The following is a 576,716-nucleotide window of genomic DNA, read 5'->3' as shown; positions in this document are numbered from 1 at the left end:
AATTAGATCCCATTTGTCAATTTTGGCTTTTTTTGCCATTGCTTTTGGTGTTTTAGTCATGAAGTCTTTGCCCATGCCTATGTCCTGAATGGTATTGCCTAGGTTTTTTTCTAGGGTTTTTATGGTTTTAGGTCTTATGTTTAAGTCTTTAGTCCATCTTGAGTTAATTTTTGTATAAGGTGTAAGGAAGGGGTCCAGTTTCAGTGTTCTGCATATGGCTAGCCAGTTTTCCGAACACCATTTATTTAATAGGGAATCCTTTCCCCATTGCTTTTGTCACGTTTGTCAAAAATCAGATGGTTGTAGATGTGTGTTGTTATTTCTGAGGCCTCTGTTCTGTTCCATTGTTCCATTGGTCTATATATCTGTTTTGGTATCAGTACCATGCTGTTTTGGTTACTGCAGCCTTGTAGTATTGTTTGGAGTCAGATAGCTTGATGCCTCCAGCTTTGTTCTTTTTCCTTAGGATTGTCTTGACTATGTGGGCTCCTTTTTGATTCCATATGAAATTTAAAGTAGTTTTTCCCTATTCTGTGAAGAAAGTCAATGGTAGCTTGATGAGGATTAGCATTGAATGTACAAATTCTTTGGGCAGTATGACCACTTTCATGATATTGATCCTTCCTATCCATGAACATGGAATGTTTTTCCATTTGTTTCTGTCCTCTCTTATTTCTTTGAGCAGTGGTTTGTAGTTCTCCTTGAAGAGGTCCTTCACATCCATTGTAAGTTGAATTCCTAGATATTTTATTCTCTTTGTAGCAATTGTGAATGGGAGTTCACTCATGATTTGGCTGTTTTTCTGTTATTGGTGTATAGGAATGCTTGTGATTTTTGCACATTGATTTTGTATCCTGAGATTTGCTGAAGTTGCTTATCAGCTTAATGAGATTTTGGGCTGAGACGATGGGGTTTTCTAAATATACAATCATGTGATCTGCAAACAGAGACAATTTGACTTCCTCTTTTCCTCATCGAATACCCTTTATTTCTTTCTCTTTCCTGATTGCCCTGGCCAGAACTTTGAACATTATGTTGAATAGGAGTGGTGAGAGAGGGCATCCTCGTCTTATGCTGGTTTTCAAAGGAAATGCTTTTAGTTTTTGCCCAGTCAGGATGACATTGGCTGTGGGTTTGTCATAAATAGCTCTTATTATTTTGAGATATGTTCCATCAATACCTAGTTTATTGAGTTTTTAGCATGAAGGGTGTTGAATTTTGTTGAAGGCGTTTTCTGCATCTATCGAGATAATCATGTGGTTTTTGTCATCAGTTCTCTTTGGATTACGTTTATTGATTTGCATGTGTTGAACCAGCTTTGCATCCCAAGGATGAAGCCAACTTGATCATGGTGCATAAGCTTTTTGATGTGCTACTGGATTCGGCTTGCCAGTATTTTATTAAGGATTTTTTGCATCGATGTTCATCAGGGATATTGGCCTGAAATTTTCCCTTTTGGTTGTGTCTCTGCCACGTTTTGATATCAGGATGACAGTGGCCTCATAAAATGAGTTAGGGAGGATTTCCTCTTATTCTGTTGTTTGAAATAGTTTCAGATGGAATGGTACCAGCTCCTCTTTCTACCTCTGGTAGACTTCGGCTGTGAATCTGTCTGGTCCTGGACTTTTTTTTGCTTGGTAGGCTATTAATTACTGCCTCAATTTTAGAACTTGTTATTGGTCTATTCAGGGATTTGACTTCTTTCTGGTTTAGCCTATGTGCCCATGAATTTGTCCATTTCTTCTAGATTTTCTAGTTTATTTGCATAGAGGTGTTTATAGTATTTTCTGATGCTAATTTGTATTTCTGTGGGATCAGTGGTGATATCTCCTTTATCATTTTTTATTGCATCTATTTTATTCTTCTTTTTTTATTAGTCTGGCTAGTGTTCTATCTATTTTGTTGATCTTTTCAAAAATTCACCTCCTGGATTCATTGATTTTTCGAAGGGTTTTTTATCTTATTATTTTTTTCAAAAAAGCAATGTCTGGATTCATTGATCTTTTGAATAGTTTTTCATGTCTCAATGCCCTTCAGTTCAGCTCTGAGTTTGATTATTTCTTGTCTTCTGTTAGCTTTGGGGTTGATTTGTTCTTGCCTCTCTAATTCAGTCGTGATCTTAGATTGTTAATTTGAAATCTTTCTAACATTTTGGAGTGGGCATTTAGTGCTATGAAAATCCCTCTTAATTCTGCCTTGGCTGTGTTCACTCTGGGTTTTTTACAGATCCTTTTTCTCAGGCTGAGAAAGTTCTATTTCTTTATTGAGTTTTATTTATTTTTAATCATTAAACCCTATTAGACTTTGTCAAATGCTTATTCTGCATTTATGGAGATGATGATGCAATCTTTGTTTTTTACTCATATATATTATGTTTTGATTTTACTCATATATATTATGTATTGATTGATTTCTGGATGTTAAAAAATCCCTTGCATTCCTGAGAGAAATTCTACTTGGTCACGGTAAATATGTTGCAAGATTCAGTTTCTTGGTAATTTGTTGAAAATTTCTGCATCTATATTAATGATATGTATTCATCTGTAGTTTTCTTTTCTTTTGACGTCTTCATCTGAATTTGTCTCAGTTACTATTGGCCTTACAGGATGAGTTGAGAATTACTTCCTCCTCTTCTAATTTTTAGATGACTTAATGAAGAATTAGTGTTAATTCTTCTTTAAATGTCTGGTAGAATTCATCAGTAAAGTCATCAGGGTTAAGCTTGTCTTTGTGAGAAGTTTTTTAAAAAATTACTAATTAAATTTCTTTATTTGTTATAGGCCTATTCAGGTCTTTCTCTTTCTTCCTTAGGGTGTTTAGTAGCTTGTATATTTCTAGGAATTTATTCATTTCCTCTATTATCTAATTTATTGGCATATAATTTTATACTATTTCATTACAGTCTTTGTTTCTATAAAATTAGTAATGATGTCCCCTATTTCATTTCTGATTTTAGTAATTTGAGTCTTCTGTGTTTTTTTCTTGGTCACTATAAGTTTTCAGTTTTATTTTTTTTTCTGCCTTTCATATTTTTTTCACTTTTTTCCTTCAGTTTTCATCTTTTCACTTTTTGGCAATCCCATTCTCAGTGATTGGCCAGTCTTTCTGGGTGCATTACCGCTATAAGTCTATTGTAAAGTATATTTACTTGACTTCTCCCAAGGTAGTCCATCTACCTACAAATTGAACTGTAGAAGATTTTAGCAAAGACTGAGGATATAGCCTTATGAATTAAGAATATATAAAACATTTAATACATAATACATGGTCATTTCCCCTTGAATAACTTGATGTTACTGAGATGAATTTACTTGATTAAAGAGAGAGTTGAGTAAGAAGAAATTGGATTACTCCTTGTCATGTGCTTTTCAAAGAGTTCTTTAGAGAGTACAAGAGGTCTTAACACCTAAAGTAAACCTGGAACTTCTGGTTTGAATAAATACTTCAACTGTCGACACACTCCCATGGTTTATAAACTTGCAAAATGATGAGGTGGGGCATTCAAATAGAGGGGCAAAATGGCAAAGTATTGGGAGAATATATTAGTTACATATTGCTGTATAATGAGCTATGCTAAAACTCAGTAGTTTATATGTTATTATTTTTCATGAATCTTCAAGTCAACTTATCTAGGCTGAACTCAGCCAGACAGTTTTGTTGGTCTTGGCTCAGGTCATTTTTATGACTGCATTTGGCTGGAGGTAGCTGTGGTCCATGTATCTCTTATTATCCTCCTGCCATGTCCAGCAGCTGGGCCTAGCATGTTCTCATGATGATAGAAGAGATACAAGAGAGAAATTGGAAATATGCATGTCTTCTTGAGTTCTAGGCTTACCATAACTTCTATCTCATTCTCTTGGCCAAAGTAAGTCACACTGGGCATGGAAATATACTCTGCTTTACCGTGAGGAACTACAAAATTACATAATAGGGAAGGTGAAGAATTAAGGTTAATGGCGTAATCAACCTGTTATAGGGAATAGAAGTTAAGAGAGGAAGGGGAAGTTAAGTGAGTTTCCACAGTGGGTTATAAGTTGAGTTTCATTTTTGTTAGACTGGAAAAGAAAGGAACAAACTTTTGCAAAATATACCAATTCTGTCTTGTTGAGAGAGTGCATGCAATATGGAAAACTAGAGAAGCATGTGATGTAGCTCACCAGTCATCCTGCAAGTTAGCAGACTGATTCTTATTATACAATATGTGCCCTTTCATAATAATCAAGGCTTATTTTGTGCTTTCTTACATGGGCATCTTTTGTATGGGCATAGAGCAGTTCACTCTGGAAAGCAAATAACATTTCTAATTCTTGAGAGGTTTAATCTTTACTCTTCTCAGGAATGTGCAGAATCAGCAGGTTTTGTTTGTATTTAAAATGGAGAGGATCTTAGTGAAGTTCACTTGTTACTCCACAAATATCTTAAAATTGTGGAACTTTCCCTCTGGAATTATTATATGTGAATGGATTCCTACATTTTACAATGGAAAAGCATGAAATCATAGCCGGCTTGGCTACTCCTATTATTCATTTAGCAGATTTTATTCTTTTAACAGTTAAACTTCCATTATGCTTTACTATTTGTTACATACCATTTTTATGTGTTTCATAGTTTTATGCTTTTTGCAGTTAACTATTTGAAAGGGCATTCAGTTCTGAAAGTAAGAGTGATTTACCATTCTTGAACTTTTGTCTTTACTAATGCTTTGTGTATTTTGTTTCAAAGACAATAATAGATTCTAATATTAAACAAGACTAATAACACACTTTATTTTCTTGCTCTCAATAACGATACTTTAAGTATCGGTGTGCGTGTTTGCATGTTTGAGAATATATATATCTCTAAATGTTAGACACATACATCAAAAACACAGATGACTATAGGTGAAGAGGAAAAGAAAGCTCTGATAATCACTACATAGATTTTGAAACACACACACACACACACACACACAACACTAAGGTGATAAAGGTGTTCTATAATGTTAAGTGCAGCAATAATTTTGAAGGAATTCTAATTTATTTACCAAAATTTTTTTCAATATTCATAATAAGGCAGAGTGAATTTTAAAAGCAAATTAATTCTGATATTAAGAATACTATACTTTCTACTTTGAGAATATATGTTTCTATGCATTTGTAATGAAATTCACAATATTACGAGAAAGTAAAATGCTTTTTTATTAGATATATTCTTATACATTAGTACATGTAAAATATGACTAAGGTAATGAGAATATTGCATTACAAAATCCGAGATTTTATGTTTAAGTCTTTAATCTATCTTGAGTTAATTTTTGTATAAAGTGTAAGGAAGGGGTCCAGTTTCAGTGTTTTGCATATGGCTAGCCAGTTTTCCCAACACTATTTATTAAACACGAAATCCTTTCCTCATTGCTTGATTTTGTCAAGTTTGTCAAAGATCAGATGGTTGCAGATGTGTGACATTACGTCTGAGGCCTCTGTTCTGTTCCATTGGTCTATATATCTGTTTTGGTACCAGTACCATGCATTTTGGTTACTGTAGCCTTGTAGAATAGTTTGAAGTCAGATAGCATGATGCCTCCAGCTTTCTTCTTTTTGCTTAGGATTGTCTTTGCTATACGGAGTCTTTTTTGGTTCCGTGTGAAATTTAAAGTAGATTTTTCTAATTCTGTGAAGAAACTCAATGGTAGCTTGATGGGGATAGTATTGAATCTATAAATTACTTTAGGTAGTATGGCCACTTTCATGATATTGATTCTTCCTATCCATGAGCATGGAATGTTTTTCCATTTGTTTGTGTCCTCTCTTATTCCCTTGACCAGTGGTTTGTATTCCTAGGTATTTTATTCTCTTTGTAGCAATTGTGAATGGGAGTTCACTCATGATTTGGCTCTCTGTTTGTCTGTTATTGGTGTATATGAATGCTTGTGATTTTTGCACATTGATTTCGTATCTTGAGATTTGCTGAAGTTGCTTATCAGCTTAAGGAGATGTGGGGCTGAGATGATGGGGTTTTCTAAATACACAATCATGTCATCTGCAAACAGAGACAGTTTGACTTGCGCTCTTCCTATTTGAATACGCTTCATTTCATTCTCTTGCCTGATTGCCCTGGCCAGAACTTCCAATACTATGTTGAATAGGAGTGGTGAGAGAGGGCATCCTTGTCTTGTGCCAGTTTTCAAAGGGAATGCTTCCAGAGTTTGTCTATTCAGTATGATATTGGCTGTGGGTTTGTTATAAATAGCTTATTATTTTGAGATCTGTTCCATCAATACCTAGTTTATTGAGTTTTTAGCATGAAGGGATGTTGAATTTTATTGAGGGCCTTTTCTGCATCTATTGAGATAATCATGGAGTTTTTGTCATTGGTTCTGTTTATGTGGTCAGTTACGTTTATTGATTTGTGTATGCTGAAGCAGCCTTGCATCCTAGAGATGAAGCCAACTTGATTGTGATGGATAAGGTTTTTGATGTGCTGCTGGATTCAGTTAGACAGTATTTTATTGAGGATTTTCACATCGATGTTTATCAGGGATATTGGCTTGAAATTTTCTTTTTTTGTTGTGTCTCTGCCAGATTTTGATATCAGGATGACGCTGGCCTCATAAAATGAGTTAGGGAAGAGTCCTTCTTTTTCTGTTGTTTGAAATAATTTCAGAAGGAATGGTATCAGCTCCTCTTTGTACCTCTGGTAGACTTTGGCTGTGAATCCATCTGGTCCTGAGCTTTTTTTTTTTTTTTTTTTTTTTTTTTTTTTCTTTTTTGGTTCATAGGCTATTAATTACTGCCTCAATTTCAGAACTTGTTATTGGTCTATTCAGGGATTCAGCTCCTTCCTGGTTTAGCCTTTGGAGGGTGTATGTGTCCAGGAATTTGTCCATTTCTTCTAGGTTTTCTAGTTTATTTGCATAGAGGGGTTTATAGTATTCTCTGATGGTAGTTTGTATTTCTGTGGGATGAGTGGTGATATCCCCTGTATCATTTTTTATTGTGTCTATTTGATTCTTCTTTCTTTTCTTCTTTATTAGTCTGGCTAGTGGGCTATCTATTTTGTTATTTTTTTCAAAACCAGCTCCTGGATTCATTGATAGTTTGAAGGGTTTTTTGTGTCTCTATCTCCCTCAGTTCTGCTCTGAACTTAGTTATTTCTTGTGTTCTGCTAGCTTTTGAATTTGTTTGCACTTGCTTCTCTAGTTCTTTTAATTGTGATGCTAGAGTGTCTATTTTAGATCTTTCCTGCTTTCTTTTGTGGGCATGTAGTGCTATAAATTTCCCTCTACACATTGCTTTAGCTGTGTCCCAGAGATTTTGGTACGTTGTGTCTTTGTTTTCACTGGTTTCAAATAACTTATTTATTTCAGCCTTAATTTTGTTATGTACCCAGTAGTCATTAAGGAGCAGATTGTTCAGTTTCCATGTAGTCGTCTGGTTTTGAATGAGTTTCTTACACCATAAAAACCCTAGAAAAAAAACCTAGGCAATACCATTCGGAACAAGCAGACTTCATGACTAAAACATCAAAAGCAATGGCAACAAAAGCCAAAATTGAGAAATGGGATCTAATTAAACTAAAGAGCTTCTGCACAGCAAAAGAAACTATCATCAGAGTGAATACGCAAGCTACAGAATGGGAGAAAATTTTTGCAATCTATCCATCTGACAAAGGGCTAATATCCAGAATCTACACAGAACTTAAACAAACTTACAAGAAAAAAACAATCCCATCAAGAAGTGGGCAAAGGATATGACCAGACACTTCTCAAAAGAAGACATTTATGTGGCCAATAAACATGCAGAAAAGCTCATCATCACTGGTCATTAGAGAAATGCAAATCAAAACCACAATGACATACCATCTCACACCAGTTAGAATGGCAATCATTAAAAAATCAGGAGACAACAGATGCTGGAGAGGATGTGGAGAAATAGGAATGTTTTTACGCTGTTGGTGGGAGTATAAATTAGTTCAAGCATTGTGGAAGACAGTGTGGTGATTCCTCAAGGATCTAGAACCAGAAATACCATTTGATCCAGCAATTCCATTACTGGGTATATACCCAGAGGATTATAAATCATTCTACTATAAAGACACATGCACATGTATGTTTATTGCAGCAATAGTCACAAAAGGAAGGACTTGGAACCAACCCAAATGCCTATCAATGATAGACTGGATTAAGAAAATGTGGCACATATATACCATGGAATACTATGCAGCCATAAAAATGATGAATTCTTCATCCAGAGACATGGATGAAGGTGGAAACCACAATTCTTAGCGAACTAACACAGGAACAGAAAACCAAACACCACATGTTCTCACTCATAAGTGGGAGTTGAACATTGAGAACACATGGACACAAGGAGGGGAGCATCACACACCCGGTCCTGTTGGGGGGTAGGGTCTAGGGGAGGGATAGCAGTAGGAGAAATTCCTAATGTAGATGATGGGTTGATGGGTGCAGCAAACTACCATGGCACGTGTATACATTCGTAACAAACCTGCACGTTCTGCATATGTATCCCAGACCTTAAAGTATAATAATACGTTAAAAATCATAGAATGTGCACTTAAAAATATGTGTTGTTTATCAAAGAAAGAAGTCCAATCTTCTCTGCATAAGAATTTTAGGCTGGGTGCGGTAACTCACAGCCTGTAATCTCAGCACTTTGGGAGGCCAAGGCAGGCGGATCATTGAGGTCAGGAGTTTGTGACCAGCCTCGCCAAAATGGTGAAACCCCATCTTTACTAAAATACAGAAATTAGCTGGGCAATGTGGCAGGCAACTGTAATTCCAGCTACTTTGGAGGCTGAGGCGAGAGAATCACTTGAACCCGGGAGATGGAGTTTGCAGTGAGCAGACATCGCACCATTGCACTCCAGCCTGGGCAAAAGAGCAAGAATCCTCCATCTCCCAAAAAAAAAAAATAATAATAATAATTTTGTAATTGCTCCATGAAAAATTAATTTGTTTTTGTTTTGGAATACATCACTCCCACTTATTTACAGTCTCATTTATACATTTTATCTAGTTTGATTTTTCATTTCACCCTTCACACTTCACTTGTAAAAATTTTCATTTGTTTAATTTTTTGTAATGGTAGTACATTCACATGATCCTCTGACCCAGGAGCAACCAAAATTTTTCTTTCTTGGGTAACCTCTCAGGAATATTTTAAGTAAATACAAGCAATTACATATGTGCGTTTACCTCTCTTGTATTTTTCAACACTAATGATATGTTCATGCACAATTTATCAACTTTCTTTTAATAAGAAAACTCATGGAAATAATTTCATGTCAATATATAGTTTCCATGTCCTTTTTTTTTCACAGCTTATCATCCCAGTGTTTAAATCAGTCTCCAATTAATGGACAGCTAATAATCAATAACTTTGTATTTATATGACATGACTATTTTTAAAATCATGTTTACCCTTGGCACTGTGGATCGTGACAAGACTGTATTACGGATTCTGAAATGGGTGAGCCAAAATGTAATGAAAATAATAATATTACAAAGATACTTAAAAGACTATGATAAGAATTTGGGTTTAGATATTCTGGAATGTGTTTTAAAAATCATTGTCATATTTTACAGTTTCTATCTTATTTTGCTCATAATATAATGACTTTTTTTCCATGTGTCCTTTCCATAAATAAAGACTCATGAGAAGAAAACTTATACTTTTGTTTTCTTTCTGCTTTTCTTGTGGGATACGAACTGTTTCTACCTTTTAAAAAATAGCTTCTGAAATGGTAATCAAATTCTGTGAAGTGCATTTAGTTATGTCATTTCTTTCCCATTTTATTGGAGAGCAAACTGAGATTCAGAGAGATTGAGTAAATTGCCCATGTCATAGAGCTAGAAACTGACAGAGCCAGGACCTGAATCTTGTTCATAAACTAAAATGAATTGGTACTATGCTTTTTTTCTCCCATAAGAATGACTACAGAGTGTTTCTTATAGTATGATAATAATATCTAGATGAATGTACAAACTGGTAATGAATGTAGAATCTGATTTGATGAGATATCAAACTTGGACAAAGCAATGAAATAATCCAGAATCCAATTAGAGAATAATGAGGTTCATTGAATCCAATCAACACTGGAAGAAATTAGGAACATAGATGATCTTGTGTATAGTCATCCTGGAATCATTATTTCTCTGTTTCATAGAATATCAAAGTCTATAATCTTTCAGCCTGTGTCAGAAATGTATACTCTCTCCCTAAATTGATTAGGTGATTTGACTTTACAATAACTTTGGATTAAGAATACACATGATGAAATAAGTCAAGCCTATAACATTAGTACTTTTGCATTAAGTTCAGGATAATCTGTATTTGTCAGTTAAAGTGTTTGCTGTGTTTAAGAGAACCTGATAACTTTGTGATTTTAAGCTTTAAATAAGTATGTGAATTTTTTTAAAGTATTGAAATAGAAATTCATTTAATATAGTTAATAATTTAATTTATTAATTTAAAAAGAGTTATCTAAGTATTTTGGGTGGTTTTGACTTGTTAGAATTCTAAGTGTCTCCTCGCTGATACTTTAATAAAAATATGGAATGATATGGGTTTCTTTTCATCCATTATACTAAGAACTTATTAGGTTCAGTTTAGCATCTTTCTGGGAAATTTTCTTGAATTATTTCATTAAAATTTTTCTTCTTTTTATTTTTTTGAGACAGAGTTTGGCTCTTATTGCCCAGGATGGAGTGCTCACTGCAACCTCCGCCTCCTGGGTTCAAGTGATTCTCCTGCCTCAGCCTCCCGAGTAGCTGGGATTACAGGCATGTGCCACCACACCTGGCTAATTTTGTATTTTTAGTAGAGACAGGGTTTCTCCACATTGGTCAGGCTGGTCTCAAACTGCCAACCTCAGGTGATCCGCCCGCCTCAGCCTCCCAAATTGCTGGGATTACAGGCATGAGCCACCACACCTGGCCTGTTGTTTTTATTCTTCTCCTTGTCTCTTATTTGAATATTGAATCTTTTCTACTTGTCATTGATTCTTATTTTTATTTTGTATTTTCTTTTGTCTTTTTGATTTACTTTCTGAAAACTTTCCTCTGACTTACTCTTCAACTCCTGAGTTTTTCATTTGTTATCATATTCTTGATTTCGAAGGATTCATTTCTATTTTCTGAATTAAAAGAATCATCATGATATTTTATGAATGTCAATTCTTCTTTTAGCTCTCTGAGGATATTAATGATATTTGATTAGTTCAGCGTCTGTATTCCTCTATCACTTATTCCTGTTTGTTTGGCTTCTGTCTTTCACATTAGAGACCTTCCTCAAATGTCTCATGAATTTTGGCTCTTGGTCAAGTCTGTTGGCTGTTGTGTGAAGTATTGAAGTGCTGACTGAAAGCTTTTTGTAAGTGGATAGGGCTTGTTGATCTGGGTTCCATTGTCAGGTGACCTAGCTGGAACATTTTAATGGAGAATCTCCAATGTAAGTATTTTTAGGCTTTTTCTTATGGGCAGGCAATTTCCTCAGAGAAACTGGACTCTTATCTGGATAGTGTAATTCTCACTGCCAACAACTAGCATGCCCCCTGCCTGGTGTGCCTCAGCCAGATAAAACTTTCCAGAGGAAAACCCCTCAGTCTTATGTGGAAGAGAGTTGTGAAGAGTATCTGGTGATTTAATTGTTTCTTATATTTTCAGCAAATATTTCTGCTTTTAGTTATACCTCTACCTTCTCATCCAGAGGTATCTGGATGCCACAAAGTCCTGAGCCCTCTGGGGGCCATGGTTTCCTTCTTGGATCTATCTACTTTCTTGGGTCTATTAAGGCATTCACCACTTGTTTATCTTTTTCTGGCTTTTGCTATAGATTCCTCTTCCATTCTTTTGGTCCTTGTGCATTTTTGTATTTTTGTTGTAATACTTTACTATCATTTTAGTGGAGTTTCACGAGTGAGCATGAATTTATCCATCATACTTAATACGAAGCTTTGCAGAGCTTTTCAGATGTGTTCATATTTATTAACAAAGGTATTTTCAATCCAGTCTTGATGACATTTACTTCCTTAACCACTACTTGTTAAAACTATTAGTGTTTTTTATTTTCTCAACACTATTTGTGCATTTGACAGAAGCCCATACATCTGTAAACATGCACAATGTGTTAGACTTATGTGAGTAGTTATGTCAATGTGATTGATAGGCAGATACATTTAATAGCTCATCAGTCATTTGATTGATGGCTGAGTATATGCTATGCCCATGTGCTAAATTCACTGACAGCATGGGCCACTGGGTCCCTGGACAATTTTTGTTAAAAACAAGAAACAGGCTGGAAGCAGTGGCTCATGCCTGTAATCCCAGCATTTTGGGAGGCAAAGATGGGAGGATTGTTTGAGCCCAAGAGTTCAAGACCAGCCTGAGCAAAATGGTGAGACCCCGTCTCTATAAAACATTAGAAAAATTAGCCAGGTGTTTTGGTGCACAGTTGTAGTCCTGGCTACTAGACAGGCGGAGGTAGGAGGATTACCTGAACACAGGAGTTTGAGGCTGAAGTGAGCTATGAATGAGAAACTGCACTATAATCTGGATGACAAAAATAAAAATAAAAATTACATATAATTAGCCGATTAGCAAACATAGGCTGGGCTTAAAAATGGAAGAAAAAGGCTTGTAACTGATGAGATACTAAACATGAATCAACAATATATACATTTATATATATATATATTTATATTAAGGCAAGTTACCAAATTTTTTCAACAAGAAAATAGTTTGAAAAAAAGCTTGTTAATCCTAGAATCAACATTAGTCAGACCTTTATTATAATTTTCTTTAGGGGCCTATAATTTTAGTCCGATATGGGGGCCTTGGGAAGACTTCAGAAGAAAGCAGTCAAAAGAATTAAGCTCTCCAGAACTAGAGTTGGGGAGAAAAGCATAAAATAATTGCAATCATTTAATCTGGTGAAGAAAAGACTGAAAAGGGACAGGATAACAGTCTTGATGCTAGTGAAAGAATTATGTTTTAAGGATGCAAAGCACTGGTTTTTCTCTCACTTACATTATGGATTGGTTAAGAGGAAAATTTCTAGTTTATAATTAAGTGTATTTTGAAATAGAAAATCCTTAATCATTTCAGGGCAAGTGGTGTTTAATGAGTTGTTGACTGGGCAGGGACTGCTGGAGACATAGGGAGCTATCAGATACAAAGGATAGTTAGGATGAAATTGGGAGGCTTAGACTGATTTCTTTGTGTGACATTAACTAACTGAATGATCTTTAGTGAGCCACTCAATCTTCCAGTGCCAGAGTTTTTTTCTCTGCAAAGCAAGAAAATAGACCTACATTCCAATTTTGATATAGTGTTATTGTGATAAAGAAATGAAACCATAGCAAAGAATTCCTGTCTTTGCCACCTCTCAGAAAGGCAGAAATTCATCCCTTCTTTGACACAGGTTTTGAATAGACATCCCAACTCTGGGAGGTTCTTCCAATCAGGGCAGCATGGCAGGGCAGGTAAGCACATAGGCTTTGAGAGCATACTACCATAGATTCATATTCCAACTTAGCTTCTTAGCTGATGAGTATCCTTGGAGCAGATATTTTAGTTCTCCAGGCCTTATTTTCCTCATCTTTGAAATGAAGATTATGAGAATAGTAATTCAGACCAGGTAGAATTAAATGAGCTACAAAATACAATGTACTTAAATCAGCAGCTGGAATATAGTAAGTACTTGATACACATTATTATCATACTCTGATCTGTGAAATTTCTGCATTTGAACATCTAGAAACCTTTATACCTTTCTAGTAGTATTTATTTTCGTATCAAAGTAGTATTTTGATTTATTTTTGAGTTGTTTGTATCCTTGCCTTTTCCCTTCCACTGGATTTTAATCTAGTTTCCTGAGAGTGGAAATTGTTTTATTCAGTTTTGTTTCCCTAAACACTTAAAATTCCCTCACAGTAGCTGCTTAAAATTGTTGAATGGAGTTAAAAAGTTCAAAGTACATGTAAAACATATCATATTTAATGAGATGAATTTCTGTGTGCTATGTGAAATTCTGTATCATTATATTATACTTTGTTTGTTTTACTGGAACGGTGTCATGGAAAGAGATTGAGTTTTAGAGTCAGAAAGAGATGAACGCAGTTCTCATTCTTCCACTGATTGGATCTGTGAGTGACTTTACTTTCCTGAACATCAGTTATAAAATTCAAGAAATATCAAATACCTTACAGGGCTGTTGTGAGGCTTAGAGACAACATGTATAAAGCAACTAGCACATAGCAGGGACAACAAATGAGTAGCTATTATTTTTTGTAATTATTTTGGTAACTATCTCAATGATCTCTGTCCTTTGAGAGGCAAACCTCAGCTCCTTGTGATATTAGTAAGATGGTTGGTTTCAAGCAATCTGTGTGATCTATCACCCCCAAGGTCTCCACTTCTCTCTCTGACAGCAGCAGGATCTACTTCCAAGGACTTCTGTCTATAGCGGTGTCAGCGACAGTCTTGCCTTTGAATGAGAACTTAAAAGTTGGCTGATGTTCCTTTCTGAGCTGAAGGGCCCAGAGAAACAAGAAAGAGATAGACATTTAGAAACTGGGCTGATGTGTGCTGACTGCCTTGATGGCAGTCTGCAATTGTGCTCCTTATCCAAGCCACAGCTTCCAATTCTGAAAGCAGATGGAGGAGATAGAAAGCAGCAGCAGAAGTGGGAGGACTGACTTCCCAGTGCTAATAGGGCTGAAAGGGGGACATTGACAACTACTGGGGTTGAGATTACTTGTCCTTGATTCTGTGGCCAATATTCCAGTCATTTTCCAAGAGTCGATTGATGAGGCACTTTCTCTGCTGTACCTCAGGAGAACAGCTTAATCTTACTTTTGGGTTCCCTGTAAAATCAGTACATATTTTTATTATAATGTCTACAATATTAGGTTGGCGGAAAAGTAATTGCAATTTTTGCATTAATGGCTTCTAGAAACCTTTATACCTTTATACTAACACTTCTTTGCACTTACTCTACAAGTTTGTTTCCTTTCACTACATTGCAAGTTCCTTATGGGTTATTCATCTTTATATTCCTAAGGCCTAGGGCTGGGTCTAGAACATAGTGTGTATTTAATAAAATTTGTTAACTTACTGTACGAATGATCCAGAAGTTGACAGTTCAGACCCTCAAGTGTCCACTGATTTCCTCTATAAACCAGGCAGGAACTTTGTCTCAATGACTCACTTTTCTGGTTTCTAAAACCAGAGGCAGTGTGCCTTTCCTTTCCCAGAAGTATTTTAAGAACCAGTGAAAGTGTTGTTGAAAGGGACTCCACATGCTGGATGGAAGCATCCCCCAAGCACTGGGCATGGCCATAATAAGATGACCATGGATTGTGTGCCAAAAGCCACTTTCACTTTATATTTCAGTATTTGTCATTTATGCAGCATCATTTTATGATAAGAATATAAAGTTTAGCAAGGTTAAGAAAACACATGTATTTTCAGTGCTGAGTTTATTCATATATTAGGAATTTGAGGCAGACATTTGATTTTGCCTGAGTCAATAATTGTGGAATTACAGTTTTTTAGTTGTTTGATTACTCAAGTTACTTTTTTCTCTGTTGTATCCAATTATATTTTGCCTCAATTCAGGAAAAATATTTAAAACTTTCAGAATATATAGATTAAGCTTTGGAATTCAATTATAATAAATTCAATAACTATTCCATAAGCACTTATTTAGTAAAAGTTTACTTTCCAGTTGTGAAAAGGAATATAAAATTTCCATTAAGCTACGGGAAGGTAAGGACACATTCAGAAATCAATGTAATTTAAGGCAGAATACTAGAAGTAACATGAACCGTGTATAAGGAGACTGGTATGGGAATTCAGAAATGGCAGAATTCACAAGCCAATTATTCATATTTAAGAGGAAGACACTTTCAAGTTATATCATATTTGGGATCAGCAAATCAATAACCCAAACCATAATTAGTAGAGATATTAGGTCACCTTTCAAATTCTATGTGTTCTTTAGTTCTTGGCTTCTTGGGACCGGTGGTAAATTTATCCTCTGATTTGGAGGTGGGGAAGGAAATAAGAGGTGTGAGAGCTGCAATTTCTCCCTCTCCAGCCTTCCCAGGGCAGCACTGTTTTTGACCTCATGGAAACTATGCAGCCAACAGTCTTGAGACATCATAAAGCTGCATGTCTGAAAAAAAATGGATAGGTAAAATGTTGGCAATTGTTGAAGCTGGGTGATGGTTCACGAAGGCTCTTTATATTATACATCTCTGCTTTTTTTGATATTTGAAAATTTCCATAATGGAAAAAAAGGAGCCACAAGTTACCTGGGTGTTTGTTATGAGGGAGTTCATTTTGTGCTATTAACTACTATACCAGGCTGGAAGCTGCCTGTGCAACTAATTCAAGGAAGATAATAGAATTTTCTTCCTTTTCCATGTAAAGCTCTAGGACATGACAGAGTTGTCCTTCTGAGAGCTAATTGCAACCTTCTCTTGCCCTTGCAGGTAGGAGACTATGGCTAGTTGATGCTTCATTATCTCAGTTGAACTTTTACCTGTAGAGTTAGTGTCATGCAGCATGGAAAATATTAGATTGGGAACCAGAAGATTTGATTTCCAGGCCCAATTCTGTCACTTGCCAGCATTTTAGACGACAGGAGACAGTGTTTATTGAACCCCCATTCTGGGCCAGCATTTATTGAAAATGCTGTGTTCTAGACAGTGGTCATATATTACCTCATATATAACATCTGTGTAGACATCACCACTACGTACCTCACTTGGGTTGTTTTGTGGCTCAAGCAATATAACACATGTAAATAACTTGGAACTTTTTAAATCTTAAAGTTTCTAAATATATAAGATATTATAAAGATTAGCACTAGCATGTATGACTTATTAAAAGTTGAATATTTTAAAATGCCTAATAATAGAAACTTGCCACTACATAGTGTTTTAAAATAATTGACATCACATCCTTAAGTTTCCACATGGGCTTACTGAAAAGGCTTCCTTTTGAAGTCTTGCACCAGTAGGTATGCATGATTACTGATTAAATCATTATATATTCTAATCAAAGCATCATTACATATATAGATAGTGGAATAAACTTACTAACTAGTAGTATTCTAAGTTTTCATTTTACAAAATTGTAAGGCATGCTTGAATTTGCATGTAACACATAATTCTTGTTCCATAGGTCTTGGCAGAAGCCACTGGATTACTCAGTGATTTTTTTTCCCAAAATGAAAGGAAGAGGAGGAAGCCAGCTGCAGCTTTGACACTTGTAATTGTACCCCAGGTAATAGCAATGGTTATATATGAGCTGTTTAAGTTGAAAGCAACACAAGTCATGCAAATTGAAAATAAAAATCAGTCACATCAATTGAAAATAAAAGAAAGGAGAGAAATGTTTGCCAAATGGAAAAAGGACACATTATGTAGAATAAATTATTTCTAATAGTCTATGAAAATATAGCTAGCAAGCAATGTGAAATAAAAATTTTAAAGTATTTGGTGTAAAGTTGAAATGATACTTAAGTACTAAATTGGGACCATTTCCATTTGGCAATTCAGGAAAATCTGGTAACACCCTGGGTGGTGTGTGCAGCAATTCTCAGTGAAAATTTTAATCCCCGTTTGGAAAAATACCAGTTGTAAAGATGTGTCTCTTCAACATATATTGGCTGTGGATCTTAAGATTCTGAAGCCATCTAAGCCCACACTGATGTGAGGTGATTATTTGAGGACATTCCACTGGGCTCTGGGATTGAGAATGATGGTAGCATGAATTTGTAAACCAATTTTATACATCTCATCATACAATCTTTTGTTTGTTTTTTTGCTTAAAAAGATAATAATATCCTTCTAATTTTATAAGTGTATCTAGTTGAGCCAAAAATATCACATCTGTAATCTAAAAGAAATGTTCTTAATCATGGAGGAAATTAGGTAATAATACAAATGAAATCTGACAACAAATTTCAGAGAAGGCAAACCTAGTGCAGCTCCATGGCTCCGTCAAGGTCACCCAGCTCATTAGCACAAAAGGATTGGACTGCAGCCTCTGCAGTCCTCATTTTTCTTCTCTGCTGCATGAAGACTGAAGTTTTTTCTAGCTGTAAAATACTGCAGCCCACATTGGAAAGTTCATTTTCTTCTTATTGCTTTAAGATTTTATTTTGAAGAGAACCAGTTTTGAAAGAAGTTGTAATTATACTGTATTTACTATAAAATAATGCTTTATTTTTATAACTTACTAAAATAGGTTAGAAAGTCTGGTCATTAATTTTGGAAGATAGAATGTGTAACAAACCAGTGACTTCTGTGTGTCTTTAGAATACAGTAGCTAATTAGATAATTCACTATAAGTAAAAAAATTGCTTTGGTGGTGTCCCCAAATATCTAAGTGATGCAAGACTAAAGATAACTAAACAGTTTATCATAGAGAAGCACAGTGGTTTAGGAGTATCCATTCTGGTTCTGTAGACAAAGACTTTGCAACTTTGGAAAATCATTTAAACTCTAATGGATTTAGTTTCTTCATTTGTAAAAGGATAGTCTCAAATTGGTTGACTTTAATGTTCCCTCCAGTTCTGTGATTCTGGACTTTTGGGACTTGCCTCAAATCAGATACTGTGATTTAATGATACGTATTAGTGATACATTCCTTCTGTATTATTGTAGAACAAAAGATTTTTTTTTATTTTAGAACTTATTAGTGACGTCTTTACATTTAAAGTTGACATCAGACTGTTTTTAAAAGTGACTCTGTGGAATACGTCTGAATATATTTCTCTCACATATGTTTTGTCAAGGGCCTCTTTCACTCTTCTGTTTCTCCTTGAATCTGTTGGGCCAGAGAAGTACTTCTTGAGCTGCTAGGGATTTTCTTTTGAAATTGGGAACAATGGTAAATCTTCAGGACAAACTTCTGTGTTATATAAATTTTTGTTTGTTTGTTTTTGTTTTTATCAAAGTCTGGTTCAATTTAATTTTCTTTTCTTTTTTTATTATATGCTGCACCCATTAACTCGCCATTTAACATTAGGTATAACTCCTAATGCTATCCCTCCCCCCTCCCCCCACCCCACAACAGGCCCTGAAGTGTGATGTTCCCCTTCCCGTGTCCATGTGTTCTCATTGTTCAATTCCCACCTATGAGTGAGAACATGCAGTGTTTGGTTTTTTGTCCTTGCGATAGTTTGCTGAGAATGATGGTTTCCAGCTTCATCCATGTCCCTACAAAGGACATAAACTCATCATTTTTTATGGCTGCATAGTATTCCATGATGTATATGTGCCTGTTTTTTAATGAAAACGTAAGCTTCTGGGTTATATAAATGTTTTTTAATGCAATGAAATACTTACATATACTATTTTGGGCAGGATGCAGCAAATAAAATTTCATAAGCTAAGAGCTTGAATTTAGATATCTTTACTCACACCTATAGGTTTAGAATAGGACACCCAACAGAAGCAAATGCTAAAATACCTCCAGATGCCTATAAGAACAGGAGAGGAAGACCCAAAGGCACAAGCAGACACACACACACATACACACACACACACACCACACACACCACTAAAAAACTAATAAAAAGGGAAACAAACATTCATTCTAGCATTTGCCCAAAGTTATATGTGTAAGTATAACTTCCCAAAGAGGAAGGAGTCAGGCAACTCATGATTTCTCAGCAACAATGGCATATTGGCTAGCATCTGTTTTGATTGTCAGTACTCATGCTGCACTGGTCTTTTTTGTTAGCATTTGATGATCTATAGAAAGGATTTTCTAGACTTGAATGGTAAGCTGTAGCCATTCTGCAAATTTTGTTTTTATTGCTTTTCTCCTACAATCACCAGAAACAGGCTAGAGTTACCAGGGCTATCATTCAAATGAATAAGATTCTCAAATACAACTAAGCAAGCAGTCAAGAATCACCATGTGTTTAAGGAAAGAGCTGCCAAACTCAAAAACAGAAGGGCTAATGTTCAGGAAGTGAAGATAATGGAAAAAAAATTTATAATAGGGATAACTGATATTCTCAGATTTGAATGGATATTGCATTCCTAAAAGACAAACAATCAGCCTGAATATAGTGAGACCCTATCTCTACAAAAAAAAAAAAAAAGAAAGAAAGAAAGAAAAAAGAAAAATTAGCCAGGCATGGTGGCATGTGCCTGCAGTCCCAGCTACTCAGGAGACTGAGGTGGGAGGATTGCTTGAGCCAGGGAGATTGGGGCTGCAGTGAGCTGTGATATCATGCCACTGTACTCCAGCCTAGGCCGCAGAGTGAGACCCTGTCTCAAAACAAAAATGAAAACAAAAACAAAAAACAGTTCTTTAAAGGGAGGAAAGTGTAGTTGGAGTTTTTGCAAGTAACCATCATAACCAATACAAGACATTTCAATTGATAGGCTGAATAGCTGAAAGGACAGAGCTGAAAATCAAATCAGTATACTGAAAGATGAAGAGAGTCGTTCACATAGGAAGCAATGCAAAATTATAAGGGGTTAATTTGAAATTATATTAGTTTCTTATTGCTGCTGTAACAAATTACCACAAATTTACTGGCTTAAAACAACCCAAATTTATTATCTTACAGTTTTAGAGGTCAGAATCTTAAAGTCAAGGTGTTGGCAGGGCTCTGTTCCTTGTGGAGACTCTAGAAGAGAATCTGTTTTCTTGCCTTTTCCAGCTTCTGGAGGCCAGCTGCATTCCTTGGCTTGTGGCCCTTTCCTCTATCTTCGAATCCATCAATGAAGCATCTTCCAGTCTTTTTCTCCCTTTTCTCTCTGATCTCTGCCTCTGTTGTCACATCTCCTTTGACCCTGATATCCTACTGCCTTCTCATAAGAATCCTTTTGATTACATTGGGTCTACCCAGATAATCCTGGATAATCTTCCCATTTCAAGATCCTTAACTTAGTGATGCCTGCAAAATATCTTTTGTTGTGTAAAGTTAACATATTTACAGTCTCTGGATAGTGGTATGTGACTATCCTTGGGGGCAAGGGCTGGGCTTTATTCTGCCTACTACAGAAAGTATGAGAAAAAAAAGTTAAAATAAATAAAATGCAGTTCCTGAATACCCATAGCTACAAAATAGTAATGCCCTGGGGATGTAAGGAGACAACAAATGGGAGAAAATGATCAATTAAATGAGAAAAGAACATTTACTAGAGCTCAAGAAATCAGTAAGTCTCCAGGTTTCAAAGACCATGTGGTATTAAATAGGAGGTATAAAAAGAGAGCCACAGCTAGACATCAGTGAAATTTCAGATCTCCAAGGATAAAGAGAAATGTCCAAAAGCTTGCAGAGATAAACAACAGTTTACATGCAAATAAATGAAAATCAGATTGCTATTAAACTTTTTAAAGCAATACTGAGTACAGTAAACAAGGGAATAATGTCTTCAGAATTATGAGATGAAATTATTATAAACTTAGAATTCTATTCCCAGCCAAAGTAGAATTCAAGAGTGAAAGCTAAGAATAGTTTTGGATGTATCAAAGACAATTCCACTCACTGCCCCTCCCTATTTGAGAGAATCCTAGTAAAAGCAAATGGCAAAGGACACAAGTAACACCACAGAGCAAAGATGCTGGCAAAACTAATTGTTAAGTCTAAATAATTGATGAATATGTTAAAAAATAATAACAATCTGAAAGTTAAAACTACAGGTGATTCTAACATGGATGCTGGCAGAGGGCAGGGTGGTTTGAGTAGGGTAGGAGAAAAGTAAAATGAAGCCAATAATTTTTTTGTCTTATTGGGTATGAAAAAATATCTTAATGTAGTTTATCTTTGAATATTCTTGATTAAAAATTTTAAAATTAAAATAAAAATTGGATTGATAGTGTTATGTGTTAGTATGTTTTGAAACAAATACATACACAGTTGGAAGGTATATATTTTTGTCTACTTTTTTAGTGGACAATTTGGTAGCTTCTTTCAAGTTTTGAAATGAATAACCCCTTTGCCCTAGAAATTTCATCTCTAACCATCTATTCTACAGAAGTATTTCTCTATCTGCAAAACAATTAGCAAGAATGCTTATGTGGCATTATTTATAACAGTCAAAAATAGAAAATAATCCAATCCTATAGGAATGAATTAGGTTAATTATGAACAACCATGCTCTGGTTAAAAAATTAAGTAGTTATAAGTATTTGCAGACATAGAAATATTATCAAGTCATATTTTTGAATAAAGAAGTTACAAAGGTTGGCTATAATTCTATTTATTGTAAGTGATTCTGAAAAGATGTATATATTCACATATACACAATACAAAATTGTATGCAATTACAGAATTGGGACTGGAAGGATATAAGCCAAAATGCTAATAATTATTATCCTTGGGAGGAGATTTTATCTGGCAGAATATTTTGCTTTTAATTTCTACTTATATTATTTTACAATAAGAATATATTTATGCATTATGCACATTACTCATATAACATTTAAAAGTTTAAAAAAACAAATAGCAAAATCTCCTGAAATACTACACCCAAGGAAAATTACTGTCAACAGCTTGGTGAGCATATATCTGGACCACCTGATTACACATATGGGTATACAGATGTATTTAATTTTCCATAAATAAAAGTATATGACTGCATTTAAAAATCATTTTTAATTAATTTTGGGGGGATATAATTGTAGATACATATGTGATTGGGAAAAATACTACAGAGAGACTGCATATACACTTCTCCTTGTTTATCTCAAAGGCAAAATCTTGTAAAATCACAACTATGATACCGACATTGATAGTCAAGCTATAGAACATTTCCGTCTCCACAGACATCCCTCATGCTGCTCTTTTACAGACCCACTTCCCTCCCACCTCACTCCCCTCCTGATAACTCTAATATGTTTGCCATTTCTATAATTTTGTCATTTCAAGAATGTTACATGAATGAAAAGATACAGAGTGTAACCTTTGTGGTTCACTTTTTCACTGGGAATAATTCTCTAGAGATTTGTCCAGCTTGTTCCTACATGTATCAACAGTTCATTCCTTTTTATTGTTCATTGATATTCAATGACATGGATGTACCACAGTTTCTTTAATGAGTCACTCCTTGAAGGACTGGGTTGTTTCCAGTTCTTGGCTGGTGCTAATAATTTTGCCACAAACATTTGTTTACAGATGTTTTTATAAGCATAAATCTCAATTTCTCTAGGGTAAATACCAAGGAATGCAGTTGCTAGGTCTTACGGTATTTGCAAGTTCAGTTTTTTTAAAAACTGTCAAACCATTTTCCAGAGTGACTGTACTATTTTACATTATGTCTCCCCTCCAATTTACATGCTGTTTATTTATTTTTCTTGTTTTAGTGCACTGACTAGAACTTCCAGCACTATACTGAATAGGAGTGCTGAGAGCAGAAATCCTTATCTTGCTCTTGGTCTAGAGGTAAATAATTCAGTTTTTCACCATTAAATATCATGTTAGCTATAGAGTTTTGTAGATTTTAAAAAATCAAGTTTAGGAAATTGCCCTGTATTTCTGTTTTTATAACAGTTAAAAAATTATAAATTGGTGTTAAACTTTGTTAAATTCATCTTATGAATTAATTGATGTGATTTTTCTTCTTCAGTCTGCTAATATGGTGGATTATATTGATTGATTCTCAACCACTTAACCAGCCTTGCATTTCTGAAATAAACTTCATTTGAATATGGTGTTTAATCATTTTATATATTGCTTACTTCTCTTTGCTAACATTTTGATAAGGATTTTTGCCTCTATACTGATGATAAATATTGGTCTGCAGTTTTCTTTTTGTTTTTAAAAAATGTCTTCTTCTTATTTTGGTATCAAGGCAATATTAGCTTCATAAAATGAATTGGAAAGTGGTTCCTCCTTTTCTATTGCTGGAAGAGGTTTTCCCCAGTTGGTGTTAATTCTTTAAATGTTATTATAAATATTATTTATTTATTTAAGAAGACACATTTATTAAGCATTATCAGACTATTACATTTAGCAATCAATGGCATGGGTGCAAAAACATATATATGTACCTTAAAACTCTTTGTTGGAATGCTTTACACTTTCCACAAAACAGAAACTAAAATAATCTGTTGTACAATTAGTCATAAATACAATCCTCAAGTTTTCCCCAGACTCATGAGTATTGTCTAAAAGATGTCTTCTTTGTAGCAGCTAGGCTCTGCCACCACTGTGCTTGGCTGAGTTCACAAATCTGCTGTGACCTGTAGCTTCCCCGTCACTTCTCTGGCTCTCCTCTCCTGTGAAATTTTCTTTCCTGGCAGGAATTGAAATCTGCCACTGCTATAGCTAGTGCTGCTACCAGAACTACCATAGCCACCTTGGTTTCGTGGTTTGGCAAAGTATTGGCCTCCCCCACGTTAGGGGCCAGAGCTTCTGCCTCCAAAGTTTCCTCCCTTTGTGGGTCCAAAATCTGAAGACAGATTGTTGTAATTGCCAAAATTGTTGTTGCTTCCACCACCTCCAAAATTGCTTCCATCATTACCAAATCCATTATAGCCATCCCCACAGCCACCATATCCACCACCACCATGGCTGCCACCAAAGCCATCATGACCACTGACGTTTCCTCCATGAACAAAGTTGTCATTCCCACCATAACCACCCCACGACCACCACCAAAGTTTCCAGATCCACTTCAACCTCTGGCTGGAGGAAGCACTAGCCATCTCTTGCTTTGACAGGGCTTTCCTAGTTTCACAGTTGTGGCCATTCACAGTGTGCTATTTCTGAATGACAGTCTTATCCACGGAGTCATGGTTGTCAAAGGTTACAAAGGCAAAGCCCCTTTTCTTGCCACTGCCTTGGTCAGTCATGATTTCAATCACTTCAATTTTCCCATACTGTTCAAAATAATCTCTTAGGTGATGTTCTTCAGTGTCTTCTTTAATGCCACCAACAAATATCTTTTTCACAGTTAAGTAGGCACCTGGTCTTTGAGAATCTTCTCTTGAGACAGCTCTCTTTGGTTTTACAACTCTCATCCACTTTATGTAGCCTTGCATCCATGGCTGCATCCACCTCCTCCATGTGACAAACCCAAAGCCCCTGGAGCACTTGGTGTTTTGGTCTCTCATTACCACACAGTCCATGAGCATTCCCCATTTTTCTGAATGGCTGCTCAGACTCTCATCGGTTGTTTGAAAGCTCTCTGCACCTGTTCAGGCTCTTTGGGAGATGCTGACTTAGACATCATGGCAGTGGGAAGAGAGACTTTAATGATTCTCCCTTGGCAGCATCCATAGGCAGAAAGGAGCAAACTAATGAATGTATTTCCATGGTTTATTTAGACATGTGTTAGTTTTCAAATATTTGGAGGTTTTACTCTTATCTTTCTTTTATTGATTTGTAGCTTGTTTCCCTTGTGGTCAGACAATACATTGTGTATTATTTCAATACTTTTAAATTGTTGGGGGTTTGTTTTATCTCTCAGGTTATAGTTTGTTTTGGTATATGTTCTATGCATGGGCTTTTGTAAATAATGTATATTCTGTTTTTTAAATGCCAATTATATTTTGATGGTTTTATGGTGTTGTTGAGTTCCTCTATATCCTTGCTGATTTTCTCTATAGTTTTGTTTGTTTGTTTTTGAGACAGGATCTTGCTCTGTCACCCAGGCCAGAATATGGTGGCATGACCATGTTTCTCTGCAGCCTCAACCCCAAGGGCTTCAGCAATCCTCCCACCACAGACTCCTGAGTAGCTGGGATTACAGGCCTGCGCCACTACACCCAGCTAATTTTTGTATTTTTTGTACAGACAGTGTTTCACCTTGTTGTTCAGGCTGGTCTCAAATTCCTGAGCTCAAGTGATCCTCCAGCCTCGGCTTCCCAAACTGCTGGAATTACAGGCAGAGCCACCATGCCTGGCCTTTTTGTATAGTTGTTCTACCAGTTGTTGATAGTGTAATGTTAAGGTTTCCAAATATAATTGTGGATTTATCTATGCTTCCTTTTTCTATCAGCTTTTGCTTCACATACTTTGCAACTGTGCTATTTGGTGCATTGACACTTAAGATTGTTATGTCATCTTCATGGATTTACCCTTTTATTATTATATAATGCCCTTTGGCTCTGGGAATCTTTTTTCTCTGAAGTCTACTTTGTTTAATACTGATATAGCCACTCTTGCTTTACTTTGATGGATGTTTGCATAAAATATCTTTTTCTATCCTTTTACTTTAAACCTGCCTATATCATTATATTTGAAGTGAGTTTCTTATAAAGAACATTTAATTCAGTCAATGCCTTTTAGTTGATATATTTAGACCTTTGATATTAATGTAATTATTAATCTGTCAGGCCTTAATTCTGCCATTTTTTGTTTTCTGTGTGTTCTTTCTGTTTTTTTGTTTTGTTTTGTTTTTATTTATTCTGTCTTCTGTGTGATACTGAAAGGTTTTATTCGATTCTACTTTGATTTATCCATAGTGTTTCTGAGTGTTTCTCTTTGTATAGCTTTTTAATGGCTGCTCTAAGTATTATATCATATATAAAAGCACAGCCTACTGGTGTTTTTATTTTATGAGCTTCAATAAAGTGTAGTAAATGTCCATTAGTTATGTCCATTTATGTTCCTTTCTCTTCTTTCATTTATAATATAACTGCATTAAATATTTCCTCTACATATGTTTAGAAACATATCAACTGGTGTTATAATTTTTGCTTCAGTCAAGAAGAAACAAAGCTTGTTGTATTCGCTCACATTTTTGTTTACTGTGTTCTTCTTTCCTGATGTTCCAAGGTTTCTTCTTTAGCATTTCCTTTATGTTTAGAGCACTTCCTTTAGCCATTCTTTTAGGATAGGTCTGGTAGGGACAAATGCTCTTACTTTCCCTTCATTTGATGATGTATTGATTTCCTCTTCATTTCTGATGCATATTTTTCCTGGGTGTGATTCGTTTGCCAGTTCTTTTCTCTCAGCTTGTGAGAAGTATTATGCTGCTTCCTTCTGTTCTTCATGGTGTCTGATGAGAAATCTGCTGTCATTCTGTTTTTTTCTTTTTTTCCTATAGTAAGCAGTTATTTCTCTCTCGCTGCTTTGAAGATTTTTTTCTTTGTGTTTAGTTTTCAGATGTGCCTTGGTGTGGATTTTCTTGAGTTTGTCCTGTTTGAGATTCACTCAGCTTCTTAAATCTCTAGGTTTACATTTCTGGCTAACTTTGGGAATTTCCAGTCATTATTTCTTCAAGTACTATTTCAGCCCTACCTTTTTTCTTCTCTCCTTTTGGAACTTTGTCAGACATTTGTAACTCCCGTGCCATCCTGGTGTTGGCATCTATTAATTGTCCTTTCATTCAGGTTGAGATTTTCTGGTTCTTCATATGATGAGTGATTTTCTACTGAAACCTAGATATTTCCATATTATGTTGTGAGGCACGGCATCTAATTGTAACCTTCTGTTTTAATTGACTTTTTTGGATAGTACTGTGGCAGGAGAAGGGTGCTGCCACCTCTTTATGACTTCACACATATGGAAATAGAAGTTCAGGTCCCCACTTGGCCTCTGTTCATACCCAATAGATGGTAGTCCTCTTCTGCCTGATGAACAGGAGTAGGAATTGTAGCTACCCGGTGGTCTCTGGTGACTCCTTGATTGGGGTGGATTCCTTATTGCTGAATGATCAATTGTCAAAGTCTGGATCATTTTTGGGGTCCTGATGTCCCCAACCAGCCTGACTTCTTCTCATCTTTCAGAGTTCTTACATTTCTTTCATTTGTCATGTACAAGGTTCTTAGTTGTACTTTGTAAAAGGAACGGGGAAAGTATGTCTACTTTATTATTCAAGAAACAGAAATTCTTGATAATGTCATTTTGCAACTTACTTTTTCACTCAGTAATATGTTATGAAGTTCATTCTATTTAAATGAATACTAATTGATATCCTTTCAATTTATGAATATTATTCAATTGTATTACTATTACCATAGTTTCTTTTAAACTAATCCATTATTATTATTATTTTTAGAAACAAAGTCTCACTCTGCCACCCAGGCTGGAGTGCAGTGGCACAATCTTGGCTCACTGCAACCTCCACCTCCCAGGCTCAAGTGATCCTCCCACCTCAGCCTCTCAAGTAGCTGGGACTACAAGTGTGTGTCACCACATTCAGCTAATTTTTGTATTTTTCTGTGGAGACAAGGTTTTGCCATGATGCCCAGGCTTGTCTCAAACTCCTGGACTCAATCTATTCTCCTGCCTCAGCCTCCCAAAGTGCTAGGTTTACAGGCATGAGCCACTACTCCTAGCTAATCCATTATTAATATACATTTAATTGAATAATAAATGATGCTCTCCTGAACATCTCTTGATGCAGAGGTCTGCATTCTCTTTTCTATCATTCTGACAATTAAAAAGGTATGTAAACCACATATATTTTCCAGTGTTTGGTGAAAATTCATTTTGTGTCACCACCTGTCTAGAACTCATAGGAGGCTGTTTATAGTCTTTATTTATCCTGCTCAGTTTTACACTTTATATATTTGTTAGAGAAATATTAAGATATTTAATTGTGAGTTACTGACCAGACTGCTGGGATTTGTTATGAAACATGTAATCTATGCATCTTATTATTTTCTTAGATCCAAATGTTCTGAATTCTTGCAAACTTCTCTTAAATATTCTTAGGATAACTTTCTAGGAGAGTGATAGCCAAATTTTGTGTCATACTGTGAAACTGTACTTCTAAAATGCAATTTTAGTAGTACTATGTGCTCTTAACACAGCATATGTCCGTTTCTACATGTTCTTGACAACACTGGATAATATCATACAATAGTGTAAATTTATAATTTATTCTTTGTGAGATTATAAATAGAATCAATAAATGTACATTTTAGAAAAATCTAGAAAATACAGAGTAGTATAAAGAAGAAAATTTAAAACACTTGTAGTATTTCTTGTCAGTCGTAATAACTCATTGTCACGAGTTATTACCACCACTAATATTTTGGCTTATTCTCTTCATCTCTACTTTTAAATACAAAATTGGAATTACACTCTATGTAGCCAATTTTTATATTCCATTTTTCATTAATGCTGTATTGTAGACAATTACCTTTGTCTCTAAATATTTTTATAGAACATGATTTAAATAATTGTATATTTTTTCATAAAAGAGATTATAATTCATATAGCTGATTCCTTACTTTTGGGTAAATGAATTGTTTTCAAATTTTTCCCATTGTAATTACATTGTAATAAACATAATTGTAAATATTCTCAAGTTTAAGTGTTAGAAGAAAGCTTGGCCACAGCTTGGATAATACATCTTAAAATTGAAATCCCATCTTTGCAAAAGTGTTTCAGTTCACTCTGATTATGGTCTGATATGGTTAGGTTTTGTGTGCCCACCCAAATATCATCTTGAATTATAATCCTCATAATCCCTATAATCCCCACATCTCAAGGGAGAGACCAGGTGGAGGTGGTTGAATCATGGGGGCAGTTTCCGCCATGTTGTTCTCATGATAGTGAGTGAGTTTTATAAGATCTGATGGTTTTATAAGTGTTTGGTAGTTCCTCCTGTATGTTCATTCTTCTTCCTGCCACCTTATGAAGAAGGTGCCTTGCTTCCCCTTTGCCTTCCACCATAATTGAAATTTCCTGGGGCCTCCCCAGCCATGTGAAACTGTGAGTCAATTAAACCTCGTTCCTTTATAAATTATCCAGGCTCGGGCAGTTCTTTATAGCAGTGGGAAAATGAATTAATTCAGTAAATTGGTACCATAGAGACTGGGGTACTGCTATAAGAATACCTGAAAATGTGGAAGTGACTTTTGAACTGGGTAACAGACAGAGGCTGGAACACTTTGGAGGGCTCAGAAGAAGACAGGAAGATGTGGGAAGGTCTGGAATTTTCTAGAGACTTGCTGAATGGCTTTGGCCAAAATGCTGATGGTGATATGAGCAATGAAATCCAGGTTGAGGTGGTCTCAGATGAAGATGAGGAACTTGTTGGGAACTGGAATAAAGGTTACTCTTGCTATGCTTTAGTAGAGACAGGAGGCATTTTGTCCCTGCCCTAGAGATCTGTGGAACTTTGAACTTGAAAGAGATTATTTAGGGTATGAGTGGGAGAAATTTCTAAGCAGCAAAGTGTTCAAGAAATGATGTGAGTGCTCTTAAAAGCATTTAGTTTTTTTTTCTTTTTTATTATGCTTTAAGTTCTAGGGTACATGTACAAATGTGCAGGTTTTTTACATATGCATACATGTGCCATGTTGGTGTGCTGCACCCATTAACTCGTCATTTACGTTAGGTATTTCTCCTAATGCTATCCCTCCCCCAACCCCACCTCATGACAGGCCCCGGTGTTGTGTTCCTCACCCTGTGTCCAGGTGTTCTCATTGTTCATTTCCCACCTATGAGTGAGAACATGAGGTGTTTTGTTTTCTGTTCTTGCGACAGTTTACTCAGAATGATGGTTTCCAGCTTCATCCATGTTCCTACAAAGGACATAAATTCATCCTTTTTTATGGTTCCATAGTATTCCATGGTGTATATGTGCCACATTTTCTTAATCCAGTCTATCATTGATGGACATTTGGGTTGGTTCCCAGTCTTTGCTATTGTGAATAGTGCCGCAATAAACATACACGTGCACGTGTCTTTATAGTAGCATGATTTATAATCCTCTGGGTATATACCCAGTAATGGGATGGTTGGGTCAAATGGTATTTCTAGTTCTAGATCCTTGAGGTATCACCACACTGTCTTCCACAATTGTTGAACTAGTTTACACTCCCACCAACAGTGTAGAAGTGTTCCTATTTCTCCACATCCTCTCCAGCACCTGTTGTTTCCTGACTTTTTAATGATCACCATTCTAACTGGCATGAGATGGTATCTCATTGTGGTTTTGATTTGCATTTCTCTGAGGCCAGTGATGATGAGCATTTTTTCATGTGTCTGTTGGCTGCATAAATGTCTTCTTTTGAGAAGTGTCTGTTTATATCCTTCACCCACTTTTTGATGGGGTTATTTGATTTTTTCTTGTAAATTTGTTTAAGTTCTTTGTAGATTCTGGATATTAGTCCTTTGTCAGGTGGGTAGATTGCAAAAATTTTCTCCCATTCTGTAGGTTGCCTGTTCACTCTGATGGTAGTTTCTTTTGCTGTGCAGAAGCTCTTTAGTTTAATTGGATCCCATTTGTCTACTTTGGCTTTTGTTGCCACTGCTTTTGGTGTTTTAGACATGAAGTCCTTGCCCATGCCTATGTCCTGAATGGTATTGCCTAGGTTTTCTTCTAGGGTTTTTATGGTTTTAGGTCTAAGATTTAAGTCTTTCATCCATCTTGAATTAATTTTTGTATAAGATGTAAGGAAGGGATCCAGTTTCAGCTTTCTACATATGGCTAGCCAGTTTTCCCAGTACCATTTGTTAAATAGGGAATCCTTCCTGCATTTCTTGTTTTTGTCAGGTTTGTCAAAGATCAGATAGTTGTAGATGTGTGGTATTATTTCTGAGGGCTCTGTTCTGCTCCGTTGATCTGTATCTCTGTTTTGGTACCATGCTGTTTTGGTTACTTTAGCCTTGTACTATAGTTTAAAGTCAGGTAGTGTGATACCTGCAGCTTTGTTCTTTTTGCTTACGATTGTCTTGGCAATGTGAGCTCTTTTTTTGTTCCATATGAACTTTAAAGAAGTTTTTTCCAATTCTGTGAAGAAAGTCATTGGTAGCTTGATGGGGATAGCATTGAATCTATAAATTACCTTGGGCAGTATGGCCATTTTCACGATATTGATTCTTGCTATCCATGAGCATGGAATGTTCTTGCATTTGTTTGTGTCCTCCTTTATTTCATTGAGCAGTGGTTCATAATTCTCCTTGAAGAGGTCCTTCATATCCCTTGTAAGTTGGATTCCTAGGTATTTTATTCTCTTTGAAGCAATTGTGAATGGGAGTTCACTCATGATTTGGCTCTCTGTTTGTCTGTTATTGGTGTATAAGAATGCTTGTGATTTTTGCACATTGATTTTGTATGCTGAGACTTTGCTGAAGTTGCTTATCAGCTTAAGGAGATTTTGGGCTGAGACAATGGGGTTTTCTAAATATAAAATCATGTCATCTGCAAACAGGAACAATTTGACTTCCTCTTTTCCTAATTGAATACCCTTAATTTCTTTGTCCTGCCTGATTGCCCTGGCCAGGACTTCCAACACTATGTTGAATAGGAGTGATGAGAGAGGGCATCCCTGTCTTGTGCCAGTTTTCAAAGGGAATGCTTCCAGTTTTTGCCCATTCAGTATGATACTGGCTGTCAGTTTGTCATAAATAGCTCATATTATTTTGAGATACGTCCCATCAATACCCAGTTTATTGTCAGTTTTTAGCATGAAGGGCTGTCGAATTTTATCGAAAGCCTTTTCTGCATCTACTGAGATAATCATGTGGTTTTTGCCTTTGGTTCTGTTTATATGACGGATTACATTTATTGATTCGCAGATGTTGAACCAGCTTTGCATCCCAGGGATGAAGCCAACTTGATCAATGTGGATAAGCTTTTTGATGTGCTGCTGGATTCTGTTAGTTGGTATTTTATTGAGGATTTTTGCATTGATGTTCATCAGGGATATTGGTCTGAAATTCTCTTTTTTGTTGTGTCTCTGCCAGGCTTTCGTATCAGGATGATGCTGCCTCATAAAATGAGTTAGGGAGGATTCCCTCTTTTTCTAGTGATTGGAATAGTTTCAGAAGGAATGGCCCTAGCTCCTCTTTGTACCTCTGGTAGAATTCGGCAGTGAATCCATCTGGACCTGGATTTAGAGACACACATAGACTCAAAAAAAAGGGATGGAGGAAGATCTATGAAGCAAATGGAAAACAAAACAAGCAGGGGTTTCAATCCTAATCTCTGATAAAACAGACTTTAAACCAGCAAAGATCAAACGAGACAAAGATGGCCATTCCATAATGGTAAAGGGATCAATTCAACAAAAAAAGCTAACTATCCTAAATATATATGCACCCAATACAGGAGCACCCAGATTCATAAAGCAAGTCCTTAGAGACCTACAAAGAGACTTATACTCCCACCTAATAATAATGGGAAACTTTAACACCCTACTCTCAACATGAGACAGATCAATGAAACAGAGAATTAACAAGGATATTCAGGACTTGAACTCAGCTTTGCACCAAGTGGACCTAATAGACATCTACAGAACTTTCCACCCCAGATCAACAGAATATACATTCTTCTCAGCACCGCATCGCACTTATTCCAAAATTGACCACATAGTTGGAAGTAAAGCACTCCTCAGCAAATGTAAAATAACAGGAATTGTAACAAACTGTCTCTCAGACCACAGTGTAATCAAATTAGAACTCAGGATTAAGAAATTCACTCAAAACCGCTCAACTACATGGAAACTGAACAACCTGCTCCTGAGTGACTAGTGGGTAAATAAGGATATGAAGGCAGAAATAAAGACATTCTTTTAAACCAATGAGAACAACGACACAGCATACCAGAATCTCTGGTACACATTTAAAGCAGTGTGTAGAGGGAAATTTATTGCACTAAATGCCCACAAGAGAAAGCAGGAAAGATCTAAAATCAACATCCTAACACCACAATTAAAAGAACTAGAGAAGCGAGAGTAAACACATTCAAAAGCTAGCAGCAGGCAAGAAATAACTAAGATCAGAGCAGAACTGAAGGAGATAGAGAGACAAAATACTCTCCAAAAAATCAATGAATCCAGTAGCTGGTTTTTTGAAAAGATCAACAAAATTGATAGATCACTAGCAAGACTAATAAAGAAGAAAAGAGAAAAGAATCAAATAGACACAATAAGAAATGATAAAGGGGATATCACCCCGATCCCACAGAAATACAAACTATCATCAGAGAATACTATAAACACCTCTATGCAAATAAACTAGAAAATCTAGAAGAAATGGATAAATTCCTGGACACATACACCCTTCCAAGACTAAACCAGGAAGAAGTTGAATCCCTGAATAGACCAATAACAGGCTCTGAAATTGAGGCAATAATTAATAGCCTACCAACCAAAAAAAGCATCCAGTTTTATGCATTCACAAAGGGATTATTTGGAATTGTATCTTATGTTTAAAAGGAAGCCGATCATAAAACTTTAGAAAATTTGCAGCTTGAGAATGTGATAGAAATAAAAAGCCCATTTTCTGAGGGGAATTTCAAGCCAGCTGCAGAAATTTGCATAAGTAACAAGAAATCAAATGTTAATCACTGAGGAAATGAGGAAAATGTCTCCAGGGCATATCAGGGTCTTCATGGTAGACCCTCCCATCACAGGAATGGAGACCTAGGAGAAAGAAATGGTTTCCTGGGCCAGGTTCAGGGCTTTGCTGCTTTGTGTAGTCTCAGGACTTGGTGCCCTGCATCCCAGAAATGGCTAGGAGGGGCCAACCTACAGCTCAGGCTGTTGCTTCAGAGGGTGTAAGCCCAAAGCCTTGGTGGCTTCCAAGTGGTGTTGGGCCTGTGGGTGCACAAAAGTCAAGAACTGAGGTTTTAGAACCTCTGCCTACATATCAGAGGATGTATCAAAAGGCCTGGATGTCCAGGCAGAGGTTTGCTGCAAGGGTGTAGCCTTCATGGAGAACCTCTGCTAGGGAAGTCCAGAAAAAAATGTGGCTGGGAGCCCCCATACAGAGCCCCCACTGGGAAACTGCCTAGTGGAACTGTGGGAGGAGGGCCATCACCCTCTAGACCCCAGAATGGTGGATTCACTGACAGCTTGCATTGTGCACCTGGAAAAACCACAGAGAGTCAATGCCAGCCCATGAAAGCAGCTAAGGGGGTTGTACCCTGCAAAGCCACAGGGGCGGAGCTGCCCTAGGCCATAGGAACCCACCTCTGGCATCAGTGTAACCTAGATGCAAGAAATGGAGTCAAAGGAGATCATTTCAGAGTTTTAAGATTTAATGACTGTCTTGCTGGATATCAGACTTGCATGGGGCCTGTAGTCCAATTTCTCCCATTTGGAGAATGGGAGTATTTACCCAATGCTTGCACCCCCTCTGTATCTAGGAAGTAACTAATTTGCTTTGATTTTACAGGCCTATAGGCAGAAGGGACTTGCCTTGTTTCAGATGAGACTTTGGACTTGGGCTTTGGGTTAATGCTAGAAAAAATTCAGACTTCAGGGAATTGAAGGAATGATTGGTTTTTAAATGTGAAAGGGACATGGGATTTGGGAGGGGCCAGAGGCAGAATGATATGGTTAGGCTTTGCATCCCCACCCAAATATCATCTTGAATTGTAATCCCCATAATTCCCATAATCCCCACATGTCAAGGGAGAGACCAGGTGGAGGTGGTTGAATCATGGGGATAGTTCCCTCATGCTTTTCTCTTGATATGAGTGAGTTCTCATGAGATATGATGGTTTTATAAGTGTTTGGTAAGTTCTTCCTGTGTTCATTCTCATTCCTGTCACCTTTGAAGAAAGTGTGTTGCTTCTCCTTTGCCTTCTGTCATGATTGTAAGTTTCCTGGGGCCTCCCCAGCCATGCTGAACTGTGAGCCAAATGGACCTCTGTCCTTTATAGATCAACCAGTGTCAGGCCATTCTTTATAGCAATGTGAAAACAGACTAATACATAGTCTTATTTATTATGTCATAAAAAAGATACAAGAATAAAAATTGTGAGAAATTGGTTTTAGTTCCTTCCTCTCTTACTTCTCTCTCTTATTCTCCCTTGCTCCTTCCTCCAGAAGTATTTAAATACAAATAATTGATTCCTGTTGTCAAGAAGCTCTACCAGCCTCAGTGGCTCACACCTCTAATCCCAGCATTTTAGAAGGCCAAGGCAGGAGGATTACTTGGGCTCAGGAGTTCAAGACCAGCATGGGCAACATAATGAGACCTTGTCTCTACAAATAATAATAATAATAATGATAAAATAACCAGATGTGGTGGTGCAAACCTGTGGTCCCAGCTACTCGGGAGGCTGAGGCAGAAGAACTGCTGGAGCCGAGGCTATAGTGAGTCAAGATTGCACCACTACATTCCAGCCTGGCTGACAGAGCAAGACCCTGTCAAAAATAAATAAATAAATAAAAACTGCTCAAACTAGAACAAGCAGAGGAGACACTTTGGTTCTCACACTAACTCATTCTATCTCACTCTGGAACCAGGCAAAGCCACTTGGAATTTTGCCAGTATTTCCTTCAACTATAAAGTGAACGTAGTTGAGTTAGTAGTTATCTAAGGTTACTCTTAGCTCCTAAACTTTATGTTTTCCTTGCTGTGGGCTATCATAATATCACTGAGGTGATGGCTCCACCATCTGTTTCCAGGTTTTTGACCATTGTTGTTTTATTTTTATTGTTGTTATTTAAATTTGTTTTTCATATGAAGGAAATGGGCGTGTGCATCCTTTAGTTGCCATGTGAAGATTTTTCTATATTTAGTTTATCTGTCCTGGGGTGAGTGGAAGAGCCAATCACCACCCTGAATTTCTTAATACACTATGCGTACACCACCATATGGAATATGGAATATGTCCTAGCTCTCTCCTTTCAGAGCTATTTGACTATGTGCAAATCATTTAATCTGTTTGGGCCTCAGTTTCCTCATCTGTAAAACAGAGAGAAAGCTATTTGTCTCACAGCTCTCCCTCAGAAGTAAATGATGTAATGAGTAGGAAAGCCTTCTGTGAAATGAATAGAAGTCAGATGTAGAGTAGTTGAATAACCTGCTACAGCAATGGTCTCCACAACCTTTTTGGCACCAGGGATCAGTTTCTTGGAAGACAGTTCTTCCATGGATAGAGAGTGGGCTGGGGTGGGAAGGTCTGGGGATGAAACTGTTCCACTTTAGATCATCAGGAGGCATTAGAATCTCACAAGGAGTGTATAACCTAGATCCCTCTCATGTGCAGTTCACAACAGGGTTCATGCTTCTATGAGAATCTAATGTTGCCACTGATCTGACAGGAGGCAGAGCTCAGGTGGTAATGCTTGCTGGTCTGTTTCTCACTTCCTGCTGTCTGGCCAGGTTCCTAACAGGCCATGGAACCTCTAGTGTGGGGGTCCCCAACCCTCAGACCACCAACCAGTACCAGGGACTCCTGTGCCAGAGGGACCTGTTACCACTAAATGGCAGGATGGAGGTACCAAGTTAGCCCATCTTACTTAGCTATTCCATACTCTTTTGACAGTGTCTATTTCTCTCCCTCTTTTTTTAAAAAAATTATTTATTTATTTTATTTTATTTTAATAGGTTTTTGGGAAACAGGTGGTGTTTGGTTACATGAATAAGTCCTTTAGTGGTGATTTTTGAGATTTTGGTGCACCCATCACCTGAGCAATGTATGCTGTAGCCAATGTGTAGTCTTTTATCCCTCACCCAACTCCATCCTTTCCCAAGTCCATTGTGTCATTCTTATGCCTTTGCACCCACATAGCTTAGCTCCCACTTACGAGTGAGGATATACGATGTTTGGATCCTTCCTGAGTTACTTCACTTAGAATGATGCTCTCCAGTTTCATCCAGGTTGCTCCAAATGCCATTATTTTGTTTGGTTTTATTGAGTAGTATTCCATGGGATATATATACTACATTTTCTTTATCTACTCATTGATTGATGGGCATTTGGGGTGGTCGCATATTTTTGCAATTGCAAATTGTGTTGCTATAAACATGGGTATGCAAGTATCTTTTTTGTATAATGACTTCTTTTCCTTGGAGTAGATACTCAGTAATGGGATTACTGGATCAAATGGTAGGTCTACTTTCAGTTCTTTAAGGAATCTCCACACTGTTTTCCATAGTGGTTGTACTAGTTTACATTACCACCAACAATGTAAAAGTGTTCCTTTTTGACCACATTTTTGCCAACATCTATTATTTTTTGAATTTTTGATTATGGCCATTCTTGCAAGAGTAAGGTGGTATTGCATTGTGGTTTTGCTCTGCATTTCCCTGGTAATTAGTGATGTTGAGCATTTTTTCATTTGTTGGCCATTTTTATATCTTCTTTTGAGAACTGTCTCTTCATTGCCTTGGCCTACTTTTTGATGGGATTGGTTGTTTTTATCTTGCTAATTTGTTTGAGTTTCTTGTAGATTCTGGGTATTAGTCCTCTGTTGGATGTATAGTTTGTGTAGATTTTCTCTCACTCTGTGACTTGCCTGTTTACTCTGCTGATTATTTCTTTTGCTGTGCAGAAGCTTTTTAGTTTAATTAAGTTCCATCTATTTATCTTCATTTCTGTTGTATTTACTTTTGGGTACTTGGTCATGGAAGTTTTTGCCTAAGCCAGTGTCTAGAAAGGTTTTTCCAATGTTATCTTCGAGAATTTTTACTGTTTCAGGTCTTAGACTTAAGTCTTTGATCCATCTTGAATTGATTTTTGTATAAGGTGAGAGATGAGGATCCAGTTTCATTCTTCTACATGTGGCTTGCCAGTTATCCCAGCACCATCTGTTGCAGAGGATGTCCTTTCCCCCACTTTATATTTTTGTTTGCTTTGTCAAAGATCCATTTACTGTAAGTATTTGACTTTATTTCTGGGTTCTCTATTCTGTTTCATTGGTCTATGTGTGTATTTTCATACAAGTACCATGCTGTTTTGGTGACTATGGCCTTATTATATGGTTTGAAGTTGGGTAATGTGATGCTTTCAGATCTGTTCTTTTTACTTAGTCTTGCTTTGTCTATGTGGGCGCTTTATTGGTTTTAAACAATTTTTTTTTCTAGTTCTGTGAAGAAGGATGGTGGTATTTTGATGGGAATTGCATGGAATTTTGTAGATTGCTTTTTGCAGTATGGTCATTTTCACAATATTGATTTTACTCATCCATGACATAGGATATGTTTCCATTTTTTTATGTTGTCTATGATTTCTTCCAGCAGTGTATTGTAGCTTTCCTTGTAGAGCTCTTTTCCCTCCTTGGTTATGTATTTCCTGAGTATTTTATTTCTTTTGCAGTAAAAGGGATTGAGTTATTGATTTGATTCTCAGCTTCATTGCTGTTGGTGTATAGCGGGGCTACTGATTTATGTACATTAATTTTGTATCCTGAAACTTTGCTGAATTCATTTACCAGTTCTAGGAGCTTTTTGGATGAGTCGTTAGGGTTTTCTAGGTATACAATCATGCCATCAGCAAACAGTGACAGTTTGACTTCCTGCTTACCAGTTTGGATGCCTTTTATTTCTCTCTGTTGTCTGCTCTGGCTAGAACTTCTAGTATTATGTGGAATAGAGGTGGTGAAAGTGGGCATCCTTGTCTTGTACCACTTATCAGGGGGAATGCTTTCAATTTTTCCCCATTCAGTATAATGTTGGATGTGAGTTTGTCGTAGATGGCTTTTATTACCCTAAGGTATGTCCCTTCTATGCTGATTCTGATGAGGATTTTAATCATAAAGGGATGCTGGATTTTTCCACCTGATTTTTCTGCATTTATTGTGATGATCATGTGATTTTTGTTTTTAAATCTGTTTATGTTGTATGTCACATTTATTGACTTGTGGATGTTAAACCCTCTCTGCATCCATGGTATGAAACCCACTTGGTCATTGTGGATTATCTTTTTGATAAGCTGTTGGATTCAGTTAGCTAGTATTTTGTTGAAGATTTTTGCATCTATGCGCATCAGAGATATTGGCCTGAAATTTTCTGTTTTTGTTATGTTTTTTTCTGGTTTCAGTATTAGGGTAATACTGGTTTCATAGAATGATTTAGGGAGGATTCCCTGTTTCTCTATCTTTTGGAATCCTGTCAATAGGAATGGTATCAATTTTTCTTTGAATGTCTAATAAAATTCAGCTGTGAATTCATCTAGTCCTGGACTTTTCTGGGGGGTAACCTTTTAATTACCATTTCAATCTTGCTGCTTATTATTGGTCTGTTCAGAGATTCTATATCTTCCTGGTTTAATCTAGGAAGGTTGCATATTTCCAGGAATCTATCCATCTACTGTAGGAGTTCTAGTTTGTGCATGTGAAAGTGTTCATAGTAGCCTTGAATGATATTTTGTATTTCTATGGTATTGATCGTAATATCTCCCTTTGTGTTTCTAATTGAACTTATTTGTATCTTCTGTCTTCTTTTCTTAGTTAATCTCACTAATGGCCTGTCAATTTTATTTATCTTTTCAAAGAACCACCTTTTTGTTTAATTTATCTTTTGTCTTGTTTTTGTTTCAATTTCATTTAGTTCTACTCTGATCTTAGTTTTTTCTTTTCTTCTGCTGTGTTTGGGTTTGGTTTGTTCTTGTTTCTCTAGCTGCTTGAGATGTGACCTTAGGTTGTCTATTTGTGCTCTTTCAGACATTTCGATGTAGGTATTTAATGTTATGAACGTTCCTCTTAGCACTGTCTTTGCTCTACCTCATAAGTTTTGATAGATTGTGTCCTTTGTCTTCAGCTACCAGGGCAAGTAGAGAAAGACCATCAGGTGGGAGCAGAGTTAGGTGTGTCTGAGCTCAGACTCTCCTTGGGCAGGGCTTGCTGCAGTTACTGTGTCTGTGGGAGATGGTGGCGTAGTTCCCAAGCCAATGGAGTTACGTTCCCAGGGGGGATTATGGCTGCCTCTGCTGTGTCACATAGGTTACCAGGGAAGTAGAGGAAATCTGGCAGCCACAGGCCTCACCCAGCTCCCATGCAGCCCACAGCCGAAAAGGCTGGTTTCACTTCCACAGTGCCCCCAACAACAGCACTGAGTTTATTTCCAGGTAGCCAGTGAGCAGGGGTGAGAATTTATCCTAGGCTACAAGCCTCCTAGCTAAGAAAGCAAACAGACTCACAGTTCCTTGGCTGTCCCATGGAGCCTGCAGCAGCAATCTACCTCCTTCAAAGGGTCTGTGGATTCTCTCAGCTTTCCTGAGATGTTTCTATTGTAGTTCCTGGAGCAAAAGTTGATGATGTGCATCACCATATGCTGCTCTTTCCATTGGAGTGGGAGCTGCAAGTTAGTCCTGCCTTCTATCTGCCATTTTCCCCTATATACCCTCTATTTCTTTCCCACTTTCATTAATCCATCCACCATTCAGATTTTACCTCCTTTGCTCCAAATACCTCCAGACCAGCATTGTGAAGTTCTTCTTTTAAATTGTCAAAGGAAGAATTTTTGGCCACATATTTGGAATTGCCTGTCCTCATTCTTCAGCTACTTTGTTGGCTTACTAGCCTTGACTACTCAGGAGGAAAGCCAAGTATCTCTGCCTGGGGGGCTTGGCTGCCATTCCTGCCACATAGGGAACCAATACCATAGAACTTTTTCACATGTTCACGTGTGACTCAGCATTTTTGGTGGTCTGATCTCAAGGGGACTCCTGAGAGCTTGAGTGTCAAGGAGAAGAACTCTCCATCCCCAGCACCTGGGAAGTCAGTTTCACGCCCAACCCCATCTCACTGGAGTGTGGGTGGTTTAGTACTTTACAGCAGACTCCAAAACCTTCTGTAGTTCATGTGTTACTGGGGCAGATGCAGACAGAGTTTCTATTGTTTGGGTTTTTTTTTTTTAAATAAACGCCTAATTGGAATCAATACCACCAAAACATGAATGAATATAGTTCCTTTCTTACTTGCTATTGTTAGAAGATATACAGATATGAAGTGATACCTCCAAGTCCTGGAGCAGGCCTACTCACTGACAAAGGTGCCTCAAACCCAGTACTGTCCTTCCAAATAGGCAATGTAGATGGTCTCCAAAAGATGTGATCTATGAAGCCATTATTTAAAATCTCCTTCCTAAAAATGTCATCTTATTAGTCCAGGTGGAATACACAAATTTCCACCATTTGGGCTTAAGGCATTGTTTCTTATTGTATGCCCCATGAAAATGCATGTCCCATCACATGGATTTTACATAATTTTTTTTTGTTTATTTGTTGTGTTAGCACAAGGAACTGTATCTCAGAAAAAAAGACTGGGTTTTGATGCGGTCAGAGCATAGGATATTTTAGAGGAAAAACAGAGACCAGAGATTATTATTATAGATAGCATCTGACAAATATACATATTCATAAAGAGATAGAATAGTATAGCGTTAGGGGTTATCAGTAGATTAAATGAGACAATGTGTATGAAGTCTTTAGCCCACAGACTGACACAATGTAAGCACTAAACCAATATTATTATTACTACAGTGTGCCTCACACGTTCCAGATACTGGGGCTACAACATAGAATGATACAGACTTGGTTCTTGCCCTCAGGGAGCTGAATTTGGTAGCTAAGCAACTAATAATTAAAATAGCATTTATGGTGAATACTATGGCATGAGAAGGTCAGAGTAGGGTGTTAGGAGAGCATGCAGCAGAGGCTCATAATTACTAAATTTTGCCTAAGAGAGCTTACTAGAGAAGGTGATTTTTTATCCTGAGGCCTGAATGAGGAATGAGTGATGTGGGAAAGGGGAGGAGAGGAGAGTTTCAAATATGGGGAACATATGCATGAAAGTCCAGAACTGGGACAATCAAGGCATGTTTCAAGAGCTACAAAGGAATTTAGTTGTTGGAGGATAGGGTACCAGAGGGTCACTATGTTTAGATGATGCTGAAGAGGTTGGCAACAAAAAGGAGAGTGGGAAATTTCCAGTATCCTTTTGTTGATTGAAGCTGGAACTGACTACCACAAAATTAGAAAAACCTTGGTTACCAGTACAAATCTGCTAATTGCTTTTGGAACATCGATGCTGCAATCAACTTCTCTTGAACTGGGGAGAAAACAGAATGTTCTGGTTACCACTTTCATGTTCTGAATCATATGCCACAATTGAAATATTGTTGCTTCTCTGTTTACAAGTTTTTCTTTTTTCTTCCCTCAGAAGGGTCAAAGAGAGCCAAAGGTATCTTCCTTCACATTTCTTAACATATACCATGTGTGGGCTTACAAAGAAGAACAAGCAAGGACCCTTTAGTATAGAAGACCACCCAGTTGAATAAATAGGAAGCTCAAAATATTATGAGCTTTAAAAATAATAGGTATATAGAAAATTAAATAACACAATTCATCTCTTGTCCACTCCTACCCTCTACTACGGTAACCATTGTTAATAAATTAGTGTGAATTTCTTTTTACATCTTTCTCTAAGACAAACACAGATAAAACTATATTCACAAAAAAGCTGTTTTCTTGTTTTTAAAAGGGATAATAGTACCTCATCTATTACTTTGCAACTTGTATTTTTATTTAATAATACATCATAGACAACAATCCAGTTTTACAATCACAAAGATTTAATCCAATCTTTTTCGTGGCTACATATTATTCCCCAATATAATGTGTTGTAACGTAATCAAACTTTCCACTGTTGGTGGACTTTCAGATTGTTTTCAGGGTGTGTGTGTGTGTGTGTGTGTGTGTGTGTATCTGTGTGTTTTGCTACAAAGTACTAAAATAAAGTGCATATATATGGAATTTTTCTATGGGTTGTCATGGCAGGTGCCAAAAGAGGGCTAAATGAGTCAAATGTGTGTATGTTTTAATAATCATTAGATTTTGCCAGATATTTTTGCAAAATGTTGTGGCAAATGATGATAATGTTCTGTGTTCTCAGTAGACTAGAATACCATCACTCTTTTTAATTGTTACCAATCTGATAGGTGGCAAATTATATCACATTGTTATTTTAATTTGAATTTTTTTTTGGTCCGGTGGGCTGGAGCATATTTTTGTTTTCTTATTTGCCTTCTTTATATATTATTTTGTACATTCTTAATTCATAGGGTTTGCTTATTTTTTCATATTGTTACTTGCCCTTTTTATTTGTAGATTTTTATCATGTTGCAAAATTAATCTCTTGAGATATTGTGCACAACTAGTTTTCCAAATCTATAATTTGTCTCTGAATTTTTAATTCTCTCTGGGAAATAGGATGACTTTTTTGGAATACTGGGTGAGTACAGGGTCATCATATTGTATGGGGAGTGGTGGTGGACATAGTACCTGCTCTCCTTTAACCCTATGGTATACTTAATTATGAATACAAAAATAAACACATGAAATAGATATGATGGCAAATTACTCTTTGGTAAATATTTTAAAATAATCTAGCAATGTGAATTCCAGCACTGTCATTCTTCTTATGTGATGAGGAAAATGTAACACATTTATTTTCTTCAAATTAGAATTTTTTTTAAAAGAAATCTGAAGTATTTGAGGGGCAAGAAAATACTTGCTTTTTGCTTTATGGGAAGGTGTGAAACTTAGCTGCTTGCAATCAGATGAATTAACAAACTGAAAACAATCAAATCAGAGTAGAAAAAAATAGGTTTTCCAGTTGTACAACTAGCTGCTCAAAAGTTCAACTTCCGATTGTTCTGGCTTCTGATGTAACATTATAGCACACTCCATCCTGTAGTGCACCAGTGAATTCAGATATTTTCTCAAGAATCCTTGTTAGAATTGTGGTACACATTAGGGCTGGACTAGCAGCAAGGATTCTGGAGGTGGGAGGGGACAAGAGCACATCTATCTCTCTATCTATCTATCTATCTATCTATCTATCTATCTATCTATCTATCTATCTATCTATATTTTCTGACAAGACTAGAAGTTCTGGGCTGTAAGAATAACAAAACCTGTCACTTTTTATGCTATATAATTTGGCATAATGGTAAACATGCTACTCTGAGAGGCAAATAGATAACTGAGCTCAGAATTTTAATTCTTTTCCTCCCTATGGAAATGTGGATTTTCAAAATACTATGCAAGTTCTTTTCCAATTTTTTTAGAAATTAACTTTGTCTTTTCTTCAGAGTTTCAAATCCTTGCTAGTGTTGTTTCTTTTCAGCATCTGATGTTACCTGTATTCTCCAAGTGATTTTTTGAAGCTTTTTAAAGGTCTGTCCTTTTTTTTTTTTGCTGCTTAACTTTCTAACCAATGAAAATTCAACACTAAGGGTGGGGGAACAGGCAGGTGAGAAGAGTAGGAAGTTTTTAGAGCAAGAGAATGACAAAACTCAAGGATTTTAATCTTCACTAAAGCGCTTGCAATAATATCGTGCACCTGTAAATTACCAATTTTTCAATGTTTGCACTCTGAGATACCTACACATTGCAGTCAAATAATTTGTCTACCTGTTAATAATTTTTAATTAGTCTAACTGGGGGGCAGGAACCACACAGAGCGTTAAGGGTGTAATAGCTGGTAGGTGACAAGAGGGGTTGTGAATCCTTGATCCTTACAAGGTAACGTCCCCTCTTACCCCCTGTAGGATGAGGTGAGACTGCCCAGCAAGGCTCCTCAGTGGGTGCTTCTTCCAACAAACTAATCACACATCATTAGTGACAGCTAAAAATCTAACCACAGAAAATTACTGTACACTAATCTATTCCCTAAATTACTAAACACAACCTTGAAAATAAATACACATGATTGAGTGAGCAATTGGCATGTTCCACTGGTAACTACACAATATGAGTTGTATTTCCACTATTCTTTAGAATGTAAATATTTATGATGGAGTGTGAGAGTGAGCGATTTGGAGGGCATGCTCCTTTGGTAACTATACAATATTAGTTGTATATCTAGTATTCTTTAGAAATGGATCTTCATATGTTCCTCAAATATCAGCGAGGATTTCCCCTACCACCCTCTACCGGTGCACATTTCTGTTTGCTTCATTCTAGATGACCAATTTCCACAAGAAACCCACTCCTGACAAGCATTTTTTGAGTTTTAGAGGAATTCTCCGACAATCTGGCAGATACAGAAAGAATTTACAAGCAAACTACTGCCTTCCTTTTCAACATCACCTGGCTCCATGAACGCTTCTATTTCCTATTATCTCTTTGCTCCTTCTGTCTGAGAACTATCCCCTCAGGATAATTCTGTCTGAGGATACTCCACATTTTCTCTTCTAAGAATGCATAGTGGTTTTTTTTTTCTTCTGAGTCATTGGGAGCAGCCAATACCCAGCTTTTGGGTGGAGGGAATAGTGATTCTCAGCTTTGTTTCTCTTCTTTCTTATCAAGGCATCCTGTAAGCCAGCAGCACTCATACTTGTTATCTTAGAATTCCTTACAGCTTTTGTCTATGGGGGTGTATCTATCAACTTTTATCGTACTCGAAATTGAAAATTTTTTTAAAAATAGAATTTCCTTTAAAATAACAGTAAGTGCATAATGTATTAATATACGTGATATTTTTAATGAAAAGTGACTATTATTTCCAAGACAAAAAAATTAGTTAAAGAATAGCATTGGTTTTCTTTTTTTGCACATTTCTTTAATGTCCAGCTTGATAGAAGATACCTGCTTCTGTATTCTGCTATATTGTTTAGGTTGAACCATGCAAAGAAAATTCAGGCTCATAGTTGGAAAAGAGGAGTATTTTAAGATTTTCAGATGATTGTGGGTTTTTTTTTTTTTTTTTTTTGCTACTACATCAGAACTTCACAAATGGCAGTTTCTTAAAGGTTATATACAATGTGGAAATCTGACACTATATCAATAAACATGCACTCTGTTACATTAAAATTTATTATCTGATCCTACTTTTTGAATGGATCTTTTGCTCATACATTAGTCATTTAAAAATATTGATTTCCTGAATTATTTAGGCCTTTTAAATGCAGTTGTTAATATTACCATCAATCTCAAAGAAAAGTCTTGCAGCAGTAGGAAGATGCCAAGATTCTACAGGCAAATACTGTATTTCTAAAATCTTAATTCCATTTGCAGTGGTAATGCTTTATACGTACTTTTTTTTTTTTAAACCACAGAATATTAAAAACTTGTTTTCAGTGGTCAAGGCTTAAGAAAATAAGTGCATTTTGCTGTATCATCAAGGACATTTTAAAGTGTAACTGCACTCCCCTCTTTTTTCCTGCAAGTGTGTGGCAGTAAATAAATTAGTGACTACTTCTGTAGTTTGGTACCAGTGTCTTGATTCATGCTAAAGTACCAAAGGTTTTATCCTCTATTGCTTTCATACTATCAATGCAAATGCTGAAACGATGAAAAAGGCAGTGGCTTTTAATTTTGAAAATATTTTGAACACATTAACCCCCTGAAAGGCTCTTAGGTACTCTTAAGTTTAACTGAATATTACCAGTGCAGCCAGTGTTGAGATACTACCCTTCTAGATCTCAAATTTTAATGCACACACACCTTGTTGGAGGGCTTATTAAAATGCAGATTGTGATTTAGTAGTCCTGAGGTGGGACCAGAAAGCTGCATTTCTAACAAGTTTCCAGGTGAAGATGATGCTTCCTGTAGGTGGCTGCATTTTGAGTAGTAAGTCTGTAGCCTGCATTGCCCCAAATGATAGCCACTAACTACCTATGGCTAAATAATTTAAATTTAAAGTTATTAAAATTAAGTAAAATTAAATATCCAGTTTATCAGTCATATTAGCCACATTTTGACTACTCAAAACCACCTGAGGCTGGTGACTATCATATTAAACAGGAAAAGCATCGATCATTTTCATCATCTTAGAGTCTAATGGACAGTGCTACTCTATTTGATTTACATGGAGTTAATAATGGCAGGCAAATGTAACTGAATTTATTTAAATATTAGTTACAAGATACTCTTTAAAACATTGGTGGGGTAACTTATTATAACTGCCATTTTTTTTTTCTGATCAATGCAGCAAAGGCAGACAATTTAGAATTTTTAAAAATACTTTAAACTCAATAGCTTCACATTGTTTTACTAATTTCTTATAAACCTCCATAGTGTCATGTCATTATGAGCTACATAAACTGATAATTTGATGGCTGGTACATATAGTCCATTTTTGTGGGAGAAAGGATTCTATTTAAAAGATAAAATAATTAAGCATATCTGATACAGAGAAAGAAAAATCCCTTACTCACTGTAAAATTTACTGATTTTTGTATCCAAAACATGGTCCTCCATAAAACTCACAAGGAACAATTCAGTGGAAAAAGTTCCACTGGGGAGAATAAAAGGCTGTGCCTCAAAGGTTAGCACTCGGGATAGTGTTTCTCCTGGGCGCGCCACTGCAGATAGCGTGCTGAGAGGCATTCCTTGGGGTTCATTTGGGCAGCTCTTGCTCTGGATGAGAGCTGGCCAAACTCTGTATACCCCACCTGAGTCAAGGAAACATTCCAAATTAGGCTTTCCAAAAGCATTCCTAGTCTGCAAAGTTGGCAAGCTGAGACAAGACTAGTTGGAGTGAGGAGCAAGTATAAAAACTAATAAAAATAGGAAGAGAAAAGAAGGGGAGGCCTTTTTAGATGTTACCATGAGCTCTTCTTTAGGATATTTTCTGTCTCCTCTATATCAACAAGTACGGTAAGTACTGTATACTGTAAAAAGGAAGTTGTGAAACATAGCTTGTCAATTTGGGGGCTGCAAGAACATCTCAATAACAAAGCAAACACCTTTTGGTTTTGCTAGTTTCAAGAGTAGATGTGGGTCCGGATGCTTTTGGAGAAGGGAAACATTTCTACACTCTTATTCGTCTTCCTTTTTGTACCTAACATACTTTCATAAAATTTTTCAGTGAGAAATAATGAGACAAAGAGAGAGTGTTCCATCAGTCTCAGCCACTGGTTTGCCAGTGCCCAGAAACACAAGATTAGCAGCTCTTGTAATTTCATCCTCCAGGTAGGTGTTCTTGTCAGTTCAGTTTCCATTTTAGTAGATGTGTCTTGGCTTTGAATCTTTTCAGACATCAGTAAAATCTCCCCACAGGAAACAAACTGATAGACTTCCTTGGGTTCTGCATATAATAAACATGTTTTCCTATTGCTGCATTAATTGTCACTCTGGTTTTTGAGAGTCTATCTGGTACCACCATTCTCTCAGTCTCCTGGCCTCCACATAAAAGGTTTCCGAGAACAACTCTTGACTGTGTGCTCTGCCTAGGACCCTGCAATAAAGTCTCAGTGGTGACTATGATTGTGAGAAGCAAGGCTGGGGACAATTGTTTTTGTTATTTAGTTCAGACAAAACTACATAGGGACATTCTATGTAAAAAGTAGGATTTGCTCTTTGGGGTGGAAGCGGGACAGAGAGGAAACAGCTCTTCACAAGACAATCTTCTGCTGCAGCTCAGTGCACAGCACTTGCTCCTCTTAGGCAGATGTGGCCTCTTTAGTTTACATAAGTCCCCACCTGAGCCACTTGCCTCAGTTACGCTACCTGCCTGGGCTCTGCATTTGCTGCAGGTGCATTTGCATCTGCTTCAAAGCACCCATCAATCTCTTGTCAGTCTCATTGTCTATTGCACCTGTGGGCATAAGAGCGATAGCTGCTCAGTAGTGCAATGGTGAGACATTCCAGCTTGTGAAGACAAGGGACTGGGACCATGTTCTCTGCAACTTCTCAATGAACAGTTGGCATTTACTGAGTACCTACTGTTAGGAAAGCAGGAGCCTAGAAGAGCCACAGTAACATCATTTTAAGTTCAGCTCCATCTTGAGACTAACAAGGCACATCCCTTGCCAGTCACAACCAATGGTCCTAAGATGTTTATAGTTGAGGAAACAGCCTAAAGATACCTACAAGAAAGGACACACTCCCACAACAACAGAGAATCCAGATGTCCCAATACCAATAACAATATATGCTTTCAAGATAGCAACAGTTATGCTTTGATGTACTCATACACTAAAATGTCGGGATAGTTTTATTTAAGACAATAGAATAATAAATTTTGTCATCCTGTTACTTTAAGGGAGTAAACCCTGAAGGCAAGCAGCTTAATTTAGCCTTTACGTAGACAATACCCCTATTTAAGAAAATCTTGAAGATGTTAAATTCCTCCTTTTGCTTTTCTGAGGGTGCCCTACTCTGTAACAAAGCAGCTTCAATAAACTGTCTCTTTCAGTGCACTTTGCAACTTGGCTTGAATTTCTTCCTGTGTGAGATCCAAGAACTCTCTCCTGGGGTCTGGATCAAGACCCCATTTCTAATAACACTATTGATATGGTTTAGTTCTGGGTCCTCACCCAAATCTCGTTTTGAATTGTACTCCCATAATTCCCACATGTTGTGGAAGGGACCCGGTGGGAGATAATTGAATCATGGGGGCGGGTCTTTCCCATGCTGTTCTCATGATAGGGAATAATTCTCACGAGATTTGATGGCTTTATAAGGTGGAGTTTTCCTGCACAACCTCTCTTTGCCTGCCACCATCCACGTAAGATGTAACTTGCTCCTGTTTGCCTTCCACCATGATTATGAGGCTTCCTCAGCCACGTGGAACTGTTAAGTCCAATTAAACCTTTTTCTTTTGTAAATTGCCCACTCTCGGGTATGTCTTTATCAGCAGCGTGAAAATGGACTAATACAACTACTATGTAGCAGGCCATGGGTTAGGTGGTATCAGACAGTGGGCCTTCCATACTTTGTAAAATGAAAGAAAAAAAAAAGGATGTCTTATGAATTTTTTACAACAACCAAATCTACTAATGTGTGTTACAACTAGAGAAGCTTAATATTAAATATAATGGAGTAAACCCTGAAGGCAAGCATGAAAGGCTTTTAGAATCCTCCATCTATTTCTCCTTAAAGGCATAACGGTTTCAGTGTTCACACATTGGCATACGTACTTTTGTTTCTTGCAAGCTCAGCGTCACTATCTTAAATGTTAATTTTTAAAAATATTATGTAGAATTGTATACATAAAGCCATGGATTCTCACAGTTGACCTAAGGAATTTCAAAGGGTAATTTTCTCCATAATCAAGTTTCACCTTACAAGCTAATTTTCATATCTACACTTGGGTAAGATACGAGTTGACTATATTTATGAAATATTGTGGATATTAGCATTACTTTAAAACCGTATTTTTTAGAAAGTGGACAAGTCTTGTGATAGGTGAAATTTTAATCCTGAGTAGTTTGAAACAGTATTTTTCCCTTCTTTTTCCTCCGAAGTTTATATCACTTGATACAATTATTAGATAAATGGGGGTGTTTGTTTTACAGTTAAAACTTACAAGGTGGTTCTCTATATTTGCAATGTCATTGAATTGTTTTCAACTACAAACAAATATCACAAACTACTTGCTCTCAGAAAGAACAGTTCTTCATCCGCTATAGAAAAACAAGGATGGCAGATGTACAAATGTGTGAAGTGATTATTCTAAAGTCTTTGAACCACAAGAGCAATTTATTGAACTATTTTGGAGTGCATTTTGAAATTAAGTTATCAAAGATAAAGCTGCACCTAAATTTGTAAGTTCCCTAAGGGGCACTACCCAGGTCATTTTGGATTATGTAGTTGTTTAATAGCAGAAGCCTTTATATTCTAGGAGAAAAATCAGCCCTTTCAGTAGATCACAACAAAGTTCTTGTCTACTGTTCACTTTACTCCAAGAATTCATTTCTGAGCAGTGGTCGTATAGGAGGTTAGAGTTAAATTGGTTCTACCTGTACGAGCACCAGAGGACAGGTTCGTGTATAGCCTATGTGAACAAAGCCTCAAGTTACAGGGGCCTAGCAAAGGGCATGCAAAGAGGACCTCAGGTTTCAGCTTTTGCTGTTATCATTAAATAAGATGTGCATTTAAATGCATATAATTTGAATGAAAATGAATAAAGAAGGTGTGTACCAGACAGTCTTATACTTATGCCCTTTTGCTAGACAACATTGTCTAAGGTGATAGTAAACTTTTCTCTAGAAACTTATCATTATCTTGTGAATAACACAATTATATTGCATTGTGTTTTTCAATGTTAAAGATGCTATTTTGTCTACCATGAGCACTTAAAATATGTCAGAGTTTTTGAACCTTGTTTTGGTATTTATTTTTAAACTTGAGAAACCTCAAAAATTAAAAATGGTTTGAACCCCTCTAGACCTCTGAGAAGCCCCTGCTTACAATCTAAATAAAGCATGTGAAGTTTTTTTTTAATCAGTAACTTAGAATAGCAACTTAATTCAGCCACAAATTAATTATACAATCTAATTCCTACCAGAAGCTCTTTTTAGAGGCAGCCTAATTCCTAAATAACATGTTAACTCTCTCTTCTATCTGGTATCTAGCTTTGTCTCCAAGTTACCTGAGAATTGGTGCTGGTCCATGTGATGTCAGCCAGGTGATGTTATCTCAGCTCCCGCAAAATTGCCAACACTGTGTTAAGATTTCCTCTTCATTCTCAGCTTCTGTGGGATGCTAGAGACTCACAGATTCTTTGAGGTATCATTAATTCCAGTTCCTTAATTATAGATATGAAGAAATTGAGGACAGGAGAATTAAAATGATTTGCTCAAAAATCACAAAGGTGGTAAGAGGCAGAACCAGTACTAGAAAGCCATCTGCCATTTCCTTTATGTGACAACTTCTTGGGAATGGCACTGTCTCTTGCTCTCCTCCATTGGGTTTTAGTTCGTTCTTGTGCTGCTGTAAAGACATACCTGAGACTGGGCAATTTATAAAGAAAAACGGTTTAATTGGCTCACGGTTCTGCAGGCTGCACAGGAAGCATAGTGGCTTCTGCTTCTGGGGAGGCCTCAGGAAACATACAATTATGGTGGAAGGTGAAAGGGGAGCACACATATCCATGGCTGCAATAGGAGCAAGAGAGAGAGAGTGGGGAGGGGCTACACCCTTTTAAATAACCAGATCTCATGAAAACTATATCATGAGAGTAGCACCAAGGAGCTGATGCTAAACCATTCAAGAAGGATCCACCCCCCATGATCAAATGACCTTCCACCAGACCCCACCTCCAACATTGGGGATTATAATTGAACATGAGATTTGGGCGGGGACACAGATCCAAACCATATGAGTATACTTTCTCTTCTATGCACCTTTTCAATAGCTTCTGGTTTTGACCACAGTGGGTGAGTGGTGATGGGTAGAAAACATTCATTCTGCTGCTTTGGAAGTTCTTTAGATGATCCGCACATCCATGATTACTCTTTGCCACCAGCACAATGCATGCGTATCTTCTGCATAGCAAAGGTCTAGGTCTCATGCCGTGTATTTTATGCTTTGCTTCCTTTAACTTTATTTCACAATCTACTATAAACCACCAAATAAACAAAGGACAAACTTTTTTCATCTTGCAGAACAATCCTTCATATGCTAACATTGCTGACGTTAATCAAATTTAGTGGTTTAAAGTGCTGATAAGCTTACAACATATATCTTCTGTAATTAAGGATATTCCCCCATCAGGCACCAGTGGAATTATTCTGTGGTGATTAGTCATAGGCTGTAATAATTCACATTGTATGCTCAGTGGTTAGGATTTTTTTATTGTTTAAATCTGAAAGCTGTAATAACTTTTGCAGTGTCTTTTCTTTTTTTACGATGTTTTGTTTGCCGATGGAAAGGCACCAAAAAGTTTTTTTTCTTTTTATATTTCTTAGCCTGTCAGTGGAGGATTTTGCATATGGTCCTACTTGCCATAGGGAAGGAGACATTCCATTGAGGTCTTGGGTATTCCATATGTTAGAGACCAGATGGGCTGCAGATAACATTTAAAATGAAGGTTATCAAAAAAGAAAAGGCATCTACCTCTTAGAATTTTTGCAGGTGTTCTTTGATGGTGTTAGACCTTTATGTCTTTGTGTTAGAACTTAAATGCTGACTTGTTGCTTCTCATTCTGGGGATAATTTATGGTGAGCACCAAAACTAAAACACTGTTTTGCATACCATTTTCTTGACATGTAAAACATAAAGGATTTTTCCATAATCAAAATAAAATAAAATGAAGGTTATCTTTGGGTAGCTTTATACTAAGATATACCAAACACAATTTAGTTAGATGATTCATGTTTCAGGGGTTATTTTTCCAGTTTTTATGTGGTTATGGAAGTAGTTGAGACATCTCCAGGTTGATAAGCAATTGTGAACATTCAAATCCATTTTTAATTTAAGGGTTTAAATCCTAATTACTCATTTTCATTTTAAAGAAGGCAAAAGTGCTCATCTAGTTAACATATGAAAGCAATGAAGTACAATGTACCACTGGAATTGTTGGGACTTTTTTTCATAACTTGTCTCAGCCACCATTTTAAAAAGCAGTTATTAAATACTGTATTAGAATAGTTCTAGGATTATCCTAGAATTCACCTGTAATTTCATAAATAATATTCTGCCTCATATTGTTTTAAAGATAAAAAATTATAATTTTAAATATTCTTTAGGAAATATGGGAGTTCAAAAAGAATGTAGAAGGCATAATACATAACTTTAAAGAGTAAAACTCATACCCAGGGTTAAAATGCTTAGAAATACAAGTAAACAGAAAATTAAAAGATATACATAAGTACACATTGTGATGATGAGCTAAGTGCACAAAGCACAGTCGGGTGGGCAATTCAAAGACAGTAAGTTGCTAATAGTCACTGAAGCACCTGAATCAAGATGCTTAAACTAGAATGACTTTATGATGGAGGAAAATTTTTAATACATACATTTAACGTTTGGAGGAGAAGAGGAAACAAATTTCTCCACTCTTGGAGGGTTAATATAACCTACAAAGAACAGGAATTGGGGGAGTATTAAAATCTTCCTTACTACAGGTCTTAAATTTGTGGAGGCCACAAATACTGGCTGTTACTTGATGCCAAACTTGTACAGGAAGGAAAGAGTAAGCTCCATTACAAATGCTGGTATCAGCTTGGAACTATATTTTTCATTTAGTTATTTAGGTGCCACATTGCCAACAATTACAGAAGTTGTTGCTAGGTGTTTATAACTAATCATAAATGGTGAGCCAATTTTGTAGAAGAGGAACAACGTAAGCCTAGGTCTTCTTTCAAGTATAATGTGTGTGAGGTTAATTTTATATGTCAACTTAGCTAAGCTACGGTACCCTATTGTTTGGTGAAACACTAGGCTAGACGTTATTGTAAAGGAATGTTGTTGCTGTGATTACTATTTAAATCAGCAGACTTTGAATAAAGCAGATTACTCTCCACAATATGGAATGGCCCCATCTTATCAGTTGAAGGCCTTAGGAGAAGAAAGACTGAGATTCCTCGAGAAGAAGAAATTCTGCCTTCAGACTGTCTTCATGATCAAGACTGCAACGTCAACTCTTCCCTGGATCTGCAGTCTGTTCACGTCTTGCAGATTTTAAGCTTGAGCCATTTCTTTAAAATGAGTCTCTCTAGCTCTCTGTCTCTCTCTCTTTCTTTTTTTCTTTCTATACACCTTATTGATTCTGTTTCTCTGAAGAACTCTGAACAATACAATATATGAACATTAGCTATGACTCACAGTGATTGGTTTTCCCAATCACTATGAAAGATAGTGAAAGATAAGATCTTATCTTTCAGTGGTGATACACACTACCTCTATTCAAGAAACAATGTCAAAACTGCAAAGATGTAGTCAACTTTAAATGTATACATTTCTTAGTTATAGATTTATTTGTATCACACTCAATAAAAACATTTATGACATTTAAAAAATGTGTTAAATTGCCCATGTTTTTGTTACATTTAAACTTAATTCACATATATTAGAACTATTTTGTATTCACATCTTGTTTATGAAACTATAATTTCTTTTCTATCCTCCCTTTCTTCCCTCCCACCCTTACTTCTCTCCCTTGTTTCCTCCATCTTTCTCTCTCTCTTTGTTGTCAGGTCTGTAATAATATTTTGAGGTTTGTTTATAATCTTTCAATATGTGAACAATTTCATTTTCCATTAATAGAAAATAACACAATATTATCACACCTAATTCTCTAATTTTATATCTTATTTAGGAAATAATTTAGTGAAAAGTGTAGAAATAGATAATCAAGTTTCAGAAATTTCATTCTGCTAATAATACACCAGTCCTGATTTGTAATCTCATCCTTCTTTTATTCTCAAAATTAATATTATTATTTTTCCTTTTTTTTTCTGCTCACCTCCCTCCTCCCACCCTCTACTCTCAATTCATCCCCATCATCTGTTGTTTCCTTCTTTGTGTTCATAAGTTCTTATCACTTAGCTCACATTTATAAGTGAGAACATGTAGTATTTGCTTTTCTGTTCCTTGGTTTGCTAAGGATTACATCTTCCAGCACCATCTATCTTCCTGCAAAAGACATAATCTTGCTCTTTTTTATGGCTGCATAGTATTCCATGGTGTATATGTATCACATTTCCTTTATCCAATATGTCATTGATGAGCATTTAGGTTGATCCCATGTCTTTGCTATTGTGAGTGGTTTGCTGCAGTGAACATTTGCATGCATGTGTCTTTATGGTAGAATGATTTATATTCATCTGGATACATACCCGGTAATGGGATTACTGGGTCAAATGGTAGTTCTGCTTTTAGTTCTTTGAGGAATTGCTATACTGTTTTCCACAATGGTTGAACTAATTTATACTCCTATCAAGTGTATAAGTGTTCCCTTTTCTCTGCAACCTCACCAGCAGCTGTTATTTTTTGACTTTTTAATAATAGCTATTCCCACCGGTGTGAAATAGTATCACATTGGAGTTTTGATTTGCACTTCTCTAATAATCAGTGATACTGAGCTTTTTTTCATATGCTTGTTGACTACCTGTATGTCTTCTTTTGAAAAGTGTCTGTTCATGTCCTTTACTGACTTTTTAATGGGTTGTTGGATTCACAGCCGAATTCTACCAGATGTACAAAGAAGAGCTGGTACCATTTTTACAGAAACTATTACAAAAAATTGAGAAGGAGGAACTCCTCCCCAACTCATTCTATGAGGCCAGCATACTCCTGATACCAAAACCTGGCAGAGACACAACAGAAAAAGAAAACTTCAGGCCAATATCCTTGATGAACATCAATGCAAAAGTCATCAACAAAATACTTGCAAACAGAATCCAGCAGCACATCTTTAGTCCTGTCATTTGGCAGGTCCCAAATTTTTCTCCTGTGTCTAGGAAGAATTAGGTACACGGACAACCGGAGCTTCACTGAACAAGAAGAGCTTCACTGAGCAACAGAACAGCTCTCAGGAGACCCAAAGTGGGTAGTTCCTTTCTGCAGGCAGGTCAACCTGATGAGTGTCCAGCTCTCAGTGAAGAGAAGACCCATAGTGAATAGCTTCTTTCTGGCGGGTTGTCCCGATGAGTGTCCAGATCTCAGTGGAGAGGAGACCCATAGAGGGTAGGAGAGGAGACCCATTGTGGGTAGCTCTTTTTCAAAAGCAGGTTGTCCTGAAGAAATGAGGAGACCCAACGTGGGTGGCTCCTTTCCATAGGTGGTAGTCCTGATGTCTGTTTGAGTCTGGCTGAGTCCAAGATTTTATGGACTCAGAAGGGAGAAAGTATGTTCTGATTGGTCCATGGGCAGCCATGGATGGCCATGGGTGGGCCCAGAAAAAGCACCCTAAATTCTCACTCTGGGCCATGAACTCCACCTGGAACTGGTGGCCCAGCTGGCAGGCTTCAGGTGGTCCCTGACTTGAAGGTGGGTTTTCACCGGGAACCTGTCCCTTTCTGCTTAAGAGTCTGTCTGCCTCCTGCTGTCATCAACATGCGATCCACGGTGCCCAGGCTGTTCATGCCTAGGGGCATCTGCAGGCCTGTGCTGAGCTACCCTTAGCTACCTCCCTAGCCTCCCTTCCTGAGGGCTCAGTGCCCAAAGTTTCAGAGGGGGCCAAGGTGGCAGGGGAGCTGGCATGTCAGTGCCACCTTGAATATGTTCACACTTGACCAGGTCACAACAGTACCTGGGCTCGGCTTCAACTTTGCTTTGAAATCAGAGTGGGCACTGGGAGCAGGGAGAGGCCAGGGAGTGGAAGTGGGCAATTCTGAGCCTGTAGGGGGAAGGGGGGGACTCCTGGGTTTCCGAGAGCACAGGGATGCCCAGATCCAGAGCTGTGGCTGGATGGATATAGCTGTGCCTGGGAGTGTGGGGCTCTTGCCCCACCAACTCAATAGGAGGTGGGCCCTCATCTGTTCCCACCATCCTTGGCTCTGTCAAGCACACAGCCCTGGCCATACCTCCTCTGTTGCACCCAGTGTCTTTGCAGTGGCTGACCCAAAACTACCAATGACTTTCTTCATGGAACTAGAAAAAACTTTTAAAATTCATACGGAATTAATAAGAGCCCAAATAGCCAAGACAATCCTAAGCAAAAAGAACAAAGCCAGAGGCATTACACTACCCAACTTCACACTACACTACAGGGCTACAGTAACCAAAACATCATGGTACTGGTACAAAAACAGACACATAGACCAATGAGATGGAATAGAGAGCCCAGAAATAAGACTGCACACCTATGACCACCTGATCTTTGGCAAAGCTGACAAAAGCAAGCAATGGGGAAAAGAATCCTTATACAATAAATTGTGTTGGGATAACTAGCTAGCCATATGCAAAAGACTGAAGCTGGACCCCTACCTTGTACCACATACAAAAATCAACTCAAGATGGATTAAGGACTTAAATATAAAACCCCAAAGTATAAAAACCCCAGAAGACAACCTAGGCAGTACTATCCTGGACATGGGAGTGGGCAAAGATTTTGTGACAAAGCAATTGCAACAAAAGCAAAAACTGACAAGTGGGATCTAATTTGACTTAAGAACTTCTGCACATCAAAAGAAACTATCAACAGAGTAAACAGACAACCTATAGAATGGGAGAAAATATTTGTAAACTGTGCATGTGACAAAGGTCTAATATCCAGCACCTATAAAGAACGGAAACCTAATATTATATATTGAATTAATGTGTTAAACCATATGAAATTGCTGATATTCAATCACTTTCTGACCTACAAAAATGTCATTTTTAATACTGAGTTTATAAAATTCTAATGAAACTCCATTGACACATAGAACTCCCTACATTTAAGAGTGAGAAAAGCTGAGCATATGTCCTGAAAATGCAAGGGATGCCCAGGCCTTACTGAACCATCTTAAGAAGTGTACTGTTCCCAGTTGCTCTAATATGAGAGAGCTCAATCCTGTGATGTAACTAGGAGGATCCTTTGAGCAGTACCATAAAGAAGACAGCTCAGTGAATGGGCAGATTTATTGATAAATTTTAATAGTATAATAATGAGTTCTATTCTTAAGAACACACCTTTGAATGACAAAGCTTACAAACATATCATAATTCTAATTATAGCTGAGAAGTATAATTCCCATTTTGAAGGTTAGGAAGACAAGAAGATGATTAACTTAAAGAAGGGAGGCTCTTTTACAAGATATGATAAGAGGGTCAAGACCAGATCGTGGCTCTGAGATACCAAGAAAAATTAGAATCAGCATCACAAAAAAAGAATCAGCAGTATATATGACAAAAGTAGGAACAGAAACAAATCAATATAATGCAGTCATAAAGTAATTTGGTTCCATGACAATATATAAAAATTTTAAGAAATGATTGCATATCATGCTTTAGAAAAAGCTATAAATGTATGGTTTATTGTTGAAAACATTTTTGAAAGTTTTATAATTCCAAATATTTTACTTTGTGATAGTTATTTTCTATTAATTATTGTCTTCCCCAATTTAAATCATGTTATTAATTCATACACAAAAATAATGTTCTGAAAAAGTTACATGAGGTAGAACTGAAATAAGAAAAAGATTTGTATTGCAGCAGACTATTTTATGTCTTACAATAAATACAGTGTAAGTTTAATTTTGGGGTCATACAGGGATGCTGCTCTGAATACATAGGTGAGCCACAATATTTGTGTTAAAACAGTGGTCTGAATTTTGCTACACTAAAACTTGTCATGTCACATGTGGTTCACTGAGGGTCATTCCTTCAAGTACATGATGTGCTGTGTGAAGTTTTTGAAACTAGTGATCTTAATGGTACATAAAATGGTAGGATTGAAATGTGGTCTGGACAAGATGCCACAAGATGAAACACCAGAAGAAAAGATTTTACCACAGTGTTGTTTGACTTAAAATCATTCCTATAGCTTTTGGTTTTGTGTTTTTTGTTTGTTTGTTTTTAACTCAGCTATAACCTGAACATTTGGGTTAATCCAGTAGATACTTTAAAGTCAACTGCTTATTTGATTTTATAACATAATCATGGCATGATAAAAATAATGTTGAAAATAGCCAAGGACATTTAGATTAAGAATAAAGAATTAGGGCAATATCCTAAATATTTTTAAATCCTGGACTTTCTTGTAGAAGATGGAGAAGTTTTCTTCTGTATTGCTTTAGACTAGAAATTTATCAACCAACAGTCGTCAGGTTTTAAGGTAGCCAGATAGGGTTTTAAACATGGAGACATTTCACATAAAAATCCATTTTTCAATCTTCTTTCAAAAACTGAGAACACTTGGGCAACATGGGGCCTGCTTCCTGATGTGAAATGACAACGATCAGTTGTGGAACAGCAGGTATTCTTTTAGTCCAGGCAAGAGCTTGTTCATTTGCCACAATCCTCACTGCTCCTGGCAGACTTCATGGAACTGTTATTCACCTGGTTTCTGCAGGCATCTTAGCATATTTCAGTTCAGTGTGATAACGCTAGCTTTCTAACAGCAAGATATGGTGCCTTGTGAGGCAGTGGGTACCCTTGTTCTAAAGTGTTAAACAGGGTCTGAGCATAGAGGAAACTGAGAAATAGGCGTGAGATTTGACTGGATGGCATATTAGAATTCTTTTCATCTCCAAACACTTTTGATTCATTTCATTAGCATAGAACCATTTCCTGAAAAGTAACAGTCCTTAACATTTTAAAATTTATTTTATTTTATTTTATTTATTTATTTTTTGAGATGGCGTTTTGCTCTTGTCACCCAGGCTGGAGTGCAATGGCATGATCTCAGCTCACTGCAACCTCCATCTCCCAAGTTCAAGCAATTCTCTTGCCTCAGCCTCCCAAGCAGCTGGGATTACAGGCATGTGCCACCATGCCCGGCTAATTTTGTATTTTTAGTAGAGACGGAGTTTCACCATGTTGGCCAGGCTGGTCTCGAACTCCTGACTTCAGGTGATCCGCCCACCTCGGCCTCCCAAAGTGCTGGGATTATAAGCGTGGGCCACCATGCCTGGCCTAAATTTATTTTAATATCATTTTTATAAAAATTATAATAATTTTATTTAATAAGAAACCAAGACATACAACTAACATCAGTGTCAGATAATGAATGGAAAGTGTTTATCCCTGAACCTAAGACCTGATTGTGCAAACATATCTATTTGCCCATTTGGCATTTATTTATTAAGCATCTTCTATGTGTTTAGGATCCTGGAGATGTAGAGCTACAGTGGTGAATAGACAAAATATTTGCATTTATGAGAGTTTATATTTCTGCATAGGAAATAGAAAATACATAAGCATAAAATTTCAGAGAGTAACAAGTGTTGTGAAGAAAATAAAACAGAGTGAGGTAATCTATGTATGCTCATTTAGAAAAGATGGTCTGGAAATGCATCTTAGGAAAGTAACATTTGAGAAGAGAATGAATGATTAGACAGTGTTAGTTATTCAAGGATATGGGTGAAGAGCATTCCAGGCAGTAGAGCAAGGGTAAGTGACAGGGATAAATTTGACTTTTTCAAGGCACAACAAGAAGGCCACTGCAGACTGAGTCCATTGAGCAAGGGAGAGATGAGAGGATGGCAAGAAAGGAAGCCAGGTTGTGGGGAATGTTCTGAGAGCAATGGGAAGACATCAGTTTTTAATTAGGCAAATGATATGATTGGAATTAGACTTTGAAAGATTTCTTTGGCTGATCTGCAAAGAATAAACACAGAAGGGCAAAAGGGAATGCAGGGAGACTACTTGGAAAGCTGTTTCCATAGCCCAGGATGGGAAGTGATGGTGAAGTGATGAGAGGTGATGATGCAAGATTCATACTGAAAAGAAGACTGATGGGATTTGGTGATGGACTGAATTAGGGAAAAGTAGAGAAGGAGAAGAATCAAGAATAATGACTACATTTTTGGATCAAGAAATTGAAATTGAATAAATGACTATGAGAAATGGAAAGAGTGAAGACTGGCAGAGCAGATTCTCTCAACAAAAATCAGGTGACACATTAAACCCTTCCTGGAAAAATGGTAGACTATAAATATACAGAGAGAGATCTTGGATATTAGGCATGAATATACAGAATGACTCTGGTCCCTGGTCCTGGAGAGTTCGTAGTCTAGTAGGGGAAATACACATGTCAAAGAAGTCAGTACAAATTAATATCCAATATGATAGAGATGTGAACAAAGGGGAGGAAGAAGGAGCTTTCAGGATTCTCAGTTTTTCCTTATGATCAAAAGGTGTATAGAGAGTTTAACAATGAGCTCAATTGGATGCAGCAGGAATGGCTAGCAGCTCAACTTGTGGAAAACATTATTACCATTCACCTATTATTTTGTGGGGGAAAGACTGGCTTTTATTTAATCTTTTCTCAGAGTTCTTATTTTCTGACATGTCAATCATCCCGGTAATTCTCTGACTATCCCTTTATATCTTGTGATGGGAAGAATATGAAATAGAAAAGAAATTCATTGATCCATTCTCTTTCATCTACAAATTCTCTTCTTATTTTCATTCCCCTATCTCTTTCTGTCTCAGCAGCAACCAAAATCTAACGTGTTTTTTAAGAGCCCATTACGAGCCAACTACGTGTTTCTTTCCACATTTCTTTACTTTCTGGCACTTTAACCTTTGAGTAAGCTAAAATTGCCAGCTGTTATTTTAAAATCATTCTTAGATTTCCTCTCTTTCTGACTCAATGTTTTATTTTCTTCACATCTCCTATCTGTCTCTTTCATCTTGTTCTCCATTCCCTTCATTTAAAGTCATCAATAATCTGTTTTTGCCATACATTTTGCTTCTTATGATTTAGATAATTTCTTCTTTTCCCCCATGCATGCTTATCATTCTCATTTCTTATTCTTCAATTTGAGCTTCTATATATTCCTTAGATACCATTTTTCTTTATTTTTGTAGCTTGTTCACTGTTCATATCACTTAATTCTGTTCTCTGTAACATGCTCTACAGCCTACCATTTTCTCAGTAAATCCATATTAAACATTATCGAACAAGTTATATAAGCTTTTTTTTGCTCTTTGAGACAGAGTTTTGCTCTTGTTGCCCAGGCTGGAGTACAATGGCACAGTCTCAGCTCACTGCAACCTCCGCCTCCTGGGTTCAAGCGATTCTCCTGCCTCAGCCTCCCGAGTAGCTGGGACTACAGGTGCCCACCACTACACCAGCTAATTTTTGTATTTTTAATAGAGACAAGGTTTCACCATGTTGGCCAGGCTGGTCTCGAACTCCTGACCTCAGGTGATCTGCCCACCTCAGCCTCCCAAAGTACTATAAGCTTTAAGTGCAACTTAATAGTTTGATAAATTGGTTGGACTAGAGATGTTCTGAACATCATCATGAACAACTAATCCTATCAAACGGAAATTTCTGCATTGTCTTTCTTCTTGCTCACTGGACTTTCCACTGATAACTTAAAAAATACATATTCTTAGAAACAGCTGTTCTACTTGGCTGCTTTTAATTGAGCAGAGACTGAATAAAGATTGTAATTAAGTATGATCCAGTGGTATCAAATAAAAATCTAAACTAAAAGTTTAGAAAATTAGATTTGGAAAAGATAACATAAATGAAAATACACACAAAGAAAAAAAGCAAGGATGAAGTACATTTCCAAGGTCTCTAGTTTTTAATAGATACTTAAAAGCCTGTTATTAGAAATTTCTGTCATTGTAGCTTGAGGAAGAATTGTACTTCTCCTTTGAAACTGAACAGATTTCCTTTTTTTCCTCTGCACTGCTAGAAAGTGAATTAGTGGCTCAAATTAGCTTTTTTTTTTTTTAAATCTACTATTCTGTAGACATTTTTAGGTCTCAAAGTATTTTGTTTCCTAATTTACTACCTACTTTTAATTTGTTATTTTATTGACTATTACTTATCTATGTAAGCCACCTCAGTCATTTCTGATGTGGCACAGGATATAAACACTCTTTCTTAGTATATCTAACCATTTGGTGTCACTGTTCACCCTGTTTCTTCCTCAGTCTAACTGACTAGAATACAAGCCATTTGGTTAGAAAAGCTGTCACATTTGGAAAGCCGCAGCCAGTCAGAGAGAAATTAAATTGTTTTTCTTTGTCTGCCTGCTGTTCCAAGTCTCTGCTGGCATTGCCAGTTATTTGGAGGGAGAAGTGTGGGGCTTGTTCAGCTGTCGGTGAGCATGGAAGAGGGTGGGTGGATTCATACCAGCCTACCCTTTGTGCCATGGAGTCAGTTAGTGAAGGTTGGGTGGGCATGGGGGGAGATTCCACCAGGTAATCCTCTGAGGAAGTGGCTGATGCTTTTTGAGAAAAGAATGTTTTGTCACTGTTGTGAAACTGATGGTGATGGACTACTAGGCAAAGCTCATATTTTCCATTTTCGTATTTCTGGCAGTAGGAGTCTTTGTGGACAAAACAACCCTAAGAAATATCATTCACTAAAGCTGAATTTGCCATAAGGTTAGTTCGGTCATCCAACAGGGGTGAGATGCTGAAATAGTAGGAATTTCTCTGTATGAGTCATACTCTTGAGATGGTTCGGGAGTATTAGGTCAGATGCCTTTGTATTTAAATGAGGAGAATGATGTAGGAGATGTTAGAATGTAACTCTTAAGCATGACAGGGGTGAGAAAGGCATGGATGAAGTAAATCCATGCTTGCTTAAGAAAAACCACTGAGGAAGAAAATGGATCCTATGGAGAATGGTGAATGATAGATATATGAACCATGGAGCTCCCTATAAAATATAGAAAGCTAATATATGATGTTTAAATTCAGAGGTTAGTTCACCAGACAGTCAGTGTTAATGCATATTTACTTCCAGACCCATAGTAGAATGATGATTCAACTGCTGGGAAATTAATTAGTCCAGTGGTTTTAGAACTGTGACTGTTCCTATGGGAAAATGAATTAGAAAACTATCATAGAAATAAACGACCCTTTTTCCCTTTTCATATTTATTTCATGATAATCTGCATGACTATGCTAAGGGATTTGAATGCATTATAATCAGTTAATGCTTATAACAAGTTTATGAGGGCAACACCATTAACATCTCCATTTTCCAAATGAAGAAATTGAGGATGAGAAAGTTATTGAAGCAACTTGCCTAAGGTCACACAGATGGAAAGTGGCAGAACCAGGTTCAAAGCCAGACACTGCTAAAGCTGTTAATTAATATTATGCTATCTGTATTTCACTCATGATTTAGGTGCAAAGAAGAAGGCAAAAAATTAACCTTACCCTTAAATCCATTAGTCATATAGACCAACATTTGAAGGTGATTATTGAGCCACTGATACATTTCTAAGGACCTACTGAGACATAGAAAAAAATGCCCCAGCATAGAACTTGGCAAGACAATCTTAAGCACGACTGCAACATACTATATTTTTCCTATAGCTGTTGGAGCTTAATAAGGTAAGGTATAAAACACTTATGAAGACCTCATGTACTAGGTCCATCTTCATTATGTCTCATGGTTTTGAAAATAGGCTCAACAACGTATTAGCTCTGTGACTTTATTCAAGTTACTTCAGTTCTCTGAACTTCATTTTTCTCACTTGTAAAATAGGAACCTACCTCACTGTGTCCAGAATTGGTGGGTTCTTGGTCTCACTAACTTCGAGAAAGCCGCGGACCCTCGCGGTGAGTGTTACAGTTCTTAAAGGCGGCGTGTCCAGAGTTTCTTCCTTCTGATATTCGGATGTGTTTGGAGATTCTTCCTTCTGGTGGGTTCGTGGTCTGGCTGGCTGAGGAATGAAGCTGCAGACCTTGGCGGTGAGTGTTACAGCTCTTAAGGTGGCGCGTCTGGAGTTGTTCGTTTCTTCTGGTGGGTTCGTGGTCTCGCTGGCTTCAGGAGTGAAGCTGCAGACCTTCCTGGTGAGTGTTACAGCTCATAAAGGCAGAGTGGACCCAAAGAGTGAGCAGCAGCAAGATTTATTGCAAAGAAAGAAAGAACAAAGCTTTCACGGTGTGGAAGCGGACCCCAGCAGGTTGCCACTGCTAGCTTGGGCAGCCTGCTTTTATTCTCTTATCCGGCCCCACCCACATCCTGCTGATTGGTAGAGCCAAGTGGTCTGTTTTGACAGGGCGCTGATTGGTGTGTTTACAATCCCTGAGCTAGACATAAATGTTCTCCAAGGCCCCACCAGAGTAGCTAGATACAGAGTGTTGATTGGTGCATTCACAAACCCTGAGCTAGACACAGGATGCTGATTGGTATGTTTACAAACCTTGAGCTAGATATGGAGTGCCAATTGGTGTATTTACAATCCCTGAGCTAGACATAAAGGTTCTCTACGTCCCCACCAGACTCAGGAGCCCAGCTGGCTTCACCCAGTGGATCCCGCAGGGGGTCTGCAGGTGGAGGTGCCTGCCAGTCCCACACCCTTCCATCGCACTCCTCAGCCCTTGGGTGGTCGATGGGACTGGGCGCCCTGGAGCAGGAAGCCGCGTTCATTGGGGAGGCTCCGGGCGGCACAGGAGCCCACTGAGTGGGGGGAGGCTCAGGCATGGCGGGCTGCAGGTCCTGAGCCCTGCCCTGCAGGAAGGCAGCTAAGGACCGGGGAGAAATTGAGCACAGCAGCTGCTGGCCCAGGTGCTAAGCCCCTCACTGCCAGGGGCGGGTGGGGCCCACCCGCTGCTCCCAGTGCAGGGTCAGCCGAGCCCACGCCCACACGGAACTCCTGCTGGCCTGCAAGCACCGGGGGCAGCCCCGGTTCCCGCCCGCGCCTCTCCCTCCACATTTCCTGGCAAGCTGAGGGAGCCGGCTCCAGCCTTGGCCAGCCCAGAAAGGGGCTCCCACAGTGCAGCGGCAGGCTGAAGGGTTCCTGAAGTGCCGCCAAAGTGGGAGCCCAGGCAGAGGAGGTGCCAAGAGTGAGCGAGGGCTGTGAGGACTGCCAGCACACTCTCACCTCTCATCACCTCATAAGATTGTTGTGATGATTACATGAGTTCTTATAAATGAAAGATGGTCGAGCACATATTGAGTTTACAAATAGTAGCTCCCTCAATTCCCTTTTATTCTCACAACATTGCTTACTACATGCCCAGAGAATATTCTAAATGCTTTATATTTATTAAGTCACTTCATGCCACTAACCCATGTGGTGGGCATTGGTATCATCCCCATTTTGTGAATGAAGATACTGGGGCAGTGCTTAAATTCAGGATGTCTGGCTTGGGTGTGGGTCTTCTTAATACCACCCTAAAGCTCATTGATACTATAAGGAATCATGCCAACCTCAGACAGCTAGAAAGAACCAGAGCTAGAAATCAAACTAGTATTTTCCCATTCTAGGTCAAGATTCTGTGTTTTTTTTGTATAATTTGGAGACTGATGAGAGTTAAAGAATTAAAAGCAAGAGTCTACGTAACAAATCGGAGATATATTAACATTGTACTCCAACGCATGAATACCTTCTAGCTTTGCCAAAATAAGAGTTTCTAAAAATGAATAATTACATATACGTAAAAATTAACAAAATACGGAAAACAAGCAAGAATATAAATTGTGTTAATGAAACAACATAAAGTAACAGAATAGTGAAAGAAAACATAAATAGAGGCAGGTTCTCAAATCAAAACCCCCAAAGCTCATTTTAACATGGCAAAACACACCAGGAGCAAAATAATTAAATTATATTTGTTTGCTGTTATGTTTTTGTTCTTCTGATAATGTTAAATAAGAATGCTTATCAAATTATAATAATCTTACAAAGAGATAAAATAATTTAACATTTTGAATTTTTTTGTGTGTCACCTGTGGTCCAAATTCAACGAGAACACCTTCCATCTACTTTTTTGAAGATTCAAATTGAAAATGTTTTAATATTCTCTTCAGATCATTTGTCATTTATTATTGTTCAAAGGACTACGAAAACTTTGTGCCTCAAACTTAGTGCCTACAAAACCAACATATAAACAAGATGAGTGATCCTTTCACTCCCAGATTTCTGTCTCTCTTATACTTTGCCTCCCCCTCTGCAAAACCAGGGAAGACTGTTCTTTAGCGATCTTCCTTTGCATGGTTGTAAATGCTGGAGGCCTTGTGGCCAAAGGACTACAACAAACCAAAGTTTCTGCACTCTAAAATTAAGGAGAAAAATAAAATATCAAAAAATTATAAATAAATGCAAGAAAATGAGGTGCTTAGGGTCATCTTTTTAATGCTGCAATTACTACTGAAAATAGGAATCATAGAAATAATAATATGTGATAGGTAACATTTATTGAGAACTTCAGCTAATATAATAGCAATCACTTTATGTGTATTCTATCATTGAATACTCACAATTTGTTCCTTCAGTAAGTATTTATTAAGAACCTACTTTGAGCTAGGCTCTCTTCTAGGACCTGGACCTTCATCAGCAAACAAAACAAAGTCTGCATTCTGTTGAAGTTTATATTCTGTGACTAATGAGAAGAAATGATACTAAGTTTTGTGATTTGGCAAACTGAACTAACGGTGAAATCAAGGATAGAGCTGGATTACTGAGAAAGGAGAGCTAATCTGGAGAAAAGATGAGGATGTCAATTTCCAATAGGTTAAATACAGAATTTGACATTATGGCGAGTCATTCAAATGGAAATGCCTGTGGCCATTTGTAAACAGGAGGAGCACATGGAAAATAAGAATTGGAGATGGAGGCTTGGGGATTACCTTCTCAGAGGAGAGAGTTGAAGCAATGGAGTTTATAAACTCAATGACTGAAACAGTATGAGTGACAAGTATGGACTGGGCACGATGGCTCATGCTAATAATCCCAGCATTTTGGGAGGCCAAGGCTGGCGGATCACCTGAGGTCAGGAGTTTGAGACCAGCCTGGCTAACATGGTGAAACCCCGTTTCTAATAAAAATACAAAAAATTAGCCTGGCGTGGTGGCATGTGCCTGTAATCCCAGCTACTCAGGAGGCTGAGGCAGGAGAATCATTTGAACCTGGGAGGCGGAGGTTGCAGTGAGCCGAGATCACACCATTGCATTCCAGCTTGGGCAACAAGAACGAAACTGTCTCAAAAAAAAAAAAAAAAAAGAAAGATAAAAAAGAAAAGAAAAGTATGAAGGGCAGAGGACAGAACCTTCAGAAACAAGAAGGGCTGAATGTTGAGTCAGTGTATCTAAGAAGAGAGAAACAGAGCAGTCAGAGAAAGAGGAAGAGACCGAGACAGCTCTGAGTGCAACAGAATTCAAGGTTGTGAAGACATGAAAACATCAATATTTTTTGCCAAGAGAATGGTTGTTGTCAATATCAAAGAGCACTTTAAGTAGAGTGAAACCAAATGCAAGAGATGAAAGGGGGCAGGTAGGCAGGAAACAGAGGCAGCAAGTAAAAGGAAGCAGAGATAGGCTCTAGAATGGGTAGCAGAGTCCACTCGATAAGGTGGCATCACTGTTCACGTGAAGTCTCTGTGTACATAAGACAACTGAGACTGAAATTGGTTTTAGCTCAATGAAGACAATTTTTTTTTGAAATAGTGAAAAAGAATCAATGTTTGTGTGTAGTACTCTGCTTTCAGAATACAACCAAACACCTCAAAGAGGTATCATTTCTTGAATGTGAAATAGAAAATCTGAGCCCTCTGACATGAAAGCTGTATTTTCCTACCTGTCTTCATGCAGAGATTTATTTTTGCTGTCAGAAGTGAAAATTCTCCCCGGTAGGTAGCAGGATTTGAAGCAAGGGAGAAAATGAAACATAGTCGGTCACAAAGTTGCATTTGTATTAGGAAAACATCATTTTGGCAGGAGAGATACTGTAATTTGTCCATCAGGTTAATCTTAGCAGTGAAAAGTCCTCATCAAATGGTGAAGACTTTAATATATGTCTTAGAAAGAGAGGTTGGCTGTGGATCTGTAACTGCTACAGGAGTGAAAAGAGACCCCAACAATCTGCAAGAACCTAATGGATGGAAATCATGACAAATTTGGAGAATGTATACTTAATTTTTTTTTCAGTGTTGGCCTATTCTTACTTTTAGCACCACGGCAGAACAAGTTTAAAAATGTTCATTTAGACTGCGGACTTAGGTATACTACAATGACGTTCTTTTAATCTCCCTATAGGTTGCTCACAGATACAGAAATAATCAGTGATTTTTCTTTCTCTTTCACTCTAATTATACTTAATATATTTTCTAAGCAGAAAGTAATCAACAGGGAGAAAATTCAAAACGACACACAAGAGCTAGAATTTTTTCTCAAACCTTTAAATGACATTCCAATTGAAACTATATTTAATGGCAAACGATTTCTAATTACACTCTGTAATTCTTGTCTCATTGAGGAGTTCTTCAGGAAAACTGTTTCCTGACACAGCCACAAAGGCCATGCTTTAAATGTTGGTACCCTCCTCGTGTTTAATTACCAGATATGGTGGTAGAGGTAAATGGCTCCAGAACACTGAGATTTTGGCTTCAATAAGGCTTCATGTTGTCCTTTCAAGGTGAGTACCAACTTCTTTGTATCCCCATGCTATTTGGCAGAGTGACAACTGGGTAGTGCATAGTCATGAAGCCTGGTTCTGCATATGAACACAAAGAATGCTGTTGTATTTTCACCTGTAGTAAAAAACAGTTTAAAAGTCCTATAAAGAAGCCAAATAGAATTTAAGAGCTCACTACATATTGCTAATTACAAACAAATTACACAATTCCTAGTTATTGATGATTTAAGAACCTTTGTAATAAGATTATATTCAGTGTCTCTAGCTCACCACAATTAGAAATTTTGCTTTGAGTAATGAAGTCTCCAGGGTGTGGTGGGAGGAGGACGGTCTATAGAAATATAATACATATGGCTGGTGCTGCCTCAAATGTACATAAACTGCCACTGCTTTATCAAATTGTAATATCTCCCCTTTCAAAATCTTAGACAGCTTGTGCACACCATCTGCTCTTTGTCTGTATTCCTTCTGTGCTTTTCTTAATCTAGAAGAATGGTTCTTGAAATTCTTACAGGACTCTTTAAAACGTTTGCCACATATTTTGAGAAGCATCTGGTTGGAAGAAGTCCCGCTTTCTGTATTTGTTCCCAGTTGTCTGGTGTGTGCCATGTTTCTCGTGAACCTAGTTTTGTTAACTTTCAGAGTAAATGCTTTTGCATTTGCTGCGGCACATATTTATGGTGAGACTAATAGCCCAAAGCAAGTTGTTAAGGGTTGTGTAAATGAAGACTCAGTGTCAGGAAAACTTGATTAATTTACCTGTCATCTAATTTGCACAAAGTTACCTGGAAATTGCTGTTTGTTTCTTTTGCTTGATGATTTCAAGATGAAGTTTGTCCCTTTAAGGAATCTTTGATACCTTGAATACTTGCTCAAACATCTGCTCTGGTTTCATCAGGGAGACTTTGGGATAGCTATAAGTCGCTTAGCTTTCCTTCAACAAACAAGGCACCTACCTGTCAGTAAGACAAATTTCCAAGGAACTAAAAAATGGAGAGTGTTACAAAGAAGCTCTGAATCTTAAAGGGACAGAACTTTCAGTTAAGTCAGCTATGGAAATTGTTACTGGCCACTTTTTATTCTTTTCATAGGTTTTTTGGGGGATATCAACATACATATGCTAAACATTTGAAATTTCAAAACATATAAAAATTAAGATCACACATAATCAATAGAAATAATCAATAACTAACACCTGTATGGTGCTTACTATGTATTACAACAAGAACTGTTCTAAGGCTTTACTCATATTAAGTCTTTTAACTCTCATGACGATTTCAATATGAGAAATCGTCATGAGAATTGAGATAGATCCCATCATGGCCTTAATTAAAGAGATAAGGACCAGAAGCACAGTTAAAATATTTGCCTACAGTCACTTGGCTAATAGGTGGCAAGCCTAAGATTCAAATGTAGGCAGTGTAATTTCAGAGTCTAACTTTTAGTTGCTATGCTGTACCATCAACACTCACTTACCACTGTTAACACTTACATGAAATTCTTTCCAGACTGCTTTCAATCAAGTTTTTAAGACAAGGTTGAGATCAGAGTATGTTTATTTATTTGTCTTAATTTTGTTTACTTAATTAATCTTGTAACAAGTTCCCTCCCACACTATTTACAGACTTATAGTAATTATTTTTCTTAGTCCATTTTGTGCTGCTATAACAGAATACCCGAGACTGGCTAATTTATAAAGAACAGAGATTTATTTCTTATAGTTCTGGAGGCTGGGAAGCCCAAGGTTGATGGGTTTGCATCTGACAAGGGCATTCTAGCTGCATCATCTCATGGGAGCAAGTGGAAGGGCAAAAGAGCATGCATGTGTGAGAGAGGTTGAGAGAAGGTGAGAGAGGGAGAGAGAGGGGGCCAAACTCATCCTTTTATCAGAAACCCACTCTCTCGATAATAGCATTAATCCCTTCATGAGGGCAAAGCCCTCATGATGTAATCACCTCTTGAAGGTCCCACCTCTCAACACTGTTGCTTTGGGGGTTAAAACCACAGCATCAAACCACAGAAGCATCTTTGGAAGAAAGACATTTTAATTGAGTAAAGCAAGTGCCCCCTACTTCATATATCACCTATTTACAAAAACTTGCTTTGTCTATTAAGCAGTAACATAGTATGGGAGAAAGAGCATGAGTGCCAAGTCAGTGCAAGTGAATTGGAGTAAATGATGGTGGGTAAATCCCTTAGCCTTTTTTAGTGACATTTTTCTCATTTATAAAATGGGTTAATGGTGTTGATAATTTGAAGTACAATGTTGTCATGACTACTAGAAGATATACGTGTGAAGGTACTTAGGCACTTGTATAACTACTTACAAATGTCAGTGATTACTTTTAATAACAGCAATAATAAATCAGCATATCCAACCTTGACTGACAATCTTTCAAGGGAATTCTTTCATAGGCAAAGGAGGAGATCAAAGAGGTTTGTCAAAGCGATGAACATAAAACATTGTCAGGAACTATTGAAGAATACTTTAGTAACGGTAATAGAAGCACTGGAAAGCACACACACATGCACACACACACACCCAACAGCATAAATAAGATTTTCATGTATTTCCTTTGAGACTTTTTCAATCAAGCTTTTTCTTTCAACTTGTCTTTTGGTTCCTTTCTAGTCTAAGATCAACACACTTTGCTAAATCAACTTCTTGGAACACTCCTCACTTTTAATTTGTTACTTGCCCTTCTACTTCATTTATCTTTTTTTTTTTTCAAAAAAAGAAAATTTTTTTACTTGCTTACTTAATTTCTCTCTTTTCTTATCTTGTCTTCACTTCCCAATGTCATTGATACATGAAGTGCTTCTATTGGTAGACAAACAAGGTCTTGGGGTTAGGGACTGGAAGCTTCTAGTGGACCTTTGAGAGATGCCTGTCCATTCCTGTTCTCTGCCTCCTCAAAGGACCATACCCAAGCAATTTCAGCTACAGAAGAATGGGCATTTGTTATTGCAGTCCACAGGGAAGAAGACTGAGACTCTTTGCTCCAACAGTACACTTGCATGCAAACTATAGCCACAAGAATCAACTCGATTAAATGCATTGCTTTGTAACTGACCTGGCTTAACCACTTTAGAAGAAGATAATATTCAAAATCTAATAAAATGATAAAGAAGTTGGATTATTTTTAAACTCTCAGTTCCTTCTGAAATTGGTTGGAAATATCTACAAAAATTGCAGGCAACGTTTTATATGAAACACTCTACTCTAATTCTTCAGTTTTTGCCATCTTTGGATATTGTCAGTAGTAGCTCAGCACATACTGAAATGTTTTTGTATTTTCTTTTAATTTGAGGTTTGGCACTTGCATTAGGAATCTTAGCAAGCCTGAATGGCAGCTCCAACTGAGGTGGAATACCTGTCTTGTAAAGTTGTTATGGATATATCCTTGAGAATATGAGAAAAGAAAGCCTACATTCTGAGAAGATATCACCAGTCCCTGCCCACTGCTTGAATCCGTGCTGTCCTGCCCAGAGAATGTACTATAGAAAATTCTGCAGTGGGCAAGTCTAGACAAAATATTTTTGGATGCTTTGAGCATATCACTCCAGATTAACTATTGCCAAGGGGTTAATTGGACTCAAAGATCCCTCCCCATGAGGTTTGAGAGTCTGTGATATAAATTCCATCTGTTTCTTGAAGCAGTTTATGGGTTTGGCAATATGAGATATTGGCCTGACAATTGTTTAAAAAATCCTTTTTAGCCTGATACAGGTAAAATTTTTTATAGCATCCAGATTTATTTTCTTCAACATCTAATTTTAAATTAGAAACCACTCCAGTCCTGTGTCTGGAATACAAAATTTATTCTGAATGTGAATACTGCATAGCCATCTTTTGACCAAAGAGGTATAACTTTCATACTGTAGTGGAGGAGTAGAACTTTCTTCATCCAATTTTATTGCTATGAGAATTGGAATGTTATAAATAGTGAAATCAGCCCTTCAGTATTTCTCAACTATACTTACTTTGTTTCAAGGGATTGTCTATGAACTGTCTTCAGTGGATTATAAGATCTGAGACACTCTCTTGGCTTATGTGACAGCATATATTCATTTTCCATGAATAAATTTCATACAGGTAAATCTAGGTTTAAAAAACAAAAGAAAAGACAAAATTAAAGGGGAAAAATTAGGAAAAGTTAGCCTACAGGAGGGTGAAAGTTGAAAAAGGGGAGAAGTCATTTCATTTCCTTGCCTTAATTATGGAAAGGAAGAATCTGCTTCCTTCTAACCCCTTCATCACTCACAATCCTAGCTTTTAATTTTACATGAGGATCTGCCTTGGCTATCTTCGTTCTCAGGTGGAGATTTCCTTCAGGTTTGTCTGCTTCAACCTCCTCTTGTTCTGTGAAACATTTGGCTTCTTTTCTCCAACTTTTATTTTAAGTTTAAGGGTACATGTGTAGGATGTGCAGGTTTGTTACATAGGTAAACATGTGCCATGGTGGTTTGCTGCACAGATCATCCCATCACCTTTACTTCCTGCTCCCACCTCCCCACCCTCTGATAGGCCCCAGTGTGTGTTGTCCCCCACCATATGTTCATGTGTTCTCATCATTCAGATTCTACCTATCAGTGAGAACATGTGGTATTTGGTTTTCTGTTCCTGTGTTAGTTTGCTGAGGATGATGGATTCCAGCTCCATCCATGTCCCTGCAAATGATATGATCTCATTCCTTTTTATGGCTGCATAGTATTCCATAGTGTATATGTACTACATTTTCTTTATCTAGCCTGTTACTGAAGGACATTTAAGTTGGTTCCATGCCTTTGCTATTGTGAATACTGTTGCAGTGAACATACACCTGCATGTATCTTTATAATAGAATGATTTATATTCTCTTGGGTATATACCAAGGAATGGGATTGCTGGGTCAAAAGCTATTTCTGTCTTTAGAACTTTGAGGAATCAATACAATGTCTTCCACAATAGTAAAACTAATTTACACTCATACCAATAGTGTATATGCATTCATTTTTCTCCACAACCTCACCAGCGTGTTTTGTTTTGTTTTTTACTTTTTAATAATAGCCATTCTGATTGGTGTGAGAGAGCATCTCATTGTGGTTTTGATTTGCATTTCTCTAATGATCAGTGATGTTGAGATTTCTTTCATGTTTGTTGGCTGCATGTATGTCTTCTTTTGAGAATTGTCTGTTCATGTCCTTTATGTACTTTTTAATGGTTTTTTTTTCTTGTAAATTTAAGTACCTTGTAGATGCTGGAAGTTAGAACTTTGTCAGATAGATAGATTGAAAAATTTTTCTCCCGTTCTGTAGGTTGTCTGTTCACTCTGATAATAGTTTGTTTTGCTGTGTAGAAGCTCTTTAGTTTAATTAGATCCCAATTGTCAATTTTTGCATTTGTTGCAATTGGTTTTGGCATCTTTGTCATGAAATCTTTGCCTATGCCTATGTCCTGAATGGTATTGCCTAGATTTTCTTCTGGGTTTTTTTTTTTTTTTTTTTTTTATTCGAGACAGAGTCTCGCTCTGTCTCCCAGGCTGGAGTGCAGTGGCACAATCTCGGCTCACTGCAAGCTCCGCCTCCCGGGTTCACACCATTCTCCTGCCTCAGCCTCCCGAGTAGGTGGGACTACAGGCGCCCACCACTGCACCTGGCTAATTTTTTGTATTTTTAGTAGAGACGGGGTTTCACTGTGGTCTCGATCTCCTGACATCGTGATCTGCCCACCTCAGCCTCCCAAAGTGCTGGGATTACAGGCGTGAGCCACCACGCCCGGCCTCTTCTGGGTTTTTTATAGTTTTGGGTTTTACATTTGAGTCTTTAAGCCATCTTGAGTTGATTTTTGTATATGGTGTAAGGAAGGGGTCCAGTTTCAATTTCTGCATATGGCTAGTCAGTTCTCCCAGAACTGACTATTCTTAAATAGGGAATCCTTTCCCCATTGCTTGTTTTTGTCAGGTTTGTTAAAGATCAGATGGTCATAGGTGTGTGGTCTTATCTGGATTCTCTATTCTCTCTCATTATTCTTGTACCAGTACCATGCCATTTTGGTTACTGTAGGCTTGTAGTAGCCTACAGTAGGATTTGACATCAGGTAGCATGATTCCTCTAGCTTTGTTCTTTTTGCTTAGGATTGCCTTGGCTATTTGTGCTGTTTGTTGGTTCCATATGAATTTTAAAATTTTTTTCTACTTCTGTGAAAGATGTCAATGGTAGTTTAGTGGGAATAGCATTGAATCTATAAATTGCTGTGGGCAATATGGCCATTTTCACAATATTGATTCTTCCACTCCATGAGCATTGAATGTTATTCCATTAGTTTGTGTCATCTCTGATTTCTTTGAGCAGTGGTTTGTAGTTATCCTTGAAGAGGTCTTTCACTTTCCTTGTTATCCGTACTCCTAGGTATTTTATTCTTTTTTGTGATAACTGTGAATAAGAGTTCATTCATGATTTGGCTCTTGGCTTGGCTTGTTCATGTATAGGAATGCTAGCAATTTTTGCACATTGATTTTGTATCCTAAGACTTTGCTAAAGTTGTTTATCAGGTTAAGAAGCTTTTGGGCTGAGATAATGTGGTTTTCTAGATATAAGATTATGTCATTGGTAAACAAAGATACTTTGACTTCCTGTCTCCCTATTTGAATACTCTTTATTTCTTTTCTTGCCTCATTGCCTTGGCCAGAACTTCCAATATTATGTTGAATAGGAATGGTGAGAGAGGGCATCCTTGTCTTCTGCCTCTTTTTAAGGGGGATGCTTCCAGCTTTTGCTCATTCAGTGTGATATTGGCTGTGTGTTTGTCATATATGGGCCTTATTATTTTGAGGTATATTCCTTCAATACCTAGTTTATTGAGAGTTTTTAACATGAAGAGATGTTGATGTTGAAGGCCTTTTCTGCATCTACTAAGATAATCATGTAGTTTTTGTCTTTAGTTCTCGTCATGTGATGAATCACATTTATTGATTTGCATATGTTGAACCAACTTTGCATTACAGAGATGAAACCTACCTGATCATGAGGGATAAGCTTTTTGATGTGTTGCTGGATTTGGTTTGCCAGTATTTAATTGAGGGTTTTTGCATTGCTGTTCATCAAGGATATTGGCCTGAAGTTTTCCTTTCTTGTTGCATCTCTGCCAGGTTTTGGTATGTAGATGTTGCTGTGCTCATAGAATGAGCTAGGGAGGAGTCCCTGTTTTCCAATTTTCTGGAATAGTTTCAGTAAAAATGGTACCAGCTCTTCTTTGTACCTCTGGTAGAATCCAGCTGTGAATCCATCTGGTCCTGGGCTTTTTTTTTTTGTTGTTGGTAGGCTATTTATTACTGCCTCAATTTCAAAACTCATTATTGGTTTACTCAGGGATTCAATTTATTCCTGGTTCAGTCTTGGGAGGTTGTGTGTTTCTAGGTATATATTCATTCCTTCTGGATTTTCTAGTTTATGTGCACAGAGGTGTTCATAGGATTCTCTGGTGGTTGTTTGTATTTCTGTGAGGTCAGTGGTGATATTCCCCTTATCATTTCTGATTGTGTTTATTTGATTCTTCTCTCTTTTCTTCATTTATTAATTTACTTTCTATTTTTATTAATTTTACCCTAAAAACAGCTCCTGGATTCATTAATTTTTGAAGGTTTTTTTGTGTCTCTATCTCTTTCAGTTCCACCCTAATCTTGGTTATTTCTTGTCTTCTGCTACCTTTGGGTTTTGTTTGCTCTTGGTTCTCTAGTTCTTTCAGTTGTGATGGTAGGTTGTTGATCGGAGATCCTTCTAGCTTTTTGATGTGGACATTTAGTGCTATAAGTTTCCCTCTTGAAACTACTTTAGCTGCATCCAAAATATTTGGTACATTGTATCTTTGTTCTCATTAGTTTCAAAGAACTTCTTGATTTCTGCATTAATTTCATTCTTTACCCAAGAGTCATTCAGGAGCAGGTTGTTCAATTTCCATGAACTTGTGTGTTTTTGAGTGAATTTCTTAAACTTGAGTTCTAAATTGATTGTCCTGTGGTCTGAGAGACTGTTTTGTATTATTTCAGTCCTTTTGCATTGGCTGAGGAGTGTTTTACTTCTGATTATGTGATCAATTTTAGAGTAAGTGCTGTTGGGTGATGAGGAGAATGTATATTCTGTTGTTTTGGGGTGGAGAGTTTTGTATATACTTATCAGGTCCACTTGATCCAGAGCTGAGTTCAATTCAACAATATCTTTATTAATTTTCTGTCTCGATGATCTGTCTAATATTGTCAATGGGGTTTTACAGTCTCCCACTATTATTGTGTCGAAGTCTAAGCCTCTACAAAGGTTTCTAAGAGCTTGCTTTATAAATCTGGGTGCTCCTGTATTGGGTGCATATATATTTAAAATAATTAGCTCTTCTTGTTGAATTGAATCCTTTACCACAATGCACTTCTTTATCTTTTTTCATCTCTGTTGGTTTAAAGGCTGTTTTGTCAGAAACTAGAGCTGCAACCCATGCTTTTTTCTTTTTTTCATCTGCTTGGTAAATTCTCCTCAATCCCTTATTTTGAGTCTATGTGTGTCTTTGCATGTGAGATGAGTATCTTGAAGACAGCATACTGATGGGTCTTGGTTCTTTATCCAGCTTGCCATTCTATGTCTTTTAATTGGGTTGTTTAGCCCATTTATATTTAAGGTTAGTATTGTTATGTGTGAATTTGATCCTGTCATCATTATGCTAGCTGGTTATTCTGCAGACTTGTTTATGTGGTTGCTTCATAGTATCACTGGTCTGTGTACTTCAGTGTGTTTTTGTAGTGGCTGGTAATAGTTTTTCCTTCCACATTTAATGCTTCCTTCAGGAGCTGTTACAAGGCAGGTCTGGTGGTGATGAATTCCTTCAGCACTTACTTGTCTGAAAAAGATCTTATTTCTCCTTTACTTATGCAGCTTAGTTTGGCTGGATATGAAATCTGATTTAGAAATTCTTTTCTTTAAGAATGTTGAATATTGGCCTTCAATCTCTTCTGGCTTGTAGGGTTTCTGCTGAGAGGTCTGCTGTTAGTTTGATGGGCTTCTCTTTGTAGGTGATCTGGACTTTCTCTCTGGCTGCCCTTAACAAATTTTCTTTCATTTTGACCTTGGGGAATCTGATGATTATGTGTCATGGGGTTCATCTTCTTATGGAGTATCTTACTGGGGTTCTCTGCTTTTCCTGGATTTGAACGTTGGCATCTCTTGCTAGGTTGGAGAAGTTCTGCTGGATGATGTCTTTAAGTATGTTTTTCAACTTGTCTCTATTCTGCTCATCTCTTTCAGGTACCCCAGTCCATCATAGTTTTGATCTCTTTGCATAATCCCATATTTCTTACAGGTTTTCTTCATTCCTTTTCATTCTTTTTTCTGTATTCTTGTCTGACTGTCTTATTTCAGAAAGATAATCTTCAAGCTCTGAGATTCTTTCCACTGCTTGGTCTATTCTGCTATTAATACCTGTGATTGCATTTTCAAGTTTTTGTAGTGTGTTCCTCATCTCAGGTCAGTTATGTTCCTCTCTTAACTGGCTATTTTGGCTGTCAGCTCCTGTATTGTTTTATCATGATTCTTAGCTTCTTTGCATTGGGTTACAACATGCTCCTTTAGCTCAGTGAAGTTTGTTATTATGCATCTTCTGAAGCCTTCTTCTGTCATTTTAGCTATCTCATCCTCAGCCCAGCTCTGAGCCCTTGCTGGAGATGTGTTATGGCCACTTGGAAGAGAAGGCGAACTGTGCTTTTTTGAGTTTTCAGTGTTTTTGTGTTGATTCTTTCTCATTGTTTGGGCTTATCTACCTTTGATCTTAAGGTTGCTGACTTTCAAATGGGGTTTTTGTGGGGTCTCTTTTGTCATTGTTGTTTTCTCTTTGTTTGTTTTTCTTTTAACAGTCAGGGCATTCCTCTGTAGAGCCATTGTGGTTTTCTGGAGGTCCATTCCAGACCCTAGTTGCCTCAGTTTTTCCCATACCTGGAGGTATCACCAGTGAAGCCTGTGAAACAGCAAAAATGGTAGCCTGCTCCTTCCTCTAGAACCTCTGTCTCAGGGGCGTATTGACCTGTTGCCAGCCCAAACACACCTGTAGGAGTTGGCTGGAGACCCCTATTGGGGGGTCTCACTTAGGAGGAACAGGATCAGTGTCCCACTTAAATAAGCAGTTTGGCTGCTTTTTGGTAGAGCAGGTGTGCTGTGCTGAGCTCTCCAGGGCTCACAGGCTAGACTAACTGAGAAACCCAAACAGTCAAGGTGTTGGCCTGCCCAATTTTCACCCCTGCCCCCTTGCCCCCAGCATTCCATCCCAGAGGGAAATTAGAACTGTGTTGGCTGTAGAACATGGGCAGAGGAAGCTCGAGGCCCCAGCTGGGAGATCTTGCCAATAAGGAGAAGTGGATTGAGGTCCTGCTTAAAGAAGCCTGGCCACAATCTGGCAAAGCAGCTGTGCTGTACTGGGGGAATGCTTTTTTGTCTGAACTCTTTGGACTCTCCAAAGCTGCCAAACTGTAACAACTGAATCAACCAAACAGCAGAGATGATGACCTGACCCTCCCCACAGGGGGTCCATCCCAGGGAGAGATCAGAGCTCCATTTGTAGAAAACTCACTGAGGTGGCTGAACCTCCAGCAGGGAGGGGTAAGTAAGGAGGACTTGTATTGGGTAAGGAGGAATGGATGGGGTTCCCACTTAGAGAAGCAGTCTGGCCATGATGTGGCAAAATGACTGTGCTGTGTTGGGGGGGACCCTTCCTCATCTGGACCATTTGGACTCTCCAAAGCCAGCAGGTTGGAACAGCTGAGTTGACTGGATGGCAGAGATGGTGGATAAACCTCCCCCAAGGGGTTCCATCCCATCTCAGGCAGACTCTACTCTGTTGCTGTTGACTGGCTGGAATTCCAGTCCGGTGGGTCTTACCTTGTGAGATGCCATGGAAGTGGGGCCCACAGAATGCTTCTTGGGTACCTGGATTCAGCCCCCTTCCTAGGAGTATGTACAGACCTCTTGCCTTGACTGAGTTGCAGACATGTTTGTTGGGAATCCCAGATCCAGGGTATGTGAAGATCCTGGGGCTCTGTGTGTGCCGGAGCAGCTGCTCTGCCAAGACTCCATGCAGCTCTGTGTGTCAGACCCAAGGTGCTGGTGGCATGGGTTTACAAGAGGATCTCCTGATCCATGGTTTTCAAAGATCCATGGGAGAAGCATGGTTTCCCCGGTGGGGTCACTCACTGCTTCCCTTCACTGGGGGTTAGGGTTCCCTTGGCTCCATGTTGCTCCCAGATGGGCCATTGTCCTCCTCTGCTTTTCTTCATTCTCCATGGCTCAAGTTGTTGGCCTAATGAGTCCCAGTGTGAGAATCTAGATATTTCAGTTGAAGGTGCTGTATTCACTCACCCCTTTTATTCCTCTCCATGAGTGCTATAGACCACAGCTGCTTCTATTCAGCCATCTTGGTCAACTCCCTGCACCATTTGACTTTTTATCATGACTTCTCTTCTCTTATATAGACCTGTTTGGTCACAATAGATCTATGTAAGATAAGATTTCAGATTATAAATCTTTGTTCTTACTTGGATTCTCTTTAAATTTTATTTTGAATTTAATAACTTCATTTGGCTTCACTTACCACCATTGCTGGCAAGGGGCTCTGTCCCTGCAAATCTTCACCAACTACCTGGGAAGCTTGCTATCTAGACCCAAATCAACTTTTAGGCTTCACTTATATGAAGAGGGAAATTGAACATTCATGAATCATTGAACTCTCAGAGAAACAAAACTGTTAGGCCAATTAGCTATGCTCTATGTTCACCTGCGTTTCCACTCAGAACATTCTTCCAGCTCTCCATCATCTCCTGCAAATCTCTTTCTCACTAGCCATCACTGGCCTGCATGTTCTTTAAATGTCACCTTAGTCCCCCCTCTTTCCTAGCTCCCCCTGTGAGATGGCAGCTTGATTTCAGACTGTTGTGCTGGGTCTTGGTTAATATCCCTTTGAGGTGGTGTTTTTGTAAATACCTCCATGAAAAGGCCACAGGGCCATGACACCAATGATGGCTTTGGTTTCCTTACAACTTTAGATACCAATTGAATATGTGTTCTTTTGCTGGTTAACTAACAAACATAGGGTTGACAGTCATATGGCAGGTTCCTGACTCTAGATTAAAGTGATGATATACTCCAGGGCACTGATTCTATGTGATCAGCTGCATCTGGTTTGAGCAGACATTAAACTTTCAAGTGGCAGGAATTTTCATATGGCCATCATCCACTATACTGACTGGCATGCATAATGTCAATTGAATGGCTTCTGAATGAATAAACACACATTGAGGATAGTTTGAGGGCATATGTAAAACTTTAGACTTACTCCACATTCTATCAAAAGCTCAACTGTGAATTAATAAGAAGATAAAATTGAAGTTTCAACCAAGAAAAAACTGAGACATGTCAGACATCAAAGTGACTATGAACAGATCTCTGTATGTGACATTACAATTATATTGAAATTATACCTGGGATTTAATTTTTAGAGGTATTACTGAGTGATGACACAGAGAGGCCAGTGCTGTTGAAGAAGATTTTTATTATATTTCCTGAGAAAGAGGGGCATGCCATGCCATGCAGAGCCACAGGGGAAGCATTCAGTTTTGGTCCAGAGGCAGAAAGCAGGTGCAAGGGGAAAGCTTGTGCCACAGTAGTCTCCAGTGTCCAGCTGCTTCTTGTCTTCTCTTCTTCTCTGCCAGCTGAGCCTGGGGTTTTTATGGGCACAGGATGGGGGTTGGGGTGGCCATGGGTAGTTTTGGAAAAGACAGCATTAGAGCAGGAAAACAGGGATGTGAGTGCTCAATTTGGGCCATGGTATTAGGCTTTTCAGTTTGAGGATGGGGCTCTTGCCAGGGACCTTCCCTCCCAGAATTTCTCTGCCACCTGTCCCTATCAGAGAGATGCTACAAGACACCTTGCTTGTAGCATCTTGCTGAAGGTATTCACAGAAGACTGGTGCCAGACTTATGTCTGAGCAAACTAAAACATCCTGTGTCCTCTTTGTCAGTACAAAGAAATGAGTAGACTCTGCTGTGGAGCAGATGTAGGTCAGACAGAAAAGATAGCAAGGATGATATAATCTTAGGTCCTGTCCAATATGGCTACCTGGAAAAGAGTAGGTCCCTAGTTGTGAGAAGTTCCAGGTGAGCCCTGAAATCCTAGGGGCTGAAGAATGCATTTCAAGGGATCACCCAAAATAGACATACATCTACCCAGGTCAAGAGAACTGCAGGAGAGGGAACCTGAGTGATGGAAGCTGCCAAATCTCCACTGAAAAAAGCTTTAAATATCTGCCAGTCCTAGGGAGCCTGAAGGCAGCGTATGAGAATATCTGTTCAAAAAACCCTTTATTTATTTCTTAAAACTTCTTCTTTTCCCTATTTTACCCTGAAAGTTTCCAGAAATGGTTAGCAAGCTAGGCAAGATGGAGATTGAGTACAGAAGGGTAGAGAAACCATCATTTCTCTCCATTTCTACTGCAAGTTTCTAACATGAAGTGTATTAGAAACCTAGTTCTGATTAACTTCCTGGCAGAACGTTTTTAATTTCTGAGTTAAGGCTATGTTTTTTATTTAAAATGACTGCATCACTGTCCATTCTCCAAGAGCCAGCTGAAAAGTAATAAGACATGCCCAAGTTTTCATCAAGGGATGGGAAACAATCAACAGAGGACACAAGGAAATATTCTGCCATATAAAACAGCTATAGTGCCTTAACAGAGCTGAGAAAAAACATACTTTTGAAAAGATTTGCCACAGTGAAGAGAAGAAACTTGTAAAAGTTTCTGTTTTGTGTTTTAAATACAAAAATCAAGGAAACACTGTCTTTTTGAATGCATAATATTCCTTGAAAAAACAGTAAGTTGGGTTGTAGATTAAGAGGGGTAAGAAACCAGTGAATCCACTAAATAATCATGGAATTAAAGTATCAAAAGAACATCTAAAGAACCACATTCACATTACAGAAAACAGAATCACTGAGATAGAAGACTAACTTAAAGCACCCTTGCAGAATGCTGAGAAAAGACAGCAACAATGTCTATGGTTAATAAGACCTTACTGAACACAAAACACATTACAGAGGAAGAAACTGAGACTTGGCAAGGTCACCAAGCATGCCCAGGCAAACAGCCAGTCAGGGACAGAGCAGAACCCAAACTCAAATTTGTCAGACTCCAAAGCATGTCTGTTTACTATTACACAGTGCTAAGTACAAAGACCTGACAATATTTAGATCTGAAGGAGAGTGAATGAAGGGCCAACTCACAGATGACAGGTGTTTAAAGGGAAAAAAGCAGAACAAATTGAGCATTAAAAAAACATAAAAATAAAATAGAATAGTATAGTTTGAAGTTAGGTAGCATGATGCCTCCAGCTTTGTTCTTTTTGCTTAGGATTGATTGTCTTGGCTCTACACGTTCTTTCTTGGTTCCATATGAAATTTAAAGTAGTTTTTTCTAGGTCTGTGAAGAAAATGAATGGTGCTTGATGGGAATAGCATTGAATCTACAAATTACTTTGGGCAGTATGGCCATTTTCATGAGATTGATTCTTCCTATCCATGAGCATGGAATGTTTTTCCATTTGTTTGTGTCCTCTCTTATTTCCTTCAGCAGTGGTTTGTAGTTCTCCTTGAAGAGGTCCTTCATGTCCCTTGTAAGTTGTATTCCTAGGTATTTTCTTTTCGTGTCTTTTTTTTTTTGAGACGGAGCCTCGCTCTTTCGCCCAGGTGGGACTGCAGTGGCGTGACCTCGGCTCACTGCAAGCTCCACCTCCCAGGTTCATGCCATTCTCCTGCCTCACCCTCCCAAGTAGCTGGGACTACAGGCACCCATTACCATGCCCAGCTAATTTTTTGTGTTTTTAGTAGAGACGGGGTTTCACCGTGTCAGCCAAGATGGTCTCAATCTCCTGACCTCCTGATCCGCCCACCTTGGCCTCCCAAAGTGCTGGGATTACAGGTGTGAGCCACCGCGCCCAGCCATACCTAGGTATTTTTTTCTTTGTAGCAATTGTGAATGGGAGTTCACTCATGATTTGGCTCTCTGCTTCTCTGCTGTCAGTGTATAGGAATGCTTGTGATTTTTGCACATTGATTTTGTATACTGAGACTTTGCTGAAGTTGCTTATCAGCTTAAGGAGATTTTGGGCTGACATGATGGGGTTTTCTAAACATACAATCATGTTGTCTGCAAACAGAGACAATTTGACTTCCGCTTTTCCTATATGAATACTCTTTACTTCTTTCTCTTGTCTGATTGCCTGACTGGAATTTCCAATACTATGTTGAATAGGAGTGGTGAGAGAGGGCATCCTTGTCTTGTGCCGGTTTTCAAAGGGAATGCTTCCAGCTTTTGCCCATTCAATATGATATTGGCTATGGGTTTGTCATAAATAGCTCTTATTATTTTGAGATATGTTTGTATACTACAAGGCTACAGTAACCAAAACAGCATGGTACTGGTACCAGAAGAGATAAATAGACCAATGGAACAGAACAGAGGCCTCAGAAATAACACCACACATCTACAACCATCTGATTTTTGACAAACCTGACAAAAACAATCAATGGGGAAAGGATTCCCTATTTAATAAATGGTGCTGGGAAAACTGGCTAGCCATATGCAGAAAAGAGAAACTGGACCCCTTCCTTACACCTTATACAAAAATGAACTCAAGATGGATTAAAAATTTAAACGTAAACTCTAAAACCATGAAAACTCTAGAAGGAAACCTAGGCAATATCACTCAGGACATAGGCATGGACAAAGATGTCATGACTAAAACACCAAAAGCAATAGCAACAAAAGCCAAAATGGGTGAATGGGATCAAATTAAACTAAAGAGCTTCTGCACAGCAAAGGAAGCTATCATCAGAGTTAACAGGAAACCTACAGAATGGCAGAAAAATTTTGCAATCTACCCATTTGACAAAGGTCCAATATCCAGAATCTATGAGGGACTTAAATAAATTTACAAGAAAAAAACAACTCCACCAAAAAGTGAGCAAAGGATATGAACAGACACTTCTCAAAAGAAGACATTTATGCGGCCAAGAAAAATATGAAAAAAAGTTCATTGTCACTGGTCATTAGAGAAATGCAAATCCAAGCCACAATGAGATACCATCTCATGCCAGTTAGAATGGCGATCATTAAAAAGTCAGCAAACAACAGATGCTGGAGAGGATGTGAAGAAACAGGAACACTTTTACACTGCTGGTGGGAGTATAAATTAGTTCAACCATTGTGGAAGACAGTGTGGCAATTCCTCAAGGATCTAGAACCAGAAATACCATTTGACCCAGCAATCCCATTACTGGGTATATACCCAAAGGATTATAAGTCATTCTACTATAAAGAGACATACACACATATGTTTATTGCAGCACTATTCACAATAGCAAAGACTTGGAACCAACCCAAATGTCCATCAGTGATAGACAGGATAAAGAAGTTGTGGCACATATACACCATGGAATACAATGCAGACATAAAAAAGATTGAATTTATGTCCTTTGCAGGTTCATGGATGAAGCTGGAAACCATCATTCTCAGCAAACTAACACAGGAACAGAAAACTAAACACCGCATGTTCTTACTCATAAGTTCAAGTTGAACAATGAGAACACATGGACACAGGGAGAGGAATATCACACACTGGGGCCTGTTGGCAGGTCAGGGGAAAGGGGAGAGAGAGCATTAGGACAAATACCTAATACATGTGCGGCTTAAAACCTAGATGATGGGTTGATAGGTGCAGCAAACTGCCATGGCACATGTATACCCATGTAACAAACCTGAACCTTCTGCACATATATCCCAGAACTTAAAGTAAATTAAAAAAAAATAGAATAAAGCTTTCCTCAACTGGATAAAAAGTTAATTCTCCAAATGAAATGATCTTATCCAGATAGAGCATTGGGCAATTGATCTAAAAAATATAACAACTGTTTCTTTATACAGAAGTGGGGGTGAGAAATATGAAAATAGGTAAAGAATTGGCAAAAATGGTAGTGTTTCCTTCTATTAAGCATGTGGTGAAACAAGTATTCCCATTCACAGAAGTATCAGGTAATATATAAATTATTGATCCTAATAAAATAATCTAAAATGCAAGCATGAAATCACGTGAAGACAGACATTAATTTTATAATCAGAAAAGATATTAAATATATAAAAAAGTTTACAAATGTAAGCAGAATTAAAATAACATTTAAATATTTAGTGTAGATTATTAAAATACAAAAAATACTTGCTTCCTATTCATACAGCCTCGTGTCTGAGGCTTTCTTTTCATTGATGGAAAATATTGTAGTATCCCCACAAAAATTCTAATAGAAAACTCTAAACACATTTTACATATAAACTAACAAACAGAGTAGGCCTGTGTTGAGGTTGGCAATATTCTTTGAATTCTTTGATATAACCCTGGAGAAGCAGGATAGGGCAACAGATGGTGACTGGTCTCTAAGACAGAAGAGGTGAGTTCTACTGTAGTTCTGCTATTTACTGTCTTATGCTGTGCAAGTCAGTTTCTCTCTCTAAACCATATACCTATTCTAGGATACCCTCAGTAAATATTTCTTGCCCAAGTCAGTTGGCAAAGCCACATAAGTATTAAATGTTGGAACAAGGAAGGCTTTGTTGAGCCAGGATGCCTGGCAGATAATCAGAACATTTAGAAAAGGAGGAAATTCCAATTAGTGGAAACAGTGAGAAGAAAAGGAATGGAGTTCAGACCACATGGGAAGCTGGCTTTTCCTAGCCAGTACAGACAGAATATAAACAATAGAATAATATCTCAACTTTTTTTTTTTTTTTTTGAGGCAGTGTCTCACTTGGTCACCTAGGCTGCAGTGTTGTGCAATCATGGATCACTGCAGCCTTGACCTCCTGGGCTCAAGTGATCCTCCAGCCTCAGCCTCCTGAGTTGCTAGAACTACAGGTGTGCACCCCCATGCCCAGATAATTTGGTTTGTTCTTTGTAGAGACAGGGTCTCACTATGTTACCCAGGCTGGTCTTGAACTTTTGGATCCTCCTGCTTCGGCCTCTCAAAATGCTAGGCTTACAGGTGTGAGCCACTATACCTGGCTGACAATATAACATCACAGCTTTCCATCACAATTCAGTTTTATAATCTAATTAGTTATACATATTCTTATTTGGCTCTCCTGAAGATCTTGGAAATTTGGAAGAACTGGTATCATTATTCTCCAAATAAAATGACTCAGGGACAAGTAATATTAGATATTCTTTCCTAAGCAAGTTGAAGTTCAGGAAATTAAATTAGGGAAATCATAGTAAACTGATGGAAGATAATGAAAACAATAGAAACCAGTTTAAACTCAGAATTGAAGTGATGGAGATTCAGTGTTAAATCCCAGAGAAATTATTGACAGAGGAGGAGGTAATGTAGGTTTACATAAAAAATATTTACGTACTGAGGCTGGATAATGGTAAATGAAAAAGACAATCCTGGGCCGGGCGTGGTAGCTCATGCCTGTAATCCCAGCACTTTGGGAGGCCGAGGCGGGTGGACCACCTGAGGTCAGGAGTTCAAGACCAGCCTGGCCAACATGGTGAAACCCCATCTCTACTAAAAATACAAAAAATTAGCCGGGCTTGGTGATGGGTGCCTGTAATCCCAGCTACTCAGGAGGCTGAGGCAGGAGAATCCCTTGAACCCGGGAGGCGGAGGTTGTAGTGAGCCGAGATTGTGCCACTGCTCTCCAGCCTGGGCAAGAAGAATGAAACTCCATCTCAAAACAAACAAACAAACAAACAAGCAAACAAAAAAAATCTCCAAACAGCATTTTCGAAACTGGGTGGTAAATTTATTTCCCACAGTTTGGAAAGCATGACTAAAACAATTAGAACCATTCAAAGAGGAAATTGACTTGGCAATGTTCCAAACCTTAGAGGTTGATGATATGGAAGATTTCACTTCTACCTCAAAGCAAGACCACACCTCAACCATTTTATACAGGGTAAAAATCTTCTCCAAGAAGACATTAAGAGGAGATTTCTAAACTTTATACACTTCACATCTTTGTTGGGCCAAGATGAAACAGAATAATTTGGAGTCTGTCTGTTCTGACTGAGCTCACCCAAGTCGGGGCTCAGAAACCAGCTCAGATTATGGTTAATGTTGGATACCAGACCTCTGTCAAACTAAAAGGGTCCTGGTGGAAGCTCCAGAGCAGGGCAGGCTGGGCCTTATCTCTGGCTCCTATAGGCACAACTGAGTCTTTTGCATGTTTATAAGGACAGCCTCAGGTATCTGAGGCCCTCTTTTTCCTAGTCAAGGGCTCCTCCACCCACTTGAAAGGTATTTTAGACATCTGAGGCAAATGTGCAGTTGTTTAATTCCACAACTGATCAGAGAATGTCAGGCAGTGTAAACATATTTTGAAAATGTTTATTTTATTTCTTTAAACACATATATATTTGCACTTGTAGAAAAATGTTAATAGAAGTCAAATAAGTTTTTTAATGAGTTTTAATAATGTAAATACACCTACCTATACGCAAAAACTGCACACACACAGAGATTTACCAGAAAGAGGGCCCATTTTATTTGCTAAATGGGCATGTGCTCAAAGACCTGTGAAGTCATTTCCCTTTTCTGGATTAATTTGGGGGCTAGAAAGGGTGAGATCCAGTGGGGTCATGCCACCCATGAAATCCTTGCCTAATGGTAAGAGAATTTCCTCAGTTTCTTTTTCTAACCAGGAACTTTCCAAGCAGGTGATATGCCAACCAAGTTTCTCTTTTCCACTTGGATTGCTCATATACTTCATTCAACAGTCTCTAGAATCATCTTGATCATCATTTGAATCAACAGTCTCCTCATTTATCGCTCCTGGGTGAGGAAATACTCTTCTTAGCAGTAGATTCATTTTGTTTTGTTCAACATCTAGGCGATGCCATAATCTTGTTTGATGTGTAGAATTAAGTAGCCGAGCAACAGGTTTCCTTCTTTCTGATGATCCAATGGGTCCATTTGAGGTTTCTCAAGTTATTACATGTTGCTTCGTATTTCCTTAAAAGCACCATGTATCCCACACTTAATCATAGTACAAAGATTGACAATCTCCTTGGAAATTCTTTAATTACATGGAAGTTTTATGATATATCAGTGCTCTGAAAAGTTTTCAGGCAGAAATTCTGTTATTTCTGATAATTAAACATATTGTTATGTAAGAGATGACAAATAGATGGAAGTAAATGTGGGTTTTTTTCTGTTTTTGTTTGTTTGTTTGTTGTTGTGTGCTTGTTTCTGGATAACTTTACTCGAGCAAGAGTACATACAGATGTAGAATCATCTAAATGTTTGGAGACAGTTTTTATGGTTTTTATAACTTTTTCCAAACTTTCCATTTCCCCCCAAACACAAATAAATTCCAAATTATTAGCCTCTGTTGTAAGAAAACTGTCAGTTTTTGCTTTTTTTCCTTTGTATGAGAGGCTCTTTCCTTCTGCATGTATACCCTTTCAAAGAAATTATCACTGTCTATATTGTATTTGGCTACAAGTGTAATGCTCTGCATGGCAGCATAAATAGGTGGAGTTGATCAGCCATTATTTTTATTGTGTCAGATTTTTTCATGTTTACCCTACTCCTTTTTGAGGAATATGGTACCTTTGTCATTGTTTTCTTGGCAGTAATATAGAATGATAAAGAGAATATTAGAACAAGAACCAGGAAACCAGTTTTCCTTCAGGTTCTGCCATTACCAATCTAGACAAATTTCAGGGGAATCACTCAACCCTAATTGTGTCACAATTCTCTCATCTGCAAAATGAGAGTGTTGAACTAGATTTTTTCAGAAACCCAATTCTATGAGTGCACAGTCTCAAACCACTTTTTGTTTACACATTTGTGCTCTAGCAAGTTTGAAGTTACTCTTTTAATAACTGAGAGGATAAAAGTAACATCTTTTTGTTGGAATTTCAGAAAATTATAGAAAAATAAAAGAATATAATTTAAATACTAAATATCAACCTTATACCAACCAGGGATTATTACTGTCAGTGTTTGTTACATTGGTTGCCAGTGTGTTTCTTTTGCATATGCACATGTGTTTTAAACCTCCATTTTGTAAATATATAAACATATGTAATTATATTTTATAGATGAATAAAGATATATCTATAAAAACTTAATTATACTGTATATATGTCATAGCTTGTTGCTTTATTTCACTCATTATTATATTATGACCATATTTCTGTTTTGTTAAATGTTCTTCACAAATATTATTTTTAATGGCTAAAGTCTTTTCTTCTAGCACGATTCCCCAAAGACAGAAATGATCCAGTAAATTTTAGCTTTAATTATAATATTTCTATAAATATTTATTTTTAAGATACTTCCTATTTGGATACTTAAGTTGTTGTAATTTTTGCTACTATAAATGGTGCTGTGTGGAACATACTTGCATATGACTATTTGAGAACTTCTCCGATTACTGCTTCAGAAGAGTATGTGAGTTATCTTTTGCTACACAAATTACCCCAACATTTAGTGTATTAAAATAGTCATGAACATTTATCGCACAGTTTTTGTGGGTCAGGAATTTGAGAGGAGCTTAGCTGGGCGGGTGGTTCTGGTTCAAGGTGTCTTGAGAATTATAGTCAAGATGTCAGCTAGAGCTGCAGTCATCTGAAGGCTTGAATTGGGCTGGAGGATCTGCTTCCAATGTGGCTCACTTTCACTGACAGAAGGAAGGCCTTAATCCCTTACCTACTGGACTCTCCATGGCTATCTAAGTGTCTTCACAACATGAAGAGTGGCTTACATAGGGCAAGTAACCAAACAGAAAGCAAGGCAGATGCTGCAGTCTTTTATGACATAGGCTAACCTTAAAAGTCATGCTTCATAATTTTTTCAGTAACATCTTTGTTACACCTTATTCAATATGAGAGGGGTCCAGTCAAGGATGGACATGAACTTGAGGACATGAGAATCATTGGGGGGAAATCTTGGAGGCTGGCTACTGCAGATGAATTCTTAAAAATTCCATTATGGGGTCATATTAACAAGTGATTTTAGAAGAAAAAAATTTTAATGATCATATTGTTTAATATATATTTATTCATATGTAAACAAAATGTGCAATCTTATGTCCTTCAGTTCTATAGCCCTCTTGGTTTACCTTGCCCTTTTGTATGGATATTTAAAATGAATGGTTGAATCTCCTATATATACAGGGATATTCTGAGAAACTCAGAATTATTCTCCACCCAACAACCCAATGATTTTACAAGTTTTACTGTTTTGATCACCTTTTTCTGTAAATTTACAATTTCATTGACTTCTCTGTCTCTTCTCTGGATTTATTTTCCTGTAGTTGCTGTCCAATTCTCATTCTGCTTTGTTATACATAGGCTATGATCCCCATTATTATTTTATTTCAAGTATTTCAAATAAAAGATTGTTGTATATAGTCAATTTTTATTAAATATTTGGGGTAATGAGGACAATTATAGTCCCATATGGTATTTAAAAATAACTCAAAGTTTAATAGTAAACATTGCCATCCCAAAATTGTATTGACTGTGTCTCCTCTCAAGAGATTTACTGCTTGCTATTACCTTAAGCTCAAATTTACAACTTCTTGTTTTTTTCCTTCCCTATTGCTTACTTACATGTCTTCTGTTTATTCTTGAGTCCTATCCTCAGTTTGTTTGAGAAAACTAAAATTTGTTTGCTTCATTATGCAGAATAATTCAGTTCTGTTTCTAGCATAGCATTTTCTTCCAAATTTTCTTATAGAAAGTTACACCTTTGACACCCAAGAGGTCTATAAATACTTTTTAAAGATGCTAAATGTAGGCCCCCAATCTCTTCTGGTTTGTAAGGTTTCTGCTGAAAGGCCCACAGTTAGTCTGAAAGGGTTCCCTTTGTATGTGACCTGCCCCTTCTCTTTGATTGCCTTTAAAATCTTTTTCTTTCCATTGACTTTGGAGAATCTGATGACTGTGTCTTGGGGATGGTTGTCTTGTATAGCATCTCATAGGGTCTTTGGAATTTCCTGAATTTGCATGTCATTATCTCTAGCGAGGTTGGGGAAATTTTAGTGGACAATAACTTCAAATATGTTTTCCAAGTTGCTTGCTTTCTCTCTATCACATTCAGGAACAGTGAAATTTATGACCAAATTTATGACTAAATAAATTTCAAAAAAACTATTAGTCATAAATTTGGTCTCTTTACATAATCTCATATTTCTCAGAAGTTTTGTTCATTTTAAAAATTCCTTTTTTTTAAATGTTTGTCTACTTGTGTTTATCCGAAGGAGCAGTCTTTGAGCTCTGAGAATCTTTCGTCAGTGTGATCTCTTCTTTTTACTGCTTCCAGTTGCATTCTGAAATTCCTGTAGTGAATTTTTCATTTCCAGAAGTTTGGTTTAATTTTTTCTTAAAATAGTACTGAACACTGGCAGGATTCTGTCTGCAGAAGTTCTACAACAGGTATCAGGGTCTGCCAGTGAGAGAACTATGGTGATGGCCACTGGCAAGCACTTTGGCTGGGCAGCTGATGCTGTGCTGTAAGTGGATATGGCCAGACAGGGACCCTGGGAGAGGCTGGTAGACAGAGGGGTACTCAAATCAGACTGGTCCAGTTTCATGGGCAAGAGAGCACAGCTCTGTCCAGGTCCAGTAGCTACAAAGGGCTGGGGGGATGGGTGCCCATTACCATGCTCCATTGCAGCTGTTCCTGTGCCAAACACTGTGGACTCTATACAGGCTGGAATTCTGTCTCTGCCAACTCTCTGGGAAGTTCTTGCCAGCTCAAATGTTTGTGGGAGTCATGGGGTTTCCCACAGCTAGGATCCCAAAGGTCCATGGTTAGAGTGGGCCACTGCATGCCTATTTCACTCACTACTTCCCTAGGAGCTGCTTGGGGCCAGGAACAAGTCTTGGTCCTTGGCAGCTCTGTGCAGAGTTCCCAGCTTCCTCCCCTTTCTGCCTGGGATCGGTGTCCTCCTGCTGTCCACTCTCAAGGCCTTGTTTCTGAAGATATTCTGAGTGAGTGTGCCAATCTACTCAATGGTCTGGTCTCTGTTGGTGGGAGAAGCTCTTCTTGGCTATGCATAGTCAGGCATCTTGGCTTTCTCCTCTTCAATTTCTTGGGTAAATGTTTTATGGTTTTCATTGCAGAGATATTTCACTTCCCTGGTGAAGTAAATTCCTAGGTATTTTACTTGCAGCTATTGTAAATGGGATTACTTTCTTGACTTCATTTTCAGGTATTTACTGTTGACATATAGAAATGCTACTGATTTTTGGCTGGGCGCAGTGGCTTACACCTGTAATCCCAGTACTTTGGGAGGCCGAGGCGGGTGGATCACGAGGTCAGGAGATCCAGACCATCCTGGCTAACGTGGTGAAACCCCATCTCACCTGGTGAAACCCAGTCTCTACTAAAAATACAAAAAATTAGCCAGGCGTGGTGGCGGGCGCCTGTAGTCCCAGCTACTGGGAAGGTTGAGACAGGAGAATGGTGTGAACCTGGGAGGCGGAGCTTTCAGTGAGCTGAGATCACGCCACTGCACTCCAACCTGGGCAAGAGCGAGACTCCGTCTCAAAAATAAAACAAAACAAAACAAAACAAAACAAAACAAACAAAAAAAGAAATGCTACTGATTTTTGTATGTTGGTTTTGTTAATCCTGCAATTAACGGAATTAACTTATCAGTTCTAATAGTTTTTTTTTGAGTGTGTGTAGTCTAGTTTTGTTCAAATATAAAATTATATCATCTGCAAATGAAGATAATGTGACTTCCTTCTTTTTAAGTTGAATGCCCTTTATTTCTTTCTCTTGTCTGATTGCTCTAGTTAGGACTTCCACCATTAGGTTGAATAACAGCATTAAAAGTGGGCATCCTTGTCTCATTCCACATCTTAGAAGAAATGCTTTCAGTTTTTTCCCCATTTAGTATGATACTAGCTGTGAGTCTGACATATTTGGCTTTTCTTATGTTGAGGTATATTCCTTCTATAGCCATTTTAAAATAGTTTTTATCATAAAGGAATGTTGAAATTTATCAAGTGCTTTTACAGCATCAATTGAAATAATCATATGATTTTTGTCCTTAATTCTATAAATATGATGTGTCGCCTTGATTAGTTTACATACATTGACTCATCTTTGTATCCCTGGGATAAATTTCACTTGGTCATGATGAACGAACTTTTTAATGTGTTGTTGAATTCAGTTTGTTACTATTTTCTTGACGATTTTTACACTAATTTTCATAAGGGATATTAGCCTGTACCTTTCTTTTTTGATGTGTCTTTGTCTAGTTTTGGTATCCGGGTAACACTGGGTTTGTAGAATGAGTTTGGAAATACTCACTTCTCTTCTGTTTTCTTTAATAGTTTGAGCAGGAATTTTATTAGTTCTTTTATATATATATATATATATATATAATTATACTTTAAGTTCTAGGGTACATGTGCGCAACGTGCAGGTTTGTTACATATGTATACATGTGCCATGTTGGTGTGCTGCACCCATTAACTCATCATTTACATTAGGTATATCTCCTAATGCTATTCCCTCCGCCTTCCCTCCACCCATCAGGCCCCAGTGTGTGATGTTCTCCTTCCTGTGTCCAAGTGTTCTCTTGTTCAATTCCCACCTATGAGTGAGAACGTGCAGTGTTTGGTTTTTTGTCCTTGCAATTGTTTGCTGATAATGATTATTTCCATCTTCATCCATGTCCCTACAAAGGACATGAACTCATCCTTTTTTATGGCTGCATAGTATTCCATGGTATATATGTGCCACATTTTCTTAATCCAGTCTATCATTGATGGACATTTGTGTTGGTTCCAAGTCTTTGCTATTGTGAATAGTGCTGCAATAAACATACATGTGCATGTGCATTTATAGCAGCATGATTTATAAACCGTTGGGTATATACCCAGTAATGGGATTACTGGGTCAAATGGTATTTCTAGTTCTAGATCCCTGAGGAATCGCCACACTGACTCCCACAATGGTGGAACTAGTTTACAGTCCCACCAACAGTGTAAAATAAGTGCTACTGATTTTTGGCTGGGCGCGGTGGCTTACACCTGTAATCCCAGCACTTTGGGATCCAGCACCTGTTGTTTCCTGACTTTTTAATGATCACCATTCTAACTGGCGTGAGCTGATATCTCATTGTGGCTTTAATTTGCATTTCTGTGATGGCCAGTGATGATGAGCATTTTTTCATGTGTCTGTTGGCTGCATAAATGTCTTCTTTTGAGAAGTGTCTGTTCATATCCTTCAACCACTTTTTGATGGGGTTTTTTTTTCTTGTAAATTTGTTTGAGTTCTTTGTAGATTCTGGATATTAGCCCTTTGTCAGATGAGTAGATTGCAAAAATTTTCTCCCATTCTGTAGGTTGCCTGTTCACTCTGATGGTAGTTTATTTTGCTGTGCAGAAGCTCTTTAGTTTAATTAGATCCCATTTGTCAGTTTTGGCTTTTGTTGCCATTGCTTTTGGTGTTTTAGACATGAAGTCCTTGCCCATGCCTATGTCCTGAATGGTACTGCCTAGGTTTTCTTCTAGGGTTTTTATGGTTTTAGGTCTACCATTTAAGTCTTTAATCCATCTTGAATTATTTTTTGTATAAGGTGTAAGGAAGGCATCTGGTTTCAGCTTTGTACATATGGTTAGCCAGTTTTCCCAGCACCGTTTGTTAAATAGGGAATACTTTCCACATTTCTTGTTTTTGTCAGGTTTGTCAAAGATCAGATGGTTGTAGATGTATGGTATTATTTCTGAGGGCTGTGTTCTGTTCCATTGGTCTATATCTCTGTTTTGGTACCAGTACCATGCTGTTTTGGTTACTGTAGCCTTGTAGTATAGTTTGAAGTCAGATAGCATGATGCCTCCAGCTTTGTTCTTTTGTCTTAGGATTGACTTGGCAATGCGGGCTCTTTCTTTGTTCCATATGAACTTTCAAGTAGTTTTTTCCAATTCTGTGAAGAAAGTCATTGGTAGCTTGAAGGTGATGGCATTGAATCTATAAATTACCTTGGGCAGTATGGCCATTTTCCCAATATTGATTCTTCCTACCCATGAGCATGGAATGTTCTTCCATTTGTTTGTGTCCTGTGTTATTTCCTTGAGCAGTGGTTTGTAGTTCTCCTTGAAGAGGTCCTTCACATCACTTGTAAGTTGGATTCCTAGGTATTTTATTCTCTTTGAAGCAATTGTGAATGGGAGTTCACTCATGATTTGGCTCTCTGTTTGTTATTGGTGTATAAGAATGCTTGTGATTTTTGCACATTGATTTTGTATGCTGAGACTTTGCTGAAGTTGCTTATCAGCTTAAGGAGATTTTGAGCTGAGATGATGGGGTTTTCCAGATATACAATCATGTCATCCGCAAACAGGGACAATTTGACTTCCTCTTTTCCTAATTGAATACCCTTTATTTCTTTCTCCTGCCTGACTGCCCTTGCCAGAACTTCCAACACTTTGTTGAATAGGAGTGGTGAAAGAGGGCATCCATATCTTGTGCCAGTTTTCAAAGGGAATGCTTCCAGTTTTTGCCCATTCAGTATGATATTGGCTGTGGGTCTGTCATAAATAGCTCGTATTATTTTCAGATATGTCCCATCAATACCTAATTTATTGAGAGTTTGTAGCCTGAAGAGCTGTTGAATTTTGTCGAAGGCCTTTTCTGCATCTATTAAGATAATCATGTGGTTTTTGTCTTTGGTTCTGTTTATATGCTGGATTACATTTACAGATTTGCATATGTTGAACCAGCCTTGCATCCCAGGGATGAAGCCCACTTGATCATGGTGGATAAGCTTTTTGATGTGCTGCTGGATTCGGTTTGCCAGTATTTTATTGAGGATTTTTGCACTGATGTTCATCAGGGATATTGGTCTAAAATTCTATTTTTTTGTTGTGTCTCTGCCAGGCTTTGGTATCAGGATGATGCTGGCCTCATAAAATGAGTTAAGGAGGATTCCCTCTTTTTGTATTGATTGGAATAGTTTCAGAAGGAACAGTACCAGCTCCTCCTTGTACATCTGGTAGAATTCGGCTGTGAATCCATCTGGTCCTGGACTTTTTTTGTTTGGTAAGCTATTAATTATTGCCTCTATATCAGAGCCTGTTATTGGTCTACTGAGAGATTCCACTTCTTCCTGGTTTAGTCTTGGGAGGGTGTAAGTGTCGAGGAATTTACCCATTTCTTCTAGATTTTCTAGTTTATTTGCATAGAGGTGTTTACAGTATTCTCTGATGGTAGTTTTTATTTCTGTGGGATCAGTGGTGATATCCCCTTTATCATTTTTTATTGCCTCTATTTGATTCTTTTTTCTTCTTTGTTAGTCTTGTTAGCAGTCTATCAATTTTGTTTATCTTTTCAAAAAACCAGCTCCTGGATTCGTTGATTTTTTGAAGGGTTTTTTTTGTCATAGAGGTGTTTACAGTATTCTCTGATGGTAGTTTTTATTTCTGTGGGATCAGTGGTGATATCCCCTTTATCATTTTTTATTGCCTCTATTTGATTCTTTTTTCTTCTTTGTTAGTCTTGTTAGCAGTCTGTCAATTTTATCTTTTCAAAAAACCAGCTCCTGGATTCATTGATTTTTTGAAGGGTTTTTTTGTGTCTCTATTTCCTTCAGTTCTGCTCTGATCTTAGTTATTTCTTGCCTTCTGCTAGCTTTTGAATATGTTTGCTCTTGTTTCTCTAGTTCTTTTAATTGTGATGTTAGGGTGTCAATTTTACATCTTTCCTGCTTTCTCTTGTGTGCATTTAATGCTATAAATTTCCCTCTACACGCTGCTTTATATGTGTCCCAGAGATTCTGGTATGTTGTGTCTTTGTTCTTGTCAATTTCAAAGAATATCTTTATTTCTGCCTTCATTTCGTTATGTACCCAGTAGTCACTCAGGAGCAGGTTGTTCACTTTCCATGTAGTTGAGTGGTTTTGAGTGAGTTTCTTAAAACTGATTTCTAGTTTGATTGCACTGTGGTCTGAGAGACAGTTTGTTATAATTTCTGTTCTTTTACATTTGTTGAGGAGTGCTTTACTCCAACTATGCGGTCAATTTTGGAATAGGTATGGTGTGGTGCTGAGAAGAATGTATAGTCTGTTGATTTGGGGTGTAGAGTTCTGTAGATGTCTATTAGGTCCTCTTGGTGCAGAGCTGAATTCAATTCCTGGATATCCTTGTTAACTTTCTGTCTCATTGATCTGTCTAATGTTGACAGTAGGGTGTTAAAGTCTCCCATTATTATTGTGTGGGAGTCTAATTCTCTTTGTAGGTCTCTAGGGACTTGCTTTATGAATCTGGGTGCTCCTGTATTGGGTGCATATATATTTAGGATAGTTAGCTCTTCTTGTTGAATTGATCTCTTTACCATTATGTAATGGCCTTCTTTGTCTCTTTTGATCTTTGTTGGTTTAAAGTCTGTTTTATCAGAGACTCGGACTGCAACCCCTGCCTTTTTTTGTTTTCAATTTGCTTCGTAGATCTTCCTCCATCCCTCTATTTTGAGCCTGTGTATGTCTCTGCACATGAAATGGGTTTCCTGAATACAGCACACTGATGGGTCTTGACTCTTTATCCAATTTGCCAGTCTGTGTCTTTTAATTGGAGCATTTAGCCCATTTACATTTAAGGTTAATATTGTTATGTGTGAATTTGATCCTGTCATTATGATGTTAGCTGGTTATTTTGCTTGTTAGTTGATGCAGTTTCTTCCTAGCATTGATGGTCTTTACAATTTGGCATGTTTTTGCAGTGGCTGGTACTGGTTGATCCTTTCCATTTTTAGTGCTTCCTTCAGGAGCTCTTGTGGGGCAGGCCTGGTGGTGACAAAATCTCTCAGCATTTGCTTGTCTGTAAAGGATTTTATTTCTCCTTCACTTATGAAGCTTAATTTGGCTGGATATGAAATTCTGGGTTCAAAATTCTTTTATTTAAGAGTGTTGAATATTGTCCCCCACTCTCTTCTGGCTTGTAGTGTTTCTGCCGAGAGATCGACTGTTAGTCTGATGGACTTCCCTTTGTGGGTAACCTGACCTTTCTCTCTGGCTGCCCTTAACATTTTTTTCTTCATTTCAACTTTGGTGAATCTGACAGTTATGTGTCTTGGAGTTGCTCTTCTCGAGGAGTATCTTTGTGGCGTTCTCTGTATTTCCTGAATTTGAATGTTGGCCTGCTTTGCTAGGTTGGGGAAGTTCTCCTGGATAATATCCTGCAGAGTGTTTTCCAATTTGGTTCCATTCTCCCTGTCACTTTCAGGTACACCAGTCAGACGTAGATTTGGTCTTTTCACGTAGTCCCATATTTCTTGGAGGCTTTGTTCATTTCTTTTTATTCTTTTTTCTCTAAACTTCTCTTCTTGCTTCATTTCATTCATTTTATCTTCAATCACTGATACCCTTTCTTCCAGTTGATCGAATGGGCTACTGAAGCTTATGCATTTGTCACGTAGTTCTTGTGCCATGGTTTTCAGCTCCATCAGGTCCTTTAAGGACTTCTCTACATTGGTTATTCTAGTTAGCCATTCATCTAATCTTATTTCAAGGTTTTTAACTTCTTTGGGATGGGTTCGAACTTCCTTCTTTAGCTCGGAGAAGTTTGATCATCTGAAGCCTTCTTCTCTCAACTCATCAAAGTCATTTTCCATCCAGTGTTGTTCTGTTGCTGGTGAGGAGCTGCATTCCTTTGGAGGAGGACAGGTGCTCTGATTTTTAGAATTTCCAGTTTTTCTGTTCTGTTTTTTCCCCATCTTTGTGGTTTTATCTGCCTTTGGTCTTTGATGATGGTGACGTACAGATGGGGTTTTGGTGTGGATGTCCCTTCTGTTTGTTAGTTTTCCTTCTAACAGTCAGGACCCTCAGCTGCAGGTCTGTTGGAGTTTGCTGGAGGTCCACTCCAGACACTTTTTGCCTGGTTATCAGCAGTGGAGGCTGCAGAACAGCGAATATTGCTGAACAGCAAATGCTGCTGCCTGATCGTTCCTCTGGAGGTTTTATCTCAGAGGGGTACCCAGCCGTGTGAGGTGTCAGTCTGCCCCTACTGGGGGGTACCTCCCAGATAGGCTACTCAGGGGTTAGGGACCCACTTGAGGAGGCAGTCTGTCCGTTCTCAGATCTCAAACTCTGTGCTGGGAGAACCACTACTGTCTTCAAGGCTGTCAGACAGGGACATTTAAATCTGCAGAGGTTTCTGCTGCCTTTTGTTCAGCTATGCCCTTCCCCTAGTGGTGGAGTCTACAGAGGCAGGCAGGCCTCCTTGAGCTGCAGTGGACTGCCCCCAGTTCAAGCTTCCTGGCAGCTTTGTTTACCTACTCAAGCCTGAGCAATGGTGAGCGCCCCTCCCCCATCCTTGCTTCTGCCTTGCAGTTCAATCTCAGACTGCTGTGTCAGCAATGAGCGAGGCTCTGTGGGCATGGGACCCTCTGAGCCAGGCACGGGATATAATCTCCTGGTGTGCCGTTTGCTAAGACCATTGGAAAAGCACAGTATTAGGGTGGGAGTGACCCGATTTTCCAGGTGCCGTCTGTCACAGCTTTGCTTGGCTATGAAAGGGAATTCCCTGACCCCTTGTGCTTCCCGGGTGAGGCGATGCCATGCCCTGCCCTGCTTCAGCTCACCCTCGGTGCACTGCACTCACTGTCCTGTGCCCACTGTCCGACAAGCCCCAGTGAGATGAACCCGGTACATCAGCTGGAAATGCAGAAATCACCCGTCTTCTGCGTCACTCACACTGGGAGCTGTAGACTGGAGCTGTTCATATTCGGCCATCTTGGAACTGCCTCTTCTTTAAGTGTTTGGTAAAATTTAGCAGGAAAGGTACTGGGTCCCAGGCTTTCCTTGCTTGGAGAGATTTTACTATGGCTTCCATTTCGTACTTCTTAATTGTCCATTCAGGTTTTGGATTTCTTCATGGTTCAATCTTGGTAGATTGTATGTGTATAGGAATTTATCCATTTCTTCTAGGTTTTCCAGTTTATTGGCCTGTAGTTGCTCATCGTAGTCTCTAATAATCCTTTGAATTTCTGCAGTATCTTTTATAATATCTCCTTTTTCATCTCTAGTTTTTTTTTGATTTTATGTGGGTATTCTTTTTTCTAAGTTAGTCTGGCTACAGTCTTGTAGATTTTATCTTTTCCAAAAAACCCCACTTTTTTTCATCGATCTTTTGTATTGTTTTCTGCATTTCAGTGTCATTTATTTCTGCTCTGATCATTTCTTTTACTAATTTTCAGTTTGATTTGCACTTGCTTTTTTAGTTCTTTAAGATGCATTGCTAGGTCATTTGTTTGAAGTTTTTCGACTTATTTGATGTAGGCACTTATTGCTATAACCTTTTCTCTTAGTGCTGCCTTTGCTGTACTTCGTAAGTTTTGGTATCGTATGTTTCCATTTTCATTTGTTTCAAGAAAGCTTTCAATTTCCTTCTTAAATTCTCAATTGTCCCACTGATTATTTAGTTGTATGCTGTTTAATTTCCATGTGTTTTTATGATTTTCAATGTTTCTTTTTTTATTGATTTTTAGTTTTATTCCATTGTGATCCAAGAAGATACTTGATATGATGTATGTGTTTTTTAATTTTTGGACTTGTTTTGTGGCCTAATGTATGATATATACTTAAGACTGTTTCATGTGGTGAAGAAAAAAATGTATTCCGTAGCCATTGGATGAAATGTTCTGTAAATATCTATTAAATCCATTTTGTCTATAGTACAAATTGAGTTCAATGTTTCTTTGTTGATTTTTTGTCTGGAAGATTTGTTCAATGTAGAAAGTGGGGTGTTGAAGTCTCAAGTTATTTTCATATTATAATCTATCCCTTTTTTTTGTTCTAATAATGTTTGTTTTATATATCTGAGTACTCCGGTGCTGGTTGCATATTTTTTTTTATTATAATTTTTTTTGAGACGGAGTCTTATGTTGCCCAGGCTGGAGTGCAGTGGCGCGATCTTGGCTCACTGCAACCTCCGCCCCCTGAGTTCAAGCGATTCTCCTGCCTCAGCCTCCTGAGTAGCTGGGATTACAGGCAACTGCCACCATGCCCAGCTAATTTTTGTATTTTTTTTCTTTTTTTGTTAGAGATGGGGTTTCGCCATGTTAGCTAGGCTAGTCTCAAACTCCTGACCTCAGGTGATCTACCTACCTCAGGTGATCTACCCACCTCAGCCTTCCAAAGTGCTGGGATTACAGGCATGAGCCACTGTGCCCAGCCACATATATATTTATAATTGTCATATTCTCCTGATGAATTGACCCCTTTATCATTATATAATGACTTTGTCTCTTTTTATGGTCTTTGTCTTGCAACCTACTTTGTGTGATATAAGTATAGTGACTCCTGCTTATATTTACTTATATCCATTTGCATGAAATATCTTTTGCCATTCTTTATGTTTTTAGATTGGGGCGATTAGTCCATTTACATTCAGCGTTATTATTGATAAGGGCTTACTATTAACATTTTGTTATTTGTTTCCTTTTTGTTTTGTGGCCTTGTTTTCCTTTCTTCTTACTTTCCTGGTTTCCTTTTTGTGAAAGTAATTTTCCCTGGTGCTATGTTTTAATTTCTTACTCTTTACTTTTTGTGTATCTGTTGTAGGTTTTCTGATTTGAGGTTACCATGGGGCTTGCAAATAACATCTAATAACCCATTACTTTAAACTGATGACAACTTAACACTAACTGGTGTTAATTTTAGAAACAATTAACAAATAAGCAAAGAGAAAAGTAATAACAACTTTGCATCTTAACTTCATTCCACTCCTTCCCCTGTTTGTTAACTTTTTGTTTTTTTCTATTTTTATCTCATATTTATATAATGTCTGTGTTGAAAAGTTGTTATAGTTATTATTTTTGATTGGTTTGTCTTTTAGTTTTTCTGCTGAAGATATGAGTAGTTCACACTCCACAATTAGGGTGTTATAACAGTCTGTGCTTTTCTGTATACTTATTAGTGGTATTTGCTTATCAGTGAGTTTTCTTATCTTCACATGATTTCTTATTGCTTGTTAATGTCTTTTTCTTTCAGATTGAAGAACTCCCTTTAGTAGGACAGATCTGGTATTGAAGACATCCCTTAGCTTTTGTTTGTCTGGGAAAGGCTTTATTTGCATTTCATATTTGAATATTTTCACTGAATACACTATTCTAGGATAACATTTTTTTTCCTTAATCACTTTAAATATATATTCCCATTCTTTCCTAGCATGTAATGTTTCCACTGAGAAAGCTGCCACCAACATATTGGAGCTCCATTGTATGTTATTTATTTCTTTTCTTTTGTTACCTTTAGGATCCTTTCTTCATCCTTGATCTTTGGAAGTTTGATTATTAAATGTCTTGAGGTAGTCTTACTTGGATTAAATCTGCTTGCTTAGTGTTCTATAACCTTCTTGTACTTGAATATTAATATCTTTCTGTAAGGTTGGGAAGCTCTCTGCTATTATCCCTTTTAATAAATTTTCTATCCTGATATCTCTCTCTAATTTCTCTTTATTGCCAATAACTCTTAGATTTGCCCTTTTGAGGCTCTGTTCTAGGTCTTGTAGTTGTGTGTCATTGTTTTTTATTCTTTTTTCTTTGGTCTCCTCTGACTATGTATTTTCAGGTAGTCTGTTTGAAGCTTGCTAACCCTTTCTTTTGCCTGATCAATTCTGCTGTTAAAAGACTCTGATGAATTCTTCAGTATGTCAATTGAATTTTTCAGCCTCAGAATTTCTGCTTGGTTTCTTAAAATTATTTCAACCTCTTTGTTAAATTTATCTGTTAAGATTCTGAATTCCTTCTCTGCATTATCTTGAATTTCATTGTACTTCCTTAAAACAGATGTTTTGAATTCTCTGAAAGGTCACATGTCTCTGTTACTCCAGGATTGGTTCCAGGTGTCTGGATCAGACCTGCAGCAAGCATAGTACTGGGTTTTGCCCAAGGTCTGTGGTGACTATTGCCTGGTTACCACTGATGGCCCATGGGCTCTTTATTCAGCAAGTGGTGAATTCAACCAGGCTTGTGTTTTTCCCTTCAGGGAAGTGGGTTCCCTTCTGGCCCAGGGTGGGTTTAAAAGCACTGTCTGATAACTAGGGCCTGGAGTCAGGAAATCTAGGTACGTACTGGGTGCTTTATTTTACTGTGGCTGAGCTTGTGCTTAACCTGCAAGACGAAGTCACCTTTACTCTTTACTCTCCTTTTCTCAAGCAGAAGGAAACTTTCCCCATGGCCACCACAGCTGGGGATGTGCTGGGTCACATCTGAAGCCAGCACAGTATTGGGTCTCGCCAAAGGCCCATGATGAGCACTGCCTGGCTACCACTGATGTTTATTCAAAGCCCAAGGGCTCTTTAGTGAGCGGCTGGTGAATCCTGCCAGGACTGGGTTCTTTCATTCCAGGCAGCGGGTTCCCTTCTGGCCTAGGGTGTGTCTAGAAATGTTGTCTGAGAGCTAGGGCCTGGAATGGGGACTTTAGGACTCTGCTTGGTACTTTATTTTACTGTGGCCAAGCTGGTATCCAAGTTGCAAGACAATGTTCTTTTTACACTTCCCTCTTTTTTCTTCAGGTAGAAGGAATTTCTCCTGAAGTTGTGAGCTGCACTGCCTGGAGTTGAGGGAGGGGTGATGCAGTCACTCCCTTGGCCAACCCAACTGATGTCTCATTAGGTTTTATGTACCCCAAGTCCATTGGTTCCAAACCCAGCACAGCACCAGGATTTGCCTAGTTTTGCAGTCCTTGTGGTCTAGACTGCCTTTCAATTTATTTAGGACCCCAGAGCCCTTTAGCCCACAGTATTGAGGCTAGCCAGAACTCATCAGAGTTCATCCTCTTCAGAGCCTTTTTCCTTGCTATCATGTTAAAACCAGGTACTGTGATCACTTACCTGATTTTTGGCTCCTGTTGAGATGGACAGTCCCCTCTGGCTAGGGCTGGTTTAAATGCTCCCTCCGCAGGTGCTGGCTGAATTCTGCCCTGTGTTGCTTTCTGCTGTGACAAGACTACAACTGAGTTCCAACACAAAGTCCCACAATCACTGTGCTCTCCCTCCTCCAAGCACACAGAATCCTCTCTGTGCCAGATGGCCACTGCCAGGGCATATGAGAGGGGTGGTGTCAACAATTCAAGACTGTCTTTCCCATCCTCCTCAGAGCCTTTTTCCTTGCTATGATGTTAAAACCAGGTGTTGTGATCACTCACCTGATTTTTGGCTCCTATGAAGGTGCCCTTTTGTGTGGACAGTTGTTCAATTTGGTGTTCCTGAAGAGGCAGAGGTGATGATCACTGGAGGGTTCTATTTGGCCACCTTACTCCATCTCTTATTTGGTCTCTTTTAATCAGGAACTGTTTCTAACTCTTTGTGTTTCACGGCATTGACACTTTCAAATAATGCAGATTCCTTATGTTTTTAAATAGCCCTCAATTTGAGTTCGTCAGTATTTTCTCATGATTAGACTCAGGTTATGTGCTTCTGGCAGGAAGTGAAAAAGTGATGTTATGTTTTTCTTGGTGGATTACATCAGGAGGCACATGCTGTTGATTTTTACCACTGCAAATGATGGGGGATTTGTTTTTAATATCAATTTTTTTCTTGATACTCAGAATTGTTCTAAATGAATAAAAAGTAATGCCTTTGTAGATTTTTGGAATTTTGTCACAAAGTTACTTTATTATAGTTCTATTAAAAAAAAACAAAGAAATTAAGCTTATGGCCTATAATGCTCTTTCATTTTTTTACTTATTGAAGCCTTTTTAGATTTAACTCAAATTCAATCTCCTCCATGAAGTCATCTTTTTAACCTAATCAGAAGTAATTCTTTCTTGAATTGAAACCTTAAAATTATCAAACAAAAATAACCTAATATGAAGTCTGGTATCTTGTAGGCACTCAGCGACCATCTGTCACTTTCCGCATTTTTACTTCTAATATGACATCTCACATACATTGTATTTTAAATATTTATTTGCATTATGGGTTTTTAGATTCAAAAGGAATATCAACGATAAGCTATGTTATTTCATTTTACTTATGAAGGAATTCAGCAATGAAAGTTTGTATAACATTCTGATGTTAAACCCAAGATATAAAACAGATAAATTTTTTTTTTTACATAAAAACCTAAGATATAAAACAGATAAAATCAGAGAAACTTTGTTGAACTGGGTCTATGTTGTAGGTCTAGGTTTCTACAACGTACACTCCGTTCAAGAAAGTTTCTCTGATATTATCTGTTTTATATCTTGGGTTTTTATGTAAGAATTCTTATGAAAAAAAGTGTCAGCTGCTAAAAAGAAAACAAAAAATAAAAATAGGAAAACAGTCACTCTATCCCTTATTAACTGAGTGCACAAATGTTCTGCTAGGGGATTATCTAATCTATACTTTAGATCCTACAGACATGGAACTTACTAAATTCTCACTCAATAATATTTACTGAGCACTTTTCATGTACCAGGCATTTTTTAGGCATTTGGCATACAGAGATGAACAAGACACAAATAGATACTACTGCCATGTAAATTATAGATTTTGACACATAGAAAGATCTTCTTGATATCAAGTTGAAGTCTATTTGTAATTCTCTTCTCAGGTCCACAAAGAAAAAAGTCAGTTGCCTCATCTATTTAAAATCTTTAATTTTATAAAGGCAGATTGGTACTATCTTTACTTCTCCAGGGTATAACTCACTTCAACTGTTTTTTAGGACATAGTATCAAGTCCATATGCCACTGAAAAAAACTCATCCGCTACACCTATTCTGGATGAATACAAATCTCTGAAGATACCCAGTACTCATTGATGCAGTCTAATATGGCATGCATTTATTTGTTCATGCAATAATAACAACAATCTTGTTCACAGCCTTTACAATTTAAAGGGAACTACACATATTTTATTCTTATTTAGTGTACTCAGGTATAAATCTCCAATATTTGAGTCTTTATCCTGTTTTCCAGGTTATTGGCTATCTTTTCAAACTGTTTGCTGTCTTCAAATTTGAGTTACACATTATCTATAATGTCAGTGACATTGATTTTAGGCTGGGCGCCGTGGCTTATGCCTGTAATTCTAGCACTTGGGGAGGCCAAGGCAGGCAGATTGTCTGAGCTCAGGAGTTCGAGACCAGCCTGGGCAACATGGTGAAACCCCATCTCTACTAAAATACAAAAAATTAGCGAAGCGTGGTGGCGTGTGCCTGTAGTCCCAGCTACTCGGGAGGCTGAGGCAGGAGAATTGCTTGAACCCAGGAGGTGGAGGTTGCAGTGAGCTGAGTTTGCGCTACTGCACTCCAGCCTGGGCGACAGAGCAAGACTCCATTTCCATCCTCCCCAAAAAAGACATTGATTTTAACAAGAACAAGGCTTAGTGGAGAATCCAGTAGACTGTCATCAAAGACTTCTTCTTTTCCACATCAGAGCTAGCCTCATTCCTCTAATTGACTGTCTTTCTATACATAGTTGTTTAGCTAGTTCAACCAACTATACTATTATCCAATATATATTTTTTAATTTCCCCCATATTAAGGCATTTGTTCAACATATTTTTTAAATTGAGATGCATTACATTTTTGAATTCCCTGATCTACAAATATAATGACCAATGCCAAGAAAATTATAAATTTATTTTAGTAGTGCCTATTTTCATTGAGTCCCTATCGGTTCCTGGTGGTAAATGCTTCTTGTATAAGACATGAATTTTAATAAACCCTGGAGATTTTATAACACATTATAATTAAACAAATAACTTTCATAGTGCTGGCCACTGAGTATAGCTTTCAATAGGAAAGATTTTTAGTGAGAGGGACTCCACTGTGTAGACATCCTACATAAGGTCTCTGGAGGCTAGAGAATGACGATTTTAGTTAAGCAGCTGTCTACTGCCCCAGTCTCACGAGCCTTAGATGATTTTAATTTTTCACCCGTGCTTTTTTGATCAGTCAGTAAGAATGCCAATTACTGTACTATGCTAACTTGCTAAATAAATCATTGAGGCTGGATACTCTACCAAATATTTAAAAAACAAACTTTTTATTCATGTGTTGGAAAAAGAAAAACTTTGTGCCCTTTTAATAATGTGAGGTCTTGCACATAGTAGGAGCTCAAAGACAATTTAAAAATAAATATTTGTTAAAAATATATGTATTGATGTTTAGTCATAAGGTGTGGAGTTTTGGCTGTTTCAGCTGGAATTACTGTAAGACACTTGTTCACAGAGGGAAATACCTTAATAGAGATTAGAGCATTTCTTTGTCTCCAAAGCTTTTGTAAATACTAGCTATATATATATATATATATATGGGAGTCAAGCTGTTGAGTGAGGTTAAAGGACAAAAATGTACTGGTTGAACACTTATTAAAGTATCTAATTTACCCCTTAATAGGGGTGAATTATTTTTGCTACATGTTTCTTTGAATAATTTTCCAACTTCTCTTGGAATGAACAAGAGTACTTTTCAACCTGGGTTTTACAGAAGAGCATTTTATCATATCTATCTTTCCCAGAGATCTCTCTTTATATGCCTGACAAATTATATATGGAAGTTGGAAATTGCTATTTTTATTGGTCTGAAATATAGCCTTTTGTGCTAAGGTAGAAAAAAAATGAAATATACGTTTTGCTTTTTATTGCTTATAAAATTTTTTCCTTAAAAAGCTATGTTTCTAAAACTGCTTCTTGTGGGTGATATTAAACAACATTTTCAAAAAATTTCTTGAAGAAATTCTAAAGAGAAAAATAATTATGGGAGGCTTCTCTTTTTAATTCTACTTTTTAAAGAAAAAGTAAACATATACGAATAAGGTGAATAGCAAACTCCATTTTTATTGACCCACAATTTACCAACTCCTTCATACAATTGCCTCACCTTTCTCCCACTAACATATGTAGTATTTTTTCAGTTCAAGCTTCCTATTTCTAAATATTATGCCATGCATTTCCATTTGGTAAGAATATAAGGCAAGGGAAGCCAAAGAGGGGAGTATATACTGGAGTGGAATTCTGGAGTTATGTTATCAATTGAATTTTATTGCCCCAGAAATGACATGTTGGAATCATAGTCCCCAGTATCACAGAGTGTGACCTCATTTGGAGATAGGACCTTTACAGGGTAATCAAGTTAAAAAGAGATCTCTAGGGTGGGTTCTAATGCAGTGTAACTGTTGTCTTTACAAAAAGGGGAAATGTACAGACAGAGATGGACATACAAAGAGGGAAGATGAAAAGAGACACAGGAGAAGATGGCCATCTGTAAGCCAATGAGAGAAGCCTGGAACAGATCTTGCCCTCACAGCCCTCGATAGCAACAAAACTGCTGACCTCTTGATTTCAGATTTTTACCTTTCAAAACTGTGAGACAATACATTTCTGTTTTTAAGCCACTCAGTTTGTGGTACTTTTTTATAACGACCCTAGAAAATCCATACAGTATATATGGAATTGTTTACAAATGTAAAAATGCTTATTACAGTGAACACTTAGTTATGTGTATGTGCCAGGTTATTAGAAAGATCTAAGCAATTTAAATATATAACTCATTTAATCTTTACAACAACCCTTATGAAGTAGGTACCATTATTATCATCGTTTTTTAGATGACGAGGCCGAGTCTCAGAAAAGCTAATATAATTGTCCTAAGTAAGCCAGGTAGTAAGAGCTGGAGTTGGAGCTTGAATTAAGGTAGTTTTATACTCCAGCATGTATTCTTTTACCACTGTATTGAATACCACGCATTGCCCAGAGAGAAATAATCAAATTAATTAAAGTAATTCTAATTATGTTTCCAGAATTAGGAAGATTCCATTTTAACGGGTGAGATTTTCAACGTTAGTGCTTGTATTAGTTTCCTGCGGCTGCTGTAACAAATTACTGCAAATTGGATGACTTAAAACAACAGAAATTTATTCTCTCATGTTTCTGGAGACCAGAAGTCTGAGCTCAAGGGCCACAATTCTTCTAGAGGCTCTTGAGGAGATTCTATTCTTTATGTTTTTCAGCTTGCAGTGGCTGTCAGCATTCCTTGGTATTTCTTGGCTGCATCACTCTAATCTCTGCCTATGTGGTCACACTGCCTTTTGCTCTTCCGTCTGTGTGTAGCTCTTGTCTGTGTCTTTTAGAAGGGCATTTCTCATTGGATTTAGAGCCCAGATAATCTGGGAAGATTAGCTTATCTCAAGGTCCTCAATTTAATTACATCTGGAAAGACTTTTTTTTTCTCCCCCAAATAAGGTGACATTTAAAGTTCCAGGGAGTTGACATGAACACATCTTTTGGGGGAAGCCACCTTTCAATCCACTGCAAGGCTATCTTGTACTTTTTTAAGTCAATGTGCTTTTCCTGTGATCATGGTGCACCAATATCATTTAAGCAAACTAGTGAAGAAATACAATGACAGAAGGGAAGGGTGAAAGAATAGGAGAGAAAAATATTATCCTTAGGAAGAATAAACATTAAAAACCACTATGTGGATCAACATTTGCCACCAAAGTTTAGCAAATGTTGCTATTTGAGAAGAATTTAAAACAAGTGAACACTGATAATTGGGGAAAAATGGTTAAGCGTTTGAATAAATATATTGGAAAAAAGGCTTTTTAGGGTCATTGAGATGATCTATTTTAAAATTATAAGCCCTTAAAAACAGCATTATCATAAGAAAAGAAATGTAATTCATCATCCTAATCTTTAATAGATATGTCTCTCTGTCCTTGTTTCTATGGCAAACAAAATATAACATTTCAGCGTAGTTTTGTACTATTACAAGACTAAGAAACAGTTTATCATGAGACTAAAACACAGTTTGTCATTGGCAAGCCTTGTGAATGAAAAACAATAGTGAATCTTCTGCATGTGAATGTTCATAACTTGCCAAAACCTAGTTCAAAATCTAGATTTATTAGAACATAAAATGTTATTTATAACAGAAAAGTTGGAACTTTCTTAAAAGTTTTTCACACCCTAATAATAGTACACAATGAGGATGAACAGGCAATTCACAAGAGAAACAAAATAAACACTGGGAAAAAAGAAGTTGAAACTCAGTAATAAGCAAAGAAATGCAAGTTAAATATTTTTTACCAGAGTGGCAGTGATAAAAAGAATAATAATATCTGATATTGTAAAATATGTAAATGAAAAGGCATTTCCCTAATTGCTGGTGGGATGTAAACTAGCACCAATTTTCCCAAAGGAAAATCAGATGCATGTACATCAAAAGTCTTCGAATTGTGCAGATCTTTTGACCCAACAGTTTCACTTATAGGCAATGTACGCTAAAGAAATAAGAATATATGTGCTCAAATATGTATGCATATGTATGTGGCTTAGTTTTTGTTTATATATGTTTGTATTAGTCACAAATTGTAGATAGCATATATGTCCAACATCAGGATATTGGCTGAATAATGTATATCAACATATCAGAACCTACGCAGCTGCTGGTAAAATGATGCAGATCTATACTGATTGGCAAGAAAATGAATTGTGTTAATGATACATTGGCACATGAAAAAGGTTACAGAAAGATATGCTTCTATTGGTGTGAAAAGCATAATTTATTTATATATTTTATTCAGATCTATCTATATACGTTTTACTTTTTTTTTTTTTTTGACGAAGTTTCTTTTGCTCTTGTTGCCCAGGCTGGAGTGCAATGGCGAGATCTTGGCTCACTGCAACCTCTGCCCCCTGGGTTCAAGATTCTCCTGCCTCAGCCTCCCAAGTAGCTGGGATTACAGGTGCCTGCCCCCATGCCCAGCTAATTTTTTTGTATTTTTAGTAGAGATGAATTTTCACCATGTTGGCCAGGCTTAAACTCCTGACCTCAAGTGATCTGCCCACCTCGGCCTCCCAAAGTGCTAGGATTACAGGCATGAGCCACTGCCCCCGGCCGTTTTACATGTTTTTTACACAGATAAATATCTGGCAGCAAAACATAATATTATTAATTTAATATGATTATAACCAATCTCAGAATGTTAGAATCAATATAAATTTATTAATATAATTGTTATAAATATCATAGATAATATTAAGAATATTATGTGGATAGATAAGATTACATAAAACTTTTTTAGTATTTTTATTATTTTCTAACTTTTGATAATGCATTTGAACTACATGTAAAATAAAATGTTTTAGAGGTATTTAAACACACTCTTTAATTAGTTCTCCATCACAGAAGGAACCAGTATGTTAGGCAATGTTCATGAGCACATTTTGAGATTTGGCTCACTAAATTTTGCATTGTGGACACACATAGTTAATAGAAACTACACATGGAGAATTTATTAAGGTAAAATTTAAAAATTTGTTGCCATAGAAAAAATACATTTTCAAAATTAAATACAAAAATCCAATAATATATTTCTGCTTCTTTCTAAAGAATAGGTGTTTAAAATTTACAATAGATATGTGATTGTCAAGTTAAGAATATTTAGGGCACAAAGAAATAAGATGAAATGAAGGGGAAATAGGCAGATTTTAAAATAAGAGAGATTTGTCTGCTATTCTTGCTACTGCTTGTTTTATATTCTAGAATAAAACATTGCCAGGACCTTTACTCACATTCAACTCAATTAAATACAGGTTTTTTTGAGCTCCTAGAAGTCATCACGCCACAATCACAATCCTCAAAGAGACCAAGTCTTCACCCTCCCATATTCAAGCAATTTCCTGATTCGTACAAAAGAGGAATTTTACTAGTAGCACTTGGAAGTGTTACACTGGCAATGTGACTCTGAAGAGTTCTTATTTTTTTTATTGTATAAAATTATGGAGTTCAACGTGATGTTTTGATATATGTATACATTGTGGAATGATTAAATCAAGTTAATTCACATACCCATCACTTCACATTTTCTTTGTGGTGAAGACATTTATAATCTACCCTCTTAGCATTTTCAAGCACACAGTATATTGTTATTAACTGTAGTCACCATGTTATACAATAGATCTCCAGAATTAATTCCTCCTGTCTTACTGAAACTTTTTACCCTTTGACAACATCTTCCCATTCTCCTTCAACTCCCCCAGCCCGTGGTAACCACCATTCTGCTCTCTACTTTTATGAGTTTGATTTTTTAAGATTGCATATATAAGTGAGGTCATCAGGTATTTATCTTTCTGTGCCTGGCTTATTTTGTGTAACATGATGTCTTCAAGGTACATTCATGTTGTTGCAAATAAAAGAATTTTCTTCTTTTTTAAAGCTGAATAATATTCATATATATATATATATATATATATATAAAATCACATTTAAAAATATTTTTAGTTATTAGTTTTCTTTCATTTGTGCTGTACTGGAATGCCACTATAGGCAGAAATTGAGTATAAAAGCCAATGCTTTCTCAGAGTAAACATGAACTCTCTGTACCTTTTTCTTCTTTGGTTGTAAATTGCTCTAAGAAAAATTATAGATATGACAAATAAGACTAAGAAGTAGGCTCTCTCTCAGTGTTGAATGTCTTAGCCTTCATTTAGTTTGATCACCAAGTTGAAGGTGGTTATAATTGCAACACATCTGTCATCTCATGCTTTGAATCTATTTATTTAAATATATTTAAAATATTTATTAACAGATATATATATACATGTTAAAAAGTAAGGTAGAGCAAAAAAGGCTTAAAATGAGGGAAATCAGTTTTTTCACTATTTCCCATTCCCACTGCAGATTCTGTACAAGCAACTATTTTTTTTTTTTTTTTTTTTTTTTGAGACGGAGTCTTTCTCTTTCACCCAGGCCAGACTGCAGTGGCGCTATCTCCGCTCACTGTAAGCTCCGCCTCCAGGGTTCACGCCATTCTCCTGCCTCAGCCTCCCGAGTAGCTGGGACTACAGGCGCCCTCCACCGCACCTGGCTAATTTTTTGTATTTTTAGTAGAGACGGGGTTTCACCGTGTTAGCCAAGATGGTCTCGATCTCCTGACCTCGTGATCCGCCCGCCTCGGCCTCCCAAAGTGCTGGGATTACAGGTGTGAGCCACCGTGCCAGGCCAACAAGCAACTATTTTAAACTATTTTCTGTTTGTTCCCTTCATGTTGCTAAATAATGTACCTATACATATTGCATTCTCTGCTTCCTGATAGGATATTGAGGATTTAATCTCTTAGACCACCTTCCAGCTTCTTGCTAATCCTTACAAAGTAATCATATGCTTTAATTTTAGGTGAATAAATGAACACTATTTGCATTATTAAGAAGAAATACGTGATTCCTCAGTGCCAAGTAGTGACCTTAGATCACATTTCTTTCCTGATAAAACTTTTGTCTCCCAAAGTTGTTATTTTACCTTTTATTAGAGGATTTTCTTATAAAATGATTACATTTCCCAGCAGAGTTTTATCAGAGACATTTTGCTGTTAAAAAAAAAAAAAAAAAAAAGACCTGGGTCATAGGTCTTTTCCTGGGTATAAGGTGTACTCCTGGGTATAAGGATTACCACATCCTTAAGTACCAAAGCGTACACAAAAGGCAAGCAGCATATGCAACCACACATGTTTAAAAATATCTTTATTCAATCCACACTTATGACTGATGGTTTGTTAGGATATAGAAATAGGTAAAGAGCTCTAAAATAGAAGAAAAAAATTTAAGAGACAAACTTAGGATATCTAACTTTTAATTAATACATATTCCAGGAAAGAAACCAAGAGAATTGGGAGCAGGATGCTATTTAAAGAAAAGGGCGTATCTAGATATATAGATAAATGGATAGATATAGTAATAAATATAGATATCATAGTTAAAGAACCATAAGCTCTAGATGGAAAGAGCAACCTAGAATTTTTTCCAGGAATTTTGTAGAAGTTTTACATCGCCTTTGAGCATCCAGTGTTGTGGATGAGAAGTCTGAAGCTATTCAGAAACTTGTTTCTTTCCAGTTGCTTCCTTTTACTCTCTGGGAGCTTTTAGAGTCTTCATTTTACGTTTGGAATTCTAAAATTTTATAATGTGATTTTCTGTCAGTATTTTTGAAAATTATTTTGCTAGAGATTCAGTTTGCCCTTTCAATGCAGAGCTTTATGGTTCTTTAACTCCTCCAGCAAGTCTTTGTTTTGTTTTGGTTTGATTTTTTTTCCTGTAACTCCTATTCAGTCAGATGTTAGACCTCTTAGAATTGTCTTTTTTGAAAAATGTCCTTAACTTTATTTTCTCAATTTTTTGCATATTTTAGGCACTCACATATTTAATTTCCAAGAACTCTCTCTTTTCTCCAATTGCTTATTTTCCATGGCAGCATGATTAATAAAATTTAATTTGTTGGGTGATACAAATTGTAGGATATTATTACTTGTTATTGCTATTATTATTCTCCTATCTCCTCAGTTTCTCTTGTGGGAATTTTTGTTCTGTTTATCTTGTCTTTCATATTGTGGTATTCTTTTTTTAAAACATGTTAATTCACAGTTCAATTGTCCATTAAAAACTGACTGTGACCTCTGTGTTTGATTTTATTTTCAATTGGCATTCCTACCTATTAGTGATCACACAGAGAGCCATGGGACTCACAGAATGTAAGAACACCAAGCATTTGTTCCTCTAGCCTTCCTCATTTTCTCTAGAATGAAAATACCTTCATTTTCATGTCTAAGAATGAGATATCTGATTACCATTCCATCGGAAGTGGGGTGTGATGTTGTGGGCATGGGCTTAAGATGATTATATGCAGACTTTCAACTAATCCCATGGTTTCAGCCCATTGCCTCATTACCACTCCCAACATTAGCTTCCCATCTGGGGTTCTGCAGGATATGTTGCTTCCTTTTTTTTCCGAACTCTTTCTTCAATCACTCTAAGCTAAGGTCTTCTCTGAGGTGCTGCATCATTTACCACTCTTCTATCAGCTTTTTGTTTTCCAAAGTTTTGTGAAATCTATAATCCACTGATAGCCCCTTTCCGATCTTTTGGTCATTCTTGGTTTAACTGCATGTGTCTAAATCATCAAGCATTCAGCGAGCACCTACTTTGTGCTTGTGTGCTGTGGGGGGCACAAGACAACTATAAGAGGCAAAGACCTGCCCTGAATAAACTTAGATTTTAGCAACTGATAAAAGACCAGTGCAAATGATAATGAGTAACGAGTAGTATGACATAGCACTGAACCATATGCCCCGGGTGTAGAGTGCTGTGGGAGTTCAGAGTACTTGGAGTGAGCTCTGGATGACAGAAACATTTTGAACTTGTGGGAGGAAGAGAGTTTGCGGATTAGTACATATCATTGATCTTTCTGGGTGTTTTTACTCTAATACAGCAATTTTATGCCCTATTAATGAGGCTAACTGGCTAGTACTAAAGGTTAAATGTTGAAGAGTAATAGGAACAAATAATCAAGAGCCTTAAAGTTTAAACCTCATGTGGTAGTAATGATGATCATTTTTAAAATGCAGGAAGAATTGATACATTGTGTGGCAGTTCATCTCTTGTAGCTCTGCTGTATAGATAAGTAAACCAAGGTGCTGATAAGTAAACTTGGCCTTGACTAACAAAGGAAGGGGCCCAGAAAGACAAATACCACATGATCTCACTCATGCGTGGAGTCCAAAAAAGTTGATCTTACAGAAGTAGAGAGTAGAATGATGGTTACTAGGGACTGAAATGGTTGAGGGGTTGGTGTTGGGGAGATGTTGGTCAAAGGATACAAACTTTCAGTTAGATAGGAGAAATAAGTTTAAGAGAGCCATTGTACTACATGGTAACTATAGTAAACAATATATTATATTCCTGAAAAATGCTGACAGAGTGGATGTAAAGTGTTTTCACCACGAAAATGATAACTATGTGAGGCGATACATAAGTTAATCAGCTAGTTCATCATTCCACAATGTCTGCCTGTTTCAAAACAATATTTTATGCATAGTAAACACATACAATTTTATCCATCAATTTAAAAAAATAAAAAAATTTTTTCCATCAATTTTAAAAAAATTAAAAAATGAGTTCTTGGTCTGAGTCTTTTTCACTGCACATGGTCTAAATCTCAACTCTAATGATAAGATAAGCTTTTCATTCCTTTTATGCATGAAAATTCTGCACATACTCAGAGATGTTACTAGCTGAACATTATAATGTAAAATTGTGAAGCAGAAAGCATGCTTTATACAGAATTATTTAGAGTAGTGTCTCCTTCTGTCTTCACTCACTGATTCATTCATTTGCTCACTAATTTATTCAATATTTTATTCATTCTTTTCATGCAGGTGCTAAATGCTGGAATACAAATATGAATGAGCCACTTCTCTCAAAGGCCTTATTTTCCGGATATAAAGAGACAATTTCTTGGATTCTTTGGGTTATTTCTAGGCCATACTAGTGTTTCTCTTTGGACTTTTTTTGCAGGCCACCCACAATCTGGAAAATAGAGTTCACTTTTTCCCTTTCTGATAACCCTCAGCAAGAAGAACACTATGGCCAGGTATTAGGTTTAGCCAAAAAATCCCCAAAGTATTTTTTCCGAAATATTTTATCCAAAATACTTCCTAAAGCACAATATATTCAGAACATTTCCCTTCTTGATTTTTAAATCCCAGTGTCTTTAATGGATATTTAATCTGCATGTTTCTGGCTCATTTACATATAACTCGGCACAGCATTATTTTATGAGAGTGGTTCAATGTCCAAGAATTTTCATGAGTTTCTGGTATTCACTCTTTTTTAGTACTAACTCCCACTACCCCTACCACCTCCTCCACCTTATTGAAACCTGGAAATCCTATTATATCTGCACAGCCTTAAAGTTCAAGTTCTGTTGAAAACCTAAAATTCAGAACGTTAGATGACAAAGGTGTATGTTCATTACTGTATTCCACATCTGTTTCTCCTGTTGTATGTTTCAGAAAAGTTAGAGGAAGGAAAGGGAGGAAAGGACCATTTTTTTTCTATGAAGACTTTGGCACATACCTGTTCTGCTGGATATTTCCCACATGCAAGTGTGAACATGAAGACAGAGCAGGACCTTATTTTTCCTTGAAGAATATGCTGACATGAGTATTTTTTTTGTTGGAATTGAGTTTTTAAAAAGCTGTGCTGAATGAGAAGGAGAAAGCAGTGGTGGAAAGTTTCAGCACCATTCTGCCTTCCCCCTCCTTTCCATCACCAAGAAATAATAATAATAAAAAATCCCACTGAGAATATGCAGCACATTCCAAGAGAGTTGATCATAATTGTGTCTTAGCAGCCCTTAAATTTTATAAAGAAATGTCCAAATTAACCTGGTGGAGCCTGTAGTTTCATATCTTTTACCTTCCAATTGCTTCTATTATTGCTATGGCCATTATTGTTATTACTGCAGGCATCTCACTATGTTTTCAAACAAAAGCCTGGCTCCCATTTCTGAAAATGTCACAAGAACTAAACTCCCTGTAAAATTTTAAGGAAACATTTTTAAACTAAATCTGTGCAGGTAAAATCTGAAGTTCATTAATGGCTTCCTTTAAGCCAAACATGGTCTTGCGAGGCCCATTAGTGTGAACTAGAGACGCTGAAGGCCCACATAGCTCTTCTTGGGCCTCACTTGAGCTGGCATCATGCCCCAAAGTGTGCTGCTTGAGGCCTTTACCGGGTCCAGGTAAAATTCACATCTCATTTCTTTTTCTTGATTCTGTCAGTGAAGAGGAAATATAAGATAGTGCTAGCCTGCCTGCAGAATTAGCAGTCAGATGAGGGGTCTTCTTTATTGGCAGGACTGAGAGAGCTTTTCTGCATGTGGCGTCTTTTTAGCAGAATGCTCTGATGTTCCTCTGTGGCATCCTCATTTGTGGTTTCTTAATTTAAAATGCTATGATCATTCTATGGCCAAATATATAATAAGGCTCCATGGGATATAGAATTCTTCTAGGGCCTGGGCTGCATCTGCATCTTCTTGGAGAGAAAAATTTATAAGGGAACTTCTTATCCCTAGGCTTGATGACTAGACCTTGTGATGAATAGGCTTGCATTTGAGTAGCCCATTTTCGACTGTAATAGTAATGGCTCTCATTTACTCATTCAACTGATTCTATGTACCAGGCACCGTCCTTGGCAGTGGGGGTATACTGGTGAACAATAAAGACAAAATATATTCCCTCAAGGAACTTGAAGTAGAATGGTGGAGACACATGACAATAACACAATTTATTTGGAAATGCTTTGAATAACTCCCCTAGGAAAATTAAAGCAGGATAACAGGATGAAGAATGATGGGGTGTGCACTTGAGTGGTAGGTGTGGGAACTATTTCATCAGATAGATAAGCCAATTGGGGAAGAACTCCCAGAAGGGCTGGCAATAGGTGGTATCTAGATGCAATGAGAGAATGAATCACAGAATATCTGGCAGAAACTCATTCTAGGAAGACGAAATAGTTAAGGGCGAGTGTTCTGGAGTTGAGATAAGCCTTGTACACTTGAACAGCAATGAAAATCCATCTGGGTAGAGGAGACTGAAGTAGAAGAAAGTATTAGAAGATAAAGTTGAATTTTTCACTGTCACTATCTCATCAATCATGAAATGTATTTCTTGTTCCTTGACTTTGGGATCATCCCCTTGATGTTCTTTGGCCAGTGGCAAAAGAAATGGCAAAGACAACAGGATGCCAGTTCTGACTGGGGGCTTTAAGAGGTGTGGCACAGTTTCACTCTACCACAGCTAGTCCACTGTTCCCAGGAGAAGGAGGAGAGAAGCATGGGGAGAAAGTCTTCTGAACTGCTGCAGCCTGAGCAGTCCTGCCCCCGGAATGGCTGGCTACAGCAAATCCACTTAGCCAATTCACAGATTTGTGAGAATAAATGACTATAGTCCTTGTGTTTGTGGTTGTTTTTAATGCAACATTATTGTGGCAATGGTTAATCAATACAGGAGCCTGATCATTTAGGATCTCCAGGGTCTTGTTACAAAGTTGGATGTCCCTGAAGTATAATGAAAAGTCATTGGATGGTTTTGGGTAGGGAAATGACACAAGTTGAATTAAGTTTTTAAAAGATTTTTAAAAGTCTTCACCTTTTTGAAGAATAAACTATAGAAAAAATGAGTGATGCCAGGTAGTTCAGAAGCAATAGTTCAAGAGAAAGATGGTAGTGGTCAAAATGCTCCCTTGTTTATTAAAAAAAAAAAGGTAAAAATAGTAAATTCTGATTTCTGTCTTAGAACCTTGGTAATTGTATGACAGTCAGTGAAATCAAAGGCATTAATATGTTCTGTGTTAAGAATATGTGCTGTGCTCTACAAGTAGAATGAATTTTCCTACAGTACAACCAGTCAAATCTAGCAGAACTATTTTTTGTTCACATGAGAAACAGAAAGTGCAGCTTGAAATTAGGAAAAATCTCTCCTGAGCTTTGAAGTATTAAAAAGAGAAGCCAGAGCATGAAGAGAAGAAACCAAATACTCTCTTGGTCCTGTGTCTAAAGGCCTGGAGAACTGTACAGCCATAATACAGTAAGAAGGAGAGACAGCAAGTGTGCTTTGCACTTGAACAGTAAGTCAAAAGAACTAATGTTGCTGTCATGTCTCTAAATAATCTTGAGTAAGTGAAGTCATATCTCTTCCTTGGGTTTCCATGTACTCACCAGAAAAATAGGATAATAAGTGCCTTAGCTGCTTACAAGCTTACCCCAAGAATTATGTATGCTAAAACACTTTGAAAAAATATATAGTGCTATGCCTATAGAAAATACAATTATAAAACTTGAAAACCAGTCAAGATGTTTGCTAGTAAAAGATAATTAGTACCATGTATGCAAGAATTCCTGCTAATTTACCTCAAATATTGTAATTATTAGCACACCTAGGGAATTTCCATTTTTACTGGATAAGAGTTGGATTACATCTGAGTGTGACCTAGCACAATTGCTCTTATATTCAGATTTTGAGCTAATATAGCCTGACACCCAAATAGAAAATACATCAGACTTTCAAAGTGGTTCATTATTGAGGAGGTACTAGGGAAAGATTCTGGCTCTGCTAGATTTTATTTTTTTCTGTATTGAAGGAAGAAATTATATTTTATTTTTTCTGTATTAAAGGAAGAATTAACAGAAAATGAAATTACAGTGCTTTTTTTCACTCTCTCAGAAAAAAAAAAAAAAACTTCTACCATAATAACAGATGCTTCGCCAAGCCTAGGAGTAACTTCACCTGCTCACATGAATTATCTATTCTGATATTTGTCCTAAAATAGAAGACAAGGAATGATGAGAGCTCTCATGCATGCTTTTTCAATCTCTCCTGTCCACTTTAAAACTCCTATGTCATTTGAGGGAAAATTCTACTTCACTTATAAGGACAACTGTAAAATCTTCATGTGAACTGACATTTTAAAACCAAACTGCCCACTTGTATTTTATCATTGGTCAAAAATACTGTTGGTCTCGTGTTCCAAATTAAACCAAAATAAGACTGTAAGTGGAAAAGTTGGGTGAGGCCATGAGGACTCTGTCCAGAGGGGAGTGATCTGGCCAACTGACTTTCCTTCTCAGGTAAAGGGAATCTCAGACTTCCCCACAGAGTAACTAGGAGGCAGAAGTTTTCCTTTCTTTCCTTCATCCATGTCCAATAAGGCAAAAAGGAGTTCTGGAAGGAGCCGCCTACTCTCCAGTCTGGAATTTAGCCCCCTAATTTGGCACTGTATTTTTGTCTGTTACTAGGGCTACTCTGCAGGGACAAAGTTGCCTTGTGCTAGCTGACAGCGAACTGTATTTGTTCTAATCATCAAACAGCAACAAGCCCTTCTTCTCATTAATTTTCTGGACTTTATATCATCAGATGTTGTGGGAAATTAAAGGTATACAATTCAAACCATCTCTTTGAGGGCCAAGAGGCTCACAAGTGCAAATTATGCCTAACACTTTTCTCCAGCAGCCAGGAGGGCAACTAGGGTACTACTTGATGGCTTTTTCTTTATGGTGTGAATAGTTTAATACTCTTGTTTCAACTGAGTTGTAGTTGCTTATTTCCTGGTTTCATGTTGGCTTTAAAAATTGTTTTGCACCAATATTGTTTATAGCACTTTATAAGCAGTGGTCTTTGAATTTTACAGAGAATGCATGCCCAATTTTGTGTGTAAATGAATATATGTATTGTGGTGAACTAGGGATCAGAAGCTTTCATGGTATTCTCAAGATGTCTGTAATGCAAAAATGGGAAAGGTACCTTGCTAATAAAGGAGTCACTTGTCTAGTCAGCTCAAGGATTTTAGCCTTAAGCTACTAAGGCAACACTGGACCCATAGTCGAATAGGATAAAATAAAAGCTGGGGCCGCTACCCAGTGTGCTTCAAATTCCGTCATCCAACCACTTTTGAATTTGAGCTTTATTTCCTCCTTTGGTTTCATATTCTATAGAACTTTGGCTTGTAAACTGCAGACTCTTTTAAAGCATACTACCTTATTATTGATAGGTCATTTGAACAATCTATCACTTTGATTTGTTTCTTCTTTGCACCAGAATCAAAAGAAAAGGAAAGGAATGAAGAGGGACTAGAGAGGGGTTAAGGGGAAAAATGAGAAACTCAAAACATTTCATTTATTCTCAGTTAGGCTCCCTTGATATTACTCCCCTGTTCTGAACCCAGATCCAGAGATTCCATGGTTCCAGGGTCTCTGACTACCTATGAATGAAATTTAGATGTGTAATATAAGTTTTGGTAGTTCTAATAATAGGAGGGCCTTTCAGATATGTCTTTCTTCTATGAATTCAATGACTCCATTTCTACCACCCAAGCCATATGGAGCATGTCTTCTCCAACCTCAGACCAAGTGGGTTACTCTTCTCTTCTTTCTTGGTGTCATATTCGGATTGACTTTATCAGCCCAGCAGGCATCTACGCATGATTTGGCATTTCCTGTTGCCTGATTTGCTAAGGATGTGTCTTCCATTCCGGGCTGCTTGGACTATAAGAAAGTTGCAGCCTGGCTCCTTCTAACTTTTGCTCTATTCTCTTAAATTGCTTCATGAGACAGGATCTCACAACAGCTCTCATCTGACCTCCAGAGACGTGTTGATTTAGCAGGTTACATTCTCTTTTCTTTGTCTTTTTTTTTTGGAAGCAATCCAATGGATGCAAGGGCCGCAAAATGTTTAGTCATTTACTGTCTTTAAACATTAGAGAAATAAACTGCTGGTTATCAATTTAGCACTTCTAAATCTCATGCAAAAAATTATTAACATAAAGTGCCCAACTTTTATTTGTTTATTTTATTTTTTTGAGACAGAGTCTCACTCTGCCATCCAGGCTGGAGGGCAGTGGCATGATCTGGGCTTGCTGCTGTCTCTGCCTCCCCAGTTCAAGCGATTCTCCTGCCTCAGCCTCCTGAGTAGCTGGGATTACAGGCGTGCACCACCATGCCGGGCTAATTGTTTGTATTTTTAGTAGAGACACGGTTTCACAATGTTGCCCAGGCTGGTCCAGAACTCCTGAGCTCAGGCAATCCACCCGCCTTGCCTCCCAAAGTGCTAGGATTGTAGGCATGAGCCACTGTGCCCGGCCTCAACTTTTAATAATTGGAATAATAATAAAGATTTTTTGTGAAGCCAGGAGGAAAGTGAAAATGACTTTTTAAAATATCACTGGAAAGTCTAGGGTGAAAACTTGGCCATATAATGTATTCCCTAAAGGGACATAGATTATATATCCCATATGATGACTCCTCAGACTCTGAAAGCAAAGCTAGGAATAAGCTCAATTCAGATTCTAGTTTTTGCTCTGCCATGCTGATTTTGTGGGTCACCTTGGGCCTTAATTTTTAATTCTTCAGTTCTCATAATTTTTCAGCTGAAACACTGTAACTACTGTAATTTTTATTCTTTTAAAATATTCGTTGACACAGAAACACATTCTTAAACATATAGAAAACATCATACACCCACTACACATCACAGAGAAGGAACATTTTACCATCTTCTGAAAGTCTAAGAGATTTTGGAGGAGTGAGTTATTTTTTGAAGTTGCATTAATGTTACTGAGATCCTAGGTTGCCACTTAGGACACTGAACCAAGAGTAGCAAGTTGGTGTCTCCACAAAGCCAAAAACAAAAAACCTGGATAGAGAGGAAAATAGAATAGAGCATATGTCACTGCTGACATGGCTTATCTTGTTGACGTGTTTTAACAAAATGTTTACTTCAGAGCACTCTGTTCAGCAGAATTGAGTTGAAGGTTGCCAACCAAAATGGTTAATTAGTGTCTAATCAAGACAGCTAAAATGAGTAGTTAGTTCTCATCTTTGAGAATGTCTCATGTCTAAAAAATGTTTTAAATAAGTTTGGCCTGCCTGACAGGTGTCTTGAGTGGGGCATTTGTAAGGCCACAGGAAGCGTAAGGTCGACTGCCTGGGACCTCTGATTGAACTTGTCAACCGAATCAGGTGCTTCCATCCGGACATCAGCTCTGCTCCTCCGCATAGGAACTGACCTACTGAAATGAGGTCATAGATACCAACTCCAACGCCCAAGTTTACTTTAGAGTTTTGAAATAGTCACCAATTCTTGACTATTTTTTAAGGCATTCTGTTCTTGTCGCAGAATTCTTGTCTAACACTTGGCATCTTTTTCTTTTTCCTTCCTTCTTCCCTCTCATTCTCCTTCAATCCCTTCCTTTCTTCCTTCCAGGGTACTTGTTATTAAAATTTTTATTTTCTAAATCTTGTCTTGTTTTTAATGCTCAAGATGAGGCACAAGAACCTGATTTAGAGATGTATCATATTTGATCTACTGGGAAGGCCTCCAAGATGCAGAAAATAAGGTTGAGAATGGAAACTAGGGGGAAAAGGTTTGTAGTACATTTTCATGCTCCTAGTAAATAAAATCCATTTACTTCTCAAATTTACATTTTCCTTTAATAATCAAGAATAGTATTCTCAAATACAGAATCTGCTGGAGTTCGGTGTTTAACTGGCTATTTTTTTAAGATGGCCATGAATCTTTGTATTCAAATTATTACATAATTGGCAAAGAACTGAAGTTCTAACAAATGCCTTCCTCATTTCATACATAAATGAAAACTTCATTTATATCCAAACTACACATGCTTATCAGTTGCAGCCATAGGTTTGGCTACAGAAACAGGAGTTAGGTAAAAATCAAAGAAAACACTCATTCTGTGAGAATGAATTGGCTATATAAAATTTTAAGTGATGTCATATATTTTACTATTATTTCTAAATGGTTTGCTGAACACCTTTTATATCAATAAGATTGTAATAAATGTATATAAATATATATTTATATAAAAGCATACATTTTTTAAAGATTGTTTTCCCATATATATAATATTTAATTATTCATCTTTACTTTCCTTTGTTTCCTGGTCCTATTTTTTTGTTTAAGTAAGGATTTTTCCTTTTTCTTATAATGTTAGCTATTAGTATACAGCCATCCAAAGAGTCAGTCAGTTGTCTAGGGAGAGTAGTAATGTAATCACCCAGTGGGTTCACCTTGCCCTCTGCCTAGACAGAACCGATTTATCAAGACAGGGGAATTGCAATGGAGAAAGAGTAATTCACACAGAGCCGGCTGTGCGGGAGACCGGAGTTTTATTATTACTCAAGTCAGTCTCCCCGAGCATTCGGGGATCAGAGTTTTTAAAGATAATTTGGTGGGTAGGGGCTTGGGAAGTGGGGAGTGCTGATTGGTCAGGTTGGAGATGGAATCATAGGGGGTTGAAGTGAGGTTTTCTTGCTGTCTTCCCTTCCTGAGTGAAACGGCAGAACTGGTTGAGTGAGATTAACCGTCTGGGTGGTGTCAGCTGATCCCCCAGTGCAGGGTCTGCGAAATATCTCAAGCACTAATCTTAGGTTTTACAATAGTGATGTTATCCCCAGAAGCAATGTGGGGCGGTTCAGACTTGGAGCCAGAGGGTGCATAACCCCTAAACTGTAATTTCTAACCTTGTAGCTAATAGGTTAGTCCTGCAAAGGCAGACTGGTCACCAGGCAAGAAGGGAGTCTTTTTGGGAAAGGGCTGTTATCAATTTTGTTTCAGAGTCAAACCATGAACTGAATTCCTTCCCAAAGTTAGCTCGGCCTATGCCCAAGAATGAACAAGCACAGCTTAAAGGTTAGAAGCAAGATGGAGTCGGTTAGGTCTGATTTTTTTTCACTGTCATAATTTCCTCAGTTATAATTTTGCAAAGGCAGTTTCAGTAAGAATGGAAGTATATTTTCATGGCATTTATACAATTTTTGTTTAGACAACTACTAATTTAAAAATGTTGGTATTAATCATGACTTCTCAAGTGGATTGCAACTTCTCAGGTTGCTGCCTTTTACTTGAAATGTCTATGATGTCTGTGCATCAGCAATAACTACACCACACCTACTTGCTGCACATTCAGCATAGTGTTTTTGTTTAAGAGAGAAAACATCGAAAGCGGATATGGATACATGGCTTTAGAAATAACAATAGACAACATAGAAGAATTTTCTACCAGATACTAATTTTTATTAACTAAGCAAGTAATTTTTGTTTAAGAGAGAAAACATCAAAAGCGGATATGGATACATGGCTTTAGAAATAACAATAGACAACATAGAAGACTTTTCTACCAGATACTAATTTTTATTAACTTAGCAAGTAATTGATATTTTGGGCTTGTGAAATAAAAGAACAAACCCTCAGTGGCACACATTTAACTTGACACCACACTTTTTTTTAGTAAAATACTTCATTGGCAATCGGGGGTAGTTCTGAGTTTTGTGGGGCCTGAGAATTATATTACTTAGGGTGTCCTCTTAAAAAAAGGGGGTGGGGCACATTATTTTACACAATATGTAAAATATTATTTTCACAAAAGTGAATATTTATTTAGAATACAATATTACAACAAATTATAAATTTTACAAAGTTGACACATGGTCACAAACATTACAACATCAGGAAAAATAATAATTCATACTGCCTTTTTATATGATGACAATTTTTTAATTACATCCATACAAAAGATAGAAAGATAATTAAACTTTCTTCTAGAATGGTCGATAAAAATTTGTGGCTTTTATTGATGAAAAATTTTCCTTCAGTTTCATAACTTGTTATTGGAAATGTCATGCAAATTTTTAGAACTGCTATCAAATTTGAGAAAACCTTTCTCATCTTTCTTTTACATATGAGCTGTAAGATTTGAAGGGTGTGTGTGTGTGTGTGTGTGTGTGATTAACTGTAAATACTATTCAGATTTATGATACTCCTTAACTAATGTGTCATTGCTGTCCTTGTAGTGACATATGAGTTTTATGACATTGTCAGTGTCAATGTTTTGTGTCAAATAAAAAAAATAAGAACCAGTAAAGTATAAATGACCAAGGGAAGAAAATGAGCAAAGCTATGTTCCAGCAAAGGTGAGGAGTCCAATTTGGATAAGATACAGGGTGCAGGTAAGATAGGAGAGACAAAAAGGCAAAAAAAAAAAAAAAGTATTGGAGTCAGAGAGGAGGAGGGAAATACTATCACATCCTGGCAAGAGCTTGAGGATGAACAATCATAAAAAGGTCTGCTGATGGATAACAAAGCATGCAAAGAGCAAGAATATAAAGAACATTATAGAGTAGGCAAAGCCAGATGTGAATCCTAGCTTTGCCATTTGCTAACATATAGAACCTTGCTACCATTAACTAAACTATGCATGGAAATGACTGCCAGCCACGTAAATAATTCCACCAGAACAAACTAAAAGTGTCTTCAAATCTTCCTTAGCCAATCCCAAAAATGCTTGTGGCTCTTCCAACACCACCCACCAAAAGGGGAAATGTGACAGAGGAAAAGCTGGAGTGGAAAGTGTCAGTGGAATTAACCAATTGCAGTGAGAATATCTTATACTTTTCAATTTTGTAATAATAAAAAAAAAACATTTCTAGGGCCCTGTTAGGGCCGTAAGATTGTGCAAGTGAGAGGCCCAGAGAGGTAAGTTTTATCAGTTTTACAGTAAACAAGCGTCTGCTGGCAATGTCATGGTGGAAATGACATTTTGGGTGCTTCCTACATAACCATGATAACCACAGATTAAAATGGAAATTGAGGCTAATTCTGAAGTGGCTGCCACCCTTGCTCCTCCTCTGCACTTACAGTAAGATCACATTTCTGTGTCTGGTAATGACACTTGTAACTGTTGTAGACAGTGAAAAGCACTTGTCACTGGGTATTTGAAAGCTTCCAGAGATCACTGTATTTATTTGCTGCTTCTAGCATACTTTAATTGATTGGAAAAGGCTGAGGAGCAGTGGAGAGACTACACGAACATATTATCCAAATTTTATGATCACTGAAAAGCTCAACACATCTTAACATGAAATAGACATTACACAGTAAAAAACAAAAATAAAATTTCTTATTTTCCAAAAAGTAGATAAAAAAGAACCAAATTTTTATAAATGAGAAACATTGTGTTTGCTGTTCATTGTTTTTGTTATTGGATTAAATCCTGAAACCCATAAATGCTTGTTATAAAAGGCTTTTCTTTTATCATATTACTGCTTCTCTATATTCTTACTCCATGGAAGATGATCTCTTTCCCCTGTTGGGCCAGTGGTTGTCTCCTCTGGCTATAAAATAGAATCAATGGAGTACTTTAAAAAAATACCCATTTCCTAGGCATACTCCTAAGTATTTGCAACTTAAAAAAACCAATCTAAATAATTTTAATGCACAGTTAGGGCCGATAAACAATTTACCAAATAAAAATCAGAAAAAGACATCTTTAGGTTAACCTTCAGCAGTTCCATTACTGTGCCAGGATTTAAGAGAGAGGAAACAGAGTCAAGATTCTGTTTATTTCAGTCTACAAGCATTATAGCTCCACCTACTGGGAGGATGGGCCTTTAAAACGGAGTGTCTACTCTATTTTTCATACAGTTGCTTTCGTTTCAGCCACGGCAAAATAAATTCAATTCTGATTTAAAAACAACAAAAATTAGTTTTTCTCTTAGTCCACTTGTGCTATTATAACAAAAATACCTTAAACAACAGAAATTTATTTCTCACAGTTCTGGACGCTGGGAAATTCAAGATCAAGGTGCTGACAGATTCAGTCTGGTGCGGTCCTATTTTCTGGTTTATGGATGGCACCTTCTCACTGTGTCCTCACATCGCTGAAGGAGCAATGAATCACTCTGGAATCTCTTTTATAAGGACACTAACCCCATCAGGGTTCCATCCTCATGACCTAATCATTTCCCAAATAACATAACCTAATAACACCCCACCTCCTAATAATAAACACTTAAGAATTTTGGGGGGAGGACACAAATATTCAGTCCATAGAAGTACCTAAAACCTGTATTTTGTAAATCAAACAAAATTCCTAGTTTCTTGGCTATAGTGAAAGGTAAGGCAAATGTAGACAAACATATCAACATACTTCTTCAAATGTTGAAGATTTCTCCAAGTAGGCATTCCATTTTATCTTTACTTCATATCCCAACTTTTTAATACATATGCAAATAATTCCATCCAATACCTTTTGATGAATGAATGGCACAGTTTTCACCACAGAAAAATATAAATGGGATGAAAACTTGTGCTTTGGCTCCTGATCTATAAGACACATCTTCTTACTCTAAGGAACTACTTTGGAATAATTACTCTCACTTTGACCTTTACTAATTTGTTAAAAATTAGTTTTAAAAGTCCTTTGGCCTTTAAGTCTTCTGTTGGGGGAGAGGAAAAGAGGCCAATGGATGATAATGCTGTCTTTTCTTCTTCACTTATGACCTGGCATATTTCTTTAAAGTGAAAATGCTCATCATTAAATATTTACTTTTAGTTTGTGTAGAAATACATGATAAATGCTTGCTTCTTTTTATTTCACTGTTTTCAAAATACTGAATTTGTTTTCTAAATTCCTCCAATGGTTATCAATGTGGGTACTTCATAATATCAAAATGAATGCATGATTTTAAACTTACTTGATGTGTACAATTTTTATAGCCATTATTTTTATTGCTATTCAAATTATTCCCACTGTCACCAGTGGGAGCTCCTTCAAATTGGTTTTCAAATCCTTTAGATTTAATCCTAGGAGACTTTTTCTCCTTTTGCCTCCCCATTTTCTGGATTGACAAGATGTTCTAATCTCCTGTTTTGTATTTCTGCCCTAGATCTAGAATCAGCCATTTTTTCCAAGAAGCCCTGGTTGATTTAGTGGAATATAGTAGAGACAACTGTCAGGACAATAGGCATTCTCTTTGCTATTGAGTTGTCATTGCTAGCCATGATCAATAGACAGGGCTCAGAAATACATGTTTTTAAAGATAAAATTATTATGAGTTTATACAAATATTATTCCAATTGTATTTGGAGCTGTCTTAGTCAGCTTGGGCTGCCATATGAAATAACAGAGAGTGGATGGTTTAAATAATAGAAATTTATTTTCTCACAGTTCTGGAGGTTGGAAATCTGAGATCAAGGTGCCAGCAGGGTGAGATTCTGGTTGGCCACCTTCTTGCAATGTCCTCACATGGCCTTTCCTCAGTATGTAACAGGGTGAAGTCTGGGGAGAGAATTTATTTGTCTTCCTCTTCCTATAACGGCATTAATCCCACCATGAGGCCCCCACTGTCTAATCTAATCTAATCTAATCCCAATTATCTCCCAAAGGCCTCATCTCAGATACCATCACATTGGGGATGAGGGCTTCAATATATAAATTTAGGGGGACACAAACATTCAGTTCATAACAGAGCTATAGGGTTTGTACTAATTTGATTCATTTTAAATACAAATTTTATTTCTCCCACATCAAAAATCCTGGTTCTCGATGTTGTTAGCGTAATTAATAATTTGCTATAATAAAATCCGTAAGCTCATTCTACTTTTCATATACTTTCCCATTCTCCCAAGTTTTTCATAGTTGTGGTAAATCTATATTGTTAGAGCACATAGCCACTTCATACTGTATTTACTGTCTTCTACCATCCTTTAGGCTGAAGCTTACTCTCTAGTAGATTCCTCAGGAGGTATTAATGGGAATAATATTCCCTGCATTTCTGCATATTCTTAAAAGATTTTGGCCTTTATATTTGAATATCAGTTTCAATTGTTATAAAGTGCTTTACTCACATTTACTTCCCTTAAGAATCTCAACCTACTACTCCATTGTCTGCCAGCATAAAGAATTTCTGTTGAAACATAATGATGGGTAATCCCAGCACTTTGGGAGGCCAAACTGGGAGGACTGCTTGAGCCCAGGAGTTTGAGGCTGGGCAATATGACAAGAACTCATCTCTACAAAAAAAATTAGCTGGCTGTCTTGGCTTGTACCTGTAGTCCTAGCCATCTGGCAGGCTGAGGTGGAAGTGGAAGGACTGCTTGAGCCCAAGGAGTCGAGGCTGCAGCAAGCAGTGATTGCACCACTGCACTCCAACCTTGGCAACAGAGCAAGACCCTGTCTCAAAAGTAAGTAAATTTAAAAATATATATAATATAATGATGATAATCACTTTCTTACTTTTATGGGTGTCTTGTCTTTTTGGCTGGAAGCTAAGAACATTTTTTCTTTTCTTAAACGTCTAGTACTTTTAGCAGAATATATTTTGGTGTTAATAATCTTAAGTTGGTATTCCCAGATATGAAGTATATCATTTCCAACATAGCTCTAAATCTTTTTTTTATTGTTTCAGAAAAATCTTCTTCATTTATGACTTTTAGTATTTGTTGTGTTCAATTTTTTCCCCTTCAATTCCTAGTGTGTGTGTGTGTGTGTGTGTGTGTGTGTGTGTGTGTGTGTGTATGTATGTTGGATTTTATTTACCTATCTTCTATATCTGCCCATTTTGCTTGAATAGTTTTTCATGCTTATAGAATAAGGTATTTACCATTGTGTTTATTACACCCTATCTCTTAAGGTATTGTGTTTATTCATTCGTATATTCTGCCTATCTTAGCTTTTGTTTCTGAAATAATTTTTTCTCTTATTTCTAATTCTTTCCTGGGTTCTATTAGATCTCTGAAATCTTTTATCTCTTCAATTGCCTTATTTCTGCATTTTCCTGATTCAGACTTATTTAATTTATCATAATGTCTATAATTTTCTTAGTTTCTATAAGAAATTAAGAAACTGTTTCAAAATACAGTGGTGCAAGTGTACAGATGTCTGACATGTCTTCCTGCTGTGCTTTTTTTGTTTGTAGAGACAATGTTTCTCTCTCTTTCTCTCTCTGTGTGTTTTTTATATAATACTTTTATTTTGAATTATGATGTAATTTTTAATTTTAATTTAATTTTAAAATTAATTAATTTTTCAAATTACAATTTTACTTTTTCTAAACTTCAGGCAGAAGAAGAGGTCTAGGTTAGTGTCTTAGTCTGTTTTGTGCTGCTATAACAGAATACCACATATAGTAATTTATAATGAATAGAAATTTATTGGCTTATAGTTCTGGAAGCTGAGAAGTCTAAGATTGAGAAGCCAAGTGTTTTGATTTGGGCATCACACATTGGACAATAATTTTAGGAGGAGATAATGTGCTTGATAGAAAGCAAAGGAATTCCTTGACTGGCAAAGCAAGTTTCTTGGACTGTCCCAAAACCAACTTCTCAAACTCTTTAGAATTGACCTCACAGAGATACGTACTTGCCCACATGTTCTTTGGGCCACATGTTCTTTGTCCATAAAGTCTAAAAGGCCATTTAAGTTGGCCAAGAATCTCAGAAGGAATGACATAGCTTTTTAACACACACAGGAAAAATGAGGATTTATCTGTGCCTAGTCTATAAATACAAAATTCTACAGGTCCAAAACAGGTATAGGTAGCCTTGAACTAGGATCTTCAACTTAAGAAATTTGGAATATGCTCCCTAATATGTTATAAAAATATCCAAAATTATTTGGGTTTCAAGAGTTCTTGGCTAGAAGTCACATGGATTTTCTTTTGTAAATCTGACTTTGACAGATGTGTTATTCCAGAGGAAACAGAAAGATGTTTCCTGGCCTAGCTGCCTGAACAGCTTTGTTATCACCTCTGAGACTCAGGAAGTGTCTATTTTTTTCTTTCTGTAAGGCTTCAGCTAATACGTTAATAAAATAGTTAAGTATTTATATTGTATAAAAGTGCTCTTTCACTCTGCAGGATATCATTTTGAGCTCTGACAAAGAGAATGTTTCCTAATTCTCTCTCTCAAGGTAATGTTGCCGTTGGCTATTAAAAGGAATATGTTTATAAATACCATAGTGAAATGGATAATTTTGAAAGTAAAGAATAAACAAAGTAGAATGCAGTTACAATTTGGAAATAGAACAAGAGCAAATCTGGCTGTGGTTATAATTACTTGTTAGACACTTTCTCTCAAGCCATTTGCTGGTGGTATAAAAGGGAATATAGAGCTTGACGTGGAGAAGAGGAAAGAGCAATGGCACTCTGGTCCTGCTTTAGCAACTGTCATACACTCTGCTGCATTTTAGTCTGGCCAAATTCTCTGGGCCCAATGGATCTTGAACTAGCCATTCTTGCCATGTATTTTTTGGTCTTTTTCTTTTTTTCAACTTTGGCTGCTTTCATAATCCTTGAAACTGAAGTTGTGGATGGGTAGGGAAGTGTTTGCACATTCCGTCATTCATCAAATAGGTATTATATGCCTTCCATGTGCCAGACACTATGCAGGTGTGGTAGGTTTGTTGGGGAGCAGAGATGTGGGAGGTTATTTGAGGTCTCTTCTCCCTTCACAGTTTAAGCCCGGAGGGATGATGACTAAAAAGTTTAATGAGATATTGGAAATAACTCAGACCTAGCCATTTTATGATGATCTGATCATTCACTGAGAGAATAAAAAGAATAGTATTAATGTTATGTCTACAGTATATTAAAGCTTTCCTAAGGCATTATACAGGGAGGGGGGTCCCATCCCACCTTGAGCCCAAGTTGCACCTACCACTGAGATTCATGCAAACATAGGACAATTTAATGAGCGTATATAGTGGGTGGTCTGGAGGTGTCTATATAAATTGATGATCATGGGAAAAGGCTGACTGCCAAAAAAAAAAAAATGGGATAAAATTGGGGATGCAGAAGATAGCAAGGTGTCTGTTGCAAACATTTGGCTTCTGGCACTATGTCATGGACTCATTTCTGAGACTTATGGAAAGAGGGACTTTAAGCAAGATCTTGACCTTGAGAAAACAAAGAGGGCTTCTTTAGCAAGACACAGGTATCTAGATTGTGACAGTGGTAGAGAGAAGAATATTTCCTCCACCTCTGCCCAAATATGGCACCTTGAGTTTAGCAGTATCGAGAGCATGAGAGGACAACAGTCTTGGCACAAGCACTGGAAGTCTTCTATGTGTTTCCCACAATAGTTTCAACGTAAGGTCAGCCTTCAGTAAATGCAGAGGCAGTGGACCTCAATGTATGAACAGGAGCAGGGAGAATGGGTCAGAATCCAAGTAGTGAATGCAACCGAAGGAATGGCTGTGACATATGTGACACAGTCTCTGGACATTAGCAGATATCAACAGGCAAAACTTCTTGGGGGATAGGGTTCTTTAAAAAATATGAGTCATTAGTATTAACATGAAATTAAACTGGTAAGACCTGGAGAAATTTGGATCACACGTACCTGCAAAGAGTACTTGAAGTGAGGATAGAAATATTTAATGTGTTCTAATTTTATTACTTATCAGTTTTGCTTTTCAAACTCTTTTTGGTGCATTAGAAGGATCTGAACACTCAAAGAGCCCCAATATTTCCCCATCCTCACCTTCTTATTACCATCTCAGAACCAAATAATAGCTAATGTCAGAACTATGAGCAAACATACCTGGGATCAGCCAAACCCAGCCCAGATTAGCAGAGCCTACCAACCTACCCATAACCTGGTGCTATCTTCACTTCTGGGAGCATTTGAAAATTAAGCTTTTATATGCCTTTAAGGAAGGGTAAACTAGTTTTTTGGTAGTTAATCCTTTGGGTCTGATTATAAAGTGCCATCAAGATCTATTAAGAAAGCAAAGAGGACAATTGACTCAAAGATAGGGATAAAAAGAGTAAGAAGCTATGACAGAAAAACCAGACAGAAAACTGTGGGTAGGAGGAGGAAAAATAAGTAAGGAAGACATTCACCCCAACATCTGGAAAACTATCCTAGACCATTTGTCCAAGAAGGAGGGGTGAGGTTGGGGGACAGTGATTACTGCCTAGGAACTGTCAGATTAGTGAACCCAAGCAGACAGTTTTGAGTGGTATGCCAGTTAAAAATTTTTTAAAAACACCACCTCCCCCCAAAAAAGACGTAGTGGCTTAAAACATCAACCATTTTTTTTTTCTCATCAGATTATAGGTAGGTTGCTGGGCTCTGGTGATCTGGTCTGGGCTTGGCTGATCTCAGCTGGGTTTTCTCATAGGTCTGACATTAGCTATTAGGTTGGCTGGAGTTTATTGTTGTTCTAGGAGAGCCTTGACTGGGATGATTCCTCCATGTGTCTCTCACTTCCCTCCAGTAGGTATCCTAGCATGTTCCCACAGCAGAGACAGGGAAAGGAAATGTGCAAGTACTTTTAAAAAGTATCTGTTTGAATAGGAGTGGTGAGAGAGGGCATCCCTGTCTTGTGCCAGTTTTCAAAGGGAATGCTTCCAGTTTTTGCCCGTTCACTATGATATTGGCTGTGAGTTTGTCATAAATAGCTCTTATTTTGAGATACGTCCTATCAGTACCTAATTTATTGAGAGTTTTTAGCATGAAGGGCTGTTGAATTTTGTCAAAGGCCTTTTCTGCATCTATTGAGATAATCATCTAGTTTTTGTCTTTGGTTCTGTTTATATGCTGGATTACGTTTATTGATTTGCATATGTTGAACTAGCCTTGCATCCCATGGATGAAGCCCACTTGACCATGGTGGATAAGCTTTTTGATGTGTTGCTGGATTCGGTTTGCCAGTATTTTATTGAGGATTTTTGTATTGATGTTCATCGGGGATATTGGTCTAAAATTCTCTTTTTTTGTTTTGTCTCTGCCCAGCTTTGGTATCAGGATGATGATGGCCTCATAAAATGAGTTAGGGAGGATTCCCTCATTTTCTATTGATTGGAATAGTTTCAGAAGGAATAGTACCAGCTCCTCCTTGTACCTCTGGTAGAATTCAGCTGTGAATCCGTCTGGTCCTGAAATTTTTTTGGTTGGTAAGCTATTAATTATTGCCTCAATTTCAGAGCCTGTTATTGGTCTATTCAGAGATTCAACTTCTTCCTAGTTTAGTCTTGGGAGAGTGTATGTGTCGAGGAATTTATCCATTTCTTCTAGATTTTCTAGTTTATTTGCATAGAGGTATTTATAGTATTCTCTGATGTTAGTTTGTATTTCTGTGGGATCGGTGGTGATATCCCCTTTATCATTTTTTATTGCATGTATTTGATTCTTCTCTCTTTTCTTCTTTATTAGTCTTGCTAGCGGTCTATCAATTTTGTTGATCTTTTCAAAGAACCAGCTCCTGGGCAGGGCAATCAGCCAGGAGAAGGAAATAAAGGGCATTCAATTAGGAAAAGAGGAAGTCAAATTGTCCCTGTTTGCAGATGACATGATTGTATATCTCGAAAACCCCATCGTCTCAGCCCAAAATCTCCTTAAGCTGATAAGCAACTTCAGCAGAGTCTCAGGATACAAAATCAATGTGCAAAAATCACAAGCATTCTTATACACCAATAACAGACAAACAGAGAGCCAAATCATGAATGAACTCCCATTCACAATTGCTTCAAAGAGAATAAAATACCTAGGAATCCAACTTACAAGGGATGTGAAGGACCTCTTCAAGGAGAACTACAAACCACTGCTCGATGAAATAAAAGAGGACACAAACAAATGGAAGAACATTCCGTGCTCATGGGTAGGAAGAATCAATATCGTGAAACTGGCCATACTGCCCAAGGTAATATATAGATTCAATGCCATCCCCATCAAGCTACCAATGACTTTCTTCACAGAATTGGAAAAAACTACTTGAAAGTTCATATGGAACCAAAAAAGAGCCCACATTGCCAAGTCAATCCTAAGCCAAAAGAACAAAGCTGGAGGCATCACACTACCTGACTTCAAACTATACTACAAGGCTACAGTAACCAAAACAGCATGGTACTGGTACCAAAACAGAGATATAGACCAATGGAACAGAACAGAGCCATCAGAAATAATGCCACATATCTACAACTATCTGATCTTTGACAAACCTGACAAAAACAAGCAATGGGGAAAGGATTCCCTATTTAATAAATGGTGCTGGGAAAACCGGCTAGCCATATGTAGAAAGCTGAAACTGGATCCCTTCCTTACATCTTACACAAAAATTAATTCAAGATGGATTAAAGACTTACATGTTAGACCTAAAACCATAAAAACCCTAGAAGAAAACCTAGGCAATACCTTTCAGGACATAGGCATGGGCAAGGACTTCATGTCTAAAATACCAAAAGCAATGGCAACAAAAGCCAAAATTGACAAATGGGATCTAATTAAACTAAAGAGCTTCTGCACAGCAAAAGAAACCACCATCAGAGTGAACAGGCAACCTACAGAGTGGGAGAAAATTTTTGCGACCTACTCATCTGACAAAGGGCTAATATCCAGAATCTACAATGAACTCAAACAAATTTACAAGAAAAAAACAAACAACCCCATCAAAAAGTGGGCGAAGGATATGAACAGACGCTTCTCAAAAGAAGACATTTATGCAGCCAAAAAACACATGAAAAAATGCTCATCATCACTGGCCATCAGAGAAATGTAAATCAAAACCACAATGAGATAACATCTCACACCAGTTAGAATGGCGATCGTTAAAAAGTCAGGAAACAACAGGTGCTGGAGAGGATGTGGAGAAATAGGAACAATTTTACAGTGTTGGTGGGACTGTAAACTAGTTCAACCATTGTGGAAGTCAGTGTGGTGATTCCTCAGGGATCTAGAACTAGAAATACCATTTGACCCAGCCATCCCATTACTGGGTATATACCCAAAGTGTTGTAAATCATGCTGCTATAAAGACACATGCACACGTATGTTTATTGCGGCACTATTCACCATAGCAAAGACTTGGAACCAACCCAAATGTCCATCAATGATAGACTGGATTAAGAAAATGTGGCACATATACACCATGCAATACTATGCAGCCATAAAAAAGGATGAGTTCAATGCCTTTGTAGGGACATGGATGAAGCTGGAAACCATCATTCTCAGCAAACTATTGCAAGGACAAAAAAACAAACACCACATGTTCTCACTCATAGGTGGGAACTGAGCAATGAGAACACATGGACACAGGAAGGGGAACATCACACACCGAGGACTGTTGTGGGGTGGGGGGAGGGGGGAGGGGGGAGGGATAGCATCAGGAGATATACCTAATGCTAAATGACGAGTTGATGGGTGCAGCACACCAACATGGCACATGTATACATATGTAACAAACCTGCACGTTGTGCACATGTACCCTAAAACTTAAAACACAATAATAAGAAGAAGAATAATGAAGTATCTGTTTTAGTCAAGTTTGTATTCCCATTGGCCAAAGCATGTCACATGGTCAAGCCCAGCATTACTGTGGGATGGTACTATCAAAGGCATGTGTACAGGCAGGTAGCATTATATAAACTTCCACGTGCCATTTGGAAAGTTGGCCCCTCACTGTTTACACAATGGAGAAACTCTCACATCTGCATGCAAGACCTGTGCCAAGTGTTCCTACCACTCATAAAATGGACATAGGAGGAAGCTGGGCTTGGTTGGCACCTGTATCTCACATTTGTCCTCAGCCCATTATGTTAAAAGGTTTTGGTTACAATATTTTGGTTAAAGTTGTTCAGTAAAAAGTTAAACTATAGTGGTAATAATATCTTTCAATTACATTTTTGAAAATAACATTTAATCTCATAATTTTGAATGGTGATAAAATCTCAGTTTCATTAATTTCTGGTTTTGAAGCAAAACTGCTTACTTAGATCTTTGTCTTGTTCTTTCCATTCAGAGTAGAAGCTTCATATTGAATATCATCTTGAGCTAGCTTTATTTGAATGTAATATTAATATTTCTAATGCTGTAAAAATGTGTGCAACTAATGTATGTTATCCATTTATTTTATCCAGAAAACTTTTTATAAAAAGATAGCATAAAAATAAAAATATGTTTTAAAATAGTCATAAAACATAGAAATTAAAAGCTACAACTACAACTGACAATGTGGACAGATGTTCATGTAATATACAAAAAAAAATTAGTGAAAAAGTAAATTCCAGAACATTATATACAATATTATGTACTTTTTATATAACTAAAAACAAAAATATGAACAATATTTTTAGCAATACTAATAAAATAAACTATTTTTAGAAAAGGAATTGAATAATATGCAAAAGATTAAGGGTAATAATTAACTGGAGTGGGAGTGGAAGGAGGAAAGAGTGGGGGAGAATCACATTGGGAGATACAATTTCTTGTTAATTTTCTAGGTCTCATGATAAGTGTAGGGATACATGATAAGTGTAGGGATAAGTGTAGGGATAACAAAGAAGCCATACATAGACCAAAAAGGCCATATGTAGACGTAGACCAATAGTGACAGTATGCTATGAACAAAGGATTATGAACTCAACTCCACACACCTTAGTTTATTTTTAAATGCAGCATTACTTAAAAGAATGTTTAAATGGTCAAGCCAAACGACTTGATTTTGAGAATACATAGTATGTTTTAAACATACCTCTTTAAAAAACAGCCTATTTTTTCTTTCATGCCTTTGAAGGAATGTCATCAGTATATATGAGATATTTATATTAAATGGCTTTAAAACTGATCTCTAACAAGTACCAAACTGTTGATACCAGCGATTGCAAATCTTAATTCAATAAACTACCAGTCAAATGTGAATTTCATAACCGTGGTTTATTTCCATATTAGCTATTCCGTGACAATATTAAACACAAATTTTGTTTTCAACGCCCTATCTCTTGGCTGTCATCAATAATGAAATTAGATAGATATAGCAAATTCATATTTCCTAAATTTCAGAAGAATGAGGGTAAAGACTCTTCATTGGAAATTTCTATTTGAAACAAAAAAGAAAAAGAACATAAAAAGCTTACAAATGATTACAAGCAATGTCAGCAAGACAAATGGGAATCTAGGAAGTGAAACTACACTGACTATTCATTGATTAAATTAAGTGAGTTTATCTGAGGCAGGGGAAAAGATGTCATGAAATACCTCACCATTGCAATCTTAATAAGTGAGAGATTAGATGAAGGATGTGAGAGAGCAGAGAAAAACAAACCTGAGCATTCACCCAGGGAGTGATGACAGATGCTTCCCTTCAAAGATGATTACAACTGGGAAGATTAGCCACAGTAAGGTCCTATGGAGAATTCCCTCGTTTAAGCAGATGCTTTACAAGAACTTATTTAGAGAAGCACAACTGTTCCTGTATAATACTAAAATTAAGCTGAATGAGTTCCTCAAGGAATTGACTATAAGGAAGACACCAGTGAAAAGGCAGCCTGGGAACTCAAACATTAAGGATTAGACAACAGAGATGTCTTTTTAAAGGACAGTTACCCAGTGGTTCATAGAGTTCATCAGATATATTAAGGGCAATTATGGGAGCAGTAGCACAAGATATCTAAGAGCTCAGCATCTGAAGATTGCTTTTATTTTTGAACATTCACTCTTTGTTAGGAAAGAATACAAATGTATTGTGTTCTGGTTTGCTCCAAAAGTTCTCTCTTCTGGAATTCCGTGCTACCCTTTGTCACTGCTCTCAAATATGTTCACATACTCTATTATACACACACACACACACACACACTCACAAACACTATCTTCACATAGGAAGTTGGTCTACTCTCAAAAAGATTGTAAAGGCTTAGAGTTTAATGTTACTCTAGATTTTTTTTTTTTAAAGTATCAGTTCTCTTCCTGAGTCTGTGCAAGCTTTCTAAGTGAATGTGAGATTAAATGTGAGATTTCTTGGGCTCATCTCCTTGACTTATGTACAAGATAGAAGTTATGGCACTTGACTAGAGAAAAATAAAATGCCGTAAATTATTTTATTTTACCAAGGGGTTGGTGACCTTGGAGGGCAGAGCACTAAGTTTGGTGATGCAACAACAGGCAATCATGGTCTTTCTAAAGTAGTGACAGATAGGCTTATTGGAGGGCAGTGACTCTGGAATCAGGTTTTTTTGTTTGTTTATTTTGTTTCTGTTTTGCTTTGTTTTGTTTTGCTGATGCCCATGGGGGTCCTGTCAGAGTCAGTGTAAAGCAATACACACTGACAAGGTACATATTTGCCCCAGAACTGACTGCTGTTGTCACTGACACTAAATCATAATATACCAGAATTGAGAATTTCCAAAGGAATCAGGCTTCTGTAGGAGTGTGGGGGAAACTAGAACATAGGACATTGCTAGGTCCGATGATTGCCCCATACAAACATCTAATTAATCACAAACATGCACAGAACAAAAGTGCCCCAGGTAATGAACTTGATTTTAAAAAGAGAGAAATTCTTAGATACGGACCTCTGGAAGAGTAGCTTTGTCAGGCACTAGGTGGGGGAGTGGTGGGGCTGTTTGTGGTGGTATCATCCCTCCTCAATGATCATAGATATAGAAAATCTTGCTTATCTATGGGGTTAGGAAAGAAGGTCAAGTGATTTCTGAGATGATGCTGAGAAGATTCACACTAGGAAGAGAAAGGTCAGGGCTTCTCTACTTCCTGCTTTCTCTGCTCAAAATATTCATGCCTAGGCTTACCTCTAACATTTGGTGGCCCTGGGTAGACTACAAATAGAGGCCTGGTCTGTGGCCTGCCCCCTTCTTTTCCCACTGTGGCTCTGTGTCATACCACAAAGGTCCTCGCGCACATGCACTTGGACATATGGGCTACAAGCACAAAGCTCCCTCCTAACCCCTCTCCACCAGGCACCAGCAATCCCTTTGGTTACCCATCTGGCCTAGTGGCACAGAAGCAGTCCTCCTTCAGAGAAAGAACCTGGGGAAGAGGCCTGCATAGGCCCTAGAATGGGCCCAGGGCTATTTGAGTATGAAGTGCAGTCTGGAAAAGGGAGGTGTGGACACTGGTGGCCACCTCCTTTACCCATGTAGGCGCCTTGCTCAGTGATTGGAGCATGATTCTATGCCATGGGGCAGGGGCCTATCAAGCGCAGAGTCCAGGGTGGGGTGCTTGTTGCCTGCTCTTCCCCCAGTTACTCTCATGTTTTTTTCTCTTCTTTTCTCTTACTTTCTTCAGAGTGCAGAAGATTGGGATAATTTGTAATGGCTTTTGAGTTTTCTGTTTTAGCTCTGGAGGCATTTACTCAATAGAGTCATCATCTACCATGTTTGAACAGTACAGAGTATGTTCACATTCTATAGTAAATACATCCTTCAAAAATTTTAAAAAGTTGTTTTCAAAACTTTTGAGCACCATGAGAAACAAAAAAGTATATATTGAGGGAAGTGAAGCACAAAAGATGGCTTGGTGAAAGGAAGACATCTGGGGCTTTGTGATGTGGGCTAATTCCAACAGAATGAGCACCTTGGGCCATAAAGGCATTTTTCCCATCATGGAAGTATTCCTTGCCCTCTACCCTGGGTGTCAAGGGGTAGTCATGGTGAGTGAGGAAAAAGGGTAAAATATTCTCTCTGTCCTGGTGATCCAAGATTAAATTGAAACAATTCACAGATGCTAATTCTTAAATTTCCGGAAGTTTACAAGTCAAAATTGTGTTAAACATAGTAATTGTTAAAAATTAAAAGATATAAATTTATAATTAACACATTTCAAACAAAGGTAATGAGTACTAAAAACTCACATTGTAATTAACTTACTCTTTTTTTTATTATTATGCTTTAAGTTCTAGGGTACATGTGCACAACATGCAGGTTTGTTACACATGTATACATGTGCCATGTTGGTGTGCTGCACTCATTAACTCGTCATTTACATTAGGTATATCTCCTATGCTATCCCTCCCCCCTCCCCCCATCCCACAACAGGCCCCAGTGTGTGATGTTCCCCTTCCTGTGTCCGAGTGTTCTCGTTGTTCAATTCCCACCTATGAGTGAGAACATGTGGTGTTTGATTTTTTGTCCCTGCAATAGTTCACTGAGAATGATGGTTTCCAGCTTCATCCATGTCCTTACAAAGAACATGAACTCATCCTTTTTTATGGCTGCATAGTATTCCATGGTGTATATGTGCCACATTTTCTTAATCCAGTCTATCACTGATGCACATTTGGGTTGGTTCCAAGTCTTTGCTATTGTGAATAGTGCCGCAGTAAACATACGTGTACATGTGTCTTTATAGTAGCATGATTTATAATCCTTTGGGTATATACCCAGTAATGGGATGGCTGGGTCAAATGGTATTTCTAGTTCTAGATGCTTGAGGAATTGCCACACTATCTTCCACAATGGCTGAACTAGTTTACAGTCCCACCAACACTGTAAAAGTATTCCTATTTCTCCACACCCTCTCCAGCACCTTTCATTTCCTGACTTTTTAATGATTGCCATTCTAACTGGCGTGAAATGTTATCTCATTGTGGTTTTGATTTGCATTTATCTGATGGCCAGTGATGATGAGCATTTTTTTCATGTGTCTGTTGGCTGCATAAATGTCTTCTTTTGAGAAGTGTCTGTTCATATCCTTCACCCACTTTTTGATGGGGTTGTTTGTTTGTTTTTTGTAAATTTGTTTGAGTTCATTGTAGATTCTGGATATTAGCCCTTTGTTAGATGGGTTTCAATCCTAATCTCTGATAAAACAGACTTTAAACCAGCAAAGATCAAAAGAGACAAAAAAGGCCATTACATAATGGTAAAGGGATCAATTCAACAAGAAGAGCTAACTATCCTAAATCTATATGCACCCAATACATGAGCACCCAGATTCATAAAGCAAGTCCTTAGAGACCTACAAGGAGACTTAGACTCCCACACGATAATAATGGGAGACTTTAACACCCTACTGTCAATATTAGACAGATCAATGAGACAGAAAGTTAACAAGGATATCCAGGAATTGAATTCAGCTCTGCACCAAGTGGACCTAATAGACATCTACAGAACTCTCCACCCCAAATCAACAGAATATACATTCTTCTCAGCACCACATCACACTTATTCCAAAATTGATCACATAGTTGGAAGTAAAGCATTCCTCAGCAAATGTAAAAGAACAAAGAGAAGCCCATCAGACTAACAGCAGATCTCTCAGCAGAAACTCTACAAGCCAGAAGAGAGTGGGTGCCAATATGCAACATTCTTAAAAGAATTTTCAACCCAGAATTTCATATCCAGCCAAACTAAGCTTCAACCCAGAATTTCATATACAGCCACTGCAAAAACATGCCAAATTGTAAAGACCATCGATGCTAAGAAGAAACTGCATCAGCTAATGAGCAAAATAACGAGCTAACATCATAATGACAGGATCAAATTCACACATAACAGTATTAACCTTTGTAAATGGGCTAAATGCTACCCCTGCCTTTTTTTTGTTTTCCGTTTGCTTGGTAGAGTTTCCTCCATCCCTTTATTTTGAGCCTGTATGTATCTCTGCATGTGAGATGGGTCTGCTGAATACAGCACACTGATGGGTCTTGACTCTTTATGCAATTTGCCAGTCTGTGTCTTTTAATTGGAGCATTTAGCCCATTTACATTTAAGGTTAATACGTTGGGTTTGAGGTCATCTGTCAAATAAAATAGGCAATTAGATCTGGATCTCAGAGGACAAGTAGAGACAGAAAATATAAATGTCAGAAGCATGGGCATAAAGGTTTTTTTATAGGTCATGAAAATGTAGGCAATAAACCATGGTGAGTGTGTGCAGTGAGCTGATGAGAGAAGGATCTGATTCATGGGAAAACTAAAGAATCATTGCTGAATGGGAAAGATGGTACATCTCTGCCACGGCCCAGAAGCTTGTTTTTGAATGGTGTCTGGTTCTCTGCTCTAGATGACATGCTGTTGCTCCAGAACCATAAGTGTCCATGTTGTGATTCTCCTATTGGGGCTCAACATGATTTCCACACAGCATCTCTTTTCGTAATGGGTACCTTTGGTACCATAGGGTCTACTGGCCATTTGGCCCATGTAACAGGGATGCTCACATTCCAGCCCATACTTAAAAAGCTCTTTCCTTACCTGGCCTCAATGAAAGCTAGTAGCCTTCTGAGTCACTCAGTAAATGGGCTGGAGCAGTATTCTCAAGTGTAGAATAAGCTGCCTCCATAAATTAAACAAGCTTACCAACATTGTGCTACTTTCTTTTTGTAGGAGTTGTGAGATACAATAATTTGTTCTCTACCTTGGGGGGAATGTTCCAGAGTACTGAACCCCAAAAGTTTACTGATATGGTGGGTTTATTTCCTGCTATACATGGAGTGAATGTGTCTTGTATATCTGGTCTGATTACCATGACATCACTGATAAAATGGATCAATGTAATGTTCTAAAGAGTGTCCAGACAAGTAGATCCCTTTGGACTGTTTTTTTTTTATTATTATTATACTTTAAGTTCTAGGGTACATGTGCACAACGTGCAGGTTTGTTACATAAGTATACATGTGCCATGTTGGTTTGCTGCACCCATCAACTCGTCATTTACATTAGGTATTTCTCCTAATGCTATCCTTCCCCCATCCTTCCACCCCCCGACAGGTGATGTTCCCTGCCCTGTGTCCATGTGTTCTCATTGTTCAACTCCCACCTATGAGTGAGAACATGTGGTGTTTGGTTTTCTGTCCTTGTGATAGTTTGCTGAGAATGATGGTTTCCAGCTTCATCCATGTCCCTGCAAAGGACATGAACCCATCCTTTTTTATGGCTGCATAATATTCCATGGTGTATATGTGCCACATTTTCTTAATCCAGTCTATCATTGCTGGACATTTGGGTTGGTTCCAAGTCTTTGCTATTGTGAATAGTGCTGCAATAACATGCCTGTGCATGTGTCATTATAGTAGCATGACTTATAAACCTTGGGTATATACCTAGTAATGGGATTGCTGATTCAAATGGTATTTCTAGTTCTAGATCCTTGAGGAATCACCACACTATCTTCCACAATGGTTGAACTAGTTTACACTCCCATCAACAGTGTAAAAGCCTTCCTATTTCTCCACATCCTCTCCAGCATCTGTTGTTTCCTGACTTTTTTTTTTGAGATGGAGTCTCGCTCTGTCACCCAGGCTGGGGTCCAGTGGTGCGATCTTGGCTCACTGCAAGCTCTGCCTCCTGGGTTCACACCATTCTCCTGCCTCAGCCTCCTGAGTAGCTGGGACTACAGGCAACTGCAACCACGCCCAGCTAATTTTTTTGTATTTTTAGTAGAGACAGGGTTTCACTGTATTAGCCAGGATGGTCTCAACCTCCTGACCTCGTGATCTGCCTGCCTCAGCCTCCCAAATTGCTGGGATTACAGGTGTGAGCCACCGTGCCTGGCGGTTTCCTGACTTTTTAATGATCACCATTCTAACTGGCGTGAGATGGTATCTCATTGTGGTTTTGATTTGCATTTCTCTGCTGACCAGTGATAATGAGCATTTTTTCATGTGTGTGTTGGCTGCATAAATGTCTTCTTTTGAGAAGTGTCTGTTCATATCCATTGACCACTTTTTGATGGGGTTTTTTTTTTCTCGTAAATTTGTTTGAGTTCTTTGTAGATTCTGGATACTACCCTTTGTCAGATGGGTAGATCGCAACAATTTTCTCCCATTCTGTAGGTTGCCTGTTCACTCTGATGGTAGTTTCTTTTGCCGTGCAGAAGCTCTTTAGTTTAATTAGATGCCATTTGTCTATTTTTGCTTTTGTTGCAATTTTTGGTGTTTTAGTCATGAAGTCCTTGCATAGGCATGGGGCCTGTGTCCTGAATGGTATTGCCTAGGTTTTCTTCTAGGGTTTTTATGGTTTTAGGTCCAACATTTAAGTCTTTAATCCATCTTGAATTAATTTTTGTATAAGGTGTAAGGAAGGGATCCAGTTTCAGCTTTCTACACATGGCTAGCCAGTTTTCGCAGTGCCATTTATTAAATAGGAAATCCTTTCCTCATTGCTTGTTTTTGTCAGGTTTGTCAAATATCAGATGGTTGTGGATGTGTGGTGTTATTTCTGAGGCCTCTGTTCTGTTCCGTTGATCTATATATCTGTTTTGGTACCAGTACCATGCTGTTTTGGTTACTGTCATCTTGTAGTATAGTTTGAAGTCAGGTAGTGTGATGCCTCCAGCTTTGTTCTTTTTGTTCAGGATTGTCTTGGCCATGATGGCTCTTTCTTGGTTCCGTATGAACTTTAAAGTAGTTTTTTCCAATTCTTTGAAGAAAGTCATTGGTAGTTTGATGGGGATAGCATTGAATCTATAAATTACCTTGGGCAGTATGGCCGTGTTCGCGATATTGATTCTTCCTATCCATGAGCATGGAGGGTTCTTGCATTGGTTTGTGTCCTCTTTTATTTCATTGAGCAGTGGTTTGTAGTTCTCCTTGAAGAGGTCCTTCACATCCCTTGTAAGTTGGATTCCTAGGTATTTTATTCTCTTTTTACTAAGTGTGAATGTGAGTTCACTCATGGTTTAGCTCTCTGTTTGTCTATTATTGGTGTATAGGAATGCTCGTGATTTTTGCACCTTGATTTTGTATCCTAAGACTTTGCTGAAGTTGCTTATCAGTTTAAGGAGATTTTGAGCTGGGACAATGGAGTTTTCTAAGTATACAATCATGTCATCTGCAAACGGGGACAATTTGACTTGCTCTTTTCCTAACTGAATACATTTTATTTCTTTCTCTTGCCTGATTGTCCTGCCAGAATTTCCTACACTATGTTGAATAGGAGTGGTGAGAGAGAGCATCCTTGTCTTGTGTCAGCTTTCAAGGGGAATGCTTCCAGTTTTTGCCCATTCAGTATAATATTGGCTGTGGATTTGTCATAAATAGCTCGTATTATTTTGAGATACATTCCATCAATACGTAGTTTATTGAGAGTTTTTAGCATGAAGGCTGTTGAATTTTGTTGAAGGCCTTTTCTGCATCTATTGAGATAATCATGTGGTTTTTGTCATTGGTTCTGTTTATGTGATTGATTACATTTATTGATTTGTGTATGTTGAGCCAGCCTTGCATCCCAGTGATGAAGCCAACTTGATCATGGTGGATAAGCTTTTTGATGTGCTGCTGGATTCAGTTTGCCAGTATTTTATTGAGGATTTTCACATCAATGTTCATTAGGGATGTTGGCCTAAAATTCTCTTTTTTAGTTGTATCTCTGCTGGGCTTTGGTATCAGGATGATGCTGGCCTCATAAAATGAGTTAGGGAGGATTACCTCTTTTTCTATTGATTGGAATAGTTTCAGAAGGAATGGGACTAGCTCCTCTTTGTACCTCTGGTAGAATACGGCTGTAAATCCATCTGGTTCTGGACTTTTTTTGGTTGGTAGGCTATTAATTATTTCCTCAATTTTAGGACCTGTTATTGGTCTATTCAGAGATTCAACTTCTTCCTGGTTTAGTCTTTGGAGAGTGTATGTGTCCAGGAATTTATCCATTTCTTCTAGATTTTCTAGTTTATTTGTTTGGGGGTGTTTATAGTATTATCTGATGGTAGTTTGTGTTTCTGTGGAATTGGTGGTTGTATCCCCTTTATTATTTTTTATTGTGTCTATTTGGTTCTGCTCTCTTTTCTTCTTTATTAGTCTTCCTAGTGATCTATTTTGTTGATCTTTTCAAAAAACCAGCTCCTAGATTCATTGATGTTTTAAGGTTTTTTTGTGTCTCTATCTCCTTCAGTTCTGCTCTGATCTTAGTTATTTCTTGCCTTCTGCTAGCTTTTGAATTTGTTTGCTTTTGCTTCTGCTTCTCTAGTTCTTATAATTTTGATGTTAGGGTGTCAATTTTAGATCTTTCCTTCTTTCTCTTGTGGGCATTTAGTTCTATAAATTTCCCTCTACACACTGCTTTAAATGTGTCCCAGAGATTCTGGTACATTGTGTCTTTGTTCTCATTGGTTTCAAAGAATATCTTTATTTTTGACTTCATTTCATTATTTACCCAGTAGCCATTCAGGAGCAGGTTGTTCAGTTTCCATGTGGTTGTGTGGTTTTGAGTGAGTTTATTAATCCCGAGTTCTAATTTGATTGCACCGTTGTATGAGAGACAGTTTGCTATGATTTCCATTCTTTTACATTTGAGGAATGTTTTACTTCCAATTATCTGGCCAGTTTTAGAATAAGTGTGATGTGGTGCTGAGAAGAATGTATATTCTGTTGTTTTGGGGTGTAGAGTTCTGTAGATGTCTATTAGGTCCATTTGGTCCAGAGGTGAGTTCAAGTCCTGGATATCCTTCTTAACCTTCTGTCTCTTTGATCTGTCTAATATTGACAGTGTGGTGTTAAAGTCTCCCATTATTATTGTGTGGGAGTCTGAGTCTCTTTGTAGGTCTCTAAGGACTTGCTTTATGAATCTGGGTGCTCATGTATTGGGTGCATATATATTTAAGATAGTTAGCTCTTCTTGTTGAATTGATCCCTTTACAATTCTGTAATGGCCTTCTTTGTCTCTTTTGATCTTTGTTGGTTTAAAGTCTATTTTATCAGAGACTAGGATTGCAACCCCTGGTTTTTTTGTTTGTTTGTTTGTTTGTTTTTTGCTTTCCATTTGCCTGGCAGATCTTCCTGCATCCCTTTATTTTGAGCCTATGTGCATCTTTGCACATGAGATTGATCTCCTGAATACAGCATATCAATGGGTCTTGAGCCTTTATCCAATTTGACAGTCTGTGTCTTAAAAGACACAATTAAAATTGGAGCATTTAGCCCATTTACATTTAAGGTTAATATTGTTATGTGTGAATTTGATCCTGTCATTATGATGTTAGCTGGTTAGTTTGCCCATTAATTGATGCAGTTTCTTCACAGTGTCAATGGTCTTTATAATTTGGCATGTTTTTGCAGTGGTCGGTACCAGTGGTTCCTTTCCATGTTTAGTGCTTCCTTCAGGAGCTCTTGTAGGGCAGGCCTGGTGGTGACAAAATCTCTCAGCATTTGCTTGTCTGTAAAGGATTTATTTCTCCTTCACTTGTGAAGCTTAGATTGGCTGGATGTGAAATTCTGGGTTGAAAATTCTTTTCTTTAGAATGTTGAATATTGGCCCCCACTCTCTTCTGGCTCATAGGGTTTCTTCAGAGAGATCCACTGTTAGTCTAATGGGCTTCCCTCTGCGGGTAACCCGACCTTTGTCTCTGGCTGCCCTTAACATTTTTTCCTTCATTTCAACCTTGGTGAATCTGACAATTTTGTGTCTTGGGGTTGCTCTTCTTGAGGAGTATCTTCATGGTGTTCTCTGTATTTTCTGAATTTGAATGTTGGCCTGCCTTGCTAGGTTGGTGAAGTTCTCCTGGATAGTATCCTGCAGAGTGTTTTCCAACTTGGTTCCATTCTCCCTGTCACTTTCAGGTACACCAATCAAATGTATATTTGGTCTTTTCACATAGTCCCATGTTTCTTGGAGGCTTTGTTCATTTCTTTTCACTCTTTTTTCTGTAATCTTGTCTTCTCACTTTATTTCATTAATTTGATCTTCAATCACTGATATCCTTCCACTTGATTGAATTGACTATTGAAGCTTGTGCATGCATCCCAAAGTTATCGCACTGTGGTTTTCAGCTCCATCCAGTCATTTAAGGTCTTCTCTACACTGTTTATTCTAGTTAGCCATTCTTCTCACCTTTTTTCAAGGTTTTTAGCTTCCTTGCAATGGATTAGAACATGCTCCTTTAGCTCAGAGAAGTTTGTTATTACTGATCTTCTGAAGCCTACTTCTGTCAACTCTTCAAACTCACTCTCTATCCAGTTTTGTTCCCTTGCTGGCAAGGAGCTGTGATCCTTTGGAGGAGAAGAGGTGCTCTGGTTTTTGGAATTTTCAGCTTTTCTGCTCTGGTTTCTCCCCATCTTTGTGGTTTTATCTACCTTTGGTCTTTGATGTTGGTGACCTACAGATGGAGTTTTTTTGTGGATATCCTTTTTGTTAATGTTGATGCTATTCCTTTCTGTTTGTTACTTTTCCTTCTAACAGTCATGCCCTTCAGCTGCAGGTCTGTTGGAGTTTGCTGGAGGTCCATTCCAGACCCTGTTTGCCTGGGTATCACTAGCAGAGGCTGCAGAACAGCAAATATTGTTGCCTTATCCTTCCTCTGGAAGCTTTGTCCCAAAGGAGTACCCACCTGTTTGAGGTTCCTGTGGCCCCTACTGGGAAGTGTCTCCCAGTAAGGCTACACCTGGGTCATGGACCCACTTGAGGAGGCAGTCTGTTTGCAGCTGTCTGCAGCCTTTTGTTCTGCTATGCCCTGCCCCCACAGGTGGAATCTAGAGAGGCAGTAGGCCTTGCTGAGCTGCAGTGGGCTCCGCCCAGTCTGACTTTCCCAGCAGCTTTGCTTACCTGTGAGCTACTCAAGCATCAGCAATGGCAGATGCCCCTCTCCCCATCAAGCTGCAGCATTGCAGGTTGATCTCAGACTGCTGTTCTAGCAGTGGACAAGGCTCTGTGAGTGTGGGACCTGCCGAGCCAGGCCACAAGAGGGTATCTCTTGGTCTCCTGGTTGCTAAGACCATGGGAAAAGCACAGTCTTTGGTGAGGAGTGTACTGTTTCTCCAGGTACAGTCTATCATGGCTTCCCTTGGCTGGGAAAGGGAAATCCCCCAAACCCTTGTGCTTCCCAGGTGAGATGACACCCCACCCTGCTTCAGCTTGCTCTCCGTGGGCTGCACACACTGTCTATCCAGTTCCAGTGAGATGAACCAGGTTTCTTAGTTGGAAATGCAGAAATCACCAGTCTTCTGTATCAATCTTACTGGGAGCTGAGACAGGAGCTGTTCCTATTCAGCCATCTTGGAAGTGACCTCTGGACTATATTAAAAGTAAGAGTAACAGAGTTAACATAGCCTTAGGGCAAAACCATAGGTGTATGCTCTTATTCATTTCACAGAAACACAAACTACTTCTGATCCTCTTTTCTAATAGGGATAGAATACAATGTATTTGCTAGATCGATGGCTGGATAGGACATGCTGATGCTGTGTTAATTTGCCCTTATCAAGGTACCATGTTTAGTACAACAACATTGAAGTAACTGTGTTAGATTTTATTCTTCCATTTTCATCTGCCAAGATCCTTCTGGAATTTTAAAGGTCAGGCTCACAAATTAAATGGGATATGACAGGGAACCACCATCATTTCTTTAAATCTTCAAAGGTGGAGTTATCATCTACTATTTCCCTTGGGACATGGTAATTTTAATAATTTATTAGTTTTATTGGAGGGAGCCAATTTCCAGCATTTCCACTTAGCTTTCACCACTAGGATAGTTCTTACCTCACAGATCAGGGAATTATTTAGGGGTTTTATGAACTTCTTGAAAGCTTCATGGACAACATATCCAATCATTCTTGAAATATCTTGATATTATTTTTCCCCAATTCTTGGTTACCTAAAAATAAAATGTCAGAGACCTTGATGTTTTAGAGTCTTTCCTTAAAAAGACAGTTTTGAGTGTAGACAGCCTGGAACTTAGCTCACTAATGCTAGTGGAAAACTCTCAGTATGAAATCTGCCTTGCCAAGTGTGTGGGAGCTTCTCTCTGGAACACTACCCCAGGGGCCAGGGAACCACCCCCACCCCTACTTCCACAGGGGCTGCTGCTTGCCCTTCACACAGAAACTCAGAGTATGGACCTGCCAGGCCCAGCCCCAAACTGGCATTGCCCCTCTACCCACCCTGGTAGCTTAATACAAAGAACAGAAACTTTTGGGAGTCTAATGGCCTCATCTATCACCTAGACACCAGAGTACCTCCCCTGTGTAACATAAGGCAAGCACAAATTCCACCACTACTACCACAGCTGGAGGCTTTTGCAAGTGCCACCTCCTGGCTGGAGACCAACTAACATAGTCTGTTACAGCATCTCCAGCACTGCACCCAGGAAGGAGAAAATTTGTGCATGACCTTAGCTATCACCAATGCCTGTACCACCTGGCTAACCAAGAGGCCCTTAGTCTGTCCACATGACCAGATCATTGCTACTACAAATGGCATTTGAGAAAGCCAACACACTAAGACTGTCTATACCAAGGAATCTCACAGAGTCAGTGTCACTTCCCTGCCACCCACATCAAAGGTGGTGCTGGTACCCACAGGTGAGAGACTTGAGGACAGGTCATATCTCTGGATCCCCTGAAGACATTCCCCAGCACCATCCTGAAGTGCAGCAGTCCCTTTGGGTAGTTAGACCCAGAGGAGCAACAGCATTCACAGTAGTCTGGCTCTCAGGGACTCCTACTCCTAGGGGAAGAGGAAGTGCGTCATATCAAGGCAATACCCAATGGGACAAAAGAACCCAGATGGCAGGCCTTGGGTCCCAGATCTTTCCACTGGTGGAAAATTTCTTTCAGCGGAGGCACAGTTGCAATGCTGGGTTCAGCAAGTTAGTCTGATGGGCTTCCCTTTGTGGGTAACCCCACCTTTCTCTCTGGCTGCCCTTAACATTTTTTCCTTCATTTCAACCTTGGTGAATCTGACAATTATGTGTCTTGGGGTTGCTCTTCTCAAGGAGTATCTTTATGGTGTTCTCTGTATTTCCCGAATTTGAACGCAGGGAAAATCTGCATTCTGCCCCAAGAATCAGGCAGCCCTCGTGCTCCTGAAGGGCCTTAGAGAAGGAGACTTCTTTTCACCCTCATCCACCACTGCAGACACAGCTGGAGTTTTTCCCACAGAGGCTCGGCATAGACAGCCTTTCTGGAACAATTCAGGGTGATTACATTGCCACAGGAGGTGCACCCTCCAGGTGCAGTCTTTCATGAGAGGTAGAGTCACAATTCCTCTTTCCTTGGAATATCAACAATCCTGCAAATGAAGAAAGGTACCTGTCTGATCTGAATAGCTGAAATACTGGGTAAGCAGTGTGTCTGGGAGGTGGATAGCTTTCCTGCTGGACTGGCAGTGGAGCTGAGGTGGCTATTGCCATTCCCTCTGATAATACCTCAGAGTGTTTCATAGAGAGCTCCTTCAGCCACCTCTGTCAAGGCTGGGACCTCTGTCCACCATTGGATAATGCATTTTCCCCCTATTTTAGCCACAGAGAGTTTTTACTTGTAGATATCTCCCCTATTGGCTTAAGCCTGAACTATTCAACCCAGTAAATAGAATACTGGGGAAAAAGTAGCAAATAAAAAAGTGCACACCATGGGGGCATGAGATAAGCATCAAGAAACCTCTGCCATTCCAACTCTATAGGAAACAGTGAACTTGCACACACACTGAGCACCTTGCTAATACAACCAGCATCTGAGAAAGCTATCATACACAGACTCTCTGTAACCAAGGAATTCATACAATCTTCACTCCCAAAAGCAACAAGAGCCAAATTAGGCTACAATAAACTATAAAAGTTAAAGTCACGTCCTTAAGGGGGAGAAAATTTTTAAAAATAGTCAAATCAAAAATAAATTCAAGAATAACTAGAAGAAATTTTCTACCCAAATGAGAAGGAACCAGAAATATAATTCTGGTAATATGAAAACACAGGGTTTTATAACACCTCCAAAGGATCACACTAGCTCCCCAGCAATGGATCCAAACCAAGATGAAATATTTGAAATACCAGATAAAGTATTCAAAATGTTGATTATTAAGCTACTCAAGGAGATTCCAGAGAAAGGAAAAAAACAAACATAAATAAATATAAAAAAACAGTCCAGGATATGAATGAGATATTTTCTAAACAGATATTTTAAGGAAACACCAATTAGAACTTCTGGAAATGAAAGACACACTTGGGAAATTACAAAATGCAGTGGAAAGTTTCAACAATAGAATAGTCAAAGAATTTCAGAGGTCAGAAACAGGCTATTGAATTAACTCAATCAGACAAAAATAAAGAGAAAGAGAATAAAATAAATGAACAAAATCTCCAAGAAACATGGGATTTTGTAAATGGCTAGACCTAAGAATAATTGGTGTTCTTGAAGGAGAAGACAAAGCAAAAAGCTTGGGAAACTTATTTGAGGGAATAATTGAGGACAACATCCCTGACCTTGTTAGAGATTTAGATATCCAAATACAAGAGTTCAAATAACTCCTGGGAGATTCATTGTAAAGGTCATCAGCAAAATATATAATCATCAGACTATCTAAAGTCAGCATGAAGGAAAGAATTCTAAGGACAGTGAGATGAAAGCAAAGCATCAGGTAACTTATATAGGAAAACCCATTGGACTAACAGCAGACTTCTCAAAAGAAACCTTATAAGCCAGAAGGGATTGGGGTTCTATCTTTAGCCTCCTTAAATAGAATAACTTTCAGCCAAGAATTTTGTATCCAGAAAAAGTAATTTTCATAAATGAAGGAGAAATAATGTCATTTTCAGACAAAGGAATGCTGAGGGAATTTGTTAATACCAGGCCAGCCTTAAAAGAAATGCTGAAAGGAGTTCTAAATCTTGAGACCAAAGCTTGACATACACTGGAATAGAATCTCTTAAAAGGTTAAAACTCACAGGACCTATAAAACAATAACACAATGAAGAAACAAAGTATCTAGGGAACAATGAACATGATGGAATGTTAATGGAACAGTACCTCACATCTCAATATTACCATTGAATGAAAATGGTGTAAATGCTCTACTTAAAAGATACATATTGGCAGAATGGATAAAAAAATCACAAACCAAATATCTGCTGACTTTAAGAGACTCACCTAACTCACAAGAATTCATATCAGCTCAAAGTAAAGGAGTAGAAAAAGATATTCCATGCAAATGGAAAGGAAAAATGAGTAGGAGTAGATGTTTTCATATCAGATAAAACAGACTTTAAAACAATAACAGTTAAAAAAAAGACAAAGCCATTATATAATGATAAAAGAATCAATACAACAAGAAGATATTACAAACTTAAATGTATATACATCTAACACTGGAGCTACCAGATTCAGAAAGCAATTACTACTAGACCTAAGAAATGAGATAGACAGCAACACAATAATAATAGGGAACTTCAATATTCCACTGACAGCAGTAGACTATTGAGACAGAATGTCAATGAAGAAACACTGGACTTAAACTAGACCCTAGAACAAATGAACCTAACAGATATTTACAGAAAATTTTACCCAAGAACTGCAGATTATACAAGCTTTTCATCAGCACATGGAACATCCTCCAAGATAGACCATGTAATAGGTCACAAAACAAGTCTCAATACATTTTTAAAAATTGAAATCATATCAAGTATCTTCTCAGACCACAGTAGAATAAAACTAGAAATCAACTACAAAAACAATCCCCTAAACTATACAAATACATGGAAATTAAACAGCCTGCTCTTGAATGATATTTGAGTTTACAATGAAATCAAGATGAAAATTTAAAAATTCTTTGAAATTATTGATAATACAGACAAAAGCTAGCAAAACCTCTGGGATAAAGCAAAAGCAATGCTAAGTGGAAAGTTTATAGTACTAAATGCCTACTTCAAAAAGTCTGAAAGATTACAAATTGGCAACCTAAAGCCATACCTCAAGGAACCAGGGAAATAAGAACCAACTAATCCCAAGCTAGCAGAAGAAAAGAAATAACAAAGATCAGAGCAGAACTAAATGAAATTGAAATTAAAAAAATACAAAAGATCAATGAAACAAAAAGCTGGTTCTTTGAAAAAATAAGCAAAATTGACAGACCATTAGTTAGATTAACCAAGAAGACAGACAACTCAAATAAGCTCAACTACAAATGAAACTAGAGACACTACAACCAACATCACAGAAATACAAAAGATCATTTAAGACTACTATGAACACTTCTATGCATACAAACTAGAAAACCTAGAGAAAATGAACAAATTCCTGGAAACATACAATCTCCCTAGATTAAATCAGTAAGAAATAGAAAACCTGCACAGACCAATAACAAGCAGTGAGATTGAATTAGTAATTTTTAAAATGCTAACAAAAGCCCAGGGCCAGACAGATTCACAGCTGAATTCTACCAGACATTTAAAGAATTGGTGTCAATCCTACTGAAACTATTCCAAAAGATTGAGACATAGGGACTCCTCCCTAATTCACTCTATTAAGCCATATCACCCTGATACCAAAACCAGGAAAGGACATAACTAAAAAAGAAAACAAAGACCAATATCCGTCATGAACAGAGATGTAAAAACCCTCAACAAAATACTAGCTAACCAAACCCAACAGCACATCTGTTCCCCATCATCCTGAAGCAGCTGGACTGGTGGAATAGTTCTGTCCCTCCAGAAAACCCTGACTAATACAACATCAAAAAGATAATACACCATGATCATCCCAGGGATGATTTAACATACACAGGTCAATAAATGTGATATATCACGTAAACAGAATTAAAAACAAAAATCATATGATCATCTCAATAGATGTAGAAAAAGCATTCAATAAAATCCAGCATCCCTTTATGATAAAAACCTCCAACAAACTAGTCATAGAAGGGAATTACCTCAAATTAATACAAGCCATATATGACAGACTCACAGCCAACCTCATACTGAATTGGGAAAAGTTGAAAGCATTCCCTTTGAAAATCGGAACAAGACAAATAAAATACCTATGTATATACTTAACCAAGGAAGTGAAAGATCTCTAAAAGGAGAACTACAAAACTGCTGAGAGAAATCACAGGTGACACAAACAAATGGAAACACATCCCATGCTCATGGATTGGAGAATCAATATTGTGAAAATGAATATACTGCCCAAAGCAATCTATAGATTTAATGTAACTCCTATCAAAATACCAACAACATTTTTCATAGAATTAGCAAAAAACAGTCCTAAAATTCATATGAAATCAAAAAATAGCCCAAATAGCCAAAGAAATCCTAAACAAAAAGAACAAATCTAGAGGCATCACATTACCAAACTTCAAGTTGGACTACAGGGCTACAGTTAACCAAAACAGCATGGTACTGGTATAAAAGTAGGTGCATAGACCAATGGAATAGAATAGAGAACCCAAAAATAAAGCCAAATACTTACAATCAATTGATCTTTGATAAAGCATACAAAAACATAAATTGAGGTAATGATGCCCTGAAGTTCTGGGAAAACTGTAGAAAAAATGAAACTGGGTCCTATCTCACACCATATACAAAAATCAACTCGAGATGAATCAAAGACTTAAATCTAACACCTGAAACCATAAAAATTCTAGAGGATAACCTTGGAAAAAGTCTTCTGGACATTGTCCTAGATAAAGAATTCATGACTAAAACCTCAAAAACAAAAGCAGTGAAAACAAAAATAAATGGGACCTGATTAAATTTAAAAGCTTCTGCAAAGCAAAAGAAATAATCATCAGAGTATATGGACAACACACAGAACGGAAAAAATATTTGCAATATATGCGTCTGACAAAGGACCAGTATCCAGAATCTACAAGGAACTCAAATAAATCAGCAAGAAAAAAATTAAATAATCCCATCAAAAAGTGGGCTAATGATATACATAGACATTTTTCAAAAGAAAGTATACAAATGGCCAGCAAACATATTTAAAAATGCTCAACATCAATAATCATCAGGGAAATGCAAATTAAAACCACAATGAAATACGACCTTACTCCTGAAAGAATGGCCATTATTAAAAAGTCAAGAAACAACAGATGTTGGCACGGATGTGAGGAAAAGGGAATGCTTATACATTGTTGGTGAGAATGCAAATTAGTACAGCATCTGTGGAAAACAGTATGGACATTTTTTAAGGAGCTAAAAGTAGATCTACCATTCAATTCAGCAACCCAACTACTGTGTATCTACCCAAAGGAGAATAAGTCATAGATGAAAAAGACACAAGCACATGTATGTTTATTGTGGTCCAATTCACAATTGCAAAGATATGGAACCAACTTAAATGTCCATGTCCTTTGCAGCAACTTGGTTGGAGCTGAAGACCATTATTCTAAGTGAAGTAATTCAGAAATGGAAAATCAAATACCATATGTTCTCACTTACATGTGGGAGCTAAGCTATGAGTATGCAGAGGCATACAGAGTGTTACAATGATATTTGGAGACTCAGAAGTGGGAGGGAAGGAGGGGAGTGTGCGATACAAAAATACATATTGGTACAACATATACCGCTTGGGTGACAGGTGCACTAAAATCTCAGAATTCACCAATATTTAACTCATCCGTATAACCAAAAACCACTTGTACCCCAAAACTTATTAAAATGAAAAATATATTTAAGAATTCTATATTATGACAGAGTTCTTTTCTTTATTTTTTGAGACGGAGTCTCACTCTGTCGCCCAGGCTGGAGTGCAGTGGCGCTATCTCGGCTCACTGCAAGCTCCGCCTTCTGGGTTTATGCCATTCTCCTGCCTCAGCCTCCCGAGTAGCTGGGACTACAGGCGCCCGCCACCGCGCCCAGCTAATTTTTTGTATTTTTAGTAGAGACGGGGTTTCACTGTGTTAGCCAGGATGGTCTCAACTTCCTGACCTAGTGATCCACCCGCCTCAGCCTCCCAAAGTGCTGGGATTACAGGCGTGAGCCACCACGCCCGGCTGACAAAGTTATTTCATATCAATTGACGTTCTTTTATCCAAATTAAGGTTTCACTCCCTTAATCTAGAACCCTCAAGATTCAGGTAATTGCGTATTTTCTTTCTAATATATGACAAGATATGTCAGCCAGATAAAACATCAACTTCTATGTAAACTCTATTTCCTTATCTTAAATTGGACTAGGGATTTCATTCTTGTTACTGGTTCAGTTGCCAGGAGAGGATGTATGCATAGATCTTGAGGGGACACACAGTTTCATGTAAGGCTCCTATCTTATTTAAGACCTATGCACAATATTAAGCAATGGGCCTAGTATCTTCATACAAGATGGAGTTAGTTGTTTCTGCAGGCCTAGCATGGTCATGGAAATTGGGAGGTTAAGGTTCTCAAGGCATCTATCCAGATATCCCCATCCCAAGTCTCAGTGTCCTGATCCTTCCTGATTATGGTTCTGACCTTGACTTGGTGGGCCTGGTAGGGTTGAGAATCTGAATCTCTGCTACTCTTACAATTAAGTCCTGAGTCAGCTTCTTTACTCTATCTGCCCCTCATCTTCAAGAGATTATGAACTTCTTTAAATGCTTCCAGAATACCCTCTGACTTCTGCATTTTACCTTGAATTTTATCTCCCTGAACCTCTCATTATCTTTTTAACGACTTAATGGTATTCAGTGACAGCCAACTAATTTCATTTCTTATATAACTTTTTCCTCTGTGTTTCTCAAACATCAGAAAGTGAGTCCTCACACCTTAGGTTAGCTATATGATCTAGTCCTGGCTAAGCATGAATGGGGGCTGGGGGTAGGAGAGAACGTTTGATACTCAGAAACACAGAGGTGTCTTTTGGTGCTCTTCCGCCCAGTTTTAACAGTGAATAGTCATGAACAGCAGCCACAACCTGAGAAAGGGCAAAGTAATGTGGCGTTGCGACACCTCAGGGATAAGGGTGTGGGTCACTCCACCAGCAGAGGTGTCAGCTGCAGGTGAGGGCATCTAAAGTGAGTGGAGGAGGGGGATGATAAACACTAGGTACAGGCTGGAGGTCAATTACAGTCTTGAGGTGCAGCTCCTATACCTGCTAACTCCCTTTTTATATTTCCCCAGGAAATAAGAGCAAACCTGGAGAAGCTGTCCCCAAGTGAGATAAACTTGCTGTAAGAACAAGTAGATCTAAGCAAGGAAAGAATGCTCTTGTAGTGCCAACTGTGGCATTCAGCCCAGACCCCCTCTTCAGGGGCGACATATCTATCCTCATTGGCTGAGAAGTATAGACTACTGACTATTCAGAGACATGTCCCTCACTGGGAAGAACTTTCAGCTGTAGGGAATTGCTGGGTCCAAGGTTAAGTCCCCAGAATGGGGGTGACCTGTAGTCAATGACTGATGTACAGACACAAAAGTCCAAGCTCTTTGCCTCAAATGGGGACAATGCTAAAAGGTCATTTCAGCTCCAGAACTCACTGTGGAACTGACCGGCTGAGCCTTGGTTGCAAAAACGTTAAGAGTCTGCTTCTCCTCTGTCCGATCCTGCCTTCTTCACTTTCTCTTGAGAGGACTTCCCAGTTAATTTTTCAAACAAAATTTTTCATCTCGGAACCTGTTTCTAAGGAATTCTAGTTAAGACCGTATTTCATTAAACCAGTGTAGTCAGCTTTCTGTTAACACAACGAGATGCAATCCCCAATGGGGATATACTTTAAGAAAGATTCCTAAGAACTGAGGTCCTTACTGGTACATAGCAAATCACAGGTACCTAAGTCATTCTTATTTAACAAATGGCCTTTTAGTTAAAAGAGTCAAAGCTGTTATTTAAATGGAGGATAATTGATATTGTTACCTCTGTTTTTGAAAAATATGGATAGGAGAAGTTAACTGAAATCTTACCCAAGCAAGTAAATAGGTAAAGTATCAGGACAGAGATACAATCTCTCAAACTTGCCATCAGGTACAGAAAAGAACCAACGACTGCATAGATTTCATATAACCCTGAGCATACACTGGGATAATTATTACTTAATTTTATTGCCTTTTCTTTTCAATTAACTCAAATAAATTTTTTTACACGTATGAATTACTTTCTTCTGTTTTACAAGAGTTTTTTTTTTTTCTAGCCCTAAAGTTGAAAGCATAGATCATTTATTTTAATTCATATGTTGAGACAAATCAGGGTCATAAGTTTTTTGGCAAACAATCACATTTTATCTCAGAGAACACTACATTGACTCTTTCAAAAATAACTGAAACAGGTTATATTGGTAAGTGTTCAGACAAAAAATTTTAAGCCTTTGTGGTTTTTTTTCATTTGTTTTCATGACTTAACAATATTATCTCAAAAAATTGTGTTATATTTGCATTTCTGGCTATTTTTTTTTGCCCTATTTTTATTCCTACTGCAATTTAAGCAGTGCAGCCACTTGAAATACGACTCTCCATTATAAAATGAAATTTTTTCCCCAAGTGTTTCAAACTTAAGTTAGTATAAAATAAATATTTCTAGAATTTTTAAAGTTTAAATCTTTGCACAGTAAATCATAGCAGGATTGTCAGTTAAGGACTATATCTCTAACAAGCTTAAAATCTGAAAATAAGATTAACTTTAACTAAGGTTATTTTCATGCATCCATCTAATCATTTTTCAATCTTAGGAGAAATTGTGAAAAGAAAAATACTGAATGTAAAACACTTTAAAAAAATCTTCTAGAGATACTTTTATATTTGTTAGAAAATCTTCTACAAAGCAATAATTGAATCCAAGATGCTTCTTCTAATGTTTACGAATCCATCTATTTATATTCTCTGCCTCTCTGTTTCTTGTTTTCCTTTTGATTCCAGTTCTTTTCTTTACATTCAATCTTTTCCACCATCAATACATTAATTCTATTAGTTGAAGTCTAGCCCTATCATTTCTATGGTAATGGTAGCCTAAGTGGAGAGAAAAAAGTAAAGAAAGGAAAACAAGGGAATGATACAAGTGAAGAAAGAGACAGACAAAGATCTCTTGTAGTATATATTTACCCATATGTATATTAACTTCATGAATCTTCTCAATTTTCCTTCTTCCATTGAGATCCTTTGTTTCCTCAGTTCAAGACCCAAGAAAATAACAGAATCTGCAATTTGATATTGAATAGGCACAGGATTGAACCCGAATCCTAAAACTTAATAGTGATGTGACCTTGGGCAAGTTTTATTAAGCTCTCTGAAGCTCAGTTTCCTTCGTCATAAATGGAGTGCTTTCCTTGCAGGGCTTTTGTAACTAGACATATGCATATAACACATTTAGAACAGAGCCTGGCATTCATTCATTTATTCATTCTCACATTTGGAAAATAACAGAATGACCACTCTCTGTGTGGCAGGCATTATGTTAGGTCCTGTGTATTTAGATTTTGGGGAAATAGAAATGGTACATTTTGGTATAAAATAAATGTTAACTGTTAAAAGACTAGAAAGCTTACTTCAGAAAAAAGCTTAATGATTCTATGGGAAAGTAATGGAATGTGAGACTCAGCGAGAGAAGTAAACATGAAATTATTATTTATCCATCTTCAGTATTCATTGTGAAAAAAATAAACGAATGAGGAAAGTAAAAGATTTTTAAGTTATTAATATGTTTTGGGGGAACTTAGATACACTCTTGATGTTAGAAAATATTAAATCTGACAATGAATATTAATTCTGTTTACTTTTAAAGTAAACACTGGGAGAATAAAAGTATAGTATTTAGTATTTCCTGTCTGGTAAACAATAGAGAAGATAATCCTTCTACAGAAGAAAGTGGGGGGGGAGTTAAAAACTTGTGGAAATAGAAATCAGATTAAAATGTTAAAAATAAAAGAACACAGCATATACCTACTGACAATAAATGAAAAAGATCCCAACTCAAATACCTGGTGCTGCAGCAGCATTTGAAAACCTTGACAGAATCTCAGCACTGCCAGTCCTGCGCCTTCACATTATGAAATTGCTGAACCAACTCTGGAGATGCCTGCTCTCAGTCCTATCAGTTACACAATACATACCTTTCTGATTTTGCCCCTGTTAGTTGAATGTTTTTTCTTTATTCACAAACAAAATTATCCTCAACCGAAGTAGCTGAGAAGCGGTGGAAGTTACAGGACAGAGAGTATACTTATGACAGTTTCTGAAACTCCCATTAAGATATGAACTATGTATATTATGTAGAAAAGCTAACTGAAAGGTTTACACAAATTCCCTTAAAATATATTGTGATATATGAGCACATTCTTATAACACATTCATGCCCACAATTATTTTACCTACTAAATATTGTTTCATTTTGTTGTAGAAAAAAACGGGTTCTTGTCACACGACCTATGAAAACTTAGGCACGCGGACACATTGTAAGGTGAGTAGGACAGCGTTTATCGGGTGAAAAGGAAAAAAGGAAATAGAAACTCTCAGCAAACAGAGAGAGAGTCCTCCTAGCAGGCCCCCACTTTACAGATTGAATCCCAGGCCACCACACAGGATCTGGAGTCCAGGCTCCTCCCCCATGCAAATAGGGTGACTTCCTGAGGCTCCACCAGATCCTTTCAGTGCGCAGGTGGGCATTATTCAGAGAATCAGTGAGGAAAGGGCCGGCTTCATCCAGGACCAGCGGTTGGGTTTTAGGCTTGAAGGCAGGGTTTTGCGGGGGACCCTTGGCTGTCTCTATCAGTTTGATTGATTTTCATTTAATGAATTTAATGAAATAATTAACATTCTGCATTTCCTTAGTAAAATATGACTGAGTTCTGTCGCCTCCTGAGGGCTTGTGACTTGTAGTCTACTCTCTTAGAAATGTATGTACTACACCTCCACTTATTGAGTTAAAGTTTTGTTTGTTCCTAAACATTTCATGCCGGTTATATTTATTATTTTAATTGTATAATTTAATTAATTATTCATGCAAATCAATGAAGTATTAACGGGAAACAGAGAGAGATGTTTGTATGAAAATTAAATTAAATGCTTTAGAATGACCCAATAAAGAGGAACAGCTGAAAAAATGATGTCAAATTAGGTGTAGGCAAGATATTTAGGAAAGATTGTAAAACCATGGAAATCTAAAAGGATTTAACACATTTTTTGCTTCACCAGAGTATTTAAATTCCTTCACCTTTAAAAGAAACTGAAACTGGAAATCTTAGTCAGTATTAGGAGTGTGGTTTAGGCAAGAAAGACCAGGTGAAATTCCCATCAGTGATACATTCTCAAGGGAATGGCTTTCATCCTACATAAAAAGATTGGCACTTGCATGCATATTTATTTACTTTATGTTAACATAAAATAAAATGTTTATGATACCTTTAGTTTTTTCATTGCTCCCTAATTGAACTAACTTTTATGATGAATTAGTTGACTACCAGACCCATTTGCATTGGTTAAAAGCATTTCTATTGTTCTTAATGCATTTATTTTATTTCATAATATTCAAAGTTAATTAATTTTAGTAGGTGAATAAGTCATTTGGGTTTGCTTCTGACCCTCGGGAGTATTTTTGTCTTCCCAGTAAACTTTTGATGATTTTTCTGAAGTTGGGATAGAACTCTGACTTCACCCTGAATGTTCTAATAGCCACACTAGGAGATTTTGTGCACCATAAAGCACGGCCAGGTAAGTTTTCCTGTCTTGGCAATTTTAATAATATGCACCATTTCCACATGATTATAACATGTTAGCTATTTCTAAATTCTTTGTGAATTCTAAAGCTTCCTCTGACACCGGTAACTAATTTACTCTCATTTTACCAGCAGTTGACTTGTGATTGGTTACAAGAATGATTGCCACAGGCATCAGTTTTGCTTTGGAACACAATAGCTGGCTTTGCCTATATAAGGATAGGGAAGTCTACTGGAGACCGACTTCCTAAATTACCACTGAATTTCAAAATGTTTGCACAATTTAGAGTGTACATGTGGGTGTTCTTTTCCTGATACAATTCTGTCTTGTCATTTTGTTACAGAGTGAATAGCATCTCAAATATGGGGGGAATCATTTGAACACCATGTGGCTTATGGCAACCTGGCATATATTTGCAATTCAAAAGGTTAATAGCAAGCATGTGGGTGCCATTTGTTCTGAAAATCAAGGGGCTCAGTTATTAAATACACCATAATACATACTTAACCAATTAGGGCATTACTAGAAAACCTGACTTCCGGAAGGAGGCTACTTCACAGATTTTACAGCCAAGTATGGGGTGAGGGGATTACCAAATGCTGAAGTGTCAGTTCCAAAGTTTAACTCCTAATTTGCCAGGCTGGGAACAGCTTTATCAAGTTTTTCTCTCCTTCATTTCTCTGTTGATTTAACAGCAGAAAGGGTTTCCATATGGCCCAAATCCAGTCACTGCAGAGAGCTGGAGAGCTACAAAAACTGGCATTTACAACTATTTTCACATTATCTTTTTTTCCTCAAAAATTACCAGATTTTGGCTTCATTTTTGGAACCACATTATACCTGGCATAGTAATGATCCTTATAATCCTCCTCTTTTTGTATGTCTACAAAAGGGGAAGTACTTTCTTTGAAACATTCTCTGGCATCTTGCAGATACTTATAACAATTACTATAAAATTTTTTCTTCTGAAAAAATTCTAAAAAGCTGAAAATACAAACAGATGCTAGGGGTGTATGTCACACTCTGCCAGTACTATAGGACGCTGCTGTGGTGGAGTGAATATTGGTTAGAGGTGAGAAATTTAGGAGTTGCAATAGTTATCTAAGACTTAAGGCTATGTGGGCAAATAGCTTCACCAAGTGGCAATAAAATTCCAAATGTTTTAGGGCTACCGATATATAAAAGGATATCATGCTGATGGGTGTGCAAGGGCATACCTGTTACTAAATTGCTAAGATAAAAAGAGTAGTTCCTAACTAAAAGGAGGGATGTAGTCACTTGGTGTAAGGAAGGCAGGCATGATAGGACTTCTCCAATTCCGTTCTCTGGACTGGAGGGAAGGACTAATTTCTGAAGTATCACTTACAAGGTATTTTCTACTTTTTGACCCTGAGCACATGTCAATAATATTAATAATAAATAATATTATTTACCACATTACGTTATAATGGCCTGTAGTCTGCCTAAGGCTCAGGAATATGGAATCTGGAAGCAGACTGCTACTTGTGATGGTTTTCTAGCTCTGGCACCTATAATTGTTCTGTGCGTCAGTTTTCTTAACTGAAATGGGGGAGTAATCGTGTATTTACCTTGCAGGTCGAGGTAAGGATTAAACAAATTATATGTAAGTGCATGGAACAGGCCTGATCTAGACAACGTACTCAGTGCACATCAGTTATCATCTTCATGTGCCTGTTTCTTTCACTAGGACTAGTTTGTTAGGTCCTTCCAGGCAGTTGCCATGCAGTATTTTCCTTTGTGTTCTCAGTAAATTATCTGGGCATTAAAGAGTTTTGTTTTTAATTGAAGAGACCATCTTGTATTGTGGGTTTTCTTTCTGCTTTTGGCATTTGGTGGAGAAGGGGTGCTGTGGTGGGGATCAGTAGGGGAGGAGTGGATCAGAGTGCTATGGCAGAAACAGGCTGACAGCTTGATGCCCACACTGAAAAGTTTTCTGTTTTCTGTCTTCCTCCTCCGCATGCCTGCTGTGCAGCTCAGAAAGAATAAAAGAAGAAAAGGAGAAAGACAGTGGCCTCTGGGTTGAGACTGAATGTGTGGGAACGTGGGCGGTAATGTGAGGAAGAGAATGGGGAGATTTGTTTGCTAAAAATCTATAAAATGAAATTTTAGAAACATTGCGCCTATTGATTTCTAATTTCACCCTAGGGACCAATAATCTTGATGAGATTTCCCAGTAAGTTTGGGGTTAATGAAACCTCGTGGAAATCAGACAAATAAAATCAGAAAGTTACAATTAAATTCCAGGCCTCAGGAACATCTGTTTTAACATTCCTTGTGCTTGAATAGTGTTTACTTTATTTATACTTCTATTATGTCACTGATTATTTTGTACTTGTCTATTGTAATATCTGTCATAACAGATATTATGAGATCATGATTTATTTACCTTTTCACTCCCTGTATCTAGCATGATATCTTTCAAATTGTAGGTAAACAATAAATGTTTGAAGAAGAAAAATAAGAGAAAGAATAGAGAAAGGAAAGAAAAAGAAAGAAGACAGAAAGTCAGGAAAGTAAAAAGGCAGGCAGGAAAGAAGAGAGGGAAGGAAGTAGGGAGGGAGGCAGGGAGGCAGAAAATCCAGGCTCGTGCTTGTTTTTATAGTTGTTGTAAATGATTGCAGAAAAATTCTCTTCAAGAGGCCTAGGAAAGAGTATCGTATACTCTTTCCCAATAATATATTCCAGAGAATAATAGCATTATTTGAATGGACATGTTAGGAAGACCATAGATCTTTATATAATCTAATCTTTACTATGGAAGACCAAGTTTTAGGAATATAAGAAATGAGTTAAAAAGAAGTTTATCTGATTAAATTTGACAGCAAAAATACATTTACAAAGCCATACTCAGTAGTTGGGTAAATAAGAAAAGATAATGTTTTCCAACAAAAATTTTGAATAATGTAATGAAAATGCCATTCCATTATTCATCGAGTCCTTCTAAAGCACAAATATGAACTTTTCACCTACTTTTAATTCCCTCATACATTGTATAAACTAAATCATTACACTTTTGTTAAACCAGAACACCTTTCAAACTTTTTTTACCCTCTTGAGGTTGATGAATTGTTTATTGTTAAGCAATTTGGTTGCCAGAAGGAGACATTCTAATGAGACTTTGGAAACTAAATATGAAAAGTCTCATGAATTTGAAAAAAATACTGCACTTGTTGAGGAGTGCTTTGCTCAGATTCAAAGACTGGTTCAGCAGTGTGCCATTTTTTCACATATATTGCTAAGTATCTTAATAACTTCAACTTATAAGGCAGAGCCAGCCAGCAATTTCTAATACTACTCTGTCACCACTGAAGGAAAAATATCTTTTAAAAGAATTTCGATATTGTTAAATATCTGCTAGAGATAAAGTGGTGACAAGAGAGGAGGCACAATTCTTTCATAAATACGTTAATTCAAGTAAGACGTTCAGATTTGAATGATAAAGGAAAATACGCCACTCAATTCTAGTTCCCTTGGATACTAGGACAGAATTCTATATTTTGTGTTGTTTACTTCTAGATTGAGCAAATACGAATGGCTCAAATATACATTAGTTAACTCTAAGTATAATGTCTACTTCTTTAACGATTCTGAATACAAATGCCCACACAATTCCCCTTCCTTTCCTGTTTTAAAAGAGAAACCTGAGGCTTTTCTATCACATGTAACTCCTAGCTATATACTATAATATAGTATTATATTATACTAATTATATACTATAATATAGTATTATATTATACTAATTATATACTATAATATAGTATTATATTATTAACATGTGACTCCTACCTATATATGTATATATTTTACATATGGCTATTTCAAGCACCTCAGCAGTGCCTGGCAGGAACATAGGCAGCATTCAATAATTGTTTGTTGAGCTGAAATTACTAGTTAGCACTCAAGAAGTGTTATTTGAATGAATGGATGGATGATGACCCACGAGTAATGCCCCTTTTGTTGCCTGTCACAGTTATTCAATATACATTAGCATGAAATATCAGAAGGTCAGTCAGTCTTAGGGTCTATTCATAGAAGTAAAATGTTGCTGTCTTTAAATGCAGTAACTATGCCAATTTCAAGGACCATAAATGTATGCTGTATACAGCAAATAGTATTTCATGATTGAAAACCAGAACACATATTTAACCTTTACATCAACTAAGTGTCTGTTTTTCCTAAGCAAAGAGCCATAAACATGTCTTTTTACATTCATTGAAAGAAAAGAAATGTTCATTTATCTTTTTTTATATACTGGAGAAAAGTCTATTTCATTTTCTTGGAATTTAAAGATTGTTCAATTGATTTTCCTCCATCTTTTAAATAAAAAATGGGCAGAGATTAAACCTGGAGTGTTTTCATTTAACATGATTTTTTTTTTCAGGAGTAACAGCCAACTGTGCCAAAACTGTGAGAATAGAAATCATTTTCTCACTGCACTTGTGGGCTTGTGTCTTTGTAGAAGCCTATCTTTTGAGTCCTTTTCTGGGAAGATTTCTTACAGGTGGAATCTTGGCAGCTTTGAGATACATGAGTTAGTAACTGCCTTAGATGGGGTTCAAGTTAAGCCTGTCTTGCTGACTTCAATTGTACAGCAAAGGTTGTTCTATGCCATACTCAGATTATTATTAGCAATATTAGTAACTACTCCATAGATCCCACAGAACACTAAACAGGCTAAGATACACTGCTCAAACTGAATTGGCCAGCAAATGCTTTTGGAAAATGCTTTTCATTTATTTTAGTACTTTGGGAAGTATGTGTAGAAACATTCTTACCTCTACTGACCAGTAAATGATTCAAGAAAGTGCCAGCAAAATAATGTTTTTAAAAGAATATTTAATAATGAGAGTGGTGAGATGTTCATCCATGCAGAGGGAATAAGCAGAGTAAAAAAAACAAATATTGAAGTTAGAAACGGCATTGGAGATAATTTATATGTAGTTCACCTCTCATATAGAGCCTTTGCTTGACCAAACATTAGTCAGGCTCCTGAACCTTCTCGTAGGCCCATCTGTGCATTTCCTTGTAATATCCAGTTTCAACAAGAACCCTTCTAATTTATAGTTTAGCAAGCTTAGCAAGAACCTTACCCCCATCTTAGAGATATGATCACCTTTGATATCTGATTGGGATCCTCATCCCACATCCACCCTTAGGTTATCTTCCTGGCCTGTCCTTAGCAAGAAATCCTCTTACGTCAGTTTAGCCAGAATCCTCCTTACTCCTGATGCTTACTTTAAGAATTTTCCACCCACCAACTCCCATCCACCCTGCTCCCTGAATATAAATGGCTATTCACTTGCCCATGCTATATTTGGAGTTGGGCAAAAATCTACCTTTCCCATAGCAATACCCCAATGCCATCATCCCTATACCTGCTTTGGTGGTCCTGAGTAAAATCTGCATTATTATGCTTCAATAAGTAACATTGAATAATTTTTTCTTTAACACTTTTTTCATTTTTTGTTACTAAAATGAGTTCTAGGATGACAAATGACTTGTCAAATGTTGTAATAAACAGAGCTGGAGTTTCAATTCTGAACATCATTTTACTTATCTATAATAGGACACCTTAAATTCACATAATCCTAGGCATCCTGGAATTTTTTATTTATTTTTATTTATTTATTTATTTTTTGAGACAGGGTTTCGCTCTTGTCACCCAGGCTGGAGTGCAGTGGCGCCATCTCAGCTCACTGCAACCTCCGCCTCTCAGGTTCAAGTGATTCCCCTGCCTCAGCCTCCCGAGTAGCTGGGATTATAGGCACCCGCCACCACACCCGGCTAATTTTTTGTATTTTTAGTAGAGACAGGGTTTCACCATGTTTGGCAGGCTGATCTCGAACTCCTGACCTCAGGTGATCTGCCCGCCTTGGCCTCCCAAAGTGCTGGGATTACAGGTGTGAGCCACCACACACAGTCAGCATCCTGGAATTTTTAAAGAACTACATGAAAGTGAGAGTGCGACATTTAGTCCTGTTATGAAAATGGAGCCTTCAATATTCTAATGCTAGTGGAGAAGGAAAGGAGAAAATGGTGCCATTAAAGCATAGTTTAAGCGATTGGAAGTAAAAAGTGACTTTAACACATCTAACTTTTGGGACTGATAGTAGGGTATATGATTGAAAGCGTGACATTCAATGAAGAAAAGGCTAAAGACAAAATGATGCTACATGTTGTTTAATGCCCATATAGTGATAAAATAAAGAATTACATAGAAATAATAGACATGCAGTTCAGGATATTGGTTACATCTAAGGGAAAGGGATGGTGACTCAATCTGAAAGGGGTAACTAGTGTATTCTATTATAATAATTTTTTTTATGCTGGCAATATTATTCTTTAAACCTGTGTGTATCTTAAATATTGCCCAGTAACTTTTCACAAGGTTATGCAAGAGCAATCTTTCAGTTAAGGATGTAAGGTTATAGACTCATGCATAACTATGCTCCATAGACAACCTTTCCCATCTCACCACCTAAATACTGGTTTAAGAGACATAGACATGATATTAATGTTGTTTAGCTTATCAAAATTTAGTTTGTTACATCATGAGGCTGATTATCAGACTTGCTACTGGTGATCTTTCTTTTCTCTCCCACTCCAGTTTCTTCACAAGATACATCTTGCCTGACTTCTGCTTGGGTCCTGGCCCTGTTAGGTTCGTACACTTATTCTTATACAAACTCAGATCAGTAGACTGTCACACTTACCTACCTGTTGGCCTTCCTTTCTCAGTGTTGGGGAAAACCCCTTTTTCTGGGTTCAAACCTCTTCTGGTATAAACTACATAAATTCTAAGAACTTCTGAGTTTTTAGCAAGCAATTCATACAATACATTCTTCCTGGTAATTTCAATACATGTAGATCTAAGGAAATTGAGTACTTACAGTTCTGAATACAAAAAAACAATGGGAACATACTATTTTAATAAAAGTAAGATTTTTTTTTAATTGACCTGGGGTACTAATAGGTACATGGTTTTATTTTCACTGAACTCTTCTCAGTCTTCTGATTCATAAAGTTGTATTGAATTAAAGTTCTGAGAGTATCTGCTGTGTTCCAAGGATATCACTTAGCCCTTTCATCTAATTATTTTTCCCTGTTCCCATCATCCAGCTCCTGTTCTTTTTGAGCCATCAGAAAAAAAAAAATTGAAATTCTAACTTGTTACAACAAACTGTCCATCCAGATTTAAAGGTGTTATAGTGCAGATTCCTGTGTCAAAAAATCTCCTGGGAGTGATTATAAAGTGTGAGGCTGTGTGAGGAACTGCATGGCTTTCTGGCTACAGCATGGCAGTGGCCTAACTTCCCAGGAAACACCAAAGGGGCATGACTGTGCAGGGAAGTGGAGGCCAAGTTTGTACGTTGTCAGCAAGAAAAATCTAGTTGGCAGTGTACACCAGGCTTAACCTCCCATTTTCCAGTCCCTTCTTCCAAACCCAGGACTGTGGCATATGCTACAAGGCAAGCAAAATACCATATGAAGAGAGAATTAGTTTAAAATATAATCTATGGCATCAAGAAGCAGGTCCAGTGGCAGGGTCAGACGTTATAAGCTCTGGAGTTTGCCAGGAGTACATGTTCTGCTTTAAGATTATCCTTTTACAAAGAACTTAAAGGGTTTTGGCTTTCCTGATTGGTCCCCACTGCCAGCCTTGATGTTGATGGAATAACCATAGATGCCCTCATTTCCCCTCTGCTGGTCTCAAATGCCAGTTGTATGGAGATGACTTTCAGTGGAGGCATTCCCCTTTTATGATCCCGTATATTTTGGCTCAGCAGCCTGTAGCATCATAAAAGTCATTCCTCAAAACAACTGGTAGCTAAACTACAAAAGCATGGGCTTTTTCACATTGCCAGTGGGAGGGGCAGTTGAGAATTTGGCTTGACATGGACTTCTAACGGAATTATCCCGGATGTTATAAGGTATCTCAGCTACATACCCCCAGTAGCTTTTTGGCTTGGAAATTGGGAGTATTATTCAGGAGTTAGTAGGTTCTAATAATGAGTCAAGTGTCACTCTCTGGTTTATTTGATGTCACCTCAGGTGAGTTTTCAGGCAGCAATATTGATAAGGGAAAGAGGTAGGTAATAACTGAGGCAAGATCCCTGAGAAACTTCTCAAGCTATAGGTCATTTATCGAATTGCACATGTAGGGACTGTGAAGGGGTTTCATGATGATGTTATGAAGATGATTTAGACCATGTAAAATGTAGATTTTATTTTTGAAACTGGTATTTTCTCTTTTCAAATTTTCCTGTTCATAAGTTACCTACTTTTTTCCCTTGAGGTTTCTGTTTTTACCATTAATTCAAAAAGTTATGTGTTTATATGTGTGAACTGTACTTATGATTCAACACTACAGTTGTGTGACAACACTATAAAACATATACTAATTTATTCTAGGCACAATAATCATATATTTTAGTTCTTACCTTATGAAGATAGTAATATTCTCATCACTATTTTACTACTGAAATGGACAGGGAAGTTAAACAAGCTATTAAAAATCACACAAAGCAATTGTGTGACGTGTCAGATTGTAATTAATGGGATCTAATTCTTGTTTAGTTGAAATTTGTAGCCTTTAAAGAACTAAATGGTTTTTTGTTACATTATATTTAAAAATAATTTTATTTTTCAGTACTATAGAGAAACCCATATTTGGTGACATGAGTGGATCTTTTTGTATTTTTGTTTTTTATTATTATACTTTAAGTTATAGGACACATGTGCACAACATGCAGGTTTGTTACATAGGTATACATGTGCTATGGGGGTTTGCTGCACCCACCAACTCATCATTTACATTAGGTATTTCTCCTAACGCTATCACTCCCTCAGCCTCCCATCCCATGACAGGCCCCAGTGTGCGATGTTCCCCTCCCTGTATCCATGTGTTCTCATTGTTCAACTCCCACTTATGAGTGAGAACATGCAGTGTTTGATTTTCTGCCCTGGTGATATTTTGCTGAGAATGATGGTTTCCAGCTTCATCCATGTCCCTGCAAAGGACATGAACTCAACTTTTTTTATGGCTGCATAGTAGTCCATGGTGTATATGTGCCACATTTTCTTTATCCAGTCTATTATTGATGGACACTTGGGTTGGTTCCAAGTCTTTGCTATTGTGAATAGTGCTGCAATAAACATATGTGTGCATGTGTCTTTATAATAGCATGATTTATAATCCTCTGGGTATATACTCAGTAATGGGATTGCTGGGTCAAATGGTATTTAGTTCTAGATCCTTGAGGAATTGCCACACTGTCTTCCACAATGGTTGAACTAATTTACACTCCCACCAACAGTGTAAAAGCCTTCCTATTTCTCCATATCCTCTCCAGCATCTGTTGTTTCCTGACTTTTTAATGATCGCCATTCTAACTGGCGTGAGATGGTATCTCATTGTGGTTTTGATTTGCATTTCTCTGATGACCAATGATGATGAGCATTTTTTCATATGTCTGTTGCCTGCATAAATGGCTTCTTTGTCTGTTCATATCATTTGCCAACTTTTTGATGGGGTTGTTTGTTTTTTTCTTGTAAATTTGTTTAAGTTCTTTGTAGATTCTGGATATTAGCCCTTTGTCAGATGGATAGATTGCAAAAATTTTCTCCTGTTCTGTAGATTTCCTGTTCACTCTGATGATAATTTCTTTTGCTGTGCAGAAGCCTTTAGTTTAATTAGATCCCATTTGTCTCTTTTGACTTTTGTTGCCATTGCTTTTGGTGTTTTAGTCATGAAATCTTTACCCATGCCTGTGTCCTGAATGGTATTGCCTAGGTTTTCTTCTAGGGTTTTTATGGTGTTAGGTCTCACATTTAAGTCTTTAATCCATCTTGAGTTAATTTTTGTATAAGGTGTAAGGAAGGGATCCAGTTTCAGCTTTCTACACATGGCTAGCCGGTTTTCCCAGCACCATTTATTAAATGGGAATCCTTTCCCCATTGCTTGTTTTTGTCAGGTTTGTCAAAGATCAGATGGTTATAGATGTGTGGTGTTATTTCTGAGGCCTCTGTTCTGTTCCATTGGTCTGAATCTCTATTTTGGTACCAATACCATGCTGTTTTGGTTACTGTAGCCTTGTAGTATAGTTTGAAGTCAGGTAGTGTGATGCCTTCAGCTTTGTTCTGTTTGCTTAGCATTGTCTTGGCTATGTGGGCTCTTCTTTTGTTCCATATGAAATTTAAAGTAGTTGTTTCCAATTCTGTGAATAAAATCAGTGGTAGTTTGATGGGGATAGCATTGAATCTACAAATTACCTTCGGCAGAATGGCCATTTTAATGCTATTGATTCTCCCTATCCGTGAGCATGGAATGTTCTTCCATTTGTTTGTGTCCACTTTTATTTCGTTCAGCAGTGGTTTGTAGTTCTCCTTGAAGAGGTCCTTCACATCCCTTGTAAGTTGGATTCCTAGGTATTTTATTCTCTTTGTAGCACTTGTGAATGGGAGTTCACTCATTATTCGCCTCTCTGTTTGTCTGTTCTTAGTATGTAGGAATACTTGTGATTTTTGCCCATTGATTTTGTATCCGGAGACTTTGCTGAAGTTGCTTATCAGCTTAAGGAGATTTTGGGCTGAGATGATGGGGTTTTTTAAATATACAATCATGTCATCTGCAAACAGAGACAATTTGACTTCCTCTTTTCCTAATTGAATACCCTTTATTTCTCTCTCTTGCCTGATTGCCCTGGCCAGAACTTCCAATACTATGTTGAATAGGAGTGGTGAGAGAGGGCATCCTTGTCTTGTGCCGGTTTTCAAAGGGAATGCTTCCAGTTTTTGCTCATTCAGTATTACGTTGGCTGTGGGTTTGTCATAAATAGCTCTTATTATTTTGAGATACGTCCCATCAATACCTAGTTTCTTGAGAGTTTTTAGCATGAAGGGCTGTTGAATTTTGTCAAAGGTCTTTTCTGTATCTATTGAGATAATCATGTGGTTTTTGTTGTTGGTTCTGTTTATCTGATGGATTATGTTTATTGATTTGCTTATGTTGAACCAGCCTTGTATCAGGGAAGTATCCCTCAAATATTTACTTGTTTGTTTGCTTTTTTTCCTGTAATGGAAATGAAATTAAGTAGTAAGTAGAATGTCTGAAAATGCATATTTGAGAACTCTATTTTCTTGCCATTAAGTCTGTGCTTGTGCAATTTTGTGTATAAATTTCTTTTCAGTTAATGTTATAATCTAAACATTTTTCATGTTATAAAGATCTTCATAAGTATCTTTTGCATGATATTCCTTCAAATAGTTATAATAACAACTACCTATTCATTTTTCTATTCTGCAAACAGTTTTGAATTTTTTTCTGTCATAAATAATGGTGCAATAAATATCTTAGTGGTTAAATGTATGTGTATTTATAACAATTTCTTTAGAATAAATCCACAAAGATAAAATAAATGGGTCAAGGAATATGAATGTTTTAAAAACTATTGATGTACTTGTAAAACAATTTTTGTATATACTATAAAAATAATATGTGGATGTGAGTCAGCTGTGTTATCCTTGGTAAATTATTCATATAATTATAAATTGATATAAAATTATAAATCATATTTTCAGTATACTTCAGTTTAGCTTATAAAATCAAATGTGGAATGATGAATAAAATCCATGAAATATTTCTCAGATAATTGAATAGGTAGAAAAAGTTACTTTTGAAAAAGTGCTAAAATTCTTTAATAGATAGTTTCAGTTAAGCTTCCACAGCACTGAACAAGTATCTAATTGTATCTAGTTAAGTGTTTATGTTATATTGGTAAGTAGATATGTTAACCAGCAGCAGAAAATTAGATAAAATTTTAGAAATATTGGTACGTAGATCACAGTGTTTGGGCTACAAAAGAGGTAATAATTTGAGAAGAGGCAAGAATTTTTAAAATGCTGATCTAAATTGAACCATGATAGGAGTCATTCCCTAGCATTTTGTAGTCACTCCTCATTCATTAGCTATTAAACATGCCTGAAGCATAGCAATTCCCGTATATGTCACCTTGAAACTGTCTGAACAACCCCAATCACCGTATTTAATCCTTAAACTTCTAAATTAATGTATTTCAATAATAAAAAAAAGTACTTGAAAAGCTGTCTTCAAAGAGAGAGTGTGTCACAGACCTAAGTAAATTTAGAACCAAAGAGGATCTGTCTCAATAAAATGTCAAGTATGTGACCAGGAATATAGAGATAAGATGGATAGCCTAGTCTTGTGTGTGTGTTATTTCAACTTACATGAACTTCAATAAAATAAAAATAAAATACTAGCAGAGGTTTTAAAATTTTAATTTATGAGTTCTAAATTTTTTGCAGTCACAGATCATAGAAAATCAGATCTGGAAACCATACCTCAAACAACTTAGTGGTGAGTAAAGTCACAATCACCAATTGTCATTCATTGTCAATAAGAAATAATAGGATGACTTATTACCAACCTTTGTGTTTATATATTACATGTTATTATTATTACTATATTTACTTTATAAACATGCTTTTCCTCATCTCTAGAGAACAGCAGCATTTTTAATGTTTCCTGGCCCTTTCTGGGGCAGCAGATATTCAACATACCCTGTCAGCCTTCCCACTCTACTATCATACCATGTTTACCCAGCCTTTATATCACCAAAGTTATATCTGTGTTTGGACACACACACACACACACACACACACACACACACACACACACATTCTGCCCCAAGGTGGCAGAATATTAAGTGCCTCTCTTTTGAACACCAATCAACATCTAACTCTCCTGTTCTTGGTTTCAGCTCTCTCCTTTAATCCTTAGCTAATGGAACCCTAAAAGATTTCTCTTTCCTTCTCAATAATTTCCAGCTTTGGCCTTCACTAAGCACACTGAGGGACATACTTACTATGATTCTGGAGTTTCAAGCAAGCTTCTCTATAGGGAATTTGAAGACTGAAGTCAACCATGGGTATGGTGAATAGGCATAAATTACATCTTCATCACCCACATTTTCCACAATGAGCTCCATTTACTTATTTATTTTAATTTATTTCAATGTAATAGTATAAATTGTGGAATGGTAAAATCTAATTAAAATATGTATTTACCTCACAAAATTATCATTTTTGTGGTGAGAACATTTAACATTCACTTTCTTAGCATTTTTCAAGAATACAAGCATTTCAAGAATTTCATCATTAACTATTGTACAATATTGTACAATAGATCTCATATTTTTCCTATCTAACTGAAATTTTGTACCCATTGACCAACATCTCCACAGTCCCCCATACCCCAACTGCCCCTGCCTCTGGTAACCACCATTCTACTCTCTATTTCTCTCTATATATCTTTTTTTTTTTTGATGGAGTGTCGCTCTGTTGCCCAGGCTGCAGTGCAGTGGCACGGTCTCGGCTCACTGCAAGCTCTGCCTCCCGGGTTCACGCCATTCTCCTGCCTCAGCCTCCTGAGTAGCTGGGACTAGAGGCGCCCGCCACTACGGCTGGCTAATTTATTTTTTATTTTTTTTTATTTTTAGTAGAGACAGGGTTTCACCGTGTTAGCCAGATGGTCTCAGTCTCCTGACCTCTCTATTTCTATATCAACTTTTTTAGATTTCACATAGGAATGAGGTCGTGCAGTATTTGTACCTGGCTTATTTCACTTAACATAATGTCCTCCAGTTCATTCATGTTGCCACAAATGACAGGACTGCCTTCTTTTTATGGCAGAATGGTATTCCATTGTGTATATATACCACATTTCCTCTATCCATTCATTTCACTGATAGACACTTAGGTTGACTATCTTGGCTACTGTGAATAATGTTGCAATAAATATGAGACTGCAGATCTCTTTTTAAGACACTGATCTTATTTTATTTTATTTTATTTATTTATTTATTATACTTTAAGTTCTGGAGTACATGTGCAGAACACGCAGGTTTGTTACATAGGTATACACGTGCCACGGTGGTTTTCTGCACCTATCAACTCATCATCTATGTTAGGCATGTCCCCTAATGCCATCCCTCCCCTAGCCCCTCACCCCCCAACATGCCCCAGTGTCTGATGTTCCCCTCCCTGTGTCCATGTGTTCTCATTGTTCAACTCCCACTTATGAGTGAGAACATGCGGTGTTTGGTTTTCTGTTCCTGTGTTAGTTTGCTGAGAATGATGGTTTCCACCATCACCCGTGTCCCTGCAAAGGACATGAACTCATCCTTTTTTATGGCTGCATATTATTCCATGGTGTATATGTTTCACATTTTCTTAATCCAGTCTATCATTGATGGACATTTTGGTTGGTTCCAAGTCTTTGCTCTTGTGAACAGTGTTGCAACAAACATATGTGTGCATGTGTCTTTATAGTAGAATGATTTGTAATCCTTTGGGTATATACCCAGTAATGGGATTGCTGGGTCAAATGTTATTTCTAATTCTAGATCCTTGAGGAATCGCCACACTGTCTTTCACAATGGTTGAATTAATTTACACTCCCACCAACAATATAAAAGCATTCCTATTTCTCCACATCCTCTCTAGCAACTGTTGTTTCCTGACTTTTTAATGATCGCCATTCTACCTGGTGTGAGATGGTAAAGACATTGATTTTATTTCCTTTGGATATATAAGCAGTAGTGGAATTGCTGGATCATATGGTAGTTCTATTTTTAATTGTTTTAGAAACCTCAATACTGTTTACTCTAATGGCTGTACTAATTTACATTCCCACCAACAGTGTGCAAATGTTCCTATTTCTCTGCAGCCTCACCATTTGTTATCTTTTAACACAATGAACTCAACTTGAATGCATGTTCCCACAAACGAAGTGGGAAGTACATTTTGCTTGATCATGAATGGGTTTTATTAGCCATTGAATACGTTTTTTTCTGGTAAGCTTCTTTTTGACCACTTGCTCCTTCTACTCCACTCCAAAAACTAACATACCATGTTATACTGAAATGGAATTTTATGCCAAGCTAACTTTCTCCTCTACTAGTTTGTAAACATCTCAAGGGCAAAACAGAAATCTGTCTTATTCACGACTCTATCACTAGAACCTAGAAGAGTATCTGACCTTTAGGAACACTCAATAAATAGTTTTTGAATGAATAAATGGTGGTTTTTTTTTGTTTTAGTAATTAAACTACCTCCATTTCATCTTACTGGCAGCTCTTGTGAATCAGTATAACACAGGCTAAGTATAGTAAAAAAAAAAAAAAAAAAAAGGTCAGGAGGCTGAGCCAGTGATCAGAAGACAGGTGAGGAGGGTTCAGTAATTTTAATATCAGGATCACATTTTAACTTGTTTTCTTCTGATTAACAGATACACTTCAGGGGTGTCCCAACTGGGAAACAAATTGGGTCAGTGTGTGATGTTACATAAAAAAAAAAATCTCTCTAATAGTAATGTCAGTAGATTAATTTTTTAAACTGGTGTGTCATCCATGGTGTATTAATATTGTCATTAACTATATTAACTATCTAATCCTTTAGGGAATGACTTTTATGTTATCACACCTAATCTTAAAAAGATATATTGAAATTTATAAACTGATCACAGTGACACAGCTAGAGGGAGACTTGAACCTAAATTTTCTCCAAGTATTCTTTCCACCATGTCATAGATACAAGACCCTAGGGTGAAGCACTCAAAGATGGATCAGGCATAAACTCCCCAAGATGTACATAGTCCACAGGTAAGACTATTAGTCTTAATTCAGGTAGAAATTGTAGGTGCCATCAGATAAATACATGTAACTTGCACTGGGAGGATAAGGCAGTGAGGGCTGACTTGCACCTGGGAGATGAAGAAAGTCTTCATGGGTTGCCAAATAAATGGGATTTTTAGGATGCCAAGAATTTGGACATTTGGATTGTGAAGGAAGATAAGCTTAAATCGAAGAAAGCACATCAGCAAGGCTAGAGCTTGGGTTGAGGATCAGGTAACAGTAAGTAGCTTAGTGTGGCAAGATCTTAAATGGGTATAGTTTGTAATATGGTTGGAAAAGCCAACTGGGGCCAGATTGTGAAGGAATTCCAGAGTAAGGCACTCAAATTTATTATGGAGACAGTGATTACTCAGGGCAGAAGTTTTCTGAGTGGACCACTGAAACTGTGGAGCAGGGGGAAATAATATGCTTGCACTATGGCCATACCTTATGTATCCCATTTTTATCAAATCAAATATGTGTGCACCTGTTTCTTTGGCTGGTGTCAGGAAATCCTTTTATATTTCCTCAGGGTAAGATTTTCCTCGTATACCTCAGAAGGGGAAACTGAAGATCCTACGAGCATTTCCAAGAAATGGGCTGTCCCAGGGCAGTAAGCCCTGACTTCTGCCCGACAAAACAGGTCTGCTTTGAGCAGGATGTGCACTGCACACATTCAATTGATAGCAATGGGAAAAGCAGATATTCCATCTGTCCAATGATCAAACACATAAAATCACACAGGAATGTACAGTATGCTGGTTTGAACAACATAGACATTTGCCTAAACCAGAGAGAAAAGACCTGCCTGTTTATGTCCCCTGGTAAGAACATTAGTGAAGGAAAGCTTTGATGTTTAAGCAATCATATAATCGACTCTGCTGTTGGATCCAGAAGCCCAGGGTTGGTTTCAGGAATGAACACCAAACATTTTTAATGGCACTATGAATAAATGGAGGCATGTGGTGAAGAATGTTAAACAGATAGACTATTATCTCTGAAATGTTCTGATTTTGCAGATTTTGAACTTTGCCTCTCAAAAGTCACATTGTTAGTGTTGGTAGATTTAGGTGTTAGGTGCTATTCTCTGAAACAAACAAACAAAAAACAACTCATAGATTCTCAAGTATGGTGGGCAGAAAATTTTGGGCAAATTTTAAGAGGACAAGGTAGACGGAGAGGATTTAAGGAGAATACATCTGTCCTAGGATTTTATGATTAGAATTGGAGGCAATTTCTCACCCCTTTACTTTACCCCATACATCCAATGAATTTGCTCAGTTCCATTTACTCATCTTTGACAAAACTATAACCATCTGCCCTTTTCTGTCACAAGCTTAGTTGGGGAACTAATTGCTTTCTTTCTGAATAAGTGTAATACTTTTCTAACTGGATTTCCTGTCTCCATTGTCCTTTTTCCTCTATCAATCTGCAAACCATCTCTTCTTTCCTCTACCCAATCTGCAACCATTCCAAACTAATGTTCTTAAAATACTATTCTCACTCAGTTACTCATCTGTCCATACCACTTCATAGTGTTTCATTGCCTACTATGCAGCTGAGCATTCAAGGCACTCTTAGTAAGTTCACCAAGTAGCTGATACTCCTCCATTCCAGAATTTATCAACACATACCACGATTTGTGCTACACTAGTCTCATTTTCCTATTTCGCACTTTTCAGAAATTCCGTCTTCCTCTGCATCGCTATCCTCTTATTAATGTGCTCTTTCTTCTAACCTTCCTCTTCATCAGTCTGAATCTCAAAATTTTACCTGATTACTCCAATACACTTCGGTTTCTACGTTTGAGTATGGCTTTGCAAATTTATGTGTGAACTCCTAACGCTGGACCTAAAATATGGACTGCCTTATTTGGTTATTTATCCACTGTTCAGCTGAGTATTGTCTCCCAAAGCCATTTCATGTGCCATCAGGGCAAGAACCATTTACAGTTCCACTTTAGTAAACTCCACAGTGTTCAGTGATTTTATAGAGTTTGATAACTAAAACAAATTGTAAAGATAATAAATTTCAGAAAAAAGCTTCTAAATTTAGAATTATTTCTTTTAACCCACATTGTAGAATGTTATAAAAAAAAAAGACTGACCACCTTGTCTATATTTCCTATAAAAACAAATAGGAAAATGGATATTCTTCCAAGAAGAAGGTTTTATGAAAAATACAGTCTTTTTCGGATAGATAAATGCTGAGAGAATTCGCCACTACCAAGCCACCGCTACAAGAACTGCTAAAAGGAGTTCTAAATCATGAAACAAATCCTAGAAACACATCAAAACAGAAACTCTTTAAAGCATAAATCACACAGGACCTATAAAACAAAAAGACAATTTAAAAACCAAAAACAAAAAGCAAGATATTTTTTGTTTGTGAGTTTGGAAACAAACGGCTCTCTGAGTGAGAATTATGGTTGCATAATTTTAATGTGTAATAGATTATGCATTATATAAATGTTTTATAAAGAACCTCAGTGAAACCTCCACTTTTTTCTTAGGAATATCGACAGGATACTTCACTACTAGATAAATTTAGAAAGTGGCTAGGTTTGGGGACCAAAGGCTTCTTAGGACATCAGTCACCTCTGTAAATGGACTTTGGGTTTAAGACTGAGGTAGGCATCAGGGCACTAATGAGTGTCCACAAAGTGGAAGTGAGCTTTGAAAGAGGAAAGACTATTCTTCTCTGGCTAAAAGACTTGATACAACTCTGAACAGTTTCAGATGAGGTTTATCTCTATAAGCAGTTTAAAGCAACAGCTTAGAAGTTGAATGCTTTGAAACCAATGGTGGGAAAGACTAGGGAATAATCCATTTATTAAATCAATCATCAAAAAATTGCTTTTATATAACACCTTTCTACACCACACACTACTAGGGACAGAGCTTATAAAAATATTTTTATAAAAGTAACTATTGCCTTCAAGGAGGAAGAATGTTGAGCAGTATCCCTGGCCTCTACCCTCTAGATACGAGTAGTACTCACCCCTGTCCCAAGTGTAAAGAGCAAAAATGGTCCCAGATGTTGACAAATGTCCCCTCAAGAGCAAAATCATCTCCAGCTGAGAACCACTGCTCTCTGCTCAAACAGTGATTCCCAAACTTTTGTGGACACATGACTCATTTAAAATGCTAGTTTAAAATATGGGTCTCTGGGCCCTACATTCTAAAATTTAATTCAGCAAAACTGAGGTGGGTACCAGTAATCTGGATTTTCAGCAAACATCCCAGATGATTCTGATGCAAGAGAAATCTGAAACTGAAACTTTGCAAAACACTGTGCTTGAGGAAAACAAAGCTTAAAAAAAAAACATGGCTTTTACCTTCAAGGAGTTTGTCTTACAGTAATGAAGGCAGCCACGTGCCTCATGAGTTTATAAAACTGCAATATAAGGCAAAAAGTAGGTACTGGGTGTACAATATAAATAACTATTTCAGAGGTTTACAAAGCAAGAAGATCCTGTCTTTTTCAGAATTGGGCAAGTTAGGAATGTCTTAAAGGTAAGTAGACATGGAAATGTGAGGTTTGAATAAAGAATGACATATTCATGGATAGTTATGAGAGAAAAGGGGGTTCTAAGCAGAGGAAATGGCACAAGCAGAGGCACAGAGGCTGTAAATTTTATAACTAGAATCTGAGATTTATATCCCCCAAATATATTTTGAGACAAAGTATGAAATATGCCTAGTACTGTGTCTGGCACATAGCAAGCAACTACCAAATGTCTACTCTTTCATGATCATAATTATCCCTTCCCTAAAGGTATTACAACAACACCCTTCCCAGAGAACGCACTCAACATAACCAGTGCTAATCTGGAATCTCACTGTTCTTCTCTGTTTTATTTTTCACTGTGGGAGTGATGAAGAAATGTTTTCATGGTTGAGTTTTATGAATTTTAGTAGAGGGCTGGAGAAAGATGATATAAGAAGAAGAAAGAATAGGAAGTAAATTAATCTTTACAATTTGAAAATGGTTCTAACATTCCCTCTTCTATTTTATTTATTTATTTATTTATTTATTTATTTATTTATTTATTTGAGATGGAGTCTTGCTCTATCGCCCAGGCTGGAGTGCGGTGGCATGATCTTGGCTCACCACAACCTCTGCCTTCCAGGTTCAAGCAAATCTCCTGCCTCAGCCTCCTGAGTAGCTGGGACTACAGGCATGCACCACCACGCCCTGCTAATTTTTGTATTTTTAGTAGACACAGGGTTTCACCATGTTGGCCAGGCTGGTCTCGAACTCCTGACCTCAGGTGATCCACCCGCCTCAGCCTCCCAAAGTGCTGGGATTACAGGCGTGAGCCACCATGCCCGGCCATTCTCTCTTCTATTAATCTTTCCCTAGGAAAGTCAGTTTTACTAAAGTATTTAATATGAGATTTCAGGTCCTGGGTGAAGGGATGGCCCAAATGAAATACACTGTAGATTTTAATCCTCAATCCCGCTTCTGGTTTTCCAGGATTAGAACTCACTGCTCCCTGCAAGGCTCCTGATAAATGTCACAGACCACACCTCCCCTGGCCATTAGAACTAAACAGCTTCATTCTACACTGAACTAAGTGAATAAGCACTTATGCTTTCCCCTTGAAATCATTATTAAATCATTCATTCAAAAATTGCTTTTATTGTAACATCTTTCTACACCACACACTCTACTAAGGACAGAGGTTATATTAATACAAAACTATTTATATTGAAATACCTGCAATAAGTTTGAGGAGTTGAAGGGAAATTTTATTAAGCAACTTTGCAGCACTCGTTTCAGTCACCCCATCTTGGTACCTCTAAGCCCCTGAGTCCTGAGTCCTATATTCACTCCCCAGTCCACTTCTTTTTCTCTTTCTCTTTTTTTTTCTACAAATTATTTGTACCCATCTCAGCTTTACTGAATTAAATTTTAGGATTTAGGGCACAGGGACCCATATTTTAAACCAGGACTTTAAGTGAGTCTTATGTCTACAAAAGTTTGGGAATCACCATTTTAGCATAGACCAGTGGTTCTCATCTGGAGGTGATTTTGCTCTTGAGTGGACATTTGGCAACATCTGGAAATATTTTTATTCATCACAGCTAGGACATGGGTGAAAGGTATTAGTGTCTAGAAGGTAGAGGCCAGGAATGCTGCCCAACATCCTGTGAAGCACAGGACAATCTCTAGCACATGGCAAAACCCCGTCATAGAGCAAACAACATCATGTGCCTATAGATGATCAGTACATGCTTCTTGAATAACAAACTTGTGAAGTGGGTTGAGAAAAGCAAAGCCAGCACCCTTAATGAGGGCTCAGCTTTATTCCTTCTTGGATATGGCTGGTGGGGTTGCTTCACAGCTTTGAACCTGCCTAGTTGTATGGGGCCCCAGTGTGAATGGGGTTATGAAGGCCCAACACCTCCTAAAGCACACCCATTTAAGTGACATCACATTTATCACTCTTTATGTGAGAGGAACAACCTTTTTTTTTAAATGTTTACATTATAATATTTGTCTTCTTGTAGTTCTTTACATAGTTTCCTAAATTTTAAAACCACCTAATATTAATATGTATTTCTTTAGGTAACCCCAGTACTTCAGGGGTAAGATATAGCATGATTCTCTGTATCACAGACAAGGAAGCTTAACAAAGTGGTTCCATGATTTGCTGGTGATATGATGAATCATCACCCTTGTTAGGATTAAAAGCTACTGTTTTCCATGAGCAAGCCACCATCAGGCATTACCTCTCAAATACTTATTTTGATATCTTTTTTCCCTCATTAAAAAATAGTCTTCTGAAATCTAATAGTAGATGCTTGACATATCTCACATTTATCTTTTTATTGTTCTATCCTAAATGAATTGTCAGCCACCATAACAATGTAGCATTTCCCCTGTCTGAAGAGAGGATATGTTTAGATTATCTCTATGGAAGAAAGCTAGCAGCTCACTCTAACAGTGGTCAATTTGGAACCTTACAGCTAGCAATCTCAGCATGGGGATTATTTTTAAATGTAGGCCATTTAGAATTTTTGACAATGTTGTATTGGTATAATAAGCAAAATATTTATTTTCTAAGAATAATTATGTACAGTATGTATGTGGATATATACTATGTACGTATGTGTATATGTACATACACATTAATCTATAATATACAGACTAAAGATATAAAAATTAAGTACAAGATGATTTAAGAAGACTCATTTTTTGTTCTTCTCTTCCACCACAGTTTCACTCTTTTGATTTTTGTTTGGATGAAAAAGCACCTAGCTGATGTTGATAAAGGGATAGTTTATGCACATATTGGGGCAGAAGGTATGTAGAAAATCTCTGTACCTTCTGCATAATTTCCTTGTGAACTTAAAATGGCTCTAAAAAATAGTCTATAAAAAATTCTTTTTAAAGCCCCCAGCTTGGCTGCTCTGTATTTAAGTTCTCTGGCATTTGGATAATGCCTTGACTGTATAGCACCAGGAAAGAAGAGCACATGGATTCAGTTACAGTTTTCCTACTTAAAATAAATTATTATTTAAAAAAATTTATTTATGCAGAAACTTTTAGATATAACTAAAATGTTACATTATAGATTCCTCTACAACTTCTGTAAAAAACTTGGATACAGACTCTATTATTTTTCTTTTTTTAATATTTGAGAAATTCATTTCTAGTCTGCTCAGTTCAAAAGTAAAAATTAGTTTAAGAGACTGGAAAGTATTTAATAGTGTATAAAAACATTTTTTTGGGTGGTCTTTCTGTATTTCTGTATTTTCCTTCTCCTTATCACCTAGATTTTCAAACATGTTTCAATATGGACAAGTGGATTAAGGGGAAATAATTTCTAAAAGAAATGTATCTAAAGAGAAGAGGAAGGAGAAAAACAAAGACTAATTTTAAGGGTGTTTCATATTTTTCTCTTCATCATTTAGTACAAGGATAATGTTCACTGCTGTCTAATAAAATGAACCAAGAGTGAAAAGTTCAAATATTAGGCTTTCCTGTAATGCTGGTTTCAGAATGGCCTGAAAGCCAACATCAGCGGCGTGGCCGAGGGTGTTCATGTTTCTGTCTAGTCTGTGGTGGACTGCTGAGATGGCTACTTGAGGGCAAATAAAACTCCCAAAACCAAAATTTAACCTGCACCTCAGAAGATCAGTGACCTAAGGTTAAAGAACTTTGCTTCAAGTCTCCAGTTACTTCTCCTGCCTTTCACCAACCCCTCTCCCAAAATTGCCTCTTCAAAGCTAAACAAGCAAAAAAAAATCAAAACCCCAGACTTCTCAACAAAAGGTATTTTGTTTTCTATGCAACTGTTGTGTAGGCTATATAGAAGTAACAGGCATGGCAGAAGGAAACTTACATTAAATTAACATTCCCCCAAACAACTTAAAATCAATGGACGTGTTTTCCTCCAGAGAAATCCATAATTACTTTGGCTTCAGCACAGCAGAAAATAACAGAGTATCATAGGCAGTTTTCTGGGTTGACTATAGTTCAGATCAAGGGCCGCATATGCTGCAAACCTCTGTTAATGGCAAGTAACTATAGGGAACCTATGAAGCCATTTAGCAATTTAAGTGGTCCACATCAAAACTTCCAAATAGGTTGGAACAACAAGTGTTCATTTCTCATGGAATACCCTGAAATGACCAGTACAAAACATTAAAGTAACAGCCTAGTTATTTAAGACTGTGTCCTTAGACTAGGGTTGCCAGATAAAATACAGGACATCTAGTTAAATGTGACTATCAGATAAATAATTTTTTTCAGTATAAATATGTCCCAAATATTGCATAGAACATACTTATATTAAAAATTGTCACTTATCTGAAATTCAAATTTAACTGGATGTTCTATATTTTTATTTGCTAAGTCTGCTAACTTTACCTAAGAAGATATTTTCAAACTTTAATTTTAAAAATTCTGTTATTAAATACTAAAATAGCTGTCTATGTATATGTATATATATACTTAAATTTAAAAAGCCATGCAGGTATATAAAATGTAACAAATTAAATGCCAGTGCTGAAAGGCATAATCTGGGCAAAGACAGATGATAAATTTTTTTATTTAAAGAGAAATTTCCTAAACTGAGATATACTTAATCCATCTCTCACACTGCAAAATGATCCAAGTCACACTGATGCAAAAGGTGGGTTCCCATGGTCTTGGGCAGCTTGGCCCTTGTGGCTTTGCATGGTACAGCCTCCCTCCCAGAAGCTTTCATAGGTTGGTGTTGCTTAATAGTAATAATTATCTCATTCAGAATTCCTAGAATCATGAGGAGTTATTAGGAAGGAAAGTATAAGTATAAATGCTTCTCCCCTCTTAAGCGGTCTATGACCTCTCTTTTAATCTTTACTATTATAAACACTTTTTGTGTTACACTAAGGGGGATCAGATTTGTGCATAAGCTAGAATTTAGACATACCTAGGCATGTGACATGAACTAGGGGGCAGGCTGCCAAGAGTCTGCTCAGATGAGCAACAAGAGAGACTCCCAAGGAAAGCAGTGTCAGTCTCAAGCTTGGCCCAATAATAGAACAACTGAGTTGGAGAGGAAGAGTGACTCTGGGTCTGATCATGTCACTTGTTGTGGTGGTTAATTTTATGAGTCAACTTGATTAGGCTAAAGGATGCCCAGACAGCTGATAAATACATTATTTCTGAGTGCGTCTGTGAGGGTGTTTCTGGAAGGAGATTAGCATTTGAATCAGTAGGCTGAGTAAAGAAGATCCACGCTCACCATTGTGGGTGGACATCACCAATCCATTGCTGGCCCAGATGAAGCAAAAAGGCAGAAGAAGGGCAAATTGGCTCTCTCTACTTGAGCTGGAACATCAGTCTTTTCATTCCCTTGGACCTCAGAGCTTCTGGTTGGTTCTTGGACCTGCAAACTCTAGGACCTACACCATTGGTTTCCCTGGTTCTCAGGCCTTTGAACTTGGACCAAAATACACCACTGGCTTTCCTCGTTCTCCAACTTGCAGACAGCAGACAAAGGTTCCATTTCTCCAAGGAATCTTGACAAGAATACTTATATTAGTCATTCGTTCTTCCTGCATGAACATGCATCTAGGTCTTGTGGGAGCACTGTAAGTAAAATCAGAAGAAAAAAACCCACTAGTTTATTAAAACTCTTGCATGGGCAGAAGCTGCTTTAGTTCTCTTCTTAAATATGTCCTATTCCATTACCTTTGGCCCCTTGAGTGTTCTAGTATATGTTGAGTATCCCTTATTTGAAATGCTTGGGACAAAAAATGTTTCAGATTTCAGATTTTTCAGATTTTAGAATATTTGCATGTACATAGTGAGCTATCTTGGGGATGAGATCCAAGTCTAAACAGGAAATTCATTTATGGTTCATATATGCCTTATAAACATAGTCTGAAGAAAATTATATACAATATTTTAAATAATTCGTGGATAAAATGAAGTTTGTGTACATGGAAACATCAGAAACCAACAATGTCACCATCTTAGCTACACTCGTGGAAAATCTGTGGTTGTTTGGTATTATCAACACTTCTGACTCTGAATTAATATGCTACCAATAAGCAAAATAAGCAATCATTTGCTTATACTTATTCACATATAAGTACTTGTAAAAAATGACACACCATTAATACAATGAAAGAATAACATGTTCAGAGTAACTAACAGCACAATAGCATCACCATAGTAACTGAATCAGCTATTCAACAACAGCAACAACAAACTGTGTGTTGTGCACCTGTGTTTATATGTATATATATACACACACACATATGTATATATACACATATATTTATTATACTTTAAGTTCTTGGGCACATGTGCACGACGTGCAGGTTTGTTAAATATGTATACATGTGCCATGTTGATGTGCTGCACCCATTAACTCGTCATTTACATTAGGGATATCTCCTAACGCTTTCCCTCCCCCCTTCCCCCACCCCACAACAGGCCCCAGTGTGTGATGTTCCCCTTCCTGTGTCCAAGTGTTCTCATTGTTCAATTCCCACTTATAAGTGAGAACATGCAGTGTTTGGTTTTTGGTTTTTGTGATAGTTTACTGAAAGTGATGGTTTCCAGCTTCATCCATGTCCCTACAAAGGACATGAACTCATCCTTTTTTATGGCTGCATAGTATTGCATGGTGTATATGTGCCACATTTTCTTAATCCAGTCTATCATTGATGGACATTTGGGTTGGTTCCAAGTCTTTGCTATTCTGACTAGTGTCACAATAAACATACATGTGCATGTGTCTTTATAGCAGCATGATTTATATTCCTTTGGGTGTATACCCAGTAATGGGATGGCTGGGTCAAATGGTATTTCTAGTTCTAGATCCCTGAGGAATCGCCACACTGACTTCCACACTGGTTGAACTAGTTTACAATCCCACCAACAGTGTAAAAGTGTTCCTATTTCTCAACATCCTTTCCAGCACCTGTTGTTTCCTGACTTTTTAATGATCGCCATTCTAACTGTTGTGAGATGGTATCTCATTGTGGTTTTGATTTGCATTTCTCTGATGGCCAGTGATGATGAGCATTTTTTCATGTGTCTGTTGGCTGCATAAATGTCTTCTTTTGAGAAGTGTCTGTTCATATCCTTCACCCGCTTTTTGATGGGGTTGTTTGTTTTTTTCTTGTAAATTTGTTTGAGTTCTTTGTAGATTCTGGATATTAGCCCTTTGTCAGATGAGTAGATTGCAAAAATTTTCTCCCATTTTGTAGGTTGCCTGTTCACTCTGATGGTAGTTTCTTTTGCTGTGCAGAAGCTCCTTAGTTTAACTAGATCCCATTTGTCAATTTTGGCTTTTGTTGCCATTGCTTTTGGTGTTTTAGACATGAAGTCCTTGCCCATGCCTATGTCCTGAATGGTAATGCCTAGGTTTTCATAGGGTTTTTTTGGTTTTAGGTCTAACATTTAAGTCTTTAATCCATCTTGACTTAATTTTTGTAAAAGGTGTAAGGAAGGGACCCTGTTTCAGCTTTTTTTTTTATTATTATACTTTAAGTTCTAGGGTACATGTGCACAACATGCAGGTTTGTTACATATGTATACATGTGCCATGCTGGTGTGCTGCACCCATTAACTTGTCATTTACGTTAGGTATATCTACTAATGCTATCACTTGCCCCTCCCCCCACCCCACAACAGGCCCCTGTGTGTGATGCCCCCTTCCTGTGTCCAAGTGTTCTCAGTGTTCAATTCCCACCTATGAGTGAGAACATGCGGTTTGGTTTTTTGTCCTTGTGATAGTTTGCTGATTATGATGGTTTCCTGCTTCATCCATGTGCCTGCAAAGGACATGAACTCATCCTTTTCTATGGCTGCATAGTATTCCATGGTGTATATGTGCCACATTTTCTTAATCCAGTCTATCATTGATGGACATTTGGGTTGGTTCCAAGTCTTTGCTATTGTGAATAGTGCCACAATAAACTTACATGTGCATGTGTCTTTATAGCAGCATGATTTATAACCCTTTGGGTATATACCCAGTAACGAGATGGCTGGGTCAAATGTTATTTCTAGTACTAGATCCCTGAGGAATCGCCACACTGTCTTCCACAATGATTGAACCAGTTTACAGTCCCGCCAACAGTGTAAAAGTGTTCCTATTTCTCCACATCCTCTCCAGCACCTTTCATTTCCTGACTTTTTAATGATCGCCATTCTAACTGGTGTGAGATGGTATCTCATTGTGGTTTTGATTTGCATTTCTCTGATGGCCAGTGATGATGAGCATTTTTTCATGTGTCTGTTGGCTGCATAAATGTCTTCTTTTGAGAAGTGTCTGTTCATATCCTTCACCCACTTTTTGATGGGGTTGTTTGTTTTTCTCTTGTAAATTTGTTTGAGTTCTTTGTAGATTCTGGATATTAGCCCTTTGTCAGATGAGTAGATTGCAAAAATTTTCTCCCAGTCTGTAGGTTGCCTGTTCACTCTGCTGGTAGTTTCTTTTGCTGTGCAGAAGCTCTTTAGTTTAATTAGATCCCATTTGTCTAATTTTGGCTTCTGTTGCCACTGCTTTTGGTGTTTTAGACATGAAGTCCTTGCCCATGCCTATGTCCTGAATGGTATTGCCTAGGTTTTCCTCTACAGTTTTTATGGTTTTAGCTCTAACATTTAAGTCTTTAATCCATCTTGAATTAATTTTTCTATAAGGCGTAAGGAAGATATCCAGTTTCAGCTTTCTACATATGGCTAGCCAGTTTTCCCAGCACCATTTTTTAAATAGGGAATCCTTTCCCCATTTCTTGTGTTTGTCAGGTTTGTCAAAGATCAGATAGTTGTAGATGTGTGGTGTTATTTCTGAGGGCTCTGTTCTGTTCCATTGGTCTATATCTCTGTTTTGGTACCAGTACAATGCTGTTTTGGTTACTGTAGCCTTGTAGTATAGTTTGAAGTCAGGTAGTGTGATGCCTCCAGCTTTGTTCTTTTGGCTTAGGATTGACTTGGCAATGCAGGCTCTTTTCTGGTTCCATATGAACTTTAAAGCAGTTTTTTCCAATTCTGTGAAGAAAGTCATTGGTAGCTTGATGGGGATGGCATTGAATCTATAAATTACCTTGGGCAGTATGGCCATTTTCACGATATTGATTCTTCCTATCCATGAGCATGGAATGTTTTTCCATTTGTTTGTGTCCTCTTTTATTTCATTGAGCAGCGGTTTGTAGTTCTCCTTGAAGAGGTCCTTCACATCCCTTGTAAGTTGGATTCCTAGGTATTTTATTCTCTTTGATGCAATTGTGAATGCGAGTTCACTCATGATTTGGCTCTCTGTTTGTCTGTTATTGGTATATAAGAATGCTTGTGAGGGGTGGAGCCAAGACGGCCTAATAGGAACAGCTCCAGTCTACAGCTCCCAGAGTGAGCGACACAGAAGATGGGTGATTTCTGCATTTCCAACTGAAGTACTGGGTTCATCTCACTGGGGGAATGCCAGACAGTGGTGCAGGACAGTGGGTGCAGTGCACCGTGTGTGAGCCGAAGCAGGGAGAGGCGTTGCTTCACCTGGGAAGTGCACGGGGTCAGGGAATTCCCTTTCCTAGTCAAAGAAACGGGTGACAGATGGCACCTGGAAAATCGGGTCACTCCCACCCTAATACTGCTCTCTTCCAACGGGCTTAACAAACGGCACACCAGGAGATTATATCCCGCACCTGTCTCAGAGAGTCCTACGCCCACAGAGCCTTGCTCATTGCTTGCACAGCAGTCTGAGATCAAACTGCAAGGCAGGAGCCAGGCGGGGGGAGGGGCGCTTGCCATTGCTCAGGCTTGAGTAGGTAACCAAAGCGGCTGGGAAGCTCGAACTGGGTGTAGCCCACCACAGCTCAAGGAGGCCTGCCTGCCTCTGTAGGCTCCACCTCTGGGGGCAGGGCACAGACAAACAAAAGACAGCAATAAACTCTGCAGTCTTAAAAGTCCCTGTCTGACAGCTTTGAAGAGAGTAGTGGTTCTGCCAGCATGCAGTTTGAGATCTGAGAACAGGCAGACTGCTTCTTCAAGTAGGTCCCTGACACCCGAGTAGCCTAACAGGGAGGCACCCCCCAGTAGGGGCAGACTGACACCTCACGCAGCAGGGTACTCCTCTGAGACAAGACTTCCAGAGGAATGATCAGGCAGCAGCATTTGCAGTTCACCAATATCCGCTGTTCTGCAGCCACCGCTGCTGATACCCAGGCAAACAGGGTCTGGAGTGGACCTCCAATAAACTCCAACAGATCTGCAGCTGAAGGTCCTGACTGTTAGAAGGAAAACTAACAAACAGAACGGACATCCACACCAAAAACCCATCTGTACGTCACCATCATCAAAGACCAAAGGTAGATAAAACCACAAAGATGGTGAAAAAACAGAGCAGAAAAACCAGAAACTCTAAAAATCAGAGCACCTCTCCTCCTCCAAAGGAATGCAGCTCCTCACCAGCAACAGAACAAAGCTCGACGGAGAATGACTTTGATGAGTTGAGAGAGGAAGGCTTGAGAAAATCAAACTACTCCGAGCTAAAGGAGGAAGTTCGAACCAATGGCAAAGAAGTCAAAAACTTTGAAAAAAAATTAGATGAATGGATAACTAGAATAACCAATGCAGAGAAGTCCTTAAAGGACCGGATGGAGCTGAAAACCATGGCATGAGAACTATGTGATGAATGCACAAGTCTCAGTAACTGATGCGATCAACTGGAAGAAAGGGTATCAGCAATGGGAGATGAAATGAATGAAATGAAGCGTGAAGAGAAGTTTACAGAAAAAAAGAATAAAAAGAAATGAACAAAGCCTCCAAGAAATATGGGACTATGTGAAAAGACCAAATCTACGTCTAATTGGTGTACCTGAAAGTGACAGGGAGAATGGAACCAAGTTGGAAAACAGTCTGCAGGATTTTATCCAGGAGAATTTCCCCAATCTAGCAAGGCAGGCTAACATTCAAATTCAGGAAATACAGAGAATGTCACAAAGATACTCCTCGAGAAGAGCAACTCCAAGACACATAATTGTCAGATTCACCAAAGTTGAAATGAAGAAAAAAATGTTAAGGGCAGCCAGATAGAAAGGTCGGGTTACCCAGAAAGGGAAGCCCATCAGACTAACAGTGGATCTATCGGCAGAAACTCTACAAGCCAGAAGAGAGTGGGGGCCAATATTCAACATTCTTAAAGAAAAAATTTTCAATGCAGAATTTCATATCCAGCCGAACTAAGCTTCATAAGTGAAGGAGAAATAAAATCCTTTACAGACAAGCAAATGCTGAGAGACTTTGTCACCACCAGGCCTGCCCTAAAAGAGCTCCTGAAGGAAGCACTAAACATGGAAAGGAACAACCGGTACCAGCCACTGCAAACACATGCCAAACTGCAAAGACCGTCGAGGCTAGGAAGAAACTGCATCAACTAATGAGCAAACTAACCAGCTAACATCATAATGACAGGATCAAATTCACACATAACAATGCTAACCTTAAATGTAAATGGACTAAATGCTCCAATTAAAAGGCATAGACTGGCAAATTAGATAAAGAGTCAAGACCCATCAGTGTGCTGTATTCAGGAAATCCATCTTACGTGCAGAGACACACATAGGCTCAAAATAAAGAGATGGAGGAAGATCTACCAAGCAAATGGAAAACAAAAAAAGGCAGGGGTTGCAACCCTAGTCTTGGATAAAACAGACTTTAAACCAACAAAGATCAAAAGAGACAAAGAAGGCCATTACATAATGGTAAAGGGATCAATTCAACAAGAAGAACTAACTATCCTAAATATATATGCACCCAATACAGCAGCACCCAGATTCATAAAGCAAGTCCTGAGTGACCTACAAAGAGACTTAGACTCCCACACAATAATAATGGGAGACTTTAACACCCCACTTTCAATATTAGACAGATCAACGAGACAGAAAGTTAACAAGGATACCCAGAAATTGAACTCAGCTCTGCACCAAGTGGACCTAATAGACAACTACAGACCTTTCCACCCCAAATCAACAGAATATACATTTTTTTTCAGCACCACACCACACCTATTCCAAAATTGACCACCTAGTTGGAAGTAAAGCTCTCCTCAGAAAATGTAAAAGAACAGAAATTATAACAAACTGTCTCTCAGACCACAGTGCAATCAAACTAGAAGTCAGGATTAAGAAACTCACTCAAAACCACTCAACTACATGGAAACTGAACAACCTGCTTCTCAGTGACTACTGGGTACATAATGAAATGAAGGCAGAAATAAAGATGTTCTTTGAAACCAATGAGAACAAAGACACAACATACCAGAATCTCTGGGACACATTCAAAGCAGTGTGTAGAGGGAAATTTATAGCACTAAATGCCCACAAGAGAAAGCAGGAAAGATCCAAAATTGACACCCTAACATCACAATTAAAAGAACTAGAGAAGCAAGAGCAAATACCTTCAAAAGCTAGCAGAAGGCAAGAAATAACTAAGATCAGAGCAGAACTGAAGGAAATAGTGACACAAAAAACCCTTCAAAAAATCAATGAATCCAGGAGCTGGTTTTTTGAAAAGATCAACAAAATTGATAGACCGCTAGCAAGACTAATAAAGAAGAAAAGAGAGAAGAATCAAATACATGCAATAAAAAATGACAAAGGGGATATCACCACCAATCCCACAGAAATACAAACTAACATCAGAGAATACTATAAACACCTCTATGCAAATAAACTGGAAAATCTAGAAGAAATGGATAAATTCCTCGACACATACACCCTCCCAAGACTAAACCAGGAAGAAGTGGAATCTCTGAATAGACCAATAACAGGCTCTGAAATTGTGGCAATAATTAATAGCTTACCAACCAAAAAAAGTCCAGGACCAGATGGATTCACAGCCAAATTCTACCAGAGGCATAAGGAGGAGCTGGTACCATTCCTTCTGAAACTATTCCAATCAATAGAAAAAGAGGGAATCCTCCCTAACTCATTTTATGAGGCCAGTGTCATCCTGATACCAAAGCCTGGCAGAGACACAACAAAAAAAGAGAATTTTAGACCAATATCCTTGATGAACATTGATGCAAAAATCCTCAATAAAATACTGGCAAACCGAATCCAGCAACTCATCAAAAAGCTTATCCACCATGATCAAGTGGGCTTCATCCTTGGGATGCAAGGCTGCTTCAACATACGAAAATCAATAAATGTAATCCACCATATAAACAGAACCAAAGACAAAAACCAGATGATTTTCTCAATAGATGCAGAAAAGGCCTTTGACACAATTCAACAGCTCTTCATGCTAAAAACTCTCAATAAATTAGGTATTGATGGGACGTATCTCAAAATAATAAGAGCTATCTATGACAAACCCACAGCCAATATCATACTGAATGGACAGAAACTGGAAGCATTCCCTTTGAAAACTGGCACAAGACAGGGATGCCGTCTCTCACCACTCCTATTCAACATAGTGTTGGAAGTTCTGGCCAGGGCAATCAGGCAGGAGAAGGAAATAAAAGGCATTCAATTAGGAAAAGAGGAAGTCAAATTGTCCCTGTTTGCAGATGACATGATTTTATATCTAGAAAACCCCATCGTCTCAGCCCAAAATCTCCTTAAGCTGATAAGCAACTTCTTCTCTCAACTCGTCAAAGTCATTCTCTGTCCATCTTTGTTCTGTTGCTGGTGAGGATCTGTGTTCCTTTGGAGGAGGAGAGGCGCTCTGATTTGTAGAATTTTTGGGTTTTCTGTTCTTTTCTTTCTCCATCTTTGTGGTTTTATCTACCTTTGGTCTTTGATGATGGTGACATACAGATGGGGTTTTGGTGTGGATGTCCTTTCTATTTGTTAGTTTTCCTTTTAACAGTCAGGACCCTCAGCTGCAGATCTGCTGGAGTTTGCTGGAGGTCCACTCCAGATGCTGTTTGCCTGGATATCAGTAGCAGAGGCTGCAGAACAGCGAATATTGCTGAACAACAAATGTTGCTGTCTGATCATTCCTCTGGAAGTTTGGTCTCAGAGGGGTACCCGGCCATGTGAGGTGTCAGTCTGCCCCTACTGGGGGGTGCCTCCCTGTTAGGCTACTCGGGTGTCAGGACCCACTTGAGGAGGCAATCTGTCTGTTCTCAGATCTCAAACTCTGTGCTGGGAGAACCACTACTCTCTTCAAAGCTGTCAGGGACATTTTAGTCTGCAGAGGTTTCTGCTGCCTTTTGTTCGACTATGCCCTGCCCCCAGAGGTGGAGTCTACAGAGGCAGGCAGGCCTCCTTGAGCTGTGGTGGGCTCCACCCAGTTCAAGCTTCCCGGCTGCTTTGTTTACCTACTCAAGCCTCATCAATGGTGGGTGCCCCTCCCCCAGCCTCGCTGCCACCTTGCAGTTTGATCTCAGACTGCTATGCTACCAATGAGTGAGGCTGCGTGGGCATGGGACCCTCCAAGCCATGCACGGGATATAATCTCCTGGTGTGCAGTTTGCTAAGACCATTGGAAAAGCGCAGTATTAGCGTGGGAGTGACCCAGTTTTCCAGGTGCCATCTGTCACAGCTTTGCTTGGCTATGAAAGGGTATTCCCTAACCCCTTGTGCTTCCCAGGTGAGGCGATGCCTTGCCCTGCTTCAGCTCATGCTCAGTGCACTGCACCCACTGTCCTGCACTCACTGTCTGACAAGCCCCAGTGAGATGAACTCGGTACCTCAGTTGGAAATGCAGAAATCACCCGTCTTCTGCGTCGCTCACACTGGGAGCTGTAGACTGGAGCTGTTCCTATTTGGCCATCTTGGAACCGCCCCAAGCCCTTTTAAAAAATACATGATGTATGAATTAATAAATTTCTGATTTTTCTATGTGTCAGGTGCAATATATTACATGTCCTCCTAGATTCATTCATTAAAATTTTATTCATTAAAATGTTTTGAATTTTATTTATTTAAGAAATGTCTCCTCATCTTTATTTGAATAAATAGTTATTAAATTTGACATTAGGATATGTATCCCAAAATCTGGTAAGAAGTAAGAAGATACATTGCCTTAAAAAAACACAAGTTAACTGGAGACTTTAAAGAAGCATAAAATAGTTCAATCACTGTTTTTTAAAGCTACTTTTGAAAAGGGTATTCAAGCAAGATGTCAACATGGGGATAGGTAGGGTCAAACCTATGTGACATGCCAGATTAGTCCAGGAAAACTAGAGCAGGCATCAGGTTCAATCCACAAGCAAAGAGGCAGCCAGGATCAAGAACTGGAGCCTTGCCAGAGGCTGAGTGGGGTGGATGCCAGAGGAGTAGCAAGGGATGAGTAAGTAGAATAAGCCAAGAATGAGTAAGTAGAAAAAGCAGCAGAAGAAATAGGAGACAAGACCACAGGAATTAGGTGGGTTATCACCATTGCTTCTGGGCAGTGTCTCTTTGGCATGATGAAGCCTCATTTAATGCTCCAAGCATGAGGTCACTACATAGTGTCTTAAAGGTAATTTTCTGCACCTGATACCACTGAATTCCAATCTAATCTTCTACCCCTTAAAGTACGGTGTTGGGAGTGGAAGTAGAGGAACATGGGCGTCTGAGTTATCAGGGTTGTTATTATAGTGTGCAGCAGGGTTTCTGGCCCATTTCGTAGACCTGTGTCCATCCATATCCCCCAGCCACTGCCTTGGCACAGCAGAGAACCTGACAGAGCCTAGAATATATGATCATGTTTCTAGTCGATTGTTTTGGAAGCAGGAGAAGTGGGATTCCAGATGGAGCATGCAGTCCAACGTTTTACAGATTAAAAACAAAAAAACAAAAAACAACTTGAGGAACAGTGTGTTCAGCTCAAGCCTAGAGGAATCCATAGAAGAATGACCTTGGTATTAAAATCTCAGAATTCATGAATAATCATGGAGATTTATTTTGGTTTTAAGTGGCCAGGTAAAGGACTATGCCAGCAGCATTACTGGATTTGGTTCGTGATTCTTAGGGGTCCTATAGTGTCTTGGTATCTTTGACTATCATTCTTGTAGTGAAAGGCAGATGGTCTTGAACTTCTGTTTCCAGGGTCTGTGAGAAGTGCAAGTCTTTTATTTTGAACCTGAGCTATTTTAGTTGACCCTAAAATAGATGATGCTCAGGATGAAAATTCTCATAATCAATGTTGCTAACAATGAAACCTTTAGGCTTTCTTACTCTTACCAAAAAAATGGACTTCTTAAGCACAAAAAAGGCTGGGGGCGGGGGAAGAGTGAAAGGCAAAGGTAACATAAATGGCAGAGGCAAGTGTTCTGTTGCTTTGAGAAGGCAGTGCACCTTCTGAATCACTTGTTTCCTTCAGAATGGGAAATTGAGGTAAGAGTTGTGGAGAAAACAGCAGAAAGTCAAAAGACTGACCTCTGTAGGAAAACTATGTTTGGTCAGTCTTTTCAAGCCCTCTCTGCCAGGTTATACTTGCAAAGTTGCTGTGGGGTTATGCTATTGTTTTGCACCTTTTAAATCTTTTACATCACTAGCCAACTATATTATTTGGAATTTTAAATCATTCTCCCTGCAATTTGAGACCCTCAATTTTTTTTTTTAAGTGAAGAACATGTTGCTGAAGCAACTTAAAAATACTTGCATAAGAAATAACAGGGCCATGTAACAAACCTACACATGTACCCCCTGAATTTAAAAGAAAAAAGGAAAAAAGAAAATAACAGGGTTTTATAGAACAAAAAGAAGCAAAATGAAATAAAGGGCAAGATTAGTTCAATCATTCTATGCAGAAAGAGTACTTTGATTTTATTTCTTACATGATCTGCACATATTGGAAGGAAGGTATGACATGCATGGAATGGTGATGAGGCAAGGAAATAGATTTCACTTTGGCAACTCACCTGCTATGCACAGTGGCTGCAGCCTGAGTGTGAATTTATAATTTTCAATACTGTGATATAACGCCATAGGGAGGAGGAAAGGTGGCAAGTGATAAAGTTGATAAGTGCAGCCCTGTAAGTGTTTTTCCAGTGGATGTGTTGTCTATTTGTCCTCTACTTTGGATCATGGATAATAACAGAGGACAAGTGCACCTTCATTTGAGGATATTGTGGCAGATAGAGCCTAATAGGACCTCCATGAGTCATATCATTGTGCAATCCTCTCCCACAATGAGTGTGAGTGGAACCTACAACTTGCTTCCAATGAACAGAATATAGCAAAAGTGAAGATATTTTTAAGATATAAATTAAGTTCCTAATCAGATGACTTTTGAGTTAATCAAAAGGGTGGGTATCCTATGTTGGCCTAATCCAATGAGGTGAGCCTTAAAAAACAAAAACAAACAAAACAAACAAACAAATGAACAACAACAACAACAAAATCCAGGGCCTAGGCTTTCCCTGAAGCCAAAAACTCCAAGAATAGAGATCCTCTCTTTTTATTAATATTTCTATCTTTCAAGAAGCAAGCTGAAATGAATTCTACAGACTCAAGGAAATAAATTCTCCCAATAATCTAAAGAAGCTTGAAGGCTGATCTTTTCCTAGCAGAATCTGCAAATGAGAATGTAGCTTGTTTGACACCTTGCTTTCAGTTTTGTGAAACCTTAAGCAGAGGACCCAGCTAAGGTGTGCCAGACTTTTGACCTATACAGACAGTGAGCTAATAAATGGGTATTGTTATAAGCCTCTAAGTTTGTGGCAATTTTTAATGCAGCAATAGGAATCTATACAGACATCATATAGGGTCTCCGTAAAGGAAAAAGTGAGCAGAGGCTCACAGTTCAAGATGACCTGACCTTGGATTGGGGAATTTCAGATCTTTTTTCTTAAAAGGGTACCATGTTGAACATGGCAAGGAGCAGGGGGAAGATAACATGTAGAAAACAGGTTGTTTCCTTTTTTGTGTGAGTACATCTACAATGAGAAGGAGGTGCCACAGCCCAGGTCAACAGTAAAGCCCATCAAAAGGGTGCCCTAGAAAGTTATAAAGTTACAACAGGAGCAGAAGGTTTTTCATTCTACCTTGGAAATCAGGGAGTGGTGAATACCGGTCTACCAGTATTCTTGGCATATCAAAAGAACAGCTTCATGCAGCCAGGCTTGTTTGAAAGAGAGGGTTGGCATAACAGTGCCGTTGAAATGCATGCGCACATGTATCCTGGTAGGTGGAAACATAGGCATATTGGGCTTTCACTGATGAAGGCCTTCTCTGGAATAAATCTAGGATGGCGGAGATTAATTAGATACTATGGGAAAACGGACCAGCTCACTGATAAAATGAGAGTCAAGTAGGCAGGAGGCTCTGGATGACTCCCAGTGGTTCTGAAAAGTGGTGAGTTTTCTTGTAGGGAAATAAAAGTGATTTAGAATTTGCATCTAGCAAAGGCACAACCTGTGTTTATGTCTGAGTTTTCATCCATTTCTCTGGGTTCTGGGCCTTTGTCTTGTAATGGAACCAACATGACCTTTTAGTCTAAGATTTGCTTTTCCCACAAAGGATCTCCACTGAGACTATCCACCTCTTCATCTTCTTCAAGAGATAGTTAATAAGAATGTGACCTGGACAGCATACATAGCTCCAACATCTTTCATGGAAGTACTTAGCTGAATTAGGGATCTTGATATCAATCCTTATAATACACCGAGTATCCAAGAGTGCAATAGGAAGACAACAGGATGGCTGTGAAGGCATTACTTATGCCTACTGGGAAAGATTCTCCCTGAAGGGGAGACTTTTCCACTTACAGGGTACAAAAGGGATAAGCTGCTGTCTCAACACTAGAGTTCTGTTTGGGAAAATAAGCCCTATATATGTGATGAAAATAAGCCCTATATGTGTGATGAGGGCCTTGCACAGCCCCAGGGGTGGGTGCCATTCATACTCTCATGTAGAGAATGGCTTTCTGGACTTAAGTAATGCACAGTCTGCATGGATGTACACAGGGACCCAGGAGAAAGCTGGGGATGATTAAAGCCCAAGGGCTGACTTAATCATTGTGCAGAAGTAAAGGTTCAATCTGTGACCTGAACAATATGTCATGTTCTGCCTGCCAAGGTTGAGGTCCTGGGATTTACTTGGAGATGTTTTTAGAAAAATGGTATACATCAGAGCCTTGCCTGAGAGAGATCACTGAGAATCACTGAAGGACAGCAACCAAAATCATGAAAGATGGGAACATCGAAAGCAGTTGCTAAGGTAATCTGACTCATTATATCAGATGTTGTCTGTCATCAATATGATTATAACAGACCAGACACAAATCAATATCTGACAGATACCATTTCATTTAATGAATTGATCATGCTACAGTTTAAATAATTCAAACATATGAGTACGTTTGCATTCATGTTTGTCATCATCTAGTCATATATAAAACATGGATTTCAACATTTTTAACACTGAAGAAACAATGAAACCTCGGGAAAGTGGTGAATTTATGCTTTCCAATCACAGAATTCAAGAATGTGCTATTTCTGCAGTAGCAAAAGATGATAAATTTTCCTTCAGTCCATTCCGGGAAACAAGGAAGCAAATTTCTCTGTCCCAATATAAATGTTGTCTTTTATTTAATAGGGTTAAATTCACAACTGATAGCTCTATAAAATGTACTTCATTCTAGAAATGTTACCTATAACTTACATTTTACTTATAGCAGATGAGCAGAAATGCTTCAATCATGGCATTGTGACCTAAATAACATACAGGTGAGCATGCTTGTCTGAAAAGGATTCCAGCAGGGTTGCCTTTGCATAGTGCTCCTTTGAAAAAAAATATGTGAAGCCCTTTGTTTAAACAATATCAATAATCATATTTACTTTTAAGATGGCACAATCTGAATAGGATTAAAAGAAATACTAGCTTCTGCAGATAATTTATATGTATGTCTTTTCCCTCTGTTCTTAAAATATGAACATATTTACACATAATATCACCACCATCTCCTTCCTTCCCCAAAAAATAATAAAGCAAAATCCCAGATTCCCACCATTTAGCTTAAGAAGCAGAACCTTACTGAACCCTGGGATTATACAGTATGTATTCTGCTGCAACTTGCTTTTTTCACTCAACATTTCTCTTTGAGATTCATCCATGTCAGAGCTATATAGTGTCCTATTGCATTAATTATCACACTGTATTCACCCAGTTGCCTATCAATGGACATTTGTTTTTAGTGTTTCTGCTAATAACTATGCTATTGCAAACATTCTTTCTCATATCTCCTAAAGCATGTATACAAGAACTTTTCTACAGCAGTTATTTCCTAATATTCTTAATAGGACACCACACTTAGAAACTAACATTCCTTCTGTGGTTCACTGGCACAAACAAATGGGGCAGCTCTGGCCAGAGGCAATTGCCCAGGCTCTCTCACACATTGCAAGGACTAAGGAGAGAAATTTGGCATTCCCGTTACCTAAAGTGCACTATTTAGGAAGATGTGCTCTCAGGAAAATATCTGAGAGTGGAATAGCTAGGATGTAAGGTATGCATGTGACAGAAGTGTTTTTCAGATGCTCCATCACCTTATACTCTCAGGTAGCAGCAGAGCAGCAGCGGATGAAAGTTCTTGCCACTTGCCAACACATACTGTTGCCTCAGTTTCAAAATTTTATGAGTTAGGTGGATGCAAAATGTTTTTTTGTTCTGATTTTTAAACATCGCACTTCTCTGATTGCCTATTTTTCATGTTAGGGCCATGTATTAGTTTCCTAGGGCTGCCATACAAATTACCACGAATTTGGTGGCTTCAAACAACAGGAATTTATTATCCCACAGTGTTGGAGGTCAGAAATTTGAAATCAAGGTGTTGGCAGGATTGATTCCTTCTGGAGGTTTTAAGTGAGAAACATTCCATATTTCTCTCTTAGCTTGTGGTAGTTGCTGACAATCCTTGATGATCCTTGGCTTGTAGATGCATCGCTGTATTCTCTACCTCCTTTCTCACATGACCTTCTCTCTAGGTCTCTCTATGTCTTCATATGGCCTTCTTATAAATGCACCAGTCATTGGACTTAGGACTACCCTGATATATTATTACTTCATCTTTTTTTTAATTATACTTTAAGTTCTGGGGTACATGTGCAGAATGTACAGTGTTGTTACATAGGTATAACGTGCCATGGTGGTTTGCTGCACTCATCAACCCGTCATCTACGTTAGGTATTTCTCTTAAAGCTATCTTTCCGCTAGTCCCCCATCCCCCGACAGGCCACGGTGTGTGATGTTCCCCTCCCTGTGTCTATGTGTTCTCATTGTTCAACTCCCACTTATGAGTGAGAACATGCGGTGTTTGGTTTTCTGTTCTTGTGATAGTTTGCTGTACCTCATCTTAATTAATTACATCTGCAAAAATTCCTTTCCAAATAAGATCATGTTCTGAGGTTCCAGGTGAACATGAACTTTGGGGGAACAATATGTAATTCAGTACAATATACTTATAATTTTCTCCACTATATACTGTCTGTTCATATGTTTTGCACATTTTCTCTGTTGTCCTTGGCCTTATTCTTCTCCAGTTTATAATTTAATTGTCCATAAAGAATATTAATTTTTTGTGATATTAGTTACTAATATTTTTTCCAATTTGCTATTTCCTTTTGTTTTTTTTATGGTGCAACCTGGATTTTGAGTCATACTCTCAGAGGTTAATATTTCACATTTATATCTCTGATATCTTTGGAATTTATTTTGGTGTCTAGTATGAGGAATGAATCCAATTTTCCATATCCCTATATAGTTGTCCAGTTATTATTTGAAAATTCATATTTTTCTAGCAATTTGAGATGTCCACTTGATTATATACAAAGTTTCCATATTCAACTGAGTCAATTTATGGATTTTCAATTTGTCCATTTATTCTTGTACTAATATCACACTGTTTTATTTACAGGACATTTATATGTTAATAGGTAATTCCAGCTATCCATTCTCACACTTTTATTTCCCCACAGTATTTTTTCCTGGCTATTCTTACATTTAAACTTTAAAATCACCCTATCCATGAGTATGGCATGTTTTTCCATTTATTTGTGTCATCTCTGATTTTTTTGAGCAATGTTTTGTAGTTCTCATTGCAGAAATATTTCACCTCCCTGGTTAGCTGTATTCCTACATGTTTTATTCTTTTTGTGGCTATCATGAATGGGATTGTGTTTTGATTTGCCTCTCAGCTTGTACGTTGTTGGTGTATAGGAAAGCTACTGATTTTTGTATGTTGATTTTGTATCTTGAAATGGCTGGAGTTGTTCATCAGCTGAAGGAGCTTTTGGGCGGAGACTGTGGGGTTTTGTTTTTGTTTTTGTTTTGTATCTCAATTTCCTTCAGTTCATCTCTAATTTTGGTTACTTCTTCTCTTCTGCTAGCTTTGAGGTTGGTTTGCTCTTGTTTCTTTAGTTCCTCTAGGTGTAATGTTAGGTTTTTAATTTCCAATCCCATTAAAAACTGGGCAAAGGACATGAACAGACACTTTCAAAAGAAGACATACATGTAGCCAACAAGGCATATGAAAAAATGCTTAACTTCACAAATCATTAGAGAAATGCGAATCAAACCACAGCGAGATACCATCTTGCACTAGTCAGAATGGCTATTATTAAAAAGTCAAAAAATAACAGATTCTGGTGAGGCTGTGGATAAAAAGGGAATGCTTATACTCTGTTGGTGGGAATATAAATTAGTTCAGCCATTGTGGAAGGCAGTTTGCCTCAAAGAACTCAAAGCAGAATTACCATTCAACCCAGCAATCCCATTACTGAGTATATATCCAAATGAATACAAATTGTTCTACCATAAAGACAAATACACACATAAGTTCATCGCAGCACTATTCACAATAGCAAAGACATGGAGCCAACCTGGGTGCTCATTAGTGGTGGATTGGATAAATAAAATGTGGTACATAAACAACATGCAACACTATGCAGCCATAAAAAAGAATAAGATCATGTCTTTTGCAGCAGCATGGATGGAGCTGAAGACTATTATCCCAAGTGAACTAACAGAGGAACAGAAAACCAGATTCCACATGTTCTCACTTATAAGTGGGGGCTAAACATTGAGTATATATGGACACAAAAAAGGGAACAACAGACACTGGGACCTACTTGAAGGTGGAGGGAGGGAAGAGCGTGAGGATTGAAAAACTACCTATCAAGCACTATGCTTATTACCTGGGTGACAAAATAATATGTACACCAAACCCTGTTATACCCAGCTTACCTATATACAAACCTGCACATGTACCCCTGAACCTAAAATAAACATTAAAATAAAAACTTGTCTGGCTCCAGAAAAAAATGACATTAAAAAAATTGGTGTTGTGTTGTATTTAGAAGGTAACTTAGAGAAAATTGAAGTCTTAGTGATTTTGAATCTTTCTAACAAGAATATTTACATCTTTGCATTTTTAAAGATACATGCCATGTCTTACAGTGTTTTATAGTTTTCTTTCTATAGCTTTTGCACATTTTGTGTTAGGCCTTTGCCTAGGTATTTTATTTTCTCTTGTTTTGATGTAAATGGGATATTTTCTTCTAGTATTATCTTCTATATGGTAAGTTTTACATATTTGGAGAATTGATTTTATATTAATCTTGTTACTTTACCAATTATTTTATTGTTTGCAATTCCAACTTATTATTATGAGTCTTCTAGATATATAATCATATCATCTGTAAACAAAGATAATCTTAATTCTTCATTTTTAATTATTATTCCTCAAATTGCTTTCATTAATTTAATTGGCTCAACTTTCAATATTACGTTAAATAATAAGCTAGATTGTGGGCACTCTTTACATTATTCTTTTCTTAGTGAGATTATCTCAGTGTTTCTTCATTTAGTAAGATGCTGACTTCTATGTTGAGAAACATATATAATTTATCACAGTAAGAAAAGATTCATTAATTTCTATTTCATCAAATTTCTTATAAATTGGTGTTAATTTATGTGAAATGTATTTTTTGGCATAAATGGACATGATCATAAAAACTTCTCCTTAATAAGGTGAATTTTTAAAATGAATTTCCTAATGTTAAAATACCCATTTCAAAAACTATTGAATTCTGTTTGCTACTATTTAATTTTTAACTTTTTATTTATTTTTGAGACATGAAGCCAGAATTATTGCTGGAGATAAAGCCTTACTACATACTGATACAAGTTTTAATTTTCTGGGGGAATATGATAATTACATACTTATATATATTTGACCCTAAACAACACAGCTTTGAACTGCATGGGTCCACTTACATGTGGATTTTCTTCTGCCTTCGACACCTGTGGGACAGCACGAACAACCTCTTCTCTTCCTCCTCCTTAGCCTACTCAACCTGAAGATGAGGAGGAAGACATTTATGATGAGCCACTTCCATTTAATGAATAGTAAATGTATTACCTCTTCCTTACAATTTTCTTAACATTTTCTTTTCTCTAGCTTACTTTATTAGAATATCATATATAATATGTAACATATGTTTTAATTGTTTATGTTATTGGTAAGGCTTCTGGCTATCACTAGGCTATTAGTAGTTAAGTTTTTGGGGAGTCATAAGTTATACATGGATTTTTGACTGGGTGAGAGGTTGGCACCCCAAACCCCAAATTGTTCAAGGATCAACTGTACATTAAATAACTTTCAAAATTTGACAGAATTGCATGGAGTAATTGATAAATATCATATCATTATAATAGAAAATGTTTAACACATTTCTCCCAGTAAATGACAGGTCAAGAGAGAAAATAAAGTTACAACTAACACATAAGCAATGTAATATGAACACTTTAATGAGATTGCATTTCTGTACAAGCAAAGATTACTTAGACAATATCATCAAAATGTCTGGGAATTAATGCAGCTAAAGATGGGCAACATCTATGCAGCATATTATATGCTTTTATTGAAAGACACAGAAAGAAGACTAAATGTGATTGGACAGGAGGAGCCAATTTCACAAATTGACTTTTTTTTTTTTTTTTTCCTGAGACAGAGTTTCAGTCTTGTTGCCCAGGCTGGAGTGCAATGGCGCGATCTCAGCTCACTGCAACCTCTGCCTCCTGGGTTTAAGTGATTCTCCTGTCTCAGCCTTGCAGTAGCTGGGATAATAGGTGTATGCCATCATGCCCAGCTTATTTTTGTGTTTTTAATAGAGATGGGGTTTCATCATATTGGTCAGGCTGGTCTCAAGCTCCTGACCTCAGATGATCCACCCACCTCGACCTCCCAAATTGCTGGGATTATAGGCACGACCCAACACACCTGGCCTAACAAATTGAGATTTTTATGAATTTGATTTATAGATACAATTTAATTCCAATCCTTCCTAAAAATTGACAAACAGGATCTAAAATGTAAAAAAAAAAAAAAAAAAGAAAATAGGTGAAGAATAATCAAGACAGTTTGGAAATAGAGCAAGCACAACTATATTTAATCAGATTGTGCTGTAGTTGTGCATATATGTGTGTGGTTACTATATCAATGTTAAATTTACCTCATGAAAAGAATTGGAAAGTTGTGCCTTAAAAAATTTTTTTACTTTTAAGTTTTGTGGGTACATACATGTATATATTTGCAGGGTACATGAGATATTTTAACATAGGCACACAATCCATAAAAATCACATCATGATAAATGGGGTATCCATTACCTTAAGCATTTATCCTTTGTGTTACAAACAATCCAATTATACTCTTTTAGTTATTTTACAAGGTACAATTAGATTATTGTTGACTATAGTCACCCTGATGTGCTATCAAATACTAGGTCTTACTCATTCTTTCTAACTATATTTTGTACCTATTAACCATCCCCAATTCTCTCCCACACTCCACTACCCTGCCCAGCCCTTGATAATCCTCATTCTACTCTCTATCTCCATGAGTTCAATTGTTTTAATTTTTAGCTCCTACAAATAAGTGAGAATGTGAAGTTTGTCTTTCTGTGCCTGGCTTCTTTCACTTAACCCAGTGACCTCCAGTTCCATTAATGTTGTTGCACATAACAGGATCTCATTCTTTTATTTTTGCCAAATAGTTCTCCATTGTTTATATGTACCACATTTTCTTTATCCATTCATCTGTTGATGGACACTTAGGTTGCTTCCAAATATTAGTTGTTGTGAATAGTGCTGCAATAAACATGAGAATGCAGATATCTCTTTAATATATGGATTTTCTTTCTTTTTGGTATATACCTAGCAGTGGGACTGCTGGATCATATGGTAGCAATATTTTTGGATTTCTGAGAAAACTCCAAATTGTTTTCCATAGTTTTGTACTAATTTTATTCCCACCAACAGTGTACAACTCGCCACACATCCTCGCCAGCATTTGTTATTACCTGTATTTTAGAAAAAAGTCATTTTGACTAAGGTGAGATAATATCACATTGTAGTTTTGATTTGCATTTCTCTAATGATCAATGATGTTCAGTAGATTTTCATATACCTGTTTGCCATTTGTATGTCTTTCTTTGAAAAATATCTATTCAGATCTTTTGGCCATTTTTAAATGAGGTTATGAGATTTTTTTCCTATAGAGTTGTTTGAGCTCCTCATATATTCTATTATTAATCCCTTGTCAGATTAATAGTTTGCAAATGTTTTCTTTGATTCTGTGGGTTGTCTCTTCACTTTGTTGTTTGCTTCTTTTGCTGTGTGGAAGCTTTTTAACTTGATATGATCCATTCGTCCATTTTTGCTTTGGGTCCCTGTGCTCGTGAGGTATTGCTCAAGAAATCTTTACCCAGACCAATATCCTGGACAGTTTCCTGAATGTTTTCTCATCATAGTTTCATGGTTTAAGGTCTTAGATTTAATTCTTTAATCCATTTTGATTTGATTTTTGTATATGGTGAGAGATGGGGTCTAGCTTTGTTCTTATGCATATGGATATCCAGTTTTCCCGCACCATTTATTGAGAGACTGTTCTTTCCCCAGTGTATGTCCCTGGCATCTTTGTTGAAAATGAGTTCACCGTAGGTGTGTGAATTTGTTTCTGGATTCTCTGTTCTGTTCCACTGGTGTATGTGTCTTTTTCTATGCCAGTATCATGTTGTTTTGGTTAGTATAGCTCTGTGGTATAATTTGAAGTCAGGTATTGTGATTCCTCCAGTTTTCGTTCTTTTTGCTTAGGATGGCTTTGGCTATTCTGGGCCTTTTGTGGTTCCATATAAATTTTAGGATTTTTTTTTTTCTATTTCTGTGAAGAATGTCACTTGTATTTTGATAGGGATTACATTGAATCTTTAGGTTGCTTTGGGTAGTGTGGACATTTTAACAATATTGATTCTTTCAGTCAATGAAAATGGATTTTTTTTTTTATGTTTTGGTGTCCTCTTCTATTTCTTTCATCAGTTTTTTTACAGTTTTCATTATAGAGATCTTTCACTTCTTCGTTAAGTCCTAGGTATTGAATGTTATGTGTGGCTATTGTAAATGGATTTACTTTTTAAAATTTCTTTTTCAGATTGTTCACTGTTGGCATACAGAAATGCTACTGATTTTTGTATGCACTAGTTTTTGGGTGGAGTCTTTAGGTTTTTCCAAATATAAGATCATATCATCAGCAAACAAGGATAATTTGACTTTTTTCTTTCCAATTTGAATGCCCTTTATATCTTTCTCTTTTTCGATTGCTCAAGCTAGGACTTCCAGTACTGTGTTGAATAACAGTGGTGACAGGGAGCATCCTTGTCATTTTCCAGATCTTAGAGGAAGAGTTTCAGTTTTTCCCCATTCAGTACGATACTAGCTGTGGGCCTGTCATATATTACTTTTATTATGTTGAGGCATGTCTTCTGTACCCAGTTTTTTGAGAGTTTTTATCATGAAGGGATGTTGAATTTTATCAAATGCTTTTCCGGCATCAATTGAAATGATTGTCCTTCATTCTGTTGATATGATGTGTGACATTGATTTGTATGTGTTGAACCATCCTTGCATCACAGGGATAAATCCCACTTGGTTATAGTGAATGATATTTCTAACATATTGTTGAATTTGGTTTGCTAGTATTTTGTTGAGAATTTTTGCATCAATAGTCATCAGAGATGTTGTCCTGTAGTTTTCTTTTTTTAATGTGTCTTTTTCTAATTTTGGTATCAGGGTAACAGTTGCTTCCTAGAACAAGTTTGGAAGTATTCCCCGCTCCTCTATTTTTAAAAATAGCTTGAGAAGGATTGATATTTTGTAAAATTCAGCAATGAAGGCATAAGGTCCTGACTTTTTTAATGCTGAAAGACTGTTTGTTACAGCTTCAATCTTGTACATGTTATTGGCCTGTTCAGGTTTTAGATTTCTTCATGGTTCAATCTTGGTAGGTTGTATGTATTTAGGAATTTGTTCATTTCTTCTAGGTTTTCCAATTTATTGGCATATATTTGTTCATAGTGGCCTCTGATAATCCTTTGAATTTCTGAAATATTGATTGTACTATCTCCTTTTTCATCTCTGATTTTATTCATTTGGGTATTCTCTCTTTTTTTCTTAGTCTGCTTAAGTTTTGTGAAATTTGTTTATATTTTCAAAAAACTAGCTTTTTGTTTCATTGATATTTTGCATTGTTTTCTTCCTTTAAATTTCATTTATTTCTGCTCTGATCTTTATTATTTATTTTACTCTACTAATTTTGGGTTTGGTTGGCTCTTGCTTTTCTAGTGCTTTAAGATGTATAATTAGGTTGTTTATTTGAAGTTTTTCTACTATTTTCATGCAGGCACTCATAGCTATAAACTTCCCTCTTAATTTTGCTTTCCCTGTGGCCCCTAGGTTTTGGTATATTGTGTTTCCATTATCATTTATTTAAAGAAATTGTTCAATTTTCTAATTAATTTCTTCATTAACCCACTGGTCATTCAGGAGCATATTGTTCAATTTTCATGAGTTTGTATAGTTTTCAAGATACCTCTTGCTATTGAGTTCTACTTTTTTTTCTTCTTTTTTGAGACAGAGTCTCAGTCTGTTGCCTAGACTGGAGTGCAGTGGCGTGATCTCAGTTCACTGCAAACTCTGCATTCTAGGTTCAAGCGATTCTCCTGTCTTAGCCTCCTGAGTGGCTGGGACTACAGTTGCACACTACCATGCCCGGCTAATTTTGTACTTTTAGTAGAGGCGGGGTTTCACCATATTGGTCTGGCTCGTCTCGAACTGCTGACCAGAGGTGACCCACCCGCCTCGGTCTCCCAAAGTGCTGGGATTACAGGCGTGAGCCCCGAAACCAGCCGAGTTCTACTTTTATTCCACTGTGGTTAGAGCAGATACTTGGTATTAAATATTATTTCAATTTTTGAATGTTTTAAGACTTCTTTTTTGGCCTAACATATGGTATATCCTTGAGAATGATCCATGTGCTGAGAAGAATGTGTATTCTGCAGCCATTGGATGAAATGTTCTGTAAATATCAATTAGGTCCATTTGGTCAATAGTGTAGATTAAGTCTGATGTTTACTTGTTGGTTTTATGTCTGAATGATCTGACCAGTGTTGAAAGTGGGGTGTTGAAGTCTCCAGCTATTATTATATTGGAGCCTCTCTCTCTCAGCTCTAAAAATATTTGCTTTGTATATCTGGGTGCTCCAGTTTTGGGTGCATCTATATTTACAATGTTATATCTTCTTACTGAATTGACACTTTTATCATTATATAATGATCTTTGTCTTTGATAGTTTTTATCTTGAAATCTATTTTGTCTGATATAAGTATAGCTATTTCTGCTCTTTTTTGGTTTCCATTGGCGTGAAATATCTTTTACCATTTCTTTATTTTCAGTCTATCTGTGTCTTTACAGGTAAAGTGTGTTTCTTGTAGGCAAGATGGTTTGGTCTTGTTTTTTAATCTACTCAGGCACTCTATGTCTTTTGATTGGAGAGTTTAGTCCATTTACGTTCAATGTTATTATTGATAGGTAAGGACTTACTCCTGCCATTTTGATATTTGCCTTCTGGTTGTTTTGTGGTCTTCTCTCCCTTATTTCCTTCCTTCCTGTGTTCCTTTGGCAAAGGTGTTTTTCTCTGCTGATACTGAATTTCTTGCTTTTTATTTTTTCTATATCCATTGTATTATTTTTTGACTTCAGGTTACCATGAGGCTTGCAAATATTTTATAACCCATTATTTTATTTTATTTTGCTATTTAAAAAAGCAGTTTTACTGAAATGTAATCCACACATCATACAATTCACCCATTTAAAGTGTATAATTCAATGACTTTTAGTATAGTCACTTGATTGTGCATCTGTTACCCAACTGACTTTATTACATTTTTTGTTATGCCAAAAAGAAACCCTGTGGACCCCTTTAGTCATTCCCATCCCCTTTATCCCACCCCCTTCATCTCTGTATCCCCTACAGTCCTGGTAACCACTAATCTACTTTTTGTCCCTATAGGTTTGGCTATTCTGGACATTCCATATAAATAGCATTGCGCAGCATGTGGTCTACTGTGAATGGTTTCTTTCACTTAGCACAATGTCTTCAAAGTTCATCCCTGTTGTAGCGTGTGTCATAAGTACTTCGTTTGTATAGCTGTTCCTATAATATTTTCTAATTGTATTTCATTGTATGAATATGCTACATTTGTTTATTCATTTATCTCTTGGTGGACATTTGGTTATAACCCGTTATTTTAAACTGGTGACAACTTAACACTGATTGCATAAACCAACCAATAAACAAGGAGAAAACTAATAAAAACTCTGTGCCTCAGCTTCATCCTCCCACTTTTTAACTTTTTGTTGTTTCTATTTATATCTTATTATACTGTCTATATCTTAAAGTCATTGTAGCTATTATTTTTGGCCAGTTCATCTTTCATTCTTTCTATTTAAGATGAGTAGTTTACATGCCACAATTACACCATTATAACATTCTGTGTTTTTCTGTGTACTTTCTATTACTAATGAGTTTTGTGCCTTGAGATGATTTCTTATTATCATTAATGTCCTTTTCTTTCACATTGAAGAAGTCCGTTTAGCATTTCATATAGGACAGGTCTGGTGTTGATGAACTCTTTTAGCTTTTGTTTTTCTGGGAAAATCTTTATTTCTCTTTCACGTTTGAAGGATATTTTTGCTAGGTATACTATTCTAGGATAAAAGTCATTTTCCTTCTGTACTTTAAACATGTCATGCCACTCTCTCCTAGACTGTAAGGTTTCTACTGAAAAGGTTGCTGCCAGACTTATTGGAGCTTCATTGTGTGTTGTTTCTTTTCTTTTGCTGCTTTTAGGGTCATTTTTTATCCTGGACCTTTGAGAGTTTCATTATTAAATGCATTGAGGTAGTCTTTTTTGGGTTAAATCTGTTTGGTGTTCTAAAACCTTCTTGTTCTTGAATGTTGATGTCTGTCTCTAGGTTTGGGAAGTTCTCTGTTATTATCCCTTTGAATAAACTTTCTACCCCTATCTCTGTACCTCCTCTTTAAGGCCAATTACCTTTAGATTTGCCCCTTTGAGGCTATTTTCTAGATCTTGTACTTGTGCTTTATTCATTTTTAGTCTTTTTTCTTTTATTTTCTCTGATTGTGTATTTTCATGTAGCCTGCCTTCAAGCTCACTAATTGTTTCTTGTGCTTGATCAATGGGAAGTTGTACTTTTTAATTAACTCCCTGGCATAGTTTAAGTAGCATTAAGATCATTTAGTCTTTAAGGTTTTATAAAATTTTCCCTTGAAACCATTGTTTTAGTAATTTTGGAGAAGGGATAGAGAGGAAGCTCTTTGACAACTTCTTTTATTTCTTCTACAAAAATTTGACTGTTTAAAGTTGCTACTTCTATTGAAGCCATTTTTATAAGTTATATTTTCTTGAAAAGCTATATATTTTATCTAGTTTTTAAAAATTAAGTTGCATACAGTTGCACAATAGAATCTTAAAATGTTTTTAAATCCTTGTATTTTTGGTGAATATTGAACCTTTTTCATTTCTTATTTCATGTATTTCTCATTCTCTTCTTCTTCCTCATCTTTGTATATTTTGTTTTTTTCTTCAAGAAACCACTTTTATTTCTGTTTTTGAACTCAAATTACCTTAGTAATTTTTTCCATTTATTTTAGTTTACTTTGTTAGTCTTTTTCTATTCTTTTTGAGTTATGTTTTTTGTTTTCAGTATATTGCTATATGCTTTTAATGTTATAAATTTATTTGGAGGGCTGTTTTAGCTATGTCTCATAGATTCTGAACATGTTTCTGTGGGTTCAAACTCTTCTTCCGGTATCAAAACGATGTGTCTTAGTTTTCTATAGCTACATAACAAATTAGCACAAACTAGTAGCTTTAAACAATATAAATTTGTTACCTCACAATTTCTGTGGGTCAGAAGTCCAGGAGTGATTTAGCTGGGGCTTCTGTTAGGGGTCTCTCTCTAAGCTGCAATCAAGGTGTCCACTGAGCTGCATTCCTTTCGAGAGCATGGTGTTCTTTTTTAACCACAAGAGATTAACAGAATTCAGCTCCTTGTGATTGTAGGGCTTGTGGGACTACAATTCACCTTGTGATTGTAGGATTGTAGGACTGAAGTCCTTTCCAGAGTATGTTCTTTTTTAACCTCAAGAGGTTAACAGAATTCAGCTCCTTGTGTTTGTAGGGCTTCTGGGACTACAATTCTCCTCGTGAATGTAGGATTGTAGGACTGAAGTCTGCTTCTTTGCTGTCTATCAGTCAGAGGCTGCTATCAGCTCCCACAGGCCCCTGCAATTGCCATGTGACTCTTTCACAGGCTCTTTCAAATGCCACTCTACTTCTTCAGAGCCAGCAAAGGAGAGTCTCTCATTCCAATTTGGTAAGACTGAGTCTTATGAAATGTAACCTTATCAAAAAAGTGATCACAATTCCCTTTGTCATATTCCCATCACTCATCATCTTTGTCATAATCTATTGACTAGAAGGAAGTCACAAATTCAGCCTATGCACAAAGGGAGGAGATTAAGCGAAGATGAGTCTTATCGTGGGGCAATTTAGGATGTGTCAATACATCTTTATAGGTAATTTGAATTTTCTCTGAATGTTTGTTTGTCTTTGGTGTTCCTCAGTGTCACTCTAATGGTTTAGGTTCGGTTTTAATTGTTGTGCAGCCTGTCTTTGTATTTCTTGTAAGTGTGGATTTGTGTTTTTTTAGTAATTCTGAAAATTCTCAGACATTTTATCTTCAGTCATTGCCAGGGGGGTGCTTCTATTTGAGACCAGATAAATTACATTTCTTAGCTTGGATTTTCCATGAACACATGAGTAATATAAATTTGAAACCTAGATTTGTTGGAAAGCAGTATTGTGATTTTCAGTTTTAGTACAGACTAATATTGTAACTGTAATTTTTTTTACACCCAGAATCCTAGAGACAAATGGATTTCCTTTTAGTTTCCAATTTTTCTCAGTCAACATGTTCACAGAAAGTATAGCCTGTTTGGTTTTGCCAGCTGTATCATGGGGTTTCAAATGAGCTACAGGTCCTAGGGTTGGTTTACTGTCCCTTCATATGCATCCATTGACTCCTGATTATCTATATTTCTGGAATTGTAATTTATCTCCAGACAAGTCTTGTTTTCTACTTTCTCTTCCCATTCTGGTTTCAGCTTCTGATTCATTCATTTGGTTGGTTATGTTTTGCATTGTCTTTAGTGATTTTTTTTCTTTAAATTTCTGGTGATTTAGAAATTTAATCTTATTTTTGTCATTATTTACACAGTATCCCATTGTTTCAGAAGGGGAAGATATTTTATGATATAGTCATATTGTTAATGTGGAAGTACACATTTCTTAGCTGTTTTCAGTCATTACTTTTAATCTAATCTTGAATTTTTTCTGAAAATTAAGTAGAATACTTCTTTCTATTCATCCTGGATGTTCACTTTAGGTTTCTATGCTTTCCCTTCAGCTGACCTGTGTCTTTCGTATTTCAGCAAGATTATCACATAACACAGACCTTCGATTTGTTCATTTCTTCAAAGAGGGAGAACTTTTTTGTAATATTTCCCACAGTGGATCCTTTATTATGGAGGGAGGGGAGGTAGAAAATTGGTTTGCTAAAATGAGAAGTAAAAAATATTTTATTAGAAAACAACTTAAAATGCTTTATCATAACTTTAATAAAGATGTAAATTTATTTTACCACAACTTTTCTTTCTTAGGCTTAAAACAATCTCTGCCTTATAAATCTGAAAGTTAGAATGATTAATTTTACCAACTGTCGAGATAAATTTGTCGCGTCTTGAATTATAATGGGACTTTGTGAGTAAATGGCTTGCAGATCTTTTTTCATCTTCTATATTGCAGAGCTGCTTCTACTTTTCAATTAAACTCCTAGAAGATATATATCCATTTAGTGTATATACTAAATATATAAAAATATACATAATATAATCTAGTATATATACACTACATGTATATACATATATAATTTAGTATGTATATATACTAAAAATATATATATATAATATGAATATTTGGGGGTGCTGATAAATTGCTAATTCTCTACCTACATATTCCTTCTGCTTCTACAAGGTGGATAAGACTACAATGTTTGCATTTTCAACAAGTACCCCAGGTGAATCTGATACACAAAGACTTGTAGTCTTAATCTAAAAAATCCTGTAGTATACTGGTTCAACAAACCTTTTAGTCAAAATCCCTTCCTTCTCTTCTATGCGTGTCTGTCACAGTGCCTTTGACTTTAGGTGATGTCAGAAGACTGGCAAATACTGAACTGAACTGGGTTCTAAATAATTGATCTATCTGCTGATTATTCCAGGCCTAGATTAATTTGTTTCAAGTTCTGGGTCTTTGGAGTTATTCTGAACTGGCACATTTTCATTTTATTATGTTTTTAATATTTCAGTTATAAATTATAATTTTGACATTTGATAACCTTCTTAGAAATATTTAAATGTCTCCTTTGGCTGTACAATCCTACATTTTTATTCTTCCAATTCACTATCAGTCCTTTTTCTTTGTCCCTTTCTCCTTTTGCAGTAATGCTATTGAGGTTATGAGTACCCAGTATTTATTTTGTTTTTCCTTCTAGTTTTGCTACTTATATATTTTTCACTGTTATTTTCTTGAATTATCTTATGATTTTTATTCACTTCTTCATATAATACCTCATTTAATAATGTTATTTATATAAAATACAAATTTTACATAAAATACAATTGAGCATGGTTAACAAGATTTAGTTATATACTTACTTTTTTGTAATCTGATTCATTTGTCTTTTGATTAATACCATCTTATGACTTTAATATACCTCTTTGTTTGCTTTTTTGAATTTACATACATAGTTTTTCTAGTGTTAAACTGAAAGAACCATAATTTGATTTGTAGGTTTTTTTCTATAAAATGAGTAATTTATTGTAACAGTAGCATTCCATTTAATAAGCACCTCAAAGTTATATTTGGCCACTGTCAAGACAATACTAAAATATCTTGCACTTAGGGAGTTTGCCTTCTAAAAGGGAATAGATTAATAGCACATGGAGTCATTCATATCTCATGTCTTTATTGTTTGAAATTAAGTCTAGGGTGATGATTTGCTAGAAAAGCTCTGCAGACACTGAAAGCTTCAGAGGGGCCTGAGATATTAAATCTAGTGGCTTAAGATGTCATCCTACTGTAGGAGGGAAAGGAAATACAAAAAACTAAACATGAGCAAGATGAACCAATGACTGTTTTCTTTGTTAAAGACTTCAAGCAAATTTATCTCATAGTGAAAAGGAAAAATACAACTACCCAGGGGCTTTCTTGCACCTGTCCTTTGCTCTCCAGTGGCCACAACCAGGTATCTTGGAGATTTAGCTACAGTGCTTAGGCATTTGGGGCAAGAGCTCTCCCCGTGTGAAACACAGCACATATGCAGGGAACGACTGGCGATTAGAGGAAAAGACTGGCGATTAGAGGAAAAGAGCTTCAGACTAGCAGGAACACAATTGCAGCCATAAGGTTGAATTAGGAAGGAAAAAAAAATGTGATCTGGTGAACTTTAATCCTTGCTTTTTTGTTTACTAAAAATTTCATTTCATTCTACTTAATAAACCTATAGTTCAATAGACTTTTGCACCAGAATTGACCATTCTCATAGCTTTTGTGGGTTTTTCATAACATCAGGCAACAAATATTTAGTTTCTTATTTTGATTCCAAAGATCAAATATAGAGTATCAGCTAATGGAATTACTTAAAATACATACTTATACCAACACATTCATACATCTTCCTCGAATCGTCAGTTGCTGTGGTTTGGTGCATTGTTCTCTACCAGGGATTATTAAAATGATGATTGATTATAATAGTAGCAAATGTGTTATTGAAGTCGTTTGTGAAGAATGGTCTTAACATCTTAAGTTTTTAGGATTCCTCTGCAATACTATTTTGAATTTGTTCAGCGAAACTCATTTATTTCCTGTATCTCTCAGTGAAGAGCATTTACCACAAATATCTGTAGATGTGTCAGAACTAGCTTACTGTAACTTAAAATTGCATTTTTAAAAAGAGAAAAAAGTGTATGTTCTTCCATAATAGTACTAGAAATGACAGATCAAATTTAAATATTAAATATTTGATTTAGATAGTTAACTCACATTTTCAAAGCATTAAAGTATATGAAGGGAATGTAATATGTTTATGAAAAAATGAAATTAAAAGATAAAGAAGTTATTTCTCAACATAAGCTTCATAAAGGTCAAGACACTTTGCAACTGATGACAACAGCCATGTAGTCCATCCCTAAAGAACTGAGGTTCTTGGGAATTTAAACATGTCAATGCAATCCTTTTTACATTATTAACTGAAGAAAAATGAATGCTCTTCCCATACATTTTAAGATAAAGAAATAAAAAGAAGTCAGAAGAAGCCAAATCAGTACTGTGAGGGGGATACCTAATGATTTCCCATCAAAAATCTCACAAAATTACCCTTGTCTGATGAGAGAAATGAGCGGGAGCGTTGTGGTGGAAAAGGACTCTCTGTTAAATCTTTCCTGGGCATTTTTCTTTTAAAGCTTTGGCTCACTTTCTCAAAACACTTTCATCTTAAGTAGATGGTATCATTCTTTGGTTCTTCAGAAAGCAGATGTTTTCATTCTTTGACTCTTCAGAAAGTCAAGAAGTGTAATGCCTTGAGCATCCCCCAAAACTGCTGCCGTGACCTTTGGTCTTGACTGGTCCAATTTTGCTTTGACTGGACCACTTCTATCTCTTGGGTAGCCATTATTTTGATTCTGTTTTGTCTTCAGGGTGTACTGGTAAAGCCATGTTTCATCTCCTGTAATAGTTCTTTGAAGAAATGCTTCAGGATCTTAATTTCACCAATTTAAAATTTCTGTTGAAATCTCACTCATCTAAAATTTCTGCAGTTGATTTGGGCACATCAATTTTGGCATACATCAAGTGGAAAGTGTGCTCTACTTCAATTTTTCAGTCAGAATTGTATAAGCTGAATGAATTGGCTATTGTTTCTGCTGTTAATCATAATTCCTCTTCATTTAGGGTATGAATAAAATGAATTTTTTCCTTGCAAATCGATGTAGATGATCTGCCACTGTGGGCTTCATCTTCAACATCTTTTCATCCCTTCTTAAAACGAGTTATACATTTGTAAACTGCCGATTTCTTTGGGGAATTGTCTCATAAAATTTTCATAAAGCATTAGTGATTTCACCATTCTTCAATGTAAACTTCACCAAAAACTTAAAAATATAGAGGTTCTTTTCAAACTGGTATCTTATTCCTCTTAGTTCCTTAAACTAGAATCTATTCAGACATGTGATAAATTAGTACAAGTTTATTTTGCTGCAAAATAATTTAGAAATTTATCCATAGTTTTTCATAATACACATTTTCCATAAACATTTTGAAGTTTCCTCCTAATACTTGCTTATTTATACTGCAAATCCTATTTCGAAATTGAGAAAGTATTTTAATGATGATGTGCTTTCTCATACGTATATCTTTCCGAGAGAAAAAGACACCATAAAAAGCAAATGTGTGTATCATTACCAGCAGCAGCAGAAGAAGAAAAGAAAGAACAACAACATCTGTATGTTTCCAGATAAGTAAAGTTTTTAAGTGAAATAAAAAACTAGAAATAAGGCTGTTGAGACTTTGGTTCTACTGGATGTTGTGTTTCTAATTCTGGTCTCTTCAGCTCCAGCTGATATTTTGAAGTGTCTGAAGCACTTTTTGTCTATCCCAATCAGAACTTTATTATGTAGAACAGAAATGAGAAAAGGAAGTCATGGGTCATACTTTGGAGTTTGCCTCCCAAGTGTCTCTTTCCTCATTTATTTATACATGTAGTCACACTCATTAGGAAAATCAGAAAAACTATAAAAAGAAGTTCCTAATATCTCAAATTCTGGTCCAGAATGGTATACAGGTAGAACAGAACACAATTTATTGTTAAACTATGAGTTTTTGTTAATAATGGATTGACTGATAACAAAATAATGATAACAATAGTTAACATTTCTTTAGTACTTCTTAGGATGAGGCATGTATTTTACATGTATTAGTTTATTCATTTCCACAACAACCTAGTAAATTAGGTGCAATAATTATCCATGTTTAAGGAAAGTGTAACCATAAAATTTGCCTATTTTACTAGAATACTTTCCGATTAAAAGTTAATAATTTTAACTATGATTAAATTTGAGTAGTTATTCTAAATATGAATACATAGAGTAAATAACATTTAGAGTGTATATTAGTCCATTTTCATGCTGCTATGAAGAAATAACTGAGACTGGGTTAATTTATAAAGAAAAAGAGGTTTAATGGACTCAACGTTCCACATGGCTAGGGAGGCCTCACAATCATGGTGGAAGGCAAAGGAGGAACAAGGCACGTCTTACATGGTGGCAGGCAAGAGAGCATGTGCAGGGGAACTGCCCTTTATAAAACCATCAGATCTCATGAGACATTCACTATCACAAAAACAGCATGGGAAAAATCTGCCCCCATGATTCAGTTACCTTTCACTGAGTACCTCCCATGACATGTGAGGATTAGGGGAGCTACAAGTCAAAATGAGATTTGGATGGGGACACAGTCGAACCATATCATTCCATCCTGGCCCCTGCCAAATCTCATGTTCTCACATTTCAAAACCAATCATGCCTTCCCAAGAGTCCCCCAAAGTCTTAACTCATTTCAGCGTTAACTCGAAAGTCTACAGTCCAAAGTCTCATCTGAGACAAGGAAAGTCCCTTCTGCCTATGAGCCTGGAAAATAAAAAGCAAGTTAGTTACTTCCTAGATACAATGGGGATACAGACACTGGGTAAATACACCTATTCCAAATGGGAGAAAATTGTCTAAAACAAAGGGCCCCATGCAAGTTCAAAATCCACCAGGGCAGTCAAATCTTAAAACTCCATTATATCCTTTGACTCTATGTCTCACATCCAGGTCACACTGATGAAAGAGGTGGGTTCCCATGGTCTTGGGCAGCTCTGCACCTGTGGCTTTGCAGGGTACAGCCCCGCTTCTGGCTGCTTTCACAGGCTGGCATTAAGTGTCTACAGCTTTTCCAGGCACATGCTGCAAGCTATTGGTGGATCTACCATTTTGGGGTCTGGAGGATGATGGCCCTCTTCTCACAGCTCCACTAGGCAATGTCCAGTGGGGATTCTGTGTGGGGGCTCCAACCCACATTTTCCTTCCACACTGCCCTAGCAGAGGTTCTCCATGGGGGCCCTGACCCTACATCACACCTCTACTTGGACATCCATACATTTCCATACATCCTCTAAAATCTAGGTGGAGGTTCCCAAACCTCAATTCTTGACTTCTGCACACCCACAGGCCCAACACCACATGGAAGCTGTCAAGGCTTTGGGCTTCCACCCTCTGAAGCAACAGCCTGAGCTGTATATTGGCCACTTTTAGCCACAGCTGGGATGCACGGCACCAAGTCTCAAGACTGTACAAAGCAGCAAGACCCTGGGCTCAGCCCACAAAACCATTTTTTCCTCCTAGGCCTATGGGCCTGTGACATGCCCTGGAAATATTTTTCCCATTGTCTTGGTGATTAACGTTTTGATCCTCATTACTTATGCAAGTTTCTGCAGTTTGCTTGAATTTCTCCTCAGAAATGGGTTTTTCTTTTGTATCACATAGTTAGGCTGCAAATTTTTCTAACTTTTATGCTCAGCTTCCCTTTTAAACATAAGTTCCAATTCCAAACCATATCTTTGCGAATGCATAAAACTAATGCTTTTAAGAGCACCCAAGTCATGTCTTGAATGCTTTGCTGCTTAGAAAGTTCTTCCGCCAGACACCCTAAATCATCTCTCTCAAGTTCAAAATTCCACAGATCTCTAGGGCAGGGGCAATATGCCACCAGCCTCTTTGCTAAAGAATAGCAAGAATCACATTTGTTCCAGTTCCCAATAAGTTTCTCATTTCTATATAAGACCACCCTCAGCCTGGACTTCATTGTCCATATCATTATCAACATTTTGGTCAAAACCATTCAACAAGTCTCTAGGAAGCTCCAAATTTTCCCATATCTTCGTGTCTTCTTCTGAGCCCTCCAAACTTTTCCAACCTCTGCCTGTTACCCTGTTCCAAAGTCACTTCCACATTTTTGGGTATCCTAATAGGAGTACCCCACTCTACTGGTACCAATTTACTTATTAGTCAGTTTTCCTACTGCTATGAAAAATACCCAAGACTGGGTTAATTTATAAAGAAGAAGAGTTTTAATTGACTCACGGTTCTGCATGGCTGGGGAGGCCTCTCAATAATGGTGGAAGGCAAAGGAGGAGCAAAGGCAAGTCTTACATGGTGGCAGGAAAGAGAGTGTGTTCAGGGGAACTGCTCTTTAGAAAACCATCAGATCTCATGAGACTTATTTACTATCATGGGAACAGCATGGGAACAGCATGGGAAATACCTACCCCCATGATTCCATTACCTCCCACTGGGTCCCTCTCATGACACATGGGGATTATGGGATCTAAAATTCAAGATGAGATTTGGGTGGAGAAATGGCCAAACCATATCAGAGTGCTTGTAAAAATAGATGTATTTTATATTAACAGAGAAATCTTCCCTCATTCTCAAAGATTATGAGTAAAACAGGTGTAAATCCCAATAGATTTAGAAAAAGTGAATAAGTTAATACTTTTTATAGATTTCAAAGGGGCTAAAAAAGCAGCAGTTCAAATTCTGACTCTGTGTCTCTGCCTTTCTGTCTTTCTCTCTCTCTCTCTCTCTCTGTATGTGTGTGTGTGTGGGTGTGCATTTATGTACATTTAGAAGATACACTTAAATTAGGGCACAGATTTTATATTAGATAGATAGATATTCTCACCGAATACATTTCTAAGTATCAATTTTCTTATCTATAAAAAGAACTATGATAACATACCTCATAATAAGTTTCAGGAATTAAATTTTATAATACAAGTGAAATATTACCCAGAGTGCCTCTTACATAACACATTATTTACCATTTCCTCATCCTGTCTTCTAATGGCAAAGCATTCAGAAATATATGCTGTATGGATATTAGTCTTTAATAAAATTAGTTGGGTCTCAGATGTTAATTTTTGTATAATTCATTCATTGCACAAAAGCAATTTCATAATAAATGCTGTTATAAAAGAACTTTGAGAGATTTACTATTTTAATATACTAAAGCAATTGATTCATACGTAAACAACTGGATGGTGAGATGACATATAAAATTATATGGATAGAGTAAAGAATTAAATTACACGAGCAATAAGAGGGCATGATGGTATATAAGGTGCTAACTGCTCTGCAGAGATTAAAAAGAAATTTACTACCAGGTATTGCAGCTTATATTTGTTTTCTCAGCTACACAGGATCACTTGAGGCCAGGAGTTTTAGATCAGCCTAGAAGATATGGCAAGACTCTGTTTCTAAAAAAATGAAAATAAATTATCCACAAGTAATGGTGCATCCCTGTAGTCCCATGTACTTGGGAGGCTGAGATAGGAGGAGGTCGAGGTTACAATGAGCTGTGACTGTGCCACTGCACTCTAGTCTGGGCAACAGAGTGAGACCCCGTTTCTTTAAAAAAAAAAAAAAGAAAGAAGAAAAGAAACTTACAGAAATAAAGATTATTGTGGAGTGAGGCTTTTAAGAAAAGCCTTGAGTAGACCCTGGAAGGATAGGTGATACACACACATCTATATGGGCAATAAAATGGAGGGAATTTTAGACTAGAGAAACTCTTAAATTAAGTTACAAACATAGGAGTAACTCCATATGTTTGTGCAGGCATATGAGAGAGATGCATACATGAGAACTTGTCTTGGTCACAAAGTTCTTATTAATCAGCAGTGAGAAATAAGATTGGATGGGTTTATGGAGGCAGGATTATGCATTCCTGAAATCCAAGTACAAGAGCAAGGTTTCATCATTGGCTTGGCTTGCAGCCAATTGTCCCAACGATTTCAGCTAATAATGTTGACGTTGGCCATACATACCCCATTTGTGAGTATGAGTAATGGGTGAATTTTTTCCCACTTATTTTATGTATTTTTCTGAGGCTTTATTAATGTTTTTAACATTTATTTGTTTTTATTAAAGGTAAAACATATTAATTCATTCACTTAATCAGGCACCAATCTGGAGATAATATGAAGAAACTGAATTAAATTTAAAATATGTATTGCATATTTATTGTGTATCACACAATGCACTAAGTACTGAGATAGTGGTGAATAAGAAATAAAACTTTAGCCCACTCAAGAGCATATAACCTAATTGAAAATATTAATTTCAAAAAAAGCGCAAGGAGTTTTGAGAAAGACATCTTAGGGTACTTTAACCTAGTCAATAGAGTAAGTAAAAATTCACAGAGGAAGAAAGACTTACACTTTCTCATAATGGAGTTATACAATAATTGCATGCATCCTCCCTGTTGTCATCTCATTTACTTGTTGGAGGTACTTAGAAGGGTGGCAGGTCTTTATTTATAGAAGTTTATTTGTGTATTGCTACCTGCTAAGTGATTCTGAGAAGAGGCAAACATAGCAAGAAAACCAAACAGCTCTTAAGGGGTTGTTGGGAAATCAGATAAAGACATTTAAGAATGGCGTTAGAGGTGAACTAGAATTTCCTTTTATTCCAGATTCACAGTCTATTCAAACTGGACTCCTCCATGATCTTAGGTGATGGTTGTTACTAGATGCTCAACAGGGGGTCTCCTGTGCTACTGCATTAAACTTCTGGAGGATAGCAATATGGACTTTAGTGGTTAAGGGAACTTGGTGGCTATAGCCTCTGACTTGCACATTAATAGGGTTCTGGAGCTTCCACCATCCAGCGGGCATGGCCAGTGTCAAGACGCCAAATCTCAGCCCTCATGACACAGCATTGGGCAGGATTGGCTTTCAGCAGGTGTTGCTGTCTGGTGCTTCTTCAGAGGTTGAAGCTGGGGCCATATTTAAGCTTTCTTACAGAATTCACTTACATGGAAGTTCCAAACATTGTTGTTCTGGTTTGAGTGTTTGACTCCCCAAATCTCATGTTGAAATTTGATCCCAGTGTGTTAGTGGGGCCTAATGGGAGGTTTCTGGGTCATGGGGGGCAAATCTCTCAGGAATAGATTAATGCCCTTCCCTGCAGTGAGTGGGTTCTTACTCTGTTAGTTCCTGAAAGAGCTGGTTGTTAAAAAAGAGACTGACACCTCCCTCTTCTCTCTTGCTTCCTCTCAACATGTGATCTCTGCTTACACCGGTTCCCCTTCACTGCCATGAGTGGAAACAGCCTGATGTACATGCTTGGGCCATGTGTCTGGCACAACCTCTTTTCTTTATAAATTGCCCAGCTTCAGGTATTCCTTTTATAGCAACACAAAATGGGCTGCTATAAAATATCAGTCTTCTGCAACTTGTTGATAGGTAATTTTTTTATTTTATTAATATTATACTTTAAGTTTTAGGGTACATGTGCACAACGTGCAGGTTTGTTACATATGTATACATGTGCCATGAATTTTTGAAAAAAAAATTGGGAGAGGGTAGGAAGAGAGTGAGGCATTTCCTTGGTTTTGCATATTTAGGAAACTTTGAATAAAGACAATTAGAATTTTTACATTCTGGGATGTGTTAATGTGCATTGTGATACTTAGGCTAAGTTACGATATGCAACATTTCCCAAAAGTAATTATGGGCCCTGGTAACAACTTGATTCATGAGCATTCATATGCAGTTTAGGAAAGTCTGCAACAAACTGTAACAGCATGACCTTGATTATGGTGAGATTTTTATTCCTTTGACATCTGTGGGATCCAAATCACTCTTTTCTCATTTCATATCCTTGACACAGTGCCTTTGGCCTACAGCTGAAACCAGTCCTGACTTGTCAAAGGAATTGACTGAAGCCAGATAGTGCTTTTTTTTTTTTTTTTTTAAATCAAAGGATGCCACACAAAAACTTTGAGAAACTTTACTCTCAGGAAGTCCTTAAATGCTATGTCCAAAATAAACTAAATGCCTCTTGCCCTAGCTTCAGTCATTTATTTCTTCTTCTGACCTAAGTGGAAATTCAAAGCAGCTGATAACTATTATATAATCATTTTCACATATTTATTTGCTGTTAGCAAAGTACTCCTTGGTTGTCTTTTTTTTAAAATGATGAATTGTTCTAGTTCCTTTTTAAGCTGTCACCCTGAAACAAACACTTGTTTTATTTCTAGAAAATAATCCCACCCATGTCTGTTGGGTGGCATAAGCCCTGCTAGATATGCAATGGTTCAGAGATGTGTTCAGAAACTCCCTATACACTTTTTTGTAAGAAATATGCATATTCCTACAACACATCTGTAATGGTTAATTTTATGTGTCAACTTGATTAGGCTAAAGGGTGCCCAAATAGTTGGTAAAACATTATTTCTCTCTGTTTGTGAGGGTGTTTCTGGAAGAGGTGAGCATTTGAATAAGTAGACTGAATAAAGAAGATGCTCTCACCAATGTGCATGGGCATCACCCAATCTATTGAGGGCCCAAATAGAACAAAAAGGCACAGAAAGGGATATATATAATGTATGTATGTAAAAATATCTGTATGTATGTAAATACAAATATATATGTATATATGTTAAATTTCTCCGGAGACCTCTGATACAACTTCCTTCGCTGCACTTAAACTGCAGTCCATTCATGGAATGGCCACTGATATTTGTGACTACAATTATTGAATTTACTCCTGAATTAGGATTGCCAGACAAAATAAGGAATACCTAGTTAAATTTGATTTTCAGGTAAACAACTGATTTTTTAAAGAAGTATTTAGCATATGCCCTACATACCAAAAAATTATTTATTATTTACTCATAATTCACATTTCACTGGGGATCCTATATTTTTATTTGCTAAATCTGGCTTCTCTAATGAGATAATTTGAAGAGCACCCATTTATAAAAGGAACAATTAATCCTCTTGATTTTAGTTTAAAATGTGCCACATACCTCTCTTCTGCCTATATCAGAATTAGTCTGCCTAATAACAAATTAGTCACAAGGTTAGAAGTTATGGAAATTATGAATAGAAAATGTTCCAAAATAATTAAATACCTCTTATTGGCTGTTTTGTTAATTTACTACTGATATCAATGTTTGAAAGAGTTTCTTACATACTGCAGGTGGGAAGTTTAGGAATTAGAAATGCCAACGGGGCTGTGTAATCTTAGGTAAGTGTCTTATGTCTGTGAATGTGTTTCCTCAACTATTCATGGAGATAATAATACCTACATTATAGGCCTGTGGCAAGGATGAGAACAATTTAGCTTTTGTAATGGGCCTGAAACAACATCTAGACTTCCTTTAGCAACATTCCATATATGTTGATGAATTGATAATATGTTTAGGAACCAGGGACATAACTGAACTAGACAAATTCCCTGCAGACAATAAGCACTTAAAGAAACAAAAAAGCAAGGGAAGTTTAAGTAATGGTGTGACCTAAAAATGTATGCTGTAAATATGAAGGGTCACACTAGAAGGCGGTATGTTACTCAAGAGTGAAAGAGGTGGGAGGATTGCCCTGCTGTGGTAACATTTCTACTGAGCTTGGAGTGAAAGAAGGAGCTGGCCCTGAGGAGACCTGTGGGCAGGGTATTCAAGGAAGGATTATGAGTGCAAAGGCAGAGAGAACTTGGATTGCTGGAAGATTGGAGTAAACAAACAGTGAGACTACAGCATGAATGAGGGCCAGCTTTTTTTCTAAAATATAATAAAAACTATTTACTATAAGACAGAATGAAGAAAATCCACATACAAAATACAAGCCCATATCTTTTAATTAGGTTCAGCATCATAAAATTTTATTTCAATCCTGGTACTGATATCAGTACCAGTATAAGAAAAAAATAATTATAAAAACTGTTACACATTCATTGAAAGCATATATACAGGCGATTAATACACCCTGCTCAGTAAGATGGGACCACCAATCTTACACTGTGGCTGTTGTGGCAATGTCAAAATGCTGTACAAGTTTCTTATTCTCGCCTTCGCAGTTGGGTATTGGTCTATGGGCCACACTTTGCATAGCTGGAGTAAGACAAAGGCAGACGTAACACCGGCCATGATAAGAAGTCAAAATTTAATTCTAAATGCTAGCCAGATAAGTCAATAATAACATGAAGAATGATGATTAATAGTGAGATTTGTTTTTCAAGTCAGTTGTGAATGAAATAGGATTCTCTTTATTCTAAGCTTCCTAGAAGCTTAGGTCTAATCAGGGTGAGCTCATTATGGAAGACGTCCATAATGGTAAAATGTTCACATTTTCCCAAGATGCCCACCATTTCTGTATCACCAGCTGGTTCTTCCTTTCAGTGGCATGCTGGAAAAGAGATTTAAATGGGGAGACAAGATAACTCAGGTCTAGTCTGGCTCTGGATAGTAGCCAAACTAGCAGCAAAACTTTGCCTGTTTCTTAACATTTCTCAGTTCTAGTTTTCTTACTTGTAAAAAAAAATAGAGTGGAGAACTCATTACTATCTGAGGTATTTTGAATTCTAAAATGTTATAAATCTATGGTTCTAATTGTGTCTTTTTTCTTTTTTTTATTTTATTATTATTATACTTTAAGTTTTAGGGTACATGTGCACAATGTGCAGGTTAGTTACATATGTATACATGTGCCATGCTGGTGTGCTGCACCCATTAACTCGTCATTTAGCATTAGATATATCTCCCAATGCTATCCCTCCCCACTCCCCTCACCCCACAACAGTCCTCAGAGTGTGATGTTCCCCTTCCTGTGTCCATGTGTTCTCATTGTTCAATTCCCATCTATGAGTGAGAACATGCGGTGTTTGGTTTTTTGTCCTTGCGATAGTTTACTAAGAGTGATGATTTCCAATTTCATCCATGTCCCTACAAAGGACATGAACTCATCACTTTTTATGGCTGCATGGTATTCCATGGTGTATATGTGCCACATTTTCTTAATCCACTCTATCATTGTTGGACATATGGGTTGGTTCCAAGTCTTTGCTATTGTGAATAGTGCCGCAATAAACATACGTGTGCATGTGTCTTTATAGCAGCCTGATTTATAGTCCTTTGGGTATATACCCAGTAATGGGATGGCTGGGTCAAATGGTATGTCTAGTTCTAGATCCCTGAGGAATCACCACACTGACTTCCACAATGGTTGAACTAGTTTACAGTCCCACCAACAGTGTAGAAGTGTTCCTATTTCACCACATCCTCTCTAGCACCTGTTGTTTCCTGACTTTTTAATGATTGACATTCTAACTGGTGTGAGAGGGTATCTCATTGTGGTTTTGATTTGCATTTCTCTGATGGCCAGTGATGGTGAGCATTTTTTCATGTGTTTTTTGGCTGCATAAATGTCTTCTTTTGAGAAGTGTGTCTGTTCATGTCCTTCACCCACTTTTTGATGGGGTTGTTTGTTTTTTTCTTGTAAATCTGTTTGAGTTCTTTGTAGATTCTGAATATTGGCGCTTTGTCAAATGAGTAGGTTGCGAAAATTTTCTCCCATTTTATAGGTTGCCTGTTCACTCTGATGGTAGTTTCTTTTGCTGTGCAGAAGCTCCTTAGTTTAATTAGATCCCATTTGTCAATTTTGGCTTTTGTTGCCATTGCTTTTGGTGTTTTAGACATGAAGTCCTTGTGCATGCCTATGTCCTGAATGATAATGCCTAGGTTTTCTTCTAGGGTTTTTATGGTTTTAGGTCTAACGTTTAAGTCTTGAATCCATCTTGAATTAACTTTTGTATAAGGTGTAACGAAGGGATCCAGTTTCAGCTTTCTAAATGTGGCTAGCCAGTTTTCCCAGCACCATTTATTAAATAGGGAATCCTTTCCCCATTGCTTATTTTTCTCAGGTTTGTCAAAGATCAGATAGTTGTAGATATGTGGCATTATTTCTGAGGGCTCTGTTCTGTTCATTGATCTATATCTCTGTTTTGGTACCAGTACCATGCTGTTTTGGTGACTGTAGCCTTGTAGTATAGTTTGAAGTCAGGTAGTGTGATGCCTCCAGCTTTGTTCTTTTGGCTTAGGATTGCCTTGGTAATGCGGGCTCTTTTTTGGTTCCATATGAACTTTAAAGTAGTTTCTTCCAATTATGTGAAGAAACTCATTGGTAGCTTGATGGGGATGGCATTGAATCTATAAATTACCTTGGGCAGTATGGCCATTCTCAGGATATTGATTCTTCCTACCCATGAGCATGGAATGTTCTTCCATTTGTTTGTATCCTGTTTTATTTCATTGAGCAGTGGTTTGTAGTTCTCCTTGAAGAGGTCCTTCACATCCATTGTAAGTTGGATTCCTAAGTATTTTATTATCTTTGAAGCAATTGTGAATGGGAGTTCACTCATGATTTGGCTCTCTGTTTGTCTGTTATCGGTGTATAAGAATGCTTGTGATTTTTGTACATTGATTTTGTATCCTGAGACTTTGCTGAAGTTGCTTATCAGCTTAAGGAGATTTTGTGCTGAGACAATGGGGTTTTCTAGATATACAATCATGTCATCTGCAAACAGGGACAATTTGACTTCCTCTTTTCCTGAATCAATACCCTTTATTTCCTTCTCCTGCCTAATTGCCCTGGCCAGAACTTCCAACACTCTGTTGAATAGGAGTGGTGAGAGAGGGCATCCCTGTCTTGTGCCAGTTTTCAAAGGGAATGCTTCCAGTTTTTGCCCATTCAGTATGATATTGGCTGTGGGTTTGTCATAGATAGCTCTTATTATTTTGAGATACGTCCCATCAATGGCTAATTTTTTAAGAGTTTTTAGCATGAAGCGTTGTTGAATTTTGTCAAAGGCCTTTTCTGCATCTTTTGAGATAATCATGTGGTTTTTGTCTTTGGTTCTGTTTATATGCTGGATTACATTTATTGATTTGCATATACTGAACCAGCCTTGCATCCCAGGGATGAAGCCCACTTGATCATGGTGGATAAGCTTTTTGATGTGCTGTTGGATTCAGTTTGCCAGTATTTTATTGAGGATTTTTGCATCAATGTTCATCAAGGATATTGGTCTGAAATTCTCTTTTTTGGTTGTGTCTCTGCCTGGCTTTGGTATCAGGATGATGCTGGCCTCATAAAATGAGTTAGGGAGGATTCCCTCTTTTTCTATTGATTGGAATAGTTTCAGAAGTAATGGTCCCAGCTCCTCCTTGTACCTCTGGTAGAATTCGGTGTGAATCCATCTGGTCCTGGACTCTTTTTGGTTGGTAAGCTATTGATTATTGCCACAATTTCAGAGCCTGTTATTGGTCTATTCAGAGATTCCACTTCTTCCTGGTTTAGTCTTGGGAGGGTGTATGTGTCAAGGAATTTATCCATTTCTTCTAGGTTTTCTAGTTTATATGCATAGAGGTGTTTGTAGTATTCTCTGATGGTAGTTTGTATTTCTGTGGGATCGGTGGTGATATCCCCTTTATCATTTTTTATTGCATCTATTTGATTCTTCTCTCTTTTTTCTTTATTAGTCTTGCTAGCGGTCTATCAATTTTGTTGATCCTTTCAAAACACCAGCTCCTGGATTCATTAATTTTTTGAAGGGTTTTTTGTGTGTCTGTTTCCTTCAGTTCTGCTCTGATTTTAGTTATTTCTTGCCTTCTGCTAGCTTTTGAATGTGTTTGCTCTTACTTTTCTAGTTCTTTTAATTGTGATGTTAGGGTGTCAATTTTGGATCTTTCCTGCTTTCTCTTGTGGGCATTTAGTGCTATAAATTTCCTTCTACACACTGCTTTATATGTGTCCCAGAGATTCTGGTATGTTGCGTCTTCTCGTTGGTTTCAAAGAACATCTTTATTTCTGCCTTCATTTCATTATATACCCAGTAGTCATTCAGGAGCACGTTGTTCAGTTTCCATGTAGTTGAGCGGTTTTGAGTGAGTTTCTTAATCCTGACTTCTAGTTTGATTGCACTGTGATGTGAGAGACAGCTTGTTATAATTTCTGTTCTTTTACATTTGCTGAGGAGAGCTTTACTTCCAAGTATGTGGTCAATTTTGGAATAGGTGTGGTGTGGTGCTGAAAAAAATGTATATTCTGTTGATTTGGGGTGGAGAGTTCTGTAGATGTGTATTAGGTCCACTTGGTGCAGAGCTGAGTTCAATTTCTGGGTATCCTTGTTAACTTTCTGTCTCATTGATCTGTCTAATGTTGACAGTGGGGTGTTAAAGTCTCCCATTATTATTGTGTGGGAGCCTAGGTCTCTTTGTAGGTCACTCGGACTTGCTTTATGAATCTGGGTGCTCCTGTATTGGGTGCATATATATTTAGGATAGTTAGCTCTTCTTGTTGAATTGATCCCTTTACCATTATGTAATGGCCTTCTTTGTCTCTTTTGATCTTTGTTGGTTTAAAGCCTGTTTTATCACAGACTAGGATTGCAACCCCTTCCTTTTTTTGTTTTCCATTTGCTTGGTAGATCTTCCTCCATCCTTTTATTTTGAGCCTATGTGTGTCTCTGCACGTGAGATGGGTTTCCTGAATACAGCACACTGATGGGTCTTGACTCTTTATCTAATTTGCCAGTCTGTGTCTTTTAATTGGGGCATTTAGTCCATTTACATTTAAAGTTAATATTGTTATGTGTGAATTTGATCCTGTCATTATGATGTTAGCTGGTTATTTTGCTCGTTAGTTGATGCAGTTTCTTCCTAGTCTCGATAGTCGTTACATTTTGGCATGATTTTGCAGCGGCTGGTACCAGTTGTTCCTTTCCATGTTTAGTGCTTCCTTCAGGAGCTCTTTTAGGGCAGGCCTGGTGGTGACAAAATCTCTCAGCATTTGCTTGTCTGTAAAGTATTTTATTTCTCCTTCACTTATGAAGCTTAGTTTGGCTGGATATGAAATTCTGGGTTGAAAATTCCTTTCTTTAAGTATGTTGAATATTGGCCCCCACTCTCTTCTGGCTTGTAGAGTTTCTGCCGAGAGATCCACTGTTAGTCTGATGGGCTTCCCTTTGTGGGTAACCTGACCTTTCTCTCTGCCTGCCCTTGAAATTTTTTCCTTCATTTCAACTTTGGTGAATCTGACAATTATGTGTCTTGGAGTTGCTCTTCTCGAGGAGTATCTTTGTGGCGTTCTCTGTATTTCCTGAATCTGAATGTTGACCTGCCTTGCTAGATTGGGGAAGTTCTCCTGGATAATATCCTGCAGTGTTTTCCAACTTGGTTCCATTCTCCCCATCACTTTCAGATACACCAATCAGACGTAGATTTGGTCTTTTCACATAGTCCCATATTTCTTGGAGACTTTGTTTGTTTCTTTTTATTCTTTTTTTCTCTCAACTTCCCTTCTCGCTTCATTTCATTCATTCCATCTTCCATCACTGATACCCTTTCTTCCAGTTGATCACATCGGCTCCTGAGGCTTCTGCATTCTTCCCATAGATCTCGAGCCTTGGCTTTCAGCTCCATCAGCTCCTTTAAGCACTTCTCTGTATTGGTTATTCTAGTTATACATTCGTCTAAACTTTTTTCAAAGTTTTCAACTTCTTTGCCTTTGGTTTGAGTTTCCTCCTATAGCTCAGAGTAGTTTGATCATCTGAAGCCTTCTTCTCTCAACTCGTCAAAGTCATTCTCCATCCAGCTTTGTTCCGTTGCTGGTGAGGAGCTGCATTCCTTTGGAGGAGGAGAGGCGCTCTGCTTTTTAGAGTTTCCAGTTTTTCTGCTCTGTTTTTTCCCCATTTTTGTGGTTTTATCTAGTTTTGGTCTTTGATGATGGTGATGTACAGATGGGTTTTTGGTGTGGATGTCCTTTCTGTTTGTTAGTTTTCCTTCTAACAGACAGGACCCTCAGCTGCAGGTCTGTTGGAGTTTGCTAGAGGTCCACTTCAGACCCTGTTTGCCTGGGTATCAGCAGCGGTCGCTGCAGAACAGCGGATTTTCATGAACCGCGAATGCTGATGTCTGATTGTTCCTCTGGAAGTTTTGTCTCAGAGGAGTACCCGGCCTTGTGAGGTGTCAGTCTGCCCCTACTGGGGGGTGCCTCCCAGTTAGGCTGCTCAGGGATCAGGGGTCAGGGACCCGCTTGAGGAGGCAGTCTGCCCGTTCTCAGATCTCCAGCTGTGTGCTAGGAGAACCACTGCTCTCTTCAAAGATGTCAGACAGGGACATTTAAGTCTGCAGAAATTACTGCTGTCTTTTTGTTTGTCTGTGCCCTGCCCCCAGAGGTGGAGCCTACACAGGCAGGCAGGCCTCCTTGAGCTGTGGTGGGCTCCACCCAGTTGGAGCTTCCCAGCTGCTTTGTTTACCTAAGCAAGCCTGGGCAATGGCGGGCGCCCCTCCCCCAGCCTCGCTGCCGCCTTGCAGTTTGATCTCAGACTGCTGTGCTAGCAATCAGCGAGACACCGTGTGCGTAGGACCCTCCAAGCCATGTGTGGGATATAATCTCCTGGTGTGCCGTTTTTTAAGCCCATCAGATAAGCGCAGTATTCGGGTGGGAGTGACCTGATTTTCCAGGTGCTGTCTGTCACCCCTTTCTTTGACTAGGAAAGGGAACTCCCTGACCCCTTGCGCTTCCCGAGTGAGGCAATGCCTTGTCCTGCTTCAGCTCGTGCACGGTGCGCTGCACCCACTGTCCTGAGCCCACTGTCTGGCACTCCCTAGTGTGAATAAGCCGGTACCTCAGATGGAAATGCAGAAATCACCCGTCTTCTGCGTCACTCACGCTGGGAGCTGTAGACTGGAGCTGTTCCTATTCGGCCATCTTGGCTGCCCTCACTGTCGTTTTTCAATAGAATAAACTTTTCAGAAAGAAAGGAACTTACTAAACTAAAATCAAATTAATCAAAATAATTAAAAATTATTTTTAAAACAAATCAAAATAATTTTACTCAAATTAATCAAAATAAAACTAAAATCAAAATAATAATTTGATTTTTATGAAACTGCTTGCAAATATTTGTATAGGTAAAATTTCTAGTAATTACCATATCTGCACTGGGTTTGTTATTTTATTAGAAAGGAGTTTTCAGCATACTCTGACCAAGCTGTGTATAGATTACAAATTAGTATTTGTTTACTTTCCAACTCTTTTATTCTTATTTCAATACTCCTTATCATATTTTACATTTCAGATTTATGGATTTTTATATGAGTATCCTGTGCTAATTTAGGGTGATGCCAAAAAACAATAAGCATCTGTTTACAGAACATTTTAAATGTAAATTTTAAAGTGGCTTAATTAAAGATGCTCTGGAAATTACCTATTCATCAGTTAAATATTTATTGAACACTTTGTTAAATATTTGAATAATATAAAAGTAAATGGTTGCCAACGAATCCTTTATAGGTTTGTTGGAGATTATGGTTTGTTGGAGGAAAAACTAAAAGCAAGTCAATCTAGAAGGTAAAATTTTTTAATTGAGAAAAGTACAAAGTGCTCTGGGAACCTAAGGCCCACAGTGGTTAATTCTGCCTTGGAGAGCTAAGGCAAGACTTGGGGATACTTGAATAGGGTCTTGAAGAATGACTGGAAAAGATATTTTAGTCAAGAGATTGAAAGTGTATGGCAGGTACTGCAGCATAAAAAGGCACAAGGGAGAAGACAGATAGTTCTGACAGGCATTTGGAGGCAACAGGCATGTACTGGCAAGGTTTGATTTTGAAAGTACTCTATCATGTTTCCAAGTTTGGAAATTATTTTATAATAAATGGGAATACACATTAGAGGATTTAAGTAGAGAAATAAGGAGAAGGGTCATTGAGAGCCAACAGTATCTCATTTTACCAATAGGACCTCACTGAATCCTGATAAACTTTCAGGTAGTTTTGACTTTCTAGCTTACAAATAAGGAAACTGAGACTCGGCGAGGTTCCTTAACCTTCCCAGAATAACAGAACGAGTAAGTGGCAGAACAGGCATTTCAATCTAATTGTTTGACTTCAAAGTTCCAAAGGCCATTAGCTTTCCAAAGACCAGGCACTTTACCATTCAGCACACTGCCTCCAGAAGAAGTGGATATGTTATTGGTGGGAAAAGTTCTCCTCTGTCTTGGCTCTCAGGCAACCCAACTTTCTGACACACCCTTCAAAAGGATATTACCCCAGTGCATTTTGTGTGCAAGGGGATGGGAATTTACCTAACTTGAGAATGTTGTGCCCTTCCTTATCAACAATGGCCTCACGGGGCCTGCCGTCAGGCTTTTCATCCCCTTCCAGCAGGTCTGGCGAGCAGTTCACAGGCTACATGGACAAACTTAATTAAATTCAAGTGAGTGTTTTTACCAAGACCTGACAGGCGCAGTTGTGTGCAGCTGAATAATTGAGTTGTGCAGATTTTTTTTTCTTTGCCTTCTTGGTGGTAGGCTTTTTTTGGGGGGTTTTGTTTTGTTTTCTTTGGGTTTCTAAAGATGACCCTGACACTTTTCATAAAGCTGTTTTCTAGTAGGAACGCCCTCCATCAAAGAGACGCAATTCGGTTGCCAGGCTACCATGAGAAAAGAGAACTCTGAAGTGACAATGCCGACCTTTTATTGGAGTATCCAGGGTCTATACTTGTTTAGTACAAAAGTACCTCCCATAGACCTCACAGCTAGAACTCCACAGTGTCACTACCTGAACCCCAGACTGTGAGACAAGAAGGCATAGCCTTGCCTGGCACAAGCTCACAGAGATGATTGAAAAACAAACCATGTCAAATCGGTAGTGAGGAAAAGAAAAGGTCACTTGAAGATCTATTTAAAAAATATTACTCATGATAAACACAGATGAAACTAATTAAGGGGCATTTTTCTGATGCAGCCTTCCGGTGCAGTGAAAAAAGAATGTCCAGTTGTTAGAAAGAAAGGAACAGTTTGGTTTTGTAGCTTATTTACTTCTATGTTTGGGCGCAGAGCACTTGCAATCTGTCCCTGAATTCTAGGAGCCTTCAGCATCTCAGATTTTGGCTCTCAGATTTCTTTTTTTAATGATCATTTTTCTTCTGGCTTTTTAAATATCACAAAGCTTACAACTCAGGGGTTTCTCAGTTACTGGTTCCCCTAGTACAGACAGTAATCATCCAGTCTTTGTATTGATTTCCAGTTTTCAATGTTAATTTCCAGTATAAAATACAAAACAGATGTAAATGATAGAGTAAACATTTTAATAATTTCTGTTGTTCTTGACATGTGACTCACTACTTGAAAGAATGTGCACTGGTAAAAATTATCAGTTTTTCACCAGTATTTAGATTTTAGAGTGGGCATCAGGCCTGAAAATGTTTGCATATATTTCACTAAAGTAGGTCATGTCATGCTATGGTCCAAACTAATTGAAGTGTGTATAAATTAGGTGTGCACAATATATGAAGTTTCCTTCTTTTGAAAATATTTTGATCTTATAGTTTCTTCCAACCTGATAATAGTGTGGAACTTTACAGTTCATAAAATGTTATCTTTCACATAGATTATTTTTATATTACTTTATCTTGTTCAATTCCTGTGATATAGATTGGGGTAGATGTTGTTATTTACCTTTTACACATGGTGAAAAGGAAATTAAGTGACTATTCAAAGTTACACACAATCTCTACCAAAACTAAAATTTTTCTCAAAAAGACTCCGGGCTCCTATGCTAGAGTGCATGGGGGGAAATTCTCACCCTCAGGCACTCAGTTTTGTCTTCTGCTTCTTTTTTAAAGAAATGGTTTTATAAAGGTCCTTTCTGTCTTCTCTGGAATTTGGAACGTCTTTGCATTTTCTGGAGAACTCTCTGAAATAATATATGCTCTAGCCATTGTTGATGAGAAATGAATTCTTCCACAGGTCTCTGTTTTTCTTTCCTCAGTCAGAGGACATTCTATGACAGTTTCTGCATTCACTGTAAAAAGTACCAAACTGTGATTAGTCAATAAATTTGCAATTTGGTCAAAGGTGTTGACGTGAAAATCCTCTGAAATATATAGTTATCAGATAACTAAAGCATCTGTTAGCATTAATTTAAGAAAATATTTAGTGAGCACCTACTATAAGAATTAGGGAAGATAAATTCCAAACAAACAATCGTTAAGAGGTCAGGGCTCTGAAAGTGACCCAGTGGTGCTCCTGGGTAGGTGTTGGCACTGTTTGTAAAATGCCTACAGGTGATTCTTATTGTCTACCATTTGTATTTGGAATATAACACAAGGCTTTCTCTCAAATCAGGAGATTTTGTTTGTTTAGAATGGTCTATAGAGCTCTGGAACGTAAATGTAAATTTTCCTTTATTGAAACAGTTTGTATTGAAAATTTATAGAAATGATGAAGTTTGATAATGTAATTACATCTGTTAGTTCTGCTCAGAAGCCATTTCTTTGTCTTCTGGTATTAGCATCTTGATTTTCTTCTGTGGACAACTTCTCTCCTACCTGCAAGCTGTCTGGTTGGGTGAATTGACCCATTCTTGTTTCCAAGATTTGCATGTGTCCCAAGCCTAGCCACTCAGCTAACAATTATTCCCTTGAAGATATATGACCCAATGTAGTGAAAAGGTACTTTTTTTCTTTTGGGGTTGTTAAAGTTGGAGCTATATAAGATTAGTACATGGAGAGATCTTGAAATTAAATTGAAGCCAACGCAAAGGAAAGTAGAGGCAAGAGATGAAGACCAAGAGCGATGGGATGGAGGGATAGAAAGAAAGAGATAGTGATAGAATGAGAATTATCATATCTTGATAACAGTATTTAACCCTCCCAGATCCAACTGTTTCTCAAATTGACATCTAGATTTTCAGCTACACAAGCCAATAAAATGGTATTTTGTTCAAGCCCTCTTGAATTAGGTTGTAGTCACTGGCTAACAAGAGTCCGGGCTGATAGGCAGGAATGGGGGATAGGGTGCTCTATCAGGAGTGAACAATGTGAGAAAAGACATGAAGATGATAAAGGGGGGGAATGGTCAGGAATAGCAATTGTCTAAACTGAATGGAGTACATGGTATGTATATGGAAATAATAGGGAAAAAGTTGGGAAAGAAAGTTGGGAAATTATAGTAGAATTTATATGATCAAGTAATGTATTCTTTGTTGCCTAGGCTGGCAATATCCAACAAAAATATAATGTGAAGTACATATATAATTTTAAATTTCTATTAATCACTTTGTAAGGTAAAATTTATTTTATCAATGCACTTTATCTAACCCAATATATTCATAATATCACCATTTTAACATGTAATCTCTATTAAAATTATTTTAAAGATATTTTAAGGGGTTTCTTTTTTGGACTGTCTTCAAAACCCACTGTGTATTTTATACTTCCGGCTTATCTGGTTATGTTTTGGTAACCATATTTCAAGGCATCAATAGCCATAAATGGTTGGTGGCTACTGTATTGAAGAGCACCATGAAGAGCCACTGACAGTTTTGAATAGGGCTATCACATTGTGAGGGCTGTGTTTTAAGAAGCTGAATCTGTCGTAATTTCCAAGATGATTTAGGGAAGGAAAGCCTGAAGCAAGAGGCCATTCATCGAATTATGTAAATGTTCCAGGCAATAGTAAAAAAAAAAACCTTAAAGTGATAGAAATTGTAATTAAATGGATATATATTAAAGACTTTACAAGGGTGAAAATCTATGGAATTTGACAAAGATTTAAAACAAGGGTGATAGAGTTAAGAAATAGAAGAGATAACAATGATTTAAGTTTCCATTAAGAAAAATAGGTACACTGAAAAGAATATCTTAGGAGTAAAAATGACTTCCGCTTTGAAAATTCTGTTTTGGGTAGTTGTAGGAAATCTAAGCTACAGATTTAATTAGGCAGTTAAAACTGTGGGTCAGTGACTCAAAATATGGGGTAGGTGAGAGGTACAGATCTGAAAGAAATATGTACGACTATTGAGGTTGTGAGAGATAGTATGTAACTAATGAAAAGAGATTAAGCATGGCTAAGGGAATAACTTTGCTGATACATATATGAGTAAAAGCAGAAAGGAAACTCATTAAGAATGTGGAAAAAGAGAGATTGGAAAGGTAGCAGAAAATAGATGTCACCAAAATCAAAAAAGACAGTTTCGAGGAGGCATGTTCAGCAACTTCATATGAGGTAGAGACCCATAGGAATGAAAGCATAAACGACTTTTGTAGCAAGTACTATGTGCACAATAGTTATGTGGCCTTGGCAATTCATGAAATAGTTCTTGCTTCAGTTTTTTTATCTGCACAAAGCAACTGTGAAAGTATACATCCCTTGAACCCCTTTATTGGGCTATCATGCCTTTTGGATTAGGTCAATAGGGGCTCACAGGCAGAAATGAATCAAGATTTTAAAGCACTATGAGATGAGTGAATGATAAAGAAGAAAAAATAAATATGAATGTGGTGTTAAGAATATTAGTTTGATAACTTGAAAGAGGGATCTAATCAAAGGAGAGATTCTTCAGGTTGGAAAGATCTGAGCACATTTGTAGGCAGAAGGTAAAAAATGTGTAGAAGGAAGAACTAAAGACAATACTAGAGGGTGTGTGGTGGAGCAAGCTTGCTGTGGAGGCAGCAGGGGATTCAGTTACAGATTCCACTGACATTTATCAAAGCCCTCTTCTACTAAGTACCTTGTAAGATGTTCTTACAGATGATATCTCATTTAATTATTATAACTCTGAAAGGGCAGAATTATTACCCCTATCATTTACAGAGGCAGTTGTAGTATTGTTAAGATCATGAGGTTAAAAGTCAGTCTCTCTGGGCTTAAATCCTAGTACTGCATCTAATTAGCTATGAAACCTTGGGTGAATTTCTTACCTCCTTCTTTACCCTTTCCTCATCTGTAAAATAATATCAACCTCATGGAATTGTACAGCGGTGGTTCTCAACTGGGTGCAGTTTTGCCCTTCAGGGGACATTTGGCAATGTCTGAAATCATCTTTGATTTTGATGACTGACACAAGCTACTGGCAACTAGTGGGCAGAGGTCAGGGATGCTGCTAAGCATTTTGCAATGCACAGGACAGCTTATTACAACAAATAGTGATCTGGCATAAATGTCAACAGTGCCAAGGTTGAGAAACCCCATTCTACATGTTAGCTATTAGTACGGCTACCACATTAGAAACTAAGGGCTAGAGAAGCTAAGTAACATAGCCAAGAACACACAGCTAGAAAATGATGGAGTCAGGCTTTGAACCTCTATTTTCTCATTCCAGGTTTGAATCTAATTTCCGTGTGTTTCTCATTACAGTGCAACTGCCAATTAAAAGTAAATTTGCACCTAGCATCCAGATCTTGGTTTCTAATGCCATTCTCTAATAAAAGGAGCCAGAACTCCATAGAGAAGTAGCCGATTCTAGGACTAGGGCAGGAAATATACAAGATAAGCCTGAAACATCTTGTAGTGCCTAAAGATAAAGAAATGTAAAAAAAAAAAATACAGACACTAACGATGGGAATATGTCAAAGTACACAGCAGAGAACTGAAAGAGTTTCCAATGGCCACATTTGGAGCAATTTGAGCAAGGAAATATTGTAGTATTGTGTTATAATCCAAAGCTTAAAATAAATACCCATGAGTACAAACCGATATAAATAAATGATTGACTATATAAATTAGTGAGGGACAATAAATAAATATCCCATGCAGAAGAATTGCAAATAATTAATGTAGATATTCTCTCCTCAAGGAAGAGGAGGCTAACTCCCCACTTCTTAAGTGTGGGCTGTGTCTAGTAACCTTTGTCAAAGAACGCAACATAAAAAATGGGAGGAGAAATAACTTTACAGGGGAGAATCCCGAAAACACTACCTTATCCAGGTGATCAAAGTTAACATCAAAAAGTTGTATTGCTGGTATGTACCCTTGATGTGGTGCAATGAAAATGACACTATCTCTCTAGTTTTCATTCTCAAAATGTATAAGCCCTTTCTTTGTGTGTGTGTGTGTGTGTGTGTGTGTGTGTGTGTGTGTGTGATGAAGTTTCACTCTTGTTGCCCAGGCTGGAGTGCAATGGCGCGATCTTGGCTCACTGCAACCTCCGCCTCCTGGGTTGAAGTGATTGTCTTGCCTCAGCCTCCCTAGTAGCTGGGATTACAGGTGCCTGCCACCACGCCCAGCTAATTTTTGTATTTTTAGTAGAGTCGGGGTTTTACCATGTTGGCCAGGCTGGTCTCAAACTCCTGACCTCAGGTGATCTGCCCGCCTCGGCCTCCCAAAGTTCTGGAATTACAGGCGTGAGCCACCGTGCCCAACCTGTCTAATCATTCAGACAAATCCCACTTGAGGGACATTCTGTAAGATAACCAGTATTCCTCTAAACCATCAAGGTTACAAAAAACAAGGGCAAAAAACAAGGAAAGTATGAGAAACTGTCACAACCAAGAGAAGACTAAAAGTGACATGAAAACTAAATGTAATGTGGTGTCTTGGATGGGATCCTGGAACAGAAAAAGGACATTAGGTAAAAATCAAAGGAAATCTGAATATAGACTTTAATAATAGTGTATCGATATTGGCTCATTACTAGTGACAAATATGTCATACTAATGTAAAATGTTAATAATAGGGGCAACTGGGTGTGGGGCTTATGGAAATGCCCTTTATTATCTTTGCAATTTTTTCTGTAAATTACAAACTATTCTAAAATAAAAAGTTTATTTTCAAGAAACATTACATTTCAATAATTGCCTTTAAGTTGAAATGTAGACATTTTCTTTCTCTTCCTACAGACAAAAAGCAAGGTCAACTAGGGCTTTGAGGAAAGTTGCAGTTAGAAGGGAAGAGATGGTTTTAATTCTCTAAAAAAAGTAGATATAAAGTGAGATATTCTGATATGTTAAAGTGATGGAGGGCATTATGTCTTTAAAGATGGTGTAAAATATTTGAACTAGTGAATTCAACAGATATTTTATAGTGAATGTCACGAGTAAGTACATTGTATAAAGTGTTTTAAATCATCAATGTGAAGAATGAAGCAAAATGTATGTAATGTATGTGAAACAAAATCTATTTAAATGATTATTTAAAGTAGAAATAATATTTGTATTGCTTAGATACTGAGAGAATCCATAAGTCCAATTCATCTGCATCAATGGGAATCAACTGATATTACAGAGCCAGTGCCTCTAAAGATATCACTACTTAGACCAAAGAAGAGGCATCTGTCAGGGAAGGCTGTTCAGCATAAAATGTTCCTTGACTATCTAATATCTATTTTTTGTCCCTCTTATTAAAAATTTCCCAATTTCCTTAAGGGAGGCGACCAACCCATCTAAAATAATTCAGTATCTCAGACATCCTGAACCTAGTGGTGGCCACACCACACAGCTGTGGCTAATAAGGATTACAGAGAATTTGCTGGCTTTAAGGAAGGTTTTGTCTTCTTGCTTAGACCAACTGTTCTTCATTGCTTTTTCCCTTCCTCCCTATAAGATAGGTTCTATACCTAGAGTGTAGCAATAACTTTGTGATCACGAGGCTATAATCCTGAGGATGAGGTCCAACACCGCTAAAGAGAACAGGATGGAAAGATGGACAGCCAGGTTTTTGGTAATATTTTTGAGCTGGGCAGCTGCACTATCCTGGATAGTATCTTCTTGTTTTCCAGATAATTAGTGTCACTCTTAGCGGAGCTTTATTCCATGTAGTTAGAGGTATTCCTTACTGAAGGAGTGTCCTCAACTGATTGTATATCTTCAGGGAAGACTTCCCATCAAGAGTAAAGGATGAAGACAGTATAGATTTAGTGAATGAGATTAGCTCATAATCAGTCAATCAATAGAGACATATCATCCCCAATTTCTGGTAATCTAGCTTTTATACAGCCAGTTTCCCCTTCTGACTTAGAAAAAGCCAATCTGCAAGGGGATGGTAGATTGTGTCATCTCTGCCCGCATTTCCTTGTTATCATTAGGCCTGTCTTTGTACCCAGATAATCTTGAAAAGAATTCATGGCAAATGGCCAATGCATTTTCTTAGAACATTATCTATTATATATTGATTTAGGAAAATACATTTTGGAATGTACAAGTGAAGGAAATTCCCCATACCTGATGACTTCTATTCCTCTGCCAAACAGTTAATGTAATGAAAAACAAATAAATAAAAACAATGCAAAACAAAATCGGAGTGCATGAGCATAAAGATGAAGGTTTCTTCCCCAGAAGTGTCATAGAGGAGTGTAGTGAGTTGGTTCATGAAATTTTTGAGAGTATATCTCTAGGTACGCATTATCAGTATCTCCTGTTAAATGAGAAATATTTGTCTTGTTGGTTTCATTCATGAGTGCCTCCTTTTTTCAAATGCATAACAAGTGTTCAGGTAAAAGTACTTGAGATGTTTGTAAGAGATTGAAAAAAAAAGCTTAGGAGGGAAAAACTTCTTTGGTAGGAAGTAGAAGACAATATAAAAGAGAATCTAAAAAATTCTTTCTGATAATTTACCTTAAGAGAGATTTTTATATATTTTCCTATTTCCTTACATTTTATCTGAAAACATTCAACTCATTCCTTAATATTTTGTTGCTTTTTACTGTCAAGAAAGTATATATGTCTTAGAGTAATATCATTGAACAGTTTCAATGATATTCAATACAAATGAAATTGTTCCCTTTGTTATAAAAGCTGTACCTCTAGTGTAGTCTACTCTTTAGATTTAAAATATTATTATTTTATGCACATTGTGGTAGAATGTATAATTGTTAATCCACAGAGAGAAATATGTCCTCTCTGAACAAAAAGGCTAAAGCGATCTCTGAAGTGCTGGCACAAACCACTCTTTGCAGCTGTTTTGGAAGTTGCCAGAAGCTGGGAAAATGTGAAGAGACCATATGCTTCTATGTGACTTTTCTTCCACTCATGGACCAAAGTAAGTCTAGCATTTTCCCAGATGTCAGTGGACAAACTGACCCAGTTGTTAGGCACTGTTTTCAGAAACATCACAGCCAGAGTAGACATAAAATTGAAAGCATAGGATTATATCCTAGGATGGCATTTTAGTACCCAAAAGGAAAAAACCTCTACATTAATACAGATTGTTAATGAAGCACATATGACTACTGATGAAATGACCAGTGGAATATAAAAGTAAGACATAACTTTAATCAATTCTGATAACCCATGGTTTTCTCACATGAGATTCGTTGAGGAATTTTTATTTGCTTGGATGAACAGGATTGAAATAAAGAAATGGTTGATTGGACACATGATCCTCTATAGGTGAAGTACTGGCAACTTGTACAAAAGGCCTGGCAAAATCTCAGTAGGCTATCAGCCCTTTCCCCTTCTTCCCTGTCCAAAGCCAGTGTGACAATACGGATCCTATTACTGCTTCTGGGAAACACAATTGATTCTAGGAGGTCATGGCAAGTGGAGATGCCCAAAGCGGCATTTATTCCCTGCCTACTTGGCCCAGTAGGTAAGGAGTGGGGCTCTTCTTTGGTTGGTTAGTAACAAATGCAACTGTGCCAGGCAAAGAATGGTGGCCTTCTGCCAGTAATTCCTGGCCATTACTTGCTGTCTTTGGCTTCAGATACTTCCTATTCCTCTCCAGGCCACTGTACCTCTGAACTAGCAAAGTATTATTAAAGTAAATCTCAAATTTTTATATTTATTTGTTTTTATACTTGAAAGACTTAAATAGAGACCTGCATAGTTTTGACAGTTCCATATCAGCTTGTAATTATGGCAACAAGAAATTAATTTCCATTGCCTCAGGTGTGCCCGAAGAGACAGAAAAGTCATCAGACACATCAGTTATTTTAGTTCAAAGGAAGGGGACAGCTCTGAAACATTGGAGCTTACTATTAGAAAAAAAAAGGTAGTAAATTTTGAATCTCTTTTATGTATACTCAATAAGATTCAAAGAAACGACATGATAAGTAATGAAAAAAACCCTAAGAGTAATTCAACTATAATTTAAAGAAAAGTTTAAAAATGATTGCCAAATTAAAATCAATAAAAGAGGTTGTGAAGAAAGGTTTGTCTATATAGCAAATTGAATTTTAAAAGTTTGAAATGTTCACTAAATTCTCCAAGAGCCCAAATAGATACAGATAAAAATGATGAGAGAAAAGATGGGATGTAGACAGAAGCAAGAAATTTAGTACACATATGACAAAGATTTCAGAAACAGAAAGAGAGCCAAAGAGAAATACTAGTAAAAAGATAATTAAGGGAAATTTGAATTAGCTGAGTCTGAGTTTGAAATTTAAAATGGGCTCAGTAAAAACAAGGCAAAATAGGTTTAAAAAGAGAAATTAGTAGCCCTAGTTTAAAGAAAATAAATTACATTTAAGCAATTTTTGAATGAAAGAGATGATTTCCAGATAGTCTAGATAGTTTAAAAACTACACAAAAAATAAGAACAATGAAAATTCAGTGTATCAAAGGTTATGGTAAATGACCAAAAGAAGCCATTCTAGAAAGTGAGAGACTACATATTTATATTATTAAACATGAATGAATAAATGTAATTTTAAAAATATGTGAACACATTTGAAAATGAGCAGTTAAATTTAAGAAAAGTAGGAGAAAGAAGCTAATTTATGCAAAATATAAATGAGCAATTACAAATTAAAAATCTATGGAAAACCATAAAAGCTAACAATGGGTTCTTTTAAAAACATAAAAATATATAATATGTTGGTAAATCTAAACAACAAAAATGAATTGAAACGTTAATAAAATGATACATCTATAAAAATTTAAAAATAAGATACATATAAGTCTACATTAATAATGGTAAAATCTTGGTGATATATACGATTTTATAGAAACTATAAATTAGTAAAATGGACTGTACAATAATGAGAAAGACCAGATAACCAGAGAAGTACTTAAAATGATATTATTTTGTAAGGCTCCTGCCCAGACAGTTTTACAGGTGAATTCTTCTAAATTACTTCCAAGGAAGAATGACTATAAAGAACCTAAGTAAAGAAGAAAAACTCAACTAGTATAAACCTAATAGCAAAATTTGACAAAAAAATTTGTGATTTTTTTTCTCCCTTCCCTTGTACCTCCCTTCTTTTTCTTTCCTGTCTTTCCTTTTGCTCTTATTCTTTTTGTTTGCTTGCTTATTTTCTGAAGTGTATATAGCTAAGACATTTTTAGGAAAAAAAAAGAGATGAACCATGAAATTCATCCTAAGATATTTTAATGTTATATTAATTAAAATAAAGTTGCCAGATTTTGTCTCTCCACGTATATACATATACATTATATATATACTATTACCTTTTTTTTTTTTTTTTGAGACTGAGTCTCACTCTATTGCCCATGCTGGCGTATAGTAGTGTGAATCTGGGCTTGCTGCAACCTCCACCTCTTGGGTTCAAGCGATTCTTGTGCCTCAGCCTCCCAAGTAGCTGGGATTACCAGCGCACACCACTACACCCAGCTAATTTTTGTATTTTTAGTGAGATGGGGTTTCACCATGTTGGCCAGGCTGGTCTTGAACTCCTGACCTCAAGCAATCTGCCTGCCTTGGCCTCCTAAAGTGCTGGGATTACAGGTGAGAGCCACCGCGCCAAGCTGTTACTGTGTTTTATACATATATGTGATGTCACTATATTACTGCGATATATAAATATAAATATCTAGACATTTTATTTTAATTACAGTAGCACTAGTATATCTTAGGATATATATACACACACACACACGCACAAATAATGATGTTTGTATGATACTATGTTATTACATATATGTCTATATGTGTGCATATGTATATTACATGTAAATATAAAAGTAATAGTATAACACAAGTATCACACAATAAAATAGGAAATGAATTTAATTTAAAGTGGAATTAACTAATAATGATACAGACAATATCAGGTTCTTATATACCTGGAGGTAGAAGTTAGACTAGGAAACAATTACATGTCTGAAAGAACACTGTGTTACCACCCTATTGAAAAAGACTGGGAAGAAGTGAGTTTGGCTCAGATACAATCTTTACATTCGTGATTTTTCTGAAAGCCCTGTTAACCGCGATAAATAGAAGCTGCATATCACGATAGTTCTGTAAGTTAGCAAGTTAAACAGCCTCTGCTTTGCATGATTTATAAAGAATTGTTTTATTTTGTTTTGTTTTCACCAGGCTGACTGAGTTTAAAAGAGCTATATTATCAATTTGTTAGAATGTCACTGCAAAATGTTTTACTTATGTCAATGCAGTAATTGTTTCAGAAAACTTCCTAAGATGGCTCATCATTTGTGTATGGCTTTTTTATTTTTTATTTTTGGTAACAGTAAGTTTTCTCTGATTGGTTAAAATAAGAGTTCAGTTTTGAAGTTACTGATGATCATGGGAAAATATTATGCAATAGATGCGATATGTAATATAAGAAATTAAATGTATGATGCTCTTTAAGAACTAATTGTAGTACTTGAAGAAGTAGAGTTTAGACATACAGCTTATGTTACCGAATTAGGCCTGGAGGATGGGATAATTTATGAGCAGCACTTTTTAAATGAAGTGCATTTTTCAGTTTATATGGTGGTTATCTGCCAGTGATATTTTCAGCTTGTTTTTATTTATGGGGAATGGAGTTTGGATTACGTACATGCTTAGCATCATGCACACATTTCAATACAAATTCAAAAGAAAAACATACAGTGGGACAGGAAGGAGTATCTTGTTAGTCCATGCGATAATGACTTGAGGTGAAAACCACTACATATGAACAGCCCATGTTATGGAGGCTCCGTTTTTCCCAAACAAGAGTTGTTTGCACCTAGGATTCTGATCTGGATTTATGCCTCCCCCATCTGGAATTTAAAGTGCCTCTCTTCTGCCACAACGGGATGAAGAAGTTCCAGATTACAATGCTATAGGGCTACACAATTAGATTTTTCTCTCCGAATAGATATAGTAGACCACTGAGAATTCTAAAGTCTATAAGTAAGAGAAAACCTCTGGAACTTTAAAATAAATCATTTGGCAATGATTTTCTTGAAGGAAGCTGTGAACATTTGCAGTTGGAAGCCACGAACTACCAGCAAAGAAGCTCTTATTAGGGGAAAGCAACTGGTCTATTTGAAATTAGCATGAAACAAATCCAGCTCGATTCACACAAATATTGTTCAAGCCAAGCTTGAACAATAATGCAAGAAAGTAAATCCAGACCCAAAGAGAAGTAAGGCAACATTCTCTTAGCCAGTCCAGATTCATACCAATTCCTTAGTGCACGGCAAGGGGCAGTTTATATTAGAGTTCCACTGTATACTGTGTATTTGTTTGTGCTTACACTAAACATGTGGTAAAATACATCTGGACTCTCCATCCATGCTAGGGACTTAATTTTTCTCAACAAATCTTATTTTTTGTATCTTAATTTTGTAAAGTCTCAACTTAGAGAATTCTCCTAGCTATTGCTACAAATAGGGGTGAACACTACTTGCTTATCATAATCTCATGCCTACAGGGAACAAATTTAGGTTTAGTATGTATGATTTAGCAACCATTATTGGGATGTTCAAGCAATGTTACTTTTCTTTCTTTTATTTAACTCAAATTAAACCATTTTTAATGCCCAGATCTTTGGGCTGGCAGAACATTCAGCCTCAGTTACTTGGTCTCACTTCCTGGAATCTTACACTCATTAAAATACTGAAAATGACCTCTCTAGGCTTGAGCAGTACAGTTTACCTGAGACTCCCTGTGTCCAAGCCTTTGTGTCTTGGTGGGGAACACAAGTTCCCGGGTTTCAGCTTCCCCAGGTCTAGCAGCAGCCTTTGCCCTCCAAGACCCTGCTCTCTCCATTGCCCTTGGCCTTGCAGGCCTTAGGGGAACCCAGATGTTAACATCTCTGTCTCCGTCTCTTTCATCTATCAAAGTCACCTACTTCTCTACCCTTAAGCCTCTGGGAAACAAAAGCAAGCAGGACAAGCTGTACATGGGGCATTTCTGTCTGTTATTTCCTTGAAGCAAGAGAACACAGAACTTGTGTGGGGGAAGTGAGGGATGGAGAAGGATAGTTACAAAAAGAATATAGAGAGAACAAGACACAAAATAAATATTTGCTGCTTCATAGGTTGTCAACATCTGTTATAGAATGCTCTCTTGATAAAACTTATCTCTATCTGCATATTAATAATAACACCATCTAGTCTCATGGAAGATGAAAAAACATCATTTTCTAGTGTGATCAAAGGGATTAATGGGACATTTATATACCTAGAAACAGGATTTATATAATGAACGTAAGAAAACAACAAGCAAGAAATATGAGATTCTACGTAGTTTTGAAACATATGCTATAATATTAGCATTAATTAAGACAGTCTGACTTATATCAACCAAATACTTTTATAATTAATCTAAGTCTCACAAACTGCAGTGCCTAGGAGTATCTTATGCTTATCTTTTTTTCGAGACAGGGTCTTGCTCTGTCACCCGGACTGGAGTACAGTGGTGTCCATAGCCACACGCCACCATGTCGGGCTAATTTTTGTAGTGTGTGTGTGTGTGTGTGTGTGTGTGTGTGTGTGGGTGTGTGTAGAGACAAGGTCTTACTTTGTTGCCAAGGTGGGTGTGGAATTCCTGGGCTCAAGGCATCTGCCCGCTATGGCCTCTCAAAGTGCTGGGACTACAGGTGTGAGCCTCTGCGCGCGGCCGGTTATTCCTTCAATAATAGCATCAACCAAATGGTCCTTCAACCTTCTTTTCTTTAACGGATAACCTCAGTCAGTTCCTTAAATCTGTTTTGTTTGTTTGTTTGTTTGTTTGTTGAGACGTAGTCTTGCTCTGTCGCCGAGGCTGGAGTGCAATGGCGCGATTTCCACTCACTGCAACCTCCGCCTCCCGGGTTCAAGTGATTCCCCTGCCTCAGCCTTCCAAACAGCTGGGATTACAGGCATGTGCCACCACGCCCGGCTAATTTTTGTATTTTTAGTGGAGATGGGATTTCACCATGTTCACCAGGCTCTCAAACTCCTGACCTCAAGTGATCTACTCACCTCGGTCTCCCAAAGTGTTGGGATTACAGGCGTGAGCCACAGTGCCCGGCCTGGTTCCTTGAATCTTAATACTTATTTTGGGTAAACTACTAACGGACAGCAAATTGTGGACAAATTTCTATCCTCAGTGCAGGCTTATTGCATGAGCAGTTCAGAAATGCAGCACCTCAAAAGGAAATGTCTGTCATGCGTTCCTGTGGGCACCAGACATTCCTGGAGGAATTGTAGATCAGGGACTGTGATCTATTTTTTTAAATTAATAATTGACTTTTCTTAAACTGGTTTTATCTAATGTGCTCACCATGTAAGAAAGCACATGGTTCAATGACTTTTTAGTAAAAACACATTTAATTTCCGAATCAATGCCACAGAGATGCTTTTGTGGACTTATTTCTACTCAGTTCTGAATTATATGTTAACTGTGTATAATAGATGTTTAGTAAGGAATAGGGAACAAAATTAGATGTTATTCTAAATAGCTCATGCTTGATTTTAATGTCACGTGGTTTCTATTTTCTGTAATTATCTATGAATAACATGTCCTATGGCCTTGCAATTCAGAGTGTTTTCTGTGGACCAGCAATATGAGCATCACCTGAGAACTTGTTAGAAATGCCCCACCCCAGACCTGCTGAATCAAAATCTGCATTTATTAGGATAAAAATGGTAGAAAAGTTTGAGTAACACTGCGTAAGTTTACAGTTTAGACTGACTTATCTGGGAAGCTTTTGAAAAATATAGATGCCAAATTTTCACAGTGGATCTGTTGAATCAGAATAGCTCAGAGTTGCGTACAACACATGCATTTAAAGAAACCTCCATGGGTCAACTTCTTATGTGCATATAAAACATAAGAAAACTACATAGTAAGTGGTGACATATATTTTCAGGATGATTTGTCACAAACTAACATTTAGTTAAAATGCCATAACTCTTTTTGAGTGATCAAGGCAACAGATTTGAGGATTAACTCAACTTTATAGACTTGTATCACTTCCTGATGCTGTTAATAATTTCTGTTATTAATTATACAATAATATAAAGAATATTGATGATGTTTTTTTCAAATGCATGAAAAGCATTAAAATGTCACCAGACTATTTTCTTTTGTGTTACATTATGTTGATAGCAAAAGTTCAATCTGAAAAGTTTATGTTTCTTCTATATGGCATAGGACTGCTGAACAGTTTTATAATCTGACATTTGAACTGTCCGCACTAAGCACTTACCATTTACAGTTTGCCAGAAGAGTGGTAGCTCCTATTTTCTTGCTTTCTTTAGTGTGACATAACATAATAAAGACCCTACACATAAATCTCAGTGTCTTTTTTCCTTAACATAAGTAACCTTTTGTAATAATACCAACAAAATAAGAGTAGTAACAATTTCTAGCTTGATTACATCTGTTATAATCTGGATGAGAATCTATTAAAATAAAAACTCAAAAACTTTCAGATCAGAGTTCAGTTTTTTGTTTTGTTTTGTTTTTTCTTCCTAACAAGCTAGATTCTAAGATTGTGTGTTGGGAGATACAGTCTAGCACTGATTGTTAGTTTCATAACTAATTTTTCATTTGTTTGTTGAGTTATTTTTTTCTTCCCATTTTCTCTTTGCTGTTTTTAGTCTGGAAAGAGTTAATTGCTACCTTAAGGAATACATGTAATATTCTGAGAATTAAATAACTGATCTTATTTAAAAGCTGTGTTTATGAAATAAAATTGGGGGTGAATTTCAGTAACTCAATGGGATGGGAACATTTGTTTTTCCCTTAAAACAAAACATAATCCAAACCAAAAACTTTTATAAACATTTTATGAAAACTTTGCCAGCCATTGGATAAATAAAAGAGGGCTCATGAAACTAATAATAAAATATAAAGTCTTTCTGTTAGTTTTAATATACCACAATGATGCTCAAATCTTACATAGTAGAACTGTGATTTACTTCACAATCATTGGTTTGAATGCCCAAAAGATATCTTGACTCTTTTTTTTTTTTTTTGAGACGGAGTCTCGCTCTGTCGCCCAGCCTGGAGTGCAGTGGCGCCATCTCTGCTCACTGCAAGCTCCGCCTCCCGGGTTCACGCCGTTCTCCTGCCTCAGCCTCCCAAGTAGCTGGGACTACAGGCGCCCGCCACCACGTCCGACTAATTTTTTGTATTTTTAGTAGAGACGGGGTTTCACTGTGTTAGCCAGGATGGTCTCAACTTCCTGACCTAGTGATCCACCCACCTCGGCCTCCCAAAGTGCTGGGATTACAGGCGTGAGCCACTGCACCTGGCCGATATGTGACTGTTGTCTCTCCCTTCAGACAGCATGGAAAGAATTTAGATTTTATCCTAATCTCAAAGACATTTAGGACATTTAATTACAGACTTTGCTTTGTTAACTAGTTTTGTTGAAAACTCTTATTAATAAGTGGAGGGATTCTCTCAAATGTAATTTCAGTACAGCTTTTACCCCACATAAACTCACTTCATCTTGTTTTGACTCCAGTGTAAATTCAGAACACTTGACTATTTTCCTGACTTGTATAACTACACTTTCCTATAGGAGAATCCTATTTATGAGCTGTAACTGCTAGTTTGCTAAAAATTTTTCCCTCTCAATAAAGTCTATTGAGTCCAGTTGGAAATTATGAATCGTACTTTTATTTTTTTTTAAATGGTAGTTGATTCACAGTCTTGAGTACTGTGATGTACCACACAAATGTTTTGCAGGATTGACAACTATAGAAAACAACTCACAATTTTGCAGTTACCAATGTGGTGGCCCTTTAAAATACAAGTGTTGCTATAATTAGTATGAGTCAGATAGCTATTTAATTAAGTTTATCAAATATTTGTTGAATGGCCTGCTGTGTGAAAAGTACTATGCCACATCTCTCATTTTGAACCCCCAACTCTCCAAGGGAATACACTGATTAATTTAATGGACTTAAATACTCATTTTATCCAGCATTCCACTAGATTAGAATTCCTTGAGATGTCAAGAGAAAATCATTGCATGAATGCAAAGTAACCTGACAATGATTCTAAATGCTTTGCTACTAAAATAGTTAAAACTATTAAGTTATGCTATTATAAGAAACATTTGAAAGAATTTCAAATTTTAATTGCTCCCTTGTTTCTGTTTTAACCCTGGCCCCAGGAAGACTCTAATCTTCCATTACCATTCAGTTTCCAAGCCAAAAATATCCTAAAGGCTTGAAGAAACAGAGAAAGACTATAAAAACAAAAGATGGTAGACAGCAATATCTGTTTCTGTTAGTTGCGTATGAACAGCTAAATATTTAATTGTGAAACCAAACTTTATCAAGGAAAGAAAGAGGTTATTTATGGTGCTAATGATAGTTAAGGGTGTAATGAATAATCCCAAGTGGAGAAAAAGGAGAAAGATCAAGGAACATGAGGAATGATTTTCCCTCAAGACTTTGTCCCATTGTGGAATTATTCTTCTAAAATCAAGTGATTAAATAAGAAATCCTGAACACCCAACTTTGTTCTTGCAAGATAATGGTTTTCCTCTGAAGGAAATGACTATAGGAAGAACACTGCCTCAACCAGTAGCCAAAGCATGAACTAGATGACCTAATGAGGCCTTTCCATCTCTGATTTCTTGATACTTGTGTTTAGAAATTTTCCTGTTGTTTAACTTTTTTTTTTTTGGAGACAGATTCTCACTCTGTTGCCCAGGCTGGAGTGCAGTGGCATGATCTCGGCTCGCTGCAACTGCCGCCTCCTGGGTTCAAGCGATTCTCCTGCCTCAGCCTCCCGAGTAACTGAGATTATAGGCGTGCACTACCACGCCTGGCTATTTTGTATTTTTAGTAGAGATGGGGTTTCACCATGTTGGCCAGGCTGGTCTCTAACTACTGGCCTCAAGAGATCCACCCGCCTCGGCCTTCCAAAGTGCTGGGATTATAGGCGTGAGCCACTGCACCTGGCCCCTGTTGTTTAATTTTTAAAAATCTTTTTATGGAACTTCTGAAAATTTCTGTGAAAAAGACCCAAGTTGGAAATAGCTTATTCACTGACAGTAGAGAAACAATGACAACAACTCCCTACTCATTTCTCTCAAGTAATAATAAGTAGAAGTAAATATTCACTTCAAGTAGAGACAGTAAATATTCACTTCTTCATTCATTTAATAATTATTCTTTTAGTGCCTATTATGTGCCAGGCTGTATTCTATGAGTATGAAAGTTTGACATCCTGACTCTTTACCAACCTAATGCCTTGGTTAAAAAAAGTAGGCATAATGTATATACAACATACTTGATTCTCTGACCTGTGAATGAAAGAATTCAATATTATATAAAATGGGAGGGTGCTGTGTGAGAGAAAGAGTGAGACTGAGGGTGACTTTTGCTCTCAATGAGCAATAAAATAATTCTCTACATGCTGCTATCAACTCTATTTTCTCATTTTGCATGTCCTGTAGCTGTGCTCTATGAGGATATAGGGTGTGGGAATGGAAAAAAGGGACAGTAGGCCCAGCTTTCACTGTCCTATAGTGGTAGGTCCCATGTACCTACTCTAATATTCCTCTGTGATAGTTCTAGGTGTCAAGAATCCCAAGACCAGGAATAAAGCTCATCAGTAGGCAGGAATAAAAGGATACAATTTTGCCTGGAGATGTTCAAGTTGCAGTAATTAAAGTACTGTGCAACTTTTGTGTGATGGAAATTGTGTGAGATATTGGTGGTAGAAAGTAAACAAAACAAAGATCAAGACCCTTAAGGAACTTGTAATTTAGAGAAGGAGGTGGATATAAATCTAGCCACTTATGATGCAATAAAGTTTTATACTTATACTTCGAACAAAGTTGACCGCAGAATTCCCAAATTTATTTGACCATGGGAAGAAATTAAAAATTGTAAATGTAAAAACTGTAATGTATCTAATAAATATTGACAGAAGGTTGTTAGTTATATTAAAAGTATGGGAAAGGTAAACAACTAAAAGGAACCCCCCCAAAAAAATAAACCTAATAAATGAATTTATAATTAACTATTTGCTGCAAGAAATGACAAAAATTTTATTCATTGGCTTAATACACAATAAATATTGGGTATCAAAATGTTGTCAAATTATGACATTGACCAGTCAGCCTCCAACAGAAAAACCCCCACAACTCTCTACTTACTTAATTGCTGCCAATATGAGGATGCACAGGTTAAAATGTTGATGTGTCAACCAATTTCATGAAACTTATTTTAAAGGAGATGATTTTCAATTAGGGAGACTAAATATATATGGCTACTTTTGAAATTATATGCTTAAAACATATTTTGAAAGAAAACATACTACAAGCATTAGTGTAAGTACTTTTGTGGAGTACCTATTAGCACCTCCTGTAATATGATGCTCTTTGCCATGTGGACAGGAAGAGGAAGGGTGCTATGGACTGAGAAATCACTATGAGCAAGAATGTGAACTTGAGGGTGTGTGGAAAACAACACTGTAGCCTGAGCCAAAGAAACATGGAGTAAGGGAAGGGATTTGACATAAGGCAGGCTGGTAGGGGTCAGTTTTTGAAAGGAACTCAAATGACTCTGTCTCTGACTCCTAACATCCTCTCTGGCAAAATTAAAAGTCAATCACGTTTTAGCTATTTACATTTTCCTATTTTCTTTAGACCTTGCCATATTTTATTACCAATGAGCCATCTGTACATATGCCATCAGTTTTATTCAAAAAATTACACTGAAGCCTTTACATATTCTAGACAATGTGCTAGAGTTTACATGTAAGATCATGTTAATTTTCATGAAGAGTTTGCAAAAGTAGTACTATGAAACCGATATTAGAGTTGAGAAAACTGAAGCTGAATCCTCATGAGAATCCAACCTATCTAACTTGAAGTTCATTTTGCTTTAATAGTTGGGCTTTGTAATGTCATTTACCCATGTGTGTTCCACAGAGGATAAAGCATGAGAAAAAAGGATTCTATGGTCATGTAAGTAAGGAGACCAAATTGCACTACATCTCCCCCTTGAAGACTCACAATTTTTTTTTTTTTTTTTTTTTCAGACGGAGTCTCGCTTTATCGCCCAGGCTGGAGTACAGTGACACAATCTCGTCTCACTGCAACCTCCGCCTCCTGGGGTCAAGCGATTCTTCTGCCTCAGCCTCTGGAGTAGCTGGGACTACAAATGTGTTTGTTTAAATAGGTACCCTGAAGTCTGAAATAAGGAGAGCCATTTTGTTTCATTTATCTAAGTATTTCATGAGCTCAGTTGGCTGTCTGAGAATTTTCCTTTTCCTGGTAAAACATTTAATATTCCAGGGAATACTTTGGGAAACTCTGCCTTAGAATATATTAGGAGAACCCTATTAATTAGAACTCATTTAGAATTAAAAAAAAACCCTATTGCATGCTCTTAAACTGATCTTTGTCAAAGTGAGAGTCATGACTTGCTGGGTTGTGAAATCAATTGAGTGCTCATCTGCAATTGGGGTTGCAGGGAAAGAATGGCAAGAAAAATATCAGGGTTGTTGCATGCAGTACAGGTAAGTACTGAATCATGAAATTTTTACTGGGTCGCTATGCAATATGCATTTCTCTCTGTGGTGATGGCCAAAAATGTCTGAAGCCGCTGCTTTCCTGAAAGTCACATGAATTGCTTGCTATGCCGGGAGTTAGGTGATAACTAATGTCTGAATGTTGTAAAATTAACACAAAAGGGCCTACTGTAATAACATGGTTAAATACATTATTTGTTATTACCTAAAATCAGATGATTTTAGATCTCAAATATCTCATAGAGGAGAAACCAAAATAGAGGTTTATTCTGACTTGTCAAGGTAAGACAGCTGTTAGCTGGGTCTAGAACCTAGATCTCCTAATGTGTATCTCTAGTGTTCTTTTACTTGTCAGTGTAAATTGACAGATTTTTCATTTATGGAATGCTTAGGGTTACTTCTTTTTAATGAATAGACAAACTCGGTGTAAAATGTAGCAAATCACTCCTGGATAGCTAGTTAATGACAAGTTACAAAAATGCTACAGGCTTTAATTGAAGGAAAAAAGTAATTTAGAGATACTTCAGTGCTGGGGTCTAATTCTAATTCCAATTAATAACTAATTGACCTAATATCCTGTTTTACTAGGTGGGGCCATTTAGTTACCTAGTTTCTCATTTGTATATGTAAATGTCCTCGATATATGATTTTGAGAAGACTTAGCAGATAAAACATCAGTGAACACCAAATCTTTCCATGCTTAAGTTAAAGGCACAACCATCACGTTACCTCTCCAGGAATAAACAATGAATCGAAGTTATAGGAAACCCTCCAAACTCACATTGCTTTTAAAAAAGAACAAGAACTATGACTTATCTTGCATCTCATAACAAGATAAACACTAGCTCGTTTTATTGTGGGCAGGCCTCTTCAAGACTGTCCAGTTGAAGTCTTGAAGTTCGTATCTAAATTTGTGTCTACTCACTCCTGGCTCGTGGACCGGTCAGTGGAGGTTGGAGCTATTTCCTTTTCCTCCTGTCTGCTTTCTGGAAAGCACCCACAGGTGTCTACGCCTGGGAGGTGGGCCTGGGCTAGGATTCCAGCAAACTCTCAGGTTGGTGTCATTTCCCCTCAGGAAGCGCCAGGCCACAGCGGGCAGAAATCATTTGATAACTTAATCTGGGTGTGAGGAAGAGTCGCTGAGGCCTGTGTACTCTAGTGATAAACGGAAGCATCCGGGTGAGTCAAGGAAAGGACGTGGTATCTTTTAAAACTAATATAAACGAATAAAGCCTAAACAAGAGCTTACAAAGAAGGACACCCCCTGCCAAAACGTGGGAGGTGACTGGTGCCTGGAAGGGAGATCACCGCGTGGTTAAGATCTGGAGGTTCCAGGGCTTCTCTTCGGGGAGAATTCTCTGGCTGGGAGAACAGTGGAGGTTGGAGGAGGTGAATTTCCTACAGCCCAGGACCAGCCCTCGGACCCTCCCCCTTCCTATAATTAACTCAACGCGCGTCCCGCCAGTCGGGACCGGTGGCGCCCCTGGACCCTCCCCTCCTCTCGCCCTAGGCGGAGAAGGAGAGGCTCCAGGGTGGGAGGTCGAGCCCGGGCCACACCAGCCCCCGAGCGGTCTCCAATCCTGACACGGTGCGGGGGGCGCGGGTTCGGGCCCCGCATGACGTGGGCGCCACGGCGGGAGGGGCAGTCCGGGGAGCTCCGGACGCCTTATTAGCGCCCCGCGGGTCGCCAGCAGCCAGCAGACTGCCGCGCTGCGAGCAACAGGAGCCGGCGAGCGGCCCACTCCTCCCACCTCCTCCGCCTGCCTTCTCCTCCTCCCCTTCGCTCCTCCCGCCCCCACCTCTGCGTGTGCGGCGGAGTCGCCCTCTCCCTGCCTCTTTCTCCCGCTCCCGCTCGCTCGTCTCTCTCGCTAATACTTCCCCCTGCTGTGCTCCGGGGAACCCAAGCATTCTCCGCGCTAACCTTAGGGACCAATGGTGCTCGAAAAGCCTCGAAAAAGCTGCTTTGGGCAGAGATAGTTGGAAAGCCCCTCGTCCCTTCCCCCTCTCCCAGGCTTAGCCTGTGCCCGCTTACAGCACCTTCTCGCTCCTGCACACTCTGTGTTGGGAGGACGGGGTGAGAAGGTGAAGTGGAAAAAACTGCAGAGCAGAGGGGGCCAGTCTCAGAGCTCAAATTTCATTTTCATTGAAGCAAAGCACAGAAGATCATTTTTTTCTATTTCGCATTTTTTCCCTTTTCCTTTTTTTCTTAAAGAAACTTATTTTGGGCGGGGGGGGTGGGTTTGCTCTGGGCATTTGCTTTGCCCAGTAGTTGGAAAGTGAACTCGACTCGTGATGGTTCTCCTGTCACTTTGGTTGATAGCAGCCGCTCTGGTAGAGGTTAGGACTTCAGCTGATGGACAAGTAAGTGGAAAATAATAACAATAAAAAAAAACTCAAACCCAACCTTTTCCCGAAAAGTTCCTCCCCTCTCTACCCTCCTCTCTTTCCTCCTTCTCCTCCCACCCTTCCCTGTTATCTTTTGCGTTCAGAAACGGTGTTTTGAGGGCTGGGCGCAGCGTGCGGGCTTTTGGGGGTAGAGGGTTGAGTTGCACGGGAGGTTACGACTCCCACTCCGGGAGCCCAGTCTTGTCACACCTAGGGCTTCACCAGTCTGCGACATTCGTAACAATTCCTAGTGACAAACCGCAGCCAGTTCCCATCCTCGCCGGGCCATCTGGGCTTCCCCTTTCTGGAGGGCGGTCTGGGCGCTTGAATGAAGTTCTGGACGCTGGGTCCGGGATCCCAGCGCTCTGGCTGCTGCCGCCAGAGTCGGGTTCCTGGAGCTTTCTCTCCTCCGAACTGACTCACGGTTTTTTCGGGCAGCCGGAGGCGGGGGTTTCAGGAAGTCCTTGGGCCGGACAGGGAGAGATCCAGTAGACACGTGTCCTGGGAGTACCACGGCCGGGCTAGGATTTGACAGTTGGGGAGGGGGGCTGGAGACGTTTCCTGCCCTCCGTTTTCCTGGGCAGAGGCTGCAGGCGCCGGCCGCCTTCTCCCCTCCCCCTCTGCACAACTCCTCCTCTTTTTAAAGCTAAGTTGAGTGCAGCTCTGTTTCTTTTCGGCCCTGCCCCCAACCCTTTGGAGGCTCAAGGTGAAGCCCGATGCTCTCAGAAGAGTCCTTGAGAAGGCTCCGCCAGGGGAGCTGTTTGTAGTAAATCATATCAGCACTGGGCCGATGGGACTTTGGGTACAGAATTTCTCTGTTAGTTTTTGTAGCTTCTCCGGTCGGCCTGGTCTGAACGACCATAGGGTAAAAAGTAGAGAATTGTCTAGTTGATTCCTGACCTTAAATCTGATTAATCAGGCCCCCTGTTAGGTGTATTTTGGCCTGTTAAATTCATACTTTCTTTTCTAATCCAGACCCAGTACGACATTTCAGAAGAGAGCATTGAGAGTCTGTATGTATTTTTGCTGGCTTCATAAGTGTTAAATTAAAATGAAAAGGGGCAAACAACTCCCTTCCCCAAATTGTTATGGAATTGGCTCATGGAACCTTCTACAAACCAAGGTGCAGGCTTTAGGCACCAATCCCAGTCTCTAGCATCTCCTGATTAGTTAGCTCTTGGAAACCATTAATGGTAGAAATAAAACTCACAAGGTGATAAGATGAAACCCAGTAACTTTCTTTTTCTTGCTTTCCCCCTCCTTTCCAGGCTGGTAATGAAGAAATGGTGCAAATAGGTAAGCTTTGTTCTCAGATGTCACTCTTATCTTAAGTTGAAAGTAAGGGAATGAAGTGAGCTAAGCAAAATATTGTTTCTGAAATGTTTCCCACTGGTGGTTAAAAAAAATAATCTGTAGTCCGGAAACATTTCTGTTCTTCTCTTCCTCTTTCTGGAGGAAGGTCCCACTTTCCTGGGGCTAAATTATAGTGAGGTAAAAATTCTCCTGCAGTTGGACATTTCAAGCATCAGTTTATTACTGTCTTTGTACAAGCCACTGATATGTACTTGGAAGATGATGGAGGGGCTGTAAGATGATATGGAGATGAATGAAATAAAATCATCAACTTCTGTAGCATTTAGGAGGAGCACATTTGAGTACAACAGAAGGCAAGAATGCTACATAGAAGAGAACAATGAAGTACAGAGCATGGAAATTTTTCTCTTACAATCTTTCCTGCTTTGGGTAAATCCTCTGATGACTTCTGTTATTCAATCTGCTTTAAAATAATTATCTCCTAATGTGAAAGATACTGTTAGGCCTTTTGCTAATATCTAAAATCCCAGTACTCTTCTGATGGTGTGGAGATTCTTACTCCCATTTTATGGGTGAGGAGACTGAGATTCAGAGAGTGTAAGTGACTTGCAACAGGTCACTCAGAAGTCCATGGTCTTTCTTGAAGCTGTTTAGAATAATGTATTTGTTGTGAATGCGGAGGCTGAAAGTCATCTGGCAAGAAGCCAGGCTACATTCAAAGTCTTTTCATACACATTTTACTTGGATTACTTTAAAAGATAATTTTTCTTTTTGGCAGAGTATTAGTCTCTGTCAATTCTGTATTTGTCAGGTGATATTGTAAAGCTGTCTTTTAGAAGAAAAGTTTTTATAACTGCTGCTGCAAACATAGTTACAAGTCATTGGCCGTTTATTAAATGCCAGGCACAGTGTTGATTGTTTCATGTGTTATGTCAACTGATTCCCACAGCCACACTGTGAGGTGGGGATACTATTGTGCCTATGTTAGAGATGAGGAAAATGAAGCTTGAGAGGTTGCATAGCTACCTGTTATAGTACACAGTGGAGATTCACACTTGTTAACTAAGAAACCCAAGAGCTAAGCCCAGAGGTGTGTATATGTAGCCTGTAATATATGAGCATATATCAAAATGCTCCTTCCTACTCAGTGCTTAGCATTGTTGGATGTATTTCCCAAGCTTAGACCTCGACGGCAAGAGGAGAACAGTGGGGAGGAAAGGCACTGAGAACTGCCCTAAAAGTACAGTGTTTATGATCAGATACTTGTCATTCGTAGTTGATAACATTCAGCCATCAATCCTTATCTTTTTAAAGAATTTTTTTTAACCAACTCTTAAGTAGGGAGAAGAAAGTTGTCTTATTTTTAATTACTTAAATATTTGATTACTTACACGTCCCAACTTTTCAATATGCAAATTAAAAAGATGTCTTAAGATCACCCATTCCACCAAAAAATTTCATAAAATATATAGCTTTGATTAGAATTTTAAGATAGAATTAGGATGCTCTCATATAAGAGGCCCTGGATTGAACCGAAGTTTGGTTCAGTTGTTTTGCTAATGTAAATTACTATGGTAGCCCTTTTAAAGGGAAGAAAATAGTACAGGTGTCCTTAAATTTGGCAGAGGAGAGATAAGTCAGTATGAAAGAGAGGAGGCGGAGCCCTCTTAGGGTGTAGTGCTGAAGATTTACTTGTTCCCATATTCATCTGTTTTATGGGATTTCTCTCTTTTATTATTACCATTCTTATTTATCGTTTTCCAGTTGAATGAAGAGAAGAACAGATTGAATAAAATAGATTTTGGCCCACAGGTCTTGTGATAGCAAAAGTATAACTATCATTTCACTTTGGTTTATGTATCATATGTAAGAAAATCTTATGTACAGTGATTAGTTTTGCTCCCCTGTTCCCATGTGTAAAGGCACTGCTACACTGCTAACCTGGAGATTTGGTGAAATGCACTCCTGAACACGTTATTTATTTTTTTTCTATTAACTGATTTAGAAGTAGTTTTATATAACTACCTGGGGACGTGTTATTTGATCAGAAATACATTAGGAAAGACAAATAATGTTTGTAGATTTTATTTATTTATTTTTCAACAAATTGGCTAGAAAATAAATTTCATGGCCCTGAATAATTTCTAAATAATTTAATGTTTCAGGAAGGGTTAAATATAAATGAGTAATAAACCACAAGTTGTTAAGAAACTAAATTTTAAAAATACTTTCTACTGAAGTGTAGTATAGATGTAGGAGGGTGCATATAAGTGTACTTTGCTGATTTTTCACAAAGTGAATGCTCCTGTGCAGTCAGCAGTCAGCAGCTGGATCAATAAGTTGAACATTACTGGAATCCCTGTACGTCCCTCATGCCAACTGCCAAGCATTCTCCCGTTATGAAAGGTGACTGCTCTCCTGACTTCTAACAGGATAAATTGATTGTGTCAGTTTTTCATGCTCTTTGTAACTAGAGTCACAGGATATGTACTTCTTAGTATTTAACTTAGAAGGTCAATTTTCAAAAATATATCTTATATGCTTCAACCCTCTAGACTAGGAAGGCTTTTATTTAGGTAAAGAGAAGGCAGTTTGTGATGGGGACAGGTTAGAATATGTATAGCTATGTCACCAATATAGTGTCTCATGCAGGATATTGCCTCCTTCCTTCTCTCTTCAGCCAGTGGAATAATACCTTCTTGGTATGTGGGAAAGTAGGATTCACCCTAGAAAAAATGGGTAAATAGGTTTTGAACCCTGACCTAGTTGTGTGCCTCTTTGTCAACCAGATAGGAACTGCCTCTCTAACCACCTACCTATACCCATACATACATATATATCTGTGTGTTTGAGTATGTTTCTGTATATATGTGTAAGTATGTTTCATGAGATCATTGACATACTTCTAGGGCGTATCAGGGAGCACTGTCATTTCTGACTCAGAGTATTGCCTTGGTAGGATGCCTGAGTTAATTGTGGGAAACTGGTGTGGCTGGTCCAATTGGGTAAGGAGGCTTGCTCAATGACACATGTGGCTTAGGAAATAATCATAGTTCTGTAGACACTGGAAAATCTGAAAAAGAATTCTCTGAGTCCTTTTGTTTCATAAGCCACCACTGAGATTGCTTGAGTATCATTTGAGGAAAAAGCATTGTGATCCTTTAGTGTTAAGCTGTCTTCCCTTTCCCGACCCCACTTGGAATTGGGGCATATCTTCCATCTCCTGATTCCTCTTGGAATTGGGGCATCTGTCCTATTTCTGTTCCTCAGTTGCAAATTCCATTACATCCCAATCTTAAAAAAATAAAGTTGCTAATCTTACTCTCTCAGATATCTAGTTTACTAAGAGATAATTTTTCACCATTTTCAGGTTTCAGTTTGTAAGGTTTAGTGTGAGTCACTTACCTAGTTATTGACCAGTAAACATTGTCACTAGATTAACCCTCATGAGAGCAAAGACTTTGTTTTGATGCCAATTGTATCTCTAGTACATAAAACAGTGCTTGGTAGCTTGTGGGTCCTCAAATATTGGTTATTCAATGAATAGATCTAGCAAGCAGGATATTATTATATTAAGGTTTATCTATGTTCTGAATTTCCTTGAATGCTCTTGTTTTGTGCCTTTCTCCAGGCTGAATTGGTCCCTAAGAAAATGAAGATGGTGACAATGGCTATACAATTAATTATTCAATGTTATCAAGGCCTCTTGGGACTCCTCTTCCACCCCACAAAGCACAGGGACCTAGGCCTATCATTTTTTGTATGCTTTTCTGTTTGTACTCAATAAGTATTTGGTAAATTGAATTGAATTCTATGTGCAGTTTTGGAATGCCAACTAATTTTTTGTTTTTTTAACTACAGCCTACTTGGGATCATTTGCCCTATTGCTGGCATCAGGAAAGATAAGCTAAGCTAAGATTAAAATCTGTCAATCCAATTTGCCAGCAGCAGTACTAGAAAGTGTGGTGAAGGAGGTTTAGGGGGATCCTTTGTAAAATTTAGAATTTTAGCTACTCAAGCCATTATTCTTTCTTGTAACTAAAGGTAATGGAGTTGGCTTTACTGATTTATCTTTTGTCCCTCCATTGAGCATGATTATGGTGAATGTTAACTGCTTCAAGATTCTTAGGTGAAAATTTTATTAAGTGCAGCATGCTATGTATCACCATTATCACAACTTAGTGTTGGTGTTTAGCCATGCTTTCACTGCTTTTCCTTGTCATTGTACCAAATAATTATAATATTGCTCAGAAATGTTAAAAAACCCTCAAGGTCGCCTCTGCTTCCAGAATGATGATCTTAAAACATTCTTTACTTTGAGTAGCCAACCCAGATTATCTTGGAAATCCATTAGGAACCATTCCAAATTGCCTGGCAAAATCATGAGTAATTTTGATATGAAGAGTTGGGTTATTGTGCTTGGAAAGGATATATTGACAATGATGACTTCAATGGAACTTTAATGCTTCTTTAAAAAGGATTGCTATTATCAGAATTTTGAGAATCTTCTCTTTAGTGTTCGTGTAGTAGAGATCAAATTTTATTCCTAAACTATACTACTTCTATTATTATAAGTTGTTGAATTTTTTCTTTTTAATTAGTCAGTGTTTTCCCAGATTGTTGATGTCTTACAAGTGCCCACTGTAATTATATTCTTTAATTTTTCTGGATTCTTAAGATTTTTGAAAATCATTCCAGTTCCCAAACTGCTGTTATAATTTAGCATGTTCTTATTCAAACTTCTTTCAGTACACACACTGTATTTTTTGTATAACTGTTTTTGTTTTGTTTAATGTTTTAGTACAATTTTTCAACATAATTACAAACTCCTTCTGAACTTCATTTTAATCTCATCATACTAATAAACTCTAATTTGTATAATCATTTTCCTAACAGTATTTATTTTCCCATGATAGTGAATGTTGCCACACAGTGTTGTGTATGTATATGTCGTTGCCTGCATTTCAAGTGACTACTTTAGGAGAGAGCCCCACAAGTTGGTTACTGAGTAAAAACAAATTCACATGATACATTTTGACAAATGGCTTTTGAACAAGTCTGTATGATCTGAACTCCTACTAGCAACTTAGGAAAGTATTGATTTTTAAAATTTCACTTTAGAATTATTTCTTTCTTCTTTTTGATATTTGAATATAATTTTTAAATATTTGGTTATGCAATCTGAAAGATGCAGCGAATTCGTAATTTTTCTAACTCTCAAGTACCCAATAAATATGAATAATCATATTATACAAATGTTTTTGTAATTTTATTAGTACTGCGAGAAGACTCATCTACCTCATACAGTGCAATCTGAGAGTTGTATATTCCTGAAAATGGACAGTGAAGCACGGGAAGTTTCCTAGCATAGCAACCTCTGTTCCCACATATAATTTATACCTCCTGATTTTCCAAAGAAGTTTACATGACTTTGCTGACTAACTGTAAATCCCTAGGAGAAATTTTGTGGTAAAATGTCAGTCTCTTGTTTATGAAAATGATTGCCACAAATTCAGCATGATGAATCTGCATGGAATTTAGAACAAATTGTGAGCAGCATGAAAAGGTATACCTTGCTCTTGAAGTGATTGATAAAACAAAAATAGTCATTAGGAAACTTGTAGCAAGTAAAACAGGATTAAATATATGATTCCTCAGGTACTGTGGTCTTAGATAGTAAATCACATTTCCAACAATTTTTCTTAATATTTAGTAAGTATATTTTTATTTAGATATGCAAACAAAAAGAATGATTGATGGCATTATTCATGAGTTCCAGTTCTCTTTCCTTTACGTGTAAGAACCTCTCTCTTTTACATGTAAAGTTCATTTTTTTCTTTCTTTTTTTTTTGAGACAGGGTCTCGCTCTGTAACAGAAGCTGGAGTGCAGTGATGCAGTCATGGCTCACTGCAGCCTTGATCTCCCCAGCTCAGGCGATCCTCCTGCCTCAGCCTCCCGAGTAGCTGGGACTACACTGGCCCCATTTCCTTTTTCTTTTCTTTCTTTTTGAGACAGAGTCTCACTCTGTTGCTCAGGCTGGAGTGCAGTGGCACAATCTCAGCTCCCTGCAACCTCTGCCTTCTGGGTTCAAGCAATTCTCTGCCTCAGCCTCCCGAGTAGCTGGGACTACAGGTGCATACTACCACGCCGGCTAATTTTTGTATTTTTGGTAGAGACGAGTTTCACCATCTTGGCCAGCTGGTCCTGAACTCCTGACCTTGTGATCCACCCGCCTCAGCTTCCCAAAGTGCTAGGATTACAGTGTTAGCCACCGTGCCTGGCCCTGGCCCCATTTCTTAATCTAAAATCTAAATCTATATATCCAGGAGAGGACCTGTTAATACTCATATTTCCTCTATCAAGTGGTCAGGAGCACAGACACTGTTGACTGAGTAGTTTAAAGTCCTAACTCCACCGCTTTCTAGCTGGTAACCTTAACCTCTCAAAGTGTTACTTTCTTGTGTGTAACATATGCATAATACTACATTTTAGAAAAAAATTTAATTTTAATTTTAAGTTCCAGGGTACACGTGCAGGACATGCAGGTTTGTTACATAGGTAAACGTGTGTCATGGTGGTTTGCTGCACCTATCAACCTATCACCTAGGTATTAAGCTCAGCATGTATTAGCTATTTTTCCTAGTGCTCTCTTCTCCTCCACCCCACCCCTCAATGGGCCCCAGCGTGTGTTGCTCCCCACCCTGTGTCCATGTGTTCTCATTGTTCAGCTCCCACTTATGAGTGAGAACATGTGGTGCTTGGTTTTCTGTTCCTGAGTTAGTTTGCTGAGGATAATGGCTTCCAGCTCCATCCATGTTCCTGCAAAGGACATGATCTTGTTCGTTTTTGTGGCTGCATAGTATTCCATGGTGTATATATATCACATTTTCTTTATCCAGTCTATCATTGATTGGCGTTTGGGTTGATTCCATGTCTTTGCTATTGTGAATAGTGCTGCAATGAACATTTTTGTTGTGTAGAAACTCTTTAGTTTAATTAGATCCCATTTGTCAATTTTCGCTTTTGTTGAAATTGCTTTCAGTGATTTTGTTATGAAATCTTTGTCTGTGCCTATGTCCTGAATGATATTGCCTAGATTTTTCTTTTAGGGTTTTTATAGGTTTTTTTTTTTTATAGTTTTGGGTTTTACATTTAAGTCTTTAATCCATCTTGAGTTAATTTTTAAATAAGGTGTAAGGAAGGGGTCCAGTTTCAATTTTCTGCATATGACTAGCCAGTTCTCCCAATACCACTTATTAAATAGGGAATCCTTCCTCTATTGCTTGTTTTTGTCAGGTTTAAGGTTGTAGATGTGCAGTGTTATTTCTGAGTTCTCTGTTCTGTTCCACTGGCCTGTGTGTATGTTTTTGTGTCAGTACCAGGCTGTTTGGGTTATTGTAGCCTTGTAGTATAGTTTGAAGTCAGGTAGTTTGATGCCTCCAGCTTTGTTCTTTTTGTTTAGGACTGTCTTGGCTATATGAGCTCTTTTTTGGTTCCATATGAATTTTAAAATAGTTTTTTAAAAATTCTGTGAATAATGTCAATGGTAGTTTAATGGGAATAGCATTGAATCCATAAATTACTTTGCCATAGTCTTGTGAAAATACTACTATTTACTTCATAGCATTCATAAAATGCTGCTACGCTGTAAACAAGATAGAATCATAACTATTGTTATTAGTGTGTCTTTGACTTGTGCTGTTTCTTTTTCTTTTTTTAAAAAAACTTTTACTCAAAGAGAGGTACTTCATTCTAATCCGTACATTTTAGGTAGGTCTGCCTATCACCATGAATTTCCAGGAACTTTAATTTCCTGTGCCATGGACTTGTAAACTGTCCAGCCAGTCAGCTCACCATGTGACAGCTCTTTGAGAGTTTTGTTTTCATGTATTATCTTCATGTTTGTATCTCAGTGTAGTATTGTTTAATTAATTGTAATATAGCAGTAGAGAGAGGGAGTTGAGAAAGGAATGGTGCAAAACCAGTTATTCCATATGGATTCCATGCCAACTATATTTTATGTTTACCAGATACAACTCTTTTACTTCTTACACCTTATTTTGTTGGAATTCCCTTCATTCCAGTTTGCTAACAGAAGTCATGTAGAAGTCATGACTCCTTTGGATGCTAGTGACAGGAACCTAGTTCACACAGGTTAAGGAAAACAAAATTGATGAGGTTTCAAAGTCAGGTATAGTTGGATCTAGAGTTCAAATGATACTCTCATGGACTCTCTCTCTTTCTCTTATTCCCTCTTTCTCTTTTTCCTTGTATCTTTCTCATTTTTCCTCTGTATTGGTTTTATTTCTCTTTCAGAGTAGGATTGGTTCACCTCCCCCTACACCTCCCACAAGTTGTGGCAAAGACTGTTGCTGTCATCTCCAGGCTGTCATTCTACCTTTCACTCCAGAAGAGAGATGCCTCTTTTTTGACAGTTCCAGTACATTTCCTGGTAGAGATTTTATTGGCTACTTGATTTAGTCATAAGCTTGAATCATTCACTGTGGTCAGGGGATGCAGTACTTTGATTCACCTGGATTGGGGCATTTTACCTCTGATTTGTAAGGAGTGTGACTGGAGTATGACATGGTTAACCTGAAGGGAAATCGGTGTGCAGTTAAAGAAAAAGGAGGGATGCATGCTGAAGAGTCACACATCATACAGTAATACCTCAAATGCAATAGCTTTCCAGCACATTGGGTGGGAGATAGTGGCTGTGGCAGGCAGAATAATGGCACGCCAAAGATGTCTGTGCCTGGATCCTTGGAACCTGCGAGTATGTTATGTTACATGCCAAAGGGGGATTAAGTTTGCAGATGGAATTGAGGTTGACAATCAAATGACCTTAAAATAGCGAGATTATCCTGGATTATCAGGGTAGGAGTCTTTATAAATGGAAGAGGGAGGTGAAAGAGAGAGAACCAGAGAGGTGGTAGCAGGAGGACTTAGTCCCCTGTTGCTGGTTCTGAGGATGGAGGAAGGGGGACCATAAGCCAGGCGATGTCGGTGGCCTCCAAAAGCTGGAAAAAGCAGGGAAACAGATTCTCTCTTACAGCTTCCAAAAGGAATGCAGCCCTGCTGATGACTTGATTTTAGCTCAGTGACCTAGTAGACTGTCCCAGTTTCTCCTACTTTTTGACAAAAGTATGAGCCAGGCTATTTTAGATTTGGAAAATGTAATTATCGCAAGTAAAGTTTCAGTGAAAACCTTTAACAGTGCTGTCCACATTTCTTGTTTATTTTATTTTCCCCAGGCTTTGCTCTTGGAGACAAATGTTAATTTTTATAGCTTCAAATTCTATACTCAATATTAATCTTTCAAAGTTCTATCTAGCAAAAATTATAAGAGGTGTGAGAAATATTAATTTTTAGAGTGCCTAACATAGCTCTCGAGTCTGTAAGATTCTTAATGATGCTAAATAAGCAGAAGTACTTATTTAAAAACTGAGATTGGAATATTAAAATTTTGGCATTTGGGCTTCACTTAAAAACAAAATGTTTTTTACTTATTTTGTTATTGATTATTTGGTCATTTTAAGATGTAGCAAATAAAATGCTTGGATATTTTTCTTCAAAGCATGCTTTTTCTTTTTTTGAAATATCTTCTCTTACCTGATTTCATGTTCTAGTACAGTAAAGAATGTGTTGTTCTTTCCTAAATGGCTTTTTTGAACATAAATATTGTGCAATTGCAACAAATATTTATTAATAAGCCAGATTTTTAAAAACTAGAAGAATTTAAGTACACAACTATTCATTCTTTCTTAATAATGAATAAAAAAGCCATGACCTTTATTTTTCAAATAGTTTCATAAAAATATTATACTATGAAAATAGATTTGCAATTAAAATAAAAGACACACCAAAGAGGGTGTCGGACTTGTGGTGATAAGAGCCTAGAGGATTTGAAGTGAGGAAAAAAGAATTTGACTGTGTTCAGAATTTCAGCATGTGTCACAATTAATTTTTAATTGCTTTTGAGGGAAGATGTGTACCATTCCCCTTAAGTGTTTACGGCTTTGCTGAGCCCTTTGGCATTTGGCGTCCTCCTTAATGTCCATTCTTCGCCCTGCTTGCATCTTTCCTGGAGCAGCTGGCTCCCATCATTTCTGATGAAAGTCATTCTCTTACTCTTGGCTCAGGATTTGGAAATGTTGTTGTTGGAGCTGCTTCTTTAGATGATCTTGAAAATGCTTATTCGATTTCATTCTTGAGGCCAGATTATTGCATACTGAGAATTTATACCTGATAAAAGAAATTGCCTGTGTGAACTGCCACTTCATCGTAGTTAACCAGCCAATTCTTGGGAGAGAATTCCAGTCTTTTAGATTGGGTAATGGGGCATGGATTGTTACAGCCAGATTGGATTTTAGGCCCTCTGTTGATGTGGAATTTAAGGTCCTTCTAACTGTATCACATCAGGCTGGGTGGGATTATAGGGGAGAGAGGCCTGAAGGGGTGCTGGGACTTGGAAGAAATCTGAAACTGGCTTTCTTTTTCTATAGCTCTAGTTAGAGGTGATGATAACAGCTCACTTTTCATTTATTAAAGTGTTATTAGATGGACCAAGTCCTTTGTATACTTCACTTCATTTGGTCCCCATTATTATTTTTATTTTTACAGATAACCTCTGCGAGCCTTAATTTTCAGAATTTGCTTGTAAGATGCCAAAGCGTGCATCAGTCAGGAACTAGAATTCAAATGCAATGCTTTCTGACTCCAGACCTTTAGTGCTCAACCATCATACCCAAATCTCTTCCTTGCTTGGAGCCATATGCATCAATCACAAGTATTTCAATATTCTATGTGCCTGGGGTAGCTTTGGTATTGATTAGACCCTTAAAAATTTGTGTGACATATAAGAGATTTATACTGAAGTCGCTCAAAGTCATTGCAATGTTGACAATACTACTGAAGACTTCTGTTCTTTTACAGTTCTATAGTGTGGTCTTTGCAATGTATTGGGGACATCTGGTATCCCCTAGGGGATATTTGTGTCTCATTCTGCTACATACTTAGAAGGAAACCAAGATATCTGTTTCAAGTTGTAGCATATCTGGCTGAACATGTAAAGGAGTTAAGATGATCCTAGAGCATGGGCCACTGTGTCTGTCATATGTCATACAGTGCACCTTACCAGCCCCAGCACAGAGCAATCTCCCAAGAAGCTCCACTTCCAGACAGAGCCATTGGTTAGACTTCCCTCCCTCTCCTTCCTTCCTTCCTTCCTGTAATATACACTAAGGCTATGTATTAGTCTGTTCTCACACTGCTCTTAGGTTGGTGCAAAAGTAATTGCGGGTTTTGCCATTGATGTAAAGAATTACCTGAGACTGAGTAATTTTTGAAGAAAAGAGGTTTAATTGAATCACAGTTCCATAGGCTATACAGGAGGCATGACAGGGGGGACCTCAGGAAATGTACAATCATGGTGGAAGGGTGAAGGGGAAGCAAGCACATCTTCATGTGGCAGCAGGAGAGAGGGAGCTAAGGGGAAAGTACTACACACCTTTAAACAACCATATCTCATGAGAACTCATTCACTATCACGAGAACACCAAAGGGGAGGTCCACCCCCATGATTCAATCACCCCCACCAGGCTCCTCCTCTAACACGTGGAGATTACAATTTGACATGAGATTTCAGTGGGGACACAGATCCAAACATACCAAGCCATTTAAACATAGTTAAGATATTATATTTCTGACCCAAAGATCTTATAGTTTCTGAAAGGATGAAACATAAGCATATAACTCTTCTCCCAGAGAGATTTTTAAAAAACTTTTGTACAGACATTGCATGAGTTTTTGTTAAATGCCTTGACAGGGAGTGCTATGGAAGCTCAGGCCAGGAGGTCTGTACTCTGTGGATAAGTTGCCAAGAAGGTTTCTTGGAAAAGATGGGGCTTGAGATAGGCCTTGGCGGCCCCATTCAGTTTGCCTTGGTGGAGAGAAAACAGTGATCCTCTACTGTAGTGATGCTGCAGTGTAGGGCTGTGAATGTAGGCATGCTTAAGCCAGGTCTTGTGAGCACATTAGACAGAATATTTCAGTAGGCTAATATGAGAGATGATATTGAAAAGAAATAAGGGGCAGAGTGCAGAGGGCTTTAAATACCAAACCTAAGTTTTTATTTGGGTTAAGTTACTTAATCTCTGATTTTCTGTTTTCTACTTTTGAAGTGGGAGGGTTTGATTAGTAGATGGTCTTTAAGCAAATTTTAGGTCTGACGTGAAAAAGATACAGATTTTGTGAATCTATATCTTTTATCCTAAAGTGATGGTGAGCTACTGAGGCTAGTTAGGTGGAATAATGTAGTGACATTAATTGCCAGCATTTATTGAATATTTACTATGTGCCAGACAGTGTTGTAAGCACTGTGAATTGATTAGCTCATTTAAATTTTACAACAAGCCTATGAAGTCAATACTATTACCCGTAATTTACAGATAAGAGCTAATGTAGTGACCCAAATCACTAGGGTAGTAAGTGGTAGAACCTAAGTATTTTCAATCTGGACCTTTAAAATAATTTTCCTGACAGCAATTTAGACAGTATTTTGGTATAATTTGTATAATACTTAGTAGTGAGAAATTCTGTGTGGGGAATTTGGACTTGGTACTTGCAGCTTTTCAGTGTGAGGTGATGAGATCTTAAAAGCAATTAGAAGAAAAGGGGTTAGTTTGAGAGAAATTGCTAAAGAAACAGCAGTAGGACTTGAATGATGTCATATGGGGGAAAGTTATAAGACATGTATAAAATAGCTCTCTAGCCTGATTTGGGAGAATCAGCACATCATGAACAGAAATAGCGAAGTCAGGAGGGCAAGCCAAATAGGTGAACATTCAGTTTGGTTTAGATATATTAAGGATGAAGAGAGAGTAAGACAAGTTATTCTCAATAGAGAACAGAGCCGTTCAGGTTATAGTTTAAGGGAAATTTTCTTTTAACCTATATTTATTGAGGGTTTACTATTTGCAGGGTATCATGCTAAAACACAGATATGTGTAAAGGCATAATGATTAAAGTTTGGAAACCACTAGGAAAATCTAACATGGTTGACATTAACATAGAAAGTAAAAAATTTCTAAGTATATTGAAATAAAGAACATTGCCTCTTCAAAGCTTTTGATGTAGGTTGTGCATATTAACTGCATATGTCTGCACAAATTTATATGCATATCACAAATACACTCATGCACATATATACAAAAATGTGGTTATTTCACATAGTACAAGGAGGAAGAAGGAATTACATTAAACTCTAGAATGAGGAATTTAGATAAAAGAGAATTCCCTGACAAGAAAATTTTTTTACATTATAATTAGGCTGCCAGTGGAGATATGACAACAGTTTTTCTTGGGGGTAGTTCAAGTTACTGAGGAGATCCTGAATAAAAAATACCCTTCTTGACTGCCTAGCTTCTGAACAAGTTGAGAAATAGAAAAACTAAAGATGTAGGTAAAAAGAAAATATCTTTTACAGAAAAGGCTGAAGTGGAGAATGAGGCTTCCACTTTGACAGGCAAGTGCACTGGCTACTAATACTCCACCCTGTGCCTGTCAGGCCTCCCCAATCCAGAGCAGCGCTGCCCCTGGCTGAGTGGAAGAGAACATGTACCCCTTATCAGACTCATTTCCAGGAAGCAGAATGAGGAGGAGGTGCTGAGGTTTGCAAATTTCTTATGCTTCCCAGACTTCCCAACCACATAATTCACTCTTCTCCACCAGGGAAGGGTGAGTGAAGGGATAGAGAGCAGCCTGGAGTGCTCAGAGAAAAACCTTTCCTTCCAGAGAGCAGGAGCAGGTTAAAGGCTCTCTACCACTAACTTGAGAAAAAATAATCCCATCTACTTGAGATTTCTGAACTGTAAGAAAGAGCAGGGATTAGGGACCCTAACTTCTGGGTCTTTTTAGTTTTTGACCTGTATAGTTATAATTCTATGAATATCCAAAGAGATGGCAGAGTGGGGGCTAATTTCCTGCTTCCTGCTCTTAAGAATGCAGGGCTCTGTGTATGTCTTACAGGAGGTCTGTTTTAATGATTAGATCCATTTCTTGTTTTTGGTAGCTTAAAAGGTAAGACCTGGATACTAAGAAATGTTTGGTTTGTAGGGCAGCAGCAACTGTGAGAAATATACACAAGCTTTCCAAGCAAAATTCTGGCTTTAGAGGTAGATGACTTGTACAGTTTGCCGTCATTAATGGCTTGGTGATAAAATGACTATTTAGCCAAAAGAAGATGCATGCTAATTTCACATACCCCTTCCGACTCAAACTGCTCTCATTCATTCACGCATTTCTTCATTTCTTCATTCATGGATATTTATTGAGTAACTTCAAGTTCTTTTTTAGGCAGTGGGGAAATGAGGTGAAGAGAACAGATAAAATCTTCTGCCTTCATGAAGTATATATGCTGGTAGATATAAGAATATATAAATAAACACATAAGTAAAATTTATAGGATGTCAGATGGTGACAGGATTTATGGCGAAAGGTAAGACACAGAAGGGGGACAGAGGGTAAAATGGTTGCTAGTGGTCAGGAAAGACTTCACTGAGAGGGTCACATTTAAGCAAAAGTCTGAAGCAATTGAGAGAGTGAGCCAGGCAGCTGAGAGAAAGATCCTTTGGCAGAGGAATCAGCAAGTACAAAATCTTTGAGATGTGAGAATCCCCAGCTTCAAGCCCTGGGACCTTATGAGCCATTTTACTTTGAGTGGGATGGGTTTGAGGAGAAGAGTGATAAGATTTGACACTTTAATTATTCTGGCTCTATTTTGAGGATAATCCATTAAGGGGAAGAGCAGAAGCAAGGAGAACAGTTAAGAAGCACATTCGAAATTGTGCCTGTGGAACTTACGGCCCACAAAAGCCTTCACATACCTATTACTGTGGCCCCTCAGCCACCTCAGCTAACAGTTTTATAGTTTCTAACTTTAAAGTTGAACCACAACATTATTTTAATGAGTGGCTAACTTACACTTAAATTAGTAATAGCTGATATTTATTGAATCTTCTACATGATTTTATGTAAAACTCTCACCAAACCTATGAAGTTGTAACTATTACTAACCTCCAGTTAACAGTTGAGGAAACTGAGCCTAAGAGAAAATAAAGAACTTGCTGAAGATCACAAGTGGACTCAACTTAGTGCTTTCTGACTTTGCAGTTCATTCAATAACCATAGGCTTTCCTGCTTTGTGAAAGTAGTTGGGCCTGTAAAATGTGAAAATTATGAATGCAGTAAATTAACGTTGGATATAATTTGGTTTTACTTCTGTGATTGTAATCTGAGATTAAAATTCTTTTGATTGCTTTGAGCTTCTGCCCCTCCTTCCAGTTTCTTCCTCCAAAACCTAGAATGTAAGAGCCTTTTACAGAAATTTCTGATGCTACACTAGAGGAAAAATTGGTTGACTGGCTGCAGGTAGGTAGAACATTGTAATTCTTGTGGTAGTTCTCTTTTATAAATCAGATCTTAAATTAGACTTTGACAGCAAGATGCTCCATCTATTCAGAAGTGAACGAGAGCATAGGAGCATGGTCTTCAGAGTCAAAATGATCAGAACAGGAATTTTCCTTTGGCTCTTTGCTTATATGTGTCAAGTCTTCTAGGTCTGCTTTCTCGTTTATAGAATAGGGGTAATAGGATTTACCTACTGTGATTGTTGTGAGTATTAGAGATGATATATTCTCAAACACAAATCATAGAGCTTGGAGCTTTTTCTGCTAATAAATGGCAGGTGACTGGGTAGTTCCATTAACTACCATCCAGGAGATGGTAATCCAAAGGGTTGCCAATCGTATCTTTTTCCTCATTACCTTAATTGCCAACAGAAAAATGACTCATTCAAACATTTAAGAAATGTTTATTATGTATACTTTTTAGGAATGATTTATTATTTAGCATTAGAGAAAATAAAGCTTTATAGAAACATACCATTCATATTTTGAATAAAAATTTAGAACATAATACCTGACAGTATAAAAATGGAACATACATCTAGGATGTATGGCTTACTGTACGTATGAGGCTGTGAGTATCCTCTTGGGTATGGAGAAGGCTCCCTGCGTTTTTCTAAATGTTCTTGTTCTCTAGTCACTTAATCCATGCATCAGTACAATATACTGATTTAGACTTTGGTTTTGTGAATTCCCTTCAGTGGAGATGGGAAATCCATACATTGAAATTAAGCACTGCTTCCTCTTTCCCTTGAAATGGTCAGCCGATGGTTAGAGAAAAAGCTATAACTGAGATTACTGGGACAGCCAGACACTCATGGGCCTGGGTAATGTGTCTTGTAAGTCAGTGTGTGTAGCAGCTTAGACAAGGCGAGTGTTCTCTGGTTACCGGTATTACTAACTTAATAAGCATCAAACAAATTCAACTGGCAAGACACCCTGACACATACAAAATCTTGTATGATGGTATTGGGAGTACCAAGTTGAATGGGGAGTTCTTTGTCTTTAAGGACTTTGTAGTTAATTTGGGCTATGTTTTGTCAGTACACATACAAGGGCTTGATTCATCTCCTTACTTTGGAAACTTTCCCCTCTGTCACTCTGCACCCGTGACACTTGTGCTCATTCTCTTATATTTTGAGTTTGTTTTTCTCTCTAAACCAGAGTTTATAAAAGTATTCACCATGGAGGAAGACCAAATCTTCCTCACAACCTTCTTGGAAGACCAAGTCTGTGTTTATACTGGTGCCTAGTCTAGTTCAGCAGGGACTGCACTGTCTGTCCAGTTTTGGAATCAGGCTTCACTTGACTCATACTACAGTCCTCACTGCTTCTTTGCCTAGTAAATATTTACAAGTGTTGCTTGCTGTATTCATTTAGTAAAATGGGATAGTTCATTTAAATACATTGGTAATTTTAAGAGGCATAATTACAGCAAACATGCACAGAAAGAATTAAAATGTTGCACAAGTAAATGCCTTTATTTGTCTTCTGGCATTTCACTTATTGCCTGAGGTTTTTAAAAAGCAAGAAAATAATGAAAATAGTGATTCTACAAGGATACTTTATGAGCATAAGACGTAGGTTCATTTACAGATCTCATGCTCTAAATACATTATTGGATGACAAAACTCGTGATCTCCATAGGTGAGCAGTTTTGTGAATCATACCATTTTTTAGGGCACTTTAACACACTATAGGATTAGCGTAAGGCTAGAATTGTGAAAGTGGGAAACTTTTTAGTTCATGTTTTTAGATTTCCCTTTCTATGCCTTCTTCTTCTTCTTCTTCTTCTTCTTCTTCTTCTTCCTCTTCCTCTTCCTCTTCCTCTTCCTCTTCCTCTTCCTCTTCTTCTTCTTCTTCTTCTTCTTCTTCTTCTTCTTCTTCTTCCTCTTCCTCTTCTTCTTCTTCTTCTTCTTCTTCTTCTTTTTTTTTTTTTTACCCTTGTTGCCCTGCTGCTTGTTTCCTTCTCTAGTATCCATTGTCCTGTGGTCTTAAAATCATTCTTATAATAGTTCCTTTAAAGTGTTCTATTTCCCAAGGGTGTTTGCATTTTGATAGACAAAATACTTATATTTGGCTAAGCCAGGGGTTTAAGTGCTAATTGTGAAATTCAGTTTAACATGTAAGTGTCTGCCCATATTGTAAGGTGGGTCCCAAATACTCTTTCATATTCTAATAGATATCTGTCCCACTTAAGGAATAAGGTGCAAAATGAGAATGCTGTTCCCTCTTGACTAACCAGTACCTGCATATTTGATTTAAAGATTATTATGTCTTCTTTACCCATTCTTCTAATTTTCTAAAAATGGAGGTTTATGGAGGAAAGCATGGTAGGATAGAATGAGTGTATGGGCTTAGGAGTACAACTTGGATTTATATTCAGGCTTTGCAGTTGTTTGACCTTGGACAAAGGACCTCCTACCCCTGAATCTCAGTTTTCTCACCTGTGAAGTATGGTTGTTAGGGTTGTTATGGTGGAAAAAATGTGTATAAATTACAGCATTGTAAGCTACAGTGTATACATTACAGACTCATGTAATATAGTTATTGTAATTAGTCTAAATTCCAGGATTTCTACAGGGAAAAAATGAAAACAATCAGAATTCTTTTTTCTACATAATAACCTTGTTAAAAGTTTTTAGCAGATGTCAGTTATGCCAATAATAAATTAATTAAGGGCATGCCTTGATTTTAAGCAAGCCATTTATAGTTTATGGACACATTATATTCGTGTTTGCAAATGTATTAATGAGATGTAAATATTTACAATGTAATTTTAATACTATTTTAAGTAAAAAATGATTCATTGAACACAGGGTTACTTAAATGCATTTGAGAAATGATTTTTGTTCTCAAAATTTAATATTTATGAGCTGATTCAGGAATGTCTATATTATGCACATTGAAGTATGGTCTTGTGAGGTGGGCAGCTTTTGTCTGTGTTATGTTCTCCTGTGTTCTCTTATTGTACAGGGTTTGACAGTTCTGTTTTTCACCCCACAGATTTACCAATAAAGAGATATAGAGAGTATGAGCTGGTGACTCCAGTCAGCACAAATCTAGAAGGACGCTATCTCTCCCATACTCTTTCTGCGAGTCACAAAAAGAGGTCAGCGAGGGACGTGTCTTCCAACCCTGAGCAGTTGTTCTTTAACATCACGGCATTTGGAAAAGATTTTCATCTGCGACTAAAGCCCAACACTCAACTAGTAGCTCCTGGGGCTGTTGTGGAGTGGCATGAGACATCTCTGGTGCCTGGGAATATAACCGATCCCATTAACAACCATCAACCAGGAAGTGCTACGTATAGAATCCGGAGAACAGAGCCTTTGCAGACTAACTGTGCTTATGTTGGTGACATCGTGGACATTCCAGGAACCTCTGTTGCCATCAGCAACTGTGATGGTCTGGTAAGACTCCTTCTGTTTTGTGCGTATGTTTGCAGGTGCTGGGAGTGCAGCCATGGCTTCTGCATAGTTTGGAAGGTGGAGGTGGAAAGGAGGCTTCATTGTTATGTTACATTTTAAGTTCAGAAAAAGACACTAGAAAGCATTTTGCTGTCAAAGATATGCATTTTGGCTTAATTTGTGACAATTTTGTTTCTTGGAATAATGCGAAGACGACATTATTCCAAGAAACAAAAGTCAAATATTTTAGCATTTTTTTTTGTTAATGTTTTTCCTTGTATTACATTGGAAGATTTTATTTCCTTATTTTGTTCAAAGTATTCTGAAAACTTTCCAAAGAAGCATAGATTCCTTCAAAATGACCGTATTTTACTCCTTATGTGGAAACTTTGGATATCCTCGTAAAGAAAGTATTTTGAAAGTGTTCTTTAGCTTCCTCACAGAATTCTAATGTGGGAAATGAGCAGATTCTCTGTCAGAATTTGTCCAAATAACATTACTTTATGAATGCAAGATGCAGTACTTTCTGTGCGGTGGCTTCAATTCTTCATTTTCAAATTTAATACCCATATGTTGCTTTTCAGTTTTGTGGTTGAGGGTTAAGTGTGCTACGTAGACTCAGGTTTGTGACAAGACAAATACCAATAGTCAGGCTAAGTGTTTAGGAACTTTTATAGCAATTTTGACAGTTAATGTGTCTGTTGGGTCTAATAATAACAGTTTTAAAAATGTGTTGGTGTTTTCTGTCTTTTTTCATTTTATTATTCTAGTAATTAGTTTTTATTTTATCAAATTGTATTTATTTTATATGTACTAAAATACTAGTCTGGTACTGACTGGGGAGAAAAACTGTCTCTTCACCATAGATAGTTTGAGAAACAGGCAGTGACACTTAGCTGATTTCGCCCATTCTGGACATCAGAAATGTGACTGAAATCATCATATTACCTATCCAGGTAACTGTATGAGATGATCGCATGAAAGGCAATTTAACATAGGCTTTATCAAAGAGGACAGAAGAATGCCTTGAGTGACGTATGTAGCTATGGCCTGGAATATGATCTAGACATAGATATTACTCAGTGAGTTTCTGAAATCAACAGGGTTTCCTGTACAAAGGAATTGACAATGATTCCTACCCAGTGTGAACAATCAAGAACAATGTCTTTTTCTGTCTAGCATTGACCCTTTCCTGTTCTCAGTCAATATTATCATGTATGAGTGACTGTTAATCCTTTACCAATTACAGCTTTATCCTTGCTCTAGTCTGCCCTAATTATAGGTAAGAATTATTGAGATATTCAATCATAGAATCGTCCCCACTTTCTGATAGCATCCAATCTAGAAAAATGCTCTACTTCTTTAGACTTTTCTCAAAATTACCCAGCCAAAGCCCAAATGCTGTTAATAATAGGTTCTTTTCAACAGTCTCTTACTGAGATGCTCATGGTTCCCTCTGCTGTACGTTCTCCATCTCAGCAACGTGTAACAAACCCAGCTTGTTAACTAAAGACGTGCTTCTGGTGGTCTTTGGCAAGGGGGTGTTGATGTGCTTTTCCTCCCTACTTCTACACCTTTGAAATGAAAGTCTGGTGGTCAGGAGTCATGACAATGGCAGGCATTTTACACACTTCTTGGGAAGACACTTCTGGATGAGAATCCCAGATGAAATAGATTTCTCCCACAGAGTCCTGGCATTTACTCTCTAATACCATAAAATCTCCCCTGTGAGTAGTGGCAGCTCACAATCATATTTTGTGGTCTACAATTTGCCAAAATAAAGGTTTTTTTGGTTAGTAGGCTTTATGTGATGTGTTTCATAATCTAAAGAAATTGGATTTTTTTCAACTTGCTAGAACAGCATCTCCTTGCTAATTCCTCTGGACTGTCGTCAGAGGGAACTGGTTGTGAGTGGAAGAACTGACTAGCTAATGGCTCTACTGGGTTACCTAGCTCAGTGATTTCCCTGTGGGCTGATTTTAAGATCAAGGGGGTTTATCTAGGACAGAGGTTTTCAACTTTTTTTTTTTTAACATTTGTAATTCTTCGTTCAGATGAAATCACTAGAGGTTATCTAATAAAATAGAGTGTAAATTGGATAAACTCAGGAAAGGTCTGGTCAAAACACTCTCCCTCCTGACTTGTCCTCAGTTCATACCACTGTTGAGCTCCCTGAGGCATCTAACAGAGATCTTTACTGGTAGGGTAGGGGTTCTTGGAAGCTTGAGGTTAACAATTTGGGAACCATAAAGAGAGCCTCTCTTCTAAAATATCTGATAGTCACATCTGGTTAATATCAGAGACATTTTACCTTTGTTAGATTTTGAGCAGGACTAAATGAAGTCTTTGTGGGCAGCTGCAAAGTTACAATGAAAACAGCCCTAGTTACCTGCCTTAAGACTTTTGCTCTGTGATTTGATCCCTTCAAAAACATATTCTTGCCATGCCTATTTTAGTAAGTCTAGCTGCAGAGGCACTTTTTAAAAAGTCCACTTAAAAAATATGAGCCAATATGCCTATGATTGAGAACATTTGACTGGTGATTGTGAGCTGTGATACAGCTTAATCTGGTAAATGAAATGTTTGATACTAAAAATAGGCATAAGTTTTTAGCTATTAACAGTGGATTTAGAAAAGAAAGTTTTTGAGGGCTGATTTCGACATGTTGACATTTGCATATCTGCTGTAATGAGAGAACTCGATGTCTGAAGACCTGTTGCCTTTCACCTATTCCTCCTGTGGAAGATGTCCACAGAAGGTGTTGTGTGTGTTATTGATGAGACAGAAGAGATATCTGTGCCTTCATGGATTACATGCTGATTTGAGACTTTAGAAGGTCTGAAGAATAAAGGACCGAAGCAATGTTTCACCTCCAGGTACCTACACCAGGCTACACCAGGACTGGAAGACGCTTAAAACTCTTATATCCTTTAATTTCCAGGGAGTAGGAACAAAGCAACAGACATTGGCCCCTTTCAGAATGAAGAATGATGAGAGTCCTCCAGTTTAATTAGTCTGGAAGAACTACTGTTGACTTCATTGCTCCCTTCCTGAGGTTTGGTCAAGCAGTGGCCCCTTGAGAGCTGACAGAATGTACCTAGTGTTGTATGCTTGCCTATGCCAGGTCTGAGCTATTGGATACATCATCCACCTTTCCTCCTTCTTCAAATAGGCAGGCAGTTTGTGCTTATTTAGGATGAAGAGGGAAGATTTGGCATAGTCCTTGATCATTTTCACATCTCATGTCTAATTTTCATATGGCTAGAATCATACATATGTCAAGCCTTTTTCATTTTTTAAAAATCTGTATTTCTCTTTTGTGACTAATTATTTTATACAAAGAATATCCAAGGATGTGATCTTGGAATAAAGTAGAAAACAAACAAACAAACAAAAAAAAGAGTTTTCAAATTTAAATAATATTTTTAATAATAGTTATTTGTAGTTAAATTAAACCATTCATGTTTATTTATTATTATAAGTACCACCTGGTCACAGTTTGCTTTTTATATACATCAATTTGATTATAGTTTTTCCCAAGTATCTCTTCTTTGATATAATAATTTTTAAAAATTAAATTTAAAGATGGTTAAAAATTAGGGAAAATTGCACATTTCTTTTTGGATAGACCTGGACAAACAGAAAATAATAGAGGCATGGGAAGTACTTTTTCTTTCTATTGTTGGCCTGAAAAGTAATGCTTTCTATTCTTTTTAATGCCATGAAAACCATGATGTCATTATAACTAGTGTAAGTTTTTGAAGATAATAAAGAAATGCTTTAAGAACTGTGAAAATATTGCTTGAGCACATCTGAAATATTTTCTTCTGGTTAAATTATAATTAAAACAAGAACAAAAGCACAGCACAGAATTGATATGATGCCTTTGTAGTAATCATGCCCTGAGGTCACAGCCTCCTTGAAAACTAAACTCAGCCTCAAGGTTTGACTTAATAATCTTCAATTCTAGGAATCCTGATCCAAGTTAAAGCATTTTGAAGCACTAGTATTAAGTTGTTGCACTGATTGCTGTGGTAAGTACTGAGATTGGTCAAGTGTAACTCTTGTCTTCAAAGAGTACTGGAAATAAATTAAGTTGTATGATTTAACACTATTAGAAATATAGAGAGATTGGTCATAAATACAATTTAAAAGGGAGACTTTACTGTTGTCACTCTATAACAATAAAATTGCAAAGAAAAAAAGGGGTTGAAAAATCAATTTGGCTTTTTATTAAGGTAGGCTGAATTCTCTGCCTCTAAAACAAGACATTTTAAACACTTTGTTTTCAAAACAGTTGATTAATTTTTGAGCAATACTAGACTACTACTAAATGTATCAAGAGATTATTATTAGTTTTATGGTGCTTTGTCATCCTAAATAGGTGTCAGTAAACAGATTCAGATCTTCCATAATTTCTGAAAATTCTCATGTATTGATTGAAGAAACAGTAATATATAATTGAACTGAGATCTAACTCCAGATTTAGTAATACTGAAAAATAAGACATATATATATATTAGCCTGACGAGTTTTGAGATGCACTATCTAGATTGTAATAGCCTACTTTTTCTTCCAATATTTTTTTGTGATAAAATACACATAACATAAAATGTACCGTCTTAAGCATGTTTTAAGTATACAGTTCAGTGGTGTTAAGTACATTCATATGGTTGTGCAACCATCACTACCATCCATCTCCAGAATTCTTTTCATTTTGCAAAACTGAAATGCTATACCTATTAAAAAATTACTTCCCATTTCTACCGCCCTATAGCCTCTGACAATCACAATTCTACTGTCTCTACAATTTTGACTTCTCTAAATGCTTCATATAAGTGGAATCATATAGTATTTTTCATTTTTGGGACTAGTTTATTGCATTTAGTATAACGTCCTTAAATTTCATCCATTTTGAAGCATATGTCAGAACTTCCTTACTTTGTAAGGCTGTATAATATCCCATTGTATGTGTGTGTCACATTTTATTTATTCATTTATCTGTTGTTAGACACTTGGATTGCTTCCACATTTTAGATACTGTGAATAATGCTGCCATTAACATGAGTGTACACATATCTTTTCAAGACTGTGTGTTCAGTTCACTTGAATTTATCCCCTGAAGTGACACTGCTGGATCATATGGTCATTCTATTTTTAATTTTTGGAAAAAAATTGCCATACTGTTCCCCATGGTAGCTGTATTAGTTCATCTTTACACTGCTGATAAAGATATACCTGAGACTGGGTAATGTACAAAAGAGAGAGGTTTATGTCTTATTCCTCTTAGTGCCTTAAACTAGAACCTGTTCAGACATGTGATAAGTTAGTACAAGTTTATTTTGATGCAAAATAATTTAGAAATTTATCCATATTTTTTCATAATACACATATTCCATGAACATTTTGAAGTTTCCTCTTAATACTTGCTTATTTATACTGCAAATCCTATTTTGAAATTGAGAAAGTATTTTAATGATGATATGCTTTCTCACACATATATCTTTCCGAGAGAAAAAGACACCATAAAAAGCAAATGTGTGTATCATTACCAGCAGCAGCAGAAGAAGAAAAGAAAGAACAACAAAATCTGTATGTTTCCAAACAAGTAAAGTTTTTAAGTGAATTAAAAAACTAGAAATAAGGCTGTTGAGACCTTGGTTCTACTGGATGTTGTGTTTCTAATTCTGGTCTCTTCAGCTCCAGCTGATATTTTGGAGTGTCTGAAGCACTTTTTGTCTATCCCAATCAGAACTTTATTATGTAGAACAGAAATGAGAAAAGGAAGTCATGGGTCATACTTTGGAGTTTGCCTCCCAAGTGTCTCTTTCCTCATTTATTTATACATGTAGTCACAGTCATTAGGAAAATCAGAAAAACTATAAAAAGAAGTTCCTAATATCTCAAATTCTGGTCCAGAATGGTATACAGGTAGAACAGAACACAATTTATTGTTAAACTATGGGTTTCTGTTAATAATGGATTGACAACGATAACAATAAAATAATGATAACAGGGGCCGGGCGCAGTGGCTCATGCCTGTAATCCCAGCACTTTGGGAGGCTGAGGCGGGCGGATCACAAGGTCAGGAGATCGAGACCATCCTGGCTAACGTGGTGAAACCCTATCTCTACTATAAATACAAAAAATTAGCCGGGCGTGGTGGTGGGCGCCTGTAGTCCCAGCGACTCGGGAGGCTGAGATAGGAGAATGGCATAAACCTGGGAGATGGAGCTTGCAGTGAGCTGAGATTGCACCACTGCTCTCCAGCCTAGGCGACAGAGCAAGACTCCGTCTCAAAACAAAGAAAACAAAACAAATAATGATAACAATAGTTAACATTTGTTTAGTACTTCTTAGGATGAGACATGTATTTTACATGTATTAGTTTGTTCATTTCCACAACAACCTAGTAAATTAGGTGCAATAATTATCCATGTTTAAGGAAAGTTTAACCATAAAATTTACCTATTTTACTAGAATACTTTCTAATTAAAAGTTAATCATTTTAACTATGATTAAATTTGAGTCATTATTCTAAATATGAATACATACACAGAGTAAATAACATTTAGGGTGTATATTAGTCCATTTTAATGCTGCTATGAAGAAATAACTAAAACTGGGTTAATTTATAAAGAAAAAGAAAACTAATGGACTCACAGTTCCACATGGCTAGGGAGGCCTCACAATCGTGGTGGAAGGCAAAGGAGGAACAAAGGCACATCTTACATAGTGGCAGGCAAGAGAGCATGTGCAGGGGAACTGCCCTTTGTAAAACCATCAGATCTCATGAGACATATTCACTATCACAAAAACAGCATGGGAAAAACGCACCCCCATGATTCAATTACCTCTCACTGAGTACCTCCCATGACATGTGAGGATTAGGGGAGCTACAAATCAAAATGAGATTTGGGTGGGGACACAGCCAAACCATATCATTCCACCCTGGCCTCCGCCAAATCTCATGTCCTCACATTTCAAAACCAATCATGCCTTCCCAACAGTTCCCCAAAGTCTTAACTTATTTCAGCATGGGCTCAAAAGTCCGCAGTCCAAAGTCTCATCTGAGACAGGGCAAGTCCCTTCCACCTATGAGCCTGTAAAATCAAAGCAAGTTAGTTACTTCCTACATACAATGTGGGTACAGGCATTGGGTAAATACACCCATTCCAAGTGGGAGAAACTGGCCAAAACAAAGGGGCTACAGGGCCCATGCAAGTTCGAAATCCAGCAGGGCAGTCAAATTTTAAAGCTCCAAAATGATCTCCTTTGACTCCAGGTCTCACATCTGGGTCATGCTGATGTAAGAGGTGGGTTCCCATGGTCTTGGGCAGCTCCATCCCCTGTGGCTCTGCAGGGTACAGCCTTCCTCCTAGCTGCTATCATGGGCTGATGTTGAGTGTCTGCAGCTTTTCCAGGCATGTGGTGCAAGCTGTTGGTGGATATATCATTCTGGGGTCTGGAGGATGGTGGCCCTCTTCTCACAGCTCCACTAGGTGGTACTCCAGTAGGGACTCTGTGTGGGGGCTCCCACCTGACATTTCCCTTCTGCACTGCCCTAGCAGAGATTCTCCATGAGAGTGCTGCTCCTGCAGCAAACTTCTGCCTGGACATCCAGGCATTTCCATACATCCTCTGAAATCTATTTGGAGGTTCTCAAACGTCAGTACTTGACTTCTGTGCACCTGCAGTCTCAACACCAAGTGGAATCTGCCAAGGCTTGGGACTTGCACCCTCTGAAGTCATGGGCCATGCTTGGCCCCTTTTAGTCATGGCTGGAGCAGCTGGGATGCAGGGCATGAGTCTCTAGACTGCACACAGCATGACAACGCTGGGCCTGGCCCATGAAATCATGTTTTCCTCCTAGACCTCCGGGTGTGTGATGGTAGGGGCTGCTGTGAAGACCTCTGAGATGCCCTGGAGACATTTTCCCCATAGTCTTGGGGATTAACATTTGGCTCCTTGTTATTTATGCAAATTTCTGCAGCGAGCTTGAATTTCTTCTCAGAAAATGACATTTTCTTTCCTATTGCATTGTCAGGCTGCAAATTTTCCAAACTTCTATGCTCTGCTTACCTTATAAAACTGAATGCGATTAACAACATCCAAGTCGCCTCTTGAATGCTTTGCTGCTTAGAAATTTCTTCTAGCAGATACCCTAAATCATCTCTCTCAAGTTCAAAGTTCCACAAAACTCTAAGGCAGGGGCAAAATGCTGCCAGTCTCTTTGCTGAAACATAACAAGAGTCACCTTTGCCCCAGTTCCCAACAAGTTCCTCATCTCCATCTGAGACCACCTCAGCTTGGATTTCATTGTCCATATCATTATCAGCATTTTGGTCAAAACCATTCAACAAGTCTCTAGGAAGTTGCAAACATTCTCACATTTTCCTGTTGTCTTCTGAGCCCTTCAAACTGTCCCACCCTCTGCCTGCTACCCAGTTCCAAAGTTGCTTTCACATTTTTGGGTATCTTTTCAGCAGCACCTCATTCTACTGGTACCAATTTACTGTGTTAGTCCATTTTCACGCTGCTGATACAGATGTATCTGAGACTGGGTAATTTACAAAAGAAAGAGGTTTAATTGGACTCACAGTTCCATGTGGCTGGGGAAGCCTCACAATCATGGCGGAAGGCAAGGAGGAGCAAGTCACATCTTAAGTGGATGGCAGCAAAGAGAGAGCTTATGCAGGCAAACTCCCATTGTTTAAAACCATCAGATCTTGTGAGACTAATTCACTATCAGGAGAACAGCACAGGAAAGACCCACCCCCATAATTCAGTCACCTCCCACCAGGTTCCTCCCATGACATATGGGAATTGTAGGAATTACAGTTCAAGATGAGATTTTGGTGGGGACACAGCCAGACCATATAAGTAGCTATACCATTTTACATTCCCATCAACAGTGCACAGAGTTTGATTTTTTTCCACATTCTTGTGAACACTTGTTATTTTCTGTTTTTTTTTTTTTTTTTTTTTTCTGATAGTAGCCATCCTAAAGGTTGGGAGGTGGGTGGTGTTTTATTATAGTTTTGAGATGCATTTCCCTAATGGTTAGTGAAGTTGAACATCTCTTCGTGTGCCTGTTGGCCACTTGTATATTTTCTTTGGAGAAATGTCTACTGAAGTCATTTGCTCATTTTTGAATCTGGTGGTTGTTTTTTGTTGAGTTTTAGGAGTTTATATATTCTGGATATTAATCTCTTATCAGATATATGGTTTGCAAGTGTTCTCTTCCATTCTGTGTGTTGCCTTTTTACTCTGTTAATAGCGTCTTTTGATACACAAAAATCTTTTTATTTTCATGAAGTCCAATTTATTTTTTCTTTTGTTTCCTGTGCCTTTGATGTGAAATCTATTGCAAAATTCAATGTTGTGAAGCTTTTGCCCTATATATATATTTTTTAACAAGAGTTTTTAGTTTTATGTCTTATATTTAGGTCTTTGATCCATTTTGTATTAATTTTTGTATATGGTGTTAGGTAAGGATCCAGCTTTATGCTTTGGGCATGTGGATATCAAGTTTTCCAAGCTCCATTTGTTGAAAAGACTGTCTTTTCTCAATTGAATGGTCTTGGCACCCCTTTCTGAAATCATTTGACCATATATGCAACAATTTATTTCTGGACTTTCTATTCTATTCCACTGCTGCATATGTTTATCTTTAGGCTAATATAACTTTATTTTGATTACTGTAGCTTTGTAGTAAGTTTTGTTATCAGGAAGTGTGAGTCCTCCAGCTTTATGCTTCTTTTTTTCTCAGGTTTGTTTTGGTGATTTGGGTTCCCTTGAGATACCATATGAATTTAAGATGGGTTTTTCAACTTCTGCCAAAAAAAAGTCTTTGGCATTTATTGCAGAAGGTGTAGTGGTAATGAACTCCTTCAGCCTGTATTTATCTAGAAATGTCTTAACTTCTCCCTCAATTTTGAAGGGATTTTTTGCCATACCTTGGTGTACCTTTTTTTTTTCTCTTGTTATTCTGAATATATCAGTCCACTGCCTCTGGAATCTAAAAGTTTCTGATGAGAAATCTGCTGATTGTCTTGAGGATCCCTTGTAATGTGATGAATCACTTCTCTCTTCCTTCTTTAAAAATTCTCTTTGTCTTTGTCTTTCAGCAATTTAATTACAATGTATTTTGGTATGAGTCTCTTTGAATTCATGCTACTTGAAGTTTATTGAGCTTCTTAGATGTTTATACTTATGTCTTTCATCAAATTTGGCAATTTTCCATCTATTATTTCTTTAGATGTTTTCTCTGCTTCTTCCTTTTTCTCTGCTGTTTCTGGATCTCCCACAATATCTATGTTGGTCTGCTTAATGGTGTTCCACAGGTCCTTTAGCCTCTGTTCACTTTTCTTCAATCTTTTTTCTTTCTCAGACTTGGTATTTCCGTGGTCCTCCCTTCAAGTTTACTAATTTTTCTGCCTGCTCAAATCTGCCTTTGAATTCCTCTAGTGAATTTTCCAGTACAGTTAGTTTCCTTTTCAACTCCAGACTTTCTTTTTGGTTTCTTTTTAGAATTTATGTCTTTCTTGATATTTTCATTTCTTTACCTATATCTCTTTCTTGACTTTCTCCATGTGTGTCTTAATTCTTTAAACATCTTTAAGACACTTGTTTTAAAGTATTTGTCTGGTAGATCTGCTAATACTGCCACTAGGTCTTGTTTAGGAACCGTATCTATTGTTTTTTTCTTTTCCTTTGAATGGACCATACTTTTCTGTTCCTTTGTGCTCCTTGTGATATTTGGTTTTAAATTGAGCTTCTGAACCTAATAGTGTTGTATCTCTGGAAATCAGATTTCCTCCCATTCCTCAGTGCTTGCTGTTTGCTTTGTTGTTGTTGTTGTTGTTTATTTGTTTGTAGTTGTTGTAGGCTGCCTCTTTTCTGAAGATTAGGCTGAACTGTAAACTTAAGGTCTTCTCAGGTCTTTTCTGAGCCTGTGCCTTTCCCTGGGCATGCACAATGACTTTCAAATTTTTCTTGTATATGTAGTTGCTTTTGACTATCCTAGTATTCAATCTCTGGTTCACAAAAGGAGAAAAAGAGAAAAATGAAAAAAAAAGCTATCTCTATAAATTCCCTAAAAATCATTTCAGTCAGATGAGGAGGGATTTGCAACAATGGAGGGAGTAACAAAAAAGGCTATCACTCTTTGTCTAAATCTCCATGATCAGAAGCATCAGTGATCAGGGCATGGATCCCAGATATTTGGAGAACAAGGCCCTTTTTGCCCACATTTGCTCCTGCAGGTTTTATGCAAGCTGCTCTAGGAATATGTGCACAGCTGCCTGCCACAGGGCTGAGGGTTGGGGTACTGGTAACTGCTACTGTGCTAAGAGCTGAAGTTGACTAAAATTAACTGTAATTTATTATTTGAGTCTTCCCCTGGAAGTGGTAAGCCTTCAGTAGACTACAGAGTTCCAAAATCCTATCATCAGACAGATTCTGCCAGTATGATTGTTGCCTTAGTGGGGAAATTCTTGGTGCTTCCTATTCTATCACCTTTTTACAATATTACCTGTTACATTTTAATTTTATAAAATGTTTGGAATATATTAAATTTGGGTTTTTTTAGTGGGAATAATCAATAAGCATGAATGAAAACGAATAGTGGCCAAATTATTCTGAGTTATGATACTTTGGGAGAGTTCAGTTTTTTAAAAAAGTAAGTACCGTTGATGACAGAAGTCAAGCCTTTTGTAAAATGGTCAAAGGAAAGGACTCATGTTGGGATTGATCACAGTGTTGTTTTAGAATTAGACAAACTTGGACTCTAGTTCCAGTTCTATCACTTACCAGCCTCATGACCTTGAGCAAGTTATTTAACCTTGCTAAGGTCTCTTTCCTTCAGTAAAATGGGGAAGTAATGCTTATCAGATTAGGGCATTACCAAGAGCATTAATGCATCTTCCACACAGCCTGGCCCTTAGGAAATCAATGTTACTGAAATCCTCTTCTTTTTCCATTTACAATGATTTGTTTTAGCATTTTGTGATTAATAATAATGATGGTTAAGTTTGCAAAATAAAATACGCTGCAGTAACCCAATTCGGCCTGTGAGCCAGTTTGTGGAAAATATAGTCTTCCACAAAATTAGAACCTTGGTGAAAATCCTTGTAATTTTAAGATAACCTTTTCTACGTCATGTATGGCTCCTTTAACATCATCTTCCCTGAGGGTTACTCTAATCTCTGCTCTCCTGAAGAGTTCTAAAGATAAAAAACCCATTACTTTCCATCTTATTTATATATAACTCTACCATATAGAAAGTTATTGTTCCACTTATTTGAATCTTCGGAGTTGAGACAAAAATATAATAACCATGATAGACTTCTTATTGCTGTTGTCATTACGATAATGAGGTTTTACACAATTGACCACCATGTAGTGCACTATGTCACAAATAACCATATAGAAAATGACCTCTGCTGTAGGAAACAGTTCCTTCAGTGGTGTGATGTAGTTCAAACCCTAGCTGGAATAGAATTAACCTGGCGTAAGTCACAATTTTAACATTTGTCTCAGGCTTTTTGTTTTGGTCAAATATTTTAAGTTAGGAATCTCAGGATGAGATGTATTTGGGATAGAAGGTAAAGGGTTTTATGGCATCAGATAGTTTATACTGTTGTTCAGAATCTTCCCAACCTCATTCTTTTGCTGTCTTTTTTTTTAAGTGATGGTGTTTAATATGCTACCTTATATCTTTTTTTGTGGTTTCTGGTCTAGAGTCTTTGATAAAAACAAGCATCCAGCAAGGAGTGGGTGTTTTCTGCCCCTCTGTGGAGGCAATTGAAAGGAATGAAGAAAGAAGTGGCATAGGGGTGTCTAGCTCCAATTACCAGAAAATGTAGTTTTTAGACTTGAATAGCATTATCAAAGTAGGTCTTTGGGGTTCTGACTAGCTGATAAAACTTTCCAACCTCAATTTAAAATGTAGGAGACTTCTGGAAGGTCTACTTCTGTCTGGTGATGTCTCTAAAAGTAGAAGATATTTATAGATTGAGAGGACTGTACTGTTAGATGCTGGGGTGTCTCATTAACCTAATGGGATCCAGTCTTAAAGTCAACTTCTGAGCTGATCGTACGAAGCCTGAGAGAAAATGAAGAACAGTAGTTAATGAGAGAATTTACAAATGTTAGCAACCCAAACACAATGGGAAACATTTCATTTAGCATTATCAGTGAAACAGGATGCCTTTAACATAGTGATTGGACTCTTGGGGTAATACTTCCTTTGGGCTTGCAGGATATTTGACTTTGCTTAGGGTGTACCAATATTTTACACTTTACTTCCTGGCTTCTTACAGTCCTTTATTTTGCATACCTGGCTCTGAGAATGGTATTAACTGGCTGCCTGGACAAGAAAGCAGACCAAGCATAGTGATGTGGGTCCAGATAAAATAAGTCACCATGAGATCTCTATTTGGTCAGCTGCACCTCACTTCCAGCCTTGGCTTCAATTGTGGTGTCACACCTAGACTTAGCATATAAAAATGAGAGAAGACTTTGTGGCATATTGGTTCTAGACACTAATATTGAGCCATATTGGTTCACTGTGAGCCATATTTTTCTAGACTCTTTGAGCCATTTTGGTCCTAGACCCTAACCATTGATCTAAAATTTTCAGAAAGGGATCTCTTTTTATATGTTATGCTTGGAAAAAAAATTAGGAACATGTTCATCTATGAGAATGTTTGAAATATGGGCTGTATTCATGGCACTATGTTGCTACTTTTTTCCATACTTAAAAACCAGGAGTTTGAATTAGGTCAGTGATTCTTTTTGTTCCATTTGTGGAACGTTATTTAAAATGGTTTGTAAACCAAACTGTATAGTGATCACTTTTTCTACTTTTTAATAAAATAAAAACATACAAAATTTCTGGTCAAAGTTCACTATGAGTACAAATTACTCTTCCTCTACACTGGTTGATTCCCTTTTCCAATAAAACAACTTATTCATAGACCTGTACCATTTTGTCCAGTCTTATGAAACAATGACATTCATTCTCAGATCTTCATTATTGCTTCCACTGGTCCCTTAAGATCTAGGGAGCTAGAATTAGGAAATCATTAACTATTAAGTTTTTGAGGTTCCTTCTGGGACTGTGATGTTCCTTTTTTCTTTTTTTTTTTTGAGACGGAGTCTCGCTCTGTCGCCCATGCTGGAGTGCAGTGGCGCAATCTCAGCTCACTGCAAACTCCGCCACCCGGGTTCACGCCATTCTCCTGCCTCAGCCTCCTGAGTAGCTTGGACTGCAGGCACCCGCCACCACGCCCGGCTAATTTTTTGTATTTTTAGTAGAGACGGGTTTTCACCGTGTTAGCCAGGATGGTCTCGATCTCTCGACCTCGCGATCCACCCACCTTGGCCTCCCAAACTGCTGGGATTACAGGCGTGAGCCCCTGCACCCAGCCGGGGACTGTGATGTTCTATGACAATATCTAAATTTGTCTTCTAATTTGTTTTTATGGACAGTGTCCTTCTGGCCGAGGAAGAGATCAAAGCACCAAATTAACTATTACTCATTAATTATGGCCTGCAAAAGAAATTGCATGTATAAATGTTTACTATTTCAAATGCTGAGATATAGTTACTTTATAATAGCACTTTTTCTACTTTTTAAAATGTATTTTTTAATCCTCTAATTCTGAATAAGCTCTGTGTACTTGAAGGCTTCAGAGGACCTAACTGCTATTACAGCTTTGGAAGATGTTTCAGCTTGTCTCCTAATGAGATGTGGAAATAACCAGTGTAAAGAAAAAAGTATATATACATGTGTGCATATATGTGCATATACATATATATGTATATATACATATGTGCATATACATATATATGTATATATACATATGTGCATATGTGTATACATATAAATGTACTGCGCTGCCAGTCACATCAAAAGTATAGCACCTGCAATTATGTACTTGATGATAATAAATGACTTTGTTACTAGTTTATTTACTGTTCTACACTTTTTAATCATTACTTTAGAGTGTACTTCTGTTATTAGAAAAAAAAAGCTGCTGTAAAACAGCCTCAGGCAGTTCCTTCAGGAGGTGTTCCAGAAGAAGGCATTGTTATAACAGGAGATGACAGCTCCGTGCATGTTATTGCCTCTGAAGACCTTCCAGTGGGATAAGATGTGAAATTGGAAGACAGTTTTATTGATGAATCTGACTCTGTGTAGGCCTAAGGTAATGTGTATGTTCGTGTCTTCATTTTTAACAAAAAAGTTTAAAAACCAAAAACAATTTTTTTAATTTAAAATTAGACAAGCCTTATAGAATAGGTATATAAAGAAAATATATTTTTATACAGATGTACAATGTGTTTGTGTTTTAAGCTAAGTATAATTATAAAATAATCATTTTTTAAAATTATAAGTTTATAAAGTAACAAGTTACAGTCAGCTAAGGTTAATTTATTATTGGAGAAAGAAAAATATTTTTAAAATAAATTTAGTGTAGCCTAAGTGTGGTGCTTACACAGGAGCCTACAATAATGTCTTAGACCTTTACTTTTACTTACCACTCACTGACTTGCCCAGAACAACTTCCAGTCCTGCAAGCTCCATATAGTGCCCTATATATGTGTACCATTTTAAATCTTTTATACCGTATTTTTACCATTTCTTTTCTATGTTCACATATGTTTAGATACACAAATACTTCCTATGTTATGACAGTTTCCTATAATATTCAGTGTAGTAGCATGCTGTGTAGGTTTGCAGCCTGGGAGCAATATGTTGTGCCATACAGCCTAGGTATGTAGTAGGTATGTAGTAGGATACACTATGTACGGTTGTGTAAGTATACCATATCATGTTCACGTAGTGATGAAATCACCTAATGCATTTCTCAGAACATATCCTAGTCATTAAGCAACACATGACTGTATTATAATTAACTAGTGTAAAGATAGATATATATAAAGTTATACGTGTGTGTGTGTGTGTGTGTGTGTGTGTGCATATTAAATTATTAAGAGCAGAAGGAACTGTCCCTTAGATGGACTGTTAGGGAAGCACCAAGTTTCTTCAAGATAGGAGTGTTGTGCCAGCTCTATTGATGATTTCCATTTCCCTGGAAAGTCCTCCTGTGTTGCATTTGAGGAATATGCAATAGGGCTGAAAATCATTGTTTTCCCTAAGGGGCTTCTGACCTTAGTGGGCATCAGGATCTCCTGGAGGGTTTATTAAAACAGACTTCTGGGTTCCACCTCAGAGTTTCTGATTTAGTAGGTCTGCAGATGGGACTGAAAGTTTGCATTTCTGTCATGCTCTCAGTTACTGACAGACCCTAAAACTCTACTGTCTGTTTCTTGTATGTGTGCAATGGTACTGGATACTGGTTTTTTCTAGCTGACTTCCTTTTTCTGGTAGGAAATTTCAACTTTTTTTTTTTTTTGTCTGTAATACTGTCTGGCCCTTTCCCAATGCTCAGTCATAATCCCTGCCAGTTTGACTCAGTACCTGTCAGTCCCAGATTGGATTAACTTTGCACAACTTTAACTCCCTCTTTTAGTCCCCTTTCTTGGAAGCTATGTGTTCTTTGTAGGCACACATGAGTGCCATCTCCCCAGGCTATGTTCTGGCAGCATACAGAAACTGTGTGAACTTAGACAAGCCACCTAATGTGTCTGATCCTTGGTTTCCTCATTTGGTTCAGGGAAAGATTGCCTGGTATAATGCGGACCTTTGAAGTGGATATTGGTGCTGTTATTTGGTGGCCAGTAGTCATTAAGAAATGCTTGTGAGTTTCTAAAGCCATTTTGCCTCCATGAACTGGGTAGAACTGTGCCACAAGGCAACAGAGAAAGCCTAAGATCTTCAGTTGTCCTGCGCTTCAACAGCCTGAGGACCATCACTCTTCTTGGGCTCCCATGAGCCAGCCACGTACCCTGTTCCTACACCAGCTCTGTGCTTTACCCAACCCTCTCCTGCATGTCTACTCTCAACCTAGAGACCTCATCTGATTCTGTGGCTTCAAATACCCAGTGATGATTTGTATGTGTCTGGGTTTGGCTCTGACTTCTCTTCTGAGCTCCAGAATCATATGTATATTCTGCGGCCAATTCAGCATCTCCACTTGGCTGTCTAAATTTAACCTGGCCAAAGATCAACCCTTGATAGACACACCTGAATGCTTTCCTCCAAAAAGAAAAGTTGGGCACCATTTCTCAGGCCAAAAACCTAGATTCTTATTATCCTAGACTCTTCTTATTTTTCCCTCAAATATCTCCTATCAAATCCATAATACATTTTTAGGTTTTTCTATGAAATATGTTTGAATCTACTTATTATATCTCCAATGTTACAGCTTTGGACAAAACCACTGTCATCTTTTCCCTGGATATGACAATGACCTCCTGACTGGTGTTTTCGGCCAATTATTGCCCCCTTCTTCACATAGAAGCTGCATTGGCATTTCTAAGTTTGATAAAATGTTCTGTTTACAAGATTTCAGTGGCTTCCCATTAAATTCCAAACATTTTACTATGACTTTTAAGACTCCATTTCAGTGTTTGCAATAAACATTGTGTATCATAATTACCTAAAAAGCATATATGTATATCTAAAGAGCATATATAATATATATCATATAAAATATTATATATTATATATTATATATAATCTATATAATATATAATATATAATATATATAATATATAATGTATAATATAATATATATAATCTATATAATATATAATATATAATATATATAATATATAATGTATAATATTATATATAATATATAATATATGATACAATATATATTATACATATTATATATTATATAATATATATAATATTATATATAATATATTATATAATAATATATATTATATAATATATATTTTAATATTAATATATATTTAATATATATTAAATTAATATTTAAATCAATATATTTTAAATTAATATATATTAAATTAATATATTTATATATAAATATATATTTGTATATAAATATATATTTATATATTAAATTAATATATTTAATATATAATATATATTAAATTAACATATATTAATTTAATATATATTATATATTAAATTCATATATGTTAATTTAATATATATTATATATTATATTTATATATTAATTTAATATATATTATATATTATATTAACATATATGAATTTAATATATAATTATATTATATATTATATGTTATTATATATTATATATTATATATAATATAAATATATTATATATATTTAATATATATAATATATATATATTAAAATAACATATGTTAATTTAATATATAATATAAATATATATTAGTTTAATATATAATATAATTTAATATATAATATATATTATATTATAATACATAATATATAATATGTTATATATAACATATTATATATAAATATAATATGTTATATATAACATATTATATATAAATATAATATATTATATTTATATATAAATATAATATATTATATATTATATATAAATATAATATATTATATTTATATATAAATATAATATATTATATATTATATATAAATATAATATATTATATAATATTTATAATATATATTATTTATATATAATATATAATATATTATATATAATTTATATTATATATTATATATTAATATAATATATTATATGTTATATATTATGTATTATTATATATAATATATATTATATTAAATTATATCATATATTAATTAACATATATTAATATTATATACAATATATTAAATAAATATATATTAATTAATATATATTATATTTAATATTAATATATATTATTTAATATATAAATAATATTTAATATTTTATATATATATTATAATGTATTATATATAATATTATATATATTATTGCTGCCAGGCTGCAAACCTGTACAGCATCTTGATATATGTGTATATATCGAGATCCCATCTCCAGATACAGAGATTCATTTGGTCTTGGGTAAGGCTCAGTATAAGTAGATTGAATGCCTCTACAAATGATTCTAATATATAACTAGGTTGAGAATTACTGTTCTCTTCAAGAGGCCACTGATCTTAGTAGGCATCAGAATCCCCTGGAAGCCTTGCTAAAACAGATTTCTGGGCACCACCACAGACTTTCTGACTCAGTAAGTCTGTAGAGGGGCCTGAAAGTTTGCATTTCTAACAGTTCCCATATGATGCTACATTTTGAGAGCCACTGTCCTACAAGAACTGGTTTCAGTATACTTCCCTGATGTCATTTCCCCTCAACTCCTTACTTCGTTTACTGTATTCGGCCATTCTGGCCTTTTTGTCTTTCAAACAATTTAAAATTTTCCTGCCTCTGGCCTTTTGGATCAGCTTTTCTTCTGTAAGAATATTCTTTTCTGGACTTTTATAATAAATAGGGGTTCATATTCATCATTTGAGTGTTAATTTAAATTATATTTCCTCAGAAAGGATTTTCCTGACCATTCTAGCTAAAGCAGAAACCCTGATTACTCTACCGTATATTGGTGCTTTTGATATTCTCTTTAGCCATTATTGGCATCTCAAGTTTATCTTAAATTTTTTATGTACATTTATTGTTGGGGAGGGCATGGGTCTACTGAGGAGAACTCTTTCCTTGGGTTTTTAACAATTCTTGGCGTAGAGTGTGTACTCAACAAATTAATATTGACAGACTGATTGGTATGGATTTTGGAATGGAGAATTAAATACCACTCTTGAGAGGTGAATTGAGGGCTTTTCTTTGATGTTTTCAGTTTTCCCTTTTGTGTAACTTTCATAAAATAAAGAGAGTGTTACGAACTTGAAAGTTTTTGAGGTACCTAAGATTTTATATAAATAAATTCCATCCTCCTGAGTAGTGTTTTTATGCTTTTGTTTGCATAAGTTCTTTTTTCCTCTCATTTTCCATCTCATCTACTTTCACGTACAAGCTAGTGAAGGAGAAGCAGCATCTGTTTTTTTTTTTTTTTTTTAGTTTTCACTTTTAATTGACAAACAACAATTGCATATATTTATGGGGTAAAAGTGATATTTTCTTATGTGTATACACCATAGAATGATAAAATCAGAGTAATCAACATATTGATTGCTTCCAATATTTATCATTCCTTTGTGGTCAGAACATTTAAAATACTCTCTTTTAACTACTTTGAAATCATCTTGACCAAATCCTCACTTGAGTTCAACCTAATAGTAGATATATAGTGTGTCTCTTAAATTAGTTTACTCCTGCTAAGCAACAGAAACCAATACAAATTAGCATGGAAACTTTTTTTTTTTAAAGAGAGAATTAAAAAAAGAGAGATCATAAAAATATTCTTGGAATTATTTCCTTGGACAAATACAAAATATGTGTATGTACTGACTTTTCAGTCAGTGTTATTACTACAGCAACTTGTAGTTCTGTGAGCACTGGCCACATGTACATTACTTGTTTAATGTCCTGTTTCTCCTCTGAAATAAAGTGGAAATTCCATGAGAGTGGTGACTGTGTCTGTCATGCTTACTTCTGTATCCACAAGTCCAGGCACTACATCTCATGTGGTAGGTGCTCTGATGAGTTACTGACTGAATGAAGACACAGAACATAAATTTGATGACACTACACTCTGCTCCCTATCCCCCTCTAGGTTTCAGGATTCTTAGTTGGATGAATTCTTCCTCTGGGTAGAATCCCTGTCCTTCCTTCCTCTTGGTACCCAGAGCTCGGCCTTGTAACCCTGTGCTTCTTTTAAAGTTTCTTCGTAATGGAATGTCAGGAGGGTTCTCAAGCCAAGTACAGAAAGCCATGTCTCTTTGGTTTCTGGATTGTTGGACTTCTTTTCGACAAGTATTGTTTTTTCTAACTTTTATTCCTCTGGGAAACTTCCAGGATTCTTTTATTTTTCTGTGACCAAATTCTTACTCTCGCTGCTTCTTGGGAGTATATAAATAGATGGACATCTAGATAGAACTTGGCTGAGTCATTGATTCATTCAATAAGTATTTTTGATCACTTACTGTGTACCTGATACTTTCATTGCTGTGGATGCAACAATGAGCAAAAGCAGGCATAGTATTTGCCCCATGAGGTTAGAGTGGGAAATACAGGTGTTACTTTTTTAAAAGTCACTGAACTAAGTAAATAATAAGCTGGCATAAATGCTATAAAGAAAAGGTATGCTGCTTTTTGAAATAAGTAACAGTGTTATCTGACCTAGGCTAAGGGTCAAGGAAGGTTTCTGTAAGGAAATGCTAGTTGAGCTGAGCTTTTAAGGATGAAGAGGAGTTCCCTTGATAAAGTACCTGTCAAGCCCATTTTGAGAAGTAAGAGCACAAGGAGACGACAGGGTCAGATTGTCAGGGCTGTCTGAGATAATGTTTGATTTTTAGAAGAAAACCATACTGCTACAGTTGTTGTTTTGAGTTACCATGGATGTTTTATCATAATGCTAACACTAGTTAAAATTGATGAATACTAACTATTGTGTTCCAAGCAAAGGTCTGTCCTTTATAGGAATCATCTTAACCTTGTCAACAATTGCCACTTACAGATTAGAAATCCAGAGAATTATCTTATCCTGTGTTTCACTGAAGACACAGATACCTGCATTCACAACCTGTGCTTTTGACCATTATTTTATCCTTGTTCACCTAATATTTGAGATAGTGTGGGCAGCTTGGATTGAAACATAGATACATGTATGGATTCCTCTCTCTCTCTCTCTCTCTCTGTCTATATATATATATATATATATATATATATATATATATATATATATGTATGTATATATTTTTTCTGTCTCTATATATGTGTGTAGTGTATACAAAGATATGCATGTGTATATGGTTATATAAAAGTCCTTCTGGGTATTTTGATGTGTACACAGCAAAAACCTACATGGACTCTACACACACACACACACACACACACACACACACACATAAATTTCATTAGTATATTTTATTAATTACTAATTAGTAGACTGTTTTATATGTATATTTATATTCTATATATTTATTAGTATATTTTGAGGAAAATTTAAGGATTTGCAATCAGGCAATTTAACAATGAAAAAAATTGCCAGATGGGATAGCTAGATGATAATTAGTAATTAATAAGTGGAACTGAGCTGTTTTCTATCAAATTTGGGTACCCTAACTTTAGCAGGTGAGTGAATTTCATTAGGGCTAGTGAAAATCTTACACAGCTGGCCTTATCCTCTGCTGCTAAAGCAGCTCATCTCCATCCACAGTAGCTGCTTATAGCTTTAAATAGCACAACCCTGGACTCTCTCTGCCAACTTTTCTCAAGCCAGCCAGGGTTACGGTGGGGCCAGGGTAGTACTGACTATGCTGTCTGTGCAAGGCCAGGGAAGAGGCCAGGGAAGGGGTTAGTGAATTGGCCAGCTGCCTGGGCACCGGTGTAGGGAAGCCATGGAGCAGCACAGCAATTTCCTGCTTTGGGTAAAGCCCTTGAAGGGCTAGTGCTGGCTAATCCCAGACTTTTAAATTCTTTTGTGATACCTCATTGGCCCCTCTCTACCCCCTTGTTTTTCTTAAGGGGGAATTTGATTTGTGCTATTCACAGGTACATGGGGATGATTTAAGAGGATCATAACCCTCTCTCCCCCGCCAGTTCAGAGTAATTTTTGCCTGGAATTTCCACTGCTAGAAAATGCAAATATCACACTCTTTAGTTATAAGAGTCTAGCTTAGATCAAATCACTTAAGTAATTCAATACACTTGCTTCTGAGGGCTACTGAGTGGATGGGAGAAAGGACAGGTGAGGGAGACTGTGAACAAGAAGCATAGCTCAGGAAGGGTGTGAAAGGCTTTGAGCAAAGCCTAGGAAAACAGATCATTAGGAGGAGAGAAACAAAAGACAAAGACCATACATTTTGTGTTCTTTACAGTTTTACTTACGTTTCATCTTGCCTTTGCTCATTTTTTTTCTTTGGAGGGTGAGGCGAAAAGAAGGTGAGCACATGTATTCCTAAAAGTTTATTTTAAGTGTCAGTTCTATCAATATGATTAAACTATTCCATGCTACAGCATGACTTACATGTCTAATGCTATATACTAGCTTGTTTTCTGAGTTGTCCTAATTGTGTCAGTGGTGATTTTATTTTATCTTATTTTTTAGCTTCAAATGTCCCTCTAATAATTGGTGGAGTTTCAGGGAAAAGTCTGAGGACAAGGATTTTTTCTAAGTTATATCAGTGTGGTGGAGCACTTTCTCATAGAAGAAGGATTTCTCTGTCCTGACTAAATAGAAGTGGGGTCTTTAGGCTCTACCTGTTTTGACCCTTAATAATTTGGAGCAGTTTCTCTTCCCAGTGTGATACTTGGACCATTCTGGAGCTGTGAGTGCACCTAACAGGTGAATGGAGAGATCTGGGTTGCAGTTGCAGAACTACAGCATCCTTGGCTGTTATAGAATCATACTTATAGCTTTATAGATGAAGAAACTGGTTCCCAGAGAAGTTGAATCATGGAATCAGTGTCACACATTTCTAATTAGCAGTAGAGAAAGAACTGGATCCCAGGTATCACAACTGCTGTCTCTAGTGTTTTTCCTACGTAGCACCTGATTATGAATCCAGAGTACTTCAAAGAGGTCTTAGGGACGCTTCCTATTCTGTCCAGTTCTATTTCTTCTTCCCTTCAGTTGACTCAAATATTTGGTTTGGCAATATAAAATTATTATCCATTTCAGTATTTTATTTGAGCTGGCTGCCATATACCTCATGAAGCGTATGCCAGTTATATACTTTAGAAAATACATACTAAACTAACAATGAAGATTTTATTTAATATCAGTGAAGAGAGGCTACTGGTTAAGGGAACAGACTCCGGAGTTAGTCTGAATCTCAGCTTTACCACATACCGGCTATAAAATCATTCTAAGTCTCTGTTTCCTCATTAGTAAAATGGTGATAATAATAGTAACTTAATAATAATTAATAATAATAATAAAGCATGATTCATGGGTTACTGTGAGCAATAAGTGATTAAACACTTAGTATAGTGCCTAGGACATTAAAAAGATTCAATGATATTATTATTATTTTTAGCTGTACTCAGTTTGTTATATATACTTATATAGCACTGTTATTGCCTCAACTTTGAAAATTATAGACCATTCCCAACATGTGTGTATTTAGAAAATATCTAGTGTTGTTTGCAGAAAGAAACAGCAATGTATGACAATTCCGAGTATCAAGTGTGTACAGGTACTTGCATACCTTCCTACCTTTCTCCTACCTGTCTTCCTCCCTTCCCATAATTCTTCTCTTTGTCTTTTTGTTGAAGGCTCTCCTTTTTAGTTATTCCTGAAAGGACTTCAGGAGACCACATGTCAGCACAATGCCAGCTAAGTAATTTAAGGAGGGATCAGAACAAAGGAAGCTAAAAGTAATCTTTTCAAGTATATGAGCTAAACAAAATTAAACACTTGGGAAATAAGGATTGCTCTAAAGTTTTTGGCAGTTAAAACCTAAAAGGGAAATACATTAGGTTACATAGTTTTAGTTTCCTAACAATAGAAAAGAATAAAAATTAGATCTTTAGAGGCAAATTAGTTATTTTTTCCCCAATAGGGTCAAATTCAAGTTACAACAATTGTAGATCAATTTACATACATTGAACATTGACCAATAAATTGTATTTGATAAATAGACATATAATCTTGCATTTATAAGTCACATTTTCATGTTATTTTCATCTTTTCGTATGATCTAATTATAATCAGGTCATATGTTAAAGATATTGTTCACCTCATGCATGGAAATAATTAAATGTCAAAATGAGTCATTTTGAGTGGGTTGCATATTGGTAAGTTCACTAATTTTTTGAATTAACAGAGGCAATAGAGATGAGTCATACAATTATTTAAAAAACTATGGAAAAGTTTTAAATATAGATCTTTGTTTTTAATCTTAATTAAAATGTAATGTAATGTAATGTATAGTATTGTTTCACATGTTATGCTGGGCAGACAATAAGTTTTCTGTGTATTTCTTTATATTTCATTTTAATTTGAGTGACATTTGCATACAGTTATACTGTTTGGTTTAAGTTGTTTTCATAACACTGGAAAATAGAATGCCCATCAAATATATAGGATAGCAGTATCCTCAGAGTTTTGATTTTGTTCTTTTGATGTTAATTGTGTTAACAGGAAGGAACTTTAGAAATTATGCTTTTCAGAAATAAACAAAGAGATATTACTCTGGGTATGTAATTGTAAAAATTGTAAAAGTTTAAGGAAATTATTGGTTCGAAATTTACTGGACATTGAAAGTTTTTGTTTTAATGCACATGTCAAATGTAGATTGTACACTGTGCTTTTCTTACTTTTTCTTTTTTTTATATTTACCTTTGGAATAGTAATTTATTAACTTGGTGATATGAGAAATTATTGGGTAATATCTAAGACTCTTATAAAGTTAAAATTTAGGTTATTAATTTCAGACATTATTTCTTCCATTTATTTTGATAGAAGAGACTAGTCTAAAAATAAGTCTATTATTTTCTTTCTTGTGGGATTAAGATTCATGTTTTATGTTTTTATGACTGAAAACAATACTGTTAAACACTTGCTCGTGTTAAGAAACTAGCTCACTTTGGTACTGGCTCAGTCTTAGATATTTCTTTCCTTTTTTCAAACACTGTCTGAAGTTAATGCATTAACTTTTATAAGGTTATAACCTTTGAAAAATGTTTTAAGCATTTTTAACACTGTCAAAAATGAAGATTGTTCTTTTTTTGTTGGTTATGATTATTTCTGTATAAAGCTGTTATACAAGGTGTAGTGATTGAATAGAACAGAAACTGTGTGTGGGAGACTGAAATATTCCACTTGATGGTAAGCATAGTCACGCTGTGTTTAATCTAAAGTTAGTCATAAAAAATGGTCTAATTGCAGAGGTTCACTCTTTTTTCACCACAGTAGTTGATACGACTTGTAGACTTTGTAGGTAACCTCTATTCCTGGCCTCTGAGTTTCCTCTCGCTTAACTGTTCTTTCTGTGAATGTGTCCTCAACAAGCAAGGATCTGTCATCTCATGAGGATTGTAACCAGGATGATGTAGTGGGTGCTATTTCATCTATTGTGTGGAAAGAGCACATTTCATGGAAGTGAAAAGTAAGTTGACTGGGGAGAAACTAATTGGATTAGGTTTTATTTAGTGACTTTGCAAACTTGACCAGGTGCTAAAAAGATCAAGATCTTGTTGTGAATATTGAGGATGAAATTTGTCCTACCACACCTACTCAGAAGGTCAATGGTGGGAGGAAAGGTTTTCAGTCTTTTTTTTCAATTATGGATTTGTGTGTAGGAGAAGGATGTACCATTTCCGATTTGATTGTGAAATGTCCCTCCCTTGGGCTTCATCTTCTTTCACTGTATCAGTGCCAACAATTTAACCTGCCAACTCAATTAAGGTTCATTCCTATAGAAGTCTGTCATGTTTTTACTTGAAATTCTTGAGTTCTCCTTGCTTGTTTGGTTAAGGGACATATACGGCTCTGTTTTCAATGGGATGTTTTAGAGCCACCTCAATTAGAAATCTAGATATTCTGATCTTATTCCAGTGATCTAAGTAGAGCAGTACTTAGTTAAATGGCCTGGAAACTTGTTGAAATTATTTTATTTGCTTACTGAAAGCATTCATTTATATGTGGGTTACTATGGCTAGATTTTCCTGGTAACTGCTCTTTATTATAATAATGGGAATAGCTAATTAAGAGATATGATTAACTTCAATTAAATTAGAGGTTATTATTGACAAAGACAGAATTTAACATAAGCTGGAGGTAATGTACACTATTTGGGGTACTTTTATGTATAATATAATAAATAGTCACTTTCGAGGATGTTTCTTGTAGGATTTATTTTTGGAACCATTTCAAATAAGTCTAGCTTTCACAATGAAAATAATATAAACTGACTTGCATTGAGCTCTGATTACATTCTACACAATATGCTAAATACTTTATATGTTTTTTAATCCTAGAAACAACTCAGTGAGCTTGAAACAAAATTCTCACTGCTTTTAATACCTTTTGAAACTGATTTCAAAAGATCCCTGATATTAATATTTTTAAGGGATTGTGATTATTGGAAAAGTAGAGAAAAGAGGTAGCTAACTGCATATAACTGGTCTTAAAATGCTAAGGCCTCGATTACCTGACATAAAGATTGTAAATATTGACCTAGCACGGTGGCTCATGCCTGTAATCTTAGCACTTTGGGCAGCTGAGGCAGGTGGGTCACTTGAGGTCAGGAGTTCGAGACCAGCCTGGCCAACATGGTGAAACCCTGTCTCTACTAAAACTACAAAAATTAGCTGGGGGTGGTGGCAGGAACCTGTAGTATCAGCTATTCTGGAGGCTGAAGTAGGAGAATCACTTGAACCGGGGAGGTGGAGGTTGCAGTGAGCCAAGATCATGCCACTACACTCCAGTCTGGGTGACTGAACGAGACTCTGTCTCAAAAAAAAAAAAGAAAAAAAGTGGGGAGGAGCCCAGATGGCCGAATAGGAACAGCGCTAGTCTACAGCTCCCAGCGTGAGCGATGCAGAAGACGGGTGATTTCTGCATTTCCATCTGAGGTACCAGGTTCATCTCACTAGGCAGTGCCAAACAGTGGGCACAGGACAGAGGGTGCAGCACATCATGCGCGAGCCGAAGCAAGGGGAGGCATTGCCTCACTCGGGAAGCACAAGGGGTCAGGGAGTTTCCTTTCCTGGTCAAGGAAAGGGGTGACAGATAGCACCTGGAAAATCGGGTCAATCCCACCCGAATACTGTGCTTTTCTGACAGGCTTAGGAAACAGCGCACCAGGAGATTATATCCCGCACATGGCTTGGAGGGTCCTACGCCCACGGAGTCTCACTGATTGCTAGCACGGCAGTCTGAGATCAAACTGCAAGGCGGCAGCGAGGCTGGGGGAGGGGCGCCCGCCATTGCCCAGGCTCGCTTAGGTAAACAAAGCAGCCGGGAAGCTCCAACTGGGTGGAGCCCACCACAGCTCAAGGAGGCCTGCCTGTCTGTGTAGGCTCCACCTCTGGGGGCAGGGCACAGACAAACAAAAAGACAGCAGTAACCTCTGCAGACTTAAATGTCCCTGTCTGACAGCTTTGAAGAGAGCAGTGGTTCTCCCAGCATGCAGCTGGAGATCTGAGAACAAGCAGACTGCCTCCTCAAGTGGGTCCCTGACCCCTGACCCCCGAGCAGCCTAACTGGGAGGCACCCCCCAGTAGGGGCAGACTGACACCTCACACGGCCGGGTACTCCTCTGAGACAAAACTTCCAGAGGAACGATTAGACAGCAGCATTTGTGGTTCACGAAAATCTGCTGTTCTGCAGCCACCGCTGCTGATACCCAGGCAAACAGGGTCTGAAGTGGACCTCTAGCAAACTCCAACAGACCTGCAGCTGAGGGTCCTGTCTGTTAGAAGGAAAACTAACAAACAGAAAGGACATCCACACCAAAAACCCATCTGTACATCACCATCATCAAAGACCAAAAGTAGATAAAACCACAAAGATGGGGAAAAAACAGAGCAGAAAAACTGGAAACTCTAAAAAGCAGAGTGCCTCTCCTCCTCCAAAGGAACGCAGTTCTTCACCAGCAATGGAACAAAGCTGGATGGAGAATGACTTTGATGAGTTGAGAGAAGAAGGCTTCAGACGAACAAACTACTCCGAGCTACAGGAAGAAATTCAAACCAAAGGCAAAGAAGTTGAAAACTTTGAAAAAAATTTAGACGAATGTATAACTAGAATAACCAATACAGAGAAGTGCTTAAAGGAGCTGATGGAGCTGAAAGCCAAGGCTTGAGAACTACGTGAAGAATGCAGAAGCCTCAGGAGCCGATGCAATCAACTGGAAGAAAGGGTATCAGTGACGGAAGATGAAATGAATCAAATGAAGCGAGAAGGGAAGTTTAGAGAAAAAAGAATAAAAAGAAATGAACAAAGCCTCCAAGAAATATGGGACTATGTGAAAAGACCAAATCTATGTCTGATTTGTGTACCTGAAAGTGATGGGGAGAATGGAACCAAGTTGGAAAACACTCTGCAGGATATTATCCAGGAGAACTTCCCCAATCCAGCAAGGCAGGCCAACATTCAGATTCAGGAAATACAGAGAACACCACAAAGATACTCCTCGAGAAGAGCAACTCCAAGACACATAATTGTCAGATTCACCAAAGTTGAAATGAAGGAAAAAATGTTAAGGGCAGGCAGAGAGAAATGTCAGGTTACCCACAAAGGGAAGCCCATCAGACTAACAGCGGATCTCTCGGCAGAAACTCTACAAGCCAGAAGAGAGTGGGGGCCAATATTCAACATTCTTAAAGAAAAGAATTTGCAACCCAGAATTTCATATCCAGCCAAACTAAGCTTCATAAGTGAAGGAGAAATAAAATCCTTTACAGACAAGCAAATGCTGAGAGATTTTGTCACCACCAGGCCTGCCCTAAAAGAGCTCCTGAAGGAAGCACTAAACATGGAAAGGAACAACTGGTACCAGCCGCTGCAAAATCATGCCAAAATGTAAAGACCATTGAGACTAGGAAGAAACTGCGTCAACTAATGAGCAAAATAAGCAGCTAACATCATAATGACAGGATCAAATTCACACATAACAATATTAACTTTAAATGTAAATGGACTAAATGCTCCAATTAAAAGACACAGACTGGCAAATTGGATAAAGAGTCAAGACCCATCAGTGTGCTGTATTCAGGAAACCCATCTCATGTGCAGAGACACACATAGGCTCAAAATAAAAGGATAGAGGAAGATCTGCCAAGCAAATGGAAAACAAAAAAAAGCAGGGGTTGCAATCCTAGTCCGTGATAAAACAGACTTTAAACCAACAAAGATCAAAAGAGACAAAGAAGGCTATTACATAATGGTAAAGGGATCAATTCAACAAGAAGAGCTAACTATCCTAAATATATATGCACCCAATACAGGAGCACCCAGATTCATAAAGCAAGTCCTGAGTGACCTACAAAGAGACTTAGACTCCCACACAATAAAAATGGGAGACTTTAACACCCCGCTGTCAACATTAGACAGATCTACGAGACAGAAAGTTAAGAAGGATACCCAGGAATTGAACTCAGCTCTGCACCAAGTGTACCTAATAGACATCTACAGAACTCTCCACCCCATATCAACAGAATATACATTTTTTTCAGCACCATACCACACCTATTCCAAAATTGACCACATACTTGGAAGTAAAGGTCTCCTCAGCAAATGTAAAAGAACAGAAATTATAACAAACTGTCTCTCAGACCACAGTGCAATCAAACTAGAACTCAGGATTAAGAAACTCACTCAAAACCGCTCAACTACATGGAAACTGAACAACCTGTTCCTGAATGACTACTGGGTATATAATGAAATGAAGGCAGAAATAAAGATATTCTTTGAAACCAACGAGAACAAAGACGCAACATACCAGAATCTCTGGGACACATTCAAAGCAGTGTGTAGAGGGAAATTTATAGCACTAAATGCCCACAAGAGAAAGCAGGAAAGATCCAAAATTGACACCCTAACATCACAATTAAAAGAACTAGAAAAGCAAGAGCAAACACATTCAAAAGCTAGCAGAAGGCAAGAAATAACTAAGATCAGAGCAGAACTGAAGGAAATAGAGACACAAAAAACCCTTCAAAAAATCAATGAATCCAGGAGCTGGTTTTTTGAAAGGATCAACAAAATTGATAGACCACTAGCAAGACTAATAAAGAAAAAAAGAGAGAAGAATCAAATAGACGCAATAAAAAATGATAAAGGGGATATCACCACCGATCCCACAGAAATACAAACTAACATCAGAGAATACTACAAACACCTCTATGCAAATAAAGTAGAAAATCTAGAAGAAATGGATAAATTCCTTGACACATACACCCTCCCAAGACTAAACCAGGAAGAAGTTGAATCTCTGAATAGACCAATAACAGGCTCTGAAATTGTGGCAATAATCAATAGCTTACTAACCAAAAAGAGTCCAGGACCAGATGGATTCACAGCCGAATTCTACCAGAGGTACAAGGAGGAACTGGTACCATTCTTTCTGAAACTATTCCAATCAATAGAAAAAGAGGGAATCCTCCCTAACTCATTTTATGAGGCCAGCATCATCCTGATACCAAAGCCTGGCAGAGACACAACCAAAAAAGAGAATTTTAGACCAATATCCTTGATGAACATTGATGCAAATCTCCTCAATAAAATACTGGCAAACCGAATCCAGCAGCACATCAAAAAGCTTATCCACCATGATCAAGTGGGCTTCATCCCTGGGATGCAAGGCTGGTTCAATATATGCAAATCAATAAATGTAATCCACCATATAAACAGAACCAAAGACAAAAACCACATGATTATCTCAATAGATGCAGAAAAGGCCTTTGACAAAATTCAACAGCCCTTCATGCTAAAAACTCTCAATAAATTAGGTATTGATGGGATGTATCTCAAAATATTAAGAGCTATCTATGCAAACTCACAGCTAATATCATACTGAATGGGCAAAAACTGGAAGCATTCCCTTTGAAAACTGGCACAAGACAGGGATGCCCTCTCTCACCACTCCTATTCAACAGAGTGTTGGAAGTTCTGGCCAGGGCAATTAGGCAGGAGAAGGAAATAAAGGGTATTCAATTAGGAAAAGAGGAAGTCAAATTGTCCCTGTTTGCAGATGACATGATTGTATATCTAGAAAACCCCATTGTCTCAGCCCAAAATCTCCTTAAGCTGATAAGCAACTTCAGCAAAGTGTCAGGATACAAAATCAATGTACAAAAATCACAAGCATTCTTATACACCAATAACGGACTAGCAGAGAGCCAAATCATGAGTGAACTCCCATTCAAAATTCCTTCAAAGAGAATAAAATACTTAGGAATCCAACTTACAAGGGACATGAAGGACCTCTTCAAGGAGAACGACAAACCACTGCTCAATGAAATAAAAAAGGATACAGACAAATGGAAGAACATTCCATGCTCATGGTTAGGAAGAATCAATATCCTGAGAATGGCCATACTGCCCAAGGTAATTTATAGATTTGGTGCCATCCCCATCAAGTTACCAATGACTTTCTTCACAGAATTGGAAAAAACTACTTGAAAGTTCATATGGAACAAAAAAGAGCCCGCATTGCCAAGTCAATCCTAAGCTAAAAGAACGAAGCTGGAGGCATCACGCTACCTGACTTGAAACTATACTACAAGGCCACAGTAACCAAAACAGCATGGTACTGGTACCAAAACAGAGATATAGAACAATGGAACAGAACAGAGCCCTCAGAAATAATGCTGCATATCTACAACTATCTGATCTTAGACAAACCTGAGAAAAACAAGCAATGGGGAAAGGATTCCCCATTTAATAAATGGTGCTGGGAAAACTGGGTAGCCATATGTAGAAAGCTGGAACTGGATCCCTTCCTTACACCTTATACAAAAATTAATTCAAGATGGATTAAAGATTTACATGTTAGACCTAAAACCATAAAAACCCTAGAAGAAAACCTAGGCAGTACCATTCAGGACATAGGCATGCACAAGGACTTCATGTCTAAAACACCAAAAGCAATGGCAACAAAAGCCAAAATTGACAAATGGGATCTAACTAAACTAAAGAGCTTCTGCACAGCAAAAGAAACTACCATCAGAGTGAACAGGCAACCTACAAAATGGGAGAAAATTTTCGCAACCTACTCATCTGACAAAGGGCTAATATCCAGAATCTACAATGAACTCAAACAAATTTACAAGAAACAAACAAACAACCCCATCAAAAAGTGGGCGAAGGACATGAACAGACACTTCTCAAAAGAAGACATTTATGCAGCCAAAAGACACATGAAAAAATGCTCATCATCACTGGCCATCAGAGAAATGCAAATCAAAACCACAATGAGATACCATCTCACACCAGTTAGAATGGCAATCATTAAAAAGTCAGGAAACAACAGGTGCTGGAGAGGATGTGGAGAAATAGGAACACTTTTACACTGTTGGTAGGACTGTAAACTAGTTCAACCATTGTGGAAGTCAGTGTGGCGATTCCTCAAGGATCTAGAACTAGAAATACCATTTGACCCAGCCATCCCATTACTGGGTATATACCCAAAGGACTATAAATCATGCTGCTATAAAGACACATGCACATGTATGTTTATTGCGGCACTATTCACAATAGCAAAGACTTGGAACCAACCCAAATGTCCAACAATGATAGAGTGGATTAAGAAAATGTGGCACATATACACCATGGAATGCTATGCAGCCATAAAAAAGGATCAGTTCATGTCCTTTGTAGGGACATGGATGAAATTGGAAATCATCATTCTCAGCAAACTATCGCAAGGACAAAAAACCAAACACCGCATGTTCTCATTCATAGATGGGCATTGAACAATGAGAACACATGGACACAGGAAGGGGAATATTACACTCTGGGGACTGTTGTGGGGTGGGGGTAGCGGGGAGGGATAGTATTAGGAGATATACCTAATGCTACATGACGAGTTAATGGGTGCAGCACACCAGCATGGCACATGTATACATATGTAACTAACCTGCACATTGTGCACATGTACCCTAAAACTTAAAGTATAATAATAATTAAAAAAAAGGAAAAAAGATTGTAAATATTGGAGTTAATTTTTAAATGCTGTTAAGTAATCATTAATTTGGATTACTTTTTAAATTTTATTTTAGTTTTACCCTTGAGGTTTGTCTGTGTGTAAGAAGCTATGTTAAATGTTTTGGTGAGGATATATATTACTTAAACATGGGGCTTACTCTCAAAAAGTTTACCATCCAGTCGGTAGTGAATACTAACTACAGGATGAGTCTAGGCAGAAGAATAGGCAGGTACGTGGCAAAGCTGGTAGATGGGCTGAGTGAGCTCAGAGAAGCCTAGCTGGATAAAAATCTAACAAAACTTCTGCGAGAGAGTTTTCCTCAGAAAAGAAGAGCCAGCTATTCTTAGCTTGATTTGGTCTTGGACATTGAGACAGAGCAATTCTGATGATAATGTTTGTTTTTCATGGTTTTATAATACTCCCACCCTCAATAGATTCATGTCTGAGCCCCATGCAAACAAAGGTGAGCATCTAAATAAAAACTGTAGTGAGAGAAGCCTTATTCACCAATACATGGGAAACATGTCTTGAAGCCTCCTAGAAGTACTTGTAACTTGTATGGGCCTAGTAATCCTGTATCAGCAGGTTCAAGAGTTGGTGACATTGAATTTATTACTATTAAGGGGACCCATCAGTGCCCATAGATGGGTAAGGCCTGGTGACAACATAGTGATTATAGAAATAACTGTTACACCAATTAAATTGAGAGGCGTTACTGAGAGAGAGAGAGAGAAGGAGAGGGGGTGAGGAAGAAGGAGAGAGATGAAAATTCAGAGGACAGAATAGAATGATTACTCTCATCTTAGAAGTCAAGGAAGACTTTTAAGAGGAAGGTCTTAAATAATATTTATCCTCAGTGAAATAACTCAGAAATAGAAAACCAAATACTGCATATTCTCGCTTATAAATAGGAGCTAAACAATGGATACACATGTTTACCCTAATAACAGACACTGGGGACTCTAAAAAGAGGAAGGATGGGAGAGGAGTGAGGGTTTAAAAATTACCTGTTGGGTACAATGTTCTCTATGTGGGTGATGGGTACACTGGAAGCCCAAACCTTACCATTATGCAATATATTTATGTAAAAAAACTGCAGGAAAAAAGAAAAGAATATTTAAGATTTAAGCATACAGAGACAGGAAAGAGGGAATGCTAGTGTCCAAATGAAGGAAAATCTGAAAGTAAACATATGGATGTGACAAGTATGGGGAAAGAAGGAAGTTCAAACATTAATTTGGCTTCATCATAGAACATGAAAAGAGCTTTGGAGTGTCAATAAACAAGAGTCTTCTGATCAGAATTTTACTCAAGAAGGTTAATCCGTTAGATGGTGGGGAGTGAAACGGAAGTGGAAAGACAGTGGTGGGCAGTAGTTTGGAGGCTACTGCAATAGCTAGATAATAGACAGTATAAAGAGGAAGTAGAACAGTAGCTGTGGTCATTGAAAAGGGAAAGATGGTATAACATTATTGAGTGGAATTCCTAAGATATGCCAACTGCTGTGAATGAAGAGGGAAGAAAGGAGTGTGTGTAAGGGATCAAAGATGAGTTGGAAAGTTTTGAGCTGGCATGACCAAGAAATATGGGAAATAGAATAGGTAAAGTAGAAAACATAAATTTTATCTAAGACACATTGCATGTGAACTGTCAACAGGATGTGCAGGCAGAGATGTTTAGAAGACAGGAGATGGGAGTCGTGGGTACTCTCCAGAGACAGTACATGGCTAGGGACAGGAATTTGGAAGACATGGAACTTTTAAAGGAGGTAACTGAAGCTGAGACAATAGATAGAATTAAGGAGTGTTTGGAGAGGAGAGCTGAAGTATGATGTCTTGAAGATGTATTTTTAAGAGCATTTTTAGGCTGATTGGGGATGCAGAAATTTCCTATGTACCCTCTGCCTCCACACGTGAAAAGAATACCCACTTTTTGGAGAGCAGGAGGAGAAGCCAGAAGAGACAAAAAGAAGTGGCTGAGCCAAGGAAACAAAACTTCAAGAATAGCATGCTCTTAGAAAAAATGAATGTAAATTTTAGGGTCAAGCTTATTTTTTTATTTATACTTTTAATTTTTGTGGGTACATAGTAGGTGTATATATTTACGGGGGGCATGAGATGTTTTGATACAGGCATGCAAGGTGAAATAAGCACATTATAGAAAATGGGTTCTCCATCCCTTCAAGCATTTATCCTTTGAGTTACAAATAATCCAGTTGTACTCTTTCAGTTATGTTAAAATATACAATTTAGTTATTGACTATAGTCACCTTGTTGTGCTATGCTATCAAATAGTAAGTCTTATTTATTTATTTATTCATTTATTTTTGAGACGGAGTCTTGCTCTGTTGCCCAGGCTGGAGTGCAGTGGTGCCCTCTTGGCTGACTGCAACCTCTGCCTCCTGGGTTCAAGCGATTCTTCTGCCTCAGCCTCCCGAGTAGCTGGGACTACAGGCACATGCCACCATCCCTGGCTAGTTTTTGTATTTTTAGTAGAGACAGGGTTTCACCATATTGGCCAGGCTGGTCTTGAACTCCTGACCTCAAGTGATCCACCCACCTCAAGATCTGTCCACCGCGGCCTCCCAAAGTGCAGGGATTACAAGTGTGAGCCAGTGCACCCAACCAGGTCTTATTTATTCTTTCTACTTATTTTTTATACCCATTTACTGATCCAACTCCCCACAACCCTCCCACTACCCTTCCCAGCCTCTGGTAACCATCCTTCTACTCTCTACATCTATGAGTTCAATTGTTTTGATTTTTAGAGTCTACAAATAAGTGAGAACATATGATGTTTGTCTTTCTGTTCCTGGCTTATTTCACTTAACATAATGATCTCCAGTTGCATCCATGTTGTTGCAAATGACAAGCTCTCGTTCTTTTTTATAACTGAATAGTACTCCATTGTGTGTATGTACCACATTTTCTTTATTCATTCATCTGTTGATGGGCACTTAGGTTGCTTTTAAATATTAGTTATTGTAAACAGTACTGCAGCAAACCTAATAGTGCAGATATCTCTCTGATATACTGATAGCCTTTCTTTTGGGTATATACCCAGCTGTAGGATTGCTGGGTCATATGGTAGCTCTATTTTTAGTTTTTTGAGAAACCTCCAAACTGTTCTCCATTGTGGTTATACTAATTTACATTCTCATTAACAGTGTGCAACAGTACCCTTTTCTCCACATCCTCACTAGCATTTGTTACTGCCATTTGGGTATAAGTCATTTTAACTGAGGTGAGATAATATCGCATTGTAGTTTTAATTTGCATTTCTCTGATGATCAGTGATGTTGAGCACGTTTTCGTATGTCCGTTTGCCATTTGTCTGTCTTCTTTTGAGAAATGTCTATTCAAATCTTTTCCCTAATTTTGGATCAGGTTATTAGATTTTTTTCCCCTGTAGAGTTGTTTGAGCTCCTCATATATTCTAGTTATTAATCTCTTGTCAGATGGGCAGTTTGCAGATGTTTTCTCCCATTCTGTGAGTCATCTTTTCACTTTGCTGTGCAGAAGCTTTTTAAGTTGATGTGATCCCATTTGTCCATTTTTGCTTTGGTTGCTTGTGCTTGTGGGATATTGATCAAGAATTTTTTGTCCAGATCAATATCCTGGAGATTTTCTCCAATCTTTCCTTGTAATAGTTTCATAATTTGAGCTCTGAGATTTAAGTCTTTAATCTATTTTGATTTGATTTTTGCATATGGAGAGACATAGGGATCTACTTTTATTCTTCTGCATATGGATATTCAGTTTTCCCAGCACCATTTATTGAAGAGACTGTCTTTTCCCCATTGTATGTTCTTGGCACTTTTGTAGAAAATGAGTTCACTGTGTGTGTATGGATTTGTTTCTGGGTTCTCTATTCTGTTCCATTGGTCTGTATATCTGATTTTATACCAGTATCATGCTGTTTTGTTTATCACAGCTCTGTAGTGTAATTTGAAGTCAGATAATGTGATTCCTCCAGTTTTTTTTTTTTTTTTTTTTTTTTTGGCTTAAGGATAGCTTTGGCTATTCCAGGTCTTTTGTGGTTCCACATAAATTTTAGGATTGATTTTTCTATTTCTGTGAATAACATCTATTGGTATTTTGCTAGGGGTTACATTGAACCTATAGATTGCTTTGGGTAGTATGGACATTTTAACAATATTGATTCTTCAAATCCATGAACATGGCATTTTTTTATGTTTTGGTGTCCTCTTCAATTTATTTCATCAGTGTTTTATAGTTTTCATTATAGAGATCTTTTATTTCTTTGGTTAATTCCTATTTAATTTTATGTGTGGCTATTGTAAATGGCATTACTTTTTTATTTCCTTTTCAGATTGTTCACTGTTGGCATATAGAAATGCTACTAATTTTTATACGTTATTTTTGTATCCTGCAACTTTACTGAATTTGTTTATCATTTCTAATAGTTTTTTGGTGGAGTGTTTAGGTTTTTCCAAATATAACATCATATCATCTGCAAACAAGGGTAATTTGACTTTTTTCTTTCCAATTTGGATGCCCTTTATATCATTCTCTTGTCTGATTGCTCAAGCTAGGACTTTTAGTACTATGTTGAGTAACAGTGGTGACAGTGGGCAGCCTTTTCATTTTCCAGATCTTAGAGGAAAGAGTTTCAGTTTTTCCTCATTTAATATGATACTAGCTGTGGGTCTGTCATATTTTGCTTTTATTATGTTGAGGCATGTTCCTTCTTTACCTGATCTTTTTGAGAGTTTTTTTTTTTTTATCATGAAGGGACATTGAATTTTATCAAATGCTTTTCCAGCATCAATTGAAATGATCATATGGTTTTTATTCTTCATCCTGTTGATATGATGTATCACGCTGATTGATTTGCATATGTTGAACCATCCTTGAATCCCAGGGATAACTCCCACTTGGTCATGATGAATGACCTTTCTAATGTATTGTTGAATTTGGTTTGCTAGTAGTTTTTTGAGGATTTTTGTGTCAGTATCCATCAGACATACTCACCTGTAGTTTTTTTTTTTTAATGTGTCTTTGTCTGGTTTTGGTAACAGGTTAATAGCAGCCTCGTAGTATGAGTTTGGAAATATTTGCTCCTCCTCCATTTTTCAGAATAGTTTGAAAAGGATTGGTATTAGTTCTTTAAATGGTTGGTAGAATTCATCAGTAAAGCCATCAGGTCCTGGGCTTTTCTTTACTGGGAGAGTTTTCATTATGGCTTCAATCTTGTTACTTGTTATTGGTTTGTTCAGATTTTGGATTTCTTCGTGGTTCAATCTTGGTAGGTTGTATGTATCTAGGAATTTGCCCATTTTTCTAGTTTTTCCAATTTATTGGCACATAGTTGCTCATGGCAGCCATTAATGATCCTTTGAATTTCTGCACTATTTGTTGTAATGTCTGTTTTTCATTTCTGATTTTATTTATTTGGATCTCCTCTCTTCTTAGTTTGGCTAAAGATTCATTCATTTTGTTTGACTTTTCAAAAACCCAATTTTTTGTTTCGTTGATCTTTTGTATTTTTTCTTTTAAATTTCAATTTCATTTATTTCTGGTCCGACCTTTATTTTTTTTTTCTTCTACTAATTTTGGGTTTGCTTTGCTCTTGCATTTCTAGTTCTTTAAGATGCATCATTAGATTGTTTATTTAAAATTTTTTCTCTTTTTTGATGTAGACACTTATAGCTATAAATTTCCCTCTTAGTTCTGCTTTTGTGTATCTCAAAGGTTTTAATACGTCATGTTTCCATTATCATTTGTTTCAAGAAATTTTTCAATTTCCTTCTCAATTTCTTTATTGACCCACTGGTCATTCAGGAGCATATTGTTTAGTTTCTATGTATTTGTATAATTTCTAGAATTCCACTTGTTATTAATTTCTAGTTTTATTCCATTGTGGTTAGAGAAGATGCTTGATATTATTTCAATTTTTTTGAATGTTTAAAACTTGCTTTTTGACCTAACATATGGTCTATCCATGGGCATAGTAAAAGAATGTGTATTCTACAGCTCTTGGATGAAATGTTCTGTAAATATTTATTAGATCCATTTGGTCTATAGTGTAGATCAAGTCTTGGCTCATATTTAACTTGGTAAAAAAATTATACAGTACGTATTTTTTGTTAACTCAAATTATGCCAAAATAGTATTCCTCCTAAGAAATTCTTATAGAATGTAATAATGAATAGCTATGACTGATTCAATATTGGTATTATGAAATTACTCTTGTTTATGATTGAATCAGCCAGATGATATTTGTAAAAACATTCCTTCGAAAATTCAAATTCTTTTCTCTAACTCTTCTTTTTCTTGGAAAAACTTATTAAGGAAATGAAACGTATTTAAATCAGAAACTCATTTAAATCCTTTTTTGACTCATCTTCCTAATGTAAAATATGACCATACTCATTGTTTTCTCCAATTACCTTGAAAAATATCTTAGAAAAGTAAGATAAAAATAACTCTCAATTTTTTAGGTTATTGGTGGGAGATTTTAACCACTAACCCATTTTAACTCTTCCATTCAGTCTGCTTATAGGCCTCTAAAGAACTATTGCTATGAGTGAGTCATTGCTGAGGTACTGAGACAAATGTAACACCCCAACTGTTAGCTGTAATTTATAGAGAGGAGATTTGCAGGGTCAGTGGAAATGTGTGTTTAGGGGGACTTCTATGTTTTACTTTAATGACTTATGAATATTTTACAATGTGCATGTGTTTGTTTATTGCCCTTCAGAGATGTGGTTTTGAATTGTGCATGTAACTATGCATATTATTGTTATGGTGAATGATAATTTTGCACAGTCCATGTTATTATGCATTTTACTTGCATATATTCTAAGGTAAAAATGACATACTTGATGTTAATAGAGGCATATGTGACTTAATAAATCAGCATAAATGTAAAGCAGTAAACAGGCAATAAGGCGTTAAATATGCAAGTCAAAAAAGGACATTTGACTGTGTACTGGATATTCATAACAGGAGATTTCAAACCTTTAGTTAGAAAATAGACAGATAGCCTGTGGAGGGTTTTGTTAGGCTAACAGGATAAACACAAGAGTGGCTCTTGATTTTATGACAATCTGAAAGGGTTTCATGGATGCAGTGGTGGGATTTTTATAGTGCTTTAAATGCTCATTGAGAAACAGTGCCCTACAAATAGTGTACCGAAACAAGGTGTGTTCTCAAAATGTGTCTCTCTTATCAGTTGGAGTTTTTTGGTTGCTGGCAAGAGAAATGCTATCTGGATAACATCATGAAATAATGAAATATACTAGAAACATATTAGGTAATTAACAGAAATTGAAGGCAAACTTAAGCAACCAAGCTTCAAGAGCAAGAACTGGGATAGTGAGAGGACTCACAATCAAAACATAGTTCCTGGGAAATTGGAATGGTTAGGTTCCAGCTATTTCGTATGGCCCTTATCTAGATTTAAATTCTCAGGAGTCAGATTCTGATTGTACAATCTTGGATTGAGTTACCAAGGCACAGTAACTAACAGCTCATCAGAGCTGCTGAGACTCAGCAGGGGTTGCCCTCCGAAAGAGGCATAAGGTGTGGTTGTCACAAGAAGAGGAAGGGAAGCTGGGCAGGCATATATAATGGACCTGCCACAGACAGTGATGGTGCTTTGTAGTTCTTTTTTAAAAAGTAAAAATAAAAAATAGGCCTGAGTGGTCTCAAACTATATTTATACACACTTATATATGCAGATATACACATTCACACATACATATTTTATATACTGCATTTAGATAATCTCTGCCACTTTTTCCTTCATTCACTATTCTTGTTGATATATGGAGTGGTACACTACAGTCTTCTTTTCTCCCCTCAAAGAAAAAATTTAGAAGAAGGTGGATTAGAGGCTTTTAGTGTGCTTCAGGCACTTGGAAATAGCAAGATAGTGCATAAAGACCAACTCTGTGAACTTTAATTCAGGAAGAAAAATGGGAATCCACTGGAATCATGAAGGACATCCCAGATCCTGGTGGGGGAAAATGTGGGCAAACAGCCACATGACAGAGACTGGCTGATAAAAGTGAGTGAAGCCCCAGTATGTGAGAGAAGCAGAGAACCTCCCTCTGTGACACACTTTTCCACTGGGTATGTGAGCAACCCAGGTCAAGGAAGAACGCTCTGTTTCTCCCAGGTCCTGGAGGTAACTTAGGGAGAGGCTTAGAGATGCTGTGAGGGAAAGATACCAGAAAGAGCTGCAAGCATTTCCCTAGATGTGGGACTGAGAACAGCACACAATTTTTAACCTGAGTTCATATAAAATCAGCCATTCTGTGGTGAGCTGGCATGATGGACATGTAGGCATTTTAGTCTTGGGCCAGCAATTGAACTGCTTGCTTTGGAGCAGGGTAGGGGTCACCACAGCCAGAACTTTGGAAAGTGCCTCAACAGTTGGCACTGGAATTGTGCCCTCCCCCAATCACAGTTCTTCTGAATGATGAGACCTGCAGCCAGGGCCAGCTTGACAACCTGGATCTGGTCTGCATGTGCCATTGCTGGGTGCCCCAGCCTGTTCCCCTGAGATTTTTGTGCAGCAGGGTCTTCTCTGTTCCAGAGCCAGGCAGATCTCCAGGCTTTTTGAGCATCCCTTCACCTTGATCAGCAGCCTAAGCCACCCCACTTTTCCTGTGCATAGATCGTAGTGCAGTGGAGCCCTCTTTGCTCTATACATAAGCAGATCTCCAAGAATTAGGAGCAACTGCTAGCATAGACTAACAGCCTGAGTCACCGCATCTTTCTGTGCAGAGATCTGGGTATGGGGGTGCCCTCTCTGCCTCATGCTCAGGCAGATCTCCATGCATTGGAAGCCCTCATTTGCCTGGTTCTGCAGGCATAATTGCCCCACTCTTTTTGTTCAGAGATGTTGGTGCAGGGACACCATCTCCACTCCACACCCAGGCAGATTTCCAAGCATTTGGAGCACCTGCTCACCTGGAACAGCAGCCTGAGCTGCTTCACACTTCCTATGCAGAGAGATCCTGGTGCAGGATGGTCCTCTCTGCTCCATGCCCAGGCAGACCTACAGCCATCTGGAGTGTCCACTTTCCAGGATTAGAAGTCTAGGCTGCCCCCTGCCATCTCCAGGCAGGGAACTCAGGGCTAAGGAGGTTTCCCAGTTTCATGCCTACCTATACCTCTGGGTACTTGGTGGCTGCCCACTGGACTGTCTCTTAGCACTTGTGCATGTGCCTGCCATCAGGGGACCTGTAGGTGTATTTGTCCATCTTGCCCTTCCCCTCTACCGTCTCCTTCCAGGGCTGAGGAGGGAGCTTGGACTGCTGTGCTTTCCAGGAGTCAGCCCATTCCCTGGGGCAACAGACAGCTTTTACCAGTAAACAAGGATCAAGCATATACCCTGCCTTATTGGCCATAGCCGGCTCTTACCCATAAGCGCCATCTACTGACTTATAGGTCAAATTGCATACCCCAGTAAAAAAATCTACCAACAGAAGTGCATAGTGCTATAGGGTCAAAGACAAAAGACCTTACCCATCATTTTCTTCAGTCACACACTCTAGGGAAGAGGGTAAAGAGACAGGGAAAGAAGAAACAAAACAACAGTATTATAGAGAAAAAGAAAAAATCCTACCCACATGAAAATAACTATAAAAATTAGAATTGCCAGCATCTCCAAATGATAAGGAACTAGCACAAGAATTCTGACACCATGAAAAATCCGAATGTAGTGACACCACCAAAGGGTCTCACTAACTCTCCAGCAATGGTCCATAATCAAAATGGAAACTCACAAATGACAGATAAAGAATGTAAAACGTGGATTGCAAGGAAGCTCAACAAGATCCAAGTCAAGGTTGAAAATCAACACAAAGAAATCTTCTAAAGCAATATGGGAAATGAAGGGAGAGATAAACATCTTAAAAAGAAATCAATTAGAGCTTCTGGAATTGAAAACCTCACCTAAGAAATTTCAAAATATGATTGAAAACTTTATAAGTAGCTTTACCAAGAAGAAGGACTTTCAGAGATTGAAAACTGGGTTTTTGAACTAATCCAGTGAGTTAACAATAAAGAAAAAGAATTAAAATAAATGAACAAAACATTTGAGAAATATGGGATCTTGTAAAGCATACAAACATACAAATTATTGGTGTTTCTGAGAGGAGGTAGAGAAAGAAAACAACCTGTAAAAGATATTTGAATGAAAAATTTAAGAAAATTTTTCTAACCTTCCTAGAGAGGTAGATATCCAAGTATAAGAAATCCAGAGAACACCTATGAAATACTATACAAAACTAACATCCCTAAGGCATATGGTCACCAGACTGTCCAAATCCAGTGCTAAAGAAAAAAAATTAAATGTAACCAGAGTAAAAGGTCAGATCATGTACAAAAGGAACTCTATTGGGCTAACAGTGGTCTCAGCAGAAACCTTACGAGCCAGAAGAGATCAGGGCCTATTTTCGGCCTTCTTAAAGACAAGGAAGTCCAATCAAGAATTTCATATTTCACCAAACTAAGCTTTATAAATGAAAGAGAAATAAAATATTTTTTCAGACAAGCAAGTACCAAGGGAATTTACCACTAGACCAACTTTACAATAAATCTTGAAAATGATAAAACAATACCTGCTACCACAAAAAGACACTTATGTACATAGCCCACAGACCCAATAAAGCAACCAAACAGTAGAAACTACAAAGCAACCAGTCAACAACTTCATGATAGCATCAAAACCTCACATATCAATATTAAAATGTAAATGTTCTAAACATCCCACTTAAATGGCAGAGTGGCAACTTGGATAAAAAAGCAAGACCCATCCATCTGCTGTCTTCAAGAGACCTATCTCACACATAATGACATCCATAATATCAAAATAAAGGGTTGGAGAAAAATCTATTATGCACAAAGAACACAACAAAGAGCAGGGATAAGTATTCTTATATTAGATGAAACAGACATTAAACCAACAACAGTAAAAAAGGACAAAGAAGGATATTACATAATGATAAAGGGTTAAATTCAACAAGAAGACTTAACAGTCTTAAATATATACACATCCAACATTGGAGGACCTGTATTCATAAAGTACTTCTAGACCTGTTAGGAAATGTAGACAGTCACACAATAATACTGAGGGATTTCAACAACTGACTGACAGCCTTAGAAAGCTCATTGAGGCAGAAAGCTAACAAAGAAATTCTGGACTTAAATTCAACACTTGACCAATTGGAGCTGATAGACATCTACTGAATACTTTACCCATCAACCATAGAATGTATATTCTCAATTGCACATGGAAAATACTCCAAGATAGACCACATGCTTGGCCATAAAGCAGTCTCAATAAAATAAAAACACTGAAGTCATACCAACTATAATCTCAGACCACAGTGGAATAAAAATAGAAATCATTACCAAGAAAATCTCTCAAAACCACAAAGTTACATGGAAATTAAACAACTTGCTTTTGAATGAATTTTGTGTAAACAATAAAATTAAGGCAGAAATAAACAAATACTGTCAAGGCTGGGAGTGGTGTCTCACGGCTATAATCCCAGCACTTTGGGAGGCTGAGGTGGGTGGATCACAAGGTCAGGAGTTCAAGACCAGCCTGGCCAAGATGGTGAAACCCCATCTCTAGTAAAATACAAAAAATTAGCCAAGCGTGGTGGTGGGCACCTGTAATCCCAGCTACTTGGGAGGCTGAGGCAGAGAATCGCTTGAACCTGGGAGGGAAAGGTTGCAGTGAGCTGAGATTGCAACACTGTACTCTAGCCTGGGCAACAGAGTGAGACTCCATCAAGAAAACAAAAACAAAAGAAACAAAAAAAACCTTTCAAATAAATGAAAATAGAGACACAACATACCAAAAATATCTAGGATACAGCATAAGTAGTGTTAAGAGGAAAGTTTATAGTGCCAAACACTTACCGAGGGGAACATCACACACCAGAGCCTGTCAGTGGGTGGCGGGCTAGGGGAGGGATAACGTTAGGAGGAGTACCTAATGTAGGTGATGGGTTGATGGGTGCAGCAAACCTCAATGGCAAGTGTATACCTATGTAACAAAACTGCATGTTCTGCACATGTACCCCAGAACTTAGAGTGTAATAATAATAAAAAGAAGTTAGCAAGATCTCAAATTAATGATCTAACATTGAACTTAGGGGAACTAGAAAAATAAGAACAAACAAATCCCAAAGCTAGCAGGAATCACTTAAGTCAGAAAAGAACTGAATGAAATTGAGACCCAAATATCCACACAAAGAATCAAAGCAACCAGAAGTAGGCGTTTGAAAGAATAAACAAGATTGATAGATTGCTCTTTAGATTAACTGTGAAAACAAGAAAGTCCAAATAAGCACAATAAAAAATGGCAAAGGTGACTACAACTGATTCCACAGGAATACAAATGATTCTCAGAGACTATTATGAACACCTATGTACACACAAACTAGAAAATCTAGAGGAAATGAATAAATTCCTGGAAACACGCAACCTTCCAAGATTGAATCAGGAAGAAATTGAAACCTTGAACAGAATGGTATCAAGTTCCAATATTCAATCAGCAATAAAAAACTTACCACCAAAAAGAAGCCCCAGACCAGATGGATTCACAGCCAAATTCTACAAGATGTACAAAAAAGACCTGGCACTAATCATACTGTAACTACTCCAAAAAATTGAGGAGGAGGAACTCCTCCCTAACTCATTCTATAAAGCCAGCATTACCCTGATACCAAAACCTGGCAAAGACATAACAAAGAAACAAAACTATAGGCCAATATCTCTGTTAAACATAGATGCAAAAATCTTGAAAAGGAAATACTAGCAAACTAAATCCAGCAGCACATCAAAAAGTGAATGCACCATGATCAAGTAGGCTTCATTGCTGGGATGCGAGGTTTGTTCAACAAACACAAATCAAAAAAGGTGATTCACCATATAAACAGAATTAGAAAGAAAATCATACGATCATCTCAATAGATGTGGAAAGAGCTGTTGATAAAATTGATAACATCCCAGTATGATAAAAAAACCCTCAGGAAATTAAGCATTAAAGAAATATACTTCAAAATTTTAATAACTGTCTATGACCAACCCATAGGAGACAACGATACTAAGCAGTCAAGAACTGGAAGCATTCCCCTTGAGAACAGGAACAGGAAGCTAACTCTCACCACTCCTATTCAACATAGTACTGGGAGTCCTTATCAGATAAATCAGGCAAGAGAAAGAAATAAGATATCCAAATAGGAGAAGGAGTCAAATTATCTCTCTTTGCTCATGATATGATTCTAGAGCTAAAAAAACCCTAAAGACTCTGTCAAAAAGCTGCTGGTACTGACAAATGATTTCAATGAAGTTTCAGGATACAAAATCAATGTATAAAAATTAGTAGCATTTCTATATATCAATAATGTTTAAGCTGCGAGCCAAATCAAGAACACAATCCCATTTAAAATAGCTTAAATAAATATACATAAAATACCTAGGAATACATGTAACCAAAGAGGTGAAAGAGCTCTACAAGGACAACAATCAAATACTGCTGAAAGAAATTATAGATGACACAAATAAACTGAAAAAAATTTCATGCTCATGGATTGGAAGAATTAATATTGTTAAAATGGCCATACTGTCCAAAGCAATTTACAGACACATTGCGAGTCCTCTCAAGCTACCAATGTCATTTTTCACAGAATTTGAAAAAACTATTTTAAAATTCATATAGAAACAAAAAAAGGCTCAAATAGTCAAAGCAATGCTAAGCAAAAAGAACAAAGCCAGAGGCCTCACATTACCTGACCTCAAACTATACAATAAGGCTACAGTAACTAAAACAGCATGGTACATGCACAAAAACAGACAAATAGACCAATGGAACAAAATAGAGAACTCAGAAATAAAGCCACATGCCTACAGCCATCTGATCTTTAAAAAACTTAACAAAAGTAAGCAATAGGGAAAGGACCCCCTATTTAATAAATGGTGCTGGAATAGCTGGCTAGCCATTTGCAGAAGAACGGAACTACTCCTACCTTTCACTTTATATAAAAATTAACTCAAGATGGATTAAAGATTTAAATGTAAGACCTCAAAATACAAGAATTCTTGAAGAAAACCTGGGAAATACCATAATCGATACCAGCTTTGGAAAATAATTTGTGACTGTGTCTTCAAAAGCAATTGCAACAAAAACAAAAACTGACAAGGAGAACATAATTAAACTAAAGAGCTTTTCTGTACAGCAAAATAAACTATCAACAGATTAAACAGACAACCTACAGAATGGGAAAAGTATTTGCAAACTATGCATCTGACAAAGATTTCATATCCAGAATCTATAGGGAACTTAACTGAACAAGCAAAAAGCAAGTAACTCCACTTAAAAATGGGCAAAGAACATGAACAGACACTTCTCCAAAAGAGATGTACATGCCAACAAACGTGAAAAAATGCTCAATATCACTAATCATCAGAGAGATGCAAATCAAAACCACAAGGAAATACCATCTCACACCAGTCAGAATGGTTATTATTAAAAAGTCAAAAAATAACAGATGCTGTCAAGGCTGCAGAGAAAACGGAATGCTTATACACTGTTAGTGGGAATGCAAATTTGTCCAGCCACTATGGAAATCAGTTTGGAAATATCTCAAAGAACTTTAAACTACCATTCAACCCAGCAGTCTCATTACTGGGTATATATCCAAAAGAAAATAAATCATTCTACCAAGAAGACACATGCACTTGTATGTTCATTACAGCACTGTTCACAATAACAAAGACATGGAATCAATCTAAGTGTTCATCAGTCGTGGATTGGATAAAGAAAATGTGGTACATATACACCATTGAATACTTTGCAGCAATAAAAAGGAATGAAATCATATCCTTTGCAGGAATATAGATGCAGCTGGAGGCCATTGTTCTAAACAAATTAACACAGGAACAGAAAACGAAATACCTCATGTTCTTACTTATAAGGGTGACCTCAACAATAGGTACTCATGGACATAAAGATGGGAATGATGGACACCGAGGGACCACTACAGTGGGGAGCTAGGAAGGATGGCAAAAGTTGAAAAACTATTGGGCATTGTGCTCAGTATCTGGGTGACGGGATCAATTGTACCTCAAACCTCAGCATCATGCAATATACCAAAGTAACAAACCTGCAAATGTACTCCCGAATCTAAAATAAAAGTTGAAATTATCAAAAATGGAAAAATTTAAAGAAATGCCTGAGCCCCCGAAGATACATTGTTGTAGAGTGCAACATATGGCAAGTACATAGGTCGGTGTAATATAGGAAGTTGATTTTTGGTTGTTAATAAATGTAGTTTACCACTTTTTAGACTAAGAGGTATGTTCTCGCATCATTTTTTAGTGGAATTTATATTGACTTGTATAAATAATCTTGTCCACCTGTAGGAGGAGATTATCCTGCTGAAATAAGCTTTTCCTTCTGATGTACTGTTTAGCTTCTGATCCAGGACTTGATTTACTATAATTAAAAACATGTACAGTGCTGTTAACAAGTATCTAAAGCTTGCGCTTACTTTTGTGAATAGATTTTTAAACATAGATTCTTATTATACTTTAATAATGGGAAGAAATTTCTTATTGCATTTCACAGACTGTAGACAAAACAATGGAAGATGTCTTCTGAATTTGTTTACAGACCTTTCAGATTCCAGATCTGTGATTCTCAAACTTCCTTTGGTATGAGTCTCACATGGGGTGCTTGCTAAAATACACATTTCTGGGCTGACTTTTAGAGATTTGAATTTGGTAGGTCTTGTAGGGGCTGAAGATTCTAGTTTTATCAAATATTCCGTATGATTATGATGCAAGTGGTCTGTGGACCATAATCTTGACAACCCTGTTATAGGTGATTTTATATTAGCTTATAAATAGTGTCAGAGATGGAAGAATTATGTGTAATCAGTTCAAAGGCATGGACTTGAAGTATTGGAACAATGAACATTCAGATTATTTACTTCTGAACCACTCTTTTACCAATGTGGCCAAGAATTCTGTTATTACTGAAACTATGAGACAGCTTTATGGGGAAGTTAAAGAGAAAAGAAACTTTGGAAGTGAATCCTAGATGCTCCAAGAATATTTTAGTTCTACACACATCTCACATATTAATAAACGTGTGTGTGCGTGTGTGTGTGCGTGTGAGAAAGAGAGAGAGAGTGAGAGAGAGAGAGGGAATATTGAATATTTCAGGGTGAGGTAGAATGTTCTGTTTTTCTTGCTTTTGTTTGGAATACATTAATATCCTCTGATGAATGTGATTTAGTAGGTATGCCCAAACTGTAGTTTCATTCTTTATTACCTTGAAAGTTGTATTCTCATTCATGTACTTTTTCTTCTGAAAACAAATTCTTTTTTTTACAGGCTTTTCTAGTAAAACTCTTTTTATGACTTCTATTACTCTCAATATAAGATGGTTTGAGTTCTGATGTCTTTTTTTTTACATTACTGTGAGTAGAGCTCGTGATGTCATTGATACAATGGCAGGGATGCTGGGAAATCTGATTTCAATTCCTAAAAGCACTATAGATGGCTTAAAAAGTTATAAGGAGTTGTTAGACCAGAATGCGGTGCAGAAATCGTAGAGTGCTTACTTTTGAGCAAAATGATAAATATTGCCAGCCTCAATATATAGTGTTCGCTCTCTAAGACAAAGGACACATTTTACTTAATATGTTATACGGAAAACACTTAGTTATATACTGGTCTTTTTAGTTATGCCTGAAAGTAGTCACAATTATCTGCAGAAGCATCTGCATGTACAAAGAGAGAATTTAGAGAGCTAAGGGCCAAATTTCAGTGGATATTGACATTTTACAAATTGCCATAGCCTTTGAAAGCCTCAAGCATGAAAAACAAATCTTTTTATCTTTTAACTGAGCTGAGAAAAAGTCCTTGAGGCACAGATAACTGACTTATCTTTAGCGATGTGAATTCAGAAATAAGTTTTTAATTTTTTATTTGTTCAAATTATTGAGACAAACTTTTGGATGAAGTTAAAATTAGGCTGGTCAGTTTTTATGTTAATGTAAATAGACTTTTTTTCTGATGATAATCATTAATCTATAACAAGAAAAGTTGAGATTTTTTTGGAGGCAGCTTTGTTATATTTTAAATATTAGGGCTTTAGTTTCAGATCTTTGAATATCTGTAAATCTTATGATATATTTAGAGTATAAAAATATACTTTCCTTAAAAAACTGAGCTAATATTTTATGATATTCTTCTGGGTTAATAATTTTATGGGCTATGTTTTGATAAAATATTTTTAATATTTAACATAATATGTACTAAAAGACTCTCCTTGATGTCTCTTCAGTTATACCATTTCCATAAAAATGTAAGCAATAGATAGGAAAATGTTTTACAAGTTCTCCAAAAGAGTATGTTTATAGTTACATTCTGTAGAACAGAAGTAGTGACATATTAAAATAGAAAATAATGTGCTAATTCTACTGCATACTGAGGCCTTGCTTATCCTGCATTTTTGATCACGATATAAAATATATTCTGGATTTTGTGGTAGTGTCTGTATATGCATTTCCAGAATAGAGATTTCTGTAACCTTAAGTGATAGAATAAAGTACATTTGCATTTGTTCTTAAGATAAAATACTTCCAACAGCTTTATCCTTCCTTCCATCATAAATTTGTGGATTATATAGGAAAAAAATATTCTATTAATTAGTGGATATATTAAACATCTGATAACTTCCCTTTACACAAGCAGAGTGTGCTTTAGATTAAAGCCTCTGGCAGCTTCCAAAGGGGGGACCTGGAATGACACCTGGAAGAAATATTGGATGTTAGAATTGTTATTGTGCAAAGTGGGTGAGAGAGAAGAAGTTCCTTTAAATTTTGAACTTCAAAAATATGGTATCAAAATGGAGGATTTTTCTTGATGTGCGGCTGAATGTTTATTTTTATAAGTCAGTTTTAAGTGTATTTGAGTTGAAATATACAGAATTATAATTATCATCTTCAGAAAGCAAACAGGAGACAGGTGTACAAAAGGACAAAAGTCCATGTAAAGTGAGGAGGCCATTGGATTACCACTCTCTTATATCCCAGCCGTTCAAAGAGCCTTCCTTACTATGTTTACTATCTTCCCTCCTAGATATTTCAATGGAATTAAAATGAATAGGGACAGTATAATCGATGGCTTCTGACACTAAGCTGTATTGGTCCTGGTGGGCTGGAAAATCTAAGCTCCATAGTGGTCATAGGATTGATGATACTAGGAGTGGCAGACACTTTTATATACCTATGCCATATAGCGGGATGCTTGTGAAGATTAATATCCAGTAGGAAACAAGACAGATTACAGAGGTTGGAAAGGATCAGGCTGATGCTAGTCTTACCTTTAAAAAATTAAAGAAGAAAGGTGAGATCTGAATGCCATGGTCAGGATAATCCACAAGATGGAGTTATTTTACACTGGTAAAACATCTCTAAAATGAACACTTGACTTGAGTGAACAATACTGCTTTCAGCAAGAGAAAGCCCAAAGTAGGAACACTTAATTTATTACATTTGAAGGTATGACTAGAAAACCACACAAGAACTACTGCTGTGATGACGTGTTAATCATTCCAGATTTTATCTGCTTATTTTGCCAACTCTGTAGATTGAAGATTTCCTCTGTAAGATTAAGTAAGCACCATTCTTATGCCATGTTTGCAGGAGCTACAACTGAGAAAAGTCTAATAATTTTCTTTACAGATTTACAACTCATTTCAAAAGATTAAATGGAAAAAATAAAAAAGCTCTCCCATTATAGTCATTTTTGATATCTAACACTTTATAGTGACTGGCACATAGTAGGTACATAGTACATTTGTAGTTGACAAGATTGCTTACATGGAAAGATGTAGACCAGAAATAGTGCTGTATTGAGTTAGCAAATAGTGTGTTAATTTGCTTCTGTGCAAAGTCCTTGCTGTATAGTAGGTTTGTATTATGGTTCTATCTTTTAACCAGGCTTAAATATATATTCCAAAAAGTGTCCTTTTCCAAAATTGTTTGTAATGTTCTAAAGATCTGGGTTGGCAGCACATTTAATATATATAGGTTACTGTGAGAAAGTTGCTTTTTTTGCTGCAGGTTATTAAAAAATAACTGAAAGAGGTAGGTCATGATTTGATGATTTTTCTAGGTATTTTTTTGCAACTGTTATTATTGAGTTAAACTTTGTAGCCTTACCTGTGTATTTCTACAAAACAATGTTTTAAAGGAGTTTGACAAATAATGTCTCTTTTTTTCTTTGTAAAAAGGTAGTCAGTGTCTCCTGCATTCCTTCCAGATACATAGCTAATAGTATATAAAATGTAAGCTTATTAATAATGTAAACCTGGCTTTTCAGTTTAAGTAATAAATAATTGATTGAACCCCACCCCATCTGAGAGCAGAGATACCACAGCTGCACCTTCTTCCCCATCCTGCTGATTTGCTGCTGTGCCTGCCATTTCTCTCTTTTCCAGCCAGAGCTACCAGTTCCCTACAATGACTCTATAGACCCCACAGACCCTGGGACTATTCCACACATTTTCACACCTTAGATAACGGTGTCACTACTGCAGTGAGTGTGCCCATTCCATGGTTCCAAGTGCTGTGGTTGTTCTACACACCCCAAAGCCTTGGACCCTGTCTTCGCGGCTGCTTAGCACACTCAGGCCTTAGACACTTACACCATCATTATGGTAAGGGCACCTGTGTCCCAGACCCGGACATTGCTGCCACTGGTTGTGTGCGCCCACATGTCAGACCTGGTGCTAAAAGGGATTCCCTTGGTCATGACTTCCCCCATGAGGGAAAAGGAGAACTAGAGGACCCCAGCAACCTTTTCCATTAAGGACACCAAGAGTCCTTTTTGCTGCCAGGTATATTTGTAACCTTGGCTGCTGAAGATCCTCATAGTCTCTGCTGATGCTGACCTAGCTGATGTAACTCTGTGGAGATTTCATTGTTGCATCTGCCTGAAGCCAGAATTACTACTAAGCACCCCCAAACTGAGCCAAAGCTGTCACACCCTACCCAGTTGGCACTGTCACACCCTACCTTAGGTAAATATCTTTCTGAAGCCAGTTCATAAAGTCTGGAAGAGGCTACTGCTCCCTCAAATGTGCAGATGTCAATGCAAGGCTACAGGAAACACAAAACATCAGCTAAACATGATATCACCAAAGCAACATGATAATTTTCCAGTATCTGACTGTAAAGAAATGGAAGTCTATGAACTGGGTAAGAGTTCAAAATAATTCTTTTAAGGAAATTAAGGTAGCTAAAAGAGAACACAGATAGAAAACTTAACAAAATCAGAAAACAATACAAGAACAAAACAAGAAGTTCAACAAAGACATAGAAATCATAAAAATAGAACCAAACAGAAATTCTGGAGCTGAAGAATACAATGAATGGAATGAAGAAAGCAATAGAGAGTGTCAGCAACAGACTCAATCAATCAGAAAAATATCTAAAAATGTGAGGACCCATGGTTTGGAGGTTCCCAGTCAAAGAAGGACAAAGAATAAAAAGGAATGAAGAAAGCTTATGAGACTCATGATGCATCATCAAGAAAACTAAAATATGCATTTTGAGAGTTCAAGAAGGAGAAGAGACAGATAAAGGAGATGAAAGCTTATTTAAAGAATTAATATCTGAAAACTTCCCAAATCTTGAGCGGGAAATTGACATTCTAGTTCATGAAAGCTGTAAAGTCTCCAAACATGATAAACCCGAAGAAGACTATACTGAGGCACATTGTAATCAAATTGTCAAATGTCAAAGACAAAGATAGAATTTTGAAAGCAGCAAGAGAAAAGCAACTCATCACATACAAGGTGACCTCTATAAGACTGACAGTGTATTTATTTTTTTTTAGCTGTCCAGGAGTGATTTGTATGATATATTAAAAGTTCTGAAAGAAAAAAACTCCACAATAATACTATACTTTGTAAAATTATTTTTAAAAATGAGGGAGAAATAGTGACTTTCCTAGATAAACAAAAACTGAGAGAGTTTGTCACCACTAGACTTACTTTACAAGAAATGCTTAAGGGACTTTTTGTATTGAAATGAAAATATGCTAAACAACAACAAAAAGCATTTGAAAGCATAAATATAACAGATACAGCCAAATGGACATGTACAAATTAATGTAACATCATCAAAGTGGTGCATAAATTACTTTTAATATTAACACATACATTAATAGATAAAAATGTGTTAGTGGTTACACAGTATGATATGAAGCACACTCTTTCTACAAGAACACAAAATGTATGTATGAGGAGTAAAAGTATAGTGTTTTTGTATGAGATTAGAGTTAAGTTGTTATCAACTTAAAATAGAAGGTTAAAACTATCAGATATTTTATGCAAGCCATGAGCTAACCACAAAGAAAAAGCGTGTAATAGGCACACAAAAGATAAAGAAAATAAATCAAAGCAAATCACTACAAAAATAGAATAACAAAGGAAGATAACAAAAGAGGATGAGACAGACAAAACCACTGTAAGATAAACAGAAAACAACTAACAAAGTGGTAACAGTATGTCCTCACCTAAAAATAATTTCTTTAAATATAAATGGATTAAACTCACCACCAAACAAAAGTCATAGGATAGAATGGCTGAATGGACAAAAAACAAATTTGGTGATATGTTGTCTATAAGAGGTTCACTTTAGAATTAAAGACACATAGGCTAAAAGTGAAGGGATGTAAAAAGATATTTCATGCAAATAAAAGAAAACTGGTGGCTATATTTATATTTGGCAAAATAGTCATTAAGTCTAAAACCTTATCTAGAGGAAAAGAAGGTCATTATACATTGATAAAAGAGTTAATTCAACAGTAAGTTATAACAGTTATAAGTATAAACACACCAAATATCACAGCATCTAAATATTTAGATAATGTTTTATCTAAATAAAGTAAATATTGATAGATCTGAAGGCAGAAATTGACAGCAATACAGTAACACTTGGGGACTTTAGTACCATATTTACAAGAATAGGTGGAACATTCAAATATGAATATCAACCATAAACAGATGACTCAAACAACACTGGAGAGCTAAAGGGTCCTATCTGATGTATACAGAACTTTTCACGCAACAGAACTTTTCAGTACACACAGAACATTCTCTAGGTTAGATCACATATTAGGTCACAAAACAAATCTCAACAAATTTAAGAAAATAAAAATCATTCCAAAATAAAAATCACTTTTTCTGAGCACAGTGCAATAAAAGTTGAAATTAGTAACAGCAAGAAAGTGAAAAATTCACAAATATATGGAAACTAAGCTCTACACTGAAAATTAAAAGGGAATGTAAAGTGTATCTCGAAACAAAGGAAAATTAAAACAACATATCAAAGCCCATGGGATTCAGCAAAAGCTTTAATAAGAGGAATCTTTGTAGGTATAAATGCCTATATTGAAAAAAAAAACTTTGCACCTCAAAGAACTAGAAAAACAAGAATAAGCTAAGCCTAGTGTTAGCATAAATAAGGACACAATAAAAATTAGAAAAGAAATAAATCAAATAGAGAATAAAAAAACAGAAAAAAATCAGCAAAGCTGAAAGTTGTTTTTCGAAAGATAAATAAAAGTTTTAAAAAACCCTTAGTCTAAGAAAAAGAGAAAGAAGATTCAAATATTTAATATCAGAAATATAAGAGGAGACATTAAAACAATTTTTTTCTGAAATAAAAATCATAGGCACTATTATAAACAATTATATCCCGAAAAACTAGATTACATAAAAGAAATGGATCAATTTTCAATTTTGAGAAACTTTCAAACTACCAAAATTGTGTCGGGAAGAAACAACCTGAAAAGGACAATAACAAATAAAGAGATGATTGAATTAGTAATGAAAAATCTGCCAACAATGAAAAGTTCAGAACCTGATGGCTTCATAGGTGAATTTTATTAAAAGAGAAATTAATATGAATCTGTCTCAGACTGTTCCAGAAAATCGAAGAAAAGGGAACACTTTCCAACTCATTTTATGAGGCCAGCATCTCCCTGCTACTAAAACCAGGCAAAAATAGTAAAGAAAAGAAAACTATAAGCTAATTTCCCTGATGAACATGGATGCAAAAATCCTCAAGGAAATACCAGTAACCCTAATCAACAGCATGATAAAAGGATCCAACACCATGACAAAGTGGAAGTTTTCTATTATGCAAGGATGGGTCTACATACACAATTAACAGAGTGAAAGACAAAAATAACATCATTTTCATAGATGCAGGACAAGCAATTGACAAAGTTCAATACCCATTCATGATAAAAACTCTTAACAAAATAGTGATAGAAGGATCTTACTTCAACATAGTGAAGTCTATATATGAAAAACCCATACCTCTTATGATAATAAATGAGGAAAAACTGAAAACTTTTCTTCTGAGATACTGAACAATACAAAGATGCCTACTCTGGTCACTTCTCAACATAGTATCAGAAGTTTTAGCTAGAGCATTTAGGAAAGAAAAAAACAAAAAGAAGAAAAATTGTCTTTGTTTGCAGATAACATGATCATATACCCAGGAAACTCTAAAGAATGAACAACAACAAAATTCTGTTAGAACTAACAAATGAATTCAGTAAGGTTGCATAATAAAAAATCAACAGAACAAAATCAATTGTGCTTCTATTTACAAACAACAAATTGTCCAAAAAGAAAATTAAGAAAACAATCTCATTCGTAATGTCAACAAAAAGAATAAAATACTTAGAAATAAACTTAACCAAATAAGTGAAAGACTTGTACACTAAAAACTATAAAGCATTGATAAGGGAAATTAAAGACAAATGGAAAAAATCTCATGTTCATTCATTGGAAGAATTAATATTGTTAAAATGTTACTAACCAAAGTTATATACAGACTCAGTGCATTTCTATCAAAAGCTTCATGGAAGTAGTTACAGATATAGAAAAACAATCCTATAATTCCTGTGAAACCACAAAAGACCCTGAGTAGCCAAAGAAACTTAGCAGGAAGAATAAAGCTAGAGGTATCAGGCTGCTTAAGTTAAAATTTTATTACAAAGCTACACTAATTAAAACGTATGGTACTGGCATGAAAACCAATGGAACAGAAAAAAGAGCATAAGGATAAACTCACGCATACTCAGTCAACTGGTCTTTAACAATGTGCCAAGAATACATAATGTGGAAAAGACAATGTCCAATAAATGGTGCTGGAAAAACCAGATATGCACATGCAGAATAATGAAATATGATCCTTATCTTACAATGCATGCAAAATTCCGTTCAAATGTATTAAAAGCTTAACTCTTAAGACCTGAAATTGCCAAAGTAGTAGAAGAAAACAAAAGAAAAAAGCTTCATGACATTAGTCTGGGCAATAATTTTTTTGATATGATCACAAAGGCACAGGCAACAAAAGCAAAAATAGACAAATGAATTTACATCAAAGTGAAAAGCATTTGCATAGAAATAAATGACAAAGTGAAGAGATAACCAACAGAATGGGAGAAAATATTTGCAGACAATATATCCTATAAAGGGTTAACATGCAAAATACATGAAGAACTCAACAACTCAATAGCATCAAAACAATCTATTTGAAAAATGGGCAAAGATCCGAATAGACATTTCTCAATAGAAGACAACAAATGGCCAATAGGTATATGAAAAAGTGCTCCACATCACTAATCATCAGGGAAATGCAGATCAAACTCACAGTGAGATATCGCATCACACCTGTTGAAATGGCTACTAGGAGAAAAGTGAAAGATAAGTGTTGGTGAGATATGGAGAAAAGGGAATGTCTGTACACTACTGATGGGAATGTAAATGGTGCAGCACTTATGAAAAACAGTATGGAGGCTCCTCAAAAAATTAAAAATAAAACTACATATATTCCAGCGATCTACTTTTGGGTATATATACAGCAACTTCCTTATCTGTGAGAAATATGTTCCGAGACCCTCAGTGGATGTCTGAAACCTTAGAAAGTAATGAACCCTATATATACTATATTTTTTCCTGCACATACATGCCTATGATTAAGTTTATAAAATAGGCACAATAAGAAATTAATACAAATAACTAATAATAAAATATGCATGTGAGGATGTGAGATGATAAAATGCCTATGTGATGAAATGAAGTGAGGTGAATGCCGTAGCCATTGAGATGTAGTGTTAGGTTATTATTCCGTTTCTGACTATACCTCAGAAGGAAGAACATCTGCTTCAGGTGATCCTGGATTATTGGGCTATGATATGGTTGGCTGTCAGGAGCAGACGATGTTGATGATTAACAAGTGGGTAGTATAGACAGCAAGGACTTGCTGGACAAAGGAATGATTCATGTCCTGGGCAAGACAGAGCTAGATGACATTAGATTTCATCATGCTACAGAAAACAACAAGCAATTTAAAACTTATGAATTGTTACTTCTGGAATTTTTCATTTAATATTTTTGGACTGCAATTGACCATGGGTGATCGAAACCATAGAAAGCAACACTGCAGATAAAGGGGGGCTACTGTACAAGAAAAATCACTATCTCAGAGAGATGTCTGCACTTTCATATTCATTGCAGTATTATTCACAATCAACAAGATAGGGAAACAACCTAAATGTCTGTCAATGTATGAATGGATAGGGAAACCTTTCTAAACCTTTATTCAGCTTTAGAAATGAAGGAAATCCTGCCATTTGTGACAACATGGATGAATCTGGAGGACTTTATGCTAAGTGAAATAGGCCAGACACAGAAAGACAAATATTGCATGATCTCACTTATATGTGGAATATAAAAAAGTCAACTTATAGAAATGGAGAGTAGAAGGAAGATTGCTAGAGGTCATGATGAGGAGAAAATGGGGAGATAGTGGTCAAAGCATACAAACTTTATAGTTATTAGATGAGTACATTCTGGAGATCTAAGTTCTGGTGACTATAGTTGTTGTATTTTATTATATGCTTGAAATTTGCTAAGAGGGTAGATCCTAGGTGTTCTCACCACGAAAATAAAGAAAAAATATTGATGACTACATGAGGTGATAGGTTAATTAATTTGTGGTGATTATTTCATAAATATATATGTCTATCAAATCATTAAATTTTATGCCTTAAATATATATGTAATATTTGTCAATTATAAATAGTAAATCTTGAATAAAGTAATCTATCTTGAAAAAGATTACCCTGCCTAAAATGTGAATCAACTAGAGAGCAGGAGATGATCACATTTGAGATATGGCTGTAGGTTGGATTAGGTTAGAAGTGGTGGAAGTGATGAGCAATGGATCATCTCAGGCACTACCAAAACATTTCAAAAACTGATAGCATGACAAATGCCAGTATTTCACAGAGATGGAATTTGTTATCAGAAGAGTAAGCTATCTGACTAGTAACCTTGATGCAAAATGTGAACCTGTACAATCTAGAAATAAATCCTTAAAATTCAAGAACCTATAAAGTAAAAATAGCAGTGTAATCTGGAATATAGTCTCCACAGAGAAGTCCCTGTTCTGAGCAATTTCAGGGTCCAAGGGACATTAATTACCAACCAGGAAAAGGCAGCTCCTGTATATTAAATATATTGAATACACAACACTATTAAATCAAGACCACAAAGCATAGGGGATAAAGGCCTTTACATTGCCACGTTTGCAACTCAACAGGATCATGGTTAATCACTCCTAATCACTAAGTTAAAAATAAAAAAAGACTTGATTGTGTAACTTTTCTGGCTTGAATAATATGCATAGAAATTTATGGACTCATAACCAAAGTGCACAATATTTGGGCATTTATTTATTTTTTTCTTTCTCCATTTCAAACATGGCCAAGAAAATGAATAAGAAAAGGGCTATTTTTTCTCTTAGGAAGAGCTATTTTTTCTCTTAAGTCAAGCCTTATAAATGCATCAGAATTCTTTTTGATTATAATGTTTATATGGATTATTAAACTCTTCTAGCAGTGTAGAGAGAATGATTGTATTTGATCATAGCTACTCCCTTTTTGTTGCCATCTCTTTATTAATTGTATATACCAGGTTCATTCAGTATTGTGCTTGTCAGCATATAGAACCTGATTTTTACTCACATGCTAATTTTTACATATATGTAAAGGGAATGAATACAAGACTGAATATGTAGCAGAAAGTATTGTTAATAAGAGATGGAAAGCGTTTTTGTCACTAACCGATATAAGACTGCATGCTCATGGTAAATCTGGAACCAAAGGTAATGGTTACAGAGTGGTATAACTGATTGCCCATGTATGGTGAGGGACAGGGCAGACAGAGATGGGCATCTGTTTTACTTAGCATTAGCTATTGAAATTTTGTTTTGCTGATTGGTTCTTTGACTCCTTCACTCTCATCTAGTGAATTTTTCTTGGCTCCAAGCCACCTCTTAAGAAGATCATAGATTCTTGTGATGGAGTCAGAATACTTGCTGCAAATTTTTTGAAGACCTATTTTAGCACATGCATCCTTTTTTCCTTCTTAATATCCATGTTAGCTTTTTCTCCTACCTTTGTCTTCTACTTATTTGTTTTCCTGAACATTGAGCCAATATAATTTTATTAATGTGAATAATCACAATGAGTCATGTTTTCTGTGAAAAAGATTTAATGATCTAAGAGTTGACATACCTTTTATAGAGAATGTAAATCTTCTACAACAACCTTTGGCATACAGTGGTCACTATGCCTCACTTCTTGTGACTTTGGGAATATTTTAACCTCTCAGAATATTTTTTCTTCTCTTCTGTAAAGTAAAAGTGATGACTGGAGAGGTGATCATCCTTAAAATAAGTTATTAAATTCAGATAAGGATGTGCATAGTTTTCATGAAATCCAATGAACAATCTACAGTTAACTGAGCATTTATTATTTGCTATATTTTGCCCTTCTACCTTTTTAAACTAATGACATTAGAGGGGGAATAAGGAAGTGATAGAGCAGATGAGTGAAAAGCATCAGAGAATGAAGGTGCAGTATTCTGTCCATGCTGGCACTCTGGCTGTTCTAAGTAGTGCATTGACCCTCGAATGCCTGTATTCTTCACTTGAATTAAGTACTTGGCACTTTTTGTTCTTAAACTCTTTCTTCCATCTGGTCATGCAGTCTGTTTTGGGAAAGAATTATTTTTTTCTTTCATATTTGATTCAATCTTTTATTATCAGAAACCTGCCTATTTGAAAATTTGATTTTTCTAGCATTTGGATCTTTTCAAGCACTCTAAAAATAGAATCCATCCAAAGCCCTGGATTTATTAATGACGGAGGGCTCTTGCTTCAGAGGCCTGATGGAGGGCTAGGTTCTCAGTTTTCTTTGTGAAATAGACATAGAACCTATGATTCAAATAATTTTATTTTTTAAGTAGGAGCCAGATAGGCCTCTCTGTACAAGACTGAGCAGAAATATGAGTAAAGTATATGAATATCCAAATGTGGTTGTTCAACCAAGGTGGCCTCAGTACTTACTACAATGATGAAAATACATTTTGGGTGTTGGAGTACATTAGAACTGGATAAAGCTTGGCTGTGCCATCTAGAAACTTTGTTAAGTTGGGCAAGTTTAATTGATTTATGTAGATCTTAGTTTCCTCATTTATAAAACAGAAATGATATTTACTACAGAAGTTTTTCAGTCTGGTTTAACTAAGATAACATGTAAGTCTACTACTATATACAGTTCTTGCATGAAGGCACGTACTAGGTATCATCTTAGTCTATTTGGGCTGCTATATGGAAACATGTAAGAATGGGTAATTTCTAAACAACAGAAATTTATTGCTCACAATTCTGGATGCTAGGAAATCCAAGATCAAGGTACCAGCAGTTTCAGTGTCCAGTGAGGGCCCAGTCTCTGCTTCAAAGATAGCACTTGTTTGCTACATCCTCACATGGTGGAAGGGGCAAACAGGCTCTGTCAAGCCTCTTTTATAAGGGCACTAATCTCATTTATGAGGGCAAAGCCCTCATGACCTTATTACCTCCCAAAGGCCCCCCCTCTTAATTTCATTACCGTAAGGGTTAGGTTTCAACGTATGAATTTTGAGGGGGATGCTAACATTCAGACCATAGCAGTTGTTATATTTAGAAGGCATTGAACAATGTAAGTATGGTTAGGAGCAGCAAATATAACTCAGGAGAGAAAAGAAAAGTTTGTGTTTTGAAAATTAAGGGAACTTAAAAAATAGGAAGTTAGGAAACAAGAGTACTGGTAGAAATATATTTCTTGAATGATTTTATTGTGAACATATTTTTCCAATGATCTTTAAAAAAAAAATAACCTGTTAAACCAGAACATACATAATTAAGCCTGGAAGATAATGCAGGAAACGTAGCTAAAATTTTGCATTAGAATAGACATGTTTATCTATTCTCTATGATCTGATCAAAATTTTAAAAATTTATATCACTTCTAAAATCATTACTTGACAATTGAACTCCAGTCTAAACTACAAAAATTTTAGCTTAAACCCTTTGTGAATGAATCACTAAGATTAACATTTTTGTAGAGGTTTCAAGAAACCTCTTGAGTTGGAAACAAAATACACAAAAACAGTATATTGGAATATGTGGATAAATTCTGGAATATTTCATTTCTTTGAACTACGGATCTTGTTCCATGTTTTAGTGTTTGTTGTCATGAACATAATCACAAACCCACATGCTTGAAGCTTAATGAAAACCTTGTGGCTGCAGAAATAATCAGAAGTATAATATGCTGCATTTCTCTTTTTAACCCATTTCATCTTACTGACATTTTACAACCCATTTCATCTTACTGACATTTTACACACCATTTTCAAGAAGTTTTGAGCACACCAATCTGATGTAAATGCTCAGGTCTTTGATATTTATAATGTGGGAAATAGGAAAAACAAGGATACATGATTGAAAGGGAGGGTCGTTTATACTCTGGCATTTTGGGGGTCTTATACTTTAAAAAATCTATTCCCAAGAGTGATCTACAACCAGAATTGGACTTTTTCCTTGTTACCTGAGTATCTTTCAGGTATCTACCTTTAAGGTAGGCTATATGCTGCAATAGCAGCCACCCTCACCACCACTCTGCACACTTCCGCCATGCTGCCTATCCTCACCATCCATGGGAGTTTCTAGTTTGTCCTATATGACAAATGAGAGCACTGCAGATTTGCTGTGAGTAGCCTGTGAGATCCACTCCCACTTTTGCTAAGGTGAGTATATAAATCAAGGGAACTGAATTTTCCTGGCTTCATCTTTGGTCTGGTGTAGGAATGTAGCTCAAGTACAGTGAATCAAATACAACTCCATTTGTGCCTTAATGAGGTTCAGACACACTTATCTGCCTTTTGGTCTTTTTTTACCCTGCTTTAAGTATGCTGTACTAAGGGAATATTTGAGTAAGACATAGATGGTCAGGATCCCAAGTTTTGAAAGGGTAAATGTAGTTGTTGGTTTATAAATGATAATGGAAAAATATGTTTTTTAAAAGAAAAAAGGAAGGCATTTAACTTTCAGGACATTACTGGAAGAATTTTACACATAAGAAACTAGAATAGTGCCTTAATATGTACTGTGCACTGTAATTTAGTGTTAGGTTTTAAACTTTGTTATTATCTTTTTGCTTTTCCTTTTTACACATTTCTGGATTCTATTGCATTTAAGGAAGGACAGTAAGATTGGGGTAAATTAGATGGGATTGAGGGAGGGAGCCAGGGCTGTTTGAGAATAAATGGAGCAAATAAATAGAACAAACAAATGCTATCTTTTTTTTTTCTTTCTTTCTTTTTTGAGACGGAGTCCTGCTCTGTCACCCGGGCTGGAGTGCAATGGTGCCATCTTGGCTCACCGCAAGTTCCGCCTCCTGGGTTCACGCCATTCTCCTGCCTCAGCCTCCTGAGTAGCTGGGACTACAGGCGCCTGCCACCACGCCTGGCTAATTTTTTGTATTTTTAGTAGAGACGGGGTTTCACCATGTTAGTCAGGATGGTCTCAATCTCCTGACCTCATGATCGCCTGCCTCAGCCTCCCAAAGTGCTGGGATTACAGGCGTGAGCCACCGTGCCTGGCACAAATGCTATCTTAATGAAGGTTTGGGTATTCTTTGGATTTTACTTCTTTACTTTTATCCAAACAATTATATTGTTTTGCAGCTAGGTTGGATACTAGGAGTAGTGAAAACCTCTCTGAGAGCCACTGTTAACAGAAGATTTGTCCTACACTTGAGACTGGGGCAAACCAAATGTATTGTCTGGTTATCTTGGGGACAAATGAAGAATGAACTTCCTGAAACTCATTGTTGATGGGGTGTCACTCTTTTGGAAAAAGAGAAATAAAAGGAGTGAGGGATACTTGCCATTAGCTAAGACATTTATTATAAGACTGATTATTGATACTGCTTTAACCAAGGCTAGACTATTTAGTTTAGCTATAGAGCTTTTAAAATCAGATTTATTGGGGTATAACTTAGACAAAATGAAATTCACCAATTTTGGAAGTACAATTTGTATATTCCCTTGCATCCTGTGGCTTTGTAGTTTTAGTAGGTTTTTGGTAGCTCTCATAATTTTCTACATAAACTGTCATATTTTCTGGGAAAGAGAGTTTTATTTCTTCCCTTCCAATATGTACGCCTTTTTTTTCTTGCCTCATTACATTGGTTAGGATCTCTAGAAATGAAATGTTGAAAAAAAAGATGAGAGTAGAAATCTCTGTCTTAATCCTAATCTTAGGAAAATTGCATTCAGTCAATAATGGTTGATAGGACGTTAGCTGTAAGTTTTTCATTAGCACACTTTCAGGTTGGGGAACTGGCCTTCTAATTTTAGTTTGCTGATAGTTATTCTCTTTTATAGATGTTAAATCTTGTTAAATGCCTTTCTAGCATCTATTGAGATGGTCATGGGTTTTTTTATTTTTAGCCTGTTAGTATGATGAGTTACAGTGACCAATTTTCCAATGACTTATTACTTACATTGTGGTCCCCACAGCAGTGGAATCTGTATTATCTGAAGACTTGTTAGAAATACAGAATCTCAGGCTTTACTTACTAAATCATGATCTACATTTTTTTTAAATTAAACCTTTTTGAGATAGTTATAGATTCTGTTGCAGTTATAAGAAATGATAGATTCAGTGTACTCTTTTCTGTTTCCCTCAATAACATCCTCAACTACAGTATGATATTACCAATAGAATATTGACATTGATACAGTTAATATACAGATGTGTTACATGACTAAAAGGCTTTCTCATATTGCCCTTTTATAGCCATGACCACTTTTCTCCCACCCCACTTCTTCCTTAAGCTCTGAAAACTGTGAATCTGTTCTTCATTTCCATTTTTGTCATTTCCAGAACAGTATGTAAATGGTACTATATAGTATGTAACCTTTTAGGACTTGACTTTTTTTTTTGCTCTGCATAATTTTCTGGAGATTCACTCAGGTTGTTGTATGCATCAATAGTTTGTTCATTTTTTTTATTGATGTGTACTATTCCAAGGAATGGATGTATCATACTTTATTTAATAATTCGTCCATTGAAAGACATCAGGTTGTTTCCAATTTTTGGCTGTTGTGACCAAAGGTGCTATAAACTTTGTGTACAGGTTTTTTTTTAAATGAACATAACCCTTAGTTTTTCTGGTAAAAATGCCCTAGAGTGAAATTTCTGGATTGTATGATAATTGAGTGATTAGTTTTTTAAAAAGTTGACGAACTGTTAATGCAGAGTGGTTGTAACATTTTACATTCCCACCAGCAACGTATGAATGTTCCAGTTTCTTCACATTCTTACCAGCATTTGGTGATGTCACTATGTTTTTGCCTTTATGATAGTGTGTAGTCATAGCTCACTGTTCTTTTAATTTGGATTTTCATAATGGTTAATTATCTTTTCATGTGCTTATTTTCCATTTATGTATTCTCTAAATATGTGAAATGTCTGTTCATGGCTTTTTCATTTTCTAATTGAATTTTTTAAATTTACATTTTGAGCTAATCTATTCTAGAAAATTTTCCTTTGTCAGATATGTCATTTGCAAATATTTTCTACCACTTTTTGACTTGTCTTTTCATCTTCTTAATGTGGCCTTTTGCAGAGAAAATTTTTAATTTTGATGGAGTCCAATTAATCAGTTTTTATGGTTCATGTCATAAGAACTCTTTGCCTAGCTCTAGATCCTGAAGATTTTTCTCCTATGTTTTTTTCTAAAAGTCTTATGATTTTATGACTTACATTTAAATCTGTGGTCAATTTTGATTTGATTTTTGCTTCAGATATAAAATTTAGGTCCAAGGCTATTCTTTTGTCTATGGAGAGTCAATTGCTCTAGCACCATTTGCTGAAAAGCTCTCTTTCTTTTATTGAATTGCCTTTGCAACTTTGTCAGAAGTAAGTTGGGCATATTGGTGTGGATATGTTTCTGGATTCTTTACTTTGTTCCATTGGGCTATGTATTTATCCCTTCACCAATATGACACAATCTGGATTCCTGTAGCTGTAAAAGTCTTGAAATTAGGTATACTGATTATTCCTGCTTTATTATTTTTCAAAATTGTCTTAACTCTTCTAGTTCTTCCACCTTTCTGTATCAATTTGAAAATAATCTTGTCTATATCTATGAAAAATATTGCTTGAGTTTTGATAGGAATTTCATCAAGCTTGTTCACAAGTTTGGGAAAAACTGAAATCTTTACTATCTTGAGTGTTTCAATTTATCATGACAGTATGTCTTTCCCTTTATTTAGGTCTTTGATTTCTTTCACCAATATTGTGTAAGTTTCAGCATACAGGTTTTATACATGTTTTTGTTAGAGTTTCACCTATATTTAAGTATGTTTTCATGGTTGTAAATAGTACTGCATTTTAAATTCTTCCCATATATTCATTATTGATATTAAAATACAATTTATTTTTGCAGGTTTATTTTGTACCATGCTACCTTGCTAAATTCACTTATTGTTTCTATGAGCTTTTTAATGAGTTCCTTGAGATTTTCTATGTAGACTATCATATCATCTGGAAATAGGGGTAGTTTTTTTTTTTTCCAGTATACATGCCTTTTATTTCCTCTTGTTTCTCTTTTTTTATTTTTTATTTTTTTATTATTATTATACTTTAAGTTTTAGGGTACATGTGCACAATGTGCAGGTTAGTTACATATGTATACATGTGCCATGCTGGTGTGCTGCACCCATTAACTCGTCATTTAGCATTAGGTATATCTCCTAATGCTATCCCTCCCCCGTCCCCCGACCCCACAACAGTCCCCAGAGTGTTATGTTCCCCTTCCTGTGTCCATGTGTTCTCATTGTTCAATTCCCATCTATGATTGAGAACATGTGGTGTTTGGTTTTTTGTCCTTGCGATAGTTTACTGAGAAGGATGATTTCCAATTTCATCCATGTCCCTACAAAGGACATGAACTCATCCTTTTTTATGGCTGCATAGTATTCCATGGTGTATATGTGCCACGTTTTCTTAATCTAGTCTATCATTGTTGGACGTTTGGGTTGGTTCCAAGTCTTTGCTATTGTGAATAGTGCCACAATAAACATACGTGTGCATGTGTCTTTATAGCAGCATGATTTATAGTCCTTTGGGTATATACCCAGTAATGGGATGGCTGGGTCAAATGATATTTCTAGTTCTAGATCCCTGAGGAATCGCCACACTGACTTCCACAATGGTTGAACTCGTTTACAGTCCCACCAACAGTGTAAAAGTGTTCCTATTTCTCCACATCCTCTCTAGCACCTGTTGTTTCCTGACTTTTTAATGATTGCCATTCTAACTGGTGTGAGATGGTATCTCATTGTGGTTTTGATTTGCATTTCTCTGATGGCCAGTGATGATGAGCATTTTTTCATGTGTCTTTTGGCTGCATAAATGTCTTCTTTTGAGAAGTGTCTGTTCATATCCTTTGCCCACTCTTTGATGGGGTTGTTTGTTTGTTTCTTGTAAATTTGTTTGAGTTCATTGTAGATTCTGGATATTAGCCCTTTGTCAGATGAGTAGGTTGCGAAAATTTTCTCCCATTTTGCAGGCTGCCTGTTCACTCTGATGGTAGTTTCTTTTGCTGTGCAGAAGCTCTTTAGTTTAATGAGATCCCATTTGTTAATTTTGTCTTTTGTTGCCATTGCTTTTGGTGTTTTAGACATGAAGTCCTTGCCCATGCCTATGTCCTGAATGGTAATGCCTAGGTTTTCTTCTAGGGTTTTTATGGTTTTAGGTCTAACGTTTAAGTCTTTAATCCATCTTGAGTTAACTTTTATATAAGGTGTAAGGAAAGGATCCAGTTTCAGCTTTCTACATATGGCTAGCCAGTTTTCCCAGCACCATTTATTAAATAGGGAATCCTTTCCCCATTGCTTGTTTTTGTCAGGTTTGTCAAAGATCAGATAGTTGTAGATATGTGGCATTATTTCTGAGGGCTCTTTTCTGTTCCATTGTTCTATATCTCTGTTTTGGTACCAGTACCATGCTGTTTTGGTGACTGTAGCCTTGTAGTATAGTTTGAAGTCAGGTAGTGTGATGCCTCCAGCTTTGTTCTTTTGGCTTAGGATTGACTTGGCAATGCGGGCTCTTTTTTGGTTCCCTATGAACTTTAAAGTAGTTTTTTCCAATTCTGTGAAGAAAGTCATTGGTAGCTTGATGGGTATGGCATTGAATCTATAAATTACCCTGGGCAGTATGGCCATTCTCAGGATATTGATTCTTCCTAGCCATGAGCATGGAATGTTCTTCCATTTGTTTGTATCCTCTTTTATTTCGTTGAGCAGTGGTTTGTAGTTCTCCTTGAGGAGGTCCTTCACGTCCCTTGTAAGTAGGATTCCTAAGTATTTTATTCTCTTTGAAGCAATTGTGAATGGGAGTTCACTCATGATTTGGCTCTCTGTTTGTCTGTTATTGGTGTATAAGAATGCTTGTGATTTTTGTACATTGATTTTGTATCCTGAGACTTTGCTGAAGTTGCTTATCAGCTTAAGGAGATTTTGGGCTGAGACAATGGGGTTTTCTAGATATAGAATCATGTCAACTGCAAACAGGGACAATTTGACTTCCTCTTTTCCTAATTGAATACCCTTTATTTCCTTCTCCTGCCTAATTGCCCTGGCCAGAACTTCCAACACTCTGTTGAATAGGAGTGGTGAGAGAGGGCATCCCTGTCTTGTGCCAGTTTTCAAAGGGAATGCTTCCAGTTTTTGCCCATTCAGTATGATATTGGCTGTGGGTTTGTCATAGATAGCTCTTATTATTTTGAGATATGTCCCATCAATACCTAATTTATTGAGAGTTTTTAGCATGAAGGGTTGTTGAATTTTGTCAAAGGCCTTTTCTGCATCTATTGAGATAATCATGTGGTTTTTGTCTTTGGTTCTGTTTATATGCTGGATTACATTTATTGATTTGCATATATTGAACCAGCCTTGCATCCCAGGGATGAAGCCCACTTGATCATGGTGGATAAGCTTTTTGATGTGCTGCTGGATTCGTTTTGCCAGTATTTTATTGAGGATTTTTGCATCAATGTTCATCAAGGATATTGGTCTAAAATTCTCTTTTTTAGTTGTGTCTCTGCCCAGCTTTGGTATCAGAATGAAGCTGGCCTCATAAAATGAGTTAGAGAAGATTCCCTCTTTTTCTGTTGATTGGAATAGTTTCAGAAAGAATGGTACCAGTTCCTCCTTGTACCTCTGGTAGAATTTGGCTGTGAAACCATCTGGTCCTGGACTCTTTTTGGTTGGTAAGCTATTGATTATTGCCACAATTTCAGATCTTGTTATTTGTCTATTCAGAGATTCAACTTCTTCCTGGTTTAGTCTTGGGAGGGTGTATGTGTCGAAGAATTTATCCATTTCTTCTAGGTTTTCTAGTTTATTTGCATAGAGGTGTTTGTAGTATTCTCTGATGGTAGTTTGTATTTCGGTGGGATCGGTGGTGATATCCCCTTTATCATTTTTTATTGCGTCTATTTGATTCTTCTCACTTTTTTTCTTTATTAGTCTTGCTAGTGGTCTATCAATTTTGTTGATCCTTTCAAAAAACCAGCTCCTGGATTCATTGATTTTTTGAAGGGTTTTTTGTGTCTCTATTTCCTTCAGTTCTGCTCTGATTTTAGTTATTTCTTGCCTTCTGCTAGATTTTGAATGTGTTTGCTCTTGCTTTTCTAGATCTTTTAATTGTGATGTTAGGGTGTCAATTTTGGATCTTTCCTGCTTTCTCTTGTGGGCATTTAGTGCTATAAATTTCCCTCTACACACTGCTTTGAGTGTGTCCCAGAGATTCTGGTATGTTGTGTCTTTTTTCTCGTTGGTTTCAAAGAACATCTTTATTTCTGCCTTCATTTCGTTACGTACCCAGTAGTCATTCAGGAGCAGGTTGTTCAGTTTCCATGTAGTTGAGCGCTTTTGAGTGAGTTTCTTAATCCTGAGTTCTAGTTTGATTGCACTGTGGTCTGAGAGACAGTTTGTTATAATTTCTGTTCTTTTACATTTGCTGATGAGAGCTTTACTTCCAACTGTGTGGTCAGTTTTGGAGTAGGTGTGGTGTGGTGCTGAGAAGAATGCATATTCTGTTGATTTGGGGTGGAGTGTTCTGTAAATGTCTATTAGGTCCGCTTGGTACAGAGCTGAGTTCAATCTATATTGAGTAAAAGTGCTGAGAGTAGACATCTCTGCTTTGCTCCCAATTTCAGGGTGAAAGTCTTGAGTCTTTTACCACTTAAATATAATGTTATCTATAGGTTTTTTGAAGATGCTTTTTGTCAAGTTGAGGAAGTTCCCTTCTACTCCTATTTTTCTGAGCATTTTTTATTACAAATGAATATTGAATTCTGTCAAATGATTTTTTCTGCATCATTTGATACGTATTTTCTGCATCATTTGATATGTGATTTTAAATAAATCCTGTTAATGTTTTAGCTTACATTGATTGATTCTTGAAAGTTGAACTAGCCTTGCTTCCCTGAAATAAACCCCATTAGGCCATGTTGTATGATTCTTTTTATATCATTATATTATTGCTATGTTTTTGAATTTTGTTTGCAATATTTTGTTAATGATTTTTTGCATGAATATTTATGAGGAATGTTGATGTGTAATTTTCCTTCTCTTTCTTTCATCACCCTCCCTTCTTCCTTCCCTCCCTTTGTCTTTGTCTAGTTTGGGGATTAGTGTAATTTTAGCTTCGTAAATTAATTGGTAAGTTTTTCTTCTTCTGTTTTCTGGAAGAAATTGTATAGAGTTGATGTTAATTCTTCTTCAACCATTTGGTAGAATTCTCCATTGAACCCATCTGGGCCTGGACATTCCTTTTTTGGGATTTTTTAAGTTGTACATTTAATTACCTTATTGGTTACAAGGATGTTTAAATTATCTATTTCATGTTAGATGAGTTGTGGTAGTTTATGTTTTTTGGGGAAGTAGTTTATTTTGTCTAAGTTGTTAAATTTATATTGATGGAATTTTTCATTGCATTCTATCATTATTCTTTTGTTATCTTTAGGATCTTGAATGAATCTATTTCATTTCTGATATTGACAACTCATGCCTCCTTTCTTCTTTGTCAGTCTTGCTAGATATTTTTTCAGTTTTATTGATCTTTTCAAAGACCTAGCTCTTTGTTTTATTGGTTTTCTCTATTGATTTTTTCTTTTTTGATTTATTGATTTTAGCTCTTTATTATTTACTTATTTACTTCTTTCTACTTAGTTTGGGTTTACTTTGCTCTAGTTTTCATAGTTTCTTCAGGTAGGGGCTTAGCTTATTGATTCGAGATTTTTCTTTTTTCTAATGTATGTATTGCATGCTGTAAATTACTCTTTTTGTACTGCTTTAACTGTGTCCCACAAATTTTGATATGTTGTATTTTTATTCATTTGAATGTATTTTGACTTCCTATGAGACTTCCTCTTTGACTCATGGATTATTTAAAATGTATTGTTTACTTTCTAAGTGGGGACATTCCTGTTATTTTTAGATTGATTCTGTTATAGTCAGAGAACATACTTAGTCTGATTTCAGTTATTTTAATTTTGTTTTTTTTTCATAGATGAGGATATATTCTCTCTTGGTATATGTTCTGTGGGCTCTTGAAACTGTATATAGTTTCCTATTCTTCAGTAGAATATTTTATAAATATTGACTGGATCTTGTAGATTGATGGTGTTGAGTTCGTCTATATTCTTGCTAATTTTTTGTCTAGCTGTTTAGTTCTTCCAAAGGTCATGTTAAAGACTCCAACTGTAATTGTGGATTTGTTTGTTTCTTCTTTCAATTTTATCAGTTTTTGTATCATATGTTTTGCGTCTCTGTTGTCTGGTGCATATGTATTTAAGATTGCTGTGTCTTCTTCCTGTATTGACTATTTTATAATTATATAATATCTCTTTCTGTTAATATATATATGTTTTTGCTCTGAAGTCTACATTATCTAACATTAGTATAGCCACTTATGATTTTCTTTGAATGATATGTGCATTATGTATATATTGCATTCTTTTACTTTCAACTTCCCTATTTCGTTGAAGAGAGTTTCTTGTAGACAGCATGTAATTTTGTTATGCTTTTAAATTTCATCTGTCAATCTCTGTCTTTTAATGTTATATTTACATTATTTATATTTAATGTAATTATTAATATGTTAGGGCTTAAGTTTGGTACTTTATTTTTGTTTTCTGTTTTTTTCTCCTCCTCTATTTTTTAATTCTTTGTTTTATTTTTCCTGCCTTTAAAGATTATGCAAACATTTTTAGAATTCTTTTTTCTTTTTTTTTTTTAGACGGAGTCTCGCTCTGTCGCCCAGGCTGGAGTGCAGTGGCGGGATCTCGGCTCACTGCAAGCTCCGCCTCCCGGGTTCACGCCATTCTCCTGCCTCAGCCTCCCAAGTAGCTGGGACTACAGGCACCCGCCACTACGCCCGGCTAATTTTTTTGTATTTTTAGTAGAGACGGGGTTTCACCGTTTTAGCCGGGATGGTCTCGATCTCCTGACCTCGTGATCCACCCGCCTCGGCCTCCCAAAGTGCTGGGATTACAGGCGTGAGCCACAGCGCCCGGCCTAGAATTCTATTTTGATTTATTAATAGCGTTTGTGAGGTATATCCTTGTGTAGTTTCTGGTGGTTACTCTACATATTGTATTATATGTACATAACTACTGATGTTGTCATTTTACCAGTTTGAATGAAGTATGGAAACTTTACCTGAATATTAGTGTCAGATTTTTTTTTTAAGTATATTGTTTCCAGGTTTCTGAGGCTCTGTTTATTTTATGTAGTCTATTTTCTTTCTTTTGTTCAGATTAGATAACATCTATTCTGCTTTCCAGTTTACTGATTCTTTTCTCTGTCCATTTATTCTGCTGTTGAGCCTTTCCAAATGAGCTTTGTGTCTGGGTTACCATATTTTTCTGTTGTAATACTTTATTTGAATTTTCCTTATATTTTCTATTTCTTTGTTTTTTCTCCGTTTTCATTTATTTCAAGTATGTTTGTAATTGATGATTGAAACATTGTTTATCATTGTTGCTTTAAAATCTGTGCAGATGATTTTAACATCTGTCATCTTAGTGTTGGCATCTATTAATTGTCTTTTTTCATTTAGTTTGAGATCTTCCAGGTTCTTGATATGACGAGTGATTTTTGACTTATATCTGGACTTTTTCATATGTTCTGAGACTCTGGATTTTATTTAAACCTTCTGTTTTAACTGGCCTTTTCTGACACCATTTTAGCAGATATGTGGGGAAGGAGCTCCCTTGTTACTGCCAGGTGTAGATAAAAGTTTGTGTTCCTCATTTGGCTTCTATTTACTCCTGAAGACAGGAGTGTCTCATTACTGCTGGGTGGGAGTGGGAATTTTGGCTCTCCACATGGTCTTCACTGACATCATGTTGAGGATGGCCTCCAATAAAAGATAACCTTATTACCAGGCAATGGTGAAAGTTCTAACTCTCCACTCTGCCTCCTTTGAAACCACCCCAGTGGGGAGGGGAAAGAGTGACTCATTACTGATGGGTAGGAGTTGGGAGTCTTGGTTTTTCATATGGTCCCACTGATAGTACACAGTGTACTAGGGAAGTGCTGGTTACCAACTGGTGGGAATGAAAGTCCCAGCTCCCCACTTGGCTTTCTCTCACACCACCTAGGGTGTTGGGATGACTCATCACAATCTTGACAAGATGGAGGCCTAAGCTCCCCACTTGGCCTGTGCTGGTGTGAATGTAGTAGGACCGTGTTTTTTTTTTTTTTTTCTGTGGTGTTTGGCTTGTGTAAAACTGTTAGTGTCTAAATGTTTTTATTCTCATAGGCTGGCCATTTCCTAGACCATTGGCTAGAGAGAGCATGTTTTTTTTAGGGCTTTGTTATTGTTGCTGTTGTTATTTTGTTTGTTTTTGTTTCCTTGCCTGTTTTTGTCTACATTTCTGAGTTGCTAACTTTTTTTTCCACTGCAAATCTGGGATAAAAGAAGCAAAAAGAAAACCCAGCATGTCATCATGGATCTTGAGGTCTTTAGCTAGTCTGCCTTCTTCTCTCCACCTTTAGAGTCGTCTTATGTTTGTTATATATATAAGGTCCAGAGTAGACAGTTGTACTTAGTGAGTAGAGTCCCTAGGTGTAGTAGAAGTATGTCGACTTCTGATATACTGATTATGATAATCAATATTTTTAACAAGATCTGTGGGATCTGCTACTTCAGGTACACATGTTGAATAGCAAAGCTATACATTATTAAATTATCGTTTGTTTTGTTAATATTAATTTTTTATTTTTAATTCTTTTTAGAAATTTTGTAATGGGGTTCCAAGTTACTTTGGTTGCAAAACTAAAGATTTTGTTTTGCTGTATTTTATGCCAACTTTTAGATGAATTTCTCTTTCACTCATACTCATGGTCATCAAATATTACAGTTACGTTTGAGGCACCTCAGATTGACTTGTGTCTTAACATGAAACAAATGCTAGCCAAAGTTCGTGCAGTGCTTAAGCCATTCTACAATTGTCAACATAAGCTATCCATGAATAAAGAATTTATTTTACCCTTCATTTTGACTATCTTATATGTGGCATTTTCAGTAATTATTCCCCTAAGAGTACTTATTAGCACAACTCTGATTTTTCTGTTATATATTGGGGGTTCTTCAGAACTGCAAGGTGAAAGAAGGAATATTTCTCTTGAACAGAATCTAATTTTAATGTCTCCTTATTAAATATATATTGGGGAACGGACAAGATGACATTGTCAGGTTCTTAAAAGCAATTCATAACATGGACTAGTAGGTTAATTAGCCCATTTTGCTAAAAAAAAGTAAGAAAACAAACTGATTTTCATGGAAGCTTGAGAATGTTGAGTTATTTTTATGTTCAGAAGCACTGTTTATGTGTCTTTAATATACTGTATAAACCTACAGTGAATTGCTTTGCATGTTGTTAAAAGATATTTTACCAGGGATATTTCTGTATTTGGCGTATACTCTGTAGTAACAGAGGTTAATATCTTATTTTCAGAAGAAAAATGATCAGTATGTAGTTTGGTTTTTATAAGTTTCTTTTCTTCTAAGGGGCATGGAATTTTGGCCTTAGCAAATATAAGCGATGTAGTGGAATTGAGAATGTATGAATTTCAGAATATTTATAAAAACGTTATTTCTCCTATTTGTCATTTATATTGTCAAGCCCTGTCTCATTTTTCCTGGACCAGGATTTCCAGATGTTAAACTCAGTTCTTATTTCTAGATCTTCCTTGTATTTATCTCAGGAATTCTAAGTATCTGCTTTATGTCCCATAGTTCCTGACATTCCTGCTTCCAACTGAGGGAGAAGTGATCTCTACTGATAGCTTTCTTCAGTGGAGGATCTTGGTTTCTTTCAGGTAGTAGTTCTGACAATTTTTGACTTTAGGGCCCTTATAGTCTTAAAAATTATTTAAGACCTCAAAGAGATTTTGTTTATATAGATTATATCTATCTACATTTACCATAATGAAAATCAGAGATGAACAAAATTAAATATTGATTTATTAATTTTTACAGTAGTTATAATAAACTTGGCATATATTAACATAAACAAGTTTGTCTAAAAGTAGCTATATTTTCAAAAACAAAAAAATTCAAGAGGAAGATGGCATTGTTTTTAATTTTCACCAACCTTTTTCTTGCCTGGCTTGATAGAAGATGGTTACGTTTTCATATCTGCTTTTGCATTTTTAATGTTGTTTTGGTTGAAGTATATGAAGAAAATCTGGTCTTATAAACATATGCAGTTGGAAATGAAACAAATATTTTAAAATGCTTTTTATATAATGAGAACATTCTTTGATTCTATACTAGAACTCAACAAATACTAGCACTCTAAATACTAGATGCAATGTGGAATCCAAAAGCATATCAAGTATTTTTGTACTCTGTTATATTAAAATCTATGTTGCACTTTTTGTAATTTTATGCATTGGTCATTTGGAAAATATTGTGTCATGGAGTTAGAAGTTATTGCATTATTGACATTTGTTACTATAACTACAGATTAAATCAGAAAAAGTCTTTAAATGTTGAGAGTCTGTTAAGCTAACAGTGGCAGATAACAAGTACTCCAAGTTTCTAATTTTTGCTTGAAATCTTGAATTTTATCATTAGCAACATATCCTGTTAGTTGTTTTCCTTGAAAAGGCAGGCTCACGTTATTTTTCAAGAAGATGTTTGCCAAATATCCAAGTTTGAATAACTGTGCTTTATCTCTTAGTCATTATTTTAAGTAAAAATGGTGTTCCATGAAAAAACGGCTCATTCGACTCACACCTCAAACATTTGTGCAAGTGATCTTTCTTGAGATATCCTTTGTAGTTTGGTATGCGATAGAAGTGGTATATGGTTGTGCACTTCCTATTTATATCACATAGGATATTAAAAATTTTGTACTTAAGCCTTAAGACTTAATAAAATTAATAATTGTTACGCTTTAACAGGACTTTTTTATTGCAACTGGCTTTTAAAAATTATTGTCATTACCATAAGTGTGTAGGACAGTGAAGAATATGATGACTCCTAGTACAGTTGAGTGCCACTGCCTTGATTCATGTGGAAGCCCAGCAGTTTAACTCACCATTGCCTTTTTGCCACCAGTGCGAATATCAACACAGTGAAAAAGGTGAAAACATCTTCATATTAGGGTGAGAATAGTTTTGACCTTGCAGAGCCCCTTTAAGAGAATGGGTCTTAGGTGTCTTCAGGGATTCACAGGTTAAATTTCGAGAACTATTACTATAAGTCATGCATATACAGGAAGATGGATATAATTTTAAGAATGTGTGTGTATTATATGTGTGTATATACATACTCATAATATGTATATATTATGAGTGTATATATATTATACATGAGATGTATATATTATGTATATGAAATGTGTGTGTGTGTGTGTGTGTGTGTGTGTGTATATATATATATATAAACTTAAAATAATTTCAGAAAATGACTTGAGTAATCCTCATGGTATTCCAGAGAGGTAGGTGGTGATTAGAATATCTGCCTGAGATATAGAGGAATCATGTCAGTGTAGCTATGCCATTTTGCCCATGACCAAGTAAGAGGAGTTGCTGAAAGGGCTAGAATCCCGATTCAGAATGAAACCCACAGGACAGCCAGTATCAACCTAGACTAAAACAGTATTGAGCATTCTAGTTTTTCTCATCTTGTATACAAACTTGAAGTCTTCTCTGAAGTCTTGTATTTAAAAAAATATGGCACACTGGGACAATACAATTGATCCTTGATCAATGCGGAGGTTGGGCAACCAACCCCCATGCAGTGAAATGTCTGTATGTAACTTTTGACTCCCTTAAAGCTTAACCACTAATAGCTTACTGTTGCCTGGAAGCCTCACTGATAACATAAACAGTCAATTAACACTTATTTCGTATGTTGTATATATTATATACTGTATTCTTACAATAACGTAAGCCAGAGAAAAAAAGTGTTATTAAGAAAGTCATAAGGAAGGGAAAATGTATTTATTATTCATTAAGTGGGAGTGGATCATCATCAAGCTTTTCATTCCCTGTTGTCCTCACAGTGAATAGGCTAAGGGAGAGGAGGCGGAGGAGGAGGGGTTGGTCTTGCTGTCACAGGGTTGGCAAAGGCAGAAGATCCATGTATAAATGGATGCACACAGTTCACATCTGTGTTGTTCAAGAGTCACCTGTGCTTGGAAGGAGCAGGCCTGAAAGACCTGTGCATGCTGATCACGGAGAGGTGAGGGATTAGATAGCAATAAGGGGAAAGGACACTGATTTTATTAGTCGTCTAATGAATGCCAGGTACTGTTCATTGTACTCACATGTTAACCCCTTTAATTCTCACAACAACTTATGAAGTCACTATTATCCACCTCATTTTAGAGAGGAAGAAATGGAGCCTCTGATATTAAACAATGAGCCTGAAACAACATCACTTCTATGGGTTGGAGTATGAATTCAAACCATTTGAATTCTATAGGTAGAACTCCAACCCATGGAATACTACCATTTTATTGTAATATAGTGTCTTCATATCTGTATTCACCAGCCTCTTGGGCTACATTGTTAACTGGTTAACTGTTACTATATCTGTCTTCTAAACATATTTCTGAATATACACGTGTATAGTCAGGTTCAGTTTTTACCTTTCTGAGGAAAATAAACAGAATTTTGTATTCATTCATCCACTAGAGGGCACAAGAGTGCTAATTTGTTAAGTTGATAATGATTGATGAGTAGAGTTTAAATTAATATGATTGTAGTATGATTTATAATCATATGTATGTACTATAGGAACTTGCATATGAAAAGTTATGAACAACCATCTAGTAATTATTCTTGGTAAGAAAGATGCTGTGCCATCTTTTTATTGGAAACCAGAGACTGCTTTTTCCACAAAATATGAAAAATAAATAACATTTAGTTAAACTTAGATGTGTGACTGGTGGTTGAAGAGAGGGACCATGTGATATGCACTGGCAAGATAAGCTGTGAACCAAGTCAAAACTTACATTCTATTCTAAGTTTTCTTCTCGTTTTTTTTTTCATAATACATGCCAGTTTTGACATTATTAATTTAACTTTGTTGTGATGTGTTTGATGCAATGTTGTTCGAAATAACGGATGGATTTACCTAAGACATTACTTAAGTTTTAAAGGAAAATGTTAAGATAGCTTTTTGTATTTGGTTAATGCTTGTGTTAATCATTATTTATTATTCCAGACTTGTCATTTAAATATGACTAGGTATGGGGAGTCTTTTAATATAACTGATACATCAAGTTCCTTATTTATGTAATTACCATGTGGGTAATTTTTAGTAAAATTGTGAAATACATTTTTTAAGAAGAACAAAACTGTGAACTGTGAAATAATTGCATAATGTTTGCATGATATTTGCCATTAGAGTATTTGTATTTGAAAAGAAATTTGGGATATTGTCCTGATTTATTTTTCTTAAGACTCCTGTAAACTTTGGATCATGATGACTGTGAAGAAGTTTGAAATTCCATTGGCATCATATCCATGGCAATTGTGAAGTTTTGCCAATTAGATTCTTACACTATATATTACATGTAATGCTTTTTGTTTTTGTTAAGTTAGAGTTTGTAAATGAAGGAATCTAAAATAGTTTTTCATTTCACTATTTTTAGATATACAATGAAGAATGTTCTTGAGCTCTACTTAAAGAAATTTTTTTTTCAGACTGAAAACCTCTGAAGGATTAGTGAAATAATACATTTTTATATGATTCTAATTTTGAGAAAGTGTGGCTGCTGGAACAAAATGGTCCAGAGTTTATAACCTTCTTTGCTCTGATACATACAGGCATATATGATATAATATAGCTTAACCTCTTTGAACATTAGTTGACTGCTCTATATAATTGGATTACAGCATTGCTGTAGGATGGTAGGCACTAAGGATACAAAGATGAGTCATGAGTAGTTCTGTCTTCAAGGATGGCCATCTATGGGGAGTGCTATACAAGTTAGCAAAAGATTACAGTGTGGTATGATGAGGGCCTAGTAAAGTGATGCAAACTTGCTACTCTGTCCTCACTTAAAAGGGTGGTAACTTAGTCTGTGATGTATTCAGGGAAGATCCTTCAGAGGAGGTAAGACTTGGACTTAAAGAATAAACAGTAGAGAGTTTGGGGTGCTGGGAGGAAGGAGCATATTTTAGGCAGAAGAAATAACATGGGACAAATCAGGGTGGAATAGGACAGTAGACTTTTAAATTGTAAGAGTATGGAATAAAGACGAAATAATGTAGGAGAAGTTGGAGATACAAGATGGGATCAAAATCATGTCTCTTGAATGTATATTAACAAGCTGGAATCTTATTTAGATTATAAGGAGCCATTTGCAGGTTTTCACTTAGGAGTGCTCTTGCATTTTAGGAGGATCACTGAAATAAGACTTAGAGAAGTTGGAAGATACTGCAATAGATACTGTGGGAAGAGGTGTAGCTGAGACAAGGCTGTAGAGTAAGCCTCGAGACAGTGATCAGCAGATTTTGGGGCTACCTAAGTATAGGATTAACAGAAGGAATGAAATCAATAGGTATAATTTTGAATCTGCAGACTTGGCAGTTAGAAATAAAGCCAGAAAAAGCTAGAGGAGACAAAGGTGACTCAAAGGTGACTTTTGGGCTTCAGGTTTGGCTGACTATGGAAAATGGAGGAGAGGGGAAAGCTTTTTTGCAGTGATTTTTAGCTAGAGATGGAGATTAAAACAAAATAAAATACAACTTTGAAATAATGTTTGATTACTTCCAATGTGCCAGAGATATAGTGAGGTTTTAAATGTGACATATTTAATTATCTCAGTATCCCCTTGAGGTATTATCATCTCTAATGGACCATTGAGGAGGCAGATTTAGAGAGGTCATTATCTTAACTAAGACCGCATAGCTGGAACTGATAGAACTTGGAATTGAGCTTAATTCTATCTGACCCTAAATTACAGCCTTTTCCATTCTATTACTCTGGGTATCATCTCATATATAGTACAGTTGAAGCGATGAGTATAAATGGAAATGATAAAAAGAGAAGAGAACAAGAGAAGAGAAGATGGTCAAGGGTAGAACTTGGGCAAATAACATTAGATTACATGGAGCCTACCAGGGATATAGAGAAGATGCAGCCACAGGGAGGCAGGGAAATTAGAAATAGCATTACATCCAAGACAAAACCATTAGAATCAAGCTTGAAGGCTCTCATTCTTTCCCACCCCCACATTCTGTCGATTAGCAAATTCTGTTTGCTCCGCCTTCAGAATATGTATAGATTCTGACCATTCACTCTGGTCCAAGCTACTCACATCTCTTGTGCTGTAACGGTGTTTTTCACATCTAGTCTTGTTGCCGTAGTGTCTTTTCTCCAAACAGCAGTTAGATTGTCATTTTCTGCTCAGAACTATCCAGTGGTCTTTCTTGCCATTCAAGAATACAATCCAAACTCATTACCATGGACTACAAGGATGCACATGGCTCTCACACAGGCTATCCCTCTAGCCTCTTCTTCTACATCCTCCTGTGAACCATAGTGCCAGCCACGAGCTGAACAGTGCTTTCTCTATGGAATTTGCACTGACTGCTCACCTTCCTGAGATGCTTTCTCCCCAGATGTTCATCACAGTGTCAGAAGGACCCAACCAACCTTTCTGAAATGGCATCTTGCATTATCACATTCTACCTTTTTATTCTCTTTTTATTGATAGGACATTATCACTTGTGTATTAGTCAGTTCTCATGCTGCTAATAAAGATATGCCCAAGACTGGGTAATTTATAAAGGAAAGAAGTTTAATTGACTCACAGTTTCACATGTCTGGGCAGGCCTTACAATCATGGCAGAAGCTGAATGAGGAGCAAAGTCACATCTTACATGGTGGCAGACAAGAGAACTTGTGCAGAAAAACTCCCATTTATAAAACCATTAGATCTCATGAGACTTATTCACTACCATGAGAACAGTATGGGGGAAACCTGCCCCCATAATTCAGTTATCTCCACATGGCCCCACCCTTGACACATGGGGATTATTGCAATTCAAGGTGAGATTTGGGTGGGGACACAGGGAAACCATATCAACTTGAAACATTAAGCTTAAGTGTGTGCTTTGTATTTATTGCCCCTAAAACCCCTGTCCTGCACCCAAACTTCATGAAGGTAGAGATTTTGCCCTTTTTAGTTCAATCCTGGATCCCCAGTGTGTAGGACATAGTTAATGCTGAACAAATGTTTGAATGAATGAGTACAGTCAGAGTGGACATTAAAACAAGTAAATCAGATCATATCGCCCCCACTTTTAACCCTCCCACCCTAGCTGCCTCCTATCACTGTCAGAATAAAAGCCAAACTTTGTACCATCATCTGCAAGGCCTTACATGATCCAAGCCTTGGTAAAGACTGGCCTCTAGCCTTACTATTCCACCCTGGTTGACTATGTTCAAGCCACATTGGCGTTTTTGTTCTTGGAACTTGCTAAGCTCATTTCTTCCTCTTGCTACTTCCTTTGCCAGTCACTCCTCCTACATAGTTGGCTCCTTTTGATCCTTCAGATTTTTGCTCAAGTATTCCTTCTTGAGCCAATCTGGACTACCCTTTCTTAAAATGGTTCCTCTGATACCTGCCCCTCCATCTCAGATCTTCCCAGGACCCAGGCTAATTTTTAGCATCATAGTTGTCACTAACTAAGCAATGGTGTTTATTTATTTACTTATTAATATTCTCTCTCCTGAACTGGATTATCAACTTCATGAGGGCAAGGGCTTAGATTTCTGTCTTGTTACCATTACATTTCCAACACCTGGATGGAGTGCTTGGCACATTTTAGAAGCCCAATGCTCAGAGGATGAATGAATACAAGACTACTGCCGCTCCTGTGAGGGTGGCTCCTTGTGATTGTGAATGCTTGAATACTCATTTGGTGACACACAAACGCCTGAAACTTCTAAGATGAAGGTTATGCAGTTTGAACACTAAGTTGTGAGACTACTTTTCCAAACTATCTCATAGAATTTTGGTCCATTACTTTGTAGAGACACTTCTTGCACATTCTTAGGAATCCAAATCTTGCAAACTTTCAGGATGTAGTTTTTATTCTTAGTTGTTGCCATTAGTATTTGACTGAATTAGATTTATAGTTTCTCTAGGATGGTAAGTGCCATGTTCTCTTTCATAGCCCCACACTTTTCCCAGAATTCAACACAGAGTAAATGTTCAATAAATGTTTGCTAGTGGATTTTCTTTTAAATTTAGTTAAAAATTTATAGTTTTCTGTAAAATCTTTTCAGTTTTTAATAGATTTCACAATTTAGCCCTGCCCACCCCACATCTCCAAGAAGCTCAACCTTTAAGCAATGTTCGCTTACTGACAAACTCCAGAAAAGGAATGAAGGAGTGACATTCCCACACTAAGTTTAAATTCTATCCACTAGGCTAGAGAAACAGAGGAGACCTATAACCATTTATTCACCTAGTGCAGCTCTCTATTTGGATGGGGTTGGGGTGGAGGCAGGAAAAGATTCTGTGGCCCAGCATCCTTCTTCACTCTTATTTTCTTTCTGATAAAACAGCCAGTGTTCAATGTGGCTCCAGAAGTTTTGGTTTGGGGATTTAAAAAGTGAGCAGCAGGTAGCTGTGACGCAGGTTTTGCACGGTCATTGAGCTGCACACACCTTAAGCCAACATAACCGTGAAAGGTGGTAGTGTTTGAACTGAATCTGTGCTTTTTAGATGGAGTAGCACCTTTCAATAAAAGCACGTTTATATGGACTCCTTAAGAAGTTTAGACTGGAGGGCTGTCTCCAGAGATGGGCGCCCCTTTAGCCAAGACCCATTTGTTTGTCTTGGCAGGCTGGCTGTGTCTGCTTGGCTGGTGCTAATGCTAGGATGTTAAATTGATGAAACACAGAGCTCTTGATCCTTTTCAGTGAGGCTTCTCTTTGGTTAATGGCAGGGTGGAACTCTTTGCTGCTAGCCACCTGTAACTGGACAAGTTAAAAAATAAAGAAAGAAGTAGATGTGAAGTTGTGGAAGAGGAAATCTTTATTTGAAAGTATGTTACCAAATGCTTTTTTTTTTTTTTTTTTGCCTGTTTTAGTATCCAAAAAAGATTTCAAAACACTGAAAAATAGTAAAAAAATGTCAACTAAATCCCACCATTATTTTTGGGCAGTGGCAGTGGTTTGGGAGAGGGATGGAGAATGAGTATTCTTATAATATGGTTAGAAATTGGAGGAGCTGTGGAAAGATGCTTCATTAGAATAATTAACCTTGCTGTTCATTGTGGCTTTTGTCTTACTTTCTTTGGTCTAGATATAATCTTTTCTTTCAAGTGATTACAATGTATGCTTCTGCTTTGCACAAATGCCAAGGCATAAATAACCTGACAAAAATATGAAGTGGTTTGGCTTTTTGAGAGGTTGGTCATTTCTGAGCTACGTACCCATTACAGTCATGCCTTGCTTAATGTGGAGGATATATTCTGAGAAATGTGTTGTTAGGTGATTTCACATTGTGTGAACATCATGCAGTGTACTTACACAAACCCAGATGGCATAGCCTAATACACACCTAGGCTATGCCTTATAGTCTATTGATCCTAGGCTACAAACCTGTACAGTATGTTACTGTACTGCATACTGTAGGCAGTTATAACACAGTGGTAAGTTTTTGTGTATCTAAACATAGAAAAGATAGCATAAAAATACTGTATCAAAGATAAAAATGGTACACCTATATAGATCACCTGTCATGAATGGAGCTTTCAGGACTGGAAGTTGCTCTGTATGACTCTGAGTGAGTGAGCGATGTGTTACTGTGAAGGCCTAAAACATTACTGTACACTCCTCTAGACTTCATAAACACCGTACACTTAGGCTACACTAAATTTATTTTAAAAATTTTCTTTCTTCAATAATAACTTGAGCTTACTGTCACTTTTTTACTTTATAAATGTTTACGATTTTTTTTTTACTTTTAAACTCTTATAATAACCCAAACGCATTGTATAACTCTACAAAAATATTTTCTTTTTATATTCTATTCTATATTTTCTATTTTTTAAATTTAAAACATGTTTAAACTATTTCATTAAAAACTAAAACACGAACATACACATTAGACTCAGACTACATGGGATCAGGATCATTAAGACGTCACTAGCCTCGGCCTACATGGGATCAGGATCATTAAGACGTCACAGGGTGATAGGAAATTTTCAGCTCCATTGGAATCCTACGGGACCATCATCATATATGCAGTCCATTGTTGACTGAAATGTCATTTTGTGGTGTGTGACCGTACACTTGTGTAAAATGCACTCATGTTTCTTTGATGTGCTTGGGATTGAACTACTTTTAGTCTGTGAGTCTTCATGACTGCGCATTGTTTCAACAGCCAAGGGCTATGATGAGACTTTTTAGAACTAACAGCACAAAAACGAAGCAAGTATAAATCATCTTTCTGGTTTACATTTTCCAAGAGATTTATAATATTCCTTATGTTGTTATAGATGTTGATAATCTCGTGAGGTTGCTGGCTTTATTAATCCTTTACTCTATTGAGGCTTCTGCTCAAATGTCACCTCCTCAAAAGAGGCAATACACCAAGCCCTCACCCAGTCACTCTTTAAGTGTGCACTTGCTTTATTTTTTATAGCAATTATTATGACCTGAACTATATTTCTGTTTTTAAAGTCATAACTCTTCAACTGCAATGTGTGTGAGTTATGTGAGGCCAGGGATGTTTTCTTATTCACTGCTTAATCCATAGTGCTCAGAAGAGTAACCAGGTTATAGTAAATGCTTGATAAATTTATGTTGAATGACTGAACTAGTAATGAAAGGAGCGATAAAGGATGAAGTAGAGAAAGGAAATGATTGTTTCTCAGATAATATCATTCAATATGCTGCTAGTTAAAGCACCACAGGAAAGTCCATCAATTTTGTTAAATGTGTATTAGTACTACTAGTAAAACTGTGAGTGAAAACTGAATTGCATGTAGCAAACATCACTTATACCAAGTAAATGAAATAATTAAGTTAGCCAAAGATCAGAGAATATGAAAACATTTCATTGTATTGTTGAATGGAAGGAGTGAGCAGAGAGATTAGATTTGTTTTAATAAAGGTGTTAAGAGTATCAGTTCAGAAATTTTACCATCGGTCCACAAGAATACATTTAAAACTCTGTTTACTGCCATGCCCTCTGCTTTAGAAAGGTTAGGTTTGTCAATTTCAAAATCTCTATTAGTTGCTTATATCCATTGCCTGAGTATATTAGCATTTCTGGAGCTATATAGCATATGCTGCCACTAACAGATGGAATTGACTAAAGAGAATATCTACAGTCCACTAAAGAAAAAAATGTTTAAGGAGGGTGTTTGACACATTACAGATGGCATGAGAAATAGCCTGTCAAATTAAGATCAGTAATAATGGATTAGTGAACACCCTGTAATTAACTACCAAATATTCTTCTCATGATTCCACTCTATTTCTTTCTACTCTATGTTGACTTTTTATATAACTCAGATCATAATATTTCATATTTTTTATTTCATATTTTTATATACTAGTATTTACCCTAAAGATGTATCTATTTTGTTTTACATTCTTCTTAATGGGTTTTTCATAGTTCATCGAGTTGATATGGTAGAATGAGACTCCCGTATTGGGAGCAAAGCTGTTATGTTAGTAGTTTTTGTATGCCTATAGCTAGCTATATGCCTGGCATGTAGAACATACTCAGTTTATGTTTGTTAAACTTAATTGACTATCCCAAATGTATTTAACCTTTACTTTATTATTGGACATTTAGCTTCTTTCTGGTTTATTGATATTATAAGTAATGAGGTAACCATCTATAGGAATGCCTGTGGCTTCATGATTCTTTTGATTCAGTCTTATGATGAATTCCCAAAAAGAAATTTATTAGTCAAATGTTGTGAACATTTTTGTATATCTTTTAATTTGAAAATGGGTGACACAATTTTATAGTGGTATCTTCAGTTTTTGAATATTCCTTTGCTCTTACAAAATAAGTAAGGATATTTTTGGTCTTATCTAGCATTTCTTGTGGCCATTTCTTCTTTCTGACACATTGTAGCTACAAGTATTCCCAAATTTGGATCTAAGTGACACCTATTTTAGTTTTTCTTTTAATTTTAGGCATGGTTTTTTTGATAGTAATTGTTAGCATATTTATGACTTTTATTAATATATTTTTAAAAATAAATTATGCATTTTATTAATTTTTTCAAGGAATTTTTAAAAGGCCTTTGTACTTGGATACTGCTTAATTATTGTTACAAGCTAGTTTTTTAAATGTGCATATTTCAGGTGGGGTGTCTACAACTTTCACATTCCCGAAGCCCTTTTATTTTTATTCTTCCCTCCCTATTTCAATTTTTGAAATGCTAGTGGCTTTTGAAGTTGCTTTCAAATGGTTAAAATACACACACGTTCATATACTATGTGGTACATAATTATTGTTTCTTTCTTAGCTTCATTACTCTCCAAAAAAGTAAGAGAAACTAGAAAATCTACCTTAAGCAGCTTCAATGAACAGAACAATAATTTTGTGCTTATTTAGAATGAACAAATCTTTGGTTGAAAACCAGCTAATGACCGGTAAAAAAAGTGGGGGCGGGGAGGAGATACTCTTAATATTTAACTTTTCGTTTCCTGGTTCTCTTTCTAAATATGTAGTGCAGGTTGGGAATTCCTAATTTAAAAATCCAAAATCTGATATGTTCCAAAATCTGAAACATTTTGATCTCTGATATGACAGTATGGGTGGAAAATTTCGCACCTGAACTTATGTGATGAGTCACAGTCAAAACTTTGTTTCATGTACAAAATTATTTAAAAATTGTATAAGGTTACTTTCAGGCTATGTGTATAAGATATATATGAAATGTAAATGAATTCTATGTTCAGATTTGGGTCCCATTCCCAAGATATCTCATTACATATATGCAAGTATTCCAAAATCCGAAAAAATCCAAAATCTGGGAAACTTCTGGTTCCAAGCATTTCAGATAAGGGATACTTGACCTTTACTCAAACCTTTCCCTGGTTATGTAACCCTTAGATAATAGTCTTTTTGTTGATATTAGAATGCTAACTATTGGTAATAATAGCTACATTTTGAGATTTTTATATGTACAAAGTACTGGATTTCCTGTACATTTTCTCAATCTTGTTATTATTCCTTTTTCATAGATGGTGGAACTGAAGCTTTGGGAAATTAAATAAAACTAGCCCAGAGGTAGAAAAACTGTTCAGACTTGAGTCTGTCTAAACCTCACGCTCTTAATCATGATTCTATGCTAAGTACATTGGTTTTGATAATTTGCGTTTATTGCTAAGGATTTCTTTTTAGAAGACTCTCTCTTTCTAATTGTGTATTTGTATGGCCATCTCGGAATTGAAATATTTAGCAAATAAATTTTAAATTCTTATCCAAAGTGTTCTTGATAACCAGGTATTGATCTATGCTGGGAAAGCCATCTTCCAATATCTCTACACAGAGCAAGCAGTTAACTGATTTGCTCTAAGCTTCACTCCCTGATTTGTCTGTTCCCTAACTTTGGGCTTCTTTTGTAAACAGAGTCCTCATCTTTCACTTAACACAGAACTTAATCAAAATAAACTTGATTATGGCCCCAAACATTTCTGATATCTTTATCTAATATTTGTTGTGTATAATTAATGGTTTACAGTATGTAAAATGTTTTTCAGAAGTAAAAAGAACTTTTTGTATACAAAATTGTTTTTTTGTTAGCATTTTCATTAATATTTCCTGTGCTTTGCCAGTTTTTGTCAATTGCTGTGCTATGGGGAATGTTGTTTAAACTGAGCTTGATAAAATCGGGTCATTTTTGTGGTCACCAGTGAAGAATATTTAAGTGTTCTTTCTAGGTCCTGGTTACATTCAGCCTTGTTCTTACTGAAAATGGTGTGGCACTTACGAGTAGAAACTCTTTCTGATATGTGGAGATATTCAACAAATGCCTATTTATAATCATGATTATTATTTACCTTAGAAGTTTTTAGCCTGAGGACCATGGAGAGGGCTTCAGGGAATCATAGGTTGGGAGTGGTGTGTGAAAAATTATGTCACTGTGTTTTTTTTTGAATTCATCATTTTCATCATTCATTCAGTTATTCATTGAATTATCCATTTCACCATTCATTCAAGTATCTAAAAAGAAAACTGGACCCTAAGAAAGTTTTAAAACATCCCTATTCTTAAAACCTTGTCATCTGCATTTATTTAACCACTTAACTTAAATACCAGACCTCTTAGATGCCTATTTTTACCATAATTTCTGTTCCTATTCTTCTGTCAATTTCCTATGTCTAACTCTAAGCATTTTTTTGCTTGCTATTTTTAAGCAATGATGACATGGACTTTTTTTTTAATTAACATCGTGATTGCTTATTCTTTAGTTGCATAAATGGCCATATTTTAAAGACAGAGAGAGACTAAAATTTGGAGACTTTAAGGCTCTGGGATGATTGGCTGCTATGAACTTACTATTTGAAACCTGTTAGTTCAGTGATGCATGTACTATACTGTAATAATCTAAAATATGGTCCTAGAGTTCTGTCTTCCTTCCTAACAGTAAAACAGGAATTCCTAAGTTTTATTTCTCTTCATTATCACCTGGGCCATCACCTCCATCTCCAAATATTACCAGCTCTAGATGCGCTCAGTTAAAACCCTGCTACCATGTCACTCTGGAATAGACTAGTTACTGCTGAAGAAACGGAAGCAGAAAATCAGTGCCAGGGGCTGTCTGTCCTTTAATCTCCCAAACTGTTTTCACTTTGCCTCATCCCCTCCAAAGATGAGTCACAGCAACCTGCCTTTCTTATAATTGTCTAACAGAGATAATGAGTTTACTTCATAAACAACAACAACAACAACAAAACAAGAGAGTATGAAAGAAGGGTATAAAATATTCTATACATTTTAAGGATAAAACTTAGTAGTTTGTTTTGAATCAGTCTTTCATAATTCTAAGAAGACAGTATCATGTAGTAAACAACCCATGCTGTGGAATCTTTCTACCTTAGACCTGCCACTGGTTAGCTGTTTCATTTTTACAATTCAGGATAAAATGGAATAATCGTGGACCTACAGGCTAGGGTTAGAGCAGGCAAAGTTTTTAACAAACTGCAAGTCCTCAATAAATGTTTGTTTATTGGTAACAGAACCATCTTTTGTTGTCTCCCAGTTTTAATGACATATCTAGGAACAACCGCATTTTATTTAAAGTAAAACGACCACTTCTATTTACAGTAAAACATCTAAAAATGTAACTAGTTCAAAGAATCATGTAATATCTAATTTGAGGTAGTTCTCATTCCTTTCTGCCTGACTAATACTAGACCACTGAATATTCCAAACCTCTTAAGATTTTATTCCCTTATACTACAAGTCAATTAAAGTGCTATTACTGTCATTTATGTGTTTAATGGTTTTCAACCCATAAATGTAAAATGGTTTATCTTTAATTTTTGTTATGTCCTGCCAGTTTCTTGTAGGTTATGCCTATGGGCAATAAGCAAACGGAACCTGATAAAATTTGCTTATAATGTAGAACATTTCAGGTTACCAAACAAAGCTCACTTTGTTTACTAATTTTAATTTCTATTATAAATGTAGCACATCTTTATTTCATGTGGTATTTAGAAATACTAAAAGATATTTTAATCATAGAAGAAGAAAAAAATGCTCACATCCCTACACCTCAAAGATCTCTACTTATATTTTGGGTGACTTCCTTCCATGATGATTTCTACAAACTTAAGACTACGATCTTCCAATAAATGCCACTTTGAATATGTTCACTTTAACAAGTTTCTCAAAGACTTTCTTTTGTCTTTTAATCCTTTGTAGTCCCTCCCTGTGTTGGCTTGGGGCACTATATAGGGAGTGCTCTGTTTAAAAGCAGAACAAATGAAGATGCAAACACACAAATGTAAAGAATGCACCCCCAATTAAAGAGGAGCCTACCATTCTGTGCAGCATAGTATGCAAGCTTGCTTCCCAGTTTCTCCCCAAATGTTAGCTTAGGGGAAAGGTAGGGATCATGCGGAAATGAACTCTGGTAGGAATTAGTGGGTGCCTATGTGAGTTATGCGGCATTTTTGGCAGATGTAAGTACTTTTAGAAATAATTTAAAATATATTTATCCTTTGTATGATATAGCAGATATTTAAACAGCTCATTCACAGATGCTGCTGGTGAAGGTTATACTATCATCATGGGTGGATTTAGGTTTTGTGGAGCCAGAAACTTGTATAATTTTGCAGATTACATTTTAGAGAAGTGAATAGAACTATATATATGTTATATATATACTATATATAAAATCTATAATATATATACTATATATACTATATATTGTATACTATATACTATATATAGTATATACAGTATATATACTATATATAAAATATATATAGTATATACAGTATATATACTATATATAAAATATATATAGTATATACAGTATATATACTATATATAAAATATATATAGTACATACTATATATAAAATATATATAGTACATACTATATATAAAATATATATAGTATATACTATATATAAAATATATATAAAATATATATAGTATATATACTATATATAAAATATATATAGTATATATACTATATATATAAAATATATATAGTATATATACTATATGTAAAATATATATATAGTATATATACTATATGTAAAATATATATATAGTATATATACTATATGTAAAATATATATAGTATATATACTATATGTAAAATATATATAGTATATATACTGTATATATACTATATATAAAATATATATAGTATATATACAGTGTATATACTATATATAAAATATATATAGTATATACAGTGTATATACTATATATAAAATATATAGTATATACACTGTATATACTATATGTAAAATATATAGACACAAAATATATATATATATAAGTAGTTACAATGGTGAATATTTCTTTAGTCTGAGAAAAAAATTGTAAAAATTACAAATTTGATAAAGCCGACAGATATCACTAACATCAAAAAATCCGGAAGAAAGGTAATCTTTTTAAAGAAACTGTCCAACATATTTCTTTCTTTCTTTTTTTTTTTTTTTAATACTTTAAGTTCTGGGATACATGTGCAGAATGTGCAGGTTTGTTGCATAGCTATACACGTACCATGATGGTTTGCTGCACCCATCAACCCATCATCTACATTAGGTATTTCTCCTAATGCTATCGCTCCCATAGTTCCCCACCCCCAATAGGCCCTGGTGCGTGATGTTCCCCTCCCTGTGTCCATATGTTCTCATTGTTCAACTCCCACATACCAGTGAGAACATGTGGTGTTTGGTTTTCTGTTCCTGTGTTAGTTTGCTGAGAATGATGGTTTCCAGCTTCATCCATGTCCCTGCAAAGGACATGAACCTATCTTTTTTATGGCTGCATTGTATTTCATGGTGTTATATGTGCCACATTTTCTTTATCCAACATATTTCTAAGTTTTTTCTATATTTGTTGGCTCTTATACTTTAATCGCTTCTTTGCTTATCAATGATTTTGAAATATCATTTTTGTAGAGAGAATAAAAAGTTAACTCAGTTTTTCTTCTATCATTGTTCAGATTTTGATTTTTATTATTGATAATTGAGATGCATAAAACATGTGCATATAGTCATCATCATTTGTTTGTAGTGCTGCTGTTGGTTTGTTCCTTACAAACAGGAATTCTGATGAATTCAGTCTCATACATTTCTCATAAAAATCAATACAGTGTGTTTAAATTTTGTTATTTGTTCATTATGATGTTGAATTATCAAATATATTTCTGACAAGGGTAAATTTCCATTTTGACTAAGTATTGATGAGAACCAGTTCCCTCACCTACAGTTTTAAAGTAAGGATTGGAAGACTTGTCCACAGCCCAGATTCTGGCTTCATAGGCTTCAAACCCTGTTTCTCCTCCACTGCTCATACACTTCCAGGCTGGGCACTGTGTACTGTTTCTCTCTTTGATCCTCCTAGTGTTGTTAATATCCTTCTCCTGGTCTTCTTCAACCTATTGTATTTTACAAAGGTAATTTTTGAATTAAGATGAGATATTGCCAAGGAGAAGGCCTAATAATGGGCAAGAACAACAATAATAATATTAGCTAGTGTCAAGTGCTACATTTCAAGCATGTGCCAAGCATGTACCATCTAATTATTGCCATGAACCAATTCTAATTTTGTAAATGAGAAAACTGAACTTGTCGGGCTTTCTATTCAGACTCAAAGCCAAACTACTACAAACCACTTTTCAGCAGTTTACACTTGGTGTGGGGTGGTTCAAACCCAAACATGCCCTTCTATTTTACTTACACAAATTATTATATTTTCTAATTATAACTTTTTATATCTTTGGATTTTATTAATTTATTCTAGTCCTTTCAACAGGAGATTATTTTACAACTAACTTATCTGTAAAACCAAAAATACTTAAGTCAAAGGTCATTATTAGAATAAAGCTTAATATTTCAGTAACTGTATGCAATAATGTATTATAATAAAAAATCAAAACAATAAAAAATAAAATGAACAGTCCTTTTGAGTTTGAAATATAGAATTTAACTTATTTCATCAGTATTTTTATTGAAGTTGCTTTCTAATCTTTGTGAATGAGCATAAAATATTATTTTTACTCATCTTTATTATACAGGTTCAGAAGTGTGTGAATTTGCTTTCAAGCAAATCTACAGTCAAAATCTATCCAGTTACTTCCTTTCTTCACTGTTGGATAAAAAGTTTGTGCATATGCACTTTCTCCCTATGTATACATATATATATATATATTTTACATATAATATAATATAGTATAATATAAATATGTTGCAGAGGGGAGCCTCTCCTGCTTTTAACTCCTGATGTTCAGTTGGCACCTTACTTAAACTTATTATGACTTAATTTCCATGAGTTGTCTCTGTTTAGGCCTACTTTTTTATCCTTGTTATAAGCTACTTTTATCACAAATACAGAAAAAAATTAACAAGTACCCATCCTGAGGATGGCCTCTATATACTGGGACCATAGCACTTTGTATTTGTGTTACTTGCTTGTTCTCCAAAGGATTATTATCTAATCAAATAAATTTATCTAATTTTAAATCTTTACTAGATGTGATTGCTTGGACTTGAATCCCTGTTCCACCACATACTAACCATGTTACCTATGGCAAGTGATGTAACCTTTTTGTGCTCAGTTTCCTCATCTGTCTAACAGGGATAACACATAGTACTGACTTGCTGGATTGTTGGGTAGTTTGCATGTCTTAATATATGTAAAATACTTGGAATAATGAATGTTACACAGTAAACTCTTAATAAATATTAGCTGTTATTTTTAACAGCAAGCCGACTATGTCACTGTTGGGAATGAATGATTTGAGATGCCTCAGGATTGGTTCTCTGACTACAGCTGTTTCTACTACTACCAGCCATAGTGTCTGAAATATTATCAAAGATTAGTCAGGAACCTCTAAGAAATGCAGATGCTACTCAGAGGACTGATAAATCAGAATTTCTCTATGTTTTTTAGAATGTTAATAAATGGAAAAAATATATAATATAATAAAGCAATGGCCTGTGGCCACATATGTTTGGGAGTACATTTGTTTAAGCAATCAGGTTTCTAGTATAGTAGGATTCTCCAGCTCTTTTGAGATGCAAATGTAATAGCAAATCTCTGAGCAGAGATGAAGTATGTAGCGTGGATCCAGGGGCAGTTTTCATACCCCTACCCCTACTGCTGCATTTTTTAGAAAACATTCTTCTTGTTTAGTGTTCTTTGAGATAGACTCCGATACATCCCTTCAGAGATCATCAACTAAAAACCTAGTAGAATGGTATTTGGCTATTTGACACAAGTAAATAGTTAGAACCAAGATAGTGGTTTTAGGTTGTAGGAGAGATGCTTTGAAGGAAGTGGTGGGCAGGTACCAAAGCCCAGGGAACCTGCCCAATTTGTAGGACTGTGTGGTTCAGACCAGCCATACTGCAGAATCCCTGATGCACGAAATCAGCTCAAGACTGCCTGTGTATTATGAGAGCTGTAGTGACCCAGTCCAGTACTGAATTTGATTTACTAAGAAACTTAAGTTGAAAGATGGAGACTGGTTGTTGAAGCAGTTTCAAAAGAAGGGTCGACCTTGCTGATAGATTCATGTTCTAACTCAACTGCTCCCAACCAGACAATGGCATTTCAAGCATACAATTATATCTAGAAGCAATTTGAAACATAAGTCACCTGAGTTCTGGCTTGTACTTTTTTGAGGTAATTGGGCCAGTTTTGTTTATAAGAAAGAAAAAGATCTGTTTTATGAAAGCAATACCCTAAATATGTTCTTTGACTAGTATACATATCCCAACTATACTTATTATATTTTATATTATATTATGTTAATAATAAAAATAAATTATAAACTTATACGTATTATAACATGTCTATTGCTATAGATAACACATTTTGTGAAGTGTAGAGCTGGTCAATACTTTCTAGTAAAGCATAAGCTTTTATTTTTGTATTCAGATTCTGTTTTTATAAATGTGACTTCCTGTAAAGGGAAAGGAACATGCAAACTTTTATTATTGTTGTTGTTGTTGTTATTGTTTGAAACTGGGTCTCACTCAGGCTGGAGTGCATGGAGTGCAGTGGCAGGATCACAGCTCATTGTAGCCTTGACCTCCTGTGCTCAAGCATCCTCCCACCTAAGTCTCCTGAGTAGCTTGGATTACAGGTGTCCACCACCATGTTTGGCTAATTTTTTATAGAGAAGGGGGTCTCATTATGTTGCTTTGGTTGCTCTTAAACTCGTGGGCTCAAGCAATCCTCAAATTTTGGCCTTTCAAAGTGTTGGAATTACAGGCGTGAGCCACTGTGCCTGGCCTCCAAACTTTAAAGCTATTGTTTAACAATTTAAAATCTCCAATAATGCTTCATTTATATATGAATATAATGGGTCAATCATATTTCCTTTAACGTATATAATTTATGAAAAATCTTGTCAGAGATATATTGGGTTTTGGTTTTGGTTTCATTACTTTGAAAGTTTGGAATCAGTAAGTGTAACAAACTTTTTTCCCCTTAGTGTCAGTCTATTTCTGTGTCTGTAGTTACAAATTTTGGATCTGAAAAATGTTCAATTTACGTCATGAAATGGAGCTGGCCTTCTTTCTAAATATGTTGGCGCTGGGCCAGGGCTAGCTTTTCCACTAGTGCTTCCATGCCTATCTTTTAAAATGTAGATTTTATGTATTTTCTTTTGATTGGTGATCAGTCTATTATACTCATGGTTTGCTTCCATTTTGGAATCTTCTAGTAAGAAATGACCTCAGACATTATTGAGAAATTTGTGTCATTCTTTTCTCATTATCAACTTTTTTTCCCCTGACATTTGTTCTGAGTAGCTCAGGTGCACTTTATCCAGGCAGTCAGTTTGTGCTGAATGTTATTTGACCTTCAGGAATCTAAGATTCAGCCAGGATTGGGCCAGACTTGATCTTCTCCTGTTTTAGATACCTGGCCAACTTCTCTGGCCAGCATTAGGCTTTGACATTCCCAAAGGCCTGTAGATGATTTCATGAAAGGGTATGCTATCCTTTTACTTGTCTGCAGTCTGTTTCAACAGTGAAAATAATAGAAACTGTAGGTTAGTGTTAAGGATATTCTTATCTGTTGCAAATTTCTCTTCTCTTCTCTTCTCTTCTCTTCTCTTCTCTTCTCTTCTCTTCTTTTTGCCTGCCTGCCTGCCTGCCTTCCTTCCTTCCTTCCTTCCTTCCCTGCTCTCCTCCTCCTCCTCCTCTTTCTATTGCTCCCATTTATTCCTGTTTTGGGGGTAGTGATGTGTGGAATCATTGGTATGCTGTTTTTGTATATTTGGTTTCTCCTCTTGGTACTCTCTTGAAGGCCTTTCTAGCAAGACAGGTGTGAGAGATGCTCGGGGTGGCACAAGGCACCCGGCTGGAAATGGACTTGCAATTTTGATTGAGAGAAGCTTCATGGAGTCTACACTTTTGCAGTAGTAGGACATTTGCCACAGATTTTAGTTTGCCATGGAGTTTCTTAGATGGTGTAATCATGACAATTCTTATGTTTATTAGTGGTGTTGGCATCAGTGAAAGCCTCAGAAAAGATTCTGTAAGACAAAGTAAAAACTACCTCTACACAGGCATGGTAAAATACCAGATTGTGAAAGAGCAAAGAATGATAATTTGGGAATGGTCATATAATGGATTAAACATAGGTTTTTGTCACTTGGATGCCTCTTACACAGCCACAATAAGCAAGTCTTACCTGAGAAACACTGGAATGTCTGTTTTCTAGCAGAGGGGTGCCTTGCATGCTCTTCCATGGTGCCAGAGCCTGGCCATGTGGCTCCTGGAGCATACTTATGACCACGAAGGCAATTGTACCGTTCAGTGCATCTGTGAAATGAAAAAAAATGTGGTTTCAAGCAGGGGTTGTATGAGGAAAGGTGTTCTATCAGTTTTGTCCACCTCTTTTTCAAACTAAACAGTGTACCATAACCTTTGAGACAGGCCTGGAGGGAATTATGGGCACCAAGATTATTAGTGTCATATTTCAAAGAATGTACTGAGGGCCTAAGAAGTTATGTTTGGCACTGTTCTAGGTGGTAGGACAGCATGGCAAAGATGTTAGATGAGGCTTCCAGGGAGAGATAGGTGGAAAACCAATATACACACAGGAAAACTGTGGGATTAGGAGAAGTCTTAATGTTATGCAGATAAATAAGTTTAGTGTTACATGACAAGAAGTGACTAAGGCATTCTTAGAATGGGTGGTGAGGAAGACATGCTATTTAGATTGAAACTGAAAAAAAAGAAAGTGCCAGATGTGGAGAAACTAAGGGGCAAAACATTTCTGGCAGAGAGGACGAGTAAGAAAGTGAGTGAGCAATGGAGTGGGCATTAAAAGACAAAACAGATGGGAAGAAGCCAGTCTTGTATGGCTGTGTAAGCCAGAGTAAAACATTTAACTGCAGGTATAATAGGGGCCAGGAAGGATTTTAAGCAGAAGGATAATATGGTATGATTTGCCTTTTTGAAAATGTTCATCTTGCTGTGTAAAGAATGGAATAGAGGATGGGCAGGAGTCTGTCTAGGAGGCTCTTACTGTTGTTCAGGTGAGGTGTGATGGTGGCTTGGACTACAATAGTAATAAGAAAGCTGGAAGGAGGTAATGGATGTTGTGGAGGTAGATTGACAGGACTGGTTGGGGAATGCCATATGTATGGTGAAAGGAAGAGAGAAGACAATGATAATGCCTGGATTTGAGATGTGAGGAATAGTACTGATGGGTCATTTCCTGAGATGGGGACCACTAGGGGAGCAGTGGGCATCCATAGCAAACTCAAGAGTTTTGGCCGTGGAGAGTTTGAGATGTCTGTTAGATGTCCCAGGGAGATGTCAAGTGGGAAGATGGGGTTAGGGCTGGAGGTACAGATTTAGGTGTTAAAAACAGTCAGAAGATGCTCTTTACAACCATGGGACTCGGTGGGAACACTTAAGTAAAGTAAATTGTCTGAAAAGTGAAGGAGGCCCAGAGCACAGTCTTCACACACTCCTGCTTTTATGACAAGTGCAGAGAAAGAGTCAGTAAGCTGGGGGAAAATAAGGAGAGTATGATTTTCTAGAAGCCAGTGGAAAATAGCATTTCAAGAGTGAGACAAAGGTAGATATTGTGGGGTTGGAAGCTTAGTCAATGTGGAGGTCCTTTTAAAGAAAAATAATACAGGATTATTAATACAAACTTAGGTACTAATTTGACTGGAATGAGAAAATAATGGTAAAAATTATAAAATTTTAAAGAGTTAAAATGCCATAAATGAACAAAATTCAGAAAAATCTTATTAATTAAACACCAATGCACTTCTATAATACTTTTTTTTCTTTTTTAGGGAGTAGAAAAGGGGAGGAGGCTTACTTTTGGATTGCTTCTTCATATTACAAGAATTTTATAATGTCATCTTCTGCAGGGATATCAGAAAAATAATTCAGTATTTAGCATAGCTGGTTGAAATTATATTTTTATTATTGAAAAGTTTAGAACAGTTTCTTTTGGTATTACAGCCTATTATTGATAATGCCATATAAATTTTTAGGATTGTTGCCAAAATGTGGAAACTTACATCAAGTTTCTCTCATATATGAGCTTTGTGATTTCAGGACATGCCAAGTTTTCATGCAGAGTGACTAATCTTAAGTAATCTTAAAGAATAACTTATAAACCAGTTTGTTACCGATGCTTTGGTGTTAAGAGCCTGGAAGGCATTTCTACACTGGAAATAATTAGCAATAACTGAATTATGTAAGAAAATTACTCTGAATCACAGAAATTACATCGTACTGAATCCGAAGTGAATATAATTCCAAACTCACTGCCTACTTATATAGATCTTAAAGATGCTTGCTCGCTTCCCAGCATAAAGGCAAATGTGATAGAGGGGAGGTCGAGCAGTATCCACCAATTGATGAAAATATACGTGATTTTGGCAAACTTAAAAATAAAATGTCTTATGGAAACATTGTTGGGGCCCCTCTCTGAGCCTTAGTTTGGCCTTTGTAAATAAGGGGCCCTGAACCTTAAACTGAGTTAGCTTCGTTTGGAAGGAGAGAGTAATAAAGTGCATACAGGACAGGTGAGTGATCAAGTGAGATAAAAACAGAGAGGTCCCCTTTGGGTTTATACTTTAAAAATATCTACTCAGTATAAAAAAAGTGTCTGAAGTCATTAGTGAAAAGTTTTGTGTAAGTAGCATTATGATGTGCCTGGCAGGGAGAATGTTGGTGCAGTCTCCAGGTTAGCAAAAATAAGTGGTTACATTTTTAGATATGAGCCACATGGGGTGGCTTTCTATTTTCCCCTCAGAAACAAAGGAAAAATATGAATTTTATCTGATGGTTTCTGCATTTGGGTCACCGGTTTTGCCTTTTAGAGCCAACTGTGCTTCTTTATGTTTAGTAATCTACTGCAAAATGTGTAGATGAAGAAGATGCAGATGTTGAAGATGGAGTGTGGGGCAATGAAAGATCTTCTCTATTAATCTTAGGTCATTTTCTCACATCTCAAAGCCTCACTTGTTTTTGAATACAAGAAAATCTTAAGTAATTTTTACATCTACATTTTGTTAAATGTATTTTCCAATGTGGCATTATGGAGAAAATCCTGACTCAAATTTTGTTGTAATTGAACATAAAATTAATAACTTTACTTGCAGTTTACTGACATTCTGTTCAGAGAGTGAAATAAATTCAGGCTGAGATCATAGTATTTGTTTAAATAATTATCAATATTAGCTGCATGAAAAGAGGTCAGAATGGAAATTAGAAGGTAAGATTTGGAAGAGAGGAGGTAAGGATTGGAAATAATGGGTTCCTCCCATGATATTGATGGCAGCTTCTTTAATTGCTCCTTTTGCTTGTTCATGCTGGCAGTTAGAATAACAGCAAAGAAAGACATAAGGGATTTTCAGATATTGGTATTTATTTAGTAAATGCTGGCTGAGGCTAGAGCCCTTGTATAATCTGCAATCTGTTCTTCTACTTAGAGCAACCGTAAGAACAGTTGCCTATTGATAGGAGTGGAACTGGGATTGAATATGAGGAAAATGACACTAATGTTTATAATTGCTTTAGATAGCTCTGAATTATCTTTATTGTATTTACTGTATTGTCTGATTCAAGAAAAGACTGTTTAACCTATTAAGATCATTTTGTTGTTTCTTTTCTTTCCATGTAAAAATATCAATTTTAGGTTTTAAATTTGAGTTGGCAGACTTGTTAAGGAGGATGAGGGAGGAGGTTATGGGCAAGTTTCCTACATGCATGATTCAGCCAAACTAGAGAAGGGATAGAAAAAAATCTTAGATTCACTAGTTCAACCTTCTATCCAAAGAGTATATTCTCTGGAAATGATGATTCTGCTTGTATGTGAATTGTCTAATGACTGCTCTCTCATGAGTTTGCACTGAGCATATTGTTAGAGAGCTATAGTTTGTAAGGCCTCATATTAAATTAATCAGGGATCTTCTCTTTCACATGGTATTTGAAGACTTTCACATATTTGAAGACTTCATCATAGCCTTCCCCTGTGTAGGTTAAACATCCTCCGTTTTTTATTGGTTTTCCATGTGAAATAGTGTCTGGATCATACACCAGTGTGATCGCTGTTTTCTTGGTGAGAGTTGCTCACCTTCCTTCCTGGAAGAAGCCTGAATTTGTTCATTGTTCTCACCTCATTGTTCTGATTTGAGGAAATGATCTCTCCTGCCGAGTTCAGGGGCAAATCATGATTAGAATGATCCAGTCCTATTGAGGTCTCATTCTCCTTGTTAAGGATTGGTTTAAGCATGATTATGTGACCCAATCCTGGCAGTGAGATCTGAGGGGAACTTGACCAGAAGATGTTTGCAAGACTTTTTCCCAAATAAAAAGATACATTGAGGAAATGCCTTTTTCCATTTTTGGGGATGTGGAACTGTCAGAAGTTGACACCTATAGAACTGCTACAGTTAGCTTGAAAACATTAGGGGAGAGATTGCTGGAGTACAGGGATGCAAGGTAGGACAATTGAAAGTCCTGGGGCCCTTGAGGTCAAGTTGAGCAACTGAGTCAATGAGGGAGCCCTCCTTTCACATATCTTCTTGTATGGGAGATGATTAATCCTTTCCAGTTTCCATTTCTTTTAGTTTGCTCTTCTGTTACTTGCAGCTCAAAGCATCCTGGCTACTATGTACTCAATCCCTTGTAGTTTATTTCAGTTCACCTGTGACTTCTGTTAATCAATGATGCCTTTAGTATTGTTTTTAGAATCTTCTCTTCGAATTATTATATTTAACTGATATCATTCTTTAATGATTCATAAACACAAGCAAAAGCATTTGCCATGATTGACATGAAAATCAAATTGTCTTCTAAAATTTTATGCTGGAATTAAGGTGACAGCACTTGGTGTTTTTCTGTGGTGGGTTTAACACTGAATTGGGCTGATTTGGGCCTATGATTCTTTAAGTGAAGCTCCTCCACCCTATGTACATATACATTTGTTTAGCTAATACTTTGCTACAGCTTCATGTTGCTAATAAAAGTAAGATTTTATCATTTTGTTTTTGTTCACTATGTTTCCCCTTTCAAACTTTCAAAATAAGGGCATTAAAAGTTCCTTCTATTTTACTCTTACAGAACTGTTTTTCCTATAGTACTCATTATTAAGGACAGTGTACTTAAGTGATGTTTTGAAGCATGTGGAGAAACTTTGCCATAGATTATTTGAACATATTGGTGGCTGAGGTAAAGTATGTTCAGTTCCTGGCTTTAGACTCAGGAGAAGAGTTTTCTCTCCCAGTTTTGCCTTTCTCTGTATCCTCTCAGATTTATGCTTATAAACATGAGCAAGTATTTATTTCATGTGTTCTTTTTATATACAAAGTAGATCCCTGTGTCATTTCAGCTACAAAATATTTTAATAGCTTTATTGAGTTGTGATTCACATACCATACAATTCACCTATTTAAAATGCAGTGGTTTCTAGTGCATTTGGGGTGTGCAGTTGTCAACAAAATCAATTTTAAAGCATTTTCATTATCTCAAAAATAAACCACGTGCCCATTAGCAGTCAGTCTCCATTTCCTCTCATTTCTTTCCCTCTCCTTTCAGAAACCACTGATCTATTTTCTGTCTCTGTGGATTTGCCTACACTAGACAATTTGTATAAATAGATGCGTACAATATGTGGGTTTTGCTACTGGTTTCTTCCATTTAGCATGTTTTCAAGGTTCATCCATGTCGTAGCATGCATCAGTTCTTCGTTTCCTTTCATTGCAGAATTGTGTGCCATTGTATGGCTATACCATATTTTATTTACCCATTCTTCAGTTGACAGACAATGGCTTGTTTCCACTTTCTGGCAATTATGAATTATCTCATATTGTAATCTGAATTCATCTCTTGTCATCTTTCAGTTTTCCTTATAACTTGCAATGTCAAATACGTAGCCTATGCTATTTTCCTCTGATTTTATCTAGCATTTAAGTATGACATTTCTATGTGTAAGACTTTGTTTACTGACCACTTAATTGCCTAAAATGTGTTTATAGCTTCACACAGAAAAGGAATGAAAGAGAGAAAGAAAACTCAGCACACATTCAAACAAAAATGTACATACACATAAATCCCTGGATTTAAAAAGTTAGAGAAATTCACATGTGAATACATTATTTTTAACACAGGCAGTAATTGTAAACCTGGGTTTAGACTTAAATTGGAAAAGAGTATCCTGAGGTGTTTAATGTTTATCCTTAAATGTCCAGGATAAGACCATGATGACAGCTACCAACCTGTTTTTTATGATCTTGGAAAGACATGAGAGGAATAAATTTTTATCATGCGTCATTTGCTGGGATTTTTGTGACTCTTTTACCTCCCCATTTAGATTTTGGTGAGGGTAGCAGTGAATTCTTTTATGATTTGTTTTTCTAGGAATAGGAGAAGGAACTGTCTGTGCATTTTTATGTTTGTATTTTGTTCCTCAGAAGGGAAGTGCTTAGAAGCACTGGCTGCATTTGTGCACAGACACACACATAATAGCTGTGCAGCCTGCTGCCTCTTTCCTGGTGCCATTATAGTCCATATTTGAGCTGATTTTTAAGTTCCCTGCAGCATATGATGATAAAAACAATGGCTATTCACTATGGTGATTACTTGTCTGTTTATTTTGGCCCCATAAATATATGACTTTGTCTGCAGGGAGAAAGACTGTGAGGACCTTGGATAACCATTCTGCAACCCAACCCATTAGTCTTGAATGGGTTGGAACTAGTGACCCATAGAACACACTTCAATGACCACAGATGATCACCAAAATGACCAGTATTACTCTTTTCTACTGCCAGGATTTTGAGGAATAATTAACCTAATAATAGTAAAAACATGAAAAAGGAGTGGTTCAAATGGGAATGCAAATGAGGTTTCTTGTACCATTTTTTTTTTTTCCATTCGAACGTTTTTGGGATTTCAGATTTCCCTAAAGGAAATATTACCTTTTAAAATTACATTAATTTATTTTAATACAGATTGTGCTGGATTACCTAGATGAACTAACTGTGAACAAGTATTAAACTACTTTATCTTTTGTAGGAAATTAATTTGTCAAACATTTTTGAGAATCTAGCCATTGTTAGGGAATGTGCTGAATAAGATACAGAGGTGACTCTCAATCAGGTAATTGTCTAGGTGCAGATAAAGACATTTTTAACACTAGAGGGTAAGCTTTATGGTGGTAGGGATTCAAACTGTTTTTACTAAACAGTATATACAACTCCTAGCACAGTGCTTAACAGGTGGTAGGCTCTCAATATGTATTTTTTAAATGAATGAACGCATAATTATAACATGATATAATTATTACATGTTGTACCATGTAATGGAAGTTTGAGGGACACAGATGAAACTGACTTTGTCCTGGTGATGGGGTAGTTTTACATATACATGTCTTTTGATGAGATTGTGGTGACTGAGTAGGATTTCACTGGGCAGATATGGGCAGGGAACTAAATTATGAAAATTACTTCCCATGTTTCAGTCGCCAAGAAGGATAAGTTATTTGACACATTAACTGAGCAAGGTAGTATCATTACTCCATTGCATCATTGTTGTAGTGTAATAATAGAATATATTATAAACCTTTTATCGTTGTAGTATTACTATTATTATACAAAAGGGAAAGCTGAGGTTTGGAGTCATTGAGTGACTAATCCAAGGTTAAAGAATTTTCGGGGGTGAGTCAAAGTTTTGAACTCAAGGATATCTGTCACCCCTTTCTACATGAAAGACAAGTAACTTCCCAGAGATTAATTTCAGGATGGAAAAACAGAAAGCTGCCTCTGTCTTGCTGCTAATTAAAATGCATTGGTAAGCTTTTTCATGTAATGCGCCCTTTGGCACTCTGGGTGCTCCCATTCGGAGCAATCCCTCTGGGCAATCTCTCTCAGGTGTTCCTTATCTGGATAATCTCTTGATATAGTTTGGATATTTGTCCCCTTCACATCTCATGTTGAAATGTGATTGCCAGTGATGGAGTTGCGGTCTGGTGGAAGGTGTTTGGGCCATGGAGGTGGACCCTTCTTGAATGGCTTGGTGCCATTGTAGCAGTAATGAGTGAGATCTGGTCGTTTAAAAGAGCCTGGCACCTTCCTCCTGCCTTGCTTTTTCTTGCTTTTTTCCTCTCTTGCTTCCTCCGTCTTGCCATGTGATGCCTCATCCACTTTATCTTCCATCATGATTAAAAGTTTCCTGAGGTTATTGCCAGAAGCAGATGACAAAGCTGTGCTTCTTGTATGGCCTGCAGAACTGCAGGACAAATAAACCTCTTTTCTTTATAAATTATTTAGTCCCAGGTATTCCTTTATTGCAATACAAAATGGACTAAGGCATCTCTCTTGTGTGCTCCTTTTCTGTGCTGTCTTTCAGAACTCTGTCATCACACCTGTGAGACACTCTAGCCACATGGAGAAGCAAGTCCTTGAGATATCCTAGCCCAGGTGCCAAACATGTGCATGAGAATCCACTAAATGTTCCTAGACCTCAGCCATTCAAGTCACTTCCAGCTCTTTAGATCTGTCCAGCTAGTCTTCAGACATTGTGGAGCAAAGAGAAGCCATCTGCATTGTGCCTCTCTGAAATCCTGACCCATAGAACCCAGAGAAAACATGATGGCTGGAGTTGCAGCAGTCATCTAGTGATCATGAAGGAAAGGCCTTGAGAATTGCCCTCGTGCCAGCCTCAACGTCATTAAGTTGTGGAACCGATATCAGTAGCCACTTACTGGACTTCTTGTCAAGGCTTCCCTTTTAATGTTAATATTGTTGGAGAGCACCAGCAGATGGTTCTGTGTGGGGAAAGGCTGTGAATATTTAAGCTGGTAGCAACAACATTGATGTGACTGATGAATAAACCAACACCAGCTCTGTTTAGCCTTTTCCCCATGACAAATGTGCAGCCTTGGAAGAGAAAGCCATGAGAACAGGAACAGGGCACTCCTAATCTGCAGGGGAATGTTGGCACATGGAATGAGTCTTTGGAGTAGACCAAGATTTCTTCAGTAGGACACAAAGAGCAGTAACCATGAAAACCATAGATAAACTAGACTTCAAAATTAAAACTGCTCATCTCAAGACAGCATTGCAATAATGAACAGACAAATAACAAATAACAAATTGAAATATTATAAAAAATATTCACAACACATACATGACAAACAACTTGTATCCCAGATATGTAAAGAAAGCCTATAAATCATCAGTGAAAAGACAATCCAATTTTTTAAAATGTGCACAAGAATTGAACTGACATCTCACAAAAGAAGATGTACAAATGTTGAAAAATACATAAAATATATAGTGTGTTCATATAATGAAATATTACTCAGCAATAAAAAGAAGAAACTACTGATTCATGCAACAATATGGGTGAATCTCAAAAGCATTATGCTGAATAAAAAAGCCAGATTTAAAAAGTCTGCATATATGATGATTTGATTGATATGCAGTCCAAGAACAGAAAAAACAATCTATGATGTTAGAAATCAGGAAGTGGTTGCCTGGGGAAGGGAGAAAGAAACTGACTGGAGAAAGGCATGAAAACTTTTTGAGACTCACAGATATGTCCTATATTTTGATCTCACTGCTGGCTACACAGGTATTTGCAATTGTGAATACTCATTGTATTGAGTAACTAAGATCTGTGCATCATTGTATCTTATGTTAATTTTAATTAGATAAAAAATGACATACACAAAAGTAATAGTAATTTTTCTCATTATAATTCTTGTAATAAAAAAAGTGAAAATCCAAATTGAATAGGTGTATTTCACTCCCACGGGACTTATTGAAATTATTTTGATTATGGATGGACAAAATTCATGCAGGGAGAAATTTCAGTTTTCTTGAATTGTTCTTTTTGTATAAAGTTCTCAGCTGCACTGTGCTGTATCTTCACTGGAAGAAGGAAAAGTGTGTTCAAAGTCATGTGAGAATATAAGCTCTCAAGGAGGTTGCTGTGCCTGTTACGAAAAGTGTGATTGCATATCTGCTTTGGGCCAGGTGCTGAAGCCACTCTAGGCCTACTTGTTGAAGAATGAACTGGCAAGAGATGAAGTGGTTTTGGGCTGAGTGAACATCATATGCATTGCTAAAAAGTTCAGACTGCATTTTTTTAAGGAAAAACATATTCATGGAAGTTTTTAAACAAGGAAATGATTTTTTTCCCCTATGCAACAACTTTACTGGCTTTGTGGACAGTAAGCCAAAATTTAGAGAAACTAGTGGCAGGGATATTCATGTGTGGATGTGATGTTTTTGCTATTGAGCAATTTATCCACAATAAACATATCTTTTAGATACTAATATCTTAGTATACTTTGATGTGTGGATATAAAATGGAATTTAGACCTTCATGTCTACTGAATTTTGTTTGAAAAATACTATGAAACTCATCTTTCATTTGTCCACTTTGACACTTTTTTGTGTAATTAGTATTATATAATTGTCACCATTTTTTTAGGCAGTAACAAGTAACCTTTATCAAAATTGTGAAGTTTCAAATATTAGTGGTATTTTAAAGTATTTTGGTTTATTCCTATTTGAAGTAGAAAAGCTCTTAACTGATTTTCTGCATATATTTTGAAATTTTGCATTGGCATTATTAGATATAGTTCTTTAAAAAGTCATAAGTAACCATCTCAGTGAATTTGTAAACAATTGAGTGAAAAAAATACAAAAATAATTGGAGAAGGAAGCAACTTTTTTTTAGAAAATTATTGCCTTTGGAAATATATTTTAAAGTTTCAGCAAACACTTTTTAATAAAATGATTTATTTAAACAATATTACTATGCCACGGTAAGGCTTATACCAGTACCATAGCAACTGTAGGTACACATTTCATTTTGTGAGAAAGATGGCAAGAAAAATGTCTTGAGCTTGAAATGAATGTCTGTTGCCAATTCAATAATGTTAAATATCTCACATGAGGGAAAACCACTGGTTAGGGTGGTGATTTTTTTAAATAACATTTTAATCTAAATAATATGATTTTTTTCATTCATGTTTTAACAAAAATGAAACTTAGGAATTATTAAAACATTATACCAGTCACTGTTAGTTGTTCTATATGTTACATTTAAGAAATGCTTCATCTTAAAAAAAGGAAAAAAATAAGGAAACTGATGACTATTATTTGACTAAGGCCTTACTCATGCAATTTTATTTAAAAGGAAATAAAGGTGTTGGAGGGAAAACATGTGGCTTGGCACTTGAATGTCATAAAACAGAATTAATAAACTTTATTCTGTAAAGCTTTTTGAGAAAATAAGCTAATTCTCAGGAAGCTAAATACTTTTTTGTTGTTGCTCAAGGTAATTACTGTAAAAGTAAGATTTCAAACTGTATTTTGTGACTAAAAACTTAATGAAATGGCATGTACTGTTTTTAAAAATAAAAAATAAATGTATTTTAATGGCCACTTATTAAGTTACATTAGTTCAATCCTCAGTTCCCAAACTACCAAAAATTAAATATAACTTAATTTTGACTTTACCTAAAATAACATCAAACCTCTACTTTGAGTATGCTTGGGTATATGCTACTGAGAAGATTTCGTTGATTTCAAATTATTACGTTACTATTAAACACTGTAAAAAGTAAAATAGATACCTATGTAGCCAGTAATAGTGGATATATGTGAGTTAGGTCACCTTGTGATTGTGAAGGCACAGTAATAGTTAGTGGATGTTATGGTCTTAAGCAAGTTGATCTTTTTTGATGTCTTAGCACTGCCGTTCTCAAAATGTAGTGCAGAGAGGGCGACCAGTTGTCCTGGTTTGCCCTGAAACTCAGGGTTTCCTAGAACTTGAGACTAAAACTAGAGTAGTCCTAGGCAAACCAGAAGGTTGTTCATCCTGTGTCCTCAATACTCTTTCAAGAGGTCTGTAAAATCAAAACTATTTTCATAATAATACTACTTGTGTTTGTTTCACTCTCATACTCACTCAAGTGCACAGAGGAGTTTTCCAGAGGCTATGAGAGGTATGATAATATACACAACAGATTGAATTCAAAAGCAGCTAGGAGAACCCAACTGTCTTCTATTAAGTCAGACAGAAAGAGATTTATAAAAATGTAAAACAATGACATTCTTATCACTAATTTTTTTGGTTTAGAAAAACATAGTTATTTTACATAAACACATTCAGTTATTTTACCATGTAATGGACTAATTATTTTTGTTTTAAAAGGAATTAAATATTTCATAAAATTTTGTTTTAATTTCTAACATAACGTAACTGGAAATGTAGCCTACATGAACAAAAGCTCTTTAGGGCCCTTAATTATCTCAAATAGGACCAAAAAGGTTGAGAAACCCTGCTTTAGAATGTTTCTACCTGAAAGCAGGAAAGACATTTATAAACAATATAACTCAATGGATCTTTCAGCAGACTTTGTTTATGTGACCAGAAATCCTTCCTTATCTTCCTACTATTACCTCTGGATATAGTCGGGTTGCTTTCCCTGTGCCCTAATTTCTGCACACACAGAGTAAAGATGGGTTAAGTCAGTTTACTCTGGCTTAAAATCACTTTAAATCACAATAGCTAAAACCATGAGAACACAAAAGAAACAACAACAAAAAACATTTATGGGAACTCAAAACGACAGAAACAGTTTCATCAAGCTAAACTCATCTTTCCCATTTAATGGGAAAAAAATCTTATCGAGGGTGTTTTTGTTTTCCCAAAACTGCGTGTATTTTTTCCATTACTATTATTAGCATATTACCTATTGTTAATATTAATGAAAATAGACACACTACATGACTTCACCTAGCAGTTTTGAGATCAGAAAGAATTCTTGTTTACTTTATGGGTCTGAATTGTTGGTAGTGAAAATAATCAAAGCCACATGGCTTTGAAGAGCTGAGCCCATTCTATTATTGTTTCTGTTATCATCACCCTCTAGAAGATTGGTTCATAGTGCACCAACACAGAGGCTTGGCTGAAAGCTTTGGAACTGGGGAAAATTGTTGACAACACAACCCTCGCAAAGCATCTTCTGCATCGGTTTTTCAGTAAACACTTACTTGAGAGTGATGAACTGTGATAGAAATAGGACTATGATCATGCTATACAATTCCTAGTATCAACTAAGGAGGATACAGATCCATGGGCAAAATACTAGCTATCTGATAATCTTTGTGTTGCAATAAATTGGTACAGAGCCTTCTTTTATAGGCATTCAGTTACTTTGAAAATATTTTAGGATGTTGGTTGATAAATTTTCGATGTACGTGGTTCTAGCAGTGCAGATGCTTTTCATGCTGATCCCTATTGAAAAGATTTATTTTATGTCTGTGGAACAACACTGCATTTGTACTTCCTAAATATGTATTTTTTAAAAATGTTCATTTCCGTTGCAAGAGACCTGCCTTCCCTGAGAAGATTTGGTGATAACTGGTAATTTTTTGTGTGAAGTTTTACAGAATACTCACATCACAATTTGTAGTTCTACTTTTAACTATTGTCATGTTGAAGAATGTCCTGTGGAGTGAATAGTTTGAGCAAACTCAACATTTGATAAAGTTCACCCATTCATTCAACATTTCTCTACCACCTCTTTTTATTATTATTATTATATTTTAAGTTCTAGGGTACATGTGCACAACGTGCAGGTTTGTTACATATGTATACAAGTGCCATGTTGGTGTGCTGCACCCATTAACTCGTCATTTATGTTAGATATTTTTCCTAATGTTATCCCTCCCCACTCCCCCCACCCCACAACAGTCCTCGGTGTGTGATGTTCCCCACCCTGTGTCCAAGTGTTCTCATTGTTCAATTCCCACCTATGAGTGAGAACATGCGGTGTTTGGTTTTCTGTCCTTGCGATAGTTTGCTGAGAATGATGGTTCCTAGCTTTATCCATGTCCCTATAAAGGACATGAACTCATCCTTTTTTATGGCTGCATAGTATTCCATAGTGTATGTGTGCCACATTTTCTTAATCCAGTCTATCATTGATGGACATTTGGGTTGGTTCCAAGTCTTTGCTATTGTGAATAGTGCCGCAATAAACATACGTGTGCATGTGTCTTTATAGCAGCATGATTTATATTCCTTTGGGTATATACCCAGTAATGGGATGGCTGGGTCAAATGGTATTTCTAGTTCTAGATCCTTGAGGAATCGCCACACTGTCTTCCACAATGATTGAACAAGTTTACAGTCCCACCAACAGTGTAAAAGTGTTCCTATTTCTCCACATCCTCTCCAGCACCTGTTGTTTCCTGACTTTTTGATGATTGCCATTCTAACTGGCGTGAGATGGTATCTCATTATGGTTTTGATTTGCATTTCTCTGATGGCCAGTGATGATGAACATTTTTTTCATGTGTCTTTTGGCTGCATAAATATCTTCTTTTGAGAAGTGTCTGTTCATATCCTTTGCCCACTTTTTGATGCGGTTGTTTGATTTTTTTCTTGTAAATTTGTTTAAGTTCTTTGTAGATTCTTGGTATTAGCCCTTTGTCAGATGGGTAGATTGCAAAAATTTTCTCCCATTCTGTAGGTTGCCTGTTCACTCTGATGGTAGTTTCTTTTGTTGCGCAGAAGCTCTTTAGTTTAATTAGATCCCATTTGTCAATTTTGTCTTTTGTTGCCATTGCTTTTGGTGTTTTAGTCATGAATTCCTTGCCCATGCCTATGTCCTGAATGGTATTGCCTAGGTTTTCTTCAAGGGTTTTTATGGTTTTAGGTCTAACATTTAAGTCTCTAATCTATTTCGAATTAATTTTTGTATAGGTGTAAGGAAAGGATCCAGTTTCAGCTTTCTACATATGGCTAGCCAGTTTTCTCAGCACCATTTATTAAATAGGAAATCCTTTCCCCATTTCCTATTTTTATCAGGTTTGTCAAAGATCAGATGGTTGTAGATGTGTGGTATTAATTTTGAGGGCTCTGTTCTGTTCCATTTGTCTATATCTCTGTTTTACCACTGCTTATGTGCCATGTACTGTCTTACATCAGTCGACAGTCAATTAAAGGATTCAGAAGTAAGCATACAGTTTTAATACAGAGCTAATAAAACTATTCATAAGGTAGGCAGAAGGTGCAGAATTTGCTGTGGTTGAATTGAGAAATTTATTATTTTTTCAAAATGCAGGGTTTTTTAAAAAAATACATGTTCAGTGTAAAAATTCAGGAAATATAGTAAATAAATGCAACATCGGTTAACATTTCAATATACAGTTGGTCCTTCATTATTCATGGATTTTTTTTTCACATTTGCTTACTTGCTAAGATTTATTTGTAGCCCTAAAAATCAATATTTTGGGAGCTTTTGTGGTCAAACAGAGCAGCAAAAAATTTGAGTTGCCTAAAAAGGCACATATTCCCAGCTAAAATCAAACAAGGCAGTGATCTGCCTTTTTATATCAGCTTTCATACTGCAATCAAATGTCTTTTTTGAGGTCTGTTTAGTGCCACACATTTCACAGTTTTGTGCTTTTTGTTGGTGATCTGACCGGTTAAAATGGTTAGAAACTATGTCTTTGCTCAAGCATGAATTACAGTGCTATTGGCCATGAGGTCAAAGTTTATGCTGTTTAGAGGCTTAATTTGGGAAGAATCACTTTCAAGTTCGTTCAGGTTGGTGGCAAAATTGAATTTCCTTGTGGCTAATTGAGATCCACATTTTCTTGTTAGATGTCAGCTAGAAACCAATCTTTTCTCCTAGAGGCCACACTCAGATCTTTAACATGTAATCATCTGCATAGACGGCTCACTGCCTGGCCATTTGCTTCTTCAAGGCCAGCGGAAGATTCTCTAGCTTCAGAAGAAACCCAACCCTAATTTGAAGAGCTCTCACCTGCTGAAGTCAGTCCCACACAGGATACTCTCCCTTTCAAGTAATCAACTCAACTCAACTAAATTAAGACCTTAATTGCATCTGCAAAACCCCCTTCCTTTGCCACATATGTAACCTAATCATGGGCATGACATTTCATCATATTCACAGGTCCTGCCCACACTCAAAGGGAGGGATTATGCAGGATGTGCACACTGTTGGCTGGGGTATAGGAATTTGGGGGGGCCACCTTAGAATTCTGCCTACTACAAGACCCAACCTCAGAGGTTTAGATTTAGTAAGTCTACAGTGGAGCTCCAGAATTGGTGTTTCTTAAAGGTCCGGGACCTTATTCTACTCTATAAGAGTAAAAAGAACATCAGTTAAGAGTTAAAAGACACGAGTTCATGTCTTAGTTGTGCCACTCACAATGTGACCTTGGGCATGCCATTTTAATTTCTTGAGTCTAGTTTTTAAATAATGCAATTTAGTTTTAATGACTGAATGAGCAAATGAATTTTAAATGGGCTACGTATTTGTAAATTGGCATTGCTATTGCAGTTATGGTACCATATATTTGGACCTAAAAAACTTAGGTGCCTAAATTCTCTTGGTGGGGGGGAGCTCCATTTTGTTTGCAGCCTGTGAATCTCAGGGTGCAGATCAGCACTGATCTGTTTACTCTGTTCTCATGTGGCCATCTAAAGAACAGAATGTACTCAAGCTTGAAGGCTGGGACTTGCCATTTATATTTGATTGTTAGTATATCTGACCAGCTATTGGTCAGCTACTGTTGTAATGAGATTTCACCAACCTCGGTAGTCTAGTTCATTGATGTACTTGATTGTAAGAGAGGGCAGCTATTCTATAAAATATATACTTTGTTGTTGAAAGTTTTTTTTTCTAATTCCAACTCACATCCCTGTGATAAACATCCACAGTTTAAAAATAACAAAATCATTGATCAGCTAGCATATGTAACAGAAAGCACACTCTGCTCTTCTTTTGATAATTTTGTTAGAAATAACAAATATAAGTGCTTGGAAAATCACTTATATGTAAGCTTACTATTACCAAGATTATGACATTAAGAGACATATTTTGGTAGTAGCACATAATTTTAATGTATTTGTTATAGAACCATACCATTTCTTATAGAACAGTACCATGTTTGTGCGAAATTTCATGTTCATACAGCAAAGGTGTGGGGAAAAAATTTAGGAGAATTAAAGAAAATCTGTGAAACACATTGGATTCTGCCTGACACACATTAGATCAACAAATGTAGCTATTTAAAGTAACGAACGCTTTAATGTCATATTTAATATACCAGGGTCGAGTCTTAGTTTGAAGCAAGGTATAGCTTCTTTTGATAGATATGCCTTCTCCTTTCTTTAGAATGTTACATATTTGATAATGCATCTCAGAACAAGAATATGAGAAGAAGCTCAAGATACGAGATGAGTGCTATAGAGCAAATTTAAATGAAAACAAAGGAAACTAGACAGTCTTTATCCTTGGCTCTTGATAATGGACATTTGCCATGACTACTGAGCTTCTAGCTGGAGAGATGCTTTATTTAGCATCTTAATGTTACTTGCAGGCAGGGTGTGGCTCTTGATCAGGAGCTGACATTCATGATCAGGGTTAGTTTTGGTTGAAGCTTGTTTTTTCCATCATAAGAAGATTATCGGGAAAAAAAGTCAGCATATTTCAATACTGTAAACTGTTTTGGGCTGGTTCAGCCATTTGGCAGCCCTATAAACAGAGTAGGATTTCATTGAAAGAATGAGAACTGAGAAATATATGCTCTCTGCCTTCCAGCTTAGGTGGATGCTGTTCCAATGTAGAACTAGTTTCTGAGTGTTAATTTTAAGAATTGGATCTCATTACTTTTTTTCTTGAAAATATAAATATCATAAATAAGTATTCTGAATAATGTTAAAAGCTTGGCATGTAATACACATTTTCTTTTGCTGTGATGTATATGTACTGATTATGTAAAAAAATGTAAAAAGGAAAAAACTTACTCATCTGTTTTATTATTGGTCCTTGATACCATCAGCATACAATGAAGAGGACAGTCTCAAGGTGATTCCCAAGATCATTTTCGGTTCCAAAGTTCTGTCATTTTCATTAGTTCTCTTTAATACTTAAGTATCATAATCTTTATTTAAATTTTAATGAGAAAGCCAGACATAGCTGTCAAGGTTCTGACAGGGAGCAGTGACATTCTTTAAAATGTTTAACTGAGAGGAGTTTCATGAAGGGACCGTTTACAGAAGTGTGGGCGGTGATAAGGAACTAACATGGAATGGCGAGTCACCCAGAACTCATGAAAAGCTGGGTGCTGTTATTGTCCCTAGACCTCAAGGGGCAAAACAGGGAAATGGTATTAGAGCTAGGTATGTGGAAGAGCAGTCGGAGGGGAGCAGATACCGGTACTGTGAACACCATAGTGTGGTCGGGAGGGAAAGTAGAATCAAACACCTGCCTTCTCTCTTCTCCCATTATGTGGCATGGAGGATGCTGTTGGAGGAATTTATGGGCCAAGCTGAGAAGTAGCATTTATCACTTCCAGCCACACACCTTGGCTGGAATCTGGACACACCTAATTGTGGAGGAAACTGGAATTACAGTTCTCCTATGTACCTAGGAAGAGAAGAACACGCAGGCATTGGTGAGTGCCAGCAGCCTCTGCTACAGAGGATCAAGAATGACTCCAAGCTTTCTGACTGGAACATCTGGTGGATTATAGTTAGGAAGCTGTCTTGGGCTTTCTCTTCATTTGCTGGTAACCTTTTTTTATCCCTAATAACTCTTAGCTTTTTCTCTCATTACTACCTTTTCTTAAGCTTTTAGTACTATAACTACTACTAAAATTACTACGCTACAACTACTGCTATTTCACTACTGCTACTATTACTATTTTTTCGTGGGCTCTTTCTTGGTTATTTTAAGTATATATAAATCTTATGTATCGCCTCTTCCCATTTCCCCTTTACCAAATAGTTATATCCCTTCACTCTGCTTTATTTTCTTCATGATACTTATCACTATGTAAAAGTACAGGTTGAGTATTCCTTACCTGAAACACTTCGGAACAGAAGTGCTTTGAATTTTGGAATATTTGCATGTGCACAATGAGTACCTTGGGGGTGAGACCCAAGACTAAACACAAAGTTTACTTATGTTTCATATACACCTTATACACATAGCCTGAAGGTAATTTTGTACAATATTATAAAATAATTTTGTGCATGAAACAAAGTTTTCAGTGCATTCTGACTGCACCCTGTCACATGAGGGCAGGTGTAGAACTTTTTACTTGTGGCATCATGTCAGTGCTCAAAAAGTTTTGATTTTAGAGCAGTTCAAATTTTGGATTTTAAGATTAAGAATGCTTAGCCTGTCCTTTTATTTACCTGTTTACTGGTTTATTGTCCTCACTAGTATTTTAGCTTTAATGGGGCAGTGACTCTGTCATGCTCCTCACGTATTATCCGCAGTTCCTGGAACACTGAATGACCCCATAGCAGGGTTTCAAAAATATTTGTTCAGCAGAAGTATCAACAGGTTTTATGAGCCATTTTCGCCATTGTGCCATAATTCTTTTCTTTCTTTCCGCTTCTGTTTATGCTCTGTGGGTGTCTTTTTGCATTGCTTCTGCTTCTTTCCTTAGAACTTTTTCTTTGCTTTCCGTTGTTTGATTTCTGTTTTGCTCCATGGTTGTTCTAATAAGTCTAACAAAAAAAGTATCATTGATGGAACAAAAAAAATCTTAAAATCTTAATAGTTCATGTTCCATTCTCAAATTTTCATCTACTTGGTTACTATCTGTTACTGATTCCTTTAAAGTTTCTTTATAATCCTCCCCATTTAATTTATATTATAATCTCTTGCCTCATCTTAGAACTCATCTTCTATTCCAGCCAGACTTTTTCCTTGAGTTTTTTTTTTTTTAATGATTTTGGATACTTTGTCTCTATCACCAGACTTTCCCTTTCTTAACCACACAGCTTTGTTTAAACTATTAAAAATAACGTATGGTTTTTTTCCTTTATTTAGTAGATATCCTTTCTCTACATTAACTCTAATTCCATTCTTGCAGTTTTCCATCGTTGTAGAACAGATCACCTCAAACTTAGAGCATAAAACAACAGTTAATTTACTATGTTCATGGATTTTGTATGTTAGGCATTCCAAGAGGGCAAGTGTGGATGATTTATCTTTGCTTCAGAAAGTCTGGGTTCCTCGCCTGGGAATGCTCAACTGACTGGGAGTGAATTGAATGGCTGAGTGTGGGGGCTCTCTGGAGGCTTCTTCATTCACATGTCTGGTGCCTGGGCTGAGTTGATTCTAAGGCTTGGACTGTCATGAGAGCACCTACACAGCCTCTCCATATGGTTTGGGTTTCTCCCAGTGTGGCTGCTGGGCTCTGAGAGGAAGCATCTGAGGAGAGTATTCCATGAGACCACAGCAGAAGCTGCAAGTCTTGTCATCTGGGCTCAGAAGTCCTGCAGTGACACTTCTACCACATTCTTTCAGTTGCAAGTGAGTCATGAAAGCTGGCCTAGATTCAAGGGCAAGGAAATTAAACTCTATCTCTTGATGAGGGAGTGCCAAGGTCACACTTGGAAAATCATGTGGGATAAGAACAATTGTAATATGGCCATCTTTGGAAAATACAATTTGCCACAGTGACCTAATTTGATTCATGGGATTTTCTTTTTTCAACACAATAGGGTTCAAATGCCCTGAGGCCTTGCTACTTAAACCGTTGTTCAGGGAGCAGAAGCATCAGTGTTACCTGGGCATTTATTAGGAATACTGAATCTTAGCCTGCTGAATCAGAATCTGTGTTCTGACAAGGTCTCCAGGTGATTTATTTACACTTTAAAGTTTGAAAAACACTGTCCAGGAGATGTTGACCATGATATGGTCTTTTCTATATTCACCCAACTGCAGAAGGAAAATAGCAAGCGCCGAAGGAATAGTTGAACTGATCTGGTTTGAATTCCTGTTTACCCACACAGAATTCCTATGCTTTAAATTATACCTGTCACTACTAATTTTAAGCCTATTAATGTTGATTAGAATCTAGCTTATCTTTTTAGGAGCAATGACTATATCTTTAATACATATCCTCAAAATGTAATATAATGCATAATCCTAGCTTTAATAGTTATCAGTCACTAATCTCCTTAACTCAGGAAGGTTCAGGATGATCATGCACTTTGGTATGTTTAATAATGCTTTTTTGAATAATGTCTAAGATCAAAAAGTTAGGTTATTTTGGATTTTACGTTTCCTTTAAACTATTTTTTAATTGTTGGATCTTTTAAAGCTTTTTCCCTCCTATAACAACTGACTGTTGGTAGATATCGCTTTTCTACTGAATGAAAGAATACGTTTTTTATAAAATATCTGTTAAGACACCTTGAGTTATTCTATAAAATTGTAAAAATCTGTGAAATGTATATAGGACTTACTATATCTTTAGCAGATGACTATTATGTATTTCGATTATTACATATAGTTGAATTCATAGGTTCCATTTATTCATGTTTTCTTTAAATAGTCATCTTAAAATTCATTTTGGAGCAAAAGAATAAACATCCAAAAGTTCATTTTGATTGGCACATTAATTTTAAGGCAGTTTTTCTCAAACTATGATTTCCAGGCAACTACTATTTGTAGCATCTGAAGTACTTGTTAAAACTGCAGATTTCTGATCACCATCCCAGTCCTTTTGAATCAGACTCTCTGGAGTTGGAACATGGAAAAGTCTCTGAGGTTGGGACCTAAATTCTTTGGCACACTAAAGTTTGCGACCTACTTTCTTAAGGAGTTAAGTATATGAGTCTTACAATCATCTTTTAAATTATTTATTATGGGAATAAGTGGGTTTCGGGATATTGGCAGGGAGCAGCTTTTCAAATTCATGTCTTGGGAGCTCTAATATTAGAATATAATTTAAATAATAGAGTAATTGAATTGGGAGACATCTTAGAGATTATCTAGTAAAACTCTTTTAAGTTTTTAGATTATGAAACTGAGCTCCAGAGAGTTTAAATGACTTTTCACAAGTAATGCTAGTTAATAGCAAAGCTGTGACCAGAACCCAAATCCTGTATCAACCAAGCTAGGGTTTCTCCTTTATGCCAAAAACAAGGAGGATTAATCTTATCTTTTAGCCTGGAAATTAGGTATGTTAATATGGAAAGCATAAAAAAATGAGCATTTAATCAGCAGTTCTTGGTTTGCTGAATTGACTAGGTTAATAAAATTGTTTACAGTCTTTGATCCTACTATGGCTTTAGCCATCCAATATAAGTCTTTTCATAGAGGTTTTCTTGCACATCCTAATAAACCTCATCATGACTAAGGAAAATTGCTAGGTAAAATATCTTAACATGAAAAGCCCAACATGAAAAACTAAAACAGATACAGTAAGCAACAATTTATACTCTTTATGAAAAGTAGCTAAGAGTTTTTTTAATGAATAAAATTTTATATGCCATGGATTTCATAAATGTCAAACACTTACGAAAAGCATTTTACTAGAGATTATTAAGACTTTCAGAAAATTGGGGTAGGTGGAACCTCTACTTCAACTCATCTTCAAACTCAATTTCCTTCATAACATTCTTCCTCTTCCTCACTTCTTGTGTCCCCATCCTTTCCCCCTGTAATTGCACAAGTACAATAGCGATGGGTAAGCCACAGTACCCATAATGTTTTTTTAGGTGTTCAGTTAATAAACTGACTCTTAAATGACAAAGGTCCTTAAACTGTTGCTTAATTTCATTTTTTTAAACTTCATTTTCTTTCACAAAAGAAAAAATCCACTCTTTTCTGTACGTTAACATTTTTCAATATTTTACCTTTCTTTATGGAATTTTAGCAACAGATATATTGTGTGTGTTGCAGCACATCTACAATAGGCATGTAACATACTAGGAGAGGAGAAGGGTTAGAGTGGATATTTACTGTGCGGTAAAAGGCAGAAGAACTCCTCAGAAGTTCATGTCCTGTCTCTTTGCCTCTCACTTGTGCTCTTTCTCTCTTCCATTTTGCCAACCCTCTGAATTTGGAACATAGAGATTGATTGAACTAACCTTTCTTCTCTTCTTTTTTTCTTCTTTTTTTGTCTCTGTTTTTTTCCTTCTGCTGTTTTCCAGCTCTGAGTTGCAGATTGGTTTTCTTTACTCATCTCTTTCTCTATTCCTCTTGGCCAAGGTGTTACAGCAGAGAGCCCTGATAAATGCATTCTTGTGCCTTACCTCTATTCCTCATGATGTCATTTTGCATGGAACAGAGAGCTTACCTGAGAACCTCCAACATAATCAGCTGAATAAAAAGGTCATTGACATAACTGGCTGTGGTTGATACCAGCAGAGACTTGGAAAGAAGTGTTTGACACTCAAAAGGGGAATGTAATGGAATTTCTTGGACCCCACTCTCCCACCTCAAGTAGGAAGTTCTTGAAACTTTCAGCTTAGGCTCTCTGCAGTTACATTAGAATTGGGAGGAGTGTAGCCTGGGAATGATTAATGAATTCAATGGGATCTAAGGGGTGTTGAGAAAGAGTGGAACTGGCATGTGTGAGAAGTTAGGTTGAAAGAGAATAGTACCAGTGCATTCAGAGCTTTTGGAAATTGTCCCTGCTAACACCTTGACACCAGTCAGCCTTCTGATCTACAGAACTGAAAGATAAGTTTGTGTTGTTTTAAGCCATTAAATTTGTGGCAATTTGTTATGGCAGCAATAGAAAAACAATATAGGGCTGATCCTTTTTTCCACCCACCTAATTTAATTTTTAGGAAAAATCACCCTAGAAAGAAGTAGAGTGGATGACTGCTTTGATTCAGTTTTTTATTTTTTCTTTTCTTTTGAGATGGGGTCTTGCCCTGTTGCCCAGACTGGTGTGCAGTGGTGCAATCATGGCTCACTGCAGTCTTGACCTCCAGGGTTCAAGCAAGTCCTCTCATCTCAGCCTCTCAACACAGTAGCTGGGACCACAGGTACATGCCTATATGCCTGGATAATTTATTTGTTTATTTTTGTAGAGACAGGGCCTCACTATATTGCCTAGGCTGGTCTCAAACTCCTGGCTTAAGTGATCCACCATCCTTGGTCTCTCACTGTGTTGGGATTATAGGCATGAAGCACTTCGCCAAGCTAATTTAGTTTTTTATTGTTATATTGTTGTTTGATTTGCTTTTATATTTTACAAATCAATGAAAGGAAATAAATAACAGAAAGCATGCTGTTTTGGTTCAGATATGTCTTCTGCCAAGATGAGTGAGATTATAGTTTGGGTATGTGCATTTATTAATATAAACAGAATCCACAGCAACATAGAATCAAATGCCCAGATTCAAGGACTTCATGTCTGAAACACCAAAAACAATGGCAACAAAAGCCAAAATTGACAAATGGGATCTAATTAAACTAAAGAGCTTCTGCACAGCAAAAGAAACTACCATCAGAGTGAACAGGCAACTTACAGCATAGGAGAAAATTTTTGCAATCTACTCATCTGACAAAGGGCTAATATCCAGAATCTACAATGAACTCAAACAAATTTATAAGAAAAAAACAAACAACACCATCAACAAGTGGGTGAAGGATATGAACAGACACTTCTCAAAAGAAGACATTTATGCAGCCAACAGAGACATGAATAAATGCTCATCATCACTGGCCATCAGAGAAATGCAAATCAAAACCACAGTGAGATACCATCTCACACTGGTTAGAATGGCAATCATTAAAAAGTCAGGAAGCAACAGGTGCTAGAGAGGATGTGGAGAAATAGGAACACTTTTACACTGTTGATGGGACTGTAAACTAGTTCAACCATTGTGGAAGTCAGTGTGGTGATTCCTCAGGGATCTAGAACTAGAAATACCATTTGACCCAGCCATCCCATTACTGGGTATATACCCAAAGGACTATAAATCATGCTGCTATAAAGACACATGCACACGTATGTTTATTGTGGCACTATTCACAATAGCAAAGACTTGGAACCAACCCAAATGTCCAACAATGATAGACTGGATTAAGAAAATGTGGCACATATACACCATAGAATACTATGCAGCCATAAAAAAGGATGAGTTCATGTCGTTTTAGGGACGTGGATGAAGCTGGAAATCATCATTCTCAGCAAACTATTGCAAAGACAAAAAACCAAACACTGCATGTTCTCACTCATAGATGGGAATTGAACAATGAGAACACATGGACACAGGAAGGGGAACATCACACACCGGGACCTGTTGTGGGGTAAGGGGAAGGGGGAGGGATAGCATTAGGAGATATACCTAATGTTAAATGACGAGTTAATGGGTGCAGCACACCAACATGGCACATGTATCCATGTGTAACTAACCTGCACATTGTGCACATGTACCCTAAAATGTAAAGTATAAAAAAAAAGAATCAAATGCCCAAATTAAAAATAAATGTTTTATATATTTTATATTTTTGTGACCATTGGACAGTGTGAATCATTAAGAAATTAAAGAAAAGCAAGATTTAGGCTTATGAATTGTCATTTTCCTAAGAATAATACAAATAATAATTTATGCTTCCTCAACTTTTTCTGAGAATACTCATATATTTGTGAAATATTGGATAATGCCAAGCATTGCTAATACATTTAATCCCATAATTCACAAATTTCTGGAAGAATATGCTTTCTTGTTTCACATCAGTTAAACTATAATGCTGTTGTAGCTTTAGCTTGAAATATAGGACTTATATGTCATTCAACAAGTACCTACCCTCTTCAATATGACAAAGAATATGTAGCAACCTATACATTCATACAATAAAATATTGACAATATAATAAGTCAGCAAGAAGAGAAAATAAAAGAAGAAAAAATAACCTCCAATAAAAAGTTAGTATCCAAGGATTTATGGCACAAGACTGTCCTACAAGTAGGATACAGATTTGACTCTGAGTTTTCTTTCAGATACTGATTAGTTATGTAGTATTCAGTGTTTGTAATAAAAATGAACTAGTTTCTTGGGAGAAGAAAAACTGTTCCTGTTACTGAAGTCTGTGATTTTTTTTCCCCCAAGACTCTCATGTAACAAACAGGGTATGATATTGAGAAAGGTCCTCAATGACAAATGCACTGTTATTACAATAATGAGCTTCCTAGGGCTCTTTTTGTGTAATCATGTTCATTCTAGGCAGGCGTTTTAGCATTTTAGTATAGTTGAATAAAATCAATTCTATTAGGAGCCCAAATAACTGTGGCCTGGCTTAATGGAAGCAGGATTTGGTAATGGAGATTAGGGAAAATTAGAGGAATTAGAATGGATGTATAGAAAATCCTTTAGCCTTCAGGAAATATTTCTCAAATTTTATTTTTTGCCGCCTGTATTTTGATAAGAACCAGGCAGCAGAGGGTTGGAGGTTATGCCCTCTCATTAGGGAACTGAAATGGTAATGTCTAATGTTCCTGGTTAAGGTTAGATTCATTTGCTTTAGCAATTAATTGAATTGTGGGTTCAGATGGCATTATCGTTTATTTTTTTCTTTAACGTAGGACTCTAGCCATTTGCAGGAGATGCTTTCGAGATAACAGAAAGCATCTGGAAGGGTTATTATTGAATGAAATGCCAGCTAAACTCAAATGTAAATTTGGCATTTAATCAGGTTTATATTTGGGTACAGTTAACATCTTATTTAACATCTCTTAATTTCCAGGCATCAGCACAGTTAACATAAATAATTGTAATACAAAGTTGACAGTGATAAATGCCATAGAAATATAGATAAAATTCTGGGAGTTCAAAAGAGATAAAAATTCCCTCTGGCTTTAAAATAAGGGGAAGCTTTATAGAAATTGAAGGCATGGCTTGGGGGCTATTCCAGCTACTGTTATTCTTTATATACTCTGTCTAAATGCATCTCAATAGTTGAGTTTCTTTTATTTAAGTAGAGAGATAGTACTTTTGGTTTGCGAATACAGCTTCAGATCAATACTAGTCATTCTACTTTCCAGCCCTTCTCAACCACTTTACCTTCCTCAATCCTTCCTTTGCAGAAATTCTGGAGAGGCCATTGAAATGTTGCCTGAAATTCAGGAAATATTTAGAAATCATCTGCATATAGTAAAACCAACATGGCACATGTATACATATGTAACAAACTTGCACGTTGTGCACATGTACCCTAAAACTTAAAGTATAATAATAATAAAAGAAAAAAAAGAAAAAAAAATCTGTCCATTCTCATTGTAAATGGAATTAGACAATGTGTTTGCTTGGAACATTGATAGAACAGATGTTTGAGGAAATAACAGTGAAACGGTGATTCACAGAATGTGTTTTTAGAGAACCTTAGCGAACTAAAATAATGTTGTTGTACCACTAAGGTATAATGATAGTCTTACTAGACTATTATATTTACATGTATTCTCCGTCTTACACACACAATATTGATATATATTTTTTCAGCATCTTTTCCAGACATTTAAAACTTACTATGCATTTCTGTGCTATGAACTAGTATAAGGTTGTAACAGATTTAGCACAAAATGATAAATATTTAGTTTCAGCTGCAATTCTATATTAAATGATTGGTACCTATTTCATGAGGCACCAAAAAAAGCTACCCATCTCTATTCTCTTTCCTTAGCGGATCTGAGAAGAACTGCAATAAAACCACGTTTAGTTGTCACAGTTAGAAATGGAAGGTGTCCATGGCATAAGTTTTTTAGAATATTTGGCACAGAATTTTAAGAAAACATTGTAATTTTTGATGGAACTTTTTTAAAAATGTCACTTAGACTAATTTTTGTCTTAAACACAATTTAGTCTTCTCTTGATGACTGATTTTTATTATTATAGACATATAAAAACTAGTGTTTTACATTTCTTGTAGGACTTTGTAGTTTATAAAGGGCATTCATAGACATTATCTCATCTGAAACTCTCTATATCCCACACCCCTTGTTCCCATTTGCCATTTATGCTCTGATGAGAATTAGAAAACCATCTAACCTAGTTTATTATAATTGGGCTTCAAATATGGCTGTGAGGACCCCTCCTAGTGAGTAAGGAGTGTGGCCTTTGTGATCGCTGTTTTCATCATCTGAGGCTATCTGACTTAATTCTGAACTCTTGGCAGTGTTTGAGTTGAGTGATGTAGCTGGAAGAGTTGACCAAATGAGGGGAATTTTGCAGCTGGCTTTTTAGCATACATCATTGTTTTATAAATATCCCCTCCGAAATGCTGTCAGAGGGCCTATATGAAGAATTAAAGCAAAATAAAATATGTTTAACATAATGTGCTTAATGCTATACTAAAAATAAATATTTAAAAAAAATTAGTGTTAAATTTTGGAAAATAGTTTGGGAAACTAAATATTTCATGTATCATTGCAGAGATTAGAATCTCTGCATATATCAATGCAGGACTTTATGTGAAGGACTTTATGTTATATAGGGAAATTTATAAAACATTATCTTGATATTGTATGCCAATTAATTGAGATTAAGGATGAAAATTAAAAATGGTTGCATCTTTTTAAACATAATCCCTCAGGAGAATATATAATTGTAGGCATGACACTTCTAAAAATTTCTAAGTCATAAATTTCTGGTGTCATTATAAATAATAGTAGTACTTAGAATTTTATGCACACTTATTCCTGTAAGTCATTTCATTGTCATATGTACTAAATGTATCCTGTGAAATAAAATGTTGCAGACCTGAGAGCAGGAATGTGAATTTTTTATTGAGGTTATGTATGACAGTGCATGGTCTTTGAGTTTCTCAAAACATCTGTTGAATGCATGACTACCTAAATGGGCATTCTAGTGGATAAAAGAACTTTCACTATTTAGTTATTAGTACTGGTGATTTTTTTCCTTTCTTAAGTATGTATAGGACAGTCCTGTCTAAAATCTCAGGTACTTTAAAAATAGTCACTCCAATTTTGATAGCTACTCAGAGAAATATTAATATAGTGTGACGGGAAGAGGTGCAGAAGAATCTACCTCTAATGGCTGTGAATATTCTGGGATCTGAAAAACATGTGGTTTTGACACTTAAGTCTTTCTGTAACTCCTTGTAATATCTCTTCAGCCCCCACTACTCTAATTAAATGTTTTTACATGTCTAGTTTCCTTCTCACAGACTTCATTCTCTGCGTCTTCTTCACTGCAGTTACTTTTTCTTTGACAAAACTCTCTCCTACTTAGGTGCCCATGACACTCTTCTTGGGTTTCCTCATGTCTCTCATCATTCCTTTTCAGCTTCCTTCTAAATCTAAGGTGTTTTATTTTCACCTGTCCATAACTTACATTGATTTCTTCTCCCATGCTCCCTCAAGTGTTATGCACCTACTTTGAGCCAGGCACTGTGCTAGACCCTGGGATATGACATAGCAGTGAATATGGCAAAGCCCATGCCCATGTGAAGCTTATATACTGAATTGGGCCAGGCAATCACCTAGCCATGCTGGAAGGGAAAAAGTTAGGATAGAGAGTGAAAGCGATGCTAATTGATATAAGTGGGGTAGTACCAGTGGGACTAGGACCATGTGGCTAGAGCAGAAAGAGCAAGGCATAAAGTGTTAGAAGCCAGAAAAATAGACAAGGCTAGGACATGGAGGGCCTTATAGGCCATGGTCTAGAGTTTAGATTTTAGGAATTTCCTATATGACAGTTTCCTAACGTTATATGGACATTTCCTAGGATTCTCTATTGACCTTCCCTCAAATCTCTTTATGAACTTTTCTTCTTCATTTCTGTTAACAGCTTTAGCTATTGCCCCTGAGAAGATGTATCCCAAATCCATTGCGGTTATGACTTTTTTTTTTCTTAATTACAATTCTGTATTTCTCCACTGAATGCTGGGAATTTCCATCACTATTTCAAGAAAATGGTTAAAACAAAACGCATTAACTTTTTCTCCTGCCTTCCAGTCAGCTTGCCATTTTGGCTTTTCTGTTTCTGTGAATGAAAACATTAATTTCATAGTCATCCAACTTCAAAACTAAGGTTAGATTATGCCTTCCTTCTTTGTTGTTTTTTCATTTATCAGGTATTTATTGAGTGTCTAGTTTATGCCAGGTATTGCTTTAAGCACTTGAGATAAATAGTTGAACAAGCTGAACAAAGCAGACCAAGAAGTAATTCCTGACCAGAAGGGCAGTGGTGGGTTACTAACAATAAACAATGAACATGATAGGCAGTTAAGTGATCGAGTGTGTCGGAGGACAGTAAGTGCAGTGGAAACAACAGTGTAGAGAAAGAGGCTTGGGGTGCTGGGTTGAGAAGCAGATGGGTAGTCCGTGTATGCTCTTTGAGAAGCAACACCTAAGCAAGGACTTAAAGGAGGTGAAAATGTTAGCCATGCATAGTCCTAGGGGAAGAGGATTCCAAGTAGAGGAAAGAGCCAGTGCAAAGGTCTTAAAGGGGAAACACCCCTTAAGTATTCAAGAATCAGCAAGGAGCCCATCATGGCTGGAGTGAAGCCAGCAAGGAAGAGAGTGAGCAGATGAGGCCGGAGAGGTGGTGGAGTCTTGAAGGCGGTGATGGAGTCTTGAAGGCAGTGATGCTGAGATGAGGGAGGGCCTAGGTGGACTCGGTAGGAACTTTGGTTATTAATCTAGGTGAGAAGGGGAGACCTTCGAAAGTTTTGAATAGAGGAGCTTACATTTTAAAAGGTACCACTTTTTTTTTCCTGAAATCACTTTTAAATTAATTCTTTCCCCACTCCCCTGCCCTTTTCTCTTCCCATTGCCACTTTTGCTATCTGGACTGTTATTTTAGCTTCTTGCTTGCTTCCATCTGGCACTTAATCATCAGAGAAATATGAAAATAGTATTTTGTTCTAGTCCATCCGATCAACATTCTTTTTTATTTATTTATTTTTTGGGTCTCTGTTTCTACATGTTAAAATTCTGACCCAAGATAGTACTAATAGTCCTCCGTGGCATTGTTTTGGAGCCCCCCTGCATGAACTCTTCCCTGAATGAATAGCTTGCTTGCTGTCCACATGTGTGCCAGGAGTTTTTGTACTTACAGGGGTGTCCAGTATTTTAGCTTTCGTGGGCCACATTGGAAGAAGAATTGTCTGGGGCCACACATAAAATACACTCATACTAACGACAGCTGATGAGCTTAAAAATAATCACAAAAAATCTCATAACGTTTTAAGAAAGTTTACGAATTTGTGTTGGGCTGCATTCAAAGCTGTCCTGGGCTGCCTGTGGCCCACAGGACACAGGTTGGACAAGCTTGCTTTAGAACCTTTGCTCCACCCTGAACGGCCTCACCTCTAATTCCTTCTATTCTATCCCCACTATAGCAATACTCCCATATTTGGAAAATCACCAAAAGTCTAAAAGCTCTTCATTCCCTCATTTGTATCATTCACTCATTCATGTAATTTTTCATCAGAACTTTATTGAATACATATTTTGTGCGAGCAATTTTGATGGAGCTTAAGGCTCAAAGGTGAGCTAAGCTAGATATATGTGCCTTAGTAGCTAACAGTTCCACAGGGGAGACAGAGAACCATAAATTTCACATTCAGCTGAATACACCCTTGAAATTTGTGTTAAGGACCAGGAGAGAAAAGAACACATTATTTTCAGTTAGAATAATTGGCTAAGAGAGGATCTAATTTAGACGGGGGCACCTCATTTTTGTGAGGTGAGGGAGTAAGAAAATCATTTTAAGGAGATAACATTTAAGTTGAAGCCTGGAGAATAAAAACCAGCCAGCTTAGGGAAGTGTGGTGTGGCTCTTTAAGCAGAATGAATGGCATTGCAAAGACCTGATGTTATAAGGACCTTGGAAATAGAAAAAGAAAAAGAAAATTGAACAAAATCCCCTGAGGTTGGGGCCTCGTGAGGACACTGAGAATGGCAAACTTGAGGATGGTGGGCAGCGCAGATGACGTGGGCCTTAAAGGCCAAAGTAATGAGTGCAGTTTTAAGTGCAATGGGAAGCAATTAAAGTGTTTTAAGCAAAGGAGTGGCATGATCTTTTTGGAGGTTGAGACTTCCATCTGTTCATCAAAATCCATTTGTCTCTTCTGCCTGGGCTTACAGCCAGATTACATTTCCTGGCCCTCTTTGCAGCTGGCTGTGAGCCATGCAACTGTATCCTATCTGTGGCAGTAAGTGGAAATGGTGAATACCATGAGTAGGGCTAGCTCATAAAAATTTCCCATGTGGGCTCCCTCATACTGCTTCCTGTTTTGACTAGGAATACTGGAAGCTTATATTAAGATGATAGAGCCACTGTCAACCTGGACTCCTGGATGATTGTGTGGAGTAGAAACCTTTCCTGGCCAATCCAAAACCATCCTGAGCTTTATGTGAGTGAGAAAGAAGCACCTGATGTTTTGAGCCCTTACATGCTTGCTCCACTTGCTACCAAATTCAGATTTGTCCAAATTTAATATGATAATTTTAAAGGGCAATTTTGGCTGCCACACTATGTGAATATGTAGATCATGTGGACAGTAACAGTGGCCAAAGCGAAGGTTTATTGTGATGTGGACTAGGAACATTTCAGTTGAAATAGATACTAGATAATTTCGAGTGAAAAATCAACTGTTCCTACTAACAGTTTTCTGTGTCTGGTGAGATTATGGAGGAAAAAAATTTTACTTGATTTTACTATCAACTGCCCTGTCAATTACTTTTCTGCACTTTCCATAGCATACTCATTGAATTTCAGTAGGCATGTATTTTATTTATTCAACTGGATTTAATCAAATGAGGACAAATGAACTGTCTTGCAGGATTTCTCATTTATTAGTATATTTAGTACAGTGCTTTATATAAAGTACTTACTTTTTTTTTTTTGAGATGGAGTCTCCCTCTGTCGCCCAGTCTGGAGTGCAGTGGTGCGATCTCGGCTCACTGCAAGCTCCGCCTCCCGGGTTCACGCCATTCTCCTGCCTCAGCCTCCCGAGTAGCTGGGACTACAGGCGCCTGCCACCACGCCTGGCAAATTTTTTTTTGTATTTTTAGTAGAGACAGGGTTTCACCGTGTTAGCCAGGATGGTCTTGATCTCCTGACTTCATGATCCGCCCATCTCGGCGTCCCAAAATGCTGGGATTACAGGTGTGAGCCACTGCGCCCAGCCTATATAAGTACTTTCTTTCATTAAACTTTACTTAAATTAATAAATAAAAGGGCCGACTTTCAGATTTTGGGTCCATGGAGTTAATGGATGTCACTTGATCCAACTCTTGCCTTGTCACTAATACTGACTCAGTTTGACTTAAATTTTCTTTGCTTTCTAAGTGAGATGTTTAATTGTGTTGAATTTTGTTTTACCTGTGGCTTAGTGGGGTAAAATAACATCATGTGGCCTGAAATTTGAATGTTTGCCATAGCAGGTATGGAGAAGTGTTTTCAAAAGACCCATGGGCTAATCCTCACTGCCCTCCCTATCACTTTCAAGTGACTGCAATAGCCATTGCGCATTGCTCAGAGTCGCTGACCGCTTCAGTGGCACTGTTTCTTCCCTGAGTCAGGCACTCATCTGGGAGAATCATTATGATCTTTGGAAAATCTTAAGATAGGGAGTTTCTGTAATCCGAATAAACAATGATGATGTTTATAACTAAGGAAATGTTAGTGGACTTAGGAGGATGGGCGAATAATGTAGATGTTACAGAATGCAGTGACAGCGGATTTGGGGCAAAGAAAAGACTGTAATAAAGATGAATACTGAAACTCCCATGCTGATGCACTTCACCTTATAAACTTCCATATATTTAAACAGACCTATCTTTCTGGGATAAAGCCGGTTCACGCTTTTTGCTACCAGCAGATGGTGTTAGGGATGAGATAACATTTTATCCTTATACATTTTATTAACTTTTTATACATTTACTGTGTTTGTGCTTAGTTTGGATGTATTTTATGGACATTAATTAATTAATGCCTGAGAAGGCCAATAGCAGTGAGTGTTGAAAGTACTGGTAATAGGAGATAAAATAATATGACCATAATATAGAATAGATTAAAATTAAAATTTGAAAGCATGAGGAAGATGTTGGAAATTATATTTGTAGAAGAGGTGAATCCATTAACCAATAGGAACAACTCTGAATAGGGAATAATTATATAACTTTTGAAAAATATGTGCATTTCATAGTACATGACTAAGTATAAAGTAATTAGTCAGATAAGGAAAGAAACTCCAATTATTGGAGTATCTGGAAGATCAGCATTACTACTAAGTACCCACTAGCTCAATGCTCTTTTAAGTGAAAGCTAGAGGTTTGTTCCAGAGGGTATGGGCCAAGAATAGTAGAAGAGTTGTAGTAATGTTTTCTTGTGAGACACGGTCGCATAGGTTCCAGGGCTGTTTGTATGTGCACATCATAAAGGCAAGCGTAGAAGTGGCATATGGAGATGGCATAGCTTTTAAGAATTCCCTGTGAGGCTTACAAAGGGAAAGAAGGGAAATACTATACCCAGGTGTAGAAGTCAGAACAGAAAGGAAAAGGACAGATTTGAGTGTGACAGAAAAGCTATAGTCATAGGCATATTTGCTAAATATATATATATTTATTTATTTATATACATATATGAATATATATATTTATATTTATATTTGCTGAAAACATATGCTCTTTGGTAAAGGACACCTCCCTTTTATTTCTATGTTGCTTGATAGCATAATGGCAAAGACATCAACATAGTTCGAAGGAGTAAGAAACTCCTCCCTTGTCTGTGTTACATGAGAGCCAGTGACCTCTTGTGTGAAAATACAGAATAAGTTAAAGGTTTGAGAAAAAATATGGCATCTCTAAATCTGATATATATTTCCAAAATAAGTACAGTTTCCACACTAAGACATTATTTGTTTGAATTTTGTTTTCAAATAAATGTGCTTATATTTAAATTAATATTTCGTATTATTGTATGATGTTTAAAGTAGAAACACGAGCCACAACTACTTGACTGTAATGTGGACTTGATGTTTAAGAAATATCGCATTTTAGAAAAAAACATCATTTTTCTTCAGCTATAGTACTGGCTATAGCCCTGGTGTTTTCTGAATAATTAAAAGATGAAACAGAATCAGAAAACAATAAATAGAGAGATGGAAGGAATTGAAAGCAAGAGTAGGCTTTTCAGTGTGAAAGGATGCAGTTTGAGGGGGATATATATATATAATATTAAAGTTATAATTTAAATCATAAAGTTAGATTAAGCTAGGACAAATATGAGTTAGTTCTTCAAATGAATAAACTTTAGAAATGGGGATTTCCACAGAAGCTTAATGAGACTATTTTAAAGAAATAACTTTACATACTGAAGGTAGCATGGAACTCATTTCTCTCATGCCACTTTGTTTGGTGGGAAGATGTAAATAAGTAAAAATGTATGTAACGTTTGGACCACTGCTCCACAATGGGTTATTTTGGGAAATTAGAGATTTTTTGAATTTATGTGTCCCATATGATTCTTACTAGATATAAAATACCAAGTAGAATATATAAATGCACTTATTTTGCAGTTTGATAAAATATATACATTGTATGATTTCCCTATTCTTATCCTATGTAAATTTTGTATTCCGTAATACCTTAATATGAATTTTTCATTTCTGTCATATGTGAATTTCTACCTTATATGAATTAATTATTGATAGTTAATAAAACTATTTTAAGTTATGGCCAAATGTGGAAAGAAAAAGCGTTAGTTTTCACAAGTCATATTCTTGACATTTAAAAAGATGTGCTTGTGAGCTGAAGATGATAGATATTTCTTTTTTAAATTAACACATTTTGTGCTTTCTCTAGGCTGGAATGATAAAAAGTGATAATGAAGAGTATTTCATTGAACCCTTGGAAAGAGGTAAACAGATGGAGGAAGAAAAAGGAAGGATTCATGTTGTCTACAAGAGATCAGCTGTAGAACAGGCTCCCATAGACATGTCCAAAGACTTCCACTACAGAGGTAGGCGTCTTGACAAAGCTTAATAATGAAATATAATTTTAAGATATGATGAAAACAACTCTCCCATCAAGTAAGAGAATGTGATTGCCATGTTCTCTTGTATAACGCGGAGATAGAAAAAGAAGTTTACATTTATAAATCATGAAATGTGGCTTGCTTTTTAAAAAATGCATAGAGTATATGTTACAGATATTTATTCCAGTGTGTTATATATCCCTGATATGACTTCTTTTAATACCTTTATATTAAAACTATTGGTTCTCTAGCTTATGTTAAAATTTGAAAATCTTTGTGGTTTGTATTTTACAGAAGTATCTTAATTATGAATTATCACTGTTATTTTAAACCTTTTAAAGGATGTATACTAGGATGGCAAACAGTTGCTTTTTGTTTTAAGACCAGTGTGATGGATATATTTGAAAATAATATGCCACTTGTCTTTAAAATCTATTTGGCAAAACTTTTACTAGATGGAGGAGACAATGAATGAAATTCTTCTGTGGAATTTTATTTCAAATTAGGCTAGAACTGCTAAAGTCAAGTAAATTATGTTGCATCAAAGTTTTCTATTTTTGTTTGTTTAAATGAAACCTGAAAGTAACTTACTATTAAGGAGATATGCTTATACATTGGATATAAAATTTCCTTTGGGGAGAAAAAAAAATTTAGGAATCTATTTTTTTTTTAACCAAATCTCAAGAAGTCTTTACATTTGCCAAGACAACTTTCTTAATGAAGAATAGAGTTTTCTTTTAGGGAAATGACATGGATATAAGTAAATATAAGTAATTTAGAAATAATTTGTCTTCTAGATTGCCTTTTGAGACTTGCTACCTAGTCATTAGTTTGATTTTCAGATGCTACTAACTTCCCCTAAAATTATTTATGAACAGAATAGTGCAATTTAAGATAACTTTAAAGTTAACATATCTTGAAAATTTTAAAGAAATTTCTCATTTGAAACAACAGGACTATATTAATAAATACAGTATTATGAAATGTATGCCTAGCTTAGAGAGTCACTGTAGAGGCTTTGCAGTTAGACTTGGTATGAGTAATAATAGCTCTGCACACCAAGTTGTTCTGTTACCTTAGATTAGTACTTAACCTCTCTGAGCCTCAGTTTTTTAATGAAAAAAGAAGTAATATATATTGCACAGTTGTAATAATATTAGATGTATATGCAAATTGCTGAAGGTAGTATTCAACAAAAATAGGTGCTTAATGAATGCTAGCTGTTATTTAATTGCCTGTTAATATTTAATATCTTTGCAGAAGGTTTGCATGTTAAGAGTTTTGTTAAAGTTGAAGCATTAGTCATTGTCTTCATGTGAATACTCAATTTTCATATTCTTAAAATGTTATTCTAAATCAGAAGACTGGTTATGTTAAGGAAAAGATAGTAGGTTAGAGTGATTTTTCTTGGTTGTTCCATATTACTAATATCTAAATCTTGGTTGTTCCATATTACTAATACCTAATACCTCTTTCAAAGCAATGGTTAAATATTTTTTAGGAACGCATAGGCCACATGCTATGGAATTGTATAGGAGAACTGGAAGCCAGATCAGTTACTGTGTCTGTCCTCCCATCAGGTCCATCTGTCATAACTGTAGTTTCATCAGGCTGTACCCTATTACTACATTTCAATTCCTGAAGGTATCTATTTCTATAAATATTAGCCCTAGTACTTTTCATTAGTCTGATATTTATAAGAAGAAGAGTTTTTTTCTTGAAGTAATAAAGTTACAAGAAATATTATGTTTAATACTTATTGTATTTTTAGATGATAGAATAGGGAAATTAACAGCGTATGTATATACAAAGGAATTGGATGGAATTACAGAAATTTGGGACATTGCTTTAGAAAATTATTTAAAATGTCAATTTCAATAGCATCAACATACTCAGTTTACTTAAAATTTCTTTTTAATAATGCAGACACTGAAGACTGAGTTTTTCAGTCATGAATAGAAGATTGCAATTATAGTTGAAGTAGGCCACCAACTAGAGTAATATATTTTGAGACAAGTTTCAATGGTCATGGGTCAGAGCAAAAGGAGTTCTTTTGTCACCTCTCAATTACCTTAAAACTTGAATCAAAATTGAATCATTCAGTTCTCTTAAAATGTTCCATGATAAACGTTAATATGAGCTTAATGATCTTCACCTTCTTATTTATGAAGTTCTGATTGAATTAAGTTGTGGGTGATATGAATTTACCTTCTTTTGAGAATCTTGAATTGTAACCATATATGTTAGAAGTGCAACTCTCTTGCCTAGGGGAACAAGTGATTCAGATTCAGAACTTTCAAATTCTTCCTTTAACTTCTTGGTAGCAAGATGGAGAGCCAAGTCTTCTCATAGATCAAATACCTTCCAACTGTAAATTAAGAACATATTTTTGTAATGTATTCCATTATTTTAAAATTTAAAATTGAAAAAAATTAGGTTTAGGAAGATATATTGATTTATAAATGAAAACCAAAGCACTATATAAAATAGTGCCTTTTCTGGATTAATTCAAGATTTTATTTTAGGAAACATATGAGGTCTTTCTTAATGAGTTATTTAGGAAGAGGAATAAAATCCATAAGCTAAGCCTTACATGGAATGAAATGTGTTTGAGAACCATGGTCTCCATACATTTCTCTGACAGCAAGTCATCAGTAGGAGTTTTGATCATAAGCAAGCCATTTCTGACCCTGCAAGATTTCATCAGTAAGGCCCATGTAATATTCTGCCCTATTTTGCTAGTTGTCACAGTAATTGGCTAGCTACATTTCTTGATTTGGCAGTTTAGTTCCTCAGAACTGCCATTCATTTGAGTTCTGTAGTTTGTTGCAAGTGTTATACATTAAAATCTATTAGGACCTGAACTAGATGATGGAGAGATAGAACCAAGTGGGTAGAAATTGAAGGAAAACTGATGGAGTTTTGTGATGGGATAGATGTTGGAGGGCATGGGGAAAGAGAGAGAGATTGTTTAAGGAGGACTCAGAATTCTAATCTAGAAGACTAGAGAATTCTCTTTCCAGAATTCAGGTATATAAAATGAGAAACAGAAATAGGCTTGATAAAGGAGGATGATAAGTTGGTCCAATTTGAGTAGATTAGGATAGATGATCTTTTAGAACACTGAGTGAATTTTCAAAATGGTGTATTTTCATATTCATGTCCCAGAGGCAAAGTATGAATGGCCTTCTAAACATTTCTTGTGGTAGGGATGGGTAGAGATTAGCTTGAGAGTGAGGTAGCAGTTATTGGCTCGTTGATGGTTAGAATGCCCCTTCTTGCCTTCTACTCTGTCATTCTCAGGTGTATCACTGAGAATCTGAAGGTATACACTGCACAGAATTGGGAGCCTATGAAAGATATTTGCTATAGATAAGGAGGACTTTATGTCTCCAGAAAACAAGATTAAAACTAGAAGCAAAACAAAAATTGTGCTTCTCCCACACTCTGGAGCCCTAAGCTATTCCGCTTGACCAAATGAAAATATCTATTTCTATTTCCTGTCACCTAAGAATATTCAGCTGAGTTTCCAACAAAAGTCACAGCTTTGAAACTGTTAAGATAATGTGTCATATGGTACGATTCAACAACACAAAAACAATCAATCAATCCCATATATAGCGGATTCTTCTTCCTTGACTCTTAATAGAAAAGTTGTATTGTTTTCACAATGTGAAACATATGAAGAGTTGTTTAAAAATATGTTTTTTTAAGTCAAAAATGCAGTGCTCTGCTTTAGAATTACTCTTTAAAGAATAAGATCTAAAGCAGTTTTACATTTGGCAATATAAATAATGGTGTCTTCTAGTGCAGAAGTGGCAAGTATTCATAACACATAGCACTGCCAGTTTCTAGCAAACGAATAGCATCCTTTTCATTACACAAAAAACATAAACTTGGCATGCTTATGACAAAGAAATTTGTCTACTTCATCATGGTAGGCATGTTTAATTTGCTTCTTTTTCAGATTTAGGGGCATGGAAATGACATTTTGAAACTCTTTAATTTGGACAAAATTATATTTGAAACTCTAATTGGTAACAATATACTTAATAAAAATTAAAGGGTCATAAATTTCACCTCTACTATTAAATCAATCATTTGTCTAAACTCATGTAAAAAAATATACCCCTGCCTATCTCATAAGAATGTTTACTCTGTCATCATTAAGGAGTTTGCTTTAGGCAGTCTACTTTTTTGGGGGAAGGTGGCTGAACTTGTATGACATCATTCAGCATTTTACATTTTTAATTTAATCCCTAGGCCCTAGGCTTCTCCCCTCAAATTACCCACTATTCATTCACCAGAAGCTTTGTGTTAAAGTAATTTTTGTAATTACATCCTACCAGTGGGAAACAAGGAATAGTGAGCCTTTATCTCCTAGCTTCCTTTCAGGATTTTCATTTTCCTGCATGAACCCGAGTGCTTGTGTTGCTGGTGTGGTTGTCATGGTGCTGTGAAGGCGTGTTTTTGTCCCAGGTGGGAAACATGTAGAAGTCAGAAATGATTTGGGAGTTGCTGCTGGTTGCCAGGGAATGAAACTATGAAACAAGAACTAGAAAAACGAGAAGATTATTTCTTATTTTATTGCTCCTAGGGACTTCCTAGGCCCAGAGCCCTTCCTTGAATCTGTAGACATGTCAGTATATACTCTAACCTGCTGTATTTGGAAGTTCTCATGACCTATGCCCTAATCAAAGAGAATCATTGGTGGGCTTTGTAACCCACACAAATATTGAACAATAGAAATTAATTTCAGCAGACATTTTTTAGTAAATGAAGTATGGAACATAATATTACTAAATTACTAAGATCAAGTAGCAATCATTATTTTGGGTAAGTGTTAAATTACAAAATTTTTACACCTGCATCATCTTATTTAGCAGCCAATCATTTGTCAAGGCTATTACTATTGAATTCATGTGGAAATACTAATCATATTTATGGAATCTGTTGTCTGGTTAGTTTTGTATGTTTCACAGTTGGGGTATTTATAACAATTATTGACAAAATGAAGGCAATATGAAGATTGACTTATTACATAAAATAGGAATCAGAGTGAAGGTTAAAGAGCTTTCATATGTGAAACATAAAGGATAATACTTTATTTTTTTCATTAAATTGCCTTACTGAGTTTCTTCTGTCTCTGTATGAATAGGTTCAATGAAAAGAGCTTATTTAGGAGATAGATAGACCAGGATTAAAGTGTTACAAATGTAACTCTATATTTTTTTTTCCAATAAAGAATTGAAGATGAAAAGACGCAAAATGTGTTGAGACTTCAGAGCTCAGGATTACTATTTAGTTCTTGATCTTGCATTAATGGAGAAAGAGAACTGGGAGGTTTTAAATATGTTTGACTGACTGAAGTGAAATTGAAGGCAGTAAACATACATCAGGGTAGAAAGCCAATTCAGATAATTTGGGCCAGATCTTGATTCTTAAATTAAGTAATTGCCTACTCAGAAAAAAGCTGTATCAATTACTGATTCATGAGGAAGCAGTTCATACCAGGAAAAAGCTTTGCTAGTATTTAAAATGTAATTGCTCCTTTTCAATATAAAACACACTCTATTATCAAAATGTAGTGTTTGCTTTCTCGCATGTCAACTGCTTTTGCTTAGGAGGGATAGACCCTTTTTTAAGAAAAATTTTGAGTACATTTTGACTCTGCTCATGCCAAGCGTGCCTCCTTAACCACATTTTATTTTATTTTTATTTTATTTTATTTTTTATTATACTTTAAGTTCTGGGTTACATGTGCAGAACCTGCAGTTTTGTTACATAGGTATACACGTGACCTGGTAGTTTGTTGCACCCCTCAACCCATCACCTACATTAGGTATTTCTCCCAATGTTATCCCTCCCCTAGGCCCCCACCCCCCGACCGGCCCTGGTGTGTGATGTTCTCCTCCCTGTGTCCATGTGTTGTTATTGTTCATGGTGTTTGGTTTTATGGTCTTGTGATAGTTTGCTGAGAATGATGGTTTCCAGCTTCATCCATATCCCTGCAAAGGACATGAACTCATCCTTTTTTATGGCTGCATAGTATTCCACGTTAACCACATTTTAAAGCCTGTACTTCTTTTTTTTTTTTTCCAGGTACAATGATTTATAAACTTTCATGTTAGTAAGTGGGAAGCATTTGTGTTAGGAATCCAGACGTTTCTGGAGGTTTAATAATCTTTTGTTTCATCATTTTTATTTATAACTCAGGTGCTGAATATATTTTTAAAAGATAATTTTCTATAAATTAGATGTCATTTATTTTCCTGTCATTGTTTTATTTTCCTTGCTGGATCATCAAGCATTAACTTTAAACATAATATTTATTTATGAGAATCAATACTATCCACTCTTGAACATGTTCATTTAGGATTTTGCAAATTGTGTGTCTGTGTGTGTGCATGAGTGTGTGTATGTGTGTGTGTGCACCTCCTATGTCTCTGTGGAGGATTCAGTTAGGTTATTCTCACTACCCTCTGTCTTCAGAGGATCTTTTTCATATGAGTCTTCTACCGGGCATCTTCCTGATATATGGGGTAAAGGTTGATGGTGTCTGTTAAAGAAAAAGAAAATGTGGGAAAAATAAATGTGGCTCTGAAATAATATTTTTATTTGAAAATTGTTTGAGTTTACATGAGTTTACTGTCAATTTAAATGTGAGAACTACACATAGGCTAAAACAAATGCTCCTTTAATGCATAATTTTGTAACAGGAGCTGAATACTTGCTTTTGTTCTTTCTAGATACTAGAAATTTTACTCTAATTTTCAACTGTAACCTGTCTGGTCTAAATATCTAAATTTAAAACTTCTCAGTGGAATTTCTTGAATTTGGGACTATATACTGGAAGCATTTGTTTCAGGAATGATTGGAGCTATTTCCCTCAATAAGATTGTATTGAGATTGTCATAAACAACCAACTATATACAGCATATTCCTGTACTTTCAGCACCTTACTAAGTATATGAAAAAAATGTTTTACAAGTCTGAATGAAAAGAAGTTTTTTCATCTTTCAGAACTACTGTAACCACTTACATGCCCCCACTCTAACTTGTTCAGTGCTTTTGACCTGAGATATTTTTTATTTGAGAGCTCTGATAATATCAAACATCTTAAGTCTTTGTGGCCATTCTTTCTCACAGGACTGTCTTTAGTTCTAAGCATTTATCACCCATTTCCTGTGGAAGGCCTTGGTTCTCTCTAGTGTGCTTTACAAATTGCTATGTATTCTTTTATTGTCAAGTCTCAGGGATACTAAAATATTTTGCTCCCTAAGTTCAGTCCTCTTTATCAGCACTTTGGCAGGTTTTGTTTTTATGTTTTCAAGTTTCGTCAGGTTTTATTCCATGTGCTACAGGGATAAAAGCCATGTCTAAGCCCAGAGGTTCTTGTCTCACCAAAAGGTGAAACAAATAATAAAAGCAGATTTTCTTTATGTCCTGTTCTATGATACTTGTATTAATACAGTGTCCCTAAAGAGTCTTCTACTAATGGAAATTGGGGTATTAGAACCATTTTTTTTAATTTCATCATACCTAACTTTTGGATAACATATAGGGAAAGCCAGTATGGGAATATATGAAGATATACATTGTCTTTCCTCATTTAGTATGCCTGGCCTTGGCTTCTAGGTCTCATGGGAAGCCCTTGTGGACATCACTACTATGTACAGTAAATGGATCTTTCTAATTATGTTTAAAGAAGGTATTAAGTTAATCAGGCTGGGATATGTTGTTTTTGTCTCCTTTAATATCCCTTTCTCTTTGGTGACCCAACATTTGAAAAATCAGTAGAAGCGTTTGTGTGGTTCACCTTAGGTTGCTATCATCTAAGTTCTCTGCAGGGTATCATTTTGTCACTCACCAGCACCCTTCCTCTTAAATATGTGGAAGCAGTGTTCTAAAATGCTGCCAGCTCAGACTTACACATATTATTAATGGGCATCTCTGAAACATATTGGGACTATTTTTATAGATTTGCAGTTTGAAACACATAAATTGGACAAAATTATTATAACAATCACCTGGATTCTTATTGTGGAATAAAAACCCTACTTTATTTGGATTTGTCATATTTCCTGATTGTGGCCCCCATTATATTGAGACTCAGGACCTGAATATTTGCTCAGCCCACTTGCAGTGTACATAAAAGCATCATTCGTTCCCATTTCTTCCTTTCACTACCTAATGACAACTACACTAAAGCAACTAACTCAGATAGTTTGAATTAACTTCAAGTTTTATATTTCAAATAGGAATTAAGTAAATGGGAAGCGAAGAATTTACTATAAGTAGTAGAGACTACAAAATGAACAGTCATTTTATTAATAAAAGGATTTCATTGTGGTACATATTAATTCTTTACAAATGTTCAAGGATAAAACAAAGAAAAAAACAGGAAAAAGTAGTTCCGTTATCTTACAATGTTGAATGCATCTTATGTCTATTAAAATTTCTATATGAAATTATCCTATATTAACCATAGTATGGGTTCCTGTGGCTGGCCAAGTAGGCATTGCTGGGCTGGCTATCTTTTTTGCATGGTATCTGCTAGCCCTGTTGGTATTTACTGCCAGCTTGACTATATAGTCTGCTGTCATTAGTACAGCAAACCACCCTGAGTTATGGCTGGGACTGCTATTTGTCCAGCCTATATGATCCACTCACTCACAGCTTCTGGTATGGGACCCACATTGACACTGATTCAGCAGCCCTCTCTCACAGGCTCCCCAGGAGACTCAGACATTGCTGTTCTTGTTGCACAAGAATTGTGGGGAGTCACAGCTTCTTAGATTGTGAACAGAGTGATGTCCTAGCCGCCCATAAAGTGTTCTTCCAGAATCTCCAAAACAGAGTAGGAGAAAAGGCTTTGGCTCTTACAGTTCCTTGATGATTTGCATATTTTAGCCTCTTTAATCCAAATTAAAGAACCTCTGCCTGACCCTTGAATCTGTATGTAAAAATCCTGTATTTTAATCCTGTATGCTTAATCCTATCTCTCCCCATCTGAGACTTGGCCTTGAAGGGAACTGGGAAGAAATTACAACCATTGTCTTCCCAGTTCTGTTTATTTCCCTCATCCAGAGGCATCCTAAGACCAAAAGGGCTAGGCTTGTATTTTCCTTCTTCTAATTATATGCTTTTTCTTCACTAATCCAGACTAATGACTAAGACTTATGATAAACAGGACTTTCTCTACCCAACAGGAAAACAAAACCAAAACAAATTTAAAAAGTTTGTGATATAGTCTCCAGGCCTACCATTAATGTACTGTGTGAGAACTAAGTATTAAGAAAATTCTTTCTCTCTTAACACAACCTAGCTTACAAATCTGTTTTTTTTAAATATTACTTGAATCCAGGAGCTGAATATTGAGTCTCTTTATATTTTTTTATATTGTGTTAAGAATGCTTAACATGAGATCTATCCTTTGTTAAAAGGATAATATTCCATGTATATATATACCACATTTTCTTTATCTATTCATCTATCAGTGAACATTTAGGTTGTTTCCACATCTTCGATATTGTGAATAATGCTGAAGTGAACACCAGGTTGCAAATATTTCTTCAAGGTCCTGATTTCAGTTCTTTTGGATATATGCCCTGAAGTGAGATATCTGGATCATATGGTAGTTCTATTTTTTAATATTCTCAGGAGCCTCAACATAGTTTATTTTCTCTAGGAACTGCACTATTTACATTCACACCAACAGTGCAAGTGTTCCCTTTTCTCTACATCTCCTCAATACTTATTTTTCTTACCACAGGCATTCTAACAGGTGTTATGTAATATCTCACTTCTGTTTTGATTGTTATTTCCCTGATTAGTGATGCTGAGTATCTTTTCATATGTCTGTTGGTCTGTTTTACACAGAAGAATTGTCTATTCAAGTCCTTCACCCATTCTTTAATCGAGTTATTTTGTGTGTTTTGTGTGTGTGTGTGTGTGTGTGTGTGTGTGTGTGTTTTGTTTGCTTGTTTGTTTTGCTACTGAGTTGAAGGAGTTCTTTAGATTTTTTGGATATTATTCTCATATCAGATATATGGTTTGCAAATATTTTCTCCCATTCTATAGGTTTCCTTTTCACCCTGTTAATTTTTCCTTTGCTGTGTAGAAGCTTTTTAGTTTGATGTAGTCCTATTTGTCTATTTTGGCTTTTGTTGCCTGTGCTTTTGGGGTCATAACTAGCAAATCGTTGTGAAGATCAATATCACGAAGTTTTTTTGCTTTCTCCTAGGAGTTTTATAGTTTCAGTTCTTACATTTAAGTCTTCAATCCATCTGGGGTTGATTTTTGTTTATGGTGTAAGATGAGGGTTCAATTACATTCTTTTGCATGTGTATATTCACTTTTCCCAATACCATTCATTGAGGAGACTCTCCTTTCCCCATTGTGTATTTTTGTGGAGGACCATTTGACCATATATGTGTGGGTTTATTTCTGGGCTGTCTGTTCTGTTCCATTAGTCTGTCTGTTTTTATGCCAATATTATATTGATTTGGTCATGGTTGCTTGGTTATAGATTTTGAAGTCCCATAGTATGATGCTTCCAGCTTTGTTCTTTGTTGTAAAGATTATTTTGGCTACCAAGGGTCCTCTGTGGTTTCACAGGAATTTTGTAATTGTTTTTTCTATGTCCGTAAAAAATGCCACTGGCATCTTAATAGGGATTGCATAGAATCTGTAGGTCATATTGGGTATTTTAAGCAGTATGGACGTTTTAACAATAACTTTTCCAACGCATGGACATGGGATGTCTTTCTATTTATTTGTTTCTTTTTTATTCTTCATGCAAGAATTCTAGTATGTAATATTCTCCATCCCTTCCCTTTTCTCTCCATTGACTCAAAGCCTCCCAGCCATTTCTGAGGGCTGATTATTAAGTAGGTTATCTACACACAAAGTCAGGGAGAAATATTTTCCAAAATTATTCCCATTGTGCAAGTTCTAATATTTATGTGGTTGACGTTGTTGTAGTTTCAAATTGTTACAGTTGCAGAAACCCTATGTGTTCAAGGGTTGCTGAAAGGACTCTTGTTAGGAGCTTTTTATTTTAAAAAATTTTTTTATCTCTAAGTTGGGATGAGGAATGATAAAATGTCAAATGCAAAATAGCAAAAAATAGTGTTAAGAATAAAATTAATGTTAGAAAAAATAAATTTTTCTGCATAACTCAAGCACACCTTACCACATGATTTTTCACTTATAACATCACAAATATAGCTTTGACATCATAAGTAACTAGGAGAACCTTGGAATTTTCAGTTTTCTGATTGTCTGTATATCCAAATTTGGGATCTTAATACTACTTGACTCTTATTTTTTTTCCATCTAATATCTGCAGATATTGAGTTTTATCCCAAATTCCACAGAATTTTATGTGTGAGTAAAAAGGAATCAAATTTTCTTCATGAATATAGAAACATTATATTTTATTTTTGATACTGTTAAAACTGCTTAGGGTTATCTATGCACATCAGAGAGTAGATAGTATTAATGTGGTCACCATGAAGCCATATACTTACTTTTGCAGATTTTTCTAACTTTTTATCCAGAGATAGAAAAGTGACAGAAGTACCATGTCCAGGCCTCACTCAGTACAAATAGAGAGATCATCTGTTTTAGTCTTCTTCAATTCTTGGCAAAAACAAAGGAAAAATTAAGACCAAACATGATGGCAGTTTCTTACTTTAGGTACCCAGTTCCAGTGACTAAAGCTTAAAGAACACTTTGACTGTGTTATACAGCAGAGAAACTAATAAACAAATGAGGATGAGAAACCATAAGTGCTCAGTGTTCAGTCCTTTGGGAATACCCCCTGGTATTTCCAGGTATAGGGACTAAAATATAAGACCTAGGTATAAGCAACTATTTCCGTAAATATATTTTGATTAACGTAAGAACACTTTGCATTGAGACACTCCCCCCACACCACCTCCCAGACCTTAATGGACATTCCTATGAAAGATGTTTTATAGCCAAAGGAAGACAGTCCAACTGTGTTACATTTCTTAGAGTAAACTTTGCCAAGGATATTCTGTAAAAACAGATTCCGACATTTGAATCTGATCTCTTCAGCTAGTTTTGAGATTAGACCTTCATTCTGGGTCTTTATAATACTAAAGAAATAATGAATCTAAGCATGGACTTTTTTGATACAAGACTATCTAACATATATCTCTTTAATAATCTTTATTATTTCCTATATTACAGAAAGGAAAAAAGAGCTAACATGTTTCAGCTAATTCATGAGAAAACTAAAGCACTTATTAGAGATAAACTGAGTGTTTATATTTTATGCCTTCAAAAACTGTGAAGACAATATTAAATTACAAATGATAAATTTTAGATGAACACCTATGGTATTCTTGATGCAAGGTATGTTATTGTTATCATTTATTTATCAGATGCTCAGTATATGCTCTTTCATCAAATAGTATAGCATACTTCAGTAAAGATTGGCATTAAAACCAAATCATTGTGCAATTCGCATTATAGTGAATGATCTAGAAAATATATGTTGTGTGACTTTAGAGATAACAGTGAAGGCTCAAGTGTTTTAGGGACTTCATGTGAATATTCAAAGATGCTTGGGTTTTGATTCAAGATACAATGACTGGGAGAAAGGAGGCCATTCCTGAGGAAAGAAGACAAGGAAAGAAGACAAAGTTTAGAGAACTAACTAATGGTGATAGTATGGTGAAAATATTATTATCAATAACTCTTAATCACTGAAAGTAAAAAAGCACATAGTGATATATTACCTTGATGCTGTTTTCATAATAACTAATTCAATGAGATCGATTCAGTGTCTTAGATATTATTGTTACGTAAATATTTCTTTTCTTTTAGTAGAGTTTATTTCAAAGGCTTACCATTAAATAGTTTTGTAACCTTGGTCAAGTTACTTAACCTATCAGTGCTTACGATTCCTCATCTACAAGGCAGAGAAAATAATAATGCTTACTTCAAGCATTGTTCTTTGGATTAAATCTAATATTGACTTAAAGCAATTAGCTTTAGTTTCTTAGTAAGCTGTCAATAAGTTATCTCTGACTTTTTTTCTTAAATCACAACTACATCTTTCCTTTGTGATGGTTTTATAATCTTATAAAGAATTATCAGCCATCTTTCTTTGAGCATGTGATTTGTAGCATATTTTCTTTCTTTCTTCCTTTCTTTCACTCTTTTTTTTTCTTTTCTTTTTTTTTTTTTTTTTTTTTTGAGACAGAGTATCTCTCTGTCGCCCAGGCTGGAGTGCAGTGGCGCGATCTCAGCCCACTGCAACCTCCACCCCCCCAGTTCAAGTGATTCTCCTACCTCAGCCTACCAAGTAGCTGGGATTACAGGAGCCTGCCACCATGCCCAGCTAATTTTTGTATTTTTAGTAGAGACGGGGTTTCACTGTGTTGGCCAGGCTGGTCTTGAACTCCAGACCTCAGGTGATCCACCCACCTCAGCCTCCCAAAGTGCTGGGATTACAGGTGTGAGCCACCGTGCCCAGCCCATAGCATATTTTCACATAGTATCATTTACTGCTCAACCCTGGCATCATTCAGATGTTCTGTTTCATGTTTCTACTCCCAGCTTTTAGGAAACTGCTGTCCAATAGGATTTTACGTGATGATGGAAGTGTTCTAAATTAGTGCTGTCCGGTATGGTAGCCACTGGTCATATGTAGCTATTGAGATGTGACTAGTGTAACTGATGAACTGAACTTTTATTTTTATTGAATTTTAATTCATTCAAATTTATATAGTTGCATACGACTAATGGCCCCTGTATTGGACAGTGTGGGTCTAGGATTTGCACCATAGTGTGTGTACACCTAGACCCACACTGTCCAATACATATATATATGTGTATATATATATATGTCCAATATATGTATGTCCAATATATATATCCAATATATACATACATATGTCCAATACACAGATATATACACATATATATACACACCATGTGTATATCTATACACACATACATATACCCACCATGTGTATATCTATGCACACGTATATATACACACCGTGTGCATATCTATGCACACGTATATATACACACCGTGTGCATATCTATGCACACGTATATATACACACCGTGTGCATATCTATGCACACGTATATATACACACCGTGTGCATATCTATGCACACGTATATATACACACCGTGTGCATATCTATGCACACGTATATATACACACCGTGTGCATATCTATGCACACGTATATATACACACCGTGTGCATATCTATGCACACGTATATATACACACCGTGTGCATATCTATGCACACGTATATATACACACCGTGTGCATATCTATGCACACGTATATATACACACCGTGTGCATATCTATGCACACGTATATATACACACCGTGTGCATATCTATGCACACGTATATATACACACCGTGTGCATATCTATGCACACGTATATATACACACCGTGTGTATATATACACACACCATGTGTGCATATATACACACGTATATACACACACACCATGTGTGCATATATACACACGTATATACACACCATGTGTGCATATATACACACATATACATACACACCATGTGTGCATATATACACACATATACATACCATGTGTGCATATATACACACATATATATACACACCATGTGTGCATATATACACACGTATATACACACCATGTGTGCATATATACACACGTATATACACACCATGTGTGCATATATACACACGTATATACACACCGTGTGTGCATATATACACACGTATATACACACCGTGTGTGCATATATACACACGTATATACACACCGTGTGTGCATATATACACACGTATATACACACCGTGTGTGCATATATACACACGTATATACACACCGTGTGTGCATATATACACACGTATATACACACCGTGTGTGTATATATACACACGTATATACACACCGTGTGTGTATATATATACACACGTATATACACACCGTGTGTGTATATATATACACACATATGCGTACACACCGTGTGTGTATATATATACACACATATGCGTACACACCGTGTGTGTATATACACACATATGCGTACACACCGTGTGTGTATATATACACATATATATAACTTCTTGACAGTTTTCTAAGTTCCTCCTGAAAACTTATTTCATTTGAGTCTCCCAAGAATTATATAAAATAGGTGGAATTACCCCAATTTTTCCTTTTTGTTCAACATTGCTTACTCAAGGGTCTAGCACAGTACCTAGCCCAGGGTAGGTCTTCAATAAATATTGATTGAACAAATGAATGATGAGTGACTCTGATACTCAGAAATGTTAAGAACCTTGCTGAGAAAAATAATTTTTTCTTTTTCAGAGAAGAGTGTTGTTCTATTGCCCAGGCTGGAGTGCGGTGGCATAATCATAGCTCACTGCAACCTCAAACTCCTGGATTTAAGCAATCCTCTTACCTTAGCCTCCCCAGTAACTGGGACTACAGGTGTGCACCACCACACTCAGCTAATTTCTTTTACTTTTTTTGTAGAGATGAGGTCTCACTATGTTGCCCAGGCTGGTCTCAAACTCCCGGTCTCAAGCAATCCTCCCACCAAAGCCTCACAAAGTGCTCAGATTCTGATGGCTCACGCATGGCCAGAAAAATAACTTAAACATTTTCTCCACATTTTTAATTAGATAATAAAGTGAAAGCTTTGCAAGTACTTTTAAAACTGAACAAAAAAGCTCTCAACTAAAATTTTTAGGGAAGGTGAAAAATGAAGTAGAACAACTAGTGTGACATAGAAGAAGGCCTGTACTGTCAAAGATTCTCTGCAATTTGTAGATGAAAATTACAAGAAAGGTAATCTGAAATTGCACTTATCACCTTAGATGTCTGGTTATCAAACCCAGACTGTGTAATGAAGTCTCCGGGCTGTATTCTTTTCACTGTTGGAGGGTAGGGGTTGAATGGGACTCAGGAGTGGGATGCATAGCACAGAAGAGGTAGTTTGTGGGGTCCTCCAGATTTAGGATGTAGAACTTGCTTACTTAGTCACTGGTGTCACACGTTTCTTTCTCTTTTGTTTTCATCTTATGAACTTTCATAAAGATGTGCATGAGTCTTCAAGATGATAAAAGTGTCCTTTGTCTTCATAAATATCTGGTTGAATTTGGGTCCTTTCATCCTTTGTAGATACTTTTATTTATGTATGTATGTATTTATTTATTTATTTTAGATGGAGTCTCACTCTGTCACCCAGGCTGGAGTGCAGTGGCACGATCTCAGCTCACTGCAACCTCCGCTTCCCAGGTTCAAGCAATTCTCCTGTCTCAGCCTCCCAAGTAGCTGGTATTACAGTTGTGCGTTACTATGCCCACCTATTTTTATTTATTTATTTATTTTTTGTATTTTTAGTAGAGACGGGGTTTCTCCATGTTGGCCAGGCTGGTCTTGACCTCCTGACCTCAGGTGATCCACCTGCCTTGGCCTCCCAAAGTGCTGGGATTACAGAAGTGAGCCACCACGCCTGGCAGATACTTTTATTTTATCAACATTGTTACCACATTTCTCTAAAGAACATTTTTTGTTTTGCACCCTTTATCTGTTATAGAGCTCCCCCTCAACATGGCTCTCATCCTCAGCAATTTATATAAATAGTTTTCCGCAGAGACCTAAAAATTTCAACAGATTGTTGTTCTCAGGACTTATTTTCCTGGTCCTCTTCATGATGACACTTCATAGCAGATTGTTTCTTTAAATTTTCTTTTGTCTCCTGATAACCTCAGTGTAGGCTCCTTATCCCTTACTATCTTTGATCAGTTGTTTTGGGTCTCCTTCTTCTACAATGCAGTAGTGATTTTTTTTTTACATTAAATTGTATCCTACATAGTTTACAAGGGATGCTCTTTTTGTAGCTTCAGGTATGTTCACTGAATATCCATGGTCTTCTCTAGTATAGGTTTTGTGATCAGAAAGACATGTGTTCAAATCACAGCTCTGCAATTATCAGCTCTGTCACTTGCAGAACTTTAGGAAGCCTCTTTAGATATCACTGCCTCATCTATAAAACTAAACTTCTGTGTGTCTCAAGATGCTGCTAATGATATGGTGCCCTACACAAGATGGGCAGTCAGCTCACAGTTTCTCTCCTGTTTTCCTCTCCCCTTTTCCTGTCTTACGACAGCCAAAACTATAGTTGATATACTTTTCTTTCTTTGTGTGTGTGTGTGTGTGTGTGTGTGTGTAATAGAGTCTCACCCTGTCGCCCAGGCTGGAATGCAGTTGCGCAATCTCAGCTCACTGCAGCCTCCACCTCCCTGGTTCAAGCAATTCTCCTGCCTTAGGTTCCTGAGTAGCTGGGATTACAAGCACCCGCCACGGCACCTGGCTAATTTATTGTACTTTTGGTAGAGACAGGTTTCACCATGTTGGCCAGGCTGGTCTCGAACTCATGACCTTACATGATCCACCCACCTCGGCCTCCCAAAGTGCTAGGATTACGGTGTGAGCCACTGCGCCCGGCTGATATACTTTTCTTATATTTGTCTCGGGTAAGAACGGTTAATGCCAGATTATGAAGAACCCTATTTTACAAGTTTAAAAAAATATACTCACAGAAGTTATGTACTATAATATGTATTTTAGAAAATCTGTCTTCCATTCATGTGGAATGCAGAATACACTCTTGGAGTATAGAGAGGAGTGAGAGAGTAGAGGCAGGGAAAAGAGCTTGGAGTGTTTTTCCCTGGAGTACTAATCCAGGTGAGAGGTGATGAGGGCATGAAATGTGTCAACTCCAATGTGAAAAAGGAGTGGATTTGGCTGAGCCCATTTTAAGAATCAGGGCAGACATTTTTATGGGGGCTGCTTTAACTTGAGGTTGTTCATGATCATTATGACCATTTCACTTTTAATTTTAGAAATTTTAAAATAAAAGCGCAACAGCATTCCGTAGGCTATCCCCTGACTCCTACCTAATCTCTGAGTATAAGATTCAGAAATGGAGCAAAAATAAGGGTTCTTTGTTTTATATATATTACTTAGTACTTTTGTAAATCCAGAAAGCAGAATATTTAAAATTTAAGTCATTACATCATAGTTATAAATACCCCAACATAATGTGCTTTAAAAGTAATGTCATGTGTCCATCTTTATGGAAGGAAAAGAGAGCATATGATGCCTGCTCTGATGTAGTGTGGGATGCAGTTAGCTAGGCTTCCTCATCGTCTCCCCTGCTTGTTCTTTCTGTAAATATAGTCATATTCCCTTCTGCATCTGCAGTGTCTTCTTGTCACCTCCACTTAGTGTTCATTATCCAGTGTGGGTGTCATCATTTCTTTTTTTTCTCTGAAAGTTTTTTTCCTGATATTTTATAGTTCTTATAAAATATCAAGTTATGTTGATTTTCATACTTTGTCATATACCATGTTATTATGTTACTTCATGTTTTTAATTCTTAATTCATTGAAATCTGTTTTTTAGCTTCTCCTATCTGATTTACTTGCAAAATAAATAAAATCTTTGATGAGAAAACTGTGCTGTTACATTTGCTTTTTCCTTACCTTACCTCTCTTTAAGGTCCTCCACAGATACCTGTGACTCAGACTGGCTAACATTGAGTTTGTTTCTAACCCTCCACCAGTTTCTGGACTACTCCTTCTTTATCCTTTCCTCTTATATTCCAGTTTTAGTAAATGAAACCAACATCCACCCAGTTAACTTCCTGATTTTCACAACCCTTATCCAGTTGGTAAGCAGTACCCACAAATTTTACATCCAGATAGCTCTCAAGAAAATGGCCCAGGGTCTGTTGTTTCCACTTTCGTTCAGAGCCTAATACTTTTTGTTTCAAATACTGCAGCAGTATCCTAAACTGTTTTCCTGCTTCTAAACCTATCTCCCTCTATTCCATTTTGAGATAGAAGGTTACCAAATGTTGTGGACCATGTATCCACAGCACATGCGTGTGTATATGCACACACACACACACACACAAATATACTACTATCATTTATACATTATGGAACATGCATCCTATGTATTGTAGAACTTTCATGGAGCTATAAATTTTCAAGACTGTAATAAAGAGAACTATAGAGATTCTTTTTCCCCATACTCCAGTAAATGTTGTTGTATGTGTTTGCAATCTCTGCTTTGGAGATTGCTGCTTTTGATTGAAGATGTAGTCATTGTTGTAAACTGAAATACTTTGTCATTTATTAATCTAAAAATGTTTAGTGGCTCCCAACTCCCTATTGGATAAAATATAAATTTTTTATATTTGTCCTCCATTGCCTGGTACTTCCATAGTTTATCTATTTTATCTCATTATTCATAAGGGACGCCACTCCCCAGTATACACTCATTATTTTGGTTCTGCTGAACTTCCAATTGCCTAAACACTTATTTTTTTAACCTTGCCTTTTTTTGTCCTTATACATGCTAGACTGCATATATGGATATATGAGTTGAATATGTCCATATTTGAGTTGTTTTCAAAGGAGTCTATCATTTTTAAAATTTGTGGAAATAACTGCCTTTAAACTATTTGATATTCTTTAGATAATCTAATTTGCTTTTGCCATATGTGCAGCTGGGCTCCCACCTGTAATCTCAGCACTTTGGGAGGCCGAGGCAGGTGGATCACCTGAGGTCAGGAGTTTGAGACCAGCCTGATCGACATGGTGAAACCCCATCTCTACTAAAAATACAAAAATTAGCCAGGTGTAGTGGCACATGCCTGTAATCCTAGCTACTCCAGAGGCTGAGGCAGGAGAATAGCTTGCACCCAGGAGGCGGAGGTTGCAGTGAGTCGAGATCGTGCCACTGCACTCAGCCTGGGCAACAAGAGTGAAACTCCATCTCCAAAAAAAAAAAAAGCCAAATGTGCGTATATGTTGGAGACTAAAAGGGTGAGAAATGGATTTTATTCACGTCATACCATATGTTGCCTATGAAACTACTGGACATTTAGTATCAGAATATTAATTGAATAATATATCTAATTTCAAAAGCATAACTTTTGGTTTCCTTTCAAGTGTATGAATCAACTATTTTAGTGTAGTGGTATTTACTAGTTCAGTTTTAGAAGATGTTTTGGTGAGAGGGAAACATGCTTCAGTATGACTTCTTTTGAATAATGCAAAAAATAAACATACATCACCCCCCTCAATCGGTAGAATACTTTTGTATTTGAAAGGGTAGGAAATGTATGCTGCAGAAATGGCAATGTTTTGGGTGAAGAGATCTTCATTATCTCAGCCAACAGTGGTCTTCAGAAGCAATGACATCATTGTTGCTTCACTGACTTCAGAATTCACGCAAGAGACAGAGGCCCATGAACTTAAGACAGCTTCTTTGTCAGACATGGTGTAGAAAGGAAGACACAAAGAGCTTCCTGTTGAGTCATGGCGAGCTTTGGGACTCCTTTCTTGGCCCTTTGTGAAAGCACATGACTGGACTTGTAGAAGATTAACTCCCTTAACATTTCTGTAAAAATTTAAACAGATGCAAAGCAGCACCATCAGTTTTTTTTTTCCTCTCTGTTGTGAATTCAGTATTCTGGTGGGCAGTGAATTATATTGAATCCCCTCAGAGAGGCCAGGGCAGTCAATGGTGACTGTGAATGGGGCCCTCTGAAGGGCTCAGCTGTGGGTTTTTTGGGGCTTTCACTGTTCTTTATAGCATTATTCCTCTGAAAGAGCTCCCTCTAAGAGTGGGGTCAGTCTAGAGACCTTTATAGTGCTTGAAGTAATCCACTCTTTAATCTGTTCCTTCCTGTGGGAAAATCAGTGTGGAAAAAGAAAAGAGTGAGCTGGTATTTACATCCAGATATAGACTGTTTAGACAGTTTACTTTTAATCTTCTACTGTCCTTTGCATGAGTACAGCTTGTTTTCAAATTTAGTTTCTTAATAAAACAAATTCCAGAAATTCAATACATGGTTTGTGCTGATAATTTAATCTAGTTATAGATGCTGAAGAGCTGTTGTTCTTAACCTTCTTTCCTAGCCTGGATCATCAGTTCATTAATCCAGCAGACATTACATGTATTTAAAAGTAAGTATATACTATCTTATTAATAAAATGATATAAGTGATCTCTACATCTTTTTTATTTTCCTGGTTGTGACTTTACTTAAATATTCTGTATATGGAAAGGATTATATATGTTATCATCATATGTCAAAATATTACGTTTGAAGGTAACAAGATTTAGCTCTTGATTTTTAATGACAAAATTGGTGACAGTGATAGCACAGATACTGACTTCCTTTGCGAATGGGATAGTAATTGGGAGGTGGGATGCTAAGGGAAGACTTTTGCTCATCTTTTATTGCATGAATTTTAAAATTCAATTATGTATTCATTTATTACTTACATATTTGGAAAAAATTTAAAACAACAAAGAGGAAATGTGTTAGTCTGAGAGAAGTAGTGGGCATTTTAGTCCAAGTTATCTTATCTATTCTGGTTCCAAGTCTATATAATATCCCACAGCAGACTCCAATCCTAATCTAACATATCGAGATTATATGAAGGAAGGAGATGGAAACTAATATTTCTGTTGCAAAATATCTGATGGAGGCCAGGCGCGGTGGCTCACGCCTGTAATCCCAGCACTTTGGGCGGCCGAGGTGGGTGGATCACGAGGTCAGGAGTTCGAGACCAGCCTGACCAACATGGTGAAACCCCACCTCTACTAAAAATACAAAACTTAGCTGGGTGTGGTGGCAGGTGCCTGTAATCCCAGCTACTCGGGAGGCTGAGGCAGGAGAATCATTTGAACCTGGGAGGCAGAGGTTGTAGTGAGCTGAGATTGCGCCATTGCACTCCAGCCTGGGCGACAGGGTGAGACTCCATCTCAGAAAAAAAAAAAGAAAAAAAAAAAAAATCCGATGGGTAGAAGAATTTTTTTTACTCATACTCTTTTGAAGACAAAGAGTACATCAAAATTTCTTTTCTAGTTCCTCCTAAAACTAAAAGTCAGCTATTTCCAATTATCTTTGAATTAACTTAGAGTAAAAATAAAGTGAAAAAAATTTGTTTTAGGCAAAGAAGTCAGTGAAAAAATTTATATTCCCCTATCCCCTTGGCTTCTCTTCTATTCTTTTCCTCTTTAGGCAAAGAAGTCAGTGAAAAAATTTATATTCCTCTATCCCCTTGGCTTCTCTTCTATTCTTTTCCTCTTTTAAAAAGAACTGTTCTTGAAGAAAACTAGTGTGTGCCTTAAACCTAGCTAGCATCTTACCCCAGTGCAATTTAGGGTCAGGTAGAGACAAGAAAAATTATCAAGATGCTTTGAAGCAATGAATTTCAAGTGCAAAATACTGCTATGATGTATGCATATAATATTCCCACTACTTTGGATTAAGGGGGTGGATTTTTTTTAAATATGTAGGAAGTTTGTGATGGGATAGGGTGGTGATGGACAAGGCTATACATGGAGAAAATAGATATAGAAATATAAAGGCTGTGGAAAGTTACAGTGCCATCATTAATTATGTATGCTTGCCCTTCCTCTTGTTTCGAGATGGAATGTGTAGACTAAGAGACACAGCTGCCTATCTCAGGTGAAGCCTATGAAATATCAGCAGGATGGTACAGTGGGAGGGGCCCTGGTCTCCAGGAGTCAGGGAATATGAGTTCTGGTCCTCATTCTGCCATTAGCAGTGAGGTCTAAGGGGTCACTTCTCTGTTGCACTTGCAGCCACTATCCAGATGGAAATGTTAGGTTTTAAGATCCTCGAAACATCTTTATACTCATGTGCTCAGCATAGGGCCACGCACCTGGAACATACATATTTTTTAAGAGAAAGAGTAAAAGTACAGCATTTTTTAAATTGTAAAAATAGCGTGGGGTGGTTAGAATTTGTTATTGTGTTTTCTACGCGTTTTCAGGATCTTAAAATCAGATTGTAGGTTATCTTCTTAATTTTTTTTTCCTGCAGAAGTATCGCATCTGTAATAGCCTTGACAGGTTGTCATCATGTTACTCTGCTCCAATAACAATATTTTCAATATTTTCACTGAAACCATATTGTGGGTTTTGTTTTTTTTTAACCTTCACTATTGAACACTTCCCTGGTTTTCTAGTCCTGCTTCCTTTCAGGAAGGTTTTAATGGAGTTAAATGATGCGTAGTTGCCATTTTTGTAGGTCTAAAACAGTTGAATATTAACAATTTCAAATGGCGCAAGTAAAGTTTATTATCTAACTGTAGTCACAGAGATTTGGTCCCTGCTTAAAATGTTTCATTGGCCTCTCATGACTCCCCTGACCTCCCATCCAGCCCTTCTTGTCCTGACTCACAAGGGCTTTCACTTACCAATTTCTTTCACTGTCTACACCCCAGCTGCTCTGAAATTTCAGTGCCTGGACTGCTAAGCTTTATCTTCAGTGTGGGCCTTTGGGAATGCCATTTCTTTTGCCAAAAACACTCTCCTTTTCCTCCTGTTCTTCTCCATCTCTCAACTCTGTAGCTTGGGTTGGCTAATACCAATTTGAGCAATGGGAGAGAGACAATATACACAAAGTAAATATGTTTAGTATTTTAGAAGTGAAAATATACACGTAATATACAATATACACAAATTACACAAAAAGATGGATTTTCTTCCCTCTAACTACCCTTTATTCTTTCTTCCCTCTAACTACCCTTTCTTCCCTCTAACCTGGTCCTTTATTCCAAATGCCCCATTTCAGTGATGTTACCCGTAACTAAACATAGTGTCACAGATGTGGACCAATGTGCAAACTGCAGTGGGAAGATCATTTTCCTTGTTTGGGGTCTTATAAATCCATCAGTACAATTATCTAGGGTTGTTAGCTCATAGTAAGCTCATAATCATTTTTCATTTCCCAGAATATAAAAGAAGCTTTAAAAAAAAAGTTTAGCCAGTTTTTTTTTTTTTTTTAATTTTTTCTAGGAACCTAGGAAAAAGGAGTCACCATTGGGAAGTTAGAAAGGCATGGAAGTTTTCAGGAACGGTTTATGTTTTATTTTTGTTTTTAAAATAGCTTTCAGGTATTTATAGAACAGCTTAGGAAATAAAGCGCTTTCCCAGACAGGTGTTTTTGCTATGCTTTGGAATACTGGTATGGGAGAAATGCTACTGAAGCCTTCTCTTAATTCACAGGAGAAACATACCCTTTTGCTCCTTCCTGTATAATAACATTTGCTTTGCCAAAGTCATGAGTAATCAGTATAGGAAATGTAGTTATTTTTAGTTGAATATTATGTTTTCATAAAGTATGAGATAATAGGAAATGAAGTGTCAAAATGAGTAAAGTTAAAAATAAAAGCTTTGGATGTAGTCTGCCTGAGTGAATTCAGGCTCCATCTAAGACAATTTATTTTAACTTTCTGTGCCTCAGTTTTCACACATGTAAAATGGGGAAAGACAAGTGTCTTCCTCACTGGGTTCTTTTGAGAATTAATAAGATAAAGTATTTAGAATAGCATCATTGGTGCCGTCATCACAAATAAATGTACTTATTATTATTTTAACTAAAAGTAGTCATGAAGAATCCCAGAGACTTTTTTAAAGTTAGTTAATATGGTTAATCTTTTGTAATGTGATTCTTATGCCATCCTTCTCAAATTAGTACTATAGGGTTCTGATTATTCTGTAACTCTTCTAGTGCTTCCTACTTATTTAAATGTAGTTTAAAGACATTTGCCCCTCTAGTACACTTGAGATTTGAAAATACCTGAATTAGTGCTGGAAACTAGAAATAGATTTTCTCTCATTTGTATTCATGGTATTTCTTCCCAGTTCCGCTTCCCCTCTCCTTTTCCTGCCCTCTTCTCCACTCGTTTCTGTCTCTCATTCTTGCAGGCCTATATGTGTGTATACACATTCATCTCTTCTTTTCCTTCTCTCTCTCCTTATCATTAGAAAAATATAAGTGAATTGTAAGCTAAACAACTATTGTAAATTGGAGTTCTATGTAATTTCATTTATTGTTAGAGTGGTGTGTGTGGAGCATTTGTGATTGATTGATTGACTGGTTGATGGCTATTAAATATTGGTATAAACCCAGATTTCCTCTGTTATGGTACCCATTATCTTTATAGTTCCAAAATATTTTTCAGGAGATTTTTTTAAAAGTCACTTAATTTGTGACATACGCTGGTGGACCTTACAAAATTTTCTCTTAACGTTGGCACATTTGAGTTGCTTCGCAGCTGTTTCTCCACTGCATAGTCCTTTCTAAATGTTATTAATGATATACTTTCATGAGGGATAGTTTCTTGTTTGTATGATTTTTTTTTTTTGTTTTTTTCATCTTTTAATTTAAATGAAACATTTCAAAGTTATACAGATGAACAAAAATAAAATTATAGACATGTGTATATCATACAATTAAACAGCTATCAATATTTTTCCATGTTTGTTTTAAATGTTTCAAATGTTACAGATATGGCTAAAGCCCCACCACTAATTTATTTCCTCTCTGTCATTCCTGAGGGGTGGTCATTCACAAATTTTGAAACAGATTATTCTTCTGAATTTTCTTTTTTATTTTTGCTGGATTTATATAAAATATTAGTTAGGATACCTGTGCGGTAAAGAATTAACATAACAGTCCTGAGGCTGTTATCCTCGGAAAGGCCTCCTTGCAAGGTTGGTCATTGGCTGGCATATTAAAAACTGGAATTTAGAAGGGTTCGCATTCCCAGAACTGATAAGGGTGGCTTGCTGTGCCAAAACTGTACAAACAGTGTGGGTGATACTGAACACCTAATTTTTTCTGGGAATCTGGAATTTTGGTTTGTGCTAGGCCGAGGATGGCTACGTGACCAGCCCCCAACAAAATCTCAGGCACTGAGTCTTTAATGAGATTTCCTAGTAGACAACATTTCACATGTTTTATCCAACTCATTGCTAGAGGAATTAGGTGTGTTCTGTGTGACACCACTGGGAGAGAACTCTTGGAAGCTTGTGCTGGCCTTCCTCTGAACTTCACCCTGTGTGACTTTTCCCTTTGCAGGTTTTTCTTTGTATGCTTTCACTGTAATGAATCCTAACCATGAACAGGACTATATGCTGAGTCCTGTGAATCCTCCTAAGGAGTCATCAAATCTATGGGTGGTCTTGGAGAATGCTGACAGAATATAGCCTGTGGATTGATTGGAATGAGGTTAAACTGCTACAGCAAAGAGCTCCCCCAAACGCTATGACTTGAACAGAAAAGACATTTATTTATTTTTTCTAATGTTCATAGTCCAGAAATTGAAACTGTAAGATAAGTCTCACAAGGGTAATGGCTAAGCAGCACATGCACAAGCTACTGGGGCACACTGGAGAAAATGCATTGAGAAAGCAGCACCAGGGGTAGTGACGTGGCCCCTTTGTTGGCACATTGCATTGTAGGGAAGCACACATAATTCTAGTAGGTCTTGATGACAGACTTTGGAAGAGGGGCCTCAATATACAGGCAGTGGTACTTTTAAACTGCATGATTAGTGAAGTACCAGTTCCTCTCCTGGCCTATCATAGACCAAAACACAATAGTGGTATGACCTGGTATAATACTGGCCCCAGACCCATGCTGCCAGATGAGGACCTGAGGTTTGGGAGCACCAGCCTTTTGCCTGGCATAATCAGTGGGCTGGGGTCCAAGCCTTGCGGTTGTGTCTGTCACATGGCATGACAGCAACAGGATTTGTCACATCAGCATTTATGGTTGAGAAGAATCCCTATTTTTACCTTATGCTAATGGAAGAGTTTTTAATATTCTCCTCTTTACAAAGTAGTCTGGTTTTCAGTCATTCTTACCATCTCACTGACAAATAAGACAGATATTGGCTGCTAGTAATTACTTGGTAATTACCTGGATTTATGCTCTTATACTTTGATCTTAGAAAACTACTTCTCTAGTGTCTAATGTTGCTAAATAGCACTCTTTAGGAACTTGCAGAAAGTTTTTTTTTTGTCTTTTGTTAATTACATACTGGGGGAACAACAATAAATAGCATTCTTTGAGTCTGAGCATTTTAATCAACTAGGAAGAGATGGATCCCTTTATCTTTTGACCAGCACCACTTATGTTGCCTTAGGCACCTCATTCAAGTCAATTTTGAAGAGAAAATTTTGATAGTACTGTATTCAATATAGGAAGTTCACCCCAAAACTTTAGATGCCTCTATTTGCTAATTAGCCTTGTGCCCCATATCTAGAGTGAGATAAGGCTCACTCAGGATAGCCCCAATATGCACCTCCAAGCTGACTCCCTTCCCCAAAGGTGTCAGTTGCTAGGTAGCTTGACTCCTTTTAATTAGGAAATTCAACACAAGAACTGGCAGTTGAATAGTACCTGGTTTGGCATATCATTATCTGTGAAAGGTATTTACCATTTAAGAATTTTTGTGATTATTTAAGATAAAGGTAAGAGACAGCTAGCATAGTTGATTGAGTATGGGGTTTAGATCACAAGCTTAAGAACATCTGTATTCTGACAGTTATGGGTCATATGGCTTTGGAGAGAGACCAAATCTCTGTGGACATCTGTTTCATGATTTGTAAAATGTGACTGATAACAGGGTATACCTGCTTCTCTTAATTGTTATGAAGAATAAGTGAAATGTTCATACAAAAAAGCATGAATTTTAGCTATCTAATTACATCAGCTAACAGATTTAGTTCTCTAAAGGGAGTAGAGTCAGAATGTAAAAAACAAATTCTAATCAGTGATTTGCTTTGATAATGTCTACTCACCTTGAGAAATTTGTTAGCTTTCTTTTTCTAAAACTCCTTTAACAGCCAACAGATGAAGAATAGGTTTTTGAGATTTTGGATAGTCTTAGCTATTGAAAAGAGCATTTATTTATGTAAATTAACTCTAATGTTTCAATTATTCTGTTTTTATGTTACCTTATTTTTAAAATAGGAAGGTCAGTGAGTAAGATTGCTTAAAAAAATGCTAGTTTACCATGGTGAGAATCTACTTTCTTATGAACCCTTAAAAACATCACAGTGTGTTAAAGCCTTGATTATCTTTGATGGAATAGTTCAGTGGGCTTAAAGAGCAGGCCCTTGAGTAGGACCACCTAGATTTAAATCCTAGCTTTACACTCAATAGATGTAGAGTGTTGGAAAAGTTATCTACTATTTAGTTTATGTCTAGCTCATGAAAATGCAATGGTGCTCTGTGTGTTTGTCTGGTTGCTTTCCCTGAGACTCATCAGTGTTGTTCAGTCTCTCTCTCTCTCTCTTCCCCCATCCCTTAAATTTAATGTAAAATTCAAAAACAGATTTGGAAAAAAATTAGATATGATTTAGATGTGATTCTCCCTTATTGCACTGATGGTATAGTTACTTTAAAAAAAAGAGAGAGAAGGAACACAGATTCCTTGCTTTGTGTTGCTTAATGTGTTTTTGCAAAATGTTGTTTGCCAATATTTTTGGCTAGGCAATTTAACTTCAGTATTGCTAGAGTGACACAGATGGATGAAATGTGCTTTTAAAAATAAGAGTGTATATATATAAACACATGTCGTGAATATGTGCATCCATACACATACATACAAACATAAATTTGGATGGAAAGAGAAAAACAGGAAAGAAAAAAGTGAAAGAAAATTTTGGTTACTGATTTTAGGAAATGATTCAGTTGGTACCGAGACATTTTGAAGAGTTTACCAAGAGTGAGATCTCCTGAGTATGGAAGCTTTTCAAGGAAATTCAGTATGAAAACTTATTGGCTTTCTGATATAACTCCATAGCAAGTATATACCCATATAGATGATGGCTGGAAATCAGAAATGTTATCTTCTCTAACTTTAGGTTATAGATTTCTTAACACGCCTAAAAAAAATACATGGAAATCACTTAGCTCAATGAAGTTTGAGTGTAATTAAAAGGAAAAAAAAATCATTGATTTTTATGCCTTCCTAATAAATTTGGAATACCCAAATTATTTATTTTATAATTAATTTTTTCCCCAACTTTTATTTTAGATTCAGGTGGTACATGTGCAGGTTTGTTACATGGGTATATTGCATGATGCTGAGGTTTAGGGTAGAATGGAACCCATCACCCAGGTAGTGAGTATAGTACTCAATTAATGTTTTTAACTAATTAGGAAATTCCAAAGTGAAACTTTTCCTTGAGGCCTACTTTGTCTGATAGTAATACAGTCACTCAGCTATCTTATGCTTGCTTAATACATGCTATCTCTTTTTCCACATATTTACTTTCAACCTATCTGTATTGTAGCATATAGTTTGGCCTAGCTAGCTTTTTTATTATTATTATTCATTCTTATAATCTCTGCCTTTTGGAGGGAGCATTTCACTTAATGTAATTATTGATATGGTTGGAGGTAGGTCTAATGTTTCACAGTTTACTGTCTGTTTGTCCTACCTGCTCTTCGTACCTGTGTACCTTATTTATTACCTCCTTTTGAATTAATTGAATATTTTATGTAATTCCATCTTAGCTTCTCTACCAGCTTTTTAGCTCTAATAATTTATTTTTTTAATGGCCACTGAGGTACTATAATAAATATCCTTGAATTTTCAGGTGTCCTTAGAGTTAATATTGTACCAATTCATGTAAAATGTGAAAACTTTGTAATCACATAGGTTCATTGACTGACCCCCTTTTCTTTTCTTTTTTTTTTTGAGACAGAGTCTTACTCTGTCACCCAGGCTGGAGTGCAGTGGCAGGATCTCGGCTCACTGCAAGCTCCACCTCCCAGGTTCACGCCATTCTCCTGCCTCAGCCTGTAGAAGTAGCTGGGACTACAGGTGCCCGCCACCAATCCCGGCTAATTTTCTTTTTTTAAAATATATTTTTAGTAGAGACGGGGTTTCAGGGTGTTAGCCAGGATGGTCTCGATCTCCTGACCTTGTGATCCGCCCGCCTTGGCCTCCCAAAGTGCTGGGATTACAGGCGTGAGCCACCACACCCGGCCCCAGTTTTCTTTATGCTATAGTTATAACAGGTGTTATCTGTACATATGTTATAAATCCCACCATATATTTTTTGCTTTAAACGTAAATATTTTAAAGAAATTGAATAGAAAATAATATTTTATATTTACCCACATATTGGTCTTTTTGATGTTCAATATTGTTTCCTGGACATCTGATTTTATCTGGTATCATTTTCCTTCAGCCCAAATAACTTTCTGTAGGAATTTTTGTGGTGTAGTTCTGCTTTACATCATAATTTTTATTTATCTGAAAATGTTTTTATGTGATCTACCTTTTTGAAAGTAATTTTCAATAGATTTTGAATTCAAATTTGGTAGTTTTTAAAGTTTTGGTTTCTTTTAGCACTTTGGTGACATTTTTCTACTGTCTTCTGGCCTTCATTGTTTTTGATGAGAAGTCAAGGATAACTCGTAACATTATTCTCCCATAAATAGTATGCTATTTTTCTCTAACTCCTTTCAAGATCTTCTGTTATCTGTGGTTTTAACAATGTGACTAAAAACTGCCCATGTGTGGTTTTATTTCTTTTTGTCCTGTTTGAAATTCACTGAACTTTTTGAATTTGTAAATATATGTCTTCTAGCAGATTTTGAAAATGGCCATAATCATTTCAAATAATTTTTCTCTTAATTCTTTCTTGTTCTATACTCTCAGATTCCAGTTATATGTATGTCATACCTTTGGGTATTGCTACACAGATAACTGAAACTCTGTTTATAATTTTCAAACTGTTTTCTCTTTCTTCTTTTTGGATATTTTCTGTTTATTGATTTCCCAGTTCACTGACCCTTATGTGTCACTTTCAATTGATGTTAAACTTGTCCACTTGATTTTTAAAATATATATATATTTATTGTATTATTAGTATTCAGTATTGTATTTTTTAGTTATTTTTAATTGTCTGTTGAGCTTTTCTACTTGCTCATTCGTTATAAGTATATTTTTCTTTATATCATTGAAGAATTTATAATTTTGCATCCTAATTCTAACATCTGATTCATCTCAGATTCACTCTCAGTTAATTCTCTTTTCTCTTGATTCTGGATCACATTTAAAAAGTTTCTTTATGTATCTAATTTTGAATTGTTTCTTAAACATTTTGAATGATACATTGTAGAGATGTTGCATTATGTGGTAGTCCTCTAGATAGTGTGCTTTTTGTTTTGTTTTACTTGTTTGTTTTAGACCGACACTGTGGCTGGTATCAGATTGTAAACTGTAACCCCTCTGCATTCCTTTTAGCCTTAGCTGGGCTGCTTAGAGTCCGCCTCGAACACATATAGTTCAGGGGTCAGCCAGAGGTTGTTGGAAAGTGCATTTGCAGAATATGGAAGTCACCTTCTATGACTTTCTGTTTTCCAGGACCACTGCACTTACCCAACCCCAAACTTCCAAGTATGTGATGCCCAAACTCAGTACTTTGGTTCTTTATGCCAGTAAAATCCTGGTTCTCATTCATATTTCAGCCACTCATATAGACTTAACCTCAGAAAGAAAAGCCATACAATCAGAAAACTCACCCATGTGTCGTTTCATTCTTCCAAGTGACAGCTCCTCTCTAGCTTCTCCCTGCATTTGTTCATTCTCCAATGACTTCAGAAAGCTGCTTTTTTTTCTATTTTATTTAGTGTTTATAGTTATCTACAAGAGGATTGGTTGGAGAGGAAGTACTTAACCATCCCAGAAGTGAACTGCTGTCATTTATTTTGGAATGTGGAAGATGTCACCAGCAGTAAATAAAAATACTAAGAAAAAAAAAAAAGCATTCCTTCTTGAAACAGGAGAATCTTTCTATTCACAGGATATTCTTTTTAAATTTTTTATTTATGTGCTTATTTATTATAAATTCAGGGGGTGCATATGCAGGTTTGTTACATGGGTATAGTGCATAATGCTGGGGTTTGGGTTTCCAGTGAACTCATCACTCCAATAGTGAACATGGTACCTAACCGGTAGTTTTGCAACCCTTGCTTTCCTCCTACCCTCCCCACTTTTGTAGTTTCCAGAGTCTATTGTTTCCAGATTCATGTATACCCATTGATTAGCTCCCATGTATAAGTGAGAACAGGTGGTATTTGATTTTCTGTTTCTGAGTTGTTTTACTTAGGATAACAGCCTCCAGCTACATCCATGTTGCTATGAAGGACATGATTTCATTATTTTTATGGCTGCATAGTATGCCATGGTGTATATATACCACATTTTGTTTATCCAGTTCACTGATAGACACCTAGTTTGAGTCCATGACTTTGCTATTGTGAATAGTGCTGCAGTAAACGTACAGGTTTAGGTATCTTCTTGATAAAACTGTTTCTTTTCCTTTGGGTAGATACCCAGTAGCGAGATTGCTGGGTCAAATGGTAATTTTATTTTTAATTCTTTGAGAAATCTCTATACTGTCTTCCATGGGGGTTGACCAAATTTACATTCCCACCCTTTTCTCTGCATGGTTTCCAGCATCCAAACCAGCAGAACTCAATATCATAGAGTTATGGGAGGAGCTACTATGTAGTCATTAGATATAATTATATGACATAATTATATCCATGACTACTATGTAGTCATTAGATATAATTATATGACATAATTATATCCATGACTACTATGTAGTCATTAGATATAATTTTAAAATATTCAACATCTTGATTTTATCATTAACTATGTGTGCCATAATATAAAATATATTAGGAAGCTGTCTTCCTTCAAGGCTTCATAGCAGGGATGGGTCCTTACGTGACAAGTTAAGAAATCATCAGAACTGATATTCAGATAGCCTTGTAGAGCTTAAGTTTCTGTTGTTGATTTCATGCACAGCCTCAATTACTGCCACCATAGCACTTCGCTGTACTGACATGTGCAGAAGGAGTTATTCTGTCCGTGTAATTGAGAACCTCTTCTGCAGGGAATCTTCTGGTGAGCATTCCTATGGTATACATATATCCTCAGATCCTGATCCCATTCCCAAAGATCTATCCCAACTTTTCTTTCAAACTTCCTGGTTATCAATATTTCAATTTATTTCTTATATTATTGTAATTACTTCACCAGACAACTCAGAAAGTGGTGTGTAGATCCTAGCCTTGGGCTGTACTCCTGCAAAATGGTATATAGTGCTTAAATGCAGCCACCTTCTGGACTAGTCTTCATTGTTTTATAACTCCATTCTTGAATGGGGCTATAACACTTTTGCAGTCCAGTTCTGGGTGGTTCCTGTATATCTTATAGATGCATCTGCAAGACAGGCTATAGAATCTTCATCTGCAGTTATTTAGTGAAAAGGAACTCCCAGGATCACATTAGGTGTCAGTTGAGAGAGAAGTTGAAATACGTTAGGAGCAGGCATACATGCTGGGTCCTGTAAACAAAATGATTATACAATTTGTGCCTCCGAGACCTGATCCATGTAGATTATTTTCATTGAATAATGGAGGTGGACTGCCGCTGGATTTGCCTGACATAATTGCAAAATTAATCCAATAGCACTCGATGTAAGAATGGAATATCAAGTTGCATGGCTATCTGGCATTCATTGATTAGGCATTCAGTTCTACCAGAGACCAGTGGGAAGCTGGGAGCTACTATCTTAAAAAATAAAAAAAGGTTATTTGTTTATAAGTACTTGCCCTTTTTACTATACTATTAAATGCACATAGGTTTTGCTGTGATTTTTTATTAGAATTTGTCACAATCTCCATATAACACCCCAGTCTACACAGCCACTTTACACACCATGGGATTATCTTGTCACAAATACTAAAAATAGAACAATTTGCACTGTATCTTGGGAAACCTGAAGAACTTTTTTGTTTGTTTGCTTTGACCTGGACTTCTATTAAAACTGGGAGCTTTTTAAAATCATATGAATGAGTCAGTGATAAATGTCACCTCCAAAGTCGTATTAGTTAATTAGATGTTCCTACTCCTTTTTAGTGGTTGGGTATACAATATATAGCAACTTATTTTTCGGTATGGAAAAAAATCTTGATATGCTCTGAACCAGTGGATCCTTAAGCACTTTACTAAGATGTCAAGATGATGTATTTCTATGGAATTTGTTTCTCAATCTCTGCTACACATTTTTTTATATAAATCTCTGAGATGACTGCCACTTTCTGCCCTCTAGAACCTGTCAACAATATGTATTTAATATTGTAGACTAGAGTAGTGAATTGTGAGATTGTGTGAGAAATTCGATATTTCCTTAAGACAGAATGTCAAAGCTATGCTGCTGGCCCTGTCAGGTAAAAATTGTTTACTAGTGGTGTTCTTGTCTTACCAGAATAGAGGGAAAAGTACCTTTATCAAATGAAACCTGCATGTTAGATGAAATAGGCTATGCTTGTTTGATCCAGTGAGCAAACAGTATCTGAAACTGCAGCCATAATAATCATTACTGCCTTATTAATTTTATAAAAAATCATTCTTATTCTTTAAAATACATCGATCTTCTGCACTAGCCCAAAGTGGAGTGTTAAATGGAGAAGTGACAGGAATCATCACCCTTGAATCCTTTTAGGTCTTTGGGTTTAAACTTTCTGTGCATGGCTCAATAGTGATAGAGATGTCTTTAAAAATTTACTTCAGTGGCTTCTACTTGGTCTTTGCTCTCATAATAGCTCTTGTACCACAGCCAGGAAATTAATTTGGGAGTCTGGGGATTCTGACAGCTTCTTAGGATATCCACTTAAATATATTCTCAAGAATATTACAAATATTCATACTATGTGTTTGCGTGTCCCATTGGTCCTACAGTAAAATGCATTCACATTAGAATTACATAATACCCTTTGAGACATGTAGACCCCGGAAGCATTTGCTGTCCTCACAAATTATTGCTGTTCCATAGCAACAAGGTATGTTGCTTATGTGAACCCTAAATGATACAGAATGTATATGATGAATGAGAAGAGACATTCACTAGAGCAAGAGGTATTGAGCTGGTAAACACAATGGTTATCTATTAAACAACTTGATTGGGGTAGGGAAGTCTTCATAGTAGTAATAATATAAATCAGAATTACATTTATATACTATTTTGTGTTATATGCACTACTTCATTTGGTCCTTACAGTAATCCTGTAAGACATATGTTTTTATTATTACTGTAATGATTATCATCATTTCTAAGCATGGAGACTGAAGTGTATGATACTACAGATTTGCCAGAAAACTAAAGGGCATAGTGATACTACAGATGTCCCAGAATTACAGAATAAATAATTGGAATATGCAAAACTTGAATCCAATATTTATGATTAAAAATTAAATGTTCTTTTCACTCTATCATAAATTGTCAACTATAGCTCTATGATTGACTTGAACTTATTTCTTTTGAAATCATGGACTGTTAGTGCCAGAAGAGATTTTGGTGACTGGATGGTCTCTAATTGATTTATCTAGTCCAAAATGGGTTTTTTTTTTTTTTTTCAAACTGTTTATTTACTACATAATTATTTGTTAAAAGGAAAATTCTCTGCTTGGAAGTCCAGCGCGTGAAGTAGATGCAAGAAGAGATGTGTCTCAACCACTTGCTTTGCCTTGCCCCTGTGGCCTCGGGGGAAGAGGTTAACCCAATCACTGGAGTTCTGTTGAGCAAAATTTTCATGACAGTTGCTGTGATAAGCAGAATTCCATTCACAAGATCTCCATCCCTAGGTGTACACGCCCTGAATAGCCCCTCCCCCTGAGTGTGGGCAGAGCCTGTGAATATGCTGGGATATCAAAAAGGAGATTATCATGGGTGTGCTTTACCTAGTTAGAGGACTTAACTAAAAGACAGTGAAGTGGTAGACAGACATGCTCTAACTGGCCTAGAAGAGAGTAAGCAGCCATGTTGGGAACTGTTCAGGACCTCATGGTAAGGAACTGAGGAAAGTCTCTAGCAGCTGAGTGATTCTTGTCTGACATCTGGCAAGAGAACTGCGACCTGTCATACAGCCACAAGGAGATGAATTTTAACAACTCGAGAATCTGAAAGAGAAAAAGTTTAGGAGAAAACCCCTCTCAGCATGGCTGACGTCTTGATTTCAGCTTTGTGAGAGCCTGAATTAAAAACAACAATTGAGGCCTGACCATCTTCTGGCCTACAAGACTGTAAATTAGCAAATGAGTGTTGTTTTAAGCTCCTAACTTTGTGATTTGTTCTGTAGCAATAGAAAGATAAGATAATGGGAATAGTGATAATCATTATAACTTCTGTGACTGCAAAAAAAAAAAATTCAAGTCATGTTGATGGTGATTTGGAAACATCATATACAGTGATGTGAAAGGAAGCACTTATATTCTATCAGCATGTAATGAAAGCTACCTCTTGCATGGAAGCTCAAGTTTACTACTAACGGCCTATCTAAGATGGTTTCATGTGGCTGTACTCAGAAACGGAAGTTTCTGCTAATAACAATCATAACAATAATATGATAACTATGAAAATAGTCATTGATATAAATAGTTTCTGTTATAAACTAATTGGTCAATGTTTAGGTGTAATTGAACCTCAAACAGAACCCACAAATTCTCCATTCTACCGTATTTTCTAATGAATACAAGGAAGAAAGTAACCATTTTGACTCTTTGTGCTGAATTGATAATATCCAATTTAAAGTGGATTATGGTTTCCTAAATGCTTCATTCATAGGCTTAGTGTTTTATAGTTGCAGTTAAGGTAGATGCAAGGAGCACCACCATTTATTTATTAATGGAAACTGATGAAGGAATTTTAGCAAGAAACATGTCTTTTCACGTGGTTGAAATTTTATAAATTGAGATGGGATTGTTCATACATTATGCATTTCAATTTTATCTAAGGAAGAGTATTTTTTGCCAAAAACATTTCCTGGAAGGATTTTTATAATTCTAAGCATGCTTTCTTTAACTAATCATTACTCCGAGTATGCAGAAAGAATGAGCTCAGTTTGTAGTATTCAGGGAAAAGCATGTGAAGAAATCCAGAGTGCTCACACTCTGTTATTCCCTGATTTTCCAGTTTTTAGTTCTTGGTTAGTGAATCCCAGTTTTGGAGCTAAGAAATTTTAGCTCAGATAGTGGAGAAAATGCCCTTTTTCTGAGCACAAATAGAGACAACACTGACCCAGCTCCAAAGTATAAAGTCCTTGTTTCTATCCAATGCCTGGCAACATCAAAGGCCACTTAGATCATCAAGGCTGTAGACCTAAGCAGCCCAAGGTGGCAGAGTTGCTGGCAACGGAACTATGTCATGCCACTTGGCAACTTGGAATACTTTTAGCATCTGCAGAAGGAAAGTTTACGCAGCTTTGGAAAATGCTGAACAGAGAGACACATATAGACCAGTCATACTGGGACTACTGTGTCTTCTCTCCTTTAGCCGTCTAGATAGGCCTTTCTGAACTGATTTTTCAGAGCAGGTTTTAACAGTGCTCAAGTGGAGTTATTCTGTAATGACATATAATCCTAAATCCTTTTTCCTCTTTGGTATTTCTCCTTTCTCCGTTTTCCCCTATTTCTCTTGGAACATCTTATATTCATTTACACGGACTAAATAAAGATACAGAGGAAGAACAAACATGACTGCTAAGTCCAGGATTTGTATTGGAAAGATTTGGGTAGATGTTTGTGAGGAGCTAGCAACAATTCCATCCTCTCTTTCCTTTCTAAGGGTAATAAAACATTTAATTACCAGTGAGGCAAGACACACAACAATCAGAATACACACTGGTACAGGAGCTCAAGCAGGGTGGTGGTGGTTCCTTTTAGTTGCCTTTGTGGGTGTGCAGTACTCAGGGTGTGTCTTGGACATAGCTATATGCCATCTGGCATGGAAGTATTTCAGTATTTTAACATCTGGTAAGGCCATGTTTACAGTATTGCCTACATAACTTCTCAGTTATTCTCTCTCTTTTTCAGTATTCAAATTTCTGTTTATTCATGCCACTTCAGTGAATGCCACTTATGCAGAATTCTTAGATATTTGATCATTACAGGCTTACACTCACACAGTGTCTTTTTATTCAGAAAATATAGGCAAGGCGTTCAGTCACTCAAAAATACCATCCTTGGCAGTGAAATACAAGACAAATATGGAACAGCCTATATGTTCAAAGTGTATACTGATTTTATTCAACAAATTTGTGAGGTTGGGCCTTGGAGACAGTAATGTCTCACTTTGCAGATGAGGAAAGTTCCCTTGGAACAAAGGTTCTCAATCAGCAACATCATCATCACCTAGAACTAGTTAGAAATGCAGTTCTTAGGCCCCAACAAAGGCTTATTAAATTACAAACTCTGGGGGTTGCTGGGACCAATCAGTCTATGGTTTACTAAGCTCCCCAGGTGCTTCAAATGCATTCTAACATTAGAAACTCACAGGTCAGTGATTCAGATCTTCAGTGCATTGCAGTCAGGACACAAGTCCTGGGCCTTCTCCATTTTACCTTTCTACCTCCACAATAATGGATATTTATTGAACGTCCATGCTGATTTGGAACAATTGTGTGTAGTCTGTGATGGTTAATGCTAGTGATTAGTGCCCTTATAAAAGAAACCCCAAAGAGCTGCCCTACCTTTCCGCCGTATGAAGACACATAGAAGGTGTCTATGAGGAATGGGCCATCACCAGATATTAACCTTGATCTTGGGCTCTCCCAGCCTTAAGAACTATGAGCAATAAATCCCCATTGTTCATAAATTACCAAGCCTATGATATTTCATTATAGCAGACCAAACACACTAAGGCATTATTCTTTGACATTTTACTTATATTTAAATGTATGTAGCACTTCCACATAATCTGCACGTGTATTTGAGAATTTGCAACTACCTGGTGGTCCTCTTTTGATCCTCATCTTAAACCTGCCTTCCCTATATCTGTACTGCTACTGGCTTATGGCATTTTGCCCTTTTCTTCTTCTCCATATAAATTGTTATCTCACCTTGCAACTTCTGCGTCATCTGTATTTTTCCTTTTAGAATTTTATTCCACATAATGCCCTGATTATAGCTCTGGGTACTTTTCAGTTTCTTTTTTAAATATATAAGAGAGACTCCTAGCAAAGTTCAAGATAAGGATGCTTATTTTTCTTCTTTGGAGTGAAATAATTCTTGCACAGGAATACATTTTAAGTTTATTCCTGCTGTGTACATTTCAGAGTTCTCCCCCTCCTTCCTTTTGATTGATGATTTAATAATTTTCCAATAGAAAGGACCTCCTCTTTTAAGTACACAGATCTTTATCCTGCTATGCAAATTCCTGCCTAGCATGACCCCTGCCTGATGATCACTTTTTAGATCTTGGCTGATGTCACTTCCTTAGAGATCTTTCCTGACTCCATACACTGAATCAGGCCAAGCATCTTATGCTCTCAGAATACCGAGTACTTTCTCTTCCCAGCACTCATCACAGCTTGTAATCATGTATCTGTGCAGTTACTCATTTAAGCTCTGTCTTTTCCATTAAATTGTAAGCTCTTGAAGGGCCAGGAGCCTGTTTTACTCATCATTTTCTTTCCAGCACCTGGCAGAGTGCTGGGCACGTAGTAGGCACTCAGGAAATATTTGTGGAATTGGATACACAGAACTCCCAGAAATGCTTTGGCGGCCTGGGGGCAATTCCTTGTGGTAAAGTCTGGCTTGCTGGGCCAATTTGCTGCCTCACCAGGATGAAATAGCATATTTACTAAGGGTTGCCAAAGGATGGTTTACTGAGTCATAGTTTTGGGGAAGGAAGACAGTGCCTCGCATAAAGCCTGAAGGGTGAGATAATGCTAGAAATGGAATGGAGGAATTGGTAATAAAATAGGTAGCCAAGAAGATTGAGATTAAGAAGAAATATATAGAGAGGAAATATTTCAAGGCTAGCAGCTAAGATTATAAAGTGATCTCCCATCATGTAATAACCTGTGAGATAGGAAGGCATTTCTAAAGAGAATACGGATCAATACAAGCAATACAGCTTAGGTAGGGACTTTTGGAATGTCTTAGAAATACCTACTTTCATTTAAAGGTGGTAGTTGCTTATATCAAGAGCAAGAGATTTTAAATGATTATAGTCACTAGAATTAAAGGTGTTAAGAGTATTTCTTTGCTATCCATTTCTGTTGTCATTTTTGATGTCATAGTAACAGGTTCCACATTTAAAAATAAATTCCTTTCACAGTATTTTAAACCAAGAAACTATGCAAAAATATAATCAGTCACCTCATTCTCTTGAAATGTATAACTGAAATAGCAATAAATAATCCACCAATGTGGACAGGATGGAAGAAACAGAAGTGGAAGAAAATTTAGTGTAAGGAAAAAAATATAAAAATCTATTTATGGAAGGGTTTATTTTCATATTGACTAGTTAATAATTAGTGACAACTTGTACTTTCTTCTATTCATAGCTTTCTTCTTCCTTTTGCCACATAAAATTATCTGATTCTTAAATAATTCACATGTATAATAATTCGAGTACAGTCCTGAAAGAGATAATCCCTTGTGACTGGTTTTCTTTGCTTCTGGGTTAGCAGCTTAATGCTAAAAATAAGTCTTGGCTTGGGTGATTCAAAGCATAGCAAGAAGATAATAACAGAGTATTCTGTACCAGCAAAAAAAAAAAAAGGAGTTACTCCCAAACATGCAGGAGAACAAACAGGATGCAACTCAGTTTTTAAATTAAATACATGTTTTTAATGTCACAATGAAAAAAAAGCTATAGAATGAGTTACAAAGTGTGTACTTTTTTATGTTGCTAAAATGGCCGTAAGCTTCAAAAACTTGTTTATTCTGTCTGGGGAAATGAAGAAATAGGCAATATGCTTATTCTAGCATATTATTCATAAAGCTGGAGAGAGAATTATTAGTCTTATTCATGAGTGCCTCACATAACCTTATATTTTTCTAGAGTGCCTGTGCCTAGATTAATACCTACAACATTATCAACACCTCAGATACTTTCCTATTATTATTATTATTATTATTATTATTATTATTATTATTATTATTATTATTTTGAGATGGGGTCTTGCTGACACAGAGTCTAGAGTGCAGTGGTGTGATCTTGGTTCACTGCAGACTCGATCTCCCAGGCTCAAGTTATCCTCCCACCTTAGCCTCCCAAATAGCTGCCATGACAGGTGTGTGCCACCACACCTGGCTAATTTTTTGTATTTTTTGTAGAGACGGGGTTTCACCATGTTACCCAGGCTGGTCTCAAACATCTGGGTCCAAGTGATCCACCCACCTTGGCCTCCCAAAGTGCTAGGATTACAGGTGTGAGCCAACATGCCCAGCCCCTCACCACTATTTTGACTTAAAGCATTGGAAGTTAGTTCTGGCTGATTTTTAACTTTAAATAAATGAATTCATGTAGTATGTGATCTTTTGTGTCTGTTTCTTTTTCAATCAAATTATTTTGTAAAATTTATTCCTGTGTGTAGGTATAGTTTATTCTTCCTTATTGCTGAATAGTAATCCATTGTATAAGTGTACCACAATTTTTAAATTCATTTTATTGTTAATGGACTGGGTTGTTTCCATTTTGGCACCATTTACTAAAATGGCCATTCTTTTCCCACTGCGTGGCAGTCTCACCTTGTATTTGAGGCGACCATATGTGTGTGGGTCTGTTCTGGACTCCGTCTCTTCTGTTGGCTTTTTTGTCAGTGTGTGCATCAATGTTGCTCTGTTTTAACTATTTTAGCTTTATGGTAGCTTTTGATATATGCGGTGTAAGTTGTTCAAACCTGTGCTATGTTTTAAAGATTCCCATAGCTGTTTTTGACCTTTCCGTTTCCATGTAATTTTTTAAAATTACCTTTCTAGTTTCCACAGAAGAACAATTATCACAATTTTAACGGGGATTATGCTAAATCTATAAATAAAATTAAAATTGAGGAGAATTAGCATCTTTATAATAATGAGTTTTCCAAAATATGTATGGAATTAAAGTGGGGGATTCTAGTATTTTCCTTAGATGTGTCAGCAAAATTATATTTGGCTACTGAAAGTGAAATATGATTGCCGTAATTTTTGGATAAAAATTAAAAGAATAGCAAGAAATGTTTACATAAAACTATGTGTCCTTCCATTTATTTAGGTTTTTCCTATTTTTTTCCTCAATAGCATTTTATAACTTTCAGCATACAAGTACTGCATATATTTTGTTAGCTATATTCCTAGTTATCTGATGTTTTTGGTATTACTGTGAATTATATTTTTTTAAAAAATTCTATATCTAGCATATAAAAAGCAAATTTTTATAGTGACTTTATACCCATCTTTCTTGCTAATTTAGTTATTAATTCTCACAGTTTGTCAATAGATTATTTTAGATTTCTGGAAAGATTTTTAGTTGTAAGTTTATTACTTAATATATTTAGTACAGTTCATATTTTCCTTTTTTGGTATCATTTTTAGTAAGCTGTGTTTTCAAGGAATTTGCTTATTTCTCATAAATTTTAAAATTAATTGGCATTATTTATGATGTACTTCTATCTTCAGGATATGTAATAATATTGGTTTTTTCATTCCTTATATTGGCAATTTGTACTTATTTCTCATCAATCTTTATAGAAGTCATCTAATATAGTATTATTCTTCCCACAGATTCAATTTTTGCCAGCACTGATTTTTTTTATTCTTTATGCTTCTATTTTATTTCTGCAATTCTACTTCATCTAGTTTAATGGCTTTTAATGTTCTGTCCTTTACTAACTTATTAATATTTAGAAAGTTGATATTGATCCGTTCTTCTTTTCACAATGTAGGCATTAGAGGCTATACCTTTTCTCTCTAGCTACAGCCTTACGTGCATCACATAAATTCTAATATTCTTCAGTTCAAAATATTTCCTAATTTCCACTGTGATGTTTTCTTTGACAATATGGTTTATGACTATTGTGGGCTACTTTCACATATGAAGATTTTCTAATTATCTTTTTGCTTTTGATTTCTTGTTAATTCCATCATGTTGGGAGAACACAGAATGATTCATTTTTTTTTTTTTGAAATTTGTATGACTTGCTTTATGGCCCAGCATGAAATGTTATTATCCAGCAATAAACCAATGTTCTATGATCACATGAAAATAATGTGAGTTTTGAGTACAATGCTGTTTGTTACCAAGTCAAGTTTGTTAATTGCGTTATTCATATCATCTAGAAATGTACTGACTTTTAAAATGTTTGTTCTTTAGTGTTCGTTGTGCTGAAATCTTCAACTATAATTATAACTGTTTTCTCAGTTTAATTTTAGTTCTGATAATTTTTGCTTTATATATTGTAAAGCTAAGTAGTTGCATGCAAATTTACAATTGCTGTGTCTTCCCAGTGGGTTGAGTTTTTTAATCTTATAAATATATATATTTTTTGTTTTTAGTAATGCTTCTCACTTTAAAGGGTAGCTTATCTAATATTGTTATAGCTGCATCTACTTTATTTATTTATTTATTTATTTATTTATTTATTTACTTTTAGTGTCAGCTTGGTGCATTTTCTTTACCCTTTCATTTTTTATCTTTTGCATTTTAGTATTTAAGATGTGTCGCTTGTAAGCATTAATTTTTTTATTTTAACCTTCTTATGCAGCATGACAGTCTTTTTTTTAATTCAAATATATAATCAGTTATCATTTAATGTAATTGTGTTGGTTTCTGAAAGTTGCCATAACAAAGTACCACCAACTATGTGACTAAAAACACAGAATTTATTCTCTCATAGTCTGTTGGCTAGAGGTCTGAAATACAAATGTCAGCAGAGTTGGTTCCTTGTGGCAGTATGAGAAAATATCTGCTGATGTCTCCCCTAGCTCCTGGTGGTTGCCTGTAATCCTTGGTGTTTCTTGGCTTGTAGACATATCACTCTGGTCTCTGCCTCTCTCTTCACATGTTCTCTCTATGTGTCTATGTCTACATTTCTCTTTTATTCTAAAGACATCATTCACTGAATTAGGTCCCACGCTAATTCATTATGACTTGATCTTGCGTACATCAGTAATGACACTACTTCCAAATAACATTACCATTACAGGTACTGGGATTTAAGACTTAAACTTATCTTTCAGGGGGCACATGTCAACCCACAATAATAATTCGTGATATATTTGGGATTATACCTACCATCTTAACTTTTTCCCTAATTGTCTTATTTATTTATTTATTTAGAGACAGAGTCTCACTCTGTCACCCAGGATGGAGTGCAGTGGTGCGATCTCCGCTCACTGCAACCTCTGCCTCCTGGGTTCAAGCAATTCTTCTGCCTCAACCTCCTGAGTAGCTGAGACTACAGGTGTGCGCCACCATGCCTGGCTAATTTTTTTGTATTTTCAGTAGAGATGGGATTTCGCCATGTTGGCCCAGCTGGTCTCTGTTCTGTACGGGAAATGCGTGAGGGGAAAATAAAAGACACACACACAACACCATTAAGGGTAAACAAGCTTTATCCCATGTAAATGGCAGCGCAGATATAATAAGCAAATGATACAATAAGCAGATTGATATAATAAGCAGATTAATGTAATAAGCAAATTGATATAATAAGCAAATGATATAATAAGCAAATTGCAATTTGAAGGGGAGAAGGGAAAAGAGATATATATATTTACACTCACCAGACTATGGAGGATTCACCACCAGGCTGGGAAGCAACAGCCTGGGCACCAGAGTCGGCCACTGGTCCGTTCACAGATGAGGAGAGGTCTCATAAATCTTCGGCGCAGGCTGGGACCTTAGCTCTTTTGGTAATGAGTTGTTTGGCATGACTTCCAGTCTCGAGGGCCATAAAATGACCGGGCTCTAGGAACACAAAAAGGTCAACTTGTTTTTGCGATTGTCTATTATTTTTCAATAACTAATGTATGGGAATAGATTGAAATAGAGATTTCCCAGAAACAACGCTGGATGAAGGCCTCAAGGGCTCACACAACCCATTCTGGGACCTGGTGACCATTATTTGTGTCCATATAAAGTTTTGACAAAGCAGTGGAAAGTGGTGGAAAAGAACATAGATGGCTTGAATTTCGGTTTATATGCATATACCCCAAGGAAAAAGCCTGCTTTTAAGAATGTCAGTTAAACGCTATACAATTTCTTGTTTTTGTGTCATGTCTTAGTTATCTTAGCAGTTCTCTAACACCTTCAAAGTTTTTTTTTTTTGTACTTTGTCTGTTTATTTTTTTTTTTCATTTTTATTTATTTATTTTTTAGGCTGAGTCTCACTCTATCGCCCAGGCTGGAGTGCAGTGGTGCAATCTTGGCTAACTGCAACCTCCGCCTACCAGGATCGAACAATTCTCGTGCCTCAGCCTCCCCAGTAGCTGGGATTACAGGCTCCCACTACCATGCCTGGCTAATTTTTGTATTTTTACTAGAGGTGAGCTTTCATCATGTTGGCCATGCTGGTTTCAAACTCCTGACCTCAAGTGATCTGCCCACCTCGGCCTCTCAAGGTGCTGGGATTACAGTCGTGAGCCACCGCGCCCGGTCACATTTTTTTTAGTACTTGTTATAAGAGGAGCATTGCTGTGCTGCAAATTCTTCCACCATAGTTGGCAGCAAGTGTCTCCTATAAAGTTTTGACAAAGCAGTGGAAAGTGGTGGAAAAGAACATAGATGGCTTGAGTTTCAGTTTAACTACTTACTAGTTGAAAAGTTGTTCTTGGGTAAGGGGTTTAATTTCTCTTACCATTATTTATAAAAATAGGACATTGATATTGCTTTTCATAAGGTTTTTATGAGGATTAGTTATATACGAAGTAAAGACACCATGCGTAGTGTTTCTATCACATGTGTAAGTGTTCGGATCTACTTTTAACTGTTTTTCATCCTATTCTTTGCAATCTGTGTGTTTTGTACCAACTATGTTCTATCCATTTGTGAGAACACAGAATATACTCAATAAATTTTAATTGCATGAAAGCAGTGCTAGTTATTAGAGTCAGTATAGTGTAGCGAAAACAGCATGAATTTTACAGTCAGACAAGTGCTATCAAGTTTTAGCTTCAGTTACTTAGTCTGCAAAAGGGGGGAAATAATACCTTTGTTATAGTGATGTTCTAAAGTTCATATGATGACTCTATATCATATGTAGTACACTTTAGAATTGTGTAAATGCTAGGTCCTCCTATCTAGATTACTTGTGACTAATTTTCATAATAATTTACAAGGTAGAAAGTGAGAATTAAAACATGTGTTTCTAGGCTTGTTCTGAAGTCATTTTGGCATCAATCACTGGTCCTTTAAGAATTGTGGTTGCTTTCATTTGTCAGGACCACTCTAATCAGCTGCATGTCAGAACCATGATATTCATTTTGTTTTCTCAGTTTATTAGCATACCTGTATTCTTCAAAATATTTATTTCAGATCATCCCAACATTAGAAGAATTGGGAAGCCATGTTGAGACTATGGAAAGGCATGTAATTGAGATAGAATCTAGACTCTATCAATTAAGTATATAATTGGTCTTGGAACTACTAATTTCTTCTTTTTTTAAAATGTTCGATCTGTACTCCTTGTCCTCAAGTCTTCATTGTTTTACCTCCAGTAGCCCTTTATTCTAAGATATATTTCCAAAAGATAAGTGATTTTGCACTAACACTGGCATACCCATGGTTTTAGCTTTCCTCTGTGCCTGAGTTGAAACCACACTTCGAAAACTAATGGCTTCGGGAGTAATATTGAATTCAAAATATTTTAGAAAGCCATCTCAATTTTGTAATTTATTAAAGCTTAAGCGAAGGCATAAATTTATTTTAATAAAAGTTTTGAAGTTGTATTACTTAATAATATGTGTAAATATGACTACATACTATACATGAATATGAGAACATGTTTTAGCGTACATTTTGACATTTAACACTAAACATTTACGAGTATCTATATTTTTGTTTTCATATATTTTCATGTTACTAAATATGTCACAGTGCGTATAATTATTGTTTTTTAAATTACATTATGCATATAACATCCAAAGAGTTAAAAACATGTGAGTAACAATCACCCTGACATTTTAAAACAATTGCAACGTTAGACTCCCAACTAGTTGTCTTTTTTTTTTTTTTTTTTGACACAGAGTCTTGCTTTGTCGCCCAGGCTGGAGTGTAGTGGCGCCATCTCCGCCCACTGCAAGCTCCGCCTCCCGGGTTCACGCCATTCTCCTGCCTCAGCCTCCCAAGTAGCTGGGACTACAGGCGCCTGCCGCCACGCCCGGCTAATCTTTTGTGTTTTTAGGAGAGACAGGGTTTCACCATGTTAGCCAGGATGGTCTTGATCTCCTGACCTTGGGATCCGCCTGCCTCGGCCTCCCAAAGTGCTGGAACTAGTTGTCTTTAAAAATGTATATTTTAAATTCATCATGCTACTAAATTTTCAAATGTCTTCTTTCTTCCCTCTGAGCACTGGGAAATAATAAGTACTTTTTATATATGTATGTATATATATATGTACGTGTTACATATGTATTTATATGGTGCTTTTTATAATACACAATAAATAAATCTGCACTTGTTTGACAAAACTTGTTGCTGTTAATATAATTTTATATTTTCAATATTGAAATGAAGCTCTCTAAAAAGATGGCAGATGTCCAAGCAGTATAGATAGTAAGCTATGGGCTAGATAACCAGATTCAGTTTCTAAGGTAGAAGACAAGAAATTAGTTTATTGCCACTCTGGATAATAGAAAAAAATGCTTTGGTGGCCTAAAAAGAATTTATCAAATTTAGAGAAGTATCAGAAACTTAAAGCTAACTACTTGAGCTGTACAATGTGGAATTTCTGAAATAGATGTTTTCAAGAAATTCTGAAAATATCAGAATTTGCTGAAAAATGTGTCTTTAAAATCAAACTACCAGCCCTTTTCATTACAGAGTATAATTTTTAAATATGTTTTTGAAGGCAGTAGGTAAATTCTAATTTCACAGAAATCAGTATCAAAAAGATGAGAGGAGAGCAAAAGAGGATAAAGGAGAGAAAGGAGAAAAGAGAGAGAGGAGGAGGAATGAGAAAAGAAAGAGAAAGAAAAGAAAGAACCACTTATTTAGAGTAGATACAAACTCTGTTCAGACTTTCCTTATTCCCCTAAGGCTTTCAGTTATGATGTTAATTAACTTTATGAGTCATCTGACTGAAAAAAAAAAAAGCTTGGGACACTAAAATACCCTTTAAAAATTTCTTCATGAGGATGCAATTATCTAGAAAATTTTGGCTAGACACATTAGTTTCTTTCTGAATGCTTTAATGTCCTGAAGAGGACTAATGTCCCCACCAAGACCTAGGCTTTCCTTGCTTTATGCAGTAGAATGAAGTCCCCTTAGATATGGCATATAATAATTTTTCTAAATAACAGCGTATGTTAAATGTGAAGGGAGCTTACTATAAGGAACCCTAAAAAGCATAGCTTGGGAAAACAAATAATCACATCTCCATTCATCACCTTTGCATAATAAATCTGGATATGCTCTTTTATTCTAAGCAGAGCCCAACTGAAAACTAGATTAAACTGTATTAAACCTCTGGCAACCTGGGATTATATTTGAAAACTTCACATCGTCTTCTACCGTAATACAATAGTGAATAGCGAGATAATGAAAAGCCATCATCTTTTGAAGGCAGAAGTTTGGTGGGATGAATCTGCTTCAAGAATGCTAGTACTCAACATATTATTTTATACAAAGCAAGTACTCAGCACATACTGGTTAAATGGAAGAATAGAGAGCCAAGACATGTGAGCTATTTTGTGGTTATTATTATTTTTGCCAATGCCTTTCATTCCATTTATAGGTCTCTTGAATACTGTGCCCTTGAAGACCTGAAAATGAAAACGTCATTTGCTTAAAGCTAAATAGAAGTGCTTACCATGCTTTGTGACATTAAAGCTTATAAGCACTGTGTGAGACAGCAATTTCATGGACCCAGTGTCCAATGCTGGGAGCATTCATTAGTGCTGGAGTGTAATCAGAGAACTTACGATTTTCTTTTTAGAGAGAATTTACTTTGCATGTTTTCGAACCATAAAATTCATCAGTATTTGTTACCAAAAGATCTGTAATTTTATTATGTTTTCATTGATATTATTTGCCGTGTTAAATTTATTTTTCCCCACACATCAACTTGAAAGATAAAACCAAAATTCTATACATTAATTTTTGTGCATCAGATATTGGTTCAGTTCTTGACGTGTTTATTTATATGAATATTTTTTAGTACCATCCATGTTCCAGGGATTTTCCATATTAGAAAATAAAGGATTCTCTATGTTCCGGATACTTTACTATCATATATCAGAAAATTGATGTTATAAATATACCAATTTATGATATTCATGATGTGTACAGCATCTCTTAGACATGATGCCCTTGTGCAGTGCACAACCTACAGGACTGTATGCAGTGGCCCTGATATATAATGCATATTCCTTGCCTTCAGGGATCTCTCAGTATCGCCAAAAAAACTTAATCACAAATAATACTCTACTGCAGCTTGATTATACTGATAATAAAGATATGCATGAAGAGTTTTAGAAAACATAATGGGTGTCATGATGTGGAAGTGTGCAAAAGATTTCCAGCAAGAGGTTATCAAGAATGAGTAAAATATTTACCAGAAACACAAGGAAGTGGAATTCAATCTGAGTGATTTTCCATCCATGCTGGAAATGTCTGCTCATTTCTCCAGCTGATAACCTGTTCTCCTTCATGGCCACATAGCTGCATTTATAAGATCATATCTGGCAGGTACTAGTTGCTGAAACAATTTTGTTCAGATATGGTAGAAGATAGTATTGTCCTTATTTTCGTTACTCATGCAAGTATGAAATTCTTCAACCATTATTTGCTGAGTGCCTCCTTATGTGCCAGGCCCTGTACTGTGTAGGCATTGCAGATGCAAACAGGAATGAAACATGGTCAAGTCCTCAATAATTTTATTGAATTAATAGGGGAAGCAAAACAAACAGAAACTTATAATATAGCATAGAAAGTGCAAGATACATGTACTTATATAGTGCTATATTTTTTTCAAAGTTTTGGCCTAGTGCGGTGGCTCACACCTGTTATCCCAGCACTTTGGGAGGCTGAGGTAGGAGAATCACTTCAGGCCATGAGTTTGAGACCAGCCTGGGCAACAGAGTGAGTCCTTGTCTCTATTTAACATTTTTTTAAAAATTAAGAAACAAACATGAACTAACTGGAGGTGGTATATATTCCTTTATACATTAATAAACATTGTTGAGAAATTGCACATAACTCTGTTTTTTTCATTTGTTTTCTTATGAACAACATTTATTGATTTTTTTTTTTTTTTAAACGGAGTCTTGCTCTATCACCCAGGCTGGAGTGCGGTGGCACAATCTCTGCTCACTGCAACCTCCATCTCCCGGTTCAAGTGATTCTCCTGCCTCAGCCTCCTGAGTAGCTGGGATTACAGGCGTGTGCCACCACACCTGGCTAATTTTTGTATTTTTAGTAGAGACAGGGTTTCTCCATGTTGGCCAGGCTGGTCTCGAACTCTTGACCTCAGGTGATCCACCTGCCTCGGCCTCCCAAAATGCTGGAATTACAGGCGTGAGCCACTGCATCTGGCTGATTTATATTCTAATTATAATAATACTCTTTAAAATCTTTGGAAAAGTAAACAAAAAGAAAAATATTTTTTAGTGTATGTCCTTCTATTGTCGTTTTTTCTCTCTTTGTGTGTTTGTGCGTGTGTGTACATGTACATGCATGCATGGTTCTGTGTTTTGAATTTGGAATTTTTCATGTTTATTGGTTTCTATACTTCTTCATTCATCACTATGGACTGGATGATTCCTAGGTTCCCTGACTTTTCATGCCCTTGCTAATATTTTATTGTGATGGGCTAATTCTACTTATGCAAAATAATGTGTTTTTTTAAATATTAAAGGGTAGCCATCATTTTCATGTAATATATTGGAGATCTTTTGAGACATTTGTTTTATTCTTTACATTGTTCTTCATCATCATCATCATTATCGTCGCCATCACCATCATCATCGTCGTATCTGGCAAACTTTCACTGAATTAATTCTTGCTACATTTCTGGCTTTGGAAGACCTTTCCCACGCTTAAGGTTTTAAATATTTTTCCACTTCTAGCTGTATACTGGCTTCATTTTTTTTTCTTTTCCTATTTAAGTCTTTATATAGGTATTTTTTTTATAACGTTTGGTATGAGGCCTTCTATTGCTTATTGAAAGTATATTCTTTCACTACTGTTTACAGGTATCCGTTTATTACATAACAGATTCTTGTGCATAGATCTGTGCCTGGGCTTCCCAGACTATTCTTTGATCTTTGAAAACAAAACAAACAAAAACCTAAATAATTGCGCTTATAGATTTATTTTTACACATAAATTTTAAAATCACATTGCCAAATTGCAAAAAAATTTCACTGGGATGTTGATTGACATTGCATTAACTTCTACATTCATTCAGGGAGGATGGCCTTTTTTATTTTTATCTCTTATTTTACAATATTGAGTGTTCCTATCCAGCATATGGTATATCTAACTATGTAAATTAGTTTTGATATATTCTACAAGTCTGTTCATTTTCTTTATACCCTTTATATTTCAAACGTTTCATCCGTTTCAAATTCATACTTCTTATTTCTTGAATTTTCCAACAAATTTTACCAAGTGTTATGTTTCCATACTATCTCCTTGTAGGGGATCATCAGCGGTATATATGTTTTTGCCATCTCTTCTTTATGTAAAATAATCTGAGACCATACTTGACTTTCTTCCTCTATTTTCTTGCATTTAAGGCAATTTTATGCTACTATTTTTGTATTCCCATTATCATTCATGAGAATAACTTTCATGTCCTTGCCTTGAATTATATACACCAGCATGCTGCATTTTGGATCCTGTAGTTCCTGGGTTTATGGCTGTTACTGTCATTCATATACCTGATATTTTTGAGGCTGGCAGACTACTTTTGAAAAAAATTAAAGTGTTTGGTTTAATCTTATTTTTAGTGTAGTATCTTTTTTCTCCCTCTTCTTCAGTACAATCTATAACCATTTGGGCTTGGGATATGGCAGTTATTTGAATTTCCTGAGTTAAAAATATATGACCTATTTACTACTTTAGGCCCAGTGTGACTTTTTTCACAACTGTTGTTAAAAGTAAAAGGTGAACCCTATGCATTATCTTTTGTCAGGCAGTGATCATGATTAAGGTTTTCCAAAATATCTCTTTATTATCTTAGGAAAGAAATGTTAGAAGGAACCAAAGTGTCAGTCATCACTAGAAATTTTTATAATTAAGCTGTGATATCAGAAATTAATTATTCCTAAAGTATATAAATGATAGTCTGCAGAGAAAATTTTCAGTAACAGTCATTTTGAAATGATATTCCAGAAAGAAAATGGAAATGTCCCTACTGATAATAAGGGCTACTTTGACATTGTATTCTTTCGTAATATCTAAATGAAGAGTTTAAATTTCCCATGATACCATGTTATAAAACTTAATATAGTCTCTTTGTTTGAACAGAGAAAACAAATGACTAGTCACCTGGTAGAGTCCTTAGGAAGACTGTCTGCCACACATTTAGAATTCCCAGATTTTGCTTTAAGAGTTGTGTAAAGCAAAGGCTCTTATGACCAGTTGACTTCTCATTGCTTCTGGAAGTACTGTGTTCCTTCTATTTAAATATTATATTTGTCATAATGTGGAATACAGACTTAAATAGGGCACCTACCCTCCCGTCATGGAACTTAACAATTAGTAGAAAGACGAAGTCTGTCCAGATACATTGATAATATTAAAATATGCTTCAATGATCAAGAAATCATGGGCCTGGGTAACTGACAAGATTATGGTAATAACACTTGAGACTTCCAAATTAGAAAAAGAATAATGGGGAAGAGAGGAGATAACTTATATAATTTTGGACATTCTGCAGTTGCAATTGCAGTTCCAGTTACGTATGCATACAGAATTTGTAACAAAACACTGGAAATATGAGTCTGAAGCTCAGGAGAAATTTTAAAATTAGTGTTGTAAATTTTAAAATTTTGCTAATAATTGTAATTTATGTAGACTTAATTGTAGGAGGCTGTACAGTTTCCTATGATAAATTATACCAAGCATAAGATGATTGTTAGAGACATACAGGACCAACACCTGACCAGGGGTGAACTGACTGGGATAAAAATACAGAAGGAAAGGGCATTGTGTTTTGCAGTGATCATGGGTCACAAGACTAAAGTTGCAGGATTGGAATGGTGGCCCAAAGGAGCATGCTCATGCAGGAAAGAATAGGAATATATGGATGTATCAAGACCCAAACTATTCGTTGGATTTTTAGTGTGATAATGCCACTTTACAAATCTCCATAATTACAAAAACAGAAATAAAATCTTCTTAAGGCCTATAGAAAATAAATCTACTGTAAAGATCTTGTTACCAGAAGACCCTCTCTCACTAATAAACACCTGTCTTTCTTATTTAAGAATTTGATATTATTGCCATTATAACAATCTGTCAATAAGACACTTATGCTTATCTTCTTCCATGTTTTGTAAGACATATTATGAGTATGTGTGTTTATGTTATTACCTGTTATATAAAAATAATTTGTAATACATTATCTCATTTATTTCACATAACAATTTGTGAGATAATATAATTTTCATTGTTACAGATGAAGCACCAGCTTGGGAAATGGAGCAATAAGGGGAATTGAAGGTTAAAAAATGTATAATTTCCATTGTTTGTTTAATAGCTTACCTGGAAACATAAACACATAAAACATCTTAAAAGAGGGTTGCTCTGGTTGAAGACAGCTTACCTGGAAACATAAACACATAAAACATCTTAAAAGAGGGTTGCTCTGGTTGAAGACAGCCAGAATCTGCTCATTCCGATAACCCCGAAAGAGTTCCTGAGAATGCCAAGAGCACTGTAGAGCAGTTTCCAGAACCACTGGTTACTTGTAGCATATACAAATATTCAACATACACATATCAAAATTTTAATCTGGAATAAATCACATGTACTAAATAAGGAAAAATAGGGAGGAATTAAAAGATATTTTATTGCAGCAAATATAGAACATGCATGTTTTGTACCAAGAGAGAATATAGAGATATTTATTAGTATAAATATTTAAGATATATTTTGAAAGAATAGCTTAAATGGAAAGTATTATAAGTATTAAATATTAATGTTTAAAATGACAAAAGAAAATATCTTAGGTATGAAAGTCAATGCCAATAAGCAAAATATGTTGCAGTACCTTTTCGTATTTGGGTTGTATATGTGCATGTGTTTCCATAACACAGAAATCACTGGCAATCTTCTCTTTGGTAATATATGTTCATTTACGTAAAATTGTAAATTTCAAAAAAAACCATTCATTACTTAGTCTCTCATAAAAAGTGTCTTTACTAAAATGAAGAAAATGAAAACAAATAAGTTTACTTGTATTTACTATTTTGCCCAGTCAAGCAGCAGTCAGAAAATTAGGAGAACAAAAATCACTAAAAAGAAATTTTTTTTGGACCTTTGGTTAATTATTGTAGAATTTTATGAGACCGTAGGCATTCAGGTCGAGAATTTGTGTCCTTTTCAGTAGACTGTGACATTGCTCGATTTAAGCTTCGTCATGACTACACTGCCCCTGTCAGGTCACAGTCCAGGGATAGGAAATTCGAGGAAAAACCTCCTATGGTGTAAAAGGCATCGTTCTAAGATTGTTGCACACAGTTGGACTATTTGTGGGTAAATACAAGTTAATGGTATTAAAGCAGTCTGAGTGATTACACAACTATATGGCCTTATCCTAGTGAAAAAATAATTGGTAAAATGAGAACTATCATCATCCAACATCAGCAACCTGGTAAGATCAGCAAACCACAATTGCCTTTTCCATATAGGCCGCTGGATAATGATATTCTGCACCCTTCTGCCTTCCTCTTATTTGAATAATTATCCCTAATGTTTTATAATGAAAAGTGTACTTATATACAAATTAATTCTAATGCTGATAATACTTAATGTTAGAGTATAATTTATTAATTTAGCCAATTTCTTAAAAATAAAATATTAGTTTATTTAAAACCATGCTGTTAACTCAGTGATGAGTTTAATACATTAAATGGTAATGTGTATTCAGGTTGATGTAATTACTAATAATCAGTGTGTATTCATTTAATTAACATTTTAAGTACTTGATAGATAGGATGCATTTCTTTAGCATTACTGTAATATCCTCAAAAATGTTATTAAACCAAACAAGGTGTTAGGGTTTCTAGCACCTTCATATTCAAATGGAGTCCAGAGTCTGGGGGAAAAAATGTAACTGTGTTCTTTCACTGAAATATTTAGCCATTTATATTTCATGGCCTTTTCCCCATACTACATTTTCACTATAAGAATTTCCTTAATTTTACATGCCCATGGTATTAAATGTTATTAAAATGTTAACTCATATAATTTCATTAATTAATAAAAGTTAAAAGCACAATAGTCTGAATTACTATACACTATATCTTGAGGAACTCAAGAACAATTTACTACCTTTAGTTCATTATTTGTACAATAATACCTTGAGGTCCAGAATAGGTCTCATGGGTGGTATCTCCATTTTATAGAAATGCAGAAGCAAGCTAATCAAGGACATTTTGCAAGGCTCATGATATGGTCAACAGTTTGTTTAGTTGCTTATTTAGGAAGTTACTTGTCTGATTGTAAAATTAATTTTGTTGAATGTTGCATCTTCTATTTTATGCCACGGATTCTTAGAAGATCTTGTTCTCTCACTTAAAACAATCTGAATGTTCTGAGTTTTATCTACTCACTCTCGACTTTTAAATTGCAGATCGTTTATTCCTCTCTAGTCTCTTCAGCTTTTTTCTCAGGATTTTCTTTGTTTTGTTTATGTTTTCTTTTTTCTGTCTTTGTGTTTGTTTCTTTTGGAAGGCCTCATACCTCTCTGCCTTTCACTCAGCCTAGGTAAGTTTATCACTTTATAATCTTTCACCTATGCTTTAGTAATGCACATTAGTCTTTAAAATTGTTGAATTCAGCTGACCCTGAGTTTATATTATAAGAGACTTAGATGTCTCCTATCCAAGTCTGAGGTAGCTCTGTTAAATTAAGAGTTTACCTGGTGAAGAATCATTTTACATACATAATTCTTAATAAATATGAAAAGTCATTGCTTTAGCTACTTTCCTTCTTTGATTATGCAATGGTTACATAATGTTGCTACATTGCAAGGACTAAGAGAAGTGAAATCTAGATGGCAGATAAAAGATTTATAATGTTTTTGAAGGATAGGAATATATATAGTTTATTGTTTATAATATTTGATTCTATCGTCCAAGGTAATTCAGATCACACAGAGTAAAGCCATCATATTTTTAAAACAAGCAGATCAACGAAAAATGAATAGTTCATACGATAGTAAAAAGCAGTATATTATATATGTACAGCCCAAACTAGCTGTTTCGGGACCTGCAGGAGTGCTTCTTGAAATACAGTCTCCAGGCTTAGTGTAGTAAAAAGTCTGGTGCAGACCCTGAGAATTAGGTGGTTCTTATATGCACAAAAGTGTAGCAGGCAAAGTTTTTGTTTTTTTTCTCTTAAGGATAGCTGGAATGACAGCTGGTTTTATTTAAAGATCTATAAAGTACACTAAAGCAGTGTCCAGCATACATAAATATAAAAGTAGTTTATATCATGTCAAGAGTATAGAGGGGAGGCCTTTCAAAGAATGATCTCATAGGCATCTTTGGCAAAAAGCTGGCATATATCCTGTGTACTCCAGTGAGGCTTACATTAGCCAGGCATTCCACCCCCTAGGAAGTAAATTTCGTGGATTGATTTACAGTGCTTTTATTATCAAATCACTTTTTTGGGAGAAGAGAAGGCAGTCTTTGTGGGAGGCTGTTAGCCATCCTTGCATAAATCATTTCTCATTAATTTAGATTGCTACATAATGTCTTTCTGGAATTTTTTTGGATGTTCTACAAAGTCATATTTCTATCCTCATGTATCAAACAAAGCCATTGGCATATGATAGAATAGATTTATATTTAAATCTTTTTGTGGATTTTTGGTAACTTTTTCTTGATCGATAGTATTCCTACAGTAAAATTTCACAAATCATAAACTTTTCACTCATTGAAAATTTACAGATGTAACCATCATGCATATTGAGTTAAATTTTTCCAGCATCCACAAAGCAGACACTGTACCATATACCCTACCAAAGGTAATTACTATTTTGAGTTCTATCAACCTAGTGTTGTTTGGCCTTTTCATGAAATGTATATGTATTTTTATATATACACACACATACACATTCACACACATATATGTATATGTAAATAATAGAAATTGAATTAGAGAGTATTTACTCAGTTTTATCTGGCTGCTCTTACTTAACATTATATCTATGAGCTGTGCCCATATTGTTGCATGTAGTAGTAATTTGTTCTTTTTATTTCTTCGTGCTAGTTGGTTGTCTAAAATTACTCTAATGTAATGTATCTTATAGTAATAAGTAATTTACTATAATCTATTTTTCAGTTGCTGCTATTATAAATAGTTACAAATATTTTTGTACATGTATTATGGTGGGCGTACATAAGCATTCATTTATCTTCGTTTTTACATAGGAGTAGAATTGTTTTATCACAGGGTATTCACATATTTCAACTTCCATTGCTAATGCCAAATGGTTTTAAAAAGGAGCATCTCCATACACATTCACACCTGCACTGTATGAAAATTTCAGGTGATCCAAATATCATTCAGTGCTTGATATTGTCTTCCAGCCATTGTAGTGGGTATGTTTAATCTGGTTTTCATTTTTTTTCTGATGTTTAACAATGTTAAAAATCTTTGTATATACTTATTGACTATTAGAATGTTATTTTTATTAAGTACATGTCTAAGAACATTTTAAAAAATTGGGATGTCTGTCTTGTTCTTATCATTTGGCAGGAGTACTTTATATATTTTAGATATTAATATTTTCTCTAATGTGTATTATGAATATTTTTTCCAGCTCAGTATCTCAGTAATGTTTGGCTTTAAGTAATATTTATAGTTTTCAGTGTAGAGGTCTAGCATATATTTGTAAATTTATAAACATAGAAACTATTTTATAGTCTTTTAAATGATGTTTTGATGCTAATATAAAAAATGCAAGTAATTTTGTGTATTGGTTTTGTATTCAATGACTTGCTTAATTCATTTATTAATTATAAAAATTAATATGTAGATTACTGTAGAATTTCTATCTAAACAATTATCTGGAAATGGTAACATTTATTTCTTCATTATAAATCAGCGTTCATATTTATTTTATTTTATAGCCTTGTTGAGTTTTGTTTTGTTTTTCCACTTTGTACGTGTCTATGGAAGACTGTGAAAGCACAGTGAGTATTGATTTAGGGATTACAAAAACATTATAACAACTAGATGAACTCACAAATACAAAATCCATAAATAATAAAAATTACTTGTTTTAATATTTATATATGAGATAGAATAGAATATCATATAATAGTGTGTGCCTCTGTGTATATTATGATAAGATATAGTTTATTCAACTATACTCCTACTCTTGGATGTATGAATTACCTCCAGTTTTTTTTTAATTATCACTTCCAATACTGTTAGAAACTTTAGCAACAGCTAGTTATGTTTTCCTTTTTCATTCTTCTACATTTTGCATATTGACACATTATTTTCCATTTATAAATTATTTTCTCTAAAGCTAAACCATTTACCTGCTGATTTGTTCACTCATTTGTTTAACAAATATTTATTGATCACTTGCTGTATTTCCAGTTCATTTGGCAACTTTTTGACATGTTTTCCCTTTTTGTTTTAATGGACTTAGTAATTAATTACCGGAGTTTTTTAATCACAAAAGTATTTTGCAGTCAAAACCATTTATATATGTCCCTCTGTCTGCAGTATCATGGAGTGTCCATGGTAGATAGGATGAAGGCATACTAATTTCCACAAATCATAAGCCTAGTATGAGTATAGCTGTACTATGATGAATATCATGGAGAGCATACCTAGCTTTCAGCCTTGTTGTTTCTCTTTAGTCATTTGTGCTATTATAACAAAATAAGACAGATGGAGTAATTTATAAAGAAGATAAATTTATTTCTCACAGTTCTGCTGGCTGGGAAAAGTGTAAGACCAAGCAACCAACACCGCTATCTGGTGAAGGCCACTTTCAACTTCCAAGATGGTGCCTTGTTGCTGCATCCTCACATGATGGATGGGGGAAACCCACGAGGGGATGAATACTATGATGTCACATGGCAGAGGGCAAACCAACTTCCACAAGTCCTTTCTGCCCTAATCCATTAAGACTTAATCACCTCTTAATACCATCACAATGAGTATTAAGTTTCAATATGAGCATTGTGATAAGATCTTATGTGCTGTGGTGATTTATATTGCAGCTTTTCTTTGCTCTATCAAGAATTTTCTCTGATGTCGATTGAACAAGAGGAAAAATGTAATACATGAATTTACCTTTGAGCACCCTCCACCCCCACATTGTTTTGAGGTTTTGGCTTAACAGACTCATAGAAAGTACTTTGGAACTGCTGAATATATTAATTATATTTAAATGAAGAAATGTGAGCTGGTCCCTTGGTTCAGGGAAGAATCTGAACAGTTCCTTAAAAGATTTTTTTTTTTAGTTATTATTTTGTTCAGGTAAACAACTTTCTAGGCTGATGAAATAGGTAAAATTGCAAAAAAAAATGAGTAGACTATAATGAAAAATAACAAGATTAACTACTCTAGAGAAAAAATAAAGCTAGGATACAATAAGAGATATATAGTTTAGTTAGTTAAATGTTTGGCCAATGCCAAAAGGTTGAAATTTAATGTAAAAAGGAAGGAAATTTGCAATACCAAAAGCTTTTGGAGTAAGATTTATAGAAGATAATTTAAGTGGCAGAATGTAGGATAGGTGTAGAAGACAGAATATGAGGAAAGAGAAGACACAATCCAGTGTCTAGAACCTGAAATATGAGACTGGATATAGAAATGCAGATAGAATGGCAAATATAAGATTGTTGTGTATCAAGAATTATCAGAATTTGGCAATGACCTGATGAGACAAGCAAAATAAAAATGACTTCAGGGTTTTGATTGCCTGGAAATGTTATACAAGAAGACTGTTGAAGGATATATTATGTTGAGATAAGCGAATGACTTGAGAATAACAATGAAAAGACATTGGAATGTCAATGTTGAAATGTCCTGTAACTCAGGATGTGTAATTTAGGATCAAAAATGCATTAAAACTCTATTATTGAATGATTTGCCCAAGGGACTACTTGTAAAAAGCAAAGGGCCTTAAAGTGATGCTCAGCCAGCAGGCGAGAACAAGATCTTGCAAAGGACCACCTGAAGAGACATCTGGGAAACTCAGAGTGGAGAGGAATGAAAAGTAGGGTTAAAAACTGAATCAATAAAGAAAATGTGTGATAATTCACTCTGTTGAAGAAAGCAAAAGGATTAAAAATGGAGAGAGTGGTCTAGAAAGAAGGGAAAAAATCTTGATTTGACTCAAGTCAGTATCTGTAAAGGAGCAGCTATACTGACTGAAGCTTAGACTGGAGAGGGGTTGGGAGGAATATCAACAGGTTGGGAGGATGACACTTCTTATTAAATTGGAAAACAGATGAAGATAAATGTGCTTCTAGGAATATTTTATCTAAACAAACACTTGGACTAAGTCAAATAGTTAATAATATGTTACTTGGAAGCACCTGATACATAGTAGGTGCTCAATAAATGTTTGTCCAGTGAATAAGTGAACTCTTATCCCGTCTTATCCACATCCAATGCCTTTGGTACACTTTCTGAATACTAAAAATATATGAATAGGTGATTTTGTGAAACAGTTATATGGAACAGTAAGGTACAGGCCAGATTGGAAGCAGTTCCTGAGGGATGTAGGAGAAAAAAATGGGGGTATTAGGCAAACTCCACAACAGTAAAGAATCACAACATGGAATTCTAGAAGTAGGAGGGATCCTGCAGGTCACTGGATAGACCAACTTTGTTATTACATGGATGTGAATTTGAGGCCCAGTTTTGTTAAATAACTTACCATATACATGTCAAGGTTCAGTTTTAGGAAATTGAAACCACACTAGCCATTTTAAGCATGAAAGAATTCAATGAAAAGATTTAAGTGTACATTAAATCTTTGGAAGGATTGAAAATACAGCCTCTAGGCTTGGGGTTCAGGACTAGTTCCCAGAATGATACAGAAGATGGCCCACCCTGGTAGCTGCTATTTCTGCTAAAATCTGGGAATGGGAGGTGGAGATAGCTGCTGCTGGACCTGCTGACTCCAGCTTGCTACTGATGATATTATCCAAGGGTAACAAACAGCTACAACTGAAACTGCACCTTTCTTTCAGCATCCACACAGCTAGCAACTAGACATAGGACCCTGCTACAGAAAGCCACTGTTTTTACAGTGTCTCCATAACCATATTTGCCATTCTGAGTTCCAAATCTCATATGAGTTCATCCAGTTGGTTTAACCAAAGTCTCATGTGGAATTCTAACTACAAGCACATTGGGTACTATAGTTCCAACTTCTGCAGGAGTGCACCCCACAAGGAGGTTAGAACGAATGATGACTCCCAAGTAGCTTCTGAAGCTAAGATAATCACTGTAACAAGGACATGGAAGCCCTGTTGCTACAATTTCTTTGTTATCATTGAATACAAGTACACAAAAAGAAATCATGTGGATTCAGCCCTGCCTTCTAGAAATCATATTTTGAGAACTGAAAGGCCCATAAACAGAATGACCACTTAATTTATTGTTCAAACTAGGACACGTGAGAATGAACGAAAACATTCCTAATATTGATGCCAAGATAGTAAGCATGGTACAGAATTGCCCCAGGAAATCTGGCCTGAAGCCTGTTTACAAAATATTTAAGATTCTTCATGATCTTGCTTCAACCTCTCTTAGTAACCGCATTTCCCAGTGTAAATATTCACTTAGTTTTGCTCCATCCTCTTTGAAGTTCTATTTCCCCAACATTTCAATACTTTTCAGTCTTTCTGCGTGCATTATGCCCATTGTCTGGAAGGGCCCACCCTATTTCTCCATGTCTAATATCTGTGCATCTTTTAAAATCCATTTCAGATGTCACCTCCTCTGTTGACACATTCTCAGATTCTTCCTGGTAGAGTAAACTGATTCTTCCTCAGTTACACAAATATCTTGCATGAAAATATCTGTTTACATATCCTTCTTTCCTATTAAGCTGTGACCGCCTTGATGACCGGAATTCAGCTTATTCACGTTTGTTTGCAGGAGCCAGATTAGGTTCTGTGCTGAAAAGGTGTTCAAGAAATGTTTTGAAATAAATGGATGGGAGGAGAGAGAGGAAAGAAAGGTGAGGGGATGTCCTTCCAGGAAGGAGGTAATAAACCTTTTCTAGTAATTCTAACATCTTTATATGTGAAGGTTTTCCTTGTGTTACCAATTTGTTAGATCTTTAAAACCACTGAATGAATTGAGATGTGGAATCACATTCTTTCTTAGAAATAGACTTGCTTCCTGTAGACTGGATTTCCCTTTTGGTATTTGAAGAAAATATCTGTATGTATTGATTTTGATGACATACAAAATCAATACCACTGTATACCACTGGTGGTAACGTGGTAAAGTGTTCTCACTACATCCGGATAACCTTTCAAATATGTCATTCCTCAATTTGAATTGAATATATAAATGTTTAGGTTTCTTGGACTAAAAACATATAATCTTTAAAATCTAAGAAGATGAACTTAGATATAACAGAACCTACTGTACCATGAATCGCCATTGTGCCACTTTCCTTATCACAAGATGATTTTTTTTTGAGTGAGCTGTTTCATACTGCTTGTTGTTACCCTTGTTGATTTTGAGAAATTGCCAACAATGAACGCTAATTTATAAAATTTATTTCTTGCCTTTACCTCTGTAACGTGGCTTTCTGAAGTTCACCCCAATTTTCTATCATCTAAATATGATTTTTAAAACCCTAGCTTGTAATTTTGTGAAAAACTCAGAGCAAAACATATTCAGTGAATATTTCAAAAATCATGTTCTTTGGACTGTAAGGTGATATCCATGTTTGCTAAGGTTTTAGTTTTTTGAACTCCCTCCATGTTTGTGCTTAGTTAACAAGCACTTTTTTTTTTCTTTGCTACTCTTGGAAGACAGTTTCTTCCCGTAAATACATTTACAGTACCTTTTGGCTTATATAGCTTTTAATGAACAAAGAAGTTCACATTCTTTTATGAGAAAGGTGATTTTTTTTTTTTTTGGAAATTTCCTAAATGCTACTCAACCTTAATTGCACTTTCTTACATATGATACTGTGTGTTGCAAGGACATACTAAAGGAGATTTAATGTGTCATAAAAGTACATTTTTTAATTAAAGGGACATTTTCAGGATTCTCACTGTATATTTCACTACTGCCTAACTTCATCAAGTCCAAGTACATGTATATAGAAAATCATTTAGGGCAAGCTAAATGGCTGTTGAAATTTTAAGGCATGTTACCCTGTAACATGCCTGTAAATCCAAGCTTCTAAACTACCATATGTTCTCAGCAAAACCAAATTTAGTGAACTGCTGCTCCTGATCAAGATAGAATAAGAGAGACTGCATTTACTCTCTTGCTTTAAACAACCAGAAATGGACAAAATGTCTGAAACAACAGTCTGCAAGACGTTGGCTATCAGGCAGTGAATGACAGTGATCCTGAGAGATGAGAAACATATGAGGTGAGCCTCAGGATTGCCCCAGCTTATTGTCTTGAGGGTTTCCAGATGAATCCCAGGGAAGGGGAACCCAGGTGGAGCCTAACAAATTCCCAGAGTTGAGAAGCCAGAGCTGAGAGCCTGGAGAGAGGAAGGTGGCCAGAGCTCACAGGACTGAGAATGGGAGAAGAGCCATACAGAGATACAACTCTAAAGATCTGCAGAGGTCCCCCTCTGGTATTCAGCTGAGTCCGGATCATCGCATATATATGTGAGGAAACTACATGAAGCCTGACAAAGAGCCACCTAAAAAAAATCAGAGGTAACAGTGCCTGGTGCTTATATGGGGCTGGGAATAGTGCTTGTTTCCACAAGCCAGACTGCAATATCTCATGATTCACATCACAGTGGAGGGTAGACAGACGGGTCTGGCCTCAGTGGTGGTCAGTCATTAGCTGTAGATGGGCACTGTTCTGACCCCACCTAATAAATCTTACAAGCAAGACCCGAAAGGAACAAACTTGTCAAGTAATTTAACTGCATCCAAGAACAAAGTTCAAGAATATTTATAGGAATACAACTATATCCAGCAGCCAAAAGGGTAAAATTCACAATGTCAGACCTCCCATCTAAACTTACTGACTACGCAGAGAAGCCAGAAAATGCAACCCATAATGATGAGAAAAATAAATCTGTCCAAACCAACACAGAACTGACAAAATATGTTAGAATTAGCAAAGACAAATATTAAAGCAATCATTAAATCTATAGTTTATACATCTTAGAAAACATAGAAGATATAAAAATGCCCATTATTTTCCATCCATATGGTCGATACTATTTCAGAGAATATATTACAGGCACACAGTTATGTAGTAAAATGTAGTAACAGTGTTTCTCTCTTCTGGCATATTTTATTCCTTAGACTAAGAATAGTTTTATATTGGCAAATAAGTGTCTTTAGCAGAAATCACTTTAGGAATGGCTCAACAATTTTGTTTGAATGCAAAAAAGGTTTGTTATTAAATTTAACTTGAATAATATTATTTGTGGACTAGGAATTATAGTATTCCATTAATAATATTAGATAGCAAACGTTGTTCTGTCATAGATCTATCTTAAATCTGCAATAATTACTGTGGCTTAAATATGTTAACTGTGTATGATATAAAAACTGACCAATCAGAACGTGAATCAAAACTGTTTGATCAGTATTATTCAAATAAGCAAAAGCACTTTAGATTTTTAAAAATGTAGAATGACCGCTTCTTCAATAATTTGATGCGATAATAACATACATTTTAATTCCATGTTTGGAACTCTTCTTCAGTAAAATTTTATTGCAAGTAGCATACATATGTTAACAAAATTTTATTGCATCATAACAAAGAGATATGAAGTAAATTTTTAATCAGGATAAAATTCTGATCTGTACTGTGAATACATAATACTTAAAAAATGTCTAAGTGTTACCTTTTAGACAACCGAGGTTGTTTATAAAATCTGAAAAAAAATAGGCAACATTTTATTTTTTAGAGAAGAGATTTAAGGTATTCTTGGAAAATTGTGTATAACTGCCAATGTCTCCAGACTTTATGGACACTGTGCTCGTTAAATGGGAGAATGGTCAGATTATCTCTTATTGTGATAAGTTACTAGACTTTTATATTGTTATGAAGTATTTTATATCATAATATAGATTCTCTTAGTGTAGCACATTTTTTTCATGTAAAAATGTTTTAACGATGGTTGTATCCTTGACGAAGGATTTAGCATCAAATTTATAAGTATGATCAATCATGTATGATCAAACAGCCATAACAATAATAACCATCTTTAATAATTTAGTGAAATTGTGGCCTAATTATTAATTATGGAAATTTAGCCAGAAAGAACATGTTAGTGATCAGCTAGCTCAGCCTATTTATTTCAGGAAACTGAAGCTCAGATAAGTTTAGCTTCTTTCTCAAAATCATAGAGTTGCATCATAGTAGAGCTGGAACTAGAACTCAGTTCTCTTTTTATCATTTTCTGTTCCATTACTGTGTAATAAATCACCCCTAATTTAATAGCTTAAAACAATGCCTATTTATTAGCTCACAGTCTATAGGTCAGAAGTCTAAGGTGGCTGGACTGGTTCTTTGCTTAATTTATCACAAGGCCAAAATCAAGGTGTGGGCCAGATTGAAGTCTTATCTGAAGGATCTGGGAAATAGTCCATTTCCAGGCTCATTCAGGTTGTTGGCAGAATTCAGGTCCTTGTTTTTGCAAGCTGAGATCCTCATTTCCTTGCTGGCTGTTGGCTGTGGTTCACTGTCAGCAACTAGATACCTCTCTCCTGTCCAGGAGCAGAATCCATCCATCTCCAGAGCCAGCAATGGTACATCAAACTTCCTCCTGCTTCATTATTTCTGACTTTCCCTTCTGCCAACAGCCAGATAAAGCTCTCTGCTTTTAATGTCTCATGAAGTTAGATCAGGCCCACCTGGATAATGTTTCTATCTTATGGTCAATTGTACCATATAACATAACATAATCGTAGGAATGATACCTCATCAAAGGCACAGGTTCTTGGGACTAGGGCAGGGCATCTTAGTGGGGCCATTTTAGAAAGTCGGCTTGCTGCATTCCTGAGCCTATTCTGATTTTCTTTGTATTATATCATACAACCTCTTTCTGAAAAATCTGTAATATAAATATGAATATGCTCATAAAAAGTTTACATATATCTGAGTCAAATATAACTTTGATATTTGTGTGGCTTACTCCATCACTTTGCAAGATCTCAGCCCATTTGCTGCCTTCTTTTGAGAACCTTATCTAAAATTTTGCCTCCCTCGCCTTGTCCCTCTTACTCCCTTCCTCCTGTTTTACTCTTCTTACCCTAGTTGATAGTTCTTATCACTGGGATGTAAGTTCTATGAGGGTAAGCAACATGTTTGTCTCGTCCATTGCTGGATTCCCAGTGCTTAGAGCAGTGTGACATAAAGTGGTGTTCAGAGCCTTTAAATATTTATCTCACAGAATAAATGGCAAGTGTTAATATTAATATTAACATATTAGTCATTTGGCTATAATGACTTATTTACATTTTTATTAATCATTCCATATTGGAGTGATTTAGAATGCAAATGTAGAGTTTCTGGAGAAGTTTGAGGTGAAGAGCTTTTCTATCCTTACTAAAGTTGCATATAGGTGGAAAGTGAGGGAAGTAACATGAGCTTTGAAACGGCAGCTGTGAAAAGGAATCTCACCTCTCTTCTATGTAGTTGACCTTATTTAGAAAACCTTAATTTCTAGCAGTCTAAGATTACTAGAATGTAATCTAGTAATTGGGTGTGGTGACCTCTTCCTCTACTCTTCTATTACCTCCTTGATTTAGTAGAGCTGAACTACAAAAGCCATAAATAAGAAAATATATAATTTAGTCAAGAGGAAGAGAAATGTTAATGAAAATGCTATTAAATGTTTAGAGCAGTAAAATGTGAAAATTAAAAACTGTGCTGTCTCCCAAAATTAGTTATGATTTAGCTGAAAAAGAATAAAAGAAATTAAGAAACAAATCACTAGTAACAACATTATTCATTTAAAATAGAACCGAGAGAATAAAATAAACAAATTGGGAAATAAAACAGAATATGTAGTCTTTTTCAGAGCACTGTGTAGCCTAAGAATAGTTGACTACAGAAGAAGAATGAGAAGGAAAATGAAGACTATTGATGACTGTAGCAGAGAAAGGGTATAAATGGGCTTATTTATCAGGCTGCTCTTAGCTTCACCTGCCTGTCGGGAACTTACATCAAACTGTCTTAGCAAATGGAAAAAAAAAAAAAAAGCAGTAAAATAAGAAAATGAGGTGGTGGTAGTTTATTGGTTTGTGAAACTGAAAAGACCAAGTTTTCAGAAATTAGTGGGTGAATTCACAGGCTCATACTCATCATTGGAGTGTAGTCTATTCTCTATTAGTAGTCTCCACTTTCCTCTTCTAGCATTAAACTTAGACCAACAACTATTCTCATACTAGCCGTAAACACCTACATTGTTATATTCCTCCAGTTTCCAGCTTAATAATGAGAACTTTTCTTTCCTAGTAGCTCCAAATTAAAATGTCCTAGTTCACAATTTCATTAGCATAATTTAAGCCATTTGAACATCTATTAACCAAGTACTGGAGTCAAGGAAATGGCATATGCTACTTGGCCATGCCAGGTGAATGTGCACTGCTAGAGCTGAAGATGGAAGTGTAGAGGAGAAAAGTGAGATGAAGAGGGTGTAAGTTCGTGTAACTGCATGTACTGCCTGGCAAAAGATAATTCCCCCACACCTAGAGTCGCTGGATTTAGCAAATAAAACTATAGCATTTTCATTTGATTTTGAATCTCAGCTATAACAACGAGTAGGTTTTTAGTATTAAATATGTCTCATGCAATATCTGTGAGATATCTCTAGTAAAAATACTGTTGTTTATCTTATATTTTAATTTAACAAAAAATACTTTATTTTATCTGACAACCTTGCCCACACCCAAATGTTTCAGCAATAAACCACTGAAATGAAATCAAATTAAATGGTTGCAATGGGACTGAATGAGCAACAATTATGAGAATCCACTACTATGGAAATGAAGGACTATCTCTTTCAAAAAATATTGAGGCCAAGAGAATGCAGAAGTTATCTCTAGACAAATTATAATAGAAGAAATTAAACATGAAATGCATTATTGAAAACTAGGTATAAAAGATACCAGTGGAAGGCTGTTACTAAGGGATGAGGGAAGAGGAAGATCTGAAAAAGATTTCAGCAAGGTGGGTAACCTGTACAACATTCGTTTCCTTCTCTTTTATTTCAAGCCCCTGTGATTCAATTCTGGCCACTGAAACATGGAGTTAAATGTTACCAGAGAGTTTCTAGGAAAGGTTTTTACCTGTTCCTAAGAAAGTAATGCAGGAAGACACAATCTGTTGGACATGGCTTTGATGCTAGAATTGGTGTAACCATTTTGAAATAATCAAAGGAGCTAATTTGAAGGCAAAGTTTGTACACCAAGAATGGCAGGATATGGAAAGATGAAAAGAACTGAATCCTTGATGACCTATTGATGGATTAACCAGGAATCACCATACCTCTGGAACTCTTGTTACGTGAACTAGTATGTTTACTTATTGCTGAAGACACTAAGTTTTCTTGATTTGCAGTTAGAAACATTCTCGCTGACATAGAAGTTTTTTACTGCCAGTCAGAGTTCATATTTTGGATATTAAACTGATTTTAAAATTTCATTTGCTAATAATCACAAACCCAAAGCATTAAAACATTTTTTTCCTTAAAAGGTAAGAAGTTTCCCATCTAAAAAATGTCATGTTATTCCATAAAGTAGTCAGTAAAAACAAAAGCAAACACACGGATGTTAGAATTAGAACTTTTGGGGAAAAGAAATAACGGAAACTGACATTCACTCAATGGTTATGTCTTTAAAAAATAAAAGCAACAGGTACTTAGTGAAACTTTTGAATTGACATCATAACTTGACCTGAATATAGTTCTTTGAACTATCATTATGGAATTTCTCAGTTTGTGAAGGATAGAGCTCCTTTTCACGGAAACATTTTATATCTTGGTAGAATAGTGCCTCCACATATGTGGAGATGCTGTTACTGTATCCTTTTAGGAAGTGATAACTTTAAATTTTTTTAAAAAGATGTCAATTAAAAATCACTATTGGATGATACAAACAGGTTAACACAATTATTTAAGTTAACTGCTCTCTGCTTCTGATGTTAATAGATGACATTTGTTGGAATTTACACTTATTTTTAGCTCTGATTATAGGATCTCCACCTACTCTTGGAAAATCCAGCCTGTAGTATTCCAGTTACTTCATTTCATAACAGTATTCTGTTCATGAAGAAGGCAAGATTTTTACATATAGCCTCATTCTGTATTCATTGTTACTGTAAAACAATATGATGCTTTCTCATTTTCTGAAATGATGCACTACAGAGAATGCTACTATGATACATTTTGGTAACATGAATCGTATTTTATTCTTCACTTATTCACATGAAAATTGGCTTGCATTCTCATAGGGAGTAAAGAGTACTGGGAGAACCTAGTCAACAAAATTAAAATTTCTGAGTGTCATGTATTTTAGGACTAGATTCAGTGGCATACAAGAAAAAACTCATTAGATGGGTGACCTAAACATGATGGAAGTGTTACCTCTCATATGTAATGAAGTTTGTTTTTAGGTAATCCAGGGCTGGTATGGTGAGTCTACAGTCACTGGGGAGTCACACTCCTTTAAAGTGTCAGACTCTCCTCTATTCAGCATGTCCCTTTATCCTAGGATCACCCCATAGAACTGCTGACATCATGTCCACATTCTAGGCAGCAGAAAGGAATATTGGGTGATTGAGTGGAGGGCCAAAGGGGTGTGCACCTACTGGAATGAATTGTCTTCCTTTGAGGAGTCATAAGCCATCAAGATATAAGCAATACTTCTGCTTAGATCTCATTGGCTTATACTTAGTCACATGTAACCCTTAGTCACAGGGAGATTGGGAGTGACTTTTTGCTGGGTTTATTATTATTTCAAATAAAATTAACATTCTGCTCCTTAGGGAAGAGAGAATGAATATTGGGTAGATGGTTTTATCACAGGCTCTATCACAGTATGCTTATAATTGCATTCCAACCCCAAATGTATTTGTATTAGATTCAGAACTTGTACCTTTCCAATTTTACCTTCGTCTCCTGTCCTTTTTCAGACCATAGAAATTTTTTTCTGGGGTAGGGAGCAATTTCACTAATCCTATACTTTGATTTCCTATAAGTATGATTAAGCATATGAACATGTCATTCTCCTAAAAATATTTCAAGCCTTAGTGTCCATAATCAGCAAAGAAAGTTATATTCTACTTTATCTGTTTAGTAAGTTCAAAATTCTGATTTGATACTGATAATCTTATACTTAACACTAAAAATAACTGTATTTATTTTGACTTGATTGAACACCTATATGCCTCTCAAAAATTCATTCTGATAAAATAGGCCTTATAGTAAAATGATCACTTCTGCAAATTCCTATACAGTAATTGGGAAACTAGGGGGTGCACAAAAGGATACAATTAAAATGTTTCCAAAATATTAATTAATGCACATCAGTAATTCCTAAGGTAACCTTCAAAAACGTACATTTTCCTAAAAAGTTTTAAAAAAGAAAACTCACTCTAAGAACTAAGAGGGGATTGACTTTGATATTTCTGAGAAGCTTAAAAGGCACTGTGAGCATCACCTTTTTGGAATGATGCATGAGATTAATAACACTGCTCTACCTTTTGCAGGGCCTTTTTTTTCCTTTTGAATGATCAGTTGAGAACACACCTGTTAGAAAGCTCTCTGTAACCTGGATTTTCCTTTTTTTCTGCTAATTCTGTTGTCACATAAATCACTCTCTGCTGCCCAACTCAGCTAGCACCATTGAAGCCACATGGCAAGTGGAGTTATTACTCAAATCCGTCTCCCTAAAGGCTCAAAGGTTGTTTTTCAAAGATATTTTGGCAGGCAGGGGACACATTCCTTAATGGGTGCTGCTGATTGTTGGGAGACACGATCATGGTGATATAGGAGTAAAGAAGAAATTATCTAGGTGGGTAGTGAGGGTAGGGAAGTTTTTGGTAACATGTTTCTTTTCATGAAAAGCAGCCCCAAATCATTTTCTTTTCTAACAAAGAACAGCCTGTAAAATTGAGCGGCAGACATAGAAAGGCAAGCTAGAAACTTGCTAGGTGAATGCTGGCAGTTGTGCCAATAGGAAAGGGGGTACCTGGGGGCTAGGCATGTCCAACATGGCAGCTCCATCTTCCCTTCTCTTTGCCAGCCACATGTACAGTAAGGATGAGACAACATGGCACTGGCCAGGTGGAAAGCCCATTTGAATAATAAGATTAGGGTGGGATGGCCAGCTTCCCAGCATGCTATGTAACTGTTACACCTGGTCCAACTAATCTGTGGGCCCTTATGTAAATCAGACATTACTACCTCCAGCCTGTCCATAAAATCCAGTGTACTCTGCTGGGGGCTGGAAGCCCCATCTGGGTGCCCTTCTCTCTCACAGGAGAGAGAGCTGTTCTCCTTTTTCTTCTTTTGCCTGTTAAACCTCTGTTCCTAAACCCACTTCTTGTGTGTGTCTGCATACTGAATTTCCTTGGTGCAAGATGACAAACCTTGGGTCTTTACCCCAGACAACGATGCCACTTCAATAGGTGTTGGAAAATGATCGTCATATGCTAAGTCCACCTCTTGGTGGGGCCACAGTACCAGCTGAGTCATGAGTCATGCATTTGGTTGGGGTCAGTCGGTTGTCAGAATGCACAGGCTAAAAAATATCTCAAAAGATCAATCTTAGATTCCACAATAGTGATGCTATCTACAGAAGTAATTGGGGCCAGGTGTGGTGGCTCACGCCTATAATCCCAGCACTTTGGGAGGCTGAGGCAGGCAGATCGCTGAGGTCAGGAGTTTGAGACCAGCCTGGCCAATGTGGTGAAACCCCGTCTCTACTAAAAATACAAAAAGAAAAAAAATTAGCTGGGCATGGTGGTGTGTGCCTGTAATCCCAGCTACTCGGGAGGTTGAGGCACAAGAATCACTTGAACCGGGGAGGCAGAGGTTGCAGTGAGCCTATATCACACCACTGCACTCCAGCCTGGGTGACAGAGTGAGACTCTGTCTTAAAAAAAAAAAAAAAAAAAAAAGTAATTGGGGAAATTTCCAATCTTGTGACCTCTGGAACAATAGCGGTTCATCATTTTATTATGCCTGTGTCTTAAAAGAATTCAAACCTCATTCATAATCCTAACCTAGTGGCCTTTCATTAGTTTTACAAAGGCAGTTTAGTTGTGGGAAGGGCTATGATCATCCTTGCTTTAAGGTTAAACTATAAAATAAACTCCTCTCAAAGTTAGTTTGGCCTATGCCCAGAAATAACCAAGAACAGCTTGGAGGTGAGAAGCAAGATGGAGTCAACTATGTCAATTTCTCTTATTGTCATAGCTTTGCCATAATTTTGCAGTTTTACTAAGACAAATTCATTATGAATGAAGGTATTTCACAGCCTCAGAGCAGTCTGTAATTATAATGATGAGTATAAGTAAAAAGTGCCAGAAGCTATCCTACTGTCTTTCTTTGAAATATTTGATATTGTGCATTTTAGGAAACATGGAAAGAACACTGCCCAGCATGGAGGAAAGTAGGGACAAATTATTCTTGATTTTCAAAGGCTTCCTTCTTCTTTCCCAGGTTTCTTATGCAATAAAAAGAGAGATTCTGTTTCCTTACCAGAAAACTACCTATTTAAAGAGGCTTGCAAAGGCCAAACCAAAGGTGTGTTAAAGCAGAATGAACTGCCTCTCTGAAATAAGTATTCAGCCTACTTCATTCACACATCAAGCTTCATGATATAATAACATTGCTGGTATATTTCCATTGGACGTTTTCTCTGAGCATTCTGCCAACAGGAGCCATTTTTAGAATTGAGAGCTCATGTCTGAATTTCCTATATTTGTACACTAGCTATCACAGCCTTTCACATTCTAAGTGTGTGAAAAAGACTTGAGGTTGAATGGTAAAGCTATTTGCAGGTGTAGTCGTCTCTTAACCTCAGTGAGGGTTTGCAGCTCTTGAAAACTTTTGAGGAAAGCTTTCTGTTTGATGTGGATGATGGTGAGAGTTATTTATATATTGTGGAGCCAATGTAATTCCTTGGTGAGGAGAATTTTCCCAGCTAATGAGCTAGCAGTTGGGCTTAGGTCAAAGTGAATTAAAGTAGAGCTTTTAAACCTGAGTAGTCACATTCAGACCATGTCCCCCTACTTGTAAGGGAGGGTATTGGTGTTTCTATATATTTTTTAAAGGTAGAAAAAGTGTGAGCAGGATCTGTACTTTCACTACTTCTAATCCTTTTTGGCTAGGGCTTGGTCATCAACCTTCCCAGCCAAAAGACACCTATTTTTCCCAGTCTTAATTTTATTAAAGCCACAAAGGTGGAGAGGACAATACCTATTTATTAATGTCAGATGCTGACTCAAATGGCTAACAAGCCCCAGTGCAGCATGAAATAAACCATCATATAAAGCATGAGTCAGAGCTGGTTCTGTCAAACTTGTTTTTACATATACGGTTGTTTTAGACATCAAGGCAGCTTATAAAATAAAATCCTTTCTGAGTTCTATATACTTGAAATGGAGATGAAAATATTTTTGGTTTTTATGTACCAGCAGTTTTGAATACTCTCTAATTTTAATCCAAATGATAGATTTTATTTTTTAATTCACTAAAACTTTTTTTCTCAAAAAATATAGTCATCTGAAAACAGATAACTTAGGTAATTAAAACCTGATGGTGTCTCTCTTCTTCTTTCTTTCCATGTATATAGGTATGTTGTATGTATATGTGTGTGTATGTGTGTATGAAATGTTCATTTGGAAAGTAAAAAAATGTAAGTTTCTTGAACTGCATTAAATAAGAAATTATTTTTACTTTTATTTTTCTTTGAATAAAAGTTATTTTCTGACTGACTTCTTACTTTGATATCTCAGGTTTAGATATATAGCAACTGAAATGACTTGCCATCCAAATGATGGCCAGTGCAAATGTGGAGCACTAAAGTTTTCCTGTGTATCCCTGCATATACACATATATGTATATTTTATTGGCATATATATATAATATATAACCTGTATATTATATACTATCTTATCCACACACACATACACATACACACACACACACACACACACTTATGTATATAGTATATACCCTGTATATCCACTTCTTCGCTGGCAGCATTCACTAGAAAACTTTACTCAGAAGAAATAAAGCAATACATAGTGACTGATAATCATATCACTAGATGCTGTTGTGTTGCCCTGCTATAATTTAATTTTTAAATTAAGGTTACTGGAAAGAGGAGCAATTTAAATTTATGTGACACAAATTCTATACTCCATGGCTACAGGAACTTAATCATTGTAAACATACTGGAGTTATTTTTATTTGTAATCTCAATTTATTTAATAACTACATAGCCAGCCTGTATTCTGTACCCCCACTGCCTTGACTCTTTGCTGGGAGAAAAACTGAACCACTTCTATCCTTACAGAATAGTCCTTCTGCCATGATGGCACCGCTCCCTGTATAATAATATGATTTTACCTTCAGTGTTGCTCTTCTATGTTCAATTTGTAGCAGGTCTGTCTGATCGTATGCATATGCGTATTATTTAAGGAATAAACTGAAAAGCAACATCTCAGTGATTATGAATGATACTGATAGGCCCCTGAGAAGATTCTTTTTTTCTAAGAAGTGATTGGAAGGCCTGTTAGGGAAACTGAAATTCCTGGTTCCTTTTGTCTCTTATTAGAGTCGGACCTGGAAGGCCTTGATGATCTAGGTACTGTTTATGGCAACATCCACCAGCAGCTGAATGAAACAATGAGACGCCGCAGACACGCGGGAGAAAACGATTACAATATCGAGGTACTGCTGGGAGTGGATGACTCTGTGGTCCGTTTCCATGGCAAAGAGCACGTCCAAAACTACCTCCTGACCCTAATGAACATTGTGAGTAGTGACTCCTTTTTAAAGCTTTTTGATCTTTTAATTCACTTCTCTTATTTGTTGGTACCCTTTGGCAATCTGTGTGAGAACTTCCATGACTGTGCCAAAATATGTGCATGATGGCATTAAATTTAAATTATTGATCTACATATTTAAAGTACAGGAATGCTAAAATAAAGGAAGCATGAAGCGAAAGTTTCTTTTGGTTGATCAAGTAGTTTTCCGTTGTTGTCAAGGGGGAATCATAAATTTAAAAAGCCATAATGAGATGGAATTAAAACATGAATTGTAATTTTTATTTTGTTCTGGGGATAATCAAAACTCGCAGGACTTTGTCCATCTGCTTTCATGTTGCCTATGAAGGATGAAATAGTTCTTTCTAGAATCACTCTGCTTCACAGGATGATATAGAATGATTTATGCCTGGTAACTCTGTGGATTCTTGTTATTACAGCTTTTGAACAAATGTGATTTTTTTCAACATTATAAGACTGAAGGTAATATATTTATTAATACAAAGCATACAACTATTGGCACGGTGCTGCACAGCAACCACTAATGGTCTCTTTAAATTTATCTTTATTTCTCTTTTATGAACCTTAATCAGATTCAGAAGAAATTTTGTCAATATCCTGAAACTTGTGTTCTTTCTTTTTAAATTGGCAGAGAACAACTGAGGAGAAATAATAATACGTAAACCACCTACTTCTAAAAGATAATTGAGATTTTGATGTACTCTATATATGTTACCTCATGCCAATATGAAATATATATTATATTGATCTTGCAAATTTATTACCTAAGCCTATGCTGTTTTATTTCCCTATCTCTCAACCCACCCTCCCCCCTCACAACTTTTGATATTTAATATAATTTCTTGGATATCTATAGTTTACCTCTTTCCCCCATGCTTAAGATTAGATTTCAAGCAATGATAGTGAAGGAGAAAAATTCTTAGTTTCATGAAACATGATTTTGTTTATGCTAATATCTGTTAATTATATTTTGGTCTATTGAGATAGCAATTTATAAAATTACACTTATACCATATCTCTGTGAAATGGAAAATGAGTACAGAAATTCAAACACATTTTTATTTGTTCTTGGCACTAATTTCTGTTATGAAGACCAAACAACACACAGAAAACAAATTACTAGCCTTGGCAATAGATGTGTTCAGAGGATCATCATTTGTGAATCATATGAATGTTTTCAACTCTTGACTATGAACTTTTCATATTAACCTTTTGACTATTAACTTTTTGCTAGTTATGTAACTTTGGCATGCTTCTTGGACTCTCTGTCCTGCTTCTGTCTCTTTATCGGCATATTGAGAAAAATAATAGGGATGTTGAGAGGATGAAGTGTGTAAATACAAGTCATCCATTATTTACAGTGCCATATACAGATGCACAAATAGACAATCATATTTTAGTTTCTCTATGCCAAATTTTACTTCATAAGTTATCTAAAATTTCAAACTTCCTATGGAGATGTTATTCTTACGTCATTCATTATGTCCCTGGGCTACTTTTTTTCTACTATCTGGAAGACAATCAGTACAGACTTATTTGGCTTGCAAATGTGCCTAATAAGAAGGCTTTTGGAGTAATGCAATAGAGATTTTGATATGGTCTTGTCCTCGTAGAACTTATAACTATTAGAGGAGAAAAAATAAATACATGGGAAAATTAGAAGGAAAAAACGTAAACAATAAAAGTCATGCTATTATTAAGCCATATTATAGGCAGTATATCATAAATGCTATAACACTTTAGAAAATGGAGATGTGACCATAGTTATCCAATCATGAAGTGATAAAAGTATTAAATTGGGACTTAGGAGGGTAAGGCTTTAGTTTTAGTCATACTACTAGTTGGCTTTGTGACCTTAGACAAATCATGTCCCTTTCTAGGACTTAGTTTTCATCATTACAAAATTGAAAGATTCAACAAGTTTATTAGTTATGTAATTCATCAAGAAGTTAGGAGTTAAACTGCTTTTAGAGATTTCCTGTTGTTTTTTTGTTTGCCTTGTTTGTGTTTTTTGAAGGACATGTGAAAATGTAAAGGACTTCTATGTAGGAATGGATACAGTATATTCACCAGACAGTAAGTAGTAAGTATGATTTTGAGAGTGTCAAAGGAATAACAAAGTGATGCATTTTATGTTTTAAAAACAGTCAAGAGGACTTTTGTTCTTAAGTCCATTAAAAAAATTAGATAATAGACTATGACTCTGTCTCAAATACAAATTATTCTAAAGTAAATAGAGTATCAGAGAATGGAGCTATGGGAGAGAAAATAATTTTTTAATACTTAATATATTAGTTGCATTTTAAGTAATTAATACAGGTAAGAGATTTGGAGAGGTAAGAATAACACTCCTCCCCTTCCCTCCCCAACTTCATGACCAACTGAAAGATAGACATGGAAATCACACAGATGAAGAATGAAATAGTTTTATTATTGATGAGACCTGAATTGCACATACAATTGCATATACTTAAGTGTATAGTCACAAGGTTTTCATTATTCTAAATCAGTGGTTCTCAACTGAGGATAATTTGTGTCCACGTCAGTTCCCAGGGACATATGGCAATGTCTGTAGACTTTTTTTATTGTTAACACTGGTGGGTGGGGCGGGGGTGGAGGGGGATGCTACTGCTAATAGCGACAGAGGCCTGGGATGCTGCTCAGCATCCTACAGCGCAACAGACAGCCCTACACAGCATAGAATTTTTAATTATCTGGCCCAAAATGTCAACGATGCTGAGATTTAGAAACCTTGTTCTAAATTAGTCTTATTCCCAACCCTCATCACTCTCCAACTGGATAATTTCAGGTTTTCCCCCTGGAGTCAGGCAGACAACTTTAGGCAAGACAGACAGAAGACTTAAGTCTTCCTTCTCCTCCATACCCTCTGCCCTGTTGTAGCCTGTTAGACCCAAAATACTGACCTGAGCAGGCTCTTTCCTTTTCCTCCAATTCATCATCAAATGAGAATGAGAAGCAGAAAGAGAAACCAACGATACTGTAATGAAGCTACCTCATGGAAATTCAAGACCAGGAACATTCAGTTTTTCTCTAACGATGTTCAAATAACTATCTCCTTTGCTGGCCATGCTTTATGATTTCTCATGGTCATCTAAAATTATGGCTCACCAGGCTTGAGGCCTACATAGACACAGAGACTTAGATGAAATGTCAGATAGGGTCCTGGAGAGAAACTGTAGAAGAAAGCTAACAGCAAAAAATTCTATCTTTTTGCATTGATTAGTGTGAAAGGTGTCCCTATGGTAGAGAGAAGATCATGCTGTCCTTTAAAATTGTTGGTCAACTTTGCCTTGGTTGACTGCTCAGCAGATGTGCTCTTCCATTTACCTGGTTGTCAATTTCATTTCCATATCAGAACTGAGATGATAGTTTCTGAATTAAGGGAATACCTTTAGGTCCAAGTAATTTGCTTCAGAGTATCGCCTTAATTTAAATGGGATTCCCTTTTAAAGAGAAGCTTATATTTCTTATGTCATGCTTTCCTTTATTGAAAAGAGCTCGTATATTAAGTGTTAAATGTATATTTAATGAAAGAAGAACAAATGAATATAAATAATGTAGAGGTAGATCACGAACAATCTTGGGAGGAAGTCAGAAATTTTGGACTCAAAACAAGAGGAAATAGATGCCAAATGCAATGATATAATGGGAGCAGTGTTTAAGAAATAAATTAACAATTATTATTGGGTATCATATATTCTTTCCAACTATATTGCAAGATGGAAATTATTACAATTTTTCCAAAGGAAACAGAGACTTTGAAAATGTTAATGAAATTTAGGTAAATTTTAAAAAATTATTTACAGTTCATAAAACAGTCTCAAGTAATGATAAGGTGGTAAAGCTAATCATTAAAAAAAGACAGTGTTACTGGGAGGAGAAACTGGCTTAGAACGTTTAAGTTGTTTTTAATTTTAACTCAATCATAATTTAAGTGTAATGAGAACACTTAACACACAGTATTTACTGTTATATGTCACTAGTAATATTAAATCCCTTTGGTTTATCTGTTGTTTTAAATTAGCCATGCAAGTTGTCCACCTTTTGGATACAAATATATTTAATCTATTTCAGGGCCGTATTTCCTAACGATAGTAATGACTGTGCGTATGAATGCGGTAAAATTCTGTAGGTGTTGCCATGCAAATCTGGGTGTTTGGATGCATAAATTAAATAATTTATGTAAAGTACTTATCAGAGATTCAGGCACAAAGAGCTAAAATATTAGTAGTATAAGCCTTCACTGTTAACATTAAGTCTTTATTTTGAATCTAGACTCAAAACCAGATGATTTCAAATACCTTCAAAGATTTCATCACTAACCTTAATTCTCCATAATCTATTTTTGGTTAACTAAGTTAACACTTTTCTCTGGGGCTTAAGGGTCAAGTGAACAAGTTTGAGCAGACCCTAGATGATTTCGATATAACTTCCTAAGAAAGGAAGGATACCCTCTACTCATCCCCACTCCTTTGTGAAGCAATGGGGAGAATAATCAGATGTCTTTCATCTGCTTTTTTTAACCTCTTTCTATTTTGTAGATCTTGACATTTCACCAAGCTTCCTATATGAAGAAGAAACACATGGATATGAACATATCCAAGGTTTTAATGTTTCAAATAAGAGATTTGTCATATATGTTAAGCCTTTCTTAGGATTCCATATCATATCTTGTTATATCAAGAAATGTTTATAGTTTTACTAACTTGTAACATGGTTGATTTACTGGGAAAGTGGTTCTCAGCTCTGGGGCATGTCTCATACTATAAATACTGACCCATCGTCTGCCATGTGCAAGGCCTATTTTAGGTATTGGCAATATTCCAATAAGCATGATAAAAATTGTTGACCCTCTTGGAGCTGGCCTGAATCCTCCACCAAGCTTCAAGAGAGTAGAGTTTTAAAATTTTTAATTTCCTGACCTGGTCCATAATTATCAACCCAAACCTCAACAGGAGCAGTCCTCTAATAGGTTGATTGTTCCTTGAGTGCAGTTACTGTATATTATTAAGCCTCATAATTATATCCAAAAGTGTCTGCCGTGTGGTAGACATGCAATAAAAATTTGATCGATTCAGTCTTTTAATAAGTATTTTAATGCTATATGCCAGGTATATGGTGGTTAACATAAAATAAGCTTATTTCCTGACCTCAGCGAGATTATAGACTGGTGGAGAAATCAAATAATTACATCATAGGTTACATAAGAACTATGCAAGGAACTGACAGTTTTCTGGGAAAGAGAATAACAGAGCAAATGGGTGATAGAGGTTATACATAGACATGATGATTAAGAAAACCTTCTTTCTCCTGTAATCCCAGCACTTTGGGAGGCCTAGGCGGGCAGATCACGAGGTCATGAAATTGAGACCATCCTGGCTAACACGGTGAAACCCCGTCTCTACTAAAAATACAAAAATTTAGCCAGGCGTGGTGGCAGGTGCCTGTAGTCCCAGCTACTCAGGAGGCTGAGGCAGGACAATGGTGTAAGTAAACCCTGGAGGCAGAGCTTGCAGTGAGCCTAGATCGCGCCACTGCACTCCAGCCTAGGCAACAGAGCAAGACTCCGTCTCAAAAAAAAAAAAAAAAAAAGCAAGCAAACAAACAAACAACAACAACAAAACAACAAAAAAGAAAACCTTCTTTCAGGAATTGATTATTAAATTGAGACTTAAAGTAAAAGATCCAGCCATTTAATAAGGGCATGCGTTTTAGTAACTAAAAGGTCATTGTGGCTCAAATTTAGTGTGTAAGGAGTCAGGCAGAGCTAGGAGAAGAAGGCAAGCATCTTTCAGGTCATAGGAGGAGCTTAAATGCAGTATTAAGTACAAAATAAAAGCCACTGAGGGTCGGTTCCTGCTTCTCTCGGCCTTGTAAAGAAAAATTGAAGAGGCCTAGGGACAATGAAGACAGACCCTACTGGAAAGTGGGTATAAATGTCTAGGCAAGAGAGGATGCTTTATTAGACAATGAGGATTGCAGTAATAATAGATAGTTTATGGTAAAATCAGTAGGATTTGCTATTGAATCCATGGGCTGAGGGAAAGAGATGAATCTACCATAATTTATACGTTTTTTTAGCTTGAACATTCTGTTTGTTAATGGTACCATTTATGTAGATGAGTTGGTCAATAAAAAAACAGATTATGGAGAATTAAGGTTGTTGATGAAATCTTTGAAGGTATTTGAAATCATCTAGTTTTGGGTCTAGATTCAAAATGAAGATTTAATGTTAATAGTGAAGGCTTACACTACTAACATTTTAGCTCTTTGCGCCTGAATCTCTGATAAATACTTTATGTACATTATTTAATACTTTCCAACTCTAAGATGCATTCAGCCTTAGTCCCAGTTTACAAATGAAGAGATTGAAGCTGAAAGAAGTTAGGTGATGTTCCCAGGGTCAGACAGTTAGTATGGCAGAGTCAGGACCTGAGCCCAGATCTATATCTGCCTTCTGAGCCTTAAGCTCTTCCTCCCCAAACTTCACTGCCTCTCATTACAAAGTTGAGGCATTTTATATATCTCTTGCTAGATAAAACTCTGATGTCTTTCCTTTATCTGTTTCTGTGTCTTGTTTGTACGATTCAAGTCATTGAAATGAGAATTCAGTTAGTTACCTGATTGAATCAAACTAGTTAGCAATCTAGTTTAAGATTCTAACAGGCTGATGAGGCAGATTTTTATGGTTAAGATGGTAGGTTGTTTTCGTTCAATGTACCAAATATTTTCCATCAGCAACACTCTGCTGTCTGTGACAGGTCAAAGGTATCTTTTTTTATTTGCTAAGATCTATGAAATGGTCTTCTGGGTCTAATGTGCCTTAACATTTTTAGGGCCCTGTAAATAGAATTTATGCCTTAATCTCAGGATTTATTAAATGATAAGAAAGCAGTTCATTTAAAAGAATGCCTCCCAGTACAAAGAAACAGTCTTGGACTTCTACGAAATTATAAATTATTGAGTGAATTCATCAGTTTCTTTGTATATTGAAATTAGCTACTTATGATGGACAGTGAACGAGCATAAATGTGTTATCTGAACAGGGCAGGCTTCCCTAACCAATATTTGTAAAGAAAATATAAACTCCACAGCCGTACCCTGGTCCTTAAAAAGTATTAATGGACTTATTCAAGAGTTAGCAGCAAATATATGTGGTTACTGGTTACTTAACGATGGTTATATCAATACACTGCTTTTGATTTTTTAACTTTTTTGAAAACATTGAATGTGAGTGCAATGCAGATTTATCTGGAAAGTATACATATTCATGCAACCTTAGCATATCATGTAGCAGTTTTCTGTTTTGAGTCATTATCTATAATCCGTTTCTTACATTTGAATTCACATCAATCCTCTAGGCATTTATTCACCTAGCATACATAACCTACCATAGGCAAAGTCCTGTTAGATTCTTGGGAGACAAAAATTAATAAAACATAGCACCTTTCTACAAGGAGCTAATTGTAGCAGGTAAAATAAACCAATCAACAAATGATAATAATAAAATGTGATAGAGATCTATAAAATATATTAATCTTCAAGGGATTCAGTTGCAAAGTACTATGTAAACATGAATTGAAAAAGAGAGGATATGGTTTGGCAAATAATGCCAGTGGCCAGTGAAATCTTCCTAAGACGACATGTCATTTGAGTTGGACTTTTTCAACTCAACTGGCATTTTCCTGCTAGAAAAAGGGGAGATAGGTCTTGGAAGATGGGGAACAGCTTGTAACAAGATACTAGAAGTATTAATTTATGGAGTCTTTGGAGACACTCTAGATTGGTCTGCATGGTAAAATTGAAAGGTATTTAGGGGAGATGGCAGATGAGGAGACTGGAAAGAGAAGCTGGGGCTAACTTTAGAAAATAATAAGTGCCATACTAAGTAGTTTGAATTTCATCTTGTCAAACAAGAGTCATAAAGGGTTTTTAAGATTAGTGACTTGATCAGTCCGTGTTTTAGAAAGAGATGCATTATTAGAATTATTTGGAGGAGAGAGACTCTGTTACACACTATGCTATGAACATGAACACATAGTTTCTAAGTTCATAGTGTCTGTCTGGGTCCAAACTCCTTGTTGTGTACACTATACTTCCCTACCTCAACAAGCTATCTTAATTTCCCCAATGTGGATTGAACATACCAGATCACAGAGACAGATTGCATCAAGCACAAGTCGATTCAGCCACCTTTTATAAAAACATACTCACCTTCCCAGGAATATCCTGACCTATCACTCTAGAAGCGAGTCCCCACATCACATGTTACCTTAACGTAACACAACATCCACACAGTATTGCTGACTAAGAGGTCCCTTCGATTTTTACTGAAGCGTCTCAGTTGCCTCTTCCTTTCCCCCTTTGCTTTTGCAGCCCCAAATTCCCTTCGTGAAATTCACACTTTCTTCTTTCTTAAGTTACAGATATCAGACTGACCTTATCCTTCCTTACTTTGTTACAACCTTTGTATTTTCCCAGGTTGTAAAACACAGAAAAAGTTTATAGATTCCTGTGCGAACCATCTTTCTCAATCTTGAGGAAAGGTAAACAGTTCTACCTGGGCTTTTGCTATGTGTCCATTGTTACAAAGGACACAAGAGTTTGTAGGACCTCACAGCTGACTGCCTATTCTTGGGCTTTCCAAAGCTCCTTTGATACTTAAATGAAGTAAGACATAATTCACATAAAAGGAAAGACTCATGTTTATTGAAAACAACCATCAACCCTTACAATCTTCCTTTCTGGAGAGCTACTCAAATGTGCCCAAATCACCTAAATACAAAATATTTGCAAAAGTTTTCACAAGTTATTGCAACAGTCTGCATGAGCTGGTTGGTTTACTAAGCTGCTTGGTGTGGAGGTGGACAGGTTTGACAGATGTCTGCGGTACTTGGTAGTAGAATGACTCTAATACTTGAAGAAGAAGGAATCAAGGATGATTTAGTCTGTAACTGGGATAAAATATTTAGAAAAGAAAAACAGGTTTTAGAGAGAAGATGGGTGTGCTGTGAGGTATCCAGGTATACTTCCAAATAGATAGTCCTGTTAGTAGAGTTGAACAGATGGCCCTCACACATGAGAGAGATGAATCACTGTTAGATACATAAAAGTTTGGGGCCAGGCATGGTGGCTCATTCATGCCTGCAATCCCAGCACTTTGGGAGGCCGAGGTGGGTGGGTTACCTGAGGTCAGGAGTTCGAGACCAGCCTGGCCAACATGGTGAAACCCCATGACTACCAAAAATACAAAAATTAGCCAGGTGTGGTGGTGTGCACCTGTAATCCCAGCTTCTCGGGAGGCTGAGGCAGAAGAATTGCTTGAACCCAGGAGGCAGAGGTTGCAGTGAGCCGAGATGATGCCATTGTACTCCAGCCTGGGCAACAAGAGTGAAACTCCATCTCAAAACAAACAAACAAAAAAACCAAACTTTGGAATTCATCAGCCTATAGATACTGGTTGAAGCAACAGCAGTGAAGAGAATATTGCAGGGGAAACATGTATCAGGAGAACAGTCAAAAAACAAACAAACAAACAAACCTTGAGCAACACTGACATGTAAAGGTTAGGCAGAGAAAGTAGAGCTGTAGAGCTAATCTTGCTAAAGAAACAGAATAGTGACATTGAAGAATATAATGGTAAACAGTACCAGATCCCACAGAACATCGTAGATCGTTTTTTTTTTTTTCATGAAAGAAAGTTGAGAATGTTACTAAGAGAAGAAAAGTAATTCCTAGGAAGGAAGCGATTAAACCAGCAGCATGGAGGGGATTTTTGGAGTGACTGTCTAGAGACTCAGGGCTTCCATCATGACAAAACAGCAACAACAGCAACAACAACAAAACACAACATAGAGCAAGGTATTTGCGAAAAGAGAACAAGCACTGATATCATATAGACTTGATAGCTTTGCTAATCATTTGAGGAAAACACTGTGTGTCCTCTCTTGGTCTCAGTCTCTTTATAAAGTAGCAATGACAATGTCTGTTCTCTATAGGATTCTGAGTTCTCTAATATATGTTGAGCTTTCGCACTTGCTCTTCCCTTTGCCTAGATTGCTTTTTCCCTAAACAGTCACACAATTATTCCTTCCTGTCCATGGTTCTCCCTTTCCTAACTACCCAATCTCAAATAGTACCCAATCCTTAACTCCTCTTGTCCTCCTCTATCTTGTCACTCATATATTTGTTTTCTTTATTACACCTATTCCCATTTCAAATGACATTGCCCGCATGTCTTTTTGCATTCATTTTTTTTCATGCTTATAGGCTGTTTTGCCCAATAGAGTCTATGCTTCATAAGAACAGAGACTCAAAGGTATTGACTATTCCATTCTCCACCCCCAGAACATTTGGGCACATAGCCACTGTTCAATAAATAGTTGATAAGAGTATATCACTAAACAGTAGTTATTATTAATATGAGAATGGAGATGAGGGAAGAGTTGGCAGATTGGGAGACACCTCTGTTTTCTGAGGAAAAGGAATACTGAGTATGGGGCTGAGAATACAAGCAGGTATGAGTTTGGAACTTTTACCTACGTAAGAGATAGTTGTGGACAGAGTAATACTTTTCTCAGTCCATTTCAGTATTCTTTTATATCTAGCCAGAATCACTCAGGCTATCTTGTTGATACTTGTTTACTTTCAGTTATACAAAAGTCTCTTTAAAAAAATTTTGTATATATGTGGTGTTTATTTGCTTCTATATGAATAATAGCAGTAATTACTGCTAATTTTTTTTTATATTTGCAAGGGCCAAGCATCAAGTACTGTACCTATATGAACTCATTTATTCCTTTCAACAATCCTATGAGGATAATACTGTAATTATCCCAGTTTACAGGTGAGGAAACTGAGGCACAGAGACAAATAACATGCCCAGCATCACACAACTAAGATTGAATCCAGGCAGTCTGACGCAGAGCTCATGCTCTCCACTGCTAAGCTATCCAGCCTCTCAAGACCTGATCCACCCATCTGAACAAAAAATGAGTGTTGCTTTGTTGAAGCCAGACAAAGCTGTTCATCAGCTAGTCAGACAAAGCAGGTCAGATTGTCCTGCCAGCGAAATGTCCTGGGAGAATTTGTCCTGTCCGGGAACAAACCTGGAAGGAATTTTCATTTCAAGGAAAGGAATACTTGATTTGATTTTACCTTTTCCTCCCTCACATCATTGACAAACTCTTCCAACATCAGGTCATCTGAAAATTGAATTAATGTTCTGTTTACCCCTTCTTTCAGGTAATTTAATAAAGACTCTAGGCTCAACCCTGAACACCTCACAGAAAATCTACCCATGGTCCAATAGGTTGGCTCACATGGTGAAAAGATACTCAGTGTTTTTTTGTAGATGTACTTTGGTTTGCATTATGCAGTGTCAAATACGTCACTTAGAATGTTTATGCTTACTGCTTTTCTTGCAACCCCAAACACTGGTTATACATTTCACCCTTTATTTCTTTTCTTATTTAATTTTTCTTCTCTAGCTCCTCTTTATTTCTTCTCAATATTTTCTGGAATACTGTTATACTGATCATCAATAAATCCTTATTTATATTCAGTTTAGAGCCTCGCTCCTCATTTTCTTAAAATTTACCTAAAGAAGATTATGAAAAGAAGCTGCAAATTTTACATTTTCTTTCTCAATATGTTTCCACACTATATTCTTAAACTCAAAGGTTGAGAATCACTATTGATGATTTTAAAACCACATCCTATGTATAACGACAGCATTGTGGCCTGCAGATCTGTGGAACTACAGCAAAATGGGTATAGCTATGACCCTGAAGTCAGACTGCTAATTTTCATCCCTTGCTCGTGTACTAATTGTACTTGGGCAAGTTACTTAACTTCTCTGGGCAATGAGAACATCTGTCCTCTATAGGATTCTGAGCTCTCTAATATATGTTGAGCTTTTGCACTTGTAAAATGGAGTTAATATCTCTAAAGTTATTTCAAGGATTAGTTGAATCAATATAGGTAAAGTGTTTAATGCAGTGTCTGGAAGCTGATAAGCTCTCTGTATTATTAGCTGTTCTTTTTTGTTGATTTTGCTTTTACTTCAGAAAAATTACTTTCCTTTTCACTAAAAGTTGTAAAATTACTTTCTTAATAAATAAGAATTATTTAGAATTATTAAGAATTTCCTAATAAGAATTTAGCCCATCTTGACAGATTCAAATTGTTAATTTAGTATGATATCCTTTTAGTTCTTTCTCTATATTATTTGAGTGTTAAAAACAGCCAGATCATGAGAATTTCCTTATGCCTATGTAATTTTGTAATCAGATGACATTTTAAAAAGTCTAAATAATGATTTTTTTCAATATTTTTCTTTGCTTTTAAGAGTCAAATGAGTAAGCATTTAAAACGTAGCATTTTTCTCAGGTTATAATATTTTACAATTCTTATTTAATTTCAAGGAGATTGTTTCATTTATGTGTAAATATAGGAAAACATTGACATACTGACTGGTATGTAAGCACATTCAGGTGTATGAAGCAGCTTGTCCTTTGCCCCTCTGAAGCATGCATACTGCCATCTGCTGGAAATAGCTTTTAAATGATTTTTCCCAGTAATTTTATTGATAATTTAAACTAGATGTTTCATTGAGATTGAGATTTAACAAATTTCAAATAGAAGAATCTTGAGGTCCCTTTCAGTAAAAACTGTGATTAAGGCAATTGTTTTTCTTGAACTTTTCAGGTAGATTATGAAAATACACTCACAATTTTTTTTTTAAACTTTGTGCATGGATGGGGGATAGGAGCTCAAGTACTTTGTATTTTGCCGAGTATAGTTGTATGATCTTGCTTGTTTTGAGCAACAACACTGTGAAACAGACAAAGCAAGTAAAAGTAGAGTTTGTCAACAAGAAAATCGAGACTCAGGTTAAATGACCAACCGAAGGTCACTCAGTTTATCCGTGGCCAAACTGGGAACAGAACCCAGGGTTTTGAATATCTAATAATATGGTGCCATATTATTTCTCCAGCTCTTATCATACTCCATGTGTTTCACAATATAAAAACACTACATCTCAGGAATTGATAGGGCCTGGCAAGATGAAAAGCAGTCAAATTATTAAGTATATTTTGGAAGTGAATAATATGGAGGAACTTTTTTAAGCCTTGAAAATCAAAATAATAAGATACAGTGCTTTGTACAGTACAGACAGCTGGTTATTTGCCACATTGAAATAATACTTTGTGCTATGCAAAAATATTATTCCCTTGTATTAGATTATTTCTACCTATAATAATTTATGTATACTTTGTGAATCTCAAAATGTGTGCTGACTCAGAACATTCTTAAACTGATTTTGGTTTCTACTGGGTCACCCTGTTTTCTAATTAGCCTGGCATAATAGTGACTTTTGTTAAGTAATACTTTTATTTTGGTGAATGGTAAATCTGAATTTTAAAAATGCTCTTTTATTCATTTTATAATATCCTATTTGCTATTGAGATTAATAATTTTGTCCATTGTACTTTCTTGACACTGTGTTAATTTTATAATTCACTAAGTACAAATGAATTTACTAATTTAGGATGATTATATGTGCATTTTATACTAACTCAAATATCACAAGCTATTTGTCATTATTCCCATCTTTCCTTCATTTTATTATTCTAAGACTTTCTGTTGTAGGAGCTTCCTATAGCATTGATGTATTACATATGTTACAGTATAGCTGTCACTGTTATATGCATTGGCTGTAAGTGCCTCCTACTCTTCCTTACTTCTCCTTCTCCAGAAATTAATTCACTTTTTCTGTTTCCGTTTCTTTAGTTTTGTTTTATTGTTATCTAGTTTTATTTACTAACATTGCTTTCAACCTTATTTTAACACAAAGTGCATTTTACATCTCAACTTCATTGAACTAAATACATGTTATAACTTGGTGTGCAAAGCCATGTTTCTAATTTGAAACAGCTGCCTTACAAGAAGCCTCTTGGGATAGACATGAGTCTCTGAATGAATGTGTTGGTGACAGGCCTGGTTGTTGACTTTTAACTTTTATTGCAACTATAAAGTTAGGAATATGTTATCAGATAATGAATCCAGAACAGGAGGGTGGAAGATTTGATTCACTTTTCAACTAGGCAGCATGAAGTGTGGCATAAGATAAGAGAATCAGCCCATGACTAAAAAGCCCATAAGAAACAACAGCTTTTTGTCTAACATTGACTTTTTCTTTATATTGAGCTGAAATTTACCCCTTTAATAATGTGAATGGTTTTAAGTTTTATTTTCTATAGATATATACAATGAATCAAACCCCTTTTCCATATGAAGGCTATTAATTCTTGTTTTTCTTTTCCATTTCTCATACTCTAATATCCTTAAAAAACCCTTTCCTCCCTCTCACTTATAAAATTTTTTAGCGATTTGTTTGCATGAGTTAACTCTCTTAATTCTCACCCTAACCCTATGAGATATTATTTTTATTATGTCCATTTTATTGAGACTCAGAAAAATAAAGGTCTCACAAGCAGTGAGGGGTTGAACCAGGATTTATCTGAGACTATTAATGTGTGACATTCAGGCTTTTAACCATTATGTATCCCCAACCCTTCTTTATAAGACACATTTTCTGGCCTCCTTGCTGTTAGCTCTTCTCAGGATATATTCATGTTTTGTCAAGCACCTCTGTCATAAGACAGCCCAGAAAAATGCACTCAATACTTCAGGTTTTCTGTAGCCTAGAGTGGGACAACTTGTGCATGAGCTATCTGCCTGCACACTTATGCAATCCAAGATTGTATTGCAGATTTTTTTTCACAGCTTGGCTTATCTCGTACAGGTATTAAATTGGGTCTTACCATTCTATGTATGTGAGTACATGTGTGTGTGCATGTGCATGTGTATATATGTATAAATGTATGTGTGTATACATGCATTTTTCCACTTAAAAGGACTTCACATCTTTTCAAGTTATACTTTGTTATCTCTAGTATATTCTAGCTTAGCCAGATTTTTTACTTCCACCTTTGCTGTTCTTTTCTTGTTTGTGACTTCTACAAATTCAGTAAGTATGCTTTCAGTCTACATTCAAGACCCTGATTTTTTTAAAGGTGTTCTGTGCAGTCACGTTGGATTCTTGAAACAATTCAATTGAGACTTCTTGGTCTTTTTCTTGGTTAGTGTGGCAAATCAAAATACTATGATTTGTGAATTTCTTGTTTTAGAGCATTCTTCAATCATTCTTGAGTTATATTTATTTTTAAAGCCACTCGCTATGAGATTATGCCTGTCTTTTCTGTGCAGCTTTCAGGTTGCTGTGTCTACTGTTCAAATCTCCTGGATCTGAAGCTGAGTTGCAGTTAGTTTTTCATCCCTCTTTTAGTCTTTTTAACAAGTGTCGAGTCTTCATTCTAAGAACTTTGCATTCTAGCCTGGTAACTCCACCTTTCTCCTTCCTGCTAGCATTTTTTATTTGCACTAATTTTGCACTAGGTTAATGAGAAGATACAGTTACAGTCCACTTCAGATTCATATCTGCCAGTAGCTCACTCTGTGTTTTGCATGTCAGATAATTTCTACAGGCTTTATTTTCTTCATCTGTATAAAACAGAATTGGACTATGACCTCTGAGGTTGCACTTATTCCAACATCTATGATTTTAAAGTATACCAAGTCACTTTTAGAAATTTCAGCCTAATTTTTTAAAATTAAATAAAAAGCAGTGACTCAAATTTGCTCTTCTGAGTTGCATCCAGGGCTGACATTCATCTGACAGGTACTCGTACAGTCTCCTTAGTAACTTAAATATTGGAGGATTTCTATCTTGTAGGACTTTCAAGCAGTCATTGCCTCACCTGCCCCACCTGCTAGCTGGCCCTCAGATACACTACCACAGCTCCTGCACACAGACCCCATAGCCATTGGCTCTCTCAACCAGACGTAGCACCCCTGGTTGTCACACAGGCACCCCAGTAAGCAAATGCTTGCTGTTTTCCTTTACTGTGGTTGCAGGCAACTCACAGGCTAGCAGATGATTTGCCAAAGTTACCCTCCTGTGGTTGCTTTTGGCTAATGTTATATTTGGATTACATCACACATAGACTCCTTCTAACACTGCACTAGTATAACAAAGCCCTTTTGAGCATGTCCTGTACGTTCATATTACTGTGGAGTTTACAAAATTAGCAATTTACATATCCACACATTGTACCAAAGCTAAAAGTAAATGACTACCTTTCAGAGTTCAGCTATTAAACTCAATTTAAAAACAGCAATTTACTCACCTATTTGTGGTGATTACACAGCTTATATGTACATCTCATGAAATCCTCGGTGTTTCCTTTCTTTTAGCAATTATCTTTTTTTGTTGCTAGGTGAATGAAATTTACCATGATGAGTCCCTCGGAGTGCATATAAATGTGGTCCTGGTGCGCATGATAATGCTGGGATATGCAAAGGTAAAATGTCTTAAAACATGAATTATAAACATTAGGGACTGGGTTAGCAAATAGAAGACTAAATTGTTCAAGCTACATCTAACTTAAGGCATAGATATATTCCATATAAACCCCTAGTTGCTTGAAATTGAGGAGAAGAAACTGCCACATGAGTGGAGACTTCCAAATTTGAGCAGATTATGAATGATTTTTGTGCAGCTGCCACTTGCTTATTTATTTCTGTCTAAAGAGGTAGATAATTACCCTGACTTTAGGTGTGACTTATGAATGGAAATGAATGGATACTATTATGAGGAGAGAGAATTTCCTTAGCCTATTGTTATCATCGAGTGTGTGTTTCATTTATTCATTAGAAGGGATTATATTGAATGCCTACTAAGTGCCAGACATTTTCTAGGTGCTTGGAATATATAATGAAGAAAAAAGACAAAGATCTTTGTCTTCTCTTGATTCGCTAAAAACAATATTTTATATACATATATCTTTCCACTTAAGAGGAAGGTGCAGAGTGAATATTTTTCATTTAAAAGAGCTTTAATTTTTTCAAAAGCAAAGAGTTGGATAAAAATGCACATAGTAGGCATTTCATGTAATATAATTGAGTTTAGCTCCTTTAAGGAGGAAACATACAGGAAACGACTAGCCTGACAACTTTCTTGATGTTTAAAATTACACATCTCTCTCCCATAGTTAATCCTCCTGATTATGAAATATTAACGAAGTTGTACATTTAGGAAATAGGAAAAATCCATGTGTTTGCATTTCATTATACAGTTAACATCCACTTATCATTTTATAATGATAGAGTGTCATCAATCTATTTTATATTGCCAACAAGGAATATGAATTAACTCCAGCTGGAAATAACAGCCTCCAATTGGTTGTTAAAGCATTTGTTTGGAAAAGTATGTGATCCGTATATTAAAAAAGGAAACTGATTTTATTAAGAATGTAAACACTGGTAATAACATTTGCTGAACTATAACAAAATTCGCCTGTCAGTCAAATAGGGACTAATTTTTGGTTCCAAGTTCAAATTTTCATTTCATCAGAACTACTCTGAGAAGTGTGGCTAGTGAGTTCTTGAAGGTTGGGCCCTTTTCCCCCCTGAACTTTTAACTCCTGACCCTAATGTGATGGTAGCAACATTCAAAGAACTTATTTTCTTATATCAGAACTGGAAGAGTCCACCCCTCTTCAGTAGCATGAAGTTAAAAAAAAAATGGGAGTTTTTGTTTTTGTTTTTTAGTGTAAAGTTAATATAATTTGATGGTTCTCCATAGACTAAGATTTCATCAGCCTTGTCAACTCATGGAAGAATTCATATTCTCCCCACATGTTGATTAATTCTGGATCGTAAAAAATAAACAAAAATCTTAACTAAGATTTTATACCTTCACATCTCTGGAAAAACATGCCAGAATCTTTCTCAATGTTTTTGTTCTTAATTCTATGAAACTGAAATCTAAGCCAAATCAGAAATTATTTAGACTACTAAAATTATTACCTAAATGATTAATGTTAAGTTGCCTCACAATAGCAAATCTCAGTATCAAACATTCCCATGCTTTGGGAGGCTGAGGCAGGAAGATCATTTGAGGTCAGGAGTTTGTGACCAGCCTGGCCAACATGGTGAAACCCCATCTCTACTAAAAATACAAAAAAAAACAAAAAAAAAGCCAGGAATGGTGGTGGGCGCCTGTAATCCCAGCTACTCAGGAGGCTGAGGCATGAGAATTGCTTGAACCCGAGAGGCAGAGGTTGCAGTGAGTCCAGATGGTGCCACTGCACTTCAGCCTGGGTGAGAGAGTGAGATTCTGTCTCAAACAAAACAAAACCATTCTCATAAATGGTATAATTTGACTTTCCCACAGGTAAAATTGTGAGATTCTGTCTCAAATATAACAAAACCATTCTCATAAATGGTATCATTTGACTTTCACACAGGTAAAATTGATTATTATTAAAATATCCTTCATGGGCATTTAGAAGTCACAAATCAAAGCAAATATCAGAATAAGCCCCAAATATTATTGAATCATTGTTTAAATACTTTAATCCCAAATTCAGCTTCAGAGGAAATTATCAAACGAAGCCTTTGGGAAATTGTCAGGTGTGTCTTTAACATATTGTTTTCACTTAGTCCATCAGCCTCATAGAAAGGGGAAACCCATCCAGAAGCTTGGAGAATGTGTGTCGCTGGGCGTCCCAACAGCAAAGATCTGATCTCAACCACTCTGAACACCATGACCATGCAATTTTTTTAACCAGGCAAGACTTTGGACCTGCTGGAATGCAAGGTATTGCTGTCAATATGTAGAAGAAATACTTGAGGGCATGACTTTTAAAAAGTAATCCTAAATCAGGCAGTCTGTTCAAATGTTCTGCTCTCCACCACTGCTTTCCACCACACACCGGCCAAGCATACATTTTCTTTCTTTTGCTTACAGTGACTTATGTGGAGTTCTCAATGTTAAATGCCACTTAAATACCATCGTAAATTATACTTGCTTTTAAAATAGTGATTGTGCATTTGGGGCATGGAGGGGGTGCTGTAAAATGCAGTGTGATTTCCACTAACTGTTTGGAATGAGAAAAGAGATGCCATGAGAAATGACTGCTGCCAAAGAGCTTTCTTCCAAAGTCAGCTTACATTTATCTAATAAATTCTGATGTGGACTTTGGAAGAAGGAGACTGATGATTTTCTTTTTAACATTGATGGAATTTCTGGCTTCCTTCATCAGTACCACGATATGAAGGACCATTTACTAAAACAGAAAGGCAGGGCTTAGCTGGTGGGCAGAAGAAAATGGTAACCCCAGGCCATTCCTTCCCTTAGGAAAGGAGAAAATGCAGACCCAGTGAACCTTTTTAGAGAACATTACCTGTGGCTTTCCCAAGAGAATGTGACACAATGCTAGTAGGGAAATAATGCTACCCCTGTTTCCTGAAAGGCTTTTACTTTTTTCCCCCTAGGCAAAAGTCCAGTTGTAATTCTTAATGGGTTTTCTCATAAAATGAAAATAAAAGTAATTGTTATTCTCTACAGGATATGCTCCAGTCACCGGCATGTGTCATCCAGTGAGAAGTTGTACCCTGAATCATGAGGATGGTTTTTCATCTGCTTTTGTAGTAGCCCATGAAACGGGCCATGTGTAAGTCACTGCTGACAGCTATAAAGCCAAAAAAAGATCTTTTCTTTCCTGCTTCTCCCAGTATTGTTTCCTCTTTGGGCAGAATGCATGCCAGCATACAATTCTTGTCTTTTGCCAAGTGTGAAGAGCTGCAAACAGAGAAGAGGTCATGCACGGAAACTAAATGAGTGACTGGCTTGCAGAGGCACTCCTGTGGTTTTCAGAGCTATAGAATAAGAAAGGCATTTCTGTCAGATTGCTGTCAATTTCCGTTTCTGTGACTTCTTCAAGAAAGCCACGTTGACTCAAAAATACGTTATTTCCCAGGGCTTATTTTCAAAACCAAAATTAAGTGAAGGCAGTAGCCCCTGATTCTTACCACTGAGGTCTCTTTGTGTTCTAGGTTGGGAATGGAGCATGATGGACAAGGCAACAGGTGTGGTGATGAGACTGCTATGGGAAGTGTCATGGCTCCCTTGGTACAAGCAGCATTCCATCGTTACCACTGGTCCCGATGCAGTGGTCAAGAACTGAAAAGATATATCCAGTATGTCCCCTGCTGCATGTCATGAAAGTATTTATTTTATAGCCTACAGACATGAAACTGACTCTTAGGACTTGATCATAGCAAAATTCCCAGTAAATGAAAACTATTACTGATAAACATTTTCTTATGACTTAGAACATTCAGCACAAAAATTTTATCATGGAGTCACAATACTTGAAGCCATAAGTCTAGAATATAAGTAAACTTTTAACTGTAATGTAATTTTCCTTTAGTAAATTGTTATCGAATCTTTGATTAATGGTCAAACTTGAGGATGGGGGGAGGATGGTCATGTGGTTTCTGCATATGATACGAGCTGTGCTCTACAGTATAGGTGTCAGGATGTGCCCTACCACACCATGTGGTGGTTTAATTAGTGACTCAAATAATCGTGGCTCTACTACATTCCTAAGTCATGCTTGGTTTACTTTCCTGGCATGAATACAGGTAAAGAGTCTTTTTCTAAATGGAACCAAAACCAAAACCTTAAATACATGTTTTTGCAAATTTGCTGTATGATCTGGGATGAAATTCTAAAGTATATAAGCTAAGACTACTTTTTTTTAAATCAGGACATGATTTTTTTAAGTGAACATTTAACTACATGCAATATTTTTCTTCCTACAGTTCCTATGACTGTCTCCTTGATGACCCTTTTGATCATGATTGGCCTAAACTCCCAGAACTTCCTGGAATCAATTATTCTATGGATGAGCAATGTCGTTTTGATTTTGGTGTTGGCTATAAAATGTGCACCGCGGTATGTTGCTCACAGTTGATGTAGATTTTGCAGCTCGAAATCTATTTGTGTAGCTCCTGCTTGGTGAGATTTACAGACTCACTGGTGCAAGTATAATAATATCTAGCAGTTATTTTGTGTTCATTGTGTTGCTGTGTGCTACAGCTAAATGCTTTAAATATATTGTCTTAATTAATTCTCATGACAGACTAGCAGAGAGCTGATGTACTTTTATTTTACAGAAGATAAAGCCAAGACTTAGAGATTAAGCAACTTGCTTAAGGCACACAGCTGGTAAACAGGGGAACTGGACTTTGAAACCAAGGCTGCCAGGCTCAAATCTTCATGTTCTTTGCATCCCCTGCTTTTTGTGACCTTCAGAGAAGATGACTGTTAAGCCTTAGATTTATTGCTTTTCTTTAGCTTGATGGCAGGATTCCATGTATGTGTGACCATAGGGAAGGATTGTGCTGGTATAGTCTAGTAAAAGAATCATATGGCATACCATGGGGGTCAGGACAGTGGGTCAGGTCCTGGATCTAACGCTTTCTTTTTTTTTTTTTTGAGACGGAGTCTCACTCTGTCGCCCAGGCTGGAGTGCAGTGGTGCAATCTCAGCTCACTGCAACCTCCGCCTCCTGAGTTCAAGCAATTCTCCCGCCTCAGCCTCCCGAGTAGCTGGGATTACAGGCATGCACCACCACCGCCAGCTAATTTTTTTGTATTTTTAGTAGAGACGGGGTTTTACCATATTGGCCAGGCTAGTCTCAAACTCCTTGACCTTGTGATCTGCCCGCCTTGGCCTCCCAAAGTTCTGGGATTACAGGCGTGAGCCACTGTGCCCAGCTGATGCTTTTTAAATATATAAACTTGGGCACCGTATTTAATCTCTCTGGACTACTTTCTCATGTGTAATATGTGGATAATGATAGTATGTATCTGATAAGATTGGTGTGAGGATTAAATTTGATAATATAATTAAAGTGCTTAGCACAAGAAAGGCACGTATATATGTTAAATGGAATCCATTAAAGCCAGTCTTGCCTGTAACTATTCACATTAGATGTATATTTCATTAAATTTCCACATTGGTCTTTAGTAATTCATTAAAAAAAAAAAAAAAAGAAGGCCTTTTTCTATGTTGGAGCAAGCTTTGGGTGTTAGAGCAAGGAACGTAAGTGTTTCATGGGGCTAGAAAGAAATTGATCTGCTGTTTGAAACCTTCCATATACAACCATTTGGTCTGTCTATAAGGTATACACTGTGAGCTCCTAATTACTTGCATTAATGTTTTAAATCAGAGAATTCTAAAGCTTTGGCTTAATGTCATGGAAAAGTGGAATTTCCACATTCGATAATAAGGATTAGAACAAAAAACCCACATCTAAAAATGTGTACTAATAAAAAAATTTCTATGCACATAAGGGTGTATGTAGGTAATTAGCAGTATAGGCAATAGATATGTGGATTAGCTGTTGTTTGATATTTTTAAAAATATAATGATTGGTAAGATGTTTACATTTAGAGAGAAAAAGAGCAAACAAGCAAAGAGAACACACAAATACACATGTTTGCTTATACAAACATTTGGATATTATAATGTGGTGTGTTCAGAAAATAAAAACCATTCTGAAGAGTATGAAAACCAAGACTCTAGTCTTGTGCTGTTGCTGTCTTACTTATAACCATAACTATAGCCCTAACTTGTAACCCATATTTCTCAGCAATGGATTGGTATGAGAATCAAATATATGGAAAATATTTCATAAACTATATGAATGTATTATGATATTTTGTTGTACCTAGAATACTTTATCTTACACAGAAAGTTTGACAATTTTTTTCTGCTTTTAGTCAATTAATTATAAGTATTTATGATTATTATTATTATTATTATTATTTTGAGATAGTGTCTCACTGTTGTCACTCAGGCTGGAGGGTACAGTGGCTTGATCTCGGCTCACTGCAACCTCCACATCCTGGGTTCCAGCGATTCTCCTGCCTCAGCCTCCCAAGTAGCTGGAATTAGAGGCATGCACCAACATGCCTGGCCAATTTTTTTGTGTTTTTAGTAGAGACAGGGTTTCACTATGTTGACCAGGCTGGTCTTGAACTCCTGACCTCAGGTGATCCACCCATCTCAGCCTCCCAAAGTGCTGGGATTACAGGCATGAGCCACTGTGCCCAGCCCTTTTATTATTTATATTCAACTATCTATCTGATACCTACAGAGATAAAGAAAAGACATTTTGATAGCTTGAGAGCTGCCAAACCATTATATTTTCATATTTACAATATTCATGATAATTACTAAGTCTTTAGAAAATTTCAACATTGTCTATTTGAAAAACAAAACATAAAAACAGCAAGCAAAAACCTTAAAAGTCAACCAGATAATCTCAGACAAATCATTGTTTATCATTGTTATTTTAGAAAAGCAGAATAAAAGTATTTTCTACCTGAAATTCTTATGCAGTTTTTTTTCAACATGTCAAAACATTGGCTATTAACTTGAAATAAACACATCCAAGAAACAGGACAGAAGAAACTGTATAGAATATATTTTTGGTGCATGTCATGCTAGCTGAGAGTTCACTGACAATTTGATTATCTATCTTCCAGTTCCGAACCTTTGACCCATGTAAACAGCTGTGGTGTAGCCATCCTGATAATCCCTACTTTTGTAAGACTAAAAAGGGACCTCCACTTGATGGGACTGAATGTGCTGCTGGAAAAGTGAGTATATCTATTTACACAATAAATATGTAAGATATGTTGCATAATTATCATCTTTAAAGGTCTGGAAAATGGTAAACACAGCTGCACTGTCATTTTTATGAAAACCATAGTATGCAAGGCTTTATTAAAGTAATGTACTAAAATAGTGTACTAGTTCCCTGTGGCTAAGGTAACAAATTTTCACAAACTTGTTGGCTTGAAACAATGGATATTTATTCCCTCACAGTTCTAGAGGCCAGAAGTCAAAAATCAATTTCAATGAACTGAAATCAGTGTGTGGGCAGGGCCATTCTCCCTCCAAAGGCTGTAGTGGAGAATCTTTTCTTTGCTTCTCCCAGCATCTGGTGGCCACCCCACATTTCTTGATTTGTGGCTGCACCACTCCAGTTTCTGCTTCTGTGGCCACATTGCGTTTTCCTCATCTTTATGGGTCAAATCTCCTTCTACCCCTCTCTTATAAGGATACATGTAACAGCATTTAGGACCCCATGGATAATCTGGGATAATCTCTCCATTTTAAAATATTTAAGTTAATCACATTTGCAAAGACCCTTTTTCCAAATAAGGTAACATTTACAGGTTCCGGGGATTAAGACTTGATATCTTTGGGACTACCATTCAGCCCACTGTTGGCAGAATAGGAAGAAGCAACTCAGCAGACTATCTGCCCCCTGGTAGTGGGATCTGATTGACTTGCTGGCATGCCATTCCTTGTGAAAGTTGCCCAGAAATAAAGTCATGTGAACTTATACAGAAGATTTGGCCTTGTTCCTTAGGGAAGGATGCCCAGAGGTTTTAAATCTCAAATTGTGTAGTCAGGATTGAATGCTCAGAAATTGGCTGAGTGCCAAGCTATGCTACTCATAAGGGCAAAGATCCCAAAACAAAGGCATGTTAAGAACTCAAGTTGAAAAGCTTTGACTAGTTTAGAAATAAGAAATTGTAGGCAGGACCAAAACCTGGTACAGAAGATTTATATGGCATTTACTTCTTTTAAAGCTCAATTTCAAATGTGTATAAACTGTACTTGTGACAGGGATTATATGCATAATAATAATAAAACCTGTCTTTTTAAGTGTTTGCATTATATTAGGCACTATGCAAAGCACCTTGTATACAATGTTTTGCTTTGGGAAAATTCAATATCATAAACTTCTGACTAAAAACAAGAGTATAACGAGTTAATTCATTTTTGCTTTATAAAAAATTATATAATTAACTTTTTAACATTCAACTTTCTTAAATATATTGGTGTTATATTGAAATTTATAGAAGTTGAGTTTTAACAAATGCTTTTATTGTACGTAGTGTGAAAAAGTAAGTCAAAATGTTAGAGAGGAAAATGGCTAATGTCTCTTGAGCACCATGCCAGGCACTGTAAGCTAGGTGCCTCTATAGTATTAGGGTTCTGGTAGCCCCACTTAATTACTTCTTGGTCAGATGGCCTTCAACTACTTATGAACCTTTCTGGGCCTCAATTTTCCTCATCTAATTGTTGATGATATATGTATGACCCATCTATCTCTCAGAATCATTGTTAATGAAACATTTTAAAAGTTAAATAAAAGTGCTTTGAAAGCTGCATATGTTTTAGACATGTTATATTATTATCTAAACCAAGACATAGTTTATTTTATCATTTTTAAAAAGATCATGTAGCCCTCAAAATATTCTGGTATGATATAGGTAGTGACAGATGAAGGGTAAAATCTTACCAACTGTGCAAGCTGGGTGCTCAAAGAGTTCTTATTGATTATAGTGTTTGATGCTTACTGGTGAATGTATCATTTAAAAACTTGTCTGAGTGAATGTTGTTTTTCCATTTTAATTTTCTACTTGAAAAATACAAGTCTAAATTACCCTTTAATAGGGTATATTAATGACATAATTGCTTTTGGATAATTTTAAATGCATCTCCACCTGGAAGAAAAAAGAGCAGTAAGAAAGCCCTTCAACTAGATGGTTCTTGTATAACAACTTCAGCTTTAGTGTATGCGTGATTTTAATAATTACCTTTTGTCATTTTTCTAAGTGGTGCTATAAGGGTCATTGCATGTGGAAGAATGCTAATCAGCAAAAACAAGATGGCAATTGGGGGTCATGGACTAAATTTGGCTCCTGTTCTCGGACATGTGGAACTGGTGTTCGTTTCAGAACACGCCAGTGCAATAATCCCATGTGAGTATATCCTTGTAACTCTTGTTATTTTTGGAGAGACCAGAAAATACTTCAATATTATGTTATTAGTATTCTGTTTTATAAAGTGCATGTAAAACACAGGGCAGGAAAATAAATTGTTCACAGTTCATAAACCAGTCTGTGTTTTTGATACATCTCCATTTATTAATCTTGTGACAAGCAGTCAGTGATGAAGAAGATCAAACGAAGATTGAATATTTTTAAAGAAGTTGCTGTTCAGGAATATTAAGAAGCTGAACAAGGAAAGTAGGTCACTGTGCCCTAAGGGCGTGGGCATGGGCACTGCGAGATTGACTGCCAGAAACAAGAGAGTGTCCAGGAAAGAGCGGTACCAAGCATACAGACTCTCTCTCTTCAGGGAGTGGAATGTGATTGCTTCAGAGGAAGGCAAAAGAAAGATTGTGATAGAAGGCCAGGTGACTGTTGGGGGAAAGTTATCTATTCATTCACTCAGACTACAATTACTGAATTCCCTATTGTGTGCTCAGCAATCTTTACGAAGAAAAAAACAACTGAATTCTCACATTTAGAGGATTCTGCCTTGTCTAGGGTTTAATATGTGAGCAGCTTTTTCTCTCTGTTTCTGGCAGCAGGATGTCTCTGAGCACGTCTTTTGTAAGACTATCTGATGCCACATACCTGCCTTCCCAGTAAGAGATGATGGTGGTATTAGAAGTAACAAAGACAATAAAAATTAAAAGATCAGCTAAAGTTCATTATGAGCCAGAGTTGTTAGGAGTGCTTTAAATAATGTCAACTCATTTAATCTTCACAGTTTTCCTCAAAGGAAGATACATTATTATTTGCATTTTACATATGAGGGAACCGAGCCATGGAGCGATGACCAAAGTTTCTTTGAGCTGCATCTGTGTGTTTTATACATGGTAGCAAAATATCATTTTATTGATTCAATATACATGCTTTTTTTTTCTTACACACTTTTGCCATGCATTTAAAATATATGATTTGAAAAGCTGATTTAAGTTGAGCTTTGTGTTTTGTTTTATTTTTCCACCCAGCAGGGAGAGAAGGGTGCTTTGGAAAGGGACTGAAATTAGGAAGTATGAGTTCATTCACTTTGTGCTGGCAGCCCAGAAACTTTGGCTTTGTGCCCTCAAGCACTGTGTCTGCAAGCTTCAACTGCTAGACAGAAGCCAAAAGGCCTTTTTAAATGTTGTCTTTTCTTTAGGCCCATCAATGGTGGTCAGGATTGTCCTGGTGTTAATTTTGAGTACCAGCTTTGTAACACAGAAGAATGCCAAAAACACTTTGAGGACTTCAGAGCACAGCAGTGTCAGCAGCGAAACTCCCACTTTGAATACCAGAATACCAAACACCACTGGTTGCCATATGAACATCCTGACCGTGAGTAGCCTCGTGCTCTCCTTCCTGCTGTGTGGATGGTTACTCACAGTTTAAGCTTTGCCAGCACGAACCCCATGGACTCTTGATCCCTATGTGGTAACTTAGGAAACTTGGTGCTTATAGGAGTAAGTTCTCCTGGGTTTCTAAGAATAAGGCTTAAATACCCTTTCTCTAAAGAGGTAAGAATGGTGCAATAGTTCCTGGCAAGCAGCACTATCACCATCAGCGGTGAAAAGACCAGTGGAAAGGAACGCCTGGGAGAGATGTTGGAATTCCTGATTCAACCGAAATCCCTCTACTAGGAAATACTTCTGGAATATTGTGATCTTTCCTTTCTGAACTAGAGAAAAATATAGTTCTTTGAAAATTGAGTCAGGACCAAGAGAAAGATCATAATTTAATAACAAAAGATACCTTATAACCTTTTACTTTTTTACTATAGTTTAAAGATATATTTGGAAATTTTCTTTTAATGTTTCACTTCTTACTTCTGAATTTTTGGTTAAATATGTCCAATGGCAACTTTTTGCCATACTTCTTATTTGAGTGAATGAAAGGAAATAGTTATATGATTACATGCACCACTGGGTTCAGTTCAAATCCATGTTAAAGGAAAGAGGAATACACGTTAAGAATTCAAAGTTGCAATGCATTAAGAAGAAATGCATTGTTTTTATCTATTTTGGTGAAGTGAGTTGCATCCTGTAAGAGGCAAAAACTATGTTAGATGATTGAGTCAAATCACAGACATTCTTTCAGTGCTCTAATATTACGAAAACTAAACTGGTTTTGAATTAAGATTTATTTAAGAGCTATGTTGAAATCTAGGGTTGCCTGGGGCAGTCCCAGTTTATACCTGTTGTTCCTGCTCAGTTATTACTAGAACCCCTTTTCTAGTTTAGATGACAAATTTTATGGTCACCTTAGCTAAAAAAAAAATGTCAAATGTACATACTTTCCTCCTTACTCCTTATTTTATTTGTTTATACGGTATTCCTTTTGTTTTCAGGAAATCACAGTGAAACCTTATATTTAAAAATAAAATAAACTATGCTGTTCAAACATTCCATTTTATGTAAATAGTTAATTTTATCCTCCATCTTATGCAGCCAAGAAAAGATGCCACCTTTACTGTCAGTCCAAGGAGACTGGAGATGTTGCTTACATGAAACAACTGGTGCATGATGGAACGCACTGTTCTTACAAAGATCCATATAGCATATGTGTGCGAGGAGAGTGTGTGGTAAGTTCAAATTGCTTCCCCAAAGGCTTTCTACGTTATCTACGTTTACTGTCATTCATCTGCACATTTTTAATTTTTTAAACTATTTTATCTTTGAAATCACATTATAGTAAGTGTCTATGAATAGTTCAATAGCTAAAATAAATTTGAGAGACATTGTACTTTCTCAAATCAAACTTTGGTCACTGGCAGAATCAAGGTTTAAATAATTTTCCTAATTTCCAGCCAAATGCCTTTTCTGAGTAACTCTGAGGCCTCTAGGTTGGGAATACAAATTGGTAATAATGCATTTGCTTCGGGTATTTTAGTAGCCATCTGCTATTAAAATACAAGGTCTTTTTAAAAATAATCAGTGCTAAGTATATTTAATCTTTTGTTGTAAAGATAATAAGACATTTCTTTCTCACCTTCCAATCAATTCTAAGTTTAAAGGCTAAATTTCACATTAGAACAAAAGTAGTAGAGAAGCAAACATGTTTTTTTGCTCCATTTAATCTCAGGTTAAAAATGCATTTTATTTCTTGTGTTCATAGTTAAATCGATATGAAATTATCTTATTAACTGAAACACTGCTCCTAACATATATTTCCTTTATACTTCATCAAAACTGAAGTGCTGTATTAATGAGTCTAAAGTAATTGAGCTTACATTTTCCTGAAAGCATAGTATGTGTTGTTCAGCTTTTACCTGCCGCAGTACCTAGTACATTAAACGTATGTGTTGTCTTTATTTTCCCTGCCACCTTTCATCCCATACTTTTGAGTGCAGTAGTGTATTGTGTATCATTATTCTACAGTGATTTACATTAAGAACATGCCTTGGTTCAGAAAACCTTCAATATTTTCCTGTTTCAAGGGAAAATGTAAATTCTTCCTGGTATTCAAGTCTTCTGCAGTCTATTCAATGCAGATTTTTCACTGTTCTTTCCTTATCATGAAACACTAACCTTCCATTGGTTTAAATATGGGTTTAGATATTGACCTCTGCACCCACTTTCCATGAACATACTTCTCTGGCTTTGTTGTAACTCATCTGCTTTCCTGAAATGCTTTTCTATTCTGTGTTTCTTTGGCCCCTGTGAAAATCTTCACCACCCTGGTGAAGTTTTGTCTCACATCATAACCATCTTTTAAAGATTGCACTAATATACAACTCACTATATTATCCATCATCATAAATGTGAGAGCAGCAAGGGAAAAGCACTGTCTTGTTGTTTTCTTGTCTCCTCAGCATCAGCTACATCTGTTTTCATTACATGTGTGTTTGATGACTATGACAATTTAAAATGGTGTAAATATTTCATTGGACTGGAGGAAATATATTCTTTATTACTTAGGGTACAAGTCATTTGGTTTCCCATTATTTTTTTTAAAAAACTGAGGTATTAAAAATTATGACTACAGTGGCAGTTTGCTATAAATTGGCTGACTGTGGGCCATGACTGAACAAAGGGTTCATCATTCTCTGGGATGTTGACCACTACTGGGCACACTAAAATTAGCCACATTTGACATCTTCTCTCTCCAGAAAGTGGGCTGTGATAAAGAAATTGGTTCTAATAAGGTTGAGGATAAGTGTGGTGTCTGTGGAGGAGATAATTCCCACTGCCGAACCGTGAAGGGGACATTTACCAGAACTCCCAGGAAGCTTGGTAAGATGAGGTCTCTCATGGATTTAGTATTCTTCTCTGTGATTTGTACTTTTTGAGGCTTCTTCCTTTAGAAATGCAGCATTTTCTCTATAAACATAATCAAAATTTAGCTGCTGATTTATTGTTATTCAGATTACCTTTTAAGGAACTTAAAAAAAAAAAAGAAATCACTTTGAATGAATTCATACTCCCTAGCGTCAATGATGAAAAAAATACATACTAAATTTAGAAAAGAAACAAGTAAAATCAGTATCAGTTATACTAGCTAGCTAAAATCTGTGTTTTATTTTGCATTTTTAATAAAATGCAGATTGAATTATTAGAATTGGTGTTTATTTTGAATTCTTGTTGCATATAAATTATTGATCAGGAGTTTAAAAATTACAAAATTTTAGATACAACTTTTAAAATATCACATTAGTTTTACTTATTTTAAAAGTGAACAATTTTATCCTGTTTATAAATCTAGGAATCTTGGATCTGTATTTCACATAATTTTTAAAAATTTACTTTAAACAAAATTGAGGTACAACCAAAAACTAACCTGAGATGTAATTGCTCATCTCTATAAATGTTTATGCTTGTTACATAGTCAATAACTTGAACTTAGACATACACTGAAGGTTCAAAGGTGGAACAAAAAGCTGTCTTCATGCATCAAATAATAGGCAAAATTATCCATAGTTTAATAATATTCATTGGAATTTTCATAAAAGATTTGTATACAGACATTTATTACTGAATAATTTCTTGAGTTTGTATCAGATACTATTCAGTTATTCAATAAGGATTTATTTGGCAAATGTTTCTGGGAATTCAGCACTTAAAGATAAATTTGATGTGGTGTTTGCTCAAGAAGATTTTGATGTCTTCCAAAGAGCCGTTGGTATCTTATAAAATCATGAAAGTAAAACAAAAACAAAGAAATATGGTTTACGTTAAGTAAATTGTCATTGGGGTAACTTTTCCTTTTATAAAAAAGTTAGTCTTCATCCAAATGAAATAATTCTCTTAGTTTTTGTATTTTTTATTCCCATTATACCCCTGATACCTAACTCAATTACTAGGAGACTATATTCTAATGTTTTTCTTGTTACTGATGTCTTTGCTATTCCTGTGTTATAAATTACCATGTTTTGTACTTTGAAAATTGTTAAAAAGCAAATATTGCTATTTCTGACTGATTGCATTATTAAAGCAAAGAGAAATATAATTATATACGTGTATTATATTTCAGTGGAGTCAAATGTAATTTTCTTCATCTTGCTGTGAAATAATATACTGTGCTTTCTTGGAGTTACATTTTATTCTTTTCTTTTGGATGTAAAATAATTCATTTTGTTTTATTTCCACAGTGAATAATGTAAAGAAAAGGTTTTGCCATGTTCATTCATTGTATATTATGTATAATATAAGGTATTGGTACTGTTTTTCAGAGAGTTCAAACATCATGCTAAACTTGCAAATCAAGGCCAAAAGAACATTAGAAAATTTTCATCTGTCATACCAATTCAAACTGTTCAAAGATAATCTAACTTCCATATCTTTGCACTAATATTGTCATCATAGTGATTTAATAGACTAATTAACCTTTTCCAACAGGAAAACATTTAAGCAAGAGGTGCCATAAAGAATTGAAGTTGCTGGAAAATGAAATCTGCAAGTATTCAACTTCAAATCATCTACTTAGTCTTACTTTCATGCTTAGTCTTACTTTCATTGACTATTAACAGTTTATTGGCATTATCTATTACAAATGCATTGTGACTTCAACACATAAACTTACAGAACATATTTTATAACTTGCCTAATAAAATATGTGACTTATGGGATAGTCAATGAAACAACAAGACTTTGATAAACATGAACCCTCCACTAATTAAAGACATTCTATTTAAGGGAAGACAAGAGGCGCTTTCACTTTACCCAAAGGAGCTCGTAATATTTCTCTTGCTGAAACAAGAGAAGCTAAAAACGTACTGGGTAAGTTGTAGCAAACTGCAGAAAGATGGGCATCCATAAATGGCATCAAGCTGTTTTGCTGTACTTGGCATCTTAAGCATGTTCCTTTTAGCCACTGTGTACTCAGGCAAACATGGTACATTTCATGTGTTAGACTTTACCCCAGGCTAAAGTGCTGAACACCCTGATCCCAAAAGGACCACTTTATTTAGTTAGGACACTAATAAATATTGTGAAAAACTTAGGTAAATCTATTCATAGGTGTATATTATTATACATATACAAATGACAAAAACACTTGTTTTTTCTTATTTCATCAATAATTGTGGATTGATAACTGGATTTCTGTTAATATTCTCCATAGAATATGTATTGGATGTTTCATAATGTATTGAAGGTGTAGGTTACATAATCATTTTATATTCATTTATTTGTATGATAATGAGATGTATAACATCTGTTCTAATTGACCTGACTATTGTCAGGTCATAATATTTATGATTTATGGTCATAATCTTAATTCTAAATGATTGTAAGATAATTTTTAGGACATGTGATAGTATCAACATAGTATGTGATATATGACATTTACAGTAATAGGAATGATATATGATTTTAAAACACAAAGCAACCTATTAAGCATATTGATTTTCTTATTTCTGGCTTAGGAGGTTTTGAGGTTAGGGTGCATATAAAGGCAATGCATAACACATCTTGCACACATTTTCCAACTAAGTGGTTTAAAATCCATGTTGTCGATTTGGTTAAAATAGTCCCATCATAAAACTTGCCTAAAGCTTTAAAATTAATACTGATCACAAGAAAAATGAAAGCACTGATTTTTCTGTTGTAACTCCTTTAGAATAAAGAAGGCTTTAAATATGAAAATATTTTAATAATTAGAAGTTTAGCTGTCTATACTTCCCTCTTAGACTTTTAAAATAACATGTAAGCAGATAACATATCCCAAAAAGTTTACAACTTAAGTGAACTTTCACTAAAAATTGACTCCACTTCAAAAGGATGGTTTAGAAAACTAGAATCACACAGAGGGACACAGGAAAGTATAGTATTTGCCTGAATTGTTGTTCACATCATTTGAAGGTCAACGCAAGATAAGTGACTAATACGTTGGTAACAAGATTAACTTTTTTCCCTCTTTAATAAAAAAAAAAGTTGCCTCTAATTTCATGTTGGATGTCACAAAAGCTACCAATGCTTTGAAGTTAATTTCCGAAACTGCTTCTTTAAATTTATGGATGCCCTCTTCTGCACGCAGAAGCAGTAAGAATGTAGTGCTCAACTAACCATGGTTGTTGCTTTTGTTTTCTTCTTTGCTTCCTACAATATTTACTACACATGCAAAGGGTACCTTAAGATGTTTGATATACCCCCTGGGGCTAGACATGTGTTAATCCAAGAAGACGAGGCTTCTCCTCATATTCTTGGTAAGTGTTTCTGTCTGCTGTCTCTGCTTTAACATGCACTGAAACATTGAAATGTCAAAGAAATCCTAAATATAGATATGTATATATGTACACATATATGTGCATACGTATATGTACATACATGTGCATACGTATATGTACGTACATGTGCATACGTATATGTGCGTACATGTGCATGATGTGCATGCGTATATGTGCGTACATGTGCATGTGTATATGTGTGTACATGTGCATATGTATATGTACATACATGTGCATACGTATATGTAAGAATCAAAATAATATATAAATGCATTAATTGAATGTTATGTAGGTTTTTTTTGGTCATTTCTCCCAACTATGCTTACTTTAAAACAAGAAACATAAAAAAAGTAGAGCTTTAATTTTGTATAGAAACTGGGGTTGGTTCCTAACTATATGAGGGAAAAATCATTTGACAAGCTTATATTTCTTATACACTTTTTGCTCTAAGGAATAAGAAAATAAATATGTTAATAAAATCCACTAAATCAAGGAATATCAGAAAAATTCATCATACTTATGTTTACAAATAAGTTCTGATATTTTGATTGATCCAATACTGTACGTATCCTTATTTTTATTGTATTTCACATTCTTTGAAAAGCAACCACAGGTGAATTTTACTAATCTAATCTTAAATTATTCTAATATCTGACATGTGTCAGGTTTTTGACTGGCACATGCAGATCCATTTGCCACGGAGAGCTGATTATAATTTCCACAAGAAGATTTTTTTTTCTTTTATGAGACGATTACATGGAAATGTCACTTTAAAGAGGTTTACATTTAAATTGTATAGACAAGTGTAAACATAACTTACTTATTCCTTGGCCTATAAGAACACTAAGATAATTTCTGAAGCTAAGACATCACGTATCAACTCCATGAAAATTTGTAGCAAATTGTTTTATTTCAGTTGTGACTTTAAAAAGTGCATTGTTTTATGGTGTTTCATAGAATTTTTAAACACATTTAATTTATATTCACTACTAAATGTCGTAATAGTCTAGCAGTCAGCTATAGTTCTCTCTCAAGCATTTAAAATCCCTTATTTTTCATCCTAGAATTCATATTAATGTCCTTGGAAAAAATAGACCAGTTTAAAGCCCAAGAGGAATAAATACATTTAATTAAAATTACTCATGTTTTTCACACATTTTCAATAATTGTAGTAACATGAAATTTTGCTTTCTAATGTAACATTATATGCTGATAAACAAATCTAAAATTTAAAATCCCATTCATTATTTTTTACTCATTAAGCCAGCATTTTATTTCATTGTATAATATGTAATAAATATATACTACATTAAGAATTCCATTAGCAGTAAGCAGCTTTTTCTAACTATATGAGTAGGTGATATGGCTCTGGAATTTTACAATCATGAGAACTAAATTGTTGCCTGAAAAATTACTTCAACTATGTTGGATGACTATAAATATTTTGACCAACTTTAAAAAATATATGCAATAATTAACCGTTACATTATATGCTATCCTAGCATAAATTGTTTCTATTAATTATTGAAAAGGTAGCTATCATTTTCAAGATATTCCCAGTTTTCTAAGGAAATATATAGGATAAATGATTTAGAAACTATTAACCTCTTTGACGATGTTTTCAAATGGGAATATTTGCAAACATTATTTTTGCCTATTTAACCATCTTGCTGTATTTTTGACTAGTTAGGAATGCTTCTTGAGAGTTTTGAATGCCTAATCAAGACAATGGAAATAATATCAGAACTAACACCCATTTTGATTCCTTGCTACTAATAAAGAAACATGGTCATTGATTTGTAGAAAGGATATACTTGCTGTGAATCTTCAGCACTTAATATGATAAAATAAAATGTATGCTGGTTACTCATTTTTCTCCCTTTAGCTATTAAGAACCAGGCTACAGGCCATTATATTTTAAATGGCAAAGGGGAGGAAGCCAAGTCGCGGACCTTCATAGATCTTGGTGTGGAGTGGGATTATAACATTGAAGATGACATTGAAAGTCTTCACACCGATGGACCTTTACATGATCCTGTTATTGTTTTGGTATGTGGCATTATGGGCTCATGGTATAGTTAGCTCAGCTTACTTTATAATTAATTTATCTGAAAACACTTTTACCTTGAACATTAAGTGTACTTTGAACTTTGAAACATGAGTTGCTTTTTAAAATAATTCCATTTATCTTTCCCCCCACTCTTTGTGCAATATTTTCATGTAATTTATTATATAGACATTATAAACTGAATAATGCAGCATTCTGATTTTTGACTTAAATAATCAGTTATCATCTTTTAAAGACAACACTAAAAGTAGATTTTTGTATTTACCCACATATTTACCATTTTGTATGCTTTTCATTCTACTTTGTACATCTGACGTTCCATCTAGTATCATTTACCTTCAATATAAAGATCTTCAGCATTTCTTGTGGTGTGGGTGTATTGGCAAGTAATTCTCTCATCTGTCAATGATCTGAAAATATCTTTATTTCACCCTCATTTTTGAAGGATATCTTTACTAGATATAGAATTTGAGTTGCTAGTTTTTTGGTTTTTTATTCCCTGTTTTCCCTTCTTTCAGCACTGTGTTTTTATGATCTTGCAGCGAGTTCCAAGGGTTTGGGGGCTGATCAAAGAAAAATATATGGCCACAAGGTGGCAGTAGCACACACACACTTTATTTGGGCTAGGCCTCAGCTGGTTTGCAAGTGGGGCCACTACCTAGAGGAGAGAAGGGCAAGGGAACTTCTGAGAAAGAGGGGAATCTGAGGTGGTTTATGTGCCTAGGTGGTGTCATTCAGCAGCACAGAAGAGAGTCTGTGGGTCAGAGGGCTCCAAGGGAGGCAGCTGCGTGAGGTCCTTATAGCCAGAAGGTCTTATTCATATCTAGCAGATGTTGGATGTAGTTTCCTAGAGCTGTGCAAAGCAAGCAGTCCCTGAATGGCTAAAACTCCCTCATTTGGGCAGCGTTAAAAACAACTGGATGTATAAAAGTTTGTGTTTGGCATCAGAGGGCTTTTGAGCTAACAGATCTCAGCCTCAGCCTGCTGTGAAGAAAGAACCTAGGGGCCAATATACAGGAGCCCTCTTTTACTCATTTATACAGCACTTGCCTTCCAGAATCCATCATTTATGAAGAGAAGCCTCATTTATATTGCTGCACTGCATGTAATGTGTCAGTTTTCTCTGGCTGCTTTTTAAGATTTTTCTCTTCATCTTTTTGTTTTGTCTTGTTGGTTTAGCAGTTTGACTGTGATATACTCAGTTTACCGTGTTCTTTGTATGTCTTATGCTTGGGGTTCACTGAGAATCTTGGCTTTGTAGGTTGATGTTTTTGACCAAATTTGGGTAAATTTCCCATGATGTGTTCTAGTTAGTTGTTTTTCCCAAACCCTCACCCCCACCCCATCTTTCTCTTCTTCACTCCTAGGACTCACTTAAATCAGTTGAAATTGTTCTACAAGTCTCAGGCTCTGTTCATCCTTTATAATCTTTTTTAAAATACATTTTTCAGATCGGATTATTCCTTTTGAGCTCTAAGTCACTATTTCTCTTAGGTGATCTCCAATCTGTCCTTGAGCCTATCCAGTAAATTTTTCGTATCCGATGGTGCACTTTTCTTTTATAGAATTTCCATTTGGTTCTTTTTTTTTTTTTATTTCCATTTTTCGGCTGAATTTTTCATAATGTTCACTCATTACATCTAAGTTACCCTTTAAGTTCTGGGTCTTCACATTGTCAATTTTTTTTATGGATCACATTTCCTGCTTCTTTTTTTCTTGTACACTCGACATTTTGGAAGATAAATTGTAAGGTGTCTGGTTTTGTTCTGGCAGGCGGTTAAGTTATTGTCAGATCATTCTGATCCTTTAAGGCCTAGTTTTATTCTTCCTTACAGCTAGTCTATTTCAGTGTTGTCCTTCTTCCCATGGTGTGGCCTTTCATGGTGCCAGGCTCAGCCCTGCCTGGTTTCTGGTATCACTGTCCCACCCCCAGCACTCCCACTGTGGACTGCCTGGTGTCTTGGCTTGAGCATACACAGACCAACCCTCAGTCATGGACCCATGTAGATTTCTAGGTGATCTCTCTAAGCAGGCCCCTCTTTAGTGGCCGGCTCTGAAAGTTCCAAACTCTAATCTAGCTCCAGGTCCAGAACCTGGCCCTTGTCAGGAATAAGATCTGGCTTGTTTCTCTTCTTACAAGGATTGGTGTCCTTTGTCATGACATACATTGCCAAACAAAAAAAAAAAGTTTCTGCAAATATTTTGCCCAGTTTTATAGCTTTTAATATCAAGACGGCAACTCCATTACTCCCTCATGGATGAAAGCAGAAGACAGCTACTTGATTTGAAATTTATTGTTAGTTTCTGTTTTATACAGAATTTTTATTTATTGGATTTCCTATAAAATATTATACTTAAGTCAAATTGCTCCACTCAATTTTTAGGGTTTTTCTTCTCTGAAAATTAGTTCCATTTTGAAATATCTGTTCAAATCTTTTGCCCATTGTTAAAGTTGTTATATTTTCTTTTTGTTGAGTTTCGAGAGCTCTTTGTATATTCAAGTCCTCTGTGAAATACATGATTTGCAAATGTTTTATTCCAGTCCATAGGTTGTCTTTTCATTCTTTTAGTAGTTTCTTTCATAGAGCAAAATCTTTTAGCTTTATCGAAGTCCAATTTTTTAATGTTTTCTTTTGTGGATAAAGATTTTGGTGTTATGAAATTTTTTTTTGTCTAATCCAGCATCAAAACATTTTCTCCTACTTTTTTTGGTAACTGTTTTAGAGTTATACATTTTACATTTAGGTATATGTATCACTTGGGGTTAATTTTGTATGAAGTGTTAGGTCCTTATTTTTGCATATGGATGTCTATATTAGTTATCTATTGTTGTAAAACAAATTACCCTCAAACTTAGTGGCTGAACACAAGCAATACTTATAGTTTCTGTGGAACATGTATCTGGACACCACTTAACTGGCTAGTTCTGGCATAGAGTATCTGATGAGTTTGCTGTCAACTGTGGCTAGAGTCATCTCAGCTTGACTGGGGGTTACTCTGCTTCCAAGCTTAGTCACATGGTGCTGAAAGGCCTCAGATGATTGTTCCCCAGCTTTTCCATGTGGTGGGTAGCAGTCCATGATTCTTTACCACTTAAGCCTCTCCATAGGATGCTTATACATCCTCACAATATGGCACTGACTTCCACTACAGCAAGTGACTCAAGTGAGCGAGAACATGGGACAGTGAAACCGAGACGGAATTCTCAGTCCTTTTTTACCTAATGTATCTACATTTCTTAAACCATCACAATGTCCAGTTGTTTTAGCACTATTTGTTAGAAGTCTGTCCTTTATTAAAATGCCTTTCAATTGTGTCAAAATTAATTATCCACATTTATGTGGGTCTATTCTAGACTCTCATCCTGTTCCATAATAAAATATATGTTAATCAAAGTTTTATTTAGCTTATTTTAAATATGAATGATTGGAGGCCAGAAGCTGTATTTCATGCTGATATAATTACATTGTATTCTTTTCTAGCAACATGAGTATCTGGCTTTAGAGACCTGATGCTTAACCATCATGATAGATGCTTCAAGACTTGCCCACTGATTATAATCTGACCACAGCAAGTGGTGTGGGCTGGAGGTACAAGAGGGAGATTTGTAGCTAGGAGATGAGGGTGTAGACAAGCAATGTTCTATCATTATGACATTGCTTTTCCATTCTGAGTCCTGGAACATGGTGGCTAGGCTGTCTGGGGCAAAGAGAATTAGATATCTGGCTAGAGTGTAAGGGTTGTTCGAATGGTGCTTGATTTTTAATGCTGTTTTAAAAAAAAAGACAGAAAAAAGAGAATAAAAGCCAGATAACCAGATCCTCTACCCCCACTGATTTTAGTATCACCTCATTTCTCAAACAAAAGGTAGTTCTAAAAATTTAGTTTGGAATACCAATGAATTGCACATTTCTCTCTTTGCATAATCAGTAAAATCCTATGAAAGCTACATGAAAATCAATTTTTTTAAAGGCAGCTTTGCCCTGAACAAAATTAAAAGGCAAGAGACAAACTGAGAAAATATTTGCAACTCATATTACAAAAAGGAATTCATATCTTTAGTGCACAGATTAGGAGAGAAAAAATGTGTACAGTTCCAATAAAAACCAGGACAGTCATGCAATGTACAGTGTTTAAAATATGTGAGTAATAAACTTAGGAAAATTAAACTTTATTAGTTATCAAATAAATAACAACTAAAATCATGATATTTTTCCCATCCAATTAATAAAGGTGAAAATTATGTAACATGTAGTGTCAAATGGCCACTTTCATACACTCTCATTATTAAAGTAACAATTGTTCTAACTGTTCCGGAGGACCATTCACCAGTCTATCAGAAGAACTAGAATTATAAAAAGTGTTTGTTCCCTTCAGTCTACTAAGAAACGCCAGAAATCCCCACAAAGGTTGGGAAAATTTCTAATGAAAACAAATATTGAAGAGTTACCACACACTTATTAACAATAATACATAACAATTTTAGGATTACAGACTATGCTGACATTTAAAAGTATATTTTCTTTTTTTAACTTTTTTTTGTACAAGTGCAATTTAGCTACATTGATATCTTGCATTGTGGTAAAGTCAGGGCCTTCAGTGCATCCATCACTGGAGCAATGCACATTGTACCCACCAAGCAAGTTCCCATCATTCAGCCCTCCTTCCATTCCCTCTGACCCCTCTGAGTCTCCAATGACCATCATTCCACACTCCAAAAGCATGTTTTCAAAGAATATTTTGAGAAATGTGCATGTTACATGAAATAAACAAAGCCAGGAAAGTAAATATGTCTGTACACACACACACACACACACACACACACACACACACACACACACACAGAATGCAAATATCTTGAGGGACTATCACAATAATAAAAGTGACTGGTTTTCTCTAGTTAGGTAGAATTATGATTTTTCGTTTTCTTTCTATTTTTCCATAATGTATATATTTTCTGGAGGGAACATTACTATCTTTATCATCACAACACAACAATTTCCGTTGAAGACAATTTTAAAATGCACCAAAATTTTTAAATTTAAAAATTCAAAAAATTTAAAAATTTAAAAATTTTAATTTAAAAATTTTAATCCTTTAATTTTAATTATAATTCTTTACACTTAAAAGTTAAAATCCTTTAAAAAGGAGATGATATAATTTAAGGAAACCTACAGTGAACCTTATAAAGTTATTATTTTTATAATACAAACTCTTACTCCTCAGTGTATGTATTTTTTAACACTTTTATGTTAAAAGTTTTATAGATACTTCATCTTTTTCTTAAACAGGGCACATTTGCACTATGGTTTATAGAAATAAAAACATTATAATTTTTGAAACTATTTGAAAGTTTTCAGTTTTAATAAGAGCAATATTCTGAAATATTTGTAATTTTACACTCAAAATTTAAAACCCTCAGGTGATTTACATATTGATTTCATGTGTATGTTAGATTATACCTCAAGAAAATGATACCCGCTCTAGCCTGACATATAAGTACATCATCCATGAAGACTCTGTACCTACAATCAACAGCAACAATGTCATCCAGGAAGAATTAGATACTTTTGAGTGGGCTTTGAAGAGCTGGTCTCAGTGTTCCAAACCCTGTGGTGGAGGTAACCATTGAACACATTTATTATATTAAAATGTAATGCATATAAAAACCAATCTTGCTTCTACCTTTATTGCTGTCTCTAATCGAGGCCACAATCTGAGAAACACCAAACATAACCATCAAAACATCAATACAAAACATTTTTACTGAAATCTCAGAATCACCAAATCATAGGATTCCTTTCATAACAGTGACAGACCTTAAAATCCTCTTGCCCTTTTCTCTCAGGTCCTTTGTCTTGCATTTACTGTAGTGGTACCCTTAATCACTTTATTCTTCCCAAACTCCAAAACTCTCCCAAATTCAGTGTACTCTGGTCCTCATCTTTCTTCTTACCTACTTTTGCTTTCTGTATCTCTCTGCATTTCTACCAGAGTTAATAACAAAAGAGCTATTGGTTACATGACTGTGTAACTGACTATGCTATGTATTTGAAACCAGATACTGTTCTAAATGCTTTATATATCAATGCATGAATACTCACAATGGCCCTACGCAGTTGGTACTGTTGTTATCTCTGTTAAAGTGGTAGCAAAACTGAAGCACACAGAAGATAATTGCCCAGAGCCCATAGGATTCAAACCCAGATAACCTGGCTTCTGAACACATGCTCTCACTCACTGCACTGTGCTGCCTCCGTTCCCTCTCCAGAGTCCATTAAGCTGGATTTAATGTCTCTCAATTTCTCCCATCATCCATTCCTCTAGTTCTAAACAAGTGCTCCATTACCAATTTCCCACCATGGGCAGGAGAAGGCAAGAGGCTGTTACAAAAATGACAGCAAATAATTGAGAACAAAATTTGTATTAGGCAGTGCTTGTGTAAATTATTTATTTTATAATTTTAAGTTCAAGGCTGTATTTCTAAAGTGTTTTCTTGAGGGAAGAATACAATAGTTAAGTATTTTAAATGACATCTCTTTATCCATTACAAGATGCTTATTTAATTTGGACCCTCCCTTCTGCTGTACTCTCAACATTTACTTGGTCATAATATTTGTCAGATATACCTTCTTCATATCTACCACATCTATTCCTTCTTCACCAGACTCCAGTCACCACTTTGGGAGGGACGATTATTGCAATAGCCTTTTAACTAGTCAACTAATATTGATGTTCTTCTCTTCCTTAATTTACAGGGTAATTTTTCTTGAATGCATGCATGAATGAATGGTAAAATTATATTATTTCCCAGATTAAAATCCTTCAGTCTTCTAACATGTTGCCCTGAAGACACAACATCACTTTATGTAGCATTCTTTCTAAAAATGAATCCCTTGAATCTCATCATTAGAACACAGTTAAACAGGCCCAAATTTCGGAACATTTTATAAAACAAATAGTTTTTAAATTTCAAAACTAGTAAATGCCGTAAGACAAAAAGAGGTTCAGTAATTATTTCTGATTGATGGAGGCTGGAGACATAACAGTTAAACGCAACATATGATCCTTGACTGGAAAAGGATTGCCATAAATAACATGATAGGGACAACTGAACATTTTTGAATAGGTCTGTATGTTAGATAATAGCACTATGTCTATGTTAAATGTCCTGATTTTAAGAATTATATTATAGTTATATAAGAGAATGTACTTCTGAAATCTGTGCTGAAGTATTTAGGAGTGAAGGATCAGGATGTCCTCAACTTTCAAATGGTTCAGCAAAATTATATGTATATTTACACACATACACATATATAAAGAAATATAGCAAATGTGACATAGTCACAAAAGATCAATCTAGATGCAAGGTATACAAATATTGTTTTTTCTTACAACTTTTGGATAGGTTTGAATTTTTTCAAATTTATATACATAATTACAAATATAAAAGTTGATGTTTGAGAGACCCTCAGTAACTCCCTATAACCTTCAGGATAATGTCCAGAAACTTGTTAGACACTGAAGGCTTTCAAGATCTGATCCTTCCCTAACTCGTGCACTCTTCACACATGATCCTCTAGCCACATGAAGAAACCGCAGTTTTTCACACGTTATTTCCTTTGCTTGGAGAATAATTCTGCTTCATTTCCATTACCCCATACTATTTGAACTTCAGTATTCTGCTGAAGAAAAGTACTGATCCTCTAAGCTTTCCCCTCCCCTCCAAGTTACAGATCTCTTCCCTCTGTGTTCCTTTGGTGCCCTCTACTGTAAGTTATTTACATAGTTTTCTAAAAGCCTATGTCACTAAGTATTGTCACAGTGGTTTTCGTATCTACCTCTCATGCTAGACTGTGTATATTTAGAGTCTAGTTCTTTAACATGCATGCAGTTGCAATATTTATCAAACGTATTCTCTGAAAAGGTAAAAGTTTTTGTTTATTTAATGTTCTTTGGGACCTTCAGCACCTATTGAAGTGCCGGTTTGTATGCACTCAATACATATTTATTGAATGGATGAATAAATGTATGAATGAGTAAGTGAATAATCAAGTAACTATCAGCATGAAGAAGTGATTAAATCCAAAGAACTTTATTTCCTTTTCCAGGTTTCCAGTACACTAAATATGGATGCCGTAGGAAAAGTGATAATAAAATGGTCCATCGCAGCTTCTGTGAGGCCAACAAAAAGCCGAAACCTATTAGACGAATGTGCAATATTCAAGAGTGTACACATCCACTGTAAGCATCTATTTTAACTATCATATCTGGAGGTCAAAATCAGGACTTCACTGCCTTTAGCTCTTTTTAGTTTTGATTTTATTTTCAGTCAAAGCTCTATATAGACATGGTTTAAATAGTCAAGTCACTTCACAGGAATTATATAAAGCTGCAGTTCTGTGCCTTTCACCACATTCTTGTTCCTCAAAAACAACCACTTTCAACTGTTATATTTATTTTGATATTTGGTAATTACTTGCTTCCATCTAAGTCAAATGTTTTTGCTTCTATTCCTTGACTTTTTTTGGGAGGTGGGTTAGACATTATACATTGAATTTTCACTGTGAAATCTGAAGATTGTATTATTTTATGACCACTCCGCAAATGCACACCCAGAGGCCACACTTTCTCCTTCCCTGCTACTCCCATTACTGACCTAACATACCTTTTACTGATCGCAATATTCAGGGTTTGTATTAACATGTATCTCTCTTAATACCTGAGTCACACAGCATGCATTGATTATTATGGTTTCTTTCTTGTAACGTTTCTTCCAGAATAAATGAATATTTTGATTTTATGTATTTGATCTTCTACTACTTTTCCCTAATTCATTCCCAAACTCTCTTTCTCAGTATCAATCCCCTCAAAATACTAAACATCCAAGTATCCTGTCACTTTAGTCTCCATAGAAATGGAAGAGTCTTAGAGAACAGAGAGTTCTCTGTGTTCCAGCTCCAGCTTGGACTTTTTACCAGCTTTCATCCTAGGGTTTCCTTTCATCATCCTCCTTGGAATTCCTACTACGTTTCTCTTCTCTGGGATTTACTGTTACTCCAAACTATAATATATCATCCCTCAGACTCAAAAATACTGTTCTATTATTATCTACACTCAAGTGTTGCTGTTGAAAAGTCAGTTGCCATTCTGATTCTCAGTTCTTTCTCAATGACCTGTTTTGGTCTCTTTGTCTTTCAAAGTTTGTAGGACCGTCATTTTGTTCCTAGTGTCCTGAAATCCCAGTGATGAAATTGACTTGGTGCTCATTTTTACTCATCGTTGTGCTGTGTACTTATAGAGTTTTTTAATTGAAAAATAAAAATTGTATGTTTTTATGGGGTACGATGTAATGTTTTGATGTATGCATACATTGTGGAATGATTAAACTCAGCTAATTAACCAATCTATCACATCACATACTTATCATTTTTTGTGGTACACACATTTCAAATCTGCTCTCCTAGCAATTTTGAAATATCAGTTTCATAATTATTAACCATAGACACTATGCTGTTCAGTAGATCTCAAAAACATGTTTCTTCTAACTGAAACTTTGTACCCCTTGACCAACATCTTTCCATTACTCCTTCACCCTCACCCAAGCCCCTAATCACCACCATTCTAGTCTCCACTTCTGTGAGTTCCACTTTTATAGATTCCACATATGGAATCTAGAAAACAAGTGAAGGTCACATGGTATTTGTCTTTCTGTGTCTGATTCATTTCACTTAGCATAACTTCCTCCAGTTTCATCTATGTTGTGGCAAATGACACAAACTTTTAAATAAATAAAATGTATATCTTTTATCTCTGGAAGATTTTCTTGTATTTTTTTTGTTTTGAAAAAAATTCTCCCGTGTTCCTCAGTGTTCTTTCTTTCTGGGACATTAGTAGCTTGGATTTTCTCTCCTATTGTCCATTGTTGCACTTGCCGAACCTTTCATTTTTGCTATCATATCATTAATATTCAAGAGATCTATTCAAGTATTTCTTTTTCAAGGCATTTGATTTTTATTTCACAGATGCAATGTATTCTTTTATCTCTTCTGGAATATCAAGGATTCATTTCCTGTTTCTAAGTAATTTCTTTTGAGTTCTTTTCTTCCACTTCTCCACACCCACTCCACCTCCATCATTTATGTTAGAGGATTTCTATGTGGTAATCCTGGGATGTTCATACGTGTATAAAAATGCAGTGTTTAGAAGGCTGATTAGAAGTTTGCCTTACAGTCGTGGCTCGTGGGCTCAACTATAGGGTGATCTGACTCAGCTATTTTATTGAAAGAGCCTCAATTAATTGTATATTTAGTGTTTTTCTTATAAAAAAGATTCCATAGAACAGAATCAATTTCTTGCCTAGGGAGTGTAAGCCAGTTTAAAGGCTGTTCTGGAAATGTGTATAGGTTTCTAAAGCGATCTCACCATTTCACAGATGGATTTTTACGTAACCTTCTGTTTTCACTGTGGTTTCTTTCTCTCTTGATCATGTCTATTGTATCCAGTTAAGTCTGGTTCACATTCTACAGAGGATAAACCTCATGTCTTCTGCGTTGGAGGAGGGCAAATCACCCTGTATGGTTAAGAATCAGGAGGTCTAACTGCTTCCAAACAGACTTTTCATTAGTTATCCTGCTTTCAGTCTTGGCTTCACCCTTGTTTTCACAGCTCACACTGAATCTAAGGCCTCTAATCCCTAAATATTTCTAAAGTTCTACAGTGCAAGTCAGTTTGCTCATCACCTTGTACTGCTGAGTTGGACTTCATTCTTCTTAGATCTGCTGAGTTAGTTTCCATATGTCCATCTGTCTTCTAGGTTCCAAAATTATGTTGCTGTGACTTCCTCTCAAATTTCTTTGTCTTTCTAGATTTATAACATTTTTGTCATTTACTTTCATTCTGAGATCTTAGGAGGGAATGGAGGTAATCAGAAGTACCTATATCTGTGAAGTATAATATTTGTCTTCAAAAGAGAGTCATCACTGAAGTCTTCAAAATTGAGCAAAATTCCTCAGTCCAGTTGCCTTGAGACATTCATTTTACCACCAGTTTGACAAGCTAAAGCAGTCTTAAACTGTGAATACCAAAGACTGCCAAGGTTTTAGCATGGTTATATTTTGGTGCCTCATATATATGGAAAGAAAAATAAATTGCAGAGGGAAAGTAACTTTGGAAAAGGCAAATCCATTTTAGCCTGAATTACATACAGACAGCTTGCATAACCAGATGGAGTCAATGGTGACCACCCTTTGGGACTTGGTAACCATGTGTACTGGAGAACTGTGTGTAATGTTGTATCCACAGCTGATTTGGAGAGTGCTTGGGACACTGACACTGACATTAGAATTTGGGAATGTCCCCTGGTTAATATTTTGGAAAATGCCTCTGGAAATGTTTCTATCGGGTGCATTTGTGTGAACAGTTTTTACCCAGCCCCAATGCACACCACCCTTACCTCTTGTCAGGCCCAGTAAGGGCCAATAAGAAGAACTGCATTATCCAAACAGTATAGATATGTCAAGTAGCCTTCATAGCAACAACTGTAGAAATAAAACAGTCATATCAGTTAAAATATTTAAACATGAGTGAACTCTCCAGATTTTATAAAAATGTGCCCTCGTCCAACCCAGAAAAAGACATGAGGTGTATCCTCTGTAGAATGTGAACCAGATTTTTAACTATGTATAATAGACATGACCAAGAGAGAAGGAAACCATAGTGAAAACAGAAGGTTATGTAAAGAAATCGTAAGTGTGTCTTAGCAACCATTAGATGGATTCTGTTTTAAAGATTCACTGTCAGATGTTTAACACCATTAGGCAATGTAACTGAGAGTGAGTTGGTGCTATCCTTGAAAACTGCCTTCATGCCTGAATCTAACAGGGCAACTTTAAGATGAGTTTCAGAAACCCTCTGTAGATCATCCTTTAGGAAAGAAGAAGATTTCAGAGTCACTGAGAGGCAGAAAAAAATAGGGCATTAAAAGTTTCAGCCACATCCTATTTGAGAAATAGGAAAACTTTTACACCGTTGGTGGGACTGTAAGCTAGTTCAACCATTGTGGAAGTCAGTGTGGCGATTCCTCAGGGATCTAGAACTAGAAATACCATTTGACCCAGCCATCCCATTACTGGGTATATACCCAAAGGACTATAAATCATGCTTCTATAAAGACACATGCACACGTATGTTTATTGCGGCACTATTCACAATAGCAAAGACTTGGAACCAACCCAAATGTCCAACAATGATAGACTGGATTAAGAAAATGTGGCACATATACACCATGGAATACTATGCAGCCATAAAAAAGGATGAGTTCATGTCCTTTGTAGGGACATGGATGAAATTGGAAATCATCATTCTCAGTAAACTATCGCAAGGACAAAAAACGAAACACCGCATGTTCTCACTCATAGATGGGAATTGAACAGTGAGAACACATGGACACAGGAAGGGGAACATCACACTCTGGGGACTGTTGTGGGGTGGGGGGAGGGGGAGGGATAGTATTAGAAGATATACCTAATGCTAAATGATGAGTTAATGGGTGCAGCACACCAGCATGGCACATGTATACATATGTAACTAACCTGCACATTGTGCACATGTACCCTAAAACTTAAAGTATAATAATAATAAAATAAAAGTTTCAGCCTACTATTGTTAAAAAGTTATCCATTATATCCATCTTTCTGAAACCACTTCCTGAACTGCAGTGTGCCCACTAGGTTGCAAGTCACTTAGAGAGCAGAAAAGTCTAGGCTTTGCAGGTAGAAATGTGTACACTATACATACCAGTGATAATTGCAATATTAAATCCCCGCACCCACAGCTGGGTAGCAGAAGAATGGGAACACTGCACCAAAACCTGTGGAAGTTCTGGCTATCAGCTTCGCACTGTACGCTGCCTTCAGCCACTCCTTGATGGCACCAACCGCTCTGTGCACAGCAAATACTGCATGGGTGACCGTCCCGAGAGCCGCCGGCCCTGTAACAGAGTGCCCTGCCCTGCACAGTGGAAAACAGGACCCTGGAGTGAGGTAGGTGTGTGAATTCCGTGCATGCATAAGTAAAGTGTGTGTGTAAGCATGTGTAGATATTTTAATTTGGCTTAAACATCAGTTAGGCTTTGTGTGAACTGAGAAACTACTGCATATTTTGTAATTACCTGGAGGTGTTAGGAAAAATTAATGCTTTAAGACAGTACATGTTAGGGGCAAACCATGTTTATGTGTTTCATAACATAGAGAAGAAGTCTGAAAGATGACTGTTCTTTTGTCTAATATTTTTGTTGACTTCCCTATTCCTTCAGTATAAATTCCAAACCCCTGATATTGAATGCAGGGCCCAGCACCATTTGGCACTGCACTAACTCCTCTTATTCTTTCTTCATTCCAACTCTTTGTCCCAGTTCGAGTAAACTTCACACTGTTCCAAACAGACCATGCTTGTTTGAGCCTCCTACCTTTCAGCTGACTTGTACTCCCCCTCCTCCTACCTGATAATCTCTCCTTCTCCACCAAACCTCATCTCCGTAGTCCAAATGACCACCTTCCAGGTGGTACCTTTCCTGGCAGTTCCTCCTGTATATCTGAAATGCAGTACAACTTAACTTTACCATGCTGTTCATGACAGAGTATTATAACTCTGATTCTTGAATCTATATTTGCCACTAGTACACACATTTCTCAAAAATAGTATGCCTTGTTTCCTCAGCACTCAGCTAGTGCCTAGCATACCTGTCCAGATGATGTTTGTTTGCTAATTGGCTGACTCAATGTTGCATTGTCAGCTATTACCACCTGTCTTAGATATTTCTAAAGACTCAAAATAAGAAATCTTGGGGTCATAGGAGAATAGTTTATAGGAGGAAAGGGCATGAAAAAGCAGACAGAAGACTAAAGAGTAAGTGGAGAATAAGCCCAGAAAGGAAGAAACAAGCAAGTTGTCTTATCTATTTCTTGCTGCTTTAACAGAATTCCACAGATTGGGTAATTTATAAAGAACAAAAGTTTATTTGGCATATGGTTCTGGAGGCTGCAGAGTCCAAGAGTATGGCACTGGCATCTGGAGAGGGTCTTCCTGTAGCTGAAGGCATCACATGGCAAGGAGGCATGCAAGAGAGACACAGAGGATCCTTCTATCAGTAGCCCATTCCTGCAATAACTAACCCATTCCCAAGATAATAGCATTAACCCATGCCCATAAATCACCTCAGAAAGGTCCCACCTCTTAAAGGTCCCTCTCAACATTGTTACAATGGCAGTTAAATTTCAACCTGAGTTTTGGAGGGGACATTCAAACCATAGTACAAGTGCAGGTCACCCACATAGGATGATAATGATAACACATATCAAAGTCTCAGTAGAAGTCCCTCCTCCACAGCACCTTCCTAGGGCCATTACATGGAACTTTCTGAGCTTAGTTTTAGAGCAGTAAACCTTTTCATTAGAGAAATGAACTTAAGAGCACAGAGAAATAGTAGTTCCAAGGATGTTGAATTAACCATCCAAGGCAACTTATCAGTAAATTCTGCTATCTGTAAGAAAGAAGTGAGGACTGTCAATACTATGATTGGGTCCCTGAGAACAGACATCATCAACATTGTATTTAGAAACTACAGCAGATGTTACCATTGTTATTAATCATGGCTTCTTTCATATGATATGCTTACTAGGTGTCAGGAATTTTGTTACTGCTTTATACACTTTGTTCCTTTGCCTTCATTTAGTCCTAAAACAATCTTATAAGACAGGTATTATTATCCCAGCTTTCCACTAGATAAGGAAGGTGAATCTTATGTAGAAAAAACAATGCTCCCAGGCTGGTAAATAATGGAGTCAGAATATAAACTCAGTAGTATCTGTCTTCAAAACCACTGTGCAGCATTACTTAATAGAGAACCCACTCCAGATCTCTGTGTCTTTGTGTGTGTGTGTGTGTGTGTGTGTGTGTGTGTGTGTGTGTGTGTATGTGCATGGTCTTGGTGCAATAAATGTCTGTAACCACAGCCTTTGTCTCTGCAGTGTTCAGTGACCTGCGGTGAAGGAACGGAGGTGAGGCAGGTCCTCTGCAGGGCTGGGGACCACTGTGATGGTGAAAAGCCTGAGTCGGTCAGAGCCTGTCAACTGCCTCCTTGTAATGGTAGGTGTCACACCAATTGACTTCACTGCTCTGATGTTTTTAAACCTCAAAAAGCAGAATTTCCTTTTGAGAGAAGTTATAGAATTTATATTTGTTTACTGATAAATAACCAAAGGAAAACACCTGTGAAATATTAGTCCAGTTCAGTTCTTTAAGATCAGCATTTGAGGTAATGTCCTACACTTTTTAATTATCATGATCACTATAGCCCTGCCATTTCTGGCTGGTGGCATTGGAGTGAGGGCTGTGCCATGTATATGTAACGTCTATCAATTTGTGTTGCTAATAGGAACCACTTAATTTTTCCTTGTTATATTTAACTATAACTTCACATCTTTATTAAAAGCATAATTTTGCAAAGATTTTGAAATATTTTACTAAAATTATTCAATTTTGATCTGTGGGTAATGTTACTCAACCCTAAAGCCATTTCCAATAACTGTCTGTCCATAGAGTAACTTCAAACAGACACCTTGCACATAGGATAAAATTCAGCATTTGCCTGACCTGCCAACTTGCTGTATGGCAAAAGCAGAGTATATTTTCTTTATTTAGTCAATTTGCTATTTTAAAACAGCAAAATGGGGCCAGGTGCGGTGGCTCATGCCTGTAATCCCAGCACTTTGGGAGGCCAAGGTGGGTGAATCACCTGAGGTCAGGAGTTCGAGACCAGCCTGAACAACATGGTAAAACCCTGTCTCTACTAAAAATACAAAAATTAGCTGGGCATGGTGGCGCATGCCTGTAATTTCAGCTACTTGGGAGGCAGAGGCAGGAGAATTGCTTGAACCCAGGAGACAGAGGTTGCAGTGAGCTGAGATCACGCCACTGCATTCCAGCCTGGGTGACAGAGTGAGACTCCATTTCAAAACATAAGTAAATAAAACAAGCAAAATATATTGGATGGTTTTGGGCTCTATCACTGTCTCCTTCTGCCTCCATTTCCATAGCTCTCTATCCACATCTCTGTCTGTCCTGTGCTCGGTCATCTGTGTCTCCATTTGCTGTCCTCTGTCTCTCTCTTATTTTTGGTGTCTGTCTTGCTCTGTCTCTGATGAGCTGTCACCTGCTGCCTGTATGTGGCTCATTTTCTATGTCAGCCACACATGCTTTTTCGAGGCCTTACTCTTTCTTCTTGCTGTCCTTCCCTCTCCCTCTCCTAGTCTCCCTGGCTGTACCTCCTATCATTCTTTTTCCCTCTCATCTTCTCTCTCCTCCTGCCTCTTCCTGGCTCTCTCTTTCCCCTCTTTCCTTGTTCCATGTGTCTGTCTCCCTTTCTCTCCCATTTTCTCTTTCTCGGTGTCCTCCCCTTCACCCTCTCCCTTTCTCTTTCTTTATCCTCCCCTTCCTCTCCAACTTGGTATGTCTGTCTCTGTCTCTCCATCTCTTCCACCTCTCTCTCTCTCCCTGTCTCTTATCTCCTCCACTGCCTTAGTCTGTTCTAGCTGCTATAACAAAATACCTGAGACTGGGTACTTTATTAAAAAAAAATTATTGCTCAGAGTTCTAAGTCTAGAAGCCCATGATCAAGGCATCAGCAGATTTAGTGTCTGGTGAGGGCTTCCTAGATGGTGCCTTGTTTTTCTGTCCACATGTGGTGAAAAGGGCCAGGGAGCTCCCTTGATTCTCTTTTATAAGGGCATGAATTGCATTCATAAGCGCTCCACCCTGATGGCCTAGTCACCTCCCAAAGTCCCCACCCTGTTAGTACCATTGCCGTGAGGATTAGGTTTCAACAAAGGAATTTTGGGGGCACACATTCAGGCCATACCCACCTTTTTCCTCTCCTTCCAGCCTCTTTTTCTCTACTCCTCCATCTTTTACTCCTTGTGTCTGTCTCTTTCTCCTCCTATCTTTCTCTTCCTAGCCCCTCCACTGACATCTTTTTCTCTTCCTGTCTCATTTTCTCTCCCCAAGTCAGTCTCTCGCCACCCCCATCTGTTTGTTGCACTCTCTCTTCCGTTATATTTTCTTCTCCTGCCTTGTTTTCCTAGCCCACCCATCCCCATCCACCACAACCCTTCTCTTAAATGCAGTTCTGCTAAAGCCACGACAGTGACAACTGTGGACGTTGTTTTCACATATTAGAAGACTCAGGCCTAAAGAAGTTGCTTTTTCCTTGGCCTCCAACACCATAAGTAAGACATTGTTTGAATATTGACATCTGCTGAATGGTGCTTTTTGTCAAGAAAATTGGCAAAGCACTATCTTGTCAAATGTTTTATTTTTTGAAGCTCATTTTCAGGCTTTAAGTCTTCAACCCTTATAAATTACTTCATTATAAATTTTCATCTGAAATATATTATAGCAAGAACATATCTGACCATGAGAGGGAGACATAGGACTTATATATTTAATCATTTTACTTTGGAAAGTATTGACATATGTAAGAGCTCAAAATACAAATCAAAACCAAAAGAACAAACTTTACTCAGAAGTTTTAACATATACTGTCACCAGAATATTTTATTCTTATGTAGTTATTCCTGTTAAGAGGCTGCCACTTTGTAAGTAAGCTTTATTGATCTTGGAGCTGGTACAGCTGTGCATTTCTACAGACGTGCCCAATGGTTAGCAAGAATTTTCTTGATTCTCCTTCTTTAGCCAGAAGAAATTGTTTTGAATATAAAACCAGGGAGCTAATAAGATAGCTTAACTATCATAGTGATTTCATATCCCTTTTAGTTGTTCTGTTGTTCTAAAATTGAGGCCCAAAGGGCAATCCTAAGAGTTCTAACGGTCACATGTTTCTACCATATTTGAAGTAAAATAAGTAATACTTTCTATCAGAATCTCAAACTGCTATTAGAATCAAATGGCCTTTTGAGACCATGTGTGAATCTCTTTTCCAGAACCTCTTATAATGATTTGGGGGTGGAACGAGAAGTCTGAAAAGTTGCCTTAATTTTTTTGTAATTGATTGATTTTTTTCATGTGACTCCATATTTTGATTGATTGTACCATTTTTTTTTTTTTTTTTTGCCTGTAAGCTCTTCTCATTTATCAGTAGGCAAATTCCCATAAGGTTAATGTATTCCTTTGCTCTTATTTTTCTCAGAATATCTCTCCCTTTTGCTCCTCCACACAAAAGTAAATTCTGGCCCTAATGAAACCCAGGTTATGAACAGGACTCTGCAATGCCAAAGTGCTCACACTTAGACATGGGAGACCTTTGGTTGGACTCCTTCTCTAACTCAGAGAAAACAGGTCGTACTTCTAAGAGGGGCCTCCTAACAGGGGCGATGAGGGAAAGGGGTTAGAGGAAAAAGAGAGGACAAGATCGAATAATGTCCTCTCCTCTTGAGACCTAGAGCCTGACACATACAGAAAGAAGACATTTTTCTTATTTTAAGATACAGGTTTTCAAAAAAAATTCACACATGAGAAAATATTTAAGGTGAAACTCATTAATATAATGCTCATTCATAACATAATTAGATGATGACCTAGCTTATATGAAGTATTCAGACACATTATACCATATAATAGACCTGCACATGTCAAGCATATATGAGTCATTTCACAATTTGGGAAGTGGACATCGTATTACAGCTCAATGTTGGTAATTTTAGTCCTCTATTGGCTTCGCCAGCTGACTCTCTCTTTTTTTGTTTCTAACTTTAGAAAAAGGATTTTTTCAATTTTTGGGGAGTTATGTAGCAGGCCTCTTTCTTAGCAGTATAGTATTACCCAATAATAGGCTGTAACTTTAAGTGATTCTATTACATAAATGCCACAATTGACAGTTCTTTGCATTTCTTCTTTGGGCATGGATCAGTGTTTCTGTGTTGCACATATGCAGGGATGCTACTCTATGCACTGGTTCTGTTATCAGAGAGGCACAGGATATGTCTTTATTTCATAAGGTATACCCAGGATGACTAAAACTATGCACAAGTTAACATTTTTATGAGCTTAATATTTGGATTATCTGAAATCCAATTCTTGTAACCTGGAATCAATAAAATTTTAAAGTAATAAAAATAATGTGTACACATGCAGTATGAAGTGTTTTAGAAGTGTTACTTTAGATGTTATCAAGTGTTTTATGAGTATTACTTTAGTAATTTTTAGACAAAGTGCTGTCAATTCAATGAAATTACATTTTATGAGTGTTACTAAGTATCCTTTAAACATAAAGTACTGTCAATTCAATAAAATTAAATGTAAGAACCATGAATTATTCATAAGAAATTTGGCATACTTTACCCAAATTTGTGCATTCAAATAACAAATAATCTGAGAATATTCAATGATAAACATGAAACTATTTTATTCAAACTGGAGAATTTTTTTTTTTTTTTTTGAGACAGAGTCTCGCTCTGTCACCCAGGCTGGAGTGCAGTGGCACAATCTTGGCTCACTGCAAGCTCCACCTCCTGGGTTCACGCCACTCTCCTACCTCAGCCTCACGAGTAGCTGGGACTACAGGCGCCTGCCACCGCGCCTGGCTAATTTTTTTTGTATTTTTAGTAGAGACGGCTTTTCACTGTGTTAGCCAGGATGGTCTCGATCTCAAACTGGAGAATTTTTTTAAATCAAGATGGTATTTTGATTATTCTTTGGAGAATACCTTTGTAAGATTTGTTTTGTTTTTACAAGTGTTTAGTATTTATTTTGATTTCACATTTTAACGTAATGTAGGGAGTACCCTCTGAGAAAGTCAGAAATACCATAAAATAAAAATACAGATGCCCCTTTGCATCCTAAAAATTTAACCACAACGTTAAATAAATTATCTTTGCCCATTCTAAAATCAGATATAGGTTCCTACTTGGAGAAAAAAATACCCTCTGTGGTCTGAAGACTCCTGGTGGAAATATTAAAATAATGATCATCACAAGGACTTTGTAGACAAAGAACTACTTATTTTAGTGAATTCATTCTAATATTCATATTTTTAATGCAAAAGCTCGTGTGGATCACTCCCGTTAGTGTCAGATTGCACTTAAATCTTTTTACATTCATTAAAAATTTTAATTTTTTTCCTCCTTTTATTTTATGTTTAGATGCTAGTGTTAGTTTATTTTCTTTTTATTTTTGCAGATGAACCATGTTTGGGAGACAAGTCCATATTCTGTCAAATGGAAGTGTTGGCACGATACTGCTCCATACCAGGTTATAACAAGTTATGTTGTGAGTCCTGCAGCAAGCGCAGTAGCACCCTGCCACCACCATACCTTCTAGAAGCTGCTGAAACTCATGATGATGTCATCTCTAACCCTAGTGACCTCCCTAGATCTCTAGTGATGCCTACATCTTTGGTTCCTTATCATTCAGAGACCCCTGCAAAGAAGATGTCTTTGAGTAGCATCTCTTCAGTGGGAGGTCCAAATGCATATGCTGCTTTCAGGCCAAACAGTAAACCTGATGGTGCTAATTTACGCCAGAGGAGTGCTCAGCAAGCAGGAAGTAAGACTGTGAGACTGGTCACCGTACCATCCTCCCCACCCACCAAGAGGGTCCACCTCAGTTCAGCTTCACAAATGGCTGCTGCTTCCTTCTTTGCAGCCAGTGATTCAATAGGTGCTTCTTCTCAGGCAAGAACCTCAAAGAAAGATGGAAAGATCATTGACAACAGACGTCCGACAAGATCATCCACCTTAGAAAGATGAGAAAGTGAACCAAAAAGGCTAGAAACCAGAGGAAAACCTGGACAACCTCTCTCTTCCCATGGTGCATATGCTTGTTTAAAGTGGAAATCTCTATAGATCGTCAGCTCATTTTATCTGTAATTGGAAGAACAGAAAGTGCTGGCTCACTTTCTAGTTGCTTTCATCCTCCTTTTGTTCTGCATTGACTCATTTACCAGAATTCATTGGAAGAAATCACCAAAGATTATTACAAAAGAAAAATATGTTGCTAAGATTGTGTTGGTCGCTCTCTGAAGCAGAAAAGGGACTGGAACCAATTGTGCATATCAGCTGACTTTTTGTTTGTTTTAGAAAAGTTACAGTAAAAATTAAAAAGAGATACCAATGGTTTACACTTTAACAAGAAATTTTGGATATGGAACAAAGAATTCTTAGACTTGTATTCCTATTTATCTATATTAGAAATATTGTATGAGCAAATTTGCAGCTGTTGTGTAAATACTGTATATTGCAAAAATCAGTATTATTTTAAGAGATGTGTTCTCAAATGATTGTTTACTATATTACATTTCTGGATGTTCTAGGTGCCTGTCGTTGAGTATTGCCTTGTTTGACATTCTATAGGTTAATTTTCAAAGCAGAGTATTACAAAAGAGAAGTTAGAATTACAGCTACTGACAATATAAAGGGTTTTGTTGAATCAACAATGTGATACGTAAATTATAGAAAAAGAAAAGAAACACAAAAGCTATAGATATACAGATATCAGCTTACCTATTGCCTTCTATACTTATAATTTAAAGGATTGGTGTCTTAGTACACTTGTGGTCACAGGGATCAACGAATAGTAAATAATGAACTCGTGCAAGACAAAACTGAAACCCTCTTTCCAGGACCTCAGTAGGCACCGTTGAGGTGTCCTTTGTTTTTGTGTGTGTGTGTTCTTTTTTAATTTTCGCATTGTTGACAGATACAAACAGTTATACTCAATGTACTGTAATAATCGCAAAGGAAAAAGTTTTGGGATAACTTATTTGTATGTTGGTAGCTGAGAAAAATATCATCAGTCTAGAATTGATATTTGAGTATAGTAGAGCTTTGGGGCTTTGAAGGCAGGTTCAAGAAAGCATATGTCGATGGTTGAGATATTTATTTTCCATATGGTTCATGTTCAAATGTTCACAACCACAATGCATCTGACTGCAATAATGTGCTAATAATTTATGTCAGTAGTCACCTTGCTCACAGCAAAGCCAGAAATGCTCTCTCCAGGGAGTAGATGTAAAGTACTTGTACATAGAATTCAGAACTGAAGATATTTATTAAAAGTTGATTTTTTTTCTTGATAGTATTTTTATGTACTAAATATTTACACTAATATCAATTACATATTTTGGTAAACTAGAGAGACATAATTAGAGATGCATGCTTTGTTCTGTGCATAGAGACCTTTAAGCAAACTACTACAGCCAACTCAAAAGCTAAAACTGAACAAATTTGATGTTATGCAAACATCTTGCATTTTTAGTAGTTGATATTAAGTTGATGACTTGTTTCCCTTCAAGGAAACATTAAATTGTATGGACTCAGCTAGCTGTTCAATGAAATTGTGAATTAGAAACATTTTTAAAAGTTTTTGAAAGAGATAAGTGCATCATGAATTACATGTACATGAGAGGAGATAGTGATATCAGCATAATGATTTTGAGGTCAGTACCTGAGCTGTCTAAAAATATATTATACAAACTAAAATGTAGATGAATTAACCTCTCAAAGCACAGAATGTGCAAGAACTTTTGCATTTTAATCGTTGTAAACTAACAGCTTAAACTATTGACTCTATACCTCTAAAGAATTGCTGCTACTTTGTGCAAGAACTTTGAAGGTCAAATTAGGCAAATTCCAGATAGTAAAACAATCCCTAAGCCTTAAGTCTTTTTTTTTTCCTAAAAATTCCCATAGAATAAAATTCTCTCTAGTTTACTTGTGTGTGCATACATCTCATCCACAGGGGAAGATAAAGATGGTCACACAAACAGTTTCCATAAAGATGTACATATTCATTATACTTCTGACCTTTGGGCTTTCTTTTCTACTAAGCTAAAAATTCCTTTTTATCAAAGTGTACACTACTGATGCTGTTTGTTGTACTGAGAGCACGTACCAATAAAAATGTTAACAAAATATACATCTGGCTCTATCTAGATTTTATCATTAGGTTCATCATGGGGTAATGGAAACGTGTATTTCCTCCTACACAGTAAAATGGCATCAAATTTATTTGCTACTTGTAGTTGCTTGAAAGACTCAAGTGACTGTCTCCTGTTTTCACATCAGGGTATATTACAATGATTTTTTTAAAAAACAAAAACAAAAGAGGTTGCAGGAGGTGGCTTTTTGGTTAAATCTATCTCATAGAACTATGAAGAAGATGAGGAAAGATGGCTATCATGCTAGTATTTCAGAGAAGGAAATGGTGACCTTCTGTTTTTAAAATCTGCAACCTCTGAGTGATTTTTAAATAAAAGCTTTCCATCAATTTTGTACCTTCATTACCTGAGAATTGGCGGAAACACATTATTCAAGACTCAAGAGTCTGTGGAGGCAGGAACCATCACAGTGCAAGGCCTTTTGGTATGTCACAGGTAGATGCTATTGTACAGTGGTTTCTTCAGCAGAGGCAAACAGACTCAGGCTTGTCTTCATACCTGAATGGCCTTGGGTAACCTCAGTAAGTTTCCGTTTCCTCATCTGTAAATGGGAGGTGAAACTATCATAACATTATTGTGTGACTGCTATGAGAAATGAGATGATAGTAATAAAGCTGCTAGCACAGGGCCGAATCATAATAGCTCACAGTAAATATTAAGTATTAATACTAATTCATTGTCCTTGTCCTCATCATGATCATCTTGATTACATAACTGAACCACAGCATTCCTCTAGGGTCCATAGCTAGTTTAAATTATGGTCACTATGTCTTATCTATGGTAGTAAACAACAGGGATCCAGGAATTTAAAGACAAACAATTTAGCTTAAAAAATGGATAGGATGAACTTAAAAATGATTTCCAGTCCCTGATTTTGAAGAATTTTCACTAATTATATCCATTCTCCCTTTGCAAGCAATACATAATAAAACTAAGGCACTAGGTATTAATTATGTATTTCTGCAAAGGTGATCAATGGTGCAATAATGTATAAAGTCCCAAACTATTAGCAAATAAAATGTGTTTTTCATATATTTACATTAATAGGCATTGCAGAAATTTATTAAACAACAAAAGTCATTCCTCTATACACATCTTGCATTTTCTTCAAGAAGCAGCTACTTAAATAAAGGATATAAAAGAAAAAAATCAATTGAAAAGTGATGAAAACATGAATAAGCCAAAGAAGACATCACTAGTTGAAAAAGTATTTAAAAGGGACTGTTAAAACTGCTTAAATGGCCAGGCGCAGTGGCTCAATCCTGTAATCCCAGCACTTTGGGAGGCCAAGTAGGGCGGATCACCTGAGGTCAGGAGTTCAAGACCAGCCTGGCCAACGTGGTGAAAAACCGTCTCTACAAAAATACAAAACTTAGGCGGCCATAATGGCGGGTGCCTGTAATCCCAGCTACTCGGGAAGGTGAGGTGGGAGAATCCCTTGAACCCAGGAGGCAGAGGTTGCAGTGAGCTGAGATCACACCATTGCACTCCATCCAGCCTGTGTAACAGAGTAAGACTCCATCTAAACAAAAAAAAAAAAATAAAAAAATAAAAAACCCAAAAAGCTGCTTAAAATGCAGCAAAATATAAAAACCACCTTAGAGTGCACAGATGTTATCTAAAAACATCAAACTAATATTAGAAATATTCACTTTGGGCCCAGATACTTTGAGATAGTTCATGTAGAGCCAGAGACAAAATTTTTAAATTTACTACAATACTGCCTACTAAAATAAAGCATAATTTAATAAAATAAATTTAACATAAGAAATAGACATTCTAAAAGAAAACAAGGTGCTGTAACTTCTGCAAAATTATCATAGAGTTTACCTAAAAATTGGAATTACCTTTTAAACTGCCTTCTTTCCTGGTAAATTGGCAGGTGTCTAAATGCTGATCATCTGCTTTGTGGCAACAAACTAATGTTACTGCATTAAAACTGTTGCTTGGAAAGGCTATTTTTCAGCCAATTCATAGTTTCAAGAGAATTGTTGATTTGACCAATTAGCTTTCAACCACTGGATTGTTAACAATTCACCTGGGACTGAGTAGTGTTGTTTTTGTTCATTTGTTTAATCTACCCAAAACTCCAAATTAGTCTCTCACAGAAGAGAACGATTATTCATAGCCAAGTGTTATGCACATATCACCAATCTTACTATCCTGTATGGTTGAAACCTAAATAACAAAGCTCTTCCACAATCTGCTATTGAATAAACAAATGGTGCTAAAATCACAAATCTACACAAAGAACAACTCTTTCAGATGAGATATTTGGAGACTTACAAGAAGATACTCGCTCCCACTAGTAGTTAAAGGTAAAAACAAACTTCTCATGGTGGAAGATACAGAGCCAGTAGGTCTGCTTGCTATTCCTGAAACAAAATGACAAGATTTCTAAATTTCTGAAGAAGTTATGATACTCTGGTTATTGTGAGCACTAAAATCAGACTGCTGGTTTACCTCCTGGTTCTGAAGTCAGCTAATGGTGACTTGGAGGAGTTACTTAATGTGACTAAGCCCACTTGTTTTATATGTAAAATGAAAATGATAACAGTACATACTTCATAAAGCTGTTTGAGCAAAAAAAATTGAGAATCCTGGAAAAACAATAAACACAGTACCTCATGGGATAGACATTAAGTGTTTGGTAAAAGATTGCAATTGTTATTTTCTCCAGAATATCTATTTTTTAAAAATGTATCTTTTGATGGATGATCAACAAACTTCAAAGGATTCCATTTGAATATTTTAAACCAAGGAAATGACTTCCACAAAGTCCCTTCTGCCCAAAAGTATCCCATGTGCCCAAAAGAATGTGGAACACAAGAATAGAAGCAGAAAGTTATATGAACTATGTATATAATGCAACAGGTTTTTCATAATAGGCACAACCTGGCAAATGACTCCAAAGATTAAGGCAACTGCTTTTTCTATGGTGGCATCATGTACTACAAGATATTGTCCTCAGACTTGCTGCCACCAAGTTAATCCTCTTCTCTTGATGACAGCCTTTCTCTGGGACCTGGAGAAGGGGCTCTTGGTCTTATATGCCAAGGGAAGAAGGGCTCATATATACCCTTTAATTGTAATTGAACTATATACATTTTGTCCCTGGACAAACAAAAGAAAATCTATTTTGTATTCATTAGTACCTAGAACTGTGCCCTGCCCATGGCACAAACTTTGTAACTATAACATCTACTACATTCTATAAAAACTCTGCTGCCAAAAACAGATTTCTTGGAGCTATGACTGTGGTATCCCTTCTGTTTTTAGACTTTTTATGTCTCTGTTAACTTGTTTGACAGGAACAGGAACTAGCTAGTGTTGAAACGGAAAGGATCTTTAGATATTATCTAGCCTAGCACTCTTCCTTTTCCAGGAATAGGATTAGGACCCAAAGGTAATGTCTCCAAAATCTCATTTGTGAATTTGGATGTAACTGGGATTAGAAGAGAGATTAGTATTCCAACTTTCAGTTCATTTTTTCTCCCATAGCCAGGACGCGTCTATTCCATAAAAATAAGGGACTCCAATGAAAGGGAAGTCAATTATCCCAAGATCAGCAAGTGTCTGTGTGATCATCCTAAAGAAGAGAGTTGAAGTGTGCATTTTGACAGCTAATATGTGAAGGTCTAAGAGTGAAGTACTTTGCACTTCCAAATGAACCTACTGCAACTACCATATTACCCAGAAATGTGTCCAGCTATATGCTAGGGACATCTTCATTTGTATATATTGGCAACAGGAATGAGTTACATTTCTATAGCCTTTTCAGAAGACCTGTCCAAAATAATGGAATGTATTAAATAATATTCTGGTTTTGTGTAGAGTGGGGCATTGCAACGCTTATTTTTACATCTCAGATGTTGCATGGTGTGTGGAGATAGCAACATATCGTCTAGTGGAATGCTTTAGTTAATTTCCACAACATTCCTAACATGGAGATTCAGTTGTTAGAAGCAGCAGCCACTCTGATTCCATCTGCTTTTGCTCTGGGTTTTCATGACCATTAGAAATGTTCTTGAATGATGTGAGTGATCTGGATAGTCTCTTCAGCCATATAGCCAGGTCTATGATTTTCTTCCCTTCGTATTTGTTCTTCTGACTTGAATCTTTAGTGTTTTCTTATACAGATTTACTAAATTTTCAAGCAGGCCCAGGTCTGCATTATCATACAAGAAAGAATCAAACTTTTGCTTGACTCTGTTTCTGCTTCTTGACCCACTTTCTGATCTCCTTTCTTCACCACCAAACTTCTCAAGGGGCTGGCTTACATTCTCTGCCTCTCCTCTTTCCTACCCTTACCAGCATTCACTCTGGGGCCCACTGCAGCCTGTATTCTACCCCAAGAACACAACAGAAGAAGCACTCTCAAAAGTCATTCCTAATTACTCCTTCTCACTTGGAGAATTCATGGATTCAACAAACTTTTATTATGCTCTGATTGTGTGCCAGACAGCATTCTAGGTGCTTAAAATATAGTAGTGAGAAAATAACGAAAATTCCTGCTGTCCTATAGAGGGTACATTGTAGTGGAGGAAACACAGCAAACAATAACCACCATGCATGGTTTTGATATCAAGTATGTTAAAAAGTGATTAAGAAGAGCATAGTGCAGTACTGAGTGGGAGAGTAGTGGTAGAACTCATTTAGAGGGTGAAAAACTTGAAGAAAGTAAGAAAATTATCTCTACAATCTCTGGGGAAGAACATTCCAGGAAAAAGCAGCATCCAGTGCAAAGGCCCTAAAGTGCAATATGTCTGGTAAGTGCAAGGAACAGCAACAAGGACAGTGAAGTGGATATGATGCTTGATGGGGTCACTAGGAGAAGATAAAAGGAAATAAGAGATGAGAAATCACACACAATCTCGTGGGTCGGTATAAAAACTCTGGCCTTCATTTTTCCCAGATTCTCTCCAGCATTACATGGCCTTGGTGAGAAGAACTCAGGATTTGGTCTCATGCAACTTGGGTTTAAATCCTGCCTTCCACTCACGAACCGTAGGACTTGTTTCTTTAGTATGTAGTTCCCTCATCTACAAAGTTGAATGAAAGTATTATCTGACAGACTTCTAGTGTGAATCAAATGAGCTCATGTGCCTAAAAATGTATTTTTAAGGATACTATTACAATTGATTTTATTGTAAATTTTTATATTATAGACTTTGCTATTGTACAGTCTGGTATTACATAATTTATATGTCAGATGGGAATTTGTAGGATATCCAGGGCAACACTCTCTGACCCCTCATTCTCAGTCCCATTGGCTGGCTCCTCCATCTTTCATGACCTCTTATAAAGTTAATTCCAAATCTCCATGAGTAAGCCTTCACATCTGTACCAAACCACAAACACATTCCCACATGTCTGCTGAACATCTTACCTCTGCCGTCACAACTGTACTTCAGCATTTCTAAAAACCAAGTGATTACTACCCTTCCAAGAAACCTAGTTCTTAGTCCTATGTTCTGTGTTCCTCATTAAAATCAGCCTTGCCAAAAACCAGCCATGCTTTTTCACTATCATTCTTTTCTTTGTCTTTTACTCTGCATATATAAACAGCTCCCTTGTTCTGTTTATTTCACTTCTAAAATGTCTCGTGCCTCTGTTGCCTCTTTTTTGTCCCTGTTGTCTCTGCCTAGTTCACAATAGGCTTTGTCTGGAACTATCATAATTGCCTTGTGATTGTCTCCCTCTCTTTGGGGACTTCTCCAATGTTATACTCACCCTGCCCTCAGATTTTCTTTTGTGTGTGTCACTATCCTATTCAAGCCATGCCATGCCAAACCAAATTGTATCTATGCTTTCTGCTTTTCATATTTCGTGGTCTTCACTCCACTTTTTATACTCCTAGCTCACAAATCCCATCCAAGATATTTCTATTTTTTTATCCTTGTTGTCCCACATAAAATTAACCCTAGCCTCTTAAGCCCCTATAAAATGAATTCCTTTCTCCTCTACCATCCTTGTGAATTTGATTTTAGAGAAGGAAAGGACCATTTCTCAATCTTTATATACCCAGAGTCTTGCACTCTTAGTAGATATTTGTTGAATTTCATTATAATAGTCTCAACTTTCTTTCATCTCTTATTGTTTTCACTTACTTTTTTTCCATGTGGTGTTTTCTTCTTACAAGAAGAAAGTAGATTTGCCTGACCAAGAACAACTAGCTTGTCAACTCCAGTTCAGGTTACTCTTTCCAAGGGGCAAGCTATTAATAAAATAGTTAAGAAACCTAGTTCCCATATTACATGGAAGTTTACAACCCTTATTTTGATCACATTATTAGACTTCTTAAACTACTAGATGAAAAAGAAAAGAATCTATACTGTTGTAGTCACTTATACATGGCGAGAGTCAGGGTGATTGGAAGAGAAACAATTTAAAGTTTATATCGTAGCCTGGCAGACATTTCCAAATGCAGTGAGGAAGTGTGGTGATCTTATCCAGTCTCCTGTCTTTAAATACCATCTATTGGCTGAAAACTCCCAAATGTATTTCTCTACCCCATATGTTCTCTTGAATTCCAGACTCATATTTATAACTACTTACTTGACATTTCCAGTTGGATGACTGGTAGAAATTTATAGCCTAAGAAGTCCAAATTTGGACTCCTGTTTTTCCACTTTACTGGCCTGGCCCCCAGCCCACCTCGTCCAGAATTTTTATTCCTTCTAGCATCTCAGGATCAAACCATGGAATTACCCATGAATCTTTGTATTAGTTTTCCATTGTTGCTATAACAAATTACCATAAACTTAGTGGCTGAAAGAACACAAATGTTATCTTACAGCTCTGTAGGTCTGATACAGGTCCCATTGGGCTAAAATTAAAGTGTCAGCAGGGCTGCATTCTCTTCTGGAAGCTCCAGTGGATAATTCATTTCCTTGCCTTTACTGGGTTCTAGCAGCTGCCTATATTCCTTGGCTTGTGGCCCCTTCTTGTTTTGGCACAATTTCTACTTGAATCATCTGACTAAATGTCAATGCACTGTATCTCTTCTTAACTGCATAGAAACCTAAAGAAAAGACTTATGTGCATTCTCACACACCACCCATATATAACACACATCCTTTAAAGGCAGAGACATTTAATCGAAGAAATGGCACACATATTTGTCATTGTGTACAGTGAAACAATTAGACACCCAATTTTAGCATTCATGGAACAAATCATGGTTGTGGATTGTATGAGTGAACTGAAGCTGATGTTTCTAGCAGAACATCTGTGAAGAACAGTCTAAAGCCCTGCCCATTGGCTTTTCCATTTGAATAGGTCATTAACAGTTATAATGTAGAACATTTACCTTCCCAAGTAAGATATGCCATATGAATATTCTCAATTGAAAAAGAAAATAAAAATTTTCCAAAGTACTCTCTTATAGTTAGCTTAGCACTTTGTTATTCAAATATATACTCATTAAATTTAACACAGGCCCTCCTACAGTTTATTCCTTTGTTATTCCACAAATGTATTTTGAGCTTTAAGAATATGTTGGATAATTTATAAGCCTATGAAAATATTTCAAAATTTATAATAATATTCTAAGCTTGGCAATGACAAACGACATATAGATTAATTTTTTAATATTATAGGTATTAAAAAGTCTTTTTGAAATTCATTATTACAGGCCAGGTGTGGTGGTTCACACCTGTAATCCCCATACTTCGGGAGGCCGAGGCAAGTGGATCACTTGAGGCCAGGAGTTCAAGACCAGCCTGCCAAACATGGTGAAATCCTGTCTGTACTAAAAATAGAAAAATTAGCCAGGCATGTTGGTGTGAACCTGCAGTCCCAGCTACTCAGGTGGCTGAGGCACAAGAATTGCTTGAACCTGGGAGGGGAGGTTGTAGACAGCTGAGATTGTGCCACTGTACTCCAGCCTGGGCGACAGAGTGAAACTCTGCCGAAACAAAGAAAGAGAGAGGGAGAGAGAAAGAGAGAGAGAGAGAAAAAGAGAGAGAGAGAAAGGAAAGAAGGAAGTAATTAATTCACAATTAAGTTCCTCAAAATCCGTAAGTAGCTGATCATAGCTATAATGAGCAATAATCTCTGAAAAAAAAGCTTTAGAAAACCTGAGTTTCCTATTTCAACATTTCTATAAGTATTTATGTTTTTACTTTCTTCACCCTGGGTTTTCTGTGCTACCTACTTCCTGTTATGCTTTTTAAAATCCTAAGGTAGCACTGGAAGTCCTCCATGATTCAGAAGACAGTGAAGGTGAATTACGGTTCCAGGAAGTCAGGCATTTCCAGAGTGAACTCTACTGCATTTTCACACACCTCGAGGCCAAATATCTTCTAGCTATTACACCACGTTTAAAAATCTAGGATTCATCCCCCAGGAGTGTGTGCTTGACATTTGTCCAGCTCTTCATCTGGAATAAACAGTGTAGTGTATTAAACAGTGAAATGTAATAAACAGAACACCTGTATGCTCAATCCGATCTGTGCAGCTTCTCTCCACCTTCTCATCTGTCTGTGATCTGCCTCCCCACTGAGGACACTGCTTCTCCCGTGTCTCTCAGGTGGTTGCTGGTTATTATCTTCCACATGGCTTTGTATCACAGGGCCTAGAAATAGATAGGTATCTTCCAGGACCTCATTGCTGCTCCCAGGTTATTTTAGTCTCCTCCACTATAAAACACCCGGCTGTGAATATACACCCTTCACTACTCCTCTTGTTTCAGTCATCTTCACGCTCCCCCCGACCCCCCTCCCAAGACACTACTATCAATTCTTGAAGAGAATGGCTTACCATTACTCTCTTCATCAGTACCCCTATAATTCTTGGTGATTTTAATATACTCATTGAAAAGTCTTCCAATATCATGGTATCTCCATTCCCAGAACCCCCTACTTCAGTGATCTCACCATGTGTCTTACTTCAGGCCATAGTCTCTGAGAAGTAGTCTGTTCCATGTGTATTTTCTAGCTTCTGGTCACCAGCAATCCTTGGCATTCCTTGCTTGCACATGCATTACTCTAATGTATGCCAGTTTTGACATAGCATTCGCCTGTGTGTTTCTCCGTCTCTGTGTCTCTGTTTCTCTTCTAAGGACATCAGCCATTGGATTAGAGCCTACCCTAATCCAGTATGACCTCATTTTAACTAATTATGTCTGCAAAGACCCTGTTTCCAAATAAAGTGAAATTCTTAGGTTCCAGTTGGACATTAATTCTTGGAGAATATTATTCAAACTAGTGCACCTCCAAATTTTTCTTCTTTTCTAGTGTACTAGAGCAATTGTTCCTCCTTCTACTTGTGGTCTAGATTATACTTATTCCCACGTTCTCCAGGGTTTTCTTTTATTTTTCTCTTGAATAATTAGCCTTTCCCTCTTATCTCTACTATTATCATAGAAATACATTTTAGTGTCTTTCATACTAAAGATTTACTTGATCCCACATTCTCAGCAACTTCTACCTCACTTTGTCTGCTCTTCTTTTTAGACAAACTTTTTGAAAGAATTGCCTATACGTGTTGTCTTCATTTTGTCATTGCTCATCTCTCTTCTTTACCATAGTTGTTTCCACCCCAATCGTCTTCTGAAATTGATCATGTCAAAAAAGTCCCCAGTGACCTCCTGTATTAGTCAGGGTTCTCCAGAGAAACAGATTTATTATAAGAAATTGGCTCGCACAACGATGGAGGCTGGCAAGTCCAACTGCAGGCTGGTCTGACAGGCTGGAGACCCAATGCTATACTTACAGTTTAACAGCAGTTTGCCATAGAACTGGGATGGATGAGCCAATGTTGCAGATGCAGGCCAAAGGTGGTCTGCTGGAGAATTTGCTCCTGCTTGAGGGAAACTGGTCTTTTTGTTCTATCCAGGCCTTCAACTGAATGAAAGGAGCCCATTCACGTTATGAAGGCAATCTGCTTACCTCTAAGTCCACCAATTTAAATTATTCTCATCCAAAAATACTCACAGAAACACCTAGAATAATGTTTGACTAAATATCTAGACACCTCTTGGCCTAGCCACATCAACACATAAAATTAACCATCATGCTGCCATATTGTCAAATCTAATGAATATTTAGCTGTCCTTGTATTATGTATCATGGCAGCAGCATTTTACCACCGTTCATTACTATCTGAATTATTTCTGTCTTGGTCTCTAGGAAACCACTCTCCTGGTTCTCTTCTGAAACTATTAGTTGCTCTTTCTTGTTTTCCTTTGCAGATTCCTCCTCTTCTGCCCAACATAAAATGTTGTTGTTCTTCAGGCCTACATTCTTGGGTCTGTTACTGTCTCCTTCTGTATTCTCCTTCTTGGTAAACTTGTTTTCTATGGCTTTAGGGATCCTCTAGAGGCAGGATGTCAGCTCCATTTTTATCTCCAATTCAGATCATTCCTCTGAGATTCATGCTCACATGTCTACAACTGCCTATCTAACATCTCTACCTGGATATCTTAGAAGAACCTCAAACTGAACATGCAAGTAGGATTTAATTTCTTCCACACCTGTCCTCCTCAATCTACCTCCTGCCTGGCCGAGTTTCTTCCATAGAAATGGTAACACTTCCACTTAGTTACTTAAGTCAGAAAACTTAGAAGTTAAATCAAATTTTTTCCTTCACTCTCATCCTCATACCATATCTATGACATCAGAAAAGCAAAATATCAGATGTAGCTGTTTAGCTCTACATCCACAGCTTAGTTGCTGTGGCCATCAGCCCTCACTTGGACTATGAGTTTCACCATTTCTACTCCTGATTGTATTTAACCCATAACAAGGTAATTGTTTAAGATGTGCCCCAGCTTAAGCACATTAATGGCATTCCACTGCAGTAAGAATAAAATTCAAACTCATTACTCTAGCTCTGTGACCTGACCCCTGACCCTTTATTCCATCTAGTTTTATTCCATTTCTTCACTTTCCATACTTTAGCTACAGTGATCTTCTTTTATTTCCTTAAGTGCAATGTCTTCCCACCATCTGTTTCTTTGTGTATCCTGTTATTACCGCTTAAAATCTTTTGCATTTTCCCCACTTGTTAGGAGACATGCAGAGAACAATCTGTTTTGAGCAGATTAAAATAACTTTCAGAAAGTTATTTTAAAAGATTTTAAATGAAAGAAGGAGTTCACAAAATAATAAAAAGAAAGGACAGAAATAAAAAGAGAAAGTACTACCAGGTAAATGCGGGAACAGGGAAATGCAGGACATGTTGGAAGGAAAAAGGTGACACTTTATTATTTATTTATTTATGTATTTATTTATTTATTTTTATTACACTTTAAGTTCTAGGGTACATGTGCACCACATGCAGGTTTGTTACATATGTATACATGTGCCATGCTGGTGTGCTGCACCCCTTAACTCGTCATTTACATTAGGTATATCTCCTAATGCTATCCCTCCCCACTCCCTCCACCCCATGGCAGACCCCGGTGTGTGATATTCCCCACCCTGTGTCCAAGTGTTCTCATTGTTCAATTCACACCTGTGAGTGAGAACATGTAGTGTTTGGTTTTCTGTTCTTGCGATAGTTTGCTCGGAATGATGGTTTCCAGCTTCACCCATATCCCTACAAAGGACATGAACTCATCCTTTTTATGGCTACGTAGTATTCCATGGTGTATATGTGCCACATTTTTTTAATCCAGTCTATCATTGATTGGCATTTGGGTTGGTTCCAAGTCTTTGCTATTGTGAATACTGCCACAATAAACATATGTGTGCATGTGTCTTTACAGCAGCATGATTTATAATGCTTTGGGTATATGCCCAGTAATGGGATGGTTGGGTCAAATGGTATTTCTAGTTCTAGATCCCTGAGGAATCGCCACACCGTCTTCCACAATGGTTGAACTAGTTTACAGTCCCACCAACAGTGTAAAAGTGTTCCTATTTCTCCACATCCTCTCCAGCACCTGTTGTTTCCTGACATTTTAATGATCGCCTTTCTAACTGGTGTGAGATGGTATCTCATTGTGGTTTTGATTTGCATTTCTCTGAGGGTCAGTGCTGATGAGCATTTTTTCATGTGTCTGTTGGCTGCATAAATGTCTTCTTTTGAGAAGCGTCTGTTCATATCCTTAGCCCACTTTTTGATGGGTTTGATTTTTTCTTATAAATTTGTTTAAGTTCTTTGTAGATTCTGGATATTAGCCCTTTGTCAGATGAGTAGGTTGCAAAAATTTTCTCCCATTCTGTAGGTTGCCTGTTCACTCTGATGGTAGTTTCTTTTGCTGTGCAGAAGATCTTTGGTTTAATTAGATCCCATTTGTCAATTTTGGCTTCTGTTGCCATTGCTTTTGGTGTTTTAGTCATGAAGCCCTTGCCCATGCCTATGTCCTGAATGGTATTGCCTAGGTTGTCTTCTAGGGTTTTTATGGTTTTAGGTCTAATGTTTAAGTCTTTAATCCATCTTGAATTAATTTTTGTATAAGATGTATAGGACCTCTTCAAGGAGGACTACAAACCAGTGCTCAACGAAATAAAAGAGGACACAAACAAATGGAAGAAGATTCCATGCTCATGGATAGGAAGAATCAGTATTGTGAAAAAGGCCATACTGCCCAAGGTAATTTACAGATTCAATGCCATCCCCATCAAGCTACCAATGACTTTCTTCACAGAATTGGAAAAAACTACTTGAATGTTCATATGGAACCAAAAAAGAGCCCACATTGCCAAGACAATCCTAAGCCAAAAGAACAAAGCTGGAGGCATCATGCTGCCTGACTTCAAACTATACTACAAGCCTACAGTAGCCAAAACAGCATGGTACTGGTACCAAAACAGAGATATAGACCAATGTAACAGAATACAGCCCCCAGAAATAATATCACACATCTACAACCATCTGATCTTTGACAAACCTGACAAAAGCAAGAAATGGGGAAAGGATTCCCTGTATAATAAATGGTGCTGGGAAAACTGGCTAGCCATATGTAGAAAGCTGAAACTGCATCCCTTCCTTACATCTTAGACACTTTATAGAAATTGCAAGTAGCCCCATATGCCTTGAGCTTAGTGCTTGTGGATATAGTGGGTTCATTTGGGTCCATTTCTCCCAGGCCCAGTTCTTCATGAAGTATATGACACTACCTCTGAATATGACAGAGCAGAATTCTACTTGGGGCTAATATGAAACACTGAGAAGTTACCATATTCCTTCCAGACCTAGAGGTGAATATGGTTTGCATTTTAAGTCACCTCAGGGATCCTGGAAAGTTTCAGCTAACAAATATAAACTTTAAATTGAATTTACCTGTAGATGGTAATCTCGATTCTATTACACAAAAGCCTCTCCTATATATTAATGAATCCTAGGAACCCATTTTTTTAATGTGTCAAGCCTGTTCCTTAGCAAACTATTTTCTTGTTAAGTTTATGTCACTTAACTTTATTAGTAGCTTAAAGTGCCTTCTACTTTCTAAAACACACATTCCACGCTCAAAGTAACACCTACCAGTAAGTGAGCAAATATTCTTAGTTTCTAAAATAAAAACTAAATGAAACTTCCCATATCTACTTAACACTCTCTAAAAACTAAGGTACATGCTCTCATTTTATTAGGACAGGTTATGACTTGCTGGTGCAAAGAGCTGTTAAGGTAGTTCTTCTCTATTTTCTATTAAGAGACACTCCTCATACCAGCATCATGAAATTTATGAATTTGGTCACATTTTTAGAGGTTTTCTACAAGCTGTTCAATTTGAATTATTGAGTTAGTGACTGATGTTCATGTTTCAAATCCCTTTTTTCCATTTCAATATTCTGGCTGATGCTACATAGCCTCTTCCTGTATTATTGTTCTCACCCTATTTCACAAGCTCCTGTGCCCAATATCCATTCACTGACTCAGTTCTCATTTTGTTTTCCAAGTAGGTTAAGCCATAGACTGTTGTAATTTTTTAAACTTTTAAGGTACATAGTAGGTGTATATATTTATGGGGTATATGAGATACTTTGATACAGGCATACAATGCATACTATGACATCAGGGTAAATGAGGGTATTCATCAGCTCAAACATTCATCCTTTCTTTGTGTTACAAACAATCCACTTATATCTTTTAGATATTTCTAAATGTACAATAAATTATCGTTAACTTTAGTCTCCCTGTTGTGCTATCAAACACTAGATCCTATTCATTCTAACTACATTTTGTACCCATTAACCATCCCCACCAGAATAGGACATTGATAACCTATCAAAGCCTAATAAAAAAAGTGTAATAAACCTAAATGTATCACACTTAAACTGTTTGCTATCAAATACTGGATCCTATTCATTCTAGTTAACTATATTTTGTACCCATTAACCATACCCACCAGAATAGGACATTGATAACCTATCAAAGCCTAATAAAGTGTAATAAACCCAAATGTATCACACTTAAAAAATTATTTGCTATACTGATGATGTGTAGTTATTAAAAAATGGATTCCTGAATCAAACTGCTTCGATTAAAATCCTAACACTGATCTTCTCATCTACAAAATGAAGGCAATAATTGTGCCTACTTCACAGCATTGCATGAAGATAAACCACATAATACATTTAAAAAGTTTTAGCATTATATCAGTGATTGGGTAAACAATAAATTTAGGCATTTTATTTTTTGTTATTTTCATTTCTTGGCTGATTTTTTTCTTGTACTTTTATCTATTTCAAATCTACTTTATGTTTACTTAATTATGCCAAATATAAAATCATAAAGAATAGAGAGGTGTTGTTAATAAGTTGAGTAACATCTATTCTAATTTTGATGTGACATAAAGCAGAAAAGAAGAAAATACCCTTTTTTAAGAGAAGAACAATATATAAAAGTCACACTGTATAAGAAGTCTGTCCTTATGTTAAATGACATAAAGTTAACATGGAAATATTATGCTAAGGCTTGGCACATGAAAAAAATGGGTTAAGCATATTTGTGAAAATTGGGAACTAATGTTGTTTTTCCCATTTTGATAAAAAAAATTAGTAAAGATGTTTCTAATGGCTAGAAGGCATATAGTAGACTTTTATATCTATTGTATAGGGATTGGGGGCACTGGATACTAGTGAGCTCCTGACAACTTTAAGGCAAAGGCTATATGGCCAGTCTTACAGCAACTAAGATGGTCAAAAGGAGAAACCATGACAGGAAGGGAGCACTGCAGCCTTCCCAGCGTGCAAACACAAGCCCATGTTAAATAATGTAATTCTGATGCTCTGCACACTGGGATTTTTCTGATCCACATATTTGATGAATAGTGGAAGAATTCAAAATTACTCATTAAGAACAACCTCATTGATAAATATGTATAAACAGTAGAGACATAAAAATAGAGTTGAATTTAGAAGACAGTAGTGAAGAAAAAAGAGCTGAGCCACTAGTACTTATATTGACTGCCTTTGGCCAAATGCTGTCTTCCTTTTTGTCTTTGTTCCTACTTTACATGTAGCTCAGAGACTCAGAAAAACATTCACATGTCAATATGTAGAAGAAAAATTGATAAAGCTATATAAGAAAAAGACAACACTAATCTGTGGCTTGTAAATTACGGGATTTACGTGGTGTTTAACTTGAGAAACAAAAAAGCTATAGGGGTGGAAATCTAATGTCTGATGCTAGACAAATTGTAGAAATTAATTATGGCAACATAGGCAAATACTATTGGAACAGAATATTCAGAATCTTAGACTATTAGCCCAGCTGTGTCTGTTACAAAAGTTGAGAGAAATAAGAGGCAACAATTACTTTTATCAGTGACAGCGTTGCAAAGATGTAAGGATATAGAATCCACGAATGATGCTTAGAATGCCACAAACCATTAAAGCAAATTTATTTATTAGCTTAGACTTTCAAAACCTTTAAAATAGTCAAACATTTCCTCATCAGTAGATGACAATCAACTTCTATTCCAGCTTGAAATCTAAAATTTTATTTAAAAATATCTCAGAGTTTTAGCTTCAGGAAGTGCTTATTATCTGCCACATTAGTCTAGGTTATCAATCTAATTAAACTGCATTTCAAAATTTTCTCTTGCAGTTTTCTGAGAAAATTCTATTTGTCTCTTTTCTTTGCTCATTTGCTCTAAATATTTCTTTCCATCATCATCAATCTGCAAAATTACTATGCTCACGCTTTGTTGTGAATTCTTAACTAGAGAAGAAGGGGGTGGTGAGTCTCCACTTTTAAGATAATCTGGTTGTGCTTATACACACATTTAGAGATCAAAATTGAGTCCATTTAATTTAAAACAATTGTAATACATAAGCAAAGCAAGCAGAGAATGAGAATACTTTGGGGTAATTAAGAAATCTTCCTATCCCAGCACTTTGGGAGGCCAAGGTGGGCAGATCACATGAGGTCAGGAGTTGAGACCAGCGTGGCCAACATGGTGAAACCCCATCTCTTCTAAAAATACAAAAAATAGCCGGACGTGATGGCATGTGCCTGTAATCCTAGTTACTCAGGAGGTTGAGGCAGGAGAATTGCTTGACCCCAGGAGGCAGATGTTGCAGTGAGCTGAGATCATGCCACTGCACTCCAGCTTGGGTGACAGAGCGAGACTCCATCTCAAAATAAGTAAATAAGTAAATCTTCCTGAAAGACAATCATTTTGAACAGGAGGCAAAATGACTACATAAAAAGCAGACTAAAAAGTTTAATACAAAAAATTTAATACAACTTCATTTATTTATTCCTTAAATATAGGTTTCCTGCATGACACTCATGAGTCTTTAACTTAAAATGTCATTGAAATGTTGTAAAGCTAAAAAGTATACATTGTTACATAATTTTCTAATTCAGAAGTAGTTAACTTTGATTCCATTAATGGGACTTCAGGGCATCCGTGAATCTGCTAAAATTATATGCAAAATGTTGTGTGTATGCAGGGATGAATAATTTATGGAGAGATATTTCATTGTATTCATCAATTTAATAAATGTGGTATGACTCCCTAAAATATTGAAGCCACGTTTTTAGAACCTATGTAACATTTTAAGTAAGTCAGAATCCATACCTGTGATCATATCTCCACATACACTAATTTGGACTTGATAATTCATTACATATGCATACGGTGACATACATCAACAGTTTAGAAATTTTTCTGATCATCTGGGGTAGTTTTTATTTTTCATAGGATATTTAGCCATTTTAAAATTTGAATACACTTCTACAAAAATCTGATTTATTTCATATCTCAAAATAAACATCTAAATATGTTAGGAACCATACCAAATGACATGAGCCACCAAAACAAGAAGAAAAAGTATATAAGGACTTTTACTAGTTCATTTCAATATGACACGGTTTTGATAAGTAATTACCAACGTGGATATACTCTTTGTCCAATTCCCTCAATAAGGGATTTCATGAAAAATTATGTCTAATGGTTGTTTCTTCCTCGCCTCCTTCTAATACTCTTGGGAATATGAGCCAGGAATTTCTGCCAAACCTCTTAATAGCACCTTCACCATAAGATTGTCAGAGCAGAAGCTAAATCATGTACATTAAGCATTATATCAATAAATGCCATGTGGAAGCTAAAACCTCCATACTGCCATTTAAATCCTTTAATGACCTTCTCCTTGCTCCTGGCATCTAGACCAAGTGAACACTTTAACCACTGATTTCTGATCCATGCATTCTCTAATGCAGCCTTCTGTGATAGTCTCATTTTCTCCTCTTTATCAGCTATGTTCTTGGCCCCTTGGATTATGTTGAAACCATTGCACATGTACATATACGTGTTTAAAATAAATGAAAGCAAGCCATTATTGCACATTTCATGATACCACCATTCTCAGTTGAGTGCCACTATCTTCTTCTCCGCTTTTTGTTTGTTGAAGAATCTCTTTTAAATAAATAGCCAGAGTTCCCCATTGATAATAATTATTATATTTTATTTTAGAATCCATAATAATATATGCAGAATCACATTTATTTCTAAATGTGAAAAAATATATACATACCAACAAAACATGTAAATACATATAATTGCATATGTGGCAATATAATGTTGACTTTGCAATTAGAGTTGTATGATTCTTAAATAATTCATAAATATTGAAAATGTGACTGTTTGCCTTAACTTCTGGCTTCACAATTTTGTTTTTGGAACTCTCTAACCTCCAAAATGTTAATTGAGTATAAAAGAGTAATTATAAAGTCCTTCCAGCAAAACTGAGTGTATTAGCTTCATTTATTAACTCTTATTTATCTTTTATTTCTTTAACATTTATTTAGCTGTTCGCCAAGCACAGCATGTTATAAATTTAAAATCCAGAAGAGATGAAAAGCAATGTTAGAGTGATTTTTTTTAAAACAGAGATATGATCACCCTTCCTTTTTTAGTTTCTTTAGTAGCTCATAACTCTGGCCTTTGCACATACTGTTCCTTGTTCTAAGTCTATTCCTTCACCAAACACCACTTTCCACTTCCCTTTCTAACTCCTGTTTGTAATTCAAGATTCTCTCAACCTTCTTCTGACTCCACAGTGACTCCTCTTGGTATTTCCTTTGTTCCCTGTGCAGATTTTTAACGCCGAAATGCCATTTTTATCACTTGTCTGGATCCCCAATTAAACTGTACAACTTTTTAAGTAATAGGCTTTTTTACACTCCAGTGCTAGTTGCTAGGAATGTTGAATAATGAATGAATAAATAGACTGATAGATGGAAAAATGATTGAAGTGGACACAATAACAGAAATAGTGGCTGACAGTTTAACATTAATGCAATGATGAACAGATAAAATACGAAAATGCCACATAAATGATGAATGCTCTTGACAAAAGCCGGAATATGATTTAAATTATAGCCCTCTTTTTCTATTTAAAGAGGGGAGAAGCACTTACATTATGAAAGAAGAATTTTGAAAAAATGATTATAAAATAAATGACAAGGTTATTGTTAAAGAAACATTCATCTGCAAAATTCATTTTGTTCTCCAACAATTTTTGACGAGTGTGTACAGAATATGTATCTATATGGAGACTTGTTCTTATGCCTGATCTTATGACATTTGGTAGGTAGTAGATCGAGGTACCAGTAGTATTGTTATATTTAAGAAAAGAATTTGGGTGGTGAGTGAACTCTTAAAGAAGAAAATGTAATAAAAAATCACCAAGAGCTAATTTAGCTAAAAGATATTTTTCTTTCTTTAGCATTGATGTCTTATATGACAAGTGAGCCTACTCAGAATACACATACATGTGTCATTCCTTATGTCAAAAAAATATTATTCACTATGTACTTATGTTTCAGCTTAACAGTTGTCAGAATATATAGCACTTCTGGTACTTTTAAAAAATATTTTTATTTTATTGGTCACCTAGGCTAGAGTGCGGTAGTGTGATTTTGGCTCACTGCAAACTCCGCCTCCCAGGCTCAAGCGATCCTCCTGCCTCAGCCCCCTGAGTAGCTGGGATTACAGGCACCCGCCACCATGCTCCACTAATTTTTGTACTTTTAGTAGTGATGGAATTTCACCATGTTGGCCAGGCTGGTCTTGAACTCCTTACCTCAGATGATCTGCCCGCCTCGGCCTCCCAGAGAACTGGAATTACAGGCATGGGCCGCCGCGCTCAGCCACTTTATTTTTGGCAATTTCAAATAAGAATATTCTGGGACATGAATCAAATGAATGTAGATTGTAAAGGGCCTTAAATGCCCCTAACTAGACCCCTGATTCTGATTTAGAAAAGATAGGGCCCCTAGAGAACACAAAAATTAGTGAGGCTTGTGAAAGGCTTTGGGGGACCATTTTCAGTGTTTTTCTTTTTCTTTAGCAGAATGCAATATACAAAGAAACAAAAATGATAAAAATGTGACAGGTTTTGCAATGCTTTTCTAACTCCAAGTTTTACTTACAAAAGCTCATTTTATGTAAATTTACTTCTACATGAGTAGTTATAATTATATTCAAATTTTGCAGTGAAGTTTTGAGAAACAAACACAAACAAATTAGAGCCTCAGGACTGAAACTACCTCTCCACAGTGGTGTATAATGAAAAAGAATAGATGGTGAGATTTATGCAGTGAGACAGACAAAAGCATTATCCAGGATGGCAAACACTGGCAAAGCTGAGATTAAAAAAACAAAATCGAAACAAAACAAAAAAGGGGAATGTATGCATGAAGGACAAAACACAGTTAAAAAATAAAAAGGAAAGTCTTTTAATATGTGCATTTTTTGCAAAAATAAAACAATTCAATTGAATTGCAAGGGTGGAAGATGACTGAGAATGTCTATCAAACAAGAGGTGGTCAATGGAAATTCAACATGCAGTGTTCATCTTTACAAATAACAATATAGCGGAGAGGTAAATAAATGGACTTTAGGGCCAAATCACCTGTTTTGATTCCTGCTTTGCAGCTTACGAGTTTTGTACACTGGCCAATTCGCATCATCAGTCTTGCCACTGTTTATTCATTTGTACAATGTAGATACTGCTAATATATATTATTACTAATATGCTAATAGGATTGTTATGGACAAAACACATTGAGCAGTGCCTGCCACACAGCAAGCACTGTATACCCATTGCTGCTATTAATTTGAGGCACATAAAATACTTTAGCATGCTGTATTTATTGAGTTTCTTTGATATTATTTTTTCTGTTCCTTGAAGTAATTAGTCTTTTGTATAGGCGGCCCTTAACTTCTACAGCGCTCCTGGGAATATCCAAATACAGATTTCTTGAGTGTTACACAACACTGAATTCATGGAAATTTTTATGTTATGGAAGGAGACATTATTATAGTTTAAATTTAGAGATGAGAGAATGTTGAATCACATCTTAGTTCACCAGGTAGGCTAGTATGTGGTTGACAACCATGAAGCAAATAGCACAGAGCAGAAAATAACCATCACACAAGGTATTTCCTTTTTACTCTCCATGAATTTGTTACAAGTTAGAGTCTTACTACTTCATGGTTATGTTATTATTCCACTATGTATTACATGACAATCTCTCTCTGTCTCTGTCTCACCCACCCCCACCTTTATCTTCTTGTTTCCTCAATGCGCTGTATTCAAAAGATCCCAAAGACAGTTTTACTGAAGTCTTATGGAAAGAGTCTGTGGGGGTGAGGAGGGGAGGCTGGAGATTGCCATACAATACTTTTTAGAAAAGTCTTTCCCTGAAGCTTTGCTATTCTGAAAAGCTGCTTAAAGTTCTCTGTTCTACCCCCAAAACTCCTGGCCCCTCTCTTGCCAGGCTCCTAATTCTTCATTCCTGCAAGAAGCATCACGCACTTTTCTATGGAACTAAGCTATTTTGTCTGGACCTCTTTAATTCTACCATCAGGAAGCTGTTGCAGCAAATCCTTAAAAGAGATGATAGCAATTAGAGCCATGATACTGACATTAAGGATGGCAGTAAGTGATAGATGAAGTGTTTAAAAAATAAAATTCAACTCTTTAATGGTCAATTGAATATGAAGAAAAAAGTTGAAGATAAAATTGCTAAGCAGATTTCTGGCTTCATAGCACATTAAGTATATTAAAATGTATCCCCTGCCTACATTATATATAATACTTGATATAAACAGTTATTTATAATAGCTCATTGAAATTTATTTATGAGCAATTAAAATGCAGTAATTTGCCCACTGCACTCCAGCCTGGGTGACAGAGCGAGACTCCGTCTCAAAAAAAAAAAAAAAATACCGTAATTTGTATTTGGCTCTGATTTCTCTCAAATCACCATGCACATGTAGAAATTATTGCAAAGTAAAGAAAATCTAACGAACAACTAGTTTTCAAATGTAATAGAAATATTATAAATACTAAATCTAACAATAACAAGGTTGGTATAAAGTTATATTTTGTTGATCATTACATTTTTAATAATATTTATTTTGTAGTTTTGTTTTCTTATTGCTGAGCGAATAATACTTTTTCTGGTTTCAGAAATTTTAGAGGCTCCTAAAAAGCACGTAGTCCCTGGGCACTGTGCTTATAGTTCTTAAAGAATAAAACAAACCAAATTTTAGCAAACATCAAGGACTTGGTGTCACCCATAGAGCCTTTAAAGAATTTTTAGGAGACATGTATTCAGTGGACTGTGCTGTATTTATGCCTAGAAAACCCATATGAAGACTTGCTGACTTTTTGATGTCCTCAGGGAGATAACCATCCTTTTGAAAACTTCATAGAGGAAACCATCAACTTGGTAGATATTATTAAATTATTGTTATTTTAAAATTAGAATGTATATAGAAAAATTATTCTTGAGATAAATTAGTGTAAATACATATGACTTATATTCTCCCTCCCCAGAGCTTTAGAAGTTTGATTCTCATTTAAGTTCAGATATACTTCATCTTAAGCTACACCTGTCCTCTGGCAAAAAGTTGCCTTTTGAAAGGCCACAGATGAATAATACAAAATAATACAAGTCATTTCCAGTAAAATATTAGATTGTTCTAAATTTGTAGGTAGAACACAGAGCTATCAGCAATTCTTTTGAAAGTGAGTTACAGGTTGCCTTACAATTTCTGATGGCTCATCATTTACACCAAAGAGAACAAGTTAAGGAAGAGAATCTGTATACACACACACACACACACACACACACACACTCTCTCTCTCTCTCTCTCTCTCTTTCTGCCTCTCTCTCTCTCTCTCTCTCATACTCAGTGTAGCAAGTAGATGTGACATGATGACAATGATTATGAGAACATAATTTGAATTGCCCGGGAGAGTTTATAAAATACTTTCTCAAGCATAATCTCATTTAATCCTCTTTCTAACCATGTGATGAAGGCAATGCTTAACAGATTTCTAACTAATTTGTTCATTTACATGACACTCAAAGCAGAGTTAACCCAGGTTGTTGAGGTATTGATATACTTACAATAGCAGGACATGTGATTTGCAAAGTTTTACTTCACCAAGAAACATGAATAAATGGTTACAAATATTTTGAGGGAAGGTAAATGAAAAGACTGACTATAATTCTGTAGTAAAGAGAAAAGTTATGCGATTTTTAAAGTTAATTATCTCCTGATTGTTATCAGATGAAAGCTACTTGAAAATAAAGCAAGAGAAATTATGATGAGATTTTACCCCTGCGTGACAGTATTTTATTATTTTTCTAATTTAGACATGTATTATGATAAAGAGGAACATAATAAAAATTCATAGAAGTATAATATATGTGGGTCAAATATACCAGTTTGGCAGATCGAGTCATTATAATATGGAGGACCTATATTATATAATGAGCTCAATTTATTTAACAAATAATTTTGAAAAATACCCTTCTGTTCAGGAAGATGCCTTTCTTTCAGCACCTAAAGAATATGCATTTATGCATTCAGTCAATGATTCTATATTAGCCCATGAAGAACATTTCAACTGAATTTGTGTGAAGAAGGAGGGTGGTGATGTTGGGGGTGTTAAGTGGGGCTTTGTTAGCTTATTACATTACAGAATTTATTAGCTTATTACATTACAAAATTGCTTTATAAAATATTGACATATATGACCACATTAAAATTTAAAACTCTTGAAAGTCAAACAGAAATATAAGAAAATCAGTTATGATATACATGACACAAATGAATGGTAGCCTCAATATCCTTAAATCATAAAAAAATCTATAAGTCTATTTACCATTCTTTCTCCTTCATTTATTCATTCTACAAGTTGTATGATATTTTACTAGACCAGAATTTGGCAAACTTTTTTTTTTCCTGTAAAGGACCAGATAGTAAATATTTTCAATTGTGCAAGCTATAAGGTTTCTGTTGCAACTACTCAATTCTGAGTTTTAGTGTGAAGCAGCCATAAATAGTACAACAAGTGATGGCTATGGCTGCATTCCAAAGAAATTTATTGACAGAAAGAGGCACCAGGCTACATTTGACCCATAAGCTGTTATTTGACAATCTCTGGTTTAGGACATAAAAATAAAGCTATGAGGAAAACAAAGTCCCTGCTCTCAGAGAACTTTTATTCTAGTTATGAGACAAATAATAAATAGGTCTACACATGTAAAATATTAAATGGTGAAGATATGCTGTATAGCTGAGTAATGAAATAAAGGATAAAGACAAAAGATGAAAAACAGGTGAAAAATGAAAAAATGGATAAAAATACAGAACTTAATCTGTCAGAAACATAAGATGCTGAAAAATCTTAACATCATTAAAATCAAAGAAGTTGAAACAACATGGCAGTACAATTTCTCATCTGTTGAAATAGCAGTGACTAAAGTGACTGATAACTCATAATGTTGTCAAGGATGTGGAGAAAAGGGCATTGTACTAGTTCATTTTCACCCTGCTAATAAAGACGTACCCAAGAATGGGAAGAAAAATAGATTTAATGAACTCACAGTTCCACGTGGCTGGGGAGGCCTCACAGTCATGGTGGTGGCAAGAGAGAATGAGGGAGAAGTGAAAGCAGAAACTCCTTCTAAAACCATCAGCTCTAGTAAGACTTATTCACTATCATGAGAAGAGTATGGGGGAAACTGCCTGCATGATTCAATTATCTCCCACCGGTTCCCTTCCACAACATGTGGGAGTACAGTTGAAGATGAGGGGTGGGGACACAGAGCCAAACCATATAATTCTGCCCCTGGCCCCTGTCAAATCTCAGATCCTCACATTTCAAAACCAAGCATGCCTTCCCAACAGTCTCCCAAAGTCTTAACTCAAAATCCACAGTCTAAAGTCTTATAAGAGAGAAGGCAATTCTCTTCTGCCTATGAGCCTGTAAAATCAAAAGCAGGTTTGTTACTTCCTAGATACAATGGGGGTACAGGCACTGGGTAAATACAGCCATTCCAAATGTGAGAAATTGGCCAAAACAAAGGGGCTACAGGCCCCATGCAAATCCGAAATCCAGTGGGGCAGTCAAATCTTAAAGTTCCAAAATGATCTCCTTTGACTCCATATCACACATCCAAGTCATGCTGAAACAAGAGGTGGGTCCCATGGTCTTGGATAGCTTCACCCCTGTGGCTTTGAAGGATACAGCCTCCTTCCAAGCTGCTTTCACAGGCTGGTGTTGAGTGTCTGCAGCTTTTCCAGGCACACTGTGCAAGCTGTTGGTGGATCTGCTATTCTGGGGTCTGGAGGATTGTGGCCCTCTTCTCATAGCTCTACTAGGCAGTGCCCCAGTGGGGACTCTGTGTGGGGTCTTCAACCCCACATTTTCCTTCTGCACTGCCTTAGCAGAGGCTCTCCATGAAAGCCCTGCTGCTGC

At 36.6% G+C, this 576,716-nt stretch overlaps 1 protein-coding gene and 1 pseudogene across 3 annotated transcripts, besides 2 other annotated features; one reads left to right on the top strand and one right to left on the bottom strand.

The window, feature by feature from the left end:
* On the bottom strand, positions 24,092–25,289 carry HNRNPA1P67 (heterogeneous nuclear ribonucleoprotein A1 pseudogene 67; annotated as a pseudogene).
* Positions 168,170–168,708: an enhancer, noted in NCBI's record as "NANOG hESC enhancer chr4:73529485-73530023 (GRCh37/hg19 assembly coordinates)". NCBI's record gives its function as "activates a minimal SCP1, AML or CMV promoter by ChIP-STARR-seq in naive H9 embryonic stem cells {active_cell/tissue: H9 hESC(naive)}" and the evidence as "EXISTENCE:reporter gene assay evidence [ECO:0000049][PMID:30033119]".
* On the top strand, positions 263,255–551,507 carry ADAMTS3 (ADAM metallopeptidase with thrombospondin type 1 motif 3). Of its 3 annotated transcripts, none has more exons than NM_014243.3 (22): positions 263,255–263,782; positions 265,075–265,102; positions 283,592–283,998; positions 417,505–417,661; positions 492,783–492,982; positions 509,379–509,462; positions 511,606–511,762; positions 512,513–512,618; positions 513,001–513,144; positions 513,772–513,904; positions 516,505–516,618; positions 518,654–518,799; positions 520,010–520,185; positions 521,295–521,428; positions 522,956–523,079; positions 526,409–526,489; positions 528,396–528,559; positions 534,034–534,199; positions 536,690–536,822; positions 541,414–541,621; positions 543,608–543,725; positions 548,772–551,507. In NM_014243.3, exons 1-22 carry the CDS (start codon positions 263,714–263,716, stop codon positions 549,338–549,340), a joined length of 3,618 nt encoding a protein of 1,205 aa, NP_055058.2. In that variant the 5' UTR covers positions 263,255–263,713; the 3' UTR covers positions 549,341–551,507. The 3 variants fall into 3 exon arrangements, with proteins under 3 accessions (NP_055058.2, XP_011530724.1, XP_011530723.1); XM_011532422.4 differs by lacking the exon at positions 263,255–263,782 and adding an exon at positions 263,823–264,456; XM_011532421.2 differs by lacking the exon at positions 263,255–263,782 and adding an exon at positions 264,471–264,608.
* Positions 326,830–327,124: an enhancer, noted in NCBI's record as "tiled region #5509; HepG2 Activating non-DNase unmatched - State 13:Ctcf, and K562 Activating DNase matched - State 12:CtcfO". NCBI's record gives its function as "activates a minimal TATA promoter and a strong SV40 promoter by Sharpr-MPRA in HepG2 and K562 cells {active_cell/tissue: HepG2 | K562}" and the evidence as "EXISTENCE:reporter gene assay evidence [ECO:0000049][PMID:27701403]".

This window comes from Homo sapiens, chromosome 4, assembly GCF_000001405.40.
Source record: "Homo sapiens chromosome 4, GRCh38.p14 Primary Assembly".
Lineage (NCBI taxonomy): Eukaryota > Metazoa > Chordata > Mammalia > Primates > Hominidae > Homo > Homo sapiens.
This window is presented reverse-complemented; position numbering and strand designations above follow the sequence as displayed.

Coding starts and splice junctions, on each gene's coding strand:
- ADAMTS3 (NM_014243.3), top strand. CDS start 263,714: ATGGTTCTCCTGTCACTTTGGTTGATAGCAGCCGCTCTGGTAGAGGTT. Junction 509,463..511,605: donor TAATGCTGGGATATGCAAAG/GTAAAATGTCTT, acceptor GTTTTCACTTAG/TCCATCAGCCTCATAGAAAG. Junction 516,619..518,653: donor CTGAATGTGCTGCTGGAAAA/GTGAGTATATCT, acceptor CATTTTTCTAAG/TGGTGCTATAAGGGTCATTG.